Source organism: Capricornis sumatraensis, chromosome 4, assembly GCF_032405125.1.
Source record: "Capricornis sumatraensis isolate serow.1 chromosome 4, serow.2, whole genome shotgun sequence".
Classification (NCBI taxonomy): domain Eukaryota; kingdom Metazoa; phylum Chordata; class Mammalia; order Artiodactyla; family Bovidae; genus Capricornis; species Capricornis sumatraensis.
Window position 1 is genome coordinate 152414478 of NC_091072.1, and position 563118 is coordinate 152977595.

Here is a 563118-nt window from a genome sequence, read left to right on the forward strand (position 1 = left end):
TTCACAGACATTACAAATGAAGGTTCGTAGCAGCCCTGTGTCAAGAAGTTTTTTCCAGCTGCATTTGCTTACTTTGTGCCTCATGTCACTTTAGTAATTCCTGCAACATTTCAGACTTTCTCATTACTATTCTATTTATTATGGTGACCCGTGATCAGTGATCTTTGCTGTTACTACTGCCAAAAAATTATGACTTGCTGAAGGCTCAGAAGATGGTGAACATGCTTCAGCAATAAAGTATTTTTAATTAACGTATGAACATGTGCTTAGAGATACAGTGCTATTGCACACTCAACAGACCAAAGTGTAGACATAATTTATATGTGCCGAGAAACCAAAACGTTCTTTTGACTTGCTTTATTGTGATATTCAATTTATTGAAGTGGTCTAAAACAGAACCTACTGTATCTCGGAAGTCTACTTATTTCTCATGCTTTTAAATTTTCGGTAGAGAGGAACTGGGGCTTTCCTGGTGGTTCAGTGGTAAGAAAAACCCCGCCTGCCTGTGCAGGAAACGTGGATTCGATCCCTGGGTTGGGAAGATCCCCAAGAGTAGGAAATGGCAGCCCACTCCAGTATTCTTGCCTGGAGAATCCCATGTACAAAGGATCCTGGTGGGCTATAGTCCTCGGGGTTGCAAAGAGTCTGACATGACTGAAGAGACTTAGCACCCACACACATCAGTATATTTTATTTTTTGTTACTTACAAACTGAGGTTCTTCTGTAATTTTTTTTTTTCGGCTCCTGTTTTTAACTTTTCTTTTTTTTTATGTTTTTAACTTTTCTAATTGGAATAATAAATCAATCAAAAGTGAAAAAAAGGACTATTTGTGACATCTGGGGGGCATGTACAATATAATATACATTCTGGGAGAACACCATCAAAATGTGTTTGCTGCTACATTTTAAAAGAAAAACTGAAACTGCAAAGAGATTCTTTTCCTTCAGGTTTTATGGGTTTAAAATAAGTGGAGAAAGAGCTTTCTAATGTGTTCTTGCCATTCCCCAAAGAAAGGTACTGTGATGCTTGACTAAATTCAAACTGGGTTTTTCTGTTAGTTTACTGATGTCAGGCCAGCAATCTGCAAAATGATGACAGGGGCTGGGAGTGAAGTTTGGGACAGTGTCTCCCATATAATCTCTCTTCCAGCTCGAGACCAGCCCCAGAGGAGTGCATGCCCCTGGGTGGAGACTAGCCCCAGAGGAGTGCCTCGCCCCCAGGGGGATACACGCCATCCAAATAGCACAGCAAGGGGCTGGGGAGAATATTCCTTCCCTATTGTATGGCGTTGCCCATACCACATAATTGTAAGTTAATTGGTTCAGATGCTCCATCTTCTCTGAAGGAGACCAATCTGTCTCCCCTCCGTCTCTCTCCTGCGTCTTTCTTGTTTGTTAAGCACCTCGGCTTTAATGCCTAAATGCTTCACAGCCGATCTGCGGATCCCCTCAACTCCCAGATACTGAAAATAAATTATGCTGCGGCCGCTATTTATATATTCCTGTTTGTCGGGGCCTCTGAGTTACGGGTTGTCGGCTGCCTTGAACGTTGCATCATAACGGTTGTATAACCTCTTCCCAGCACTGCAGCAAACTTGAATTTCTAAATGGCCGGAGAGTGAGTGGGGAGAACGGTGTTGACCTGAGCCTGGATGTTCGAAACACAGGTTTCCTTCCTTGGGGGAGGTCTCTGTTGGTGGATCTTTCCAGAACGAGGATGAGAGACTCATATTCTCCCTGACGTTTCTTGCCCAGTTATTTATTGGCCAAGGTTAATTATAGGGACCCAGTAAGACAACAGTATCAAGTTTATGAAGAATGAAGTGGTGCTACCATGGTTGATAGAAAATCCTTATAGATCATCCAGCTTCATCATTTCAGGGCTCTTGAGAGAAAACACACATGTTCAGAATTGGACAGCTTGTCCCCAAAGAGGGCTCTGCTGGGCTGGAGGCACTCAGAAGTTGGTGTAGAGGGATTCTTCCCTGAAACCGTTGCTAACTCAGCACAAGGCCACCAACACAGAGGAGCAGTTCTGAGCAAAGGGAGAGAGGATTCCAAGTCGCCCCTCAGTGTTAAAGGATGTCTCAGGAGTGGTGCTTGGAACGAAGGCTTTCAGGTTTCAGTTGCAAAAGGACTTTGAATATCTGTCAAGTGGTTTTCAAACTGTGTTCCACGAAGTCCCGGGGTTCCAGGGAAGTGTTCCAGGAACTTCTCAGGCCGTGGGGAGGGGGTCTGCACCCTCCCTCCTCCTCCTGGAGCTGAAACTGCTCCTCACTTTCATCTGTTTCGTCGATTGGGCTTCTGAGTCAAGCTTCATCTTAGGAATGGTACAGAAGCTGAGACGCGGAAGCAACCTGAATGTCCATGGACAGATGGCTGGATAAAGTAAGTTGTGGTACACATGCACAATGGAATATTACTCAGTCATAAAAAAGAGGGAAATTACACATGGACGGACCTAGAGGTGATCAAACCAAGTGAAGCAAGTCAGAGAAAGAAAAATGCCATATGATATCACTTATACGTGGAATCTAAAAGAATGATACAAATGAATATAGCGATGAAATAGAAATAGACTCACAGACACAGAAAACAGACTTACGGTTGCCAGCGGGGAGGGGGAGTGGATGACGGATGGACTGGGAGTTTGGGATTAGCTGATGCAAAGTGTTCTATACAGGAGGGGAAAGCAACAAGGTCCTACCGTAAAGCATAGGGAGCTATATTCAATATCCCATGATAAACCACCACGGAAAAGAAAATATAAAAAAGAATGTCTATACGTGTGCAACTGAGTCGCTTTGCTGTCTAGTGAAATTGGTACAACATAGTACATAGTACAGTACAGCTATATTAATACATACATAATAAAAGACATTTTTTAAGAAGAATGAATTCTGCTACTTGAAAAGTCAGTGTTCGTCGCTCAGTCATGTCCGACTCTTTGCAGCCCCATGGGCTTCTCTGTCCAGGGGATTCTCTAGGCAAGAATCCCAGAATAGGTAGCCATTCCCTTCTCTGGTACATCTTCCTGACCCAGGGATTGAACCCTCATTGCAGGCAGATTCTTTATCATCTGAGCCACCTTAAATAGTTGGAAAACCATTTCTCTAGTTCAACTTCCCTTTATTACAGAAGAGGGTATTGCTGGCCAGAGAGGTTTCTAATCGGCCTGAAGTCACACACCGATGATCAAGATGGATCTAGAACACTGACCTCCTGTCCATCAGTCCAGTGCTCTTAAATTTCCCCGGTGACCACTGGATCCCTCCATGTGGCCAGGACCAGTACAGACATATCAGCACAATCTGAGGATTAAAACAGAACCTAAGAGAAAGTGGGTCCCGTCCGTGAAGAAGTGGGACCAGCTGGCTCTGGACAAGGCCACTCTGGGCAGCCCGTTATCCGCCTCTTCAGCTTCTGACCACATGTCAGCACCTATGACGGTGAAATACACCAAGGCAATCTGCACGCCAGTGGCGTGGCCAGAGGTAAATACCCAACAAGCATTCGCTTATTTAAGACTTGGTACCATCAGGCTTTTTGAAGCCTGGCTGCCTGTAACTTACCCTTAGACGTGTTGCTGCCTGTCTATCCTCTGACGTCTGGGGCTGTGGATGAGCATGTTCGTAGAGATTTCCCACGTGTCTTTAGCACCGCCATTGTGTGGCAGGAGGGACAGGAACCCAGGCTGAGGCCCCGAGATTGGAAATGACTTGCTCTGTCTCCAGGGGTTTTCCAAACACAGGGCAGGAAGGAGACACAGCCCTGGGGGCCCAGGCTACCTGGAAACCACTGCTTGTTCTTGGGACTGATGTGTTTGTGTTGCACTTAAAACATTTTATTACTTTATTGTGCAAAATCCACTTAACACAAAATGAGAGAGCTTACAGTGTCCAATTCAGTGGCATTAAGGACATTTACGGTATGGGACTCTCTTCTCCAGGCCCAAGGTGCTCTTGTCCTTTCTGGAGGGACCCCGTGCCTTCGGCGGCCGCAGTCTCCGTCCCCCGATGCCAACCCCTGTCCACCTCTGATCTCCCTCTGTCTCTGTACTGGATGTTCTCTCTCTGCCTGTTCTGGAATTTTCGTACTGTGGAGCCACACAGTCTGTGGACTTCTGTTTCCGGCTTGTCCACTAAGCATGGTGTTTGCGTGTTCGTCCAACTGCAGCTCGGGCCAGCACCTCCTTCCTTTTCATACTCTTGATGTCGCCTCTTGGTTCTATCCCTCCCCCACCCCCCATCTCCACGTACTCCATGAAGTGGGCAAGCTGGCTGTCATTCGGTTTTCTGTTCACGCTTTCTCCCTCTATCCACTCTGGGCTTTACTGAGGGGCCCTGCTGTGCCTCCATTCCCTTCTAAAAACCTACTCCCAGTCTCTCAGGGCAGTAGACCAAGGATAAAGGGTGTCCCTTCCTGCCGCTCAGGCCTGTGCTGGTGCCCAGGTATCTGTGGGCTGACCTCTGGGGCAGGAAGAAGGGAAGAAGGGAGGGGACAGTTCGGCCCCTGAGAGTTCCCTGGGTTTGCACAGACCCACCTGGAAGTGACTTCCCTGGTAGCTCAGCTAGTAAAGAATTTGCCTGCAACGTAGGAGACCCTGGTTCAATTACCGGGTCAGGAAGATCTGCTGGAGAAGGGATAGGCTACCCACTCCAGTATTCTTGGGCTTCCCTGGTGACTCAGCTGATAAAGAATCCGCCTGCAATGCAGGAGACCTGGGTTTGATCCCTGGGTTGGGAAGATCCCCTGGAGAAGGGAAAGGCTACCCGCTCCAGTATTCTGGCCTGGAGAATTCCCTGGACTGTATAGCCCATGGGGTTACAAAGAGTCAGACACAACTGAGCGACTTTCACTTTCAGCTGGAAGTGGAGCATCTCGCTGTGTCAGCCACCTCTGCCGGCCGGTTGTCACATCCCTGGCCCAGAAGGGGAGCCCTTGCTGGCACACAGCCTCACTGGGTCTTGGCCATTACATCACAAAGCAGGATACATGGCACTAAGTTGTCCTCATGGCCTGATTGGGGGGTGACCGGTTTGTTAATGGGTGAGTTCCTGGTCTGTAAGGATGAATGAACTGCAGAGGAGAGATTAAAAAAAATCATATGGGCATTCTCATCAGGCCCACTAATCCCTATTTTAAGCTTGGATCCAGTACTGAGGAATCTCTGCACCCTCCCTTGGAGGCAATTACAGTCCATTTCTTCACATTTTACGTCAGTTAAAGGAACACTGTCAAGATAAAATCTTGCCCAACATAGTTTGGTTTTTTTGGGGGGGGTTTTAATTTCCTGACTCTCGCAAACCAAGAATTTCATGGTTTTTTTTTTTTTTTTTTTTTTTTTTACCAAAAATATACTTTTCGAGCCAGGTTTCATAGTGAAGTGAAGTGAAAGTCACTCAGTCATATCCGACTCTTGTGACCCCAAGGCTCCTCTGTCCATGGGATTCTCCAGGCAAGAGTACTGGAGTGGGTTGCATTTCCTTCTCCAAGGTTTCACAGGTTAGGTTGTTATTTGGGCTGTGATCCCATGCTGGGCGGCTGTACGGGGCTGGCCGTCCCCCACGGTTGGTCAGGCGGCCCTGGCAGCTGCACTTCATCTGCATGCTGGGGCCTGCATCCTGGTCCATGGGGTGCTGGTGAAGCTGAGCCTACCCTGTTGGTAGGATTATTGGTGCTGATCTCAGGGCCCAGGCACAGGCCACAGCAAGGCAGAGCTGCCCACACGGGCTCAGTGAGTTCAGGGAAGGCAGCCAGGGATCTGACAGGAGCAGCACTCCAGTGAGCAGGAGGCCACGGTCCACAGGGCTGACCCCGTGGATAGGCAGGGCTGGGTATCCAGGTAGCATGAGCTTGAACAAGAGTAGCCAAGACAAGAAAGGACCCGACATGGACTTTTGTACCAGACAGGAGGTTGGTAGCAGGTGGATGGTCAGTGGGAGGATGGCATGCTGGGGACGCTGCTGGTGATGCTAAGTCCCAGGGCAGAGGCAAGCTTCAGGCTCAGCTCTTCTGTCTCTGCTTTGGCTCCTGTGTCAGGCAAGACCCCGCAGGTGTGTGTCAGAGGCTGGAAGGCCAGCCAGGTCCCCATAGCTGCATCTCAGCCCTGATGGAGGATGGAGAACCTTCAGTTCAGTTCAGTTCAGTTGCTCAGTCGTGTCTGACTCTTTGCGACCCCATGGACTGCAGCACGCCAGGCCTCCCTGTCCATCTCCAACTCCTGGAGTTTACTCAAACTCGTGTCCATTGAGTTGGTGATGCCCTCCAACCATCTCATCCTCTGTTGTCCCCTTCTCCTCCTGCCTTCAATCTTTCCCAGCATCAGGGTCTTTTCCAATGAGTCAGTTCTTCACATCAGGTGGCCAAAGTATTAGAGCTTCAGCTTCAGCATCAGTCCTTCCAGTGAATATTCAGGACTGACTTCCTTTAGGAGGGACTGGTTGGATCTCTTTGTAGTCCAAGGGACTCTCAAGAGTCTTCTCCAACCCCACAGTTCAAAAGCATCAATTCTTCAGCGCTCAGCTTTCTTTATAGTCCAACTCTCACATCCATACATGACTACTGGAAAAACCATAGCTTTGACTAGACAGAACTTTGTTGGCAAAGTAATGTCTCTGCTTTTTAATATGCTGTCTAGGTTGGTCATTGGAGAAGGCAATGGCACCCCACTCCAGTACTCTTGCCTGGAAAATCCCATGGGCAGAGGAGCCTGGTAGGCTACAGTCCATGGGGTCACAGAGAGTCAGACATGACTGAGAGACTTCACTTTCACTTTTCACTTTCATGCATTGGAGAAGGAAATGCAACCCACTCCAGTGTTCTTGCCTGGAGAATCCCAGGGACGGGAGGAGCCTGGTGGGCTGCAGTCTATAGGATCACACAGAGTCGGACACGACTGAAGCGACTTAGCAGCAGCAGGTTGGTCATCACTTTTCTTCCAAGGAGCTCTTTTAATTTCATGGCTGTAGTAACCATCTACAGAGAACCTTCAGAGGTCACCTAATGTCTTTCTGTGGTCACACAGACATATGGAGTCCGCTGCTTACCTGCCCGTGGTGACCTTGGCCATCCTTACCAGGCAGACCCTCTCCTCATCCTCAAAATCGGACAATCCAAAGGGTCAGACACCCTCACTCTCCTAGGGGTCCAGCCTGTCTCCTTTCTCATCAGTGTGGTCTCAGCACAGGAAACTCAAAGGCCTGTCCTGCTCCCCTGCCATCCAGGTGGGTTTGCTACCTGCGGACCAGGTGTGAGTCTTCCACCTGTCTCATCCCCCCTTTCTGGCCCCGTACCAGGGCCTTAAGAAAGTTACACTTTCATTTCCACCCTTATTTTCTCTGGAAATGAAGTTTAAAAGTCAGAATGCTCGGTTCTCTTCTTTCCCATTTCCCCTTGCTCTGCAGCAAAGTGAAAAGTGAACGTGTTAGTTGCTCAGTTGTGTCTGATTCTTTGCAACTCTATGGACTGTAGCCTGCCAGCCTCCTTTATCATGGAATTCTCCGAGCAAGAATACTGGAGTGGGTTGCCATTCCCTTCTCCAGGGGATCTTCCTGACTCAGGGATCAAACCTGGGTCTCTTGTGTTGCAGGCAGATTCTTTACCATCTGAGCCACCAGGGAAGTCCAAGAAGGTATGACTTAAAATCCTGAAGCCAGGCTGCGTTCCTGGTCGACTGGGTCAGCACCTCTGGGTTGGGACCCAGGCATGTGTTCAAGCTCCCCCAGTGACAGCCCTACTCGGGATCACCCTGCTGAAAGTTACCTGTGATGGACCAGCCTGGGCAGACCTGAGTCTGCCTCCCTTTCCTGGCTGGGGTCACAGGCGCAGATCCATCTCTATAGGTGAGGCAGCACAGGGGTGGAGAGACCCCGACTGGCCAAAGGATGCTTCCCCTCCCAGCGCCCATTTCTTCATCCTTTACATCCTGGGAAAGATGTAAAGTTAGGCACTGCACACAAAGGGTTGGCTGAGGCTTGTTACCTGTAATACAGTGATTTGTTCTCATGCAAACTTTTTGCTGGAATAAATTTAACTGGTTTCTCTTCTGTCTTAGCATCTGTTTCCCCACCAAAGTACCCGCTGACCTTTCACCTTTCCTGGTCACACAGTCTTTGGGAGAGGTGGAGGCTGATTCCATCTGTGCCAGGCGCCAGCTCTCGTGTTCTGCAGAATGTCTTCAGAGCCCAAGAAGAGCAAAGGGGTTTCTGTGAGGCCTTTATTTCTGTTTCCATGAAGAGCTTCTGGTCCCATTCGGCCCTTCCCTGGATGCTCTGAGAGCGTCGCCTCTGAACGACGGAGGTGGGGTCAAGGGCAACAGCCTGGCGTCAGTCTGACTATGAGCCTGTCACCCTTAAGTTTCTCTGTTCTTTCTCCATCCTGAGACACCCGTTTGCTCCTTCTGTGTGTGTGCGCTTGTGCTTGTATGTGTGTTGAGGGTAGGAAGAGGGTGGCCCTATGCTGCTACCTGAACCCTTCCATGTGACAAAGAGTGTGCAGGTTGACCTGAATGTGAGTCGGGGGGCACTCCCCGCTGGAGACTGGGCCCCAGAGATGGAGAGCGTGCCTGGGCACAGCATGGACCTTCCTGTGGTCCCACCCCCTGCCCATCTCTACTGGAGGTCTTTCCCACCATTAGGTTTTGTCTGAGTGGTTGTATCATCGTGACTTCTGTTGGCCTCAGAATCACTGACAGTTCCTAGCAAGAATACTGCTTCATTCCGGTATACCTGCTGCTGCTAAGTCACTTCCGTCTTGTCCGACTCTGTGTGACCCCATAGACGGCAGCCAACCAAGCTCCCCAGTCCCAGGGATTCTCCAGGCAAGAACACTGGAGTGGGTTGCCATTTCCTTCTCCAATGCATGAAAGTGAAAAGTGAAAGTGAAGTTGCTCAGTCGTGTCCGACTCTTCGAAACCCCATGGACTGCAGCCCACCAGGTTCCTCCGCCCATGGGATTTTCCAGGCAAGAGGACTGGAGTGGGGTGGCACTGCCTTCTCCGGGTGTACCTGCTAATGCCCGCTAATACCTCTCCTCCTCCGCCTGGGAGGTTCAGTGCACATGCTGAGAAGACGTTCTGTTGCTCTTTTTGTTGTTGTTATTTTAAGATTTTTTTTTAAATGTGGATTTTTTTTTTAAAGTCTTTAATGAATTTGTTACAACATTGCTTCTGTTTTAAGTTTTGCTTTCTGGCTGCTAGGCGTGTGAGATCTTAGCTCTCCAACCAGGAATCAGACTCACGTCCCTTGCATTGGAAGGCGAAATCTTCACTACTGGACCACCAGGGGAGGCCCCTAGGCTCTGTTGCTCTTGAAAGGATTTTTTTTTTAAAAGAATGGAGTTAGCCTCTGGAGTTCCCTTCCTTTACTAACTAAACCTTCCAAGTGCGCCTTCACTTCAGGTGGAGTAAAGTCAGGACAATCGATGGTTCAGAGGAAAGCTGCTGGAGACGCCACGTTTCAGGGCTGCAGGGTTTGCGGGCGTTCAGTTGCTCATCAGACCAGCCCTTATACTTGTCTGCTGTTCGAGGGGCTGCGATGTTTTCATGACGATGCGTGAAAGGAGATGCGGTTTGGTGGTGTTTATTAGCGACCTTGCTCGTCCTCTGGACGGCAGGTGGGACGTGAGGGAGGTGCTGCCCTCTCGGGCTCAGATTCTGAAGTAGAGAAAGGGAACGTGGCTTTTCAAGTCAGAAGTATTTATAGAACTAGGTTCTGACTTCACGATTGCTGAAGCCCTGGCGCTGGAAATAATAACACAAATCAGGAGAGAGAGAATCTTCCCCCTCCAGAAACGCCCCCACGGTGCTGGCTCCTGGGCAGCCTGCTTTGTGAAAAACCGAGGGTTGGCCAGTCTGATCCGAAGGTTTTTAAACTGAGGTTGGGTGGGCTGTAGGGAAATGCTCTCAGAGACACAGCTGAAGCATCCCTGGGGTCCTGCTGTCCTGGAGGGGGGGAGGTGTGTGTGTGGGTTCCTGGCTCCTGAAAGCACAGGGAATCTGGGGAAGGTGTGGGCAGGCGCTCCCCACATGTGGGCCCATCGCTGTGCCCAGCTGCCCCTCCTCCTGGCACCTCAGCACCTGCTCTGTGATGCCCACTCCCAGTGGCCCTGCTGCAGGCCTACCCTGGGTGGTGCACGGGGCTCAGGAACCCAGAACACAGGTCCCCTTTCCCCTCCACACCCAGGTGCTTTTCTTTATTTATATTTTTAGATTAATTTCTCATTGGAGGATAGTCGGTTTACAGTGTTGTGTTAGTTTCTGCTATACAGCAAAGTGAATCAGTTATAGATAGGCTTATATGCACTCTTTATTAGATTCTATTCCCATAGAGGTCATTACAGAGTATTGAGTAGAGGTCCCTGGGCTGTACAGCGGGTCCTTGTTTATCTGTTATACACATAGCAGTGTGTATATCCATCCTGAACTCCCTTTTATCCCTGCCCCAGGCTGCTTTCACACTGTTGAAACACTAGAGTTTAACTCGACCTTCTTTCCCGGAAAATCGGCATTGCCCCCATTCTTCCAGGCCAAAAGTCCCCTGGGGCCTGACACTGACCTTGTGGGGTTGGGGACCTGAACTTCAGGGCCTTGAACATGACTCCTACTGTAATCCCAAGGGCAAAGATTCCCCAGCAATCTCACACTACAGTGCATGAAAAAAAACGAGATCCCAGCTCCTCTCACCGAATCACCCCCAGGGTCAAATCTCGAGCAACCGTCTCATTATGGAGACGAGAGGGACAGAAACCACAACAGGAAGCTGCCAACACGGCTAAGGGCACCGTAAGCTCCATTAACAGAAGCACGGCATCCAAAGCGGAGTGGGAACGGCTGCTCTGAGCTAGTCCCACCGGCTCGGCGGACGGCGCGGTCCTTTAACGAGGACCACTGATAGAGAAACAGACAAGTGTGCCGGAGGAGACGACAGTCACTTGTGTTTTGGCCTGGAGAAGGGAAGATTCATGGAGAGGGAGGAAGACTTTCAACATGTTATGTAATATATCTTTAGTATCTCTATTAGAACATTTATTTAATAGTAATACTAGCATCTAAACGTCTTTGACATTTGGAATGTACTGATTCAATTGGGCTTCCCTGGTGGCTCAGACGGTAAAGCATCTGCCTGCAATGCGGGAGACCTGGGTTTGATCCCTGGGTTGGAAAGATCCCCCGGAGAATGAAATGGAGACTCACTCCAGCACTCTTGCCTGGACAATTCCATGAATGGAAGAGCCTGGTAGGCTACAGTCCATGGGGTCACAAAGAGCTGGATACGACTGAGCAACTTCACTTGTTCACCAGATTCATTGTAGCCCTCACAACAGCCCTACGGGGCATGGGTGTCGTAACTCCCGTTATACAGGACAACAAGCCCAAAGCCTGGAGAGGCCTGGACTCACCGAAGCTTTCACTTGGCAAGCGGCAAAGGGAGCCTCATCTCCAAGTCCTTCTTGTCCAAAGGCCACATGCCATCTCCTGGGTCTCCCTGGAGCGTGGAAGAGGGTGCTTGGTGTCCATGTGAAGTTGGGAGCTGAGTTAGAACTGCAGGGAAGACAGCACCGGGAGAGACTGAATTCAGCCTAATGGGGAATTTGCTCCTGGCCAGAGCTGTCCAGAGATGGAAGGAATGACCCAGCAGGACCTGAATGTCCTATAACCTGAGGTCTCTGGCAGAGGCTGCGGGGCTAAGGGTGAGGGTGTAGTGGGTGGGGCTGTTTACTGTCATGGGAAGGAGCCACCAGATGACCCTAATGAAGTTTCCTGTTTTATTGCTCTTCCCAAAGTAACTTCGGCACATGAGTTCAGGAAGAAAGTCAAAGAACTCATGGGGCTAGTATCTGGTCACTTAGGAAACATTCAAGGGTAAATGGTGTCCTCCAGTGTGTTAGACCTGATGGTTTTCCATCCATCCTTTCATCCACCCATCCCTTCATCCATCCACCCATCCATCCACCCCTTCAATCCTTCATCCATCTCTCTAGCCATCCCTCCATCCATCCACCCATCCACCCACCCACCCATCCATCCATCCACCTATCTGTGCATCCCTCCCTCCAACTATCCATCCACCCCTTCACCATCCCTTCATCTATCCATCCATCCCTTCATCCTTCCATCCATTCACTTAGTAAACAAGGATTTTTCTGAGTGCCTGCTATGTGCCAGGCCCTGGAGAGGCAGTGCTGGGGGACACAGCTCCTGTTCTCAAGGAGTCTGTAGGCCAGCAGGGCCAGAGGTGTGGGGACATAGTTTTAATTCCACTTGCGGGAGTAATTAGAGAGGTACAGAGTGCTAGGAGGAAATGGCAACCCACTCCAGTGTTCTTGCCTGGAGAGTCCCAGGGACAGGGGAGCCTGGTGGGCTGCTGTCTATGGAGTCGCAGAGAGTCGGACACGACTGAAGCGACTTAGCAGCAGACTTAGCAGCAGCAACAGAGTGCTAGGAGATGCCCAGCCTAGCTTCTCAGAAAAGGGGAGACTCGGGAACTGGTGAGGAGAAAGGGTGAAAAAGACAACACATGGGGGAGCCCTGGGTGCTTGGACCCAAGGCTCCATAGCCACATTGTGCAGCTCAGGTGCCAGCCCCCTCAATGGCACAGAGGGACTGAATACCCAGCAGGGCTGGTCCAACCTTGGCCACCTGCTGCTCCAGAATTCCCCACTGGAGTCCTGAACAGAAGCCCCCAGAATTCCCATGAGTCCAGAACCATACTGGATGTTTAAAAGGAAAGAGGAAGACTTCTTTCATCCCTGGGGTTTTGTGCTTTGTCTCTTGGGAACAAAGCGGGGCTGCTGAGCTCCTTGTGTGCTGCTTCGGGTCCCTTGGCCCCACTGGCCTGGGCTGCAGCCCACTGGCCTTGCCTGGCAGGGAGTGGCTGGGGGTGGACATTAGAAGGGGCTGGAGGCTGGGGAGGAGTCCTGGGATATAGATGTCTCTGGTTCTTGCAGCCCCTTCTTCCCCAGAAGCCCCCACAAAGCCTCCTCTGAGCAGCTCCCATCCCCCCTCATCCACAGAGAGCACTGCCCCTCCCACCTTCTGGGCAGCTCTAGCATCTAAATCCTGGGGGGGCAGCCCAGACCCCCCTGGGTCCCCAGGGTGCACCTACATCCAGGTGTGATCACAGAACCCCAAATGTGATGGGAGGAGGGTCATCCATGTTCCTACCTCCAAGGCAGGGCTGTACTTAAACCATCTCAGACAGATGGTTAACTGTCCTATTTTAAAAGATCTCCAGGGAGGACGATTTCACAATCCCCGTGGCTGTCTGTTCTAGTATTTAATAATCTTCATTACCAGCGAGGTCTCCTTGACACCACATCTAAAACTCTTTTGTGGTGAGTTTAGTCTTGTTCCTGAGGGCAGATGCTGCAGGTTCCCTGCTTCCAGGGAAGGGAAGTTCTGGTCTTAGTCTTGCTGCCTTGGGAATCACCTGCTCTATCCGAACACCCTTCTCTGGGGTTTATTTCCTTTATTGGTAAATGTGGGGGTTGACTGGGGGTGATTCCCAAGGACACCTCCACCTCTAAGAGCTGTGACTACTCACATTAAAAGTGTTGCCTAGGCGTCCCGGCCATTCAGTATCCCATGGAAATAATCATACTTTGTCTCATGGTGAGCTTGGAGCTTCAATTTGAAGTGATGCCGCAGAGACCCAGCCTGGAAAGCCGTCTTTCTCTCGTGATAACAAGGGATAACATGATAACAGTATCTTTCCTTGTGATAACGAGTGGGACCCTGGGGAGGAGGAAGGGCCGGGCAGCCGCGTTCCCTCAGAGCTGGACCTTTCAGAGTCACACAGAGAAGGGACGGTCCATTCTGTGGGCGCTGCCTCAGCCTCCAGCTCCTGACAGCTGGGAAGGTGACACCCGGGAGGAGGGTCCTTGTGGGGGGCTCCCCACCCTTCGCTACCTTTACGGCCGGTGCCCCAGGGAGGCATTTTCACAGAACTCAGTAGTGACCTGAGAAGGGGCACAGTGGGCCCTGGCTCTGCAGACAGCAGGGCGGGGTGAAGACTTGGGGACCTGCTGAGGGACACTTGCCAGGACCAGAGACAAAGGCTCCACAGAAGAAGCAAGATGATGCTGAAGACAAAGCGCACTTATTCCCCAGTTTTTAAAACTCATCCTCGTCTGCTGCCTTTGGTATGTGTGTCCCCAGGAGCCAGCTCCAGGCCGGCCTTTGGCACCTCGCTGTAGAGGCAGTTGGCAGCGTGGCTCCCCGGAGGCCAGGCGGGGTTTCCCCAGCCATGCTTGCCAGCATCCGCCTCACCTGGATCACGTCCTGGGACAGATTAACCTGCCCTTCACTGGGATGCTCTACCTCCGCCAGCCCCTAAAGGAGACGGAAATAAAGAATTCCTTGTTGGGCAGGCATGCAAGGAATGTTAATCTTCTGCACATGTGAGTGTGGGATCGGAGGGTTTCTCTTGGGTTTATTACTTGGATCATCCAACATGACCCTGGACTTCCCGTCTGCCCACAGCCAGTCTTGAATGATGATGCCCTAGTTAGCTGGGAGTTAGAGTGTATGCAGGACCCAGCTTCTTCTTCTTCTTTTTTTTTTTTAAAAAAAAAACCTTTTTATTTTGTATTGTGGTTTCATTTGGGATTATTTTGTGTAGCTGATTAGGGCTTCCCTGGTGGCTCAGTGTTAAAGAATCTGTAATGCAGGATGTAATGCCAGTAATGCAGGAGATGTGAGTTCGATCCCTGGGTTGAGATGATCCCCTGGAGAAGGAATTGGCAATCCATTCTAGTATTTTGCCTGGAAAATCCCTTGGACAGAGGAGCCTGGCGGGCTACGGTCTCTGGGATGCCTAAAGAGTCAGACGTGATTTACCGAATAAATAACAATAGCTGATTAACAATACTGTGACAGTTTCAGGTGAACAGCAGAGGAACTCAGGCATCATATACATGGATTGATTCTCCGCCAAACTCCCCTCCCACCTGGGCTACCGAATGGCACTAACTGGAGTTCCCTGTGCGGTACAGTAGGTCCTAGTTGGTGATCCATTTTAAATATAGCAGTGTGTACATGTCCACCCCAAACTCGCTACTGTCCCTTCCCCTCACCCTTCCCCCTGGCAACCATAAGCTCATTCTTGAAGTCTGTGAATCTGTTTCTGTCCTGTAAGTTCATTTGTATCATTTCTTCTTAGATTCCACATATAAAAGACCATATGATGTTGCTTCCCTCAGTATACCGCTCTCTAGGGCCATCCATTTTGCCACAAATGGCATTATTTCATTCGTTTTAATGGCTGAGTAATATTCCCTATTGCCAGACTCAGACTTAAATTGAAGAAAGTAGAGAAAACCACTAGACCATTCAGGTATGACCTAAATCAAATCCCTTATGACTCTACAGTGGAAGTGATCAACAGATTCAAGGGATTAGATCTGATAGACCGAATGCCTGAAGAACTATAAATGGAGGTTCATGACATTGTACAGGAGGCAGTGATCAAGAACTGAAATGCAAGAAAAAGAAATGCAAAAAGGCAAAATGCTTGTCTGAGGAGGTCTTACAAATAGCTGAGAAAAAAAAGAGAAGCTAAAGGCAAAGGAGAAAAGGAAAGATATCCCCATTTGAATGCAGAGTTCCAAAGAATAGCAAGGAGATATAAGAAAGCCTTCCTCAGTGATCAATGCAAAGAAACAGAGGAAAACAATAAAATGGGAAAGACCAGAGATCTCCTCAAGAAAAATTAGAGATACCACGGGAACATTTCATGCAAAGATGGGCACAATAAAGGACAGAAATTGTACAGACCTAACAGAAGCAGAAGATATTAAGATCAGGTGGCAAGAATACACAGAAGAACTATGCAAAAAAGATCTTCATGACCCAGATAATCACGATAGCGTGATCACTCACTTAGAGCCAGACATCCTGGAATGCAAAGTCGAGTGGGCCTTAGGAGGCATCACTTATGAACAAAGCTAGTGGAGATGATGGAATTCCAGTTGAGCTATTTCAAATCCTAAAAGATGATGCTGTGAAAGTGCTGCACTCAGTATGCCAGTAAATTCGGAAAACTCAGCAGTGGCCACAAGACTGGAAAAGGTCACTTTTCATTTCAATCCCAAAGAAAGGGAATGCAAAAGAACGGTCAAACTACCACACAATTGCACTCATCTCACTCACTAGTAAAGTAATGCTCAAAATTCTCCAAGCCAGGCTTCAACAGTACATGAACTATGAACTTCCAGATGTTCAGGGTGGATTTAGAAAAGGCAGAGGAACCAGAGATCAAATTGCCAACATCAGTCAGAGCATTGAGAAAGTGAGAGTTCCAGAAAAACATCTACTTCTGCTTTAATGCCTATGCCAAAGCCTTCATCTGTGTGGATCACAACAAACTGTGGAAAATTCTAAAAGAGATGGGAATACCAGACCACCTGACCTGCCTCCTGAGAAATCTGTATGCAGGTCAAGAAGCAACAGTCAGAACTGGACATGGAAAAACAGACTGGTTTCAAATCAGGAAAGGAGTATGTTAAGGCTATATATTGTCACCCTGCTTATTTAACTTACATGCAGAGTACATCATGAGAAACACTGGGCTGGAAGAAGCACAAGCTGGAATCAAGACTGCAGGGAGAAATATCAATAAGCTCAGACATGCAGATGACACCACCCTTATGGCAGAAAGCGAAGAAGAACTAAAGAGCCTCTTGTGATGACAGTGAAAGAGGAAAGTGAAAAAGTTGGCTTAAAACTCAACATTCACAAAACTAAGTTCATGGCACCTGGTCCCATCACTTCATGGCAAATAGATGGGGAAACAATGGAAACAGTGACGGACTTTATTTTGGGGGGCTCCAAAATCACTGCAGAGGTGACTGCAGCCATGAAATTAAAAGACACTTGCTCCTTGGAAGAAACCTAGACAGCATATTAAAAAGCAGAGACATTACTTTGCCAACAAAAGTCCATCTAGTCACAGCTGTGATTTTTCCAGTAGTCATGTAGGATGTGAGAGTTGGACTATAAAGAAAGCTGAGCGCTGAAGAATTGATGCTTTTGAACTGTGGTGTTGGAGAAGACTCTTGAGAGTCCCTTGGACTGCAAGGAGATCCAACCAGTCCCTCCTAAAGGAGATCAGTCCTGAATATTCACTGGAAGGACTGATGCTGAAGCTGAAGCTCTAATACTTTGGCCACCTGATGGGAAGAACTGACTCATTGGAAAAGACCCTGATGCTGGGAAAGATTGAAGGCAGGAGGAGAAGAGGACGACAGAGGAAGAGATGGTTGGATGGCATCACTGACTGAATGGACATGAGTTTGAGTAAACTCTGGGAGTTGGTGATGGTTAGGGACACCTGGCATGCTGCAGTCCATGGGGTCGCAAAGAGTTGGACACAGCTGACCAACTGACCTGAACTGAAAATTCTAATCACATATATATATATACTGCATCTTCTTTATCCATCCCTCTGCTGATGGACCTTTAGGTTGCTTCCAAGTCTTGGCTATTGTAAACAATGCTGTTGTATTTTTTCAGATCATGTTTTTCTCCAGATTTATGCCCAGGAGTGGGGTTGTAAGGAACCCAACTTACTTTTGAAATTGTTTGTTAGAAGTTGCAGGGTGCTGAGAAGAGATCAATGGTGGGCTGGGGGCACGGTGGGGATCGGGGATGAAGTACAGAGGATTTTTTAGGGCAGCGAAAATTCTCTGCATGCTGGTATTTTGATGCTTAAAGTCATCACATGTTTGTCCAAAACCCCTGGATGTACAGTACTGAGAATGAGCTCTTGGATGATGGAGTCTGGGTGATTGGCATAGGTTCATCCCTGTTAAAACAGGCACCATTCTGTCAGGGGATCTTGATAATGGAGGAGGGGTGTGTGGGAAATCTCTGCTCCTTCCTCTCGATTTTATTGTAAACTTAAAATTCCCCTTCGCTTCATTTGCTCCTTGGAAGAAAAGCTATGACCAACCTAGACAGCATATTAAAAAGCAGAGACATTACTTCGCTGACAAAGGCCTGTTTAGTCAAAGCTATGGCTTTTCCAGCAGTCATGTATGGATGTGAGATTTGCACTATAAAGAAAGCTGAGCGACGAAGAATGGATGCTTTTGAATTGTGGTGTTGGAGAAGATTCTTGAAAGTGCCTTGGACTGCAAGGAGATCAGACCAGTCCATCCTAAAGGAAATCAGTCCTGAATATTCATTGGAAGGACTGATGCTGAAGCTCCAATACTTGGCCACTTGATTCGAAGAGTCGACTCATTGGAAAAGACCCTGATGCTGGGAAAGATTGTAGGCAGGAGGAAAAGGGGACAACAGAGGATGAGATAGTTAGATGGCATCACCGACTCAATGGAGATGGTTTGAGCAAGCTCCGGGAGTTGGTGATAGACAAGGAAGCCTGGCGTGCTGCAGTCCATGGGGCTGCAAAGAGTCGGACATGACTGAGTGATTGAACTAAAATTACCCTAAAAAACAAAACAAAACAAAGGAAAACAACAAAATAGTCCTCGGTGCACCAGAAACGGCCTCAGGCCCCCCAGAGGGGAGAGAAAGGGCAGAACACTCCTCCTTGATGGGGTCTCACTTCCTTGCAGGTGAACAGAGACCTAAGCAGAGCATCCTCATTAACGTATTAGTGACCTCGAAGCTGGAAGAGTTCTTTCCTGCAGGGATACTCTGCTGAGAAACAGGATGCTTGAATCACGGCCTTACCTGAAGATTATGACTCTGCTCCTAGAGACTGAGTCCCTGGGTCAACAGGTGGGGCCCTGGGTGTCTGGGGGACAGGCTGGCTTCCTTATATACGCATCGCACACTCTGCGGGCAGACTTTTAATCTTACACCACGGCAGGCCGGCCCCTCCTGGAAGGGTGACCCTTGACACTCAGACCCTGAAGTCTTCGACGTTGCTCGCAGACAGCGGTTCTCAGCTCTGCATCACAGACACTTTTTTCTCATCTGTGTTATTTTGGAATTCTCGGTCACTTAAGACACAGGGTCCAGATTTAAAAATAAGCTGTGGATTTTGGAGGGTTCCTGATAAGCCAAGCATATAAAAAAGGAAAATTGTTGAGATGTGATACCGGAACTATTGCAGGAGATAGCCTGACCTGTGTTTGGCGGGGGGGTGGGGGGGGTGGGGGGGGTGGGTGGGGTGGCGGTGGGTGGCTAGTGTTTGACTTGTAAGGAACACTTGTGGGTCTTCAACCATCCTTTTCCCTCCCCTCATCGTAGGATCAGATCTGGCCTGTGTGGAGTGTTTCCTTTTTCTTGCTGTTCAAGTCACTTCCCAGAGGTCCAGTTCCTGACTGTCCTAGGCCCTGGTGTTTTCAGAGACAAAATCCCTAAATGTGAATTTTGTCAACGAGAGCTTGTAAGAGACAGATGCTAGGGAGGGCAAACAGATAAATCCAGGTATTACAGACGGGACATGGGCAAAGGCAAGGATTACACATGTTATGTAAAGAAACACAATGTGTGTAGATAGGAAATTGCAAAAGGCAGACGCTGTGCGGGATGGTCTGTGGGGCAGAATTAGTGCCTCATATGTAACGTGGGCATCTTACTAGAAAAGTAAGACCCCAACCTTTCACAAAGAGACCCAGCCCCCAGAGAGGGTCTTTTTAGTTAAGTAGCCCCTGAATAGGGCTTCCCAGGTGGCACCAGTGGTAAAGATGCCCCTGCCAACACAGGAGACATAAGAGACACTGGTTTGATCCCTGTGTTGGGAAGATTCCCTGGAGGAGAGCATGGCAACCCACTCCAGTGTTCTTGCCTAGAGAATTCTGTGGACAGAAGCATCTGGTGGGCTACAGTCCATGGGGTCGCGAAGAGTCAGACACAACTGAGTGACTAGCACCCACACACACAAACTCTATTCTAGGAACAAGAAACTTAAAGGCAAGTAGAATATGGTTCTCGCCCCTGAGATGCTCGAAGTCCACTCGAAGAGATCGGGGGTAAAGAAACGACCAAATAAACAAAGAGTACTAAGGATATAAGGACTTCCCTGGTGGTCCAGTGGCTAAGACTCCATGTTTCCAATACAGGGGAACCAGGTTCGATTCCTGGTCAGGGAACTAGATCCCACATGCCACAGCTAAGGCCTGGCACAAATAAATAAATAAAAATATTTTTAAAATAAGTAGTATAACTGGTGCTTCAAGACAGATGACCATAAAGCTCTATGGGGGACAGAGTCGGGGCCTCACCCACCTGAGCAGGTGACTTTGAGACTAACAGGAACAAAGGATACCAGAGAGGTGCCACACATGGAGGCTGGAAACCAGGATGAAGGAGAGAAGAAATGAGGGTAATTTTGGACCACTGGGCCCCACGGGTGGGCAGGGAGCATTCCTGTGCTGGGCCAAGGGATTACCGGTCTTGCATCCCATGGGACATCTTATGGGCCATGAATTCTGGTGTGTATTGAGAGATGCTTCTTAGAGGGTAAGGTTTATGCAAAGAGCTAGAAGAAGGCAGAGATCCATCTGCTGCTTGGCCACTTTGTTGAAAGTACGACAGCACTAGATTTTTCTTTCAAGTCGTCCCCTCTTCATTCAACATTTTGCTCCCCAAATGCAGCTGCCCCACCCAGTGGAGGCTCACCCAGGACCTCAGCCATGAGAAGGTTGGACCATAAAACTCTGTTTGTTTGTTTTTTTAAAATCATTCATAATGTGGGCATTTATTGACAATGTACAATGGGAATGCTTCAGCCTCGCACTCACCAAATGGGAGTAATGGTGATGAATCCCCGGAAAGGGAGTTTGCTCTGCCGAACAATCCATCTCACCAGGACCTTCGCTAAATGCATAGGCTTGACAGCAAACAATTTAGCTAATCCAACTCCTACCCCTCTGGGATTTGCTTTCAGTGTTTCAAGGGAAATTTTCCAGCAGAAAATGGTTACTTAGATAAAATTACTGAAATTTTATTGCAGGGATGGTTCTCAGGGTCTGGTGTGGGCTGGGTGATGTGGAGACGCTGAGTGCTCTTGACTTTCTGAAGAATTGCTTCAAACAGATAATAGGCTCTTATGCAAAAGATGGAGGCCAACCATTCTCTTTTTCCGAAGTGGGAAAGAAGACAAAAAGAAGAGGGCTGGAATTGTGGTTGATGATGTTTAGGTTGGGCCAAGCATGGGTACTGGTGCTGCTACAGAGGGTCACAGATGATGTAAAATCTATATGTCTATTCTCGGCACATTTTCTTTTCTTTGTTTAATATTTATTTATTGGGCTGCACCGGGTGGTAGTTGCGGCAGGTGGGATCCAGTTCCCAAAACGGGGATTGAACCTGGGCCCCCTGCTTTGGGAGCACAGGGTCTCAACCCCTGGACCCTGCAGGGAAGGCTCTCATGTCATATTTTCATACTGATGACACTCCTCTTATGCTCAGACCCCTCTCCTGGGGAGTTTGTCATTTGGTGTCTGAGATTAACACCATGGCTGATATTCAAAGGCCAGGAGAGACTTGGCCAAAGTAGCGCAGCTGGGCATGAGCAGATACAGGCTTTGGACCCAGAGCTCATTCCCATACCTGACCATCATGGCTCCAAGACAGTGACCGAGAACGTGACAGGTTCAGGTTCCCCCGATGAGGCCCAGCTGGACTGCAGAATGGAGAGAAGGAGAAAATTCAATCTCCAATCATTGAAAGAGCAAATACAGGCAGTGAAGTCCCAGAGTCTGTTCTGTTTAACTTTCCCAGTGGAAACCACACTGGCAAATGGAATGATTCTGTCTTGGAGTGAAGTACAAATAATCAGAGGTCAGAAAGATCCCTCAGGAGCATTTTCAAGGCCAGGTAATTGTTGTTCAGTCGCTAAGGTGTGTCTGACTCTTTGCCACCCTCCGGACTGTAGCCCTCCAGGCTCCTCTGTCCATAGGATTTCCCAGGCAAGAATACTGGAGTGGGTTTCCATTTCCTTCTCCAGGGGATCTTCCCAACCCAGGGATCAAACTCGCGTCTCCAGCATTGGCAGGTGGGTTCTTTACCACTGAGCCACGTGGGAAGCCCCCAGGGCCACATGAGTGTGTGCTAAGTCGCTTCCATCATGTCTGACGCTTTGCAACCTTGTCTATGTTAACCTGCCAGGCTCCTCTGTCCGTGGGATTCCCCAGGCAAGAATACTGGAGTGGGTTGCCATGACCTCCTCCAGGGGATCTTCCCCACTCAGGGATCGAATCTGAATCTGTTATGCCTCCTATACTGGCAGGCGGGTTCTCTACCACTAGAGCCACCATAGTTTCTGGGATATTGTGACCACGTGACACTGCTTTCTTTTCTCCAAGAAGCTCAGCATAAAAACCTCAGGAAGAGAAGTAGGTCCTTCAAGATCATGTTGGGGGTGGAAGGTAGAATGAGAAGGGGAACCAGGGCTTTTTACATGTTGCCCACATGTATACTTACCTGGCACATGCCTGCTGCCAGAAGCCCACCGTCATTCCATACAAATACAGCCTCAGAGGCCAGGCCAGCTAGGGCCTCCCTGGACTTCGAACTGTGCCAGTTCCAGAGTCTCCACACCATTTTGCTCACATAGCCTCTGAAAAGAGTTGAAAAATTATGTGTCTCATCATACATTTCAAGTTGACATCCCCATATTTTCATGATAAGTTTAAATGGTTGTAAATGATGCAATTTCTAGTGCTTTGTAACTCTTGACAGTTAAAAGTAAAATAAAATTGTTGCATCACTCTTTAAAAAGTTTCAGTGGAATATAAACACCGAGCTATTTGAAACCTTCTATTATCCATTCAGAACTATATAAAAGCTCTTTTTTTAAAAAAAAGAAAAAAGAAAGAAAACAAAGATTTCACATCACTCCTTTTTCTCCTTGGAAACATAGTTCCATTCCATTTCCTCCGTAAAGCTTCACCCTGATGCAAGATAATTTTGTGCTTGAAAGTCTTTCACTGATCATACTACCCTGCCAGAAAAAGAGATATATAAATTATATTTAAATTAAAATAAAGTTCCTGTGACTATAAGGCTCAGTGCCACAGGTTTCCTCCAGGTTGAAATATCATTGCAAATATTATTAGTGTACAATTGAGCAAGGGCTTCCCTAGTGGCTCAAGTGGTAAAGAATCTGCCTGCCAAGGCAGGAAACACAGATTCACTCTCTGAGTCGGGAAGATCCTCTGGAGGAGGAAATGGCAACTCACTCCATTATTCTTGCCTGGAGAATCCCCATGGACAGAGGAGCCTGGTGGGCTATATAGTCCATGGGGTCTCAGAGTCAGATGTGACTTAGCAACTAAACAACAACAACAATTGAGTAAAACAACATAATCACATGATGAGCTTTAAAAGTAGCTATCAATATAAAGTTTAAATAGTTCAGAAATGTATCTCTTAAAGAGATGGGTGCCTCGGGGGTGTGGGGCCTGATTAAAGGAGCCTTTCTAGATAGACACGAGTGTTTCAAATGTCTCTGTCTTCGATGCCTGGAGGGAGTCACATCACAGGCAGATGGACCTGGAAGGATGGAGGGGGTCAGCGGGGTGACGGGTGTCTCTCCTCTGTAGTGGGGGGAGGGATGGCTGAGAAGGGTCAGAAAAGAAAGGACAACCTCTGCTCCAGGTTGTCCTTTGTCCAATGTTAAGGTTGAGCACATAGGAAATTTAAGGGTCTGGAAACTGATTCCATTAAAACCCATCCAGATGTGGGTTCCTCGAACACATTTGAAGATGTCGTAAACCATTGCAAACACTTGGAGCCCACTTGGGGAAGTGTCAGCGTGTACTGATTCACCTACATAAGAATAGTGTTCATCAGTTCGTCAATATAAATATAGGCATAAATACACCTGTGCCTTCAGCAGGCTTAAAGAAGGAAATGAGTTTGGAGGTATTTTGTCTGTAAAATCAGTCAAAATGGATAGTGTCATTGATATATCTGAAACAAATAAAAACAATGATATGCTACATAAATTATAGATGCTCTCAATATTCCCCCACCACAAGGTCATTATGGTTACAACCTTCCCTCTTACGAATTAGAACCATTGACTGACTTTTATGATGATTGGAATGGAAACCGATTCAACTGATTGGAACTTGGCACATCTCTGATCACCCGTAGGTCACACACAGAGTTGCTGACTTCTGTCAGTCTGTTAGTCAGGACAGGCAATGGTATCCATCGGCAGAGACTTCCTGATTTTGGGGGATTCATATAATAAAAGCTTACTTGCCTCTCATGCTGCATGTCCAGATGGGGTCAGTGCAAAGGCTCTCCTTCACAAAGGCATTGGGAGATGCTGGCCAGTGCATTCTTCTTCATCTCACAGCGAGTCCATCTGGATTTCAGGGCAGAAGAGAACAAAGGGGCCCTACCATGGGCTTCTCATGATCTCAACCTGCAAGGGACACATCCCTCTCTACTCAAGTACTTTTGGTCAGAACCAGCCGAATAGTGTGTCCAGATACAGGAGAGAAATGAATGTTTCCATGTGGCCAGAGTGGAGGAAAACAGAATATCTTTGGGACTAAACTGCAGTAGAAGTTTCTATAGGTGTCACTTGATAAGCAGCATTAGTCAATTTGGGGAAAAAAGTGATCCCCAAGGTTTTAGTTAATAGTGAAATAATGAAGTTCTATTCAATGCAAACAATGACTATAGAAACAGGACTGAACATGAGAAGGGCAGAAAATTTTAATCTGATATGAAATATGACAATATGGCAAACCTGGTGAATTGTGAAGGAATGCCATTGGTCGTCAAGGATGATTGTTACCCAAGACCTCCCTAGGGCAGTGCTGATTCTACAGGGCCGTGTGAGGAGATGGTTGGGAGTGCCCTGCAGTGACTGAAAGCCGCCAGGTTCTTGGTTGCACCAGGCTCCACCTGGCTATTGAATGGAAATGATTTGGTAAGTTAACAATGCTTGCCTCCCAGGAGGCATCCTTTCTGGGTGTCCTGTAAGCCCCCGGACTCAGCTCTGCCTGCCTCAGATGTGTGATGGGGCGTTGAACTTCTGTGAGAGTGATGGTGATCAGTTATAACGCCTCCACCCCCGGGGCTTGGATCTTCCCAGAGACAGTGACTAAGCCAGCTCTAGTACCAAGTGGGATCAGTCTGAGGGCATTTGGTTTTCCTTCCTGAGAATGTAAATATTTGGAGAGATTCCTATCTGTGTGGCCTGTTTTCATATTCATGACCCTGCTGGATTTGAGACTTTTAGCCTCCAAAACTGAAAGGCAGAAACATGTCTGTCATCTTAAACTACCCAGCAAGCTGTCAGTTCTTGGCAGCCTTAAGACACTAACTTCCCAGGTGGTACTAGTGGTAAAGTACCCGGCTGCCAATGCAGGAGACTTTAGAAATGCAGGTTCAGTCCCCGGGTTTGGAAGATTCCCTGGAGAAGGAAATGGCAACCCTCTCCAGTATTATTGCCTGGAGAATCCCATGGACAGAGGAGCCTGGTGGTCTTCAGTCCATGGGGTCCCAAAGAGTCAGACACGACTGAAGTGACTTAGTGTGACACAATACACCAACACACGTGGGAACCTGTGTCCATGTGGCCTTTAAGCCCCTCGGAAGCGGGTAGCTGGGGATGAAGGGGTCTGTGAGGTTTCTTCTGGAGTACAGGTCATCCACAGGAAACTGACTTCCCCGGGGGCCTTGATGAGAAGCTAAGAAAATCATTTCAAACATTAATCTGCTTTCTTGCATTGGCTTCTCTTTGCAAAAAGCTGTAGGCCATGGGGCCCCATTACCTGGTTTTTCACAGGTGAAGTCCCAGCTGGCCGTGTGCCTTGGCCTGGACTGGTGTCCTGCTGATGCAGGATGTGACCAGATGTGGAGGGCCAGTCGCCAGGGCCAGGCCGGCCACCAACCTGCCGCTTTCTGTCTTGGGGTTGAGTCGCTGGAGATCACAAGGGTGGGCCTGTCCTCCCTGTTGTTCCCCCTGTGATGTAAGGATGATGTGAATGAGGGCTGAGCCCCTTCATCTCCAAATACTCTGGCCTCCCCTTGGGGCTGAGATGGGACTGACTTGCCAGGAGCATTTTCATTCAATGCAATGTGTACAGAAAACATGGCTGTAAAATCAGGTTCCAGTCTGGCCTCTGGGGAAGAATGGCCCTACATGGTCCTATGTGGTCCTTCACGGAGGTAAAGAGGTTTGGAAGGCACATGGAAGGAGGGCTATATTATTTGCCTATCATCTTTAGCTGGCCTGAAATGCCCACCCCTATAAATACTTACACGCAGACAATCATGTGGGTTAGAAATTTAAGTCTGAAACATTCCCAGAAGGTCACTGTTACCTGGAGCTCCTGGCCTCTCTCCTCTGCACAGAATGACTGACACTCTAAGTCATCACCTTGGAGGGTGAGCGTTTGGGCAAAGATGCTGGACAGGTTATTTCTGCAGGAGGCGGCGGCAGCATTTAGTGCTGAGAGGTGGTCAGGGTGGACAGAGGGAGATGACGGGAAGGGACCTGTGGGGCTTTGAGGGGAGGGTTAATCCAGGCTGACTCCTCAGAGGTGTTCCTGGCTGCAGGGGGCTAGTGGGGGTGTGGTTCTGCCCAGAGGTCTGGCTTCCGAAGCTGTGGGCCAGACAGGAAGAAAGAAGAAAAACATACCCGTCATCCCACCTCCCAAAGAAAGTTACTGTCAACATTTCAGGATGAACACTTTTTAGCTTTTTTCCTAGTTCAAACACATACTTGCCTTTAGAGGAAAAATGGAATCATAACACACATAAAATTTCATAGCCTGTTTTCTTATAGTGTAAATAGTCTTTGTCCATGTCCCTGGTATAATTCCTTGTTGTGGTTCAATCTCTGTATGGGTGCTCCCTGGTTTATCCACGAGGCAGGTGACAGCAGAGACTCTGAGGACAGACAGCTGGGTTCAAATCACAGGTTTTCCAGCATTCATCAGCTGTGACGTGACCCTCATAGAACACAGAATGACCAGCTCTCCATATCCACTGCTGCTACTGCTGCTAAGTCGCTTCAGTCGTGTCCGACTCTGTGCGACCCCGCAGACGGCAGCCCACCAGGCTCCCCCGTCCCTGGGATTCTCCAGGCAAGAACACTGGAGTGGGTTGCCACTTTCTGCTCCAATGCATGAAAGTGAAAAGTGAAAGTGAAGTCGCTCAGTCGTGTCCGACTCTTAGTGACCCCATGGACTGCAGCCCACCAGGCTCCTCCACCTGTGGGATTTTCCATACCCACAGTAGTCTGTAAAGTAGGAGTAATGGTGCTTCCCTCATAGGGTTGTTCTTAGGAGCAAATGACTAAAAATCTTAAAAAAAAAAAAAACTTGAACTATAGTTAATTCACAATACTGTGTTAGTTTCAGGGGTACAGAAAGTGATTTCCTTATATACATATGTATGTATGTATCTATTCTTTTCCATTTGTGGTTTATGGCAGGATGTTGCCTATGGTTACCTGCGCGATACAGTAGCTCCTTGCTAGTTACCTGTTTTGTATATGATAGTGTATATGTGTCAGTCTCAACCTCCCAATTTATCTCTTCCCTCCTTGCCCCTGGTAACCATAAGTTTGTTCTCTCAGGCTCTGACTCTATTTCTGTTTTGTAAATAAGTTCATTTGTACCCTTTTTAAGCTTCCACATAAAAGTGATATTATACGATATTTCTCCTTCTCTGTCTGACTTACTTCACTAAGTAGGATAGTTTCTAGGTCCATCCACATCACTGCAAATGCCTTTATCTCATTCTTTTTTATGGGCAAATAATATTCCATTGTGTGAAGTATATAAATATACCACATCTTCCTTATCCATTCTGTTGATGGAGATTTAGTTTTCTTCCATGTCTTGGCTATTACAAATAGTGCTGCTTTGAACATTGGGGTGCATGTATCTTTTTGAATAAGAGTCTTCATCTTTTCTGGATATATGCCCAGGAGTTGGATTGCTGGATCATATGGTAACTGTATTTTTAGCTTTTTGGGAACCTCCATACTGTTTCCCAGGCTTCCCGGGTGGCACAGTGGTAAAGAATCTGCCTGCCAATGCAGGAGATGCAAGAGACGCAGGTTTGATCCCTAGGTTGGGAAGATTCCCCTGGAGTAGGAAATGGCAACCCACTCCCATATTCTTGCCTGGAAAATCTCATGGACAGAGGAGCCTGGTGGGCTACAGTCCATGGGGTTACAATGAGTTGGACGTGACTGAGCGCACAGCATACTGTTTTCGATAGTGGCTGCTACAATAATCTCTTACTATTTTCATCTAATCAACCTTTTATGTTGGGTATTTAGATTGTTTCCAAGTTTTTCACTCTTACAAATGTATTGTAATTAACAAATTCAGTGCACTGTTAATTGCTTCCAAAAAAATTTTTTTGTGATCACTTTAAGGAATCTTTTCCAGAATGAATCATTCACTCAACATACAGTGAGTGTCCCTGTACACCAAGCATTAGACTCACACAAAGAAAAATGAACACAGTTTTCTTTCTGAAGACATTTAAGACGTAGTGGGAAGACGGCTGGAGAAAAGGCACATTCGCGTCCAGATATTACACCATACACCGCACCGGAAGAGTGCCTGTCTGTAGCACCCTGCCCAGGAGAGCAGAGGTGAGAGCCTCACCGAAGGGTACAGTCAGGTCACGAAAGACAGAAAGATCCCTCCTCGGCTCCCACCTCCCAAACCCCAGTAGGAATCCGGGATGGCTTCTGTTTGTCACATTGAGAATCTGTTCCCTGGAAAGGGAGCACCCAGGGCTGTGTTCCAAAGTGAGAAGCTGAGATATGGGTGCTCGTTGCAAGACCAAATATTTAGAAAGTACCTTTTTCTGGAAGGCAAAAAATACGTTTCACAGCTGAAAAGATAAGTGAAAAACCAAACTGGAGAGGCATGAAGGTAATATTTACTTGCTAGATTTACATGGCGCCTACCTGGAGAAAAGCCTGGCTGTAAATCCTGCCAGCGGCCCTGACACGGGGCACCAGCTCTCGGTTACCCAGCTCCCTGTGAACCCCCTAAGGCATTCTTTGCAATCATTTTGCTGTGGTGGCTCAGTCACTAAGTCATGTCTGATTCTTTGTGACCCCACAGGCAACAATGAAGATAAATAAAAATAAATAATAAACAAATATTTAAAAAAGAGTGCACAGAGTGAGTGGGCTATCATTTATTCTGAAACCCAAAGATAGGTTTTCGTCTTTAATTCTCAACTTCTAGCTACTGTGTTGTTGTTTAGTCACTCAGGAGTATCTGACTCTTTGTGACCCCATGAACTGCAGCATGCCAGGCTTCCCAGTCCTTCGCTATCTCCCGAAGTTTGCTCAAACTCACGCCCACTGTGTTGATAATGCCATCCAACCATCTCATCCTCTGTCGCCCCCTTCTCCTCCTGCCTTCTATCTTTCCCAGCAGCAGGGTCTTTTCCAATGAGTCAGCTCTTCGCATCAGGTGGCCAAAGTATTGGAGCTTCAGCTTCAGCATCAGTCCTTCCAATGAATATCAGGGTTGATTTCCTTTAGGGTTGACTGATTTGATCTCCTTGCTGTTCAAGAGACGCCCAAGACTCTTCTCCAGTGCCACAGTTTGAAAGCATCAATTCTTTTTTGTGCTCAGCCTTTCTTATCCATACATGACTACTGGAAAAACCATACCTTTGACTATATGGACCTTTGTAGGCAAAGTAATGTCTCTGCTTTTTAATAAGCTGTCTAGGTCTGTCATAGCCTTTCTGCCAAGAAGCAAATGTCTTTTAATCATTTTAAGCAATCATTTTCCTGTCACTTTAGACTGCCCCATGCCCTGTCCCACCCAAGGTCACCCTTGGGCACCCCTTTTGAGCATAGGATCATGGTATCACCATGTGTTTGGAGTCAGATCCTCCTGGGTTAAGTCCAGGCTCCACAGTTTACCAACTGGATGACTCTGGACACACAGTCTCTAAGTCTCAGTTTCCGTATCTGTAAAATGGGGATGGCAATCACAACAGTAGCACCAGCGTTATCCTTGCACTGAGGATGTCACAGCCCAGCCCACTGAGCACTGTCCGATATTGTCATTATTCCTGTAGTGCAGTGTGTAGAGGGGTGCAAAACAATTTTAGTATTAGTTTAAACAAATAAACAGGTGCACAGGCCTCTGAAACACAGCCTATGGTGGTGCACTCTAAAGCTAAATGGAAGGGATCTTTGGATTTGTGTCGTTACTGATTTTTTTCTCTTAGCTTGAAAATTGAGTGTGAACACACCAGAATGGTAAAGAAGCCAGATTTCTCTCCTAACCAACCAAATCTAGACCACTGTTCACGGTAGAATGAAGAAGATGGATAGAGCTTAATACCTCTCGCAGGGGCCTTGGCATTGTAAGCTGGGGCCCAAATCCTTGGCCCAAGGAATGGGGCTGAACTGGTGAGGATTCAGACACAAATCCGGGTGCCTAGAGAGGCATTTTGATGCATACTGTGGTGGCATCTTAGGGACTCTTTCCCTCTGCCGGACATTGTTCTGTACACTTGAGATAAACTGGTGTGCAAAAAGCACAGAGTTCCCTGCCCTCACGGGGTTTACGTTTTAGTGGGGCAAACAGTCAATAAACCATGCAATAAATGAATAAGTAGACTATATGGTATGTTACACACGGATTAAACAAAAAAATTAAAAGTGGAGGAAGGGGAGATTGAGGGCTCTGGAGGGGCTGCTAGGTGCAGTGGGAGATTGACTCCAGGACCTCTGTGTATGCTGAAATCCGTGGGTTCTCAAGCTCCTTTTACAAAAAGGTGTTTGGCTGTTCCCGGTATCTGCGATTGCATTTTGGAGTTCCGTATTCGCGGTTCCACAGGCGCGGACTCGATGAACCATAAAGATCCATCCACAGGTCCACTATACTAAGTGGGGCGGTCAGAGTGAACCTCGCTGAGAAAGTGCAATTTGAGCAAAGTCTTGAAGATGAGGGGGTTCGTCAGGTAGACAGCTGAGGCGGGGGTTGCAGGCAGGGCAGACAGCTAGAGCAAAGGGCTCTGAGGGTGTGTGAGTGAGAAGGAGAGGTGTCCTGGAGAGCCTGGGGGCGCAGAGCGGAGAGGGTGAGTCTGGATCAGGGACGCCGGGGGAGAGGCACTGAGGGCACCTGGACTCAGCGGCCGCGGGTCCCTGGAGGCTGCCCTGAGGGCCCAGCTTTTACTAAGTGAACAGGGAGCCCTGCGGAGGAGGGTCAGAGGTAGGCGCCGATGCACAGAGAGGTGCTGACACGTGACCCTTTAGGTGCTGTATTGAGAAGAAACCCAAGGAGAGGAGGGCTTCGAAGAGGGAACAGACCCTCTGCAGGAGCTCGAGTGAGGGGCATGTGGGCTCAGGCTGGGGTTGCTGCGGGGGGACTGCGAAGTGGTCACATTCAAGAGTCTTCGGGATTTCGCGAAGGACCAGATGAGAGAAAGCAATCAAGAACCACTCCAGAGCTTTGGGCCCATCAACTGAGAGACGGGGAGACTGTTGAGGAGCAAGTTTTGCACAGAAAGCAAGGAATTCCTCATTGGCTCTGTTGGGTTTTGAGATGCCCGAGCGGAGATTAAGTTGGCCGTGTAGCCTGGCGTTCAGGAAGACGGGTCTGGGCTGTCACACCACGGACACGGGAGATGGATGGGCTCCCCCCGCGGGGAGAAGGGCGGCTGGGGAGTGAGGGTCTGAGAGTAGGAAGCGGGGTGTTTTCCCAAGTGGGAGCTGTAGGCGCCCCTGCCAGGGCCCGGGCAGCCCGCTGTCAGGAGCCCGGGCCTGCAGGGGGTGCCATGGACCTTCCGTGGCTGCCTGAGGACAGGGAGAAAGGTCCGCCGCTCCGGAAGGAAAGCGCTCCGCGGATTCCCGCTGGAGTGGCAGAAATAATTAAGAGGAGAAGGTAAGGATCTCGAGTAGCACACGTGCTCCGGTGCCTCGGAGGAATTAAGAAACCCCGGTCTATTACTCTGCTCAGACATCTGGGCACCGCTGCCTCGCCAGGAGGCTCCGCCCCTCGGGCCCTCTCTCCCTGCCCTGTCTCTCCCCATCCTCGCCTCTCCACGCCACTCGTGCAACCGCCCTGGTCCTAATCGATCAAACAGAGCCTTGGCATCGCGCCTCCTTTTGCTCAGTGGCCCGACCCGCCGAGACTCTAGGTGGGCTGATGGCAGCCCCTCCTGGAATTGCGCGCCCGAGGCCTCGCCGCCTTGGCGCCCGCGCAGGACTTGGGGGCCGGGGCGGGGCGCGAGGGGTGTGTCTGGACGGCATGTGGGCCGAGGCGCGGGCGATCGGGCAAGCTGGGGCTCTAGCCGGGCTCGAGTCGGCTCCGCGTGCCCCGCGCCGTGCGCCCCGCGCCGTGCGCCCGGCCCCGCGCGCCGCCGCCACATCTGGAAGCGTTCAGCGCGTCCGCCTGGGGCGCGCCGGGCGGGCGGGCGGGGCGGCGGGCCGCGGGGTGAGCGCCGCGCTCCGCGCTCCTGCCCGCGGCTCCCTCTCGCCGCCTCTGCAGAAACAGCTCCTGCCAGAGCGGCGCGCGGCGCGGCCCGGAGCGGCGGCGCCTTCCTGCCTCCTCGCCCTCGGGACTCGCCGGACCTTCGGGCAGAGAAAGCGGAGCCGGGCCGGGGAGGACGCGCCGAGAGCGGGCGGAGACGGTTCGGGCCGGCGGCCGGCGGGCCCTCCCCCCGCCCCGGGGTCCGCGCGCCCCTCTCCCCTTCCGCCTCCTCTCGCGCTGCCTCCCGATTTATTTTCTCAAATGCTGTGGCCGCCAGAGGTGCGGCGCTGAATTCTTGAAAGGGGCCCGGATGTGCTGAGGATGCGCGACAGCCCCGCTGAAGGAGGCAGGAGCGGAAAGGAACGGTTTCTGGTGTTTGATGCAATGATGGGGATCAGGTAATCGTCAGAGGTAAAGAAGAGCTGCTGCAGACCCACGGCTTCCTCGATTCTGCACGAGAACCGCCGGCCGGAGCAGGGATCAGGGCAGACCCGCTCGGGGGCGTTTGACATTTCCTCCTCTTCGTGGCTTCTTCTCCTGCTCACACGATTCTTGGTCCCTGGTCAATGAAAACACGAGGATGTACATTCCGGAGGAGAACCACCAAGGTAAGGCTGGACCCCGCCGCCGCGCCCGCCGGCCTCGCCCGCGCGTCCTTCTCCCGGAGCGGCCGGGGGCCCGCGGGACCCGGGCCGAACCGAGCGGAAAATCCCCGCCCCTCCCCCGCCTGCGCCCGCGGGCCCCCCGGAGCCGCGCGTCCGGAGAAATTCCGGGCGAGGGGAAAAGTTCCCAAGTGTCTGCTCCGGCCTCGCTGGCTCGCGCTCGCCAGGGGAGCCCGACTGCCCGGCCGGCGACGCCCCAGCCCCGCGGGCCGGGGTCCTCGCCTCGCCCGGGCGCGGCTTGGAGCGCGCGCGGGCGCGCGCGCCCCGCACCAGGCCGGCCGGCGCCCCCGCCCGCTGCCCGGCGCCCCGGCCCCGCGCCCCCGCCTGGGCAGCGCGCTCCGGGGGGCGGGTGGGGGCCGAGAGAAGGCTGTGAGTCTCGGCGCCTCTCCCTTTCCTTCTCCCCCTCTTTCCCTCTCTCTGTGTCCCTCTTCTCGGCTCACCTACACCCTCCCACCTCTCTGCAGCCACTGACCCCGCGCGCCTACGCCCCGTGTGTTCTTATTCGCACCCACATGCGGGCTAGCACCTGAGGATGTCAGCGGGGGTTAGAAATCGGGCGGTGTGTGGGCCCTGCTTTCTCATGTTTTAAGGCAATAATAAAGGGTGTGCCGAGCTCACGCGGCTGTACACTGTCGCCCAGTGTTTTCCAGCGTCTCCATCCTTGGCATCAAGTGTCAGCCGCTCCCCCTCCGAGGGGGGAAGGCTTTCAGGCAACTCCCAGCTTCCTGGAAACTTTCTCCCTTACCCACCACCAGCTCCCCCCCCCACCGCCCATATTAACAAGTTATTATTTTTTGGCACTGCTCAGCAATTAAGGTCGATATGGAGTGGAGAGGGCCGGTCTTGTTGGAGTGTGGCCGCCCCCAGCTCCGGCTGGGCCTCCCGGGTGGCTTCCTCTGCCTCTGGGTGCAGACTCTGCCTGGCCTCTCCCAGTTTCCCAAGCCTCCCTGTTTACATGCTTCCTTCCAGCCTCTTCCTTCTCAGTACCTGTCGCTGTTGGTCCTGCTACTGTCTGGGCACATCAGGTGCTCCTGTGAGGACAGCCCGGTGGTTTTTGTCTCAGTGTCTCTCCTTTCCAGCCTCCTCCCTCCTTTGGCCCCCAGCCTCACCCTTAGCAGGCAGAGTCCCTACCCTTTGGAGCCAGAGGCCGCCGGGCAGCTTCCCTGGGCTCTGTCCAACCTAAAACTGATCTCCAGCTTGGGTGGCCATGGGGAGACTGTGGCCTCTTTTAGTGCAAACGATTGTGTCAAGGGCCATGGGTTCTAGGGTGAGCCGTGGCTTTCGGGTCAGGAGGGCAGCTCTGTCCCCATGTCCCACCCCTCACCTGTTCCGCTGTGCCCCTCCTGATGGAGTCCTGGATGGATTCAGAGGGAGGCGGGAGTGACACAAAAGAAAGGGTGATGTCTGTGAAGAGTGGAGGGGGTAGGTTTCTGCCCTCGGGGCTCCCAGCTCGGCCCAGGCAGCCTTGAAGCGGAGCGCCCAGTGGCCACGTCCTGGCTGTCACCCACAATGGCAGTGACCTGTAGTCATGATTGTTATTCATGTGGCGATAATCCTTAGCAGTTCCTAGGGCCCCCTTCCTCTGTAGGACAAATCCTTTTTGGTCCTTTTTCCCCTTCCTTTTGCCCCCCCACATCCCCCAGCGCCTCCTCCCCTCCCGTCTGCGGGGAGCAGACATTCAAAGTAGGAGCAGAGGCCCTGTGAGGTCTGCGAGGAAGATGGAGGGGCGGGCAGCAGGGCGCGTGGCCGGGCGCGCTGCCTTCCCAGCCACACGCCACAAACGCTATGGCAACCTGGATCCCAGTCCTCTCCCTTGAAGCCGCAGTGATTATATAATTCTCGGAGCAGTTTTGCCTCCTTTCCTGGACGTGGTTCTCAGGTGTGAGAGCACCAGGACCCCCGTCTCCCTGCTGTCTTCTCCCTCCCAGCCACCCCCATCCTTGGCATTGCCGGGGTCCTCCTGGGGCAGGAGGTGAGGAGGAGGGGCAGACCTGGAGGAGCAGGAGCGTCTGCCAGGAAGGGCTGGCTGTGGCTTCAGAACTAACGGGGCCGTGGAACATGCCCAGGGTCAGGGTTTCAGGACCCGAGAGGCCGGAGGAGCAGATGATGACGTCGGGCAGCCAGAGTGGAGGGCCGGAGAAGTTGCCGGGGCTGGGGGTTACACCCTCCTCTTCCCATCGCTTAGTGCATGGGCCCTTTTGTCCTGGTTTGCAGTGCTGTTGCGGGGGTCGGCGGTCAGGGTGTGGAGAGGTGTCAGCACGTTGGAATAGCCCGCAGGTTCCCCGAGGGCTGGCCCCTGACCCCAGGTCCAGACTGGAAGGGGCTCGTGGGCCTCCCCTCACCTCCATCTCCCATCTGCTCTGGTTGCTTGCCAGCCTCCCACTTTTCTGGGCTGATTTTCCATTGCAGGCTCCAGCTAGCAAATGAGTTTCTTAATAGTCAACCATTTAACAAATAAAACATCAGACCGTCCCTTATCTGCTGGAGACGAGGCAGAGGGGGAGGCGTGTTCTGGGAACGGAAGACACACCGTGCTTTTCTTTTCAAAGTGGGACTTAGCGATACGGCAGGACAGTCCTCATCGTAATAAAGTGATAGTAATCACGGTCAGGGGTCGGAGGGCATTGTTACCTGCACCCCAGCTTGTGCAGGTTGACATTAGCTTCTCTTTCTCGGATTCTGTGTGGAGAAACCTGGAGAAAAGGGCTTTTAAGTTTCCAAATACCGTTCCTAGTACCACTCAGACACTTTCCAGTGTATCAGAGTACTAGACAATCGAATCTATTACAAGAATCAATTATTCATTATTTCCATGGAGCACATGCTAACAGTATTTAAATGTGTGTGCATGCACATACACACACACACACACACTGAATAAAGAAGAGCTATTTTAAATAGATTACACAAGAGCCTAATGCCCTCTGGGGACCTGGTACACGGCAGACAGGAAGACTGGTGATGTAGTCCCTGTACCATTGCACACCTGTGCCTCACGTTGGGCAAACGGTTCTCTACAGGTTGATGCTACAGGTACAGGAGATGGTGAGCCATTGGCCCGTGAGTCTTGGAGATGACTTGGGACTCTTCCTTCAGTTTTCTCTGTGACTTAGAACTGCCTGAGGCGGGTTCTTCTGGGTGTAAGCCGGATGCAGACGGAGACCCAGGGGCATCTCGGATCAGGGTCTGAGGGCCTGCTGATCTTTGTGTCCCCCACCTCCTAGCACAGCCTTGACCCTGGGGGGATAAAAGCAGCCCCCAGACCAGAGGGGCTGTGCTTCCTGCCTCTTCCAGGAGGTGGCGCTCCAGGGTCTGAGCGTCAGGAGGGGCACCTGCGGTGGGAGGCACAGGTGAGGGCAGCCTGGCTGCTGGGCCTCGTAGGCGTACCTGCCCCAGGGCAGAGGCCCGGAAGACTGGGGTGCCACGCCGTGCACATGATGCGCCCTCACCGACCCCCTTCCCTCTCCGGTTCTGAACCCACTTTGGTTTCTCTCACCCCATCGTTCCTCCTGCCCCAGCCCTGCAGTGACCTCTGGCACAGGCAGCATCCGCTAGGCTGAACCTGTCATGGCCCTGTATTAACATCCTCCCTGTATGTATTTCCTCCCCAGATTAATCTCACCAGGGCTTGGTGACCAGAGGGGCTGGTGGGTCCCAGGGGCCTGAGGCCCTGCTGGAGTGTGGGGCCGGGAGGGGCTGGCCTATGGGGTTGCTCAAAGGCAAGAAGACATTCCCCTAGATTTATTAGGGGAAAAACACAGAAACAAGAGGGTATGCACTTCACAGCTGATCTCTGTTTATGAGTCTGGCTGGTGTCCTGCTGGGAATGGCAGCAGAGCTCCTGAGACCTCGGGTAGGAAGTGACTGCGGTCTGTTCTGCTTCTCAGCATTGGGTCCCTGCCCCCCTCCCCACCCCCCTCCCCGTGTTCTCATTCCCATCCCTTTCTTTGCTCCACCTCCTAGCATAGCCTTGACCCTGGGGGGGATGAACTTTCTCGGCTGTTGAGGCAAGTTCCCAGGGTCCAAGAGCCCCGGGCACCAACCTGACAGTGAAAGTGAGGGGCTGGAGCACCCGCCCCTCCTGGCCCAAGACCCTCCGGCTGGGGTCAGAGGTCACTTGGTGGTGACCTGTCAGTTGACAGCTCCTCACAGGGACTCTGGAGTTCGTGCTCCGCGTTCGAAATCGGGAGACAATTTTATTTTCCAGTGTGAACTAAAGGATGCTGGTTGGGGGACTTTCCTGGCAGTCCCGTGGTTAAGACGTGGCCTTCCAGTGCAGCGGGGTGTGGGTTCAATCCCTGGTCAGGGGGCTGAGGACCTACATGCCTCGGGGCCAAAAATCCAAAACAAAAAACAGAAGCAATATTGTAACAGATTCAATAAAGACTTTAAGAATGGTGCACATCCAAAAAAAAAAAACTTAAAAAATCTTAAAAAAATAAGGAATCAGATGGATTGTTTGGGAAACACCTGGAGACTTAACAACAAGGCTAATTAGCAAGATAATCGCCCTGAGTGAGTCTGTTTCTAGGTTCTGTCCTGACGGTTGCCTACGTCTATCGTGGGCTCTGAGGATGAGAGGAGAAGACTGATTAGAAAAAAATTTTTAAATGGCATGGGGAATTGTTTTGCAAAATATCAGGTGCTAAATATTTAGTGACATAAGTGCTAAGTGTTCTGATAATGAAGCCACACTCCCAGCCACGACTGTCATTATTAAAATAATTTAGTAAACACCTGTTTCGATGAACCTCAAGGTTATATACTGTACGAAACAAGTAGAAGTGACAGGATCCCTCTGGGGAAATGGAGGGCCTTCAGCGCTGTTTCAAAGTCGGGTACAGGGACTCCCTGGCGGGGAAGCAGGGTGGGGACTGGCAGGACCCCTGTGTTGTGGGGCCCAGGTCCCAGATGGGTACCGGTTGCTTGAGGCCAGGCCTTGACCTGGGGCCCCTGGGGCCTTGCCACCTCTTTGCTGGGTGAGATGGGGTGGGAGCCCTGGAGGGCAGAGCTGGGGGGGGACTTGGGGCTCAGGGGCTGCAGGAGGAGGCCCAGCTCCCTGGGGTGTCTGGGAGCATGTGGGGCGCACAGCTGCTACTTGTGGGACTGAATTCACCTCGGTGGGGATTTACAGGACAGAGGGGGGCAGTTTGGGCCTGCAGCTCAGGAGACAAAGAGAGGTTGAAAACAGGCCCTCACCTCCCCAGAGCCCCGGGGGGACCTGGCTCTGAATGGAGGTGAGGGAGAGGAGGCCTAACTAGTCCCATCCCCAGGCCCCAGGCTGCTCTTCATCACAGGGCCGCTTCCCGGGTGTCCTCTGGTGTGCGTGTGTGAGAGTGTGTAGGGAGAGGGAGGGGGCCGTTCCACACTCGTGTTGTCTGTCAAGCAGACCTAGAATAAATGCCTGTCTCTTCGGGAATTTACTTTCCAGGATCAGAAGATTTTACGGGCAAGAGAAACGGTAGGAACCAACGCTGTTCCCAGATGAGCAAACAGGCCCCTGCAGGGTCACTCAGGAGAGTCGGGCCTGGAACCCACCTCCATTCTCCATCCTCCTGCCGTCTCTGGACCTACTCAGTGCACGCTGATGCTCTAAGAGCATCGCTCAGGGTTTCTGGTTAGACTTTGCCTAATAAACTTCTTGCCCTCCCCCATCCCTCTCCCGACCCTGCTTTTGTTCTGGCTAAAGTCTTTTCTGAGATAGTAGATTTAGAAACTGACTTGGGGTTATCTTTCATTGGAAAGGTTTAAACATTTCTTACACAACAGAGTAGAAGTTTGTGCATGTCCACAAGAAACTCCTACAAAACTCAGATCACTGTTTTGTGAGTGGAGATGCGTCCAAGGCTTTTTGTTTGCTCCCCGCCATTCTGCCCCAGTCAGGGCTCCCCTGAGGGAGCGACAAGCCTGTGTTGCCAGGCCCCCTTGGCAAGGGGTTGGCAGTTGTTCATGGACTGGCCAGCTTTGCTGTGTGTAGAAACCAAGGGCAGGGTGGCCATGCAGGTGAGCTACAGGCAGAACAGGCAAGAAGGCACAGCGGTCAGGCTGCAGCTGTCAGAGGCCAGGGAGCCCCCGAGTCTCCTGAGCTAGGGGAACCAAGGCCCCCCTGCTCCCTTGTCAGGGCTAGACCCCCAGGACCCCTCCTCTTCCCAGGAGACACTTAAAGAAGAAGAGGTCTATGGGGAGGGGGTCATTGGGGCCTGCCTCCACGATCCCCAGAATCTCTGAGCCTTTGGTGTCCGACCTGATGCTCCCAGAGACCAGAAGGCCTTGGAGGCTGAGCTGGTCTTCAGCTTTTAGGACCAGGCCTGAGCCCTGCTCACCCACAGAGGTGTGGCCTCTGAGGTCCCGGGAGGAAGCCACCATTTCAGAACACAGTGTTGCCATCATTTCATGAAATATTCAAGCTGCCCATTTGCCAACAGGACTTTCTTTTAATACACTCGTCTACTCATGGTGCTGCCTGCTGGAACCTAGCTGAAAAGAAAATAAAATAATCTTGTCTCCTGTCCTTTAGAGAAGCAAGCCAAAACTCAGACAGTAAATGAATGTTCTTCTCCGTATTGCCTGTGGGCAGAAATGTTGAGAAATGTTGATTTGATTACTCAATTAAGCTCTATTTACTTTGTAACCATTGTGTCATGTTCTGTCATTTATATACTTTTCTCCTTCCAAAATAATCCATGTTGGGCTAAAGCCTTTCAAAGATGTTAGTTAGCAAAAGCAAAGAAGAGAAAGAAAGAAAGAAAAATAAATAAGCCTACACCTAGAAAAATGACTTGGGTCACATTTTTTGACTTCATGTCTTTCTCTGAGACGTTTGAAAGAATCAGGTCCCCATTTTTCATCGGTGGGATGGAGACAGTAATCCTTAGCCAGTCGGCTTTGCAGGGCAGCCATGAGGCTCCGTACATCGCTGTGCGGTGGCAGCTGGCTTTAGCAAATCACAGAAAACCAGCGTGTGAGGAAGCAGGGCCATGAAACTTCCATAGCATTCAAGCAGCGTTGAAGGTGGTGTTGGGTGGCTGACATTATTCAAAACTTCAAGGATGGAAACATGAAACAAAGAGAAATAGAATCTGAGGCGGCCTGGCTGATACTGAATATCGAAGGAGAAGGGAAAGACCATTGGGAGAGGCTTGGTCTTCTGGTTTTCTTGGCAACCAACCTGAGCCCGTGGGCTCTCAGGACCGTGAAACCAGCTGGAGGGTCAGGACCCAGGGAGGCCGGGCTTCCTCATGGCAATGGCACGTGGTCCCCGTGTGCAGCCTGAGGCCAGAGTTCTGCCTCCTGAACCAGCCAGAAGTGCTCTGCTGGTCCAGACCTTGAGAGCAGGAGGTTGGGCGATCAACCTGTCCTCGCTGTCCACGTGAACTCCCAAAACTAAACAACAACTCCTTAGACCTGGAGGACAGGCTGCCTGGCAAATAAAACATTGCTTCAAATGTCAACCTTGGCTTTGGAAAATAAGCTAATTAAAAAAAAAACATATAGCACATGTGCTGGCGGTCTGTAGGTAAGGGGAGGGAGCAATTCCATGCGGCATCTTAAGACACTCATCAAATAGGAAAGGGCTTTAATTTTACATGGGAAGTGACAGACTAGCCTTTAGTTCCCCAAAGCAGAAATAATCTCATCGTCAAAATGTGTGCTGGGAAACGTGCGTTTAACTTTGCTCCTTGCACCACTCGCCTCCTGCCTCCCAGCCTCTGGGCCTGTGCTCTCTGGGGCATCAATGTCTACATTTTTATTTTTAAAATAATATGCTGTAGCACCCATTGTTCTGTGTTTGTAGATGGAGCAGGAGCAGTATGCTTTGTACTCTCTTCCTACCGTTACATCCTATGCCCATCCTAGGTGTTGCATGCTAAGTCGCTTCAGTCGTGCCCTATGGACTGTAGCCCAGCAGGCTCCTCTGCTGGTGGGATTCTCCAGGAAAAAATACTAGAGTGGGTTTCCATGCCCTCCTTCAGGGGATCTTCCTGACCCAGGGAACAAACCTGAGTCTCCTGCGTCTCCTGCATTGGTAGGTGGGTTCTTTACCACTAGCACCACCTGGGAAGCCCCGTGCATCCTATGGGAGGGTGTTAATGACATTTTTTACATGAGGGAACTCAGGAGCAGTGGTCTTGATAACGGGGTCAAGGTCATCCTGATGCTGTGGGAGCCAAGAATTAAGTTCAGGTCTCTTGGACTTTCCAAGCACGTGCTGTCTCTCTCCTCTCTCCACCTGGGGCCGAGGAAAGACGACCTTGACCAGCCTCGTGTCGCATGGCTTGGATGTGCACTGTGGAAGCTGCGTCTTCCACCGGTCAGGGCGGTGGACAGACATCTGAGTGCTTGCGCTGCCCTGTGGTCACTCCACACGCCTCCGCTCGCCCGCCGTCCCCTCTCCAAGCTGTGCATTTGTTCCTGAACTTCCTGCCTGGACCCTGCTTGGTCCTCAGATCCCAGTGGGGACTCCATCTGTCCAGCTTTGGCTTTGAGATGACCGCTTCATGGCAGGGCCTTGCTTCCCTGCCTTCTTGGAACGTCTCCCCAGTGATCGCCCCCCCTGGAAATAGGCCCTCCGTTCTCCAACCCGGGTCTGATGAGTTTGGGGCCCATCCTTGCAGGCTGAGCTCCCAGACTGCATGTGTTATCCATTTATTTGTTTTTAAAGAACATCTTGGTGGAGATATGTCACTTTCATAAAAGATACATTTCAATACTTTAAAATGTGCAGTTTGGTGATTTTTAGTATTTTTACAGGGTTGTGCAATCATCATCACCAAAGCCTGCACATTTTCATCAGCCCAGAGACAGACCCTGCACCCACTGACAGTCACTCCCCATCTCTGCTTGTGTCCCCTGCATCTCCATGTGACTGTGGATTCTCAAGCATCATTGACCGTGATGTTAATCCAGTCACTGGGGCTCACCTCTGCCATCTCACTGTCGGTGGCATATCCCCTGAATTCAGATCTAGGTTGGTTGTGATGACCCACCTGATAAATGGTGCAGTTAAAAGGAAGCACAGGAGGTCAATTGGGGACCCGGGTGTCACTTGGAGGTGAGATCGAGCACTTTCTTTCAGTTACACAAAAAGTGGTTTTAAGATTTATTTCTTTTAACTCAGCAAAGCTAAGTCTGTAAGGCACATCTACTGATAGCTGAAGATGTGAATTATGACCCTTAAAAATGTTTTATTATAAAATTTATAGAACAAAGTTTTTCATTTTAACCAATCTTAGTATATAGTTCAGTGGCATGAATTATATTCACAGCATTGTACAGCCATCACCAGACTATTTCCAAAATTCCTCCCTCCAAACAGAAACTCTATAAGCTCTAAGTAACAACTCCCCATTCCGCCCTCTCCCAGCCTCTGGTAGCATCTAATCTGTTTGTGAATTTTTCTATTCTAGGTATTTCATTTACGTAGAATCATACTGTATTTTTCTGTTTGTGTCTGGCTTATTTTATGTGATGTTTCCAAGGCTCATCCATGTTGTATCATGGGTATCAGAACTTCATTCTTTTTTGTGGCTGAATAATATTCTGCTGTATGAACCGACCACATTCTGCTTATCCATTTGTCAACTGATGGACACTTGGGCTGTTTCTGCCTTTAGGCTACAGTGAATAATGCTGCTGTGAATATCAGTGTACAAGTATCTGAGTTCTTGCTTTCAGTTCTTTAGGGTACAGACTTAGGAATGGAATTTCTGGGTCTGAATTATGGCTTTTTTGTTAGAAGAGCCCATTTGCTCATGTGGCTTCACCACGTCAGAATCCTGTGTAGACAAGGATATTGTATCAGGGAATTCCACTTTGGCAGTCACGAGGGTTAGTGTGTTCCTGAGGCTCCCTGGGCCTGTATCAGAATTTTCACTTTAACTAGGTGTTTAACAATCCAGCAGTGAGAAGTGACTGATGCTGCTTCCCTTCCAAAAAACAAAGAAGGTCTCCAGACTCAGCTCAGCCCTCCCCTTCCTGCCAGCAGGGCTTTGGAACGGCCGGAGGCGGGTGTTGGGTAAGACAGAGCTCTTTAGTTTGTGTGTCCCCGTCTGCCTGTCTATAGTTCAGGAGCATCTGCTCTGGGAACTATGAGGATCCTGGGAGAGGATGGGTCTTGTGTGGCTAAGCTGAGTCCTGCTCCGTGGCCCCATGTCTGCGCCGGTGGAGGGGCTGTATGGCCAGGTGCTGCCTGGCGAGCGGCCTCTATCTCCAGCCTGGGGGCTTGCCTGGGGATGCTGCTGTGCCTGGGGCTCTTGCCTGCACCTCGTAGTCTAAGTGAGGGAGGGAAAGACACTCGGAAAAAGAAGCACTCAGGGGAAAGAGTCAGGAACAGAGGGAGGAGGGAGGAAGCCGGTAAGACATGGTGGCCCCATGTGGAGACCAGTGGCCAGTTACTGACTCAGGAAGCCCTTTCATTCTTGGGATGGCTATTTTTTCCCATAACTGTTTTGCCTAAAAGTAATAACATCACTTTGCTCTTTGATTGCTCTAGAATACCTTTTCAATCTTGCTCATGTCTACTGTCAACTATCCTTCAAAAATTTTTTTCGAAGTAATGGGACAAGTTTTATGATTTCTCTTTTTTCAGATAAGGAAACCTGGGCTTAGAAAATCTGAACAATTTGACTTATTAAGGAAGGAATAAAAGAATCAGGTTTTTTTTTTTTTTTTTTTTTAGAGAGAGAGAAGATCAGATGGTAGACTTTATCTTATCTTTACCTTTGTGGGCTCATATGTTATCCCATTTATTCCTGCTGGAGCCCTGTTAGAGTCAGACAGCTTTCTGTGCTACAGTGGCTTGCCGACTCTTGGTCTCAGCTCCTCCTGTAGCTTGACCATATTGAACATACATCAGGGCTCCTTGTCCTGACGCAGGCTGACCTCCAGCCCCACACCCACCCAGCTCCACGCCCAGCTCCCCGATTGTTGGGTTCAGCTGGGGCATTAAGTGTGTGCGCTGTTTCTCAGATTAGCAGAGTTGAGCATGCTAAGTCAGAATGCAGGTCAGACCTTTGGCAGACTGATACACTTACTTTAATCCAACTCTTAGTAAATCCCTGTCTTGCGGGCTCTGCCTTTGCATCCCCTTCTGGTCCTGTGCACAGGTATGTCTTGGCCGCTCTCCAGAGCTGAAAGGTTGCACAGTGTTTCTCCAAGGTCAGAGCCTCTGTCACTGTGTCTGGCTTCCCAAGACCTCCTGGGGATCTGAGCTGCACATCCGAGGGGATTATAGTGACTCAGATGTCATATTTGGTCTGCAGCGGATAAGATCCTGTGGCTCTGTGTTTCAATTATTTAAAAGGCAAAAATTTTGATCTGTGCCTGGCTGTCTGAAAGACCAGGCAATGAGGAGCCTTTTCTCAGGATAAATTGACTGTGAAATGCCCTGAAAATGGAGAATCTCATGCCAATTTTGGTGAAAACAATCCTAAAAGTTGCTTCTCCTCTCCCAGAATTGGGGTGGTCGGTCATTCTCACCGTGTTGTTGGGCACCTGCTGTCTGTAAGGCAGTCTGTTCCTGTGACCTCTGGTTATGGCCCCTCAGTTGTCCCTTCCCCTGGGGGTGTGGGGGCGGGCGTGTAGTCCAGTGGAAGGGAAGATGCACAGACAGCCGCGATGGGCAGAGCATGCCTAGCGTTTCAAGGAGATGACGATGAAGGGCTCACAGGCTTAAAGAAGGAGATGTACGGTCAAATAGAGTAAATAGGGAAAGCATAGATGACGGGGCTGGACCCTGAAGGGCAGGCAGACGTAGGGTGGTCCCAGCAGGAAGAGCAGTATTGACGGGCTCAGGCACTGGATTTTAGAGGAATGGGAGTTGAGTTTGCTTAGGGCACAGCCATGTCCGAGAGGAAGTGGAGGGAAGGCTGGCACACGTGGAGAGCCCTCACCTCGGGCTGGAGTCTGCCTCCCATTCCGGAGGCTCCCCAAGACTCTCTGGAGTGTTTGAGCGAGGGCAAGGGGTGATCAGAGCTGCTCTTCCAGGAGCCTAGTTAGGCAGCATGGTAGAGCGTGAAGTGGGGCCTAAGAGGACAGATGGAGGGACAGTTCTGAGGCTGCTGCCAAGTCCAGGTGGGAGAGGGAGGAAGGGGTTTTCTCAACAAAGGCTGGATGGCAAGGAAGTCCTTTATCCAGTGAGCGGGGCTATCTAGGTGGGTGGGGCTATATGGGTGGGTGGGGCTGTCTACTTGGGAATAGGTATCTAAGTGGTTGTTCAGTCGCTCAGTTCAGTTCAGTTCAGTTGCTCAGTCGTGTCCGACTCTTTGCAACCCCATGAACCACAGAATGCCAGGCCTCCCTGTCCATCACCAACTCCCAGAGTTGACTCAAACTAGTGTCCATTGAGTCAGTGATGCCATCCAACCATCTCATCCTCTGTCATCCTCTTCTTCTTCTGCCCTCAATCTTTCCCAGCATCAGGGTCTTTTCAAATAAGTCAGTTCTTCCCATCAGGTGGCCAAAGTATTAGAGCTTCAGCTTCAGCATCAGTCCTTCCAGTGAATATTCAGGACTGATTTCCTTTAGGAGGGACTGGTTGGATCTCCTTGCAGTCCAAGGGACTCTCAAGAGTCTTCTCCAACACCACAGTTCAAAAGCATCAATTCTTCAGTGGTCAGCTTTCTTTATAGTCCAACTCTCATATGCATACATGACCACTGGAAAAACCATAGCTCTGACTAGATGGACCTTTGTTGGCAAGGTAATGTCTCTGCTTTTTAATATGCTGTCTAGGTTGGTCATAAGTTTTCTTCCAAGGAGCAAGCGTCTTTTAATTTCATGGCTGCAATCACCATCTGCAGTGATTTTGGAGTCCCCCCAAAATAGTCTGTCACTGTTTCCCCATCTATTTGCCATGAAGTGATGGGACCAGATGCCATGATGTTAATTTCCTGAATGTTGAGTTTTAAGCCAACTTTTTCACTCTCCTCTTTCACTTTCATCAAGAGGCTCTTTAGTTCTTCTTCGCTTTCTGCCATAAGGGTGGTGTCATCTGCATGTCTGAGCTTATTGATATTTCTCCCTGCAGTCTTGATTCCAGCTTGTGCTTCATCCAGCCCCGTGTTTCTCATGATATACTCTGCATATAAGTTAAATAAGCAGTGTGACAATATACAGCCTTGACGTACTCCTTTTCCTATTTGGAATCAGTCTGTTGTTCCATGTTCAGTTCTAACTGTTGCTTCCTGACCTGCATACAGATTTCTCAAGAAGCAGGTCAGGTGGTCTTGTATTCCTATCTCTTTCAGAATTTTCCACAGTTTGTTGTGATTCACAGTCAAAGGCTTTGGCATATTCAGTAAAGCAGAAGTAGATGTTTTTCTGGAACTCTTTTGCTTTTTGATGATCAAACGGATGTTGGCAATCTGATCTCTGGTTCCTCTGCTTTTTCTAAATCCAGCTTGCACATCTGGAAGTTCACGGTTCACATACTGTTGAAGCCTGGCATGGAGAATTTTGAGCATTACTTTACTAGTGTGTGAGATGAGTGCAATTGTGCGGTAGTTTGAGCATTCTTTGGGGCTGGAATGAAAACTGACCTTTTCCATTTGCTCAGTCATCTCCAACTCTTTCCAATCCCATTGACTTCTGCACGCCAGGCTTACCGGTCCTTCACCTTCTCACGGAGTTTGCTCAAACTCGTGTCCATTGAGTCAGTGATGCCATCCAACTGTCTCATCCTCTGTCATCCCCTTCTCCTCCTGCCTTCAATCTTTCCCAGCATCAGGGTCTTTTCCAGTGAGTCAGTTCTTTGCATCAGGTGGCCAAAGTATTAGAGCTTCAGCTTCAGCATTAGTCCTTCCAATGAATATTCAGGCTTGATTTCCTTTAGGACTGACTGGTTTGATTTCCTTGCAGCTCAAGAGTCTTCTCCAACACTTAGTTCAAAAGCATCACTTCTTCGGTGCTCAGTTTTCTTTATGGGCCAAGTCTCACATTCATACATATCTACTGGAAAAATCATAGCTTTGACTATATAGATCTTTGTTGCCAAGTAACGTCTCTGCTTTTTAATATGCTGTCTAGGTTTGTCATAGCTTTTCCTCCAAGGAACAAGTGTCTTTTAATTTCATGGCTGCGGTCACCATCTGCAGTGATTTTGGGGCACAAGAAAATACAATCTGTCACTGTTTCCATTGTTTCCCCATCTGGTTGCTAGGAAGTGAAGGGTGGGGCTATGTGGATGGGTGGGGCTATTTCCATGGGAAAAAAATCTATCTAGGAAGGAGGGGCTACATGGGTAGGCAGGGCTATCTCCATGGGAAAATCTGTCTAGCTGGAGAGGGTTATCTAGGTGGGCAGGACTATCTGGATGGGAAGGGTAGAGGGTGGATTTGGAAGGCTAGTGGAAGATACCCAGCAAACATGCAGGATAAGAGTTCATTTAAAAGTGAGATTTTGAAGCTGTGGAAATGGATGGAATTACTAGGGAGAGAGAACAGAGAGAAGGGCAGGATGCAGGGCTGAGGATGGAGCCCATGTGTTTAAAGGTTAGGAAGCAAGTAAAACAGAGCCAGAGGGGCGAGGGTGGTGGAGGAGGTGCTTGCTCCTGCAGGGCTGCAGAGGGCATCCATGTCAGCGTCAGGTGGGATGTGGGAGAGAGGAGAGGAGATGGGAACTGAGGCAGTCCACTGGATTTGAGTCTGCTCTCAGGGGACCTTGAGAGTGGGTCCACTTGAGATGGATCTGACCACAGGGAGGGGTACCTGGGGAATGGAGAGGCCTTTACCTGGATGCTATTTTCACTCCCCTTCTAGGCTAGGGAAGTGGCCCAGCTGCTGTCTGCCTGCCCAGAAGCAGTGTGCCATGATGGCCTTCTGGGGCCTGGTGCCCTGCCACCCTGTGTGGTCCCATCTGGAAACCCACCTGCAGAGTCCAGCCTTATTCTGGTGAATCTCGAAGGCACTGCTGATCCCAGCCTGAGCTCTTGCTGGGGCTGGGCTGCAGGGTTCCTCTGGCTCCCCTTTCCCTCTCCAGGGAACCCGGGCAGTGTGTTGGCTGCAGAGGGAGCTCTGAGTCTGATGTAGGGGTCTCCGCAGTGCCAGCTATGTCACTTTCCAGACAGTGGGTCCCAGGCCTGAACCTTGGAGTCTGGCTTGACTCTGGTAGAGTGGAAGAGGAGAGAAGAAAATACACAAGAGAAGATGACCAGAGCAGAAATGCTCTGGAGTTGGGTGGGCCTGGTGGCATTCTGGGGGGGTGGGTGGGGGTGGGGATGCCCACAGACATCACAGCGTGAAGTATCGTTCACACCCATTTGGCTGTGGACGGGCACAGGCCAGCACCTCCCAGCGGTTTAATTAGGTCACGGTGCGTTTGAAAGGCAGAGGGGGGAAAAATGGCAATAAAGATCATGTAGTAGTATTTTCAGACCTAGAAGTAAATGAATGGAAACTCCAGACCATAGACTCAGGGAAAGTTTCCCCTAGGAAAACTTGGGGACCAAATGCTAAAAGTTCCTTGGTGTGTGGTGTGTGCAAGTGTCAGGGAGAGAAGGAGCAGGAGAGAGTCAGCAGTGGACTTAGCTTGAAGCCCCCGGAAAGTGACTGTCACAGGCTGCAGGTGTGTCTGGGTACCGGGAGACCCAGGTGCCTCTGCCTCTTGCTTTGGTATTTTGTTGACTTGCTTCTCTTCCTCATGATTGGGGATCGGTATCCACTACCTCCAACCCCCTAATTCAGAATCCATTTATTCTTTTAACCCCATTTATAAATGACTGTGAGTTAAATATTGCAAAGACAGTAAGTGAAATACAGCAGGAGAAAAACGTTGTGAGTGTGGTCCTGTGCATACTGTCAGCTGCATGGAGAGATGGTAGTGCATCAAGAGTACTTCTGAGCTTAAGTTTTTTTCTAAGAAAGAATGTCTTGGGGGAGGGGCAAGAAAAGTGTCAAACAGCCTCACAATTTCAAAAATACTAGCAAAGAAAAGAGGTTTGGGATTTTAAAGACATGAGGGTGTCTTGAGTCTCCTTGGCTTTGTGTATGAAGTGACTGGATGGGGTCAAGTTGGGCTGCTTTACACCCCACACAGTAGATGTGACTAAGGAGACACACCGGCTTCCAAGAAAGTCTTGTGAAGAAGCCTTACTGCACCCTGCATTCTTTTCCTTCCTTCTGGATTCTTTCCTTAACAATGAAGCTTATGTTTTGTAGTTTTTTGGGTTGTGGTCTATAGTGGTAAACTTCCTCAGTCTCTATTTGAAGTTCTTTCTTTTTCTTTCTTTCTTCCTCTCTCCCTCATTCAAGAATGATGGTTTCATGGTACACAATTCTATGCAAGCTGCTGTCTTCCTTCAGCAATTGGAAGATCTTCCATTGTCTTCTGGACTCCATTGTTGCTGATGAGAGGTCTGCTGTTGGTCTATGTCATAATTTCGATTTTTAAAAGACACTTTGTCTTTAGTATTAGGTAGTTTCACGATATTGTGTTATTACATTAATTTTTTTTTTTTAATCTTACTTGTGACTTGGTGAGCTACTTCAACCCAAGGGTTTGTATCATTCCCAGTTCTGGTAAATTCTCAGTCATTTTCAACTATTGTTTCTCCCCTAGACTATCTATTTTATGCTTCTGGAACTCAGCTGATTTTTCCATTTTACTCTTCATCCCAGATGCTCTTTCGTATCTTATATTTCATTATTTTCCTTTGCTACTCTCTAGGGAATTTCTTTAGCTCTGTTTTCCAATTCATTAGTTTTTTTCTTCATTTGTATCTAGTCTACTGTTTTACCTTTAAAATATATTTTTATTTCTACTGACTATTTTATTTATTAAAGTTCTGTTTTGTTCTTTTTCAGACCTGTTATTTTTTAATAATGTATTTTGTCAATTTATGATTTCGCTTCCATATTTTATATCATTAATAATTTTAAACAGATATGTAATATTTATAGTTCATTTTCAGATTGTTTTATTGATTTCAACCCTGTGGAGTGGCTCTCCTGTTTCATATATCTTCTGACTTTCCCTGATGGTGGATCACTTCCTCCTGTGATACAAATTTTGAGTGGCTGCCCATCTCCTTTGTGAATTTTTTTTCTCTTGTGGGTTCTAAGCACATGAATTGTGGAAGTGATGCTACAATGTGGTTTTACATTTGCCTCCAGTGGGTAATCTTGGTGGTTTCACTGATCTAGAAACAGTTTTTAGTATTTGCTCATTGACTTGGAGGGCCCAGAGCATACTGGTGCTTTGATTTGCCATGAGAAATTATTCTCACACCCAGATTCTCAAGGCAGGGGCCATGCTTATAGGGTGGACTGACTCATATAGCAGGACGCTTTCAGAGTCCAGCACTGCTGTGGTCAGCCCTGCTCTGCTGTCCCCCTTTCCTGTTCTCCATTATCACAGCCCCTCTTAGCCTTGTTGTTAGAACAGCCTCATTGCAATACTTAGGCCTCATTTTTGTTGTTGTTCAGGTGTTCAGTTGTGTCTGACTCTTTGCGACCCCATGGACTGCAGCACGCCAGGCTCCTCTGTCCTTCACTAACTCCCAGAGTTTGCTCAAACTCCTGTCTATTGAATCGGTGATGCCATCCAACCATCTCATCCTCTGTCATCCCCTTTTCCTCCTGCTTTCAATCTTTCCCAGCATCAGTATCTTTTCCGATGAGTCGGCTCTTCACATCAGGTGGCCAGAGTATTGGAGCTTCAGCTTCAGCACCAGTCCTTCCAATGAATGTTCAGGGTTGATTTCCTTTAGGATTGACTGGTTTGATCGTTCAGAAGCCCATGGCCTACTTCAGGCCTTACCCGTTCTTTCAGGTTGTGCAGGGAAAGAGGGTCATGACCTAGTTTTCCCCTTCTTCCAGCCCCCTCTTCCCCCCACTGCTGGGCTTCTAGGCTTGGGGCAGAGGAGAGGGACTCAGAGGACACAGTGCTCACGACTTTCTCCTTAGTGCTTGGCTGCCCGCCATCAGCCACCGTCTTACTCCTTGCTCTGGCAGCTGCCTGAGTGCTGACTGTTTCCTAGGGCACCTCTGTGAGTTCTTGGAAGGTCCCTATGGGGTCCTTGGTGCAGGCCATGTGGTCTCTTGGGAATTTCTGCCTCTTTATGCCAGGGCTTGAATCCCACCGCTACCCATCATCCACTCAGCCAGTCAGGATGAAGGTGTTTGGTCAGGAGTTGGGGCTGCAGGCTGCTTTCTGTTGTCACCCTGTCTGTAGAGCTGCCCTGGAGAATCCTAGATAGGAAGCACGCTCCATCCCTCAGTGTGTGCATTCCTGGACTTGAGAAGACACCGGTCGAGACTTTCCTGGGACTAGCGCTCGGTTAGGTCCAGACCAGGTGTGGCAGGTGGCTCACTGTTCCGTCTTCCCTTGGGGAACTAGAGTCAGGACAGACTATCAGTCATTGGTCAATCAATCAGTCACTGTTTATGAGCGCTTCCCGTGAGCTGGAACTGTAGCAGCCTCTTGGCAGCAGGCATAAGCAAGCAGAACCAATTCTGACAGCCGTGCATTAAGTGTCCACTGGATGCCAGAGACTCAGTGAGGATGCAGTGATGAGTGAAACAGATGGGCACCTGCCCCCCTCAGCGCTCTCGACGGGGCCTCTGGTTGCACTGCCTGGAGCTTCCTCGGTAGTGGCCGCGTGGTGCAATGTGGCAGCTCACTTGCATGAAGAGCAAGGGGGTCCTCCAGACCGGAAGTCTCTCTCGGCTTTCACAGAGCTGACCCATCAAGGACCACATGAGATGCAGACCAGGCCAGGAGTGGAGCAGCCCTGGGGATGAGGGTGGACTGTTATGAATGATGACTTTGTGGGGTGCAGTAGCTCTCTCTGTGTCACTGGGCTTTATCTCTGCTTGTCCCCTTCTTTTCTGAGCTCCTGCCAGGCTGTGGACTGTCCACGTCACCCTCAGCGACCCAGGGCTCTCCTCCTCTGTGCCCAGGAAGGGGCTCTGACCCCGCAGAGCCATGCAGCATGGTCCACACTCTTCCTGGCAGTTGTGGGGTGACTCAAGTGACCGCTGCTGTCCCTAGAGGCTGGAGCCTCCAGAGGATGCAAAGGTGCAGTTAAGACTTGTTCCAGGAGAGCAGGGCCACCTGGGCCCTGCTCAGAGGGAGGCTGGAGTCAGCTATTCCCATTTTTCTACAAATTTAAGTCATTTGGTGTCCTCTCTGATGTATCTGTGTGTTCAGCCTTTTGTCTAATTGTGAGATAAAAGACTTCATCTTTTTTTTTTTTTTTCCCCACGAATTCTAGGAATCAGCAAGCAAGTTCAGGAGGAATTAGTAAGACTGAAATCATTGAGCTGGTGACTTCAGCTTAAATCAGACGAAGGGCATACCTAAGATGACAAATGATTCTGGGTCCCCTGTGGATCTGGGACTGGTCAAGGGGCCTGAAGTGCTGCCCAGGGAAGGATTCTGGGTGCAGCGGAAGCTCAGGGCAGAGAGTGCAGGGCTTGACTAGTGATGTCTGCACCAGTCACAGGCTGGGGATGGTGCCTGGCACACCTACTGTTTTGGCTGTGCCTGGGGAAGTCAGACAGTCGCCCAGGCTCTTTATTCAGCGGGCTGATTCAATCGGTTCTGTCAAACCAGTAGCTAGTTCAGTGGGGGTAAAAAATCAGCTGAAATGTGTTTAATATAATATAGGAAAGAAAGGAAAAAAAATACCCATTTTATAAATTCTGTTTTTCACTGTTTATTCAGCCAGGTTGGTAAATCATGGACATACTTTAAAAGGTGAATTAAATCCGAGAGCTTCTAACTGCTGGTCTGATTCTGCTGGAGGAGTCACTCAATGAGACTTTATGGTTTTATTACACTGTCTTTGTAAATGGTTTTCAAAACGTTTCACATTGAGTATGTGGTTTTGTTCTCACTGGATCCCGGGGATGCTCAGAGGTGATCTGACCAGTTGGCACGAGTAGGCAAGGGGCTGGCCCTAATCCTGGCTCCTTCTGTGGTTCTGTGAACTTTCTGAGTGTCCTCTGGGGTCTGGAAGAGTCTTTCATCCAGCTGGTTACTTTCGCTCTGCTCTCTGGGGGCTGGGGCCTGTAGGCTGGTGCAGGGACTCGGGGTAGCGTCCACGCCAGCTTGAGAGGCCTGTTTCCCCAGCAGCTGATGCATTAGACCCCACTGCCCTGATAGAATGCTTCGGGGTTTGTAGGATGGAAAATTCTGTTTGGAAATGAACACAGCCCATAGTCATCCGCGCTCTGGAGTTGTCAGCTGAGCGTCTGAGTCACCCGCACCGTCTCCTGGCGCCTGCGGCCTCCTGGTCCACCTACAGTGGTCTGAGCTTGGCCATATTTGGCTTTCTTGAGCTGGTTGGCTTTGGACATGTCTTTCAACCTGCCAACACCCGAGTGGGGACCCAGATCCAGCCTTGTGTTTAAGTGTCAGGCAGTAGAGACATCCAGGGATGTGAGGCCGTTTACTGAACATAAATCAGTTCTCGGCTGTGCCTTGCATTCCTTCAGTTGTGAACAGACAGCCATGCCTTCTCCCCCTGCTCTCCCCAGCCCAGACTACCATTGGATTTATTTCTACAGCCAGGCACTTTGAGGATCACAAGGGGTTCCCCTTTCCTCCAGCATATTCCTTTCCTCCCCAAATTTGCAAAGTGCATCGCATCCACTATCTCAATGAGGTAGGAACTCATCTTATCCCTGTTTCACAGAAAAGGAGAAAAAGGCTCAAAGAGTTTGGGGAATTTGCCTAAGGTCACACAGCTAATAAATGATGGAGCTGGAATTTGAACCTAGCAACTGTTTTCTGAGTGCTTACTTTGGAAAAGCCCTGCCGTGATGATGTTGTTTCTCTTCTAATCTGGATAGCCTGTCATCGAGTTTTGAGATTTTTCTTGGTAGTTTCAACTGCAGCCCATATGCAGGCAGCACCAGCCTGTGGATCTGCTCAGACCTCCCTCCGGGGAGCGGTGTGGAGTGAGGAATGGGCACCTTCATGGCTGCAGTAGCAGCACAGTGGCCCAGTCCAGACCTCAGATGCAGGACGGTGGGGTCCTGGGTGTCAGGTCCAGTTTCTGCTCTGCCCAGGTTCCTCCGGGGTGTGGGTGCACCCAGTCTGAGCTGGGAGGCTGTTGGCACTCACAGAGCACTCACAGGCAGAGGGTGCATCCTGGCTTAAGCACGGTTGGTATGTTTAGAACTAATCTCCAGGGACTGTTGTGGGTGTTTATCTGCAGGGTCAGAGATAAAAGTCAGGGAGGTGGGTCAGTAAGAAATGCTTGGGTTGACGTCCACTTGACACAGTGGCTTTTTTCCCAGGGACTTAGGGCGGCCGGATACAAGGGGCCTATTTTAGGGACTTCCTTTATCGGTTTGGAATTGTCACTGTCTGCACTGCAGTCAGACGAGACTAGCCTGGGTCTGCCTTCCCTGCCTTGAGAAAGAACCATCACACAGGCTCGCCTTCTTTCCCAGGGGCTCACGTGTCTGGGCCCTGCGTTCTCTCCCTGCTGGCCTGCAGACATAGCCTCCTGATTCACTGTCTAATTTAGGGCAGAAACTTGCAGAGCAGTGTCAAGAGGGGCTGTTTTCACTTCTGGATTTTACACACGCTTAATGTTCTTGCTTTGAATAGGCTCCAAGAGGATATAATAAATAAAGCTGTGCACACATCCATCGTGGCGGCAGCCAGCCTCACTGGGAGCCGCCTGCTTTGGGGGATAAACCACATTTCTTTCCCCTTCTTTTCCCCTCCCCTTCCGTTCCTTCAAATATACTTTTCATTCATTAGACAAAACAGTCTTCCAGGAGTAGAAAGGGCATGGCACTTGCATCTCTAGCGCCAGATATTTTGCCATAAAATTATCTGCCTCTGGCTTTTCTTCCCAGTTTGATCCCCATTTATTCTTGAGTCAGACACACCCATCTTGGGCCGCTGCTGAGTTCTATAGGATGACACAGTTCAGACCAACTCCTACTTTACGTAATGGGACTTCTAAAGCGGGCCGCCTGTTGGGAAGGCTCAGGAAGCCTCCTGATCCAGGGTTGTGCTCTTCAGTGCTTCTCACTGAAAGGAAAATGGGGAAATGAAAATGAACCATCCACCATGGAGCCCAGGATGGGGTGGAAACAGCACCATGATGGGGACCAAGTTTCGAGCCACGTGTGGGTGTTACAGGAACCAGGTAAGGCTTCTTGTGCAGCCACAAGGCTGGACAGTCTTCAATGTACTGCCCACACCCAGCCAAGGGGTGAGCAGACATTTGTGTCTGTAAAGGTCAGTGGGGAATTTTTAGGTACACCTACTAGCTTGGAGAGGGCTTCCCTTGTGGCTCAGCTGGTAAAGAATCCGTCTGCAATGCAGGAGACCTGGGTTTGATCCCTGGGTTGGGAAGATTGCCTGGAGAAGGGAAAGCATACCCATTCCAGTATTCTGGCCCAGAAAATTCCACAGACTGTATGGTCCATGGAGCTGCAAAGAGCTGGACACGACTGAGTGACTTTCACTTTCACTAGCTTGGAGAAGGAAATGGCAACCTACTTCAGTGTTCTTGCCTGGAAAATGCCTTGAATGGAGGAGTCTGGAGGGCCACAGTCCGTAGGGTGGCAAAGAGTTGGACACAACGCTGTGTGCATGCGTGCTAGCTATGTATGTGTCTGTGTTTGCGTGGTAGTTTGGTGAGGGTTTCATGCATTTTGTTTGAATTTGAACTTTAGCTAATCTCGGCAATGCTTCATGTTGGGGATGTCTCATATTTGACATTGGGGTCCCAACTTGCAATTCATTGTATTAATAGATGTCTCTTTTATTTCACTTTTTCTTCTCCTGTCTTTTTCAAGAGAGTGGGGAGAGATTTATGTATGGGTGATGCAAGGTACGTCATGTTATAGAGTATAGCTTTTTAATTTTTATTATCTTTTTAAAGAGAAAGATTAGTGGTTTGGGCTCCACTGGACTGAGTCGAGTTTAGAAATATTAATAGCCATGATCCATTGAGTGTCTAGTGTATGCTAAGCTTTAAATCAGGATCTTCATGTGAATTATGTATTTTAAGTCTCAAAACAGTTGTGTGCCATAGATATGCATATTTTAACTGTACCAAGAAAGGAATCGGTTCCCCATGGTTAATCGGTTCCCCATGGTGCTCCATACAAGCTGGGATCCGGATGTCGAGCGTAGAGTTGGAGGTAGAGGGTGAGACGTGTGGTCCTAGGCCTGTGAGATTCGGGGGTGCAGGGATGAAGCTGTTTTCTGAAGACTGAGACTTAAATTCCTGGTAAAGAAAGAGGCGAGTCTGGGGCTCCCTCTGCCCCCTGCCCTGGACCTTCACAGGTTGTGTGTGTGCGCTCAGTCATGCAGTCATGTCTGAATCACTGTGACCCCATGGACTGTAGCTCACCAGACTCATGTCCATGGGATTCTCCAGGCAAGAATACTGGAGTGGGTTGCCATGCCCTCCTCCAGGGGATCTTCCTGACCCAGAGATCAAACCTGTGTCTCCTACATTGAAGGCAGATTCTTTCCCACTGAGCCACCAGGAAGCCACAGCAAGATATGACTCCACTCTAAAAGAAAAGGGAACCCTGTCATATGTTATAATAGGGATGAACCTTGAGAACTTTATGCTATGTGAAATAAACCAGACACAAAAAGACTAACTCCAGGAGATGGCAAAGGACAGGGAAGCCTGGCTTGCTGCAGTCCGTGGGGTTGCAGAGTTGGACGTGACTTAGTGACTGAACAACAAAGAGACAGATCCTATATGATTCTACTTGTATGAGGTGTGTAAAGCAATCAAACACCCAGAAACTAGAAAGGTGGTTGAAAAATGGCTAAAACGGTACTTTTTATGTTTTGTGATTTTGTTTTTAATTGGAGGATAATTGCTTCACAATGTTGTGTTGGTTTTTGCCATACTGTGTTTTGTGTTTTCTACCACACACAAAAACTAGGTCTAGGATAATTGATACCCCAATGATCCTTCAAAGATAAACACAAATGGGACTTCCCTGGTGGCTCGGCGGTAAAGAATCTGGGTGCCAATGCAGGGGACGTGGGTTCGATTCCTGATCTGGGGGATCCCACGTGCCTCGGAGCGACTAAGCCCGTGTACCACCACTATCAAGCCCATGTGCCTGAGCTACTGAAAGCCCGAGCACCCAGAGCCCGTGCTCTGCAACAAGAGGAGTCGCCGCAGTGAGAAGCCCGCACACTGCAGCTAGAGAGCAGCCCCCTCGCACCGCAACAAATACCCAGCACAGCCAATACATAAAAAAAATGCAAATGACTTTGAAGAAGCTTCTGCATCTCGGGGTCCTCAGTGCTTTCATAAAATAAGCAATCCTGGCTGAGGATGAGCTAACACTAGAAAACACAAACCTCATGAAAAATAAACCTCCATGTCCAAGAGCCAGCAGGTGTAACAGGCAGCAGAGTCCGTGCCCTGAGAACTGAAGTAGCAGGGTGGTGTGAAGGATCCATAGAACAGATTGCTTGAAACAGGTGGAGAGATAAAAGAAAAGATAGGAAGCCTAAGAAAAGAACAGTGCTTTACGAAAAAAGAGAAGGTTTGAGCAAAGAGCCCAGTAGTACTTCTGGAACTGAAAAATGATCATTGAGGTAAATAAGTTAATGGGATGGATGAAACATCAGAGTAGACACAGCTGAAGATAAAGTCTGTGACTGGAGGTTAGACCTGAGGAAATTGCCCAGAATTCAGCGCTAAGAGATTAGGTGCTGATTCTATGAAAAAGCAGATAGAAGAGTCAGGGTTGGAACCAAAAGATTCAATGTATGTCTAGATGGTGTTCCAGGAGACAAGAGAAAGAAAATGGTGAAAAGACTTTTTTTCAGAAGCTAATGCCAAGGACATCCCAAAACTGAAGGAAGATACGGCTGTGTAGGTTGCAGTAGTGCATTGAGGATTGGGTAAGGGGATTAAAGACACGTCGGCCTCTGGACACTCAGCGTGGAAAACTGCTGGAAAGTCAAAGAGAATGAGAAAATATTAAAAGCAAGCAGGGAGAAAAGACAGATTATCTGCAAATAGCAGACTTCATCAAAAGCACAACAGAGGTTAGAAGACAATGCAACACCGTCTTCCAAGTGCTCAGTGGATATGAAAGTAGAATTCTACACAAAGGCAGAGTATCTTTCAAGAGTTAGGATGAAAAGGCATTTTTCACATCAACAAAGACTGAATGCGTTTACCTCTAAAGTGGTTGTGGCTGAGAGAGCTACCAGGAGACACGTGTGAAAGAGAAGCATTCATCGTTTCTTTTCTTTGAAAGAAGGCTAAGATTTAGGATGATTTGAAAACAAAGGATTTGTAAACATTTAGCAATAGTAAAGTGGAAGATTAGTGATGGATGGGGTGGTGCAGAGATCAGAATTTAGTGTGTTCTTAGGTCTTCGTGTTTTGCAGAGGAACTGTGAGCTCTCATCTAAAATCCTCCATATTTCAGAACAAAGAAGAAAAATATTCAGATATTGCCTTGGGACCCCCGTTACAATCACTAGAACCACAGTTCACACGTCCTGAATTCTTTCATTTATTTTATTTCATTTCATCTCACAGCAACCATATGAAAGAGATGATGGCTCCCATTTTGCAAGGGGACAAAACAGGCCGTGTGTTTACTTTTGTATCCCCAGCCCTCCAAGGACTGCATGGCTATAAGTGTGCTCCGGAAATGGGACCTGGCGACCCAGCAGAAGTCAGGTGTGGTGACAGCAACAGGAAGGTGCTACCTGGACTGTCCGGCCTCAGTCCCCGCCATCCACAGGGCCCTGCCCCCACCGTTTACCTCCCCGGCAGATGACCTCTCTAGTCTCCTGGGTGACAGGTGCCTTTCAGCCCTTCAACCCTGGCTGTGCTTCCACTGTGGGTCACAGCCCAGCAGAGCCTCCCAGGTCTTTGTTGTGGCTTCTCAAGGTGTCTGCAGGATGTTGGATGCCGTCGAGGCCGCATGTTGCCAGGAGCGCAGTGAGACCGGAGCATCTGAACACCTGCCCCCACACACCTGCCGGGCCCACCTGCCCGCTGCCCTGCCACCGCTCCCCCCACTACATCCCGGCTCACTGTGGTCTCAGAGCTCATATTTCTTTACCTGAGGAATTAGCAGCAAGGACACCAGCATCTGGGTGACAACGACTGGGAACCAGTTGCTAGGCTGCCTGAGACCCTGTTCAGTTACACTGGGGGTGGGGGCCCAGATGTCGTCCACGGAGGCTCAGCCAGTGTATCTGCATCCAATAGAAGGCTCCTTCTTCTCAGGTCGACTTGAGAGTCTCTGTCTCTCTGTCTATTTATATGTATTTATGTGCTGTGCTAAGTCGCTTCAGTTGTGTCTGACTCTTTGCGACCCCATGGACTGTAGCCCACCAGGCTCCTCTGTCCACGGGATTCTCCAGGCAAGAGTACTGGAGTGGGTTGCCATGCTCTCCTCCAGAGGATCTCCCTGACCCAGGGATCAAACTCACGTCACTTACACCTTCTACATTGGCAGGCAGGTTCTTTACCACTAGCGCCACCTGGGAAGCCTGTCTGTAGGTATAGAATATGCCAGATTAACTGGTGAAGCCTGTGAGAATACACTGTGGTGGGTTTGTGTTTGCGTTTGTTTAGTCTGGACTTGCTGTGTGGCTCCCGAATCGCCTGCTGCTCCCAGGCTGCTGCAGCCCTCAGCTGGCCGCCCCACCTGGCTGGCACGTAGAAGGAGGGGAGCTCTGAGTCACCGGAGGTGCCCGGATATGTAACATATGTTAGCTGCTTGTTTCTGGCTCCTCACACATCGCCATCATCCTAGGAGGGTTTCGAGGCTATGCAGCGTCTGGGTGGACCTGAGTTCCGTCCATCTCCAGGCGGCTTCCCCGTGCCAGCAGGCCTGGTGGACAGGTGGTGTCTCGGAGGCAAACAAGGCTTGTGATGAGCACCGAGTCTCCTCCCGTCTCTCCACTTCCCCCCGAGAGACCCTGGCGGTGGGTCCTGGGGCAGCTGTGGTGTCGAGCCGTGTCCTGTGCTCTTGTAATGCTGAGACAGCATTACAATTTACCAGTGGGGCTTGAGGGTCGGGTTACCCCTTCCTTCAGGGCACAGCTCGAGGTGGGTGGGCGGCATCCACCTGGCAGTGTGGGCACGTGGTCTCCCGTCTGCCTCACCCATTCTCAGATGTAGCCTGGGAAAGCCCGAATCCTCAGTTTCTCCAGCTGTGAATTCTGGGGATCAATCTCCATGTTGTCAAGAAAATTGAGTGTGATGATAACAAGAGAAGATGCTGTGTAAACCCTAACACACAGCACTCATATAAGGCATCGTTCCTCTTGGTGTTTGGAGAATAGACTGGGGAGGTTAATGGCCCTTGGTGTTCCATATTTCAGTGCCAGGAACCACGAGAGCCATCTATATATATATTGATTAGTGATGAGGTACAGAGGCCAGGTCTTTAGGCATAGATGCATGTGGTCATGCAGTCACTCAGGAGCAGGTATTTATTGAGCAGCTGCTAATCGCTGGTGTCTAGGGCCACGAGGGAATGGGCCGGTGGAGTCGTGAGCCATGTTCCCTCCAGCTTCCCAGATTCAGAAAAATCAGGCGCATTTTTCAGAAGCTGAAGTGTATTCGATATAAAAGATTGTCCCTTATACCGGTAATATCTCTCTCCTGTGCTTTGGTTGACAAATGTCTTCTCTTTTATGAAATGATAGTGATAGTAGGTGGTAGTTGAGTTTTGAAAAATTGCTCAGATAGCACATTTTAAAAAAGTGTTACCAGTCCTTGAAATCCAAAAGCTTAGGACCCTCAGGTCCAACCTAGCCTCCCGCCCATTGTGGACCACTCTTTCCCTTCCTGACAGGTGGTCATCTGACTTCTACTCCGATGATTCCACAGAAGGGGTGCCTCATAGACTCACAAAACAGTCATTCCAGTTTGGGAGAGCCTTTGGTTTTTTTTTTGAAATAAGATAAAGTTGAAATATACCATCCTGGGACTTCCTGATGGTCCAGTGGCTAAGACGCTGCACTCCCCGATGCAGGGGGCCTGGGCTCCATCCCTGGTCAGGGAGCTAGATCTCACAAGCTGCAGCCAAAGCTCCTGCATGCTGCAAAGGAGATCGAGGGTCTAGTGTTCTGCAGCTAGGACCCAGTGAAGCCAAATAAATAAACAGATATTGAAAGAAATCTGCCATCCTCTGACTTTTGCCCAAGAGTCTGACTCCTTCCATCTGGAGCGAACAAAATGCATTTACCCTCTGGATTTCTGATGTGTTCCTTCTAACTTGTTTCCCAGGGTTCTCACCCCACTTTCTTCACCCAGTTCTCCAGGGCTTCATTCTCACCCTTTACCTTCTCTGGGTCACCTGCCAGAGGTCCCTCGAGGGTCCGTCTCCCAGAGGGTCACTGGCCCAGATGTGGGCTGATTTGGGCTGATTCCTGCCTGCTGGGCCCTGAGAGTAGATCAAGGAGGAAAAGGTCGCTTTTGCTTTTGGCAGCCGTGCTGACTGCTGACTCACAGTGAGTTACAGTCTGCTTGACCCCGAGGGTCTCCACCATTTAAATCCCTGATAAGCCAGAGTGCTGCTCGCCTTCTGTTTGGGCAGTGACGTCTTTTCATGTAAGTGCACGACTCTGTGTGCGTGCTTATTATATTTCATCTTGTCAGTTTGGACAGGTCTGCAAAGAAGTTTGCGTGGTTTCAGCGGATTTAGGTCACTCGACTCTTGGTTCAACCTTCCAGCTTACCAGCCGTTCCTCCCAGATTTGTGTCAGCAGCACAACTGACAAATCTGTCTTCATCCGAATTTTTAATTCAGCATTTAAAAAGCAAGAGCCAAGGACAGAGCTATGGGTCCCATCAGTAGAGACCTTCCAAGCTTAGCCCCATCCGTGAATCTGTGCTCCAGACAGCTGTGCATGGGGGCAGTGTGTCTGCGTGTCAGCCAGCTGCAGACCAGCATGGGGGTACATGTCCACACTGTGGGTGCGAGCTCTGTTCCCAGCGTTGGCAAGGTTATGACTTTCACATTTACCTTTCAGCCCACATGTCTGTCTCAAGTTCATGTTTTTAATTTGCTGCTGCTCACGCCTAGAATAGTTCAAGCTCCTCCACATCAGATCATTGTCTGCCCCTGAAAGCCTTTCTCTGTTTCCATGGTCACTGCTTCGGGGACGGCGCCACCACGGTGGTTAAGCCAGGTGCAGGGTTCCCTTCTCCACGTCTTCGTTTTTCTTCTCACTCCACAGCCATTTCAATCTCCTGGTCCTGGAGCTTCTCCTCCCTCAGTGTTTCGTCATCCACCCTTGAACTCTAGTCTGTCTTGCCTTGGTGACGGTAAGAGCTTGTCCATCCTGGAGGAGCTACTCTGTCCTGTCTTACCCCCATCCTGGTTTATGCTGTGTTACCCCTCCTGGTGTATCCTGTCTTACCCCTCCTGGTGTATCCTGTCTTACCCCTCCTGGTGTATCCTGTCTTACCCCTCCTGGTGTATCCTTTAGCAGCAGTCCCCAAACATTCTGACACCAGGGACTGGTTTCATGGAAGACAGTTTTACCATAGACCAGGTGGGGGAATGGTTTTGGGGTGATTCAAGCAAATTACATTTATGGTGCGCTTTATTTCTGTTATGATTACCTCAGCTCCACCCCAGATCATCAGGCATTAGATCCCTGCGGCTGGGGACCCCTGCTTTACTGCATCGCCAGGAAGCAGAAGCAGACTGTTTATGTCCTTATGCTGCTTCAAGCCCTGTTGAAGGTGCTAGGCCTTCACCGTTGGCCTTCACTTCCTTCTCAGCTGGATCGCTTCCTGCTCCCTCGGGCAGCCCCACGCGTCACAGTTTGACCTGCTGCTGGTTCCCGGATGTAGCACGTTCATTTGGGCTTTGCACACGGTCTTCCTTTCACAGTTTATAGTCACTGACTTCTCCTCCTTCAGAACTCAGGTCAAGCTTCCCTCCTTTGGGGCTCCCCACCGACTGCTCCAGCCAGGGTCAGGGGTCCCTCTTCCGGGCGGCGGTCACACTCGGGCAGACTCATGAGATGCTGGGTTGTGTGGTTTAATAGCTGTGGTCTGCCCCCCACACTGGTCGGGGGCCCCTCCAGACAGCGACTGAATTCTCTTCACTGTCATAGCTGCAGCCAGCGCAGGGCCTGGCGACGTGCGCTCAGAGTTTGCTGAGCACATGGGGGAATGGGTGGCCTGGCACCCAGTGACTGGTGATTTCCCTGCCCGTCAGTCCTCCAAGAGACTGTGTCTGTGGCTTCTCTTTGGTTCACGGGCCTTGTCTTCTTATTTAAAATAGCAAAAGAGGCGCTTTGACGTTGATCAGGTTTTACTCCAAATCATCTGATTTCTCATCCCCTCTTGGCAAGTTCAACCCCATTTTTACTGCCTGGAAGCTGGTTCTTCCCCTGCCCCCCATAAGTCCCTGGTTGGACACAGGGTGTACTTTCTGGCGACGTCACCACACAGGCACTCCTTCCTAGGTGGCTTCCCACAAGGGGCTTCAACCACCCGGGCCCCTCTGGTCCTGTGCTCGGCCCTCGTTCAGGCCATCAGAATGCTCTCCATCCGGCTGATACGGGGGTGGAGAGGGTTGCAGACGGGGAGCGGGGCTCGTGTGTGGGAGGCTCCCCGGCTGAGACTGGCTGCAGCGCCATCGCTGCTGTTCACGCTTCATGGGCCAGAACTTGGTCTCCAGGCCACCGTGTCCAGCTGCCAGGGAGTCTGGCCACTGTGGGCTCGCTGTGGCCCAGGAGGAAAGGGACACAGACAGTGGGGCATCAACACTTCCTGCCACACCCTTACCCAGTCTCGGCCGTTGTCCCCGCGTGTCCCCGGCTGCACCCTGGAGCCCTGCTGGCCCCGGTGGCTCTTTCCGTGCTCTGAGCCCGTTGGCTCTCCCACTGCTGGGCCTGGGCTTTGCGCCTTGCTCTCTGCCTTCCCATTCTCCGAACCCCAGCCCTCTCTGCTGGCTGGTTTGGCTGGACTTGCCTCCCCATCTCTCCAGTCTCCTAGCAACCCTCCTTGCCCTGCTCACGTGTCTGGGCCTGGACCATCTGATCCTTGGCAGCTGCTGGCCCTTGCCATGTGTGTGCCTGGATGGGAGCCTGTCTGAGTCCAAGTCCCAACAGGACAGGAGAGAGTCCTTTCAAATGTCTCATGCTCTGAAGTCCTTCCTGGGATGCTGGCTATGGATTGAGACTATTTTTAGAGACAATTAGACAGTGTGAAGACTAGCAATGAGAGTCGTAAAAGACAGTGGAAAACACGGCTTCAGGAAACCGAAGGAACCGGTGCTGTGTGTCTTGGAGGAGACAAGCCTGAAGGGTAGAGCCCGTCTTTATATATAAAGTACAACGTTGGTTTAAAAATTGCTTTAAAGGGGATGGTGTTACAGTAGACACTCTTTTGTTACTCTGAAAAAGAAGACAGTGTCTCACATTTTAGTGTGGAATTTTTAGGTAAGAGACCAAGAAAGAATTAGTGAATTCCAGAATATTGGGATCTGAGGATGGGGGCCCAATAAGGCAGATCCCATCTCTTAGATGTGACCTGCTGGTGCCCAAGGCAGATGGGTAGCTCAGAGTCTTCCCCTGCTCTGTAATTCTTAACAAAGAATCTGTGCTGTGCTTTCGGCTCATACCTGTTCTGAGAGATGCTCATAGGAAAAGTATTTGTCTGTGGGTGATATTTCCCAACCATTTCGTAAGCTAAGCAGGAAAGGCTGTTGTCTTGTAGACTCAAGAACTTAGATGCCTGAATTCCATGACCCATTTTGTTATCCACTCGATGGGAACAGGTCACTGCTCCCATCTTGGATGATCTTGTCCGTTAAGTGAGGATGGATTCGCAGGAGGTGTCATTGAGCCTGGAAAGAAAGGAAGTTTTGTCACAGGCTACAACAGGGATGAACTTTGAGGATTACACTGAGTGAAATATGCCAGGCACAAAAAGACGACTACTATCTGACTCCACTTGAGTGAGGTCCCTAGGGCAGTCCGGTTTGTATGGTCCAGGATGTTTGTCTTAGTGTATCCTAAAGCAAGTGAGAAACGTGAATGAATTCTCAACCACACCTGCGAATCCATGTGGGATCTTCCCGGACTAGGGATTGATCCTGTGTCCCCTGCGTTGGCAGGTGGATTCTTACCTGCTCTGCCACCAGGGAAGTCCAGAATCAGTTTCTCTGCCTTTTCTGACTGTCAGAGGTACTGTCCTCCATCTGCCGGGCTGGCGTGCACGCTTCCTGTAGATGCCGTACACCTCCGTGGTGCACCCTCGGGACACACTTGTCTGCATGTGCTTGTATGTGTGTGCATGGGCCCAGTCATGAGAGGAACTTCCTGTCCGAACCCCACATCCCAGGCAGGCTTCCCTCCCTCTCCCGGTCGTGACCTATTGCCGTACTCGCTTGATCTCTCGTGACTTGGGGTCAGTGGCTGGGGCTTCATAGTTCCTTGGCTCAACCAGGAGGTTGGACAGGGCACTGGTCATCCTGAGTGGGAGCCCTAAGCCCACAGTTTTATAAGGAGAACTGCCTTTCATCTCTGTGCTCAGGACACTGTCTCAGATGCCAGCGGCCAGGGCATGACCCATCACACAGCTTTGTGTGGTCCAGCCTGTTTTCTAAGGAGAGGATGCTCTTCTTGGTGAGATTCTGAGTGAGGAGAGCAGAGCCGAGCAGGTGACCCTGGACCCTGTCCCCTCCTGGATGTGTGTGGAGACAGGTGACTCACCATCCAGGACCCAGGTCTGCTCTGATCCCCATTTCACAGATGGGAAAAGCCAAATGTTGGGAGGCTCCCACCGAGTCAGACATTTGAGGGCACTGTCGAGCTCCAGCATATCAGTTGGGCCAGGAAGAGTGGCCTGGTGAGGCAGCAGGTGCCCGAGGCTGGGCGCTGTGGGGAGCGGGCACCACGCAACCCAGTTCTGGAGCCACAGCAGACTCGTCCATCCGTCCATCCACTGTGTCTGTGGTGCTTTTCAGATTTAACAGTTTATTAGCATTAAAAAGGGAAATTCAGGAGTGGGAGGGGACATCATCTAGGAAGTACATTCACCAGCATGTTCCAAATGATAAATCCTTCCACCACCAACACCCAGATTCTGGAATCAGGGCACAGAGAACCATGTACAGGGCCTTAGAGGTCCTTTGGTCAACTTGACTGAAGCACAGAATGGGGATGAACTTGTCCAGAGTCACACAGCCCCTAGTTGGGGGGCAGGGGAGATATATACTCGGGACCAGCGCACCTTGTCCTGGTCTCCTTGACCTGGGGTGGAGGGGGGAGGGCTGAGGACTGCACCCTGCCTGGTGGCCCCCCTGCATTCCTGTGGGCTCAGGGCCAACTCACATGGACAAGGTCAACAGTGAAAGAACCCCAGTGAACAACTGCTGTCCACCGCAGCTTCGTGTATGGCTGTTCCTGCTAAGGACTTATAAAAATTTTGGAAATCCTTGGAATGGCTCAGAGCTGCCCAGGCCTCAGACATGTGGCTTCCCTGCCTGGGCTGTGGGGACTTATGGGGAACATGGATCCAGATGGGTGCCCCCACCACCAGGCTTCCTCCTCGGCTCCCTTAGTCCCTCAGTTCCCTTGGGGTTTGTCCCCCGCGTCCAGGGTTTCCACACCCCTTTGCTCTCCCGCGGTCTCCACGGAACAGCTCCAGATCTGAGTTGTCAAAAGGTTGTCACCCTCCTGATTGCCATAGGGACTCAGTTGGAGGACAGTCACGTAGACAGGCCAGCGAGGCAGACCTACGGAGTCCCACAGCATCTCTACAGCCCCGGTTTCTGCTCTGCAGATTGTCTCTCCCTCCTGGGAAGGAAAATGAAAGTGCCTTGACCTCTGCCTTCCCCTGGATTCTTGCACGTGGGCTTTCTCATGCACCCCCACCCCCACCCCCACTTTTCCTCCTGGCCCAGCCTGTGGATGCACTGGAGGCCTGGGAAGGGTCTGGGCAGCACCAAGAATGACCCCTGGTCCCTGTGCCCCACTAGGAGCCACTGTCTCCTCTGTCCTCCTTGGAGAAAAGGATGGAGTGAGAAGCCAAGAGGGCCCAGAGGCTCCTGGTCTGGAAGATGTCCAGGAAACCTGAGCAGGAAGAAGGGAAATGGCTACTTGGGACTCCAGAAGGACAGGAAGCAGCACATGCAAGGGAGAGACACGGGAGGTTCTGAGGGAAGAGCTGGAACTTGAGATCCAGAGAAGCTAGAGGGCTCCTCAGGTCAGTCGACCCATGCAGCATTGTCATTGGTGACGGGAACTCTCAGGATGCAGAGGAGAAAGCAGATTCCCTCAGCAAATACATCTTTTTATACCTGCTGCATGGGATATGGACTGCGGAAAGGCACCATTGCAGTTGCCTACAGATGCTCCTCCTGGGGATCCTCCAGTGCCTGGGGATCCTCCAGTGCCTAGGGATGCTCCATCACCTGGGAATGCTTCATCACCTGGGGATGCTCCTCCTGGGGATGTTCCATCATATGGGGATGCTCCATCATCTGGGGATGCTCCTCCTGGGGATGCTCCATCATCTGGGGATGCTCCATCACCTGGGGATGTTCCTCCTGGGGCTGCTCCATCACCTGGGGATGCTCTATTGCCTGGGGATGCTCCATTGCTTGGGGGTGCTCCAGTGCCTGTGGATGCTGCTTTGCCTAAGGATGTTCCAGTGTCCGGGAATTCTCCACCTGGGTATGCTCCATCACCTGGGGATGCCCCAGTGCCTGGGGATGGTCCTCCTGGGGAATGCTTCATCACTTGGGGTTGCTTCACCACCTGGGGATGCTCCATAACCTGGGGATGCTCCATTGCCTAGGGATGTTCCAGTGTCCCAGGATTCTCCACTTAGGGATGCTCCATCACCTAGGGATGCTCCAGAATCTGGGGATGCTCCAGAATTCAGGGTTGCTCCAGAACCTAGGCAGAGCCAGAGATAGTCTGGGATGGTCAGACCCTCAGGCCTGAGCTTTCTCTCCCACAGAGGGGGGACGTGTCTGCTCAGGTGTTCTGCCTCTGGGGATGTTCTTCCAAGTCTCTGAGTCCAACACTCATCCCTCTTTGGCTTTTAAAACAAAATTGAATTAAATAAAAATTTTTATTTTTTAATATTATTAATATGTAAAATTGACACAACACAGTTTACCATTGTAACTTTGATAAAGTATATAATTCAGTGGCACCAAGTACATTCACACTGTCGTCCTCTCAGTACCACTGTTGTCTCCAGATCTCTGCCCACCCCCTCCCCAGCCCCTGCTAACCTACATGGTGCTTTCTGTGTCTCTGAATTTGACTATTCTGAGTATCTCCTGTAAGTGGAACCATGCGATATTTGTCTCTGTGGCTCATCTTAGTGTGCATTTTGTTCTTAAGTTTCATGTTGAAGCACCTGACACACTGCATCAGAATTTCTTCCCCTTTTTAAGATTGAATGATGGTCCATTGTACATATAACAGAGTGTTGATCCCTTCGTCTGTCCTGTGCATCTGTCGACAGACACTGGGGCTGTTCCCTGCTTTTGGCTGTCCCGTATAACGCTGCTGTGAAGATGGGTGTCCCCACTTTCTTCTTCTGTATAAATATCCAGAAGCAGAATTGCTGGATCATATGGTGATTTCTATGTTTAATTTTTTGAGGAACCACCGTGCTATTTTCCGTCACATTTGCACCATTTTACCTTCCTACCAACCTTACCCAAGCCTTCTGCTTTCTCCATGTCCTCGTCAGCACTCGTTACTTTCTGGTGTTCAGATGACACCATCCTAGTGGGTGTGAAGCACCCTCCCTGGCTTTGAGGGCTTCCAGGTAGACTGTGTTGAGACCCTGAAGTCCTGGGGAGACTGTGGGATGATAAGCTAGAAAAGAAACGAGGGCTGGACGGCTGTCCTCTCTGTGCTGGCTTCTTGGCCATGTGGGGCTGAGGTGGGACTTGCCCAGGCTGGCTGGGGGCGGCCACTGAGCATGATCGGGCGCCCCCTCCCAGGCCAGGGAGCAGAGGGGTGTGGGTGGTGGGCTGAACCCTCTCGGCCCTTGTCCTGAGGCCAGTGGGGAGGAGACCGGGGCAGCGAGGAACTTGGTGGGAGTTGTACCGGCCTGGGAGGGGGGCTGGACCACAAGGCTCTGATATGTGAATATCTGGGCTGGGAGGGACTCTTACAGTCACCGCTGAGCCTCTTTACTCTAAAGAAGGGGAAATTCAGACCTACAGAGGGAAAGTGAACCTCCCGAGCACCCTGAAAAATTGGCTACAGAGTGGGGCCTGGGATTCAGGTCTCTTGGCTTCCGGCTTGGTTCTTCCCCCCAAAGTCAGGAGAGCGTCACGGTGGCTTCGTGTCTATTTACAGCTTAGTGTTTGCAGAGGGGCAGCAGCCTCAGGGCCACTTGCTCATTTTTCGTTGCTTTTCCACATCTCGTCTGCCTGCTGTCTGGCAGAGGCTTCACGGGGATAAACGAGGTAAACGGCATTGACTTTTCCAAATGAAAGAAGCGTCGTGCTCCGTGCAGAGTACCGCTGTGAGGGGCCCGTGAGTGTAGAGGAGCTGGCTGCACACTGCTTGTGTCCCACCTGGATGAGGAGTACAGCGTACGAGATTCTGAGATCCATGTCCTCCCCCATGTCTGGGGAGGACAGGGAGCCATGTGCGTGTGTGTTTGTGTGTATTTGCATGTGTTATAGGTGTGGTGTGCGCATGGTGTGAGCATGTGTACAGGGCCCCAGGTGTCCTGACCCGACTCCTTTCCCAGCCTGTGCCCGTATCTGTTCAGACCTCATGGCACCCACCTGATATTACACGAAATTGGACAAGAACCTGATGCTGGTTTGGCCACAGCAATTTTTGGAAGTTTAACTTAACACAGTCAAACAAAATTGTAACTTTTTTTTCTCTTTGATTACCAAAGAATTATTTATTGTACAGAATTTGGAAAACAAACTAATGAAAACATAGCTGGTACTTATCAGGGTCTCCGTCTGAAGTAGTCTTCTGAAGGTTGTACGTTAATTAACTCATGTGTGTTAGCTTCTGTTATCATCTCCGTTTCCCAGGTGAGGGATCTCAGGTACCAGGAGGTCATGTGACTGGAATTTGGCCAGCTTGGCTCTGAGTCCAGGGCCCCAAATGCCAGGCTGATCCGCCCCACGCAAATGAATGTCACTCATCACTGAAGATAACCACTAATAACATTTGTTTTTTTTTAAATAATATTTTATAAGTTGTTCATATTTAGTGGCTTTTATAAAATTGGGATTCAGAATGAGTGAAGAGGAGGGCAAAGGGACCACGAGGAGACTTGGAAACTAGTGCAGAGACAGCTCAGGTAAGAGAAGGAGCGGGCACACAGTTCATGGTTGACAGGCTCAGGAGACACCCTGGGGGCTTGGTCAGGACGAGGGCTTCCATCCTGGCCAAGATCTCCTAGGCTGGGCTCTGTGGGCTCAGCTGGGGTTGGGGAAACATCAGCATCCCTGTCTGCCCTTGGGAAAACGAGTTTCTCATTCGTCTAGTGTGTTAACCTTGAAGAATGACCTTTTGTTTCTGAGTTGTTTGTTGGATCTTAGAATCTTGTAGGCTTTGAGAATGCGTCTTTCTGCACAGGATGGTTATTTCCTGATCAGAAAATCCACCCACCCAACAGTGTCTGGATCAGGGCTGGATTGCTTTTTTTAAGTTCCTTCACAAGTTGGGATTCCGTGCTCTGGAGGACTCTCCCGTTTCTCACACCTATCCCTCCTCATCCTGCTCTTCCCGTCACGACTTTCTCTGGATATGGATGGCCCCGTCCACGCTGTAGCTGCTAGGGACAGGAGGCTTGTTGTTCAGTCGCTCAGTCGTGTCCGACTCTTTGTGACCCTATGGACTGCAGCACGCCAGGCTTTCCTGTCCTTTGCTGTCTCCTGGAGTTTGCTCAAACTCATGTCCGTTGAGTCGGTGATGTTGTCCAACCATCTCATCCCCTTTTCCCCCTTCTCCTCCTGCCCTCAGTCTTTCTCAGCATCAGGGCCTTTTTCGGTGAGTTGGCTCTTCATTTGGTGGCCAAAGTATTGGTGCTTCAGCTTCAGCATCAGTCCTTGCAGTGAACATTCAGCGTTGATTTCCTTTAGGATTGACTGGTTTGATCTCCTTGTGTCCAAGGGAGGCTACTTAAATGCAAATGAACTGAAATCAAACATGATTCAAAATGTAGTTCCTCAATTGCACTAGCTCTGTGTCAAGTGCTTAAAGCCAGGGCCTGGGGCTACCACGTTGGACGACCCAGAATTACAGAGCAGCTCCATCGTTGTAGAAGTTCCGTAGGAGAACACTGCTGTGGCCTGGCTGGGTCAGCCAAGGTCAAGGTCCAGACCTACAAAGACACTGCCATAGCCATTTTAAGAGTAAAGATACCTTTTTAAAAAATTAATTTATTTGACTGTGCCCAGGCTTAGTTGCAGCATGTGGGATCTAGTTCCCTGACCAGGGATTGAACCCAGGTCCCCTGCATTGGGAGGGCAGAGTCTTAGCCACTAGACCACTGGTAAAGTCCCTGAAAGATACTTAATGCAGGAATTTAAGGGCTTACAAAGCAGCTAGAAGGGTTGTGGGAGCAGGTTGCAGGGGAGGCATCAGGAGTGATCCCAGAACCAAGCTGGATTGCCAAGGGGACTGGGGCCATGGGATTGTGGGAAGCTGGGGGATTTGGACATGGCCTTGCCCGGAGCTGGCTTCAGATCATAGCATGTTATCTGCAGTCCAGGGACCAGAAATCCATCACCAGAGCCTTTCTGTCTCTACCGAGCAAGAGTAGTAACATGAACACCCTCCCCTCTGGACTTGTTTCAATTCAGGCCTTGACCTGGTCAACCCCACGGCCATAGCAGTCTGGCCACAGGGAGATTGAAAAGTGTGTCCAGCCTCTTTGAGATAGGAGGGCACAGGAGAGGAGGGTGGACGGCTGCTGAGTCAGCCCATCCAGAGCCAAGAGGGACACTAGCCTCCCGCATGGGGAGCACCCCAAGCTGCGAAGGCCAGCCTGGGCTGTCTGCTGAGCCCAGACGGCGTCCTGTCCTCCCTGCGCGAGCACCCGGCTATCTCAGTAACGCGCTCGATGGAGAAGATTAACGGCCTCCTGGTTGGTGCTCATTTGGCCTTTAATGGGCAGAGAGAGCTCGCTTTCTGTTTCAGGTCGGCTGCTCTGCTGTTAAAGGGAACGGAGGCCCCAGGTCACCACTGGCTTCTGCGAAGACCTTGGGTGGCTTCTGGCCGGAGAGAAAGCACGTCCTTTGTGCTACAGGAATGCATCCATCTCCATAAATCAGCTGAGGTTATGCTGTGTGTGTTCAAAGCCTAGCCCTTGGGAGAGACCCCTCTGTGTGCAGCTGAAGGTGCTGAGGCCAGAGAGGGAGGTTGTGTTCCCAAAGCAGGTCAGTGGCTCTGAACCCCTTCCACACACGTGGCTAATTGGGGGTCCCTTTCTGGCACTGGGGGTTTGGGCTCCTCTTCTGAGGGTTGATGTGGAGGCATGCTGGCCCCCGGGGTTTACACTGGGAGGTCGGGGAGGGGATTTGAGAAGGACTCCCCAAGCTGAGAGCAAAGGGAAGAGCATACTGAGGATGTGCAAGGGTCCTGGGGCAGCCGAGGATGGAGCTTGTCTGAGTGAAATGGGGCCATGACGCAGGCAAGAGGTGGACCAGGCTGAAGAAGGAAGTGCAGAGAAGAGGGCAGGGCCACTGCTGTGGGCTCACAGCCTGTGGCAGAGCCTGAACGTTGAAGAGATTTAACTGGGGGGACGATGGGGCCTGATTCATGATTGATATTTCTAAAAGGTCACTCTGCCTGCTGCCTGGAGACTGGGCCGGGGATGCGCAGGATGAGGGAAATAGAGGTGCGGCCGCATCTCAGGCAAAAAACGGGTGGCAGCCTGGACCAGGCTGGGGCACCAGAGGGGGAAGTCATTGCTCACAGCCTCTTCCCCAGAAATGCTCCCCTGTGGTCACAGCAGGGAGCCTGGGAAAGCTTGTCCTCTCGGGTGCAGACGGCCAGTCCCAGCACTGTTTTCCAAGTTGTCCTCACCAGGACGTCATCGTTGTCACGGGCCTCAGTAAGCAGAGGCTGGGCCTTTTCTGGGATGGGGCCCTGGGGCAGGTGCATACAGGCAGGCAGGAATGCATCCATCAGGATGCATCCATCTCCATAAATCAGCTGAGGTTGTGCTGTGTGTGTTCAAAGCCTGGCCCTTGGGAGAGACCCCTCTGTGTGCAGCTGAAGGTGCTGAGGCCAGAGAGGGAGGTTGTGTTCCCAAAGCAGGTCAGTGGCTCTGAACCCCTTCCACACACATGGCTAATTGGGGGTCCCTTTCTGGCACTGGGGGTTTGGGCTCCTCTTCTGAGGGTTGATGTGGAGGCTCCTCGGGGGGCCCCAGGGGAGTCCAAGCCCTGAGCTCATCTCCTGTTTGAACCCTAGCAGGGCAGACAGTCCTGAGGCTGAACGATGCCTTGTCCTGGTCCCTCGGAGTAGAGCCGTGAGTGCGGTAGTCGGTGCTGCCCAGGGCAGCTGGGCTCCTTCTCAAGTGGGAGACATGTTCTCCCATACAAGGAAGGTGTCCGCTATGGATGCCCACCTGTGTGCGCAGCTTGGTCAGCTGGGCTGCCTCCCTGGGCTCAGGCAGATCGTCCGGGAAGGCAGGAGCTGGAGCTTGCTTAGACAGTGGCATCTTTTCAGCTGGCAGCCAGGAGACCGAGCTTTGAATCAGCTTTGTAATTTGAAAATTGGTCTCTTTGCATTGGGTGGTTATTTCCTGCTAACAGAAGCCGTCAGTGACACATAGCGCTTCCCTCCCTCCACGCACTGCTCCGGCACCCGTGTGGGGTCCGAGATGGAGCTTTTCCATTCCTGGCGTTCTCAGATCACCGTGTCCTCTTGTCGTGGGCCCCAGGGGTTCTGATGGAGCCTCGGACCTGACTGGGGAGTCATCCCAGGGCATTGGGCACAGTCACGTGGGGTGGGGGAGGCTGAGCTGGGTCTTGAGGTATAGCCTCGGCAGGGGCCAGCCTGCAGGGCCACATGTGTCTCTTGTGTGTGTGTGCATGTGTGTTGTGTGTGCATCTCTGTGTTTGTGTGTATGTGTGTCTGTGCCTTACGTGTCTGTGTGTGTCTGTGTGCATGTGCATGTGTGTGTCCACGCGCCTCCCCACCCCCATGCTGGTTGCAGGGCTGCAGCTGTGCTTGGGCTCCAGGACTGGGGCACTGAAGGTTGTTTTCTTGCCCTCTGGCTGGGGAGGCTGTCATTCCTCTTTTCCCCGCGGGCCTGTTCGTGTGTGCTTCTCCAGATGGTGCTCTCCCGAGAGGTCCGAGTGCTCTGGGAACGGTTCACAGTGTAAATAAGGTCATGAGGCTCGGGTGGCTCTGAAGTCGGCCCACCCAGACCAGGCTTTCCGACTGCCTCTGGGCTCCGAGGGGCCCTGGTCTCGACGGCTTGGGGCCCAGGACGCACCCACGCCGGCCTCCCTGGGTGGTGGGTGTCTTCTCCGCCTTGCTGCACCTTGCCGTCTTTTCCAGCATCATCCGTGGACTCTGGGATGGTTGGTTGGGATGTGGCCGGTGCTGTGAGAGAGTTCGGGGGGCCGGGGGACAACTGGGGACAGCAGGGAGGCAGGCATCTTTGAGGTCTCGCGTCAGGAGAGAGCTGTGGCCTGGAGGGTCCTTGTGTCAGAGGGGGTCACGGCTGCTTCCACGGCCCTGAGGGAAGAGGAGAGTCTGATTCCAGAGCTCCAGAAGAGGCTGGCCAAACCAGGGGTCGAGGAAGGAAGGTGGTTTCTCACAGATCAAATCAGCAAACAGGGTCACAGCCCCTGCTGGTGAACCTGGTAAACACACGACCCGGCCACATTGGACCCGCTTGGTCCAGGGTGGCTCGTCCACCCACCTCCACCCTGGGGGCCCGGGGCTGGTGGCATGCTGGATGCTGCCTAACGAGGGTCACGTCAAACACGAAGGGTGTTCTTGGGGTCAGAACTGCAGGCCCTTCACCCCGAGGCCATGAACTGGGCACAGGGTGCTTGGCTCGTGGCCCCCGTCAGTGCACACATGGGGCGAGTGGACGCAGCATCCCCAGCCTCACTCCACAGCCTCTGCTCTCGTGGGTGATGGGAACACGCACCTGCTGGTTGTCACGGCGCCCTTGCTCTCGTGGGTGACGGGAACACGCACCTGGCTGGTTGTCACGGCGCCCTCGTGCAGCAGGTGCCTCAATGCGTCGCGTCCTGTCCTCCAGTCTCTTCTTCTGGGGCCTCCTAAGAAAGGCAGAGGCCTGGCCGAGCAGGGTCTCCCTCGCTCTAAGCTTGGGACCCCCCACAGTGACGACAGCGGCGAGCATGTGAGGGACGGGGCCCCTGTCTGGAAGGGGTTGGCTCCTCTGGGTCCTTGGTTGGAGATGTGGAGCCCGCGTCTACAAAGCATAGGCCGCATGTTGAGGAGAGCTCAGAGGCTGCTCTCCAGGCGGAGAGTGGGGGTGGGGTTCCGATGCCACGGGGACCAGATGGCACGGTGTGGGAGCAGCTGCCACGGAGGAGAAGGTGCAGACCAGCTGGCACCCACGCGGACCTGGAGGGCTCCTCTCGGGCCCAGCAGGTGGGTCACAGGCACCTGCCCCTCTGTGATAAAATGTCACCCACCCGCCTCTCCTGCCTGCATAGCCATCAGTAACCTGTCACGATATACCTTCCTGTCGGGTTCAGAAAAGTCCCAGAGCCCTTGAGGTATACAGCGTGTGGGGGTCCCATCAGTCAGGTGGCGTGAAACTGGAAACTTCTGTGTGTCCCTGGTGTGATGGTGGGAGGACGTGACTTGGGAAAAGGGCAGGAGTGGCAGTCCAGACAGGTAGGGGCTTTCAGGCACTTGAGCAAGTGCATTAGGTCTGCAAGGGACAGAAAACCAATTCAGATTAGCTCAAGTGAAGTTACCTGAGGAATAAAGCTCAGAGGTGCAGCTGGCATCAGGTGTGGCTGGATGCAGGAACCCAGCGGTTGTCAGAGTCTGTTTCCGGGACGGAGTTTCTCTGGGTTCTGAGGCTAATCTGGGCCACGTGCTCATCTCTGAACTGGCCCTTGTCGGGGATAAGGCTGGTGGTGAAGGCGACAGGGCCAGCTGGGAGCAAAAGGAACTTCGAAGGGCAAACCTAGAAGGGTGAGCCCAAGTTGATTGTGGGAAGGAGGAGGACTGGGCGAGGCACCACATGGTCATCTGGGTCGAGCCTGTCCTGAGGAGGAGGAAGAGGCCCCAAGGGGCGGCAGCAGCTTTCCTGGAAGAACCCCGTGCAATGATGCAGAGGAGAGGGTTATTGAGGGGGGCTTGCAAGTGATGTCCGTGCCTCTGGCCTGGCTCTGGCCACCATCTCCCGGGCAACTGACGTGGTCTCCAGATGCCAGGCTCTTTGCCCACAGCATCACCCCATTCTCTCAGCGCCTCCTTATCCCGCAGAGCCTAGCCAGCAGCCAGTCTCAAGGTCACACGTCGTCCCAGGGCCCGAACTGGGTCAGTCTCTTGGTGGACCTTGTAGGCTTCTCGGGGGAGGTGTCAGTGGGCAGACAGGGGAGAACCCACCAGGCCCGGACCGTGTCATGGGGACAGTCTTGGAGCTTTGTGTTGCCTTCAGTCCAGAGCCATGCAAAGGCGTCTCTGCTGGATTTCTCTAGGTCCTGCCCAGGATCTCTGTCCCTCTGTCCCCTCCTGGCCACACCCACTACACACAGCGCCATTTCCCAGACGCCGGATGCCATGCAGTGAGTCACCCCGGACAGGTGGCTCTCCGCAGCGCACGCTGGGCTGCTCCAGTTTCTGCAGGTCAGGAGTTCAGGAAGGGCTCCCTGGGCAGTTCCGGCTTGGGGTCTTGTCATGGGGTTGCAGTCAGATGACAGCTGGAGTCGCTGGGGGCTGGACAGGACTCCTCACCCCACATAGGCTGGTGGGGCTTCCTCACAGCGTGGTGGCCCAGGGCTGGCATTTCGGATTTTCCACTTACCTTAGAAGTCACCTCTGTGTCACCTCTGCTGAACTTTATGAGCCAAAACAATCACAGCAGGCCAACCTATGTCAGGAGGGCGCATAGATCCTATTGTTCAACTTGGGGGACGTCATGGGACCTGCTGTCGTGATTTAAAACCCTCACAGCTGCCGGCTGTCCTATCCAACAACACCTGTCGCCAGACAGGTTTGCGGTACCTGGATGTCACCTTGCTTTGGTTCAACCCCTTCATTTATGATTCCTACTTTTATTTCGGAGCTCAGGTGCAGAGATTTGAGTGAATTACATCCTTCAATTCACTGTACATTTGTCAGCATTGATCCACACAGCGGCTCTCAATCATTCATTCTTTTTTTCCTGTCTCCGTATCCTATTCTTATTTTGTGCCTCACCTTCTCTAGACAAGCATTCTATTCTATTCTATTTGTATGTGTGCTTATAAGTATATAATTTAACTACCAAGTGTTGCTTAGCATATTTCCCCTTTTCTGCATCCTCTTCTCCTCGCTGTGCTTCTGAGATCCCCAAGTGCTGTAATGCATACATCTCGTGTCTTTTCCACTTAAAATGAGGGGAGAGACGTGTCCAGGGTCACATACTCTGACCTGGGCTGAGCTCGGACCAGAGCAGACCCAGTGTCACACACTGGTGTTTCCACGGGTTGCCTCTCCAGCTCCTGCAACGGCTTGAAATGAAATTTTTTTAAAAATACTTGCGAGTCTGGGGCCCAGATCGCACTGCCAGGGCTCCTGGTTCTCCCCCGCAGTGACCACTGTCCCTGTCCTCTCCTGCAGGTCCCAGCTATGGGAGCCCGCGCCCGGCTCACGCCAACATGAATGCCAACGCAGCCGCGGGGCTGGCACCCGAGCACATCCCCACGCCGGGGGCCGCCCTGTCCTGGCAGGCCGCCATCGACGCGGCCCGGCAGGCCAAGCTGATGGGCAGTGCTGGCAACGCGACCATCTCCACGGTCAGCTCCACGCAGCGGAAGCGGCAGCAGTACGGGAAGCCCAAGAAGCAGGGCAGCACGACGGCCACCCGCCCGCCCCGCGCCCTGCTCTGCCTGACCCTGAAGAACCCCATCCGGAGGGCCTGCATCAGCATCGTTGAGTGGAAGTATCCTTTGGGCTCAGCTGTGTGGCCTGCGGCGGGTTGTTCTCAGACCACTGGGTCGGTCACTGGGCGTGGTTGGAATGCAGAGTTCTAGGCCCTCCCCAGCCTTGAGTCAGAGCCTCTGGGGACGAGGCCCGGGAAGCTGCCTGTATAGCCAGCTCCGTGGGGATTGTTCTGTACATAAAAGCAGTGTTTAAGGAAACAAGACTAAGGGGTTGTTTCTCCTCGCTTGCCGGGCTGAGCTTGCTCAGGGCTCACTCAGTGCGGGTTGACATGTAACCTCCTCCTGATCTGTGGGCTGGCACAGCCGTGTGACCTCCCCGTGAGGTTGGAGGAGTCCATCAGTATTCTGTGGGGGGTTGGGACAAAGCGCAGGTGTCTGAGCTCTTCCCCGGGCCTGGCTGAACTCTCCAGGTGCAGCTGGGTTGGGAAGCACCAGCCTGAGGGGTGACGCAGACCCCATGTCTGCATAGAACCCGGTGGGTGCTGGCTGCAGAGGACGAGGCTTTGAAGGGCTGGGCTCTCACAGAGCAATCCCACCCAGGAATCGTGGGGTGAGGGAGATGGGAAGGCCCTTGAGGGTGATTGCGTGTGCCCCCAACTTTCCTGGTGACATGGAGCCTGCAGGGTGGCACAGACAGGACTAGGCCCCTGGACTCAGCGCCAGGCGTTTTCCTAGGAAGAAGCCACTCGGGCAGGCCTGCCACGTCTCCCGGGGTTCAGGGTGGGTGTTAGGTTTCATTGGCAACTTTCCATGGAAAGATTTCTAAGTTTTGGGAGTGGATGAAAGGTATAAGGAGATGACTCGAGAGAGAAGAACATTTCTGTTTAGCAAGAAATGTTTGTTCTGTCAAACCCTGAGCCCCTTAAGTCCCACTTGAGAGGAGGTGGCCTAAGCCCAGCACAGCTGCAAAACTGGGCAGGGGGTCCCGAGGCCGAGGTGTCCACTGCCTGGGTCAGAGGCTTGGATCTGTGCGTCCCCGTCGGGCTGCTGTCAGCACCGCTTGGTCAGGGCTGTGAAGGGGCGGCTGGGCCATGTGTCCAGGGTGGGGCAGGGGGCCTGGAGGAGCTGCCCTCGCTCTGACCACACCAGAGATTCAGATCCAGGTGCCCTGAACTCACATCTCCACTCCCTCTCCCCAAGAGTCCAGAGTTTAGGAGAAAGGCACTGGTGGGGGCTGGGGGGGTTTGCAGGAGGCCAGGAGGAAGCCAACAGTTCAGTGGGGTCCCAAGGGGACCCGACCTGGGCCTAAACTCCTAGCTCACAGTGGGCATCTTCTCTCCACCATGCAACCTTGCTTGCTGGCCTGAGTGGTTTCTGAGCTTTAGCACAAGGTGATAAAAGGATAGCCTGAATTTGGAGGCGGGGGCCATCAGAGCAGGAGACACCTGGACTCAGCTGTCACCCCCCTGTGGGGAGGGCACAGGTTGATATTTGAGGCCTGGCTCTTGTCCTGGTTGCGGGGGGGAGCCCCAGGGCAGATGATGGGGACAAAGATGCCCAGCCTGGCCTGAGTGGGAACAGGGCAAGAGGGAGGAGGCCATGTGGGAGGGGCCTGAAAGAGCCGATTTCCTAAAAACACTTAGGGTGGGACTTCCCTGGAGGTCCAGTGGTTAAGACTTCACCTTCCGATGCAGGTGATGCGGGTTCGATCCTTGGTCAGGGAACTAAGATCCCATGTGCCTCCCAGCAAAAAGGACACAAAACCATAAAGTAGAAGCAATGTGCAACAAGTTCAACAAAGACTTGGAAAATGGTCCACCAAAAAATTTTCCACAAAACTTTAACAACAACGACAATTGCTTGGGATGATTTCAGAGTGGATCAGTGTAGAAGACTCCTGACAAATTCAGACTTCGGAGCCAGGCTTTGTGGTCCAATCCCATCCTACCCCAGCGAGGTGACTCTGGGCAAGTTGACACATCCTGTCACCTTCTGTGTCTCACTTTCCCCATGTAGCAATGGGGTGACAACTGCCCACCATGCTGCGGTTTGAGCAGGGTGGTCAGAGCAGGGCCTGAGGGGGCAAGCCTTTGGTCAGGATCAGCGCCCAGCCTTCCTCCCACCAGCATCCCAACTCCCCACGCATCCCTGGCCAGCTCAAAGGCAGCAAGATGATGGAAAAGATGAGTCAGGAGCTCTGGTTCAGACCTGACTCTGCTATTTGCCAGCTCGGCCCTGGGAGACGCTGCTTTGTTTTCTGTCTGTCCAGTGGGGAGGCTGGACACCCGCTGCAGGTCTTCTCAATAGCAAGGTGCACAAAGACTGACAGTGTTTAGGGGGCATGCTGGGTGAGCGGATGCCCAGCTCTGCCCTCAGAGCCGAGAGGACCCACCCATAGGCAGCACAGTGTCCAGGGGGCCCTGAACTGCAGGATCACCAATTCCTTCCAGGCCCCAAGCTGCCCTGAGAACTCAGATCCTGGGACGTCCATGGCAGAGAAGTGGACAGTGGACTCTGTGGGCAGGGGTCTGGGTTCTGGTCTGGCAGGTCAATGCCTGCTGTGGGTCTTGGGAGTTTCTTAGGCTCACTGGGCCGCAGGGGTTTGGACCAGGCCATCTCCAAAGCCTCTGTCCGCTTCAGGACTTGAGAGCTCTGCAAGCCCAGGCTTTCTGGAGATGGAGGCGGCCCCTGCCTCCAGGAATGGCTGCCCTCTTTCTCATCCTCCTCTGGTGAGGCTCCACGGACTGGGCTGGAAACTTGGCTGTCCTGGGGAGGAGGGAAGATGGGGCTGGAAGAGAGTGAGCCAGGCCCTTCCTCTGAAGTACCCCCACCCCCCACCCCATGGCCTTCCATCAAGAGTGCAGGGCAGAAGGTGTATGGTCACACTTGCTCATTTTTGCCTCTGCCTGATACTTTGATGCAGAGATCCGGGCACAGGGACCTCTTTGAGGCTTGGGGAGTGAAGCTTGGCTTATCCCCATGCCCTCCAAACCCCAGCACAACCCGCAGCAAGTCAGGAGACCCTGGGACACAGGCCGCCTCACCCCCACCCCGGAAAACAGGACCTCAGTAGATGGAAGAGACCCCTGCACCCAGCTGCTGTCCCCCACCACACACAGCTCATGCTGCACTGCTGCTGGGGTCCAGAGCCCCTGGCCGCCTTCAGGCTCTCTGGAAGCTGTCAGAGAATAAGGAGGAAGGAAAAAAAAGACTCTGAACTTCAACTTAAAAATTGAAAGTATTATCTCCAAATTTCAAGTCAAGACTCTGCCTTGAGCCCCATAGGGTCTGCCTGTTTCAAGCCAAGCCTTGTCGGGTCCCCAGTGCAGGCGGGTGAGCCCGCGGGCAGGGCAGCCCGGGAAGGGGTGGGTGGGGGCGAGTCCCTGCTGGAGCAGGCCCCAATCTTTAAAAGCAACCCCGCGCACACATGAGAGAAAATGAAGTCCAGTGCAATCTAAATAAATAAAAGAAGGGAAAAAAGTTTTAGAAATCTTTGTTTACTCTGGCACGCGACTGGCCTCCACTGCTTTTGACATATTAGGAAAAATTTTGGCGGGGCCCCATTAGAAGCACTTAAAAAGGCATATGTTTCTTTTCAGAACACAAGGGGCTTGGAATGTATTGTTTAAACAAAATTCTTATGGATCTCCGATTCATTTATTTTTATATATATATATATATATATATATATGTATGTATCTGTGTGTGTTTGTTTCACTGGTGCTTCCCGTGGCATTAATTCCTTAACTCCCTCTCCCCAGGCCATTTGAAATCATTATTTTACTGACTATTTTTGCCAATTGTGTGGCCTTAGCGATCTATATTCCCTTCCCAGAGGACGACTCCAACGCCACGAATTCCAACCTGGTAAGTGCACCGCCGTGTGCCCGCCTCTGCACAAGGGCAGTGGGGGCTAAGCTCGGACCATGCGGATTCAAGCTGGAACATGCTTGATGTTACAATAGCCGGCCGAGCTTGGATGTCAGGGTCTCTTTATTCACATCAGCGCCTGTGTTATCTCGGCCTGTTGTGAGAAACACTGCTGCGGTCAGGCAGTTGGGAGCAGGATGCACGCGAGTGTGAGTTCTGGGCAGTGGCCCGTGGGTGCTCTTGCCGCCCGCCCGCACCCTGGAAGGGCAGGTGTCTGCTGCAGCGAGTGTGCCTCCTGGATCCTCCGTTGTGCTTGCCCCCAGGGCCGTCATTCCACCGAGGGCCTTTGCTCAGGTGATTCGTAGGCTCAGTGCTCGAGAAGTAATTTCTAGGAAGCGTGTAGGAAAGTTTGCTCTTGCAGCCAAGAAGGACTATTTAGTTAAGAAGGTTTTATGTTCTTGGGAAAGGCGGCTTTCCATCTGGATGGTCGGGAGGCCAGTGCTGGCAGTTTGGGGTTAGAACGTGTCCATGGAAAAAGCGTGGAGAGTGTTTACTCTGTGCTGAGCCTGAAGTCATCACAAAGCCGTCTGGGCACAGAGGGGGCTGTGGAATGTAGCTGGCCCGACCAGGCGCCTCGGGATCCTGGGCTGCCCGCCGGCGGGGGGGAGGTCCTGCCTCTCCCCTCCCCTGCCAGGACCCCGGAGCTTCTCACGTGACCCCACAAAGCGCATCTCCCGGGTCGTAGGCAGCTTCCTGTAGTTAGCGGCAGGGGACAGTTGGTGGTTGTTTCTGGAAGAAACAGGAGAGTACCAGGCCTCCTTCTCTTGTTGCCAGCCTCTCCTGATATCACAGGGTTATCAATTCTTGTGCTTTTTAATCTTTGACATTTTCCTGGGCCCCTGTAGCTAGTGTATCTGATGCCTGTTTGGACCTCGCAGCCTTTGCCTCGTTGTCTCAGGGAGCCTGGGCTGTGTGTGGGGTCAGGCTCCAGAGCTGGCTGGCGAGCTGAGAGATGACATGGCAAGCAGAGCCTCGGCCCAAGTCCATGTGGCCTGCTGAGGTGCGACCTTGTGTCAGCAGGCAGGAACTCTTTGGTGTGTCAAAAGAAACACACCAGGGGTGTCCCAGAGGTCCCCGGAAAAAGCAGGGCCTTCCTTGGTGCCACTTCTCCTCCCGGTGTCCTCTCACATAACCATACCCGGCAACCGACCCCATCCTCCGTGAAACCCTACAACCTCTCAGTTAATCCTCAACTTAGAAAAAGACTCTGAGGCCTGTTTGGCAGCCAGTGACGCTTTGGGTCGATTCTGGGCCAAGGCTCAGAGGAGGTTGCTATCATCTTAGGTCCCAGGGATGGCCCCTTGCCCAGAGTCCACGAGGGTGGGGGGTGTACAGGTGGGCGCTCTGGGTGGCTGAATGCTGCTGGCCCCTCCTCATGCTGGGCTGGAGAGCAAGCGGTCCCAGGATGTCCTCTGGGCTGGAGCAGAGGGACTATGGTTTTAAAATCACTCCACAGGGTGATGGACAAGCTCTGAAACTAGGCAGTAGTGATGGTCATACAACTGTATGTAAGTTGTACCCTCACCATGGGCAGATTTCCTGGTATGTAAGTCGTACCTCAGTAAAACTGCTGTGAGTAAAGGGTGACCCCCACAAGCCCGAGCTAGTCCAGGCTGCACCACCGGTCCGTCTTCCGTCTTCCCCCATGAGGGTGAGCCCGTGTGGTGGAGGGGAGGTGGTATGGGGCAGCCAGGACTTGGGGGACCTTACACTAGGAATCGGGGTGCACCAGAGAATGTGGGGGCTGAGAGAGGGTTCTAGATGCTGAGGCAGTTGCTGCCTCTCTAAAGCTCTGGTTTGGGCAGTGACTGTAAAGTAGGGAAATATGCTCGGATGATGGAGTTTCCTCCAGCCTAAATATATATACAGAGACACACACACACTTATACACAGATACACACAGTCACACATATACACAGGTACACTCACAGACACATACAGACACAGAGACACACATATACACACATACATGTAGACACACAGACATATACATCATATACACAGACACAGGCACATACACACACAGTCTCACTATACACAGATACTCACAATCACACATATATAGACACAGACACACATACATGTACACACACACAGTCACACAGATACACAAATAGACACATACACAGATGCATGCATATACACACAGACACACATACATGTACACAGACACACAGAGACACACACCTACACAGACACACATTTTGAAAATCCCTCTCATTGAGTGAGCGGGGGTCAAGAGATGCCTTCAGCCGGGAGAAGGTCAGCTTTAACGGGATGAGGGGCAGTGACCGAGGAGCCTGTGGACGGAGCAGGAGGAGACTGCAGCGGGCAGGTGTCAGGCGGGACTCCAGAGACACCTCCTGCTGGGGGAGGCGGGGAGGACCGAAGGAGCCCCAGGCCCGGCTCTGAGCATCTGTGGCAGGTGCAGGGGAGGGGTGGGGCAGGTGGACAGGAGGAGCCACGGGGCCACCAGGGAGGTTCTGCCTGAGAGTGGGAGGGAGATGGCGAGAGCCGAGAGATTTCCAGGCTCGAGAAAGAGAGATTTAAACCCACTGGAAGACGGCAGGGGTTGGTTCACACTCACCTGGCTGGCAGCTCCAGGCCAACAATGCGGAGAGCGGGCTGGGGCGCCGGGCAGAGCGGGGGCCTTGGGTCACGTCTGTAGCCTCTGGAACCCTGAAGCAGGGGTACGTGCGGCTCTTTGTGGAGCCTTGAGGACCAAAGCTGTCCGCTTGTCGCTCCAGAATGTGGCCCCCAAATCACTGAAGGGCCCCTGAAAGGAAGCTTGACCGCCTCCCGTGACTCCCATGGCTTTTTTAGGACAAGAAACTGCAGCCGCAGAGTCCTGCTCAGAGACGGAGGCGATGCTGCAGCTACAGAGGGCCTGGCACCGCAGAGCCTGTGGATCCCCCGGGGGGGCGGGGAGCAGCGACAGTGTGAGCCCGCAGGGCTCAGAGTCCATGGGTTTAACTCGCCCCCGGCACCCCTGCTGATGGGTGTCGCAGGCTGCTCTTTGGGAAAAGTGACCCAAATGTTTGTCCTCTTGCAAGTGGGGCCCCGTCAGCTTGCCCTCTCCCCATGGCTGCCCAGAGATGTGTCCTCTGTCGGGTCCAAGAAGAACTCACTTAGCAAAGACCCTCACTGTCCAGAAGGAGGGGGTCCCCCTGACACCTGTGGGCCCACAGCCGCCCTCCTGCTCTCCACTTCCTTCCTTCTGCCCAGCTCCTTCCCCCTGCAACCTGCTTGATACAACCCCCGTTTATTTTCCTAGCACTTTGCTTTTTTTATCTTTCCAGGAGATGAAAAGTGTTTCAGTATGGAATTTTTTAAAGGTCTTTTTCTCATTATTTACGTAAAAGTCTGTTTGTTTTATGCTCCATCTAACATACACCGTTGCGCCCAAATCCGTCATCTTTGTTATCTTTTCCTGGTGCTAGTGGAGCAGAAGGAAACGTGAACGGGCCCATGACACGGCGCTTCTTTCCGCATTATTCACAGCCTTGTTGCTGGCAGTGCCACCTGCCAGGCAGAGCATCCTGTAGAAATAGTGTGTGAACCCCCCCATACCCTCGGCGGTGGCCGCTGCCCTGCAGGTAAATTGGACGAGGTCTCCTGAGCTCTGTTGCTGGCAGGGTGGACTCATCGCCTGTGGAAAACTCCCAGCCGCCAACAGACCCTGAAGTTGGCTCAGACTTGGATTGGGTTGGAATATTAAGAGAATATATTTGGTGTCTGACCTTGTGCAGACAACAGGGTTGTGTTGGGCTTTCTGAAGCCAGAACCAGGTAGTTCCAGAGGGGCGAGGGGCAGAGGAGAGGCCAGAGGAGAGACATGGGGGCTGGAGCGGGGAGAATGGGCTCAGCAGAAGGGCCCAAGTGTCGGGGAGAAGGCGGGACTTTCCAGTTTCTCATTTATGCTGTGAGATGGGGTGGCCCCGACTGGTTGTAAGGATGGTGAGTTCAGGCCTGGGGGCCATCAGGGTGCCAGCAGAGGCTGTGTGTGCTGGTTGGAGAGCTCACAGCCCGAGCTTGGGGACCCTCTGTCTGGTCCTGGATGCAGGTCCCACAGGGCCCTTTGGGAGAGCTTTTGTGGGTGAGGAGACACACAGGCTCTTGGTTTCTGGAACCCTCACCCACGGAGGATAACTGGGCTGCCTACTCACGGGTCTCATCACACAGGGAGAGAGGCAGAGAGGCCTCCTGGCTAAAGAAAGGTCCCTGAGGGACAGCCCCCCACCACAACTCACCCTGCAGGGACCATGTTTGGAACAACCCCGAGCCTGTGGACTGAGGACCCCCATGGCCTATATTTGGGATGCGTCAGGGTGCGTGTTTGGGAAGCAAGCAGAGATGTGGGCTCAGGCCCTGGTCCTCCTGCAGTGAGCTCGGCCTTCTTGCACCGTCAGGTCTGCTGGAAGGCGAGACGTTGCCGTGGGGCCTGAACGCATCCTGGTAGATGAGAGTCAGGGCCGGCGTGTGGTCCCCAGGCGTGGGAAACCCATGGACAGGTGATGGCAGGTGGCTCGCATCGCAGCTGGTCCTGTCTGTGGGTGTTCAAGGTGGGGGTGTGGACGGGGTGGCTTGGGGCTCAGCCCAGCTCCTAACCAGGGCCTCGGGGAGACGCTTCACTGAGGCAACCCACCCCCAACCCCAGCCCTGCCCTAGGGTCTGCTGAGTTGGTCTGGGCGGGACCCGGTGCAGCTGCAGCCTGTGAGCCATTCTGGAGCTAGGCCTGCAGCGCTGAGCCGGGGAGAGAGGGGCTGACCCGGGTGGGGGGGGGGGCCTCCCCTCAGTCACTGAACCTTTCTGTTGGTGTCTCTTCCGGCAGGTGGGGCCGGGAGACCTGCTTAGTCATGACCATTCCCTTTTCTACGTGACCAGCAGGCGCCAGTGCTCCGCAAACACTGCTGCTCAGCCCCACTACAGTAAATGGCCACGTCTGTTTACTTGCTTACTTCAGGGGAGAATTCATCCCAGGAAGCTGCTCTGTCCCCAATGCCTTGGACGGGGACTGGCCCCCGCCAGGCACTTGATAAATATTTGTTGAGTGAGTGGACGGGGAGTGGACGGAGCCTGCCAGATGGTGTCCCTTTAGTTCAGAGAAGTGACGTGACTGGTGAGAGGGGGCCAAGTGTCACATGGACTCACGTGTGGGGGTTGGTGGCCCCTGTTCCCCTGAACGTGCATGACTGTGAGCATAGGAGGGGGTGGGAAGAATCCCTGGAGATAAAGCACCTGTCCCCACACCTCACCTCGCCCGTGGCAGCATTAACTACTGTTTCAAAAAATCAACTTGGTTCTGTTGCAAAATAAAAATGGTAAATTCTGGGGTGAGCAGGGTTGCACAGATGACTGTCGTAGGACGTGACATCTCTAACTCAGTAGCAATGTCTTTTCGTTCCACGTGCAGATACCAAAGTGTTGTGTGGGTCAGGGTGATTTGGGCATTGCAGTGACCCTGTGAGGCCTCCTGTCATCCCATTTCACAGATGAAGACACTCGCTCTCAGAGAAGGGACATGGTCTGCCCTGGAAACGCAAGCATCATGGCGTGGATGCACGCACGTGTCCTCAACTGTCAGGAGACAGCTGCCTCGTGTGCTCATCAGGCAGAGGGTTCCCTGGACCAGACAGGGGGTGCTACCCCACCTCCCCATCACAAATGGTGCACGTTTAGAAACACCTGCAGTGTAGGAAGCTTGTCCTGAGGACTATGCCCTTGGGAGAGAGGCCGGGCCGTGCAGGGAGGCCCGGGGCGGCTGCCCTGGGGACCAGGCATCTCCAGTGGTGGTGAGTGCTCCTGGACGGAGCCCTGAGTGCGGGGGCTCCTCCTCCCCACAGTTTCAGAGACAGGCACTGCCTGCTGCCCGCTTGGCAGCGGCCGAAGCTTTGAAGTCTAAGCGTGTGACGCCCCTTGCCCCATTTTTATCCACCTGTGTTCATTCGGGGGGAAGATGCTCCCCATGTACACTCACACTCTATGTGATGGAAAACCTCCCTGCACCAAGCTCTTTTCAATTGAAACATATTTGAGGAAAGCCTTTCTCGAATATAAAATCCAAACCCCTGGATCCTTCAAAGGAAATTCTGAACTGGTTGCGTCGTTTCTTGGGACTGTGGTGCCCCTGGACGTGTCAAGGGTTGAGCCTGCTATCAGGCTGTTGGGAGGGTGGGGGACTCTCTGGGTCCCTGCAGCTGGGGTCTGGAGCAGCCCCATGGGATTCCTAGGGACCCCGGCAGCTGCAGGCGCCTGTCTGCTGGGCGCTGGCCCTCACTGCGGGCTGCCCACCCCATGGGCTTGGCACTGGGTCAGCAGGTCCCACGGTGTGTGCGTGGGAGAAGCTCACTGTGATAAAGTGCCTTCCCGTAATTTGTTGGCCTGATAACCTTGATCCTGGCTTCTTAGGAGCCTTGCTCCTAGTTGCCCCTGGGGGGCAGGGGCAGTGAGGGGCTGAACGTAGGCACCTGAGATTCTAAGATGATTAACAAAGGCCCTGAAAGCAGTGATGTGTGTGAACTGGGGTGGAAAACCGATAGAAGAGGTTTTCCTGGAGAAACTGCTCTTGAGTGAAACCTGAAGCCTGTGGGGAGTCTGCTAGACTGGTGGTGTCCAAGTCAGAAGAGGAGACAGGACTCCACACAGAAGGTACAGCTCTGACATGTGAACACAGCTTCCCAGAGCCCAGTCCAGGACCATTCTTGGGGTGATGGGAATTCATTCACCAAAAATCCTTACTGGGCGCCTGCTGTATGCGGCACAGCCCCACTTAAGGCAGATACCCTCGCAAGGCATCATTTTAAGGGAGAGACGTAAGAGCACCTAATTAAAAAATGAATTATTCAATTGTAATTGGCCTCTAAAATATGGATGTTTGGGTATGAGACTACATTTGTTGTAAGTTAATATTTTACTTATGCTGCTGAAAGAACAAAGCCCAAGCTAACGATTGCTCACTGGCCTGGAAGGAAGGACTATGCCACAAAACCTCTTAAATCGTGATTGAAAAATAATTTGCTAGGGTCGATGGTGGGATTTTTTAATCCTGTTGAAATTTAACCCCTAAATCATGGAACTTGAGGCTTGCAGCATCAGACGGATGAGGGGTGAGGAGGAAGAGGCAGGTATGGCTGCTAGAAGAATGGTCACACCTGTCCTCAGCTACAAGGAGGGGCTTCCCGGAGGACAGAGCTGGGCAAAACTGAGCAGACCTCTCTGCCACTTTGTGGAAACTGTTCAGCAGGAAACTCAATTATACGCAAAAAATTTCTGCATTTTCAGGGTGCCTTACTTTTGGGAAGATGCTATCTGATGTCATTTCTTACCTCTCGGGACAACTTGAAATCCACAGGTGCCAAAGTCATCTTTTTCTCCCTGTAGCCAGGCATTTTTAGTGAATGTTAATGTTTGTAACAAAAAAAGATTCATAGTCATTTTATCCTTCTGTAATCAGGAGGATTACTGCCCGAATTATTTTTCAGTAGGAGTGTGCATTACTTCAGCAAACTCCGGGAGATAGAGGAGAGGGAAGCCTGGTGCACTGTAGTCTATGGGGTCAAAAAGAGTCGGACGCGACTGAGCAACTGAACGCCAACAACAAGCATTATTTATTTATTTTTTGGCCACACCATGCACCATGTGGGGTCTAGTTCCCTGACCAGGCATGGAACCCAGGCATCGTGCGCTGGGACTGCGGGTCTTAACCAGTGGACCACCAGGGAAGTCCCTCCGAATAATTGTTTTCTTTTCTTTTTCTCCAAGGTAGGCATCTTGAGTTGGACCTTTTGGAGAAAAATAATGAAACTTTTTGTCTACTCTGGTGGCCTTTGCCTATGTGAGAGCTGTTTCATCTCAAATGTCTGTAATTCTGTAAATCGAGTCAGCTTCTCTAAAACGTGCAGGTGAACCTGTTGTCCTTGGGGTGGGAAATCCAGATCTGGGCCCTGCAGACCTGGCTTTCTTGGTGCCTGGCCTCCACTGAGCTTCTGTGTTGTGAACGCTTCCCGGAAACGTTGCCTCTTTGTGACGAGCGTCCGGTCATTGCCATTGGCTTGTTGCTGAGAAGACAGGAAGGTGAGATGGTGGAGAGAAAAGTAGAAGGGGGCTCAGGGTTCCCAGAAGAAATGGGAAGGGAGCAGAGCTGAGGAGAGAAGCCACGTCTCAGGACGGAGGCGTCTAAAGGAAACTGTGAAAGCACCAGGGCTGGCCAGCAAGAGAGGAGACGCGGGTTACAGAGCGAAGGGAGATGTCTACTGCCTTCCCAGGCCTTCTGGAGGCGTCTGTGGGGCTTCCCTCGTGGCTCAGATGGTAAAGAATCTGCCCTCAATGTGGAAACCCTGGGGCGGGGTCTGCAGAATCAAAGAATCAAACCCTCAGTGTTTGATTCCTGGGTCGGGAAGATCCCCTGGAGAAGGGAATGGCAACGCACTCCAGTATTCTTGCCTGGGAAATCCCATGGACAGAGAAGCCTGGTGGGCTACGGTCCATGGGGTCACAAAGAGTCAGACATGACTGAGCGACTAACACTTTCGTTTTTTTTCCACTTTGAGTAATTAAACAGGCAGCGGGCTTCTCCCAGGTGAGTCATTGTGAAAAATTCACCCTGAACACCCAGGCTTCCATGTTCTCGATTCCCAAGCCTCAGATTACCGTGTCAGTTGTGCGGGGTCCCCTTGGAAAGAAGATGCCCCAGCACACGCGGGCACAGTTTGGAGGATGCTGGGGGAGGGGTACCTCTGTGCAGCTCCTAGGTCTTTTTGTTGTTTGCATGTTCACGTGCCTGCCTACACTTACACACACACTTATATGAAGCCTGTCAAATTTTTCAAAACTTTCTGGAGGAATTAGCATCATAAAATCGTAAGAGATATCTCCGAAGGGCCTTTAGAGCTGAGAGAGGAGGGAGGCCGCCCACATACATCACGCTGACGGAAACCCATCACCCGCACAGCCCCAGAGATCTCGGGGAAATCTCTCATGAAATGAACTGCCTGCTGCCCGACAGCCTCTAGGAAGCATCAGCTCTGCCTTCGTCCTAAAATATTGTATTGAGAGGACCTGCCACAGACATGCTGATCCCACTTACAGGCACTGGGACTCAGGTGTCATCTAGCCGCTGCTCTCGTATTTGCCCCTCCATTCCTGCAGGCGTGTTTACCCAGACTCTCCACGGCCAGGCCAGGGCTCTGCTTTTCAGGGATGTATTCCAGTCCCTGTGTTCTGAGTCACGTCTCCCTTTAATCAGACTAACAATGGGCACCACTGTTGTAATTCTGGAACAGGTGTCCTGTCCCAGGGACCCAGATCTTGACCACGACTCTACAGCTCTGCAGTGTCCAGCTCTTGTGTGCAAACGGTGAAGCGGGTTCAGAGGCAAGATGACCAAGCCAGGGCCACCCGGGGGAGGATGCGGTGGAGCGAGGGTGTGAGGCACGCTCCGTGTGACTCTGAGTGCTTGTTCTCTCCAGTGTGCAAAGGGTTTGCCACCACCTCCCCCCAGATGTGTCCCCAAAGGGGCCTGAAAGGGGAGAAGGTGTGGGTCTGAGCCCAGCAGTGACTCTCCCCGCCCTTGGTCGCAGGGCAGCCGTGTCCGTGGGGCTCAGAGCTTGGCCCCTATCTGGACCAACCCTGAAGCTTGTTCTTGGCCTCTCCAGGGGAGAGGCCACAGGGCACTTGCTTTTCTGGGGTCCTCTGGGGGGTGGTGATTCAAGTCTGGAAGGGTGCAGTCTTGGCATCCACCTGAGCAGTGGCAGAGTGATGTTTGGGGTTTGTGTGGAATAAACTCAACAACTGATGGGTTTGCTGGATGTTCGAGCATCTGAGGCTGAGGAGGAAAGGGTGGCTCTGGGCTGTGCGGGGACTGTGTGCTTTGTTCTCCGGACCCTGCAGAAGCACTCAGAGGGACATGCAAGTTCAGACACCTGTGGGCTGGGGAGCATCTGTCCCAGGCTCTCAGCCAGGAGAGAGGAGACAGCCCTGGTGAACACATGGAACGTCACAGTCCTTTCTCCTGGACCCACTTAGAAAGTCCAAAATGCATTTAACGTTTCCAGTATAAGACTTCTCTCTGCTGATGGCATTTGGAAAGCTGGCCTCTAGGAAAAGCCCAGCGTAGAAATCTCCTGGGAAGTGAGCAGACTGTTGCCTTTTCCTGACTTCCAACAAGATCTTAATTTTTCCTGACCGTTTATGCACCTTCCACCACACCAGAAAGCATCTGGGATCAGGGCTGATCTTGGGGAGGAGGAGTGGCCCAAGGGGCAGGGCAGAGGCTGGTGTCTGCTGAGAGCAGCAGGTAGGGCCTGGACTTGGGAGGCTGAGCCCCCAAGGCGTGGCAGGTCCAGGCTGGGGCGTGGCAGGTCCAGGCGGGTCCAGGCTCTGGTCCGGGAGCCTGATGGGTTTCCTTGATCTCGTCACAAAGCCTTTCACTGTTGATGATGCACCTGAATTCACTCTCGGGAGAATGGCTTGGGAGAGCAGTGGTAACTGCTCCCCCAGGGCAGGTGCCAAGGGCCTGAGGCAGCCTTGTCCTAATGTCCCAACGTTGGTTTTGGTTTGGCTCTCATGCCTGAGTTCACTGTTGGTCTGTCTTGAATGATGAAGGAGTTGGAGGGGTAGGAACCGACTCAGACTCCACTGGATTCCACTGAGCCCACGTGCTCTGTTCAGAGCAGACTCTACAGGTGGTGTGGCAGGAATCTAGTTTATGGATCAGTGAAACTAAAAGAAAAGCTGGAAGCTCATCACGTCGAATTCCCTGACTTTATAAGGAAACTGAGGCTAAGTAAGATTTTGCTTGGGTCTAAATAACCTGGAAGTCACCTGTGCCTTAACCAGCGCTGGGTCCCACGGCCCTCCGTGTTGGGTGACTGGAGGGCTGTGGCCCACCTGCACCCTCTCAGTGTCGGGAAGTGAGACAGATCAACCCTGGGAGGAAGATGAAGCCGCGGGGGGTTAGTTCCAGAGAAAACAGTTTCGGGGGCCACCCACCCCACCTGGTCCACGTGGCCCAGGCCAGCAGAGTGAAGGGCGGAAGGGAGCCTCACTACTCACCCGAATTTGGTTATAGATTTCCATGTCTTATGAGTCAACCGAGGACTCATCCCCCTTCATGCTATCTGCGTTGGCTGGCCCTGAAACGCCCTCTGGCCGCCTGCCTGATGACAGGCCCTCGTTCCTGAGAGTGGTGAGCCCCAGCACGGCTGTGGGGAGGCACTCTGCCTGTGAGACTCTCCAGTTTAGGATGGAGGCTCCTTTTGAAAAAATTGCGGTGAAACATAACAACAATAAAAAAAAAAAACCCATCCTTTTACCCATTTTGGAGCGTATGTACGTACCATGTTGCCTGGGTGGCTGTAAGAACACTCACACAGTCATGTGACCATCACCACCCTGGTCTCCAGGACTCTGCCATCTCCCCAAATGGACACTCTCTCCCCATAAGCACGGCCCCTCCCCTCCCCCAGGCCTGGCCCCCACCTCCCACTGTCTGTGGTTCCTCAGAATGGAATCACTAACTCCCTGCGGCTTCATCTTGTGTCTGGAGGCCCCCAGCTAAGGTGGGAGGAGGTGGATGGATGCCCTGCCAGGAAAGACCAGGGACTGTGTTCTCTGGAGATGTGAAGGCTTCAGGCTGTGGTTCTGCTTCTCCCCCCAGGGTGGGGTGCAGCCCATGCTGGACTGTCCCCCCTTCCAGGGCGGGGGTGGGGAGCAGTCTGTGCTGGACTGTCCCGCTTTCTCATCCCATTTCCCTTCCGGGGCATGAGGGGGGCTGGTGCCCATCTTCTTTGTGGGTAGGCATGGACCATGAGTAAGACAGTTTGGGAACATACTTGGCAAACGGAATATTCACTGTCTCAGAAGAGCTGAGTAATCACTGGGCCCTCCAAGGTCCACCACTTCAGCTGTCCTCTCTGCATCTTCAGATGGTCCCTGCCTCCCAAGATGCTGGGCAGAAGTTCTTCTAAATTCAAGAAAAAAGGAATACTCTGCCTTCCCCCAGGGACGCTCCTGAGCACTCTTCTCCGTCCAGGGATGTTTTCCTCGTAAAACCCTACAACAGGCCTCCCTGGAGGGTTTTCCTATAGGTTCTCGGGTTGAGAGTCCTGGTTCTCCCTGACAACTGGAGGCTTCGTCACCTCCCCCAGTGACAGGCTGGACTGAACAACCAATTGAGCCATCCTCCTGGCCAGGCTGCCGTCGGGGGCTGGAGATAGGAGCAGAGGGCACAGGTGGGTACAGAACGCACCTCAGGGCCACACTGGCCACGTCCAGGCAGCGAGGAGTCAGAGCAGGGAGGCGAGCATGGCCGTGACAGACTCCTGGAAGGACCTTGTTTTCCAGCTGGGAGCCTGGGTTTGATTCTGGAGTTGGTGTTTTCTATTGTGGCTGTGATGCCCTGGATCCACTGGGCAGAGGGCTCTCAGGCGGGATCACAGAGGGTCCCTGAGTTTCCCACACAGGAGAAACCAAAACCAGCAGATCCCACTCCCTGGGGCCCCAGCCCTGCCCCGCCCGAGGCCTGGGAGGCCCATCCAGAGTCTAGCTCACTCTGTGCTGTTTCCTCACAGGAGAGTTTGCTTTACAATTATTCATTAATCTGTAAAAATATGTTTTGTGCACTCTTCTGAATCGATGTTATGTTTTATAAAAATAGAATAAAGTGATATGGTAATGAGGGAAAAAGCACAGCAGTTTAGAAATTGTGATTGAATGCCCTCCTCCCAAACCATGCTGAAATTATGGTGAAGGAATCTTTAAAAAATGCATAAACCGCAGAGATAAAATGAATGGGAAAGAAGACAACAGCAACCATATGTGTGTGTGTATACATGTGTGTGTATCTAAGGGTTGTTCTCATTTGTTCATTTTTGTGTTTGAAATATTCTTTGATGTCTTATTGATGCCATGGTCCTTAACAACCAAACAGCTGCAGCCAGCCACATCATGGAGCTTGGCTTTCCAACACTTTTGTGGAGGCCTCCCAGGTTGAGACGACCCCCTGGAGAAGGGAATGGCTACCCACTCCAAGATTCTTGCCTGGAGAATCCCATGGACAGAGGAGCCTGACGGGCTACAGTCCGTGGAGTTGCAAAGAGTCGGACGCAACTGAGTGACTATTTTCACTTTCACTTTCTCAGGTCTTCTAGTTTCTGTTATATTTTCCAGCCCCAGGGAAGTTGATGGTGATCAGCACACAGAGCGCCGACCAGGTCTTTCTCTGTAGAAACATCACAGTTGGATGTGAGCGTACACGTGTCGCTTAACTCAGCTCTGATGGGTGCAGGCGGCTTCAGCACCTCTTTTAAAGCAGCGTTGATGTCCGCTGCACCACAGAAGCAATGCCTTCCTAGGCCCTGGTGGTGGGTGAAGGTTGGAGCTAAATCCAGAGCTTGCTGGAGAGGCCCTACCTCCATGCAACCCAGGCTGAGACAGGTGGTTTGTCCTCTATTGATGACCAAGGAGACACTCTTTGGATGGGGGCGTGGCTGGCACAACCCAGGGAAGGATGGCTGAGACTCCCCAGCTGTCCCTCACTTGCTCTCACAGTGCAGCCTCCAGTCCTCTCTAGGCTGGAGATCTGAACATCCCCCAGCATCTTTCAGGCTGGCAGAGGCAGCTAGCCTGGAGAAGAAAGCCCTGAGGACACGTCAGGGTCCACCCTGCAGGACGACTCAGCCACAGCCCCTCCAGCTGACAAGCCCACTCACCACTCCTATCGGTTTTCTGTTGTTTCACTCTTAAATATAATCAGTCAATTAAGGACACCTAAATATTTGGAAGTCCCTTAAAGTGAAAATAGAAACCAAAGCAAACAAGCAAAGGATGGATATTTAAAATAGAATATGAAAGGAGTAAAAAAAAAAAAAACCAAACCACCACCAACAGCATCCTTTTCTGTCTTTAGAGAGATGCAACAAGATGCTACTTTCCTGAGACAGAAACTGATTTCTGTGAAAAAGGAATATTCACGAAACAAAAAGGAACTCTTGGAAATTAAAAATGTTGTAGCTGAGGGCTATGAATCATTGAAAAACAAAATTAATGAATCTCCAGAGAAGCAGGGCAAACAAATCAGAGCTGGAAATTAGGAGGGGAAAATAGGACAGTGAGATGACCAGTCCAAGAAGTACAGCATCTGAGAGCTTGAAGTTCCAGAAAGAGGTAACTGAATATGCACTGAGGGGTGACTCTCAGGGATAGAGTCCAGAATGCTGCCTACAACTAAAGCGCATCAGTGTCCTACTCTGTGAGTAGGGCTCACAGAGTGCCCACACAGATGGGCACATCACTGTGAAAATATCAGGAAAGTGGGGACAATGGGACAGTCTTACCAGTTTCTAGAGAGAAAAAAATACATTACAATGGATAAGGAATCAACCTGGTTTCAGGTTGCGTGCTTCATGAGAAGCAAGACGACTGGGGCAGTGCCCTCAAAATCCTGAAGGAACAGGATTTCCAGTTATGGATTTTATACTCAACCAAATTATCGCCCAAGCAACAAGTAGAACAAAGACATTTTCAGGTGAATGAAAACCTCAACGACAACAAAAACAGCTAAAAGTAAAACCCCAAACCCAAACCAAGTTAGCTCCGATGCTGCAAAGCTACCGGAGGAAGTTCTCCATAATGAAGTGGGATTAAACCAAGGGAAACATGGGGTTCAGGAAACATAGAATCCAGCTCAGAGAAAGGCAAAGAGCATCTGTGAAGGGGGTCCCTTTTCAGTCATCAGGATGCAGAATCGGAATTTGTTGGGATCAGTGTCTGATTCAGGATGCTGGAGAAGGATTAGAGAGATAAATCCTCACTTCTCATATTGGGAAAGAAGTTAAAACTTGGTAAAAAGTTATAGAAGCATATGATTTTAAAATATGGAATTAACTACCCAAAGATACAGCTAAGACATGGACAGTGGTGTGTGTTAGGGAGGAGGAAATAGGGCAGTCAGGAAGAGAACTGTGGATTCATTTGTCTTCGTTTGTTTGTTTTGCAATGAGCCTTTGAGAGCTATTTGACTTTAAACTATGTGGATGTACAATAGATAAGAATGAAAATTGGAAGAGCCCCCCAGCTTGTTGCTGAGAGTGGGGCTCCCTGGAGTCCTATACTATTCATTTGTTTACTCAACGTTTCTCTTCCTGATGCTCTGTAACATGCCAGGCATGGTGGCAATTTCTTTCTTCAGAGTTTGTCAGCCTTCTCACCGCTCCCATCTGGACAGTCCTGCTGGCAGCCTGTCCCTCCCCTCTGTCCCCGGATCTCTGCAGGGTGAGGCTGCAGCTCTCAGGTAGTGTCCAGAGAGTCAGGCTTGCCTCCTTCCTTCTCTTGAACGACAGGTTGTCAGGGGTGATGTATTTTGCTCTTTCTTCTGAAGGGGAGAAGCAGGTCCTAGCCACACATTCCTGGGGGGGCCCTTAGAGGTGATGGACACGATGTTCTCACCTGTGCTCTCCCTGCCTCCATCCTCTGTGTTGACCAGTTCTTCACCTCCTGCTTCCCCAGAACACCCTGTAGTGCAGGCAGAGAAGGGCCGTTAGGGAAGGCCCACTGCAGCCCTCATGGTCCCCAGTATTTACACTTTTACTCCCTGAAATCTCATTAGTTGAGACCCAATTCTTTGAGTTTGGAATTTAAGGAAAGTGCAAATGAGTCTAAGAGGAAAAGTACCCTGAGCCACTCCTGTGGTCATTTCCAGCCTGGCGTCCTCACACTCTAGCAGCTCATAAAGGGCATAATGATGGCTCTTGTTAATATTTCAACACTCCTAATGGAAACTGCCCATTATTCCAGATAAGGCTCTAAAGAGTCACTAAGACGTCAGGGTTCTGTGGTCTCGGCGGACACAGCCTGAGCTGACCTGGCATGGCCACTCCATGCAGACAAGGGGCCCAGATTCAAGGCCGTCTGTCTCCAGTGAGAAACGGGAGGGGAGATTGGAGTTACCAGTGCCGCGTGTCTGGTTGACAAAACCCTGGCAGAAGCACTGCTGGGTGGTGGGACATGGAAGGAGTCTTTGGGAGAGAAGAGTAGGTGTCCCCTCATGCTCCTTCCTCAGAGGATTTGTGGCTGGTGGGGCTGAGGGCAGAGGAGGGGGCTGAAGACCTGCAGATCTGAGTCATCACTGGCCAAGGGCAGTGCAAGGGGCCTGAGTGTCACCTCTCCTCACAACTGAGACCCCATTACTTGGCCTGGTTGCAGCAGAGATAAATTCTCTAAGGTGATCAGGGCCAGAGAGGATGGGAGCCTCGTGATGTGAAAAATGATGGAGCTGGTGGCCTCCTTCTTGCCCCGCACGAGTCCTGGCTCCATCCAGACACAGCCAGTCGCTGGGCAGGGGCAGGGGTGGCTGAGGATGCTGCCGGCAGCGATGGCTGTGCTCGGGCTCCCTGTGGTTCTGGCTTCCAAGCCCAGAGCAGAGGAAGCCCCTCTGGAGACTGTGCAAATCTTTGCTGGTCAGTTTCCTGGCTGGTGACTCAGGGGTGGAAATGGCTTGCGGATTTTTGTTTTTGTTTTGTTTTCTTTGGAATCCAGCACTGGATAAATAAACTTGGACGTGGGGCCTCCACCACCACGCCCTTTGACATCCTCTGATCTTGTGTCTCCAGCCAGATTGGGAGGCAGCTGACCTCTGGGTGTGTATCAGTTTCTCATCTATAAAAAAGGGCTACTCAAGCCTTCCTGCAGGTCTGCTGTGAGTGTTAGGGGTTTGGGGGCTCAAGTTCAGTTTTACCGAACCTGCCCACCCTTCCTCCTTTCTAAGCTCTCACAGGAAGAGTCTTACCTCCAAGGAGCGAGATCCGGATGAGGGGTGACTGCCTCCTTCCAGAGCCCGGCAAGGTCCTGAAAGGCCCCGTCTCACTGGGGACCCCGGTTTCCTCCCACCATGTCCAAACCAGGCTCTGAGGAGCAGCATGAGAGCCCACATGTGCAGCAGGATAGCGATGCTCACCCCACCTCCATGCAGAGACGAGCCCTGAGCCCCACCCAGTGTGCCCCACGTGGAGGCTGGGGGCACGAGAGAAGGCTGGAGGAAGTGAAGTAAAAACCAAACGTGAGAGGAGAGCGCCTGCCTTTGTGGTCATTTAACCCTGCCTGTGGCGTTAGTCCCTGAATGCAGCCAACTAGCATAGTCACTCATCTCTTATTGTTCAGTGGCTAAGTCACGTCTGTCTCCTTGTGACCCCATGGACTGCAGCACGTCAGACTTCCCTGTCCTTCGCTATCTCCCAGAGTTTGCTCAAGCGCATGTCCATTGATGCGGTGATGCCATCCAACCATCTCATCCTCTGTCATCCCCTTTTCCTCCTGCCTTCAATCTCTCCCAGTATCAGGGTCTTTTCCTATAAGTCAGCCCTTTACGTCAGGCGACCAAAATCTTGGAACTTCCATTTCATCATCAGTCATTCCAATGGATATCCAGGGTTGGTTTCCTTTAGGATTGACTGGTTTGATCTCCCTACTTTCCAAGGGACCCTCTAGAGTCTTCTCCAGCACCACAGTTCGAAAGCATCAGTTCTTCAGTGCTCAGCCTTCTTTATGGTCCAACTCTCAAATCTGTGCATGACTACTGGAAAAACCATTGTTTTGACTATATGTACCTTTGTTGGCAAAGTGATGTCTCTGCTTTTTAATGTGCTGTCTAGGTTTGTGGGGAGCCCTAGAAATGTGATGAGAGTGCCTGGCATTATAGCAGAGGCAGAAACAAGAGGACTGGGGTAGGGGAGGGATCACTTTCCTGGGAGGAGAGTTGGAATTGATGACTCTAGAAACCCCTAGCTCACTGAGTGGCTTGGAGGAGGGACCTCTCAGAGGGGAGCTGTTGTCTTTAGAAGGGCTCTGCCATGCCCAGAGTGAACGTCCATGCTGACATGAAGTTTCCCTGTCTGTGCTTTTGGGGACCACTTATGCCAACCCACTCCAGTATTCTTGCCTGGAGAATCCCATGGATGGAGGAGCTTGGTGGGCTAGAGTCCACGGGTCGCAAAGAGTCGGACACGACTAAGCGACTTCACTTTCACTTTCCTCAGAACCAGCACAAAGCAAACAATCTTCTTGAGCACTGTCATTAAAACTAGAAACATTTCTGTCCCTCGCTTGCCTCACATGGGTCTGGAAAACCCATGAATGTGCCTTCCACATTTAAAAATATGACCACTGAAATTTGTGCAGTGCTTTAAGTTTACAGTGATTTCCTCATATACCATTTGAGCCTCCTAAGAGCCTGTGACCTGTTGGCGGTGGTCTGAGTGTCCTCACTAGAGATGAGAAGACATGTTTACCCAGCAAGTGCTTGGCAGGACAGGACACGGTCCTCATGTCCACATCCGGACTCCTTTCTGTAATATCTAAGCTTCTTCTGCCCGCCGTCCCAGGCCTGTTACAAGCCTGGCCATGTTCTCATTGCTTCCACCTGGAAGGCATCCTGTGCACCTTCTTCCGTCTTCCAACGGGGCAGGGAAAACAGCTTTTGGCTTTGGTGATGGTTCACAGAGAAGTGGGATCCAGAAATGTCTTCGAGCCTGGCCCAGGTGCCAGCAGAATCTGGCCAGTGCATTTGCCCCGCTGAGTCAGGCTGTTCCCCTGGCCCCAGACTTTGGGAGGATGTTGCAATGACTCTGGCAGCCCCGTGCGTCTCCCTCGGCCTCGAAGGCATTCCAGTGATGATGACGGCTTGTCGGGGTCATGGCCCTGGTACAAAGCATGGCTATTTGTGGCTGATGGAAAACATAACTGGAGCCACCTGCTTGCAGGGCTGGCTTCTCAGGCTCTGGGGCTGGAACCAGCTGGAGGGAGATGTTCAGCCAGGCCCACTGGTTTCTCCTTCCTGCTCGGGACCTGGAAAGTCCATCTCTTTGTCTGTTCTCTTCCTCCCTGGAGTCTCCACGGCCACATGCTTGGGTCCTCGCTGTGGTCGCTCACGGTGCTACTTTGTTCAATCCCCCTTGTGCTGTTTTTGGACATCTTTGTGCACGGTTATCCTAGCTGCATTTCTTGGGACCAGACGTGGAGTCTGCCTTGTTCTTCCTCTGTCTCTCCATGCCTGGGTGGTGGGCACGACTGAGTGATAATAGATTGGTCTTGATGAAATGTGGCAGGGGTTACAGGCCAAGTACAGCTCTGGGAGCCCAGGGACACGGTTTTGTTACCTGGAAGAGTTCCCCACCTCCCTGGGTTTCTGTCCTTTCCCGTGAGATGGAAGAGGTGAACAGATGATCTTAAAGGCCCAGACCTGAAGTTCTAGGACCAGTGATGGATCCGCCAGGAGCCTCCCGGCTGTGGCCACACGGCATACCCCGCACTGTAGCCTGCCGGGATGTCTTTGGCTTGTCACTGGCATCTGTGACTTGGCTGCGTGGAACTTTAAAAAAACATCCTCTTTTTATCTCAGAGGGAGGTCCCGGCGAGAACGGGGGAACACTGAGGAGTGTTTAGAAGTGGAGACTTGGAGTATTCCTGCCTGGAAAATTCCATTGACAGAGGAGCCTGTTGGATTACAGTCCATGGGGTTGCAAAGAGCTGGATACCACTGAACATGCACACTTGCACTTGGAGTCAGACAAGCCTGAAAAAATCCTAGTTCCATCATTTATAGGTGTGTGGCCTTGAGCAGGTTACCTCTGTAAACACCACCTTCTCATCAGAAACAGAGTTCATGAGACCAGCCTCTCTAGGAGAGGGAGTTAAGGGAGATGAAGCTGGTGTGGGGCACACACAGCTCAGTAAACAAAGGCGTGAATAATACTTCTTGCAATTGGGAAGCAAAGGGTGTGTGTTCTAATCCTTCCGTGAGCACATTCTCTCTGTACACTCTTGGTTGTACTTTAAGACGATGCCTTTATCATTTTAATAAGCAGTATAATGATTTGCAGAGAATCATTTCAGTTCTAATAGGAACACTAGCAGTACTAATGGTGCACGATGGTGTTTGAATAGAGTCCCGTAATTTATGGAATTGGAGAGACTTACAAAAGCATGCGCTGACTCTCTGGAGTCTCAGATTTCTGGTGAGTGATTCAAACAGATGAGTCTTCCTGCCAGCGCAAATAAATCAACTGTAAACCTTTGCTTTTCAACCGAATTGTGGAAAATGGAACAAATTCAATGATGAAAAACTATTCGAATGAGACAATTCATTCTTGAGGTGATTTACTAACGGGAGATTCTCTAGTTTGTCATTGACTTACCAAAAGCAACAGACCACAATCGTATATGCTCTTTTTCTCTTTTCCCAGCAGTTCTGGGTTTAAGTAACTGGAGCTTCTCAAATATTGAAATTGGAGGGTAGCTCAGTGATCCAAGCAATAGAGACTGAAAAAGACTTTGGGCATAAATCAAAATTTTCTAACTGTGTTGCCCCAAGATGCTGGGAAAGTCACTTAATAACCTTGGATATTTCGTCTTACCAACTGCAACATCGGCATGATGAACAAGACCTGGATTTAGAGAGTGTCAGTGGGGAAATTGGGGGCTTCCCTGGTGGCTCAGAAGGTAAAGGGTCTGCCTGCAATGCGGGAGACCTGGGTAATTAAATGCTAAATGATTTCTTTTATGTTTAAGTGGAAAAAAAAAAACCCTATGTTGAGTATTACATTTCAATCTGATGTGTGTGTGTGTGTTAGCCTGAAGTTCAAGTATTTGCAAAGATTTCCAGCACACTCTGACTTTCAGAAACAAAGAAAAGAGTTTGATCAAAATAATGTCTCTTTGTTGGGTGAGCTAGATTTGGACTTCCAGATTGCTCATGTTTTATCTTGACGATTTACGTTTAGCTGAGTTTCGACATTCGCTCTCAGAGTCGGAGAGAATTCCAGAAGATAAAGGAGAACCAGAATGCCAAATGTCAGTGAAGCCTCAGCGAGCAGGAGGAAGTAATGGAAGTGGCGTAGCTGGCAGAGGGCATGTGGCTCGTGGGGGAACAGCTTCAAAGTGTCTTCTGTCCATTAATCCCTTCAGCATTCCAGCTCTGGTTCCTCGGAGGTGGATTATCATGAGGAGCTATGTGACATCAGCCTGCAAGCCATGGTCCCAATCCCATTAGGCCCAGCACATGTTCTATATTGTTGGGATGCTGGGCTTTGGAGCCATGTTTGCCCATATCCACTTCTTGCCCCACTCTCAGCAGTCCCGTCGGGAGCAGGGCGATGCCTCTGCTCTCATCTGTGGGGCTGACTCTCTGTCACACCCCTTTGGGAGGTGAGAGGAGCCCAGGTGGGATGGGGCGTGACATGTGCTTGGGTTATACGTGGGTGAGCTGACCAATTCTGCATCAGACTTTGGTGTTTACTTAGGATTTTCATGGTGGGTAGACACAGTTTCCATTCAAAATGCCTCATTAAATTCTAAGTGAGATACCTAAGGTATGTCAAAAATGAGAGGCAAAACTGCTTCTTTGAAGTCCTTCTTTGTCTCGGATGATGGGCAAAAGGGCTTCCCCGGATGACTCAGCAGGTAAAGAATTCACCTGGCAGTGCAGGAGATGCAGAAGACGTGGGTTCAGTCCCTGGGTCGGGAAGATCCCCGGGGCAGGGCGGGGCATGGCAACCCACTCCAGTATTCTTGCCTGGAATACCCCACGGGCAGAAGAGTCTGGTGGGCTTCAATCCATGGGGTTTGCAGAGAGTCAGACACGACTGAAGCGACTGAGCGTGCATGAACACGTAATGGACAGGGTTTGCCAGTTTCTAAGCTTACAAAACCTTTCTCGGTCTCAGCATTGTCATGTGTGAAATGGCAATAATAATGGTAATGCCCTCCTCCTAGGTTAGGACAGTTGCACGGGTTGGTATTTGGTGAATGTGCCTGCCTGGCATTGTAGAAGGCACTCTGTGAACGTTAGCTGAGGTGACATGAACTGTTCTAAGGGAAAAGGTCAGTAGACATGTTGGGAATTGATACTAAGGAAGAAATGTGGGGGTTCAGGGGGAAGACTGGCAAGCAGACCTCTGGAAGTGGGAATAGGTGGGGTGCTGTCCGTGACCTCCTTGCACAGAAGTGACCTGCATCAGACAAAGCAAGAAAAGAAGACACACGCAGTGTCAAGACTGTGAGTGTGGTACAGAGGGGCCACTCAGGTTTCGAGGATGCTCGCACCTTCACTGCCATTCTCGGTTACCTTGTTCACTGCTTTATTCACTCAACCCACATTTTATCATTCAACCTGTACTGTGCGTTGATGTTATTGACAAAAACTATTCACTCCCCACCCTTAAGGAAGATGAAGGAGGGGGCAGGCAAGTCACCAGACAATTGGACAACAAATTCATGAGTGATCAGGAGGAATGAGGTACACTGGGAAGGGTTCTAGGAGTTACACCTGAGATTAGGTGAGTAAGAGTCACCTAGAGAGTGGAGAGGGCTTCTCAGGTGGAGGTTGCTGCGTGGATAAAGTCACGGATGACAGAGCAGAGTGTCTGACAATCCCTGTCTGCTAATTCCCGCATCTACTCCTCTCAGAGTTGGTCTCCACTGCCTGCCTGTTCTCTGAAGCATGGACCGTAGTTTCACATGTCTGGCAATTTTGGATTATATTCTGGCTATTGTTGCTGATCTCTTGTAGAGCCTATGGATTCTATTATGTTCCTAAGAAGATTGCTAATTTTTTATTTTAGCAGGCACTGACTATGACTGAATTCAAACACCCAGCCCCACTTCCCCTGGGGGCAGAAACTGAAATCTCTGATCAGTTTTATCAATCTTAGCTGAGTTGCTTGGAATCTATGTCATGGAGCAGCCAGGGATTAAAGTCCACCGTAGATATTTCAAGAACTCCAAGCAGTTCAATATGCTTAGAGGGCAGTGTGTGTGTGTGTGTGTGTGTGTGTGTGTGTGTGTGTGTGTGTGTGTGTTGGAGAGGACTAGAAGGACATGCAGCTTAGAGAAAGGCAAAGGCTGTGTGTTATACTAAGGAATTTGAGCTTTATCCCAAAGGCTGTGTTGGAGAACTTTAATCAGAAGTGTAAAATGATCAGACTTGTGTCTCAGAAACATTTCTTGGCATCTGTGTGAGGGATGAGCCAGAAGGGGTAGGAAGATAGTTAGGAAGTTTGTGGGTAGACTAGAGTTCACTTTTCTCCTCCGCGAGACGAGGGGTTGAACTCGCTGACTCTTAGCATCTCCTGTGGGTTTAACAGCCTGTGCTTCCCACTGATGCCCTCACTTGGCCTCCAGGAGTCGCGAGGCCCTGCAGGGCTGTGTTTTGCAGAGCACTGCACGCGGCTTTTGAGTTCAGACTGTAGATCGTGCAATTAGAGGAAAATGCACTTGGTGGTATTCTGTGGTCTATGAATAGTTTAAGGTGAAGAGGGGACAAGGCAACACATGTGAATGAGCCACAGGTAGAAGCAGCCTCCCGAGGTCCCTGGCTCTCTCTTCAGACCTCCCGCATCACAACAGGTATGTGGTTAATTCCATGTGATCTTAAAGGGCCTACGGCTAACCTGGCTTTGAGTTTTTCAGTCCTCCAAGAGAGAGAGATAGTTCTGGTATGAGCCTGGTGATAAGGACCCTTTGCAGTTGTTCAGTCACTAAGTCGTGTCTGACTCTGTGATCCCGTGGCCTGCAGCACGCCAGGCTTCCCTCTCCTTCATTGTCTCCCGGAGTTTGCTCAGATTCATGTCCATTGAGTTGGTGATGCCGTCCAACCATCTTATCCTCTGCCACCCACTTCTTCTCCTCCTGCCCTCCATCTTTCCCAGCACCAGGATCTTTTCCAATGAGTCAGCTATTCGCATCAGGTGGCTAACGTACTGGGTCTTCAGCTTCAGCGTCAGTCCTTCCAATGAATATTCAGGGTTGATTTCCTTTAGGGTTGATTGGTTTGACTTCCTTGCTGTCTAAGGGACTCCTCTTCTGGCGTCACATCTTTCTGCCTTTTCATGCCGTTCATGGGGTTCTCGGGGCAAGAATACTGGAGTGTGCTGGCATTCCCTCCTCCAGGGGACCATGTTGCCTCAGAACTCTTCACTCTGACCCACCTATCTTGGGTGTCCCTGCGCAGCATGGCCCATAGCTTCACTGAGTTACATAAGCCCCTTTCCATGACAAAGTTGTGATCCATGAAGGGGACCCTTGGTAGTAGGGTACCCAAATTGGGAATGATGAGAAGATATATTTGCTTTGGTCCCCTGAGAGGCTCAGGAGATGGTGTGGGTGTGTTGACTTCATTGTTTCCTAGTTCTGGACCAACAGGAAAGTGAGGCTTCCCCGAGCCTCAGGATGCACTGCGCCTTCCCAGACTTCCTGGAAGCAAACAGCTCCTTTGTGTTGGACCACAGATGACACACGGGATGTCCTGGGGAGGCTCCTTGTATGGGGAGGAGCTGATTGGGGATGTATCTGTTGTGTTCTGTCTGGGAACCGCAGACGGCAGTCGTGGGGGGCTGGAGTGAATGAGTGAAGCCTGGCCAGGGCTGAGACACAGGAGGATTCTCTGCATCTTTAGAGAGTGGAGTTTTTGCTCAGACTCATTATTTTTAATGTGGCTTCAACACAACAGGGACTCTGAGGAGAGGAGTGTCCTTCCAGCATGGGGGTGAGCCCTCTGCTCTGATGGACCTGCGGTGGTTTGTGTCACGTGCTGTTTTAAGAGGGAAAAGTCCCCTTTTGGAGCAGGAGACAGACAGAGGATCAGGCATGGCCTCAGAAAAGGAGAGGGGCCGGCTGTCCTGACCCTGGGTGTGCCATCGGCTCAGCCAACCTTGACCACAGGCCTGGGTCTTGGCCCCGGAGGGAGAGAACCCACTAAGGAGCCAGTGGCTTCAGGAAGATTGGAATAATTAGTCAGTTCTCACTGCTACAGTGAGTCACCCTCCTGGAGACACTGCGTTCCAACCTAAGAGTTAGGAGCTGGGGCAGAAGACGCCTGGCACAGCTCCCCGGGGGATGCATAGGAGCCACGTGGGGCCCAGGGGCCTCGGTCCGTGTCAGCTACCCCTGCTTTTGCTCCCTCCTTCTACCTTCAGTGGGAAGAGATGTGGGAGCCACCAGGTTCAAGGCTAAGTGAGGTGAAAATGGGAGGTTTGTGGGCAGATTTGGGGCTGGACCCATGGAACTCCAGGGCTGCTGGATCTGCCCCGGGGTGACTGGTGGTCCTGGCTTCCTGGTGGGAGTGGGACCATACCTCCATGGGAAGCGGGAAGGGGCTGGGGTCTCTGTGACCTTCTGCCACGTGGCCCAGGCCGCCCTGTGCCAGCTCGTGGCAGAGGTTTCTCAGGGTCGGGCAAGTTTCTGAGCACATCTTTGCCCTGAAGCATCCCCCTGTGGACAGGGTATGCGTGGTCTGGAAGTGAATGGACGTGGTCCCCGGAAGCCAGGTCATAGCAGCGCAGCCACTGAGGCTAGGTGTTCTGTAGTTATCTGGGGACAGTCAAGGTATGTGCACACGGACACAGCTCCTCTTGGAACCAAGAAGGTCAATCCCCAGAAGCTGACCCTTGGTTTTTGTCCTCACGAGGCCCCTGTTCCAACCAACTCGCGAAAGGGGGACTGGGAAGAGAGTGTGTGGCTGCCTGCACAACCTAAGTGCCTCGGAGGTGCAGGCAGGACAGGAGCCTTCCTCCCGGGACAAGGGGGGATGGAGGAGGGTCAGGAGGAGTCTGGGTGGAAAAACCCAGATGGGGGAGTAGATTGGGCGGACCCTGCTGCCTCCTGGCACAGGAATATCCAGGCATCACCTCACCTTTGGACCTTCTTTCTGCTCTGCTTTCTCTCACCCCTTTCCTTTCCTCCGCGGCTTTTAGTGCCTCTCAGGGGCTGTTAAGTGCTAAAAATCCATTGGAAAATCAACAAGCTGACATTTTGGGAGTGGAACGACAAAAATGGGGTGAACAGCTAGGTAAGTCAGGTTATTTCCAACCGTGGGCAGCACAGTGACGTGATGGAGAGGCCTGGGACGTGGCTGTGTTCACAGAGATGGGAAAGCCTCCCTCGGGCTGTGGGTCTGGGCTCTGACCCCCTCCTGTCAGGTCTGGGGAAGTGTCATCCTAAGCAGAGGGGCAGCTGGCCCCCTGGCTCTGAGTGGGGACGGCCGGGGGGCAGGCGGCCATGATGCCTGAAGGAGCCTGGAGGCTGGTGTCTGTGTCCCCGGGGGGAGGAATGCTCCCCGGACTTGTTTATGCTTCGGACAGCGAGCAAGAAGTAAACATGGACTGTGTTAAGCCACCTCCGTGTTGGTGTTTATTTGCTGCAGGGTTAGCACCAGTGTCGCCACGCAGGCCGCAGCACAAGGACCTGGGTGCAGAAAGGACCGCCCGTGAGCGGCCAGGGTGCATGGTGGGTGGGGGCGATACATGTCCCCCCTCCCCGTGTGGTCATGCTAGAGGCTCTGTCCGCCTCTAATGCCAACTCAGAGCCAGCTCGTCACGTCACCAGGTCCCCAAATTAAGCAGTAATGTGCTTATCCAATAAGCCCCATATGGCTGTGATGAGTCAAGACCACATTCTCTCAGCTTTAAAAATTAATATTATTAATGATGATAATGAAACCTCGCAGTTTTATGCCATGCTTTTCTCCTAAAGGGCTCAAAATGCAAGCATTAAAGTATGTGTCCACACAGCCCAGCAGCTGTGTCTTAGGAAAGAACGGGATTTTGAAGGGACAACTGAGTTCTTGAAGACGAGGCTCCCATCTTCCCCCTATCTTTACCCGATAAGGACAGCCCTTCTTTCCTGGCAATACAGCAGAAGAGTGAGGTAGAATTAGGGAAATGGGATTATTTTAAGTCTCAGCGAGGAAATGAAACACAAAAAAGGGACTGGAGTTAATTAGCCGCTACAGAATGCCTGGTTTGGGGCAACTAGCAGAGACTAGCCCAACGCACGTTGTTCGCAAAGAGAGGGTGTAGGGTGGGGACAGGCTTATGGGCTGGCAGGGGAGCTGAGAGAGGCCCCACTGGCCTGGGTGTAGCAGTAACTTTGCATCTGGTGAGGAGCAGATGGACTGAGTTCTGAGGGGCGGGGACGTTGAGGACAAGAGACCAGCCTCATCGGAGGGTTAAATGTGGGAGTCCTCCCAGAACCCCGAGATGCTTCATAGAACTCAGGGCCATCCATGGGATGGGGCAATGATGTCTGAGGGCAGTAGTTGGAAAGGGCTGAGTCACAGGAGTCAAGAGTAGCGAGGAAACCATGGAGACCTTGACCTGGTCATTCATCCACTTCCAGGAAGGTCTGTCACCATAAAAATGTTCATCAACCTTTTATTCAACAGGTATTAATTAATTGGCTATTATGTGCTTTTCTTACTCTGGAGGAGCTTGTAATTAAGGTGACTGTATCATTTATCATCCAAACTGGGACACATTTGAGAAACAATAGGGGCACTGCTGATGACTACGTGGGGGCAGCAGGCACACACAGAGACTGGCCTGGTCAGACCAGGATGTGTAGTGACCCCACCATGGAACCCCACCCACTCGAGACCAGTGCAGGAGACGCGGGCCACATGGACAGTGTGTAGACGGTGCTTGCGTCCATGGGCCCATCCTCCCGACCGTCAGAACCCTGCTCGAGCCTCCACCCACCCCACCACCACTGTAGCCACAGACTGCGTTTATGGCCTTGGGAGGTTACCTAACCTTCCTGTACCCTGGAGTGCGTAGCTGCCTGGCGGGGTCATGCTGAGGTTGATGTGGGTCCCTGCAGGTTGATCAGAGCAGGGCCGGCCTCTGCAGACAAGCCACTGTTACCAGGGGAGCCCGGCGTGTCTGCACTACCGTAGGGCTCCTCGTTCGGGAAACGGAGACGGCACACCTGCCTTTTATGGGTCTGGAATTCAGGGCACGTCAGTCCCCCTTCCCCCGCAGCTGACATCAAAGTGTGAGCTTAATACTTTCCACACCAGTTCACAGATTTATGACCTAATATATTTAGAGGTGGTTCAAGAACATCTCAGGAGGGGCAGAGGAGGTGCCCATGGGGAAGGGAGCATGGATGCGTGGCCTTACATGGAAGAGAGGTGAGCAAGGACCAGAGGGATGGGTGGCCAGGCCGCCCCACACTCCCGAGCCAGGCCAGGGCTCTAGGAGGCATGGGACGGCCTGGCCTTCCTTTCAGGATGAAAACCAGAAGGCCTTTCTCTAAACCTGGGTGCCTCTGCAGCCAGGGAGGACCAGCTCTTCAGCTCCCAGGGTTTGGCCTCCCCCACGGCTGCAACAACGACAGCACTGAACTATTCCGGCTCGTTTACTGGGTTTTGTTTCTCTCTCTCTCTCTTTTTTAAAAAAAAAACTTCATTAAGTTCATCCACAAAATAGGACGTTATATATTTTTAAAGAATGGTTTTATAATGGAAAATTTGAAACATAATCAAAGTAGCGAGACTTACTTGTGCAACGAGTTCCCACGTACGTATCTCCCAGCTCCAGCTTCAGCCATGATCAACGCTTGCCAATTCAGTTTTATCTCTTTCCCTCAAGACTTTTTTTTTTCCTGAGATGTTTGAAAGCAAATTCCAATTTATCTGTAAATACTTTGGGACACATCCCTTACAGACAGGACTTTTTAAAAAATGTAACCAAATGCATGTACTACCCAGACAACAGTACCAACAACAAAAATAACCCCAGTAAATCCTTAATATCACCTAACATTCAGTTTATATTTAAACTTCCCTTATTCCCCCTTATTATCAAAATGCCTTTTATTCTTGGTTGATTTGAATTGAGCCTCGTAAGGTCCAGATGTTAGATTTGCTTGTATGACTTCTGAATCTTTTTATCTACAAATGTTCCTTCTTTCACGTTGAATGCCATTTGTTTTTTTGTTGTTTTTTTTTAAGAAAACTGGGTCAGTTGTCCTGTGGACTGTCTCATAGTTCGATTTGGCTGACTACCTCCTCATTTTGTCTTTTTTAAAATTCCGTTATCCTCCTTATTGTCTGCAACCTAGAACTTAGATTCTGGCTTCATTTATTTTGGTGGGTCAGGGGGTGTTCTGACTGGGGCCCAGTGCATCCCCTGGGGCTATGTCAGAAAGTGCTTTCAGCGATGCTGAGCCTGGGAAGTGGGCTCAGGGATTGTCATCCTGGCCCCTCCGCCACAGAGATCCCCCCCAACCTCTCATCTCACGTTTTCAGCATATATCGATGACCGTTTCTCACGATTTCACTGGAGCTTGTGAAATGTCCATTTTTTATTCCATTGTTCCCTTTGCATCTAGCAGCCGGAAGTCTTCTAGAAAGAAGAACAGTCCCTCATCAGCTTCTTGGTTACCTTGAAATGCAATTTGACATAAAAAGCAGGACACGTGCTTATCTTTCATTGACCAATTTCAGAATAATAACTTGGTGCCTTCACCAAGGAAGCTAGATCTGTCATTAATTAATTAAGCATATATTATTGAGTTCTTCCTGTGTGATAACATTTCCCTAAATCCTGATGATTCAGCAGCGACAGAAGGTAGAAGTCGCTGCTTTATTGGAACTCGCCTTCCAGTGGGAAGACAGACAATAAAGGAGCCTGTTTACATACTGTGTGAGGTGATGAGAGAGGGGAGACAGGACAGGGCATGGAGGTGCTAGAGAGTGGAAACCAGGTTCACATTTAAATAGGGTCATGAAAGCCCAGGAGAAGGTGACATTTAAGCCAAAACCCGATAAAGGTGGCCGATGAGCCATGCGCATGCTTGAGAGGAGCCCTCCAGGCAGAGGGGCTGGAGGAATAACAGGGGAATGACGGGGCCAGCATGGCCGGTGTGGCTGGCGTGGCTGTGAAGAGATGCGAGGGGCAGTTAGCAGGACAGGAGGTCGAGGGTGGGCTCAGGGAGGGGCAGAGCATGTAGGGCTTTCCAGACCACTTAAGGACATGGGTTTCCCCCTGAATGAGCTGGGCAGCCATGGAGGATGTGGGCAGAGGTGAGGCATGAGCTGGCTTATGGAGCAGTAGTGGGCAAGGGCAGAACTGAGTTCAGATTGAAAGCAGAGAGGGTCCTTCCTTCCCAGTAAGCTCTGAGCATCGGACTGACAGCTGGACTACAAGAAATGCTTCTCAGTCCATCCTTACACGTCCCAAGGGGTAGCATTCTCTTCGGCACTTCGACTGCTTCGTATCATCAAATCCCAGGGAAGAAACCTGACTCCCCAGACTCCTAACAGAACAACTATCCATCCATCATCTCAGAGAAATGGCATTCCATCCCTTCTAAAGGTGGGATCTGTGGGGCTGTGCCTCCCCTTGACCCATCTCCTCATATGCTTGGTGGTGAGTCTGTCAGGACATCCCCACCATGGCTGAAGGGCTGGTGTCAACCAGCCAGGGATGTGCAGTGGGACTTTCCTATGAGTCCAGAGCTAGGCCAGCATTTGAGGTGCCACGGGCCATCCATCCATCCACCCATCCATCCATCCACCCATCCATCCACCCATCCACCCACCCATCACCCATTCATCCACCCATCACCCATCCATCCATCCATATTCCCACCCATCCATATACCACCCACCCACCCATCCATCCATCTACCCATCACCCATCCATCCACCCACCCATCTATCCACCCATTCACCCACCCATCCACCCATCCATCTACCCACCCATCCATCTGTATACACACCTACCCACCCACCCAGCCACACACCCATCCATCCACCCATTTACCCACCCACCCATCCATCCACCCATCCATCCACTCATCCATCCACCCATCACCCATCCATCCATCCATCCATCCATTCATCCATACCCACACCCACCTACCCATCACCCATCCATCCAGGGTCACTGCTGCAACCATGGTAAGGGCTGGCTTAACAACGTAGGCTGGGCACCTTTTTTCTTCCATCCAGTCTTTCCAAGGCAGCATGGAACACACCTTTTCATATGTGCTGCCTTTTCAGCCATCCAGAGAGCCTTTTTGTGGATGAGCATCTGTCTGCCTGTGACTCCTGCCCGTTATAGGCTGCTTATGAATTTCTGGGTGCTTAGCAACCAGGAGAGGCAAGGATGCAGGCAGCCAGCATGCCTGTCAAGTAGCTGCTCCCCTCTCTCATCTTCTCCTCTGGGTTTGTATCTGCAGCAAAAGCAGCCAGAGAGGAACTCAACCTCAACTTAAATAGTGACTTTTTAAATAAATAAAAAAAAATTTAAACTGCATCTAGTTCAAGCAGATCTTGCCGCAAAGAAAGCTCACAAGCCTCCCTTCTCATCCTCCCCTGTCGTTACCTCGGATGCTCCACTGTAACCTTCTAAGATCTTTTCCACAGATCTGATGTGAAGCGGGGGACAGACCAAGAGAAGTGAGGAGGTGGAGGAGGCCAGGTCACCGCACATGGCACAGTTCTTCTCCAGCTGTGGGTTTGCAGAGAAAAAAGGACATAACGGGGGAAGCAGGTTTTCCCAAGAAGGGACATCGTGACTTAGAAAGAGTCTCCCCGCCTCTCATTAGGAGGAATGCTGCTGGCTGCGGGTGGGGCAGGCATGTCAGGTGGACCGTCCTCGGTGGCGGCCAGTACTGTCGATGTAGCAGGACAGACATGCAGAGCCCTTGCCTCAGGAGACATCCCGAGGGGCAGAGGCTGGCGCGGAGGGAAGAGCGAGCTGCCGCCTTCCCCGTGTCACCAGAGGTCAGGCACAGTTCACTGTTTTTCTTAGAAACACCTGTGGGAGGCCTGATGCCAAACGGGTGGTGCGCCCTGAGCCACATCTGCAGACAGTGCAGGTCCGCGGAGGCTTGGTGGTGGGTCTGAGATGGAATCAACTCTGCACCACTGACTCGTGGTATCTGGGTATCTGTGCCTGGGGGGCTGGATTCTCAGACCTGGAATTTTGGCCCCCCTGGGTTATCACAAAAGGCTACAAACATCTCTCAGCTCCTGGAAATGCCCTTTGCTCCCCCGCCCCCCAACTCTGGGCCTGGGGTGGGCCCAGCCACTTCTTTCATGACCTGGTTCCCCCCACGGAGTCTGTGGGGCTGCTAGTACCAGATTCTTAGAAGAGCCTGTAGCTGTGCTCTTTTTTCAGATGAATTCCCCAGGTTCTGAGAGGAAAACAAAAATGTGGACGCGACGGGGGTCTCCTCTGTGGCTGGAACAACCTAGTGCTTGTTTAACAGATTAAACAGCATCAGAGTGAACGAGTGAGGACGTGCAATCCAGTCTTTTCTGACGTTCTGCGTGTTCTCTGGTCTCTCCAAACACCCGTGACCGTTCCAGGCGTCCTGCCGGCTGGAGCTGGGGTACGGTGCAGAACTCAGCGGGGGCTGAGTTACCAAGGACTCAGAGGGCTCCGCTGGGCCTGCTGGGGGTCGGCTAGTGAACTAGTGATTAAGGCCAGAGTCTTGATCGTGTGAATTGTCTGATGAACGAAAAAATTAAAACCTATCGGTGAGCTCAGCACCTTAGACCCAGAGGTTCCTGAAGGTCAGGAGGAATTTGGACGTCATCCAGCCCTTGGCCTCGCCGAGTACTGGGTCAGTAGCGGGTGTGGGGGCTGGCAGCATTCTGGGAAATGGCATCTCCAGGCAGTTTATAGGGAGGGTGATCAGCCCACCTCTTCCCACCCACACTGTCTCCCTTCCTTGGTCTCAGTTATTTGGGAACAGTTTGTCTAGTGCCCAACGATGAACATAACAGAGCTGGGCTGAGACCTAGGACAACTGGGGTAAGTCCCCTTGTGTCCCCAGTGCAGGGGGAAGAGGGAGGGCAGCAGGTTGCAGTGCTGGTTGGGGGGATCTCACTGGGGGTCACCAGCAGGTTTTGCTGGCAGCGTCCTCATGAAGAGAGGACCGTGGTCCCACCCTCAGCCTGCCGCGTGCTCTGTTGTCGGGCTGGGACCTCAGTCTTCTGGGGCCTCTGGTGCTCCGCTTGTTAAATGGGATGATATTACTTCCTCAGGATTTCTACGAAAATCAAGGTAAATACACGAGTTCATTTGGGGAAACCACTTGGCCTAGCATCTGGCTCAATAGAAGAGTGTTCCCTTTCCCTCTTGACTTTGGGGGAGACCCTGCAACGCAAGAGACCTGGGTTCGATCCCTGGGTTGGAAAGATTCCCTGGAGAAGGGAGTGGCAACCCACTCCAGTATCCTGACCTGGAGAATCCCATGGATAGAGGATCCTGGCAGGCTACAGTCCACAGGATCGAAAAGGGTTGGACAGACTTAACGACGAAAACTTCCATTTCCACTGAACCTGAGGTCTGTGGCGCCCACATCCTGGTCACAGGCTGGTGCCCAGCCATCCTTGTAACTTCAGTAAAAACTTGGGCACCTTCCCTGGAGGATCTGTCTCGGTGGGTGTGGGGCTGCCCAGGGGTCTGGAAAGTACCCCAAGTGAATCTGAGGCACAGCCAGGTTTGGAGACCTGCTGAGAGTATGTGCAAAAAATGTGTGTGTGTTTCCAGAGAAAGGCTCCTTGGCTTTGCTCCTAGTCTCAAAGTGCTTCAGGCTCCCTCAAAAACCAAGAACTGCTCTCATGTACCCAGTGTGATCCCCTGGCTAGGACTATGTGCTTCCAAATGCAAGGGGTGCGGGTTCGATCCTTGATCCGAGAACTAGATCCCACATGCTGCACAGAGAGTCTAAAAGAGAAAAGAAAAAGGCAAGTGGGTCTGGGGAGTGTGAGTGCAGGGCCCTTCGGAGGCTGGCACTGCCTGACTCTCCCCATCCCCTGCCACTTGGCCCCTCACTCCCCAGCCCCAAGTGCCCAGGACAAGTGGCAGGTCATCTGGCTCACTGACAGGTAGGGGAGTGTGTGGAGCATTGCCTCAGCTGTGTCTGGAGATCCTTAAGATACTCGGTTGTAACCAGCCTGAGAAGTTGACGTGGAAAATGTTTCCGTCTGGTTCCCGTAAACGTAAAATCTGTTATGAATTACATGCATCTGAGAGAGAGAGACAGAGGTTTGGTGTTTGCAGGAGAGCCAGTCCCTGCTCTGTCTGAAAGCTTTTGCAATTTTTCCTAATTGGCCTGCTCCTTTTCTGTAACGAATGTCCTCCCTGTTCCCTATCCCCTCCCCCAAGGCCCACAGCTCCTGGCTTCCTGGCATGAACATGGTCTTTCCCAGGATTTCAGGTGTGTGACGGGAAACGCAGGCTGGAGGGCAATGTGGGACTCCGGGTTTGGCAGCTGAGGGGGGACTTGTTTTTCAGCTTCTGAGCTTAGGAGACCAGGACTTTTTTTTTTTTCTCATTTCCTGGAATCTTGGTACATCTCCTAAGATACTCGGTGCACGCTGAGGCCTTGGGCGGCTGGAGTTGGCACCCATGGTTGCTGGTCGAGGCAGGGCTGCCTGGTTTTCGTGGCCCACAAGGGACTGGAGTCAGGCTTCTGCCAGGGTGGCTGGGGACCAGGACAAGGGGGTGTCCATGCCTCCCCTTGAGCAGCCAGCAGGCAGCGGGGCTCCTTCTGCCCACTCAAGATTTGTTCTTAATTATTTAGTTAAGGATGGAAGGAAGGAAAAGAGAGACAAAGGGCCCTAGGGCTTAGTGACTGGGAGAGACTGAGATGGAGATGGAGTCAGAGCAGAAACGCCAACGAAGAAAGAGGGAGGTCGGGGGGGGGGGGGGGGGGCGGGGAATGGGAACAGAAGCGCTGGAGGGGGAGGGATGGATCTGGAAGGGGCGGTGGTGATGTTGCCGTGACGTCATCAATTACCACTACGACTGAGCCCTGACTGGGTGCGGTCAAGTGTCTCCTTGGGAGGAAGGACATCCACATGGTAGTGAGAGGGCTTCGTGGGTGATGACACCTATCCTGTGGACGCGACCCCCTCAGCCCTGGGGACCATCCAAGTGGGAGCTATCTGGCCCCGTCAGTCCAGGGCGTGGGCAGCGAGAAGGAGAGCTGGACTCGGACACGCGTGCCACCGCCCCCTCCTCCTGGGACTGGCCCCTCCCCTCCCTCCCCTGCATCACGGACTCCCATGCGATAGGATAGCATCCTGCAGAAGGGACCCTGAGGCCCAGCGAGGGGTGGGGCTCCCTCCCAGCATGTGGGGCTCCCTCCCAGCACTCGCCCCCTGGGGCTGGCCGCCTCTCTGAGGAGCTGTCCCTTCTACAGCAGCTGCTGTGTCTCAGGAGTCAACGTGTGTTGGGACTGAGAGGGGACGGAGTGTCCTTGAGGGACAGAGTGGGCACGCGCACCTTCCTGGGGGTAGCTGGAGCCCGTCCTCAAGGCGCAGGCTGGGTGACAGCCCAGTTCATTCCCGGGGCTCCTGGGAAGGCTCCGCACTAACAAAGCACAGCGAAGGTTCTCCAGGCAAGTGGGAGAGAGCCTCCCTTTCGATGCTTGTGCTGGTGACCAACAGGCCCGAGGACCGCGCAGCGGGATCAGAGGCCCGCATGGGGAGCAGCGTCCTCAGGGGCAGAACGCCTCCCTGTCCTGCTGGTCCCCCTCCTTTAAAGAGGAATAACTAAGAAAGCAAAAGTGTCATCATACTCAGAATTAAAGACAAAAATAGAGAAAGTTATCATCAGTGTGGTACCAAGGGACCCCCTCCCCAAATCTCGTCCCTCTGCCCTTTAGCGTCTCAACCATCTTAAAATGTATCTACGGACCACATTGAATAGACAGGTTTTGCCGTAACGAAATTAGAGAGAATGGTTGTATTTTGTATGCTGTTGACTTTTATTAAGGATAAATTATTCATCTTGGTCTTGCGTCATACACTCTGTTATTCTGATGGATAAGTATGCATTGCGCTGCATCTTACTAGTTGACGCATTGTTAAGTTTTGTAGGCATGGAGTTAAAGTTTCATTCTGATTTTGCAATTTTCTTTTATATTTTAGACCCAGTCTGGTTTTGCTTTGCTTTTACATTTCAAGTGTTTTTGTGGGTCAGTGGAAAGCTCATGGGGTATAGACATTGTGTCTGTCCCTCCCACACTCACCCCTAGAGAGAGGAAGAAATACAGAGATGGCTTCCGTGGACTGATGTTCAGCCTCGAGTTTTCCTGTCTCCTCTTGGCTCTTGCTTTTATGACGATGAAATGTAAGATGAGTTCTCTGGGAAACATGGAATCTAAGCATCCCAAGCAGGTGACACGTCATCAATTACCTGAAACTCTGACGCCAAGGGAGGAATGTGGATTCTGAACATGAAGGTCAAGTACCAGAAGGGTTAGGGCAAGGGCCTCGAGAGGGCTGGCTCCTCTGAAGACTCTGACAGGCACCTTCACGTGACTCTGGTTTCACATGGACCCTGGACTTCCACCTGGCTCCACAAGGAGCCTTACACTGCTGCAGTCCTGACATGGGTGCTCCGGGGCTGTGTGTGCAAATACTGAGCGCCTGGGGTCTAACTGAGCAGAGAGAGAACTAGGTCTGTACAAGGAGAGGAAGGCTAGAGGGCCCTGTCCCTGGAAATGGGGGCTGCTCTGTACTGCTCAGGCTGTGGGGGCTGAGCTGTACTGCCCAAGACAGGGGGCTGGCTCTGGCTTCCAGCGGCCAGGTTCCAGGAGAGGGCTGTGACCATGTGTTAGAAAGCTGAATGGAACCCGTGGGGAGAGCAAAGCACAGGACACTTGGCTCGCCTTGACCGCGGAGACTTACCCGATGTAAGAACACCCAAGGCGGGAAACTGGGACCATTAAGAGCTCTGATAACTAGTGGTCATTAAAGAAGAGAAGGAAAACACAAAAAGACCCAGGGAGGTCTTCTTCAGTGATAACTAGTGGTCATTAAAGAAGAGAAGGAAAACACAAAAAGACCCAGGGAGGTCTTCTTCAGCAAAAGGAAATATAGACCCGTTCAGATCCGTGGTCTCAGAGAGCACAGGGGTCCGGGAGTGGCCGCCTGGGTCAAGGTCAGGGTTGGGCACTGGCACTTCTGAAACCCCAGGGGAGCATCTTTTGGGTCCCGCCTGGTGTTTCTCCTTTAAGGGACTGATGCACTCACCCAGAACCAGTCCTTTGTCTGTGGAACTGGATCCCCTTTCTACCCTGAAAATGAGGTGACGTGAAGCCCTTGAAAATGTGTTTGGAAAAGGAAGGCCTTTTCTAGCATGATGCGTTACCGTAAAATGACACAGCCTCACTCTTATTGCCTAATTAGTAATATTGCACTTCTGTGTGAAATGGTGTGTTTAAACATTGCCAATCGATTTAAACAAAGGATTTCAAAATGTTGTCGGAAGGAGCACAGCAAACGCTTGCTGTCAGGTAACATCTCTGAGGGTACTTGTTCTCACCTCCTGGGGTGCCTGCTCTTGGGGGGACCTCACCAAGGAGAAAGGTTGTCCCCAGCCTGCTGTATTTTCTGGCCTCCGTCACCTTTGCCCAGGGCTGAGCTGGTCCTGGGATATTGTTTTTAATGAATTGTTAGGGTGTTGTAAACGTACGTTGGGCTCAGCTGGGCCCTGTGATTCATTCATTCTCTCACTGATTCATTATACACCTGACAAGATGGATGTCAACTGTGTTCTAGGAGCCAAGGGCACAGAATACGTATAACACAGCTCTTTTCCTCCAGGAGGCCAGCCCAGGATGGGGTGAGAGGGAAACAGATGTTCTGTGGGAAATCGAGATCCACCCTGGTGGGCGAGAAGGGTGGTAGAGAGGGGAACACATTTTCATGGCCTCCTTGAAAAAAAAGTGTAGTAGTCAGAGCAGCCTGTCTGCTGTGACAAGCATAACCTCAATTCCTGGTGGTTTAACGGGATGAAAGCTTATTTATTGCTTCCATCACAGCCCAGTATGGATTGGAGGGCAGCCACAGGGGTTACTCAGGGACACAGGCTTCTTTTCTTTAGAGGTGACACCACCTTCGTAGACCTGGGGCTTTTCCCCTGGATCCCCTGACTCTTAACTGACAGATATGTGATGAGAAAGAGGGCATGGAGGGGTGCACCCTGAGTTTTAGGGCCCCACCCAGAAGTGGTACCCCTCCCCCAATTTCCTGCCTGTCCCACCATCTGGACACAGTGCACATTGCTGCCTCCTGCAGGTGGGACTGGGAAATGCAGACTCACTGTGTGCCCAGGTGGAAGACAAACAGGTGTCTCCCCCGGAGGGGGGTGGGCGCAGGCAGGAGCGGCTCCATCAGAGGGAGTGTTGTTAAGGGTAGAGTTTGCCAGTGACAATGTGGGGGTGCTGGGTGCCAGGAGGAAGTCAGCAGAGTATGGGAGATATTCTGGACAAAGGGAGTAGACATTAGCTTAGGTGTGACTTCAGATAGAAGTGGATTGAAGACTTGGCTCACAACTGCCGGTGGCATGACCTTGAGCCAGGGGTCACCTCCAGCCCTCCTCACAGGTTGTCTCCGAGATGTGAGTGTGACCTGGGGACCCGCCCTCTGCAGTCAGCACCAGCTCAAGTCTCACCAAGAACCACTTTCTCTGGCCAGCCCCTGCCCTCTGCTCTGGATGCACTCTGACATAGACCCTTCTACTGACTCAGACACACACACGTGGGATTTTGTGGGTGCAACAATCTGCACCAAGTTTTGGGAAGATCAGGGGAGATCACACCACGGTAATGAATATTGAACTTTTGATATTTCTAGGCCCGAAGAGTCCTTCAGGCATTTTTCCAGCCTGGGCTTCAACGTTTTGATGTATTTCTTGCTTTCTTGCTTTCTCACCTTCTCCATCTTTGTGGCCTGAACAAACACCCCTGCCCACTGTCACTGCACAGAGCAGTTCAGCTCCTCCTGGCCCCCACCTGCAGCCTCAGCTGAGACCCTGCTCTGTGTGTCCCCCATGAGCTTCCCCACATGAGGGACCATCTCCTGCTGCAGGGAAGATGGAGAAGTTTGTGTCCTGATCATTTTGAAGGCTTAACTTTTGTTTTCAGTAACTTTTTCTTTGTCTCATGTTTAATTTCACTAAGGTTCAGATGGGAATGTTGCTGCCAGAACTGCAGGTTGCTGTGAGGATTATGTAAAATAATCTCTGAAAGTGTGTAGATGGGGCCCAGCACCTAGAGGGTCCTCGGTGAAAAGGCAGCCCCCCGGGCCTCTCCTTGCCGCCCTCAAAGTCACGCTAGCCATGGTCAGAGGGACATGGTGGGGCGGAGGAGGGGAGGTGGAGGTGCCCGAGGGAGGGGCAGTTTCTAAAGGAAGTAGGGGTGGGGAGGAGGAGGCAGATGGACCAGTGGCCAAGGTTGAATAGGACCTCACGTCCTGACACTGCCCGGCCTCTTGGAGCCGGCTGGAGCTGGCGACCGTCCAACCCGTAAGGGTCTCCCTCTCAGCCCCAACTCAGACCTTTAGGTCAGATCCCAGAAGGGACTGCAGCGACCACTCAGTCCACTGTGTTCAGCGTTGGTGGAGCTCCCAGCCCTTGGAGGAAAGAAACCTCTGAGACCGTTGGTCCAAGTTCCCCGAGAGGCTCCCGGGCCATGCCCACCCCTAAGTGTGCTCTTCTCGAAGTATATCTTCTAGAGTGGACCTTGATAGAGAAAAGCAGGGCTTTCTCCAGGAATGGGGAGCCTCCAGTGGCTTCTGCTTTGGAGATTGTGAGCTCACTGATGGAAACTCCTGAGACTGACGGGTTTGTGTGCTGACGATGCTTGGCTGGTTTCATACAGGGTTCCCGGGATGAGGAGTGCAGACCCTCCTGTTGGTTTGGGAAGCCCCTCTTGTCCATCCATCCTGAACACCTGTGATTTGCCAGGTAATCCCCTTTGTAGTGGGCATTAATTAATCCAGGGCTCTTAATTACTTCTCAGGTGATTTGCTGTGATACAGTACAGTCACGACTTCCTGGCAAGTCTTCCTAGGGGTCGAGAGAGCCTGGATGAGGTCCCATTGCTAAGATATTTGAGCTTTTCATAAAAGAGTGATTTCTAGACAATCTCCAACGTTTCAACTGCTCTTTTATTCATTGTCAAGTTGGTGTTTCAGACTTAGACATCAGAAATGGCATTTAGATTTCCAGGCTGCCCTGTTTAACCCGTAGCGTAGCTGAAACACGGTACAGTTGCTATGAATCATACTGGAAAATAGTATGCATGTGGGTGAGTAATCTAGAACCGCTGTTATGAGCCTCCTGCACCGTGAACCACTTGGAAGGCAGGCCTTCAGCCACTCCAGCCAGGATGTAGACACATCTACCCTGAGGAGGATGTCAGGCTACTCTGAGACTCTTGGGGTCTGCAGCGCAGCCCCGGCAAGGCAGCAGAGAGCAGCTGGGTTTAGGTGCAGCCCTGATGGTTCCTGTACACGTTTCTTCCTGGGTGTTTCAGATACCACATGGACCAGCCCATCCAGAGCTGATGGGAGCCAGGTGAATAGGGGGCAGGGAAGACCCTGGTGGCTAGAGCTCTGAGCCTGTTGGCAGCTTGCCTTCTGGCTCAGGATGGACCGATAGGAGCTGCCCAGCAGGACTCAGTCTGGCCTTTGCTAGGTCAGCCCCTGCCCAGCGGTGGGTCCTGAGCCACACCTTCCTCCGGGTGCCCCGTCCCATTCTTCTGTGGGGGGGGCCATACCTGTTGGAACAGGTGGACAGGTAGATCCGAGCACCCCTTTGGCTGCTTGTAAACTGAGATTCCAGACTCAGGCGTGTATCTGCTCTTTCTTTTGGGTCCCCTGTCCTGCTTCCCTGTGTCTTAGGGGCTTCCTCAGTGGCTCAGATGGTAAAGAATCCACCTGCAATGCAGGAGACTTGGGTTCGACCTCTCAGTCGGGAGGATCCCCTGGAGGAGGAAAGGCAACCCATTTCAGTATTGTTGCCTGGAGAATTCCACTAAAGCTGCTCCCTGGACCATTGAAAGTGCCCAGTGAAATCCTGAGTGCTGTGAGACCTAAATTCAGACTATACCCCAGCAAATCAACCTGAGTCTGTATTTCTCATTGATTAAAAAAAATTAAGAACTCAGTGATGTAATGTAATTCATGATTATGCAATAAAGGCCTATTATGGATTGTAATTCTGCAGTGACTAACTTAATTTTACTTATTAGTGTTCATTTAAATCTTAGATTATTATATGTTCAGTACAACAAGGACTAGAACCATTTTTCTTTAAAAATCAGCCATTCGGAATTTTCTCATCAGTTTAGACCAGATTTCCCTCCCTCCTTTTCATCCAAAAACATTCAGATAAGTGAGATTTTCCTTCATTTAAATCATTGATTGACCAGGACTACACTGGAGAATAACTGGTTTTTAAACAAGAAGCACCAACCTGAAGTGAATTTTATTAATTTCGAAATCTGACATTTTGAGACCCCTTTAAAAGGGCCAGGGCTTCTCTAAATAACCTCCCAGGAAATCGGTTTGGTGCAGAAATGAACCCTGTCTTGAAATGCAACATTCAGATCATTTGCAAACCACACTGCAGGTTCACAGAGAATGTGCCTGATTTACATTTTCTGGGTTTAGTAAATTCAATTCAAATTTATTTCCTCCTAAATGAGTTTTCACTACCGGAAGGCTGGTGCATGGAAATGACCCTTTGTCTTGTGGTCGCCTGCCCCAGAGGTCGAGGTGGCTTTGGGACTGGAGCCCAGGCCAGGGTTGGGGCCTCAGTCTCTGCCTCCCCGAGAAGGGCTCTCGCGAGGCCTGGGAACCCTCCTCTTTGGGACTCTGAGCCGGTCCTGGGTGCAAGGATGACGGTCTTTAGCCATTCTCTGCAGCTCCTGAGATGCATGTGTGGGGGGCCATGAGCTTCTCCACGTCACTGGATTGTGGGGACTTCAGTTTGGAAAAGGCGAATTCCTACAGTGTCCTTGGTAGAGTCTCTTTATTTCCTCCTCTGTGGTCCTCAGGCTACAGTGAAGCCCGTGCAGGTTGTGGGGGGAGGGTCAGATGGGGGTCCTGGTGTCGGTGCCCGACTGGGAGCCGGTGGGTGGGGAGCACAGCTGCTCAGGCCCCTCAGAGACCAAGCCCAGGGCAGCATATTGACTTTTCGTGATTTCAGTTTTCAGTGAGGGGATGTGAGTTGGAGCGAACTCCAGGAGATGGTGAAGGACAGGGAAGCCTGGTGTGCTGCAGCCCGTGGGGTTGCAAACAGTCGGACACGACTGAGCGACGGAACAACAGCATCAGTCGTTTTTAATCACGAGATGTGTCTACCGTCCAAGAATCTCTCCTAACTTTCCCTGCAGCCTCTGTAGGTCAGGTTCCGGCTGCGTGAGCACCTCCCTCCCCACATGTGTGGCCACTTTGTCCCTCTCACGTGGCTCCAAGTTGTTCTGTGTCGTGCCCCTCATGTCTTAGTGGACCTTGAGGCATGTCCTCCTGGTCTCTGTTTTCTGCCAGATTCAGGGTGGTCTCACTGTTCTTTAGAGCCTGCCTGCTAAGTAGCTTCAGTCGTGTCCAGCTCTGTGCGACCCCATGGACTGTAGCCCACCAGGCTCCTCTGTCCATGGGATTCTCCAGGCAAGGATACTGGAGTGTGTTGCCATGACCTCCCCTAGGGGATCTTCCTGACCCACCAGTCAAACCAGTGACTCGTACGGCTCCTGCATTGGCAGGCAGGTTCTTTTCCGCTAGCGCCACCTGGGAAGCCTGTCCTTCACAGAGCTCCCTGGAAATCACCAGACGGCTGTAGCTGGTCGGGACATCATGGGACAGCGGCAATATCCGGGGAACGTCCTGAGGGTCTGTCAAGAGCGAGGAGACCTTTCCCCAAAGCATCCAGCTGATGCTGGCCGCTTGGCCAGAAGTTGGGAGAGTGTCCGTCTAGCAAGGAGAATGGATTGTCTCGAGCAGTGTAGATGGATCAAAATTTAACTTGCCTCCTGGGAGAGGGATGCATGCCCAGTGGAACCCTGCCAACTGGAGGAGGGATCCATTGTTTCCTGGGGGCAGGGAGCAGCGATCCCAGTTTTGTCCTTAATCTTCCTAGCAAGGGCTCAAAGAATGCTGATCAACTGTATTTTCCTAATCCTTCGCCACATGCAAAATATGTGTATTTTTCTTTCTATGTTATGATGAGTAGGGAAATGATCATTGATGACCTTGGGCCTCTGTCTCCCGTCTTCTGAGCTGGACCAGGACAATGCGCAAGCGCAGTGTATGATAAACTGGGTTGACTTACAGGGTCTTGGTGAAGGAGGAAATGGCAACCCACTCCAGCATGGTTGCCTGGAAAATTCTATGGACAGAGGAGCCTGGCGGGCTACAATCCATGGGGTCGCAAAGAGTCGGACACAACTGCACTCGCACAGGGTCTTAGAGTTGGAAGGCCTTAAATTTCCATCCTTTCATTTGACTAATAGAGAAATTGAGGCTCAAGTTGCCAGGAAGAGGTCGGGGGAGGCGGCCAGGACGCAGTAGCTCGTTTAGCTGAAGCCTTGTTTTGTGGCTTTTTCCCACTCCCATGATGCCTGGCCCTCCCCTCCCTTCACCCAGGCAATCAGTTCTATTGTGCTCTTTAAAGTTTTATCTCTTTCCAAACCTGCACAAGAGCTGAAGCACTAATAGCAGTCATTCATAGCCCAGCATGAGTATGAGCCGTTTCATCTCTTAAGTCGTCTCTGGAATCATTCAAAGACGTTTCAAGCTTTATTAAGAGGCGTGGGGATTACTTTGGGGGTGGGAGGCCTTGAATTCTCTTGTGGGTCCTTCTGAATCTCGCCACTGGGGAACTGTCCCTTCTACTCTGTCTCCTGGGGGATGGGCTCCCCTTAACTGTCTCCAGAGCCACTGCTCAGAGGAGAGAGGGCAAGAGCATCCTGCTGGTACCCCCGGACCCTCGCCTCCCTGGAGGTGTCTTGTGAGTGAGCCTGGAGCTCTGCTGGTGGGTGAAGGGCCTTAGACCCTTGGAAAGGCACCAAGCCCACCCATGGCGCGTCTGTGGTGAGTCCCCGTGTGCCCCACCCGGGACAGTCTTCTCTGTTCCACGTAGAAGGGCTTTGTTTCCGGAAATCAAAGTGCATGAATGCAGAGACCTGGGGAGTGGCTGTTTGCGTTTCACAAGTTTCCTCTTTTTCTGTGTAGATAGCATCGTGGAAACCCCATTATAGACTCCTGGAGTGCTCAGGAAGTGACCTGATGTCCACACCAAGGGTGGTTTGCAGTGAAGCGTGGGTAGCTGTCCCACGAAGGGCCGAGCCTCAGCTGTTCAGACAGAGGAGCAGCGTTAGGGCAGAGAACCGGGTGTCACATCTGCTGCCCGCTTCTGTCCCCCACCCAGGACCACCCACAGGATGCAGCCTCACAGCTCCGGCTCTCTCTCCTGGGGGCTCTCGTTTGGGAGCTGTTGGCATTCCGGCTGGGGCTGTCCTTCTCTGGGGCTGGTTCTCCTTGGGGAGGGGGGTAGTGTCTGGACCCCTGGCCTGCCCCCCTGTTAGTTCTCCCACCAGCCCCACTCCAGCCCCGGGGATGTCTACTCCATGGGGTCATCATTAAACGTGATGCCAGTTAAGGACGAGAGCTCCAACACCGGGCCCTATGTCTGAGCCTGACAGTGATGTCCGCCGTTTTCCAGGCCATTTTCTGAATCTCCTTGATGTCCAGCTGGGCCAACAACACAGGCTTCCCTCAGTGAGTGATGGGGTGGGCGCAGATTAGCCACCTTGACTGTCCCCCTCCCCAACCATGGACCCCAGGCCTGGCCTTGGGGCACCCTCACGGCAGAGGGTGAGCTGAGCGCAGCCCAGGCAGCGTGAGGCCTGGCCCACAGGGTTTCTTCGGCAGGCCTGCCCCTTGCCCATCCCGGGGCCAGGCCCGGGCTCTCTTCCCAGAGCCCGCTCCACAGGACACACTTCAAAGGGGTCACAGGGCTGGGAGGCCCAGCTGTTTCTTGGACATCAAACAGTGCTTGCAAAACAATTGATGAGTTAGGAGTGAATCAGAACCAGCCAGCTTGCATTTCTCCCGGAATCTCTGCTTATTGAGAACCTCTCACACACCCTGCCCCCAAGAACGTGTGTCCCTCCCCAGGGATGGGGTCTCAGCCGCAGGCGCTGGAGCCAGCGTGCTTCTCACCTACGGCCCACCTGAGGCCTCCGGAGACTCCCTTGTCTGACCACCCACTTCTTGGCGGGAGGTCCCCCATTAGGGCCCTTTTCAGGGCCGAGTGACAGCAGGGGCCCTGGGGTGCAGGAGTTCAGGTCACCTCCCCACCCCCTCGAGAGGCAAGCCTCATGTGTCCAGTCTGGAGACAGCCTGATGGGGGTCTGGGAGGGGTGGGCGGCCAGAGGCGGGGACCAGAGGCACCACTCTCGATTGCTTTCTCCGCCTTGTCCTATTGCAGCCTCCGTGAAATGTCCCCAGGCTTCCATCCCTAAATCCTCTTCCCTGTGATCACCGCTTCTGTCACCCCGTCACACTCCTGCCACTTACAGAACCCAAAACCCTCTATAATCACATCTGCTCATGTGGTTGTTGCCCCAGCGGACTGTCAGGTATGTGAGGCCAAGGGCCTCGTGTGTCTCTCAGGGGAGCCCCCGGGGTTCATCTGGAAGCTGCAGGAAAGAAACCGCCATAGGACGGGCAGGTGGCGATGGTACCACCCTCTGGGTTGCTGTTTGAGTGGGAAATAGTGTCCATGGACCTCCTTGGGGGTTAACCCTGATTTGTGGGTGTCTAGGGGTTTTTCCAGTGGCCATGTATGGATGTGAGTTGGACTGTGAAGAAAGCTGAGCGCTGAAGAATTGATGCTTTTGAACTGTGGTGCTGGAGAAGACTCTTGCGAGTCCCTTGGACTGCAAGGAGATCCAACCAGTCCATCCTAAAGGAGACCAGTCCTGGGTGTTCATTGGAAGGACTGATGCTGAGGCTGAAACTCCAATACTTTGGCCACCTGATGTGAAGAGCTGACTCATTTGAAAAGACCCTGATGCTGGGAAAGATTGAGGGCAGGAAGAGAAGGGGACAACAGAGGATGAGATGGCTGGATGGCATCACCAACTTGATGCTCATGAGTTTGTGTGGACTCCGGGAGTTGGTGATGGACAGGGAGGCCTGGTGTGCTGCGATTCATGGGTTTGCAAAGAGTCAGACACAACTGAGCAACTGGACTGAACTGAACTGAGGGAGGCAGGAGGCAGTGGGGTGGACAATGATAATTTTTCCCACTTGAAACTGTGGGCAATAGGTTAGTGTCTGTCACTGGACACCCCACTTTCAGGACTGGGTTTCGGGCGTGTGCTTTTCACCCACGGTTCCCGTCTTCAGGGAATGTGAAGTCGTGTGGGTGACTGGACACACAACGAGAACCAAACTGTCACGTGAGGAACGTGGATGAGGTGTGAATGGGCAGCCGTCCGTCCTTAGGTTCTGAGGGGATGAGGAAAAGCTGAGTCCCGGGGTGAGGGTGAGTCCTTTCCTGGAGGGACCAGATCCTTTGAGGCCTGGGGAGGACAGGGGCAGCCAGGTCAGAGGCCGTAGCTGTCAGAACCTCGGGTTTTAGAAGTTTCTTCCTGCAGACTTCCCTTCAGTGCCTCGGTCCCTGGGTGCCGTGTTAAGTGTAAAGCAGTAAATGAAGGGGAGAAAGGGTGACAGAGGGCGAGACAGTTGGATGGCATCACTGACTCAATGGACATGAGTTTGAGCAAACTCCGGGAGATAGTGAGGGACAGGGAGGCCTTGTGTGCTGCGGTCCATGGGGTCGCAAAGAGTCAAATATAACAGCAACAACAGCAAATGAGCAAAGAAGCATGAAACATCATCAGATTCCTTCCATCTAAGAGGGCTTTCAGGCACTAAAACATTGAGCACACAGCACAGTTAGGGCAGAAGAGACTCAAGGTGCTGGGAGGGGCAGGCAGACAGAGCGGGAGAGGGTGGAGTGGGGACCTTGGGGTGATCGTGCTGAGCGGGGCCTGTGCTGTGAGCTGAGATGCTTCCGGGGAGACCTTGCCCAGGACTGCCCGTGTCATCCTCTGTCAGAGGAGCCTCTGCCCCGCCAGGCTGAGACCCTCTGCTGCTTCCTGGGAGGGTCTGGGGGCCTGAGGGAGGGGCTTTTGGGAATCGAGGGGCAGCGGCTGTTTACCAACCAGTAGAGATCTGTCTTCATGTCTAACGATCGGTTCTACTTGCTTTTCTCAGCAGCTGGGGGTCAGCACAGAGGGTGAGGAGGGTGAGCAGAGAACCCAGGGGTGTAGGTCACCCACCCTCCATCGCCTCAGCCTGGAAAAGGTGCTTCACCCTGTAACAAAGGCTTGGTCTTTCTCTGGGGTCATTCCTCCCAGCCTGTGAACCCCACATAGAAACAGTGGGGAACCTGGTGTCTGCAGCCACTTGAGTGCTCTAGTTACCCGAATCCATGTGCCCCCAGCCCCTGCCCCCCAGACCTTCCCCATCCTGTCCATAGACCCGGGCAGAGCAGGGCGGAGGGCTCAGAGCCAGATCAGCCCTCCTGGTCAGCGGCTTCTGCCCTGATGATGGGTGATTCCAAATGTCACCCAGGCCTCACTGCTGTCTTGGTTTGCAGGGAGGTGTGTTATAATCGGACTTTCTTTCATAAAACGATAATCAAACGCCATTAAAAAAATTGTGTCACTCTGTGTATCAGTAGGGTTCAAAAGCAAACCAAAGGGGAACAAACAATGATGATCCTTGTGAACAAACAAATGAAGAAAATAGTTGGGAGTGGCCTGTCTGGTGGCTGTAATGCTAAGGAATTCACTGGGAGGCCATCACATGCCTGAGATGTGATGGATCTCGAGACAAACGGTGTCTCATCTGTGTGAGACAGAGAGGAAGACAGAGAGACAAGAGAAGGTGAGAGAGAGAGGGGGAGACAGATAGACAGACACAGAGAAGGAGAGACAGGGTGAGAGAGGGCAAGAGAGAGAGGGAGACAGAGAGAGGGAGAGAGAGAGAGAGGCAAGGGAGTTGAAGCTGCCATGTGGGGTGTAGGGTGTGGTTGTTGCCTCTAGGGTTTATACTGGCTCACCCCACTGTGTACACAGGGCCCCATTAACAGTCATTTGGCCAAGAATAAAGGATTCCTAATTATATTTTAGAAATACAGTTTAAGGAGCTGGAGTTTAAAATAACTGTCTTGAGCTTCAGTGAATTCATCTCTGAAAACCATCCATGGAAGGATATTTGTATCCCGAGAGGGTCTCAGGGGCAAAAAGCAGGGAAGATTGTCTGCATTTCAGGCTGTGGCCTCCTGGAAGGTTCCTCGTGCGTTTCTTTGTGACAGTGACGGCTGGTTTCTCAAGAGCTGGGGCCCATCCAATCCCCCGTCAAATTCTTGACTGAGATCAGGTTTAAACTCCAGCACTGTGAGTGCCCCGTGGCCTTCAGGGTGTGTCTGTCTGCGCTGTGTGTAAGCAGCTGGTGTCAGAGACGCAGTAAAGCAGGCTGCGTATAATCGGGTACTGAGCGCCCGAGACGGACGGGGCTGGGGAACTAATAACCTGTCCTCTCCAGGAGACACTTGCATTTTACTTTCAATCCATTTCTAAAAATGGCAAATGCAAAGTAAGAAAACAAGTTTATCCATCGCAGGAAGGCAGGCAGAGGGAGACAAGTCAGATCTCTGCTTGGTGCGATTTTATTTTTATCTTTTGCTTTTGCATCCGAACACACCCAGGGGCTTGTGCAGGGCTGGGTCACCTAGGCATCAGCAACTTCTCGGGGGTCACAGTTAGAGACTGATCTTCCAGGAGGGATGGGACACGTGAACTCTGTGGAGCTGGGAGCTGATGGTGCGGTGGCGTGAAGTGGGGTGTCCTGGAGGACACAGCGAAGGTGCTAACAGCAGGTGCAGGATTCAGGCAGCCCCCTTCCCTGGCCCTCAAGGAAGCCTGGACTTGGGGGGGGCCTCCTTCTGAAGTCTGGGAGACTGGGTGACTCCAGGGTAGAGGTGGATTTCAACCCAGTTCCCACACTCTGGTAGGTGATCTCAAAGAGTCTGCGACAAGACGAACGTGACCCACTTGAGGCCAGTGGCATCCCAGAGCAATGGCCTAGGTTCCTAAATGTGAAGCATGCTCTCTGTGCAGGTGTTTTAGAGGAAAAAGCAGGAAGTTCATTCGGTCATCTGTGCGCATGTTTGGGTCTTCCTTGGGCACCAGAGACTTTCCTGGGATGGGTTGAAGCCCCTCCTCTGGAGTAACCCCACCTGAGGTCCGCAGCACAGAGAAGGAAGGGCGTCTCCAGATGGGCAGTGAGATCAGGCCAGGATTCTATGTCTCCCAATGGCTGTGGGGTGATGTCCGGAGCCCTCTCTCAGGGTGCATCTTAGGAGAAAGGCACGCAGTGCTTTCAGAAGAGCCCTGTTGTGATCGATGCCAGGACTGACTGTTCCATTTGGTTTGTGGTCAGCTGAGGACCCTGCTGCAAGCCCAGGGGTCTGGGGAGGCTGGATGTAGGCACTCAGCTTCGGCTCCAGGAGTGGCAATCAGGCAGTCTAGCTGAATCAGGAGGCCTCCTATGGCCGTTGCTTAGGCGCGTGTGTAACTTGGAATTCTGTCATTTCCAGGGTGCTACCGCTATTCCTAATGCTCATAGTAGCTGCTGTCCAGTAACACCATTGGGTTGGTCCCCGTGTCCTGGCCCTTAGGAATGTCCCACGTCACCAATACACGACCCCTTCAGTAGGTCTAGGGTCTGACTTTGCATCTGCGACCTTGAACTTCTCTAGAAGGTGAAAGGAGAAGTGTTGGTCGTTCAGTCTGTGCTGCTTCTGGTTATTTGCACCAGTTTAGGGGATCGGACACAGAAACTGGCATTTGGATTAATGACTGGATGGTCCAGAAATAGTCAAAGAACCAGAAAATAAAACAGGTTTTGTTCTGCATTATTTATTTTTACGGGGTGATGGTAAGAGAAATAACGACTTTATACTTTCTTAAGTCCATACTTCTTGCACTGATATTAACATCAGCTACTGTTTGCACTTGCTGAATGCACCTTGGCCGTGGTGGGTGATGGGGTGAGACCTCAAGGGTAAGTGTGGTAGCGAGGAGGAAACTAAGAATTCAGGTGTTGCTAAGGCTTCACTGGAAGCACTGGTTCTAATGACCACAGGCTCTAAACAAATCATACTTGAAAGAAATCAGGCAGCTCTACATTTGATGGAATCCTGTTACGACTGCTCATAAAGGAAATCATTGCCAACACAGTTCTGGATTTTAATTAAGTTGATCTGCGTAAAGCATGATGCACCTGTACAGGTGATAAGTCATTTTGTCAAGAGTAGAGACCTGGCTAAGGAGAAGGACATAGTGCGTGGGACGCAGGGCTTGGCATTTTAGAGGGAGGGGTACTTGTCCTGGTCAGATAGTCTCACTGTTTGTATCCTGCTGTTCACCGGGTGCCTGTCAGTTGTTGCCCCCTCTTTTCCTTCATTGAGTTTGTCGTGTGCTGTGTCTGGGGTGGCATGGATGCCGAGGCTCTAAGGGCAAAGTTAGACGTGATTCCTGCCTTCGTGGGGCCCGGAGGCTTGTCGGGGGAGCTGGACAGAGGACACACAGAACTGCTGGGCACTGGGCACTGTGCCCTCTGATGCTCTGACCTCAGAACAACCTTGAAAGACCCTGGCAATGACCCCGTGGCTGCCCCTTGGAGGCGCTCACAGTCTCTCTTTGATTTTTATTGTTAGGATACCTTACTTTTGGAAATTAGCATCACGCTGGCTCTGCTGGTGTCAGAATCACGGAAGGAACTGTGGAGAGCCCGGGCTGCCTGATCCAATCTCCTGACTCCCAGGGACACCCCAGGGGTGGGAGCCTCGTGATGTGTTTTCCGGGAGGAAAGTGGTCCTAGGGAGAGGGTGCCCTCGGTCGCCTGTCCGCTGAGAGCTGAGGGTCTGGGCAAACACCAACAGCCCAGGGTGGCCTCTGGAGGTGTGTGCTGAGGTTGACCCTCGAGGTCAGCCCCTCCCAGCGTGGAGGAAGCACCCCCAGGCTCTGCGAGGCAGTGTCCAGGTCCTGCCGGTCCCCTGCCTTCGGGCTGTAGCCAGCACCCTGGCTGGTGCCCCTCCTTGCTCTCCGGGCGGTGGGCAGCCGTCCGGGCTGCCTGGGGAGGAGGTGGCGAGATCTCTGCCTGCTACACGAGGACGTGGAGACATCACGGCTTTATTTTTAGGCTTCGCTAATTCTCGCTCTCCTGGTTTGCGGCTCCCTGGCAACAGCTTGTTGTCATGGCAACCCCCATGTTAATGAGTGAGGCTCTCGGTGTGTCTGTTCCACCCGGGCCAGGACAAGGACAGCAGCTCTGCCAGGATCTGTCCAGCCCCTGGAGGCTGGGCGCCTGACACCAGGCCCAGAGCATCAGGAGAGGGCAGGAGGGAGAGGTGGTTTTGCTCACACTTGTCACTTCTTCTCGGTTTGTGCCTGCCTGGGTTTAGGGCAGCTTTCCTGCAGCTGGAGAGTAGGGCCCTGAACCCTAAGTCCTGAAGGGAGAGATTTGCTGCTGATCTAGGGGAGGTGAGAGTCCAGTCAGAAGCTGAGAGGCAGTGACCCCACCGACCTGTGCTAGAAGCTGCTGTCCTGGGTTGGGGGGCAGACGGGGCTGCTGCAGCCTCTTGGGGGTTCATGCTTCCCATCCCGAAGGTGGCTTGAGGCCAGCACCCTGAGTCCTCGCGCCAGCCGACTGAGCGATGCAGGTGAGGCCCCAGGGCTCCACTCCCCAAGTCTGCTGTGTGGGTGGCTTCCTGGCATTCCACCTCCCCCCATGCTATGTGCTTCAGTCTCTTCACCTATAAATTAAGGATAATAACCATATGACTGTGTCAGGGCTTAGAGCAGTGTCTGTCTTAAAAGGATGATGGTTGGATGCATGTTAGTCCTTCGTTCTGGTCATTATTTAATTTCCACAGGAATCCTGTAAGATAAATACCATTGTTTTTCTCTAACTACAAATAAGTAAATTGAGGCACCGAGCTGCTGTCCTGGTCACAGGAGGTAGTGGTAGGAGCAAGGGAGGCCAGGCACGGGGGTCAGAGGCCAGGCCCAGGGTCAGAGCAGTGCGGGGAGGACCCATCCTCGTCTCCCCCGACGAGTCCCGAAGGCGCTGGACCACGCCGCCAGTGCCTCCTCCCTGTCTCTGCACTTTGAAGGACAGGACTGTGATTCCCTTAAGGATGGAGCAGGCCTGGAAGTGCTTTCCTACCTGCTTACTCATAGCCACATTCCTTCTAAGAAAGAAGCGGGCTCTTAATGCACAATTAGAGATGAAAGGCTGAACCCAGAGGAGGTGATGCTCCAGTGGGTGTTTCTCAGTTGAAATGTAATCAGTCCAACTGCCAGGGTAACTGACTGGTCATTACACTTTTTTTGGCTTTCGATGGGAGAAAGGGGGAGAAGTTATTTGCCGGACAGAGATGTTGTACATAAAGAGACGGGCCCCAGAAAAAGGACAGGGTGAGCAGCGAGGCGCACGCCTGCAGAGCTGTCTGGGGGCGCACTTTAGAAGCTGGAGTTCAGGGTCACCGTGGGGCCTGGCCCCCGGTGTTTTCACAAGCACCTCTGTGTGAAAGCCGTGCGTGGCCAGGCCGAACCGCTGGTTTAAAGACAGAAGCTCACTCGCAGATACCAGCGTAGTTTGCAGTTTTCCAGGCAGGGACCTAGGGAAGACTTGTTCTGGTTTCAATTTGCAGTGACACTTTCTGAAATCTGCTTCAGGAATTAAGAAGTTTAGGTGCTTTTTTTTTTTTTTTTTTAAAGCAACTTTCTATTTCATATAGAGTATAGCCGATCAACAATATTGGGATAGTTTCAGGTGAACAGCAAAGGGACTCAGCCATCATATACATGTGTCCATTCTCTCCCAAACTCCCCTCCCAGCCAGGCTGCCACATAACTTTGAGCAGAGTTCCATGTGCTCTACAGTAGGTCCTTGTTGGTTATCCATTCTAAATATAGCCGTGTGTATGTGTGCATCCCAAACTCCCTAACTGTCCCTTCCCCCATCCTTCCCCTCTGATAACCATAAGGTGATTATAGAGTATTGAGTAGAGTTCCCTGTGTGGTACAGTAGGTCCTTGTTGGTTATCAGTTTTAAATACAGCAGTGTGTACATGTCCATCCCAAACTCCGTAACTATCCTTCCACCCCGTCCTTCCCCCAGCAACCGTAAACTTGTCCTCTGAGTTTGTGAGCCTGTTTCTGCTTTGTAAATATGTTCATTTGTATCATTTTTTTTTAGATTCTGCATATAAGGGACATCATACACTATTTCTCTTTCTCTGTCTGACTTAAGGAAGTTTAGGTGCTTTTTTAAAAAGCTATCTGTACCCACATTCACAGCGGCAGTAATCACAACAGCCCTGAACGGAAGCAAGCCAAGTGTCCACCAAAGGATAACGGGCAAGCACAATTTGGTCTGGACCTGCCATAGCAGGTGATTCAGCCTTAAAGAGGAAGGAGGTTCTGACACCTGCTGCAACCGGATGAACCTGGAAGACACCATGCTCAGTGAGAGAAGCCACACAAAACTAGACAAACGCTGTGTGACTCCACTTGCAGGAGGTCCTTCAGAGAGGCAGATCCAGATACACAAAGTGGAAGGATGGTTGCAGGGGCTAGAGGAGGGGAGTGAGGGGCAGTCTAATGGAATGGAGTTTCTGTTTTGCAAGATGAAAAGTTCAGAGTTTGAGGATGGTGTTGCTGATGGCTGCATGGTGATGGAAGTACAGTTAATGCCTGTACTGTGCACTCAGGAAGGGCTGAGATGGTCAAGTTTATGTCACGTGTTGTTATTGTCATTCAGTTGCTCAGTCACGTCCAACTCTTTTACTACCCCCTAGACTGTATCCCACCAGGCTCCTCTGTCCGTGGGATTTCCCAGGCAAGAATACTGGAATGAGTTACTATTTCCTCCTCCAGGGGATCTTCCCGACCCAGAGATTGAACCCTCATCTCCTGCTTGGTGGGTGGATTCCACCAGGGAAGACCGTGTCGTGTGTATTTTACCAGACTTAAAAACATTTAATTTCAGATTAATAAGAATCATCTGTTTGTTTTAATAGTTTAAACAAAGACAAATTTATAAAGAAGAAAGTTTAAACATTACCACTCGGTATTGAGCGTGTTCTCTTCTCAGTGTGCTTGTAAATGTGAGTGCATATGCTCACACGTGCACGCACACACACACACACACACACACACAGTGATCTTTCTCTCCCTGGGTTTTGCTTGGACAGTTTCACACTGACTCTTAGCAAAACTCTTTCAGGGAGGTGCATTGAACCACTTGTTCACTGAGCCACACAGAACAGCCGAGTCTGGAGTCTGAGTTACAGCCTCGACACACCTGTAGCCTTGTGACCTGGACCGGCTCCCTTGTTTCAGGTTGTCTTAAACACGATGATGCCCAGTCCCACTGGAGCCCCTGGGACACGGTGCTGATATCGAGGAGCCCAGGGCACCACCTGCCTGGACCTCCAGGTCGGAGGCATCCCAGCTCCCCTTACTCCCTCCTCTGAGCCAAGGACGGGGCCTTGGAGCATCAGGACCTGAGGCTTGGCAGTTACCGCGGCTGCACCCATCGGGGGTTTTCCCTCCAGGCAGGGACAGGAGAGTGGCGACACTTCCCCAGCGCAGAGGAACGCACAGTCCTCATGAGCCTGGGAGAAGTGCTGAGCCCAGCTCAGAGCCACCAGGGGAAGGGTCTCTGCGGGCGTGCTGGGGGAAACCGAGTTAGGCTGGCTTGTTCCAAATAAAACGCTGTATTCAATTTCACTCTGGGCAACATTTGCTCTCCAGGCTGCTGTGATTTGCAAAATAGATTTAAGAAGATCTGTTTAGTTGAAGCAATAGGAAAGTAGGGGCTGAGGGTGGGGTGGGAGGGCTGGTACAGCTCGTGAGTGTCTCAGTTTGGTTTTGTCGCGGCAGATGCTGACCTTGTGCTGGACGGTCCATGTTGAGGGGCCTCTACATCGCCGTGTGGTTGGTTGCCTGTCACTGTTTCACACGAGGGCCTCGCGGGGGAGCGGCCTGCACCGTGTGCTGGCCTTGCTGGGGGAAGGCCCGAGTCTGCGCCTGTGCTGAGTTCCTCCCGTCCAATGAGGACATGTCTGACCATCCGTTTTCAAAACCAGCCTGGTGGAGTCTGGTTTCCACAGTCGCCCTAAGCGTGTGGTTAGCTGGATACCCCCCTGCTTATCAAATGAACAATCATGTGTAAGTACAACCCCAGCCAGATTTTATGCACTTCAGAAAGTGTGCCCACATCAGACCCTTCCAGAGTGTAAAGATGGAGAGAAGTCATCTGTCTGGAGAAAGCAGAATGAGAGCAAGTTGAGGGGAACATTCGAGGTGGGGCTTACAGAAGCAGGGACGTGACACGTAGATGGGGAGGTTGGTTCCCAGCCGATGTTGCCCTTGGGCTTGTAAACCAAACCCTCTGCTGCCGGCTTGTTCTGGTAATGGACACTGGGCCCCTGGCTTGTTTCTTTTCCTAATTCCACTTCTCAAAGCTGTTCACCAATGAGAACTCAGAGATGGAGGTTTTAGTACAATGAGTGTGCCTGATCTCTGGAGACCCAGGCGGACACCCACGTGATTCCTGGCCTTCCCTTCATCACCTGTCCGTGAATGGGTCACAGTCATGGCGTTTGGGGGGATACATTAAAAAGAACTTTTTATTGGGGTGTAGTTGATGTACAGTGTTGCGTCAGTCTCTGCCGTGCAGCAGAGTGACTCCGTTGTGCATATACATCTATCCATCTTTTTAAGGGGCTTCCCAGGCGGCACTAGTGGTAAAGAACCTGCCTGCCAGTGCAGAAGAGTAAGAGACGAGGGTTCGATCCCTGGGTTGGGAAGATCCCCTGGAGGAGGGCATGGCAACCCACTGCAGTACTCTTGCCTGGAGAACCCCGGGACAGAGGAGCCTGGAGGGCTATAGTCCACCGGGTCGCAAGGAGTCAGACACGACTGAAGTGCCTCAGTACAGCGCAGCACTCTTTCTAAAACGCTTCTCCCACATAGGTCGCTACAGAGTATTGGGGAGAGTCGCCCGTGCTGCCTGGTATGTTCGTTCGAGTTATCTGTTTCGTATATGGTAGTGTGTGGGTGTCAGTGCCAATCTCCCAGTTTATCCCTTCCCTCTTTGCCCCTGGTAACCATAATTTTGTTCTCTCAGGCTGTGACTCTATTTCTGTTTTATAAAATAAGTCCATTTGTACCATTTTTTTTAAAAAGATTCCACGTATAAGTGACATCACGTGCTGTTTCTCCTCCTCTGTCTGACTTACATTACTCAGTAGGACAGTCTCCAGGTCCGTCCATGTCTCTGTAAATGGCACGATTTCCTTCTTTTCAGGGCTGAGTAGTATTCTATGGCATATACGAACCACACCTTCTTCATCCGTCCCTCTATCAGTGGGTGTTCAGGTTGCCTCCATGACCTGCCTAAGGTAAACAGTGCTGTGATGAACATACGGGATATGGGTGCTCGTGTCTTCCAAGTGTGGCTTTCTCCAAATATATGCCCAGGAGTGGGATTGCTTGATCATATGGTAGCTCTGTTTTTGGGGTCACAGACTTTATCTTTATTCTAGAACTTTCTCCTGCACCTCTGACCCACCTGGCTGGCAGGGAAGTGTGGTTGTCTGAGCTTTCTTGGACTTCAGGCTAAAGCAGGGTGTGCTGCCTTCCCCTCCTCCTGTCCGCGGGAGCCCCGACTCCCCAGCCGCCTCCTGGCAGGAGCAAGGATGATCAGCTACTCAGTATTCTAATATTAAAGGAAGGGTGAGTGATGGGTGCAGAGTCTGGGGTGATAGGTGCTTTGTGGAGGGGGATCTTTTGCTGTTTCCCTGTGGGACCTTGGGCAGCAGTGTCATTTGCCATCAATTTCCTGATGAAGGAAAGACATCTTGGCTTCCTCTGTGTGAGTGGGCTGATCAGTGCTGGAGATGATTCACTTATCAAGACCTTGGGGCCCGAGACAGGAGTCTCCCACGAGCACCGCCGTGTCGCCATGCCGTCTCGGGGAATAATAAGGTAATGTGTGCTTACAAGCCGGCTTCCTGATGTTTGGCCAGGAGACAGCTGTACCTGAACCAGCTGAGGGCTGTCTTTCCTCCAGCACCCGAGATGTGCAGGCCCAGAGGACATGTGTGTTAAACGCTGAGGCTTTTTAGAACGAGCAAACAAGCAGTGTCTCTCCTAACTGAGGACTGGGAGGGCTGTCGTGCCCCTGTCTCCGGTTTGCTTTCTGTTCACCTGCGAGTCCCCTCACCCCTCTGCCTTTCTGTCTCCATCTGGGAGCCACCGTCACTTTGCCAAGATATCTTCGGTCTGAATACGGTAATGTGTGGAGTCCTTTCAGCTGCTTCGTCATTAAAAAGCATTTATTCAGTACTTACATAGTGTGGCACAAAGAGAATTATAAAGACCCGGGCCTGCCTGAGAGATTATATTCTAACATTTTCTTAGAAAGGCAGAAACTCGGCAGCTAATGGAAGCCGCCACTCAGAAGTTACCTTCTGTTATGTGACACACAGAAAAACAGTGTAAGTAATGGACAAGAACTGATGTGGCAGGAAGTCCAGTCATCAAGAGCACACGTCAAAAACACAGATAAATGAGGACTTCCCTGGGGGTCCAGTGTTAGGACTTTGCCTCCAATGCAAGGGGTACGGGTTAGATCTCTGGTTGAGGGGCTAAGATCCCGCATGCCTCAAGGCCGAAAAGCCACACCATAAAACAGAAGCAATATTGTAACTAATTCAATAAAGACTTTAAGAATAGTCCAAGTTAAAAAAAAATCTTTTTAAAAAATACCAATAAATGGTTGGAACTTTCTCACCTATCTAGAACTAAGTCCTACAGAAACCTTGTTTTCTGTAAAATAAATTGCCAAACAGCTGGCCCACTAGAACCCGCGCAGGAGGGAGACCCCAGGGCATGATTCTCTGGGGGGTGTTGCTTAGAATCCTGTTATTTGGGTTCCTGTCACTGTCTCTTCTTTCCACCACTACTCAGACACACCCCAACTCCCCAACCCTGCATGAAGTCAGGGCCTGCTCCGAGGAGCAGGCAGCTGGCATCCTGTCCTGAGCACAGTGGTCAGAGCATTGTGGGCCTTCGTGAGAAAGCTCCAAGCTGAGCTGGGCGTGGATGGAACCCCAGGGAGCAAGGCCGCCGTACAGAAGCCGGCCGCCAGTCCATCTGTGTGTGAGTCATCCTGTGGACGCGTGAGTGTGTGTCCATCTGACTCCCCAGCAATTAAACACTCTGAAAGGTTGGCCCCAAGGAGGAGAATGCCCTTCACTCCCCCAGTGCTGGAGAAGGGGGAGATGCTTTGTAGGTTGCTGACAAAATTGTTTCAGCTTCTTCTTAGGGGAGCTGCACCCCCAAGGTGTCTCACACACACACACACACACACACGCACACACAGAGGTTTCTTCAGAGGAGTAGTAATGTTGCCAGGAAAGGAATTAAATTAGCTGTTGTTTGCGATTCTCTTCATAGTTTACAGCATCCTGTGCCTGGTTTGATCTCAACTGACACCACAAACTAGCTCTCATGTAGGTGATTCGATGATGGATGGTTGGTGAGGTTGATGGTGGGTGGTTGAGACTGAGGGTCGCCCTTACAAAGATGTGGAAGCTGGGACTCAGGGGTTAGGAGAACGGACCAGTTCTCTGAGCTGCTGTTGCCTTTCTCTCTGGGAGAGCATCAGCATTCCAGAGCTCCTGTATCTCAGGACACTTCCTGGGGATGACTTTTCCAAGGAAGATTTCAAGCCCCAACTAGAAATCTGGATTTTCTGTCAATATCTCACAGGCTTAAAGTATTATTATTAGTCACCATAAAACATAGTGTAGTTAAAACCTAACACATGGCTGCTAGTAATTCCATAATTGTCATTGTTTGCCCCAAGGAGGCTCTGGCTGGAAGCCGGGAGCCCGGATGGCCCTTTGCTGGACTTGGGTCTTGAGCAGCGATTCAGTCCATGGAGCTTGACTCACCCCCGCCCACCCCCAGCCCTACTGCTGTTCTTGACTCCCTCCCCATGTTTCAAACGTGCTTCTGCCATTATACGGGCTCTTGAAAACTGCCAGCACAACACAAACTCCTGTGTGTGTGTGTGAGGTGAGGTCTGAGGGCTGCGCCTGGATCCCTGTCCAGGTGGAAGATGCTCAACCTGCCCCAGATCTGAAAATGTACCCGAGATTGATGGTCGTGATTGGTGAGACTGAGATACTCACTGCACACCCTGCCCGCCTGCAGGGAGGTGCTGAGCACGTGTTCCTCCCAGACCCTGGCCCAGCCATCCTGCCTCCTCCTCTTCGTCCTGTCCCTCTCCCTCCCTCCAGCCAGGGCGTCCTTCTAGCTCCCCTCCCCCTCTCCAGGACCAGTTCCCGGAGAGAAGCTTCCTACCCTTCAGTATCAGTTTTTCCCAGGAACAGTAGCGACGCCACTGCTAAATGTAGAATCTCTGGGGCTAAAGGGATTTCCCAGATGGGTGGTGTCGCCCAGTGACTCAGCCTGTGCGATTTGTGGTCGGATGGCCTGAGTCTGAGTCCAGGGTCCACTTCGTACCAACTCTTGGCAGGTTAGCCTTTCTGAGTCTGCAGATGCTGCCCTGCTCTTGGGTTCACACAGAGTCCCGCGCCCGAGCTTGGACTCCCCCGCCCCCGCCTCTCCCAGCTCCATCTGCCCCTCCTGACAGCCCCACAAGGCCTCTTCCGTTCCAGGCCACTGGGCGAAGTGCTGGCCAGGCAGGAGAAGCCAGAGTCCTTTTACCAGCAGTGTCCCTGCTGCCCAAGAGGGGACCCCTTGCGTTTGTTTGGAGTTGACTCACTACATTGTATTGATGGGTTGATTCTGAGGCACACATTTTCCCCCTGAAGTTGACCGTCTCGAAAATCAGGGTGCATTTTACACCAAAGAGGGTGTTGAGAACAGCTGGCACCATCTTTTCTCTCTTAGTGGTCCTGAAGGTGATGAGCTTGTGTTACAATCTGTGACTTCCTGAATTTGGTGAAATGCACTAGTAATTTTTAAAAATCTGAGTTTAGATCCCTTCAACTCAGATATCAGTCACTCAGGTCTGGTGAATCTCGATGAGGGCCCTTCCTGGGCTCTTGCCTGGGCACCAGTCCTGTGTCCCCAGGCACAGGATCTGTCTGGGCGAGGGAGCAGCAGAGGAAGGGTTTCCTGGTGTTGGGGACAGGGCAAAGGTGTGAGTGACCCTCGGGATTCGTCTGTGTTGAAGCCCAAGCAGCTGCAACCGCTCTGTGTCTGAGACGTCTTTCTAACAACTTCCAAAGGGAGTCCTCCCCTCCCCCACCCCGTGTCATAGTTAGGTGGGGCTTGCTCGGGCTTAGTGAGCATGGCTGTGTACCAGGCATGGGGTCAAGCACTGGCACTGATCATTAGCAACCTATTAATAAGTATAAATGGAAGTCAACGCTGCTGTCTTGGTCTCACAGGTGAGAAAGCAGGCTTAAGAGGGAGCTCCCCTTCCCAGGCCTTGAACTCAGGTCTGTCCAACTCGGCACTCACAGTGTAGACCCCTGCTCGCTCCCGTCTCCCATCCTGAGCCGCCAGAGTAGTCCTTGCCCGCTCCCCCACTTTGGCCAGTGCGTTGGTGACACAGCAGTGACACCAGAGCTTGAGTTTACAAGAAGCCATGTGCTGGGGGTGGCAGGTTGTGGACCCTGGAGGTCAGGGGTGGAAAGGGATGCTCAGGCCAGACTTTGAGCCTTTGCAGGTGGCTTCATCCCTCTCGTCTGGCTGCCCCATCCCGCCTCTCCACCTCTGTCCTTTGTCAGCGCGATCCCTGGGCAGCACAAAGGCTATTGGCCTCTCCTCCAGGCTGAGTTGGCCCAAGCGGTCCAGGCCAGGAGGTGCCTGCACTGGTGTGGCCGCAGCAGGGGCTTGGGGGACGGGACGCACGGAGGGCAGGTGGGCCATTGTGGCTTTACACCTGGGCTGTGATGATGAAGAGGGGGTGGGAGTGAAAACCCTGGAGGAGACAAAGGACAGGGGCACGTCTGGGCAGAAGAAGCTGTGGATCTGAGACTGAGAGCCCACTTGAGGATCCAGGAGACTGCCAGGGTGATGCAGGGGGCGTGAACATCATACCCACCCTGACCTCAGGCAGCCTCCAGCTTGGCCTGTCCACGCACACCTGACCTGTCCTCTTTCTCTCCTGACCACTCGGGGCATCTGTGCTTTTCTGGGTCAGAGGTGCCTTCATAACTAGAATGTTCCATTTTGATTTATGTTGCTTTTTTCCCCCATTGTCAATCACCAAGCCACTAATATGGTTCCCCACAACAAGAGGAAAGTAACAAGTGACTGCTGTGTGGAGTTAAGTCTTCTTCTGAATATTTTATTTGTCATAACTCCTTTAATCCTTAGAACAACCCTGCCAGGAAGGTTCGTGAATATCCCCATTTTGCAGAGGAAGAAACTGAGGTTAAGGACCTCACCCAAAGATCCACAGCAAAGAAGTGTTGAGCCATCATTCTGCCTCCAGTTTCTGATTCCAGAAGCCTCTCGCTTCCCCATGATTGGTGTTAAAATCATTTGTTCTTCATCGTGTGAAATTCTGCGAGGGTGTTTTTGGAAATCATTTGGGCAAATACACACACAAGAGCCGTGTGCTCATGAGGGGAGAAGGGAACTGACTTACGTGTTTTTCTCTCTCGTGTCTACGTGGGTGATTCATTGGCATGAATGTCACCCCTCTCCCAAGGCTGCACACGCATTCAGGCAGGACCTGTGTGGAATTCATTTTTATATTCACTATAGTCTCTAAGCCAAGCCTTAAACACAGTAGGTGCTCATAATTTCATATTTTCACAAAAACATGAAATCATTTCTAAAGTTGATGGATGCATTTGGTAACCAGTTCTCACTGAAGCTATTCATTTCTAAAAACAATGAAGAGGAGAACATTTAAATACGTGAATCATAAGCCAGGGTTACAGTTGAATCAGGCTTTGATGGTTTTCAAATTCCTTCCACGCAGCCGTCTCATCTCGCTTCCCTGCCAGCCCTGCTTAGGTGCAGGACATGTTGTTTTCCCAATTTAATTATGAGAAAACCGAGGTCAGAGATGGGAGATCTGCCCAAGGTCACAAACGTTTGTTTGGGGTGGGGATGGGGATTATTTTTATTTCGCTTTTAAAATCAGAGCAGAGTTGAGAACCACCATCTCCTGGTTTCCTGTTTCATAAGCAATCAGGCCACAGACCTGCTGGGTTCTGAGCTGGGCCGCAGGGCCCGATGACGAGCACTAGGCTTGAGCAGCAGGTATTTCGGTTCCTGTCTTTTTGGTCAATAAGACCGTCTAGCGCAGTACTCTGCACAGGGCAGTCCCCGCCACGCAGACCAGTCCAGGGCGAGACGAGAGCTCCTGACGGAATGCACATCAGCCACAGCTGTAAACGCAGTCTAGTTGGCCTGATGGGGTTTTTTTCCCCCCATTTTTACAGTTATTTGGAAATAATCTTAGGCTTACATCAGAGTTGCAAAGTGGTAGGGAGAGTTCCCACAGACCCTTCATGCAGCTTCCTCTAGTGTCAGCTTCTCACGTAATTATAATATAAGTGTTCAAACTGAGAAATTACCATAGGTACAATGTGCGTGTGTACGTACACAGTCCTGTCCGACTCTTTAGGACGCCATGGACCCTCTGTCCATGGGACAAGAATGTCCAGGCAAGAATACTGGAGTGCGTAGCTATTTCCTCCTCCAGGGATTCTTCCCGACCCAGGGATTGAACCCACATCTCCTGAGTCTCCTGCAGTGCAGGCAGATTCTTTACCTGCTGAGCCATCAGGGAAGCCCACCATTGGTAAGGTGTGCTGAGTCACCCAGTCGTGTCTGACTCTTTGCGACCGCATGGACTGCAGCCCGCCAGGCTCCTCTGTCCATGGGCATTCTCCAGGCAAGAATACTGGAGTGGATTGCCATGCCCTCCTCCAGGGGATCTTCCCGACCCAGTAAGTATTGGTATAATACTTACAATTAAATTCTGGCTCCATTGATTTCACCAGTTTTCCCACTTGCATCCTTTTTCTGGCCTGGGGTCTAATGGGGATCCCACGTGTCTGGTCCTCATACCCATTGAGTCGATGATGCCATCCAACCATCTCATCCTCTGTCGCCTCTGTCCTCTGTATCCTTTCTTTGTTCAACTCCTAATTTGCATCATGATCCTGCTTATCTTGCTCTACATATCTCGTTGCCCACATTGTCCCAGCTTCAGCCAGTCCAAGGTCTTTCGGGACTGACTCTGACCCTCCTATGGCTCCCCGCCTCTTTCCAGCATTTTCTTCCTTTCAGACCACAAAGTGGTGCAGGTGCATCTTGAATCTTCCCTGCCCGAGCCCTGGAATCAAACACCTCTTCCTGGTTCCTCTGTCTGGAGAAGAATGTTTTAAAGCCAAGACCTGAGCAGCAACTGTGCTCATTGCTGTCTGTGACGTGTTTACATCGGTGCTTCTGTCTTAAAGGAAGCAGTGTGTCTGTCCACGCGGTGAATGGGAATCAGCCAGCATCCTGTCTTGTTGTGAACCAGGGACACCAGCGACCCTGCCACGTGGAAACTTAAGAATCTGTCACCGTGTTCATGTGACCCATCTGGTGGCAATTTAAATTCTACTGAGTTCAAGTCAGGAGTCCGTGTGGCTCTTTCGCTCTCTGCCAGGCCTTGCGTCAGGTGCTGGGTTTACAGTGGTGGGAAAGTCCTGCTCCCGGGGAGTTTATAATAATATCTTCTGTTCAGTCTAGCAGACAGGACTTCTTTTTCGGTCACTGCAAATTAGGAGAACTCATTTCAGATTATTCAGCATTCTAAAGCCTTGCAAATTCAGCCTTGCGGGGGCGGTTCATTTTGATTTCAGATTCAGAGGCTGTTAGACTGTGAAGAGGCTGTTCCCCAGCCTAGGGCCTCCTGGCGCAGTGAAGACCTTTGCCCACAACTTGGTTCTGATTTGTAGGCTCTGACTCCTTCAGGCCCCACGCGAGGAAGCCAGGGGTGTATTCTCTGACCTGAAAAGAACTCTGGAGCCTAACTGCTCCCTCTGAGCATCGTGGGAACCGGCGTCTGCAGATGGGCGGACGTCTGCGGCCGAGGAGATGGAACTTGCTGCCGGAGTGGGGCTCCACCTCCAGGGCCCTCCCGTGGGGCTGGGCCTCAGGGGTGGGCGGCCTCTTCCAGCAACTCTCACACCTCAAAGCACCCCTTCAGCAGAAGTGCATTATCAGAGATTGTGCAGCTTAACTTTAACCCACCGCGGGAATTAGATCCGGGTTCAGGTTGAAGGAGACTGATGGACAGGAATGTGGGGTAGGTTACCAGGACCTGTCTTTCCCTACTCCCACTTCTTCTGTTTCCTGTCTGGTGTCACAGAATCTGGCATTATTCCAGAGCTTCCCGCACAGGCTGGTTCTTAGTATTTCCTTGAACTTTGTGAGCCCGGATGGACCAAGAATCCCCAGCATAGCTCAGAAATGGGTCCTCACAAGGAGGATTCTGCTGGCCAGATGGCACAGTCCTTTCACACAAGTTGGGTGTCTGGAGGCATCTTTGGTCTCCTTTAGTTTGGAGAGATGAGGATGCTGAAGATTCATGCTGAGTCCTGGCCGCCCTTCCCGTTGGTCCCCTCTGGTACCAGGTGATCACGTGTCTTCTCTGTCGCTGGACTGATGCAAAGCGTACACACGTTGGCCGGCTCGCTGCCTGTTCTTAGGAGGAGGGGACCCGCGGGCTTGTGGGCAGGCCAGTAACCATGCACTCGGGTTGGAAGCCTGAGGGAAGCAGGCTTTCCGTGTCTGCCTTGGGAAGTATCATGGGACCCAGGCATCCAAGAGCATCTGCCAGAGGCGCCTGAGATGGGCAACTGGGCAGACACCCCTCAGCCCTGGAGCCGTCCCCCAGCCACGCTCCCAGCCTCGAGCCTGGCAGATGACTGGGGCCTGGGCATCTTAGTGCCCATCTCCATTTCTGTTTGGTGCTTTTCCCAGAAATTTTCTGTGTGTGTGTGTGTGTGTGAATACAGGAAATCCAGTTTAGAGAACAGCTTTGTGTGCTGTGTCCTGCATATATGCAGTGCTCTGCCCTTGAGAATTTTAAATGAGCTGACCTACATAGCCTATTTCAATTAAAAGTGACGGAAAGCCTAGCCTGGTGAGAGGTGCGGGGCAGGGAGGAAAAGATCCATCCCAGGCGGAAGGCAGAGCAACAGAGGGGACATGAGGTTGTGGGTGGGACGCCTGGACTCCCCGACACCCTGGCAGGGTTGAGGTCCTCATGCACGTGGTTTCTTGGTGGCCCTGGCCATGGACCCCTCATCCTTGTGGGATTGGGGCTGTGGACCCCTCATCTTCATGGGATTGGGGCTGGCTCCCCTCTCTCCTGGGGGAGGGTCAGACAGCACTGTTCCTGCATCTCTGCACTTGACGGAGGGCAGTGCTTACCCCCTCCAGCTGGGTCCTGGGTCAGGGAGACGTGGGGAAAGATGCCGTTCGTGGCACAGGGCAGCCCTTCTGGCATTCTTACTTTCCACTTTCCCTACTGATTCTGCAGAAATTCCTAATTAGCTCAGTTTCTCTACCAGGATGACAAGCGCACATCTGGAGCTATGGAGGCAAGAGAACAGCTTTGCCTGCATCCGGCCAATTTTCTCCACTTCGTGCCAGCTCCTTGGCTGGGTGCCGCACCAGCCTGACACTTGGGGGTGGGAGAATGGGGGGTGCCAGGGGCTGGAGCAACTCAGGGCTGATGGTTTCACCCAGAAAATCATGGGTTAGATATTTTTTAAATTGCTGGCTTGTTTTGGAGCTGTGTTTTTTTTCTGGCGGGAGGTGGTGTGATCATGGAGGTCCACCCGTGCTGTCTGTGCGATGCTCCTTCACGATGACTGGGCACACCTAAGGCTACGACTGGCTAAAGCAGCGAACTCTTCAGATTTGGTCCCCATGGCTCCTCAGGTGCTGGATACAGAGCGGGGCCGTGTCAGGTGGGGGTGGGGAGGGGACAGGAATGGAGCGATGACCAGAGGACTATCTGTATCAGGTTGGAAGGAGGCGGTGGGTGCACAGTGGATGCGGAAGCTGCCCCGGGCTCCGCTCTGCAGGTCTGGCTCCCTCCCCCATTCTGCCGTCTATCTGCTCACTGGCTGTGGGCAGTGCTCACCACGGGACGGGCACTGTCCTCAACTCTTTACATGGATTTACTCCCTCGGGGCGCTTAGCACCCAGTGAGGTCAGCATTGCTGTCATCCCGTCTTACAGAGGAGAACTCAGAGGCAATGAGAGGTTCGTAAATCTGCTTCTGCAGCAAGGCTTCACACCTAGACATTTGGTCTGCTGAGCAGAGGTGCTCGCCAGCTGCCTGAGTCCTCTCCTACTCCAGCACCCTGGGCTTTCAGAGACAGAATATCTGTCCCTCTAGCCAGTGCCTCTCAAACCTGCCTTTGCATGTGGCTCACTGGGAACCTTGGCAAAATGTCCAGTCAGGTCCAGCGCTTGGGGGCGGGCCTAAGTCTCTCATTCCCAACAAGCTCCTGGGTGATGCCCGTCCCTGTGGCTGACCTGTGGTCCACAAGTGGAGGAGTGAAGCCCTGGACCATCCTGTCTGGCTTTCGCTGCCAGACTATACTTATGAGACTTCCCTGGTGGTCCAGTGGTTAAGACTTTGCCTTCCAATGCAGGGGTTGCAGGTTCAATCCCTGGTCCGGGAGCTAAGCTCTCACATGCCTTGTGGCCAAGAAACCAAAGCATAAAACAAAGGCAGTATCGTGACAAATCCAATAATGACTTTAAAGAGAGTCCACATTAAAAAAACTTAAAAAAAAAAAAAGCTTGTACTTAAGCAGCTGTGGTGGAAACCCCTGGCATTTAAATAGAGACATTTTCTGCAACAGGGCAACACCAACACAATCTTAACGAGTGATCTGTTGGAAAAGAAAAGGGTCGCAGTGTTGGAAGTAATCAAGTTTTCTATAAAAGCTAATTCTCTTAAGATATTAATGGAAATTAGAGAGTATGTCCTCTTCCCATGTCTCAGCCAGGGGTCTTTCTACTGTTCTTGGACTCAACCCAGCACCTCCAGGCTACTTTCAGCCCTCATTCTTCTAAGTCACCTTGATGCATGGTTCTCCCAGCCACACCCCAGCAGTGTACCAGGGATCAGACACTCAGTCAGACTCCATCACAAAAGCAGGGTCTCCATAGCAACCATATCCTGGGCTTCACAAGTGCACCCAGAAGCCTGAGCCAAGCTGATCCTTGAGGTGACCCAGGTTGTTCCTCTGGGGAGATGGGGGGACATGGCACCCTGCCCCCGCTGGGCCGTGGGATCTTCACCCCTGCACAAGGGGGCTTCCCCTAGCTCTGAAGATTCCAGATGCTCGGAACCTGCCCCACTCCCTGTAATCTTGCCGTTGGCCTCCAGGTGTTTCCAAAATGTCCAGTCCCACGACGATGCTTCAGTGCTTGGCGATACTCGTGTTCTTCTGGTTTGAGTTTTGGTGGCTCACCACCTCTGAGTCTTGCTGTGTTTATTTGTCAGTATTTTGGTTTATCTGCTTACTGGTGGTGTGGGGCCTATGGCAGATCCAGTAGGGAGGGGGCGGCAGATGGGACCCCCACACACACGTGGCGACCATGAGGGGAATCTTGATCCCAGTGTATGGAGCCAGTGAAAGCATGGCTTTCTGGATTGGGGGGTTAGCTTGTGAGTTAAGGCCCAAAGCTGCTTTCTGTCACTTGGAACTGTGTCCCCCCCTCCTGCCTGTTCCCACACCTCCATCATTTAGGGAATGATGGTGTGGGTCCACTGTGTCCTTCTCATTTGGATGCTGTCATTGGAGAAGCACTCTGTCCTCCCCCCAGCTGAGACCCAGGAGGTGACCTAATGTCTGAAGGGGCTGAGACCAAAGAGACCAAGATGGCCCCGTGGACCCACTGGTTCCAGTCGTCACTATTGGGTCGAGAGGAGGCAGTGGACTCAGTAGCACTAGGTTGTCCACAGGATTCCCTGGAAGGCTTCTCTCAGGTACGGACACACTTCACGGATAGTGCCCAGCGGTCACTGGGTGACCACTTTGGAGACATTTCCAACTGGGAAGGAGAGGTGGGCCTCCCTGCCTCCTATGGAGTCTTTTTCAATGATGCTGCTTTGCCACAGTGTGAGCTGGGGAAGATGTGGCTGCAGACCGTGATTTCAGCCGCCCTCACCTCGCTCTTCATTTATGTCTAAGCTTCAGGAAGCCAGTGTGCCCAGCGCTACTGCTCTAACACTCAGCGAACCTACAGAACATCTCCAGCAGAACCTTAGTGAACATGTTTGCCGTCAGCCTGTGTTAAGATCTTCATTCTGCCCTCCCATGCTCTGCTCTGAAACACTGGCCCCAGATGACGTTCAGGAGAATAAAAGTGACGTGGCTGGTTTTAATATCGAAAACCCAATGTTAATAAATGCAGTTTGGATGGCTGCTCCAGTCCACGAGTCATTTTATGGTTTTTTTTTTTTTTAGAAGACAGATGATGCTGCTGCCTCCAGAGGGTCTTTGTTCAGTCCTCAGCCTTGAAGCCAACAGAATCAGGTTTGGGAGCAAGGCTCCTGCAGGTGACCCTGGGGAACTCTGATGTAAGAGGAACATTTCCCCCCCCCAGGACCCCCGACATGTGCAGTGAGCATGGTGAGCGTGGAAACCAAGCCGTAGCTCCTGGAGTGATGACCCAGGGTGGCTCTGGGGCCCTGAGCAGCTTTGGGGGCAGAGTGTCTCGTTTGTGGCCCCTCGGCTTCTACTGTGTCTCTGGGCAAGTGGGGAACCCCTGGACCTCAGTTTCCTGGCCTGTCAGTGCGGATGCTTGTCCCATGGTTGGTAAGAGACCAGCATGAAATGGCACGCCCCCCCCCCCCCCCCGCCCCCCGGCCACCAGCGTTCATCACATCTACAAGTCACGGCTGCTTCTAGTCATGTTGCAGCGTCTGGGCGAGGTCCGCGGGCCAAGAGCAGGCAGCCAAGCTGGGTAGGACGGAGACCCTGCGGTATGGACAGGACAGTGTAGAACCCTCTGCGGGAGCTGCCTTTGGAGTGCCCGGCTTGGGTCCATCAGCCGGAGACCCCTGCCTGCAGGGGGAACTGACTCCCAGGAGATGCTGCACACGTTTCCCACACCTGTTCACCCAGAAGGGCTGTGGCGGGGAGAGGCCACAGCTGGGTGTGGGATGCAGGGATCCATTGGGCAGAGGTCCCACACGGCCCTCGGGGGGCAACTGCTGCATTCCGAGGTCCCAGAAGTCACATTCTCTCACCTCCTTGGGGTTTCAGCTCCTTCCTGGGCAACCCTGTTTCTAACTGCTGGGGTACCCCACCATCTGTTTTTGTTTGTTTTTAATTTTAAAATCTTTAATTCTTACATGTGTTCCCAAACATGAACCCCCCTCCCACCTCCCTCCCCATAACATCTCTCTGGGTCATCCCCATGCACCAACCCCAAGCATGCTGTATCCTGCGTCAGACATGGACTGGCGATTCAATTCTTACATGGTAGTATACATGATAGAATGCCATTCTCCAAAATCATCCCACCCTCTCCCTCTCCCTCTGAGTCCAAAAGTCCGTTATACACAGCTGTGTCTTTTTTCCTGTCTTGCATACAGGGTCATCATTGCCATCTTTCTAGATTCCATATATATGTGTTAGTATACTGTATTGGTGTTTTTCTTTCTGGCTTACTTCACTCTGTATAATCGGCTCCAGTTTCATCCATCTCATCAGAACTGATTCAAATGAATTCTTTTTAACGGCTGAGTAATACTCCATTGTGTATATGTACCACAGCTTTCTTATCCATTCATCTGCTGATGGACATCTAGGTTGTTTCCATGTCCTGGCTATTATAAACAGTGCTGCGATGAACATTGGGATACATGTGTCTCTTTCAATTCTGGTTTCCTCGCCCACCATCTGTTTTTGATCGTCCCTCTCCTCTCCTGCCAGCCACCCTCTCTGCCCCCTACACGCCCACCTCATTTCCCATCTTAGCAGAGGTGCCTGGGTAGGTTTGCAGGAAGCCTGGTTCTCTCTCAGGGGCTGTGTCCACTGCTGGCTGAGCTCAGCCCTGTGCCCCATCTGTTCCTTGGCTACAGCCGCTGAGCATCTGTGTGATGGTGGGGGCGGGAAGCCTGATGGTGTCCGGATGGGGGGCAGGGAGGACCCGGCCACGTGCTGACCTCTCCTAGCAGGAGACACCCACCAAAGGGGCCTCAGGAAAGTGGAAAATGAGATCACATTAAAATTAAAATGTTCTGAAAAGTGGTCTGTGAAGAACTGGACACCCTTCTTTCAAACGGCTCAATTACTCCCAGGAACAGTGTCCATCCACAGTGAGCACTAGATTGCGGAGTCGGCTGGGAAATGCTGCTGCTGCTGCAGAACCAATGCTAATTGAATCATTAGGGCATCGTCACCCGAGAGGCCAGCAGCCCAGGATGCTACGTCCCGGCCCTGCTGGGTCTGGTCCTCAAAGGAGCAACAAGCCTGCCTGCCCCCCGACGGCACCTCTCTGGAGTCAGGTAGGCGGTGTGGAAATTTCCTTCCACTGAAAAATAAGACTTTTTGAAATCCATGCTACTGAAGAACCTTGACAAGCAAGAAGTCAGAGGAGAATTTGCACTGAGTTTTGCAAATCTTCGGGTGGGTTCCGTCCTATGTGAGGATGTAGCTGGAGCTTCACTGAAACAGCCAGCATCCATCAGAAGTTCTTGGTCTGAGTAGGGAACACGAGGCAGGGCCTGTGACAGGGGCTGCAGGCTGGACACCGAGGTCTGGCTGCAGCTGGCTGGGTGACTCCCCCAGGCACATGGCATTTGTAAGTTTCCAGTGGCTTCATCTCACACTAGCAAGCCTGACTGCCCAGCGCAGGACTGAGAGGTTCCCACATACCACATGGTTCCCCTGTGTCTCCCTTGCCTGTCAAGCCTGAGCCACACATGTGCGCCACACCCATGCACGCACACCCATGCACGCACACACATACCCATGCGTGAACACACAGAGACACGCGACTCCTCCCACTCAGTCCGCAGCTCTGCTCTGCGCCAGCCCCAGCCTCTGCTCCACGTCATTTCTCTGTCTGCAGGACCTCCTCCTTGTCCTCCACGTCCACCTCCCCTCTCCAAGCTGTGTGCTCCCCCGGCCCCTCTCCCGTGGGCTGCCGCCTGCACTGTTCTGCACTGGACCCCCCTCTGCGTGTCACCCCCTTGGCCCTGGTGGCCAGCCCACTGGCAGGTACCCAGTGGAGACTTATGGCAAAGGTTAGCCTGTGTGGCCCTCGCTGCCCCACCTGGCCCATGTCCCTTCTTCCCACCCCAGCTTTCACCCACTGCCCCTGCCCTTGGCCCTTCCAGCTTGGCTGTGATTGTCTGGGGGCTGGTGAGCAAAGCAGGTAGAGTGTTTGGCCAGAAAAGAACCCGCGAGTACACCGTTAATGGGTTGTACTTATGGGCAGAAATCCCACAAATATCCCTCTTCTCTGTGGGCCCCTTGGCCCCCGTCCAGGGGAAGAAGGCTGTCATCACGCCTCCGTCGTACATGAAAACACTCAGGCCTGCTGCCTCACGTGCCCAGCCGTCTCTTCTGTCTTCTCCATCAGTGGGACAGAGAGAATCACCACGAGGGGACTTGGGCTGTGCTGTGTGTTTCCCTCTTTTTCCAAACACAGAGTCCCCACTACCTGGGATGTCTTGTTGTCAAGGTGACCCTTTGAAAAAGCTGAACAATAGTGGGAATGTCTGAGCGTGCAGGTGTGCGCCGTACATGTGTGCACCCGGGCATATGTGCATGCTTGTGCATGCACGTCTGTGTGTGTGTGCAGACCTGCATGGGGCACGCGGGTGTGCGCACACACAAGCCAGTGAGCATGCGGGCAGGAGAGAGCTGGAGCGGGGGAGATATGTATGTGATCAATCACACAATGTGAGAAGCCTGGAAAAACAGGTCAGAGGAGCGGCAGGGCCGCCGTCTGTGCTGTAATTCTGAAGTTGGTCCAACGTCTGAGAAGATTAATGAGTGGGGTTTTGAGCTGCTCTGTGCTTTCAGGGGCGGAGAAGAGCCAGGCGGCTCGTTTTTAACCCCACCTTCCTCCACCCTCCCTGCTCAACAGCCCTGCAGGGGAACCACCAACTCGGCCATTTGTCTGTCTGCCCTTGCTCAGAAAAGTGGATCCGGGCTCTGGGCTAACGGGTGGACACGTTACAAGGCTTCGTTGCGGTCCCTCCCTACCTGCTGCGTGTGCCATGAGAGTGGGGATGTTGCAACTTATTTTATCCCTCCTGGGTCACAGTGGTTCTAGATAAAATGTGACTGGAGAGCTGAGTTTGCAAAGTATTTCACCTGCTTCTCAGCCGTCAGCACCTCCATCTCCTCTCTGCCCGAGGGGATGTCACCAAGCCCAGTCTCCTGTCCCTGGAATCCCTTTTCTCACTCGAGATCCTGGCCCCACATGCAGCCTCATCCTTGAGGCCAGCTTCTCCCAGTCCTGTAGCTGCCCTCCACCCCTGCCGCACACCTCTCCTTCCGGTGGCTCTGCACCCCCCCAGGCATGTCCCCAGCCCCATGTGGCTCTTGCTAACGAGAGCTGGGCATCTCTTTATCCTCAGGTCGGAGGCTGTAAACTCACATGCCTTGGGAGCCGGTGAGGAAGGTGCCCAGATGAGGCCAGAGCGGGAGGGGGTTCATGTTCCCCCAGCGATGCAGGAAAAGTGGTCACAGCTGTGAGCGTGTGGCCTCTGAGCTGGAGAAGAAATAGTGCCAGGGTCAATGCAGACTCAGGAGCACGTGTCCCCTGGAGGTACTGCACCCGTAGCTTGTCACACAAGGGGCATCCACCCAGCATTACAAGCCCTTTGGGTTTTTTAATACAGGAAATCTGGATTTTAGGTGAAACCTACTGCTTCTTGAGTGTGGCTTAAAGTTTTTTTTAAACTATGGCAGCCCACTCTCTTCCTGGCTGCAGGCAGTGTCCTCGGCACAGTGTGGGGTGACAAGGTAGCCTCGTGCGGATGCAGGGCCATGCGTATGTGAGTCCACCCAGCGCCCCACACAGAACAGGGGCCCTGACGCCACATCTGGAATGCTCAGCACTTCCTCCCGAGCCGCGCTCACAAGGGCACCGCGTGGCAGGCTTGCCAGGCAGGATGCTGAGTCCCTCTCGGCGGTCAGTGGGAGTCAGTCCATGAGGCATGCCTTTATAACAGGCCCTGGAGGAGACTTTCAGCTCGAGATTTTATGAAGACAGTAAAAAGAGGCAGCAAACAACAAGATCTACGTAACGGAGAGAGCAGTTTTCCATTTACTTAAACTTAAGGCCCAAACTGTCTGGGACTGTGGCCCTGAGTCCCAGTGAAGCCCCAGAGCCGCTGGGCCAGGGAGCAGCCCCAGCAAGGAGAGGGGTAGTCAGTGCAGAGCTGAAGGGAGGGCCCAGCCCTGACCCGCTGGCTGCTCTCTGCTGGTATCCCTGTTCCTGTTTTGGAGCTGGGCCACCTCCCTTTCATCTGGGCCTTTGCTCCCAGATGCTTCTTGCGTGGGACCTCACTGCCCAGGCCGATTTGCACAAGTGGGGCTGGGGAGGGTGTGCCCTTTGCCCATCACCACCCGCCTGGGACCTGGTGTGGACACTGACAGGCAGGGAAGGCTGCTCCTCTAGGGTCTGTCCATCACTCTGGACCTGGCAGCTATCCCCTCCCAGGGCCACCCAGACCAGCCAGGGGTCAGGATTGTCTTGTCCACCACCTATGCCCCCCTCTCCCCCTCTGTCCTGGTTGCCAAAGGGGTACAGAGAGCCCATGGGGGCTGCTCACCATGGGCTGTGTCCGGGGCCCCACGTGGCGCCCCTGCAGAAACGCGCTGAGGATTACGGGTTAAAGCCAATAAAGCACTCAGGCCATAAATGTCAAGTTTCACGTTAATAAACAGGGGGATTAGGTTCATTTATACGAAAGGGAGCTCTCCTTGAAATGGACAGTGGGGCACAGCTCTACTCCCATCAACAAAAACAAACAGAGGGGACTGTAAACCCAGACTCATCGCGTCCGAGGCTTTATCTTGTTCCCGTCCCATCGTTCGGGCTGGACTCCTCTCTCGGCTGTAGACTGGGTCCAGCCGCCGAGATGGCGGCCTGGCTGTGTTTGTGTGTTTGATGTCTTTGGAAGCGGAAGTGTTGAAAGGGAGTGACCAGGTGCAGACGGCCCAGCCAAGCCCAGAGCGGCGCCCTGCATGGTGTCAGAGGTCTGTGCACTGCTGCTCACGCTTCCTCAGGTTTCAGAGCAGCCGGTCCAATCCCCTGGCCCCGTCCTCCCTGTCTGTGCAGGACGACCCTTTCCTGGTGCTCAGCTGTTGAGCCCACAACAGCTCTGTGAGATGCTGATCTTATCCCAGCTTTACAGATAAGGAAGCCTAGGGGAGGGCCTTGGGTGGTTCTATGGGTTGCGTAGGGAGGGGAAGGGCTGTGATGAGAGCCCAGCTGTGTGACAGCTGTGTCCACGCTTTCCCTGCTGCCCTGGTCTCACCCCTGCCTCCCACAAACCCCAGAAATTGCTGCATCCTGGGCTCGGGGCACCCCCAGCTGTGGTGATTCTTTTCTTGAAACAGTGCTGGGTGGCTGGTGGGACGGCCTTTCGTGTCCTGGCTTATATTCCATGGCCATGGCCGTGGGAGCCCCTGGGGGCGTCCCGGGAGGTCACACGTGCAGCCCCTGTGGCCCCTCTGCCCCGTCAGTCCCAAGGAGCCTTCTCCCAGTCAGTCGGAGGCTCCTTGTCCTTGGACACCGTTTTCCCAGGTGTGGGGTTAATTAGCTCAATCTGCATGTGCCAGACAAGTTAAAACCTTCAGGGAAACTCTTTGGGATTTCCAGGGTGGGGGAAGCATGATGATGCTCCGTCTGATGGACTATTCCAGATGATAGGACATGACTGAAGCCCCCGTCCCCCTGGCGGGCACTCTGTCCCAAGCTGCAGCTCCAGGCTCCCCAGCTGTTCCTTGGTTCCCTGTGGAATCTGACTGCAAGACTGTGCAAAGGGACAAAGGAATCTTTGCTGAGATGTTTTTAGGGCTCTAATCCCTCGTTCTCTTTTCTTCAATTCTGAGCCTCTTTGTCCACCCTCCTTTATTTCTCTGTCACCTTAACTCGTCCTTGTCTCACCTGCGGCTGTTCCTCTTGGTCCCCAAGGGAGGGGAAGCAAGTTGGATTTTGGGAACAAAGTGAAAAACCTCGTTGGGGAGAAAGAAGCGCTGTGACCCCAGCAGAGAGTGGGCAGATGGTTGGGGACCTTGGCAGGCTGGGGGGAGAAAAGCTTCTATTCTCTCCATCCTCAAAAAAATAAAAAAGTTATTTCTAAAACTGAGCTGGTTTATGAGGTATCTTCGTCCACTGAGACTTTTTGAGCTAAGTTCTATACTTGTGTGTGTATCAAGGTGTGTGTTTCTTTAATTGAGGGGGAAATGATACAGTGTAGGTCACGGTGCGGGGAGACCTTGGCCGAAACGTCCTATGTAGAGTCGTCAGCCCTCAACTCTGCTCTGTGTACCCTGTGCCTTCTTTCGCTGAGTCTCTGCCCGTTTTGGCCGCTGTGACAAAATGCACAGATGGGACTCGACCGCAGACCTTCCTCTCTCCCACCTCCCACCTCTGGAAGCTGGATGTCCAAGCTCAAGGTGCCCTCAGTCTCAGTCCCTGGCGAGGACCCACTTCCTGGCTTGCCCCCACCTCCCCACCCCCATCTCCAAGCACCCAGGGCCTCTCCTAGTGCCGTGGCATCCTCAGCCTCCAAGGTCACTAACCCCCAGTGGGTCCCCGCCTCCGCGAGCCCATGTAAACCTGATCGCCTCCCACAGTCGCGTCTCCTGGGACTGTGGCGTGGGAGGGTGCAGGGGGCGGGACGCAATGCCTGATGCCCACGTCCTGGAGGAGGGATCTTGCTTACAGATACGTGGGTGAGCCAAGCCTCCCCTGCCCAGCCCCCCACGGGCCAAGGGGCGGACCCAGGAGCCTTGGCCACGGCAGGGAGGCTGGGGTCTCCGAGTCGCCCCCTCCCAGGAGTGTCCCTCGGCAGCTGGGCTGAGGCCCCAGGGGAACCTCCTTCCTTGGGGAGGGAGCAGGGCCCATGCTTGTGTTTCTAGTGAGGAGGCTGCAGTGAGGCGCTGAGCCCATGGCACCATGGAGACTGACAGGTGGTGTGTGTTGCTAAGTGACGCCTGGGAGATGTGTAGAGGGGACGGCTGCCACGGGAACGGAGCGGTCTCTCCTCTCTGGGGGCTGGCGGGCGCTCACGGTCCACAGCCTTGGTGGGTGTGAGCTCCTCAAGACAGCGACGCCCACCTCCACTGTTGAGAGGCACTCAGGGAGAAGTGGACCAGGGAAGGGAAAGACACAGGCTCCTTGGGAAAGGGAAGGGAAAGATACAGGCCCCACGGGGTGGAGGGGACGGGCCACTCGGTGACCCCTGAGGGTCATCAGCTCTGCAACCCTGAGCAAGTTACTGCAACTCTGACCTCAGTTTCTCCATCTGTAAAGGAGGTCGCAGGAGCCCAGGGGGAGAGCCAAGCTCTAGTAAACTTGTGCTGTTGTTATGTCACATTTGACTGGCCTCTTGCTTTATTTAGTAGTCATTATACACCCTTATGTGAAGAAGGAAATGGCAACCCACTCCAGTACTCTTGCCTGGAGAATCCCACGACGGAGGAGCCTGGTGGGCTACAGTCCACAGGGTCGCAAAGAGTCGGACACGACTGAGCAACTTCACTTCACTTCACTTATACACCCTTATGAGTGTGCCAGGGTCGGGGGGGAGCATCAGCAGAGAGGCCAGGAACACAGACTCTGGACCCAGGTTGAAAAGTGAAAGTGTTAGTCACTCAGTCATGTCTGACTCTTTGCCCCCATGGCGCTGCCTGCCAGTCTCCTCTGTCCTTGGGATTCTGCAGGCAAGAATACTGGAATGGGTTGCTGTTCCCTTCCCCATGGGGTCTGAGCCACCAGGGAAGCCCGAATCGAGATTGCCTCTGTTTGAATCCCAGCTCTGACGCTCACCAGCTGTGCAAACTTGAGCAAGTCAACTGACATCTCTCGACCTTGCTCTTCTCACCTGCGAGATGAATACTCATGGGGCTCTGGTGGGTGAATACAGGTGAAGCAGGAATTCGCAAACCCCACCCCCCAGCTGTGTTGTAAATAAAGCTTTATTGACACACGGCCACTCCCATTCGGTGCATGCTGTCTGTGGCTGCTTGTCTGCAGCAGAGCTGAATGGTTGTGATGGACGCTGTCTTGTCTGCAATCCTGAGGTCTGCATCGCCCCTCCCCCTTACGGGAGACGTTTGCCCCGATCCTGGGAGGTTGGGGTGGTGCTGAGCCCTAAGTAAAGTCTCAAAAAGTCTCCAGCCTTGATGCTCCCCCACCTGACCCATCCAGGCTGTGTTTCTATCCTCAGGGGTTACCTACCACTTTAAGGACTGTGGGGCACCCTACGTGTCCTGCACCGAGAGCCGCTGCCCATGTGAGTGTGGCAGGGCATCTGTGATGGGCCAGCACGCACCTCTGTCCACAGTTGTGTCGCTCTATGAAGGCCAGCATCTGGGTGTGTGTGTGTGTTTATGAGTGTGTTTGTGTGTATGCGTGAGAGTGAATGCCCCACGATCCCTTGGTTCCATCTCGTCCATGTCCAGGGGCAGCGGGGTTAGCCCTGAACTTCTGACGAGCAGAGAAGAGAACAAACAGTTTGCAGCATCACGAGGTCATGGGGTGAAGGGTAAGGGAAGTCGAGTTTCAGGCGAGAACGTGGTTCCTCTGACTGTCCAACACAGGGAGGACAGCGGAAGGCTAGAAGAACACCCCGGCTTCAGCAACAGGGAGGGACACAGACAGGCCAAGGCAAAGCCCGTCGTAATGAGAAGCAGGTGCACTAAGGGGGCTCTCCGTCCTGGGGGCTTCCCAGGAGGGGCTTCGGATCAGGAAGGGGAGGTTGCTGGCGAGGCCCCAAACCAGGTGGATCCAGGTGGACCACTGTGACCCCTGACCTGTCACTGACCTTCCCAATTCCCGGGCCCCGGCCTGGCCACGAGACTGAGCGTGCCCCACTTCTGGTGGGTAGGATGAGAAATGGCTTTAGCAGAGTGCTTCTCAGGTCTGTGTCTCTCTTGCACAAATAACCAGAAACAGCTGCCCCGTGGTGCTCCAGATCTTCCTGGCCTCCATGGAGCGGAAACTCCTTGGGACTCAGATGGAATCAGGGCCGGGGTGAGAGGTGGGGCTGCAGATGGACGCAGGGGCCCCCTCCCTTGGGCCCCAGCCTGGCCTCTGTCTGGTCTCTGGCTTGTGCATCTGAAACAGACTAAAGAAGCCGTCTCGCTGAGACCCCACACTGTGGAAACCCACCCTTATGGGCTGCCGACCAGCCCAGGGAGCTATGTGGGGGTGGCATTGGGAGGGAGCCATGGAGCCCACCCCACAGCCGTCCCCCGACCCAGGATCTGCGTTGTGGTCTGTGGAGGAGCCGCTGGAGTCCAGCAAGGTCTGAGCCTCCTGCACAGTCAGAACGGCTGCCGTGACCCCATTCGTGGGGATGTTTTTTCACCAGTGATGGCTGCTCACATGGCTGTCTTCCACTGCTGGGAGCTGGGGCAGGTCTGTCCTGGGTGTAAACACTCCGGCCGCCTGTGAGAAAAAGTCCAAAAAAGGGCTGGTTACTCAGCATGGCCTCAGCGATCTGGCCGTAGTCAAGAGCCCCTTCCTGTCTTCAGCGCTGACTTCTGCACAGCACTTGGGTCCCCAAGGTGGGGATGGCGGCTGTGAGGGGGCTGGGCAGGGTGGGGGCTGCGGAGGAAACTGCCTGAGAGCCACAGGCAGGGGTGGGCTTCTGCGTGGCCCGTGGCCTGTCGTCACGTGCCCTTGCTGCCTGTGGACAGTGGGGACAGGCGAGGTGATCCTGGGTGGCAAGGCTGTCTGTGTGGGTGGCTGAGCACACTCCGTCTTACAGGTTATTTGGGCTGCTCCCTGAGCTGAGGCCGTGTGTGGTCCAGGTGTGGGCTCAGGCAGCAGCGTGCCGTGTGACAGGCCTGTGGGTGGCCACTCTCCGCTCTCTCCTTTCTCAGTTCGTCTATTGTTTGCTCCCCAAGGCCTTGCCGGGTCCTTCCAAGGCCTCGTGGGGCATCCTGTCTGAGGCCCGTAGGTTACACCACTCACACCCCGCCACCCCTCGGTACACTCTTGCAGCTTGAAAACCCTGATGACCCCACCACCACCAGTCACCCAGTTGCCTGCTGTTACGGTTGCTGCCGTTTAGTCGCTCAGTTGTGTCTGACTCTTCGTGACCCCACAGACTGTAGCCCTCCCAGTGTTCCTCTCTCCATGGGCTTCTCCAGCCAAGAATACTGGAGTTGCCATTTCCTATGTCCTGGCTAAACGGCACTTCTGTCACGAAGTTCACTCTGATGTCTACCACATGCCTCTTTCGCTTGCGATTAAAGGACATTCTTTTATCCCATTGAGAGCAGCTCATAAACTAAAACCTGATGGGAAAACCTCACATCCCATATCCCTGATTCGTAAGACCATCAGAAACAGAAAACTTCAGCCCAGTACAAGCCAGGGATCTGGGCTGAACGGGAGGAGATCGGGAGGGCAGGCTGGGTGCTGATATCAGGATGTACCCTGAGGCATCGGCCGGTCTCACCTGAACGGTCCTGAGCCCCGAAGACAGTAGCCGGACAGAAAAGGTTGCTGGAGGGACTCTGTGTTAACACACAGCTTTCTCTCACTGGTGTGGAATCAGGACCCACTCATTCTCCTGGAGCTTCACTGTATGTGTCCAGTACAAGCTCTGCTGTGGGACCTCTGGGCAGGCACCCCTGCGCCTGGGCCTCCCAGGTCAGCACAGACAGGGGCTTACAGCAGCAGGGCTGCTGGTAAGCGGCAGGGCCTGGAGCGCGTGGCCTGAGTCTCCTCGTCTCTGTACCTCAGCGACGGAGGCAGCCTGTCCACTGCTTTGCTTTCTTGCAGACTTCCTTCCTCCTCTTCCTTCCCTCTGCCCTCTCCCCCTCCCTCTCTCCCCCTCCCTCTCCCCCCTCCCCCTCCCTCTCCCCCTCCCTCTCTCCCCCTCCCTCTCCCCCTCCCTCTCTCCCCCTCTCTCCCCCTCCCTCTTTCCCCCTCCCTCTCTCCCCCTCCCTCTCCCCTTCTCCCCCTCCCTCTCTCCCCATTCCTCTCCTCTTCCCCCTCCCTTCACCCCTCCCCACTTCACTCCCTGCCCCCCGCCCCTCTCTCCTTTCATCCCCTCTTCATCCTCCTTCATCCCCTCTTCATCCTCCTTCATCCCCTTCCCCCTCCCTCCCCCTCCCTCTCATTCCCTCTCCCTCCCTCCCTTCACCACCGTCCCCCTCCTTCCCTCCTCGACTAGAGGAAGATCCCGCAGGGGCATTTCTGTCCTGATGGGGCCACAGCCTGAGTCAGAGTGGCTGCGACTCTGTGTCTACCTGAGGAGCTTGGCTGCACAGCCTGGCTGCCCTCCCTGGTGTCACAGCCCACCTGCTGTGTGACCTTGTGCAAGTCATGTCTCCTCTCTGTTTGCCATCTGCAAACATGGATGAGGACGGCAGCCCCCCGCCGCTCTTCCCAGACATGGAGAGGGAGGATGAGCTCACAGACTGGAGGCTCAGAGAGGTGCCCGTTCTCAGGGCAGCTCAGGGCCGGCCCAGGGCACAGCAGACTCCCGCCGGCCAGCGAAGAGAAGGGAGGTCTGGGTGCGGATGGTCCTGGCAGAGCCAGCAGACCTGCCAGTCACAGGAGGCAGGCCGCTCAGTCAGGACTCGGAGCAGATGGGTCTGAGGCAGCTGGGCCCCCCCAGTGTGTGCGAGTGTGACGGCAAGCTGGTGGCCTTCAGCAGACAGAGGGGTCACCTGGCCCCTCTCGTCTCGTGGAGGAAGGGCAGCGTCCCCTCCAGCAGATGTGGGCAGTCCTGTGATGGGACGTTCGACAGGACAGACTTGGGCCTCCCCCTCCCCCATGGTTTCCTGCCACTTGCGTGGGAATTGGGGCGGGGGCAGGAGAGACGTCACAAATGCAGATTCTTGGGTTCCACCCAGAACTACTAGATCAGAATACGGGAGGGAGGTTAAGCCCCAGAACCTGCATTTTTAATAAATTGCATCGTTGATTCCTGTGCATTCAAGTTTGAGAACCAGCCACTTCTCCACCGAAGAGAAGAGTGACCAGCCGCTTCCTCCACCACTGGCCCTAAATGTGAATTCCATGTCCTCTTGGAACCGTTTTGCCAAGTCCAGCCCCCTGTGTCTAGTTGTCCAGACAAGCCATTTCATCCACTTTTCCTGGTTATGTGGAAAATAACCACTCAAATCAGATGGACTGAAGTGTTGATTGAGCTTTTATTACCTGCCTCACTTCGTGCTGTTCAGAAAAGAAGTGTGCAAGCTGACATCTCGGCCCCTGATGAGAGTGCGGGGTTCTTGGGTTGATAAAACTCTCCAGTTCACCGGCTAGAGACGATGAGGAGACGCTGCAGGACTAGGGCTGAGATGCAGGCCTGGCGAGGGTCCCCCCGGGGCTTCTAGCGGTGAGGGTGCTGATGCGGGCCGAGCCCAGCCCCTCCTGTCCTGCCATCCCTTGATTCTGATCTCATGACCAGTCGTCACCTGCTGGAGAAGACAAAGAACATCCCAGGAGAAGCCCAGAGGTCAGAGTGGGAAGTAGGGATCTATGCTGACCGGGAAACTCCATGGTAGGTGTGAGGTGCTGCCTGGTGTGTGGACCAGAACGCCACCTGTTTCAGTAGTGGACAGCACTCTTTCCCTGAGTCCAACTCTCCACTGAGCCTGGGACCTCAGCTCCTCTGTCCGCTCCTGAATCACGTGACCCCTGAAATCGCAGTGATCTGTGTGATCCCACATGGAAGTGCACTCAGGGGCTGGGGGACTCCTGTCTCTGTTATTCAGGGGCCGAGGCTCTGCTTGCATGTGGCCAGGAGCTGGTACTCAGGGCCAGCCTGACAGAGGATGTGCAGCAAGGTGGGTCGTGGCTTTTCAGGGCTAGGCCTGGAAGTGGCCAGGGGTCACCTTGAGGCCACACCATCCACCAGGCAGCTGGGAGTGTGGGCGCTCTGGGCCCCAGGCTGGTGTAGTGACCATCCCTGGCATCCCCTCCTCCCACGGCAGCGAGGGTCACAGCCGGTTAGGGCTCTGTGGTCTTCAGAGTTTCCTGCTTGTCAGGACTGCAAAGAGGGCCTTGAACGTCTGTGTCCACACCTGCCCCATGTCTCTCCCTGTCCTCCACTTCATTCCGACTTCCTCTTGGGCAAAACCATTTGAAACTTGACCTGCTAACCTGGCATTTTCATGGTGCTCAAGGGAACATTACAGTCTCAAACTTCTCCTGCAAGAACTCTGGATGGAAATGCACTCCTGGTTCATGGCACTCAGATTCCCCTGAGAATCAGATCCAAGGAAAGAGAGAAGGTGGAGCCAGTTCCTCTGCAGGAAATCCCATCCCCCAGTGGGTTTGGGGTCCACCCTGTCCCGCACGAATGAGTGACATCTCACCTCTGTGGTTGTCCTTCAGTCTCTATGTCGTGACCGGCTTTTTGTGACCCCATGAACTGCAGCCAGCCAGGCTCCTCTGTCCATGGGATTCTCCAGGCAAGAGTATTGGAATGGGTTGCCTTGCCCTCCTCCAGGGGATCTTCCTGACCCAGGGATCGAACCCAGGACTTCTGCATTGTAGGTGGGCTCTTTACCGTCAGAGCCACCACAGGGAAGCCCTATAGCTGCATGCTGCTAAGTCACTTCAGTCGTGTCCGACTCTGTGCGACCCCATAGAGGGCAGCCCACCAGGCTCCCCCATCCCTGGGATTCTCCAGGCAAGAACACTGGAGTGGGTTGCCATTTCCTTCTCCAATGCATGAAAGTGAAAAGTGAAAGTGAAGTCACTCAATCGTATCCAACTCTTAGCGACCCCATGTACCACAGCCTACCGGGCTCCTCCATCCAGGCAAGAGTGCTGGAGTGGGGTGCCATTGCCTTCTCCCATAGCTGCATGAGCACCCTCTAATTAAAAGGAAGTCACTGAATATTTTTTTTTATCAAATTCTGGCGAGATTTGTTTCATTAAAATGAAATTTTAAGTTTTCAGAGGAGAGGAATAGAGGCAAAAGCCTTTTGAAAGTAGATTTGGGAGATGGATTAATAATGTTACGAATTCAACATAAATTAGCTTGTGCCTGCTTTTAAGTCCCAGAACTCAGTGGGGAAGATGGTTTTACACTAGTGCCTGAGCGTGATTGCCAATGGCTAATGATGGCTTCTACCGGGACTGTTCTACGGGGGCCTGGGGGAGTCAGGTAGCTCAGTATCTCCTTTACTTTCTTGTTTGTTCTTTTCCATATGAAAGGGAAAAATTTTTTTAGGGGCCACAAAGATGCCAAAAGGTAGCTTTCAAGCAGCTGTTTTCAAAATGTGGTCTTAAACTAATAATGTTGAAAATCACCTGGGATTCTCTTCAAGCTGCACGTGCTGGGACTCCTCCTGACGGCAGGCTAACATCCCTCCCCCAGGGGGGCCTCCGTCATTTGTTCTGAGGAGCCCACCAGGTTTTCCTCACCGCCCTAGAGTTTGTGTTGTGGTTCATTTGCTAAGTCCTGTCTGACTCTTTGAGACCCGTGGACTGTAGCCCACCAGGCTCCTCTGTGATGGGGTTTCCCAGGCAAGAATACTGGAGTGGGTTGCCATTTCCTTCTCCAGGGGACCTTCCCAACCTAGGGGTCAAACCGGCATCTCCTGTCCTGACAGGTGAGTTCTTTACCACTGAGCCACCAGGGAAGCCCTGTTTCTTTTTCTACTATATTTATAATCCTCAGATCAGAATTCTGCAATAAAAAAACTTTGATAATAGAATAATCCCTAAATATTGACATAAAAGCAACTTTCTGTCAACATAACCATTTCCATGTAACAGAGCTTGTGACTGTGTCCTTAAACTGACCTCTGAGACCAGCCAGAAGCCACTTCTTCATTCAGATACGAACTGGGTCCTTAAGATGGCTCTGAGCGAATTGAAAACACTAGTGAGGAAAATTAATACCTTTGTCCTAAAAGAATCCCCTCAAACCTTAGGAGTTCGTGGCTAAGGCCCAGAAGTTGCTCTGAAGAGCTGGATGAAAGCAGGATGGAATTTTCCAAAGTCTCCGGGCGGGAGGAGATGTTTGGGGGCCTGGCAGTGTTGGGTTAAGAGTTGCCTCAGGTCCAAGTGTGTGACTTCATATATAATTAGAGCAAGAACTGTACTCATTAAAATTTTTATCATTAACAATTGTTCAATTTAGGCCTTTTTTTAAAAATTGGAAAAATCCTAAGTAACGGCACTGTAAGTTTAATTCTGGCTTTCTCAGGTTTTCTCACAGTCACACTCAGAGGGTCCTCCTTCCCCAGGATGCACCCTGTGTCCAGGAAAGATGGCATCCTTCGGTCCTCAGTGGTACTGGTCCAGCAACCTCACCCCGCCCAGAGGGAAGTGCTGACCCCGCTGTGCTGGGTGCCTGTGCCTGACTGGACGGCACGTGGCTGACACAGCCTGGGGCAGCGGTGTAGACGGCCCAGCACTGCGCAGGAGGTGGCCTGCTTGTGTCCAGAGGCCACAGGCCAGGCCTGGAGTCTGTGCAGCATGGCGGTCACCAGTGTGAATGCTTAAGCGGGGGGTCAGCCACTCTGAGACGAGGGCAGAGTGCCCCACCCCGCCCTCCGCCTTGAGGCTCCATGGACGTGACCAGCAGCTGGGCCTCCCAGTCACTTCCCGCGGCCTTTCTTTGACTCCAGAAGCCACAGCACGAGCATGGGCCACACGTCACGGCCAGCTGCTGTGTTGGCAGAGCTCGACACCCTTCCACTTCGCCTGCTGTGCTTCCGAGTTCCCCATTCTGCCCCTCCCTGGGGGAGCTTAGGACAGTGACCTGCTGGGGTGAAGACCCGGACCTGCAGTTACTATAGCAACACCCGTATCTCTGGTCCTGAGGGGTGGGCGTCTGGGACATAGGTTGAGCTCTAGGGCGGGGGCAGGGGTGTCGGTGGCAGGTGGGTGGCTCCAACACCATCCTAGCAGATCGGAGCCCGCAGCGTCACAGTCAGAGCGCGTCCATCTGGTGGTGGAGGAGCCCCAGGGGCATCCCAGGACGGGGTGCAGGTGGGTCAGTGTTCAGAAGCTCCTCGAAAGCCACTGACTGACGTAGGTGGACATTAGGTCTGGGTACCCTGAGCAGCTGGGAGGCAGGTACCTGAGTGGGCAGGAGAGGGCCGGAGGCCGCGGGGAGTTTAGGTAGGGTTTGGACTAGGTGCCAGTGGAGACATCCAAACAGAGACGTGGAGATGGCAAGAGGGCCAACCTGGAGCAGAGAGAGCAGAAAATGAGCTAGGAGGGGAGAGGAGAAGAAACCAGCTGCAGCTCTGCAGCCCTGCCCCGATCAGATGACAAAAGAGAGGGGAGCCCAGACCAGCCTCAAGCCCGGGCTTAAACCCAAGAGCAGCAAGGCATCCACTCTACCCTGGGGCTCCCTCGTGGGCAGCGGGGACTGGCGCTCAAAGCCTCCCTTCTGACACAGAAAGGGCAGGAGGGCAAGGGTTTGCCAGGGTTAGATGTCAGAGCCAGGGACCTGGTGTCTCTGAAGCGGGGGCTGCCTCTGCAGGGGCCCCAGGGAGTCTTCGGGAGAGGATCCCGGCTCCGATTTTCCCAGACTCGTCCTCTGGCCCCGCGGCTCCCCTGGGCCTGACTTCAGGTGACTGCAGTCATCTGGAGAGACGGAGTTGGCAGGTCAGAGGCCCTGATTAGGACTGTGGAACGTCTGCACTGACAGTGCATCCCGTCCAGTCCTCTCCGCTCACAGACACGGGAGGGAGCCCAGCGCCCCGGGGGTCACATGACCCGCCAGAGCCAGAAGCTGCCTGGGGCGGATCGCTTAACCCTGCAGACGCGCCAAGCAGCGCCTCTTCCCAAACGCTGGCCCAGAGACGGCCGCGTGCGCCGGGTCCCTCCTGTTCCTGCCCCTCCTCCACACGGGCTTTCGTTGCCAGGGCCATCTGGAGGGTGATTGGCAGCCCGAGGTCACCCAGCCCTCTTGGCAACCCAGCTATCCCAGCGGATGGGACATTGATTCCTTGGCAGCCGGTGCTTCCTCAAGAAATAACTGTCTTAAAAGTCTGGTGCCTTATTGGCTTTGCTCTGACCGAAGTGTTCCCCGTCTGCCAGTCGCCCCGCCCTGCCCCGAGCCATTTCCTCTGTTCTGCCTAAACCCACATTCGTCCCTTTTGTTCTCTGCAAACCCCTGTCCTCCGACTGTCCCAGCGGACCTTTTTCTTGATCGTGACTTGAGCCCCTGGATTTCTCCTTCAAGATCAGCTCCAGCCTGCTTGACTGATGAGCTGAGGTCATTCCTACCCTCAGTGCAGTTCGATTCAGTCGCTTTAGTCGTGTCCGACTCTTTGTGACCCCATGAGCTGCAGCACGCCAGGCCTCCCTGTCGAACACAAACTCCCGGAGCCCACCCAAACTCATGTCCATTGAGTCGGTGATGCCATCCTCTGTCGTCCCCTTCTCCTCCTGCCTTCAATCTTTCCCAGCATCAGGGTCTTTTCAAATGAGTCAGGTCACCTGTAAACTGAGCAACAGGGACAGTGAGTTTGAGGATCAAGGTCCCAGCAGATGCACTAGAGGCCCTTGGTCCTGAGTCCTGGGGACCTGCCTCTCCTGGTGAGACGCCCCGGCCCATGCCTGGGCTGGCGGTTCAGAACTTGCAGGCACCGTTTCGCTCCTGTTTCCTGTGCACACCCAGGCCTGGCCTCTCTGAGCCCATAAGTGCTTACTGTCCATCCCAGCCAAGGCAGGAGGAGCCCCTCTGTCTTGTGCCATGTCTCCCCCCGGCCCCCTTGCTGCCTGTCGAGGAGAAGGCCAGCAGGGCCAAGGATATACTCTGTCCTTTCTCTGCAAGGACTTGGCCTATCTCTGTCTTCTGTGGCTGTAGAGGGCACTCCAGGGCGCATTCCTGCAGCTGCCACAGGGGAGGCGGTGCTTCCCCCAGCACTTTTTATCTGTGGGAGACTCAGGAGCCCTACCCTGAGGGGCAGGGGACGGGCCTGCGAAGAGGAGACACCGGGCACCCAGGACCCCCATCTCCCAAGGAAAGGGTGCAGGCGAGCCTCCAGCTCGGGCGTTGTGCGTTTCTCCGTGGTCCTCTGGCTCCCAGTGGGTCTGTGAAGGGTCTGTGTTGTTTATCTCTGCACCCCTGCCCCCTCCACGCAGTACTGACATCAGAACACCCACACTGAGGCTCCACCGTCTGATGAAACGCCCGCCTGGTCCTCGGGCTCTGTGGACACAGAGGAACACCTCCTTCCCACCACCAAGAGCCCAGGGAGCGCAGGCTACATGCGGACAGCCACGTGCATGTCACTAGGCAAGCGCGTTCTGCCGGCCCCGAGCCCTTGTTTCCCCACGCTGCCTCACTCTTTCCCTCCCTCTGTCTCCAGACTGTGCTCCAGGACTTGCTGGCTTCGGAGGCTCTGCTGGGAGGACGGGTGTCGGGGGTGTGTGGCCGCGTTACCCACGTGGGGCTCCCAGCGCCTGGCCATGCCCTGGAAGGAACACGGCCATGCGTATGCATCCAGGGCGGCCCGGGGCCTCGAACACCAACTGCCCTGCTCCTTCTTGGGCCCCTCCTGTGCCCGGGGCTCACCTGAAATGTGGACAGTGGGACCCACCAGGCCAGCAGGCCTGGGCTGGCTGGCGTGATGTGTTTGAGCAGCTGCTCCCTTTCTGGCCGCAGGAGCCGGGAAGGCACAGCGGTTTCCTGGCATGTTGCACACAGACGAGCCTGGTAGGAGGGGATGACCTTGGCCTCCGTCTCCCTGTGTTTGGGAAACAGAGGGTAGAGGGGTCTCTAGGGAGGCCGTGAGGGTCTGGTGAGGGGGTTCCCACTCAGTGGCACATGCATGGGCTATGGGTTCCGGGGGAAAGGGTAGGTCTCTGGGGCTGGCAGGCCTGGGTTCCAAGCCCACACAACCCAGGCACCCATGCTCAGCTGTTCTGGGTTGGTTTCTCTCACTCTTCTGTAAACCAAAGGATAACACTCCACCGCCCAGTTTCTGACAACAAAACGAGAACATCGGCTGTTTATTGAACGGTATCAGGTGTGAGGACCCTCCTTTCCTTTCCTCCTCAAAGCTCCGTTGCTACGACTCCGTGTGGGTTTTGATTGACTAGTGTGACGTTCCCCTGAGAAGATGAGCGGGGTGGGATCCGCTTGCCCACTGTTCACCCTGATGGGTGCACCACTGGGGTGTTTAAACCACTGTGGCCCCTGGGCCCCCAGTCGGCGCCCAAGAAATGCTCATCCAAGAGGGGAGACCTTCCTTTGATCCCTCTAGCACACCCATCAGGTACACACAGTCCTTGTCCCCATTTTAAATGTGAACGTAGTGAGGACCAGAGAGGCTAAGTGGCTTGCCTGGGGTCACACAGCTAGGAGCCCAGCTGATCTCAGTGCCTGTTCAGGACCAGATGTGGCAGGGCTGGGCAAAGAGGAAGCAGCTGGGCCCTGGCTGGATACACCATCCATGGCGCCCTGGATCCCTCAGGACAGCCCATGGGAGAGGAAGCTTCACGCCCTTTTCACAGACGGAAAACTCAGGTTCCAAGAAAGGACCCCAACTCAGTCCTGACTTGATGGGGCCCCGGAGGAGGGAGCAAATTCATCTTTCATCTCGGATGGGATCTGCTCCCAAGAAGGGGCTGGCCCGGGCTGAGCCGGGTGGCTGGGGAGGGGCCAGGCTGAATTCCTTCCTCCCTTCCCCGAAGCCAGGAGGGGCCCCTCCGAGGTTCTTGGGAAATCTTGCCGCCTGGCGGGCCTCCAGCATGTGTCTCCGACTGTTCTTTTGTTCCCGGGGCTCCCGCCAAACATCTGACTCTGCTCAGGATCGATTGCACGTAAAATGCAGAGACGGGGACGGGGATTTTTTCCCCGTGGTCGTCCAAGACGCAGATTTTTAGGGCTTTGATTCTCTCCCAGAATCATGCTGAACAGCCGTGCCTTTTGCAAGAGGTCACTTTGTTTTCAACTGACGTCGGGCCTGACTTGCTTTGGAAACTTTGAGTCAGGTGGTCCTGAAAGAGAGAGGACCGTGTGGGTGACCACTGGGTCCCACTGAGGACAGCCCAGGCTCACAGGGTCTGGCAAGAGCAGGCAAGGAGCCCCGAGACCGGGGTCACTGGCAGGATCAGAGTGCCGGGGGCAGAGGAGGCGCCGCTCCGCCTCGTTTGTTGATCGACTACCCGGGGCCGGGCCAGCTGCTTTTGTTCTAGGGGATTTCGTGGATTCATTCCCTGGGCTTCAGACGATTGTTTCTTTTTAAGAAAGGGAAGTTTGGAGGTGGCTGAGAGGAAATGCTCCCGGCAGGCTGGGGGTTGTGGACGTGTCAGCGGGGGCCCAGATCTGTACTGTCAGTGGGAGGCTGGGGGCTCTTGGGGGGCTGCTGGGGCCCATGCTTGGCCCTGCGAGGCCTCCTCCAGGAAGAGCTGTGTCTTCGAGGGGGGGCTTGGGCACCTAGAGCAGGAGCATCTGGGCGGGCGTTGGGTTGGAGGTTGCTAGGCGCTGGAGTAGGTTTCCCAGGGAGACAGGGCTGGAAACACCATCTGCTGAGGATGCTTGAGTCCCAGAACAGGCGGGGGAAGAACGAGAGGTTCTCTCTGTCCCAGTTAACCTTGGTTCTATTGCCTGGGCCAGCATTCCTTCCACAAGTGGACCAGGAGGCGCTGAAGCCCTGGGAGAGCTGAGTGGTCCAAGTGGGACGAGGCTGTCTCCTTGTGGGGCCAGGTGCCCAGGACTCCCCACCTCTGCACCCCCATCCTGCCCCAGCCTCGTGAGGAGGGGGCATCATGGGCAAAGGATTAAATACTCATACTTGGTCAAAACACTGTCAGTTACAAGGAGCCTCCACATCTACTTGGGAGGGTGAGCTGTGAGTGGGGACTTGAATGTGCAGAAGGCGGTCCGTGAGGTGAGGAAAGAGTATGGATCCCAGAGCGGGAACAGGCTTAGTGCTTGATCTATCGTCTGCCCGAAGGGGATGCTCGGCCGAGCCTGCCTAAATCCTCTCCACATGCGTGCTGGAGGAGATGTACCCGGTCAGCTTGCAGAAGCCGTCTGTTTTCTATCGACAGAGAGTAAAGCCCATGACTGAGATTGAGGGTAGAGAATCAGGGGCCCTGGATTCTGGATACAAGGTCACACACAGTCCTATGGACAATGGACACCGGCTGACTTGTGGGAATTTGGAAAGGGAGAAAGGTTGCCTGTTTGGATGGGTGTGGACCCAACCGCCCTTAGGCGCACGGACTCAACCTCTAGCCCCCGAAGCATTACTTTCTCCGTAAACCTTCTTCAGCTCTAAGGATCATGCATCACCATGGCAGATGGAACCACACCAATGATCCTGCTGAAAAGGCTTCACTGAGGGGCTGTTTACACAGGGGCCAGCAATAGAGGGGGCTGTTACCACCTGGGCCTAAGGGGAAGTCCTGTTCCCGGAGACCCGGGGCCGCTGTGGACTGGACACTGGCCGTGCAGGGGTGTGACTACCCCAGGACTGGGACCTCATCAGGTGGGCCTGGGGAAAAGGGCCCCCACTTCGCTTTCCTGCTTCACTGGCCAAACCAACCAGACCCCTACAGTCGGGAGACTCGGTCCACAGGCCTCAGTCCGGGAGCAGAGCAGGAAGAGGAGGGGTCAGCAGGGAGCAAGAGCCCCCTTGTCACGTCAGCCCAGTCCACGTAGCCACCTCTGGAAGCTCTTCCTGAGAAGGGGTGCTCACAGAGGGCACCCACTTCCAGATTATTCTGTCCCCAGGATGAGCACATCTTATGCTTAGAAGATAAACCGTAACAGAACTCTGCAATGCGCCCCACGCGTCCTTTCTCTGAAATGTCAGCTCTCTGAGGGCGGGGATGGGACAGCCCCATGCGCCCTGCACTTTATAGAACAGGGTGGACACGTCGAGGCTGACAAGATGGCCTAGCTCTCCAGTGAGAGAAAGTGGGGCCAGCCTGGCTCCATGAGACCACAGGCTCTTGACAGGTGATGACACAGTATCCCTGGTGGAAGACCAGCCCCGCAGCCCAGCGCAATCTGGGGAATCAGCGGTGTCCTTCAGCTAACGGCCGACCTCGTCCACCCTCCTGAGGCCATGGGGTCTGAGTGGCCCTGGTCAGGGGGTGGCGCATGGAGTCCTTAGCAGCTTCCTGTGGTCACCTCTCACTGGCCAGGCCCCAACTGGTGTAGATGACAGGGACAGAGTGGTCTCCAGCTCCCGAGGGCTGGTGACCTGAGGCCCCCTCTCCAGGACGACAAAGAGGACCCCCGAGGACACAGCATCTCAGTGGACGCTGTCTGACCTCTTGGGTGGCTGGAAGCGCCTGGGCAGGTGGCGTGTGGAATCCAGTGTGTGCTTCCAGAGCCCATTTGGGTGAAATGCAAGTTTCCCTCTGCTCTTGCTTCTCATTCCCAGTTCTGTCCCAAATGGAAAAATGTCTGTGGGTCCAAGTCCAAGGCGCAGCCCCAGAGCTGGTATTTTCCTTCTGGCACACAACAGACGTGGAGATAGCTCGGGCCTTGGGAGGGGCCCCGGAGAGGCCCCCCCTCGAGGCAGTGAGGCTTCGGGCCTCGAGCCCGGCCCTGAGGTCAGGGCTGCTGGTGCCGCCCAGTAGCCAGGTGCCAGTTCCCCAGTGTCCTGATCTGCAGATGTCGATAGTCATCGTGTTCACCTGGGGACACTGATATGAGGGCTGGGAGTGGGTGTGGGTTAGAGCATGGGCCGTGCGCTACCCAGCCCTGAAGGAGCAAGTAAAAGTTCTCCCCAGGCAGCTCCTGGGCAGAGCCTCCTCCTGGGGCTCCGGGGCCTCCTCCTGGGGCTCTGAGGTATCCCAAGGCCACCAAGGGACTCCAGCATCCCCCAGATGCATCTTTCGTCAGGAAACCTTCAATGGGTCTGCCTGCTAGAAGTGCAGACTGAGTCTCCCCACGTGTGGCTCCAGCCTTACCTGCTCTATGCTGCAGATCCTCAGCCTCCCCAGCGATGTCAGACCCCACCCCACAATTGCCTTTTCCCCTGGATTCACATCTGTGCTTTAACACTCTCTTTAGAACACAGAGGGGGCTTCCCAGGTGGCGCTAGTGGTAAAGAACCCACCTGCCAATGCAGAAGTAAGAGATGTGGGTTTGATCCCTGGGTCAGGAAAATCCCCTGGAGGAGGACATAGCAACCCACTCCAATATTCTTGCCTGGGAAATTCCATGGACACAGGAACCTGGCAGGCCCCAGTCCATGGGGTCGCAAAGGGTCAGATACAACTGAAGCGATTTGGCACGCACACGCACGCAAGACCACGGAGGAAGGATCCACTAGCGGTGTTCTCCCTAGAGCCTGGCATTATGGAAACGTGCACAGCTGGATTTGCAGGGGGTGTCCACTCCGAGGCTGTCGACCTCTCGTTTCTCCCAATACGTGGTTATTATAACGCGTGTCCAACGCCTGAGAGATGGCAGGGCCGGGGCTGTGGGTGCTGTCTCCGCCTCTGTCTTTCCCGGAAACAGGTACAGCCATATTTATCTGTTCTACGGGGCCCAGGACCTAACAAATAAGTCCACAGCGATGAGAAATCGATTCACAAATAAGTCAGACTGACACGGGACAAGAAGTTGCTTTTGTTATGTAGAAACTGATTCTGTCCCCGCTGGAAGGAGAAAGTCTCCATGGCACCTTGCCCTGTTAACTCGGAGCTTAACTGCCGAGGGTTATTTACCCAGATGACTTTGATCATCTCAATCTAAACATCAGTAGCTCGAAGTGGGGACCCAGGAGCCCATGATGACATTATGGGAAGAGATAGAAATGGTGGGGAAAGCTGTGGCTCTGAAGGCTGGCTCTGTTTGCAGCCAGGCAGCTCCTTGAGGGGCTGGGGCAGGATCAGCTGGGACCCCCAGGCACATGGGCATTTCTTTCAGAACTAGGGGGAGGCCTTGCTCTTTATCTGGGAGTCAGATTGAAGTAAAACCAGAAGAAGAAGGTAGACTCCTCGGAGTCACTCAGCAGAGGAAGCTCAGACCATGGAGGGCTGTGCACGGAGCTCCCCAGGGTGCCCGTGTGGCAGGTAGACATACACCCCCAGCAGCACTGAGGGTACAAACCTGCAGGGGAGGGAGGGCTGAGCTCCGGAGGCGATAGCAAAAGTGGACACAGATGGAAGGCCCGGGGAGGGGCTGTGTCCTGGGGGGCAGCCAACCTGCCTGCCTAGGCAGCCAGCCCTGCCACCTCCTAGTCATGTGACCTTGGGCAGGTTGGGGACGATGGCTCCACCTCCAAGAGTTGATGAAAGAGTCATGTGAGCTGAGGCGTGTTACGAGCTTAGGATAGATCCTGGCCCCTGCAAAGAGCCCAGGAATTTCTGATAACAACCATCATCATAATAACCATTACATGTTACTGGTGTTGTTCAGAGTTAATCAAAGAAAGTCCCGCCTTCCAGTGACAGGTGAGCCCAGCCTCTCCGTTCACTTTGCTGCCTCTGCTGATTTCCTGCCCCAGAACTGGGTCTTGTCCCAGGGCCTGAGGATCCCGAGAACATTGTTCCCCAGCCCTGGGTGAGAGCAGAGCTGGTGATCAATATGTGAGGCCGTCTTTGGCTGCAGCAGATTTGGTCTGTGGTGGAAATGCTCATGGAACACCCCCACCCCCCGCCCACTGTGGTTTGTCTGGGTCCTGGCAGGAGCTGGGCAGGTTCTGAGTGGCTGGGGACCGGCTGGAATGGGTCCTGCTCTGCCTGGGGGTGCTCCAGATGCTCCTTTTGGAAAGCCCAAAGCAGGGTGGGCTTCCAGACTAAAAGTGGGTGTGGGCGGTCAGGGTGGCGGGTGGCAAGGAGATGCCCCCCTGGGCACCAGGGCCTGGGCAGCCCAAGTGTGCAGGCTCCGTCCTTGACCCCAGTCAGCACTGGGCAGGCAGGTGCTGATGGACTCCCAGCGCGAGGGACGTGAGTTTACGGAGGCTTCCGGCAGCAGGAGGTGTCTTGGCCCTGGACGGGGCTGGACCGGTGAGCGGATGCTCCAAGGCCATGTGCTCCTTCTCCTCCCCGCAGAACAAGTTTCTAACCTGGACACCCGGCAGACATCTAGAGGTGGCACCCCTCAGCCCATTCGCTTCATCCGCTCAGCTGTGAAGTCTCTGCCAATTCTCCCGAGCTGTGGGCGTTCCCGCCAGGTGACAGAGGCGGCGGCTTTGGAAAAGGCAGGGGCTTCTTTGCCTCCCTGAGACGGACCCCATTCGCGCCAGCCACCTGCACCTCCTGCGTCCTCAGACGGGTGGGGTCAGAGGGCTCGGTGCAGACCAGAGAAATCTGTGAGATCAGTAGGGATGGACACGACGACCCTTGCCAGGGGCGGGCGTCTCACATGCATGGTTTCTCTCCTTTTTTTAAGTATAGCTGATTTACAGTATTATTTTAGCTTCAGGTGTGTAATACAGGGGTTCACCATTTCATAGATTGTACTCCATTTAAAGTTATTATAAAACAATATTTTATTTTTTCCCACACCTGTGGCATGTGGGATCTTCATTCTCTGACCAGGGATCAAACCCACAACCCCTACAGTGAGAGAGCAGAGTCCTCACCACTGGGCTGCCAGGGAAGCCCCCTCTATTTATATCTCTTAATCCCATATCCCTATCTTGTCCCTCCCCCTTCCCTCTCCCTTTTGGGAACCACAGGTTTGTTCTCTATTTCTGTGAGTCTGTTTCTGTTTTGTTATATTCCTTCATTTGTTTTGTTTTGTTTTTTTTAGATTCCACATAGAATTGATATCATACAATATTTGTTTTTCTCAGTCTGACTTACTTTACTAAATATTATGTACCCAGGTCCATCCATGTTGTTGCAAATGACAAATTTTCATTCCTTTTTATGGCTGAGTAATATTCCATCGTGTATATATGTACACATCTTCTTTATCCATTCACCTGCTGAAGGACACTTAGGTCATTTCCATATTTTGTTATTAATAAATAGTACTGCTATGAACATTGAGGTGCATGTATCTTTTTAAATTATTGTTTTCATTTTATTCTGACATATACCCAGGAGTGGGGTTGCTGGATCATACAGCAGCTCTATTTTTAGTTTTTTTGAGGAATCTCTAAACTCTTCTCTATAGTGGCTCTGCCAATATACACTCCCACCATCCTTGTACGAGAGTTCCCATTTCTTCGCATCCTCCCCAACATTCGTTATTTTTGTTCCTTTGGTGATGGCCATTCTGACAGGTGCAAGGTGACATCTCAGCGTGGTGATAATTTCCAGTTCTCACCATGGCTACATAAGGTAGGCACCCGTATGTCCCGTTTTCAAATAGGGAGACAAAGGCCCAGGAGCTCCACTCTATTTCAGGCCGCTGAACTAGGAGCAGAGGTCAAACCGGCTCTGATTCCCAGGCTGTGTTCTTCCCCCGCCCCAGACCATGGGTGGAGCAAGAGGCCATGTTTCGCTCCGAAGGAGCAACAGGTGGGAAAGAGTCCATAGATGGCCGGCATGGGGCTGCTGGGCTGGGCTGGGCTGGGCTCCCCAGCGCCCAGCATCAGGCACAGGACCGATGCCTCTGTCGGAAGGTGGGTCCCCAGGTGGCTGGCTCACTGGCCCATCCAGCCCAAGCGCGGTGCCTTCAGCCGGCCGACTCGTGCCCCTCAAGCTGGAGTGATGGCTGCAATTCAGCGCCTGTACTCATGGCAGCAAAAACACGGTGAAACAAGGGGAAAGACTGTAATTACCTCTTAACACGTTACCACGTTTCTCTGCTGTCAGAAAGGTTTTGTTTTCTGATTTATTTTGATCTGCTTGGAAATTAGTTGCTGCGGTGCCTTTGGTGTGTAATCGTGGTCCTGCCAGTTAGCAGGTGGCAGCAGCCCAGAAAAGACAGTTTTCCTCTCCTTTTCCTATTTGTGCCACCGCCTGTGTGTCGGGACAGTGCTGTGTGTCTGTCTGCGTTCATCCCTGGCTTTTCACCATGACCCTGAGAGGGAAGTGTCTTGCAGGCTATAACCTCCCTGAAGATTCACGCCCACACGATTGCCCCTGGACCCGTCTGCCCCAGCTTCCTCCAGGACCCCACCCTCTCCGCCAGCCCGCAGATGGCTCCGCACCTATTCCACGCCAACCGGAAGCCCCCACAGGCTCAGACCCACCCTTGACCCGCTGCCTCCGTCTGCTTGCAGATCCTGCACCCACTCATGGAGCTTGTATCCAGGAACCCAGAAAACCAGGTCCTTCTGCTCTCAGACCCACCAGCCGTCTGTACACTATCCGTGGGAAGGTAGCCGCCTCAGTCCAGCTGGGTAGCGGCCTTTCTCCCAGGTCAGGCCAGGAGGAGAAGGGGACCCATGGAATATATTGAGAAAACATTTGAGGTCCCTGTAACCAGGCTGATAAGGGGATGAAGACATTCCCCCCTCTACACCCCAGCATAGTATACTCGTTGGAGAAGTCCCTGATGCTGGGAAAGATCGAGAGCAGAAGGACAAGGGAGCAACAGAGGATGAGATGGTTGGACAGTGTCATCAACTCAACGGGCATGAGTTTGAGCAAACTCTGGGAGATAGTGAAGGACAGGGAAGCCACCAGCGCTGCATTCCACTGGGGGAGAGGGTTGCAGAGTCGGACATGACTGAGCAACAACGGCTAGTGACGCTGAGCACCTTTCATGTGCTTACCTGCAAGCCATACATCTTCTCTGGTGAAGTGTCTGTTCATAACTTCTGTCCATTTTGCAGTTGAGTTGTTTTCCTAATACTGCATTTTGAGAGATCTTTGTATGTTCCAGAGAATAGTTCTTTTTTTTTTCCTTTTTTAAAAAAATTAATTTAATTGGAGGCTAATTACTTTACAATACTGTAGTGATTTTTGCCATACATTGATATGAATCAGCCATGGGTGTACATGTGTTCCCCATCCTGAACCCTCCTTCCACCACCCTCCCCATCCCATCCCTCAGGGTCATCCCAGTGCACCAGCCCTGAGCACCCTGTCCCAGAGACTAGTTCTTAATTAGATATGTGCTGTGAAAATATGTTCTCTCTCATCTGACAAAAATATTTTGTCTCTCATATTTGTCAGAAACCAGTCTCCATCTATGTGTGGATTTATTTCTGGCTCCTCTGTTCTCTTCCATGGACCCGTTTGCCTGTCTTTACACCAAGAACACACTGTTTTGATTATTATAGCTTTATGATAAGTCTTGAAATCAAGTGTATCAGTTACCCAAAGAGTAGCTTATTTCTTCTTTTATCAAAGTCGTTTGGAATATTCTAGGTCTTTTGCATTTCCATATGAATTTTAGAGTCAGTTTGCCAATTTCTTTTTTTAGTAAAAGCATTTTTTGCCTTGTGTATTTTGGGGCTCTGTTAAAGGTGTGTAAACAGTGTGATTGTTACATGCCCTGGAAGAACTGACCCCTTGTTGTTATGAAAAATACCTTCTTTCTCCGTGGTGTAGTTTTTGCTCTGAGCTCTGCATTTCCTGATATTAATATAGCTGCTCTAGTTTTTCTTTTTTTTTTTTTTTAATTCATGTTAGCATTGTATATCTTTTCCCATACTTTTATGTTTAACCCATTTGTGTCTTTGTATTTGAAATGAATTTCTTGTATAAACAGAAAATAGTTGGGTCTTGCTCTTTTATCTAGCCTGATGGTCTCTGACTTCTGACTGGGGTGTTCAGATCATTTTTATTGAATGTGGTCTTCGGCATGTGACGTTAGGTTTAAGTTTATCGTCTTGCTGTTGTTTCCCATGTGTTCTTTGAACCCTTGTCTCTCTTAACTGCTTTCTTTTGAAAAAACAATACCCATATATTTTATTCTATTTAATCTCTATTATTGACTTCCTAGGTAAAATTCACTGCCTTGTCATTTCCGAAGTTGCTTTAGTGCCTGCTGTATACGTTCTTAATTCATCCTAGCCTACCTTCAGGTGTTATTATAGGACTTGACGTGTAGGGCAGGAACCTTACAGTGGTCTCCTTACATGTCGCCCTTCGTGGCCTTTACGTTCCTGCTGTCATTGGTTATAAACATTTACACTGTTCATAATGTTTGTTCATAATACAGTGTTATTATCTTTTTTATGCAGCCCTTTGAGGGAAAACTGGATCTCAATCTCTAGTGCTCCTAATTATGTATGTAGAGCCACATTTCTTTCCATCTTGCATCCTTTTCCTTCTGCTTTAAGGACGTCCTTTACCAGTTCTTGCACTGAAGCTCTCCTGGATATGAAATCTTTTTGGTTTTCCTATCTCTGAAGTAAGTCTCGCTTTTTCACCTTAATTTTTGAGAGCTATTTTGACTTAGTATAGAACTTTATGGACTTCCCTGGTGGCTCAGGTGGTAAAGCGTCTGCCTACAATGCGGGAGACCCTGGTTCGATCCCTGGGCTGGGAAGGTCCTCTGGAGAAGGAAATGGCAACCCACTCCACTACTCTTGCCTTCTTTCAGGAATTTTAAAGCTGTTGTTCCACTGCCCTCTTGTTACATTCTTTCCAACAAGAAATCTGCCATCAACCTTGTCTTTGTTTCTCCAGATAAACTATGTCTTTCTGCTCTGGCAACTTTGAGTGTTTCCCCTTTATCACTGGCTTTGAGCAATTCGATTATGATGTGTCTTGGTGTGTAAATTTTTTTTCAAATTTCTTATGCTTGGTATTCATTGAGCTTCTTGAATCTGTGAGTTTATGCTTTCAAAATTAAATTCAGTAAAGTTTTGGCTGTTAATTCTATAAATTGCTGTGTCTCCCACTTCCCTACTCCTGTGGGAATTCTAATTATACATGTATTAAATTACTTGACATTTTCACACAGCTCACCAATGCTCTTTTATTTTTTTTTAATGTGTCTTTCATTTTGGATGGTTTCTATTATTATGTCTTTGAGTTTACTATTTTTTTTTTTGCCATGAATAATCTAATGTTAATCCTCTCCAATGTATTTTTTATCTCAGGCATTGTAGTTTTCATCTCTAGAAAGACTTTTTGGGTCTTTGAAATGTTTTTAATGTCTCTGCTTAAATTTTTGACCATATGGAATACATTTATGGCTACAGTTTTAATATCCTTGTCTGCTAATTCTAACATCTATGTGGTTCTGGGTCCATTTAGATGATTTTTTCTCCTCACTACAGGTTGTATTTACCTGGTCTCTTGCATTGGATGCAAGACACTAAATTTCACCTTGGATAATTTTGAATTCTTTTGAATTCAATTAATTCAAAATAGTTATATAAATATTCTTGAAGTTTATACTGGGACTCCGTTAAGCTACTTGGAAGCAGTTTGATCCTTTTTTGTCTTGTTTTAAATTTTTTTAGACAGAATCAATACAGCATTTAGTGTGAGATGAATACTGCCCACAACTTAGGCAGAACCCCTTGGGTCTTCTGCCCTGTGAGTCGTGCGATTTTAAAGTCTGGTTTGTAGGCATTATCCCCAGCTCTGTGTGTGTACTGGGAGCTGTATTCTTCTTAATAACGCTCTTGAGGGGTCTCTGGCAGAAGGACCCTAGGATGACCCTCTGCCTCTGTTGTTCAGATCTTTGTATTGCCCCATCCCCTTGAGGGTGAGAGGGACCTGAGACTTGTTTCTAACTATGACAGGGTAATGGGAGGCCTCTTCTGTGAGCAGGCTGTGTGACATGAAAGATGATGAGATGCCGATGGCGTGACCAGGTTACAGTATGCAAGACCCTACTTCAGTCGCTTGGAGTTGAAAGGCCCCCCAGGGGCCTGGAGAAGCTAGAGGCTATGCCAGAGGACCCCAGGTGCCAGGTGGCCTCTAGAACCCAGGCTGCATGCAGCCATAGGTGATGGATCCTGCCCTCCATCAGCTCAGGCTTGGAACAGGTGCTTATGCAGGTGATGTTGAGGTCGACACCTCGAGTACAGCCTGTGGGAACGCACAGAGGGCCAGGCCCCTCCGTGCCTGGGCTCCTGACCCACAGGCACTGCAGGGTATTAAGGGTGGGCTGTTTAACCACTGAGGTTGTGCTGGTTTGCCTCCTAGTAATAGCAAGTGAGTACGACTCTTCCCTCGGCCCCAGGTGGTTCCCTCACTCACGCGCGTCCATCATCCAGAGCAACCCTCTCCAGGGCGGCTCTTTCTCATCTGCTCCTCCATCTTTGAGATCCAGCAGCTTTGGTCTCCCTGGATGCTCAGATCTGTCTCTTCAGTCATCTGCCAGACCGCACCCAGGTGGGCCCCTGTGTATGTTCTGGTCTGAAAACCAACAAGGCAGCAGACGGGCAGTGGCAGGATCCACCTGGTTGGTTTCCCATTTCTCAGGGCTCTTCCTTTGCTGGTTGATGTCCAGGATCTTGAAAACTGTCATTTCAACCATTTTTGCTATTTTGATTTTGGGTGTTCATGGAAAGAGGGTAGATCTGGTCCTTATTGACCCATCTTGGCCAGAAGTCCTCAGCCCTATGAGTCTTGCCATATTTCTGTAGTTGTAAAACCACTATTGCAATCAAGATAGAAAATGTTTCTCTTTTCCCCCAAAGCATCCTTATAGCTTCCCATCCCCGTGCTAACACACGGCAACCACTGAGCTGGTTTCCATTCCTATAGTTTTGCTTTTCCCAGGACATCATATAAATGGATCATTCAGTACGCAGCCGTTGGGATCTGGCTTCTTTCAGTGCACAAGATGCTTGCACAAGATGCTTTCACAAGGGACTGGACACAAGTGTTACCGCCCATACCTGCCACTCATTCCTTCCTATTGCTGAGAAGCATCCTATCGTATAGATGAATCACAGTTCTTTCAGTGACTCTGAAGTCATTAGTCTAATGAGCCACAGACACCAGGGGAGGAGGTCAAAGCCCAGGTCTCTGCTCTCCTTCCTTCTCCCTTCGTACCTTCTTGCCCACCCACCCTCTTCTCCACCGCCCTCCTGCCTTTCTTTAGCAGAACCTAGGTTGACTTGCCTAATCATGTGATAATGATTGTTATTTGAAAACCAGCCCAGAGCCTTTCAGCCCATACTCTTCAGGCTGAGATGTCGCCCTCTGTCCCTGGAGCCAGACTCCTGGTGGAAATGATAAAGGAGGAAATCCAGGGTAATATTTCTGAAGTTCGTGGACTTGGCGTGATAGCACTCTTTGGAGGCTGCCTTGGGACTACCCAGTTCCTCCTGCTTCCTCCCCCTCCTCCTGTCCTGTCCCTTCACAGGAAGGACAGTCCTGTGAGCTCAGAAGCGCCGGCCAGCCTGAGTGCATCCCTGGCTTGTGGGTCTTAGTGTTTGGATTTCTTATCCACCAGGAGAGTCCGGGGAACCTCATGAGAGGTGAGATGGGACTGGACACTCCGAGGATACCGAGAGTTGAGTAAACAGCTGAAGTCCTGCGGCAGGGTGGTGACTCCAGGAGGAGGTCACAGGGCCACTTCTTCCCTATGGCTGTGCAGGCGTTCAGAAGGATGAGGAGCGGGTCTGCCACTTACCCATGTGTGGTGTCGGAGCCAACCGTGCCCACTGAGCGAGCTGTCAGGAGAGGGGTGCTCACCCGTTTCCTACCAGACGCAAGGGAGAAGCAGAGGGCCAGCAGGTCTCCTCCAGGGAGACTGAGCTCTCGGGCTGCCCAAGTCCTTGTAGACCCTCCTCATGCTCAGACTTGAGAGCTAGCGTTAATTAGGAATGTCTTCAGCTTCAAGTGACAGGACACAGGAAGCCTGGAACAGCCTCAGGGTTGGTCCAGCAGTTTCCGGTGCCACTAAGGACCCGGACACTTTATCACTTCCTGCTGCCTCACTCCAGCCTGTTCGTATTCAGCTCCTTTTCTCGTTCTTGCCGATGGTTATGCAGACCCTGAGGGAGGTGTGGTACCAGCAACATTCGTGTCTTTCAACAGGAGACAGAGGTTTTCCCAGTCCCCTCCCCCCACAATAACGCATCTTGAATTAAATATGCTTGTCAGCCGGGGATCTTGTTAAAACAGATTTGGATCCTTAGATCTGGGGTGGAGCCTGAGATGCTACACTTAGACCAAGCTTCCAGGTAGTGTTGGCACTCCTGGCCGCCGCATGGTGAGGGCCAGGGACCAGACTGTTTTTCCTTCATTTTTTTTACCAGGATCAGGGAGGCTCAAGAGGTGGCTGTGTTTTCAGCCTTCCCTGGGAAAGGAGACGGAAGAGAAGGCAGATGGAGAGAGTCTGGGCGGCAGACCAGCAGCCCGGGTTCTATTGAAAATGCAGATGTGGAGCTCTGAGGATTCACGTGGACTTGGGACAAGGGGGAGTTTTTGCCTCCATGAGGGAGCCGTGGACCTATTTCGCTGGGTCCTGGGCACCTCCAAGAATGCTCAGCCTGTGTGCCAGGGGCTCTGCACCAAGCCTGGGGCCCAGCACATGGTGGGCACTCTGACGTGTCTGGTAAGTTGGAATGTCCCTGATGAGTCCTTTTATCACAGGGCTGCTTCTCGTGGGTGCAGTGTGCCCAGCTGAGCATGGGACTCTTGTTAAAAGGCAAATTCTGATCTAGTGCCTCAGGATGGGGATCCAGGGTGCTGCTCTTTTAATTGTTTCAAATCCTCGTCCTTTTTTATTTTTGTAAGTTTAAATATAGTTGATTCACAACGTTGTATCAGTTTCGGATGTCTAGCTTCAGATTCGTTTCCATTATAGATGATTGTAAGATATGGAACACACTTCCCTGTGCTATGCAGTAGGGCCTTGTCATTTATCTGTTTTATATATAGTAGTGTGTGTCCGCCAACCCCAAACGGCTCCCCTTTCCCCTTTGGGAACTATAAGTTTGTTTTCTATGTCTGTGAGTCTGCTTCTGTTTTGTAAATAAGTTAATCTGTTTTTTTTTTTTAGATTCCACGTAAAAGTGATATAATATTTGTCACTTTGCCTGACTTACTTCACCTACTGTGACAATCTCTAGGTCCAAGCTGCTGCAAATGGCATTATCTCATTCTTTTGTAGGGCTGAGTAATACTCCACTGTACATACGCCCCACGTCTTCGTTATCCATTCTTCTGCTGATGGATATTTTAGGTTGCCTCCATGTCCTGGCTATGGTAAATAGGGCTGCAGTGAACCCTAGGGTGAATGTGTCTTTTCAAAGTGTGATTTTCTCCAGACATCTGTTTGCCCAGGAATGGGACTGCAGGATCATCTGGTAGCTCTACGTTTAGTTTCTTGAGGACCCTCCATACTGTGGTCCATAGCGGCTGTACCAAGGTATATTCCTCCCAACAGTGTAGGAGCATTCCCTTTTCTCCACCCAGGGTGCTGCTGCTTAAACAAACTTCCAGGGAATGCCACTTTGAATAGAAAGGGCCCAGAACATCCAAAGTCAGGGCCTTCTTCCTGACTCACCAGGGCGAGTGGCTGTGTGTGAAGATGTGGGCAGGCCTTGGTTATGGAGCCTGGGGTGTAGAGAGGGGTTGCGGTGCCAGGGACGGGGAGGGGGTGGCCTCCGTGTGTCTCCAAGGCAGGGGGCCTGGATGCCTGCCGATCTCATTCCTGCCCCCCAGGCCCTGTGTGCCGAAAACAAAAGTGAGCATCATACCCGGGTGAGAGGAGAGACCAGCCAAGCTAATCTTTCAACAGCTCTTAACTTGCTTGGCTCCATCCCAGCCTGGCCTCCGGGGGAGGGAGGGTGCGAGGACCATGGGCGACTGCACGGGGCCAGGGCTCAGATACTTGAACCTCCCGGACTCAGGAGGGAGCGGGGGAGGGACAAGTCCATCCGTTTTGGGGGGTGGGAGGGAATGCTGAGCTCTCCAGAACTGGGCTCCAGGCTTTTTTTTTTTTTTAAGTAGCGGGAACCAAGTTACTGGAATTTCTTCTGAGTTAGAAGCCAAACAAAAAGTTTCTTGCGGTTTCAGTTACACAAGAGGCTGCTGCCAAGACAAAATGAATAAGAGCTGCCGAGGGGAGAGGCTGAGAAGAGGCTGGAGCTGGGGGCTGCACGAGGGGCCAGGGCCACGGAACCACCCTCCTTGACAAGCTCACTGCTGGCTCTGTACCGTCAGCTTTTAGGAGAGGAACGACCTGGACGGTCTTCCCCCAGGATCAGAGTAAGCAAGCAGGAGGGATCTGGGCAAGTGCTGCGTCCACTGTGGGACGCGTCCACATGTGAGCGATTACCGTGATTATCGCGTCTGATTTACCGTAACCCAGCCTCTCTCCGGGGGCCTTGGCTTTGTTCCGGTCCCAACTGATGGCAGCTGGACCAGACGGTCATCCTGGCCCCAAGCTATGAGGCTCTCGGTCAGTCTTGCTCAGCATGAGGCTGCAGCCACCCCACCCCCGCAACCAGGGCAAGGAAGATTCACATCCATTGGTGACCCACAAACTTCATTTTTCTCGATGCCCCCAGCCCCCTCCCTGCCACCTTCCTGGGAGCCACACGACGGCCTGGCCCCAAAGGTTCCCTTGGCTCAAGGCGCCTCTGGACAACGAAAAACCAGGCTTGTGAGTTCCTTCATCAGCCTGTGCTGGTGAACAGGGGTGACATCCCTGCTCTGGAAGGCCCACTGGCTGGTGGGGGCACATGGAGGAGAAATAGTGGGTGACTTGGGTGTTCAAGCTCTTACAAGTTGCTCTCCTGTGGGGAGAGGCACATGGAGTCGGGGCTCATTCTCACAGTCTAGGTGTTTTTCTTACTGAGGGATCTCATCACAGGATCGTGGAATTCTTCACTTTTCCAACAGATTGTGCCTCAGGTGCTGGCCTGGGTTATGGGGACTTCCTGTATTTGAAATTCAGCCGTTCCTCTCCAAATTCCAAAACAAAGGTCTTGTGAAAAGCTTCCTGAAAGCTAGCATAAATCCATCTATTGGTGTTTAAATTTCTGCCTGGCGTATGGGACCAGTGTCCACCTGGCCCAGTCAGAATAGAAGTACCTTTCTTTGCAAGTCCCTTTATTTGGACCAAATATACCAGTTCCTAGAGATAACCCAGAGATCCTTCCTGGGCTGTAAGTAGATCCTCTATGTATCTCTTCATATGTTTATTCAGCAAATATTTATTTAGCATGTGCTGCGAGCCAGGCACGGGGGAATGTATCAGGGGACATACATTTCTCATTATCCTGTATCCACCCCGTGTGGGCTTATGTTTTAATAGGAGATACAGCAATGAAGCATCGGCCTCACAAATCAATCTTTTGAGGGGATGGGGGCAGCACTGTGGTCCCCATACATACTCCCTCCTGCCATGTCGGTGGGCCGGTGTCCCCCAGGCAATGCTGTCAATCCCAGAGGAATGGGATGGACAGGGAGGGTTGCATAGGAAGGTGAGTGTTGCGATCAGCACCCTTAAGGGTGGCTCCAGCCTGTGTGGTCTGGATACGGCCTTGTCTGTGATAACCCACCTCTAATTCGGTGATTCTGGGTGAAGGACTTGTGCACCACTGGGACTGACCATGTGATTCGTTAATTGTCATCTGTGGCCACACGTCAGAATTGCCTGTGATTAACTGTAGTGTTGGAGAAGACTCTTGAGAGGCCCTTGGACTGCAAGGAGATCCAACCAGTCCATCCTAAAGGAGATCAGTCCTGGGTGTTCTTTGGAAGGAATGATGCTAAAGCTGAAACTCTAATACTTTGGCCACCTCATGTGAAGAGTTGACTCATTGGAAAAGACTCTGATGCTGGGAGGGATTGGGGGCAGGAGGAGAAGGGGATGACAGAGGATGAGATGGCTGGATGGCATCACTGACTCGATGGACATGAGTTTGAGTGAACTCCGGGAGTTGTGATGGACAGGGAGGCCTGGTGTGCTGCGATTCATGGGGTTGCAAAGAGTTGGACACGACTGAGTGACTGAACTGAACAAAAACAGTAGCAGTCACATATGGATGTGAGAGTTGGACCATAAAGAAGGCTGAGCACCGAAGAATTGATGCTTTTAAGCTATGGTGTTGGAGAAGACTCTTGAGAGTCCCTTGGACTGAGAGGAGATCCAACCAGTCAATCCTAAAGGAGATCAGTCCTTAATATTCTTTGGAAGAACTGATGCTGATGCTGAAGCTCCAATACTTTGGCCACCTGATGCAGAGTTGACTCATTGGAAAAGATCCTGATGCTGGGAAAGATTGAAGACAGGAGGAGAAGGGGATGACAGAGGGTGAAATGGTTGGATGGCATCACTGACTCGACGGATATGAGTTTGAGCAAGCTCCGGGAGTTGGTGATGGACAGGGAAGCCTGGCATGCTGCAGTCCTTGGGGTCGCAAAGAGTCAGACACGACTGAGAGCCTGAACAGCAGCAGAAACTGGACACTGAACGTTCATTTAGCCTCTCGGTTCTCCAGCTTCAATGGGCATCTGGCTCACGGGGAGGACAGGCAAGAACACACACCCTGGGTCCCACCCACAGAGCTTCAGTGGCTCTGAAACCGAGGTGAGATTTTGAGTTTCTAACAAGCTCTGGATGCTGCTGATGGGCTGTTCTCGACCACGGTCGAGGATTGCACTGTGGTCTCAGCAATGACGTGGCCTCTCTGCTGCTGTGACCGGGCTGTGGGACTTTATCAGACTCCCCAGTGACTCTGATGTGCAGCCATAGCTAAAGTCTGCTTCCAACTCTGGGATGACTGCGTCACTCCTCGGCCTGTGCCAGGCACCACATAGAGGTGGAGGGTCCTTTTGGGGGCTTCTGATTCCTGAGCCATCAGGGGGCACAGCCCTGCTTGGCATATGGTGGGCATCCATGTCCTTTGGAGAAGGGAGGTGAAGCTCTGTCCCCCAGCCCTGCCCCACGAGTAGGGGTGTGCAGGACATGGCCAATGGCGGTGACCTCTGCCCTAAGCCTCCCTCCCCTCCAATTGGCTTTCCCCTGAGGTCTGATCATTTCCTGCCAAACCAGGGCCGTTGACCTTACTCTGGAGTTCAGAAGCTTTCGTGCAGACCCCCGTGGGCAGTGTATGGACCAGTCACTCAGTTGCCCTGGTGGTCTGGAAACAGTCGGCTGCTCCAGGGCGGCTGTGTGCTCCCAGGCTGCGCCCACCCCATGATCCCCACCCAGTGGGTCTGCAGTGGCAGCCTCCTCTCCAGCCCTTTGGCCAAGAGCTGTGTGTGCTACTTGACCAGTTTTCTGCCCAGTTTGGGTGCCAGGCAGAGAGCCTGGCCTCGTGTCCCATGTGCTGTGTCCTTGGGGGTCCTGAGCCTCCCTGGCCTGGCCTCCCGGGGCCCCTCACGGCCCCAGGCTCGTGCGTCCACACTGTGAGTGGCCCTGTGGTCCGGCAGCCCTGGTCAGCCAATTCTCTGGTGCAGCCTGGTGTGCTAGGGGCCGCCGCCAGCAGCCAGTGTGCACGTGGGGCCTGAGGATGACAAGATGAACAGCGGGACAGCACGTGTGGGAGGTGAACTTTAATTAAGGGTCTGTCCCCTGGCTCAGCCTGCCTGTGAGGACGTAGAATACCCTACTCAGGCTGCCCAGCAGGCAGAGAGGGCCCTTTGTGCAGAGCGGACGGAGGGAAGGACTGGGGCCTCACTGACACCAGGGGCCTTTGATCAGTTAGCGCCACATGTAGCCCAGATGGGAGACAGGTGGTTGATGAGCAGAGCTGGGGGAGCCAAGGCCCCCTCTCAGGTATGTGCTGGGGGCGCAGGGGGTGGAGAACGGAGGTGTGGTGCGGTTCACAGCCTGAGGCCTGGATGTGGCTATCAGGGTGCTGGGCCCACAGGCACCCCATTTGCTGGAGCCCAGAGGGGTGAGCCAGGGGAGGGGAACCCTGTCCCCAGAGAACAGAGGAAGAACTCTTTCCTGTAGAAATCTCCAGAAAAGGGATGGGCAAGAGGTGCAGAGTCCATACATGTCTGCCACCCGATTCTGGTGGGTTCAGGGGTCAGCTGTGCCTGGAACAAGTTCCTTCGGGTGACAAACATTTGCTGCCCGTCTGACAAGTGCTGGCTCAAGGGCCATGGGGGGAGGGACACGGCTGGGCCCACGAGGTCACTGTGCCATCGGAGGACACAGATGCAAGCAGGCCATCATGGTACCCGTGTCAGGGGCTTGCATGCAGAGCACCGGGGATATCAGATCTGAAGTGACTTTTTGGGGTCCTTGGGGATCAAACCCAGATATCCTATCACATTAATTTTTTTGCTTACAAAAGAACTGCCCCCTGCTCCGTCATGTCCGCGCTCACGCTCACGTCACTGAGTTACTCTCCTGATAAGAGGAGCTTTGTGTTACAAAGGATCCAAATATTTGGACTTGGAGGGTCACCTGGCCACACCTCCTGCTTGAAACCTGAGGATCCTGGAGCCAGAGAGATTAAGGAAATTGCCCCAAAGCGCCACCCAGTCAGCTATAAAGCTTGGGGGCCAGCCTTTCCCGACTCCTGGCTCAGCGCTGCTCTGAGTCCCTGCCTCGTGTCACCTCTGCAAAAGTGAAGCCGGTGCAGGCGACGTCCCCGGGCGCCACAGGCTGGCCGCGCTCACCCTGAGAGCTAATGTTTCAGTTGGCACAGCAGCTCCCGAGTCTGCAGGGGGGTAAGCGTGAGCAGGTGGAGGAGCAGCGGCAGAAGTGGGCCTTCTGGCCGGCACCTGGTCCTCGGCAGGCATCCTGGCGGTCGGGGGTGGGGCACCAGGAGGAGGATGAGTCCCCCCACCCCCACCAGCTCAGCTGGGCAGGGCAGGTCTCTGGAGGGGGTAGTGCCAGTTTTCTCCTGCCCCAAGAAGCCCCACAGGGTGCAGCCCGACCTCAGTGAAGCTGTGAATCCCTGGAAGAGTGTAAGATGAGAAGAAAGTGCTGTCAGAGGTGAGGGGATTACTCTCTTTGGGGAAAGGAATTCTCTGTGTCAAGGAGCTTCCTTCCCCAGCCTTGAAGACCCACAAGGTGACCAGACAGGAGGGTGGGACCTGACTCACTGTCCTGTCCATGACCAGCAACCAGAGGGACTCACCTGAGCTATGTTAGGGGGACACGCTCAGGCCGCTCCGCCCAGCTCCCTCCTGCTGGACCTGGGCTGTTGAGCTCAGTGTCTTGGAGAATGAGTGGAGGCTTGGAGATAGGTTCTGTTGCCTGGATTTAAATCCTCAGTTCTACCAGCCTCCAACTGTGTGGGCAGGTCACTTAACCTCACTGAGTCCTGGATCCTTGGTAACATGAGATGATAACTCATACATCTTAGGCCTGTGGCAAGGACTAATCCTATCTAACCACCTAGCAGTGGGTCTGGCTCATGGGAAGCCCTAAAATGGTAGCCCTTATTAAAACAGAACAGTAAAAGCTCCTTTCTTTGAAGCAGGGGGAAGAAAAAAAAGTTATTTGGAAACAGCAGTGTTTTAATGAGGGAGCCTCAACATTCAGAAATGCCAGAGGAAACACTCAAAATGGAACCCAGGCGGGCGCCTGTCTGAGGCCTTAGCCTGCCTGCCCCACAGCCCAGCCCCAAGCCCAGGATGGAAGGACCCCTGCACCGCCTACCAGGGCTTCCTACAAACTGCAGAAACCCTCCTTTCCCAGGGTCTGGGTCCCGGGTGAGCAGGACCCCAAGGGAGGGGAAGGAAGGGAAGGTAACGAGTGGTTTTGCAACTGTTTTGATTACTTCAGCTTGAGATGTTTGCAAATAAGATGTTAAAGGCTGAAGGTTTTGTCTGGTCTTAAGTTCAGCATATTTGTAGTTTTATTAAAACTTATCATGGCAACAAACTGTGATGGGGGGAGTGGGGGGCAGGATTTGGCAGTGACTGAGCTGTAGGCCACCACCTGGAGCAGCCTTGGGGAGGGGCTGTGTGTGGCACCTCGCACCACTGTCCGTCCCTTCTGAGAAGTGAGGGGAAGAGGTTACAAGGCACTGGAGCATGCATTCGCTGTCTGTATCACCTCTGTTTTCTAGGCGACAGGAAAAGCTTTTTCCAGGAAACTCAGTAAGCCAGAGGAAGAGAGATGCATGAAGGAACCAAGCCTTATCTTTTTGTCTTATGTTTTGTCTTATTTTTTAAATATTTTTTATGTTTTCTTGTCTTGTGTTTTGTTTTATGTCTCGGTTGGGAAGAGCTTTCGACCAAAAAGGCAGGACATGGCTGTTTCAGCTTCTCACTGCTCAGCCGGGTTGAAGACCTGCCGGGTTGATGACCCGCTGGGAACTGGGTCAGTGAGACTCCAGGAGGGCATCGCCAGGGTGGGAATAAGGGGACGGAGGGCCCACTAAGCATCCTAAGTGCCAGGCCTGCTGATGGCTCCTGGAGAGGCCTGGCTTCATCCTCAGGAAGATGATGGTTTGGGGGTGAGATGGCAGGTGTAGGTGAGTGAGGGGCTAGGAGCCGGGTCCACCCTCCTCTGGAATCTCGGAGATGGGAGACACGGTCCCTGACATCGGAGACAGGGTTCAGCCCCTCACAAGTCCCCGCCCCAAGCAGCAGCCCCTGGTGCAATGCCAGGTGGGAATTCCCTGTGGCTCAGGGTCCCCTCCTGCCGGGCTCACCACTGCGATCCATCGCGTCCTGCCACACTGGACCTGAGCTGAGTGCTGGAGGGCCACTCTGGCTCAGGGCCCTGCAGGAAGCTTCCGTACCTGCCTCCTGTCTTTTGTTTCCAGGCTTATCTGTTGGCATGAGAAGTCCTCAGCACCTTCCGCAGCAGCTTTTTTGCACCTTTTGGGGCTGTGCCAGGTACAAATACCTGTCTGTCTATGTTACTTGGTTTTTCTTGGGGGAGTACAGTTCAGGCTGGAGGGGAGCAGAGGGGACCTGGACACTGAAGGCTCAAGGGTTAGGGTCGAGGGTCGCTTTGGCCACTCATCGGCCCATCTGTCCCGACAGTGGACAGTCAGAGGTGATGTGACAGCTTCCTGCCTGGGAAGGTCTCTTGCAAGGAGATAATACTATTTTTTTTTTAATTGATGTATAGTTGATTTACACTGTTGTGTTAATTTCTTCTGTATAGCAAAGTGACTCAGTTATATACATATATATACATCATTTTTCATTTTCTTTACATTATAGTTTATCACAGGATATTGAATGTGGTTCTCTGTGCTGTACAGTAGGACTTTGTTGTTTATCCATCATGTATGTAATAATTTGCATCTGCTCACCCCAAACTCCAAAAACTTCCCTCTCCCTGCCTTCCTTCCCTTGGTAGCCACAGGTCTGTTCTCTGTCCATGAGTCTCTTTCTGTTTCACAGATAAGTTCATTTGTATCTCATTTTGGATTCCACATGTAAGTGATGTCATATGGTATTTGTCTTTCTCTGACTTATTTCACTTAGTACGATCATCTCTAGCTTCATCCATGTTGCTACAAATGGCATTACTTCATTCATTTTTATGGCTGAAAATATTACGTTGTATAAATGCATCACATCTTCTTTATCCATTCCCCTGTCAGTGGACATTAGGTTATTTTAGTGTCTTGGTTGTTGTAAATAGAAACAACACTACTTTTCTCGTGTCACCTGAAGACCAAAAGTGAGAGAAGTGGGCTCCAGCTCTGCACAGGGACAGACAGAATAGCTTTCCTGACACAAGTAGATGCCCCTTGGCTTGCTAGTAGTGGACTTTCGACAAGAGACTCTCCTCTGACCATGACGTGTATATGGGCGTGTGGTTCTTCCTAAAGGCGGAAGGATAAACTGAATGTCTAAGTCACTTAAGAAGCATTGGCAGAATTCATTGGCAGGGCCCCAGCCAGGGAGCCAGGGAAATTCCAAAGGCAAGAAAAGTCCAAGGAGAGGCCGTGGGGAAGCAGCCTGGGACGAGCGTGATGGGCCAAGGTGGGGCACAGGGCCACTGGCAGGGCTTCCTACTACCCAGTTGTTCCACTCTTTTGCCTCAGACAGCTCCCAGTGGTCCAGGGACATCCACCTTCTTCCTTCTGAGCCTGGCTGGAGCTGTGGGCACAGCCTGGGGAGGTGCTCGGGCCCAGGGCTGGGCTGACTCAGGGCAGAGGGGCAGGAGGCGCCTGCTCTGCCCACCATTGAGGGGATGTTGGTAGAACCCTCTGTCCCTGAAGGCCAGCTCTACACTCTGCTGTCCTGCCTGTGAGTCTTAAAGCTTTCCAATCTTACAAAAATGTTTTCTTGTTATTGTTGTTCAGTCACTAAGTTGTGTCCAACTCTTGCAACCCCATGAACTGCTGCATGCCAGGCTCCTCTGCCCTCCACTATTTCCCAGAGTTTGCTCAAATTCATGTCCATTGAGTCAGTGATGCCTTCTAACGATCTCATCTCTCATTTCCCAGAATCACAGTCTTTTCCAATGAGTTGGCTCTTTGCATCAGGTGGCCAAAGTATTGGAGCTTCTGCTTTAGCATCAGTCCTTCCAGTGAATATTCAGGGTTGATTTCCTTTAGGATGGACTGGTTGGATCTCCTTGCTATCCAAGAGACTCTCAAGAGTCTTCTTCAGCACCACAGTTCAAAAGCATTAATTCTTTGGCACTCGGCCTTTTTATGGTCCAACTCTCACATCCGTACATGACTACTGGAAAACCCACAGCTTTGACTGTAAACGGTTCGATTTTATACCTCAAGTTAGAAATGCCACAGCCCTGATCCCTCCTGTAGAATCACACAGATGAGCCTTGTAAAGGTTCAGAAATGTCTTATAGTAAAGGACCTCTCAATCTTACGATGCATCTTCCCACAGGCTCCGATGACCTTCTAAGACACCAGTGTCTCTGGCTCTTCTCCTTTGGAAAAACTGGAAAGGAAGGTTCAGGGAGTCAGATACTGAAGGGGCCTTAAAGATACGCCTGCCCTTTCATTTTCCACGTGAGACGCACAGAGGCCCTGGGTGCAGAGTAGTTTCCCAGGAGTCCCCACCCTGACGGTGGCAGGGGAGGGAACCCTGACGGTGGCAGGGGAGGGAACCCTGGTCCAGCTCCTGCCCTAATGCTCCTCAGGTATTAAAACCAGCCAGAAACAAAGACGAGAAGGGACTGGGAGCTCTCTGTGTGATTGGAGGCTATTTTGAAGATTTGTTTTAGATTTTGTTTCTGGGTCAGTGATTTTATATAAAGAGTATGATCCAGCTGATTTATTAGGGAAAGAATTGTAAACTTTGGTTCGCTTACAAGAAGTGTTTGGGTTTCTGAAAAGGGTGCTACTTTTGAGGCTGGATGATTTTCATGAACAATAAGTGTTTATAAACTAAAATCTGGCCACCTCTGCTCTTCACGCAGCCCCACGAATTCCTACCCGAGGCCCCTTGTAGCTGTTTAATGCACTCACCATCCTCGGCCCTCGGCTGGGGGCCTCTCCCATGACTGGGACGTTAAGATACAGAGGCCAGGCCTGCATCTCAGGGGGAGCAGAGGGAGGTATGGGGCTGGGCTGGTGCGTGGTTCCCTCCCCAACCCCTGTTGGTGCCAGGCCGCCCAGTGCAGGATGCAAAGCCTCCTATGCAACATACGTCTTCGTGAAGTGGGGCAGGGGCTGCAGAAGCCTTGCCTCGAGCCTCTTCCACGTCCCCTGCTCCCCAAAGGTGAGCAGGAAGCCGCTCTTCCCTGGAGGTCCTCCCTTCATATCCGCCCTCCTGGGAGCCTGAGGACTTGGTGCTCCACTGGGCGGTCACTGCCCTCTTGTGTCTGCTGGAGGGTGGGGGTGCAAACGAGCTGTGGCCCCCATCTCCACACGCACCCCTTCTTCAGGAGAGTCTAACACATCGATAGCCTGTCCGCTAGAATGTGTGCAGGCCTATTCTTAGTGCTCTGAGCATGTTGCCTCTTACATAAGACTCGTCGGTGTCTATAAACTCTGCAGGGGCTGTTCGCTCGTGAGAAGGACGGTGTCTGGTCTGCGTTGCTCCCCTGCCCTCGCGTTCTAATTTAGGAAGGCACAGCCTGGCTCCGGGCCCGCTCGCCGCCTTCGGCCCAAGCGCCGGCCAGGCCCACTGCCCTCTCCTTGGGGCCTGGTGGGTGCAGAACGTGGGACAGAGAGCGAGACGTGGGCCAGCCCCATGGGGATGTGGCCAGAACCCTCTCTCTTCTTTTATCCCCCAGACACACGCCTTCTCTCCCCTAAGACGGGGCCGGCGGTGGGCAGCAGGGGCTTCGGGAGTCATCCCGGGCCGTGGTGGTGTCATGGTGGGCTCCGTGGCTCGTGGCCGTGGCTCCTCACCTGCCAGGGTCCCACGGACTGAAGAGTTTGCTGAGGCAGACCCAGCAGCGTAAACAACAGAGCGTGTTCCCTCCTATTGTAGCCCAGCGGAGGTCAGCCCAGCCCTATTGGAGGTCAGCGGTTGGCGGGGCTGGTCCTCCTGAGGCCTCTCTCCTTGGCCGGTAGACAACCATCTCTTCCCTGTGGCCGAACTTCCTCTCGTTAGGACACCAGTCAGATTGGACCAGGGTCCTCCCGACCTCATTCTAGCCCAATTACTCTATGGAAACTGTGTCTGTCTACCTGACTCCAAGGTCCTGGGGATTCGGTCTTCATCGTGTGAAGTTGGGGCTGAATCATGGATGGGTTTGTCTGCATGGGCCTGACCACATGTGACCGTGCAGAAGGCAAGCCTGTGCCTGTGAGCACGACACTGGCCTGTGGCGGCCATCCTTGCGGTATCCCTGCCCCCACCCCGGCAGGGTCCTCCACTTGTACAAGAGCTGAGACTCAGGCCTAGGTGGGAGCTCGGCCCCCTCGGCTGCTGGATGAGGGGTGTGGGCACCATTTGCCACCTGTGCTGTCAGGGCACTGAGGGTTCAGATGAGGACAGAGGGGCGCCTGCAGGGCTGCGAGCTCCCAAGGGGAAGAGAGTCACCAGCAGTCAGACCAGTGTGTGTGCGTGCATGTGTGTGTGCACGTGTGTGCACGTGTGTGCATGTGTGCGTGTGCATGCATGCATGTGTGTGCATGAATATTTGTGTCTGTGTGAGGGGGCTGAGGGGCGTCCGGGGAGGCATGGAGCCCTAGAAGGAGCCCAGAGCATGATCCAGCCCAGAAGACCCTTGGGGACTGGGAACTGCCCCCTCTGATCCGGCTGCACTGAGCAGTGATGCTGTGGGAAGTTTCCAACATGAGAATCACACACCGTGACACACCCATTCCCAGACTATGACCACCCCACCTCTGAGCAGGGCCAGAGTGACTCCGCAAAGCTGAAAGAGTAAGCGAGCATCCAGAGGAGCAAGCCGTGTGTCCTGCCCCCACCGCCGCCCCTCACACAGGAGACGCACAGAGGCGCCCCGGGGCCCCGAGTCCAGTCCTCCACACAGGAGAGGCACAGAGGTGCCCCAGGGCCCCGAGTCCAGCACCCCACACAGGAGAGGCACAGAGGCGCCCCAGGGCCCCGAGTCCAGTCCCCCACACAGGAGAGGCACAGAGGCGCCCCAGGGCCCCGAGTCCAGCACCCCACACAGGAGAGGCACAGAGGCGCCCCGGGGCCCCGAGTCCAGTCCTCCACACAGGAGAGGCACAGAGGTGCCCCAGGGCCCCGAGTCCAGCACCCCACACAGGAGAGGCACAGAGGCGCCCCAGGGACCCGAGTCCAGTCCCCCGAGTCCAGTCCCCCACACAGGAGAGGCACAGAGGCGCCCCAGGGCCCCGAGTCCAGTCCCCCACACAGGAGAGGCACAGAGGCGCCCCAGGGCCCCGAGTCCAGTCCCCCACACAGGAGAGGCACAGAGGCGCCCCAGGGCCCTGAGTCCAGACCTGGGGCGAGCACTCTCTGCAGACTTGGGCTCCCACTCCTGGGATCTGGCCTGGACGCTAGCTCAGCCGCATGGCAGCCTCCCGGGTCCTGACACAGAGGCTGCCATAGGTGGTGACCACCACTGTGCTTTAACCTGTTTCTTGTACCCAGGTTCTGGTCTTTGGTAAAAATGATTTCATTGCCGAAACAAAATCTAAAAGCCGCTGATGTAGTTTGACTCCCTTTGTTTAATATTGAGGCAAAGTGAGGCTTCAGGATGCTCAGGGACCAATGCAGGATGACACAGCCCAGAGCCCCATGGCCGCAGTCAGCTCCCGGTGTCCAGGCTCACAGCTGCACGGCTATGCCTCCCGGCAGAGCCCACTGAAGAGGAGGTGCAGGGCCTAGAGCTCTGCCCCTTGGTTTTCTTGGACTGCGCAGCGGTCCAGGGCACATAGAGAGCCATCCAGGGCAGCAAAACCGCCCAGGGCTTGTGCAGAGCCATCCAACCATCCTGTAGCGCAGGTGTAGGACCGCATGGGACAGGCCCAGGTATGTCACCCAGGAAGACGTCTCACCTACAGAGCCCTGGACAGAGGCCCCTCTGCGCCACTGACCCTGGTGCACCAAGGGGCCTTCCTGTGCCGCCTTGTGACAGGCAGGGGTTACATCCGTCCAGCTTGAGCCCACCCCTCCTCACCCCCTCTCCACCCGCCTGCTCCAAAGACCAACACAAACGCCTGTGGTTTTGCAAACTCTGAAAAGCACAGGCAGAAACGGAAGCTCCCGGAACCCAGAGGTGCCGCCAGGGAAGGGGGCTTGTTTTGGGGAAGGTCCTTGGCTCTGTCTCCAGGAACGATGGTCCAGAAGGTCCAGGGTGGAAGCCAGGGATCTGCTTCTGCCCCCACCCCCGCCCCACCCCATGTGGTTTCCATGCGGCTCATCCTCAGACGCCACTTGGTGAGACGCTGACGCACGTGGTAATGAACCCAAACTGCTTAATGACAGGAACCCTTCTAATACCCACACACTGGGCCGTGGGCGAGGAGCTCGGGTGCACCGCTGTCCGAGCAGGTCAGCAGGAAAGGCCAGCGTTGTTTTGAATGTGCAGAACATGTACCCCAGCAATGCCATCCCGATGGTTGTCCTGAAAATCACTCGTGAGGCACAGCTGTACAGGTGGCATTGCAGGCACCACGGCCCCCAGTCCACACAGAAGCAGTCCCTCCTTCTGGCGACTTACAGTCTGGGGAGGAAGGGACAGGGCTGTGGAGCGGGATTGGTGTGGGCACGGTGTGCAGGAGGTGGCTGGGGCTCTAGTTTCTGGGCACGCCCAGCGCTCCCCATAGCAAATAGGGTGGCTAGGGTCCTTAAGATCCACACGTGCGTCTCGCTGCTCCATCTCTGGAGACACTCAGCTCACGGTTCAGGCCACTCCGGCCACCCCGTCCAGAGTACGCAGGGGCCTCTCTGCTCACCTGACTGTTCAGGACGTCCATGGGAGAAGCCGTGCTTCCACCTCCACGTCACACGCAGGAAATGGAGCTCAGAGTGGCGGAGTCCTAGTCCATCCACATCTGCTGGGCCACAGGGCCCACTTCCCTCCCCTTCTGTCCCCACAGTCGGGAAGACGGGCCACACCCTGTCCCATACCCCCGGGTGAGAGAGACCAAGACAAGAGGAGAACTCCTGAAGCATGTCGCCAACGAACCCGCCTTGGTTCTGGACAGAAGGGAGACAGAGACAGTGACAAACACGAGGGCTGACGTGAAGCTTTGATTTGTTTAGAGAAATCCTGAAAGCGGTGGCGGGGTTGACTCATTTGACTTCCAAAGGAGCCAATGCAAAGTATGTTTCCTGACCCGCTGCCTTCGACCTGAAGAGGAACCAGTCCTGGGAGCAGAGTGAGCTGTGCCTGCAGTGTCGAGGGGCCAGGAGGGGGGCCAGGGGGGCCTACAGGGCTGGCCAGTGACAGGGCCTTCCTCCGTGGGTCCTGGCTCCCCACGTGCAGAGATTGTACACCCAGCCCACAGTGTCCTCAAGTCCAGCGTCAGAAAAGCAACTCCTTCCTGCATCACCCTTCCTCCTGCAGACGGAGTTTCCTGTGAACCCTGGAAGGGGGCCCCCTGGGGTGAGGGGGATAAGGAGCGGCAGAAGGAGGACACCCCCAGCTTTGGCAGACTCAGGGCTGGCGTCTGAAACGGCATGAAATAATCTGCAGAAATCTGATCCCAGTCGTTGGGGTCATATTTTTCCCCACGCTCTTATCCAAGGCTTCCTTCCGGCCAATGGCAGCCAAGGGTGCACCTGCCCCCTGCCTCCACTCGGGACCCACGGGCATGGCCCTTGCTTGGAGCGTGCCTGGTTCTTCCCTCATGTCAGTGACTTGGCCGGAGGCCAGTGTCACCTCGAAGATCTCTCTCTCTCAAAGCACATCTGACTTTCCCAAATGGCCAACTCCGTCTCTTCCAGCAAATGACTTCCAGATGCTGGAAGCAGCGGCCAGTGGAATTTTATTGCCCCCAAACTGTGGTTCTGGGCCACATACTTCTGACTTGAAGGTAATTTGGAATGTAAACATTGCAAGGCGTGTACTGGAATTAATTACAGCTCCCTTGTGTTCTCCAAGGCCTGCAAGCCTACAATTACCTGTTTACACAGACACAGAGCCAGCAGGTCAACCAGCGTACGTGGACCTGTGATGACTGCTTTCCCCCTTTACCTTGGGAAAACAGTGAAATCAGACCCAGGCTGATCCATTTCCCTGGGGTGGCCATCAGCCCTGACATAAGAGGCGGCCTTTTCAGCCATTGCCTCTGCCCCAGCAAACAGAAGGCAGCAGACCTGGGCACCAAACGTGCACAGGCCGGAGCTTGTTTAACTCGGACAACAGGAATGTACCTGGGGCAGCGGTCATGTCTTTGTGGGCCTGCAGAGAAATCCGCGTGTCTCGTCCAAGGCTGGTAAAGCGAGACACAGCTTTGGGGACTCATTTTTTAATTTCATGATGACAGTGAAACGTAGGATGAAAGTTCTGAAGATGAAGCTGGTAACTTCACAGCGTGAATGTACTTAGTGCTACTGACCTTTGCTCAAAAATGGTCAGTTTTATGTTTATGAGTTGTTATTGTTGCTTGGTCGCTAAGACATGTCTGATTTGAGACCCCATGGACTGTAGCCCACCAGGCTCTTCTATTCATGGGATTTCTCAGGCAAGAATACTGGAGTGGGTTGCCATTTCCTTCTCCCGGGGGTGTTTCAGACCCAGGGATCAAATCCACATTTCAGCAGGCAGAGTCTTACCACTGAGTCTCCAGGGAATCCCATGTTTATATACTTCACCTCAAATGCTAAAGCAGGATGATCAGGTAAAAGCTCTTTGGGGTTGTGTAGACTCGAAGAGGCCTGCGCTGCTGTGGCTCCCAGGCCCATCAGAGCTGCAGGTGCTCCAAGTCATCATCCACTGTCCGGAGGAGGGCTTGGCAAGGTGTGAAAGGGAAGAAAATCTATTTATCGAGCAAAGAGGACATTCTGGGCCTTATTTAGGCACATGGACACAGTTGACTGAGAGAAGGAATGCATAATTTTTGCTGTAAAACAAGTAAAATGGCTCTCTCTGCTTCCCCAGAACAGAGATCTTCTGCAATCCTACTTAGATCGAGAAGTCAGAGATGCGCGGCTTTTTGACCAAAGTCTCAGTGTCCGCTGACTCTGGGGGCCTGTTGTCATTAACAGGAGGGTGGTGTCACAGCTCTTTGGACGTGACTGTCCCGGGCTCTGGGAGCTGGTTCTGACCACAGGCTGCCATCAGAGGAAAGACTTCTGTGGACAGAGAGCGAGTGACAGGGATCCAGCGCCCTGACCCAGGAGGTCACCAGCTCCTTTGAGAGAACAGGGTCTGGGCCTGCTCGCCATCCAGTAACCTGGGGGGCTGACCCGCAAGCTGGCTATGTGGTCAAAGCCCAGTTCGCAGCCTCTCGGGCTGTGTGACCTCGAGGAAGTTCCTATGTTCCGAGGGGACCTCAGTGTCCTCTATAAAATGGGGTGATCCTAACACCCTAGTCGGGTCATTAGGAAGCTTAAATCAGCCCATGTGTGTACACCGGGCACATGGTAAAGAGTGCAGGGTGCCAGCTGTTGTCGCTGTTGTCCGAGGAGATGTTTTGAGGCGCCTGCTCCAGAACGTGCCTGTGGGCATCTGATTACCATGCCAGCCAATCAGTGCCCCAACAGGGCCAGTTCTTCCCGCCTTGGCTGGCCAGGAAGCCCTGGATGCAATGGTGGGCACCGGCCCGAGCTCAGCTGGAGAGGCGGCTACAAGCTCAAGTCCCTGGAGACACAGCCCCATGCCCACCCTGGTTCAGCAAGCCCTGTGGGGTTGGGATGGACGGCTCCCACACGGCTACATAGAGGGTAGGTGTGCTCGTGGTGAGAAATACACACACACTTGAAAAGATGACCAGTGACGAGGGGAGAAAGTGGCCACCATCGACGGGCAGATTAAATGAGATCATTCAGAGCCTAAACAGGAGGGCAGATCCCTGCCTCACACCTACAGGACAGCTGCTGTCAAAACCCAGACCAGACCGGGACAGACAGAAAATCACACATGCTGGCGAGGGGGCAGAGGCACTGGAGCCCTCGGGCACTGCGGGAGGGCATGTGAAGTGCGCAGCAGCTATGCAAAACAGGACGGCAGTTTCTCAAGAACTCAAAGCAGAACTACCATTGGTCCATCAATTCCACTTCTGGAAGTTTACCTAGAAGAACTGAGGGCAGGGTCTCAAAAAGGTATTTGTACCGCCATGATCGTAGCAGCGTGAATCACAATAGGAAAGGGGCAGAGGCAACCTGGGTGTCCATCGATGGAAGAAGGGGTGCAGGACGTGGTCTGTACCTACCTGAAAGGGAAGGGGATTCTGACTCCTGCAGCACCGTGGGTGAACTTTGAGGACACGGTGCTCAGTGAGATGAGCTGTCACGAAAGAACCAATACTGTTCAAGTCCACTTACCTGAGGTCCCTAGAGGAGTCAGATACATAGAGATGGGAGGTAGGGTGATGGTTACCAGGGGACTGGGGAGTGAGTGGTTAATGGGGACAGAGTTTCTCTTTTGCACGATGGTGTGTTCAGGAGATTGTGGAAGTACTTAACGCTACCGAGCTATGCACTTAAAAAATGGTTACAACAGTAAATACTATATTTGTGTGTGTGTGTGTGTGCGCTCAATCACTCAGTCAGGTCTGACTCTTTGGGGCCCCATGGACTGCAGCCCGCCAGGCTCCTCTGTCCATGGGAGTTCCCAGGCAAGAATACTGGAGTGGGTAGCCATGTCCTCCTCTGTTTATGTGTATTTTACCACAATTTTAAAAAAATATATTTTTAATTTTTATAAAACTTGAAACATTTGAGTCCAGCTGAACCAAAGAAACGTGGTGGAGGGCGGCCAGGAGGGCCCTGCTTTGGGGACTCAGAGAGGCTGGAGGAGGTTCCCGAGGGGGCGGGGGCCCTTGGGCTGTCTGGGTCTAGACAGAGAGATCTCAGGAGAGGCACAGTCTCCTCTGGTTTCATAAGCAGACTGAAAGCAGCCCAGGAGAGGTGGTGACGCAGAGACCTGAATGCACTGAAGGAAGGGATAGCTAACATCCTGTTTTAATTAGCGGAAGCACAGGAGGCCTGACGCAGCGGCCCGTCTCCAGGAGCTGTCGGGCTGGAAGTCGACAGCCACGGGGTCCTGACCCTCAAGAAGGCTCCTTGGGGCTGGGAGGTGCCCCCGGCTGGAGGGGCCCTGGCTGTCGCTGGCCTGCAGTCAGGAAAGTGCCCAGTTGTCGGAGCCTAAATGACCTTCCCCAAGTCAGACTCATGAGGTGTTTATGAATGTTCTGTATAGCCCTGGGGCTCGTCTTTCTGCTTCTGGAGCGGGAACGGCACCACGGCGAAAGGTTCTGTTAGAGCCACGAGGTGTGATTGCAGCCCTGACGGGTGGGGAGACGTCTCACTCCACAGACACTGACAGTGATGCCCACGGAGTGGGCGGAGATGCTCCTGCCTGAGGGGATGCTCCTGCCTGAGGGGATGGCCACAGCGGGCCCCCGCCCCTCAGCACCACTTCCAGCTGAGGCCTCCCTCCTAGGTGAGGAGCAGGGGCCTGGGCACCCCAGGGCCAGTGTCCCTCCTCCCCCAGCCATCCAGGGGAGCCCAGATCCTGACACACTTGCTTCCCGCCCACTCTTCTGATGGGGGGTAGGACCTGGCAGTGCCTTGAGGGCAGCAGACCCCAGGGTCCCCTCCATACAGGGCCCTGAAGTGAGCCAGAGGTGTGGGCATGGTGCATCCTCCTCCCCTCTACCCGTCGGATGCTCCGTGCGTGGTCCTTTCTTTCACTCTGTGCTTTGCTCCTGCTCTGGGTCTTTCTTTCACTCTGCACTTTGCTCTTGCTGTGGGTCTGGTTGGCCTGAAATCTCTAAGATGTTGGGGCTCGCAGGGAGATGGGTCTCACGACGGGAGAGGAAGGCGGGGAGTGCCAGACACCCCTTATGGTGGAGGCCCAGCGGAGGGTCGGCTGGACACAAGCTCTGTATGCTCGAGTCATTCCGATGCTTCAGAGAAAGTGCAGGCAGCTTCCCAGAGCCGAGGAGGCCCACGGCTGGCCGTTCTGGTCTTGGCACCGATGTGCTGTCTAAAGCCCGGTCCCTCGGGCTTTGCAGCAGGACGGTCTCCCCTTTGCATCCGCATTTCCCCTCCTTTTCAGACTGCTGGTGCCCTACACCCCTGCCCTCTGGGGCTTCTGCTGCCAACTGCCTGGGGCTCAGGCCACGGGGCGCATTCCCTGCTGGAGGACTAGCCACCCCGCTGCTGACCTCGAGCAGAACAGAAAACTCAGACTTCCAGTGGTCGGCAGGCCTGGTCCCTCCGCCCTCTCCTTGCTTCCATTCATTCTGCATGCCCATGGAATGTGTATTTTTAGTAAATAAATGAAAAAGAAAGCAGCCGAAATACCAGCATGACCTGTTCGGCCAGGCGCTGCGTCCACTGTCTGGGTCTGAGGAAAAGTACACGGAGCATTAAATGCAGACCTTGCAAGCGGCAGGTCATACCCGTGGTTCATTGCCCTTGGGCCTCATCCATTCATCGTCCTGGGCACTGAGGACGCTGTGAGGGGCGCAGAGAGGGAGGAGGGGCTGGACCTTGGGTCCTTCCCGTGGGTTGCCCTCTTCCCCCTGCTAAGGCTGCCTTCAGCCATTACCCGCAGTCAGGACCCAGCTTCCCTCTTGAGCAGCAGGGCATTAAATTGGCCCAACCTCGGGGTCAAAGCACCTGGAGCAGGAGCAGAAGATGGACACCGTGCTTGGAAACCATCCCCCCAACATGCACGAATGTGGGAGGGGCCTCAAGGCTGGGCCATGCAGCTGCCCAAGGCTAGGGGGTGGGGGTTGGCAAGGCCGCAGGCGGAATCACATTTATAGCTGCCATATTTCCACAAGTTCAAGGTGTGTGAGAAAGCCTCACCCTCCCGCCAATGACTCCATTCAGGCCCAAGTTGATGCCGGCCACTGGTCCTTCCTGCCTCCCACCTTTGGGGAAACTCTGGCTTCCAGGGGCATGGTGGGGAAGGAGCAAGCACCTCCTTGACACCTGGGTCCCACAGGGTGGGTTCTGCCTTCTGTCCCCAATTTAAGCTGTGGGGTCTCGTGTGCAGCAGCTCATGCTGCCCTGGGTCAGGATCTCAGCCAGGTCCTCATCTGTAAGTGGGGGCCATCCCCATCTCATTGGACTGACGGAGTGGCTCAGTGCAGTCCTGCTGGGCTTCATGTTGAGATTAAAGAGTTCTGGTGAGCACCGTGGGTGTCAGGTATGGACTGCTCTGGGTACTGGGGTTGAAGCGGTACTCAGGGGCCATGGAGGGAACAGACAGTAAACAAGACAGGTGATTTCAGACTGTGACGTGTGCTGAGAAGAGAGTGCATCCTGGGGGCTGGGGGAGAAGAAGGGAGCAGGTGTCACACAGGAAGGGCATTCTAGGCAGCGGGACCCCTGATGCAGAGCAGACCGTGTCGGGACGGGACCCAGTTCCTGCTCTGGGGACCAGCGTGGACCTGGCTTGGGGTGAACGCTGAGACCACCTGGGCGTGAAACCAGAGTCCCCTTGCAGTGACCGGCTGCGTCCCTCGGGGGCTGGGGGAGAGGTTGCCCTAACTTGGCCACAGGATCACATTTTATTCAGTAGCCAAAACTCGCCCACTGACAGGGCTTGACTGAAAGACCGTTCAACCTGTACATGGGGCACCGAGGCCAGCACACGTGTGTGCATGTTTACTAGCGGCTCTTCAGACCCCTGAGCTCTGAGGGTCCACGTAAGAGGCTGGGTCTCTCCAGATGACTGCCACCATGGCTGGAGGTCTAACACACGTTCTCTGGATGTTCTCTCAGCAGGGAAGTCACCATGATTCCAGTATTTTTATCCAGTTTTTAAAGTTCGTCCAAACTTGTTCCTTCATTCTGTGTCCAGAATGGGTATTGAAATGAACCAAAGGTGGAGGTGGATGGGGCAGTCAAACCGAGGTCCAGATGCAGCCAGGTTGTCCCACAAATGTCCGCTCCATCCATTTGTCTCCGGAAAGGCGGTAGGGCCCCGAGTGACACTGGTGGCTCAGACCCTTCCAGCCGGTGTGAACAGCTTCAGTGTGGAGAGCGGGGACAGGCGCCTGGGTGAACCACACCACCGCCCCTTAGCCATGCATTTGCCATCTTGCTGTGATTAGACACTGAGGATGAGACAAGCTTTGCCCGTGTCGGCCCGATGGGAAAAGCATCTTCTATCCTGTGCCCTTGACTGTCTGCAGCACACGGGCAGGACAGGGTGACAGGACCCTTGGGGCAGCCTCCATGGGATGGCCGAGGGGCAGTGCAGGGTCTCATGGGAACCACATGCACCCTGTCTGCAGACCTGCCAGCTGAAGTGACAGCCGGCTTGTCATTACCACCCCCTGTTGGTTTGTTCAGGAACAACAGTATGAGTGTCAGCAGCATCTGCCGTGAGCGCCCCCTGGCTTTGTGACGGAGAATTACAGCAGCGCCTGGTGGCTTCTGGGACCCTGGCCAACCCCCGGCCATGGTGACCGTGCAGACACCACAGCCCTTGACAGGCACTGCTCTGACTATAGCATTGAGTTTCCACCTATTTTCTCCACTGGAATCAGGTCCTTTTTCTGTGCAGGGTTGCAGAATGGTCTTGATCAGTGTGGTAACAGTGTCAACATTTTTTATACTATTTAATTATTGTAATATATCAAACCCACGGAACTCTGTAGAATATTAGGCAGAATTAGGCACTGTCTTGGTATCACGTTGGCCATTTGCCACACTCACACCAAGTGGGGAGGCTTGCTCACGAGCAAAGGTTCATCCGTCTGCCAGTGCCAGGCACCCCTCAGGGTGGTGAGTCACTGAGCGGCCCTCTCGTGACACCTCGGGAACAGACACAGCACCTTTGGGCTGAGCGTCATCAGTGGTCCCATTCTGCATGTACCCCTGACTTGTCACCTTAGACTCTTTGGATCTTAAATAAAGTCTTGTTTTCTATATCTTGACAAAAGGAAACCATTTTGTTCACCATCCGGGGATGCTGTGTGGTGTGTGAAGGTGGGCCATGTGAGAGGTCTTAGGCCTAGGGAAGACGTGGCCCACGTGCGTCTGTGACGTTTACTTTGGAGAATCGATGGGGGTGGGGGACCAAGGCAGCGAAGGACGAGGCAGGTGGGCATGATGTGACCGTCTTGGTCTTTGTGGTGCATAGAGATTCCCCTCCAAATCCCACAGCAAAGTGCAGTGTGGCAGCCCACTCTTGGTTTGAGGCCACGCAGCAGCTGGTTTTGCTCTGTACAGATCAGACGACTGTGCCGGCAGCTGAGCCCAGATGGGAGCACAGTAGTTGGTTTGCATTTAGGGGCCAAACTATTTGGAAAAAAATGCGTATCTTTAAACACAGGCCACCCATCCCGTGTGGGGAGACGCTGCCTCTTGGAAAGGCTCACCAGAGCAGAGGACAAGGTGGCCAGCTCCCGGGTGTCCCCGCACTTCCAGGGGACGCACTTGCTGAGTGCTGGGGTGGCTGGACCATGGGCACTGTTTGAGGTCCCTCTCCCCTCTCTACTTGAGTAGAATTTGTTCCAGTTAAAAAGCACAGGTGATGGGACTCCTCCTGAGTAGGTGATGCAGGGAGGACCTACCTTCCTTGTGGGAGATGTACCTGGGCCAGGATGTGACCTTGGGAAGGTCATCACACGTCTCTGAGCCCAAGTCCCCATCTGAGAAATGAAGGCAGTAACATTAAAAAAAAGTTTATAAAAAATAACCGTGAGTAATACTTACTGGGCTCTCCCATGTGTTAAGTACTGTTTTCAGCGTTTTAAGTGTTTTGACTCATTTAGCCTCACAATATCCCATGTGGTAGGTACAACTCTCTCCATCTCACAGGTGGGGAAGCTGGGGACCTGGGTTTAAATCCAGCAGCCTGGCTTCTGTGCAGACACCAAATGCATAGCCACTGTGCTTCTTTTCCAAAGACCTAAATTATGTGAGATTAGGAGAGAAAAAGAGTTTACCCTGCAACCTTTATAAAAAACCACTTGGCCAGATGGAGCTACAAAAAGCAATTTCTAAAAACAACAATGATAAATCAGTGATGAAAGGAAGGATTATATAATAAATGGTGCCGGGACAATTGTTTAGCTACTTGGAAAAAATATCCGAGCAATTTAGATCCTCATCTCATACAGTTTGCCACAATATGTTCCAGGTTGATTAAATAGATTAATGGAAAATGAAGAAGAAAATAGAAGTACGTATCAATTCTCTGACAGGGGGAAGAGTGTAACAGCTCAAAACAATGGTAAAAATCACAAGAGTAGATGGTAGTTCTTCTGATTTTCAAAGAAATCGGAAATCTCTACGTCAGGAATAAAAAGTCAGTGAATCTGAGAAAAGACTTACTGCTGGTGTAACATTTTGCCTACTATCTGTCTTTAATAATATACCTAAAGAAGTCAGAAATTCAAAAATTCTGATAGATAAGTAGGCAAAATGTCCTTACAAATAAACATCGGGAAAAAATATTCAATCTAAGCAGTAATTTTTTAAAATCTACTTTATAAATAAGTAGCATTTTGATATCATTGTATATTGCATACACATTATACGTACAGATACACATATGATTTTTTTTAATTGGAGGTTAATTGCTTTACAATGTTGTGTTGGTTTCTGCCATACAACAATGTGATTCAACCATAAGTATACATATATCCCCTCCTTCTTGAACCACCCTCCCACCCCTCTAGGTTGTCACAGAGCGCCCCGTGTCATATAGCAACTTCCCATTAGCTCTCTCTTTTACATCACACATGATCTTTATACACATACATAATTCCTGGCTCTATCGCTGCAGAAAGGACTCAGAAAGGACACCCCAGCAGCGATGAGCACACTTAGCATTCAGATCTTGGTCTCTATAAAGCTCTCTTCCTATAAAGGAATCGAAGGCAAAGAAGCATAAGAGAATCCTGCAACATCTGGTGCCAGAAAGTAGCGCTCACGGGTTAATGGGGACACAGGAGCCAGCTTGAGGGGACTTCCTCTGGCTAAATCTGAAATAAGTGACTTCCAAATAAATGGCGTTAACAGAAAGTAAGAAGCCATGAGTCTATTGTGCTTCCAGGTGACTCAGTGGTAAAAAATCCACCTGCCAATGCAGGAGACTCAGGAGATGCAGGTTCGATCCCTGGGTCAGGAAGGTCCCCTGGAGGAGGATATGGCAACCCACTCCAGTATTCTTGCCTGGAGTATCCCCATGGACAGAGGAGCCTGTGGGGTTACAGTCCATGAGGATGCAAAGAGTCAGACATGACTGAGCAGCTGAGCCCACACACACACACACATACACACACACGAGCGTATACTGATAAAAGTTAATGAGCAAATACATGGGCAAGAATGAGACAACTTTGTCTTGTAACAGAATGCTACCTAACGGATATGGACGGGAATGACAGTGTTAGAAAGTCACCACTCAGCCAGGGTCCTGTTGCTTCTAGCAGGAATCAGGCCAAAACCAGTACGTAATCTATTAAAGAGGGACAGGAAATCCTCCCCATAAATTACTCATTGGTTCAATAGAAACCTTACCGTGGAGAACTCAGATACCTCCTCAACCAGTGATCTAGTTAACCTCACCACTGGTCGGACAAGCCTACATCCCAACCCTCCAGAGACGCACAAAGAGTCACTTCTGTGTGTTCCTGGCCCAAATGCAGAGCCTCAACCTAACTGGGAGGAAATGTCAGGAATTGAGACGCATTTTCCAGACATCATTGCTTATGCTTTTCAAAAATTGGCAGGTGATGAAAGACAAAAACGGAGAACACAGTTCCACGTTAAAGAGACTAAACAGAAGTGACGACAAGGTGTAACGCATGATCTTAGTGGAATCCTAGACTTCTCTTTTGAGGACATTGGGTGAAAGCTAAGGTCTTCAGATTAGGCACAGTATTTGTCAAAGTAAGCTTTCTGATTTTGCTTATCATACTATGTGAAAATGACTTTGTTCTTATAAAATACACACTGAAGTATTTAGATATAAAGGGGTATTTGTTACTTTGCCTGAACCAGAAGGTCACGGGGACTGTTTAAGTGTCAAGAGTGTCCCAACCCCTCCGGCCCACACGCCCAGGTGACATGCACCGCTCACCAGGTGTCAGTTCAGGGACCTGTGGGGAGGCGGAGTCGGGCACCAGAAGACTTCCTCGCGGCCAGGGGAAAGGCACAGAAATGAGCCACAGGAAGACGCCGAGCCTCGCTGGCAGGGAGCCGCCAGAAGCAACGGCAACTCCTTTGACAGCACGCGTCACCTCAGCAGGAGAAGGTGGGCAGAACCGTCACCTTCAGGAGGGAAACTGAGGCTCAGAGAGGTGGCGTGCCTTCTGGCCAGTGGACCCTGGTCCTCCCCTAGGATCCCCATTATTGGCTCCTTCCGGGGGGTGGTGGGCAGGGAGGTGAGCTGCGTTATCTCTAATGCTGCTCCCTCCTCGATGGCTCAACTTATCCCCACTGGGCGGGCCCCCAGGTCACCCTTTAGTTGAGTTCAGTCGCTCAGTTGTGTCCGACTCTTTGCGACCCCATGAATTGCAGCACGCCAGGCCTCCCTGTCCATCACCAACTCCCGGAGTTCACACAAACTCACGTCCATCGAGTCGGTGATGCCATCCAGCCATCTCATTCTCTGTTGTCCCCTTCTCCTCCTGCCCCCAATCCCTCCCAGCATCAGGGTCTTTTCCAGTGAGTATTGTTTTTGCTTTGGCTCCATCCCTTCATTCTTTCTGGAGTTATTTCTACACTGACCTCCAGTAGCATATTGGGCACCTACTGACCTAGGGAGTTCCTCTTTCAGTATCCTATCATTTTGCCTTTTCATATTGTTCATGGGGTTCTCAAGGCAAGAATACTGAAGTGGTTTGCCATTCCCTTCTCCAGCGGACCACATTCTGTCAAACCTCTCCACCATGACCCGGCCATCTTGGGTGGCTCCACACGGCATGGCTTAGTTTCATTGAGTTAGACAAGGCTGTGGTCCGTGTGATTAGACTGACTAGTTTTCTGTGATTATGGTTTGTGTGTCTGCCCTCTGATGCCTCTCACAATGCCTACCCCTGTAGAAAAGATTCATCCGTGATAGAAAGGCTGCTCTTAACCCTCCTGTTCCTGAGGCATCCAGGCAGCCCTGCCATCCAATGCCAGAAGGGGGTGGGAGACGAAGGAGAGCTGGCAGGGCTAATCGTGAGGACCCGCTCCGGGCTCAGAGGACAGCGGTGCCAGTCCGCTGGGAGTTCTGCTTCATCTGGTGGCACGGGGAGCATTTTTCCGGAGGGCGCTTGTGCTGTTGGGCGGCAGACCTGGGCTTTGACGTCTGAAGTCAGGTTCCATGCTAGCTTCACTCCTTCCTGGGTGACTTCCAGTGAATTCTCGAACCTTGTTGAGTCTTGGTTCCCTCAGCTGCAAAGCAGAGGTGTGATTGAGGCCTCGGGTGATGGTGCACCCCGCGGGCCTCCACAGTGACCCCAGCAGTGCTGTCCCACTCCTAAATGAAGTGGCCAAGTCTCACTCCAGGCTTCCCACTGTGTGTTTCAGAAAGACAAGGTCATCATTCCTTCTTCACTGTCCCCTGCTTATCCCCACGCTATGCCCCATGACCTCTGTGAGCATTTCAAGGATAAGGCCTCCAAGGGCCTGACTTGGAGATGCAGAAACACGCTCCTGAGCTGGTGGCAGCTCTCAGGGTGACCTGCGGGCTGGCAGTCATCATATTTCACCCGCCGTGAGCCAATGTGACTATGACCACCATCACTGCACACCCCCCCCCAACATGCCCAACAGCCTCATCTCACCTGTCAGAGCCCAGGTCTGGGTCCCACAATTGGCCCCGTAACCCAGCGCTTGCAGGGCCCACAGGCCTGCAGCTTCCCACCTGTTGGAAATCATTGGGGATTTAAAAGACCCATAAAAAAGCAGCTGCAACGTGTGTATCAGGAGCCATTTCCTTCTTCTGGAAGAGTCTCCAGAGGTGATTCTGTTTTGGTCACCCCCTCCGTGTTGAGCGTGTCAGCTGAGAAAGGACCTGGCGTGTGAAATGACGGGCAGGTCCAGAGAGCGAGCGGCATCTTTCCATATGGCAGCCCATCAGACGGAACACGATGCCCCTTTGTCCGCCTCCTCTGGTCCCTGGAGGGCAGGCCTGCAGCCCCCTCGCCTCCTAGACATTCTCCATGGGCAGCACGGGAGGCAGTGGGTTCCTGGCCCAGAGACCAGCTGCATCACGGCCGCTGGGTCACCTGTCTCTGTGGACACATCTGTAGCCCAGGAGCCATGACAGCAGCCTACCTCCTTCGAGGTCACTGTGAGGTCGAATGAGGCAGAGCAGGTGAAAGCCCAGGGTAAATTCTGGAGTAGAGATTCAGAATGAAATAATGTATCACAACTTCGGCCGGAAAGAATACTTGACCGTGGTGTTAGGCACCTTTCCCCAAAAGAGTACGGCTGAAATAAAATGAAGGCTGGTCCTTCTAGTTCAAACGGTTTGTAAGCAGTAGGGAAAGCCGTAAGACTGTTACATGAGGAGATCTCAGAGGCCTTGAAAGGAAGTATAAAACCCTCCAGAAAGCCCTCCCGTCCTCTCTGCATCTCTGACAATTTGCCAGACTATTTTAAGCCACATCGATTCTCGAGGGAGAATCCACCATCAAAGCATGGATGGAGAAGTTTCATTCCCCTGCCACTGCTGTGAAAATACCCCAGTGCCAATTTAGAGAACTAGAATCTTCTGATAAAAGCAACCAGACTGTGTTAGGTATAATTATTCCAACTCTGCCCCTCTGTCTTCCTGTCTGTGGCCCCTGTCCACATTGCCCACTGATCTCCAAAGAGTTCTCGGTGACATTAACACATTTAAGGCCTCACAAAAGAGCACAATTATAGCCCTGGTTGACTTTTCCATTACACAGGGCGGTCGAGTTTGTCTCTTCCTATTTTGGGCCCCAGGTATATGGTTCCTATTTTTAGCAGCTCTGTGATGTTGTGAGTCTAAGATTTCAACTACCAGTGACTCAGAGGGCCTGGCTGCCCTGAGATTCATGACTCAGATGGGCAGGAAGAGTCTGTTCACCAGGAGATGGGGTGCAGGGGGCTCTGGTGCTTGGTGAAAAACACCATGTTTACATGGAAGTCTGTGCCCTTCCGGAAGGTGCTTCCCCTCCTCCCCCCAGCAGGCACTTGTCCCAGACCCAGGAAGAGTGGCCGACTCCTGGGCCATCTCCTCCCTTTGAGGAGGCTCCTGGTTGCATCAGAGTCAGCAGAGCAGCCTACCCCCTGCAGATGAGGAGGGGGGAGACGGGGTGGAGAGCAAGTGTTGGGCAGGTGAGGGTCCTCACCTGCTTTCTCTTTTAAGAGGAAAACAACTGGAAGGAAAAGCTGGCCCCTTTGAAAGAGGGTAAGCATAGATTGGTCTCTTCCTGTTGGACCAGAAACGCCATAGGACTCACTTACCATCACCGTCTGTCCATCCATCCGTCCACCCGATCATGCAATCTTCCAGCCTACATAGTGCCCTGGAAGCTGACCGCATCCTGGACCTTTTGCTGGGACAGGGGGATGGTCCCCTGGAGAAGGTGGAGGGGGGACAGGAGAGGGATTCCTGCCCCAGGACCCCACCCACTGTTAGGTCTTGTCAGTCGTGGCTGTCGGGCACTCTGACGCTCAGGCTGGGCTCTGCTGAGGTTTTGCTCGTGTGGAGCAGATGGAGTTCTGGGGTCATCACAGGATAAACAAACCTGGAGGAAGCGGGGACCTTGGCTTTGGTCGTGTGAGCACCCTTCCTTCTAGCTGTCCCCAGACCCAGAGGACAGTGCCCACAGACTCTCTCTGGGTGTAGACTGAAGGGTCCCAGTGATCAGAGGCCCCCAGCCCCACCTGAGGGAGGAGGCTTCTCCTGGAAGCTGGGATGGTAGAGTTTTCAGCCACTGTTTAGATTTTCCAGTGTTCCATGAAAGCCGCTGAATCTCTTCCCTAAACAACAAAGTCCCGTTTGGTGAAACGTCTGCGTGCAGTGTTCAGCTGAGCAGAACTAAGCTGCTGACAAAATACTGTCTCGGCCATTTAATCACAACAGCCAACATTTGCATAGGGCCATGCTGCTTAACAAAGCACCCTGCACCATCCGAGGGCAAGGCTGTCGTGTGCATGGTACCCAGGGAAGATGCTGGAGGGGTGGGTGCCAGCCTTCTAGTCCCTCTGAAAGCCTCAGGACCACACCCTCCTCTGACCCCGCTCCAATCTGCAGGTCTGGCTTCCTGCAGTAGGTGCCAAGGGGGAGAGGGATCGTCTGTCCAAGGCTGGTGGGCCCGTGCTGTCCTTGGACCCAGTGTGTTGCTCAGGGTGCGTTCAAGCCCAAAGTGCCTGCAAACCAGAGACATTCCCACTCCGAGCCAGAGAGGCCCTGCCTCTCCAAGGACATGGCTGCCCTCCAGCCAGTGGACAGTGAGCACAGAGGCTCATCTCAGCAGGCCTGTTGGTCCCCAAGGCTGGGTGAGGCCTAGGGGTGGGGGCCCTGGAAGTGGAGTAGGGGCGTGTGAGGCCTCAGAACTGAGAGGACTCCTCTCCTCCGCGTCCCCTCCTCCACTGGACGCATCCTCTTCCCCTACACCTGCAGACAGAGTGGCTCTGAGACCACTGTTAACTGGCTTAACCCATCCCACTGCAAGTTATAGCATTGTCTCATAGGAAAAATGCTTTCCCCTTGTTTTTCAAATTTCAGAATCAGTCTTTGTTTTAATTCAAGGAATAATTTTAAAATTATAATGACACAAGTAGCACACAATAACCGTAGACAAAAGACGGATTTACAAAGTAGGAAAAAAAAAAATCCTCCAGAATCTCAGACCTCAGGGACACACGGTCTTTGATGTGTGTATCCTTCCAGCGGTAACCACACAAGTGCAGAAATATGTAATTTTCAAAGAAGAGTCCTGTTACACAGAGTAATATGTAACCTGGTCTTTCTTTAATTACACACCGTGACTGTGCTTCTGTGGCGTTAAGTGTGATGCGATAGCATCACAAGTAGAGAAATAAGGCTTCTCTGGTGGCTCAGAAGGTAAAGAATCTGCCTGCAATGCAGGAGACCTGGGTTCGATCCCTAAGTTGGGAAGATACCCTCGAGACGGAAATGGGTACCCACTCCAGTATCCTTGCTTGGAGAATCCCGTGGACAGAGGAGCCTGGTAGGCTACAGTTCATGGGGTTGCAAAGAGCCAAACAAAACTGAGCGACTTCCTGGGTTTCCCTGGTGGTTCAGCTGGTAAAGAATCCGCCTGCAATGCAGGAGACCTGGGTTCGATCCTGGGGCTGGGAAGACCCCCTGGAGAAGGGAAAGGCTACCCACTCCAGAATTCTGGCCTGGAGAATTCCATGGACTGTATGGTCCAGGGGGTCACAAAGAGTTGGACACGACTGAGCAACTTTCTCTTCACTTCAGTGGAAAAATATAGAAAGGTACCATGATGTCTTTGGACTTCCAGCTGTCTTCGGTACTGTCACCTGTGTCCTTCTCTGTACACCTTTATCACATGTACAATATAGAGTGGATAAGATAAATATACACAGTATTCGACATATATCACTTGCTGCACGTGCTTTCCCCTGATGATGAATTTCAACAGTGGGAACCACAGATAAAGGTTATGCCTCTAAACACAAGAGGTACTTACAAGCTTGTCCAAGTCCAGCTTCTCAACAGCAGTCGTAAGCTTTTCCGGTTCCTCGGGCCCACACCAACTGGCCAAGCATTATCTTTACTAACCTGGAAGGAAAAAACAAATCAACATGATGAGACCCTGGGAAAAGGTTTCTGAACCGACCCTCATTCATTTAAAACACAGCCCACCACGCACCTGCAAAACCTCCAACAAAATACAGTCGGACCCCAGCCAGGGGCCCCTTATTCCCACCTGCTGTTAAGAAAGTACTCTGGATAGTTCCTAGAAATGAGGTGAGATGGGATCGATTTGATCGTATCTGAAATTTCCTTGAGAAGAGAGATCGTAGTAAAGTTTGATTTATGCCCCCAGGCCTTTGTTTCCCAGCCTGCAAGGCACTTCGGATGATGTGCCAATGCCCACGCCTCTGAGGGCAGGTCGGGAGGAGCAGGTGTGAAGTGAGGGGGCTGTTATGCACCCAGAACCTGGGCCTGGACTGGCCCCCCATCCCTCGCCTGAGGGGCCAGAGCCTGGGCGATGTTCAGCACTGCTGGGGTCTCGCCCTAGTGCTGGCCATGTGACTCCGAGAGGGTCTGCCCGGGGACCGTGTGTCCACCTCACGGAACCCCTGTCAGTCAGTTAGTTCAGTCACTCAGTCGTGTCTGACTCTTTGCAACCCCATGGACTGCAGCACGCCAGGCTTCCCTGTCCATTGTCATCTCCCGGAGCTTGCTCTAACTCATCTCCATCGAGTCGGTGATGCCATTCAACCATCTCATCCTCTGTCGTCCCCTTCTCCTCCTGCCTTCAATCTTTCCCAGAATCAGGGTCTTTCCAAAGAGTCAGTTCTTCACATCAGGTAGTCAAAGTATTGGAGTTTTAGCTTCATCAGTCCTTCCAATGAATATTCAGGACTGATTTCCTTTAGGATGGACTGGTTGGATCTCCTTGCAGTCCAAGGGACTCTCAAGAGTCTTCTCCAACATCACAGTTCAAAAGCATCAATTCTTCAGCACTCAGCCTCCTTTATAGACCAGCTCTCATATCCATACATGACTACTGGAAAAACTGTAGCTTTGACTAGACAAACCTTTTTTGGCAAAGTAATGTCTCTGCTTTTTAATATGCTATCTAGGTTGGTCATAGCTTTTCTTCCAAGAAGCAAGCATCTTTTAATTTCATGGCTGCAGTTACCATCTGCAGTGATTTTGGAGCCCCAAAAAATAAAGTCTGTCACTGTTTGCATTGTTTCTCTCTATTTGCCATGAAGTGATGGAACCAGTTGCCATGATCTTACTTTTTGAATTCTGAGTTTTAAGCCAACTTTTTCACTCTCCTCTTTCACTTTCATCAAGAGGCTCTTTAGTTCTTCTTCACTTTCTGCCACAAGGGTGGTGTCATCTGCGTATCTGAGGTTATTGATTTCTCCTGACAATCTTGATTCCAGCTTGTGCTTCATCCAGCCCAGCATTTCTCATGATGTACTCTGCACATAAGTTAAATAAACAGGGTGACAATATACACCCTTGATGTACTCCTTTCCCGATTTGGAGCCAGTCTGTTGTTCCATGACCAGTTCTAACTGCTGCTTCCTGACCTGCATACAGAACCCCTGCGGCAGTTCAGTAATGAGCACCGAGCTCTGCACACAGCCATCATTTCTCCTCTGCCCTTCTGCTTTATCATCTACTCAAATGAGGGATTCGGTTATCTGATCCCCAAATCTTCTTAGATCTGATTTCCTGAGGATTTCAAGTCAGCCTGAGTGAGGTCCTGCCTCTTTGAGCCCAGATTTCAAGCAGCTTAGGCTCAACTCAGGCGCTGGTGCTCTCACTGACTTCCTGGGTCACCCGCGCCCTAGCCCACCAGGCACCCTCACAAGGGCATCGCCCTCATGTCACTTTAGCAGATGTCTGCACCTGTCTTCCTGCCTTTGTGGGTCTTGCTGTCCAGCTGAGAAGAGAAATCTCTCCTCCTTTGATGACCCCTCCCATCCCCACCATCACCTGCAGGATGGACCATGTTCAGTCTTATTAACGAGTTGGTTGAGGGGGAGTTAGACTGGCAGGGGATTTATTTCAGTGGGTCAGCCTCCCTGGTCCTGGCTGTGATGTCCTAGTCTCTGCAGCCTGACTTTGGCCCATTTCAGCCCATGAGCACAGCCTGAAGGCCCCCATGCAGACCCTAGATGCATGTACCTCCCACAGGACCTGACCCCCAGTGACCCTGGCTTTTCTCCACCTGTCCTGATGGGTTAGAACAATGGGAGTGACAAGGACCCAGATGTGTTAGGAGAACAACACAGGTTATTTCTGTATATCAGAGAAGTAGGGAGCTTCCTTGGCTGCTCAGATGGTAAAGAATTTGCCTTCAATGCAGGAGACCTGGGTTCGATCCCTGGGTTGGGAAGATCCCCTGGAGAAGGGAATGGCAACCCACTCCAGTATTCTTGCCTGGAGAATTCCATGGACAGAGGAGCCTGGTGGGCCACAGTCCGTGGGGTTGCAGAAGAGTTGGACATAACTAAGCAACTAAGCAACAAAGGATGAGTCATGAAGTATCAATCACTGGGATGTTATCTTAGAAATGTCTTCCCTCTGGTCCATCATGCAGCCAGATCTAACAGATCCCCAAAGACACGTGATCATGAGCTGTGATCCCAGCTTCCACGCTCGCCAAGCCCTCATGATGGAGCAAACCTCTGGCGTCTCACCTCTTGCACTTACAGTCGCCTTTTCCCTGCCCTGCATTCTTACCTGTCGTATAAGAGAGCTCACCTGGCCACAGGGGGATCCTGCGTCCTTTTAGGTTTCCAGCACTTTATGTGTCACCCCGGTGATTTGCCCACCCGCTTCCTCATTCATTCCATACATATTTACTAGGAAATGAGAGCCAGTTGCTTGGAACAAAGATTCCCCCCCCCCCGCCCCCACCAACCCTGAGCTCATGTGTGTGAATATAGCACATAGTAGGTGCTCAGCTTTTTTAAAAAAGGCACCCACTGTTCTCCGTGGGGCTGGGTCACATTCTGACACCTTAGGGCCCAGAGAGGCTTGCCTGGATGAAGTACTTGGCTGCTTTCTTAAGTAGAATATGTAGAATATAACTTAATCTTTTCCTGATATCGCAAAGCCATCATGTTGAGGACCACTGCTGGTGGAATGAGTGTCACCTCCATTTTCCTGGGATGGATGGGACTCTTTGCCTGAAATAGGCTCAGAAGTTTGTGTTTGGCTCCTATGTTTGGCTTTCATAGTTGGTTTCCTCCCTGGCAGCGAAATGGTAGGCTGCTTCTTTCCTTTTCTGTCATCATGTCTCTTTGTGATGATAAGGGTCTTACATTCATTTAACGTATTTCATATATGCTGTTTTATTTAGTCCTTACATCAACTCTGCAGGTTAGATATCATCTCCAATTTGTTGATTAAAAAAAGGAAGAAAAATCCTGACACTTTAAAAGTTAAGTCAAAGGCCACATGGATAGCGAGGGGGCACTGGGACTCAGAGGTGGGTCCTCTGGCCCCCGGCCTGGGGCTCTTCCTGCACCGGCCTCTTGCACCGGCTCCAGGGGCTGGTGGACATGGGGTGCAGAATGACGGGCAGAGGCCCTGCATGGAGAGGGCTGAGAGGCAACACGTGGGCTGTGTGACCTCTCCTTTGTGGCTGTTCACAGACTTTTTTTTCTTCTTTTTTTCTGCTATATCAGCAAAGAGGATGGGTAGCAAGTAGGGCTGCCAGGTTTAGCAAAAAGTAAAAACCAAAAAAGAACAAAGTAATGATAATAATATGCCCACTTAAATTAGAATTTCAGATAAAAAGGAATTCTTCTGATTTTGTTGATGCAGTTAACAGTGCCGTGTTAGTCTCTGCTGTGCTGCTCCATGGTTGGGTTATAGATGCATTGCTTTTCATCTTCTTCTCTATTATGGTTTAGTACAGGGTACTGAATAGAATTCCCTGTGCTATACCGTAGTACCTTGTTTGTCCATCCTGTGTACGATAGTTTGCATCTGCTGCCCGCAAACCCCCGATCTATCCTTCCCCCATCTCCCTTACCCCTTGGCAGCCACAAGCCTGTTCTATGTCTGTGAGTCTCTTTTGTAGATGAATTCACTTGTGTCGTATTTAGATTCCACACATAAGTGATAGCGTATGGTAGTTGTCTCTCTCTGTCTGACTTACTTCACTTAGTATCACAGTCTCTCTGGTCTCTGGTGACTCAGCGGCACAGAATCCGCCTGCCAATACGGGAGACACAGGTTCGCGCCCTGGGTCGGGAAGATACCCTTGAGTGGGAAATGGCAACCCACTCCAGTACTCTTGCCTGGAGAATTCCACGGGCGGAGGAGCCTGGCAGGCTACAGTCCATGGCATCGCAACAGTTGGACACAACTGAGCCACTGGGTGTGCATGCAGGCTTGACGGCCCTAGTCCCTAGGTCCCTCTGTGTTGCTGCGAATGACATGATTTCATTCTTTTATGGCTGAGTAATATTCCATTATATATATATATATCACATATATATATATATCATATCTTCTTTATCCATTCATCTGTCAATGGACACTTAGGCTGCTTCGGTGCCTTGCCTATCATAAACAGTGGTGGTATGAATGTAGGTGTGTGTGTATCTCTTTGAGTTATGGTTTTGTTTGGGTTTATGCCCAGGATTTGGATGACTAGATCATATGGCAACTCTATTTTTAGTTTAAAAAATAATTTTTAGAGTACATATGTCCCATGTGATACCTGGGACATACTTATAAAGAAAGAAATACTTTCTGCCTGAGGTTCTCCCCCACCCTCTCCTGGGACAGCTCCCATTTCCCAGGTCCTGTAGGAAATGCTCCTGGCAATGGCCTTGAGAGACCAGCGCATGTAGAGTAGGGGCTCAGCCCAGCACCCCAGCTTCCCCAAATGCTCGCTCCCTTTACAGCCTGCTGAAGGCACCGGGGGACAACTCTGTCACCTTCAGTGGGACATGACACAGGCTGGCCAGTCTCAGCAGGGGTGGGGGAAGGCTGCCCAAGGGAACACTCGGAAATAAGCATTCGGTGTATTTCTGATAAGCCTTGATTTTCTGACCACACCCTGAGAAGGGTGTATAGATATGCACCCTTGGACACAGGCACACACACAGATATATACAGGTGCACAGATACACAGATGCACATAGGTGCACACATACACACACACACAGGTACACAACACAAATATACACAGGTACACACACAGACACAGACACACAGATGCACATAGATGCACACATACACACACAAGGGCACACAGGTAGACACACGAACACAGGACACAGTTGCACACAGGTGCACAGGTATACAGATGCACATGGATGCACACATACACAAAGTCCACACAGGTGCACACAGCTACACACATGCACATGCACAAATACAGATACCCACAGAGATATGCACAGGTGCACACAGAGATATACACGGGTGCACACAAGTACACACACATAGATACACAGGTACCCACAGAGATATACACAGGTGCACACAGGTGCACACAAGTACACACACATAGATACATAGGTACCCACAGAGATATACACAGCTGCACACAGGTGCACACAAGTACACACACATAGATACAGAGGTGCACATAGAGATATGCACAGGTGCACACAGGTGCACACAACTACACACATGCACACACACAAATACAGATACCCACAGAGAAATGCACAGCTGCACACAGGTGCACACACATAGATACATAGGTACCCACAGAGATATACACAGGTACACACAGGTCCACACAAGTACACACACATAGATACAGAGGTGCACACAGAGATATACACAGGTGCACACAGGTGCACACAGCTACACACATGCACACACACAAATACAGATACCCACAGAGATATGCACAGGTACACACAGAGATATACACAGGTGCACACAGGTGCACACAGCTACACACATGCACACACACAAATACAGATACCCACAGAGATATGCACAGGTGCACACAGAGATATACACAGGTGCACACAAGTACACACACATAGATACACAGGTGCACACAGAGATATACACAGCTGCACACAGGTGCACACACATAGATACATAGGTACCCACAGAGATATATACAGGTGCACACAGGTGCACACAAGTACACACACACTGGCGCACAGGTTCCTACAGCTTGTGATGCTCATCTCCATCTCTCACTCACTCAGGGTCCCTGGTTTAAGTCATCTCACCTCTGGATTTCTGCCCAGGTCACCCTCTTTCTGGAGTGCTGGTCCCAAGTGGCCCTTCCCCGTGGTCAGCACCGTGGCCCCTCCCAGCAGTTGGGGTCCCCATGTGGGCATCCCCCACCCTGGCCTTCCTCCCTCGTGCTCGTTGCCCCTGAGTCCTTCAGGGCAGAGACCCGGCCTGGCCGCCTCCTCTCCGGTGGGGGGCCCTGTGGGGTGTGCAGTGGGCCTGCGGGAGGACTGTGGCCCTCCCCCGACACAGTGAGGAGCCGGCACCGTGGCTGCCACCATCTAGGTCCTTTCTTGTCACTTCTGCCTCGGCCAGATGTGGGCGCTGGGCACACTCACGGAATTCATTTTATTTCATCCTGAAGGCCTCTCTGTGGGTCACTGAGCATTGCCTCTGGGAGTTGATGGTGGGAGGGAGCAGAACCACAGACCTGCCTATGGCCCCCCGCTGCCAATGCCAGAGCTCTGGCCTGACACCCCCTGACCAGGTTGGGTGCCCCAGTTAGTTCAGTCACTCAGTGTGTCCGACTCTTTGCGACCCCATGACTGCAGCATGCCAGGCTTCCCTGTGTATCACCAACTCCCGGAGCCTGCTCAAACTCCTGTCCATCACATCGGCGATGCCATCCACCCATCTCATCCTCTGTCGTCCCCTTCTCCTCCCACCTTCAATCTTTCCTAGCATCAGGGTCTTTTCCCTGTATCAGGGTCTTGCCCCCAGGACAAGACAATCCAGAGGAAGAGCCCAGGAGCCCACGGCTGGCCTCACAGCTCCTCCCAGGCCCCAAGCCCACCTGGATCAGGCCACCCCCTGCCCATTCCAGCCTGAGCTGCGGAACCTGGCAATGCTCCAGGCTGGCTACCCCAGGGAAGGGTGCCCAGCCCAGCGTGTGACCCACCTGTTCAGTGTGGCCTGACTCACAGATGCACTGGCTGAAACGTGTGGCTTTAACCCAGGACAGCATGGCCACCCATGTCCCCAGAGCCACATGAGTCCCTCCCTGTGATCTGGCTAGGGACAGCATGGGCACCCAGGTCAGACACTCCCCTGATGCCCAGGACATAGGCAGGCCTTTGCGGGAGACCCTCCTGGGCACTGTGCGGGCCTGTCTCCCCCCCATCCTGGCTCCCTGAGGCTGTCAGAGGTCTGCGTGGTGAGAACTCATTTGACAGGCCCTCTGGGAACGCAGCTCCCCTGTAATTAAATTCTTAGGTTAAAAAAAGTCTTCATCAATCACACAAAGCAAGCTGCCTGCACTTGATGTGTGTAGGCAGCGGGAAGTTTTGTAAAAGGTCTGGGGACTTGGCAGGACATGGAATTCCCTGTCCTACGGCCAGTTCTCTGCCTCTGCCACCAGAAGCCTCGTTCCCCATCCTGGGGAGGGGTGCTGGGTACCCGCAGGGCCACCAAGAGCCCCTCTCCCTGTCCTAGGAGGGGCTGAGTACGCCCAGGGCCACAAGGAGCCCTCTCCCTGTCCTAGGAGGGGCTGGGTACCCCTAGAGCCACCGGAAGCCCCTCTCCCTGTCCTAGGAGGGGCTGGGTACCCCCAGGGCCACCAGGCAGGCAGCAAACTATTTGTTGGAGGACAGATTCTGTGGACACCCACGAGTGTCAGCCTGGCCTCAGGTGACCTGTGGGCCCTGAGGGCTGAGGGACTCTCTGACCCTCGGTGTTGCCTGTTTGTAGACCTGAATGACCACAGCCACACTGCATGCCTCCCAACAGCGGCCAGGGTCCAGTGAGACCGTGAGACAAGTGCCTTTTCAACATACGGAAGGGACAGCAGGGTGGGGTGCTGGGTGCCATGGGAGGTCCCCTGGAGGCAGAGAGAGTGAGAACCAGGTCCCAAGGCCAGGATGGGTGGGTGTGGTCCTTGAGGAGATGGAGGGGTTGAGCCCCGGCAGGTGGGCGGTATCTCAGAGGGAGAGGGCAAGAACCCTGCACCAACACCCAGCCCGGAGCCCTCTAATCCTGAGTCGGCCTGAGGAGTGGCCCTGGTTTCAGGAAATCCAGCAACCAGTGGCACCTCAGGGCAGAGGGCCTAGGTCTCCTTGGCTCAGCTCCTGCGCCCCCTCCCTGTCCCTTGCAGGAACATGTCTGCACTGCCACCTTGATGACTCTCCAGGAAGTGGTCCCCTCGCTCAGCACAGGGCCTGGAGCTCTGGGAAGGGCAGGTGTGCAGGGGGCCCGCTCTGAGCACAGCAAAGCTCTTGGGCCCCCAAGAGGAGGCAGTCCTACCATCTGTCCCTGGATATGCTGACGGCCTCTAGTGGGCTGATCTGGAGGGCTTCCTGGAGGAAGCACCACAGCAGGATTTGAAAGGAAGACAGATGAAGCAGACTCAGGGCTGGATGACAGGCCTGTCTGGGGAGTGTGAGGAGGCCCGCCGGAGTGGAGCAGAGCTGGGCAGGGGGGCGGCCCCCCAGGTCTGCAGCCCTTGCGTCTCTGCTCCCCTTGCCTGAGCCGGCCAAGCAGGGAAAGGAGGGCAGACCCCTCGTGCCTTCTCCAGTGTCTCGGGGTGGTAGGTGGGGTGTCTCCAGCCCCCCTGCCCGGACTTAGATGAGCACAGCATGTCTTCAGAAGAGCAAGCACAGCCATTAGCAAGGGATGCAGCCGCGTGGGGCAGTCCTTACCAGACGTGGGGGGCACAGAACTGTGCTTAGAGGAACCAAGAATCCAGTCACTGCTGAGCCTAAGGCAGCGAGGCCTGCCCCCTTCCCCTCCTTCCTTCTCAACACCTCTTCTTCTACCTGTCCTGCTGTCCTGTCCGTGGGGTCTGGAGAACACGAGGCCATCTGGCTGGGTGTTTAAGCATCTTTGAAAATGAGATCCCTTTTCTTCACTGACTAGAACCCAAACCGGACAGGACTAGAACAGGTGCTTTCCTTCCTATAAGATCAGCTTCTCCGTTATATCTGGGAGATCCTGCCGTTCCCAGCTCCCTTCCCTGGCCTGAGAGGACCTTTAATTACCGGAGAAGTACCTGCTTCAAGGCAGCTGGTATTTCTGATAAAAGTAGACACCAGCGTGTGGAACTACCCCGAAAGCAGCTGGAGGTAAATAAAGGCAAATAAAGCCGTCTCCTTTTCTTGGCCGTGTGAAGGCTGTGCCTGAGTCGGGGCCTGTTCAGTTTGGCATGTGTGTGTCTGGAGAGGTTCTTTCCTCCCCTCAAGGTGGGCCAGCCTCTCCTGCTGCTCTAGTGACTCACTAGGGAGCAGAGAGGCCAGCAAACCAAGTTAGCTGTCAGGCCGCCACGGGGGGCTGAGCCAAAGAGAGGAGGGAGGCAGCCTGTGTTTGTTTTCTCCTAAGAAGGAAACACAACTAAACACACTGCATGGCCCCGGTGGACGTTCAGTCACACCTGAAATGTCCACACCCACGCGTGCACGGATGAACACATGCCGCAAGCCACGGTGGCAGGTGATGCCCATCTGGGGCTTTCCCACAAGCTGCCCGGCTTCATGGGAGGGTGAGAAGGTGGAGTCACCACGCGCAGTGGGGCAGAGGTCGTCCTGCCCGTCTGCAGTCGATGGGGCTGCAGGGGGGGCCGTCCCGCCTCCCCACCCCTGTCTGTCTGTCTGTCTGTCTGTCTGTCTCTCCGTCATCTTCAGCCAGTGCAGAGAGACAGCCACTCGTATCCAGCTGACATTTCTTGGCACGTAATTACATCATCTATCTCAGATCTCATTACAGCCCTTTCCATTTACTGGACCCATAGATCAAGGCTCAGATTCTCAGAGCCACATCTGATGATGGAGAAGCCTTCCCCGGAACTCGCCTTGCGCAGTCCCCACGTTCAGCACCCAAAGACTTAGGAATGTAAAAATGAGAAACGCCAGTTTAGCCGGGAAGACCAAAATAGCACATAGGAAAGGATTCAGAAAGAGAGAAGAGCTAAATTAAGAGAAAGTTTCTGGAAGCTGCACCTTCAGGGCGACCACGGTGGTGGGCAGGTAGGTGGGAGAATGAGCAACACCCTCGCCCACCTAGTGGCTTGGTGAGGCCACCTCTTGGGAACAGTTTAGAGCCCGATGCCCACTTGCCAGCTTCCTCAGCAAAGCACCCAGCCCCTTCTGGGATGGTGGAGGGTGACCATCCTTCTGGCCCCTAGAGGCTGCCAGGTAAACCCTTCTTTGTTTCCCAGCCTCGTCTGCCGCCCTCTCCTCCCTGGGCTGCTATCCTGCCCCGCCATCCTCAGGAGATCCCCACATGGCTGATTTTTCCTGTCATAGCCTCGAGAAAGTGCTGCACCCCTAAACGTCCACTCTAGAGGGGCTAGGTGCTGATGGTGAGCAGTGTCGTTGACACCAGGGTTACAGACGACCCTCCCGCCTCTCGCATCTCCTCTCCCCTCTGGCTCCATGGCCGAGTCCTTGCATCCCCACCTGCCCTGGGTCCCATCCCTGGGACCTGCTGCTTGGGCAGTCCTTCCCCAACTCACTGGTAGGCCAGCCCCCTAGACCTGCCTTCTTCTTTATTAGCAAGCACCCAGAAACTTTTGGGGTGTGTTGCCATGGAGATGATGGAGTTGTCCTTGCAGTCCCATCCCTTAGACTTTCTTGAGCAACCTGCCCTCTTTCTGGATCGCTGGGAAGCTGCAGGGAGGTTTCTTAAATTAATCTTGTCAAAATAGCCTTCGAATTCTTTTGGAGCATGGATTTTTTTTTTTTTTTAATCTCAAACTGTTCAAGGGAAGAACTGGGAACAAAGACGGGGCGGGGGGCGGGGAAGGGGCTTGAAGAGCATTTGAAAGAAAGCGTGCACATGAGGGATGGGCTGGGGGAGGGACAGCGGGTGTCGGGGGTGTCCTGGGAAGAGAGCAGACTGACAGGTGACCCCAGTAATAGGCACGGCATCAGTGGAGGGCTAGGGTCTGGGAGCTGGCGATCGGCTGGCTCCCCGTGCCCAGCAGACAGGAAGGATGCTCGAGGTGGGCAGCAGGGGAACGAGCCTGGAGTCCAGTCTCTGCTTCTAGAGCCACCAACCAAGCTGGGCCTCCAGCCCCTCCACCTTCCTTTCTGCCCCTGCTGGCTGTTTGAGGAATTGCCATGCTCAGAGAGAACTGTGTTCGGAAGTTGACAGAGGAGCATTTTAAATTCAGTGATGTTTTCCTCTTGGGAGTTGGGGCGGGTAGGAAGATACTCCATGGGCCCGTGTCCTTTGGCTCGGCCAGCGGCAGCCTGCCACTCGCCACTCTGACCACTGGCAAGCTTTCCTGCCCTTGGTGGCTGTGTACCAGCTACACAGCCCGCCTGGTCTTTGGCCTTGGAACAGTGTTTTTGTGTGTTTTAGATGTGGAGCCTGGACTCAAAGCTTGCTGTTTGTGGGAGAATTAGGAATGCTGAGGGATCCTTGTTTCATGGCCTTATTTGCTTTATCCCTGCTGAGTTCCAGACCACAGAGGTATTAGAAAGGGAGGCAGGGAAGGAAGGAGGGAGGGAGGGTGGGAGGGAAGAAAGGAAGGAAAGGCTCCAGGGGAAATTATTAACTTTGCTTCTGAGCTGTTGGAAACTCACCACACCCTGATACTTACAGAACTGTAGTATGAAAAAAAAATTTCAAGTTGTCTGCCCCAGCACTTGATCTAGTCTTCCTCCTTAGTAACTGAAGCCTGCTTTCCACCTGGGTACATTGCTACAAAAGCTAAAAGAACTAGATTTTTCCCACGTCCTATAGGCTTGGTGACGATTTCTGGCCAAAGAGAGAGAAAAACTGTATGCTATAATTTAATGAACATTCCTTATGGGGGAGAGGTGAGCCCCTTTTCTTCCCTTCTTCCTCCTTCCTGCTTCCTGGAATGCAGTCATAATGGCTGGAGTTCTGGCAGCTACATTAGACCATAAGATGGAAGCCAAGCCTTGGGGTCAGTGAAGCAGAACGGTGAGAGCCTGGGTCTTGATGGCTGTGCAACTGCCATCCCCACCCACCTCCCTTTAGAAAACAGCTTTACTGGGAGGAAAAATAAGGTTACTGTTATTGTTATTTCATTTATGCAGCTGAATCGAGCCCTGATGGTCACACGTGGGTTGCAGGTGAGCTGGCTTAGATGGTCAGAGTGAAGGTCAGGGCAACGGGTGGCCTGGATAGCACTGTTGTGGCTAAACTGTCGAGCAGTAGGCCTTCGGCATGACAGCACAGGGAAGGACCTGGACAAGGTGTGCCGCCAGCCCTGCCTCTGAGTAACCGTGACCTGGACCCAGTCTTCACTTCCTCACTTGTAAGCTAGAATAGTCATCTCTCTCACAGGCTGTTCATAGGCCTAGAGGTCCTGAGTTCAAGGTGTCTTACTGAGTGTCTGCCCAGCATGGGTGTTCAGAGTGGTGACTCTGAGTGTGTGTGCATCCACCCAGGCACTGCACGTGCTCTGGGGGTGGGACCTGAGGACAGGACACTGCAGGCTGGCTGGGGCGCTTAGTGTCACACCCGGGCCGAGCATGGAGCACGTGCGTATCTCTGGTCGCGGTGCGGGCTCGGGGTCTGTGTGATCAGAGCCTCGGTGCCCGCCCCTCCCTCGTCCTCTGGATCCCGCTGTCTTCATGGCGCACTGACATCCTTCCTCTTCCGTGGAGACAGCCACGTTATTCCTAACGTTGCTTGACACGTCACTGAGTGTATTCCAAGATGGCCCCATTCAGGGCTTAATTTGGTCTCCTCTTAGTGTGTGTGTGTGTGTGTGTGTGTGTATGTGTGAGAGAGAGAGAGAGAGAGTGTGTGTGTGTGTGTGTGTGTGAGTGTGTATGTGTGAGAGAGTGTGTGTGTGTGTGTGTGTGTTTGAGTGTGTTTGAGTGTGTGTGAGTGTTCCTGAGTCCTCCCCAGGTGGACTGTGGCCTTCTGGAAGGTAAACCCCAGTCCTGTGGCTCTTTGTGTGGGGTACGTGGTAGGCATGCTACTTGTTCTTGAGAAGGTGGCGTGTCACAGGTTAAGCGAGTTTGTTTCCATGTGACCTGTGTCTAGCCTCTGGCCCTTCTCTCCCTCCTATGGCTCAGACGATGTGATGGGCAGAAGGGAGAGGTGATTGGGGCCAGATGGCTTGCCGGCTCACGTCACCCCAGCCCAGGCAGATTTGGTGGGGCGGGGGGGGCTCCCTCCTCCCCAGGTGTGAACTGGTTTGTAAGAGATGGTTTCTCACCCCCAGGATACCTCTGCATAAAAGAGGTTCCTTCCTGAAAACGCTCCCAGTGGTGGAAGGCAGTGTTAGTCACATGGGATCATGGCTGGGGTGTTGGTGTCAGGCCCTGAGATGATCTGTCTCCTTCCAGGGGGAGCTGAGATCTTGAAAACCTATCTTTTCACACCTCAGCTCCCCAGGGGCTGCAGCCCTCAGCCCAGGAGCCACCCAACTTCTTGCCTCCATGTCGTGCTCCTTCACCGGCAGACTCCCAGCCCCGTCTGTCCCCAGGACTTCCTGTGGGACCAGGGTACGAGCCACCTTGGAGGGCCTCCAGCTCTCCTGGGAGTCCCCCTGGCTGCTCCAATGATGAGCTCGGAAGATCTCAGGACACAGGGGGATGATCCGATCCTGCGCCTCTGTCTCGCTCCTATACTCCTGGTTTTGTAAAACCCATGTTCTTGTGAGCTGGCTCTCTACTGCTGCGGCCTGTTTTGCACAAGTCACGGTGCTCACAGGACCCGTCAGAAATGTCACCCCTGCTCCTTTCCCTTCCACTGCGCTCGTCCAGCATCCATCAGGTCCACCCCCCCGCCTCCTGGCCTCTGGGGTCCCTTCCTTCTGGAGGTGACCTCTAAGTAAGAAGGACCATGATGTGTATGTAGGAGGTCGCAGACAATACCCTGAGGGCTCTCAACCCTGGGGGGCTTGTCACCCTCTTGGGCTTCCAGGTGAGAGACGAGGCAAGGGAGTCATGCGGATGAATAGGATCTGTGTGTTCCTGGGAGCGGCCACTTAAGGGGTGGGTAGAGGGCCAGACGGTGCTGACAGCAGTCAGCCCCACGGCCTGCTGGGAGTCCAGCCACACAGGACCCGGGGCACAGAGACCTGGGTCAGCAGAGAGTGCACACCAGTCCTGGCCTCTTCTGAGGCCAACCCTGACTCGTCAGCCAGCTGTCCCAGCCCCCGCCGCAGAGTCTGTGCTTCCAGGGTGAGTCTTCAGACCTCAGTCAGAGGTGAAATCAGAGTAAAGGCAGGCGGCCCCTTTTAGCTCTTTTCCTCCCATAATTGGTGTGATTCTGTAGGTCTCTAGGTGAATGCCTAAGAATAATGACGTAAGATCTGTGGTAGAGGAATGCATGTAAGAAGTGTTCTTGCAAAGGGGGTAATGCAGCATTCACAGGCACGGCTGGTCAGCGCCTCAGGCCTGGGCATTGAGGGTTGGGTTTCCAAGGTGCGTCTCAGTGGGAGCGGTTAGAGTGACTATGGAAGCAAGTTCCGCAGTGTGTTGTAAACCCATGAAACTGAGCGTGGAGGGCCCACGCAGGCTTAGTGAGGAGCAGAGAGGAAGGAACGTGAGTTATGTGGTGGGAACGCTCCACAGTCTGCCCAAGTACACAAAGGTCTGCATAGTGATTTCTTTATTACAGTTCATAAAACAGATGCAGAGGGAAATAGGCTTGCTTCTGCTAGAAGAATCATTCTGTCCAAAAGCAGAGCATTTAAATGTCCTCTCACCACAGATTCTGGGAGTTTCAGCCTCAGAAAGGAGAGTGGGGCCAGGCGGCCGTGCAGGACTCTGAGTGAGGATGAAGGGCTGGTGTGAGGCCATCATGGCAGGAGTGGGTGGTGGTCTCAGGCTCCCACTCCCCTCAGGAGAGATGGACCCGCATGACACGGCCCACGGACATCGGGAAAGTATGCTCCAGCGACTGCAGAGAAGAGAGTAGTCTCACGGAGTCTCTGGAAGAGACGCTGGTTTGGGAGGAGCCAGTCCAGCAGAGACTTGAAGAAACACAGACACCCATGGGGGCTCCTGCGGCAATGATGGGGGTGCTCAGCCTTCCACAGTGAGGATGCCCCGGCCAGAACACACAGCAGAAATGGCACAGAGGGGCTGGGCAGGCTCACATTTAGGATTGGCCCCTTTTAAAGGGGTCACGTCTGTCTCAACCAGTCCTCTCCTAAAGACTGGACAAATCTCTTCCTGTTTCCTTAGAGCTTCTGCTGTGAGCTCAGTGAGTCGATGGCACAGCTGCAGGCATCAGGGAGGTGACATTTTTATTTTCTGAAGTCCAGAGTGAGCTTAATGTACTCCCTGGCAGACACTTGGAACAGATTCCCTGGGAGAGGGCACACCTGTGTTTTCAGAAGAAATCAGTAATTTTAAGATTTTCTTTTTGTGTGGGGTTACTAGGCTTGGCTCAAAGGGATTCTTAAGATAGCATTGGTTCCAATAAGGCAGTTAGGAACATCTATCACGATTTCTTTGTGAAAAATATAGAAAGATAGGTTTATAATCAATTGGCAAACTCTGATCAAAGAATGTGGATTAATAGATGGATGTCAGTCTGGAGTGAAGTCTGTAATTCAATGCCAGGAGCTCATACCTGGTCAACAGTCTACACTGATACTGCAAAACAGACGTGTCCAATTTGTGGAAGATGCAAAGGTGGAAGAGATAAATGATGCCATGAGTAGAAAAAAAGTGTTTAGAAGATCCACTGGCTTCTCAGCATGACAGCAGACCAAACCTGCTTGATGAGCTTCCTTAGAACTTCCAAGTAAAAAACACCCATAAGGGTGCCAATGAGTTTTAAATTGGCAATCACACTGTAGATCAAACCAGTCAATCCTAAAGGAGATCAACCTTGAACATTCATTGGAAGCATTGATGCTGAAGCTGAAGCTCCAGTACTTTGGCCACCTGATGCAAAGAGCCGACTCATTGGAAAAGACCCCAATGCTGGGAAAGACTGAAGGCAGGAGGAGAAGGGGGCGACAGAGAAAGAGATGGTTGGATGGCATCACAGACTAGATGAACATGAGTCTGAGCAAACTCGGGGAGACAGTGAAGGACAGAGGGGCCTGGTGTGCTGCAGTCCATGGGGTCGAGAAGAGTTGGACATGACTCAGCAACTGAGTGACAGTGGCAATCACGTTATAGATTACAGATCAGTAAAGAACATGCATCGGAGAACAAGTGGACTGCTCACCTCGAGAACAGGCGGATTGAGAGGCACGCTCCTGGCCCGCATTCCACATGTGAGCTGCCTGACAGGCCCCAAAGAACTGGGTTGTTAAATAAGATGTAATTAATACAGAAAGATGTTATAAAGATGTGAGGATACAAAGTCTCTGAAAACACACCATTCCTGTCCTCCTGGGACAGTGAGTCAGTCAATCCTCAATGTTTCCTGCAGTGAATCAGAATCAAGGACTCGGGGTGGTATAAGAGGGGCCAGTGGTGAGCTGGGCCTGGTGAAGCCGAGCCGGTGCGCAGTAACGCACAGCATGAGCTCGGGGTTGGAGACCAGCAGATGAATCCCAGCTCTGTCCTGTGCTGACTGTGGGGCTGGCAACAGTTATTTAACGTTTATGAACCTCACTGAAAATGGAATTTCTATACAATTAGGTAGGGAAAATCAGTTAAGTGCCTTATGTGGTTCCTGACACCTAGCAAGTACCCAATACATTATAGCTTTTATCAATACTGTTAATATTATTAATTAAAAAAACTATGCTAACTCTGGTTACAAAATAGAAATTAGAAGTTATTCTTAAATACTATATTCAGAAATTATCACATGATAAGAAACTGTATATATGATACAAGATTAAATTAATAATGGCAAGGAAATAGTGGGTGCCAGAAGCATTTGAAATACATTAAATATACTTGTCTTAAAGAAGGGAGCCATGAGTTTTGGTTTTCTTTCGGACTTCTTAAATTATGGAAGTTTCTGTAGCATAGGTATATAATAAAAATAAAAGTTAAAAATCAGGTTTTCTACTTTTAAAATATTTAGGCTAAAACATAGTCCATGAAATAAAAAATGAGAAAATAAACATGCACAAAAATATCCAGAAACATCAAACAGCAAAAGTAGGGGTCAGACCTATCAACTGTGGTAAAATATGTAAGTAGGTTAAGTGCTTATTATTAAAAGTCTAAGATTCTCAGATTTAAGTTAAAAACCAAAACTCAATCATATTCTGCACAAGACACACAGTAAAAAGCAAAGTGATGCAGAAAGGCTAGAATAAAATTAATGTTAATTAATTTAGGAAACTGTGTAACAGCGGACTTGATAAATATGTCAGGGAGTCAGGGCTAGGAAATAAAAGCTAGGTGACCTCTGGAAAGGTCAGAAATGAAAAAGAGAAAATAAAATTAATAATGAAACATAGCATGTACAAAGAGATGTCAAGGTTAAAAAAATGAATGCTCAGAGATTGCTCCATGGCAATTTTCTGGAGAAATACAAACTTCAATTTTAGAGAAGTTGTTCTGAAAAGCATAATAAGATTAAAGTTAAAAATCTTATTTAGTAAAAGTAGCATTGTTCTAAAAAAGACGTCTCACACACACACATTTATGAGTCTTACAGATGGACACAGATGAAAAGTAACTGAATCCAGTGGCTTCACAATTAGATGGGATATAACCAATGACCCTAAGGACTATATGATATTGGGAAATTTATTACTATAGTATGTCATATCAGTAAATCAACTAAAAACTAATGCCACATGTGATAAAATCCAGTATGTGTCTCAAAACGTAACACATGCTAAAAATAGAATGATTTCTAATGTGATAAAGCACAAAGTTGAAGGCAGGAGGAGAAGGGGATGGCAGAGGATGAGATGGTTGGACGGTATCACAAACTCAATGGACATGAGTTTGAGCGAGCTCCGGGAGATAGTGAAGGACAAGGGAGCCTGGTGTGCTGCAGTCCACGGGTTCGCAGAGAGTCAGACACAACTGAGTGACTGAACAATAATCTCAAGCCAACAATAAACACTTAAATGGTGAAGACCAGGAGGCCTTTCCTTTAAAATCAAGAACCAATGGAGGACGGAGGCTGGAACCAGTGACGATCATCCCCGTGGAAACCCTAGAGATGCCGCAGAGCAGGAAGTGAAAAAGAAGAGAGAAAATTGTCAGAATTTGCGAACAATGGCTTACAGTCTTAGAAAATCTAACTGGAAATGGTAAGAACTTAAAGGCAATCAGAAAAGTAGCTGGATATGACATAAATATTTTCAAAAATCAGTGTCTTTTTTATATACCAAAAATTAAATGCATCAGAATACATGACATAATTAAAGTTAACTGAAAGACATAGAAGGACAGTTTGAATAAATAAAAATGAGTCATATTTCTATAGGAAAGACTGAACACTGTGCAGATGCCAACTGTTTCCAAATTAATTCATAACTTTAAATCCAATCAACAGCCCAGGGTGGTGGTGTTTTGTTTTTTTTTTTTTTTTTGCGGGGGAGGGAAATGGGAAGAAGAAGGATACTTGGCAAAAGTAATGATTGGGAGGATAAATGGGCAGAAACACATGAAAATTCCAGTGAGCAGAGGGTTGTTTCTTGCATGAGACAACGTATCTATCCCTGTAGTTAGACAAGTGGTATGCCTAAAGGAACCCACAGACACAGAAGTGAAACGAAACGTCTGGGAAACAAAGTCTAGTCATGATATTTGCTGGTGTACAGAAGAGTTTTGAAAAGAATTGTGTCCAAAATAGCCTTGTGTGCAGTAGCAGCATTTTAACATCAGAAGGCCAGAACCCTAAAACAGGGCATTGGTCAGAGCCAGAAGAAAGTTTGCTCCATCCTGCTGTATCTCCAATGCGGCAGATCCCGTGCACCAGAAAGAGGCCTGCCTCCTCTGTTCAGCCGGCCTGAAAAGAATTCATGGGTGGTGGCTCAGCAGTCAAGAGCCTGCCTGCAATGCAGGAGACCTGGGTTCAGTCCCTGGGTTGGGAAGATCCCCTGGAGGAAGGCCTGGCGACCCACTCCAGTATTCCTGTCTGGAAAATCCCATGGACAGAGGAGCCTGGTGGCCTACAGTCCATGGGGTTGCAAAGAGCCAGACACGACTGAAGCGACTGAGAGCGCACACACAAACGCCTACCTTATGCATTTAGCCAAAACGAATTACTATGGATTAAGGAGTTACTGAGAGTCCCTTGGACTGCAAGGAGATCCAACCAGTCCATTCTGAAGGAGATCAGCCCTGGGATTTCTTTGGAAGGAATGGTGCTAAAGCTGAAGCTCCAGTACTTTGGCCACCTCATGCGAAGAGTTGACTCATTGGAAAAGACTCTGATGCTGGGAGGGATTCGGGGCAGGAGGAGAAGGGGATGACAGAGGATAAGATGGCTGGATGGCATCACTGACTCGATGGACGTGAGTCTGAGTGAACTCTGGGAGTTGGTGATGGACAGGGAGGCCTGGCGTGCTGCGATTCATGGGGTCACAAAGAGTCGAACATGACTGAGCGACTGAACTGAACTGAACTGAACTGAATACATGTAAAATAATAATCATCCATCAAAATTAGGGGGAAATGAATAATTAACTGATCTCACAATTAGAGAGGATTTCTAAAATACCGAAGTAATAGGAGAAAACACAAAGTAAAAGGTTAGAAGATTCAACTCATAAAAATATAAAACTTTTACACAGAAATGACAGAAAAGAAGACAAAAGCAAACTGAGAAAATATTTTTTTTAAAATGATAGAGCAAAGTTAATATTTCTGTTTTAGAAGGAGAGCTTTAGAAATCTGTAACATAAACATTCATACCTCCATTAGAAAAACGGACAGAGGGCATAAACAGATTTATTTACAAACGTAAACTGCAAGTTCATCAACACATATGTTTTAAAAATCAGCTTCACTGGTAAAAAACAAAATGCATGTTAAAACAAGATACCATTTTTCACTTATTAACAAAGATTTATTTCAAAAAACAAGATATCAGCAAAAGTTTTGGTGACATGAGCTCTTATACACTATGGTAGAAATAGGAAAATTTATAGCCTTTCTAGAAACAGTTTGGTAATACATATTAAGACCTTTGAAATGTTCCTATGCTTTTACCAATAGTTTTCCTCCCAGGAATCTAGGCTAGAAAATAATTATGGAAAGATTTATATTTATGTGCAATGATGTTCATTACAGCATTATGTATAACAGCAAAAAAAATTGAAAATAACCTAAGATCAAACGGGGAGTGTTTAAATAAATGGTGTTATAATTCATGTGATGGGCTAATAAAAATATGTTTTTAAAGCTTACAAGTCAAGATGCTCATTTTACATTAATAGTAGGATATAAAACATATAGACAGCATAATAACAAAATTTAAAAGGAAAATATAAATGCATACTATCACATTTTCTGTATGACATACAAATATATTCAATAGCTTGAGTAAATGTTCTGGACCAAAACTAATGAGATAAATTTATTATTAGAAATGCAAACTTCTGTGTTCAGGCTCAAAAAATAGAAATGGAAGGGGACTGATTAACGATTGCATTTAAAGAGAAAGGAAACCAGAGCATTCATTGCCCGTAGGCTAGGAGCTGCGCTGTAAGAAGCAGCCTTGGGTGCCGGTTGGGTCTGCTGCCTCGAGGTGAGGTGGCTATGAGGTCAGAGGTTCTCAACCTAGGCTGAGCAGGAGGTGGTGCCAGGACAGACCAGGCCTCACCCCATTTCTGATGGGGACAGTCTGGAGGGGAGGCCTGGGATTCTGCATTCCTGACAAGCTCCTGGTGATGCTGAAGTGCTGGTCCAGGTCACGCTGGGAGAGCCGCTGCTTTAGGTCACCAGCAGGCCATCAGGAGGTTTTACAGAGCCTGTGACTTGATGGCATAGAAGGCCAGCAACCGTGAACCCACAGCACATGGAAGGTGCGTGCCAGGTGCTAACTCTCTTACCTACAACCTTGGGCTGTACTGGTGACGTTCGTGGAATTAAATTACAGGCTGTTAGGACCGGTGGCAGGACAACTCCATCACCTGACCAGGTAACTTGATCCAGGTCGTTAAGTCTCTAAGGAAGCAGGGCCTGCAATTTCTTTCTATCCATTTTCAGCTGCTCATATTTGGGGACGAGGTTAATTGTCACTTAGAATCTCATGATGGAAATTCAGAAGGAAATGGTCTCTGGCCTCAGAATGGCCCACGGTGAGTTTCTGGGTTTGTTTTGTTGGTTGTCTGGTTGTTTTCTTTGCCCAAGGAGGAAACCTTCCTCAGTGACACCTCACTGTGATTTCCACAGACGGTTTACGACGTGGAAAACCAAGGACGGGCCCCAGATGTCTGAGGGTGCCCCAGTGTCTCTGGACCATTCTGATGGAGGCACTCACCTTCCGCGATCTTCTCAGTTTGAAGGGAGCCTCACTGAGCCGAGCTGGCTGGCGGCTCACTGGTTTAGGAAGGACCCGCCCACCCCTCCCTCTCCTACCTCCGCTGCCCTCTTCCCAGCTCTGAGGTGGAGTGAGAGCAGGCTGTGTGCCCAACACTCTCTGGAGCCGGTTGCCATGGCGCTGGGAGGAATCCGGTTCCTATAGCAACGTCAGGTTGACTTCTTACCTTAAGAGGCCGGCAGATTCCCCCGGGGTGGTGGCTTCTGTGATCTCGTGTTAATCTGGGCGAGGACATGAGCAGAACTGAAAAACACCCCATTTCCCCACGACCCGCCCAGTCCTTCTCACCTGCCCTCCTTCCCGTGTGTCACCAAAATAATGACAATTACACATGCACTTTCTCTAACCTAAACAATGCACCGGCATATATTGCTTTAAGGTCTTCATCAGATGAAGGTGTATGTGGAGGGTCCGTTCCCATCCCCCTTCTAGGACCAGCCGCCATTGGCACTGTGTCCACCAGGCCTGCCTGCTGCAGGGGACAGTCCCGTCAGCCACAGAGACCCACCCCTGAGCCACGTGCTCGGAGCTCTGAGCGGGCCCCAGAGGCCCATGAGCACCATGAACCCTCGACAGAGAAGCAGCCCGAGAGAGACAGCAAGTCATCTGAGGGCCCTCCTGGCTTATCCTCCAAAGAAAAGACGTGTGATTCCGGTCTGTGGGGCATGGGGACCGGGCCTGGGGCACATGGAGGGCAACGTGGGATGTTAGCCCAGACCCTGCCCCATGGGAAGGACACCCACTATTTTCTAAAGGTTTTTAGTGGAGGCGGGTCCATGACCCCACCGTTCACCTGAGTGCCTCGCGCTTCCTGCCTCAGTGACAAGCCTGTCACTGTCTATCCATTCAGTCTCCACGTGCCGGCTCTGTGCTCATCCTGAGTAGCAGAAAGGGGTTTCTTCTCTCCTGGCATCTACCTTCATCGTAATAGACAGTGAGTGACGGAAATACCAGGAATGTGAATAAAATGGCATGATGTGATGGGGACGGGGGCTTCTTCAGCGACCCTGTGCCCAGTGGCAGGAAGGAACCTGTTCTGGGATGAGCTGGAGAAAGGGTGACCTGGGCAGAGCCTGGAGGCTGGCAGTGGGCCGTGTACACTGGGAGGATGGTGGTGGGCTGTGTACACTGGGAGGATGGTGGTGGGCCGTGTACACTGGGAGGATGGCAGTGGGCTGTGTACAGTGGGAGGCAGGCGGTGGGCCATGTATACTGGGAGGATGGTGGTGGGCTGTGTACACTGGGAGGATGGTGGTGGGCCGTGTACACTGGGAGGATGGTGGTGGGCTGTGTACAGTGGAAGGATGGTGGTGGGCCATGTATACTGGGAGGATGGTGGTGGGCTGTGTACAGTGGGAGGCAGGTGGTGGGCCATGTATACTGGGAGGATGGTGGTGGGCTGTGTACACTGGGAGGATGGTGGTGGGCCGTGTACACTGGGAGGATGGTGGTGGGCTGTGTACAGTGGAAGGATGGTGGTGGGCCATGTATACTGGGAGGATGGTGGTGGGCCATGTGTACTGGGAGGATGGCAGTGGGCTGTGTACAGTGGGAGGCAGGCGGTGGGCCATGTATACTGGGAGGATGGTGGTGGGCTGTGTACAGTGGGAGGCAGGCAGTTGGCCCTGTATACTGGGAGGATAGTGGTGGGCTGTGTACAGTGGAAGGATGGTGGTGGGCTGTGTACAGTGGAAGGCAGGCAGTGGGCCCTGTATACTGGGAGGATGGTGGTGGGCTGTGTACAGTGGGAGGCAGGCGGTTGGCCCTGTATACTGGGAGAATAGCAGTGGGCTGTGTACACTGGGAAGATGGCAGTGGGCTGTGTATAGTGGGAGGCAGGCGGTGGGCCATGTATACTGGGAGGATGGTGGTGGGCTGTGTACACTGGAAGGATGGTGGTGGGCTGTGTACAGTGGGAGGCAGGTGGTTGGCCCTGTATACTGGGAGAATAGCGGTGGGCTGTGTACACTGGGAAGATGGCAGTGGGCTGTGTACAGTGGGAGGCAGGCGGTGGGCCATGTATACTGGGAGGATGGTGGTGGGCCATGTGTACTGGGAGGATGGCAGTGGGCTGTGTACAGTGGGAGGCAGGCGGTGGGCCATGTATACTGGGAGGATGGTGGTGGGCCGTGTGTACTGGGAGGATGGCAGTGGGCTGTGTACAGTGGAAGGCAGGCGGTTGGCCCTGTATACTGGGAGGATGGTGGTGGGCTGTGTACAGTGGGAGGCAGGCGGTTGGCCCTGTATACTGGGAGGATGGTGGTGGGCCATGTGTACTGGGAGGATGGCAGTGGGCTGTGTACAGTGGAAGGCAGGCGGTGGGCCATGTATACTGGGAGGATGGTGGTGGGCTGTGTACACTGGAAGGATGGCGGTGGGCTGTGTACAGTGGGAGGATGGTGGTGGGCCGTGTGTACTGGGAGGATGGCAGTGGGCTGTGTACAGTGGAAGGCAGGCGGTTGGCCCTGTATACTGGGAGGATGGTGGTGGGCCGTGTGTACTGGGAGGATGGTGGTGGGCTGTGTACACTGGAAGGATGGTGGTGGGCTGTGTACAGTGGAAGGCAGGCGGTTGGCCCTGTATACTGGGAGGATGGTGGTGGGCCATGTATACTGGGAGGATGGCAGTGGGCTGTGTACAGTGGAAGGCAGGCGGTTGGCCCTATATACTGGGAGGATGGTGGTGGGCCGTGTACAGTGGGAGGCAGGCGATGGACTGTATACACTGGGAGTTGGGTGGCGGGCCGTGTACACTGGGGAGAGGACTGTGGTGGGCAGCTGTGGGAGCCGTGGGAAGTGGTTCAGCAGGTGACAGAATCAGACTCACTTTCTCTTGATCACTCTCCAGCCCACGTTCCTCTTAACTCTGCCCAAGGACAGGAGGTCGGGTGTGATGGAAGAGAGCCTTTGCCCCCTTCCTGTGCTTGAGGGTGGTTTGCAGGTCACAAGCACCCTACCCGGGCAGTGTGTATGCCCACTTGTGGGGAAACCAGAGGAGGGCTGGGCCAACCCCCAAACGCTGGGCAGAGCAGGGGTCCACTGGGATCCTGTGCTCTGGGCTATGCCATCCCCAGGAGAGGGTGCCCCAGGTACCCCTGCCTACAGCCTGCCCGGCAGAGGGGGCCAGCGTTCCCTGCCCTCCCGCCCCGCTGGAGACGGGTGACAGCAATCACGGGGCTACGCTGGCCTTTTCTGCGGGGCCTCCTGCTGCCCAGGCTGTCACACTCTGCACGGTGTAACAATTAGGGGGGCCACTCCCCAGCTGCTGTGCTGCTCAAGGAGGGGCCTGGGGCCCAGACAACAAGAGGAAGAATGATGTAGCCTGGGGACCCGGCAGGTGCACTTCAGCGCCCCCTTCTATCTGAGTCCAGTTCACCCTGGCAAGCTGGGGGCGTTCTCAGCAGAGCTACTGAGATAGGATGTAGCCGTGGCCGTGCCCGCAGGGCGAGGGCAGCAGGGGGACAGAAGCAGATGAGCCTGGTGCTGACCACAGGGCCTCGACCTGCACACGCCCTCCAAGAATGACCCTGCCCAGCACCCTCTGACCCCACTCCCCAGGCCCCGACTCGAGGGAATTAGAGTTGTATGTCATTTACCATCGGTATCATTCTAAGTGCCCTTCTGGTTGTGGGGAGACAGCGAGGAATGACTGGAAAATTACATCCCGGCTCTGTACTCTGAGCACTGTCTGTGGTCCTGAGCTCACACCCACGAGAGAGGCCGTGTCCCCCACGTCACCACTGAGCAATGTGAGGTTCACGTAGACGCCGTGAATGCCCAGGGTCTCGCAGCCCCCGTGCAGGAGGAAGGGTGCAGAACAAGGTGTCTGCCTTTCTGCCTCTCCACGCCACCCTCAGAACAGGATCTGGGGCCCTCCTCCTTGGGGGGCCTTGGCCAAGAGACCATCTGGGGACATCCAGACAAGCGTCTGAGCTCAGGGGCCGGGGTGCCTGACTGGCAGGCTGTCTTGGTCTGAGCCGAGAAGAGGGTTGGGCGGGGTGGTCCTCAGCCAAGCTGGGCTGTGACCTCCAGGCAGCCAGCATTGGTTGATACCACCTGCCAGTCTCTGCACTTGCGTTCTTTCCAGTTGTAATGATGAGACTGGAAACCGTGCCGCTGAGCATCTCAGTGGGTTGGTGACTCTGCAGAAGGAGTGAAGCACCGGGTCTGGTGGATGATCCTAGAGGGAGAAACACAGTCGGGAAAGGAGAAAACAGCCTGCGAGGAGGGCTCTGGGTGCCCTGAGGGTGCCGGCCCCACACGTGGAGGGGACCCAGTGCCATGAGCCTGGTAGGGGGCACAGGTTCAGAAACCCCCATGGCCTCTCCTGCCTGCAGGCCTTTACAAGTGCTTTCCCATCAGGACATCCCAGGCTGGAGGACACCCCCTGTGACCTCTCAGGCTGTTAAACTCAGGCACGTTTACGCTGACCAGTGCATATTGGGCTGAACATCTAGGCAGTGGGCAGCGAGTGCTAAGCGTGCACCGAGATTTCAACAGTAATAGTAAACTGGGGAAAACTTGGTCTGCTGTTTGTGGCCATCCTGCCCTGGTGGTTCTAAATAACTATAACATGATGAAAACCCCTCCCGTGGGCAGGACGCCTCCTGCCACCACCACCACCGTTAGGAGAGCCAGAGAGCCTACAAGTCCTGGATTTGTCTGTTGGGTCACTTCCTTTTCCAGCCATCAGGCCTCTGGTGAGTTTCATGTCTCTTCTCAGTCAGTCCTGCGTTCACCTCATGAACTTAGGGGTTTTGTGGTCTCATTTAGGCAACAACCTCTAGCATGCTGGGGAACCCCGGGAGACCCAGCAAGGAAAATACCGTTTTCCTCTTTTGGTTATTTACGTATAAATGTCACGGAAATGTGCCTATTCAACTGGGGTCTTCACAAAGTGCTTTTTTTTAAACCACGGCCTCCATCCAGGGCCTCTCTTTGGCAGGCATGTCCCTTTAAGCAGATGGAGGGCGGGCCGGCTTGGCAGGACGCAAGGAGCGGCAGAGGTGCCCGTACTCTACAATTTTCTGGGTCCTGACTGGTGAATTAGCGTGCGTCTCCCGTGTGCTCTGACATGCGGTACAATTTGTCCACGGAGAGTGATGATAGGTTGTCCTGGGCTGATGATCAGAAGTCTTTATTTAGCTCCTGCGGCCTTTAGAGGAGTTAGCGCGACTGTCTCCACTCCTCCCACATGTTCGCACAAGTGGGAAAAGCGTTTGACCTTGAGAATTTTACTCTCCCCGGGGGCTGGGGTGAGGGACACACCGTGTTGAGGGAGGCGGGAGGCGGGGCTTCTCCTCAGCCTGCGAGTGCGGGGATGCATGGGTCCTAGAGGTGGCCCAGGCCATCCTGCACGTGATGGGTGGGAAAAGCAGGGCTACAAGGTGACAGCTCGCCAGGGCCACACCTCGGATCTGCCAGGAGGGGAGGCTGGGCGTGGCCCCCAGCATCCATGAGGCTTGTCCCTGACGCCCCACCCGGCAATGCTCTAGTCAGTCAGTGCGCAGGTGGCCCTGGCACTTTGCCCATCAGAGCCTGAGCCGGGGGGCGGTGAGCCGTGTGCCGTGTCAGCTCTGCAGAGTGTTCCGTGTGGCTCTGTCACTCGCGGTCACCCTTGGACTCTAGCGCACGAGCCCCCATCCCTTAACCGGCACAAGGTGGGCAGAGTGGTTACTGAACGGCACTGCACAGACAATGGTCTTGTCACTCAAATCTAGTCTCCAGAAGACGGGAGCACAGATGAGGGTTCTCTTCTAACTGGTGCTCTGTCTGATGACCCTCACTGACCTCTCCCCAACCCTGGGAGCCTTCCACCAACCTCATTAATATGTGCAGTGTGCTAAGATGCTTCAGTGTCTGATTCTGTGCAACCCCACAGACTGTAGCCCACCAGGCTCCTCTGTCCATGGGATTTCCCAGGCAAGAATACTGGAGTGGGTTGCCATGCCCTTCTCCAGGGGATCCTCTCGACCCAGGGATTGAACCTGTGTCTCTTAAGTCTCCTGGATTGGCAGTCAGGTTCTTCACCCCTAGTACCACCTGGAGAGTCCAGCCTCCTTAGTAAGCATCCCCTAATCAGTGGGTTAGATTCCCAGCGCTCTCCTTGCCCATCCATCGCTGGAGAACAGACACACAACCAGCACCATCAGGCAGGCCCTCCATGCCTCCTGTTCCCCTGGGGTGCCAGGAGCACCCATGTTCACGCCCAGCCCTTCCAGTTGAGACCTGGATGCCTGAGGCAGGTACTCCCACACTGAGAAGCCCCTTTGAGGACCTTCAGCCCAGGACACACACTGCCCCTTTTCTGCACGAGGATGGCCCTCCCTACAGAGGGCTCCGTCCAAGTGGAAATCACAAAGGCTAGTTCTGGGCCGGTGCTGGCACGAAGCAGCTTAGAATTAAAGCCATGATGGTACCAATTAAGTTGCCCAGGCCCAGGCTCTCTGCATTTATTGCTCATGTAGAGACGAAGCCTGAAATAACAGGGCTGGCTCTTGGGGAGCCCCGCTTGGGGCAGGAAGGCAGTGTCCCCATTACAGCAAGGAAGATGGATGGTGTCTGTGACTGTCCGCCTCCCCCAAGGACACCAGGAAGAGTGGCCTTTTCCAGGGCCAGGCCTGGTACAGTCCCGACCAGTTTCCTGTGGCTTGGCTGTCTGCCTCTGTGTCCTGCGGGAATGTGACTGGCCCTCAGCCTGGCAGCCCATGGCTGCGAGGTGGCCCTGCAGGTCTCCAGTCTGAGGCTGGGGACAGGTGGGCTCAGGTCAGAGGGCCCTGGAAGCTCCTGAAGCTGTGTGCAGAATGGGAATGGCTTCTGGGTCTTTCCAGGTAAAAGTCCACTCTTGCCTGTGATTCTCAAAGATGCCCCTGGACCAGAGGCTGAGGCCCCTGAGCAGAGGCTCCCAGCGTCCGGCTCGCTTCTGTGGTGGAGGGTCTTGGAACACAGGTTGTAGGTGGTGGACACTTGGCTCAATGTCCTGCCAACTAACTGCCCTAAACTATTGACCCTCTGCTTCCAGCAACTGTCCCCCTTGGGGGCCTGGTGTCCCCACCTCACCTGCCGCAGCTCTTGGAAGTTGGCTCCCCCTCACCACTGTGGTCCCTGATGCAAGACCTCCAGGTCACTCTCAGCCCTGGGCCAGCTCTGGGGACCACTCGGGCCAGTGGGCAGCCTGGCAATTCAGACCTGAGCCCCCCACCAACCAGGCTGCCACCTCTAACTCCCACCCACCTCCCGGGGCTGTGTCCTGCAGCGCCCATCCAGGTCAGTGGATCCTGTCAAGCTGTTTTCAGCCTGTCTCATCAGAAATTTTGCTGATAAATTAGTAAGAATGGGTTTGGCTATTGGGAATGCTTGAGAAAATCTCCCGGAGCGTTTGAGGGTGTCCTGGGAGAAAATAGAAGCAGCTTTATTTGAGCATTGGAGCATCTGGGAAGATTCTCTGAGGCTGATTCCCAGGACTGCCAGGACCACAGGGCTCTCTGGACGTGAGGTCTGCCTCGAGTGCAGACAGTCACTCCCTGCAGGTTCCCAAACCCTTGCCCCCTCCCTTCACCAGCTCTTTACCTGGGGCTCAAAAGTCTGCAGGTGAAGTTCCAGAGGGTCCGTGAACTCAGATGGGACACCTTTGTCTTCACAGACTTCTTCCCGGGTGTTATCATGTCATTCTTTGTGAATACAGGTAGCAAATCACAATAGGATGAGCAGTGTCTGTGACTTCGTCCACCGCTTAAAACTGGACATGATCCTCTCCCATCAGGATAGCTGCAATACCACAAAAGGGTGTTTGTTTTTTTTTTTTCCTCATCATTGAGTCAAAATTCTGGTGGTCCACTTGGTTTTGCTATTTAATACATAAACAAAAAGTCACATATACTTTTACATTGCACATGTGTCTTCTAACTATTTTTGATAACTGTGTTTCAACATCATCAGTTTTCTTAGCCATCCTTTATTTCCACTTTAAAATGTTACCATGAGAAGGAGTCGGCAGGTTTCCTTAGAAGGGCCGAAGGCACCCGGAGCGCAAGAAGGGTTACAAGCCCTGCATGGAGAACTCACCCTTCAGTCCAAGGCTGTTGTCTGGCTCCTGTTCTGGGAGAACCCTGAGCAGGTGTGAGCATCAGGGCAGGAGGGGGGCGAGCCAAACCCAGCCTTGTTCCCCAAAATAAGGGGCCCTCACTTAGCAGATCCCAGGTTTGCACCCTGGACACTCTTTACGATCTCATTAAATTAGGAAATAACCCGTGGGTGTTGAAGGGGAACCTGCATCCATGGGCAGTGACTCAGAGCAGAACTCATGAAACATCTAGAGATCTGTGTCAACCACCCCTTGGAAGCCCCTGGGGATGGGGCATGGATTCTCTGATATTAATCACCGGACTCAGAGCTTGGAGCAGGAGTGGGAGGGGGCAGTGTCACCGATGGACCCCAGGGCCTGCTGAAGTGGGTTTGTGATGGGGGCTCACAGCCCAGCCCCATCACTGACTAACCGTGACCCCGGCAGGTTGTTTAACCTCCTGTCCCTCAGTCTCTTCCCATAAAAGTGGTGCCTGGCTCATCAGCCTCCAATGAGCATGGCCATTACCACAGGCACACACTCCCTGCATCCCACGGGGGCTCAGGGAAAAGGGCGAACTGGGGAGGCCACGCTGGAACTTTCACACAATCTCTGTGTCCTTTGTATCCTGGGGGTTCCCAGGGGACAGGGGACCCGCCAGGTGGCAGGAACGCACCCCTACGCCCCATTCTCTAAGTAGTGGTGTCCTCATGTTCTTCCCTGGTGGCGTAGGGGCTCAGCCTCGACTCCGGAATGAACCCATGCGATTATAAATAGGAGGCCTGCATTCCCAGACGACAGGAAGCCGGCGGGTGAGACAGAATGCAATGGGGGTTGTCGCCGCCTCGTCTGTGGTGACCGTGTTAATAGCAACAACCCGCCATCCCAAGAAGGGACTCAGGATCGGCCAGGGCAGGGAAACTGCTTTTTTCCCAGGCCTTCCTAGGGAGAGCACAGCACTCAGACCACGTCAGAACCCAGGGAACCAAAAACACAGCCAACTGCCCTTTGCCCCGTGGCTTCCCAAAGCGGCGGGGACATGACGGCCCCCTGCCGGGTGGCTGGAGGGCAGCGGGAAGCGGGGCTTTGGGGGGCGCAGTCAAGTCCTCTGTCACTTCAAGTCCCTCCTCTTTGGAGAGCCGCTAAGGAGCAGGAAACCTAGTTGACGAGCAGCTCAGTGCCCAGCCTCCCTTCTGCCACTGATGCTGATGGGCAGAAAGTCTCAGGTCCCCGTGCAGGGTCCCGGGAGGTCACAAGAGGCCCCCCCAGCCTGGGGACCTCAGCCCACCCTTGAGGACCTCCACGAGTTCGACACCTGCAGACTAGCCATCCTGCCTCCCTCGGTCTCTTCAATCACTCTGGCCCTTCCTTCCTCTTGCCGGGGGCCCGTCTGCTTGTCCTATTGATGAGGAATCAAGGACTCGCTGGGGTGAACAGAGGGGACAGGTCCGGGGAGCAGAGTCATGGGGCACTGTGACCGGGTTGGGGAGGGGGAGGTGTGAAGGGTCCAGATGGAGAGGCGAGGGTGCTGACCATCCTTGGCTTCGTCTCTGGGTCTCTGGCGTGGGCCGTGTCCACAACAAGCCCCATGCTCGCGAGGAGGCAGTTAGATTTTTCAGATCTGAAACCTGATGGGCGGGGAATATAAATGGTGTCATCAGCTGGACGGTGGTGACTGAGACCGGGGAGCAATGGTCATCCAGCGAGCGTGAGTGCAGTTAGACACGTCTCAGGACACTGACATTTCCTACACGGCCAGCGCAGGCAGAGCTGGTAACAGAGGTGGGACCTAGGGGCCAGAGGGGGACACAGAGAATGGGAGACATGGAGGGTGGGAGCCAGGGCATGTGTTTGGAGGGTGACCGTGAGCAAAGTCCCCATCCTTGCTGGCAGGAGAGGCCAGCAGGGGGAGGACCGAGGCGGCCCACAGACGCAGGACATGCTGGCCCCCAGCAAGCCTGGCAGGAGCGTCCGTGGGGTGATGAGTGGGCCCAGGACTCGCCGCACTGGGTGCTGGGGAGGATTGTTGGCCTGAAAGACCGGAGCAGAGAGGGTGAGTGCAGAGGGCCCTGCAGGGACCAGGGTAGTTTGTTTCTAAGTAGGAGAGGAAAACTGGCTTAACTTTGAGCAAAAAGGAAGGTGGTAAGCCTGCCCCTGCGTGAGGAGGGAGACCTTTCACACAGATCAATGCTGTGTGTTGTTGTGACGCTGTGTCTAACCCAATAGACGTTCAGAGTCGTCACAGGCGCCTCCTCCTTGGGCCTCCTCTCGCCCATAACTGCGTCTGTAGGTTCCCCCGTTGCCTCCTAACTGTCCACACCTTGGGCCTTCATCCTTCTCCTTGACAGGTTTATAGCAGCGAGCCTCCCTCCCCCGCCTTCCGGGGCACCACTGGTTCCGGGTGTTTGCACCGCTCCTGTCCCGCCCAAGTCCGTCCAACCCACCCCCACCCCCACCTTTCTTTTCCAGGTAGGTTCCCTGTGGTCAGCACAGAAGTATGTAGATCTCAGCATTCTTATTTCTCCTTTATCAGAGTTTACAGAAAACCGCCTGGGTTGCCTCCTGTTCCCAGGCTGAGGAAATTACAGCAGCTGCATTTTTATTAGGGCTCCTCTCAAGGATACTTCTGGAAACCACAGAAGCCTGCAACTTTGTTACATACAGGAGTAGAAGTAGGGAGGGCACCTACCCATCACCTCACTTATAGGCAGTTCAATGTCTAAACTCTTTATAAACGGATCTTCTGTAAGATTTATAGGTAAATTATCACAGCTCGGGTCTTATGATTAAGGTGAGCATAGAATTCACTATTTAAACAGAGGTCCTTGCAAGAATGAAAGGGGACGTAACCAAAGAGGACGCCTGGGTAACTGGAGCAAACCGGGACCATCCTGGGCTGGCCGTCCCTACACACCACGACTATGACAGACAGGACCTGAGACAGTCCTTTCTGCTGAAGTTTAGAATCATGCGATACTCACTGAGCATTTTCTGCAGGAGATCCTTTGCTCCAGGTCCTGAAACCAAAGCTGAAGGAGAGCGATGCTTGATTGACATTTTGCTGGGGAATAGAGACACAAATACAGTTGGCTGTGATTCCGTTCGGTAGGACTGTTTCAGTTTTGATAAGGAACAGCTTTGGGAACAAAGTGCTCTGGGGAGAAGCAGAAGGGATGGGCTTGGAGGGCTCGAGAATCAGAGGAGGCTCCAGAATTGGCTATGGAGAGCGACCAGGATGACTCTGGGGAGGGTTGTGGACATGAGGAAACACGAGGTCAGCAGAGTGTGTGTGATCTGAACGTGGTGTGCAGCGGGGGTAGGGGCAGGAGGCCCACTGGGGAGCCTTGGCTTTTGAAGGCATCGTTGATTCCGTGCCTTTGTGACCTCCTCCCACACAGGTGCAAGGTCTTGAGCAGGATGGTATCCTGAGGGTCAGGAGAGGGCCAAGTGGGAAGGAGCTGAGGCAGGGAGGCTACCGGGAGACCTTCTACATACTCACACCTGACCTGAACTCAGGCCGTGCCAAGAGCATGAAATGGAGGAGAAGGGATGAGCCTTGGGGATGCTGTGGATGCTGAGAGCCACGCAGGTGCTCTGGGGAACCAGGAAAAGGGGTTCTATTCGTGTACTGAGACAGAGTGATGAAGGGCCAGGCTGTCATTCCTGGAGGTGTCTGGGGCTGAAGGGAGGACTGATGCTGAGAATACTGATGTCTTGTGCACAGACGAAAGATGGGATTGTGGAGGACATTCAGTTCAGTTCAGTCGCTCAGTCGTGTCCAACTCTTTGTGACCCCACAGACTGCAGCACACCAGGCCTCCTTGTTCATCACCAACTCCCGGAGTTCACTCAAACTCATGTCCATTGAGTCGGTGATGCCATCCAACCATTTCATCCTCTGTCATCCCCTTCTCCTCCCGCCTTCAATCTTTCCCAGCATCAGGGTCTTTTCAAATGAGTCAGCTCTTCGCATCAGGTGGCCAAAGTATTGGAGCTTCAGCTTCAGCAACAGTCCTTCCAATAAATATTCAGAAGTTATTTGTTTTAGGACTGACTGGTTTGATCTCCTTGCAGTCCAAGGGATTCTCAAGAACCTTCTCCAGCACCATAATTGGAAAGCAACAATTCTTTGGCTCTCATCCTTCTTTATGATCCAACTCTCACATCCATACATGACTACTGGAAAAACCATAGCTTTGACTAGACGGACCTTTGTTGGCAAAGTAATGTCTCTGCTTTTGAATATGCTGTCTAGGTTGGTCATAGCTTTTCTTCCAGGGAACAAGCATCTTTTAATTTCATGGCTGCAGTCACCATCTGCAGTGATTTTGGAGCCCAAAAAAATAAAGTCTGTCACTGTTTCCACTGTTTCCCCATCTGTTTGCCATGAAGTGATGGGACTGGATGCCATGATCTTCGTTTTCTGAATGTTGAGCTTTAAGCCAACTTTTTCACCCTCCTCTTTCACTTTCATCAAGAGTCTCTTTAGTCCTTCTTCACTTTCTGCCCTAAGGGTGGTGTCATCCGCATATCTGAGGTTATTGATATTTCTCCCAGCAATCTTGATTCCAGCTTGTGCTTCTTCCAGCCCAGCATTTCTCATGATGTTCTCTGCATGTAAGTTAAATAAGCACGGTGACAATATACAGCCTCGACATACTCCTTTCCTGGTTTGGAACCAGTCTGTTGTTCCATGTCCAGTTCTAACCGTTGCTTCTTGACCTGCATACAGATTTCTCAAGAGGCAGGTCAGGTGGTCTGGTATTTCCATCTCTTTCAGAATTTTCCACAGTTTGTTGTGACCCACACAGTCAAACGCTTTGGCATAGTCAATAAGGCAGAAGTAGATGTTTTTCTGGAACTCTCTTGCTTTTTTAATGATCCAGCAGATGTCGGCAATTTGATCTCTGGTTCCTCTGCCATTTCTAAATCCAGCTTGAACATCTGGAAGTTCACAGTTCATGTACTGTTGAAGCCTGGCTTGGAGAATTTTGAGCGTTGTTTTGCTAGTGTGTGAGATGAGTGTAATTGTGCAGTAGTTTGAGCATTCTTTGACATTGCCTTTCTTTGGGATTGGAATGAAAATTCACATTTTCCAGTCCTGTGGGCACTGCTGAGTTTTCCAGATTTGCTGGCATATTGAGTGTAGGACTTTCACAGCATCATCTTTTAGGATTTGAAACAGCTCAGCTGGAATTCCATCACCTCCACTAACTTTGTAGTGATTAGTACATAGTGATTAATGAGTAGATTAGTCGGGACAAATGTGGAACTGAGAGGATCTGGGGACTGTGTCACCCCACAGATAGGAGGGCTGCTAAAGAAGCTTCCCCATGACTCCTGGGTGACCGAGGAGAGACCACCAGGTGTTAAAATTGAGGGCCCCCGGGGTCTTTAAAGAGCAGTTTTGATACAGTGACTGGGAAGACTCCAGGCCAGAGTGGTCAGGAGAAGGTGAGCAAATGATCTGCTCCTTGAAGACACCAGGAGGAAAAAAGGGGTTTGGAGTTCGAGGGTGAGCCAGGAGTGAATGAAAGCCTTTCTTTTCAGGTTATCAGAGTCTTGAGGAAGTCCCTTTTCACAGTGAATTCTTTTTTTTTTTTTTTTTGCCACTCTATTTTTTTAATTGAAGGATAATCGCTTTACAGAATTTTGTGATTTTCTGTCATATATCAACAAGAATCAGTCATAGGTATGCCCATGTCCCCTCCCTCTTGAACCTCCCTCCCATCTCCCCCTTCATTGTACCCTTCTAGATTGTCACAGAGCCCCTGTTTGAGTTCCCTGAGTCATACAGCAAATTCCCATTGGCTATCTATTTTGCACGTGGTATTGTAAATTTCCATGTTACTCTCTCCAAACATCTCACCCCCTCCCACCTCCCCTCCCCCCATGTCCATAGGTCTCTATGTCCATTTCTCCATTGCTTCCCTGAAAATTAACTCACTAGTACCATCTTTCTAGATTCCATATATATCTATCAGTATATGATGTTTATATTTCTCTTTCTGACTTGCTTCACTCTGAATAATAGGCTCTAGGTTCATCCATCTCATTAGAACTGACTCAAAAGTGTTCCTTTTTATGACTGAGTAGTATCCCATTGTATGCATGTACCACGGCTTCTTTATCCAGCCATCTGTCGATGGACATCGGGATCACTTCCGTGATCTAGCTATTGTAAATAGCGCTGCAATGAACACTGGGGTACGTGTGTCCTTTTCAGTTTTTGTTTCTTCAGGGTATGTACCTTGGAGTGGGATTGCTGGGTCATATGGTGGTTTTATTCCTAGTTTTTTAAGGAATCTCCATACTGTCTTCCAAAGAGCCTGTGTATCACAGTACATTCTCAAAGAATACCCCTTCTGGACTCTTCAGTGTCACACAGACTTCTGCCTGCAGACCTGTGCTGGCCAGGGCCTTACTCACTAGCCTGAAGTGGCCACTTGCATTAAAATTGACTGAAATTAAATAAAATTAAAACTCAAGTTCTTCAGTCTCAGTAGGCATGTATCAAGTGCTGAGCAGCCATGTGGCTCGTGGCCTCCATGTCGGACAACACAGACAAAGCGAGTCTCCAGCGCAGCAGCGGCTCTGGGCCTCCCCTGTCCAGTCACCTCCCCAGTCTTGCATTTAGAATTTCACGTGGCTTCAGTGTTATCTGTTTCCCAAAAGCCAACTCTAAAAAGTGAAGAAAACCAGAGGATGGTCTTCTCACAAATGCTGAGAAATTCTTTTCATTTTAAAGCCGACATTATCCCCAAACATAGACCTAAAATAAATTGTTCCGTGATGTTAAATGAGAAAGAGAGAAAATATGTAAATATGTGGATGATGGTTACCGTCAAGCTATTTTCATCTGATAATTAGCCTTTGTTCATGCACAGGAACTTAATTCTTCTAATTCTTTTCTGGTTATGTGCTCATTAGAAAAATTGGGCAACGTAGCCGCTTCCGTTCTATTCAGGAAGCACCAGAGCCCTGCTGGCTGCCCACCTGTCTGGGCACCTCCGAGCGGACCTCGTTTGCTGCAGGGACAAGAAAGCAGCTGACCTGCAGGCTTCTTGGGTGTTTCTGTCGAGAGACTGCCGTTGTCTGGGTGCAGAGCACACAGCCTGTTTCTCCCTAAGCCTTTCTCCGCTGTCCTGCTGCGGGAGCCCACCTGTGGGTGATTTTGTCTGCAAGACGCTTGTGTTTTAAAAGATCCTTTCTGCTGTTGGCTGTGCTGAGGCTGCAGGAGAGCTGGGGGTGCCCGTGGGGGGTGCCCAGGTAGGAGGTGGCTCCAGGCTGTGCCTGATGTGCCCCCTTTACCAGGAGAGGAGAACCACTGTGCACTGTTCTCAAGGGTGGGGGGGGTCCCCCACCCCACCTGCTTGCGCTCATGGGGAGCTTTCCTTTGTGTCCACCTGGCCTCCACTCGTCTGATTTCACTCCTGGGCAGCCCTCACACTAGTAAGAGGTACTCGGTGACCCCTGACTTGAGCTAATCACCGCCCCCACCCCCCAACGACGCAGGGCCTCAGCCTCGCCTCACTTCAGAGTTAGCAGCCATGCAGGTGCCGCCATCCTCACAGCCTGAAAGCAGAGGCTGCAGCTTCGTCTTCTGCAGAAACTCGAGCTCCCTGGAAAAGCAGGGCCCCCAGACCAGGGCCCCTCAGTGGGGGCCACTGGGCCCACAGCAGCCTGGGCAGGGGGCCAGCCAAGCAGGAGGTAAGGGGCCCCTGGCTCCCAGCTCTTACCTTGGATGGCAGGCACCTCCCCAGCTGGTCTGGGCCCCAGTGCCTGTGCCTCCAGGGAGGTCCTGGCATCGAGGCGTAGGGCTTCCAGCTGCTGGAACCCTCGTCTCCCGGCTCTGCATCAACCCGCCTGTGACCCTGGATGGGCATAAGTGGAAGGAGCTATGGGGCCTCACCTAGGGCCTTGCCAGGTGCAGTTGGGGCCACCTGCCATGTCCAGTCTAGAGGCTGGTGGGAGCACTCACTCTGCAGGGCTGGGGTGCAGGGAGGTGATGTGTCTCAAGTGCCCAACATCAGCGCAGGAGATGCCAGCTTCCCTAATTCCTCAGGGTTAAATCCTCGGTGGGTCCTGGCTCTCTGTCATCCCAACAGCCCTTCGGGGCAGGGGCTACCTCTCTGAATTCCCCTGGGAAAGAGGCCCCCCACCCAGGTCTGCTCAGGAAGCCGAGCGTGGCAGGTCCTATGGGATCCAGGCCGTCCTCCTACTCTGCGGGGCTCCTCTGGTGAGAGCCCAGGAGCTGTTGCCTGACCCGCAGGGTGAGCCTGGCTGAGCTCGGCCCTTGAAACACAGGCCTCAGAGTCTCTGGGCTTCGTGCTCAGCAACAAGAGAAGCCACCAAGATGAGACGCCCACGGACCGCGCCTAGAGAGAAGCCCTCGCGGCAGTGAAGACCCAGCACGACCAAAAATATACAGAGAAAGAAAGAAAAGTATTATTTTAAAAAAAGAATCTCAGGCTTGGGAAAAATAAGTGGGATTGATAAAATAAAGCGTTGCTTCATTCCTTGTGCCTGATTTTCAAGGGCAGAGGTGGGATAAGCTGAACACCACTGTGCAGGACAGCTTTAGCCATTGGACCTTTCACTGAACCATATAGTCAGTAGATTTTATTTTGCTTGGAGAAAACAGCCATCTTCCCTCCTTGATGGGAATGATATTATCTCCCTGTGAGTGCATGCTCAGTTGGTTCCAACTCTTTGTGACCCCATGGATTGTAGCCCACCAGACTCCTCTGTCCATGAGATTTCCCAGGCAAGAATACTGGAATGGGTTGCTATTTCTTTCTCCAGGAGATCTTCCTGACCCAGGGATTAAACTCAAGTCTCCTGCACTGGCAGGTGGATTCTTTACCTCTCAACCTGTGAATATGAAGTATTTCCAATGCTGTAAAACCAGGCTGGTGCCCCCTGGGGTTGAGAGCTGCAATGCAAATGGGAGGAGTGGGCAGGAAGGGCTCTAAGAGTAGAGCGTTGGGGCAGGGGAAGGGCACCCCCCAGAGGAATGTAGCAGGAGCCTGCACGGTTGGTCTTGTCTGCAACTGGGTCCTTGGTCACAGGCTACACCTACACAGTGGTGTGAGTCAGACGTTACTTCAATCAGGATCCAAGTTCTGCACTGTCAACTCATCTAATTCTGTATGTTTGCATTCTGTATTTGTTTTCTTTTCTTCTTAGATTCCTAGGGAAATTTTCATATGAAAATCTCCAGCCTTATTTTAGCATTAAAAAAACAGAGAAACATTTTTTTCCAGGACTCCTAAGAAAGATGGAGGGAATCCGGGCGCCCCTGGTGGCCGCACGTGGTAGTTACAGGGAGAGTGACCGGGTCCCCAGCCCCTAGGGAGCAGGTTCTTCAGAGTTTCAGGGCTGACCTGGTTCCTCCCTTCCTCCCTGAGGTTTCCTGTGCACCCTACAGGGCAGGACACCTGTCTGCATCCCTGAGCTTCTGACCTCTGACCCCAGACCTGAGCTGCAGGAGCCCCTATTTATATTCAGATATGCCTTTTACCTGAGTGTTTAGAGTATGCTGGGCTCTGACCTGCCTTGTCTTATTTAATCCTTAGGAGCCAGGATCAGGTTTTAGTGTCCTGAGTTTTTAAATGAACAGACAGATGCTCAAGAGCAATCTGTCAAGATCACCTGGTCTGTGGATTCTGTTCTAACTCCCTGGCTGCCCAGCCAAGGTTGGCTCCCTGACTCTGGACTTGAGCATGATAATCGTGTTAACCACTTAGTCCTGTCTGCCTCTATGCGACCCCATGAACTGTAGACCCCCAGCTCCTTCCCCCTGTAGCTCCCCCAGAATCCTCCATGGGATTCTCCAGACAAGAATACTGGGGCGGGTTGCCTTTCCCTTCTCCAGGGGATCTTCCAGACTCAGGGATCGGACCAGGGTCTCCCGCATTGTAGGCAGATTCTTTACCATCTGAGCCACCAGGGAAGCCTGAGCGTGATGGCTGGGGCCAGTTGAGGGTGCGGCTGGCATGGGACAGGAAGGGCATGAGTGGCTCGTTCTGGCCATTGCGTTGAGCGCATGGAGCTTCTAGGAAGCGGGTGCATTGAGTCTAAGGTGCTGGCTATGCCTGTGCCGTCATGCACTTTTCAGTGACACATGTGTGCACTCTGAGCCTCTGACAGAGAAACACCCAGAAGAGATGGAGTGTGGAAACAGGGCCGCGTAGCCCTCCTGAGCGTCTCGTCAACAAAGCTCATGCTGCTCCAGGCCAGAGGACACAATCTGTCCAGGATCGGCTGTTTTCTGTCTGCAGTTGGAGGGCCAAGAGGCAGCCCCGCAGGACCGTGGGGTGAGGCCGGCCCTTCGGGGTCTGTGGCCCGGACTGTGCCGAGCTTTGATCTGTGAAGCGGTGGCTGGCTGCCCAGCCTGCGGTCCTCCACGGCCCAGCCGAGGCTCCGGAGACCTCGGGCCCCTGCGAAGGGGCGGAGTTGTTGTCACCAGGCCTTCCCCTGTCACCACCTATTAAATTTCCTGGGGACCCAGCTGCCCCCCGCCTGCAGCTGCACAGCAGCCTCCTCCTGGCCGAGAGCTCTGGCAGGAAGCTGGGCCTCTCCCTCTCTTCACTGTTTCATTAGTGGTTTTCCGAAGGCGCGGGTCCAGCCTTGGCGGGGCCATGCCATTCGGAAGTACGCAAACACTTCATAAAACCAGGCTGTTGAAGGATTCCCAAACCCAGGAATCCAGTCCCTTAGAGGTCCAGGCTGGTGGCCTGGGGAGTCTGCTGCAGTGTTTCTGGAAACTTCCATGCCTGTGTGTGTCTCCCTCTCCAGTCATCCAGCCTGTTAGCAGTTCTTAGCTCTTTGGGGTTCACAAACCTCTTTTCGTATCTGGTGAAAGCTTTGAACTCTCCCCAGAAAAGTGTTTCCCTGGTGGCTCAGATGATAAAGAGGCTCTGCCTGCAATGCGTGAGATCTGGGTTCAATCCCCTGGAGGAGGGCATGGCAACCGACTCCAGTATTCTTGCCTGGGAAATTCCATGGACAGAGGAGCCTGGTGGGCTACAGTCCATGGGGTCCCAAAGAGTTGGACATGACTAACAAATACTTTCTTTCAGAAAGGCGTACCCATGCACACGCACACAGCGTTTTACTTAGAATCACAAGATGTTCACAGCCACCCGCTAAGGAGGGACCCAACTGAGAAACCCCCAGGGCTAAATAGCAGTTGCTTCCATATTTGGATGTCTTGGTGGAGTTTTCCTACCAAGAAAAAGGGTAAACAGGCTCGTCAGGTCTTTGTTTTTGAAATACCAGGAGCCTGGGCACCCCAGAACATGGCCTGAATGACCAGTTAACAGACAAACTCAGAAGCCAGAGTGGGAGCTTGGGGGCTGGGGGTGATGGGCCCCAGGGCGCAGCGTCACTGGGGGCAGCTGTTCAGAGCCCCAGGAGTCTTGGGGGTCTGGGGACAAGTCAAGAACGGCAGCAGGGGGCAAGAAGTGGTCTCTGGCAGGTGGGGAAGTGCAGCGAGCCTGATGGCCGTGGCCTGTGATGGCTGCTCTGGATACTGGGCAGAGGGACGCAAACGGAGCGCTTCCACGGCGCCTCCTCTGCCCCCAGATCGGTTCAGGGCCCCAGTGCCCTCACCTGAAGCCAACCTGCCTCCCCGTCCCTGGTCGCCCGAGACCAAGCCCCAGCTGCCCGCACCCTGCCAAGCGCCCAAAGCCACATCTTCGAAGGCAACAGACACAAAATGTGCTTGTGTTCCTGACACACTCGTGGTAACAGACACGTTTTCATCTGTGGCCTCATCAGATCAGCCTCTGGACGGGTGTCCCCCTTGGACCCTTGGGGAGAATGAGGCAGGAGAAGAAGGTTCTGGGGCCAGCAGACAGGGAGTGAGCAGGCTCTCTGCTCTGATCACTGCCTGAGCGGAGCATCTGAAGGAAGGGCAGGAAAGACTGCGGAGCCTCCAGCCTGGTTTCCATGGTAACTTAGGTACCCTCCCCATGCCTCTGTTTTCCCGTCTTTAGAAAGGGCACAGGAGCACTTGCAGGCTGGTATGAGGATTCCGTAGATGGCGCACAGAGAGCAGGTATTAACTGAGTGTGTGCCTGGCACATGGGGAGCACTGAGTGTTTGTTAATGAAGCTGCAAGCCTGGCAGCACAGATGGGCCCTTACACCAAGTCCTCGCCTTCTGGAAATTCCAAGCGTCCCCGTAAAGCCGAGGAAGGGAACGGAGTGTCACCTGGCTTTCCGTTAATTAGAGCGGGCTCCAGACTTGGTGTGAGCCGGCTGGGGGTGGCTGGAGGCCCCCACCCAGAGCGTCATGGCCGAGCTGAGCACAAGCCTGCCGTCCACGGCGATGGCAGGGCAGGAGCTCGAGCTGTCACTGCACCAGGATGACAGGAGGGCTGCGTTAACCCCAAGTGCGAGCACCTCCTGCTGCATTTCCCGCCTGGGCCTGTGATTTCACCAAAGCTGGATGATAACCCCGACAGCACCCAACCTTTCTGGCTATTTGTCTTGTCGGCTTGGGCTTCCCTGTGGCTCAGATAGTAAAGAATCCGCCTGCAGTGCGGGAGACCTGGGTTCAATCCCTGGGTTGGGAAGATCCCCTGGAGAAGCGAAAGGCTACACACTCCAGTATTCTTGCCTGGAAAATTCCATGGAGAGAGGAGCCTGGCGGGTTATGGTCTATGAGGCTGCAAAGAGTCAGACACGACTGAGCAACTCACACACACACACACACACACACACACACATCTTATCGGCTGGCAGGGCTCCAAGCCCTTTAAGGATGAGGATGGGGGAGGAGAGAGTACCAAGCGCAGCCAGCTGGGTGGGAAGCCAGGTCCCAGAGCCAGGTTGAAGGGACTCCACCATGTGCCTGTCGGACCAGAGTCAGGTGCACATGGAGCTCAGGGAGCAGGAACCAACCCACTGGAGGAGAAGGTAGCAGGTAGCCTGGCAGGCTGTGTGGAGACAGAAAACAAAGGCCTTGGCTCTCCAGGCCTCACTCTGCCATACACTGCTGTGTGACCTTTAGCAAGGCGCCTAACCTCTCTGAGCCTCAGGGTCCCATCTAGAAAACAGGGATGTTAATGTTGGCTCTGACTGCTTCACACGTGAAGTCATTTTGTAAATCTGAAAATGTCACCCTGCTGTTGTGAACTGCAGATGCTCAGCCTCGAGGGTTCCAGGGTCGCTGGAACTCTAGGAGTCCTGGTGTCGGGGCCAGCAGCCAGGCTCTGCAGCACCTCCTGCATCACCAGGACTTTGCTCCCTTCAACAACTTATCCTTTGAGTCATGAGTTAAGTCATATCAATCATGATACCAATGAATAATAAGTTCATTAGATATTTTCCCTTCCCATTTGATCCCCAGCTAGGAGCAAGGTCGTTTGGTTGTCTTTTGCTTAGTTTTCTAAAATGGATGAGAGTTGAAAGGGACAGGCGAATCCTGAGGGCCTCATATCTGGGGGGATTAGAATGGCCTTGTGGGGAGGGGGGAGGGGAACTTGGGTACCCAGGCGACAGCACAGACACACAGGCTCAGGATGTAGTGACGGGGCACACGCCAGTCTTCCCCAGTTCTCTGGAGGTCAGCCTGGTTTCCACACCCTTGACTCCTTTCTGATCAGCATTTCACCCCAAAAAATCAAGGTGAAGCAGACACAAATCCAGGCCAAACAGACATCTGGTGCTATGAACCTCCGGTCCTGCCCCACAGCTACCCAGCTGGGTGGGTTTTGTTTATTGCTCTGTCGGGAGCGGGGATGGGCTGCAGACAGAGGGGTCCCTAAGCCTCAGCAGGCAGGGATGGAAACCTTGGTGACGGAACAGCAGCTCCTCAGCTGGCATCGCCTCAAAGCTCCGCAGGGCCCAGAATAGCCGCTCCAAGGCTGCTCTCCTTTCCCTTCCCTTTTTTTTCCCCCTTTAATTAATTTAAGCTTTTTTGATTAAGTGACAGCTTTCATCACTCCTGGCAGCTGCTGAGAGACAAGATAATTTATAGATGCACTGACACTATGTGATTAGGACAAGTACCACAAATAACAGACGAGAGACACGCTGAGCAAGCTGATGGCCTTAGCTCAGCGGTGCCTCCCCAACCTGCCTGGCGAGTCCCAGGTAGACGTCCTGCGTCAGCCTGGGGTACCCCCCCGAAGGCTGCAGGTAAACACGGCTTCACCCCGGTGCCCCAGGGCTTTCTCAGAGCTGCCTGGTTCTGCTGGGGAAGCACTTAACTCCTTAAGTCCTCTGGTGAGAACTTCCTGGCCAGTTACCAGGGCATCCCTGGGGTCTTGGTCCAGGCAGGACCCAGGACACAGGGGGTCCTGGGCCGGTCACTTCTGGTTGACCTTGAGCATGCCCTCCTCCTCCCCCCACTGGACGCCATGGAAATGCCACCATTGTCTCTGGGGCTCACGATGGAAAAGCTGAGAGTCACTCCTAGTCCCCCAGCAAAGACAGTAATTAAATCACCCAGGAAATACAGGCTCTGTCCTCCATCCATGGCCCTTCATAACTGTCTTGGGTGGCCACAGTCCATGGGGTCACAAAGAGTCGGACACAAGTTAGCAGCTGAGCACTCACAGCACAGAAAACCCTAATTGTAGATACACAGCACCCCCTGTCTTAAACCCTCAAGAACACACCGTGTTACCCCTTCCTCGTGTCAAGCGGAGGTGCTCCTGGATGAGCCTCCCCCTCCTCCTGGGTGGAGCGTGTGTCCTTTTCCACGCCCTCAGTCCGGCCTTCTAAGTGTTCCTTGTCTCAGGGTGAAGGGCACCCTCCCTGGGTCAGAAAGAGTCCAGGTGTTTCTCGTGCAAGGGATGCTGTGTATTTACACCTAGTATTTTCTGTGCTGTGCTGTGCCAGGCTTAGGAGCATCCGACTCTGCAACTGCATGGACCGTAGCCCCACCAGGCTCCTCTGTCCGTGGAATTCTCCAGGCAAGAATACTGGAGCAGGTTGCTATTTCCTACTCCAGGGGATCTTCCTGACCCAGGGATCGAACCCTCACCTCCTGCACTGGCAGGCGGTTCTTTACCACTGAGCTACCTGGGAAGCCCAGTATTTTCTAGGCAGGATTAAACGGGAGACAGTCAGCCCTGTGCAGCCCTGAGGATTAGCAGCTCAATCGGAAGCCAAGACCTTCACCTGGGGGTCTGGCCTGCCGTGCGTGGCCTCTGCCCACGTGGCTGGAGGGAAGGAGGAGGAGACCTGGGTTCCAGAAGGTTAAGTGGACAAACCACACTGAGATAAACGGGCACCTTGTCAGCTTCTGGGGGCTGGCTGCTTGTGTAGCGGGGAGAAGCAAAGCCATGGGGGTTCCTGTGAAAGAACGCATGTTTGCAGCTGGTTCTTTGGTAGCTGTTCTTGGCAAAGAGCTGAGTGTGAAAGATTGAGGATAGCCTGGGAGGAATCAAGCTACAGGACTAGGGGGGAAGGATCCATCATCCCATCCGCGTTCCTAGCGCCTCCTGTAGCTGGTGCAGGGCTAAGCTGACCACAGGCATCCAGCATCACACGGTCAACTGCCCAGGGGACCTGCCTTGTTGGGGCACCCCTGCCTCCCTGTGCCCACCTGACAGCCAGACCGCCTGGTCCGGGTTCCTCGGAGGACTTCTGCTCCCTGAGAGATATTGGGAAAACTGGGGACAGGACATGATTCTACTGAGCCAAGTCACTTTATGCTTTTAAGATTTTTTTATTTTAAATATCCATAGATTCACAGGAGCTTTCAGTGGCAGGACAGAGAGGTCTGCTATGACATGGATGTTTGATCTCTTGTTATGGTCCAACAGGACTCTGAGACTCTGCACTTTTAAAGACTATTGTCTGTCTGTTGTTCACGTTGGGTCATTTCTGTTCTATCTTCAAACTCACTGAGTCTTTTCTCTGTTGTTTCCATTCTGCTATTGAGCCCATTCATTGAGTTTTTAAATTTCCTTCATTACTGTTTTCAAGTCTAAAATTTCCTGTTTTTTTGGCTGAGGTGTTCTGTTTCTTTTCTGAGACTTTCCATTTTTTCATTGCTTCAAGCATGTTTGTAAATTGCTTGTTGAAGCAGTTTTATGATGGCTACCTTGCCAGGATTTTAACAGGATTCTAACATCCGGGTCATCTCAGTGGTGGTATATGTTGATTGTTTTTTTTCTCATTCAAGTTGACATTTTCCTGGCTCTTGGTGTGGTGAGTGATTTTGAGAGCAAACTGGACATTCTGCTTGTTATTTAGAATCTTGTGTTCTTGCCGGCTTGCCACGTAACTGTGCCCTTTAAGATGGCTGAAATGGTAAATTTTATGCTATGCGTGTTTTATTGCAATGTGGAGTGACGTGTGTCTTGCTAGGCTGCCCCTTTCCTGGGCCCTTGGCTAAAAGAGCTGACCTCAGTCATGTACGCGTCCGTTTGTCTGCACCTGTTGGCATTTCTCTGTTCCCCGGAAACCTGGGGAGCTCACCCACGTGCCTTTCCCTGAGAGCTGAGACCCCTCGTCACCGCACCTCCTGGTCTTCCTCGTACAGTCATCTTACGTTTGCTTCGTTTGTAGTGTCTGTGGATTTTATTTGCACTTTGTAGGATGAATGGGGAAACTATGTCTGCTCCATCTTTCCAGAAGGAGAAGTCTCCAGGTCACTTTATTTTATGGAGCAAGTTCTGCCCATGTTTCATTTCTGCTGCCGGCCAGTGAGTCTCCTTCATTTCCACACAGTGTATAAAACTAGGACTGACAGCGTCTTCTGTTCAAGGGTTCATACTTCTGCAATCGCCTGTTAACATTTCTAAACATTTCCAGAGCAGCAGAGAAGTGGCCCAGTGTCATTCATCATAGCATTTCACTGCCCATCGTCTCCGTTGCCCCAGGCTCAGTAACGCTAATCCCCGGTGCATTTAATGAGTGCCCATTCACAATCATAAAGTTAGTTTATTCTTTGTGTGCAGACACTTCTCATATCGTCTTAATCACGGCTTTCCTCAGCTCACGCCTTCTTTCCCGTCCACACTTTATCAGCATGTATGATTAAATATGCTTGGGCTGGATTTGCCCTTTCTTCTTCATTATGACGGCTGGCTTTTAAAACACTGCTGGGAGCAAATGCCCTGGCGTGGCACCCGAGGCACTGGGCTTTGAGTTGGGGTATCTGGGTTTAGTCCTGGTTTCACTACTCACCGGCTAATCATTCGATTCCCCGGAGCCTCAGATTCCTCATTGTTAAAATGAGGGAAGACAAATTGGGCTGTCTGTCCCTAAGGCCGTTCCTGTGGGACCAACTCCACGTTCAGTCCACTCCCTGTTGTTGAATTAAAGTCATTATCCGACTGGGGTAGGGGTGAGGCAAACGTGTCCCTGACAATTATCTGCTGGCAGGTGGACAGTAGGTGCAGAATTTCAATCGAGACACCTATGTGGGATCTGTCCCTATAGTTTTTTATCTCTGTTGACAACTGTGCTTGGAGCAATACACAAGTTCTAAGTGACTTTTGTTCTCCCTTGAAGCCAGGTGCCTTCATCACGCGTCCTCTTTGGCCTCTTCGTTTCCTTCTCCCACGACCCCCTCTACTCCTTCCTTCCTTCCTGAGTGCTCACCTGGGCAAAGCATGTCACCTGTGCTCCCCTGACATGGAGAAAAGAGCTAAGGCATTGCCGGGGCAGAAAGAGCCAACCATGGCTGTCCCCAAATCCCCATCAGGGTGAGGGATGAAATAAGGCGGGAGCAGAAACGGGGCAGAAGTAGGGCCACAGGGCAGAGATGGATGAGCCGGGCGGCCCAGGGAGACGGAAAGGCAAACCCAGGAGCAACGTCTGTCGGGCAGGGATGAATCATGGTCACCTGCTGGCTGCCAGGGCCCAGCAGGCTGGCAGTGCTGGCCTCTCTCAGGCTCTGGTCATTTGTAGCTTCCAGTCTGGGATGGCAGGACTGGGTGTCCTGGCTCCTATTAGAGTCGGCCAGAGGGACCGGTCCCTCCACGGAGCAGGTAGCCTGGCTGGTCATGGGGCCCGTGGTCTTGCAGGATCTGCATCACCTCAGCCCCTACAGGGCATCGTGTCGGCCGTCCCCTGCCCCCCGCCCCAGCTCTGGGAACAAGACCCCAGCTTCCCATCATCCCCTGCAGGAAAGGGTGGAGAAGTAGCCCCCACCCCATACCACCCAAGCGTCTGGCTTTAGGAGGTTTTCAAGAAAGAGATCCAGGAGGTTCAAGGCAATGGATCTGGGAGGTTCGTGTTGATGTTTCACTTCCAAGGACCCTGATTTCCATGGAGCACTTTGTGCAGAAGAAGCCAAAACCAAACAAAGGGAAAGGGAATAGGCCAGCCTGGAGTACAAAGCACCTTGACCCTGCCTATGTGCATACATGCGTGCATGCATGTGTGTGTGTGCGTGCGTGTGCACACTCAGCACAGGTGTGTCTCCCAAGGGATGACTCTGTGAGGATGCCCTGTCCTTTGCTGCCCCCGCGTCAGTGCCTCTCGGGTCTCCCTGTGTTTTCTGAGGGGTGGGGAATGAGGGCGGACGCCTAGCAGGTGGGAGACAGAGGAAGGCGAGGGCGCATCGAGGAGACGGGCAGTGACTGGAACCCCGGGCGGGGCGCTGAGTATGCTCTGCTGTGGGCTCCAGGCCCCAGCTCTCCTACTGATCAGGTCCTCTCAGTTCAGTCACCTCCAGCCCTCAGCGAGCACTCGGTAAACCATCTCATCTCTTTGAACCGGGGGATAAGTACCTTGATCAATGTGTAAACAAGTAGATATAACAGATGCCTAGCAAACGGATTTCCTGCATTTTCAAACTGCTGAAGCCAGATGGAGGGACTATTTTGAAGGAAAAGAGAGTGTTTGATCCAGGGGGGTCTCTAATCTGCCAACTGTGACCCAACACACACTTCTACACAACAGTATCACAGGGTGGGTAAGACCCACCACGCACTTCTACACAGCGGTGTCACGAGGTGGGTAAGATGGGACAGCACCAAGGAAAGACTGAGGAACGTGCAGTTTTGCCCAAATCTAACAACTCAAAATATAGGTGATCTTTATAATATAAGCTAAGAGGCTGGGGGAAAGACATTCTGTAACACAGGCCAGCTAGGCTAGCCTAGGCTGGCCAGCCTAGGCCTGCACCCACCTAGGCTCTTCTGGAGAATGAGTGAGTGAATAAATGACTGAATGAATGAGTGAATGAGTGAGTGAGGGAAAGAGTGACTGCATGAATGAATGAGTGAGGGAATGAGTGACTGAGTGTATAAATGACTGAGTGAACGAGTGAGTGATTGCAAAATGAGTGAATACAACCTGACAGGCTGAGGCTGGCCCCCCATCCTCCCCCAACCCTGCCCATGCCCCCCACACCTTTCCCCTTGGCTGCATAAATTGCTGTGTGAATTGATGGTGCCTGTCAGATAAAGCCACCTGAGATGGAAATGTTCATTTATTGGCACAGACGTGTGTCGGCTCAGCTCTGATGGATGCTCTGCCGCTGCTCCAAAGCCTGCAGTCCTGGAACCACGCACGGCGGGACCGCAACTGCTGGGTCTGCGCCTTGACCACTGCTTCGGGCTGGAGATGGCAGTGCCGTCATCTCTCCCAGGTCCCATGCCACGTGGTCCCAGCCTGCCACACCTGCCCCGGGCTGGAGAAGGGCTCCCTCCTTCCATCTGTAATGCTCCCGCATCCTGCTGGTTTGGCCATTATTTGAATATAGGATTTCCAGTGGAGACTGTGAGGGATAGGAGACCAAGCTCCTGGGGCCCACCCTGCCTGAGGCCACACAGGCAAACTGGATGGTTGGAGCTCAAGCCTTGGGCCGGGCATCGGCCGCCTGTGGGCCCTGGACAGGCTGCTTGACCTCGCGGAGCCTCGGGCTCCTCGCCTGTGGTGGCGATGGTACCTGAGACCAGCCCCCGGGGACGGGAGCGTGTTAACTGCAAGCGTCCACAGTGGTGGCTGCTCCAGCCACCTCTACTGTCCTTACCCCTCAGTGTCTCCTATAAGAGGACTGACCCACCGTCCAGGCCCCTGGTGAGCCAGCACCTGGGAGCGGGTACTTCCTGAGATGTGAACTCTGGGGAGGACGCCAGCCCTCTGTGCCGATGACGACCCTGCTCCCCTGTGCCGGGTGAGTCCCCGGGGTGTAGATGCCACCTGGGATGCACGGGTGTCGAGTGGGAGCTCCACCTGGACCCGCCGTCTCAGAGGAAAGGCCGGTCCTCTGGACGCTCATCACTTTTCCCAGATCACAGACACCACCCGGTCTGGGGGCCCAGTGTCTGGCCTGGATCCTGGGAGAGCCCGAGGTGCCCTTTGCCTCTGGCTGGTGTTGGAAAGGGGCGCCCAAGCTCACTGGTATGACAGCTTCATGCAGGCCTCGCCGTGTTGTGATGGCCTCTGTCCCTTCTGACCCTACCCCCCACTTGGCTGCTCTGACCAGGGCACTACTTCTTCAGCTGCAGGCCCCAGAGTGCTGACTGTCCGTGGACTGCATTAGAACTTGGGTCCCTGAGGCCAGACATCTGACCTGTCCACGGGCTGTTTGATTCTGGCCCAGCCCAGAGATCCTGTCTCCCCAGACCCTGGGCTGTGGGGTAAGGGTGGGAGAGGGTGGCAGCCGAGAGCAGTGACTCAGGGGAGGGCATCAGGCCAGAGGCTGCTGGTGCTCTGAACTCTGGCTGGGTGCAGCCACCCTGGAGTCACACGGGGACTTCCAGCCACAGGAGCCAGAGGTCAGTGGGAACCTGGCTGTGGTCAGACAGAGGGTCCAGGTCACTGGCTTGCTTTCTGCACAGGAGGTAGAGAAATGGTCAGCTCTCCCCAGAGGATCCAAGCCTCACGCCCTGCAGGCCCTTTCTCCAAGGCCTATTGGACACGTCCCCCTTTGTGCACCATGGGGGGCTCCCACTACACACGGGGTCTCTGAGGGCAGACCCCGGGCTTCATGGGCGTAACTTCAGGAGACTTACCCAAGGACTTCGTTCTGGGTGTAGACTCCAGTGATATCACACTTCTTTCCTGCTCTTGAGCATCTTCTCTTCCTGGCTATTCTGCCTTTTTCCTCCTTTTCATCTTCCAGTTTTCCTCTCTAGCACTGTTGACAACTTTTATTTTACTTTTTAAATTGAGGTCTGGGCTTCCCTGGTGGCTCAGACAGTAAAGAATCTGCCTGCAATGCGAGAGACCGGGGTTTGATCCCTGGGTCGGGAAGATCCCCTGGAGGAAGGCATGGCAACCCACTCCAGTATTCTTGCCTGGAGAATCCCATGGACAGAGGAAGCCTGACAGGTTGCAGTCCATGGGGTGGCAAAGAGTTGGACATGACTGAGCAACTTAGCACAGCACAGCACATGGCTTATATACAATATTATGTTAGTTTCAGGAGTACAACGTAGTGATTCATAATTTTTGAAGGTTATATTCCAAGTTACAAATATATTTCTGTATATTAATTTTGTATCCTCCAGCTTTGCTGAATTCATTGATGAGCTCTAGTCGATTTTTGGCGGTGGCTTTACGATTTTCTATGTATAGTATCATGTCGTCTGCAAACAGGGACAGTTTTAATTCTCCCTTTTCCAATTTGGATTGCTTTTCCTACTTTATCTTCTCTGATCGCCGTAGCCAGGACTGCCAATACTATGCTGAGTAAATGTGGCAAGTGGGCTTCCTCGTCTTAAGGAAATGCCTTTGGCTCTCCACTGTTCAGTAGGATATTGTTTGTGTTGTGGTTTAGTCGCTCTGTCATATCCGACTCTCTGCGACCCCATGGACGGTAGCCCAGTAGGCTCCTCCATCCATTGGATTCTCCAGGCAAGAATACTGGAATGGCAGTATTCCAGTATTGGCAGAGGCAAGAATGCATGCCCTCCTCCAGGGGATCTTCCCAATCCAGGGATAGAACCCGTGTCTCTTATGTCTCCTGCATGGGCAGGCAGATTCTTTACCTCTAGTGCCACGTGGGAAGCTCTGACAATGGTTTGGGATTCTTTAAATGTATTGTTGGATTCAGTTTGCTAATACTTTGTTAATGATTTTTGATCTATGTCCATCGGTGATATTAGCCTGCAATTTCTATCTTTTGTGCTGTGTTTGGCTTTGGGATCAGGGTGATGCTGGCCTCACAGAATGATTTTGGAAGCATTCCTTTCTGTGCAATTTTTTGGAACAGTTTCAGAAGGACGGGTGTTAACTCTTCTCTAAATGTTTAGTAGAATTCACCTGTGAAGCCATTTGGTCCTGAACTTTCATTTTGGTAATTGGTCAATTTCATTTCTGGTAATTGGTCTGTTCCTATTTTCTGTCTTTCCCTGACTCAGTCTTGGAACATTATATATTTCTAGGAATTTCCCCACTTCTAGGTTTTCTATTTTATCGGTGCATACTCAGTTACAGTCACGTCTTAATGATTCTTTGTATTTCTGTGGTGTGGGTTGTAACTTCTCTTTCATTTCTGATTTTACTCATTTGAGCCCTCTCTGTTTTTTCCCCAAAGAGTCTGGCCAAAGGTTTATGAATTTTATCTCTTCAAAGAATCAGCTGTTAATTTCATTAATCCTTTCTATGATTTTTTAATTGCCTGTTTCATTTATTTCTGCTCTGATCTTTATGGCAGTACTTGGATATAAAGCCAGGTGGTCTCCCTTCAGAGACAGGGCTCCCAACACCATGCCCTGAGCCTCACCTAACACAACAGGGCGGGAGGACAGGTGGGAGTCTGGCCGGTGACCCCCATGGAGCAGGGGAGGGGCAGCCGTGCTTACCTGGCACCTGCTGTGAGCGTCAGGGCCACACACCAGACTCCACCCGTCTTCATCACAACCCTCTGAAAAGCATCACTGGCATCATGCTTTATGATTGAGGACCCTGGGAGTCAGAGAGACTAAGGGGTGGACCAGAGCCCACACAGCCAAAGAGAGCAGAGGCTGGACTCAAACCCAGGTTCTCCACACTCCTGACTTTCCAGAACAGTCATCCTGTCCACATAGAGGCTGCACCGCCCTTTGTGAGAACTCCTGCTCCACCAGCGTGTCTATACCTGCCTGAACCTGGGGTCTGGTCGTTTCCACAACACGCTGACGTGCTCATCCCCGGGCCTGTCCCAGCCCCAGTTAACCTCATCTCTGGACGGGGCCCAGGTTCCCCAAGAGGTCAGCGCAGGTGGCCTTCAGAGCCAGGACCCGGGATTGTCCCCCCCACATCCTCTAGTGACCTGTGACTCGGCATCAAGGGGTCCAGGCTGTTACTGCTGCTAATCAGAGATGCTGAACCCTGCTAGTGGATCCCCCTCCCATGGAGCAGAAGGTCCTGCTTAAGTTAAAATCTCATTTCCTTGAAAAGGCCCTGTGAGTTGAGGGGTATGGATGCTCCAGGCACCCTCTGGAGTTATTTAGGCCCGGAGGCTCCCCAGAAAGCTGGGGTGACCATCCGGCTCCACCAGCTACAGAGGTAACTGCTCTGAGGTCACCAACCTGAGGGACACCTTACCCTTGAGCCCGCCCTGGAGCCCCTTGTGGTCTGCGGACTCCTGGGAAACACGTATGCACCAGACACTGAGCTCTCCATGATTTCTCATGGCCGGGCAGAGGAAGGAAGCGGCGTTCATTTCACAGATTAGAAAACTGAGGCCCAGAGAAGCAGCTTGCCCCCCGCCCCGAACAGAGGCTTCTCAACCTAGTTGGGGTCTCAGCACTGAGGTGGGTGTGGGCTGGGCCACATGGAGGAGAGGATCAGCGGGGCCTGACTGCCAAGGCCCTTGGTGTGACCCATAAACTCGGAGCAAGGTGACTGCTTCTCGAGAACGCACAAGGTCCAGCAGGTGGACATGGCCTGCTCCCCATCAAGCCTCTGCTGGGGGTGCCAAGCAGAGCCAGGCCTTCCATGGGACTCAGAGCGAGAACCCCGGCCTGGATCTGCTGAGCCCCAGGGACTCCTCACCTGCAGAAAATATACCGTTTCTGATGGTCATTGTGAGGATGGAATGTGAGGGTAGGGGACTCTGGGCAGCTCTGGAGCAAGACGTGTGTCCTCAGACCTTGGTCCCATCTGCTACCAAAGTGTAGGAAACACCCATTTCAGCCAGATCCTGAATTAGTAAAAATGGCCCAATAGCCAAAAATGTAAACTGTATCTGGTGACGGAGTTTAAATTCCAAGAAGTCACTTTGATTGCCTTTTTCAAGTATTAACATTTGGTTTTTTATTTGACTGCACCAGGTCTTAGTTGCAGCATGGGAAATCCAGTTCCCTGACCAGGGATCGAACCAAGGCCCCCTGCACTGGAAGCATGGAGTCTCAGCCCCTGGACTCCTAGGGAGACCCTATTGCCTTTAAATAAAATGCTCATATTATTTTTCTCATCCTCCCAACTCAAAGGCTGGAAAATGTAAAGCTGAGCAAAACCTTTTTCAGGGAACTTATATGTGTTTATAAAACATATTGTGATGATAATATTTTTAATATTTTCAATCAACCCAGCAATTCGGTAACTTGAAAACTCTGCTTCATAAGTGAGAACACGTGAAGGCAAAGAATAAAAGACTTACTTGGCTAAAGTCACAAAGCAACTGAGAGGCCATACCTGGTCAGACCTTCCCACCTGAAGCGTCCAGCCTCTAAAAACCCCATAGTCGCAACTGGTTTATTGAGGGACGAATGGGATTCCCCTTAGGAAAGGGGGTTGTCTGAGAGGACCAGTCAGGTTTCTACGGCCCAAGCAGAACAGCTAGTGGCCACGTCCCGGCTGTTAGAAGAGAGGGCCTCCCTCCCTGCGTGTCTGCACTCCCGTCCTCTCTCCTCACTTGTCCTGGATGGTCCCTAGCCTTCCCATCATCCTCCATCCTTGTGCTAAGATGCAGTGAACTTGGCAGTGAGTGAAATACTGCTCTCTGCTTCTCTTCTTGGGGGAAATCCATCAGTAATTAGACGCATTTTTCAATTTTGCCACCTAGAAACAGAAAATGCCCATAAATCTCCCCAAGCAGAAATCAGATGTAACTGATTTAATTACCAAGGAGTAAACAAGGTGATTCTGCCTCCGTAAGACACCCAAATGCGTTCGTAACTGGCTCATTAAGCTACTGTAGAACCGATTATTCACTGTGAGGCAGAGGCGGGGAGCAGACGCAGGCTTTCATGGGAAGGTGATGGGCTGGTGCTACCAGGGCAGGGGGCTGGTGCCAGGAACCACGGGCGGGGGAGGGGAACAGCCCAGTGGGGATGGCACCTCTGCAGACAAGTCTGTGACCCTGAGGCAGGCCTTGTCCTTCCTCACCAAGACCCCCCTCTCCTTCCCCAAGTCCCCCCCATCCTCCACCACGGCCATCCTGTAGGAAGGCGCTCTCAAGCTTCCTCAGGTGGGTTTACCTACAAGGAGTGGGTGGGTACTTTGCGAGCCTCACTGAGGTGGAATTGGGGTGACCACAGCCTCTAACTCATCTGGGATAACCCCGACGCACTGTGTCCCCGTGAATTAGTCGCAGGCTCTCTTTCACCCTCAAAGGTGCCCTTGTTTGGATGATAAACTGTGTGGCCACTCTGTGCATCTGGCAGGGAGGGGACAGCTTGTAAGTCGGCACCAACGGATAGATGGTCACTGTGTTGAGAAGGATGCTGAGGTCGTGCTATGGGTCAGCAGCTGAGTTCACAGTGATGGCTGAGCAGCGTCTACTGGAGTAGGGGGGGCGGACAGGCCAGCAGGTAGAGGTGGCTTGCGTCCAGGGTCTCTGTGGCCCCAGCATTCATTGTCCCATCTACCATAGGGTTTATATCCACAAGTCAGAGCAGCAGCATAATACAGGGACAGTGAAGACTGTTTAGGGAGCTGTTTCCCCGTCCAGACGGGGAGAACAGAAGCTGGGAGATAATCCCCGGGCTTCCGCCACCCTCAGCCCCAGACCCTCACCCCTCACAGCTGAGGAAGCAGTGCCAGGAGGACTGGGTTTAGGCCTTGCTGCCCTGGTGGGCTCCACAGCTGTGGGAGGGGGCCAAGCCCTCCGCACTCCCCCTACTTGGGACAGCAGCCTTTCCTGGGTACCTGCGCTCCCTCGGCACAGATCAGGAAGCTCCCGCTGACCCCGCATAGGCTGGGGCACATTCTCAGCATCACAGGACTCTGTGCTTATTTTTAGTGGGTCTGCACACATTTCAACCAGTTCCCAAGATCAAAGAAACAGGGGGTCCCTGCTGAACCTCAGCATACCCTCAGGGCACAGTGGCCCCCAGGACTCAAGCCCGAGGAGGCCGCAAGGAGTCGTGAACTCACAGGCCCAGAGGCACCAAGGCATCAGCTTCCTCAGTCATGCCGTTCTCCACCCCCGGATGTTTCTATAGCAACATAACGGTGTTTTGAAAGGATGACCAAGCTGTTTCACTTGCTTATGCTTTCTTGTTTGTTTTTTGGTTTTGAAGAGGGGGTTGGAATGAATTCTGTAAGGACTCTCATACCTCTAACATCGGGGGAACACAGCGATGCTCACAAAAGCAGTGCCACATGCACACTGACACACTCACACACACACATTCACACACACTCACCCACTGCACAGATCACTGTGTCTGAGCTTCTTGGCTTCTGGCACCTGCTTCTTCCCTGGGTCCTTGTCTGGATCCATCTTCCTGACTTCTGGGCCCTTTTCAGCTCTGGCTCAGACCCTTAAACCTGAGGGGTCTTGTCCTGCTTGTGTCTTAGGGGATAAGTGGGACCAGAGAGGCAGAGAGATGGATGGACCTCGGGCCTTGGGTCAGGAAGTCCAGCGGGTCCTGGGTCCCAGGCGTGTGCCTCCCAGGCCTCACCTTCTCAGTGTCCCAGTCTCTCGAGCAGGGAGGTAGCTCGGATCATCTCTCAGTTCCTTTGTCTCTCAGACCCCATGGTTGTACACGGGACGCCGTCACTCCTACCTGGAGACAGTTTCCTTGATGTGGAGCCCAGCCCCAGCTCTCCTCTGACAACTAACTCTCCAGGGCCCACTTGTCCAGCCGCTCCCATGAGCCCAGCTCCCCTCTGAGCCCACCTCCCGTGCGTCTGGCACCAGCAGCTCCGCCTCGAGTCCAGAATGGGTCTCCTGGCCTTGGTGCCTGGAAGCACACATTTGAGACCTTTCCCAGGAGCCTCTGGGGCACCTGAAGTTGAGGAACAGTGGCCCATGTGCTGAGGAGGCCAGGTCAGATCCCACAGCCAGATCTCCTCCAGTCTGTCTGGGTTAGGGCCCAGGGTTCTGCCCTTTTCAACTTTGCGTTCCCAAACCCTGAGCTGGGCTCAGAAGGCCACCTCTGGCTTAGTGTCTCAGAGATGGGGAAGATGGACTTGGGGGCAGGGGAGTTGTGGTGAACCAGCAATTCACCAGCGGGGTGGGCTGCAAATGGTGTGTCCTCCAGGATGCCCCATCTGCTGTGTGGGTGGGACCTGGGGGTCTTCAGTGAGCTCCTCCTGACCCGCGAGGAGGGGCCGTGGGTCTGGGGTCTGAGTCGATGACTCCTGGAGGCCAGGGCTCCTGTAGCGCGAACACCTATGTGTGAAGGCCACGGGCAGCCTCCTCCCGGTGGGGTCATGACGGCTCCATGCTGGAGAGCAGCTGCTGGAGCGGGGGATGGGGGGAGACGATGAATCAGCCGCGAGTCGGCTGGAGCCGAGCCGAGTGTGGACTCGTGGAGCAGAGCCTCATCCGCAGCAGGGCTCTCTTAGTGGGCGGAGAGGGAGGAGGACCACCCCACCCACCCCCACCCAGTGCCCGCCCCATCCTGGGAACACTGGGGCCCCTGCTGGCCTGGTCTTGGCCTTTGGACAAAGAGTTTTGTTTTCTGAAGGAAAGGTCGGGGCGCGTGGGCAGCTGCCTCTGTCTCCTGACTGTTGGAGGTTCCCAGACTCCCCTTCTGGGTTTCAGGAGGCTGGCCTGCAGCTCCTGGGTTTGTGACTCAGAACTGTGGCACTTTCTCTGCGCTTCCAACTCCTCCCTCAGCTCTCTCATCCTGAGTTCTCTCCTGAGAAGTTCAAGCAGGTGTTCACTGATTAAGATTTCCCAAAGGTGTGCAGTTTTCCCACCACCCTAATTTCTGCCTTTTAAGACTAGAAGACTAGAGGATCTGAGCGTGCCTGTGGAACGGACCGTGGGATTGTGGGTGTGGCAGGGGTCCCTCCCAGCATCTGCCCTGGTCTGACCACAGAGGGGCCCCTTTTCCACTGGCCTGGGGGACCTGTGGGGTCAGAACTTTCCAGACCGCCCCCCCAATCTGATGACTTTCTCTCTTGTGTTTCCTAGGAGCGGGTGGAGTATCTCTTTCTCATCATTTTTACTGTGGAAGCATTTTTAAAAGTCATAGCCTACGGACTCCTCTTTCACCCCAACGCTTACCTCCGCAATGGCTGGAACTTACTAGACTTTATCATCGTGGTTGTCGGGTGAGTACCAACTCCCACCCCGCCAGCCAGTGCAGCCCCCTCCCTTCCGCACGTACCTGTGTCTTTCTGATTTGGTCACAAGGGCCCTGGGCTTCAGGCCAGACCAGAGGATCTATTAAAAATCCCTCTGGATTCAGACTTTCTGCAAAGGGAGGGGAGCTGTTACCTGGAACAGCCCTGGTGCTGCTCCCGTCTGCACGCCCACGCCCACATGCACACCCGCACAAACTCACACAGGTGAATCAAGGGTTTCTGCTGGAGCCCAGGGTCCCCTCTGCAGACGAGGAGAAGCCTCAACTTTAGGTCTTTTATTCCGTCTCCAGCCTCACCTGGACCGAGTTCCTGGACAACCCCACCCCCCCCCACCCCCCGCCCCGAGGTGAGGCAGAGCAGATGTGTTTGGGCTGGACGTGACCCTGCAGCCACTGTGAGGGAGGGGCGACTGGCACATAGGAGCCGAGATGCCTACCTGCAACTGAGGGTCCTCACTCAGTGGCTGCCCGGGACTGATGGGCTAGAGGAAAACGGGACTAGGACAGGCCAGGGGATGGGACCAGATGCACCTCTCGGGAAAAGAGCAGTGAGAGAAATATGGGAGGAGGCCGGGCACCACCTACGCTCAGAAGCAGAGCAGTGCCGGCATCTGCAGGAAGCCTTGGCGCCGTGATCTCCTTGTCAGGGCATCGGAAACTTTGGGGAAGAGTCTTTGTCAAATGTTGGTACAAACAAGCCTGCACGTACTGCTGGAGATGCAGGTGCGGTTGACCAAGCTCCTACCACTTGTCCATCCATGCAGGGCAGGGTCCCCATGCCTCAAGGCTGACCTGGTGCTGTGTCAAACCCACCTGGCACTCATGTCCTCTCCAGCCCCACAGCCTCCGGGGTCAGGTCCATGTGCCAATGGGCTTTCTTATCTAGGGGACCATCCCAGCCAACCCGGGGCGGATGCTGCTCTGGTGGCTTCCCCAGAGAGCGCCCTGCTTGCAGCCCATGGGCGTCTGGCCTCTCCCGCAGGAAGCGACAGAGCAAGTCAGGGCCACGTGGGAGTGAGACCCTGTCTCCACGCATCTGGATGGCTTCTTGCGGGTGTCTCAGCGGTGTTAGGGTTTTCACTACTGTGCTTTTTGCCCAGCCGATGCGTGACACGCTTTGCAGTAACATAAGGGACACTCTGGAGACATGAGGGACACGGACACTCCTGAACTGTTAGCCACGTGTGGATGTCGGGTGAGGAAGCAGCTCTACAAGAGGTTCTGCTGCTTCTGTTCCCATGGGTGAACAGATGACCGATGAGTGCCTTGAACTGACTCAGCAAACCATGGCAAAGGCCTTTAGGCCAGTTGCTCCTCACGCCTCTGCGCCCTTTTCAATTCAGAGTCTTCCTCGAGGCCTGAGTCTCCTGGGAACCTTTCACAGACTCGCAGGAAGAGCCCAGGACTGAGACGCGGTGCTTCTGGGCCCGGCAGAGGAGAGGGGCCTCGCGGGGAGAGGAGCTGCATCTTCTCCCGTCCACAGGATGGACTGGCCTTGGTCTGTGCCACACTCTGCCCCATCCACAGCCTTCACCTCTGCGTGGGGTGGGAGCAGGAGATACGGGCCGACGTCAGACAGGGCCCCGACCCCGGACAGACAGGGCCCCAACCCCGGACAGGGCCCCGAGCTCAGACAGACAGGGCCCCAACCCCAGACAGACAGGGCCCCGACCCCGGACAGGGCCCCGAATCAGATAGGGCCCTGACCTCAGACAGGGCCCCGAATCAGATAGGGCCCCGACCTCGGACAGAAAGGGCCCCGACCCCGGACAGACAGGGCCCCGACCCCGGACAGGGCCCCGAATCAGATAGGGCCCCGATCTCGGACAGACCCCGACCCCGGATAGGGCCCCGACCTTGGACAGGGCCCCGACCTCACACAGACAGGGCCCTGACTTCGGACAGGCCCCCGACCTCGGACAGGGCCCCGACCCCAGACAGGGCCCCAAATCAGACAGGGCCCCAACCCCGGACAGGGCCCCGACCTCGGACGGGGCCCCTGCTGCGTCTCTGCTTGCGTGGATTCTGCTCCTCCTGCTGAGTGGACGGCTCTCGGATCAGCTCAGATCCCAGTCCCATCTGGCCAGGCCGGGCTGTCAGGCTTCAGACGGGAGAGAGGCATCCAGACTCAGCACCCTTGCAGAAGTGCCTCCACCTGACTGTTCACAACATGGGGGCCATGATGCCAGCCCTGGCTCACCTGTGGTCCACCGGGGCGCTCTGGATTTTTCCCACTGATCGCACACTCGGTACCTGATTTCTGCTCCCCAAGTTGCTCGTTTTCAGGGCTCTCCATACAGTCTTGATCTCAGCCCATCCTTCTAACTCAAAATGTGGGGGGGCACACAGCACCCCCACGGAGGGTGTGGCCCAGTCACCTCTCTTCTGGCATGCCCACCCCCCCCCGCTCCCCCTCTCCCAACCCTTTACCTGGACATGCCCACCCCCCACGTGCCCCATTCCTTTTGGAAGTGGAAGCATCTCCTAGGAACAGTGAGGACACAGCTGCTGAACCTCAGAGTCCTGTGAGCTACACCCCCCCACCCCCACCAGCTGCCCATGGAGCCCTCCCCTCCCCCTTCCCACCCAAGGGCCCTCCCCACCCCCACTGGGCACCCAGGAGCCCTCACCTGCCCCCATTGGGCACCCAGGGGCCCTCCCCGCCCCCACTGGGCACCCAGGAGCCCTCCCCCGCCCCCACTGGGCACCCTGGAGCCCTCCCCCGCCCCCACTGGGCACCCTGGAGCCCTCAGTAGAATGCATCCACTCTGACCATCTGCTCCAGCCTCAAGGGCCTTCACTGTGGCTCCATCTCCCTCCCAGTACGGGCCCTGCCTCTCAGCTCATAGGCCCTCCAGAGACTGTTGCCCACTCTGATAAGCTCGAATGTTGGGCTAAGGAACTGACAGACACAGTCCGGCGGGGGGGACCGCCTGGAGATGACCCCCCCACAAACATCCCCATGTGCTCCCAGCCCTGGATGGCGGGGGGGCACGAAGCAGTGTTTTCGCCTCCACCGCATCTGAATGGGAAGCAGCATGCCGGCCTCTGCGAGTGGATACCGTCAAGACCCAGTCCCGAACTTTCTACCCCTTCAGGGTTGACAGAGGAGAAGGCTGTTTAGTCTCCGATCCCCTCCCTGAATAATATTTGTGGACATCTTGTACATCGATAAGCGTGTTCTTTTCTTCCAGGAAATTCTAGGAACCAAATCTGGTTTAGATTGGGGATGTTATTCAACAGACGTGCAGACTGTTTTCCTCAGTTTCAGTAGAAAGAAGTCTTCTCTGTGGAGAAAGAACCCGGCTCCCCCCAACCCTGGCCACCCCTGCCTGGATCAGAGGCGTCACCAGCTAACATAGAGAACCGTCCAGCTGCCAAGCTGGGGTGAAGGACGCCTAGAGCAGGAAGGATGTCAGACATGGTCCAGGCAACTCGTCAGAACTTCTGGTTGCAGCCCCCGTTGTGCAGGCAGCCTGCACACCCCCCTTCTCAGCGCCCTCTCTTGAACGCGCGTCTATCAGCTGTGTCCCCATCAGTACACCAGCCATACCTGCTGCGAGGGTCTCAGGGGGCCCTGAGGCTTCTAAGCCAGTCTCGCATCCTTGTACCTGTGGTATCACATCAATTTCCGAAGGATCCTTTGTTTCTGCCCAGGTTCAGGTCAAAGCCAGGGGCTTGTCAGGAGGGAACGTGGTTCCCCGGCACACAAGCCTGGATGTCGTGAGGGGCAGAGGGCACCGAGGAGGGACAGGCCCTGGCAGCAGCCCCCGCCTGCCTGACGCTCTGCCCACACTGCTGATGCCCGAAAACCAAGCTTAATGCCAGCACCAGGCTGCCGAGGCCTCGTTCAGACCTCTCCGGGCAGGTGGGACCCACCTTGAGGTGGGTCATCTGATGAGAGTCAGACCCTCCCGCACACCCAGACTTTCCTGGCTGGAGCCGCCTGCAAGCCCCACTACCCGGCATCCCTGCAGAGGTCGGAGCCCCACCAGGCAAGCAGGACGTCCTGATGTTCCCTCTCTCCTTCTATTCCAGGCTTTTCAGCGCGATCTTAGAGCAAGCGACCAAAGCCGATGGGGCCAATGCCCTGGGAGGGAAGGGTGCTGGATTCGACGTGAAGGCCCTGAGGGCATTCCGTGTGCTGCGGCCCCTGCGGTTGGTGTCCGGGGTCCCGAGTAAGTAGCTCATCCGTTCAGCCATGTGAGCTCTCCACTGTTCCCGCTCACCCATCCTGAGTTGCCAAGGAATCTAGTTTGCTATACACGGAGGGTTTCCTTGAATGGGTCCCTTTGCTGTAAAGACCCCAGCTCCAAGGTGAGTCCATTAAAGCCCTCCATGGCTCCCGCTCACATGCCCCCTGGCTGAGACAGCTGCACAGAGAAGACCCTGTCTGTGGCCATCTGAGCAGCCTGGCCCCCACCCCCGGCCCCCGGAGCTGGGAATTTAAACACATTTGCAGCAGAGAGCAGAGAGCTAATCCCCCAGGCTCTCAGGGCACAGAGCTGACAGGATTATCTCTACTGTCTGTATTTTTTTTTCAAAGAACAATCAGAAAAGCATCAGTGGATGTTCAAAAAGTCCCATTTTACCACCTCTCCCAACCTCTCCTCCTTTCATGTCACGTGGGGTGTCTCCAGCCTCAAAAGCCCTATTTTTGGATCTGCCGCCTGTTGAAGCGAGAGCTGGCTTTCCCTGAGGGTGGAGGGTGCTGGCCTGAGTTGGGCAGATGGGTGTGGGAGAGACTGTCCATCAGGGGATGGGCCGGGATCAGCTCCTCATCCCCGATCCTGCAGGAGCCCCCCACCCCACCCCGTTGCAGAGCAGCCCCCAGCCCTGCACACAGAAGGTCGGGCTCCCAGCATCCACTGCAGCAAAGCCCAGCCCAACCTGCTGCAGGCTAAGTCCACTTTCTGAGAGGTCCTTCCACTCCTTGTTCATTGGTGGTCCCTGAACCTGAAATAGGATGTGGGTGCTGGGACGTGTCACCATCCACTCAGCTTCTGGCCTCTAACTCAAGGCAGAGGGGGTCTCCAAACCAGGCTACAGCCAGACTAGCTTGGAGATGGGGCCAGGCCAGGAAGGCAGGGGCTCTCTGCACCCCCCACCTTTACACCTGCATTGCCACCAACCTGGTGACATTGTCCTGCTTGGCAGGTGAAACCTGCCTGGGTGCAAAATTGTGGGGACACGGGGACCTTGTATTAACTTGTCCAGTCCCTGCCACACCTGCACACAATGGTGGAAACATCCTCCTAGAGTAACTGAACTGGCCACAGTCGGGGGGACCAGGCTCGTGACTCAGACCAGCTCTCCTCACCACATGCACGACTTCCTGTAAGGCGTTCCAAGTACATAACCCCCAATGTCTTAGACATTTTACCCTTGTACCTGCCTCTGCAGTTACCTTGTAAGCCACTGGAAGCCCAGACATGCCCCGCACTCTCTGACACCTACCCGGTGCCTGGCCTGGTCTCTACTCAGGGTGGGGGCACTCCCTGGATGGACGATGGCAGGAGTGGGGACCCTGGGCAGTGGTGGCCTGTGTTAACTCAGAGGGAGTGTAGACGTGGTCTCACAGCACAGGTGAGCAGATCCCCTCTGCCTGGCCTTAACCGCTGGGCACTAGGAATGGAAAGCGCGCACCTGACGGCTGAGATCCAAGACCTTTTAGCAAAGCTGAAATTATGGCGTTTTTCTAGTCAGTCAGCCATCACTCAGTAGGCCAAGCTCAGGGAACGAGAAGGCTGGTGACAATGAGTCTGTCAGGACGCACGCGGCAGGACTTCCATCTGGATGGCCCCCGGCTGCCCTCTACCCCTTGGTGTCCACAGAAATGGCACCTTCCCAGGGGTCTGTCCCACTGCTCTGCCCTCCGTCCCTCTCTGCTTTCTTCCCCCGCTTCACCCTCCACCCTCTTCCTTTGTTTACGTACTTCGCACCCCTCACCTCACGAGAGCAACCAGGTTTTGTGTTGTTCACTACCATATTCTCGTCACCTGCCATCATCTACAAAACGCCTGGTCAGTCTTTGTTGGGGGACTGGACCCCTCGTGGCAGAGCACAGGCTCCACGTGGTGGGGGCAGAGCTCCAACACCCGCAAGTGACTCCGGGGCTAAAGACCTTCCTTCCCCGGGCGCCTTCTTTAGTGTTTCCAAAGGGCTTTTTCTTCTATGTTATTCGAGCTTCATGGCAACTGTGCACCGTGCAGCTGAACACGCAGGTGTTGTTTCCGTGGCAAATATGCTGACTGGGTGGTTTGGGGGACCTGAAAGCCCAAGCCCACGAAGTTTCCATTACTCTCTGTGTCCATATGTGTATTAAATGCCATGGTCTCAGGATCACAGACACAGAGGGTGAGAGATGATGGTGAGGGTACAAGCCCAAGAGTCATGTATTAATTTCTTCAACAAAACCCACTGAATGCCTACTTCATAGAGGACTTTTATAGCCTCACAGCAGATACAGAGGTGAGTCAGACACTAAGTGTCTCCTCAGAGAGACTGAAGTGTCAAAGAAAAAACATTCATAGAAATGATGGTGTAGAACAAAAATAGAGATGTGCAAAAAAAAAAAAAAAAAAACAGCAGATGAGTTCTGTGACCAGTCTGCTCTGGGGAACGCCATACTCTGGGGAGTGCAGGTAGCAATCAGGACAGGCTTCCTGGAGGAGGTGGCACTCTTTGGAGGAGGAGGAAAGGCCCTGAAGGGTAGGTAAGGAGGGGTATCTGGAGCCTCAGGACAAAGAGGTAGGATAACTGTGGCCCTGGAGACACGCACAGGGAGGTGAGGGGTCAGGGGTGGGTCTTGCTGTGGGTGTAGGAACCAGCTGACACTCTCAGGACATGCTGTGTAGCTGAAGCTTGTCTGCTCTGCTCCAGGCATGCTGCAGTAGAGTCTGATGGACAAGTTACTGAGTATCAGTGGCACAAGCAACCAAACCAGGGAAGTCCCGACTGTTTATGCTCTACCTGAATAAGCTTAAAAACTCCCAGGGACCAAGAAACTTAACCTTTTTTTTGAGATGCACAGACTTCCCCAGGAGGAAAATGTCCCTTTCCGATTTGAGAACAGAATGCAGGTGGTGGCAAATGTCCGGGTCACCACCTGCTAAGTGCAGAGTTGGGTGTCTGAGTCAGGCTCTTGGCCTCCAAGAGCTTCATTGGTGGGGTGGCCGGCCCAGTGGTCCAGAAAGACAGGGCTTTAGCCCTAATTTACAGGCAGGCATACGCGGCCCAAGTGCTTCTCCCAGAGCCATGAACAGAGATGGACTCAGGCCATTTTCCAGGGCAGGGTCACCCCCTACAGCAAACTGGCCTCTGCCACTGGAGGAGACACAGCTGGACACAGGCACCCACCTGGCTCTCAAGACGGGCACAAGCGATACTTCAGGTGTTGCTGTATTTGCCTTACGATGGTCCCTGAGCCCTGGCCACATGGGCTAAGGAGAAGCGGTTCTCTTGTCCCTGAGGGCCCCAGGAGAGTGGGAGCACTCTGAGCCTGCAGTGCGGACAGCAGAGAGCTGAGTCTGGTCAGCCATGTAACCTGCCCTTTAACCTCAACCTGCAGTTTTCGCTCTGGGAAACAAGAGGGTTAAACTATCTCAGCCCTGAAGTTCTTCTGAGCAGTATCGTCCTGTGCTTCGGTGACAGAGAACAGCAGTGAGCTGAGAACTTCTTTGGAATCACTAATTCTAGCCTGAGTCCCAGGCAGGGAATGACCCTCGGGGGGCACCCATCATGGTGGCCATCAGTCCAGACAGGGCAGTTCCCCAAACACTGACCTCATACCCAGGACTGTGGTGGATGGTGTCGGTCACACTGGAGACAGAGCTTCCTAAACTCCGGAAGCCCTGTCATTGATTCTCTTTAACGCCTGGCCCTTCTGTGGAAATCCCAAACCTGAAATTACAGCCAACAGTAAGGTGACTGTCACCTGATTTAAAATAATGGTCATAATAAAGGCCACTTACACTTACAAGTGACCCATAAATACTGGAAAGAAAAATGAGGGGAGCGGAAATGAAGACACAGTGAAGTCAGTGTCCCGTGAAGTGATCGATTCGAAGAACATGAGCCCAAACACCTGTGACACTGGGTCTGTTCCCTCTGGCTAGCTCCAGACGACGAGCAGCCAAGGATGCTGGCACTGAGGTCCCACCCCTTAGGCTCAAGTCCCCAGAGCCACCACCTGTTAGCTGTGTGCCTCTGCATCCTGATCGATCGATAATGGGGGTTAAAACTGCACTTACCTCGAGGAGTGGTTGTCAGGATTCAATACTCAAGGGCTTGCTTGCAAAGCATTTAGAATTGTGGTCAGTGTGTAAGATGCATTTAGCAAATTTTTGCTCCTGGTATTTCTATGGGTCCAACACCCTCAGGCTCCAAGTGGGACCAATGAAAGGAAGGGGATACTTCCATTCTTGACTTTTTAAAATCCACTTTATTGAAGCATAATTCATATTCAGTAAAACTCACACATGTTAAATGTACAATCACAAATGTAAGAGCCTTACCATAGTACACTTTCACTAACACAGCTCTCTCCCCTGTGTGAGCCTTACACATTTTCTACTTCTTGTTCAGTTACCAAGTCGTGTCTGACTCTTCACAACCCCATGGACTGCCGTACACCAGGCTTCCATGTCTCTCACTCTCTCCTGAAGTTTGCCCAAGTTCGTGTCCATTTAATCAGTGATGCCATCCAACCATCTCATCTTCTACTTACATGAGCATTATAAACCCCACCCTGTGTTAATATTTTCTGCTTTAGTAAGTTGTCTTTTAAGTAAATTATGAGGAAAAAAGTAAAAATGTAAACGCTTTTATATTTGCCCACCTATTTACCGTTTCTGAGACTGTCTAATCCTTTCTGTATATCTGCATTTCCTTCTGGTGTCATTTCCCGTCACTCTGAAGGACGTGTCTACGGTATTTCTCTGAAAGAGGTCTGCTGCTGATGAATTATCTCAGTTTTCATGATCTGAAGGTGTCTTCAGCCCTTCCTCTTCTTGAAGAATATTTCCACTGGATATATAATTCTTGGTTGGCAGTTTTTTCTTTCATGTTAGAGATGTTGTTCCGCTTTCTCTTGGTCTCAGTTTTCTCGGAGTCACTGATATTCTCACCATGGTTCCCTGTACGTACGTTCCTTCTTTCTTGACTGTTTCTAGATTTTTCTCTCTATCTTTGGTTTCCAGCGCTGGACTGTGAAGGGCTTCACTGCATATTTGCTCTGCTTAGAGTTGTCTGAGCAGCTCAGATTCATCCGTAAATTGGATGTCAACAAGTTTGGGAAGTTTTTGACCATTATTCCCTCAAACATTTTCCCTCACTCCAATCTCAGTCGTCTCTGTCTGTAACCCCAATCATACTTATGTTTGGCCGTATTCTGTTATCTCATTGGTCTCCGAGGCTTTGTTCGGTTTTCTTCAGTCTTTTTCTGTGTCTACAGGTTGAAATTTTTCTATCAATTATTCTTCCAGTTTATTAGTTTTTCCTCTTCTACTTCCATCTTCATTAAGCCTGTTTGATGAGTCACAGAATCTCCATTTGGTTCCTTTTTATAGTTTCCATTTATCTGTGAAATCCCCTCTTTGTTCTCTCTTTAGCACCATATGCCCCTCTCATCTTCTTAATATGTTGCCCTTTAACTCTCTAAACAGCCTTCAGTTTGTTCTAAAATCTTTGTCTGCTAAGTCCAACATCTGAGCGATCTCATTTTCAGTCCCCTTTGACTGTTTTTTTCTGGGTTATGTGTCACATTTTCCCATTTCTTTATGTGTCTGGTGGTTTTGTTCTGAATACTGGAATCATGAGTCATATGTTGTAAAGACCTGGATTCATCCACCTTCCTAAGAGTGGTGACCCTTCAGCAGACGGTTCCGTTACTGGCAGCCCTGCCATGACCTTGTAGTTCTGCACTTGTTGGTCAATACCAAGCAAAAGCCCTGGCCCCTCACCTCCCAACTCATTTCCCCTTCAGATCTTGTCACAGTTGAGTGTGATCTTGTCAGGATGGGTCTAGAGGGCATCTTACTCCAGGGTAAGGTCCTGGCTCCTAAGGTGTACCCTTTCTGATGTTTCAGTTGGTTGCTCAGGGTCTTAATGAGATATTAACTTGATGTTTCCACTCTGGCAGGGGCATGTACACACAGGGGACCCCTACACAAACTTGGGGGCCCCTGTTTACCTTGCTGTCTCCTTTCTTCTGTCCCACCAGAGCTGCCCAGATTCTCTGACCAGTGGGACTGCAGTAGACTGTCTGCTTTTTCCACTGCAGTCAGGAAACTGTTCCCAGTCAGAGAACCAGAGTGATTACTGTTTTCACCTCTGAGTTTCCATTCTCTCAGGGATCACAAGCCTGAGTTACTTCATGTCCACTTGGGGGAAACAGTTGCCTCTTATATTTTTGTCCAGTTTTTTGATTATGGTAAAAGGGCTCGTCTGGTACCAGTTCCTCCTTTTGGAAATGGAAGTGCACTTGACTTTTAAACCATAAAATGAATAACTAGAATGTTTGCATACCTATTATCATATATATATTATTATTATGTATTATTATGTCATACATATATTATTACTATCATACATAACTAGAATGTAAATCATATATGTTATATAAGCTATATATATTATTTCTGACATAATACTATATTTACAAGGTATATATTTATTTGTCACATATTTATTGAGGACTTACTGTGTATATGCAACAGTAGTAGTTGAAGGAAAAAAAAGGTATTAGAATCTTTCTTAAGATACTTGGAAAATAACAACCCAGAAAAATTTAAAGCCAGAGACAGCTTTCTCATCCAATATCCTCTTGTTAAAAATGTTGAAACCTAGACCCAAGAAATTGACATGACTGTCAAGGTCACACAGCTATTAGTGGAGGAGAGAAAATAGCCTAGCATTTGTTTTCCAGTAAATTTGAAACCTCTAAAACAAAACCACTAAGCATATGTTTGGAGATTTTCCCCCTATAGAAAATCTGATCCATGCCAAGATCTCTATTGATTCATTAGTGATTTGAGCCAAATGGGAAATAAGTCAGTCTGGAATCCTAAGAACATACATAGAAAGGTTAATTTGTGCTGTTAATTCATGACAACCGTAAGCTGTCACAAATAAACAGGCCTGGTTCTTTATTAAACTCCACATGAAGGAGAGCCAGGAAGAAGCTGTGGGTTGCCTGGTGCAATGGTGTTTGATGGGAGAAGAGTTAGCGAGCTCTCCTCAGGGCTCCTTAGGGACCCATCCAACCTGATGACTCACAGTGAGTATATCTCACTTGCCCCCAGAGTCTTGGAGACACTTCAATTTTCCTGAAACCCACATCTTCTACACCTTTCTGAGAGAAGGAACAACCCTAACCCAACCATGATTCCCCCCTCCCCTGTCTAATCTTGTTATCAGGCATATCACTCTGCACACAGCCAGTCCCCGGGAACTTCACTCGAGAAAGCCCTGTCCAGGGTCCAGAACTAGGGGAATTTGACTGTCAGAGACTTCCCAACCCTTTTGAATACACCCATATATTCAAAGATTTCCCCAGTGACCTGGTTCTGGGGTGGGGGGAGTAAGGAAACATACAACAAGGGAACCTCCCCAGGGAGTTTCTTCCAGTGGAAGCACAGGTCAGTTTTGCTTTCTGAAGTGGCAGGTGGGGTCATTTGGATTAACTGTCCTGCTGGGGACAATTAGAAATCGCTGGGCAAAATAAATCTTCTCTTTTCTAAAACTTGGAAAAGATGCCGGACAAAAACAAATAGGAATCATCTCTGGAGATAGATAACATCATCAAAGTTCTTCAGATTTTTTGAAAGATCAGTTTTGCAAAAATAGAGTCTAGCCCACACTACAAAATAACTAGCTCCACAGGAAGACAAGACAATGTAGATAAAAGGAGCAGAAACTATAAACAATGAAAACAGACACACATGGGATCTGGATATTGGAATTATCAGATATTGACTTGAAAATAACCACACTTACTGTATATATCAAAGACAAGGTCAGTGATTTTTCAGAGAACCAGAAGATATGGAAATGAACTGAATATAAGATTTAGAAATGAAGAATATGGTAGCAAATATGAAAATGCAGTGAAAGATTTGGCAGCCTGAAAAAGGAATTCTTGGATTGTGGTGAACTCAGAGGGAAATCTGGAGAGTAAAGCACAGAGAATCAAAAGAATGGAAAATACAGAGAATGTGAAAAGGTAAGGAATAAACGCTGAATTTTATGATTTTTTAAAATAATTTTAGATGAGCTGTTTCAAGAGTTTTTTAAATTTTATTTTATTTTTTGGCCACTCACCATGCAGCATGAAGGATCCTAGTTCCCCAGCCAGGGTTTGAACCCATGCCCCCTGCATTGGGAGCATGGAGTCTTAACTGCTGAGCCACCAGAGAAGTCCCTGAAGTGGTTTTTTCCTACATTTACTGATAGACTCAGGATTTTGTTTACTAACGTGGAGAAGTATATTTTAACTTGTTATTGAAGTATAATACAGTGGTTAACTTGATGGAGAAGGAGACACTACCTGGAGGGGCATGATCGAGGCTTCATAGAACTGGTGATGTTCCATTCCTTGGTTGGAGTGATAGTTACATGGCTCATTTTGTGATAAATTGTACATAGTAACATCTTTCTGTCTTATACTTTTCTATTTGTATATCTCACAATTTTTTCCCAAAATGTTTAAAACAGAAGAAAAGGTGCAGGCCCAGGCATTTGTCATTGGCAGGTGCCAAAAGAAGCCTGCATCGTGGGTTTCCTGTGACAGAGACAGTCATCACCCGCAGGAAGGCAGCATATCAGTTGAGTTCAGTTCAGTGCAGTTCAGTCGCTCAGTTGTGTCCGACTCTTTGCAACCCCGTGAATTGCAGCACCCCAGGCCTCCCTGTCCATCACCAATTCCCGAGTTCACTCAGACTCACGTCCATCAAGTCAGTGATGCCATCCAGCCATCTCATCCTCTGTCGTCCCCTTCTCCTCCTGCCTCCAATCCCTCCCAGCATCAGACTCTTTTCCAATGAGTCAACTCTTCGCATGAGGTGGCCAAAGTATTAGAGTTTCAGCTTTAGCATCATTCTTTCCAAAGAACACCCAGAGCTGATCTCCTTTAGAATGGACTGGTTGGATCTCCTTGCAGTCCAAGGGACTCTCAAGAGTCTTCTCCAACACCACAGTTCAAAAGCATCCATTCTTCAGCACTCAGCTTTCTTCACAGTCCAACTCTCATATCCATACATGACCACAGGAAAAACCATAGCCTTGACTAGAGGGACCTTTGTTGGCAAAGTAATCTCTGCTTTTGAATATGCTATCTAGGTTGGTCATAACTTTCCTTCCAAGGAGTAAGTGTCTTTTAATTTCATGGCTGCAATCACCATCTGCAGTGATTTTGGAGCCCAAAAAAATAAAGTCTGACACTGTTTCCACTGTTTCCCCATCTATTTCCCATGAAGTGATGGGACCAGATGTCATGATCTTCGTTTTCTGAATGTTGAGCTTTAAGCCAACTTTTTCACTCTCCTCTTTCACTTTCATCAAGAGGCTTTTTAGTTCCTCTTCACTTTCTGCCATATACAGGGCACCAAATCTTGATCGAGTCACTTCCCTTGGATCAGCATTGTCGTGAGAGATTCACTTTTGAGAAGGATTTTGAGGCCCCATGTGGGGCCACCACCTGCCTCGGCATGCGGTCAGACTTTCATGAGGGGCATTGGCTGATTTTGCATGGACAGCAGCTGATAGTGGAGAGTTTGCAGTCCAATTGGCTTGTTTCTTTTATTTTAATTCTATTTTATTTCATTTTGGGTTGTGTGGGCTCTTCCCTGGGGCATGTGGGATCTTAGCTCCCCAACCAGGGATTGAACCCACGTCCGTTGCATTACTAGGTGCATTCTTAATCACTGGACAACCAGGGAAGCCCCCAAGTTGGCTTGGTTTTTAATTCCAGCTCCTGGTGTGTCGTCCTGGAAGAGTCATCACTGTTACCCCAGCCTCAGCTCATTTATCTTGCTCAAGATGGAGATTCAGTGAAATAATGTATGTAGGGCACTTAGCATGGTGCTCAGCACAAGCTGGGTCCTCAGGAAACTGGAGCTACTATTTCCATAGTCTCCATTTAGCCATATTTACTTTCTCCTAATATCAGAATTTTTTAAATAGTTTTCCTTTGAGCTCCTCTTTCCAACTCATTTTGCTAATACAAACAATTCAACATGAAGGTTGATATTTTAATTACTCTTATGGTTTGTAATTTATTAGGCAGCAGAGGACCCACTATTCCTCTTCCAGGTCAAAACCCTCCTTTCATGCTTACTGAAGCACTTGTGGGATGCAGAAATTTATTAAGATGGAAAGGTTAAATTAAAAGTAAATGAAAATCTCTAATGAATAAAGACATTTTAATAAGAACGTGCAAAAAAATAATGAAGCTAGAGACTGAAGGGAGCCATCCACGCAAGAGCTCTTCCTTCCTTCATCAGGCACCCTTGAACCTCTGGGTGACGGGCTTACCCCTTAACCCAAGAGAGAACTATTGCCTCCCTAGTTCTAAATCTATTTGCTTTTGAAAACCACTAACCGTATTAGACCATTAAAAAGTGTCCATTGCTTCATTAGCCAAGTGAAGCCACAAAACGTGATCTGTGAGATTCATCATGGCTCCAGTTTCAAGCTGGTACAAGCTTGTTGCTGTAGAGCAGACATAAGGCCAGTCATCTCAACTTGATGTTGATATTGATGGTGATGATGGTGACGATGACGATGGTGATGACAGTGACATTAAAGGTGAGGATGACAGTGATGATGATGGTGGTAAGGGTATTAAAGGTGATGATGGTGGTGATGATAGTGGTGGTGATGGGGGTGATGATGATAATGGTGATGATGGTGATATTAAAGGTGATGACAGTGACAATGTGATGCTAATGATATCGAAAGTGATGATAATGATGGTGGTGATGATGATATTGAAAGTGATGATGATGATATTGTAGGTGATGATGGTGATGGTGATGACAGTGACATTAAAGATGATGATGACAGTGATGATGAGGGTGGTGGTGATGGTGGTGATGATGGTGATATTGAAGGTGATGACAGTGATAATATTGAAGGTGATGATGATGATATTAAAGGTGATGATGACAGTGATAATGTGATGATAATGATATTGAAAGTGATGATGATGGTGATGATGATATTGTAGGTGATGATGACAGTGATGATGATGGTGGTGGTGATGGTGATATTAAAGGTGATGATGACAGCGATGATGGTGATGATGTTGATCACGATGGTGATGATGGTGAGAATGAGGATATTGTAGGTGTTGAGGATGATGATGGTGATGATGGTGATGATGATATTAAAAGTGGTGATGACAGTGATGATGGTGATGATGTTGATCATGATGGTGATGATGGTGAGGATGATGATATTAAAGGTGATGATGACAGTGATGATGGTGATGATGATATTAAAGGTGATGATGGTGAGGATGATGGTGATGATGGTGATGACGATGATATTGTAGGTGATGATGACAGTGATGATGGTGATTGATGATGATGGTGATGATGATATTAAAGGTGATTATGGTGAGGATGATGGTGATGATGGTGATGATGATGATATTGTAGGTGATGATGACAGTGATGATGGTGACGATGATGATCTTGATGGTGATGATGGTGATGATGATGATCTTGATGGTGCTGATGGGGAAGATGATGATTTTAAAGGTGATGATGACAGTGATGATGGTGATGATGATGATATTAAAGGTGATGACAGTGATGATGCTGATGATGATGGTGATGATGATGATATTAAAGGTGATGACGGTGATGATGCTGATGATGTTGATCACAATGGTGATGATGGTGAGGATGAGGACGATGTTGATGATGATGATGATGTTTTTGGTGACACAGATGATAGTCACAGCCAGACATGCTAATATGAAACAAGCAGAGATGACATCGGATGTCTGTCGTCAGGAGGCCTTCCTTGGGTGCAGCCCAAATTGTTTTCTCTGAAAGTGACTTCTGCTTCCTCACAATTCCAACAGAATTAGTAACTGGATTCCCAAATCTTCCAGAAATTTTTCTAAGAGATGAAACAAAACCCAGGAGAGCATGAGGCTGGCAGATGAGGGAGCTGGGGTTCCTGTACACCCAGGCAGGCCATCTTCCATGTGGGACACGCAGGCCCCTCCACTGGACCCACCCGGTTGCCCACCCGGCCAGGTCCTCCTCCCCTCCTGCCCAACCTCCAGCTCCTGTGTCACTGCCTGCGGATGTTTCCTCCGCCCTCTGGCCCTGGGGGAGGGTGGGACCTTCATGACACCCTGTCTCTTCCTTGAAAGCACTTAAATAGCTTGTGATTCCATGTCAATTAAGTGGTAATTTGATCCATGTTTGGCTTCTTTATAAGCTCTTTGAGGGCGAGGCCTCCAGGCCTCATACCTGCCCCCATCCCTGGGGCAGCAGGTGGCCCATAGAACATAGTTCAACAAATTACTTTTAAGTGAAAACAAAGAGATTGAGTGTGGTGACCCCAGAGTCCTCCCGTTCCAGACAACTTTGGTTCATCCATGAGAAGCTTGTACCCACCACCCAGTGCTAAGCCCAGACCGCCCCCTGTTCAGTGATCCTCAGCATCACTCCCTGTGGAGTTGCAATCAGGTCTCCTGGTCATTTCTGTTGCTTTCCCACAGCTTGGTAGGAATCGTTGAATCTGAATAGTTGGGGCATGAATGTGCCTTTGTAGCTGCCAGCCAAGAAGCCCTAGGTCCACTCTGAATGATGAAATCCAACAACATCAGCAGAGACCTCTGAGTCGGGGTCTTCAGTGGTTTTCCCCCCCACCCGCCCCTTTATGCCAGGTGACCTGGATCTGCTTCAGACACACCTGCATGTGCAGTTCAGCCCTCAGGTCTCACGGTCCTCTTTTCTGGGATTCAACTCATGGAGTCATTGCCACCCCCCTCAACCTGCCATCACCTCCAGGGCCCCCACAAACCATCTCCTCACTGGAGTGTGGCTGGATGAGAGGATCCTGACCTGATGAATCAAAACAGCCACCCTGCCCTCAGCCACGCATCATCGTGGGCCAAGCATCACCTATAGCCAACACCTCCAGGCCAGTGTCAACATGGTCTTGAAGGAAGACGTCGGGGCTGGTTTCCATAATCGATGGTTCCTCTCAGTCTTCTAAGGGAAAACACCATGCTTTGCATATTCAGACCCTCTACATCTTCCCTTCCCCTGGAAGTCTGAAGTTGTCCTCAGCAGGGTTGCAGACAGTGGTCTGGGCCTCATGGCAGCATGCAGGGAGAAGAGGGAAGGCAGTGCGTATGGCTCAGCTTCTTCTCCACCCTCACCTGATTGCAGCATCCAGCGAAGCTACTCCTTGGAGTCCCATCTCCCTGGAAAGCTGGCAGCTGGGCTTCCTGGGGTGGGGGTGGACAGGTCATCCCTCACGAGGAGGCCACCCACGCGAGCCGCAGATGAGAGACTGGACTCCCAGGTTGTATGCTGTGTGCCAGATGGAGCTGTCTGCTCCACGTTCCTGCTGTCCCCATAAGTCCACCTGTGTTTGTCAGGTCTCATGTCCTTATTTGGAGCCAAGAGCATATACTCACCATGGGCCTGGCCCTTAGTGATCTCATGTGATCGTGTCCATGGGGCCTTTAGTGGTCTCGTGTCCTCGAGGTGCTTCCAGGCTCTCTGGGTCCATGCCTCCTCAGGGATCTTGCTCATTGTCCCATCTGAGGAAAGCACTGGGGTGCAGAGATGTCGCTGAGTTTTCCAGATTGGATTGGGGGCAGGAGGGGCCTGTTGTGGGGGTAGCTATGAGCTGGTTCCTAGGAGAAGCTGTTGAGACTTAGGTCTTGAGAGCCAATTATGAGCGGGGGCGCTGCAGAGGAGGCTGCTGCAGAGAGGGGCGCTGAGAGAGGGGCCCTGGTGACACCAGTACACCCCATCCTGGCTGCTGCCAGCAGTGGGACGGTGGGCAGGGGCTCTATGCCTTTGCTAGACTGGCCTCAGAGACAGTGGGGCCCCCTGGAAGCAGAGCGAGGCCCCGCCTTCCCAGAAGATGTCACGAGTGTGTGCTATTGCTTCACTGATGCAGGTTTTTGACACTGAGGGGCAGGGGCCAGGGCACATGGAGGCACTGGGCACAGTCGTGCAGCCCCAGCCTAGAGTCAGGCCACCAGCACTGAGCCCTGTGCCACTCCACCAGCTGTGATGCTTAACCTCTCTGGAACTCACTCTTCTCTGTAAGATACAGTTACTGACAGTACCTACTTCCCTCGTTGTGCCAGGGGGATTGGGGTCATCTTCCTGCCCCAGCAAGTCTTCATTCCACGTCGATGAGGGCGGGGGGCTTCAGTGCCCTGGAGTCACTCTTCATCCACTGGCTGAATCCCCGCCAAGGCTCCTCCTCCATGAGCTCATCCAGTCACTGCTTGCATCCCTCTGGATGAGAGGAGGGGCAGCTGGGGCTGTGCATCAGGCAGGGAGCAGCGTCCATGGGGGGATGAACATGTGCTGACATGGGGAGGCTGCAGCTGGAGAGTGTGCTGTGGGCCGGAGTTAGGGGCCATCACATGGAGAACGTGGGTGACAGTGCATCAGAAGCCTGGACACTTTGCGCTTGTGCTTTGGAATGAGCATCCCAGCGGCAACGTGGAGACAGCAAGCTGAGTGACCATCCCAGCGGCCAGTGTCCAACATGCACCCCAAGAGGCTGAGAGTACCTCCCTCTGGGGATGGGACCACGGACGAGTTCTTTTTTCATCCCCCTTCCTTGTGTTTTCTCATTTCTCTATAATAAGCATTTCCCATCTCCTTCATGATGAACATGGATTATTTATGTAGTAACAGTTACTTACACTTTCTAAAGTCCTGCAAAAGCGAACTGGCAAGATTCAGTACGGTTGGAGGCCCAGGTCTGATCTTGGTGCTTGGGGAGGGGGGCGCCCATCACCCTGACAGGGATGGGTGGGAGCAAAGCATCCGTCAGGAATTCTACGGCCCCGAAGGTGGCCGGAAGCACAGGCGTGTCTTCCTCTGGGCATCTTCACAGCCAGGCCTGCAGGCGCTGGGGGCTCGCCTGTCCATTTGCAGAGCTCCCTGTGCCAGACTCGGTGACAGCAAAGCCCCCAGAGCTTGGTGACGGCAGCAGCAGCCTTCTCTTGGCTGTCTCAGGCCACATGTGCTCAGCATCGAGCAAAGTTTCAGCGAAGGAAAGGCCAGGAGAGCCCACAGTTCCCCATGTTCACAAAACAGCCCAACACGGAAGGCGGCTTTCAATGTTTAAAAGCCACTTAATGAACATGTGCAAATGGAGACTCAGCTCTGAAGGAAAGGAGTGGTTTCCAACAAGACCTAGAAGAAAGGAGGTGGGCCTTGGGCCCAGAGCAGAAGGATGAGCTGAGGGAGTTGTGGGAAAGCACCCAGGCTGAGGGAACAGCGCAGACAATGGTCCTGGGGCAGGAGGAAAGATGGCAGGTCTGAGTCTGAAGGAAGCACTGTTGGATCAGGAGCCCAGAGAGGGAGGGGCCTTGGAGGGCAGGAGGACCCTCCCCATCCTGTGTCCCCCTATTCTCTGCCATGTTCCCCTCGTGGCACGGACAGCCTCCTCTGGCGATGCCCCCAGCAGTCATCCCGAAAGCCAGCGTGCAGCTTGGCTGTCAACTTCCTCCGAGGCTCTGCACACCTGGCCACAGTGTGTACAACCTGCTAATTAACAGAATCACTCGGATCAGAAAGCATCATGTTGTACTGGGAGGCTGCGAAGCCCTCTCATTAATTCACAGGTGAAATTATTCTGGCTTTTCTCTTGCTTTGCTTCCTCTCCCCAGCTCACTTAATGGCTGGGGTGAGTCCTCCCAATTAGACTTGTGAACCCCTCTCCTCCAGGTCATGAAGCCTCAGGGACCCCCTCAGGGCACAGGGAGGGAGTGCCAAGCCTTCGGGCACCAGTGCCAAGGGCAGTGGGGGCAGAGGGGTGAAACCCCCAGTGCAGGAGAGGAGGAAGTTTATTCCTGGCTGGTGGATGGGTCTGAGACTGACAGTGCCCCACAGAGGGTGACTCAGAGGTGGGGGTCTTGGCGTCTGTGTGACCCTCCACACAACCAGCCTGGACAATAGGCAGGGAGCCAGCCCTTCCCCCACTTCTGTCCTGAATGTGGAGACAGTGTCCCCCTGTTGACAGGAGGCCTCCTGGCACCTGGGGGAGGTCTGGGGGCTTGCCGGCAACCACCATTTACAAATGAACATGTGCAGCCTCTTCTTTGAACGAGGAACATTCGGGGATGATTTTACAGTTCAGCTCATAAGCAAGGGGTCCTTCTTCCTATAAGACTGCAGCATAGGCCTGAAACCCCCGGGCGCTGACAAGACCTATTGTGAAAGAAGCTTTTTACTTACTCTTTTCTCCCTGAAGGGATCAGCGGACTTCAGAACCCATTTGTTGAGGTGACGCATGCAAACCAGAACTCCCCCTCTAACCACGCTGAAGTGCACCAAGACAACCCCACCTCCATTGCTAGGATCGCTCTCCTCCTCCCCAGCTGAGAGGCCCTTAGAAAGACAGTGTCTGCCCGTCCTGCCATTTGGATGTGGCTCCCGGGGAGGTTTGCAGTCAGGCCCACCTGGATCCCCTGCCGCACCCCATCCAGGCGTCACTCTCACGGTGCAACCTGGAGCCTCGGTTTCCTCCCCTGAAACTGGGCGTCGAGACTCTTATGGGAGGCGAGGCTGAGCAAATGGCATGAGCTTTGGGCAGTGGGGTTGATAGCATGAGCTTTGTCGTTGCAGGTCTGCAGGTGGTCCTGAATTCCATCATCAAGGCCATGGTGCCCCTGCTGCACATCGCCCTGCTCGTGCTTTTCGTCATCATCATCTACGCCATCATCGGCCTGGAGCTGTTCATGGGCAAGATGCATAAGACCTGCTACAACCAGGAGGGCATTGCCGGTAAGGGAGGTGCCATCCTTCCCGGCCGCTGGGGAGCCCTGCCTTCTGGCATCCGCATTTCCTCTGTCAAGAGAGGCAGGGTTTTATTTCATCTCTAGGGTCTAACTTCTGTGTTTTTACTAAAATGAGTCTTTGTTAAAATAGCTAAACATGAGCGTTGTCCAGCACTGCTCTGTGTGTGTGTGTGTGTGTGTGTGTGTGTGTGTGTGTGTGTTAGTCGCTTCAGTCATGTCCAACTCTTTGAGAACCCATGGACTGAAGCCCACCAGGCTCCTCTGTCTGTGGAATTCTCCAGGCAAGAATACTGGAGTGAATAACCATTTCCTTCTCCAAGGCATCTTCCCAACCCTGGGGTCGAACCCATGTCTCCTGCATTGCAGGCAGATTCTTTACCATCTGAGCCACCAGGGAAGCCCTGTCTGGCACTGATAAGCACTCTCCAAACAAGGTGCTTAGCCAACGCTGAATTTTTTAAGAATCAGAGCTTAGCTGGTGACTCTGTGTCCTTGCCCCGCCTCGTGTGGCTTATCATTAACTGCGCCCTCGGGAGGAAGCCCCGCCCTCAGCCGATAGGCTCACAACCGTGCGTCCTTCTCACCTCTGGTGCAACTTGGCTGCTCTGCCTCAGTGTTTCTGCCTCCCGTCCGGGGGCCCCCAGTCCAGGTGAGGAGGACAGCCCGTGACAAAACTCCTTTCCTCCAGGAGGTGGGGCTCTCCACGTCCCTCCCATAAGCCAGGGCATTTAACGAGCCGTGCTGCCGCTTACTGAGTTCACCCCTGGTAGGACTGGAGTTTGGGCTTGACAGACACCCCACAGACTGCTGTCTCTAGCTCCTAACATCTCAACTGGACTTAAAAAAAAAAACGTTTAAATAGAAAACAACAAGGCTTTTAAACAGACAAAGTACTTTAGCACAAAAAGCTCATTTAAAACAATATACTCCGCAAAGGAGCCGTGTTCAATATATGTGGCTTTTTTCAAATAAGATCTTTCGTCTTAGTTTTTTGGCGTCTTGGAGAAGAAAGGGGAGCATCCTCTGCAGTCTTGAAGAACCCTCTGTCCCTTCGATGTCCATCACTTCTCACTCCCCTCGACCCAGGCAGTAAACTAAACCTGAGGCCCTTGCCCTGGGATGTGGAGGAAACATTCAGTGGAGGGAGTGACATTCTGAATTATTCAGAAACCAAAGCAGACCACCTGATCTGCATGGTCTGGTTCGGCCTGGACCCCTGATTTGTGTGCTCTGGTTTGGCCTGGACCCCTGATCTGTGTGCTCTGGTTTGACGTGAACCCCTGATCTGTGTGCTCTGGTTTGACTTGAACCCCTGATCTGTGTGGTCTGGTTTGACTTAATAGATTGACTGGGTCTTTGTACCCGCCACAGTTGAAACAAAACCCCCAAACTATGAATCTATAGTCAGAGAGTCACACAATTGTTTTAACTTTCTTGATGGTGAGTCTAAGAGGAGACCGTTTTTTCACTGTAGAGAGCATTTCATGGGTCATAATTATATAAAATAAACTGTCATTTTTAAAAAAAAAAAAAAAAGCTCTTAAAATGGAAGGAATTGGGTCTTGACTTTAGCTAAAATTCTGAGATTTTCAGCCTTGCTTAAAGAAATACCCAATATCACAGTGAGTAATGTTCTCCCCCTTTAATTCAAAGCCTTCTTCTTTGGGGGCTCCATCTGTAGCTGCCCTGAACTAATACATTTACATTGATTGTGCAGCTTCCTTCGGGTCATCCTAAGACCTGCCTGAGAGCGAGTGTAAGACATATAACATTCATGACATCATATTGAAATGGTCATGACCTGTCTGACCCAGACTTCTCAGGCCGGCGTAGGGCTGTCGGGTTTAGAAGACCCCATCAACTGGGCAATGGGCCATGAGTTTCCCGCGGGCAGCAAGATCCTGTGGGGCTACGCCAGCACCGCCTGGAAGCCTCTGACTTTGTCGTCAGGCCATCAGTGATCTCAAATGGCCAGTAAATGGTGGGTGTGTTGGCCCGGGCCGTGGGGCTCCTCTGTGCTGGATGGGATGGCCGTAGGCCTGACAAGCCCTCCAGTGGACCCTCTGTTCTCAGGGGACGGCAGGACTGGCCTGGCCGGGTGGATGGCCTGTCTGGGAACATACTGCTGTCCACTCTGACAAGGAGGGACACATACAGGAACCCGGACACACTCAGCACAGCCAGAGGGTGGAGGGCCCAAGCCTGCAACCTTTGACCCCAGTCCCCCTTTGCTTTGGAGACGTTGGCATCACCTTTGGAATGGGTGTCTTTTTTTAATTTTAGACTTTGTGTTGAATTCCTGAATTTTTGTGCAAATTGAGATTATGCTAAAGTGGCTGAGTGTCCTTATCTTGGTTTTCTTTTTTTTTAAAGTATTTATTTATTCGACTGAGCCAGGTCTTAGTTGCAGCATGTGGGATCTAGTTCCCTGGCCAGGGAATGAACCTGGGCCCCCTGCTTGGGAACGAAGAGTCTTAGCCAGTGGACCACCAGGGAAACCCCTGTCTTGGTTTTCTTAAGGGATTTTACATCCAGTGGTTTCTTTACACTTGAGACGGCTTTGTGATCGTGTAGACGTGAGGAAACCTTGGGTGTCGAATCCACACCAGAAAGCTCTGGGCTGCCGGTGGACTGCTGTTCCGACCCTGGGCTGCCCCTTCCAGTCCCTGAAGATGCAGCCTTTGGAGACACACATTCCCCGATTCTGGAGGCATCTGCAAGGCGCCTTCCTTGTTCCTCAACAGACACATCACCATATGTCCATCCTTTTTGTCTCTGGTTGTCCCATCTGTCTGGTGGCGCTCGAGCCAGGTCACTCTGAATCGCTCTCCCAAGCGGAATAATTACCCCTGAGACTGGAAGAGAGCTGGTTGGCCGAAACCCAGACATGAAATCACTTTCTCTCTATTCACTCCTCAGATTGGGGGCCTCAGAAAGTAACTGGTTTTGTCTTTGGTCATTTCTCCCTGGAGCCCCTTGCTGACATTCTCCCAGAGTCCCTGCTCCTGCTGGTGTGAACCACACTTCCAAAATCTCTCTCATCTTCACCTCTATTCTTCTGCCACAGACTTAATTTGGGATTTTCCAGAATGACCCCTCCTCTCTCACTTCTGCTTTGAAACGGGGAGCCCGCATGGCTTCAGCTCTTTCTCCAACCTCGAACTCCCACCTTCCTCTCTGGGAATTCATGGCTCTACAGAAAACCCAACATATCTTCACGTTTAGACTAATTTCCCCTCACCCTCAAGGGCACATTGCCAGGACCTGCTGATCTGTGTGTGTTCACATTTTCCAAGTGTTCCCTTTAGTGCTTTTTATAGACACCTATTTTTACCAGATTGTTATTGCTCCTTAATTGTTCTTGAATCTTTTTTTTATTATTGTTCAAGACCGACTCAGGATAGCAGAGAGGCGCTTGATCCTGCAGACCAACTTTCTGATTTATTTATTAATCATTTATTAATGAGATTGGTCCTCTCTCATTTATTAATGAGATTGCGTCCCCTGGACGCTGTTTTCTTTCTTAATGAGATTGCATCCCCTGGACGCTGTTTTCTTTCCAGCATCCATTTATAAAGCCCCGAGATCCATGCTCCTCCCTTGAGGACACTCAGAACCCACTCTAGCAGCCTTCACCTTTTTCTCATTTCAGTTCTGAGGAATTGAAATGCAAGGAAAGCTATCAGATCAGGGGTGCCAGTGCAAAGATTAGCAGCATCTTTACTGCACTAGCGAGCAGGACCCGAGAAAAAGAAACCCAAGTTTCCGTCCATGTTGTTCACCTTCTCTTTCGTCTCATCTTTCATTTTCCCAGCACTTTTGTCACAATGACTAAACACATCATCCCAAAAGCCATCACTAGACCAGTGGACCCAATAAAATTTACGATCTGTTTGGTTCCTGGGTTTCCAGTCCACTTACCCTCAATTTCTAGGTGCTTATCATCCACTTTCTTATGTATTCCTTAGGTCTGAGGCTCACTTTTCAGGTTACACCCTCTTACAGCCTCCCATTACTTAACCTCACATCCAAATTTGCAAAGACTTCAAAAGTTCAGAAGTCACCAAAAACAGACCGAAATTCCTTTCCATGAAGGGGGTCTCCTGGAGACCAGACCCCAGGGTAGGAAATGGTGCAGACTGTCGTCCCCCATATGATTCGGGGATCAGGGATCCCCTGGGTCGTTGCACACACACCTGACCTAGAGCACCAGGCCTGGAACATGCCAGGAAGCTGCTCTGCTTACAGCGACCCCAACCTGTGGAAGCCGGCCAGCCAGCTGTCCATCAGCAGGTGAGCAGATAAACCCACAGTGACCTGTATGTCTGTGGAAAGAAACAGACCATGAAACATGATGCCTCGTGAAAAAATATGGACCCCAAAGCCACCTAGTGTGATTCCATCCCCATGAAATTGCAAGGCAGGCAGATCCGTAGACAGACGGCAGGTGTGACTGCCGGGGGCTGACTGCAGATGGGGCTCAGAAATTTGGGGTGGTGGGAGCATTTCCAAATGGGTTGTGGTAACGGCTGGACGGCTCTATAAATTTACTAAAAATAACTGAGCTGTCCATGCTCACTGATGACTTGTCCGGCATGTAAATTATGTTTCGATGAAGCTGTTGAAAAGAGAGAGAAAGGCAAAAAGCCAAGACAACACAGGCCAGCGTGTGTCTCCAACCGCACAGCTCAATTCACACCCCAAAGGGTCACCCTCAGTGAAGACTTAGGATTAGTATTCCTCTGCTGTCATCCTCTGGGGAGTGAAAAGCTGTAATCTGAAGCCACAGACTGAGAAGCAGCCCAGAAGCCAATAGCCTTGACATCGAAGTGCTTGCCCCCGATTACTTGGATCTGCCAGAAACCAGAGAGGACCCTGGTGGCCTGGAGTCTCTGAATGAAGGACGACAAGCAAACTTTCTCTCTGGGGGCACATCCTCACTGCCATTTGAGTTGTTTGCTAGAACGAAGGTCAGTTCTGTCTATCCCTGTTTCTTTCTACAAGCCCAAGACAATGCCCTTAATTTCTCAGAGTTCTGCAAATTCTATGCTGTTACCTCTTGCAACTGGGACCAAGACTCTCAGTATTTTACCAAAATGGAAATTCTCAGCTCAGCCAAGTCTAGTTCAATCCACCAATGACCTCTGCATGAAAAGTAGCCTAACTCACTGATTTCCCAGCACCTCTTCCTAGAGCATGGAATTAGCCTGAGCACAGCCTGCGGCCATGGGAGATGTTAAGCTGTTTCCTGGAAACGCCAAGAGGGCTCCATACCGGGGAGATTCTTCCCATCCCCCATAGGCACTCTGTCCTGAGTGGAGGTCCAGATGGTTTTTCTCTCCTGAAGACGCTGGAGAAAAGGGCAGGAGGCAAGTTTCCACGTGACACAACCACACAAAATACTGCAGTGGCGTTGTTCCCTGGGGCTGATATAATGTTCTGTAGGGGGTACTTTTCGCCATCAGAATTTGTTCTCCGTTCTTCATCAAGAAGGCGTCCTCTGCTGTAGAGTGACCTGCATCCCTGGTGAAGCATCATGTTACATGCTGCATGGACCTGTGGGGAGTCAGGAAGTGTCACTGGGCAGGATCTCTGGCCAGTTACATGAAAGAACCTTCCCATTAACAATACTGAGGGATCCTGAGAAAACTATAATTGAAAAAGACACATGTACCCCAAAGTTCATTGCTGCACTGTTTGCAATAGCTAGATCATGGAAGAAACCTAGATGTCCATTGATAGATGAGTAGATAAAGAACCTGTGGTACATATGTACAATGGAATATTACTCAACCATAAAGTGGAACGCATTTGAGTCGGTTCTAATCAGGTGGAAGAACCTCGAGCTTATTATACAGAGTGAAGTAAGTCAGAAAGACGAAGACAAATATCATATATTAACATATATCTATATGGGATCTATAAAGATGGTACTGATGAGCCTATTTGCAGGGCAGCGGTGGAAATGCCGACATAGAGACGGACTTGTGGATACAGGGGAGGAAGGAGAGGGCAGGACAAATGGAGAGAGTAGCATGTAAACATAGACACTAGCGTATGTAACATACATGGCCTGTGGGAATTTGCTGTGTGGCACGGGGAGCTCAAACTGGGGCTCTATGACAACTTAGAGTGGTGGTATGGGGTGGCAGGTGGGAGGGAGGTTCAAGAGGGAGAGGACATACATATGCCTATGGATGATTCATGTTGATATATGGCCGAAAACAATGCAATATCTTAAAGCAATTACTCTTCAATTAAAAATGAATAAAATTTTTAAAAACGTACTGGGCAGATGGGATGAATTGGGAAATTGGGAATGATTGACATGTACACTATTAATACTATGTATATAATAGATAACTAATGAGAATGTCATGCTCTGTGGTGGTGTATATGGGAAGGAATCCCAAAAGGGGATACATGTATACCTATGGCTGATTCACTTTGCTGTACAGCAGAAATTAACACAGCAGTGTGAAGCAACTATCAGTTCAGTTCAGTCACTCAGTCGTGTCCGACTCTGTGACCCCATGAATCGCAGCACGCCAGGCCTCTCTGTCCATCACCAACTCCCGGACTTCACTCAGACGCACGTCCATCGAGTCGGTGGTGCCATCTAGCCATCTCATCCTCTGTCGTCCCCTTCTCCTTCTGCCCCCAAGCCCTCCCAGCATCAGGGTCTTTTCCAATGAGTCAACTCTTCGCATGAGGTGGCCAAAGTATAGGAGTTTCAGCTTTAGCATCATTCCTTCCAAAGAAATCCCAGGGCTGATCTCCTTTAGAATGGAATGGTTGGATCTCCTTGAAGTCCAAGGAACTCTCAAGAGTATTCTCCAACACCACAGTTCAAAAGCATCCATTCTTCGGCGCTCAGTTTTCTTCACAGTCCAACTCTCACATCCATACATGACCACAGGAAAAACCATAGCCTTGACTAGACAGACCTTAGTCGGCAAAGTAATGTCTCTGCTTTTGAATATACTATCTAGGTTGGTCATAACTTTGCTTCCAAGGAGTAAGCGTCTTTTAATTTCATGGCTGCAGTCACCATCTGCAGTGATTTTGGAGCCCCAAAAAATAAAGTCTGACACTGTTTCCCCATCTATTTCCCATGAAGTGATGGGACCAGATGCCATAATCTTCATTTCCTGAATGTTGAGCTTTAAGCCAACTTTTTCACTCTCCTCTTTCACTTTCATCAAGAGGCTTTTTAGTTCCTCTTCACTTTCTGCCATAAGGGTGGTGTCATCTGCGTATCTGAGGTTATTGATGTTTCTCCCAGCAATCTTGATTCCAGCTTGTGCTTCTTCCAGCCCAGCATTTCTCATGATGTATTCTGCATATAAGTTAAATAAGCAGGTTGACAATATACAGCCTTGATGTACTCCTTTTCCTATTTGGAACCAGTCTGTTGTTCCATGTCCAGTTCTAACTGTTGCTTCCTGACCTGCATACAGATTTCTCAAGAGGCAGGTCAGGTGGTCTGGTATTCCCATCTCTTTCAGAATTTTCCACAGTTTATTGTGATCCACACAGTCAAAGGCTTTGGCATAGTCAATAAAGCATAAATAGATGTTTTTCTGGAACTCTCTTGCTTTTTTGATGATCCAGCGGACATTGGCAATTTGATCTTTGGTTCCTCTGCCTTTTCTAAAACCAGCTTGACCATCTGGAAGTTTACAGTTCACTCTAATAAAAACTGTTGGGTTGGCCAAAAATTTCCATAATATCCTACGGAAAAACCTGAGCGAACTTTCTGGCCTACCCAATAATTTTTTTTAAAAAACCCACAACGCCCTCACTCTAAACTCTGGCATTCCCACAGAAATGTCTGCAGATACTTGAGCACCAAAAACAGAAGTCAAGGCCTCCCCTCTGCATTCCAGGATGTTTTTGCTCAGAGTGGTCGCCTCATAGTCATATCTTTCTTGGCCATTTGACGGGCAGCCTCTCCCCTGTCTTTGAAGTCAGTCCAGGTTAAATACAGTTTTGCAACACTCAGCTGAAAGCACTGACCTTCTGAACTGACGGCAGCCTGAATGAACACCCAGTGCTGTGTGTGTTCGCTTGTGTTCGGGGCGTTGGTGTGACTGTGCTCTGTGCTGCCGCTGCTGGGTCCTTTGCCATCCCAGCCACTGCTTTACTAACTTCTCTCTTCTTTCTCTGCCCATCCCTCTCCCCCACCCCGCCTCCTTATCTCTCCCCCTGGTCACTTGAGATGTCCCAGCAGAAGACGACCCCTCGCCCTGTGCCCTGGAGACGGGCCACGGGCGGCAATGCCAGAACGGCACAGTGTGCAAACCAGGCTGGGACGGGCCCAAGCACGGCATCACCAATTTCGACAACTTCGCCTTCGCCATGCTGACTGTGTTCCAGTGCATCACCATGGAGGGCTGGACCGACGTCCTCTACTGGGTACGTGCCGGGACGGGCGGGGCGGGGAGCATCCGCCTTCCGGGGACGTGCAGTCACACGCACACTGGGAGGAGTGAGGACCTTGATTTCTTCCAGGTCTTGCCTGAGAAGCAAAGCCCATGAGCCTCGCTCTGCTCACCTGCCCAAGAAAGGTGTCACCTCTCATTTGTCCTCCACAGTGGGAAGCGCTGGCATGCAGCCCAGCAGGGCCATGGCCAGCCCAACACAAGGGCCCTCTTGTGGGGCTTCTTCCGCCCCGTGCATGTCCTGCCCATGTCCCCAGGGGAGCGGGAGGGCACACGTTCAATTTCTAGGGCTAAAGAGAAAACTCAGGCTTGGCCCCCAAAGAGGAAAGCACTTTTATTGAATTGTGCAGCATCGCGGCATTCTATTTCGTTTTACCTCACATGTTGATCTTCCCTCATTATATCAGCTAGTCCATCAGACAAACGCATAGCCAGCCTCCACTCCTGACAGAACGCTCTGCTGGTCATGTGATGCGTATTCAGAAATGTCACTTCTCAAGTGCCAACCAGTCAGCAGTAAATCTCCTTTTACCTTAAAGATGCCCTTTTATCAGCCAGCAGCCAACACGACTTTGCCAGCGTCCGAGCTGTCGAGGAGCAGGTTTTCATGCACCCTGCCCCACAGGCAAACACACCACATTTGATCTGTCTTCATTCTGGCAGTCAAGTCCATTATTTGTAAAAACTCCAGAAAATGTCATTCTTTGTAGGATCTCTTACTTCCACGTGAGAACTGGCTTGCCAGAGCCTAGCGCTGCACTCCAGCGTTTGGGCGGCAAATGCTTGTTGTCGGGCTTGAGAATACCATCGCGCCCAGTTTTGCAAATAATCAAGTGGATTTGGCTGCCCAGAAAACAGTCTAAGAGGCTGTTCAGGGAGGGAGGGATGCCAGGCTGGGAAGGACCAGAGCCAGGAGGGGTGTCCACTCCCGCCCCCGCCCAGGAGGAGGAGTTCTGGAACCTCCCAGAGATGCTCTGCACCTTGTGGGCATTGTGACTGCTAAACTGTTTTCCACAATTCAGAAGCCCTTTCCTCCCAGTTTCTGGGGGCAGGCTGAGACCCTGCACTGCCGTGAAATGTGAGCCTCTTCATAGAACCAGTTTAAACTTGCCCGTGTGCCTTGAACCCCACCAATGATATTCAGTGTTCCCTGCTTGATAGGGGGTGCCTGGAGTCCTCAGGATTCAGACACAATTACATCCAACTCAGGGCAGGGAAACCAGCTAGTCTTCACTGAACAATGGTGGTGCTGCTCATGCAGCTTCACTCTCAGAAAAGACTCAGGTCTAATCACCTCTCCCTCCAACTGAGATGAACATTGGCACACATCTCCCAGGCTCATACTCAGTAAGAACTTGGCTTTGAATAATTTGTGAGACAAAGGGAGATGAGCTTACTCTATCCGGGCAAGTTTAATTTCTTTTAGCAAAGCAGATAGAATTCAGAAGTGGCCCTAAGGAGTCCTTCTACCTTGGGTGGGTCCCTCTGGCCAGCCAAAGACAGAGACGTCCTCTGCCAACGGGCATCACAGGACACGTGGTCGTATGGGACTGGGCTCGGGGGCCTCACCATACGAGCTCCAAACCCAGGCCCTATGTTGCCATGGAAACACCTCCCATGGCATCAAATTGAGGGCAGGACGGCAGTGGGTGGGTGGGTGGGGGTGGGGGAATAGGTATAATTTACTTTGCTGATGGCCTGATGTATTTTTGTGATCCTCCTTCATCCCTCCCTCCTGCTTCCCACCCCCCTAGCCAGATGTGGTCCAAGGAGGTGCTGTCACAGTGACAGCCAGAGTGGGGGTTGAGAGGAGCTCGCCCGGCAACCAGCAATTTTCAACAGCTGTGTTGTGCCTTCCCCCTCTCCCCCCTCCAGTGGGGGCAGGTGGTGATGAGCTTGGGCAGGGCATGGCAGTGTCAGAGGTGGGGACAGTCCCCAGCCCCTGGGACAGCCTTCCCCTGACCTTCCCAGCACCTTCCTAAGTGACTGAGCTATGTGTGCATGTGTGTGTCTGTGCGGGCACACGTGTGCATGTGTGTGCGCGCACACACACACACACCCCTGAAGGCGAAAGGGAACCTCCTGGTGGGTATTTTGAGGGAGGCCCCTCCTAGCCCGGAGCGCCTGCCTGCTCACTCTCTGCTTCTGTACCCTCTCTGGTTGCTCCTCCTTCCTCTCCTCAGGCTCCTGCTCCAAAACCCCAGACTCTCACACCCCTCTTTGCTTTCCTATAAAATATGGAGCCCTCTAAGCAGGGAGGTGCCCGCTCCCCCACCCAGTGCAGCCTGGGGACAGACGCCGAGGGTCATCCGGGGGACAGACGCTGAGGGTCCAGCCAGGTGACAGACACTGAGGGCCCAGCCCCAGCCCCTGCAAGAGGTCCCAGAGGTCCCCATGCCCTGTGTCTGTGCAGGGCAGGGCACAGGGCATCTGCAGGGAGGCATGAGTGTCCCCTGATCCCCAAGCAGGGCTCCAAGCAGGATTTCAGGCACCTTGCACTTGAGGACTCTCAGTGCCTCAGCAACTATCCATGAAGGGGACTCTGTTGACCTCTGCCCATGAGGCCCTCTGCCCGGGCCCCCAGACTCTTGCTTCCCGTGTGACACAGGAGAGCCATCTGGCCTGTGTCCTGGCCTCACCTCCTCCACCAGCACTCATTCCCCCCTCACTTCCTGACACCTCCTGTTTTCCCCAGTTGGTTTCTCCCTGACCAATTCTTCTGCTGATTTTTAAGAATTAGAGATTCAGCTTAAAACTAAAATTAAAAGGACTCCCTCATGAGAAATCACAAAAAGGAAAGATGTGTCTTTGGGAGCTTCTGCCTCAGTTTGGCTCCAGCAGGAATGAAAGCATAAGATTTTAACTTTTCACAAGTCAGTTGTCAGCTCCACACGCACACGTGTGGACATGCTGGGAGGACATTCCTCACACACATGCACACACACACATTCATGCACACACATACACACATATGCGTGCATCTGCATGCATACACACGCACACTTATATGCGCACACATGCACACATATACCCATAGATATGCACTCACACATGCATGCACATATGCACACGCATATATATACATACACGGTGCACATGCACACACATACATGGACACACATACACACATATGCATGCATACACACTCACACTTATATGCACACACATGCACACATATACCCATAGATATGCACTCACGCATGCATACACATACGCACACGCATGTATACATACACACGTGGTGCACATGCACACACATACATGTGCACATCATGGCCTCTGATCTCTGGCCTCGGCGCTGCTGAAATATCCCTGGTTTATGAGGAAGGTCTTTTCCCTCCAAGCAGGTGGAATTGGGTATTTGACCCTATTCTCTCCTGTTCCATCTCCACCTCTTCTCACTGCCTTAAAGGTGTCCAGCGAGCAGAGCTGGGGAGCTGAGCTCTACCTATGACCAGAGAGCTGCTCAGGGTCAAAAGTGGAGAAGAATCTTCATCACCCAGAGACAGCACCTGGCTCTAACAGGGATCAGGTAGAGAAGGTGTCAGGGTGCCGGGTACCCCCAGCCCTGAACCGTGAGTCTGCCCTAGGTAGGGCATTACTGCTCAGCACCCACGTAGCTTTAAACAGAGAATCTGTTACCTAAACAATAAACTCCTGGTTTATAAACATATTAACAAGGGGAATTCTCATCTCTCAAAGCTATAATTTGTTTACTTATTAGGTTTTGTTTTATTCATTTCACTGGCATTAGGCAAGTTCTTATTACTCAGTAATTCAATTGAACACACATTTAGTGAGCATTTACAGGGCCCCCAGGCCTGCGCTCGAGGAGTTTGGGTCTAATCGGAGAGACGTGAACACAGAGAAATGTGGCTCCCACGCAGGACCCAGCGAGAGCAGGGAGGGCTTCCTGGAGGAGGCGGGGTTTCACTGGCCTGTCAGTTTCACTGAGTGGGGAGCAAGAGAGAAGGAAAAGCCAGCTTTTTGCCAGTTTAGAGACTGGACAGAACTGTGCTCTGGGCTCCTCACACATCCAAGAACCAGCCCAGCCCCCTGTGGTCTCACCAAGTACCAGAGGCCCACCTGGGACAGCAAGGTCCGCAGGCCTCCACTCCATGCCCCACTCAGTGTGGGGCTCCGGCCGAGTCCCGGAGAAGCTGGTTTTGTCGGTCTCCGGGGCCTGCGGCGGATCCCACCCCATCTGGGCCTTCCTGGTGCCTGAGCAGGCATTGAGGGGCAGGAGGGGTCAGGTGAGATGGTCCTTCGACTTGCTGCTCCCCCAGTGCCCTGTGGGTGGGCCCCGTGTCCCACAGACGAGGTGGCACAGGCCAGGGCTTCATCTAGCCACCACCCTGGCACTGGCTTTCAGGCAGAGCCACCCGCCCTCTGATAACACTCCTGCAATGCACTGTGATTTTAAAGGCTGCACCTCCTGCCTGCGACGGCAGGTGACAGCCTCCCATGCCCCCCAAACTGCCCAGCCCTTGGGGACCACAGGGCCTTGGATTGGGTACCAGACCTGAAAGGTACCCTGGAGTCAGCTGGGGTGGAGAGAGGCCCCCAGAAGTCGGGGCTGGAGTCGACAGTCCTCCTGTTTTCTTCCTGGGGAAACGTGATGCTGGATTTGAAGGTTCGAGGTGTGGTTCCCTGCAGGAATTAGATGTGGGAGGAGAGGAGGCATGTGTTTCAGCAAAGCCTGGTTACTGGTGAGGTCCCGGCTGAGGGGCTGCAGGTGTTAGACCCGGGGGGCCTCTCTGCACGCCCGCCCGACAGGGGCTCAGGGAACGGCTGGCTTCAGTGTCTGAGCAGACCTGTCCTTTTTCACCTCTAAGTAAGGGTGTCAGCAATCTGGGTCATTCTTTAAAATACGACTTTATTTATTCTTCTCTCCTGAATAGCTCCACACGGGCTGACTGAAGCCATCCGTCTCCTGCTCCCGCACTGCCCTACTTCAGGGCTGCCCGCACGTGCGTTGGCGCCCAGGCCGCCCCAGAGCAGGGAGCCAAGAGCTAAGGTGGGGGTGCAAGAGGGTGCAGAGAGTCACAGCCTCTGTCCTGTCATTGCCTTGAAGGCTGGGCTGTGGACCAGCGGGTCTCAAGCCTAAGACACATCAGATGCACTCGGGGCTCATGAGAACCTGGGACATCAGGCGCCCCCAGTGTGGGTGTAGGGCCAAGGGGTGAGGTTCCAAACTAGTCCCCAGGTCCCCAGGGAGGGTGACACTGCTGGCCCTGGGGCCTCACCTGGAAAACCACAGATGCAGGTCATTCAGGAAGCCTGTGCCCTGAGGGATTTTGGAAAGCCAGGGGTGTGGACCTCCCACAGGGTCACCGTTGGCCCATGTTTGCCAGAGCTGTTCTCTGAGCACCAACCCTGAACCACCATCCTCCCGGCCCATGGCCTCTGAAGTCAATGACACAGTGTGGTCATCAGCACTCATCCATCCAGGCCCCTGGGTCACTCCCTGAGGAAGGCGTCTCCCCATGTGACCCCAAAGCCTCCACCCCCGCTTGTCTGCGAGAGCTGAGACCAGGGTGCTGGCCACAGTGACCACATAAACCCAAGTGAGCAGAAACCATCTCTTAGGGAAGAAAGCACTTTGGAGGTGACCCAGCTTCTTAGGCGAGTGAATAGAAAATATTGGAGGGAAATTCTGTTCCCCCGAAAATAAAAGGGCAGAGACAGCTGGGCGAGATCCCCACCCACCCCGAGGCAGAGCCGCCAAGGTCCTTCCCGCTCAGGTCAAGGTCACGGGGTGTCAGAGCCAAGGTGGCGCTGGGCGACAGTGGTTTCCCCCAATCTCTGCTCCTCCCTCCCAGCCTCTGCTTTCTCCTGGCCTCCCTGCCTCCTCGCTGTGAACTCACTCCTGCTTCTCTCTCTCCTCACTATCCTTGGTCTTTCCAGATGCAGGATGCTATGGGCTACGAGTTACCCTGGGTGTATTTTGTCAGTCTGGTCATCTTCGGATCCTTCTTCGTTCTAAATCTGGTTCTTGGTGTGTTGAGCGGGTAAGCTGAGTGTTTCTGTGTCCACGTCACGACGCAGCTGAGCAAGGCCCCAGGCCCCGTGTACCCGTCACCAGGCCCAGGAGAACAGAAACTGTCTCGCTTCAGCCACACATGCGGCCTGCTGGCTGGGCAGGCCGCTTGGCCTCTGGTGACCTGGAAGCCCTGGTCCCGGTGCCATCCATGGCGCCAGGCCTGGGGCAGTGGGCCGTGCTCGGCTGCTCCCGGAGCTACACTAACTCTGACCCCGTTCTTCCAGGTCAATGATGCCGTGGGAAGGGACTGGCCCTGGATCTATTTTGTCACATTAATCATCATAGGTTCATTCTTTGTTCTTAACTTGGTTCTCGGTGTCCTTAGCGGGTAAGCAGGACCAAGCAAGAAGGTCTCGACTTTTCCATTTACCTCGTTTTACTCTTTCTGCTCTTCCTACCTCTATTCTTCTGGCTCTGATGAATCTGGGACGTGGGCCAGCCCGGGAGCCTTAAAGTGAATGTCCTTGGCCTGGCTGGACAGAGGTCAGAGGCGCAGGGAGGACCCCCACCCCTGGTTTGGGCTGCAGTGAGAGGTACCCGGGCCCGCCTATCTGCTGCCAGCCCTGCCCACGTCAGGCTGGACTGTCCAGGTGGGCAGGATGCTTCTCCGGGGACCTCAGGGGCATCTGGGCCCCTTGGTTTGGCAGAGGAAGATTCATGGGCCGTCTACTCTGGCCCTCGTAGCAGCCTAGCAGACTGGCACCTGGGCCATCTGTCCAGCCTCCATCCAGGATCACTGGCAATGAGGACTCAGGCCCTCTTTACCCATGCTGATTGGGCCAGGAGTTTGAGCTAAAATGCAAATAAACCAAACAGACTGAGATTCCCTTCTCCTTGGCTCTGATTGCAGCCTGGGCTGCCCCGTCTGTGTCCCCCTCGGAAAGGAAGAGCACTCAGCTGTTTAAAGCTCCCGATTACAGAAGGAAAGAGGAGACTGAGCACGCTTTCCTTCTACTTTTCCTGCCCAGCTCCAAGTAGGAGGCCCTCCTGGTTTCGGCCTTGGCACAGATGAAGTTAAAAAGCAGTCGAGGCAGCAGGTGGCAGGGCCCAAGGAGCCCTGGGCGGCCACCCTGCCCCACAGCCCCACTGGACATCTCCTCGGCTCCCTTTCTTCTTTCCTAGCCCAAGCCAGCCACGCCAAGGCCACCCCTGAAGGCTCCCGTGACTCTCTGCTCCTGCACCACTTGGGGGAGGGGCCGCTGCTTCACAGCCTTTCCTCCGTCTCCGGGGATGTGTGTATGGGGGAAAGTCAGCCAAGGAGGAGGACGTCCCCCCTCTCCTGCCACAGTCCAAGGCCCCACAGTAGTGTCAGGGTCAGCCCTGGAAGTGGGGAAGGGACAGGGTTCCACCCTGACCTCACCCCTTCCCAGCAGGAGGGCCATCAGAGGCCCCATCACACTGGCCACACAGTGGGGGGACCAGCACCCTCCGTCAGTCTGACAGCGATCCACAGGACAGTGGGTGCCCCCGTCAGCTGCCTGGAGGGTGGAAGGGCTTCCATTTTGTGTCCAACACAAGAAAATGGCCTGTTTATAGGGGGTCTCAGGGAGAGGGTTGGAAAAGTCAAACTCGTCACCTCTCAGGGCAGAAATGTGGCTGCTCCAGCTCTGGCCTTCCTGGAGGCAGGAGGTTCTTAATGTTGCTCACCCAGCTGACAAAACAGGGATCGTGACCCCAGCCCCTCGCTCACCGTGACAGCAGCACGTGGCGGTTTACGTCACCGCCTGGGCGGGCAGCAGGCGCTCAGCAGCAGTGCCATCCCTACAGCAGTGCTGTCCCCACGGGGCTCGCTGTTTGCTCGGTGCTGTTGGAGCTGGACAACTGAACGGGGTCATCCCAGGTTAGACATGCTGCCTTCTGCTTCCAGGGACAAGGGAAGGCCCCCTGAGGAGCCGTGTGGCTTGTAGGGGTCCCCTCACTGGTCAGTGTTTGCACAAGGCCCTGTCCCATCTCCCCATCACTGCCTGCAGACGAACATTGAGTGAGCTGGGCCTGTGATGTGCCAGCTTCTCAACCTGGGTAAAGGTGGCTCCACCTCCTCCCCCCAGAGATTAGGAGCAGGTCTGAGCAGTGAAGTGCCCCCAGAAATCTGCAGTGGAGGCTGAGGCATTGACCTCGAAGCCCCCTTGAGCAGGGGTCTGCCAGGTCATGCTCGGCCCCCTGAGGGGCACTCCTCCCCAGAGGTCAAAGCGGAGTCAGATGGCGGCAGTGCTAGGGGCAGCAGACTGGCCTTAAAGGATGGGTCTCAGCCCAGCTGAGTCTGAGCGAGTGAGTGAGTGGGTGGGCAGGCCCATGGGATTCTAGAACCCAGATCCACTCAGCCCTCGATCGGTCTCCCTGGACCCCTCCCCACCCCAGCCCCTCAACACTGCTGTGCCTCCCAAGCTTCCTGGGCCCCAGACACCCACTTTGCCTGGACGCAGAGTGTCTGCAGGCGAGCAGCTCCCCTTCCTGGCCCGTCCAGAGGGCTGGCTGCCCAAGGAGAAGCCCAGAACCCGGCTGCTATTGACTGGGGATGTATGGCATTGACCCTGTCTTGACCAGCCAGGACAGCAGTGTGGTAGTTCCCCCACCCCCACCCCCACCCCCGGATCACAACCATATGCCCGCTCGCCCTGTGGCCAACCTCCCAGAGTGCTTGGAAATGTCCAGGAGCTCACCGCGAGGCCCCTTCTTGGGTCGGTGTCCACTGTGAGGAGTTTGTTGGCAGGCTTCGTGCTTGGTGTCCTTGGTGGATCCGCTCACATGCTGCCCACGCTGCCCGAGAGCTGATGCAGAGCACATGTCCACTCCACAGGGAAGAAAAGTGAGGTTTATATGTGGAAACCTCCCCAGTTCTCACAGGTGGGGCCTGGAGGATCAGGATTTAACCCCCACATGTGGCCCCACGACCTTTGCTCCCATCCCCCACCCTCCACCATCTCCAAGCCCATCAGCCTGGTTAATCCCATGACTCCAAATTATGGCCAAGATGCAAGGGGGAGAGGCCACCTGTGGGCAGATGGGGGGCCCAGACCGAGGACCAGGGATCCTGGAGGAAGCTGGAGAACCCCTGCCCTGAGGGCCTCAGGCGGTCCTGAGCTGGAGGCCAGCAGCTGGTAAATGTGACAGCCCTTGAGGGAGAACAGAGCCCCCCACCCCCATGCAGCACTGCCATCTCGAAGTGTTTGGAGCTGGTGGCTGGGACCCTGAGTCCATCAGTTAAGGGTATTGTCCTTTCAGAGCCCAGCAGCGTGACTCATCCTGGTATATTCCTCCTTGCAGTCATGAAGGAAGGGCTCAGGATGCTTGGGGTCTCCTGCTCAGGAAGGCAGGAGAGCAACTCTGGAAAGCCTCCATTTTAAATGTGGAAGTCAGAGATTTTGGTCACTGGAGGGTTGGGCATCCTTTGTCTGGAAACCTATTCCTGCTGAGGCCAGATGGATCCATGTTGCTATCCATCTTGTGGATCTTTTCAAAATGCTTCCACGTTCATTACTTGTTGATCCTCATAAGTCTCAGAACCTCCAGAAATCTCGCCTCCCGCCCATTAGAACAGTGATCGCAACCACAAGATTCCGGAAACTGCACTAGAAGTTGCAATCGAGTGAAAGTCACTGGACCCTGGATTCTGGTCACTTTGTGGTTTTAAGTTGTTGCAAACAGAGAAGACGTATGTCTTCAGGTGACAAGGGGCCTGGGGTCTCTTAGAGGGTGGGCGCCCAGCTCTCCTTCCCCCGAGAGATAAGGCAGAGGGCCTGAGGGTGCAATGGGCACGTTGCAACTTGGAAACAGCCCTGACCACCAGCCACAGTTAAGACCCACGTCAAGAAGCAGAAGCGCCAGACAAGCTGCCTCGCAGCTGGACAGAGGTGATGCTCACAACTCCCAGCAGGGTTGGTCCAACACTGAATTCGTGAACACCAACCTCTGTTCTTCAGGGGAAATACTGGGTTAGGTTCCTGTAAGCCTCTGGGCACAGCCTTGTCATCAGGACACAAGTTGTTGTTATGTGCGTCTATGTGAAGGCACCTTGTTTAAGGCATAGTGTTGGCTCATTCACACCACACTCTCTGCCCACAGCTTATAACTCAGGCCTGGATGGAGCTTGTCAGACACTTGAACATTCCACAGAGGCACCTCCCAGCCCTCGAGCACATAGAGTCATAGACCGCATAGCAGCTTTGTGCTTAGAGGCCATTTAATCAGAAAAATCACAACAAAAAGCACAAAATGCGGGAGACATGGCATCAGATGGGCTGTAAAAAGGCCCTCATTTGCAGTATGAGCTGCACCCAGGAGGTGGCAGCCCCTTGTCTGACCTCAGCTGGGACCATGACCCCAGATCCTGCCTTACCACATGTCTGCGGTGACCACAAAGTCTCACCATGGATGGCATGACTAACAAGGCTTAGAGAGGAGACAGGTCTGCAGACACAGAGTCCATGGGTGATGAGGACCGGCTACACCGGTCATCATGGGGCCTCGAGCCCGAGCCATGGCACCAACAGACCTTCCACATGTACCACTGGGAGCTGTGCAAACCGCACACCCAGAGTGGGCTCTCCACCACATCTGTGCCATCAGCCACGACTGGCACAGGACGTGCCCCTGCCTTCAGACAGACGCCCCATGACTGACCCAGCAGTGTGAGACATCAGGACATCAGAAAGGAGATGAAGAGAGCCAGGTGCTTCCATCCTGCAGGTCCCTTATGGCGTGGGGCCTGCAGGGGGAACCCCCTCCCCTCCACGCGCCCTAAACCCCATGAGGACCTGGCCATGCTGCTTCTCCTCGCTCCCCTCACCCCCAGGAAAACTTATTTCCTCGTCTCCTAGGGATGTCTTTGTGGTTCCCAGAGGTCTCAGGTATGGATGGCAAGCTTCCACTCTGCAAAGCAGATGTCACCATGCATGACTGGGTCAGCTCCCGGCTCCAGGAGGAGGAAGACCTTAGCTACTCAGTCCCCTACAGCCCAAGCCTGCTGCACAAGGGACAGAGCTCCCAAGGGTAGGGAGTGGGGTGGAAGGATGATCAAGGGGGCCTGGAGTTGCCGTCTTGGGAGGGGGCACTCTGTGCAGTGACTCCAGGCAGCGAGCCCACAAGCCCGAGAGGAGTGGTGGGTGGGAGGGCTGGGGCCTCTCTCCAGGCCCCTCCCCAACAGCAGGAGCTGAGGCCTCCCTCCACGTGGTCAGTGGGCAGCCGGGCCCCTTTTCCCCAGAGAAGGTAGGGGAGGTGCTGGCAGCTGGCAGGAAGCCCAGGAAGAGCAAGTTCAATCAGGCTGGAATTGGATTCAATCAGAGTGAAGGAGAACATCCCGTCTCAATCAGAGCATCATCAAAGCGGCAGTTGGCAAGAACTTGGAGCCCACATCTCCCAACGGAAGTGTCCCCAGACTGTCCCAGCCCTGCCCCTCATGGTAAAGAGTGAAAACTGAGCTCCAGCAGCGAATGCAGAACCTGGCTGGTGGGTATGGGGGCTCCGGAGCTGAGTTGTCCTGCCCCTGGCTCACCTGTGTGCCCTGCCTTCCACGATGCCCGCCTGTGGAGTGTCTGCTGCTGCAGAATCCCTTCAGGTGGACTCTGCAGCCTCCCACCGTGAACTGTGCCTCCGCCACTAAGAGAAGGAGTCGTGTCTCTAGAGGAAGCTGAAATGCCCAGGGCATCCGCACATACCCCCAGGGTCCCAAGTACCACACACTGAGGCATGCACTGCTATTTATTTAGAAAAGGCACAGACTTGCCTCGAGAGTGAGACCCAGCCTCCTTGACCCCCTTCTTGGCCACCAGCCCCTTCTGGCTCAGAACGTGAATTCAAAGTCAGAGAGAAAATAAGTACAGAATCACAGGAAACAGGAAAGAAGTAGACACTCTCCAAAATTCTTTAATAGGCCCTTCTTCCAGCAAATCCCAACCCAGTTTTAGCTTCTACTCTTTATTGCTTGAGACTGAATGCCCCATTTAACTTTTATATTGCCTTGACTTTATGCATTTTCCCATTCTGATTAGATTTCTTTTTTAACCCAAAGGGCAGCCACAGGACATTTTCTTGTGTTTGGAACCCTCTTTTGTCTCCCTCATGTGGGAAAGAACTTCCTCTAGATTAGAAACCCTCCAGGCTTGCTGAACCGGCAGAACATGCCCTAGAAATGAGAAGGGGTGGAGAGGTGAGCTCTCCTGGGCCTGACCTCAGTGACTATACCAGCCCACATATAACGTGGGCTCTTTGAGAGGCAGAGCCCTGATATGTAACATCTGATGATTTCTGCAGTGTAAATACCCAACCAGGGCCAACCTCAAGCCCCTGAGGAAGCACCTGGGTTGACAGAGCCAGTGGAGGCGGGGGCAGGAGGGGCTTCAGCTAGACCCCAGCTCCTCGTCTTCTGGGGCTGTAATGGGGGTCCCTGATGGCTATTGTTCAGAAGGCCTTTCAGGTCACTGTGGGACATCTGTCATGAGAGGCAGCTTGCAATCATGGCCCAAAAAGAGGGGACATGAGTTTGGTCCACCCGCTGCTCACGTCCCAAGTAAGGATGCCCCCCCTCAGCCATTTTATGAGAGCAGATCAGACCTGGGATGGGGGTCCATGCAAGTGGGGGCCGGCGGTGGGCTTCCCGTGCAATGCAGCTAACCCTTTGTTCCTCTTGCCCCATCTCTCCCGCCCTGCCCGCTTGGCGTCTCTCACCAGAGAGTTCTCCAAAGAGCGAGAGAAGGCCAAGGCCCGGGGCGACTTCCAGAAGCTGCGAGAGAAGCAGCAGCTGGAGGAGGACCTGAAGGGCTACCTGGACTGGATCACGCAGGCCGAGGACATTGACCCTGAGAATGAGGACGAGGGCCTGGACGAGGAGAAGCCCCGAAACAGTGAGCGGCCTCCCACAAGGGGCTGGGGACTGGGCTTGGGAGGGGGCGCTCGGGGAGCAGAGGCTGCCCACCCCTGCCTCGCGGATGCATCCTTCTCGGCTTTCAGAAGTCAGTCCCACGTGTGCAGCAGAGCCTCCCAGTCCTGCTGGAGCCTCTGGTCCCAGAGACACTTTGCTCGATGGGGTTCTTTGTTTTCAATCCAACGTCCTCCTCCCAGCCCGGCTCCCTGGGCGGAGGGGTGGGCATCCTGCTCTGGGCTTGTTCAAAAGGGACCATCTCCACCTCCACCACCTGGAAAGCGCGCCCCTGTCCCTTTCCAAGCACCGCTGTGCTCTCTCAGGGAAAAGAGCCAAAGGTTTCTCTCAAGGAGGTTCGATTCAAAGCTCCAGGGAGGTGCTAAACAGGAAGGTTGAAGAAACCCTGAGGGCTTTGGCAGAACAGCATCAGGTTTTAGAAATGGAGCCCAGTCCCTCTCTCTGGGGTTTCCCATGGCAGCTTACTGGCCAGGCTTTTGCTAGGATGGTAATGAGTGATGGATGGTATTGACTCGCAAGTGTTGAGGAGATAATGAATCGTGGAAATCCAGGTTCATGGGACACGCCCAGTGGTTCTGAAATGTGGGTCCTGGACTGGCAGCACCAGCATCACTGGGGCACTTGCTGGAAATGCAGGCTCCTGACGCCTCCTCAGATCTGGTGGCTCCAGAGTGGGGCTCTGTGCTCTGTTCAGCCCCCAGTACCTGGGTTGTGGGGTGAACGTGGCCCTAACTGCCCTGTGTCTCCTCTGACCTCTGTCTCTCTGACCCCAACCATGCTTTCCTCCTGTGGGTATCCTTACCTCATGTTTCACACATTTGAATAAGGTCGTTTCTGGCCAAGGAATCCATAAGGTTAAACAGCTTGCTGCGTGGGTCAGGCAGGTAAGGGCGGGGAACCAAAGGGGCTTGGGGGCCAAGAGAGAGAAGGGAGACCCGCTGGGCTCTGGGGACTGATGTGGAGGCAGGGTGTCCGTCACTGTATCCTTACAGAGGCCAGGAAGGCACAGGACGCATGTGTGCACGTGTGTTCTGACACGGTGTGTGGATACCCTGGCCATGTGCATGGCGTACATTGTGCTGATTGCGCTCACGCTTCCCGGCTGGTTTCCAGCTGTTCCTGCTCGTTGGTGCCTGAGCTCTCGGTGGCAATCCGGGAGGAGGTGTGGGTGGAGGGAGAGGGCAGAGGACATGGCTGTGAGCAGAGAGTGGCCCGCCTTCCCTCACCTCAGACGTAGGTGGAACACATCCTCCAACGATGCCCTTTCTGGTGACTCTGCTCAAGGGACACACACAGAATTAGAAAGTGCCCTGCCAGGGGTTGGTAACAACATGATTCAACAACCCAAGGAGGGCTTCACGCTCTGCTAGGAGTTCAGCAGGCTGGAAGACAAGGCCTGGGATGGATTAGAACAGGAAGCGGCGACGCGGCCAAGGGTCTTCCTGGGAAGATGCCCAGCAGTCTTGCTGACGGATCGTGGACAAGAGGGTGGTCCATGGTGCCAAGTGATGTGTGAATGAGTGAGCTGGCCTGGGAGCTGAGGGCACCCCTGTCGCCAAGCACAGGAGTCGTCTCTGGACCCCAGTCTGCTCCCTGGTCAGGGTGGTGCTCAGTTCTCGACGGATGGTGGGAACGGGTTTCTTGCATGTTCACAGGGACATGTGTGTCCGCGGCCCACCTAGCACTGTGTGGCTGTCCACAGAGATGCCATGATCCCCTCTCCTCCAAGGACGGGGATGCTGCTCCCTGTCCTGCCCAGATGGGGGAGGCTCTGCTGCTGGAGCAGATCGAGTGCACAAGCCCCCCACCCTCATTTCTTACCGAGCTTTGGGGAGCACACGATGAACCGCCTACCCTTGTGGACAGAGTCTCTCTCAGGACCCTCTTGAGCCCAAATACAGATGAGCTCAGCCTGGAAGCTGCTGCCCTTCCCCAGGCTCTTTCCTCGTGGCCTGGGTCTGCTTCTGTCTTCAGCCTTGTCCCAGGAGGAAGACAGTACAGGGCCTGCCTGCTTCCATTGTGGAGATGGTTGTGGGGCAGTCCAGGGGTTGGGGCGCCAGGGAATGAGCATCTTAAAAAGCAAGCCAAAGGGTGAAATAGAAACATGTGAGGAACTGAACATGAGATGCTTGGGGGTGGAGCCAGAAGGTTCATCCAGAGGTGTGGGCTTCAGGAAAGTCCAATCAAGAGCAGAGTGGACGAGACTGAGGTGTTAAGGAGCTGGCCACCTAATGGATTTGAAGAAAAGGCAGGCCCCTGCCCAGAAACTATATTCTGATCTTCAGAACTTCGTAGTTTGCCCTTTGAAGCAAATACAAGGAGAGAGACGCTGCTATATGTTTCCATCAAAGTAGCTGAAACGTGCCTTTGAAATTGCTAAAAGATTACAGTAGAGCGTATCTGCCAGTCTTCAGGTCAAAGACTAAGTAGTCTTTTCAGGAAAAGGGTGACAGATATTGTCACTCTTGACCAATGGCTCTGGCCACTTCTGCCTTCGCCCCAGCCAGGAACCCCAGCGGCACTTAGGAGATGCCAGGTGTCCAGCTATGGTGATACAGCCATGACCCCAGGCAGGAAACTGCTCGTGATACGCCATTGCACAGTAGCTGAGCACACCCACAAGGAGCCCAGGTATACATTTGTGGAGGAAAAGCTGCAGACACCACCGAGGTCATAGAAAGAGCAGGGTTAGGGAAGGGAACAGAGAGAAAGTGCATTGTTTGAGGTGTTTCTCTAAGTAATCAGAGTCGATAAGGTGGCCAGTAAATTATATAAAAAATACGTTACAATATTCTGAGTTCATTCATCCTCCCTCCCACCCATTCATCCATCTCCCGATTAAAGGTCCACTCTGCACCACACACTGGAGAAGGCAATGGCACCCCACTCCAGTACTCTTGCCTGGAAAATCCCATGGGCGGAGGAGCCTGGTGGGCTGCAGTCCATGGGGTCGCAAAGAGTCGGACATGACTGAGCAACTTCACTTTCACTTATCAGTTTCATGCATTGGAGAAGAAAGTGGCAATCCACTCCAGTGTTCTTGCCTGGAGAATCCCAAGGATGGGGGAGCCTGGTGGGCTGCCGTCCATGGGGTTGCAAAGAGTCGGACATGACTGAAGCGACTTAGCAGCAGCAGCAGCAGCTGCGCCACATGCTGCTTCAGGCCCTGGGGACACAGCCCTCATGGAACAGGAATCCTTCTCTTCTTTCTTTCTCCTCCTCAAGATCAAAAATGCATGGATTAATTATTTGTGCATGTGGGAATCTCTCTTTCATGCTGTTCAGACCATTTAAATGGTCTTCGAGCCCCAGCCCTCGAAGACAGACATTTGTGCGATGAGTGTGGAAAAGACGGACAGACCGTGGAACCAAAAGACTGAGTTTCCACACAGACAAGCAGATTAAATATGTATTCCGTGTATTCAGCTCTGCTCCCAGGAGCCCCTTTGCAGTCCCCATGCAGCCGCAGAGCCACGTGGCTTCCATCCACCCTGCCAAGTCTGGATCGTGTATTGTTGAAACACAGAGATTGGAGGGCTTCCAAGAGCAGAGGCTGCCCTCAGAAGGGCCCAGTGGGGCTCGAAAGCAGGGATCTGAACATCACTGGTCCACACTGTACACGTGTCCAAGGCACAGGCATCATTATTTGAGCTTTTTTTACATTTCGATGAATGCAAATGGTGTGTCCCTTGGACGTACTCGTTTTCACGGCTGCCACACACCTGAAATGCCGAGACAGAGTTCTGGTCAGACGGCCAGAGGGACACTAGCGAAAGTTTTTCTCCTCGGCTCCCTTCTTACTCTGGCCCCTAAGTGACCGTCTTAGAAGCCATCCTAACCCTACACCCCACGGGGAGAGCAGACACCTCTCCAGCCCGTTGCCTTTAGCTCATTCTAGATGGTAATGGGCAGGGAGGCCTGGCGTGCTGCAATTCATGGGGTCGCAAGGAGTCAGACACGACTGAGCGACTAAACTGAGCTGAACACTGCCTTGGGGTTGTGGGGGAATGGCTCACCCGGCTGGTGAGACAAGGCGTCAGGCACAAACTGAGCCCCGTGGTGAGCACCAGCATCCGATCCCTGGGCCACGCGGTGAGGCTGTTTCATGGATCCTTCCAGGCTGCTGGGAACGATTCCCCTGGGTGGGTCCTGGGGGCCCATGTCATTCATGTGCAGAACCACACTCGGGAATCTGGTCAGAACAAGGACATGGGCGGGGGTTTCTGCAAGGGCAGTCCATGCACCAGGGAGCAATCTGGCTGCTCTGCTGTCGGGCCCAGTCTGGGAACGGGGCCCCATCAAGTGTACGGCCCCAAGAGGACAGTGTTCCGTGAAGGTCATCAAGGGAGGCGAGGGACAGTAGACTGTCCTGTTTCCAACGACATCCCGGGTGGTAGCAGGACAAGAAAGAAAGCCGCTCACTGAGATTCATAAAAGTATACATCCTTTGTAATTTAGATGTGATTCATGTGAGTTCATCCAACTGACTGAACTCACTCCCAGCAAAGAGGTCTGCAGGGGACTTTCACTGGACAGAGCTTTGATGAAAGGTTTATCCTCTCAAAAGATATACATTTCAGTTTTCATAAGGTTCTTCAGTGTTAGAGGTTTTTAACAAAAAATAAAGATATTTTTAAATATCTAGTCACAGGAGCCATTGACAGTCACTAAATTCATATTCTAAAACTGACTTGCTAAGCATAATGTCGGTTTTGACACACAGACCCAAAGTCGTGCTCAGGGGGCTTCAGAATGTGCCTGGTGCAGGCACACAAACCCCCAGAGGTTAGAGGTCAAGAGAAAACAAAAACGCGGGCCAGAAGCTGGTAAGCACTGATTCCAGCTGCACAGAAACTTGTCTGTGCCTCTACTTGGGGATGAGATAATAGATCTGCTCTCAACAGCTGGCTGATGAGGTGAAAAGCCCTAATTATATGCTTGACAGGCCAGTTTTAAGGGGGAAAGCCTTTGTTTACCTTCTGAATTCCAAGCTTCAAATCAGCCGGTCAACTCTTACATCTCATGTCAGTGACTCATGAGAAAGGATAACGATATCCAGCATCAGGTCAATCACTGTGTCAACAAAATTCTCTGAAAATAACAGCATGTACACACACACACACACACCCCAGGGGTACACACACACACCAGGCACATGGATATGCACACACATCCCCACACCATATACATAGGCAAGAAGAAACTGAGGACCCTTTCTCAACAAGAACATTCAGAATTACAGTTTTATTGTATTTGCTGATATTCAATACTGGCTCCAGCTACAATGAGAAGCTTGGTGGATCGCTTGCTGTGCCCCAGCAGACACAGAAAGATCGGGCTTCCACCTGGGAGCAGGGGCACATCTTCTTGGTGTGGCCAGCAGCGAGGGTCCTGGCCCTCTTGCCCTCGGCTCCCTCCGCCATTCTGCAGTGATTTGGCAGCTGATCTGGTCAGTCACTGACCGTCAGGCGGAGTATCCGAGGTTTTCTCCAAGAGGGCACCAGGCTTCAGTTAGACTTGTAGAGCTTCTTCTTGAGCCCTTTAGGTGGTCTAAAACCATTTCCATTCGTTGCAGCTTCCACTAATCCCTTACTGGATTCTATCCGTTTATTATGTCGTCCCTTGATTAGATCAGAAATGTGCACACAGCCGGCCCTCACCCGACTGGAGGCTGGAGCTTATAGTCTGCACAGTGCGGCGGTGTGCTGTGTTGTACACTGAACAGGAGCTGAGAACCACAGGTCTCCAGACTCCCAAGCCCTGCCCACCGGCCGATGGGCAGTTCTCTCCTCTCGGTTTCCTTGTCTGTAAAAGTGGGGAGTCAGATCAGACAGCTGCAAAGACCCGTTTCAGGATCGGGCGTGGTTTCTGCAGTTCGAAGCTGACACATGTCAGCTTTAGCCCTGGGAGTTTAGAGAAACCTCCAGTCCATCAGACCCCAGAGGACTTCAGTTGATTTCAGACTCCTGGAACTTGCTCTGGGTCTCCCGTAGGAGTCCCCTGAACCCTGGAAGCAAGCTGATTCTTCCAAAGACCTTCCTGGAGCCTGGTATCCTCTGTCCCCCCTCACCTGCAGAGCCCAGCTCCACCATCTTCCTTAGGAACCACCCTGCTCTGAGCCCTCCTCGGGCGCCCCTCCCCTTCCCCCTCCTCTCCTTACCCCGCCTTTTTGACCCCAGATGCCTGCTCCATGCCTGCCTGGTGACACTGATGTACATGACCTGTTGTACCTGTTTATCCATCTTCCTCCTGCTGGGCTGTGCAACTGGAGTGAGAGGGGAGGTTCACATCCCCAGAATTGTCATACAGCCTGGCGGATCAACCAACAGAGAATATGGAAAAGGGGTGGGAGGCCTGGAAATCCGTGAAAGTCCACCATTGGGAACAGGTGACCCGGACCCGCCTTGTCACTGTGTCAGGCTAAAACCAGACAGGACCAGATATCTGGCCCGCAGAGGCCACAGAATGAAGCAGACACACCAATTAATTTGTCATCTTCCGTGTCTTGTCTTCAACACTCCTGTCTGACTTCTGCAAGAGAACAGACTACTCCTCGATGTTTTTCTTCATGTACCAACCGGTTCTTCCCTTTCTTCTTCAAATACATTCAGAGAAGTGCCAGAAATATCTTTATTTTATTTCTCTCTCAGCGAGGCCAGCTAGCTGTCTACACGGGCAGTTGAGAAAGGGTTAAGAGAGGACCCAGAGCAAGTTCCCAGCTGTTTCTTTAGGACTGGAAAGCTGAATACATTTAAGGCTTGAAAAGGTCAACTCCCTTCCAAGGGGCAGAGGTTTGATTTCATCCATCGTGTGGTCTTGGGCATAATGCTCATTTCATTCACTGGTAGAGATGGAGATTTATGGACTAAATGTTATCACAAGCAGAGACTTAATGAGATCTCAGCTGCGTCTCCTGGGCGGAGTGGAAAGCAGCCATTTTGGTAATAAATAGAGAACGGCTTCTAATTTGTAAATTCCTCTTTCCGTTGCTAAGTCTAATCAGATCAGTGAAACTGGAGGGAATTGTTGACGACCCAAGATGATTTTCCATGCCTTAATCTGTCCAGGAAGCATTACTTCTAATGGAAGCAGCTTGCTTCTCTGGCAGCGGTAGGGGATGACATTTCTCATTAGACTAACTCAATTGTTACCTATTAAAAAATATGTTTAGCCCCAAATCTGTTTAAAAGCAAACTGGAACCGAGGCCCCGTATCACTCTACTAGTCTCCCTGCTTCATAGAAGCAGAAATTCTTTCCGAATGAGCCACAGACCTCTCTCTGTAGCAGGGCCATCCTGAAGGGTCCACAGCCTGTGTGATGTCATCCTGACCCAACAGAAGTGTGCAGAGTAGGGTTCGGTGGACCACCAGGCAGTCAGGTGTGCTCACAGCCTCTCTGGCACAGCAGAGAGCAGGTTGGGAGAATAGAATCCAGTCTCTGGCAGACCCTGCAGTTGAAGGTTAAAAAGGAGAATTAAGGGGGCTCCAAAGGAGAAGAGCAAAGCTCTTTTCTTGAGTCCTGCTTGAATCTTTTTTTTTTCATGCATGTAATAACAGTTCAAGGATTTTACAAAGTGTCTTCTCACAAGCTGTTAAGCATTTCCAGGGCAGAGACCCTGTCAGAATAGGTGACTGTTCTTGCACAGTAGGGATATCATGAATATTCATGAAAGTCTGACCACCTTGACAACCAGGGCCCCAAAGGGAACGTGGTGTCTGCAGCCCTCCTAGGGGAGCGGCTGAGAACACGTCCACCATCACCAACCAGTCCTCAGACTCCAGGTGACCGTTCAGATCACAGCAGCTGGTCCTGAGGTCCTTCTCTTGGGCCTGCATTTTTGCTTTTTCATCCCCAGTAAGTCCATCTGGTGTCTGGGCAATATGGGCACACAGAGAAGTATTACCGTGTTACCTTGAATCCTCACTTAACCCTCCAAGATCCGTATTATGGTCTCTCTTTTTTTTTTTTTCAAATTGGTTGATTTTTGGCCATGCCGGGTCTTCGTTGCTCTGCAGACTTTTCTCTCGTTGCAGCAAGTAAGGGCTGCTCCTCATTGCAGTGCACCAGCTTCTCACTGCGGAGGCTTCCCTTGTTGCAAAGCATGGGCTCTGGGGCATGTGGGCTTCAGCAGTTGTGGCACACGGGCTCAATAGTTGTGCTGCACGGGCTTAGTTGCTCCTTGGTGTGTGGTCCCCAAACCAGGACTCAAACCCTTGTCTCCTGCACTGGCAGGCAGATTCTTTACCACTGAGCCACCAGGAAAGCCCCATATTGTCTCAGTTATCTTTTTAGATGAAAAAACTGAGGTTCAGATCATTTTCCCAAGAGGATCATTTCGGGCAGCCCCAGAAATAGATGTCGCAAGTCTGGAGACAGAGACTATGTCCCCTAACCACCTTATCTGCACTAAACCATCCCAGGGTCTGCACAGAATGTGGGCTCAGCCCTTCCCTGTCCCTGAACTCGACCTCTGGCAGCCCCCGTGGATGTGGTCCTGACGGGGCCTGACCAGTGCAAGAGGGGAGCAAGGCCTCCGGTCTAGAACGCATTCTAGAGCAGGTTCTGGAGCAGTCTTGCTGAGAAAGATGTGGGTGATTAAAGCATCAAGAGAACCAGGATGCGGAAGAACCTGACAAGCACCAGCAGGGAGAGCCGCATGATCAATTAAAGGGGAGGACGTGGGGGGGGCCGGGGAGGGGGTGGCTGATGGATGTGCTGACCGCTGATCGCAGATTCATTCAGGGAGTTATGGGGCTTGAGGCACCACGGGTTTGGGAGCTAAAATGACTCACTTCCCATAAATGCCTGCAGTTCAAGGCTGAAATCTGCTCTCCTGCTGAGGGAGAGGCGAGGCTGAAGCCCCATGAGGAAGCCCTGCTCTTGTCAGGACAGCCCCATCATGGGTGCCCACAGCCTTCAGGATTTTGCTGGACCCCCGTAGGGCCGCCCTGGGGAATCTGACTCAGGCCAAAGTTATCACGAGCAGCAGAAAATAGGGAAGCAGATGGAGACCAAGAAGAAAGAGAGAGAGAGAGAGCACCCCCTGAGCTCTGCAGGCCCCCGTGGACAGCACATACAGGGCACAAGTGTGAGGCCTGGACCTTCAGGAGGGAGCCAGGGAAAGCCCGGGCTTGGTCAGGATGACTGAGGTGGGCTTTTGGCCCCTCTGTGATGTGAGTAAAGGGCAGGCAAGAAAAGGTGGCAGTGCTGGCTGGTAGAAAAGGGGCCAGACCTCCAGCTCTAATTAGCTGTGTGACCTTGGGCGAGTCACTGGCCCCCTCTGTACCTCACTGGTCTCCACTGTCAAAGGAAGGGCTGCTCTGCCTTTCTAGCCCTGCAACACATGTAGGCCTTGGCGGGGAAACCAAGCCACAGAGGAGGGACGTAACAGACCCCAGGTCTCAGAGATCCAAAGTGCAAAGTGAGTGAGTGAAAGTCGCTCAGCCATGTCCGACTCTTTGTGACCCCATGGACTATACAGTCCATGGAATTCTCCAGGCCAGAATACTGGAGTGGGTAGCCTTTCCCTTCTCCAGGGGATCTTCCCAACCCAGGGATCGAACCCAGGTCTCCCGCATTTCAGGCTGACTCTTTACCAGCTGAGTTACAAGGGAAGCCCCCAAAGTGCAGAACCAGGGTCCAAATACAAGCCACTGGCTCCAGGGCCCAGGCTCCGGCCCAGCGGCACCCTGGGCAAGGTTGCACAGTGCCTGACTTCTCCCGGGACCCCCACCCATACTCTCTACCCGCCTTCTCCTCCCAGCGACCCTAGCACGTCCACAGGCCTCCTCTTCTCTCCTGATCAGGAAGAACTTGGCTGATGTACATGATGGCAGACTTGGCTTGACACAGGCTGGGGTTCAAATCCCAGATCTCACGAGCTGCTCTGCTCACTTTGGATAAGCTGCTTCATTCTCTCAGCCTCAGTTTCCTGATCTATGAAATGGGAGCGCGTAATGGGGCCATATACTCTCTCATCAAGTTGGTCTGAGGCTTGAGTTAGGTCTGGTGCGTCGCTGGCAGGTAGCAGGTGATGGAAGACCTAGCTGTTATCATGACCCTGCTGTAGAGCTGTTATGATCCTGGCCTTACTATCGTCTGTCCCAGGAGAATCCAAGGCCCTAAAATGGAAAAATGACATGGTGGACACCGTCCAGCTGGGCTGGGGCTGGGCTGGAGAGGGACTGGGGGGACACAGCCATTCTCTGTCCCTCACGTATCACTCCACACGGGTGACCCTCTGCTGAGCCTGGCCTTGGAATCTAGAACATCATCTCCAACCTAAAAGCAGTTTTATGCCTAAAACAACTGATTTCCAGAGGCATCCTGCACAGAAGGGTCCCCATTACCACCTCTCTCACCCCTGAGAGTGGCAGTGAGCTGTGTCCCTCAGGGGCCGGGGGCGAGGGGGGCGTCTAGCCCCTCCTGTTTGCCCAGCATCCCCAGGGCCTGAGGATGCCCAACACAGCCCCTTCATCCCTCAGGACGGTGGGGCCGGGTGGGAAGAGAAGTGGGTGCCCAAGTGCAGCCCTCTAGCTGCACGGTCCCCCCGCCCCGTCCTAACTGAGGTGGCCGCCGCAGTGGCTCCGTGACTGTGGGGAGAGATTTTCTGCTTGAGAGTGCCAGGTGTTTATGGCCTGCTGGGAGCCCAGCGACCTGGTTTTCTCCTCCGGATGGCAGCTACAGACCAAGGGCGGGCGTTTCGGCCTCCTCCGGTTTATGGCAGTAATAATAATTATTGCGACAGCATGTCATGCTTACACTGTGCCTTTTTAATAAGGCCACTTTGTTTGGCTTCTTAATATTTAATCCTGTTTTGTATTTACTTTCTGATGGCTTAGAATGAGCCTGGTCTTAACTGCTTCTGGGGAGGTAGCCCTGCGGGGCCCGGGCACTCAGGACACTGCCGAGGAGGCACTGGGGGCGGCGTGACCTTCCACCCAGACGGGCCCCACGGCTGGCACCACTTATCTTCTCTCTCCCCAACCCTTTGCTCTTTTGTCTGCAATCTGCTTTTCCTCTCCTGCCTCGTCTCTTTCTTTGCCTTGGAAGAGACTGTCAGCTCAGCCTCTGATCAATTTATTCTTGTAAGAGATGAAGACCATGAGCCACAGATTATCATGTAACCTAGTTGGAATGGTCCCGTGGCCTGGCCAAGGCTAGGGTAGCGCTGGTGATTCCTAGACCCACAGTGCAATGCCAGGGAGGTTCCCAGGAGCCTGAGCTAGGCAGAGACTGGGAGGAGGCTCCTATACCCCACAGCCTCTGACCATGTGTGGCCATAGGCTGGACCTCCCCAGCTGCAGAGAAGAAGTGAGGGATAACTCTCAAGTTACTTTTCCTGCAGGAGAAAAGGAAGACAAATGAAATGTGACATGGTTCCCTCCACCCCAAGAGGGTCCTGGGGCAGTAACCCCACCCAGGATGTCCGTCCCGTCCTGCCTGGGGCTCAAGCCATGTCCCCAGTGATGCCCTGGCTCCCTGGTGCCTCCCAGGAGGTCAGCCTGCAGGGTCACTGGAGTGCAGCTGCCCTGGATGCTGCCTGACAGAGCCAGGAAGGCCCTGGACTCAGGCCAGTGTCCCCTGCTCCACCCACTCTCACCTGGACAGCAAATCTCCCCCCATCACTGGGTTCACACCGCTCACCCGGCCCACACCCAGAGGCATGTGGGTCAGGTCCTGACAACAAACAGATTTGACAACAGGGCAGTTTAAGATGGAGCTCACAGAGATGCAGGCACCAGGGGTGACAGTCCCAAGAAGCCTCTGCTGGCACTGTCCTTTGGGCTGTCTGCAAAGGTCAGCCTCCCGGGTCCTGGGCAGAGGAGCAGCTGAAGGACAAACCCTAAGACACCAGCCCAGGGGAGCAGCCCTGAAACCCCCAGACACCAGATGCTGTAATTGCACAACCAGTACCTTTAAGACCTGAAAAAGAGTCCATGTGTACATGCTGAATCACTTCAGTCATGTCCAACTCTGTGTGACACAATGAACTGTAGCCCACCAGACTCCTCTGTCCAAGAATACTGGAGTGGGTTGCCATGCCTTCCTCCAAGGGATCTCCCCAACCCAGGGATCAAACCCCCGTCTCTGACATTTCCTACACTGGAGGCAGGTCCTTTACCACTAACTATCACCTGGGAAGTCCCTTACTCCCTTGCCCTTGTTCAGTTCAGTTCAGTCACTCAGTCATGTCTGACTTTTTGTGACCCCATGGACTGCAGCATGCCAGGCTTCCCTGTCCATGACCAACTCCCAGAGCTTGCTCAAACTCATGTTCATCGAGTCGGTGATGCCATCAAACCATCTCATCCTCTGGCATCCCCTTCTCCTCCTGCCTTCAATTTTTCCCAGCATCAGAGTCTTTTCCAATGAGTGAGTTCTTTGCATCAGGTGGCCAAAGTACTAGAGCTTCAGCTTCAGCATCAGTCCTTCCAGTGAATATTCAGGACAATTTCCTTTAGGATTGACTGGTTTGATCTCCTTGTTATATCCATTCATTTATTTTTTAAATCCCATGTATAAGTGCTAACATATAGTATTTGTCTTTCTCTGACTTATTTCACCAAGCATAATGTCCTCCAGGTCCATCAAAGTTGTTTTAAGCCTTGTATTGTGAAAATACATCTATTTCTCCTTTACATATGCAGAAAAGAGCCCTGATCCATTTCTTCTCATGGTCTAGTCTTCAGGATTCCCACTAACAAGCAGAGATGAGGTGGTCCTGTCTGGGAAGCCCTCTCTTCAAAGTCACCCCATCTGCCGGTGCAGACGACTCTTCTGTGGGAGTCCTTCCTTCTCCCCAGGATCTGTGGTCCTGTGTAGTTAGTTCATGTGATCTGGGGTTTGGGTCCTGTTTTGTTAAGTGTTCTTACATGTTTTGGTTTATTGCTTTTTAGCATTTCTTCAGTTTTATTTTCGGAAATGAGCCCGACGTCCCGCGTGGACGCCGAGTCCCATTTCTTTCTTTCCCCACGGCTGACCTGAGCTCTGCCCATGTCTTATTCCTGGTTTTTGACTCTGATGTCTTATCTGTGAAAGGAGGCACCTGGTGTGCCTGCTTGATCAGAAGGAAGGAGAGTTTCTTGGTGGCTTGGTCTAATCGCCCCCAGAAACCTGTGGTGACGTCCCCCACACCGCATGCCAGTAACCGTGCTGGTGCCCACAGGGCAGGGCAGGAGCCTGCTTCTCCTGGGGTGTGTGTGTGTGTGTGTGTGCGTGCATGTGTGTGTGTGTGTACGTGCGTGTGTGTGTGCATGTGCGTGCAGAGGGAGGGTGGCCTGTCCCACCCAAATCCACCACTGTCCCTTCCAGCCTATAAAGTCAGTGACCATGACAACTGCAGCAGCTGACCCCTGAGAGGGCCTTTCCTTTGAAGATCGCCGGCCAAGGTTATAGGCACTCTCAGTGCAGCTGTAGACAGTGAGATCCAGCACCACCAGGTGACTACACCCCACACTCTGTGATGCCCCAGAGCCTGCCTGGCTGTTGGAACACCATCTCGTCCGGTGGGTAGCCCAGGGCCATCAAACTGAGCACAGCGCGGGGGCCGAGACCCCTGTGCTCCAGCCCAAGCCCCTAATCACTGTGTGAGCCAGCTCCTGGCCCTCCCGTGGGCCTCACCTCCCTGTCCTGTGACGAGAAGACTGGGCGACTCCCTTGCAATGACGTCTGGATTTGTTTCCACCCGAGTTTGTGGAAAAGGACTCAAGGGTGGATACAGGACAGTCAGGCTTACGGAGTCACGGGCTTCCCAGTTGTGTCTTCGCGTTCTGGGAATGAGTCTCTCTCACCTCCCCTTGACTTCATTCAAAAGGAAAGAAACCAAGGAAAAGCCACATCCAGCAACATCCCCCACCCAACCAGGAGACTTATCCGGATGGCATGCTCCGTTCTGGAGGCAGACCCCTGGGTACTGGTCCTTGTTCCACGTCCCCAGATGCCCCACCCCAACCAGTGCGGGTTCTGGGGCCACTGGGGCTCCTGACCTGCCCTGGATGAGGGTGCCCCGCTGCAAGCAGAGCTGAGCCAGGACCAAGGATGTGGCGGCCATGCTAGATAACAAGGATGGGGAAGATAAGGACGCTGTGTGTGGCGTGTTAGAAGGGTCAGAGAAGCTGGAAAAGAACGAGAGGAATTCTTTGGGGATATACTTTTATTTGGAATAAAAAATAGTAATAGAAGAAAGAGGATGAGATGGTTGGATGGCATCACTGACTCAACGGACATGAGTTTGAGGAAACTCCTAGAGGCAGTGAAGGACAGGGAAGCCTGGTGTGTTGCAGTCCACGGGGACGCAAAGAGTTGGACACGACTGAGCGACCGAACAACAACAATGAAACGAGTCTCTTCTAAGCCGCTGACCTGGGCTCCAAGCTAGAAGGTCCCGGTCGCCCTGGAAATCCAGCGCCACCACCTCAGGGGAGCCTGGAGACAGACTGGGCGGGTCGGCCGTCGTGGAGGCGGACAGACTGTGTCCTGGGCCAGCCCACTGAGATATTGTGGGGAGATGGTGTCCCTGCGTCTCACCTTAGTTTGCTGGGTCCAACATGGAGGCCTCTCGTTCCCACGTATGCAGGGCTGACCTGAGTCCTGAACGCAGCACTGGACGCGGCTACAGCCCTCGAGCTCTGTTTCAAGCTCTGTCCTGGATGGAATCAACCCCGTGACCAGGACTCAGGCCGAGGGCCAGATCCTCCTCTGATCCATCGAGGAGCCACACCCTTGGCAAAGACACCCTTTCCACGGACAGGCTGGACCCTAAATGTGGGGACGAAGCCCCTAGAATAGGGCTGGAAAGAAGAAAAATAAAATACCGTCGTGAGAGCTCTTCTTTTTGTATGGAGGAATGGATGCAAAAGGGAAAGCAGAAGCAGCTTGTCCAAGGGCATGGAGTTGATGGTGGAGGAGGGACTGAGCGGGGCATCCTCGGGGGCCTCCTCCCACCGTCCCACTTAGGGTGTCCTGGGCTGCAAGGGCCACCAGAGACAGGCTGCAGGTGTGCCAGTCAGGACCGCAGACCTGCCAGGCACGGCCAGGGCTCCCCTCCCGACCGGGCTGCAGACTAACCCCTCTCTCCTTCCCTCCACGACCCTGCAGTGAGCATGCCCACCAGTGAGACCGAGTCTGTCAACACCGAAAACGTGGCTGGAGGGGACATCGAGGGAGAGAGCTGCGGGGCCAGGCTGGCGTGAGTAGTCTCGGGAATGGGGCCCGTGGTCCCGGGAGGGAGTGAGCATGGCCCTGGCTGGGGGTTGCTCTGCACTTCCCAGGAGTTTGACTTTGGATTTTGAGCCCCTTTCCATCCCATCAGGGAAACAGAGTGTGTGTCTCTTTGGGAGTGGGGGCATACATGTGTTGCGGGGGCCTTGAAGTCTGTTTCTTCCCAGCCCCGCAACCCATTTCTCCAGATCAGCTTTGTGAGGGTCCCTGGGTCCTGCTAAGCACCCTTTCATTTCTGATAAATGTGACCCAGGAGATAGGCAAACTGGCAAAAAAGCACTCTGGGAGAAGTGGTCTTACTTACGGCTTCCACCCAGGGGAGGGAGCACGGTTGTCTGTCATGCAGACTCAGCTATGAAAGTTCACCAGTGCCAGCCAGGCAAGTGGCCACCTCCCCGAACACGAGCCCCAGCCCCCGGCTTCCTGAGCAGACTTGGGTCCGGGGCTGGGCCAGGTGTGTGGAGGGACAGCACGCACGGACGGTCACCATCACCTCTAAGCTCCATCCTGACACCAACAGGCCCTAGGAGATGTCCCCCAGCAAGAAATGAAAGGAAAATGGCTTAACTGCTAAAAATAAACACACTGCTGGGTTCCATTCTCAGAGTCTCAAAAAGCAGAGTCCACAAACTGTAAGCTGGGTTCCATCTGGGGTCAGGCTGACCCTGAGGGTGGTCCCTCCCTTTTGGAAGTAGGAGCTGCTTGCCCCTGTTCCCAGGGATGTAAGACTCACCCTGGAAACTAAAAGGAACAGCAGGCAGAAGGCTTGGAGGAGGACCAGCCCCACATCGGCTGAGTGTCTGAGTCGCTCCGTCGTGGGAACGACGTCCTCATTGACCTCTGCCCCTGAAATGCCTTCGTATCTGGGTGACCCCGGCCCTCGCGAGGCGGTCCCCTTGTGGGTGCCTCTCATCTGAGCCGGGCCAGCCTTTGAGCAAGTAGGGAGCAGGAACAGACGGTTTCCAGGGTGCACGGGTCTTGCCATCACTCCCCCCTACAGCAGCACCAGGGAATCTGTGCTGCTGAGTCCCAGCGATGTGGGGAAGCAGTTATTGTCAAGCTGTTGTTAAAATACGGGGCTAATTACATTCAAAGCAGCAGGGTGAACCCTCCCTTCTTCCCTCCTTTTAGAACCACACAAACAAGCTGTCAGGATTATGGACATGGGCCTGGCCTGCCATGGTTGAGAAGGTGAATGGCAGGTCCCCAAAGGGATGGAGGAATGGTGACGAGCACTCTACCCTCTGGCTCTGGGCCCAGGTGACAGGCCAGGGGAGACCAGAGCACTGGTGCCCACAAGCCTGTCCCCACAGAGGGGGCTAGCATCTTCAGGATGTGCCATACAACCCTCCAGGACTTGGCAGGAATGAACGGCAGTTCCCATAAACACCTGTGTTAGTGCTCCTACTGTGTGCAGATAAAGTGCCTGGCCCCAGCACCAGGATTATAGTGTGTCCTTCATAAACTGTCATCTTTCCCCAGTGGCTTCAGACAGCCCTGGGAGAAAACCATCAGCGTTCCTGGTGGGGACGTAGCGTTAACACCAGGGGCTGAAGCCAAGTGAGATGAGCAGGGAGAGGCCAGCCTTTCTGAAGCTGAGAACACACAGCCTGAGTAGCAGGATGAGGATTTCTGTGTCATGAGAGGCCTGGCTGAAGATGCTTCCAAGGGGATGGGGCCGACAGAAAGCGGCCACAAGGTGATGTTTTGTGGGGAGGGGGCAGACAGGCAGGGGAGGGGATGAGAGGAGGGAGCCATCCGTTGAGTCTGAAGACAGAAAAGATATGGACACTGAAGTCACCGGCGGGGCTGCAAGGTGTGGGAGCCGGGGTTCCCCTCTGGGGCGCACGCTAGAGGCCTCCGTTTAGAAATGAAGGATGCGGCTACATAGCACTGACACCAAGGCTCCTAACCAGGGCGGAAGGCCGGGGCTGAAGGCGGGGAAGTGTTCAGACACTTTTTTTAGAAGTAAAAGAGCAAGTAAGTGAAACAGATGGAGAGGTGCCAGGAGACCAGAAGCACAGGCCCGGAGGCCACTGGAGGAGGATGTCCAGCCTGAGCCCTTCATTTGTACCCCATCTGGGCAGCATGCCCGCTCGGTGCCAGGCTGTGGGGACACAGGACCTGAGACCATGGTGACACCACCCCGCCTGGAACTCACAGCCTGGTGTGGAAGTGACAGTGGGCGTCACTGTGATTTGGGATAAGCGTTCGGAAGGCAACTTCCATGGGAGAGTGGCCATGAGAGAAGCAGGCTGTGCTGTGTTAAATTGCAGGCCCCAGCCCAGGTGGCAGGCAAGGTCCACAGATCTGCAGGAAGGAAGAATCAAAAACAAGCTTCCAACTCTGACACCAGGAACGATGTGCACCTCCCCACAGGCATAAGCTCAGGGGTGCGGGACGGCGCGGGAGGGAAAGGCTGGAGAGGCCCCGAGAGGAGGCCGAGATCTCAGGGCCAAGCGGCAGCCAGACATGAGCTCAGGGAGGGGTCCCAGGATGAGGCCAAAACCTCGGGGCCAAGTGGAGGCCACAGGGAGCCCGATGCCAAAAGTGTGAGTCAGCCTTGAGTGGGATCCAAGCAGTGGGACCCTCGGAGAACAGACAGTAGAGTGGCCAGCATGAGGTTGGCTGAGCATGCCCGGAGTCTGTGTCGTGCTGAGGGCAACATGGACGTGACACGGGGCCCAGTGGCTGTGGCATTGGCCTGGTGTGGTGGTGTTGTTCAGTCGCTCAGTTGTGTCTGACTCTTTTCGACCCCATGGACTGCAGCACTCCAGGCTTCCCTGTCCATCACCATCTCCCAGAGCTTGCTCTAACTCATCTCCATTGAGTCAGTGATGCCATCCAACCATCTCATCCTCTGTCTTCCCCTTCTCCTCCTGCCTTCAATCTTTCCCAGAATCAGGGTCTTTTCCAATGAGTCATCTCTTCACATCAGGTGGCCAAAGTATTGGAGCTTCAGCTTCAGCGTCAGCCCTTCCAGTGAATATTCAGGACTGATTTCCTTTAGCATTGACTGGTTGGATCTCCTTTCTGGCCAAGGGACTCTCATGAATCTTCTCCAGCACCAGAGCTCCTGAGGGCTGGGTAGGGGCTAGGTGATGGGGAGGACCAGGCGGGGGTTGATCAGGCTCTGGGGAAGAGCAGAGGGAAGGGGCCTCTGGCCAGAAATGCAGAGAAGCCAGTCCAGCCCCAGTCTTTGAGGTGAGGCTCTGTGAGGAGGGTGTCTGGGCCCAGCCCTCTGGCTGTACCATCTGTGCACAGAGTCGAGGAGGTCAACTGAGACAAGTGTCACCCATGAAAGACCAGCAGCCCTTCCGACTGATGATCAGGCAAATTAGGAGGATTCGGGAAAGGAGGGTTCCAAACACAGCAGCAGGCAGGCGTCCAGGGCTCCAGACGCGAATACGGCGAGAGGCTATCTGTGGAAGGTGCTCCCAAGAAGTTCAAATATTTGACCAAGAATGACAAACACAAACTGAGTAACTGAAGGAAGCAGAGGGAGTTCTGAGCGTGTCTTGCTTTCCGCCCCCAAGGAGGTGTGTCCTGGAGGCCTGGACAGAGGAGGCAGCTGGGCTTCAGGCCCACTCAGTGGGCTGTGCATGGTCTTAGGTGCGAGTCCTCTGTTCTCCACCTGCCGCTCTTCAGGAGTCCACATAAAACACGGGATGGAAATCAACCTCGCAGAGCAGGGACCAGGGGATCCCAACACCATCTGAACAGGTGGTGCCCAGCGGGGTCTGGAGCTCTGGGGCCTCCAGTGTCTGCAGACTCACTAGGATTGAGGGCTAGCAGCCGCACGGCCAGAGAACAGGGTGAGGGGTGGGCACAGTGCCCACAGGTGCCCCACCCGCCTGCCTACCAGCAAGATAGCCAGTTCTCCAAACCCAGAGCCAGTGATCACTGCCCAGGGCTTGAGGACAACAGAGACCAGATCCCTCTGGCTCCATGAAGCACACTGACCCTCCTGCATGGGGAGCGTGAGATCTTTGGCTTCCCAAGAGCCAGGCTCTCCTTTGTCTCCAGACACCTGCCCTCAAGGACCCTCTTCCTACCTGAGGGGCTCAACTAATTTGGTGCTTAAAAGGAGTGAAAGCTACGGACCCAGCAAGCCTGTGGAACGATGCTCACGACCCAAGAGCAGCAATTAGGCTTCAGTGTGGCATCTAGTCAGGTCCTGACGTGGGACCCTGGGGGAGAGAAAGTCCCATCCATGTCCTCCTCCTCAGTATGTTCCAGAACTCCCAGGAAGGAGCCACAACCAGTGGCCTCACTTACCTGGGGACTCGCCTCCAACAGGAGCCCTGGTCCGCCCTTGCCCAAGTCCCAGCGTCACTGCCTTGGGAGATGTGGACACTCTGACCTCAGCTGTCCCCGACAGGGCCCTTTAAGAACTCTCTTTTGCTTATGATCCATCGGCCTGAGAGAAAGCCTTAGAGGGAGAGCATGTGGTCTGCACTGTATGGCCTCCAAAAGGACCCCTGGGATCTCCGGGCACTTTGACAGAATGGCCAGGCTGACGGCCACCCACTCCAGCTCATGTTCACAGTGAGGGGTCAGCTGCACAGCAAGCTAGGCCAGGCTGGAGGAGGGACACCTGACTGACCGCCGCCCAGTGCAGCTGGACGACTTTTGCTTCCCCATTAAACAGGGGTCCAGCCCTGCCCCTGGGCCATGTGACTAGACCCTGTGCCCCGGCCAGCATCTGCAGTGGGATCAGTTATTAGCTGGTGGTTTGGAGCAGTAAAGGCTCTTGGCTCAGGTTCTCGGGCCCGGGAGATATAATTATCTCACGCACAATGGCTCTGCCACCTGTCACATCTTCTGGTTTAGTTTTTTTTTTAATGAAACATAACAAGAGGGGTTGTTTTCTTGCTTCACAGCAGAGCTCACTTTGTGCTGAACTGGGCTGGCCGTCTGTGTTCCCCAACCCGTGACCCGAGCAGACACGTGGGCCGTCCTGACACTCAGCCTTCAACCGACCAGTCTCAACTGCCTGCATGCTCTCTGCCCCAGCCACCCTCCCACAGGCCTCAGAGCCTCCTGGAAGGTTCCTGACCCACCCCCACACTGACCCTCGAGTCAGCCACCTGCACAGCCGCCGTGCTACTGCCCACAAGGGCCCAGGTCTTCAGGGCCTCACACAACCATCAGCATCAGGGGTTGTGCCCAGGAGTCCAGCCATTTCCTCAGGCCCAGGCTCAGCCCTCAGGCTTCTGTTCTCAGGGCGCTGGGTCTCAGCCTGCCCGTTTCCGCCTGACGTTCAGCTGCCAAAGGCCGTGTCTGCAGCAGGGGCTCCTATTCTCCACCACAGTCCTCAGAGAGGCCCCAACACTTGGCCAGCCCAGCTGATGGTCTGAGAACACAGCACTGAGCTCTGGGGACCATGTCTCCACTTAGAAGACGCTCAATTCGTAGGTTTGCGGGCTGGGCTGGCCCTGTGTTTTGGCTTCAAACCCTCGAGCGCCAGGAGGTGCTAACCGCAGAGCTCTCTCCCCGAAGCAGCTCCTTCCAGCGCCCACATGGTCACCCGGGAGCGTCTGAGAATCAAAGCAGACGTGTCGTGTGCTAACGTCTCCTCTTTCCCTTTCAGCCACCGGATCTCCAAGTCGAAGTTCAGGTGAGTGGGACGCTCCTCTCCTGCTGGGCCCCAGGGGCTGCCCCAGGTCGGGGCTGAACGAGGGGGCAACTGAGCGGGGGCTCGGGGTCTGGTGACTTAGTGTTCGTGGCGGCACCAGCCCGGGAGGTTGTGAGAGCCTGTGCTTCCCTCCCTTGTAAGATGAAGTCCAGTTGATGTAAGTGCCACGCGCCGCTCTCTGCTGCTTTTGGCCACGTTTACAGGACTTGGTGAGGTGGGGGCATGCAGGTTCCATCAGCTCTGTCTCAGAGACTTCCGCAGGGCCATCCTCGCCCCATCCCCCACTGCCTGTGCCCAGCCCCACTGCCTGTGTCCCCCATCTTGCCCCTTACACGTCGAGGCTTCTGTATGGAGCCCTTCTCCACCCGAATCATGGTGTCCCGGCCCCCTGCAAAACCTGGGCTCCCATTAAGAAGCTCAGCTGTCACTGCATCTCGACACTTCTATAGACTCCCCTCCCTCCCCGCATCACTCCGTTCAGACCTCTGTCACCACCATGTGGGCTCCTGCAACCCCAATACGCTCTATGGGCTTCCAGACTGTGGTTTGCATGGAGCCAAGCTGAGTGCCCGACTGGCGGCAGGCCGTGCCCCTGGTTGCGTCGGATGTGAGGATGGGCATGGGAATTTACTCTCGCAAAGCTTGCACTAGCCGGAAAACATCGCTTATGTTTTGTAATCGATCTAATCTTACTCTCCCAGCCTCACCTGCCAAGTAGCAGGCACACGCATGCGTGCATGTTAAGTCCCTTCAGTCGTGTCCAGATCTGTGTGACCCCATGGACTGTAGCCCACCAGGCTCCTCTGTCCGTGAGATTCTCCAGGCAAGAATACTGGAGTGGGTTGCCATGCACTCCTCCAGGGGACCTTCCCAACCCAAGGCTCGAACCCGAGTCTCATGCACTGCAGGCAGATTCTTTACCATCTGAGCCACCTGGGGCGCTCCAGCAAGAGCAGAAACAGCATTAGATTTTAGTCCAGCTGAGCAGAGCAGCCCGAGTCCCTGAGGCTGAAAGGCTGAATGTTTAGTCCCTCTTCTTCCCTCTGCCCAGCTCCTCTCCAGGGTGGGCAAGCAGGGTTAGGACTTCAAGATCCCGGAAGTACACAGAGGCTCAGTGAGAACTCTGTTCTCTGGCCCTCAGGCTCTTTGAACCCATGGACGGGCCGCAGGAATCAGGCTCCAGCCCACATTCCTGCCATCCATCACTACCTGCACCTGCCTGGGTAGAGCTCTAGGCTGAAGGCTGGTGCCCCCAGGCACCCACAGACCCCATGCCCCAGCGAGGAGAGGCATCTCCGGCCCCAGTGTCCCGGCCTCCCTACGACTATCCTGGGGTTTCTAATGCTTGGCTCTGGGTCACTGGTGAGGGACCCTCTCCTCTTCCACCTTCTGTCCCCTGTTCCCCTGGGGCTGGAAAACACAGGCTTTGTCTCCTTCCACTTCCTCTCAAGCTGAGACCTCCTTTACATAAAAAGCCTGAAGTCAAGTCTCCCTAAAATAGATCCCTGGTGGCTCAGATGGTAAAGCATCTGCCTGCAATGTGGGAGACCCGGGTTCAATCCCTGGGCCAGGAAGAACCCCTGGAGAAGGAGATGGCAACCCATCCCAGTACTCTTGCCTATAAAATTCCACAGATGGAGGAGCCTGGTGGGCTACAGTCCATGGGGACACAAACAGTTGGACACAACCAAGCAATTTCACTTTCACTTTCAAGTCTCCCAGGCCCAGGTCCTGTCACAGGAAAGAGCTTGAGAATGTAGCAAATCCTTTCTCTCCGTAATACACAAATCTCACTGCTCCTCTGGCATCTGGAGGGGCAGTGGGTACCTCTTGGGGAAGGACAGATGGACTGTCCTGCCCTGGAGGGGCGGCAGGTATCTCTTAGGGAGCGATGGATGGGTTGTCCTGCCCCAGAACAGCATTAGGCTTGACTCAAAGCGAAGTTCTGTTTCACAGTCAAAGCTCAGAAAGCGCTTTGTGTTCTGATAGTTCCAAAGCCTCCACGCAGGGAGATGGCCCAGGAGACCGAGGGCATTCTATGTCCAGTGCTCAAGGGTGTAGGCTATGCTCCTGGAGAAGAGGGGACACAGAGGCCCCACACCCCTAGACTCTGCCTGGCTTTGAGACAAGGCTCACCTGCTTGTCCTGGATGCCCCTCTAGGAAGGGCTCCTCCCCTAGCAGCTACGGCTCAAGATGCAGCAGAAACACAGAGAGAAGGCTTTGTGTTCATCCCCAAAGGCTTATTCGCAGTAGGTTGACACCATCAGGAAATCCATGTTCAAAAGAGTATTGTGGCCAAGGGGCATGGGGCCGCGTAGCTCATGCATGGCCAAGTGGCTTATGTGAGGCTGAGTCAAGACCCATGCCCGGGACCCGGGCAGCATCCTGTGATGAGGTCCTGCCTAGGGTTCCAAAACTATTTCTTCGTGACTGTGTCTGGGGTCAGGGGAGGGGTCCACAGCACAGCTACTGAGCAGAAACACAATACCAGCCACTTCTGCCCTTTCTAAAACTCTCCAGCAGCCACGTTAAAAAGTAAAAAGAAGCAGGTAAAATTAATCATAATATATTTTTATTTAAGCCAATGCATCTAAAACATCATTTCAAGATGCAATTAATACTTTAAATTAATGTTATATTAATTTATATTAATTTTTCTACTAAATCTTCGAGGTCCAGTGTGCCCTTTACACTGACCGCACATCCAGTTTGGACTGGCCACGTGCACAGTAGCCACACACAGCCCGTGGCTCCCACACCAGACATTGTGACCCTACAGGGTCAGATGGCAGCTGCGCCATCCACATCTTACAGTCTGATGCTGGCTCTGTGGGGGGAACAGCAAAGCTGGGAATGGACCGAACGTGCCACCAAGTCACCGAGGTCGGCCCCGAGCAGCCTCTGTGGAGCAGATGCGGGGAAACTCCATCCTCACCGCCTGTCTGTCTGACAGTGGCAGCTAAAGTGGAGTAGGAGGTGCAGGAGAAACACAGGAACAAAGGGAAGCGGGGGGCGAATTCCCGCCAGGCAGAAGTAACCTCGTACGCAGGGGAAAGCCTGTTTCACTCCAGTAGAGAGTCTAAAATTTGAGTTTTAAAAAATATATATATTCTTGATCGTTTTCTCAGTTTAACAATGACATAGAGTAGAATCTGACCTACAAATGGCCCATTCTATTTGCAAGACAAGGATACCAAAATCACAGGATTTTTAAAAGAAATATTAGAGCAGAGGTCTTAGGGAAATTCTGGCAAATTAATGGACTTACAATATTTGGGCAATATGAGAGTAATTTTCTTGGTAAGCCAAGTCTCTACTTTGAGGAATTAGTTATAATAAGGAATTTTGTGACATTTGGGGTTCAGAATAGGACTTCAGCAGTTACGGAACAAAATGTTCTGAGGTCTTCTCGGTTTGAAGGGATTAGCCAGGCAATGTGCTGGGGCTGGATCTGGGAGACACGGGGGTCTGAGGTGAACCCCTCAGGGGGTCTGAGATGAACCCCTCCAGGTTTGAGGCGAACCCCTTGTGGATCTGAGGCAAACCCCTTGGGGGTCTGAGTGAGCCCCTCAGGGTCTGAGGTGAACCGCCCTGGATCTGAGGTGAACCCCTCTGGGTCTGAGGCAAACCCCTCTGGGTCTGATATTTGGAAACCTGTCCCATCTTCAGAGAAATGTGCCCCCAAGTTCCCCCTTACCTCTGCCATCCCCTCAGCAACAAGGCACGTGCCCAAATTTGCCCATCCTAATAGCCCGTGTTTAGGGTACTTTTGTATAAAATGATTACATGTAGGCGTTTTCTGGGTTGCTTGTTCTCCACTCTTCCCTCTGGAAGGAGCCCCGAGTGACCACCACTTGGTGCCTCCTGTTCTAGACGCTTGTCCAGAATTCTGTGCCAGGCAGATTCTTCCAGGAGCACCACCCGCTCTCCTCCTGACCCCAGCCCTGGGGTCTTAAGCCTTGTCCACACAGTCAGTGAGCAAGTCTGTGCACAGCTTGTCTGCTGCCCCACCTGCCTGCCCACCCAGTGCTCCTGCTGTGGGGGCATGGGGGGCAGGGAGCTACGCATCCATCAAAGGGCAGGACTCCGCCCCTCAATCTCAGGACCTTGTGATCTCCATCTCGCTGGAGAGGCAGGAACCACACGTTAAACATACTGACTTACAGGAAAGGGGCATCGTGTCCTCTGTGGAGCCTGGCTGGATGCCCACGACAGGCTGGGAGGCCTTCCCCCGAGGCACCTACTAAGCCCGCCTGGCACCTAGCTCCCTTGGGGTCCATCAACCACGTGAGCTTCCTGTCTGTGTGTTAACTGCTGAATATGTAGTACCCAACTGGGATAGATGCTTAAACAAATGCCTCTTGAGTGTGTAGCCAAGTGAGTAACATAGACAGTAAGTGTGTCTAGAGCTGCAAGGCTGGGTCACCTAGAAAAGTGCATCATGGGGAAGGTGGGCCCCCCATCAAGCCCTGAAGCAAGGGTGGGACCCCAAAAAAGAGGCTTGGTGGAGGGACAACCATGTCAAGCAGAGTTGTCTGGTGGAACCACTGATACACAGGTGAGAAGACGTGAGAGAGGATACGTCTAAGCCCACCATGCCCTCTGGGTCTGCGTCCAGAAAGTTCCACTTCTAGAGGAAATGACTTTGCCAGGGAGCAGAGGGAATGTGAATAGCAGGTGAATTCCTCCTCCTTGCTTTATCATTTAATCTCTATATTCTCCATGCACATGTAAACACACAAATAAACTTACACGTTCTAATAAACTATTACGTTTATTATACAGTAGGAAGCGTTGCCAGGAAACCAGTTGTCAAGCAAAGCTATATTTTGAAGAGTGGGAGGTGTGTAATTATCTTTAAATACTTTCTCTGGGTAGTAATTACTCCACCCCCACCCCAGCCCAAGCCCACGTGGCTCTCCTGAGTGGCTGTCACGCGAGCACGCAATTCCACGGGCGCCACCCTAACCGTCAGTCACAGTGGCTACCAGGGATCCACCAGAGCATCTCCAGACCCCCAGGACAGGCCCCCAGCACATGGCACCTGTGTCCACCAGTCCCAGACCTGGGCACAGAACTTAGTCAAGCTTTCATCAGCATGAGACAGAGGTGGAGTTAGTTCCTCTAAACCCCAGAAGAAAGTGGCCACAATTCTATTAGCCTCTGAATCAGTTATGGCTGATTTCTGTAAATGAGATTGTCTCTATTCAAAACACATTCTTTGCAACTACAATGTAAATTATTGCCCACTTTAAAAATGCACAAAGTGAGAGTTAAGTTTTATCTGGAGCAAAGTGAGGACTATAGCCTGGGAGACAGCATCTCAGCTAGCTCTGAGAAACTCCTCCAAAGAGGCAGGGGGAAGGTCAGTGTATACGTGATTTTGGTGAAGGGGGAGTTCATACAATCAAGCACACATTTCTTTGCAGGTTTCTGCTAGTCGTCTGTAGGTCACTGCTAGTCACGAGGAGCAGACGTCACCATGAAGGATTTTAGTGTTTTTCTAGCTGTAAGGAGATGTAAGACGTGGGCTCATAAAACCATCTCCTGAAAATACCTAACTCTCTCACGACCAGTCCGGCCAGCTTTTTCCAGAGCAGAGGGCCTCATTTCTGCTCTCCACAGAGAGCTCTTTGCAGGGGTGCTGAAGGTCAGCAGCTGCAGCAGCACATGATTTAATCTTTGCGGAGGTAGATGACAAGTGCCCGTGGCAAGGGGCAGTTTGTGCATCGTTCATGCATGCGTGCTCCGTCATGTCCGACTCTTTGCGACCCCATGGACTGCAGCCCGCCAAGGGTCCTCTGTGCATGGGATTTCCCAGGCAAGAATACTGGGAAATGCTGCCATTTCCTTCTCCAGGGCATCTTCCGACACAGGGGTCGAACTCATATCTCCCACGTCTCTTGCGTTGGCAGGCAGCTTCTTTACCACTGAGCCACCTTGTCACTATTTAAGATTAATGTCCTGAAATTGTTTTTCTGGGGGAAAAAAATGTCTCCCCACTTTGTCTACAGTATTACCCACCTCAGTCACAGGAAACAAGTGGAGTCTTGCCCTGGCCAGAACAGGCACCTCAGCACTGCAGTCCAGCACTCAGAGGCCACCCCCCGCCCCCCAGCAACTAGAGACCACCCCATTGCCTTGTCCCCCTTCACCCCACCTCCGCTCTTCCCTGACAGTCTGGCTAGGGGAAAGAAAGGCCCACAGCGCACTTGGGAACCTCCGGGCATCTCTTCTCCGTGTGGTGACCCTCCCCCAGTAGCAACCACCATCCCTGCCAAGGCTTGGTGCTCGCTCTAGGTGTTGTCCCTGCCCCCGAGGTGATGGAGGGCGGGGCCAGGTCAGAACCTTTCCTTCCCTCCCTGCTCTGCAGGCCACAGGCCAGGTTCTCCTGCAGCTCCTGGGCAGCCAGGCCTCCTTAGATGAGCCCCCCTTCCTAGTCTCAGAACAGATTCCAGCAGAGGCAAGCATGGCAGCAGGATTTCCCACGGACCGTAGCCACAGAAATAACAGAGTAGAAATACAAAGTCAAGCTCTCCTGAAGGCCGTCTGGGGTGGGTGGAGGGTCCTAACAGCAGAGTCTGGGACCTGGAGACCTAGGGCATCGTGCAGATATGAGTGCAGGTGCCCAGAGGCCCACTTCTGTCCACAAGTAGGGACTCCATCCTCAGCTGCCAGTGGGTGTTCCTACAGACACGACCTGCAGATACCTCCAGGCATTCCTCTGCAGGGGGCCAATGCTGGTTACTGGCTCTATGCCTCCCACCCTTTCTCTCTCCCCTGCATTCAAGGCCAGGGTCAAAGGCCTGCTAACCTGCCTCCAAAATTGGTCGGCTCATTGTCCTCTTTGCATGAGTGAAGCTCTGGCCTTCCTCCCAGCAGCCGGCTGAGCATCCCATCCCTGAGCTGACCCTTGACCTCATGGCTATTTCATTGGCTGTTTGGTTTCTAGACCCAGATCCCCTCTCGAGGCAGAGCCCCACAGACTCCCCTGTGCTCCCTTCCCTTCCCTCCTCACACAGTGTGGGCATTTGTTAAATGTTTGGCCAACAGAATTACCAAATATAGCTGCATATTTTCTCAGTATTGAGGATGAAATTGGGGACAAGCTATAAACCCATCTACCAAAGTTATAAAATGCGAGTGTTTCCCTGGGGTCTTCCAGCTCCATGGTTGTCATCTGTGGTTACATAAGAGAACCACCCGGAATCTTAACAAACAGCAATGGTTTTGTGTGTGCTGTGTCACTTCAGTTGTGTCTGACTCTGCAGCCCCACAAACTGTAGCCCCCTGGGTTCCTCTGTCCAGGGGATTTCCCAGGCAAGAATACTGGAGTGAGTTGCCATTTCCTCCTCCAGGGGATCTTCCCGACCTAGAGATCAAACCCAAGCCTCTTGTGTTTTCTGCATTGGTAGGCGGATTCTTTACCACTAACACCGCCTTGGAGCCCAACAGTATTTGGGGGGTATTTAAAAATTACTCAACCCCCAGACAATCAGATTTAACTGGTTTGGATTTGGAGCCTGGATACTGGTGGGTTTTTGTTATTAAGTTTCCCCATGTGATTCTATGCACAGCCAGGTTTGATGAAAGTCTCTAACCAGAGGCCATGGGAGCAAGCGTCCCGCCACCCATGGATTGGCTTTCAGGGCTCATGAGTGCCATGAACTCATGTTAGATATGGGGGGTCTGCCCATTGTCCTGAACAGAGCCCTCCATGAAGGCAAGAAGCTCTGTTAGGGCGGGGCGCCTGGGCTGGGGAGCGGAGGGTGGGTAACACCACTGACTCTGACCCCAACCGGTGTCAGTCCAGGCGCCCAAACTCAAGGACCCTTGGCTTTCCTCTGAAAAGCAGGACAATGCCTGCTCTGCAGAGTTGTTCAAAGACTCAGAGAAGGCATGAGAAGTGCCTGATGTGGAGCCAGGCGGACGTGGGGTTCACTAGTGGGAGCATTACTAGTCCTAGCGCCATCGTCACTACTAGTTACACCTGCAGCTCTGCTTCTAGGGATGCCATTGTTATGAAAATGGGGTACCTCCCTTCAGCGTCAGGCCAGACCCTCACACAAGGCTGATCCTGCATGGGGTCACAAAAGAGGGGTCCATGGTCCCAGAGGAGCAGGACACGCTTCCTCACCCCCTGCTGAGGCCACACTGCCAGCCACAAGCTGGTGACTGCAGTGGGATGCTCGGCCCTCAGCCCTTGGTGAGGCTGGACCAGCTCAGGGGAGTGAGGTATCCAGTGAGGACCTGAACTCACAGCAGCCCCCTCTTGTCCCCCTCCTCTGCCCCTTCCAGCCGCTACTGGCGCCGGTGGAATCGGTTCTGCAGGAGGAAGTGCCGCGCGGCCGTGAAGTCCAGCATCTTCTACTGGCTGGTCATCTTCCTGGTTTTCCTCAACACGCTTACCATCGCCTCCGAGCACTACAACCAGCCCCACTGGCTCACGGAAGTCCAAGGTGAGAGGCCGCCAGCCCTCCTGTTACTCGGGCTGATGGGGCTCTCTCCTGGGGGTGGGCAAGAGGAGCAGGGCCAGGGACGAGAGGGCAGTGGGTCACCCAGGCCACACCAGGGCCTGGCAGCTCATCAGCCAGTAAAACAACACCAACTCACTGTACATACACGGGACCCCCCAAGGCCAGCAATGAAGTCCACCTGTCCCGGCAGTCACCACTGGGTCCAGGAGACCACGTCAGGAACAGTGACTTGTTTGGCTCTGTCTGATCCTTCACTGCCCACCCGTAGCCCCCGTGGATTGCCACGGCCCAGCCTCCAGTTGTGCTGGCCCACACCTGCGAGGGGCAGTAAGCACAAAGCCAGGGAGAGGACGAGGGTGGCCTGAGCCCAGGGACCTGTCCTCCACGGCTGTCAGTCCCACCACCCCTCGCTAGGGTAACAACCTGAGGATCAGGCAGACCCAGCCTGGACCCCGGGGAGTCTCCCGGAACCTGGGCGGGCCCATCTCCTCCCAGTGACGAGGGCAGACAAAAACCCCCCCAGCTCCCGCTCTTCACTGGTGGGTCTGAGCAGACAGATGGCAGCCCCTCAAACCTCACTCCTTGTGTCTGGAAAATGGATATGATAGCAGCTGGGCTGGCCGGAGAGCCGCTGTGGGGTGGGGGGACTCGGGGGGTGGGGGGCGTGTCACTGAATGTGAGCTGAGGTTGTAACTAGACGAGTCACAGAGGGAGGGCCGTGTACGGGACCCAGCGCAGGGTGTCCCTGCAGGGACCCCCACCCTCACCTCCTCTGCCCCGCCCCGTGCGGCCCCTGCAGACACGGCCAACAAGGCGCTGCTGGCCCTGTTCACGGCGGAGATGCTGCTCAAGATGTACAGCCTGGGCCTGCAGGCCTACTTCGTGTCGCTCTTCAACCGCTTCGACTGCTTCATCGTGTGCGGCGGCATCCTGGAGACCATCCTGGTGGAGACCAAGATCATGTCGCCCTTGGGCATCTCCGTGCTGCGCTGCGTGCGCCTCCTGAGGATATTTAAGATCACAAGGTGCGTGCCGCCCTCCTCTCCCCTCCTTGGAAGCTTTTCTTCCAAGGAGCAAGCGTCTTTTAATTTCGAGGCTGCAGTCGCCCTCCGCAGTGATTTGGGAGCCCAAGAAAATGAAGTCTGTCACTGTTTGCGCTTTTCCCCCATCTATTTGCCATGAAGTGATGGGACCAGATGCCATGATCTTAGTTTTTCAGTGTGTAAGGATTCCAGTTTCTCTACTTTCTAAACTCTCTTGTCCATCTTCAGAGATAAGACTTAAAGGATTTTTGACTGACTCTGCTTGCTCCTCCTGGGGTTTTCCCAAAGCTATTTTTAATGTGGCATTTCAGGTGCCTTTTAAATAATTCTCAAAACCCCACCTGCTTGGGGCTTTGTCTTTGTTTTTTGGTTTTTTTTTTTTTTTTGGTTTTTTTTTTAATTCCTATAGAAAAGAATTCTTGCTCCCAGGTATTGTCATAGTATCTTAATGTTCATTCTATTTTTATCAACAATTTACCTATTTCTAATCTGAAACTACTGCCAAGAAACCATTTTAAGTCTGTCTTTATCCTTGAGCTTCCCAAAGCCAGTCTACAGGAATTTTCAGATCCCCAGTAAGTCTATGAACAGAACAATTTCATCATCTAATTAAAAGTTCCTTTGGCAAAGGTCATTGTCTTCCTGTTTTCCAGTCTCCAAACCCTCTGGGGGCTTCTAGAAGACGCCAGAGAGACTAGCTGTTGGGGGGATCCCATGCCTGCTTCTGAACCTTGTCCCTAATATGTTCCAGAACCGAGGATGTACCTAAAATAAGGTCTGAGAGTGTGCCTGGTGGTCCCCTGAGACAGGTCAGCCTGGCCCTGCCTCAAACAAGTCTGTTTCACCCTCTTCTTTGAAAATCTCTCGGAGATGCTATTTTTAACAGTGTTTTCTGGACCAGTGATTGTGATTCTCAAACCAAGTTGTCCCCCTCAAAGGAGCTCATTAAGGATCTCCCCAAACCTAGAGATTTTAACCAGAAACCCCCCAGGGTGTTCTGAGCCATGGCTCTGATAACCTCACTTTGAGACACTCTGGCCTGATTTTCTGCAGCCATCCTTTGTCCTCTTTCTCGTCTAAAATATGAACCTTTGTGTATAACTGTGAAACCGTGACCTTTCTTTGGCATTCACTTCTCCAGACTGCAGCCCCAACCCCATTAAGATGGTACTTCTGACGGCTCTCAGCTGAGAACACTCATAATGATGAAGACCTAACATGAATCCAGCCAAGTTTTTAAATTGATTTTTTTCCTTCTTCTTCCTTTTTAAAAAATTATTTATTTTTAATTGAAGGATGATTACTTTCTAATATTGTATTGGTTTCTGCCATACATCACCATGAATCAGCCATAGGTATACATATGTCCCCTCCCTCTTGAACCTCCCTCCCACCTCCCACCCCATCCCATCCCTCTAGGTTGTTACAGAGCCCAGTTTGAGTTCCCTGAGTCATACAGCAAATTCCCGTTGGCTCTCTAATTTTCCATACGGTAACGCAGATGTTTCCATGCTACTCTCTCCACCCACCCCACCCCCTCCTTCCCCCACTGTGTCCACAAGCCTGTTCTCTGCGTCTGCGTCCCTGTTGCTGCCCTGCGCTGAGGTTCATCAGTGCCATTTGCTAGATTCCGTATATACGTGTTAATACACATTTGTCTCTCTTTCTGATTTACTTCACTCTGAATAATAGGTTCTAGGTTCAACCACCCCATTAGAACTGATTCAAAAGTGTTCCTTTTTATGGCTTATATTCCACTGTGTGTATTTGGACCGCAGCTTCTTTATCCATTCATCTGCTGATGGACATCTAGGTTGCTTCCATGTCCTAACTATTGTAAATAGACCTGCAATGAACATTGGGGAGCATGTGTCTCTTTCAATTTTGATTTCCTCAGCATATACACCTCGCAGTGGGGTTGCTGGGTCATATGGTAGTTTTATTCTGAAGGAATAGTTTTTTTTTTTAAGGAATCTTCATACTGTCTTCCATAGTGGCTATATCAATTTACATTCCCACAGACAGTACAAGAGGGTTCCCTTTTCTCCACACCCTCTCCAGCATTATTGTTTGTAGGTGTTTTTGGTGATGACCATTCGGACCGGTATAAAGTGACATCTCATTGTAGCTTTGATCTGCATTCCTCTCATAATGAGCAATGCTGCGCATCTTTCTTGGTGTTTGTCAGTTATCTGTATGTCTTCTTTGGAGAAATGCCCGTTTAGGCCTTTTGCCCACTTTTTGATTAGTTTGTTTGCTTTTCTGGTATGAGTTGTATGAGCTGCTTATATATTTTGGAAATCAATCCTTTGTCAGTTGTTTCATTTGCTATTATTTCCTCCCATTCTGAGGGTTGTCTTTTCACCTGCGTTATCTTTGAGTGAATGACCAGGGCCTTCCAGCCACAGGAGGTCTGAGGTCCTTTCTCCTGCTTCGGGGCTCTGTGGGGTTCTAAGTGTTGCATGGTTTTCATACCTAGTTTGTCTGCTGTTTGTCAGCCTGACATCTGCTCTGTGGGGAGGAGGAAGAGCTTTGGTTTGATTAGATCTGGATGCGATTCCAGTTTACTAATCGCAGCTCATTTTTTAAACAATTGGTCTGTAAGTGCACCACCGTCCCTCCAGCCATTGCCATTTTCCCTTTGAAGCCCTAAATCCTTTCCTTGCTCCTGCAACTCCCTTCCCAGGCCCTGAGAAGTGAGACCAAGCTGACTCAGCATAGACGGCCCCACTGGTGAATCCTGACCACAGGCCCCACGGCCCAAAGCGCAAACCCTCCAGTCTCTGAGCGTCTCAGTGTCCCTGTCAGTCTGGCCGAGCTGCAGATCACCCTCCCCCTGACATCTCCCAGCCCCGACCCTTCCCAGGGACCCAGGGAGGTTCTGCGCTCATTTTGGGCCCCTGTTATAAAGATGACTTTGACATCCACCCACTTCCCAGGCTGGGGGCCCACAAGCCAGGCATCAGTGAGGAAGGTGCTGGTTTTCTGGGATTAAGGAGACAGGTGAGGATGATGCTCCACTCCCTGCCTCACCCCAACGTGACCACAGGGCTGGCCAGGGGACTCTGAGAGGCTCAGGGAGCACCTCCCCAGTCCCGTGGTCCAGGCAGGCTGCCCTGCCAGTGTGACCAGGCCGCAGGCCCATGCGAGTCTGGCCCCTGCGTGACCGAGGCCTGTGAAGCAAACAGGAAAGACCAGGCCTTTGAGTATGTTATCCCGCTGGGTTTGACTCTAGAGTCTCGGCCCCCAGGTGAAGTGCAGGATAGGGAACAGGAGGAACTAAGCCAGCAGTTTCCACCCCAGGCCCAGGCCATCCCAGACCCTGGCTGCCATGGTATGGAATCCTATCTGGCGCCTCCTGGCCCAGCAAATGCCGGGTTCAGCCTCAGCGTCGCGCCAGGCTCTGGTGAGTCTTAGGGAACCAGAGTTCTAACCCCGCTGAGTTGGTCCTTGGGCACCACATCCCCAGGACTCTATTTTATAACTGGAGGTTTCTCCCTTTTGACCCCCTTTCCCAATTTGCCCACCTCCCCCCACACATGTCTGGGAACCACACTCTGTTCTCCTGACACGTACCAGTGTGACACGTGGTCTGGCCGTGGAAGATCGGGAGCCTCAGACTTTATGTTATGGAGAAATCCGTGGGGAGACGTCGGGGCCATGAATACCTGCTCCCTCGGTGATGGTCTTACCTGAATCACTGATTAGCTTGCTCACTCGTTCATTCATTGTTGTCCTCTCTCCTTCCTTTAACGTCAGTGGATCAGATGTTTTTGGTGTGCTGTAATTTATTGCTGTCTTAAGAGCATCAGCTGTGATACTTTTGTGGCTCCTCACCTGGGCCTCAGGGTGGCAGCTGGAAGGGGCAGGGGGGAAAGGGCAGGTGAGACCCTGACCTGGGTGGCAGATGCCAGGAAGTGGTTTGCTGCTGAGGGGGTGAGGAGGCCTGAAGGGCGACCTTGGGCCAGAGACATAGCTGTGCTTTACTGTGGTGGGACGGGCCGTGGGGGCCCCGTCATACCAGCATCTCGTGCAGAGAGCCACCCTGCTATCGACTGAGACGACTGGGCGCCCCTGGGGACATGAGGAGCAGGAGAAGAGGGTTCTCCCTTCTGGCCAGAGGCTCTGACCCCGTCAGCCCCTCCAGGCCTCCTCCACCATGCATTCCCAGATCAGCTCCTGGCCCATGACAGGTGATACAACCTGCTCTCCATCACAGCCTCTGCTCCCTGCAACCAAGGCCCTGGTCTGCTCCCCAGCCAGCCCTCCTCCCCAACTCAGCAACTTTTCTCTCTCGGGTCTGGGGCCTGCTAAGCCAGCGCCCCTGCACCCCTGGCCAGCAGACAGCTCTGAGCCTCAGCACTCAGAGGCTGGAATAGACTAGCCTAAGTCTATTAGTTAAGTTAGTTAAGTCGCTCAGTCATGTCCAACTCTTTGCGACCCCGTGGGCTGTAGCCCACCAGGCTCCTCCATCCATGGGATTCTTGAGGCAAGAATACTGGAGTGGGTTGCCATTTCCTTTTAGGCTAGCCGAAATAGACTAGCCTAAGTCTATTCCCCTCGTGTCCACAAGCCTCCGGAAAACTAAGGAGCCGATGTTTATGGTCATTGTCTTTCCCAGACTATTCTGTGCAGTTTAGGGGCTCTGTAACCTTAACCCACATGACCTTACCCCCCGCTCCCCACCACCGGCCAATACAGCTGGGTATTCTCGTTACAAACATGCTCCAGAGTTCTGGTTCCTAAACACCGCCTTGCTGCCAGGCGCTGGTGCCCTTACGACAGTGGTCTTATGGCTCCAGGTGAGGCTTGGGAGTCGGCATGTAGGAAGTGGTGCCTCCTCAGTGCATCCCTCCAGGCAGGCTTAGGAGCTTTAAATGTAGGCAAGGCGAGTGTTCTAGCCCCACAGAGATTCTCTGACTCCCTCGCTTCAAGCAGAGTGGTCAGTACAGCCTCTAGCTGACCAGGAGCCCAGCACACACGCGGGGCTGGCCAGAATCACCTGAGGACAGAGAGAGAGCAGGTGGAAGGAAAGCCTCTGCCCTCACAGTCTCAAGCCTATTTGGTGAGACAGATGAGGAAGATGTATGAGCATTTCTAGAGCAAGTGCATGTAATGTACATTGTTATTTAGTTGCCGAGTCATATCCGACTCTTTGAGACCCTGTGGACTGTAGCCCGCCAGGCTCCTCTGTCCATGGGATGCTCCAGGCAAGAATACTGGGGTGGGCTGCCATTTTCTTCTCCAGAAATGTATCTAAACATTCTGCAAACCGAGAGCATGTGGCTGGCAGGCAGAGCAGAGTGGAGAAAAGCTGTCTGAAGGAGAAAGGAGCAGGAGAGACTCCAGGTTGGGGAGAAGGTCATGTTTACGTGCAAACTGCTGGCCCGTCTGCTTCTGTCACTTAATACGGAAGCCGTTCCCGGGAGAAAGGGGTCCGGCCGGGGTGCGGCTGCCACGCTGCAGTGGGGGTGGCTTGCATGTCACTGTCTTGAGCAGCAGAAACAATTCCCTATCTGTCTCAGTGATAAGCTGGGAATATCTTAAGTGGAGGAGATTGAGGTTGTGACCTGGAAGATGGCCGGGCGGGGGTGGCTCTGGGACATATGAGAGGCTGTGTCCTGGCACATCCCCAGCTGGAGGCCGTGTCCCTTTTGCTGCACCTGAACCGACCCTGTCCCAGGTCTCTGAGCCCTTCCAACCATTCGTGTCCCACCCCCTTTTCTAGGAGTGGGTTTTCCCCGTCCCCGTCCGTCCCCACGATGAAGAGCATCTGTGTTTACAGCCAGCCACAGGCTGGAGGGGTGCAGGAGGGATGGGGTTGGGTGGGGCAGTCGCAACTCAGGGTTTCTGAAGCTTGGCTGTTTACCAGAATCCTCTGGGATCCTTATGAAAAACAGGCTTCTGGGCCCCAACCACAGCTTTTGAATCAGAACCTCCAGAAGAGAGGCTTTTTAAAGAACCAACTCTTTGAATAGGGTGAATCTGGGAAACCACAATAAGCCATGCACCCTCTCTTATCCACGAGCCACCCTGCCCACCCTCACCCAATGGAGACCCCACTCATGCCTGGGCTGGGAGGAGGGCTACACTCTGGAAAAAGAAAATTTTAATGTCTTTTTGTCTGAAGATCAATAGTGGTAACAATAATTACTAACCTTTATCACCTGTGTGCCAGGCACTATACTGAAGTTTTGGGGGGTTTTTTGAGTTGGAATTTATTTTTTTCTAGTTTGAGAAATAATTGACATATGTCAGTGTCTTGGTTTAAGGTGTACAGCATGATGGTCTGTTTTACATATACTGTAAAATGATAGGTTTAGTTAACATCTACCATCTCATAGAGACACAGTGTATTCAATAAAAAGAAAAAAAAATCCTTGTGTTGAGAACTCTTAGGATTTACTCTGTTGGCAGCTTTCATATATAACAGTGTTGGCTACAGTCATTGTGTTCTACGTTACATGCCTAGCATTTATTTATCTATAACTAAATAAATGCTCTCTTGCTTTTTCCATGATCCAGCGGATGTTGGCAATTTGATCTCTGGTTCCTCTGCCTTTTCTGAAACCAGCTTGAACATCTGGAATTTCACAGTTCACATAGTGCTGAAGCCTGGCTTGGAGAATTTTGAGCATTACTTTACTAGCGTGTGAGATGAGTGCAATTGTGCGGTAGTTTAAGCATTCTTTGGCATTGCCTTTCTTTGGGATTGGAATGAAAACTGACCTTTTCCAGTCCTGTGGCCACTGCTGAGTTTTCCAAATTTGCTGGCATATTGAGTGCAGCACTTTCACAGCATCATCTTTCAGGATTTGAAATAGCTCAACTGGAATTCCATCACCTCCACTAGCTTTGTTCGTAGTGATGCTTTATGAGGCCCACTTGACTTCACATTCCAGGATGTCTGCTTCTAGGTGAGTGATCACACCATCGTGATTATCTTCGTTGTGAAGATCTTTTTTGTAGAGTTCTTCTGTGTATTCTTGCCACTTCTTAATATCTTCTGCTTCTGTTAGGTCCATACCATTTCTGCATTCCGATGCCTATATCTTTCTTTTTCTCCTTTGCTTTTCACTTCTCTTCGTTTCACAGCTATTTGTAATGCCTCCTCAGACAGCCATTTTGCTTTATTGACTATGCCAGAGCATTTGACTGTGTGGATCACAATAAACTGTGGAAAATTCTGAAAGAGATGGGAATACCAGACCACCTGACCTGCCTCTTGAGAAACCTGTATGCAGGTCAGGAAGCAATAGTTAGAACTGGACATGGAACAAGACTGGTTCCAAATAGGAAAAGGAGTACATCAAGGCTGTATATTATCAACCTGCTTATTTAACTTATATGCAGAGCACATCATGAGAAACTCTGGGATGGAAGAAGCACAAGCTGGAATCAAGATTACTGGGAGAAACATCAGTAACCTCAGATATGCAGATGACACCACCCTTATGGCAGAAAGTGAAGAGGAACTAAAAAGCCTCTTGATGAAAGTGAAAGAGGAGAGTGAAAAAGTTGGCTTAAAGCTCAACATTCAGAAAATGAAGATCATGGCATCTGGTCCCATCACTTCATGGGAAATAGATGGAGAAACAGTGGAAACAGTGTCAGACTTTATTTTTGGGGGCTCCAAAATCATTGCAGATGGTGATTGCAGCCATGAAATTAAAAGACACTTACTCCTTGGAAGGAAAGTTATGACCAACCTAGATAGCATATTGAAAAGCAGAGACATTACTTTGCCAACAAAGGTCTGTCTAGTCAAGGCTATGGTTTTCCAGTGGTCATGTATGGATGTGAGAGTTGAACTGTGAAGAAAGCTGAGTGCCGAAGAATGGATGCTTTTGAACTGTGGTGTTGGAGAAGACTCTTGAGAGTCCCTTGGACTGCAAGGAGATCCAACCATTCCACTCTAAAGGAGATCAGTCCTGGGTGTTCTTTGGAAGGAATGATGCTAAAGCTGAAACTCCAGTACTTTGGCCACCTCATGCAAAGAGTTGACTCATTGGAAAAGAGTCTGATGCTGAGAGGGATTGGGGGCAGGAGGAGAAGGGGATGACAGAGGATGAGATGGCTGGATGGCATCACCAACTCAATGGACATGAGTTTGAGTGAACTCCAGGAGTTGGTGATGGACAGGGAGGCCTGGCATGCTGCAATTCATGGGGTCACAAAGAGTTGGACACGACTGAGTGACTGAACTGAAATAAATGCTGCTGCTGCTGCTGCTGCTGCTGCTGCTGCTGCTGCTGCTGCTGCTGCTGCTGCTGCTAAGTTGCTTCAGTCATGTCCAACTCTGTGCTAGGAACTTGTAACTGGAAGTTGGTACCTTTTGACCAGCTTCATCCAATTCCACCTGCTACCACCACCTTGCCCCCGGTGACCACAAATCTGATCTCTTTTTCTGTGAGTTTTGTGAGGGGTTTTGTTTGGTTTTGTTTTTGTGTTTTCTAGATTCCACATATAAATGAGATCGTATGGTATTTGTGTTTCTCTGTCTGACTTACTTCACTTAGCATAATACCTTCAAGGTTCATCCACATTGTTGCAAATAGCAACATTTCCTTCTTCTTAATGGCTAAGTAATATCCCATTGTAGATAATGTATACCGCATCTTCTTTATCCATTTATCCGTTCATGGACACTTAGGTTGTCTCCACATCTTGGCTATTGTGAATAATGCTGCAATGGACGTATCATTTGGGTATATCCCCAGAAGCAGAATTGCTGGGTCATGTGGTAGTTCTAGCTTTAATTTTCTTGAGGAAGCTTCATTTTGTTTTTCACAGTGGCTGCACCAGTTTACATTATTCCCACCAACAGTGCACAAGCATTCCCTTTTCTCCATGTTCTCGATAACACTTGTCTCTTGCCTTTTGATGATAGGCATGCTAAAGGGGTGAGGTGATACCTTGTGGTTTTGATTTGCATTTCCCTAATGATTAGTGACGGTGAGCATCTTTTAACGTGTCTGTTAGCAATCTGGATGTCTTCTTTGGAGAAAAGTCTTTTTAGGCCTTCTGTTCATTTCTTCGTTGGATTATTTGGGATGTTCTTTGTTTTTTGCTATTGAGTTGTATGCATTCTTCATATATGTTGAAGAATATGTCTTCGTATCTTAATCTCTTATCAGATATATGGTTTGCAAATATTTTTTTCCCATTTTGTAGGTTTTTTCACTTTGCTGAGAGTTTACTGTCAGAAGTTTTTAGTTTGATGTTGTCTCACTTATTTTTTATATTTTGTTGCCTGAGTGCGGAGCTTTTAAAAAATCATTATCACATGTAATCCTCCCAATAACACAATGAAGTGCAAGCTGTCACTGCCCCTATTTCTTCAGGTGGGGAGAAGAAAGAAAGAAGGGAGGTTGAGCAACTTGCCCAAAGGCATGTGCAGAGCTGGGTCGGAACCAGGCTTCTGAGCCTGGGCCCTGAACTGAGTCACTCACACCCCAGTTGTGAGCTGGCCAACCCAGTCCCACCACCATGCTGCCCCAAGGGAAGGGCAAAGGGCAGGGAGCTGCAGTTGGTCTCAGAGCCCCTGGCGGGTGAGGCAGGTGGAGGGAGGTGATGAAGCTAATGCCCCCTCGTCCTCAGGTACTGGAACTCCCTGAGCAACCTGGTGGCGTCCCTGCTGAACTCAGTGCGCTCCATTGCCTCGCTGCTGCTGCTGCTCTTCCTCTTCATCATCATCTTCTCCCTCCTGGGGATGCAGCTCTTTGGGGGGAAGTTCAACTTTGATGAGATGCAGACCCGGAGGAGCACCTTCGACAACTTCCCACAGTCCCTCCTCACTGTGTTTCAGGTATGGACCTTTCTCTGCCAGATCGTGGCCGGGGAGGTGGGGGGAGAGGGGGCAGAAAGCAGGTACCGGGGGAGTGGGGGAGCAGAGAGGAAGGGGATTCCCACTGCCACGGGGCAGCCAAAGCCAGACCAGGTCGGTCACGGGAGCCCAGGAGCATCTGTAGCTCCCCACCCCCAAGCCCCACGGAATTCCACTCTCAGATGGACCCCTGGGGTCCAACTCAGTGGCTTAAAAATCTGTTTCTTAGCCGTGGAAACTTTTATTCAAATATATTCAGCACGAAAGCCCAAAATATCCACAGAAGAGAGCAGACGGCTCTTGCTGGGGAGGGGAGAGAAGGGGAGGTTGCTCCCAGGAAAACATGACCACCATCAAATTTGTGACTTTCGTGGACCTATTGGCTTGGGGCCAAGTTCAAATAGCACTGAAGTTTAAAAGGAGATCAGTTTACAGATTAAATTGAACGATAACGTGAATGTTGCCAAAATCTTATAGATGGTACCCAAAGTCCTCATGCTTGGGGAAGCCTGGGGGACCACGCGGTGCCTCAGTGAACATGGTCACTTTGGTGCCTTAGCCCTAGGGTCAGCTAACGGCAGCCGCCAAGCACTGGGCCTGGGCTGTAGGAGGTGTTTTTGCCAGGAAGCGCTTACAGCGCTCCATCAGTCACTTGTGCCAGTGGCCACGCACTCGAAGGAGAGGGATGGACCTGCAGGATCACAGCTCAGAGCCCCGGGAGGAGAGCGGGCGGCAGGAGGCGGGGAGAGCAGAGAGGTGTCAGAGGTCTCGATGTGGCAGGGGGCCGGGCAGGGGAGCTTCGGGCTTGCTGTTGGTCTAACGCTGTGTCCCTCGTTGGTGGGACTATGTCATTCAGATCCTGACCGGGGAGGACTGGAATTCGGTGATGTATGATGGGATCATGGCTTATGGCGGCCCCTCTTTTCCAGGGATGTTAGTCTGTATTTACTTCATCATCCTCTTCATCTGTGGAAATTGTATCCTTTGCGCCTGCCTCCCCCGCCCCCTGTTGCCCCCCTAACTTGTAGCTCCATGCCAGTAGGTGCGCCCAGCGGGTCCTGACCAGGGAGGACCCAGGGCCACCCTTCCCCAGAGAAGAAGGAAAAGGCACATACCCAGCCCAGACCACTTTAGTGGTGCAGGCAGGTCAGGATGGGAACTTGGAGCTGGGCCCAGGGGGGATGTGAGTCCATCTCCCTGAGCTGCCGTGGTCCAGGTGGGCAGTGCCCAGTGGTGCTGGCCTTGCAGCTGCCCACTCAGACCTCATCATGAGACACCTGCTGCCCTGGCCGGGGGCCTGCTGAGGGAGGAAAAGCCTCACCCCGGAAGTGACCTTCACCTGTCGCCCTCCCTCTGAAGCTGCTCAAAGGGGGAAGTTAGCCACAGACAGACCGGACAGGCCACGGGCAGGTTCCCAGGTCCCCCGCTGCAGGCAGCCCTCCCCTCTCATTTCCCCCAGGGTTCTATGCAGAGAGGCTTGTAAAGTAGAATTTCAGATGAGCTGGACTCAGAGGTCAGCTCACAGCCTCAGACACACCCAGGGCTGTCCACCTAGTGTCCTGGAAACAAGGTGGAAATGGCAGCAGCTTCGACCTAGCAGGCTGAGCAAGGCTGAACTGGGTACCGCATGCCCAGCCCCTGCCGTTGGGGGCCGGGCCCCTCAGCTCCCGGTGTGAACCAGAGCCACCCGGGGCCTGGAGTGGGGGGCCTGACTGGCATTAACCTCTTGGCTGGACTGACTCTGATCCAGTAGTCTGACCCATGGTACATGCATCTGAGTCGGGGGCGGGGGAGAAGAAACAGCAGACTCCGCTCAGTCAGGAGCCCAGCTGACCCTCCTGGGGCCTCTGTCTGAACAAGGCCATGGCGGGAGTGGGCAGGGAAAGCGGGCACCTCCTGGTGGCGGTACTGACCGCCCAGCGCCACGGCCCGCTGGAGGCAGCTCTTCCCACAGTGTCACTTGCAGGCAGTCGTCTCTGTGGGAAGCAGCATCGAAACCCAGCAATTAGAGCGAGGCTGGGCTCCCTGCCTCCCGCCCCCAGGCCTGGCCTGTGTGCCTGCCCGCTCCAGATCCCCCAGGAAACCCCAGGAAGCTAGGAGGGTGGTGCAGAGGGGAAGGGGGTCTCAGTGGGCTCGGAGCCCCTCCCCATGGGGAGCTCTGGCCCTGCATGTCCTGTCCTGGCCCCTGTGCCCACCCACCACCCCAAGTCCAAGGGTCATTTTCTTTAAGAATGGACACAAACAGATATCCTACTGAACGTGTTCTTGGCCATTGCCGTGGACAACCTGGCTGACGCCGAGAGCCTCACGTCTGCCCAGAAGGAGGAGGAAGAGGAGAAGGAGAGGAAGAAGCTAGCCAGGTAACTGCGAGGCTCCCAGGCCAAGCGCCCAGCTCCCAGATGCCTTTCCTGTCAGTGCTCAGGAGACGCTGGGCCTTCCCGGCTGTCCTTCTAGACAGGGTTAGGTGGGGGCCCCTACAGTGAGCTGGGCCTCTCCCCTATTCCTGGACATCACTCTAAGCGAGGAGCACCATGAATTATATCTCTGGGGAGGTGTCCTGTTTCCCCACGGATCCAGGAGTTGGGGAACTCTCTTTTGAGAAGAGGGTCATGACAGATGATGGGAGTAGAGGATGGGATGGGAGGGCAGCCAGTCGGAGAGGAATCTGGGAAGATGATGCCTCTTCACTGTCCTGTAGCTCATCTCTTCTGATGAGCAGAAAAGACAGGACCCCACGCCGTCCTCGTCTGTGTCCAAACGGACGATCTGGGCCACACCTGTGCCAGATACTGAGCAGGCTCTCAGGAACCTTTGGATTAGATGGAGGCTGAGTCGGGGAGAAGCTGGGCATTCAGCTGAGTGCTGGACAGAGCTGACCGGGGGCAGAGACCAGGGAGGACAGAGCCGGGGGGAGGCCCAGTGCCCGGAAGATTGAGCCATACAGAAGGGCCCCCAGAAGACAAGTGGTCCCAGGCCCTGGCGGTCTGGACCCCAAGGCACCACAAGGGCAGCACCCTATTACTCTGGTCATCATCCCTTGATCTTCTCTCCTGCTGACCCGCCAGGACCGCCAGCCCAGAGAAGAAGCAAGAGATGGTAGAGAAGCCGGCCGTGGAAGAGACCAAGGAGGAGAAAATCGAGTTGAAATCCATCACGGCAGATGGAGAGTCCCCACCCGCCACCAAGGTATGGGCTGCTCTGCCTGGGAGCCGGAGCTGGGGCGGGGGGCAGGGAGGGGGGGGGGGGTACTGCAGTTCTGGGTGGGCTACTCTGCCCAGAAACCAGACAGGGCGGGTGGGGAGGGGGACAGAGAAGCCAGAGGAGGGGGATAGAGCCGGGGTGGGTGGGTGTGCAGAGGAGGAAGGCCAGCCTTCTGCTGGTGTCCTGAGGGTCATATACAAAGGGACAGTTCGGCCTAGACTCGGGGGCAATTTCAAGACTACTGGAGGCCTCTAAACCATGGATCTTATCTAACTGGACCCTCCTCTTCTCCCTTGGCTGCCTAGATCAACATGGATGATCTCCAGCCCAATGAGAATGAGGACAAGAGTTCCTACCCCAACCAGGAAACTGCAGGTACCAGCCCGCTGCCTGGCCTGGGGGAGGCAGTGGGGGGGTGGAATGGGGGTGAACACCTGGCTCTAAAGCTGGGTGCTGGTCCCAGTTTCTCCACAAGCGGGGGCCTCACTTGATCCCCCAACTCAGCTGCAGCATCACCGTTTATCCTCTGGGGGAAAACTTTGCTCAATTATTACTGTGATAATGATAACAGAAGACTGAACACATTGTGCTGGAGCAGTGCCTTTGGGCCTTTTGAAAGCTGGATTCCATATACATGTAAGGTTTATTACAGCCTACATTGTAAAATCGCTATTAAGTTACATAACTTATTAGGATAACATATGTCGCAGCATCTTGCTTGGTTAATAATAATAGTAAATCCCAAATCTGTCCTGCCCGCTCCCGGGAGGGGTTGGTGAGCACAGCAGGGCTCCGCTGCAGACGCCTGCTCACGGCTCTGCACGACGCTGTCGAGTCTCCCGCAACAAGAGCGTCCTGTCTGCGGTCTGATCTGCAAACTGGCAGGCGGGTCCCTGGATAGGGTCTTTTGTCAGGAGCCAGTCCCCTGCATCAGGACACCACACCCTGCGTGAGACTGGCCTGCCCTGCCCTCCTTCTGCAGAAAATTGTGGGTATCATCACCTGCTTCAAGCTCAAAGTCACAACAGACCATCACGGCGCTACAGGTCTTGCCGACCCAGGTCCCCACGCAGGCTAGTCTGTGTGGGGGCATAGCTCCCTCAGAAACCGGCCTGCGGCCAGCCTCCTTTCTCCTGTCTCCACGGTCTGTCTGCTGGGAAAGAGGACTTGGCTTCCTGGGGCTCAGACAGAAAGGAGGGCGGAAGGGTGTCCCTGAGCCGGCATGGAGCCTTTTGAAGCCTTTACAGCCCTTGGGGCAGAAACCGTTACAGAATTTCAAAGACACACCAGAAATAGCCACTGAATGCAGTAGGCGGGTCTTGTCTTGATCCTGAATGAGCAAATAAACCTTAAAATGGTATTTTTGAGGCAGTCGGGGAAAACTGAATACGGGCATGGAGCTAACTGATGTTAAGAAGGTTTTGTTCATCACGGGACCCCCTGCAGGAGATGCCCGTTCCTAGTCCCCACAGAGCAACCACACTGCCGAGCAGGGGCCTGTCAGGCCTCCCCCCCAAGTTTAATCTCCAGAGCTCGAGGTTGGTCAGAGCCCCCAGTTCTGTACACACCACATTTCAGGAACATCGCCTCACTCAGGAGGAAAGCTGTGTGCTGAGATGGGGCTTTTATCTGCTCGATTCCTGTGTGCGAGTGAACGTACAGATGTTCTTGAAGAGTCACTGAGGACTTAAAATTAATAAGTGCACATGAGAAAGAAATGTGATGACCCCAGGGAACGTGTAGCTCAGTCCAGAGGCTGTGAGGGAGGCCTGGGCTGTTGCGGGGACTCCAGGGGGTGAGCAGTGCGGTAGCAGCTTCATGGAGCAGGGTGGTCCTCACTGGGTCTGCAGTTCGGTGAATTGGAGAGGAAAGATGTGACTTCTGGACCATTCTGTTGTCATGGATACAGAGCTGGATGAAACCAGGGAGACATCCACTCGTTGACTTAATCACTGCTTATAAAGCACCTACTGTGCTGCCCGCCCTGGGCTGGCACTGTGTGCTCAGCCATGGGGGCAAATAAGCTGCTGTTGTGAGGGGCCCACATTCAGCAGGAGGCAGACACGAAGCAAGAAAGCAAACCAACTGGAAAGATGATGTCAGGGAGATCATAAAACCATGGCCTGCCTGCAAGTTACGGACACACCCATCTGCAGAGGAGCCCAGGGAGGCCAGAGCAAGAGAAATGGAGGGGGTAAGGTATGAGCAAGTGGGGCAGACCCAAAGGCCACCCACACTTTTCCCCGGCCTGCAGCCAGCCAGCTGAGGACACCTGGCCATGCCCCCGTCTCACCTGGTTACCTTTCTGGTGTCTGACCACTAGGATGACCAGCCACCCCAGTCTGCAGGGCACTGAGGGTTTCCCGGGGTGTGGGGATTTCCGCTTAAAAAGCAGGACAGGGGTTGAGCTGGTTACCTGACTCACAACCTGGTCTCATGTGCTGCCAGGAGGCTTCCTCCAGCAGAGATGAGCCCCAGAGGTGCCCATGGGAGAGAGCTGGCCGTCCTAGTTGGTCCCCTGCGTTTCCAGAGATACCGATGATGTCTGATTCCTGTCCGTAGGAAGGTGTCTGGAAGTGGGCAGCATGGTGGTAAAAATAAGTGGGAGCCGTGGAGCTATTTAGGACAGTGATTTTTCCTGCAGGAGAAGAGGACGAGGAGGAGCCCGAGATGCCCGTGGGCCCCCGCCCGCGCCCCCTCTCTGAGCTGCACCTAAAGGAGAAGGCAGTGCCCATGCCGGAAGCCAGCGCCTTCTTCATCTTCAGCCCCAGCAACAGGTGTGTGGACGGGGGGACCAGGGCTCCACTCTCTCCATGATGCCAGCCCAACAGGTATCAGCGTCCTCCAGCCCCAAGCCCAGCATGCCCCACAACTTGTGTAAACAGGCACGGGTTTAGAGGAGAGAGTCCTGGATTATGAATCAGAAGACCTGTGTTTTGTTTTTCTTTCCATTATTTGAAATGCGTAAACTCTATTTCTACTCTGTTGGTGATTACATTTAACTTAACAACCCCGAAAGTTAAACAAGAGCCTAAACCTTCTGCAAAATAGAAGGAGGTAAACAACTAGACTGCATTAACTCCTCCCAGCTCTCCCACCTTAGGTGTTGTGGCTGATGAGTAATTTGATACCGACCTTTATTTCCAACCTGACAAATTAGATATGATTACCTGGGTAGACAGGGTGTGTTTGGATTTACATACCATTTACCATTCTATTTGTTCGATTTTCACGTATCTTGGTCCATCTTTCAGAAATCATTTTCTTTCCTCCTAAAATACATTCTTTGGAAGTCTTAACGGTAACTTCATTGGACCTCTGTTTATCTGTAATTGCTTCCATTTCTTGTTCTTGAGAGACAGTTGTGCTCTGTGCACACTTTCAGGCAGAGAGGTTATGGCCCTCGCCGTGTTAGATGTGTTACTCCACTGTACAGTTGGAATTCCCACTCTCGTTTCTCTGTAGGAATCTGCCTCTGGTCTCACTCTTTTAACATCATCTGTGGTCTCTGGAGAAGGCGATGGCACCCCCACTCCAGTACTCTTGCCTGGAAAATCCCATGGACGGAGGATCCTGGTAGGCTGCAGTCCATGGGGTCTCAAAGAGTCGGACACGAATGAGCAACTTCACTTTCACTTTTCACTTTCATGCTTTGGAGAAGGAAATGGCACCCACTCCAGTGTTCTCACCTGGAGAATCCCAGGGATGGGGGAGCCTGGTGGGCTGCCGTCTATGGGGTTGCACAGAGTCGGACACGACTGAAGCGACTTAGCAGCATGGTCTCTGGGGTTGTGATATGTTCACTACCGCTTGTTTCTCTCCATTTATCCTGCTTGGAATATATTATGTCTCCTAAGTCTATGGATTTATAGGTGTTTTTTTTTGTCAGTTCTTGAATAATGTTAAGGATTAGGATAAGAACAGCTACTTCTGGGAGAGTTGCAGGATACTCTGTTTACACACTGCCTGGTCTCCCTTCTCTCGGGCTGGTCCAAGGGGACACATGATAGGCCTGTATATTCTGTCCTTCCCCTCTCACGCATGCACTTCTTCATAACTTTCATCTCCTAGTCTCTCGGTTCAAATTCTGGGTCATTCTTTGGATATATCTTCCAAATTCTTAATTCTCTCTTCAATTCTATCTATGTTACTGTGTAAACCAGTTTTTATATCAAGTTATATATTTTTTTTCATGTCAGACAGTTCCATGTATTGCTTTGTTTTCCAGATCCAGCTACATCTGAGTTTCTTGTTAATTCGTCTTCTTTGTGGTCAAGTCTTTTATCCCATTCAGTTCAGTTCAGTCGCTCAGTCATGGCCGACTCTTTATCCCATTAAATATTTCAAATATAGTTGTTCTATCATCGGTACCTAATATTTCCAGCATACAGAGTCTCTGGGGAGAGGTCTAACTCATTTATTTGAGTTTCTTCTGATTTGCCAACTTAGTGGCTTATTTTCTTGAGTGTTCCATGATCTTTGTGACCTCAATACTCCGTCTTAATTGGGGAGATTCCCGTAGACCTGAAGAAGGACTGTGAAGCTTTCTTCCAGATGCTCTTTGTGTGTGTGGCTCAGCCTAGGGGTCCCTGGCCCTCTGCCCCATATCCTGTTGGCTTAAAGATTCCTCACAGCAGTGCTGCCACTGGCCTCTGTCCTCAGGCACCTCTGCCCAACCTGGGCATGTCCAGCAGACCCCGGCTCAGCAGATGGGCTGGAGGGAGGAGGGGATCACTGCAGGCTTTTCTAGCTCTTATGAAACCAGAATGGTCTTGGAGAGCTCGTCCTTTCCAGGATTTGGTGCTTCCGCATCAGTAAGGTCTCTCAGAGGATTTAGTCAACCACATGCCAGAAGCAGAGGTCTGAAGGCCTGGTTCAAACCCTGAGCTACCCCGCGCCCCTCCCCGCACACACACACACTCCAAAGTGGGCAAGACTACCCTTCCCAGAGTCCATGTTTTCATCTGTAAGATGAGATAATACCCCGTCAAGAGGAGACAGCACATAAGACACCCTTGGCATCCAAGGATCCACTGTGAGTGCCCCGGGGTCGGGGCTGTTGGCCTCTGTCCCTGCGCTGAGGTTCAGGACTGAATTACTGCTGCGGCATCATCCACGCTCTGGGCAGCTCTGCTGCTCCCCATACGGACACATGTGAGGTAGATCTTATGAAGTCAGTGTTTTTAATGATGGGGAACCGAGTCCCCAGATGAAAGCTCGTGAATGGATGTCATAGCAGTACATGAAGATGCAGAGGTTCCTGAAGTGTCGGACGTAACCCCAAGGCCCCGTGGTGGGGGGCACGGTGGGACCGGCTGCAGGGCTGTGTCTCCCCTGCGGCCAGATGGCTCAGGCTGAAGGGCCCACACCCCGCCCGCACGCGCGTCTACGCACCGAGAAGGAGCAGAGACCCCACCCCGTGTGACAGCCCCCCTCCCCCTGCCCCCGCAGGTTCCGCCTCCAGTGCCATCGCATCGTCAATGACTCCATCTTCACCAACCTGATCCTCTTCTTCATCCTGCTCAGCAGCATCTCCCTGGCCGCCGAGGACCCCGTGCAGCACACCTCCTTCAGGAACCACGTACGCACCTCGTCCCCCGCACCCCAACCCCGCAACGTGACCCCCTGGCTGCCTGACCCTGTCCTTCAATGCGGAGCCTGCCCCGAGTCTCATGGTCAGAGGCACAGCAGACATCTCCCTAAGAGATGACAGCTTTGGTGCAAATCCATCTTAAGACCCTTAGCAGGAAGAGACCATGAGCCCCGAGCCTCAGGCCAGCCTGACCCTGATGTCAGACCGCACTGCCTACGGATGCTCCCCAGGGGCTTCGCCTCCCAGGAACTGGCCCATCCTGTCCCTGGGGGTCAGTGGCAGATGGCACTCTGATGAGACCGCCCTCATAAGGAGGACCTCACTGACCCTCTGCAGAGTCGAAATTGAATTTGGAGCTCGCCTCAGGCTCTGGTGAATTACAATCAAAGGCCAGAGTAGGACCTGCCATATCCCAAAGCCTTGAAACAATGTCAGATCCTAACCAGGCGGGCGTGAAGCGAGGAGTCCACCACCCTAAAGCCAGACCCCTGCGAGCCAGCCGATGGTCCTGCAGCCCACGTGGCCCACAGGTTTCTTACTGGGAATGTCCTCGCTCTGACCCATCATCTGAGACAGAGCAAAGCCTGAACCCTGAGCCTGTCCCCAGCCTGGGGTGTGCCCACCACACCCTGAGGGGCACAGCCAGGGTAGGGTCCTGGGAACGTGAGAGACTGGCTCATCCCCTGATGTGAGTTAAGCAATTTGCATCTTTATGCAAAGAAAGCAAACCCCACTCTGTCCTTGAGACACATATCCCATGGTCTGATTTTGGTTTGTAAGTAAATTGAATTAATGAGAAAAGCACCCAACCGGACCCAGGACCCGCTGAGTCGGCTCTGGGAGCCTGCTCACAGATCTGGGGCCTTCAGGACCCTGGGCTGAGTCAATGCCTCTGGTCTCCCGTGAAAAGACTGCATGATTTGCGGTGCGACTCCCTGCTGGCGACCCTGCTCCCATCCTGTTGCTCCATTCCCCCATCCCCACCCTGTTTCTCTTTGTTTTGCAGATTCTGTTTTATTTTGACATTGTTTTCACTACCATTTTCACCATTGAGATTGCCCTGAAGGTAACCCTGCCCTCTGCTGCTCTCCTGTCCTTCCCCACTGGCTCCGCTGCTCTGTCGCTAACGCACACTCTGCTGCTGTCTGTCACTCGGAGCCACTAATCCGCTGTGCTTGTCTTTCAGATCCTAGGCAATGCAGACTATGTCTTCACTAGTATCTTTACCTTAGAAATTGTCCTCAAGGTAATGCACGCAGCAAGGCCTCTGCCTCCTCTCGGCACCGCCTCTTCTCTCTGGTTTCCTTCACTCTGGTTTTACTCTGAAGCCTGAAGCTGGGGGAACTGGGGCCCCTGACTTTGTTATGCCCGTGCACAGTTTGGGCACTGATGCTGGCTGATACCAGGCACTCCCCCACACCGCCTGCCCCCCACCACCTCTGCGAGCCACGCCTGACCCCGGCAGGAACCTTCTCCCTATCCAGCCCAGAGGGAACGCACACGAAGGACAAGAGCCAGAAAATGGCAAAGCACAGGGCATCAAGAGGCCCTCTGCCTGTGCCCTCGGGATGCCCTTTGTCAACACAGGCCAATGCCAGTGTCCCAACCAAGGGCTCTGGACAGACCCCTGCACACACCTCTGACCCCCACCAAAGCTTGCCCCCTCGCCCCTGCCCAGGCCTAGAGGAGGCGGCTGTGTCCTCCAGGGCTCAGTGTGGGGCCCAGAGTCCACACGCACTCCCATCCTGTGACCCCAACACAGTAGAGCCCGCCTCTGAGCAGCCTCAGGATGACAGAGGTTTGCCCCAAGCTTTATTATTGTTTCTATTAATATACAATCAATGAGGCTCCCCAGGTGGCACTAATGGTAAAGAACCCACCTGCCATAATGCAAGAGATGTAAGAGACATGGGTTCGATCCCTGGATTGGGAAGATACCTGGAGAAGGGAATGGCTACCCACTCCAGGATTCTTGCTGGAGAATCCCACGGACAGAGGAGCCTGGCTACTGTCCTTGGGGCCGCAGAGAGTCAGACGTGACTGAAGCGACTTAGCACAGCACAATATATTATTTACATCCACTCTGTTAGGAATTCCAAGCTCCCGGGCCACCCAAGCCTCGGGGGCAAGTTCCAAGTCAGGGGAGTGTGTCCGCCCACTCTTCTTCTCAGAGCCTGGGACTCACCCTGACCCCAGTCAGCGAGCGGCTCAGCTCAGTGCCTCCAACCTACTGGGAGACCACCCCGGGCGCCCTCCCCCTGGCTCCCAGCTCCTCCCACCCTGCACAGGAAGCCCCAGACCCTCCTTCCTGGGCTCCTCCAGGCGGGGACAGCCTGTCATGTCCAGCTTCAGCCTGAGTGGACACTTTCTCGTGCCTTCTGTGTCCAGACCCTCTGGTTCCAGCTAACCAGGTGTTAACAAGAGGAAACCAGAAGTGTTCCTTGGGTTTTTCTCTTCGACTTCCGGGGTTGGGGAGGGGAACCAGGCTGCCCGGCTACATGGAGGCCCTTCCCTGGACTCCAGACCCAGGGAGATGAACAAAAACCAGGCTCTTCTGCGTCTCAGACCCTCCCCAGAGCGCCTCTTCCTCCAAGGTTGCCGGCTCCTGGGAGGTCCTCTGTCCTGCCCACCTGCTCCTTCTTCTGCCCACTTTCACACTGACTGTGCTCTAGGTGGAGCCTGGCCCTAGAACCCTGCCTGCACCTCCTCCCCCGGGTCCCTCTGCCCCACCTGTAGGCTCGGCATCCTGCCTGGGAGAGGTGACTGTCAGGCATGAGGGGTGTCCAGGGGTCAGAGACAGTTGAAAGGCCTGGGCGTGTTCAGCCTTCCAAGGAAAGGCTTGTGGGGCCAAGACAGTTGGACTGAATGATGCCGAGATCTGTCACTGAGAGGAGGGAGATGGAACCAGGACCCACGAGCAGAAATTACGAAAGATGTGTTTAATGAGCAGTATTGCTGCCTGGAGAGGCGCTGGCTGGACGGAGGGGCATCCTGCTCTCCCAGCTCAGAGTTCAATCCTTTTCTCTCCCCAGCAAGGCTTTTCCTGGGCAAAGGTTAGGACTTCAGGAGCAGGAGTGTGTGGCGGTCAGCAGATGGGGAGAGGGGGCCCTGCACTGGACCCACAGCGAACTCTCAAGTAAATGCCCCATTTTTCCAGTGTCCACTGGCCCTTTCTCCTGTGGCCACTCTTCCTCTGGTCCTGCCTGGGCAGCCGCCCTGCACACACACACGCACACACACACACACACACACACACGCAAGCCAGCCTTCTGGGCTCAGAGCCTCTCAGTTAACGTGAACCATGGAGCCACCTGGGTCTGCTCTCGGGGGCCCAGACCTACACTGACAAGGAAGCCCCCCACCCCAAGATTATAGGCCTTTGGGGCACATCTCCAGCTGAATTCCCCTGCAACCTTTTATATAATCTACCCACTTCTGGAAACTATTGCAGGACACAGGTGTCTGAGTCCCCTGTGACCCCCTCCTGCAGGAGATCAGTGGGAAGAATTAGGTTGCAAGAGCTATTTTTGCCCATTTCCCCTGTGTTTGCTCTTGAATCACTCTGTGAACAAGCTGCCCTGGGCATGCTCTGATTCCAAAGAAATAAATTGGGCTTCCAGGCGACCGGGGAGCTGCTCCCAAGCTCTAAGCCGTCAGCTCCAGATTTTCCCTGCTGGCTGTCATGGTCATGGCCTTTCAGCTCTTCACCTGGAAATCCACTGGCCCTTAGTTCATGTCAACGAGACTGGACAGGAGTTCCTAGAGCATGGACAGGGCTCTGAGCGGAGTAGGGGACAGCAAACCCACAACAGCCCCAAAGTGGTCCCTTCCTAGTCTTCAAGGGGCTTTTGCATGGTTCTGTAGCTGCCTAACAACCACATGAGGAGGCTGCTGCTCTACAGAGGGGGACTCTGAGCAGCCCCCCATCACAGGACGAACCCAGACGTACCCTACAACGAATCCAGTCGTAGCTCTCTGCTGCGTCCAGTCCTCTGTAGTGAAGCTCCCCTGCAGGGCTTGCCGTCTGCAGGATTGTGTCCAAAGGGCTTTACCTTTAACTCCCAAGAGCACTTACAACCCTCCGGGGAAGAGGTTGTCATCACCTCATTTCTCTGATGAGACACAGGGAAGTTGAGTAACATGCTCCAGGCACTCAGAGCGTGGTGGGTGGGATTTGAACTCAGGTGGCCAGGCTCCAGAGCTGGGCTCACACGGTGGTGCCCACAGCCCCCTCTGGACACACAGCTCCAGAACCGGATGGTGGAGTGGAGCTTGAATCCTGGGCGCAGACCAGCAGCACTTGTGAGGCCCAGGAAGGGATAGATGCTGGTCGCCAGCATTCCTGATAGAATTTCTCGTAGAATTTCTCACTGGACACTAGAGCTTGTACGAGCCTGAGGGGTTACCTGGGGCTAAACGAGGGAAGTTCTGGGAAGCCAAGGGGCTGGTCCTCGACTGGGAGAGCCACCACCTCCCCCAGATGCCCAAGTCCTGGGGGCCCTGAGGTGGAGAGAGTTTGGAGAGGGCATTGGAACCCGAGAACACAGCTCAACCCAGGGACCAGCAGCAAGGGGCCTCACGGGGCTGCAGTCACAGAAACGTGACAAGGGGCAGTGGGGAATGGGGGCGGGCCCTTGAAAGGGCTGCAGATACTGGACTGAAGGTCGCAGGCACGTCCTGGGCAGGAGCCTCTGGGCTTTGCATCGCTGGCAGCAGACACTTGCCAGGCACAGCGTCTCCTCCTGTCCTGCCTGCCCCAACCCTCCGTCACCTCTCGGTTCTTCATCTAGGCCCTGCTGGGAGTGCTGTGGCGGGAGGGAGGGGTGAAGGGTCTTTGGAGCCCGGAGCTGCTCACACCCCAACCCCTGTGCCCCCAGATGACAGCCTACGGGGCCTTCCTGCACAAGGGCTCCTTCTGCCGCAACTACTTCAACATCCTGGACCTGCTGGTGGTCAGTGTGTCCCTCATCTCCTTCGGCATCCAGTGAGTGGGGCCCGAGGGCCTGCGAGAGGCATGGGGCAAGGGAGAGGGTCAGAGAGGACCGCGAGGGAGCGGCCTGTCTGCGTCCACAGCAGCGTGAGGGCACTGGGACCAGGGCGGGGGCTCCCTGGCGGCTGTGGGCCCAAGGAGGGTAGAGGCCTTCTGAAGGTAACTAGCAAGCGAGGGTAGGGGACACTTCAGAGCAACCCCCATGCCCCGGGGCAGGGCGCTGTGTGCCCCTGGAGGACGGCTGTGGCCTGTCCTCCCCTGGAGAGGAGGCCTGGCCCCGGTGCACCAGGTGTGCAGAGTCTGTGGTGTCAGAGCTGTTCCTCCAGGCCTGAATGTGCTCTGTACAAGGGGGTATGGTAGGCAGCCACTGGGGACCAGGTTTGAAGGTGAGCACCAGGTGCCTCCCCCGCCTAAAGCCCCGCCTAAAGCCCCGCCATTCGTACAGTATATCTTCAAGACCATGATACGAAAAGCCACCACGGGTTCAGATTACAACAGGCGCCACGCGGGATGCCAGGTGGTTCATGTGCATTTTCTCTTTTGATCCTTGCAACAAGCTCATGAGGTGATCACTGCCCCATTTTACAGATAAAGAAACTGGGGCTCAGAACAGTTAGGAAGTGTATCCTCTGGCTGGGGTCTGGTGGAGCTCTGCCTCTCTACATCCCCTTGGCTGGGTAAACGCCCTCGAGCATCCTAACACATGGTAAATTCTTTTCCCATGATTTGCTCACCAAGTCCCCGGCTCCCAAGATAGCTCCAGGTCCCTGCAGGTGGGAGACTTTCTCCAGGACTCCCATGCGCTCCCCCTCTCTCCTGCGGGCCCAGGAGCAGGAGTGGTTCACCCCACCATCCACTCCCCCAGGTCCAGTGCCATCAACGTGGTGAAGATCCTGCGAGTCCTGAGGGTGCTCCGGCCACTGCGGGCCATCAACAGGGCCAAGGGGCTGAAGGTGAGCCGACCGGGCCTGAGCGGGGGCCCCCAGCCCAGCAAGCTCCAGCCAGGGGTCCATGTGAGGTGGAAGGCGGGGACAATGGCAGGGCCTCTGGGTTGGAACCAGGACCCTCCTGCTGGCACTCAGCCCACTTCATGTCCTGGTTCCAAGATGCATGGAGCCCCAGTAGAGGCCACCATTCACAATCCCAACTTTTCAGCAAAGCTTTTGCAGAAGGAGACCACATACAACCTCGGGCCCCATGCAGTGATGAGGCCCCTGAATCACTGCCCCAGAGTATGGGTTGTTAGCGGGGCTTTGGTCCATGGGTCACCCAGTGGGATATGTGCCCCCCCAGGCTCCATCACCCTGTGAGCTGGGAGCACACTTTGCCCCTTTGAGTCTGATCCCCACCACCCCCCGCTCATAGTGAAGGGCTGCCCCTGCCCCCTCAGAGAGGGCCATGACACCGGGGAACTCAGCCAAGGCCAGGCCTGACCCCCCTGCCTCCCCCCAACAGCACGTCGTGCAGTGCGTGTTCGTGGCCATCCGCACCATCGGGAACATTGTGATTGTCACCACGCTGCTCCAGTTCATGTTCGCCTGCATTGGGGTCCAGCTCTTCAAGGTGGGGTCTCAGCCAGATCTGCAGCCCCTGTCCTTCCCACCTGTCAGCTCCCAAGGACATGTACGGGAGCAGCCACAGGGGACACGGTGGGGACAGTGCTGAGTCTCCCTGGGGAGGGACACAGCTGCCCCACAGCCCCTCCTGTCTTTCAGACCCAAGGAGGACTAACTAGTTCCCAGACCAGAGCAGAGCTAGTTCCCAGACCTGAGAAGGACTAACTAGTTCCCAGGATGGAGGGGGACTAACTAGCTTCCAGACCCAAAGACTAACTAGTTCCCAAACCCAAGGAGAACTAACTAGTTCATAGATCCAAGGGGGACTAACTAGTTGCCAGATCCAAGGGGGACTAACTAGTTCCCAGATCCAAGGAGGACTAACTAGCTCCCAGACCCAAAGAAGACTAAGTAGTTCCCAAATCCGAGGAGGACTAACAAGTTTCCAGACCAGAGAAGAACTAGTTCGCAAACCTGAGGAATACTAACTAGTTCCCAGACCCAAGGAGGACTAACTAGTTTCCAGACATGAAGAGGACTACTTCCCAAACTAGAGAAGAACTAGTTCTCAGACCAGAGAAGGACTAGTTCCCAGCCTGGAGGAAGACTAGTTGCCAGACTGAAGGAGGGCTAGTTCCCAGACCAGAGAAGGACTAACTAGTTCCCAGAGCAGGACTAACTAGTTCCCAAACCAAAGTAGGACTAGTTCCCAGCCCAGAGGAGGACTAGTTCCCAGCTCAGAGGAGGACTAACTAGTTCCCAGCCCAGAGGAAGACTAGTTCCCAGCCTGGAGGAGGCCTAGTTCCCAGACAAGAGCAGGGCTAGATCCCAGCCCAGAAGAGGACTAGTTCCCAGCCTGGAGGGGGACTAACTAGTTCCAGACCAGAGCAGGGCTAGTTCCCAGCCCAGAGAATGACCAACTAGTTCCCAGCCCAGAGCAGGACTAAGTAGTTCCCAGCCCAGAGCAGGACTAAGTAGTTCCCAGCCCAGAGCAGGACTAACTAGTTCCCAGCCCAGAGCAGGACTAGCTAGTTCCCAGCCCAGAGCAGGACTAACTAGTTCCCAGACCACAGCAGGACCAACTAGTTCCCAGCCCAGAGGATGACCAACTAGTTCCCAGCCCAGAGCAGGACTAACTAGTTCCCAGCCCAGAGCAGGACTAACTAGTTCCCAGCCTGGAGGAGGCCAACGTGTAGGCGGTGCTGCTCCATCAGCACCCAGCCCTCCAAGCGTGGCTGCCCTCAGCCCTGCCCTCCCTTCTAGAGAAAGGCAGGGGGGACTGTCATCCCTGACCCCTCTGTGTGGTCACCCACCTAGACCTGTGGGGCTCCCTGTGACCAGCAGCATGAGTCCCCCACCCAGGTGGCTGCAGAGCCCTGGTTTGCCAGGTTCTTGCCCTGTGCCTGGCAGGCCCTCCCCATTTCTGCCCCAGTCCTTCTCTCTCTGTTCTTTTCCACCTGAAGCTCTGCCCCCACCATACACAGGGGCCCTGCTTTCCCCAAGTTTTCAACCTAAGTCCAGCCATCCTCCTCCCTCACCAGACCTGCCTCCCGAGCTCTGCTTCACCCCTGGGTTCCCTGTGATGGGGTCCCCGCGGCACGGCGCGTTTTCTGTCTGGGCTCTGCTCTCCTCACTCTTCTGTCCCAAGACTCCAGCACAGAGCCAGCTGCAGATATAATCACTAGACACTTTTTGACCAACTCCTCGATTCAGGAACCTCTCCATCACTGTGCTCTTCCGCCTTCCAGGGAAAGCTCTACACCTGTTCGGACAGTTCCAAACAGACAGAGGCTGAATGCAAGTGAGTGCGGCGGGGACAGTCAGGCTGCCTGACTCTGGGTGGATGAGGCTTGTCCTGAGAGGAGGGGTGCCCCGGTCTTCCTCCAACAGCAGTGGCAGCTGGATTTTGCCCATGGGTTGTCTGGTCCAGTTGACATAGCACATGAGATCATCTACTCCCGAGGTCTGCTCAGGGGCCAGAACTGTGGGTTTAAGCTCAGCCATCCCATCCCGCCCCCAAGCCAGGAGTCACAGGTGGTGGGAGATGGGAGACCCCAGAATGAACTGTCTCCCTTCCGCAGGGGGAACTACATCACATACAAGGATGGGGAGGTGGACCACCCCATCATCCAGCCCCGCAGCTGGGAGAACAGCAAGTTCGACTTTGACAATGTCCTGGCCGCCATGATGGCCCTGTTCACCGTCTCCACCTTCGAGGGATGGCCAGAGTAAGTACGCAGACCCTGGCCAGTCTCACTGGTGTCCACACTCCTTTTAGAAACCACGTTTATCTCCATCCTCCCTAGGTGGTGAGGGTGTTTCTAGAACAAGCTGAAGGCCACGCGTGCTAAGTCACTTCAGTCGTGTCCAACTCTTTGAGACCCTGTGGACCATAACCCACCAAGCTCCTCTGTCCATGGGATTCTCCTGGCAAGAGTACTGGTGTGGGTTGCCATTCTCTTCTCCAGGGCACCGTCCCAACCAAGGGATCGAACCCAAGTCTCTTACATCTCCTGCACTGGCAGGCAGGTTCTTTACCACTAGCATCACCTGGGAAGCCCAGACACAGGCTACCTGAGGGTAAACTAAACCACTGCTGATGGTCTGAGCGAGCCTGGGCATTTATATTGAGTGCTTTAATCTAAATGGCTATCTGTCCTCAGATGGATCTTACGTTCACTGCAACATCCTCCGAGTCTCTGCTGAGAAACAACAAAGCTGTATGACTATTCACCAATATCTCCAGTTTTTTAAATCAAGGCCCATGACTTGCATTACATTTAGACAGTTCTTGCCAGTTTCAAAACACCTTCATATTCATTATACCAACTGCCCAGCCAGGTAGGAAAATCCGGAACTATTGTTCACACTTCGCAGATAAGGAATCTGATGCTCAGAGAGGTTGAGTGATTTGCCCAAGCCACACAGTAGTAAGAGACAGAGCTGGTCTTGAACCAGCTCCCCGGCCCTGCGTGGGCTGTCTCCCTGCCTCCAGGTTGCTGTACCGCTCCATCGACTCTCACACGGAGGACAAGGGTCCCATATACAACTACCGCGTGGAGATCTCCGTCTTCTTCATCATCTACATCATCATCATTGCCTTCTTCATGATGAACATCTTCGTGGGTTTCGTCATCGTCACCTTCCAGGAGCAGGGGGAGCAAGAGTACAAGAACTGCGAGCTGGACAAGAACCAGGTAGCCCCCACCCCCCAGAGGGCGAGAGGCCGGGCGGTCAGGAGGCTGAAGCCTGTGAAAGCTCCCCTTCTGCAGAGAACCCGAGCTCTGCTTAGGAAAGGAACTCCCCCCAAACCCCTGTCAGGGGACCTCTGGACCCCTGGTCCACACCTTGGCTCTAGACTCACCATTCTGGTGCCTTAGACCCTTATCTACTACCAGGTTGATGACAGTAGACATGGAGCAAATAGGCTGGTTGGGTTTAGAAGCTGGAAGTGGAGACTGGAGGAGAGAGGAGGGCTTGGGTGAGTCCCGTCCTGGCCTGGGGTCCGGGTACAGCGCAGAGGTAACCCGAGTCTAGTCAACCAAAGACCCCTTGGCCGCAAGCTATGACTTCTGGTCTGTGGACACTGGTATCTAAGACAACTGACTCAGGATGGGAAAGGAGAATCGCGGAGAGACGGGCCTCCAGAAGAGTCTTTAGCTGGAAATATCTGAGAAGACGGACTGTCAGTCAGTCAGCAAGCGTTTACCAACCATCCCCGAGACGGAAGGAAGGAGACAGGGCCCCCTCAACTACATCCTAATGGGGACCAACCAAAGAGGGCTCTCCCTCCTTAGGGGAATGATAGAACCTCAAAAAATGACCAAGTAACATCTGGTTCAACCTGTGAAACCCCTCCCGGTTACCCCCCGTGGCAGTGTGTGGAGTACCCCCCTCATCCGGGTTACTAACGCCTCCCGCCTACCCTAGCGGCAGTGCGTGGAATAACACCACCGCCCCCCCTCATCCGGGTTACTAACGCCTCCCGCCTACCCTAGCGGCAGTGCGTGGAATAACACCACCGCCCCCCATCATCCGGGTTACTAACGCCTCCCGCCTACCCTAGCGGCAGTGTGTGGAGTAACACCACCGCCCCCCATCATCCGGGTTACTAACGCCTCCCGTCTACCCTAGCGGCAGTGCGTGGAATAACACCACCCGCCCCCCCCCCCCCCCCCCCCCCCGTCATCCGGGTTACTAACGCCTCCCGTCTACCCTAGCGGCAGTGCGTGGAGTATGCCCTCAAGGCCCGGCCCCTGCGGAGGTACATCCCGAAAAACCAGCACCAGTACAAGGTGTGGTACGTGGTCAACTCCACCTACTTCGAGTACCTGATGTTCGTTCTCATTCTGCTCAACACCATCTGCCTGGCCATGCAGGTCAGTCCCGCGGGCCGGCCGGGGTGCCTGGGTCGGAGCGGGGTAGGGGGCAGAACGGGGCTGGGAGGTGTTGCCATTTCGCTGGCCCAGTGGGGCAGGAGGGGCACCTTCCCGAGGGGTCAGAATGCCAGGACCCTGAGCTGAGGTAGAGGGCGATGGAGCACAGGTGACCTTACAGTGGCGTTGATCGTCCGGGGATGCCAGCTGTGTGGAGCCCACCTGAGGCCAGGCGGCCACGCAGAGCTGACCGCGATGAGAGCAGGGCCCAGGCTGTGCCTGCCTGCATTTGCGGGGACGACAGAGAGGGGAAGGACCCGCAGGGCTTCTTGAGCCCACGTGGCTCCCGCAGGTGTGGCCGGCCCCCAGGCTGCGTTCAGGAAGGTCTCTGTTGAGGGCGTGGCTGGGAGCAGGGAGCCCCCGCCTTATTTCACAGCCCCTCCGCCCCCACCCCCCACCCCCAGCACTACGGTCAGAGCTGTCTGTTCAAAATCGCCATGAACATCCTCAACATGCTCTTCACCGGCCTCTTCACAGTGGAGATGGTCCTGAAGCTCATCGCCTTCAAGCCCAAGGTAGGCCTTCTGGGACGGGCCTTCGGTCCACAGCGCCAGGGGTGGGCTTGGGTTGATGGGGGCAGAGTCTCGGCCAGGGACTGGATCCTCCTGGCAATGACCGCTGCAGCCCAGGAGCCTTCAGGGCTTGCGCCAGGCCGACTCCTTGAAGCAGACTCTCAGTCCCTGGACTGACCTGAGGTCTGGACACAGGGAGCAGGGAGATGCCTGAGCCAGCCTCCTTCCACTGGAGGCGGACTCGCCCTCGCCCCCGCACATCATCTAGAAGAGACTGGAAACCAAACCTCAACAGGCCCAGCCCCCCAAGACTCAAACGGGGTCTGTTCTCAAGCAGGCACTGCACAGACTAACAGCCTTGCTGCAGGGGCTCAGGCAGGGCCGCATTTGCTCAGGACTGGGCGTTAGTGCATCCGGGGGGGCCTCTGGTTCCCCACCTCAGGGCTGCAGTCACTGCACATACCTTCCAGCACAGGACAGACCTACAAATGTCTGTGCGTAGCTAGGTATAAGCAGCTTTTAGAAAAAAACATTGGGAGAGATCAGAGGTGAGTGAGGCAGGACAGGGTGGGTTGGCTTCTGCCTCTTGGATCATCTGTGCCCTTTGTCACTGACTGGACACCCCACCACCACCACACACACACACACACACACACACACACACACAGCCTCGAGGACGGAGGGTAACTAGGTTTGAGCAGCTCCCGTCTCTCTCCCTATAGACAGCTCAGCATCACCGTGTCCACTCCCTGGGCTTCACAGCTGCCCTAGATGGGGTGTCCTGGGGGCTCAGGGGCTTCCAGCTGCTACACAACTTTGGGGGAATCAGTGAGAAGGGATCTACGAGGGTATTGCAGGGCAGGTTTCCGAACATTTTTGTCCCCACTTCTACTGGTTTTTCTAGATGCAACACAGGTCAACCCAGGGGGGCTGAGGGGCCAAACTGCATGTCCTGTATTTCACTTCCATTCAGATGCTTACCTGCTCCAGAACTAGCAGGGCCAGGAGGGATGCCCCAAGGCTGTAGGTCGGATCCCTGTTTAGTGACAGGATCCTCGTTGTCTTCTCTGAATTAATGTTCCACCAACATTTGTCAGTAACCTGCGGTGCTGCACACACCTCATTGCATGGAATCCTCAAGACACCTCTCTGAGATAGGTATTAGCTCCTCGTCTTAGAGAAGAGGGGAGTGGAACTCAGAGCAATTAAGTGTTGTGTTAATTACACCATTATGAAGTGGCAGGACTGGGAATAGAATCCAGCGTGTCTGACTTTGTAGTCGATGCAGTTCCCTCCACACCAAGCCATTAGCAAGCATCTTCCTGTGCCATGTTTTCTGCTGGGGACTTTGCAGAAGGAGGGAAACCCTTGAGGGGCTTCAAAGACAAGACAGCCGTGTTCTTACTGCACCAAGCCTCCCTCACCAGCGGGACCTGAGAGTCCAGAGTGTGGAACCCAGACTGAATGCAGAGAATGAGACCCTAATAAATGTCATTTAGTGATAATTATGGTGCTTTCCCATCTCCTCCAGGGCAGAAAATAGGCTCTTTTCACTTTCCTTTCCAAGCCCAGTCCCACTTAGGGGCAGAGAAGACCACGGAATGTCCCTGGCCATCTTCTGTGGGGCCCTATTCCAAGCCACATGGCCAGGGGACCGGCAGGCTCAGAGCCCACAGCAGCACACCACAGGGAGGCTGATGGGCCACGCCGTCACTGAGCTGAGCCTCCATCTCAGATGACAGCTTCCAGGAGGGAACTGGCATGGTTTTCTCCAGTCTCATGAGATGTGCGGGTTAAATAGTTCAAAGGCTTGAGTCACTCTGCGTTGAGTCAGATGTGTTTCTGATGATGTCAGGTGCTGCTGCACAGCCCTGTGGGGTCTTCCTGAGTCAGGCTGCAGAGCTCAGGGGATGCACGAGACAGACCTGCCCTAAGGAGCAAGTGGCAGTGACGTTGCATGGGTCTAAGCCTGGAAAACACTGTCCCTGAATCCAGACCCAGGAACAAGCCAGTTACCTGGGAAGAAGCCAGTTAGGGTGCTCGGAACCATAAAGTGCCCCATCTCCTGTACATCTTGCTTTCTGTCATGAGAAAATGGGGTAAAATCAGAGCGACGTTTCCAAAGAAGTAAGACAACCACCCAGGGCATCTGCATTTCACACGCAGAAGAGTCTGCCTGTGCTTAAAGAGAAAGGGAAAAAGTCAGAGTGTTAGTCACTCAGTCGTGTCCGACTCTTCGCAACCCCATGGCCTGTAGCCTGCCAGGTTCCTCCATCCATAGAATTTCCTAGGCAGGAATACTAGAGTGGGTTGCCATTTCCTTCTTCAGGGGATTTTCCTAACCCAGGGATCGAATCTGTGTCTCCTGCATTGGCAGGCGGTTTCTTTACCACTGCGCCACCTGGGAATCCCTCATTAAGGAACAGATTCCAGAAGCATCGCCAACATTTCCAGGCAGAAAACCAAACCAGAAAGTGTCTGCAGCTCTGGTGGAAATACTGAGCTGGCTCCACCCGACAACCAGGGCTCCTAACGTGACCGCAAGTCTGTGTTGCGTGTCTGGAGCCGTGAGCGTCAGCTGAGGAAGGGCTGTCAGAAAACAGGGATGCAGGGGTGGACATCAGACCTGACAGCGGGTGTCTGAGGCTGGCCTGCTGGGCTTCCTTCTCCGTCGCTTGGTCTCTGTGGTCTCTGTGGTCTCCGTGGTCAGTGGGTCAGTTTGTAGTCTGGCCTTGTTTTTTCCATGTCCTTGTGGTAACTGATGTTTCTGGTCTTCATTTCCATCTGTTCTGCTCACCACTTTGAGAAATTAAGTCAGTTCAAGTAGATCTCTTCCCTGTCTGTCTGAAGAGTGGGACAGGTGACAGGCATGTCCTGAACACCTAGTGGCCAGGGGATTTCTCCCCTGAGCAGGAGAACTTCCCTGGACATTCTCAGTGCCCCTGGGCCCTTTGAGACTGTGCACAACTGAACTGGTCAGCATGAAAAGGCTTTGTTTAGAAGGCTCTGAAGTTCACTGAGTAGCTGGAGTGTCCTCTTATGAATGGAAATTTATCAGCAAAGACAGAAAAGAACTTTTAAGATACACTTGATGATAAGCACTGAAAAATATCCAATAGCTAGGAATGCGTGTGTGCCAAGTCGCTTCAGTTGTGTCTGAGTCTTTGTGACCCCACGGACAGTAAACTGCCAGGCTCCTCTGCCTGTGAAACTTTCCGAGCTTGAATACTAAAGTGGGTTGCCATACTCTCCTCCAGGGGATCTTCCCAGCCCAGGGATCAAACCTGAGTCTCTTGCAACTCCTGCATTGGCAGCTGGATTCTTTACCACTAGCACCACCTGGGAAGCCCCAGATTCGGGCAGGTTCCCTCAAACCCTCATCCTGGGTGGTTCTGCAGTGGAGTCCTGCTGTGGACTCGGGTGCCAACAGGGCAGGGGAAGACTCTCCCGAGATCCCAGAGGAGCCCAGCTGGTTCCCATCGCATCCCATCCCACCAGGGGAGGCTGTGGGTGCTTGTGCTCTGCCCACACAGAGCTCACCTCCAGGTCATCACATGTAGGTGAGATGAGTGAGTGAAGGCCTTTGGAACTTTGCTGGGGAGGAAAAGCGTAACTCCAAAGAAAAACCAGAGCAGATGTCCAAAGTGTGCATTCCTCGAACAACTTGGAGGGCCACCACCACCCACCCTGGGTCTCCCCTGCCTCCTGCTGCCCCACCTCCATCCCATACTGTTTGAGCTGGGAGGTGCCAGCCTCTTGAAGGGCAGGTCACAGGATAGAGCTGGCGGGGAGGTGGGAGGCAGGAGGGGGAGCAGCTGTGTGCCAGCCAGGCCGCCCCACTCGACACCGGCAGCCCTCGATCACCATGATGTCTCAGGACATCATGACATCGCATACAGTTGACATTATCTCTGCGAGATGGGATTTCATTGGAGGAAATTATGCTGAAGCTGAAACTCCAGTACTTTGGCTACCTCATGCGAAGAGTTGACTCATTGGAAAAGACTCTGATGATGGGAGGGATTGGGGGCAGAGGGAGAGGGGGACGACAGAGGATGAGATGGCTGGATGGCATCACCGACTCGTTGGACGTGAGTCTGAGTGAACTGCGGAAGTTGGTGATGGGAGGCCTGGCATGCTGCGATTCATGGGGTCACAAAGAGTTGGACATGATTGAGCGACTGAACTGAACTGAACTGAACTGCAAGGCAGTGGTTCCCAGTGTGACACTCCACTGCCAGCTGCGCCCACCGTCCATATCCCAGACCCATGACCTGGAGCCCAGGAAAGACCAGAGCTTCTGGAACCAGGGGCACCGCCTCCCAGGCTCAGTCCAGCCAGGCTCTGACTTGGCTGGACCTCCTTCCCTGGTCAAGCACAACACTGTCTCCCCCTGCATTTTAGATCCTGCCTCCTCAGTCCTCACTAGGATTCAAGATGAGAACCCCTGAAGGAGCTTGGGGTTCTGTAGCCTACCTTCCCTCTCCTCCTCCTCCCACAGTCCTGGGCTCTGCTTTCCCCACTGCCCAGCCCCATCCCCAAAACTGACCCTGTGCATCAGGCCTCCCTGGGAGGGGCAGACTAACTCCAGCAACCCTGACAGTTGCTGGACACACTGGGCATCCTGCAGGTGCAGGGCTCACCTGTGTCCCACCTCGCCCCCAACCATCACTGGAAGGTCGTCATAGGTGGGAAAACCTCGGCGCAGAGAGATGCGGTCATCTGCTCAAGGTTACCCAGCCAGGAAGTGGCAGAGGGAGGACTCGAACCCAGACACCCTGCCTCCAGGGCTCAAGCACTACCCTGCCTCCTTCAGCTTGGAACAGCTCCAGGCATGGAGTGAATTGGGGCACAGATGATCCGAGAGAGAAGTCAGAATTCTCACGTAGGTGCAGTGCATCATGGGATGCTAGGGCAGCAGTCTCTCCTTCCCAGAAACAATGGGCTGAAGCCAGGGCTGGTTTGGTCCATAAGCCAGTGAGTAGAGGGTTGGAGCACTCAGGAGAAGGGATAGTTCCTAGAAGATGCTGGCCCGTCAACCCCAGGCTGGGGGTCCAGTAACCCTGCAGGCTTAGAGAAGGCTTCCAGCCCAAAGCGCTATCCCAATGACCAGCCCTGCCTGGCTCTGAGGAGCTGGACCTTGAGAGGTTTGGTTCACCAGTTAAGGGAGAGCCCAGAAACCCTTTTCCTGACCCTGACTTCCACCAAGGAGAAAAGGGGTGTGTGACCTGGCTCCGGTCAGCTGGACTTCTGAAAGTCTGTGGTATTTTCCCGGTCTGCTTCCTCCATCACCCCACAAACCTGTGTCACCCGAGATTTCCAGCAAACAAGTCCCAACCCCCTGGGGATTGGCAGGTGTGTCCTGGCAGCCACTGACCTCCTGGAAGGCGTCAGCTGTTTCTGGGGTGGGTGTGGAACGGGGTGGAGGAGGGCCTGAGAGCTGAATCAAGCCGTGTCCATGGTCCAGCTTGGAAGATTGATAGAATGGGGGTGGATGGGTCAGGGGGGCTGGCATCTTAAAGGGACCCTGTCAACCCCCTGCTCGGGCCATGTGTAAACCTCCTCTGGGTGGGAACTGGTGGGCTCTGTGGCCAGTGGAGGCCCTGGACCCACAGGTCAGATAGGTCAACCGAAGGCCCCAGCAGCACAGCCTGCAGAGGGCAAGGCAGGGCGTGAGCAGAGGGAGCCTCCAAGGGGGGCGGCCCGGCCCCTGTGCAACCAGAGAGCAGGGGCGACAGGCGATGCTTTCATGGGGGCGGGTTGCAGGGTCCCAGGGCCTGGCTCCTGCCCTGTGCTCGCCCGCTGTTAACCTCCTGTCCACCGCTCCTGCCTGCCTTCCTCCCTTGTCTCTCCCCTCAGCCGCACTGCGGACCCAGGTGACCCACCCGTCTGTTCCAGGTCCCTCTGGTGAACCGGAGACTCCAGTCTTCCCTGCGAACAAGATGCCCGCCGCCCTCTCTCCTCCCCTTGGCCCCAATAACGCTCTGTCGCCGGGTTTTCTAGGCTGGATGCGGGACGTCCTGGACTCTTTTCTGGTTCCTGCTTCCATCCTCTCTCTGCCTGAACCCCCTACCCCTTCCCTCCTGAAACCGTTTTCCCCCCTGGAGGTAGCTCCCCAGCGTTTTCCAAAAGTGATGTTGAACACATGCACATTCGTCCTTCGTTTGGGGTCCTCACTCTGTCCCCCTGCCCTCAAAACCGGCGCTTCCCATGTGCCTGAAATGCCATGTCAGCAAACAGCTCAAATGGGAGAGCAAGTCTCTTTCTGCCCCAGGGGCCCTGTGATATTCAGAGAAACACTCGAGGAAGCTGACAAGATGGCCAGGGTTCCAAGTGACCCTCACTTCCCCCATGCCTTGAGCCAACCTCCACTCCCTGCCGGTTGTCCAGAGGCTTTGTGGTGGCATTTCTGCCTACATGGGTAGAAATGCTTGGGAACTGAAAAGGCCCTGTCCCTGTGACCTGACCTCCGCACTAAGAGTAATGAGAATGGCCTGGACAGCATGTCTTGTGATCCAGCTGAAAGGGGGCACAGCTGGGAAGTGAGGGGTCGAGGAGCAGGATGGAGCTGGGAGAAATGGGCAAACAGAAGACGCCTGGCTCCTAAGAGTCAGGAACACAGAGGGAGAGTTGGCCACCCCCAGGAGGGCTAGGGAAGGGGGCCTGGGAGACGCTTAGAGTCGGGGGCTTCCCGGGAAAGACCAAAGGGGCAGATGTCCTCTCTTAAAGTAGACACATTCCCCTGGTGCTGACCCTCCCCACTCCACCCTCTGGGAGAGTAGCCGCCCAACTCCTGGAATCCTGAACCGCGAGTGTGCATCCGCGTGTCCCAGAGCATTACTCCCTGACCCCTCCACTCTGAGAGGACCCGTCCTGTCTTTGTAGAGAGTTTGCCTACCTAGGACTCCTCATGGAAATGGAGACAGTCAGTCATCCACATGCTTCCAGAAATGTTTCAAAAACATGCGTCTGTTCCCTTCCCCAAATACAGTGTAAAACAGGCAAAATCCACATGTGCAGGACAGGGGGGTGTGTTCAGCGCTCTGCTCCCTGCCAGGCACCAGGCATGACGGCCAGTGTGCTCCTCCCAAGAGGCCTCCTCCCAGGCCCCCACCCTGCCTGCAGGCTGTGAGAGCCCTGTTCTCTCAGGGCGTCTCAGCAGGGTGCTGGTCACAGTGATGATGCTGGGGATGGGGCTTTGGAGACTCAGTCCAGGTCCCCCACACACACATTCCCAGGCTTTGGACCTCACCCAGCCTCCATCCCCTTGAAGTGAGGAAAGCCTCTGGACAGAGGCAAATCCAGGGCTAATGCCCATCTGGGGCTGGCACGAGGGTGGCCTGGTTGTAGATGCTGCTCTGATGATGTGGCCCCCTCGTCGTCGTGAGCTTCACCTGAGTCACCACCGAGCCCAAGGGCCTGGCCACCCACCTGGACCACACCGATGGTGCTTGTGATTCCCAGATCACGCCTCAAGGGCCCTGCCCCGTGTCACCTCCGTCCCTGCAGGCAGCCCTCGGACAAGAGAGTCGGAGGCCTGGGAGGTGCTGGGGACACAGGAAGGGTGGCCAGGGGCCGGGTCTAAGGAGGGGCACCCGGGAAGGCAGGTGGGGGGGTGGGCCGGCCGCCCCTCCTGGGCTCGGACTCCAGCAGCGCCGGGCGGCCCCGCGGGCTCTGTGCCTGTCTGTCTAACCTTCCTTTTCACTCCCGTCCTGCCGCCCCGTGTAGGGCTACTTTAGTGACCCCTGGAATGTCTTTGACTTCCTGATCGTAATTGGCAGCGTAATTGACGTCATTCTCAGTGAGACGAATGTGAGTATGACTCTGCCCAGGACGCCTCCGTGCCCCCCTCTCTCTTCACCTCCTTTGGTTTATTTTTTGGTTTCCTGTTTTACCCGCTCCAGTCATGCTTTCTCTCGCACCTGCCGCCGTCCTGGGGGACGTGAGCCCCGCCACTGTCCCCACTCCGCCGGGCCGGGCAAAGGCTCCCGCTCCTCCCGGACGCCCGCCCGGCCCCCGACTAACCCACTTTTGTCAGGCTCCGTGAGCAACAGGTGCAGGCGTGCACCTCCAGAACTGTGGAGTGGTAAGGGGTCCAGTATGCCCACATAACCTCTTTCTTTTCTCATTTTTTTCTCTTCTCTCCTTTCTTTCATGCTTTTTTTTGTTTTGTTTTCATTTTCCTCTTCCTTTTGTTTTGTTTCCTTTGTCGCTGGTTTTTCTCTCCCCCCCTCCCTCGGCTCCTCTGCCCATGCAGCACTATTTCTGTGATGCATGGAACACATTTGACGCCTTGATTGTTGTGGGTAGCATTGTTGATATAGCCATCACCGAGGTAAACGTAAGTACCGGCGTCCCGCCCTGTGACGCCGTGCCTGCCTCACGCTCACCCCCATCGCTCTCCTTTGCCTCCTCTCCTCCTCCCAGCTCATTTCCACTTTGTTATTCTCATTTGTTTGTTTAAATTGGTTTAAAGGATTTTTTTCTTGTTGCTTTATCTTGAAATTTCTTTATTCTCTTTTTCTAACATTTGGAACGAGTTAGGCCCTCCTCTCCTTCCGAGTTCTGACTCCTGCATCCCTTCCTCTCCTCTTTACAATCAGCCTGGCATGATGCACACTGTCTAGGAGGACGCAGCCGCAGGGCCCCGGAGTAAGGCGATGGAGGGCTGTTTACAACCCCTGGGCAGCTGCCGGGGCGGGGACCCAGCCCCTTCCTGCTCCGGCATCCGGGAAAAGCCTCTCCTGAGGACCCCGGGCAGGCAGAGGCTCCTACTTGACCAGCCCTCTCAGCCCACCCAGCCCCGTATTCATACTAGAAGGGCCCCTCACGGGGAGAACGCTTGTATCCCTCTTCTCTGGAGAGGGCTCCTCCCCCCAGCCCCCCTTCTGCTTACTGTGGAGCACCTGGCCCCACATGAACCTGCCCTGAGGACCAGCCTTGCCCCTGCCTGGCTCTCCCTGGCCCGCCCCCCAGCCTGGCTCCAGGGCCTCCTGCACCTGCTCCTGGGAGCTGCCCCTCCTAGACAGTCCTCAACCCCTGCACACGCTCGTCTGTCCCCGGCATGCTCAACCTTCTCTCTCTCTCTGTAGGCAAGCCCTCTTGCGGCTGGTCTTTAACATGTGTGGTTTAGTTCCTTGTCATAGTTTTTTATTGGTTAAGAGACTTGATAATGTTTGCACAAATGTTGATGCACTGAACCGTTGAGTAACAGCTCAGAGCAGATGCTGAAGGGTTCTGATCTAAGGTGTCAGAAACCCCCCATGACCGTCAGCCCCTCTACCCCAGTCCTTACCCCACCCCAAAGCTGGCTGCCAGTCACTTAACTGACATTACTTCTTGTCCTGATTCCCCATCAGAAGCCTGTCTGCCCCTTCCCGGGGGTGGATGCTGGGAGGAGTCCGTTACATCCTGCTGTCAACCTCGCCTCTCCCTGCTTGACCCACTGCCCAGATTTGGTTGCCCCTCTGTCTCAGGGATCCCCTGGGGTTGTCTTTGTCTTGTGGTGTGTGTGTGTGTGTGTGTGTGTGTGTGTGTGTGTGTGTGTGTAAACTCCCGCGCACACGCACTTCCTTGACCTTATCCGGTAAATCATTGGAGCACAAGGAAACTGAGCTCCCCCTAACCTAGGCCTCTTCTCCCTCGCACCACTCCCTGCTCCTCCATGTGGCCCCAGGTTGCTCTCGGATCCCTGTACCTCCATATCCTTGACCAGGGCCCTGTGCTCAGACCAAGGGGCCCTCTCGGGGGAGACCAGGGAAGGTCAAGGTGGGCCTGCCTCTGGAGGAGGGATCTCTGTGGGGGTCTGTGCAGGAACCAAGGGCAGGAAGGTAACAGCAGAGAGGCCCCTGGTGCACAAGACACACCCAGTCCCAGGGTCTTCTGGGGTTAGGCCAGAAGGCCACTGCGGCCAGGCCCACGTCATCACTCAGCCTGATGTTTTTTTTCTGTGCACATGCATTTACACACACAAAAATGAAAGGCAAAGGAGAAAAGGAAAGATATATCCATGTGAATGCAGAATTCCAAAAACTAGCAAGGAGAGAAGAGAAAGCCTTCCTAAGAGATCAGTGAAAAGAACTAGTGGAAAGAAATATAATGGGAAAGACTAGAGATCTGTTCAAGAAAATTAGAGCTACCAAGGGAGCATTTCATGCAAAGATGGGCACAATAAAGGACAGAAATGGTATGGGCCTAACAGAAGCTGAAGATATTAAGAGGTGATAAGAATACCCAGAAGAACTGTACAAAAAAGATCTTCATGACCCAGATAACCATGATGGTGTGATCCTCACCTGTAGCCAGACATCCTGGAGTGCGAAGTCAGTGGTCCTTAGGAAGCATCACTACAAACAAAGCTAGTGCAAGTCATGGAATTCCAGCTGAACTATTTCAAATCCTAAAAGATGATGCTGTTAAAGTCATGCACTCAATATGCCAGCAAACTTGGAAAACTCAGCAGTGGCCACAAGCCTGGAAAAGGTGAGTTTTCATTCCAGTGCCAAAGAATGCTCAAGTTAGTGTTAGTCGCTCAGTCGTGCCCAACTCTTTGTGACCCCATGGACTGCAGTCCACCAGGTTCCTCTGTCCATGAGATTTTCCAGGCAAGGATACTGGAGTGGGTTGCCATTTCCTTCTCCAGGGGATCTTCCCAACCCAGGGATCGAACCCGGGTCTCCTGCACTGCAGGCAGATTCTTTACCAACTGAGCTACAAGAATGCTCAAACTAGCGCACAATTGCACTCATCTCACATGCTAGCAAAGTAATGCTCAAAATTCTCTAAGTGAGGCTTCAACAGTGCATGAACTGAGAATTTCCAAATGTTTAAGCTGGATTTAGAAAAGGCAGGGGAACCAGAGATCAAATTGCCAACATCCATTGGATCATAGAAAAAACAAGAGAATTCCAGAAAAACATCTGCTTCATTGACTACACCAAAGCCTTTGACTGTGTGGATCACAAGAAACTGTGGAACATTCTTAAAGAGATGAGAATACCAGACCACCTTACCTGCCTCCTGAGAAATCTGTAGCAGGTCAGGAAGCAGCAGTTAGAACTGAATGTGGAACAATGGACTGGTTCCAAATTGGGAAAGGAGTATGTCAAGGCTGCATATTGTCATCTTGCTTATTTAACTTAGAGTACATCAGGTGAAATGCCAGCCTGGATGATGCACAAGCTGGAATCAAGATTGCAAGGAGAAATATCAATAACCTCAGATATGCAGATGACACCACCTTTATGGCAGAAAGCAAAGAAGAACTAAAAAGCCTCTTGATCGAAGTGAAAGAAGAGAGTAAAAAACCTGGCTTAAAATTCCAACATTCAGAAAACTAAGATCATAGCATCTGGTCCTATCACTTCATGGCAAATAGATGGGGAAACAGTGGAAGCAGTGAGAGACTTTATTTTCTCCAAAATCACTGCAGATGGTGACTGCAGCCATGAAATTAAAAGATACTTGCTCCTTGGAAGAAAAGCTATGACAAACCTAGACAGCATATTAAAAAGCAGAAACTACCGACAAAAGATCTGTCTAGTCAAAGCTGTGGTTTTTCTGGTAGTCATGTATGGATGTGAAAGTTGGACCATAAAAAAAGCTGAGCGTGGAAGAATTGATGCTTTCTAACTGTGGTGCTGAAGAAGAATCTTGAGAGTCCTTGGACAGGAAGGAAATCAAACCAGTCAATCCTAAAGGAAATCAGTCCTGAATATTCATTGGAAGGACTGATGCTAAAACTGAAGCTCGAATACTTTGGCCACCTAATGTAAAGAACTGACTCATTGGAAAAGACTCTGGTGCTGGGAAAGATTGAATGCAGGAGGAAAAGGGGACAACAGAGGATGCGATGGTTGGATGGCATCACCAACTCAATGGACATGAGTTTGAGCAAACTCAGGGAAATAGTGAAGGATAGGGAAGCCTGGTGTGCTGCAGTCCATGGGGTCACAAAGAGTCAGACATGACTAAGTGACTGAGCTGACTGCTGTTTTTAAACAAAAAGTAAAGACAAAGGAAAATTTTCTAGGATATAAAATTTCTACCCCCAAAATTGGCTGTCGGGGTTGGGGTGGTGCAGGACCCCAGGAGTGGCGAGTGGCGTCACATGCAAAACCACCATCTGTACACGGTTTCCATTTACAAGTCGTCATGGCCTCGAGCTCTGGAGTCCATCCCCCTGAGCCTAACAGTCAAGGGTGATCATCCCCATTGGCCAGGGAACAGGTGAGGGCATGGCATGGGTGAGGGCGGGGCACAGGTGAGGTCGAGCACAGGTGAAACTGAGCATAGGTGAAGGTGCAGCCCATCAGTGCCTTTCCCGCCCCTCGACTGGAGCCCAGGCCCCCCAGGGTGGCTGGCTCCCCATACCTGGGGCTAGCACTGCTGTCTGTCTCGTCCGCGGTGCCCTTTGTTAACACGTGAATCCCACATCCCCCTCTCGTGCATGGCCTCCTGCTGGCCAGGATTGGCTCAGCCCATATGTTCCATGGTTTATATCCGAAAGAACCACAGGAGGTCTTTTATTTTCAAAACAAGAAGTTACAGGCCAGCTCCCCTTCCAGCTGGAAGCCACTCAGCTCCTCTCAGGCTTCCTTTGACCACGCCCACGTGGAGATGCTCCTCACTCCATAGATGGAGGAGTCTGTCAGAAGTCATGGGGAGGGTGGTCCGGAGATAGAACGGGGACAGTGCCTGTAATGGAGAGCAAAGCGGGGACTGGAGACCCTCCATGCAACCCCCACTGTTTCCCTTCCCTCCCACACATGCAGTTAGGAGATGCACCTTGTCACCCCAGGCAGGGGCCAGAGGGCTGGAGTCCTAACGCTGCTCCTCCATGGTCTGGGGAGCGTGATATTACTGCCAGGTGTTGAAGCTCAGCTAAGAGCATTCATGTAGAAGCCTGGCATACACTGTAGAGCTCTGTTAAAGGGGAGAGAATGTGGCACCAAGCCAAGGACATTCTTTCCAAGCTCCCTGCCAATACCCCTGCCAATCACAGACTCACAGCCCTTGTTCCCAGAGGCGCTGGACTCAGTTGGCGGGTGTGGTAGGATCAAGGCAAGCTCACTGACTCCTGCCTGTAACTCAAGCCAGACAGGCCTGGCCTATAGCAGGGACATGGCCCTGCACCTGGACGGCAGCCAGGATCAGGGGGTCCAGTTACAGGAACAGCGGCACTTCATCCCCAGGCAGGGCCCTCTACTGCAGGTTCTGCCTCCTGCCAGCAGCAGCCTGGGGCCTGGCGCTCCCTGGGGCAGGGAAGAGCTCAGCACCAAGACTTTGCTGGGTACTGCTCCAGCTCCGCCCCCCACCTTGAGTTTTCTAGTTCTCCTCTCTTCACCAAACCTCCCTTCTGGGATGAACGTTCCATTCCAGCCTTAGGATTTCTGGAGGCTCCTCATCTGTAACTCCGCATCTTTGACTGTCTTTCCTGAAATCACCAGATGCTGGCTTCATCCCTCTAGATACTTCCCAGGTTCAGATTCACCCCCTTCTCTTCAACAGCTCCGTTCTCCCGCCTCTCCCGGGCTCTGGTGCCCCCTAGGGAGGTGGGCTTCCTAGGAACCATCATTGCCTTCTGTGTGCCGGGCACCTGGGATCCCTCGTGGACCAAACAGAAGCCCGTCCTCAAAAGCCAGCATCCTAGAGCCAGGGGATGATCAGGCACAGAGAGCCGGAAGTCTCACAGTATGCGAAAGATGAGAAGTACCAAGTGAGAGCATCAGAAGGTGGGGAGCGGAGAAGACAGGTGCTGTTCTCGGAAGATGAGCTGTAGTGAAGAGGTGAGTCTAAACAAAGCAAAAACCTAAAAATGGAAAGAAAACACACTGCTACTTGGTAGAAAAGCTATGACAAACCTAGACGGTATTAAAAAGCAGAGACATCACTTTACGGACAAAGGTGTATATAGTCAAAGCTATGGTTTTTCCAGTAGTGATGTATGGATGTGAGAGTTGGACCCTAAAGAAGACTGAACACTGAAGCATTAATGTTTTCGAATTGTGGTGCTGGAGAAAACTCTTGAGAGCCCCTTGGACACAAGATCAAACTAGTCAATCCTAAAGGAAATCAACCCTGAATATTCATTGGAAGGACTGATGCTGAAGCTCCAATACTTTGACCACCTGATGCAAAGAGCCAGCTCATTGGAAAAGACCCTGATGCTGGGAAAGATTGAAGGCAGGAGGAAAAGGGGACGACAGAGGATGAGATGGTTGGATGGCATCAACTCAATGGACTCAAGTGTGAGCAGGCTCTGGCAGATGGTGAAGGGCAGGGAAATCTGGCGTGCTGCAGCCCGTGGGGTCACAGAGTCAGACACGACTGAGCGACAGCAGCAGCAGCAAAGACCTGAAGCAAGTGCGGTGATGCCCTTGTGGGTCCCTGGGCAGGACGAGCAGGGCGGGGGCTCAGGGAGAGCACCAGCTTTGGGGCTTCACCTGAGCACGAAGGGGAGGTTTTGGCACCTTTAGGAAGAGGTGTCCATGGCCCAGGGACCTGTTTGCTGTGCACAGGAATCAAGGATGAAGCCGCTCCACCATTTGGAAGGGGGACACAGCCATCCAGGCATGAGGCCTCTGGCTCAGGACAACCCCCTTGCTCTGGAAGATGCCTTGGATCCCACGATGTGACCGGAGGAGGCCCCGGGCCCCAGCTGTCCATGTCTGTGGCCCAGATGCCTAGCCCCTCCCGACACGGCACCTCCTCCTCCTCCTTCTCCTCGTGTCCCTGAGGAAGCCCCCGCTCCTCCTCTGTCCCTCAAGTCTCGAATTCTTTGTCCAGAAGGAAATCCGTGGAAGCTTCCAGGGATTCAGCCAGCACCTCCCCCCACCCGCCCCGCAACCTCCCTCCCCTGCTGACAGTGACAGGAAGTGTTGGGAGGCCCAGGTCCTTCATCAGGAACAAAGGTGTCCCTAGCTGGGGACAAGGAAGCCATGTGGCCAAGAGCAACAACTCGCCTCGGGGCTGGACACCTCCTGGCAGGTCCACGTTTGGAGATCGGGGGCCATGGAGTCGGAACACTCACGTGGGGATGCTTGGACACCCGGCCTGTGGGCCAGTGGGGCTTGGAGACCAAAGGGCACAAGAAGTTTGGAGCACCCCCGCGCACACCCACTGCCTGCTGGACAGGAGGAGAAAGTGGGCGGAGGGGACACGGACGGGACAGCACTCGGCTCAGAGCTTCCGGGATGCATGCTGGGGCCCCACGTGGGTGCTGCCCACCTGGCTCCTGGAACCAGCTGTCTTTTAAGCACAGATCCATGGGCCTGGCTTCCAATGACTGCCCTCACTGGCTCCCACTTTGGCCATGTCCTGAGTCAGAGCGTCTGCTGCACGCCCACCCGGGCTGAGTCAGAGCCTCCCTCCCTCCACCCAACCCACAGACCATGCCTGGCTCCCTGCCCAGCTTCCCTGCCCCCACCACGGCCGAGGGGCCAGAACAGACGTCAGTGTCCAGATGGCAGTGGTCTGCCTGGCCTGGGTTGCTTCTGAGGTCGATTAAATCAGACTGATGGTCTCGGGCCAAGCTGAGGGGGGAGCCATGATCCTTGCCACCTTCCTGTGCCGCCCCCACCCCTGCTCCTGGAGCCCCTTCGAGCCCCTCCCCTCCTCAGCGCCATCCCCACCCAGTGCCCCCAACAAGCCACCAAGGCACCTTGTTCCCAAAACACTGGTCACAGAGGGCGGTATTGACTCAGGAAGCTGCCTGCCAGGAAGTAACAATGCCTTTAAAAGAACAGAGGTGAGGCTGGACCTAGCGAAGCACCTTGGGTGTGGATGTGAGGCCTTCAGGAGCACGACCCCTAGTGAGAAGGTGGACCTTGGCCTCCCCCTGTCCTGAAGGGCACTTTCTCCTCTGCTTGTAAGTGAAGCTGGCCCCGAGAGGTTGAGCAGAGCCCTGCTCGCCAGCCATGAGCAGGGCCCCGACAGGCTGCAGTCCAGGTGGACGCGGGGAGCCGCTTCCTGAGTCTAGCCTCCACCTGCAGAATGAGGTCCATGTGCTGGGCAGCAGATTGATCAGGCCTCCAGGGTAGGGGCAGAGAGTGTCCCAAAGTCAAGGCCTGGAGGAAGATCCTTCCCTCGGGCCTGAGCCAAGAGGCCCCTGGAGGGGGTTCTCAGCCTGGCCATATTAGCTGTCCAGCGTCCTGACAGCCAGGACCCAATGGGGACCCACTCGCTCTGAGCCTTCTGACCAAGACCCTTTCCCTTTCTGTCATCTCATTTCCTTTCTTTTTTTTTTTTTTTTAATTTAATTGGAGCTACTTTACGTTGTAGTGATTTTGCCATACATTGACATGAATCAGCCATGGGTGTACATGTGTTTCCCATCTCATTTCCTTTTCTCTCCTGCCCCATTCTGTTTTTCTTTCCACATGCAGCCCCCTGTGCGTGCGTGCTCTGTTGCTTCAGTCGTGTCTGACTCTGCCACCCCGTGGACTGTAGCCTGCCAGGCTCCACTGTCCATGGGGTTCTCCAGGCAGGAATACTGGAGTGGATAGCCATTTCTTCCTCCAGGGGATCTTCCCGACCTAGAGATCAAACCCGCATCTCTTACATCTCCTACATTGGCAGGTGGATGCTTTATCACTAGTGCCACCAGGGAAGCCCTTCAACCCCCCTCTGCCCTAAATCAGACGGCTGGACAGAAGGAAGCAGGCAGGTCACAGCCTTGTTCCACCACACGGCCAGCCCTCGAGTCAGCGGGTGATGCTTGTCCCCAGCAGCCAGCTCAGCCAAAGACCATCCACAGCTGAGGGACCTCAACTGTTCCCTAAGCTCGTGGAGCAAGTGAGGGAGCCAATCTCTGGCCCCAAAACACTGACCACGCCCCCAAAGCACTCACTCTCTCGTCACTTCCTGCTTCTGCTTATTCGTTTCCTTGAGTCTGTTCTCCACCCATCAGGCTCACTGTGTCCATCTCTGTCTCTCTCTCTGTCTCTATCTGCCCCACCCCACACCACCCACATATGGGACTTTGTGTTGTGAGTGCTCGTGACAAACTTACTTTGTTCGAGCTCTTCTTGTTGGTTGTCTGCTTGAATGACTGTTCCTCCCAAGGAAGATAAAACAATCCTAGTAATCTTGTAATCAGCCCCGTGTAGTATGAATTCTGTTGGTAACAGCACATGGCGGGCTATCAGGCTGCAGATGAACAACAGTGTGGCTCCTGAGGCTCCAACCACTCCCTGCATGACTGCCAGCACAAACGGGGCTCCCCAGTTCAGCCCCCAGAGTCCTGCAAGGGACATGGATCTGATCCCTGGCCAGGAAACTAAAGTCCCATGTTCTGGGCAGCACAGGCAAAAAAGAAACAACAAAAAGTTATGCTTAAAAAATAACATTAAAAAAACCCTAATATCCCAAAGGAAGAATACTGAATGTTTAAGAAGTTAAATAAGTAGTTTTAATTCTGTCTTGGCCAAGGCTCACTGGGCTGGGCCAGGTGACCCAGGTGGGCGGGCCCTCCGAGTCAGCCCTTCTGGTCCCATTCAGGCTGCGGTTGACCAGAAGACTTCAAGCCTCTGCCCGGGGATGTTAGGAGTATGGGCAGCTCTGGTGGTTTTCAGGGTGCATCCAGATGGAAGCAGTGGCCAGAGCCCCAGCCCTAAATGTGTATGGAGGCCTTGTGCCCCTCGCCCACAGAACCCCTGAAACACGAAGCTCCTAGGTGTTCATGCGGGGCACAGGCCCAACCAACCAGAAGCTTCCCGCGTGCATGCGTGTGCGTGTGTGTCTGTGTCTGTCTCCGTGTTCCGTCCCGGCCTGCTGTTCCGGCCCGTCCTAGACACCCGCCCCCTGCAGGCACGTGGGTGGACCTGGCAGCCAGGCCCTTCGGGGAGCAGGGACAGCCCTCGGCCGTGGTCCACAAGTGACCAGAGTGGCGTCCTCTCTCTTCCCTCCTCCTCCCATCCCTCATCCTGTATCCCCGCCAGTCTGCAAAAAGGACACCTCCCAACTTGCTTTGGGAAAAAAAGGAATTTGCTGAGAAATCTATTACCAAAGAAGAATTTTCAGCCTGTGAGCAAATGTCTGGTTGTGCACAATTCCGTCCTTCAGAAGCCCTGTTATACGTTGTCTTTGTTTGTACCTTGAGAACAAAACACAGGAGCAACGCTCTGACAGTGGAGGGCGGCCGTGGAGGTGGAGTGAAGGTGGAGTTGGCGGCTCTGGGGGCCAGGACCGTCCAGGGGCCAAAGGGCAGGGTGCCTCCCCAGGTGCAGCTCTGGGCTGCCCAGAGCTCACCTGCAGCCAGTCCCCTGCCCCCTAGTGAGCCCGTGGTCAGGCCTGTGAGGACAGCTTCTCAGGGCATTAACACTAATGTCCTCAATTGAGTGTAGGGCTTTCAAATTTAGAAACCAAGTCCACACTCGTTATCTCATGCCTGTGGCCACAGTCCATACCCGGGGACCAGGAATCTCAGCTCGAAGGCTGGCCCTGCCACACAGGGGTACCCAAACCTCCGTCCTCCCTGGAACCTGGAGGGTCACCGCCCCAGGGCTCCTTGGCTCAAACACCTGTGGGCCAAAAGCGGCCAGGGGCACAGGCAAGGCCTTTCAGCTTCAGCTGGCAGTGCTGGGTAGGTGTGTGCAGTGCCAGCCCCTGGAGGCTGTCTCAGGACACAGAGCTGATTAAAAATACACAAAATCCACCTTCAAAATCCAGAAGACCTCAGTGATAACGAGTGTGAATTAGTCAGTCTGTCACCAGAGATGGTTCCGGGCAGAATACCCAAGAGCCTGGCTGGGTGGGAGCCAGTGGCGGACATGCCCTGTGCCTGCCAGGCCGGGGCCCCTGCGCCTGGCCCTCCTGCCCTCTGCTGCCACTGGGTTGCTCCTGTGTCGCCGAGACCTGGAACGCGGGCCTCTTCCTGGGAGACTCATTACAGCTTATCTCTGTCTGCCTTTCTTTAAAGCCAGCTGAACATACCCAATGCTCTCCCTTTATGGTAAGACCGAGCCTCCAGACCACGCTCTCAGCTTCTGTGACCCCCCCTAACGTCCCCACTGCCTCCCCCAACCCCCGGCATCTCGGAGCCCGGCCCCGATGCATGTCACCCACCCGTGTCTGCCATGCGCCTTGCCTGCCTGGTCTGCGAGCTGTCAGTGCTGTTGGTGTGATGTTTCGTCCATGAGCTTCCCTGTGGGTGGCAGTTCACTGTGACCTTGACCGTCTGAAAAGCCACTGGGAGAGAATCAGACCAGAGGGCCAGTTCCTGTTAAACATCCTGAGGACCTGCTTGTTGGCATCTCCAGCCTTAATCTGGTGTGGGGTTTGCACGGGACACTGGCCTGCGCCATGACGAGGCCCCTGGGAAAGAGGAAGGAGAGGTCATGTAGTGGAGGTGGAGAGGTCCCTCCTGATCACCAGCTCCTGGAGCTCAGATCAAGGCCCCGGCGAGAGACTAAGGTGGGATCCTTACCTATGAGGGGCATTAGAATGGGCCACATGCCTGCATCCCTAAAGCAGGCTGTGTGGTTGGGGCCACGCCTGCTGCAGGAGTCTTTGACTAAAGTGACAGAGTAGCCACTTCAGTTGACCTTGAAGTCACCTTGAAACAGCTGTCTCCAAGAGGCTTCAGTGAGACTTCATACATGGAACAAGTGTGAGTTTGTAAAAGGACTGGAATGTGGGTTGATTCCCCAAGCCCCCAAGTGAGCAGATGAGGCAAGACCCAGGATGGCATTCCTTGACAAAGCCCATGCCCATGGCTGGAAGGGCTGACCCTGGCCGTCCTGCCCCTCGCCTGGTCAGTAGAGCATTGGGCACCTGCAGTGTCGGGCGCCCAGGACCACTCAGGCCACAAGCTCGAGTTTGGCTATTTAACAAGTCAGATGTAGATGCCCCTGTGGCACCCACTTCCCAAACTCACGGCACAGCTGAGGTTCCATGTGAGCTGGTGCTTTCTTCTTCCTCTCCTCCCGAGCATGGTGGGGTAGGGGAGTGCCGACGGCCAAGTTACAAATCCCTGAGCCGCCTCTGCATTCTCCTCTGGTGGACACAACCTTCTTTAAGGAGAGAAAGTAGAATTTCAAGTATCCAAAGAGGAAGGGCATCAAAGACTTCAAACCACACAGGCGGATGGTTTCCCGTATTGGGAGATGGGCGGCCTGCTGCCAGCTCCTCCCAGCCCTGGGCCTGCCTGGAGAGCAGCTTTGGTTCAGAAAGAAGGCTAGGTGAGCCTCTCCTGGGGCAGAGCAGGGTGTGTGGGTACGTGCAGAACCTGCTCCTTGGGGTGTCCTGTTGTGTTGGAGATGAGAGGAGAGGCCCCTGGAGCAGCCGCAGGGTTAGACACGGGACACGAGGGCTCCCATGCTGGTGGGATTTTCATGGATGTTGTCAGGCCGGATCTGACCTGGAGATGGTTAGAAGTAAAGCCAGAGGAGCTGAGAGTTGAGAAGCGGTGGCCACACAGGGCCCAGCAACAACCCAGAGACGCCTCCAAGCAGGAGGCCTGCGGCAGGAGCAGTAACAGGAAGCCCAAAGGTCCGTTCTCTCCTGGTGTCAAAGGGCTGGGGGCTGCACTAGCACTGGGGAGCCAGCCAGCTCCCGGGGCCAGCACCCCCAGCTCTCTGTCCCATGTGGGCAGGAGGGGGTCAGGGGTCTGTCTGTGCTGAGTGCCCTGAGGTCTGGAGGCAGACGGTGACAGGGCAGCCGGTCTTGTCCCTAGACCTGGCCAGGCGCCTGCCGGCTCTGGCCCCCGCCCCCTCCAGGACACCCTGAGCAGGGCCCTTTGGTCCTCTCACACCCAGGCCGGACTCATCCAGGGCTCACTCTTGCTGCCCTGGCCCACCCAGCCCGTGCCCCCAACCCTTCCAGGTCTGCAGCCTGGAAACCAAGGCTCAAGGCGGGTGGAAGGCAGCAAGGGGGCAGCCAGGCCTGGTCCCAGCACCAACACCCCAGGCCAGCCCGCAGCCTGGGCGGGGGTGCTGTGTAAAGTTGGGGAGATGACACCTAGAGTGCCAAGTCTGGGCAGCCAGGGAGCAAGACCCCTCCATGGGCAGCCCACCAGGACCCATGTGCCACCTGGCAGTGAGCCGGTCCCACTGGGAATGAAGGACCCTGAGCCAGGCCGGGCAGGAGGGAGACTGGGGCCCCTGGAGTGGTTCTCAGCCTAGATCTGAAAGCAGATGGAATTCCTACAGAATCACCTGTTCCCCCCACCCCGCCCCACAAAGAGGTGGGGAAGACTAGGGGTGCTGGGGAAGACGATCGGGGCCAGGGCACTGCTGGGCGCTGCCAAGGCCAGGGGCTGGCCCTCCCACCCCTGGGCGCCTGAGAGTCTAGTGCAGCCCACCACCCCGCTCACCTCTACCCCAACCCCGGGCCGTGCCGAGCAGCCTCGCCCGCCCACCCGCCTGGTAACTGCTGTGTTAACGGCCCCAGAACGCGGAGGAGAACTCTCGCATCTCCATCACCTTCTTCCGCCTCTTCCGGGTCATGCGTCTGGTCAAGCTGCTGAGCCGCGGGGAGGGCATCCGGACACTGCTGTGGACCTTCATCAAGTCCTTCCAGGTAGCCAGCCCTGCCCAGCCCAGCTTCCCCTGGATGGTGCTCCCAGCTAGGGCGTCATCAGCGTTGGGCAGTCAACACCTCCCAGAGGCGGTTCAGCAGGGTCTGCTCTTCACACCTGCTTGCAGACTTCGCCAGACTCCCCAGGACCTGTTGTCCCCGAGGGGGCTCAGGGCTGCCAACTGCAGGGTTGATCTCTGCTCCCAAGAGTCACTTCCTCCTAAAAGTGGGATAGCTGGCCCTGGCCCTGCCCTGTCTAACGAGTCTCATACACGTCTGAGGTTGGAAGAAGTACAGCTGTTAGGTCCCCGAACTTCCTGAAGACACTGGCATAGGGACCCCTGTACCTGAAACTCCTGACTGTGGGCTTCCTGAGACAGAGATCCCCAGTATGGAGGGGCCCAGGGACAGGCTCAGGGTGGGTCCTCACCTGAACATGTTGCAGGACTGAAGTTGCAGCCAGAGGAAGAGGCTGGGCTGTCAGGGCACTCCACCCCACCCACCAGGACAGGTGCCTCCCCACCCCCTCCCGGCCATCTGCTCCTGAGGTCTGAGTGGTCTCAGTGGGGATCAGGCCTAGGCATACCCCAGAGTCCCATAGCCACGGTTGACTACAAACTCACCCACCACCGACAGTTCCTGGACTGGGAAGGGGGCTGAGGAGCAGGCCTGAAGGTGGATGGACACCCCATGGGCCTGAGGCACCACCTGGAGGTGTGCAGGCTTCGTCCATGCCCTGTGAGCCCGAGGCCTCCCCAGGAGGAGGCAGGGACCAGCCACAGGCCAGTGCTGCCTGAGCATTTTGTGGGCCTTAAGTCAGCCAGACCCCCAAATCCCTGAGGTCACTACTTTTCCTCGCATTTCTCAGGTAAGGACACTGAGGCTCAGCGAGGTTAAGCCTGCCCAGCACCCATAGCTATGCTGGTGGAAGCAGGCTTGGGCCAGGATCTCGCTCTTGTTTAGGGCCCCTTGGTCCTGCCTTTGCTGCCCCTGGGGAACAGCTTATAGCTGTGGGGGGACTGGTGGGCATCCCCCTGGCCCTCCAGCTGCATGAGGGCAGGCAGGCAGCAGGAGGGCGTTGTTCTCCCTCTAGAAGTTTCTGCCAAGGGGGCATCATGCTGTCTTGAGCTCAGCGCCCAGTTTTCTGGGTCCCCCACCCCAGATCTCAGGTGCCTGAAACCAAGGGGAGGGGAAGGGTCAACACCAGGCTCAGGCTCCCCTCAGTGCCCAGAACATCTGTCTGACTCCTGGAAGTGCCTCCAGAGCCTGGCAACAGCTGGTGGCTCCAGAGATGCTGCTGCAGGGAGGGGTCCCGCCACTGGCCTCACGCATGCATGTCCCGCAGGCCCTACCCTATGTGGCCCTCCTGATCGTGATGCTGTTTTTCATCTACGCCGTGATCGGGATGCAGGTAGGACGGACTCCTGGCCCCCAGCCCACTTCCCCTAACTCCCCCCTTCTGGGGTCAGAGAGATCACCGGAAGTGGAACTCCTCCCCCCACCCCCATGGTGTCCCGTGGGTGCACAGCTCAGAGACCCTCTCTCCCCGTGGCCCACTGGATTCTGCTTCCTATAGAGAGTAACTCCCCCAAGTTACACAATGATTTGTTAATTATTCCTCAATGAAGTTTTCTTTTAAAGAGAAAACAAAAATGTTGTCTAGAATCTGCAGCCAAAAGAGAGGAAGGCCAGTGAGCCTTGCCCCTGCAAGACAGAGTTGCAGTCTCTGCCTCCACCAGCTCTCCCAGGGCCCCTCCCAAGGGCTGGGGGTGCTGTTCTTGGATGTTTGTTCAAAGTGGAGGGCTGGGATGGGGGCTGGACAAGGCAGCAGGTGCCTGCCCCCACAAGGCCCTCTGAACTTTGTTCAGCTTATGAGCCAGTCTGTCCAGGGTCAGCTGTGACCCCTAAAAAGACCATTGGATGCTGGGTGGGAACCAGGACCCCTGTGTCCATGGCTCACTGACCCCATCCTCCCCGCTGCCAGGTGTTTGGGAAAATCGCCCTGAATGACACAACAGAGATCAACAGGAACAACAACTTCCAGACCTTCCCCCAGGCCGTGCTGCTCCTCTTCAGGTGGGTTTTCTGACAGCCGAGGCCCAATGCAGCCAAATAAATAAATATTTTAAAAAGGAAGACAACCTCTTTCATGTACAGATAATGTTCTGGTCTGGGCAGCCTGCCATAACAAATGCCACGGATGGATAGATGGAGAGGCACAAACGGCAGGTGTTTCTTCCCCACATTTCTGGAGGCTGGAAGTTCAAGGTCAAGGTTACCAATGATTCCCATCCTGGTGGGAGCCTCTTCCTGGGCTGCAGACAGTGTCCTGATGCCCGTGTCCCCACGCTGTGGAGAGAGAGGAGAGCGCGTCTCTTTCCTGCTCTGATAAAGATGCTGCTCCCATCATGCACCCCCAGCCCCACGACCTGTTCTAAACCTAAGTGCCTGCCAGCACTGTCACACTGATGTTTGGGGCTGCAACATGCGAATTCTGAGGGGACACAAACATTCCCTCCATATCAGGCAGTAGCTAATCCATAAATATAACAGATGAGCTCATACACCATCACTGTCTCAACACAATACTACAAGTTTTATCCCTTGCAATAAGACGAGAAAAATAAACCAAAGGGCAAGAATTCAAGAAGAAACAAACACCAAAGAAATGGATTGCCGAAGACAACGAGAAACAATGCAACTTAGAAATGACCAGAGAAGTTGAGGATTGCTCCAAAGAAAATATGTGAATGACCAGTGAGCGCATGAAAGATGTTCACTGTCATGAATCATCAGAGATCTGCAAGTTAAGACCACAGTGAGACCCCACCCCACCCCATCAGGATGGCTCCTGTGAGAGCACAAGTCCTGCTGAGGGGGCAGAGAGAGTGGGACATCTGTGCAATTCTAGTGCGAGTGTGAAAGGCCAACAGCCGCTGTGGAGGAACAGTGTGATGGTTCCTCAAAATATCAAAAATAGATGAAAAGTTCCGTATGGCCCAGCAGTTCCACGTGTGAGCATATACTAATACCTGAAAGAACCGGAAGCAGGGCATCAAAGGGACACCTGCACCCTTGTCTTCATGGCAGCAGCATTCCCAGTAGCTACAGCACGTCAGCACCTGTAGGTCCTTTGAGAGAAGAATGGATGAGCCCAATGTGGGTACAACACAGTGGAACGTGATTCAGCCTTAAAAAGGAAGGACGTTCTGACACCTACTATGACAGAGACAAACCTTGAGGCCATGCTGTTCAGTGAAGCAAGTCATAAAAGGCCAGGTTTCCTGTATGATTCCACTTACGGGAGGTACTTGGTCAAAATCATTGTTGTCGTTCAGTGGCTCAGTCATGTTGGATTCTTTGTGACCCCTTGGACTGCAGCATGCCAGGCCTCCCTGCCCTTCACCGTCTCCCAGAGCTTGCTCAAACTCCTATCCCTTGAGTCAGTGATGGCATCCAACCATCTCATCCTCTGCCCTCCCCTTCTCCTCCTGCCCTCAGTCTCTCCCAGCATCAGGGTCTTTTCCAGTGAGTCAGTTCTTCACATCAGATGGCCAAAGTATTGGAGTTTCAGTTTCAGCATCAGTCCTTCCAGAGAACACCCAGGACTGATCTCCTTTAGGATGGACTGGTTGGATTTCCTTGCTATCCAAGGGACTCTCAAGAGTCTTCTCCAACACCAAAATTCAAAAGCATCACTTATTCGGCACTACACCTTCTTTATGGTCCAACTCTCACATCCGTACATGACCGCTGGAAAAACCATAGCAGCTTTGACTATATGGACCTTTGTTGGCAAAGTAATGTCTCTGCTTTTTAATATGCGGTCTAGGTTTGTCATAGCTGTTCTTCCAAGGAGCAAGCGTCTTTTAATTTCATGGCTGCAGTCATCATCTGCAGTGATTTTGGAGCTGAAGAAAATAAAATCTTGTCAGTGCTTCCAATTTTCCCCTTCTATTTGTCATGAAGTGATGGGACCAGATGCCATTATCTTAGTTTTTTCAATTTTGAGTTTTAAACCAGCTTTTTCTTGCTCCTCTTACCCTCATTGAGAGGCTCTTTAGTTCCTCTTGGCTTTCTGTCATTAGAGTGATAATCACCTGCATATCTGAGGTTGTTGATGTTTCTCCCGGAAATCTTGATTCCAGCTTGTGATTCATCGAGCCTGGCATTTCATGTGATATACTCTGCATATAGTTAAATAAGCAGGGTGACAGTATACACACTTGACATACTCCTTTCCCAATTTTGAACCAGTCCATTGTTCCATGTCCGGTTCCAACTGTTGCTTCTTGCCCTGCATACAGGTTTCTCAGGAGGCAGGTCAGGTGGTCTGGTATTCCCATCTCTTTAAGAATTTTCCAGTTTGTTGTGACCCACACAGTCAAAGGCTTTAGCATAGTCAGTGAAGCAGAAGTAGATATTTTCTGAAATTCCCTTGCTTTTTCACGTTCTCCCAGCACAACCAATAATAAATAAGTAAAAAAAAAAAAATTTTTTTTTAATTTGGTTACCTGGACAGAAGAAGATAAAGCATATTTCTATCTCCTATGAAACCCCAAAATAAATTTCATAGTAAGGGTTATTATGAAATTAATATGAAAAGCAAATTTTGTATCCTTTAGAACATATAGAAGGATATTTTTACGACCTAGAATGCAGCAGGATTTTTCAGACATGATGCAAAAAAAAGCACAAAACCAAGAAAAATTACAATTTGACCACACTGAAATTTAAAACTTCTATTCTTTTAATACACCATCAGTGGAGCTGGGAACGAGCCACAGAATGGAAGACATTGGTCACGAGGTGTGTAACAGAGGACTTATATAAAGAATGTATGAAGATGCCGCAAATGAACAGGAAGACAGCCCAGGAGGCAGACCGCAAACATCTGCCATTCAGCAGATGAAATAAGATTTTTCATCATTTTAAAACCAAATTAAAACAGCAGTACATTATTATTTCACACCCATCACATGAAATTCATTAATACCAAGCGTTGACACGTCTAAACTCAGAAACTGAATATAAGAGGGAGGAATGGAGTGGCGGGGGTGGGGGGCAGTGGACAGATTGGAGAGAGGCTAGTAAAAGGGCACAAACTCTGAGCCGTCAGATGAGTGAGGTCTGAGGTCTGAGCTGTAAAGTGGTGACTGTAGTTGATGACACGGATCGTATCACTGAAACTTGCTAAGACAGTAGAACGTAAATGTTCTCACCAAAATAGGATAAAGCTGTGAGGGGATGAGTTTGTTATCAGGTGGGAGGAGTCCTTTCCAGCGGGCACCCACATCAGACCGTTGTGGTCTGCACTCCAGCTCAGTCTCGTTTGTCAGTCACGCCCCGGTGGAGCTGAGGAAAGAGCTGGCCCATCTGTAGAGCAGTGGTATCTCTCCTGCCTGATGCCAGAGCCTGAGTCAGATGGACGCCTGGAGAACAAGCAGGGTCAAGCACAGGGAGGACTCACCTGCTGTCCACTGGCGAGTCCACCTGGAAGCCAGCTTCCGTGAAGGCCCTGCACGGTGGCTGCAGGCTCCCTGGTGACAGCATAGAGAGGAAAAGCCTAATTAGGCAGTGGGCTCCAATGGAACATAGAGCACCTGCTGCACAGGGTGAACAAACCAGAACTAAAATGTGTCCAGGTGGCTAAATCTCAACACTTAACAGGAATTGCAGAAAAAGGGACTTTGCAGAAAAGATGGAATCTGTTACCTTTCCCATAAAACTTTCAGGCATGGAGACAGTGTTGTGTGTGTATGTTCTGTGGATATGCCAGCGCTGGGGGCCTGAGAAGCTTCAGGCCCAATTCAGTGGTTCCCCCAGGAGGATGGCTGCGTGAGCCGCTCTGGGCATGGTCTGTCACAGGTGCGCCACTGGGGAGGCCTGGCAGGACATCATGCTGGCCTGCATGCCTGGCAAGAAGTGCGCCCCCGAGTCAGAGCCGGGCAACAGCACGGAGGGGGAGACGCCCTGTGGCAGCAGCTTCGCCGTCTTCTACTTCATCAGCTTCTACATGCTCTGCGCCTTCCTGGTAAGCCGGATGGGGCCAGCGGCCTTGCGTGCTGGGCGTACGGTCCAGGCTGGGCTGGAAAGCCTGCGTCCCTGGAATGGCCCAACAAGCTGGGAGGGGCAGGAGCTGGGCCGGGTGAGCTCAGCCACCACCTCCTCGTCTCTTCTTGGCTCCTGCCTTCATCCCCAAGGACAGGAGGCCGCTTCAGCATCTCTGGCACTTTGATGAGGAGCGACAGAAGGGTGGTGGACAGTCTCCCCTGTCCTTGGCAGCCCCACCTTGGCAGCTGGCTGTAAGGGAAACTGCCAGCCCACAGTGGGGTTCATGCCACATAACTGAGGGGAGCTGGTCAGGTCCTCAGTCAAGAGAGCCAAGTCCTGGAGGCCAGCGTTTCCATGGTGCCACATGGCTGGCCTTCGGGAGCGCCGGCCTCCAAGCACGTGGTCCTGGCAGCCACAGCTCTCTGTGCCCATCCTCTGCAGATCATCAACCTCTTCGTAGCCGTCATCATGGACAACTTTGACTACCTGACAAGGGACTGGTCCATCCTGGGTCCCCACCACCTGGACGAATTTAAGAGAATTTGGGCAGAGTATGACCCTGAAGCCAAGTGAGTCCCCAGAGGGAAACCCAAGCCCCCAACCTGAGAGGGTGTTGAGTGACCACATGTGGGAAAGAGAGTCGAGACGGTGGACCCACTGCAAATCCTGACCTGCACAAGACACCAGGGTCAAGGGTCAAGGGCCAGCAATAGGAGGCCTTAGGCTGAGTGAAGACCATGTCTGCTTTTTTCCATTGAACAGGCAGGTGGTCATGATGTTGGAGCAACCAGTATGTACTTGAGTCAGGACGTCTGGGCCGGGCAGGGCCTGGCTGTATCCCTGCCACAGGTCCATCAGTCCAGGCATCATGCTTAGTTGACGCTCAGAAAAGTGTCAGATGGTTAGATGGTCAGATGGTTAATTGATGGAATCAGCAGTAAATACCGACAATTTCATTGCCTGCTAAAATCCCTTCCACCTTTCATTGCCTACTGAAATATAGCACTGATGGAAAATTGCTCCTTAGAAATCTAAACATGTAGATTGGTTTTTGAGTTTTACCACCCAGTTCTACAGCTCGGCACCAGTTTGATCACTAGGGTCCAGCTGTGGAGAGTTCCTCCCACAGGAGACCCCACCCTTGGGCACAGCAGTCCTGGGCTGCCAGCCTAGACCTTCCCCCGACCTTCCCTCCTCTCCTGCCTCTTCCAGGGGACGCATCAAGCACCTGGATGTGGTGACCCTGCTCCGGCGGATTCAGCCCCCCCTGGGTTTTGGGAAGCTGTGCCCTCACCGTGTGGCTTGCAAAGTAAGAGATGGACTGGGCTCATGGGAGACACAGCGTAGGGGGGCGAGACACCCTCCGGGTACCCTGGGCAGGCCAGTGTGCCCCTGCGGGGATGAGGGTAGTCTTCATGAGCCTAAAGAAAGGACTGAGCCAAAACAGGCACTGAGGCTCCTTCCCTGCAGCATATACGTCCTCAGACAGTGAAGGAACCACAGAGTGATGTGCACACACGTTTTGAGGCTCCCCCCACCCGACTCCCACATCCTCCTGCCTTGGAGGTACCTCAGGGGTTCCACAGGCGGGTCCTTCAAGAACCAGCAGCTGTGCTGACTGCTGTGCCCCCTCCCCAGCGGCTGGTCTCCATGAACATGCCCCTGAACAGCGACGGGACCGTCATGTTCAACGCCACGCTGTTTGCCCTGGTCCGGACAGCCCTGAGGATCAAGACGGAAGGTAAGATCATGGGGGTGGCCGGGACCCCTAGTGGAGACAGCCAGAGCTGAGCTCGGTGCCTGCGGGGTCCCGGGGCCCCCTGCCCTTGGGGTGTCAGAGCTGCAGCCCAGCGTGATCCTCCCCTACCCCTCTGTCCCAGGGACATCAGCGGAACCAGGCCTGCTCAGGCAGCCTTTGTTCCTTGAGTGGCCTCCTTGCCTGTGACTTTTAGAGATTGTACCAGTGACCCCTCGGGTGAAGTTCAGATGGCAGGAGGTGAGCGCTTCCTGAAGTGGGCCGAGCCCTTGCACCATGGGGCTTATCAGCTGCAAGTGGATCTCAGATGTCCAGCTTTCCTTGCAAAGTAAACCCTTGTGTCATCAGGAAGGGGTCACAATGGACGTGACCATGGTCCAGGTCAGCACAGGCCTGCCCACATACAGGCACAGCCAGCCGGCAGGTGGCATCAGAGCCCCCTGCGCTTGTTCAGGGCCATGCCACTTGGAGGCAGGGACCGTCTTCTGGTTTGTACCGCAGCAGCCCATGGCCAGCAGCAGCTGGGCTGGGCTGTGCTGACCCGCCATCTTCGTGGCCGATTGGTGTCAGAACTGCTCTGGGAGGGCAGAGGTGCACCCAGGGAGCTGCGGCTGCTCCCAGCATCCTGCAGCAACTCTTGGAGCTGGGGCATGCTTGAGACGGAGTCCCAGCACCTGCCCTGAACACCGAGTCTGCATCCTGTGCCAGCCGCGTGCATGGGTCACCTGAGCAAAGTCTGAAACCCAGCGACACAGTCACTAGAGAAAACCCGGCGGTGTCATTTTTCCCTTCAGACCTTTGGATCTGAGGCTCAGGCTGCCTATCCCATCTCTCAGAGGAGCCCTGGACAGGAGCACGAGGGGGCTAGACCGTGATAACACACGACGCTCTCTCCACCTCAGTTTCTTTGTGAAACAAGAAGGCAGTGACGTGGCATTCAGTTCAGTGGACAAGCCAAGAGGCGCCTTCCCTCAGCTAAATCCTCCCACAAAATGACATAAATATCCAGGATGAAGAACAGGAATCCAGGATGAAGAATCAAGACCCATGTCAAAATTAGGAGCTAATATTAAAAAAAAAAAAACTCTTAGTAGTTCAAGTTTGGCTGCTCAGTAAAAAGATACTCAGGCTGAAGAGTGGCCAAGGCCACAAGTCAAGCTGGAATAGGCATGAACAGGCCTGTTTCTGCCCACAAAAGACTGGAATGGACAAGATTGGGTGTACATGCATGTGTGACCAGGAGGGCTAGGAAGGAAGCTCACTGACACGTGAGCTGTAGTTGCCGCAAGCATTGGACCCAGCCATGACTTCTGTTCACTACTTTTACCTTCTTCCCTTTCCCAAACTTTCCACAATGACTGTGATTACAGTTCTGTCCAAGAGGAAAGGTTTGTTTATACAAGGAGGGAAGAAATGAAGACTCCTGGAAGGAGCATGCTGTGGTCCTGAAGGCTTGATATAAAGTGAGGATGTACATTTTCATCCTGTGGAAGAATGAGATACACTGATGCCTGAAGCCCAGAGTCAGCATCATCAAGATAGTCATCAGACTGAAGCAGGTCCCAGCCGAAGAGCCAGACACAAACAGCCCGTCCCGAGGAATGCGCTCCTGAGACCAAGAGAGAAGCTGGCCGCATGGAAGCTAGTCAAGCCAGGAATTAAAGGAAATTCACCCACCAGCAAAGCACTGGCATCTCATCCCATCCTGCTTTCCCACTGCCAAGTCACGTGTCACCCCGGCCACTGTGGGTGTCCGCTCAGAAGATCTGGAGTCCAGCCACGGGGCAGCGACTTCTCTGCTCAGGGGCCTTCAGTCCAAAATCAGCCTGTTGACCAGGATGGGTCCTCTTCCCAGGGCTAGGGGGAGAGTCCTCTTCCAGCCCATTCAGGCTGTCAGCCGACTCACTCCCCGCAGACTGGGACCAGCTCTGGCTAGGCCCCTGCAGTCCGAGCTCCACGCAGTCAGGGGGGCCTCCCTTGTCTTTGGCCCGCTTCACACATGATTTTTGTTTGTGTTTTGTTGTGTGCTGTTTTTTGTCGAGGTCTAAGCGACATACAACATCACGTGAACAAGGTGAACAAGATAACGGTCCTGTTATTTGTTTATATCGCAAAACAACCACCACACAGCTAGACAACACTCGTCACCCCACAGGGTTACAGCTTTTTTCTTGTGACAAGGACTTTGAAGATCCGCTCAAAGCAGCTTGCAGATACGCAGCACAGTATTGCCACAGTCCTCATGCTGTGCTTGATATCCCCAGGATGTGTTTATTTTACAGCTGGGAGTTTGCACCCGAGAGCGGCCCCCTTGTGAAGGGCTCCTGGGGTGAGCCCAGGCCCCCTGCACAAGCCCCCTGTCCTCAGGGCCCGTGTACGTATCACATCACCTGATCACAGGGTGAGACCCTGTGTTCACCGTCCTGGCGCCACGCAGGGCATGTGCACTGGTGGTGGTGGGAGGGAGCCAGGGGTGTGCTAGCCCCAGCCAGCCTCCCAGTGCCCTCTCACAGCTGCAGGTCTCAGCTCTCGGAGCCCAGGACTAGAAGTTCGGCCAGTGGAGAAAGTAGACCCCTAGGGGCCCCTGATCTCAGGACCCCATCTCCTGGTTTCTGCCCCACACGAGGTTTTGCTGCCTCCCCAGGAGGAGACCCAGTAGAGGCCTTTGACTCAGAAGCCCCTGGGTATGGGCACTCCCACGGGTCTGCAGGGAGACCACTCTTCCTCCCAGTGGCCCTCCTGGCAGGTGCCATTGGGCTCAGTCTGGCCCTGGCAGCCCCCATGAGGAGAAGCCGCGAGTGGGGTGCAGGGTCCCCCTGGCTGCTGAGCGGTAGGTGGGGGCAGGGGTGAGCTGGCCAAGAAGGCATGGAGGTGGGCCACAGGAACCTGCAGAGGAAGAGACAGAACCCACGTTCAGGGCCCCTGGGCAGAGCCCTCAGGCAGCCGTGTGGGCTCCTGCACAGGGACCAGCCTAGCCCACCAGAGGCCCAGGGGACAGCTGCCAGTCAGCCTGTGTCCCCCCACAGGGAACCTGGAACAGGCCAATGAGGAGCTGCGGGCCATCATCAAGAAAATCTGGAAACGGACTAGCATGAAGCTGCTGGACCAAGTGGTGCCGCCTGCAGGAGGTGAGTACCCACCCCCAGTCCCTGGGCACATGCAGGTCCCATGTTCAGCCTGCGCGAGACCTACCTGTTCCGACTGGAGCCTGGTCCTAGCCTGAGGTCACTGGGGAGGCCAGGCAGGCCCCTGGATGCCTGCAGGTTTGGGAGAACGTCAAGGAGACTGCAAGGTCGGGGTTTTCCCGTAACCCACACGGCTAGGAGCTGTGGGAGTGACAGGGACTTCGGGGAAAAGCCCCCAGGACCCCCTCTTTTGTTTCTCCTGAGGGGGGTTATGACCTTTTTGTTCCTTCTTGACAACCCTGTCTATCTGTCTTGCGTATACAATTACTAAAATATAACTCTTTAATACAAAATATATTGTTGAATTGGCCAAAAAGTTCATCCAGATTTTTCTGTAAGATGCTTCTTCAGAAAAGCCCAAGCAAATTTTCTGGCCAACTCAATATAATCAAAGTTTTTCAGTGAATAAATGCTTAGGGGTAATTGTGCCCAAAGCTGTGGGCACCTGGAGCTCAGTTAGGTTTAAAAAGCAAGGTGGGAGATCATTTTGATGATAAGCTAATTTTCTGTGAGAAAGGAGAGGATACTAATCCATGTGGCGCTTCCCTGGTGGCTCAGCAGTAAAGCATCTCCTTGCAGTGTAGGAGCTGCAGGAGACTCAGGTATGATCCCTGGGTTGGGAAGATCCCCTGGAGAAGGGAATGGTTATCCACTCCAGTACTCTTGCCTGGAGAGTCCCATGGACGGAGGAGCCTGGTGGGCTACAGTCCGTGGGACCACAAAGAATTAGACACGACTGAAGCAACTGAGCATGCATACAAGAATATATTTGCTGACTTGCAGAAAGTATTTGCATAAAGAATCTCTGGGAGAATACTCAGGAAATGAATGAGAAAGGTTATCTGAAAGGAAACGGGAAAGGGATACCCTTCACTGTACACAGGCCTTTTTGTATATTTTTGTCTTTTTCAACCATGTGTGTGGAGAGTGTCTTCTCAAAAAAATTAAATTGATCGCTTCTCAACCTTTTGTCTAAGATCAAGTGTTGTATCTGTTCTTATCAGTTTAAAAAAGTTAAACTGAGAAAACCTAAGAAGCTGAGAACTCCCAGACAGGGTCCAAGCCCCCATTTACCTCCAGCCCTGTCCTCCCTTTGCTCTCAGATGACGAGGTCACAGTGGGCAAGTTTTACGCTACTTTCCTGATCCAAGAGTATTTCCGGAAGTTCAAGAAACGCAAAGAGCAAGGCCTGGTGGGCAAGCCCTCCCAGAGGAATGCCCTGTCCCTGCAGGTGAGGGGCCCTTGCCCCTGGGGACCTCCTCCCACCTCTGCCAGGTTCCAAGCTCCCACGGGTCCCTTCCTGAAATTCCGAGCCTGCAGGGGGACCCTCCCCTCCCGCCCTGCCTCCAGCACTCACTGTCCCCTGTAGTCCTGGACTCTCAGCTCCGCTGAGCTCAGGGAGTAGGGGGAAGGGCTGGGGGTCTACTGATGCCTCTGAGACTGCCTCTCAGCATGCCTGCACCCGCTGTGGACCCCCAGAGCTGGCCTTCTTGGGGAGAAGCAGAGGGGAAGGTGGGTGGGCGCCTGGGCCCTCACGCCCTGTCCCCTCGGCCCAGGCTGGCCTGCGCACCCTGCACGACCTGGGGCCTGAGATCCGCCGGGCCATCTCTGGGGACCTGACCGCCGAGGAGGAGCTGGACAAGGCCATGAAGGAGGCTGTGTCTGCAGCCTCAGAAGATGACATCTTCAGGGTAGGTGGGCACCCCAGCCGCAGTCTACAGCCTCTATAACCTGGGTTTGGGGCAGGAGGGCGAGTGTCCTGAACCCAAGGAGAAGAACCAGCCCTGTGCCCCCAGCTCTCCCACTCCTCTCCCCACCCCACCCCTGCCATCCCCCTCAGCTCTCTCCACCCCCTCCCTCTGCCTCCATCCAAGCCTAGCCCTTCTCAAGCTCACAGAGCATCACTGGGCCTTGGAGGAGCAGGAAGCCATTTTCCTAAGGAAGTGCTTCTGAGGAGACGCTTCTTCATTACACATTGCAAAGTGGTGGCCTTGGAGCCACATTTAAGCCACAGGCCTATTTTGTCTGCCAACCTTTGAACGCATGGCTCATTCAAAAAATCTAGACTTCCAGCCTCTCTCGCAAAAATCAGAAGACGTGCGGGTATCAGGCAGCAGACGCCTGGAAGCCAGTGGCGATCTGGCCTTGGACCATGAGGTCTCCAGTCCCGAGCGTCCCCTCCAGCCCTCCACCTTGCTGGATACCGAGGCTGTCAACAGTACTAACCATGAAAACTAGAGCCCACTGGGATTCTGAGGCCCTTGTGCCCAGATCTCTTCACGAACCCCAAGGCACTTGGCTAAAAATCCTACAGCAAGTGAGACGCGGCCGCCCAGATCTGAGGCAGAGCTGCTCACCCTGCCCTCCCAGCCCTGCCAGGCTCCCAGGTGGCAGGAACACGGGGTGAGAGGGGCCCGGCCCTTGAGGGTCCTGTCCTTGCCATCCTCCCCTTTACTGTGAAACGTGCCTCACTGAATGGCTCAGGGACACACTTGCATGTCAGCGTGACCCGAGAGACCCAAGCCTGGCAGAGGCTCCTTGCCCAGGGCAGGGAGGGAAGCTGGGAGAGACACGGACTCCAAATCTGAAATCTAGGGCTCCCCGGGGAAGGAGGCCGTGGTGGGTGTACTTGCTGTGGTGATTCTCAGAACCGCTTGGCCAGCGCAGTTTCCAGCTCACTGAGCCGGCCAGGTCCTTGTCTGTCAATCCCCTTGGCACCTTCTGGCCCCTTTCTCTGCCCCTCAGCCCCCACGAGCCTGCCTGCCCCAGGGAAGGGTCTCCATTCCAGACAGTCACTGCGCCTGCCCCCATCCCATTGGTCCCGGAAGGAGGTCCTGTCACCCCTGCACCTGTTGCTCCCCCAGGGGTCTCGGGACTGCCTGGGCCCTTCCAAGCTGCCTGGCCCGCAGGCGAGAGGCCTGGTCAGCTGGGTGCTGCCCAGCGTGGCTGAGCTCCCTGCCTCCCCCGCCGGCCAGCCCTTCACCCACCGCCCTCTCTCTGTCTCTCCTCCCACAGAGGGCTGGGGGCCTGTTCGGCAACCACGTGGGCTACTACCCGAGTGACGGCCGGGGCGCCTTCCCCCAGACCTTCACCACCCAGCGCCCCCTGCACATAAGCAAGGCAGGCAACAGCCAGGGGGACACCGAGTCCCCCTCCCACGAGAAGCTGGTGGACTCCACCTTCACCCCCAGCAGCTACTCATCCGCAGGCTCCAACGCCAACATCAACAACGCCAACAACACCGCCCTGGGCCGCTGCCCCTGCCCCGCTGTCCACTCCGGTGCTGTCAGCACCTTGGAGGCCCGCGGGCCCCCCTTGTCCCCTGCCATCCGGGTGCAGGAGGCCTCATGGAGGCACAGCTCCCAGAGGTAAGCTGGGACGTGGAGGGGCTCAGGGAGGAGCATTTGGCCGGCAGACCCCCCTCTCGGTGGGACCTCATGCTGGGGTGGACCACTGCTGCTGCCGGGACCCTGGCCAGAGGGCAGGTGGATGCTCAGGGAGGCACTGTGGCCCCACTGGCCAGCACGTGTCCTGAGGTGCCCGCCTCTAGACGGGGCAGAGGAGCCCTGGCCCGACCCCTGAGATGTTTGTGTCCTGGAGACACAGCAGTCTCCGCCCCCCGGGCCCTTGTCAAGTCTCTGCCCAAATCTGGCCTTGGGGTCAACTGGGATGGGACAGGGTCCCCCTCATCTAGAGGCAGGAGGCCCTTTGGTGGGGCACTCGCCTGCTCTGCCCCAGCCTGGGGCGATTCCTGGTCGTCCTGCCAGCATCCCCAGCCCCTGGCCTTTCTTTCCTTCCACTCTCTGCTCCCCGGTGAGCCAGGACCCCCAGCTGGGATGTGCTGGGCTGGTGGTACCCACCCCACGCTCTGGGCCTCGGGCAGCATTTACATTGGCAGCGCTGGGTTCCACAGCCGGGGGATCTGGCTGCTTCACCCGAGCAGAACAGCAGTGCCAGCAAGAGCTCAGGCCCAAAAGTAACCTCTAACCCCCAACCTGTGTCCTGAGCAGCCTTTGTCCCTTCCAGAAGCAGGCTCCCTGCCTTGGTGTTCGTGCCCCCTTCACCACCACGCCTGAGTTAGCCAAGGCCCCAGCCCTGGGCCATGTCCCTCCCCTCGCAGCTCAGGGCTGAGTGGGGGTGGGGCCAGCTCTGCCCCCAGGGGTGCTGCCCGCCTGCTGTGATTCTCCACCCCCAGCTCACCCCGTGTGCCCCACCACGCCCTCCCCTTCCTGTTCATGCCAGCGAGAGCCTTCCCGTGTCATGTGTCCTTCACCTGGGGGAGGGCACCCCCTCCAGGGGAGGTCAGGGCCTCCCCTGAGAACCACTCGGATCCTCCCTGAGTGGCTGATGGGCCCCGGGTCAGAACTGGACAATGACCCCCACTCAGTTCTGAGAGGATGAGCCGAAATGACTCCCAGATTCCCTGTGAGTCTGAGCATAAAGGGACCCCAACTCTCAGGACCTTTAGGGAGAAAGATGGACGCAGATGGAAAAGGGGGGCCGGAGACCAGAGCTAAAGACCACATGACCCAATGAACAGAAGCCCAGGGCCCAGGGGAGAGCTCAGCCCAGGGCATGTTCTGGCGTGAGGGTCTCAGCTCAGTGGACTCAGGGGACTCAGGCTCAGGGCCCTGTGCTCAGAGGAGCAAGCCCCTGTGTGAGGCCTCTTCTCTGTGCTTTTCTCTAAGAATCAACATCAAACTCAAGGCATGTCAGCTATGACCCCAGGAAGCCCCAGCAAGTGTCTACAGCAGCAGGAGGGACAGCCCCTCCCCCTGCCCCCGCCCCAGCCCTTGTGTAGGACTCACCACCCCACCCTCCAAAGCACCATCTCATCAGCTGCTTCATTTGTCACAACCGAAGCCACACAAACAGACAGTTGTACTGGTGGGGATGCTGAGGCATGGGTGGGCAACGTGACTTGTGCCGGGGAAAACTGACCAGCTCAGAACTCAGATCTCCTTGGATCCTAATCCCGAGGCCCCTCCCCTGCACGGAACCCTAACAGGAACACTCCTGGGTCCGTCAGTGGTGGTGGTGGTCCCTACCTGCTGGGGGAGGGGAGGGGCTGGCAGCTGCTGACATTTGTCTCCATGCTGGACACTTTAGGTGCCCCTCCCGGGACAGCCCAATAGCCATGCTGTGTCAGGAAGAGGCCCCTGGGGACGAGACCTGTGCCGTGCGCGTGGACGAGGACGCAGAGCACAGCAGCGAGCCCAGCCTGGTCTCCACGGAGATGTAAGCTTGTCCCTCCCTGGGGAGGGGCCCCCAACTCCTCCTCCAGCAGCTGCAAAGAGGAAGGAAGCCCCCCACTCTGGTTAGCTTGACGCTTGCTTGAGAAATGATGCTTCCAGGGAAATATCTAATGTTGTTTCCCTAAGCTTTTTTGACTGTGACCAGACATCGTGAATACAGTTTACAGTGACGCTCAATAGATGCACACGTGCATACCTTGACTGGCTCAGATGGTAACGAATCTGCCTGCCGTGCAATAGACCCAGGTTTGGTCCCTGGGTCCGGAAGATCCCCTGGAGAAGGGAATGGCAGCCCACTCTAATATCCTTACCTAGAGAGGCCCATGGACAGGGGAGCGTGGGGGGCTACAGTCCATGGGGTCGCAAAGAGTCGGACACAACTGAGTGACTAACACTTTTAAGTAGGACTGTTCCTGAAGCTGTGTATAATAAAGCTGACAGCAGAGGGCGCTGTTGGCAGCCGTAACTGAGAGCTCCACCAGATCCAGTTAAAGGGAAGGGTTTTTAAACTGCAGGTCCAGACCTGTGAGGGGGCTGTGACATTTGCTTAGTCAGTTACAACCAGCACTCCTAAAAGAAAGCAGAGGACGGGGCAGGACAGCAGGAAGTAGCGTGGCCAGTGTCACAAAGGCAGCACTGTTTTGTGAAGATTTGTTGCCAAGTCTCGTAACTGTTAATAACCTGTGACTATTCACCAAGCTGAAGCCATGCTAGACACTTTCCTGAGAGAAACGCTTCATCACAGGGAACTGCCAGCCCTTCTGGCTTCTGACATTCGGAGGAGGGATTAATACGTGGCCACTCTCCATCATCTGTGCCCTCTGCACACGCTCGGTGCTCACAGGCCACTGCCCGGCGTGGATGAGCCGGCCTCGGCAGCCAGTGAGGGCTTATGAGAGGATCTCGGGGAGGAAAGCAGAGGAGACTGCCTACCTAGCTGCTCACCCAGCGGTGGAGACAGCAGGGCACAGACATTCAGAGGAGCTAAGGGGCAAACAGAAGCTGGGTCCTCAAGAGTGGGGACGAGCTGAACAGTAAGACAGTGTTACAGGAGGGTGGCCAAGCTGACAGTAAGAGGGACGTCTGGTGGGTTTTACCCAGCACCTTCCTGGCTCGTGGTCAGCGCAGCCGGAGGACAGCTATGTCCTGAGGGCACCGGGGGGCAGCCTCGCTGGGGACAGGAAGGGCTGAATGCCAAGGCAGCTCCACTGGGGCCTGTGCCTTCAGCCTAGGGCCTGCAGCGGCTGTTTTCAGGGAAGTGCCCCAGGCCCGGGCACAGTGGATGCAGGCTCGGGGCCTGGGGGTCTGAGTCCAGCCCTCCGTGTGGCCATCACGCGCCCCAGGCCAGGAGGAGCCATTTCCCACTGAGTTCCCCTGAGAAAGTCCAGGAGCCATTGACTAGACACCCCAAGGTCCCCCCACCATCTGTCACCAATGACCACACGCCTGTGCTCCCGCTGACCAAGGGTGGGCAGGCCGGGAGAGTGTGGGGAGGCACGCGCTTCGGCTCACCCTGGGAGGGGCGGCATAGGCAGCACCCACCTGCGAGCACAGAGGAGTCCAGGCCATTCCAGAGAGGAGCTGTGGACCGAGAACTGTGTTCCAGCTTTCTCAACCGTGGTGACCAGCTTGTGCACACCTGCCAGCATCAGAGGCGTGGGGGGCACACAGGGAACAGGCCAGAGGCACCGGGAGCTTCTGCTGCCCCGTGGCCTGTAGAAGGCAGCGTCGGGGTCCCCTCACTAAGGGAGAATCAGAAGTCCTGGGGTGACAGTCTCAAGTCCTCTGTTCCAGGCTCTCCTACCAGGATGACGAGAATCGGCAGCTGACTCCCCCCGAGGAGGACAGGAGGGACGTCCGTCTGTCCCCAAAGAGGGGCTTCCTGCGCTCCGCCTCCCTAGGTAACCCCACCCCCTTCTCTAGAGGCAGTCACACAAGGGTGACCAAGGAATGTCAAGGCCTGGCTGCGATGGCCTCCCGGATGGACCCCAGGGTGGAGCTGGCCTGGGGCTGGACGTGTGCTAATGCTGCATCTATGGGGGGGACATCCTTGCACCTCCTTGGGTGTGAGCTGTCGCAGCCACGTCCTCTTTCCGTGCTGAGTCATCACCTGTGTACAGGTCGAAGGGCCTCCTTCCACCTTGAATGTCTGAAGCGACAGAAGAATCCCGGGGGAGACGTCTCTCAGAAGACAGTCCTGCCTTTGCACCTGGTTCACCATCAGGTAGCCCCACCTGGGGACAGGCCGCTGCCCCTCCCCCGCGGGCTGGGTTTCCTGTGACGAGGAGCAGGCCTCCAGACCCCCAGTCGCCCTTCCTGTCCCACACCACTACTGCGTCCCCTCCCCTGCCCAAATAGCCTTCGGGGAAGGGCTCTGCGTACCCGAGGACCGTGTACCCCCAGGCAGGACACCCAAGTGGTCCTGGAGAGACCCTGGGAGGTTGGAAGGACCAGCAGCTCTCATCTCCCTCCAGTGGCCAGCTGTTCCCTCCCCAGAACTAACTGTCACTCGTAGCTAGAGCCTGGACATTGAGCAGCACAAAATTAGATCCATGAAATATGGAAATAACCAAAGAATCTTCCAGCAACATGGTCAGGGCAGAGATATGTCAGGAAAGCAGGTCCAGGCAGATTCAGTAGTTGAACTGGCTCTTGGGCTGAGTGACCCCAAATGAGGGGGTGAAACCCAAGACCCCAGCTTCAAGCTCCTCTTAGGACCTTTGACCCAATGGAGGTTTCCAACAGCTGAACAATCCCCGAGGCCAGTCTCTCTCCTCCCAGCAAATCAGGGTCTAAACTGGACTCTCCCCCACCTTCTCACCTCCTTGATTACACTTCCTTATCATGAGCTTTTGCTTTAAATGGCTTTTTTTATCCCAAAGGTGTTTGGTGCCCATTAGGGCTTATAGTTAGCACAAGACAGGCAGAATTGCTCTGCCCGGGTGAGGGCATTTCTGCTCAGGTTTTGCTCAGCCTGAGTGCTGTTGCCAGAGAATGCGTGGTCTCCATGGAGCTTTCTGGAATGTCAGCAGCTCTCTGGGGGCCCCAGGGAGGAGAGGCCGGCAGGCTGGGAACACCCCGTGCACTGCTGAGGGATTCCTAGGAGCTGGTCTCTCCTCTGCTGATGGTGCCCAAAGGAAGACCCTCCCTCTCTTTGTTCTGAATTCGTGATCCCCTCCAACCCATCTTTGGCCCTCAGGCTGGGCCTCGCCTCTAGGCAGGGTCACTCCCCATGGCCTATCACATCAGAGCTGGTGGAGAGGATACACAGCCAACAGGGGCAGGGCTGGGACTAGAGGGAAGATGACCGTGAGCCCACTGGGCCTTGGCCTTCTGAGCTCAGGGGAGAAGGATCCCGGCTGACTGATGTCACAGGGTCTGTTAGGGCAGTTGAGACGATCCCTGGGTCTGGGTGCATGACCGCGAGGGTGCAAACACCGGGAGGGGTCAGAGATGGGGACAGGGTGGAGGTCCCCTGACTCAATGCTCTCCCATCCTGTCCACAGGCACTGGCAGTGGCGGGCCTGAGCCCCCTCCTGCAGAGAAGCCATCCCCCCGGGACCCTCCCCCCACCACGCCTCACACCCCCCGCCACACCTGGCCCAGCCTGGCCTCTGCGGCCTGTGCCCACCCTGCGGCTGGAGGGGGCCGAGTCCAGCGACAAGCTCACCAGCAGCTTCCCATCCATCCACTGCGACCCCCACGTCGGGGAGCCCACGCCCTGCGGGGTCGTTGGCACCCCCCGGAGGGCCCGGCCCGTGTCACTCACTGTGCCCAGCCCGGCAGGGCCCCAGGGCCGGCCGTTCCACGGCAGTGCCAGCAGCCTGGTAGAGGCGGTGAGTGCTTGGGCAGTGCCTGAGGGCTGGGCGGTAGAGGGGTTCAGGCAGAACGGAGGAGAGCCTGGTTCTCCCAAGCACATGGAACATCAAGTCTCTTGGCCAGAAAGACACTCACTTAGGTCTCCAATCCATGTGAGTGCCCAGCAGGCTGAGGAAGAGTGGTCACACCAGCCAGGAGATCAGTGGAGCTCTGCGGGGAGGGGCCGTGAGTGAACTCCGAGCGGGAGGAGGGGACAAGGCAGGTGGGGAGCATACTGGACAGGAGGGGGTCACCTAGGCTCAGCTGCTGCGTCCCCAAGGCCACCAGGAAGGGGGCAGGTGCTTCAGGACAAACGGGGTGGGTGCCAGGTGTATTCCACACACACACACACACACACACACACACACACACACACACACTGTCCCCAGATCCTCAGCCCCCAAATGCAGCCGGCGCACTGGGCCAGGTGTCACCAGAGAAGCCTGACAGCTGCCTGGAAAGAGTCACGTCAGGGCACCCCGGGGGAGGACCCTGGGGGAGGACCAGGCGCCTGCTCCCTCCATGCATGCAGCCCGCCTGCATCTGCTGACAGGGCCCCACCCCGAGAGGCCCCTCCTCGGGCCTGCACGCCCGAGTGTCCTGGGGCACTCCATCACACTCCTTCCTGGCGTGCAGGCCCACCCACACCTGTGTGCGCACACACGCATGCACGCATACACACACTCTTCCCCAGGCGACCCCTCAGAAGCCCCTGCGCCAGCCCCATGGGGAAGGGCTGGGCTCACAGTAACGTCCCCGGTCCGTGTCCCCCAGGTCTTGATCTCGGAAGGATTGGGGCAGTTTGCTCAGGACCCCAGGTTTCTCGAGGCCACCACGCAGGAGCTGGCCGACGCCTGCGACATGACCATCGAGGAGATGGAGAGCGCAGCCGACGACATCCTCAGTGGGGGCGCCGGGCAGAGCCCCAATGGCACCCTGCTCCCGTGTGCAAACTGCAGGGACCCGGGGCCGGACCGAGTGGGGGGCGTGGAGGACGCAGCCTGGGCGCCCAGCGCCGAGCCCCGCCAGGGCGCAGAGGAGCCCCGGGACAGCAGGGCCTTCGCCAGCGGCCTGTAGCAGCCGGGCTGGAGACGCCGGCTTTTTATTTGTCTCAATGTTCCTAATGGGTTCGTTTCAGAAGTGCCTCACTGTTCTCGCGGCCTGGAGTTAACCGGAACAGCGTCTTCATTCATTTCGTGGGGACAAGACCAAGTCGGGTGGCCAGGAGAGAAGCAGCCGCAGTCCGTGTCCAGCGGGGGCGGTGGGGGCGGGGGCGCGGGCGCCAGGGAGGGGTCCGCCTTGGCTTCCCAGCCCTCACCCAAAGGACCCTATGCTAAACGGGTGTCTTTCAACTTTGCTTGTAAAAAACTCATTTTGCACATATTCAGTATGAGCCTCACTGTCCCCATAGAGCCAGGGCCCTGTGCGTCCACAGAAGGAAGGAGGACCCGGCCCGCCCCTGGGGAGGAGGAGGCCGGCCACGGCCACCCACGCCACCTGTGTCTGGACCCTTCCTGCCAGGCCACAGTCGCGGGCCCAGGGGAGCGGGCGTGCCCGCCGGGCCAAGACCAGTGGTGACTGTCCAGCGCGCTTTTGTTTTGGGGTTTGACATTTTTCTTGACAGCATGTTGTAGTTTTCATTTGGGTTTTTTTTTTTAATATATAATTTTGTTTTCCCAGGGGGAGGGGAGAAAGAAGAGTGTTTACAAAGTTTTGCAGCCACGCACCTTACTGTCTTCACTTTTGCAAATGTAGATTGGATTTGGTTTTGTTGTGTTATTTAGCGGTCGGTTTCTTTTTCTACGGAGGATTCAGCTGAGCCGCCGTAGGAGGGTTTTGTCAGCCATCCTGTACACCCAATAATTTGTTATAATTTCCGCAGGTAGTGACAAGATTTTTTTGATTTGGTTTCCTAATTTAAAGGTGTAGGGTCTTGCACAAGCGTGTATAGTGGTGGGTGCCCGGGGTCTCCGAGTGTGCGTGCCGTGTGTGCGGCGGGTGGTGTGTGTGTGGTGGGGACCAGTCTGCAGCCGCCAGGCCTCCCGCAGGTCCCCTTCAGGCTCAGCCGTAGGGAGGCCTGAATCTGGGGCCATTTGAAAGCAAAAACAAACCACTGTCTCCGCTTCTGAAACGGGAATCAGTAACTGCATTTTCTGTCCCACAAGATATGCAAAAACAATGCAATAATATTCATTTTACAAATACAATTGTGAGTTGTGTTGGCATTAAAACTGTATTTAAAAAAACCACACAGAAATTTAAGGGAGAAACTCAGAAGGCTTTTCGCTTCGATTTGTTCTATGTGGCGTTTCACTGCGTTGATGGTGTTTCTGCTGAAGAGACCGTTATACTTGAATTCAGGTCAGTCTCAGTATTTTACAAATATTTTTTTAAAACTGAATTGCAATTGTGCCAAGCGAATATAATGAATTAAGTTTGTTTTTGAATTCACTTCTTGTATATTTGCTGCATGTAAGTAAATCATTTTGTATTTGGAGTGTGACAAGCCTTACCTTTGAGCTCTTAAGTGCTTTTCTACGTGTGGCTGGGAAGTGGGACGGCTCTTCTCGGTTGTGTGTCGAGTGCCGGCACCACCCGTGTGGGTCCCACGCAGGCTTGGGCATCGCTGTTTTGCATATCTTGTGTTTGCTTCCGTTTGCCTCCACTTTCCCCAGCCTGGGTGTAGGTGTATCCGTATCTTGCTTTGAGAGACCAGGACTTGTCTATTCCACCCTCACTCTGTCCGCTCTGCCCCGGGTCTTGGACTTCGGATTTCTCTGGGACAGCCTTGCACCATGAGGGGTTGTGTGGTGCCCTGACCACCCTCCCATCACAGGCAGGCATAGGGCCCCCTCCCCGAGGAGAGGTGGCTCACCTCACTGTTAGGCATCCCCCAGCACAAGCATTCCTTAAGGATGTTTCCACTGACCAGGAGGGTGGAGGAGAGGGCGTCTTCAGCTGGACAGCAGAGGCTGGAGCCAGGCAGCAGGTGACAACTCGTCCGTCCAAAGTCAAGTGCATCCGGCTCGCTTCTCCACCTTCAGGGTCTCCTCCAGGGTCTGCCATCATGGTGTGGCAGCCATGGTAAGGGACCGGGATTGGGGGTGGCACGTGGGGAGGTGGCAGTGAGGGTGGGACTGGAGGCACTGGGGGGGCATCTCTGTTGGGTGCTGAATCCTCAAGCAGATTCCAGCAGTGAGCGTTGAAACGTGACCAGTTTGGGAAAACAGGACCCAAGCATTCATCTAGGCCCTCCCCGTCGCGTCACCTCCAGCGCCTGGCTCGCCCAGCCCCTCTCGGCACTGACTCGTGAGCAGCCCCTTCCTCTGTAAAGATGTGCTTTGCTGTGATGGGCTGCTCTTCCTGTGATGGGCTGATGCTCAGCCCCCGGTGAATGGAGGCTGGGGACAGCAGGCTGCGCCCTGCTCCTCCAGGCCCAGCCCTTCCCATCTCAGGCTCCTTCTCGGTGCCACCGTGGTCTTCTAGACATTTCGTTCAAGTCCCTTGTCCCCTTCCCCTGTGTCTGCCTCGGCCGCTAGGATTTCAGCTAGAGTGGAGGACAGAGCCTCTCGGCACTGGTGCCTGGTCCCCGCTGTGTGTTTGGCTCCCGGTAAGACACGGGCTCTCAGCGGGCCTCCGCCGCACACCTGCGCACACATGGCCTCCTCGGACTGCTTTCGTTTCTGCTTTGCACTTTCCTCCTGTGTCACCAAGTCTCACCGGCCAGCTCGTGCTGGGCTCTGCCAAGGGCCCCCTCACCCCATGTCGCACCGCAGGCCTCCTCACTGCCTGCTCGTCTGTCGGGAAGACCTGTCCAGGGAAGGGTCTCCTGGGCCTGAGCGCAGGCCCGGCTAGCGTGGGATGGACATGTGACACCTGTCCTCCTGAGCCTCGTCAGCAGCGTGGTCCCCATCTGTGCATCTGACATAGAACCTTCTCAAAAGCGGAGCCGTCGAGTCTTCTGAGACCCTTGAGTGGCTGGAGAGAAGCCGCAGTGGCCAAGGACCCTACACGCCTGAAGAGTCTGGGTCCAGGGTTCGTGAACCCAGCTTGTGTTTGTCCGCTGACAGGCAGCCTCTTGTTTCCACCTTGATCTTACAGTTAGTCAGGAGCTTGTCTCCTTCCTGCGCCCACCTAGAAAGTTCTTTTTGGTCTTGGGGAAGAAAGGATGATTTTATCCCCCCAGATTTCAGCTCGATTCATGCGTTTTTCTCTGCTTCATTCAGAAGCTCTTTGTTCCAGCCGCTTCCTTCATCTTCTCAGTCTGGCTGGACCCCAGAGTCTTGTGCAGCCCATCTTTATCCTTCTCTGCGCTCTGGCTTCCGAGCTCTGGGGGTCATCAGGAGCTGCCCATCACGTCCTCCCCACCGTCCTCCCCTCAGACCATCTCCCCAGTGGTCAGCTAAGGGCACCTCGCCCTCCAAGGCCGATGAAGCGTCTTCCTGAGGAAAAGGAGCCCCTGGAAGGAAGAGCTTGGGGTCATGGAGGGGGGAGGCTGTTTTCCAGGGGGTGGGTGATAGCACGTGCCCCCACCCCGAAGGCCAGGAAACAGAAGGGACTTAGAGCAGCACAGGGAGGAGGTGGCGGGAGGGGGATCAGTGCTGGCAGCCTCGTCACACCTCATCACAGATGTGGCTAAGGACGGTGGTGGCGTCTCCCCGCCCCCCACCCCCCCCCCGAGGAACCTGCAGGGACAGGCATGTCATGTCTGAGAGGCAGAAACGGCCAGGGAAGGGCGACCTGGTGTTCACCCTCCAGGCACCCTGTCAGTCCAGCCAGAGCCCAGGCCAGGCTCTGGTCTGTGGCGAGCACTAGCACAGATCCGAAGGGAAATGGGGACACAGGGCCTGTTTGACCCCCGTGTCTGCGGCTTCTTTTCATGGAAACGTCTGTGGTGACTGCCTGGTAAAGGGGCCGAGACCCCAAGATCTGCTTCAGAAGAAGAAAAAATAAAATTCCGTTCCAGCTTATTTTCCAGCCGAACCACCCTCTCAGGACGTGTGTGGTGTCTGCACCCCCCCAACCCCTCCTCTGCGGACACCCCTCCCACACGTGGGCCGTGGGCCCTGAAGGCAGGCAGGGGGCGCGGGGAGGGGTGACCTAGCCAGTGTCCAGCTTTCCCAGCTGCTGTACCGTCAGGAGGACCTCCCTCCCTCTCCCAGTGCCCCCCCACCCCCACCCCCGTTTTCCCCCCTCCCGCGGTTGGAGGGGGGACCCCCCGCGAGCCAATTCTGATGTCGTTTCTTTGTGTCTTTATTTATTTATTTATTTTTGTGTCAAAACAACAAAGCGCTGCCTTGTGGGGCCAGAGGGCAAACTATCAGGTAAATGGGTTTTGCCAGGCTTCCTGTTGGGGAGATGCTTGAGGCACACCCATGCACACATCTACACACACTCATGTACACATGCACTCAACTGCACACGCGTTCACGTGCACACACCTGACAAGCAGGGGCTGGCCCTCCCAGGCTGATCCTCCTCATAGAAGGCTGAGCACCCGCTGCAGAGAGAAGCAGAGGTTCCCCCACCCCGGGCAAAAGGTGCCCATTGGAGTGACTATAAACTAAATGTCGTTTCCCTTCATCAAGAACATCCCACCACTCCTATAATCGAAGTTTTCCTGCCGTGGACTCAGGAGACTTGGTCCACAGCAGGCCAAGGGGTGGGTGGGGGTGCCCGGGGGCCGCCTGGAGTGTCAGCAGAGGCCCCTCCTGGGCGGTTGCCCCGGGACCTTCGGGAGGTACTGTGAGGCTGAGGTGGGCCAATGGCTGGAGCCTCAGGGCAGAGCCCGAGGCAGGATTGTCCCCGGAGTCTCCCTTTCTGCAGAGAATCAGGGACACCCAGGCCCTGGCTTGGTTCACCAGGTGACTGAGGAGAATTCAGCCGAGCCCGCAGCCTCCTGCAGGTCGCGGGCAGCCCTTTGTGAGGCGTTCAGGTCCCTATTTCAGAACAAGTGGCCTAAATGGGATTCGGCTCTCAGAAAGGCAGAGGGACACTGAGACCACGTGAATTAACAAGTTTGCCACCTGGGATCACTGTGCGTGAGAAACAGTTTCCTCCAAGGTCACATCAGAGCAGCTGTGGGGCAGAGGCTATCTGTGTTGGGGGGTCGTGTCTGCAGGTCATGTCTGGGCGCAGTGGTGCCCGCTCACCACGCAGCCCTGAGGCTCCCACGCCACCGTCCTCGGTGCCGCTGGGTCTGTGGGCTGGGATGAGGGAGACAGAGTCTGGCCTCTGTCACCCACTCCCAGCTCCTGCGGGTCCTGATTCCAGGAGCGGGGCCAGCCAGGGGAGGCTCCTGTGCTAGATGGGTCCCAGCAGGCAAGCTCCCCACCCAACACCTCCAATGTGGAGAAGCCACGCCAAGGCTTGAAAGAGACAGTACCTGGGACTCGAGGGAGATGGCTTGTAAACAAACAGCCCAGTGCCACGATCTCCCTCACGAGGCGGCCCTGAGCCCCAGACGTGAGGCCCTGGGGGGCCTGCCTGTATCGAGTGCATCTCCCCACCCTCAGAATCCGGCCTTGACCTCCCACCCGATAGGACCTGCTTCCTGCCCTTCTCCCTGCGCATCCTGTTATTCCAGAGCCCTGTGCAAAGAAGCTCTGCTCCGAGGCTGAGATGTCCAAGGTGAGCAGGTTTGGACCAGTCTGTGATGTGGCAGGGAGAACCACCCGTGGAAAACACATCCACTGAGAGAGAGGGTGGCAGGCTCCCGCTGGTGAAGCGCCAGACACTACTTTCCTGTTTTATTTGGATGCCCCTCGAGCTGCCCAGCCAAGGTCCTCCATGCGGGAAGGTCCAGACGCAGCCCCTCTGCTCCTCATCCCGGCTCGGAGTTCCCCCAGCGCCCCCACCCACAGAATCACACTGGTTCTCAGGCAGTCGGCGCCCCCACGCCCCCACAGCTCCCTGCGGGCCCTCGCGTGTTGTAAATACTGTTATACAGTTTGTAACCATCGTCACCTGAGTCGGCGGCCTCGCCCGTGTCCCTTCTCACCTCGAGAAAGGCCAGGGCGTCGAGAAGAGCTTCAGGGCCATCTCTGTGAGACGCTGTGTATATTCCTGTAAGATTGCATTTTTATCTAAGGAATGATGTTATTTAAAAAACAAAACAAAACAAAAAAAAACAAGAATTGCGAATAAATTTCTTAACAACGTCCTCGTTGGCTTGGTCGTCTTGCCCTTCTCACCTCCTTGACTGTTTCCTGGACTTGCAGAACCGTACTTAACCCTCCACTGACGTCTGATCCCCAAAGGGGAAACTCGGGGACTCTGACCCTGGGCATGGCCTCCAACCTCATTGCAGTAACTCATTGCATCCCTCACATCTTCCTTTCAGTTAATGGTCAAAGGTTGAAAGGGGACAGAAGAGGAGAAATTAAATGGATGACCCACAAAATCCAGTTGCTTCTCCTCTACCCACCATCATCTAGAAAAAGGCACAGAACTGGTTTTGAATGAAGCAAGGACGGAGCGGGGAGGGAAGGGAACAAGGGGTGGGGAGGGGAGGAGATCATGTATGTCAACGTACTCTGGGTTCTCCCCAGCGGTCCAGCGGTTAGGACTCCCAGCTCTCACTATGGACAATGCGGGTTCACTTTTCCCTGTCAGGAAACTAAAGCCCCACAAGCTGCAGGGCCGGCCCAAAAAAACCTTTATTTTAAATTACTTTGAAAGCTATAAGCATGCAAAGTGAAAGTGAAAGTCGCACTGTTGTGTCCGACTCTTTGTGACTCCATGGACTGCAGCCCGTGGAATTCTCCAGGTCAGAATCCTGGAGTAGATAGCCTTTCCCTACTCCAGGGGATCTTCCCAACCCAGGGATCGAACCCAGGTCTCTCGAATTGCAGGTAGATTCTTTACCAGCAGGGCCACAAGGGAAGCCCAAGAATACTGGAGTGGGTAGCCCATCCCTTCTCCAGGGGTTCTTCCTGACCCAGACCCAGGAATCAAGCTGGGATCTCCTGCATTGCAGGCAGATTCTTGACCAACTGAGCTATGAGGGAAGCCCTATAAACATGCAAGCTTCTTTTTCATTATTAAACTGATTCAGACCAACCCTCATGATTCCCTGTGTAAAACTAACCAGTCCCAGAAACAACATCTTCGTTGGAAAAAGTTGCAGGTCATCCTCATGGACAATCGAGTCCATTCCGGGAATTACAGTCATCACCGCCCTCCCACTCCTCTGCTGGAGCCCCCACCCCCAACTCCCACCCCGTACCCTGAGCCCTGGAGTCCAGGCTCCAGGAAGGAGAAGGACTCAAGCAGACACTGCTTGTCCAGCTCCTGGAGGAGGAGGTGAGTGGGCACCCCCCAGGAGCTGCCCCTCCAGTCACGGTCAGCAACAAGGCATTACCAGCAATGACAAAGTGCATGCCAAAGCTTGTAAATGATGCTTCCGATCAGCTGAGACAGATTGGAGACTTGCCCTGTGATGGATCTGTTCTGCTTGGGTTATGAATGCCCCCTTGAGTGGAGTAAGGGAGCCAGGCCCCACCCTGGGCGTGGTCAGCCTGTGAGAGGCCCTCACGGGTGGACGGCCTCCCCGCTGCTCTGCTCTCCAGGGTCAGAGTGCAGGTCTGACTGGGCTCCGGCCTCCCCCTCATCAGGCCTGCTTCTGCCCACTTCTCCCTTTCTCCCCACAAGGCAGATGTGGTTATTGATCTGATTGCCCAAAGAACTAGGTACGAGTTGGGCCTTGTTCATTGGAAGGACTGATGTTGAAGCTGTAACTCCAATACTCTGGCCACGGATACGAAGAGCTGACTCATTTGAAAAGACCCTGATGCTGGGAAAGATTGAAGGCAGGAGGAGAAGGGGACAACAGAGGATGAGATGGTTGGATGGCATCACCAGCTCAATGGACATGAGTTTGGGTAAAGTCCAGGAGTTGGTGATGGACAGGGAGGCCTGGCGTGCTGTGGTTCATGGGGTCGCAAAGAGTCGGACACGACTAAGTGACTGAACTGACCTGGGCCTGTGAGGGGACAGGGACACATGACACTCCCCTGCACTTCCTGCTTCCTGCTTCCACGTCACTAACAGAACTAAGCCCTCATTCCGTGCGCCTCCATCTCTCTCCCCATCTCCACGCAGCTTGCCAGGTAGCTGGCCTTCATGGACTTTCAAGCCCCTGCAACCCTCTCCTCTAATGTTGCCTTTTTAAAACCCTTCCCTGAAAGCAAAGGGGAGGCCAAGTCTTCTAAGCCTGAGTGGCCCGTTCTCCCCACCTGTCCCCACACTGCACATCTTGCATTAAACACTGTTCTTTCACCACAACCCATGAGAGCCTGGAAGACTGGCTTTACTGCGCCCGGGCAGGTAGACCCAAGTCTGGTTCAGGAACAAACAAAACCAGATCCACAGATACAGAAAACAAATCAGTGGTTACCAGGGGAAAGGAAGGAGGAGAGGGGCAAGGTAGGTGCCGGGGAGGAGGAGGAATAAACTACTATGTATAAAGTAGATAAGCTACAAGGGTATTGTACGCACAGGGAATTAGTCATTGCGTTGCAATAACTTTAAACTGAGTGTAATCTATTAACGTATTGAATCACTATGTTGTACACCTGCAACTGATACAATATTGTAAATCAACTACATCTCAGTTTAAAAAAACACACATCTGATTATTTATATGTAATCCTTGTGCACACAGAGCTGTAGCTCTGTGGCCTGGGGTAAATCACATCATCTCTGCAGGTTTGTTTGCAGGTCTATAAAACCCACGTCACCACCCCACAGGTGGCGGCGGCAGTGGAACCTGTCCAGGCCAGGCCTTGTGTCTGCACTGAGCAAACAGGGTTTCCCCCTCCCCTCTCACCCAGGTCTCAGGCTCCGCAGGCTCATCCGTCAACTTGCTCTGTGCAAACCCAGAAATGAGCTCCGAGGAAATGAATGATCACCTGGGTCTGAGAGGACAGAACACAGGTTCGGGGTGGGGGGTGGGGGCGGTGCTGAGCTCCTCTTGGCCTCGCCCTGAGGGTCACTCTGCCCCCTCCAGCCAGCACCCCAGGACTTGCTTTCCGAGGGACCCCAACTCCCCAACAACCATTTCCCCCTTGGGGCCTGACTTCTGTCCCCCGACCCCAGTGGGGCTGCGCCTTCACAGCTCAGCGGAAGCCTCGCAAGGCCTCCGCCCTGGGTCTTTCTGAGTCTAGAGCCTCGGGCAGGGGTGGGCCTGGGGGCCTGACAAGGGTTGATGAAACTAAAAGCCTTGTGTCTCTGCTGGTCACCAGGTGATTGGACTCGGCAGGGACTGTAGGGAGACAAACCACGGTGGTGGTTTCATAGCCTGGACCCTTTAAACAGGTACATCGTGCACAGTATGTCGATAGGTCTCTACAAAGTTGTCCAAAGGAAATCAGGTAACAGGGCAGCTGACCTCGTAGCCTCCTGGTGTGATGTCCTGTGAAATACACCGCGTCACCAGGAAGGTGCTCTTGCCGAAACGTCTCACCTGAATCAAACTGAGCCTTCAGACCTCACTCCCTGTCTACAGGAAGTGCAGGGAATAAAAAAAAGTCACGCAGAGACACCACCAAGAAACTGCCAGATGACTAGAAAGTGTGGAATATTCAATAGCATTTTAAAAACAAAACCAGCTAGGGAAATGTTCTCAACTGAAACAGGTAACATCACCTCAGGGGTTGTGAAACTTCAGTGAGCCCTGGTTTGAGAAAAGCAACTGTGAAAACACTTGGGGCATGATTTGGGAAATTTGAACAGGAACTGAACATTAGGGGGTCCTTGTCATTTTCTTCTGTGTAATAAAGGCATTATGAAAAAATAAATTAGCAAAGGCATAATGTTTAGGGGAGCCATCCCTCTTCTTAGAAGATGCTTGTTGAAATATCTGGGGGCAAACATCATATCTGCAATTTTTCAATGTTTCCAAGACACACAGCCACGTGCTCTGACACCAGACATGCAAGCGTGACAAGGGGTTAGCAAAGACGGAAATTTATTCTTTTCCGAAATGGCTTTGGAGAGTCTCGGTCCTTTGAGTTTCCACCCAAAGTTTAGAATCAGCTTGTCAATTTCCATGAAAAGAGCCGGTAGGATTTTTTTTAAGGTTATTATTTATTTACTTATCTGCCCATGCGACATGCAGGATGTTAGTTTCAGGGATCGAACTCACTCCCTCTGCAGGGGAAGCACAGGGTCTTAACTACTGGACCACCAGGAAGTCCTCAGCCCAATAAGATTTTGAGAAGTACTCTGCCAATGAATTTACACTCTGCTGCCCTCTTGTTGAGCACACTGCCCTCCAGCACATTGCTGACAATCACTTCCGCAGAGTTCTACACCCTCACGACCCCTCAGCTTCATGGGAATCCCTTGTGATTCTTCGATTCATCTTGCCCAACATGACTTCTGTTCCACCATCCACATCCCTCTTCTCTCTTCCTTCAGATTTCAAGGTTCACTTTTAAAGCCATAAATTAATCATTATTCCTGGAGGTGGGGAGTCCCTGCATGGGGAACCCCAATCCAAGAGGACAGAACATTTAATTCCTTTCCCAAGCTCACCACATGCCTGGTTAATTCCTTTCCTGAGCTCACCACCCCTGCTCCCTGGGCTCTGCCCTGACTCTCTCTCACCTCAGGCAGGGATGGACTCTTTGAGAGCCTCCGTTTACTTAACATTAAGTGGAAAGATTAGACTAAATCTGTGCTGTGGTTTCACTGTGGCAATGGTTTGATTTGGTTTTGTAATCACCAAAACTCCTTCAAGATTCTGATGAAATCTATCCAGGAAAAAGTACACTCACAAATAATCATTTTGAAAATCATCTCCAAGAGTTTACAAACTTGGCAGAGCCTACCCACAGTCTTCATGTTAGCAAAGTAACGTTCAAAATTCTCCAAGCTAGGTAGGCTTCAACAGTACATGAATCAAGAACTTTCAGATGTTCAAGCTGGATTTAGAAAAGACAGAGAAACCAGAGATCAAACTGCCGACATTCGTTGGATCATAGAAAAAGCAAGAAAATTCCAGAAAAACATCTACTTCTGCTTCATTGACTACACTAAAGCCTTTGATTGTGTGGATCACAACAAACTGTGAAAAATTCTTCAAAAGATGGGAATACCAGACCACCTTACCTGTCTCCTGAGAAACCTGTATGCAGGACAAGAAGTAACAGTTAGAACCAGACATGGAACAAAGGACTGGTTCCAAATTGGGAAAGGAGTATGTCAAGGCTGTATATTGTCACCCTGCTTGTTTAATTTATATCAGAGTATATGAGGCAAAATGCCGGGTTGGATGAAGCTCAAGCTGGAATCAAGACTGCTGGGAGAAATATCAATAACCTCAGATATGCAGATGACACCACCCTTATGGCAGAAAGTGAAGATGAACTAAAGAGCCTTTTGATGAAAGTAAAAGAGCAGAGTGAAAAAACTGGCTTAAAATTCAACATTCAGAAAACAAAGATCATGGCATCCGGTCCCATCACTTCATGGCAAATAGATGGAGAAACAATGGAAACAGTGAGAGACTTTATTTTCTTGGGCTCCAAATCACTGCAGATGGTGACTGCAGCCCTGAAATTAAAAGACTCCTTGGAAGGAAAGCTATGACCAACGTAGACAACATATTAAAAAGCAGAGACATTACTCTGCCAAGAAAGGTCCGTCTAGTCAAAGCTATAGCTTTTCCAGCAGTCATATATGGATGTGAGAGTTGGACTATAAAGAAAGCTGAGTGCTGAAGAATGGATGCTTTTGAACTGTGGTGTTGGAGAAGATGCTTGAGAGTCTCTTGGACTGCAAGGAGATCCAACCAGTCCATCCTAAAGGAAATCATTCTTGAATATTCATTGGAAGGACTGACGCTGAAGCTGAAACTCCAATACTTTGGCCACCTGATGAAAAGAACTGACTTATCAGGAAAGACCCTGATGCTAGGAAAGATTGAAGGCAGGAGGAGAAGGGGATGACAAAGGATGAGATGGTTGGACAGCATCACCAACTTGATGGACATGAGTTTGAGCAAACTCCAGAAGTTGGTGATGGACAGGGAGGCCTGGCATGCTGCAGTCCATGGGGTCTCAAAGAGTCGGACACAACTGAATGACTGAACTGACTGACCCACAGACTTCAGTTTAATAATCCCTGTGGCTAACTGCCTTTTTTTTTTTTCAATAGCTCTCTCTGGCTCTAATTCTAATTCCTCTTAAAAATAGAAACAGGAAAGTAGCAATTTTCATCCCTGCTCAAAACATACCTCCAAGAAAAAAATAGTGGAGGACAAAGGAGCCTGGAGTGCCGCAGTCCATGGGGTCGCAGAGAGTCGGACACAACTGAGCGACTGAGCAGAAACCGAGAATGGTTCTGACATTCCTTGCTGAGTTCTAATGAGCAGGATTCTAGAGAATCCCTGCGCTAAGAAGGTGAGTGATTTAGGCTAGGAAGTCCCATGCATCTGTTCATTCGCCTCTCAGAACTGAAAGCTAATTATCTGTAGAATTTGACAGGCCTCTCCTCTCATGTAATCTTTCTCCATCTTTCAATCTGTTTCATAAAATGTGACCAATATATTTAGCAATTTGCTAAATTTAACTTCTGCCTTGGTGGCTCAGATGGTAAAGAATCTGCCTGCAATGTGGGAGACCTGGGTTCAATCCCCGGACCAGGAAGATCCCCTGGAGAAAGAAACTGCAATCCACTCCAGTATTCTTGCCTGGAGAATTCCATGGACAGAGGAGCCTGGTGGGGCTACAGTCCATGGGATCTCAAAGAGTCAGACATGACTGAGCAAGTAACACTTTCACTTTCACTTCAAATTTAGCTGGAGTTGTTGTGCTGAATTTAAACAGCTTTGTTGTGAACAAAATAATTTTTAAATCTTTTTCTATCAGAACAACTAAATTGGGTCAAATGGGAAGTGTATGGAAACATCATCATAAACTCTTTAAAAAGTACAGCTTTTTCTAGCTGTATCACTGAAACCCATCCACAGGAAAATCTCTTCATTTAGACTCAGAGGACAATTCGGTAACACAGACCTAAGCAATAAAAGAATTATTTTTCCTGCAAAGGTGAATTTATTCAAGAATAGCAAAGGAAATGGAATTTAGAAGAAGCAAGCTATATTGCAAAAAGCCATGGGCAAATCCAGAGAGGAATGAAACATTTACAAAGAAAAAGGAGGAAGTTGGGACGGGTTGCTTTGAATGAAAGTCTCTTGGAGAAAACTGAGAGTTCAGGTCTCCCCGGCTGGGTTCTGTTGGCTGAGTTGCCAGGGTGGTTTCTTTGGTTTGTGTGTGTATTTATTTATTTTTGACTGTGCTGGGTCTTTGCTGCTGCGCAGGCTTTTTTTTGGCTGGGGTGAGCAGGGGGCTTCTCCTCACTGCAGCATGCAGGCTTCTCATTGTGGTGGCTTGTCTTGTGGCGCATGGGCTCTGGGACAGGCGGGCTTCGGTAGTTCTTGCACGTGGGCTCAGTAGTTGCAGCCCCCAGGCTCTAGAACACAAGCTCAGTAGCTATGGCGCACAGGCTCCGCTGCTCCGAGGCATGTAGGATCTCCCTGGATCAAGGATCGAACCCACGTTCCCTGTACGGGCAGGTGGATTCTTTACCACTGAGCCTCCAGGGAAGCCCCAGGTGATTTCTTATACGGGATGCAACGCACATCTTCTCCTGTGTGGGCTGTGATAGATAATTCTTTACTGTAAGTGACACAACTGAAGTGACTTAGCACAGCACACAGTGGAGACACAGGCAGAGAATAGGCTTGTGGACACAGCGAGGTGAGGGGAAGGTGAGAAGAATCGGGAGAGTAGCGTTGTATCATATACACCACTGTATGCAAGACAGATAGCTGGTGGGAAGTAGCTGTATAACACAGGGAGCTCAGTCTGGTGTCTGTGACCACCAAGAAGGCTGGGAGGGAGGCTCGGATGTATCCCTATGGCTAATCCACATGGGGTCGCAAAGAGTCGGACACGACTGAGCGACTGAACTGAACTGAACTGAATCCACACCGCTATACTGCAGAAACCAACACAACATTGTAAATCTTCCAATTAAAAATAATTTTTTTAAAGTGCTGTCCTTGCATTATTTTGACCACTTACTCCTGATCATTGTCACGGTGAAACAATGGCCTCAGTTTCTTCCTGGCTGTTGACCAGTCCTTTCTCAGCTCGTGGCCATCCCAGCCTCTCCACAGGCAGCTCACGGCAACCCAGAAAGGGCTGAACAACCCCAAGTCCAGGTCTTTCATAGCCTAACCTTATCAGTGACATCATTTTTTTTTTTTTTGGTCTCATCCTATTATATTCTGCTGTTGAGAACAGGTCACTGGGCCCAGCACACACTGGGGGGGGGGGGGCGGGGGGAGGGGAGGCACAGCAGGTGCAAACACCAGGAGGTGGGATGGGGTGGGGGCATCCCGCAAGCTGCCTGCTACAGACATCAAATTTTAGTGATTATATCCTCTATATCTATTTACACTTGGGATGAAATTTTTCCGGAGTCATATTAAACAATGTATGGGAGGATGGATAGTATTCCAAAATCCTTAAATAAACAAGTAAAAGGTTTGGAGACCACGGAGCTCAAGGCCTAAAGCAGCTGTGTCCTGTCGCCAGCGGGGGCTCAGGTGGTCGCCACAGGTCCGCCAGCAGCAGGCAAAGGGCCAGTGCTTTGGACCACGAGAAGATCCACCGCCTCAGACCTGGAGAGCCATTTACAGTCGGTGGGATCTGGGTGGGGGTTGTCCGAGGCCAGCAGAGGCGTTCAGGGTTGTCAGGAAAGGGAATGTGGACGACGGTTGTCGCAGGATGAAGGAAGTACACGGTCTGCGGACTCTCCGCAGACTTGGAGCGGGTCTCTGGCGAAAGCGCGGGCTCAGCGCAGCGCTGCGGGAACAGGAGGCCGAGGGCCCCCTGCTCCTCTCCCACCTCCCCCACCTCGCGCAGTCGGAGCCTCGAGAAGGGGGAGGAAAAGCCGGGAAAGCAATCCAGGGAGAAGGCGAGAAGATGGAGGGAGGACTGGGAAAAAGAACGTCCTCTGACGGAGAAGGGTAAGACCGGAGGCGAGAGCAAAGGGCAGACATTAAAATAGTTTTACGGCCTGACTGTAAGAGCGGAGATGGAATATAGGAGTCGCACGAGCTGGAGCGCAGGAGCTGGACGAGGGTTCAGGGAGCAGGCGGAGCGGGAGGAACGCGGGGAGGATCCAGGGAGGAGCGCAAGGAGGAGCCCGGGAGGAGCTGGGGAGGAGCTGGGGAGAAACGCGGGGAGGAGCGCGAGGCGGAGCCCCGGAGGAGGGCGCACCTGGGACGCACGTCGGGGAGGGACACGCGGAAGGACTGTCCCGGCCGAGCCCTCCCCTCTGCGTGGCCCGCCCCCGGCCAGGGCTGGAAGCCGGAAGCAGGCGCAGGAGAACGACTCGGGACTCAGCCGAGGGGATCCCTGGGGCGCGCCCTCGCTGCGCCCCCAGCCCGGGCGCGAGCCCTCCGGGAAGGGCCGGGGCCATGGGGGCTCCGCGCCGCTGGGCGCGCGTGTTTCCCGGGCCCCCGCCGGGGCCGTCGCTCCTACTCTTCCTCCTGCTCCTGCGCCCTCCGGGCCTCGGTCTCGCCTCCCTGAGGCTCTTGGACCACCCGGCGCCCGTGTGCTCCCAGGAGGTGAGATCGGATCCGTCCCGGGGGGTGGGGGTGGGGGGGGTGGAGGTGGGGGTGTGGGGGGGTGGAGGTGGGGGTTTGTGGGGGGGTGGGGGGTGGTGTGGGGGGGGTGGGGGGTGGGGGGTGGGGGGGTGGGGTGGGGGTGGAGGGTGGGGGGGTGGGGTGGGGGTGGGGGCTGGGGTGGGGGTGGGGGGTGGGGTGGGGGTGGAGGGTGGGGCTAGCCAAGGATACTGTCGGTCCGGCAGGCGGCCGGGGGCAGGGGCTGGAGTAGCGGGGTTTCGGGGGTTCCGAGACTTGGGCACAAGAGCAGGCCGCCCTGGGCAGGACACGCGGAGCGTCGCGAGTTGCGGTGCGAGCCAGGGAAGAGACGGAGTTTGCTGGGAAAGATCGCGTAGCGCGGGTTGCACAACCTGGGCAGGCGTCCCGGCGGCGCCTCCGGAGGGAGCCTTGCAGTTGGGGAAGGACTTGGGGGAGGCGCGCCGGCCGGAGGCGGGGCCTGAGGAGGGCGAGGCGGGACCGGACCCGGTGCCAACCCCGGTAGTCCAGCCCTCCTCCCCGCGAGCCGGCGCCCGGGGGACCCCGCGGCCGCAGCGGCTGGCGCACGAGCCCCGGGTCTGCGGGGCAGCTTCCGGGGAGAGTTGTAAGGGCAGCGCGATGACCCCTCCGGGCGAGTCCTGGGCACCGCGTGGACCCTCCGGACGGCGCCCCCTCCGGCCCACACCGCCCGCCCGCGTCTGGAGTCCCGCAGGGCTGTAGGCACCCGTCAGTTGCCGGCTGTGCCCACAGGAAGCGACACACCCACACCCACCGCCGGGTAGTGGCCTTGGGGTGGAGGCCCGTCTTAAGGGAAAAGAGACAGACGGTGCTGGCCGCGCGCTGCCCTCTCCCGCCGCTCCTCTCGGTTTCCTCTGCCCCCTCCCCTTCACCTCTGACCCTAAGACATGACACTCCTTATCTGAGTCAGAGGATGTTGAACAACCAAAGTGGTATTTCTCCCTATCTAATGTCTCGGAGGATTCATAAGAGGGTGAAATGTCAGTGACTGTTTAGCAGAATCTCTCTTTTTTTTTTTAACATGAACCATGTTGGGAAAGGTCCTTGTGACCCCCTACTCCTGGGCAGCGCAGGAGACCCACTCAGCAGGTCCTACTTGGGGACTCTGCTGTCTGGGACTCAGTTCATTTTTAGATGGCCTTTTGCTGGCTGTCTGCAAAATACAAGGTCCTGAAACAACAAAGACACACTCGCTGATGACGGATGTTGGGCCAGGAAATCACAGAAGTCAGCCTGGAGCAGGAGCCTCTGTCAGCCAGGAGCGATGGAGTTCCAGGGAACAGAGAAGCTCCTGCTGCCCGGGTGCCCTTCCTGCAGAGAGGGCACTTGGGCAGCCCTCCAAGAGAGTCTAGAGCATTCCAGGAGGGGGAAAGCACTGAGCCAAGGCCCGAGGGTGAGCAGGGGCTTGGCTTGATGGCGGGGGAGCAGGGGCTGGAGAGGGACCCTGGGCAGTTTGTCTACACCTGCCTCCCGTACACCTGGCCAGAGACCAGGGCCCCACTGCCAGCTGGCTCCCCTGAAAAGAGAGGGGTGAGGCCCCCGATTTCTGTCCTTCCACTGGCGCTTCCATGGATGGAGCACCACTTAGTGACTTGATCTCAGAGGACCTGGCTTCACATCCTGACTTCACCACCTACAGCCCAGGGCCATAAGCACAGGCCGTGGGGGCTGACAGATGTTTGTGGACTGAAAAGAGGAAGGGGAGGGTGAGCAGGTAAATGACAGCCAGCTCTGTCCAAGAGGCAGCAACGGGCAGAGAGACCCACAGCTGGTGCCAGCTGCTCGGAGTTAGCCAGGGAGCTGGTGCTCCTCAGCAAGAGAAGCCTGCCCGCCACAACCTGAGAGTAGCCCCCGCTCACTGCAGCTGGAGAAAGCCAGTGCATAGCAGCAAAGACCCAGCACAGCCAAACAGAAATAAATTTTAAAAATAAAGTGGTGAGGTGGTGATGGTACCTACCTCATAGGGCTATTGTAGATTCAATGAGCTCTCCATACAAACTGCTACCGATGCCTGGCCCAGGAGAGCTCAGGGAACACTGACAACTACCACCTAACGCTGTCTTCAACATCGTGGGCGTCTTCTCTGGGTATCTGCAGGAGGTCCAACGTGGTGCTGTTCATAAGCTCATAAACAGTGTTCTGGTCCTGTTGTTGTTTTTCCATCGTTCAGACCTGTCTGACTCTCTGCAACCCCATGGACTGCAGCACGTCAGGCTTCCCTATCCTCCACTGTCTCCCAGAGCTTGCTGAAACTCATTTCCATTGAGTCAGTGATGCCATCCAACCATCTCATCCTCTATCATCCCCTTCTCCTCCTGCCTTCAATCTTTCCCAGCATCAGGGTTTTTTTCTGATGAGTCAGCTCTTCACATCAGGTGGCCAAAGTTTTGGAGCTTCAGCTTCAGCATCAGTCTTTCCAATGAATAGTCAGGACTGATTTCCCTTAGGATGGACTGGTTGGATCTCCTTGCAGTCCAAGGGACTCTCAAGCGACTTCTCCAACACCACAGTTCAAAAGCATCAATTCTTCGGTGCTCAGCCTTCTTCACAGTCCAACTCTCACATCCATACATGACCACTGGAAAAACCATGGCCTTGACTAGACGGACCTTTGTTGGTAAAGGAATGTCTCTGCTTTTTATAAGCTGTCTGTGTTGGTCATGGTCATTTCATGGCTGCAGTCACCATCTGCAGTGATTTTGGAGTCCAAGAAAATAAAGTCTGTCACTGTTTCCGTTGTTTCCCCATCTATTTGCCATGAAGCGATGGGACGAGATGCCATGATCTTAGTTTTCTGAATGTTGAGTTTTAAGCCAACTTTTTCACTCTGCTCTTTCACTTTCATCAAGAGGCTCTTTAGTTCTTCTTCGTGTTCTGCCATAAGGGTGGTGTCATCTGTGTTCCTGACGTTATTAATATTTCTCCTGGCAATCTTGAGTCCAGCTTGTGCTTCATCCAGCTCAACATTTCCTATGATGTACTCTGCATATAAGTTAAATAAGCAGGGTGACATACAGCCTTGACGTACTCCTTTCCTGATTCGAAACCAGTCTGTTGTTCCAAGTCCAGTTCTAACTGTTGCTTCTTGACCTGCATACAGATTTCTCAGAAGGTAGGTAAGGTGGTCTGATGTTCCCATCTCTTTCAGAATTTTCCACAGTTTGTTGTGATCCACACAGAAAGGCTTTGGCATAGTCAGTAAAGCAGAAGTAGATGTTTTGCTGGAACTCTCTTGCTTTTTCTGTGATCCAGGGGATGTTGGCAATTTGATCTCTGGTTCCTGTGCCTTTTCTAAATCCAGCTTGAACATCTGGGAGTTCATGGTTCACGTACTATTGAAATCTGGCTTGGAGAATTTTGAGCATTACTTTGCTAGCATGTGAGATGAGTGCAATTGGAAATATACTCACTCATATCATTTCTCTTGAATAAATACTCTCTTAAATAAATATTAAATAATTTAAATAATTAAATAATTTCTCTTAAATAAATATTCACATAGTTTCTTCTATTTCTGTTTAATATTGTTCTACATTTGGAGAAATTTCCTGAATTTTATAACCTAGTTTTTCTATGGATTTTTTTTATTTTCATGGTTCATTTTTTAATTAAATTTATTTATTTTTAACTGAAGGATAATTGCTTTACGATCTTGTGTTGGTTTCTGCCAAATATCAACATGAACCAGCCATTGGTATACATATGTCCCCTCCCTCTTGAAACTCTCTCCCACCTCCCTCCCCTTCACGGTTCGTTTTTATTTCTATTTACTCATTTTTCCATAGTACTTTGTCCTGTCATATGGATACAGTGTCCTCTCATTTCTTCGAGACCATTATAGTTTTAATTTATTCTGCTCCCAGCATCATCTTATTTCCTCCAAGAGCATTCTTGTAAGTTGCTGGGTTTTTTAACTATTTTCATACAAATCTGGTACTCTTTGGTTGTCTGAGAATATTCAAGCCTAAGGTTCTAAAAGCTCATTGGATGCCCTGTGGAACAGGCCGTGTGGATCAATCGCTGGACTTAACATAGGGGTCAGGCTGGTGGTGACCGTGGCCTCTCAGATGTGGAAGTCTGTTTCTGGAGGTCTTGTCTCTGGGCTTGGCTGCCAGCGTCCTGAGCTCAGGGCAGGAAACGAGGCTCAGGTGATGCCCAGCTAGCTCCTAAAGCCACTGAGAAAACGGCAGTTCCTTTCTGCCATGTGTTGCGCCCACTTCTTGCCCTGCATCTCCTCAGTTGTCAGGAGAGCAGAGTACGGGGAGGAATACAGTCCCCCCAGGAGTGGCCCCAAAAGTGAGAGGGAAGGCGCGTGCATTTCACTCCTGAGTGTGAGCCCAGGGACACCGGAGCCCGGCTGGCGGATCCGAGTTCTTTCTCAGCTGTAATTACCTGCTTCTCTTTTCCGCAGGGGCTGAACTGCACAGTCAAGAACAGTAAGTCACCTGCTTTTTCTCTTCTCAAGTTGCCCTGATGCGGTGCTGACCCCATACTGAGTTGACGAGGGACCCAGTCCCCAGCGGGAGGACCCCTGAGACTCAGGGCCGCACCCGTCATCAGGGTTTTGGAAGAATTCTCTGGGGCGCCGCAATACGACCTGGCTCTGCAGTGTGACCCTTTAGCCAGAGCTGTCACCCTGCAGTGGGCGATATCTGGGGTGGGATCTTGCTTTGTGCTTTAATCCAAGGAGGAGGCGCACCGTTCAAGAGCCCATGCTCATTAGGTGCGCAGCACATAAAAGCAGAGCAGCTCTTATGGCGGCCCCGTGTCTCCTGCCCACTCCCAACCAGTGCTTCATCTCAAAGCCACAGGCATGCTCTGTCATCTCTCCTTTAACGCCAGAGCTTCCCCATGAGCCCCGAAGGGCGTCAAAAGAGCTGTGAGCCCAGTTTTGGTCTTGGGGTCATGGCCTGACCGTGAAGGCTCCTGGACCCCGCCAGGCATCCTCTTTGGGCTGCGTCTCTGTCCCTTAGAGCCCGCAAGCCTCTGATTTCTGCCTCTCCTGCTCCCAGGTACCTGCCTGGACGACAGCTGGATCCACCCTCGGAACCTCACCCCCTCATCCCCCAAAAACGTGCAGACCCAGCTGCGCTTCGCCCACACGCAGCAAGGACACTTGCTTCCCGTGGTTCACATCGAGTGGACGCTGCAGACAGATGGTGAGTGGGCATTCGGGGGTGCTGCCCACCTCTGGGTGGGTCCACAGACTGGGCCTCCTAGTCCTCCCACCAGACTCAGAATTGGGCTCCCAGCCCTGTGCTCAGACACGAGGGCCAGTTCAGAGAAAGGACCCATCAGTTCAGGCAGTGAGTCCTTTTTCAGAGTTCTAGATGTTAACCCACCATCCTCCACAGAAGCCCTTTCTTCAGCCCCAAATCTTCATCACCCTGGAAATCACGTCTGGTCATGACCCATCTGACTGCAGGCTGGCCCTTCCGACAGCACCCCCCAACAACTCAGCCTCTTGGGGGCGGGGCAGTGTGCACACCTGGGAAGACTGGGTGACTGGGTGACGAGGGCGCCCAGGCCTGTGGATGGCCGGGTGAGTCCCTTGCTGAGGCTCGCTACGTCCTCAAGGTCGAGGACCCCCCCGCTGACACCCACAGTCAGTGTCCCCAGCAGCCTAGCCACGAATTTGCAACGCTTTCCCTTTTGGCCCAGGGTAAAGCATCTTCGCCCCTGTCCAGCAAGGGGTAGCTGTCCAGAGGCAGTGGCTAACCCAGCCCAGAGGGAGCTGGAAGGAGCAGGAAGCAGGGGTGGGTTAGACGGCCCGCACAGCAGACAAGAAATGACCCCCCCACCCCCGGCGGCTAGCCATCCTTGGTCTCACCCGTGCTCCTCTCCTCCCTCGACCTCCAGCCAGCATCCTCTACCTGGAAGGGGCAGAGCTGTCCATCCTGCAGCTGAGCACCAACGAGCGTCTGTGTGTCAGGTTTGAGTTTCTGACCACACTGAGGCATCATCACAAGCGGGTAAGAGTCCCACCAGGGTGGGCGGTGGTGACCGCGAGGAGTGGTGCGCACACATACACACACATGCATGCACCCCGCTCTTCCTCCCCACCTCACGTCCAGGCTCGTTGTTGGGAGGGCGGCTTCCTTGGCCAGCGCCTGCCGTCAGCCAGGGTCTCCTCCAGGCGCAGGGACTCTGCCCAGCGCAGAGCAGCCGTGGTTTCCACCACAGATTCTGTTCCTTCTGCTGCTTGGAGCCAGAATGGGTTCGTGTTTAGTTTGGTCAAAGCGCTGATTCCCAGTGTGTAATCCCAAGCCCGGCAGCAACACCAGGGGATTGCTAGAAATGCAGGTTCCAGGTAGCCCCCCAGACCTCCTGAACCAGAGGCTGGAGTGTTCAAACGGCTGCAGTTGGTGGTGACAAGCCGTCCAGTTGATCCTGATGCAGGCTCGTCTCAATTCTGCCGGTTTACGTCTGACAAGTGGTCAGAGGCAAAGCTCCCAGAACACAAGCAGCAAAGACAGATCCCCTGTCCTGTGTTTAGTGAGGACAGGACCCCCAAACTACTACCGGGAGGACAGGGAGGACCAGGGACCCCAAGCGGTCCACCAGGGGAGCTGAAGTCAGTTCCTCTCATCTCCATCGGCCAAAAAAAGTTTGAGCAACAACAACGCCATGAGGCCCAGGGTTGGACGGGGAACCTCGTAGCCTCCCACTGTACTTTCGTGCTCCAGAGACCCTGCTTTCCCTTCCACGGGGCAGAGCCACGTAACAAGTGGTCTTCAGCTGCCCCTGGGTCCCAGCGGCCTGCAGCCCTGGAGTTGGAGAGGGCTGATGGGGGAGGGGTTCCTCCAAACTCGCCCACATTCTCTTGCCTTTGGCCCTGCTGTCTCCTAATGAGGCCAGAGCCAGGTGTTTGTAAACAGGCAGGAAGACCAGAAGAAACAGAACAGGGACACAATGCCTCTGACTGGGGAGCTTGCGGCCTGGTTGTTCCCTCCCTGTGTTGATGAATCCTTCAGGGACAGGTGGGGAGGTCTTTGGGCTCAGGAAAGAGCTGTGACCGTTTGACCTCCCCTCCTCCTGTCTCCTAGTGGCGATTTGCCTTCAGCCACTTCGTGGTAGAACCCAGAGAGGAGTACGAGGTGACCGTCCACCACCTGCCTAAGCCCATCCCTGACGGGGACCCAAACCACCAATCCAGAAACTTCCTGGTGCCCGGTAAGAGCACCACCCCCCAGCATGCCCTTCACCTCTCGCTCTGTGGTCGGCCTGTGGAACCCACGGGACAAACAGGTGCAGGGCTGGAGCTCCTGGGTGGGGGGCTGCAGCCTCCACTCCCTAAGGCGGAGTCTGTTCTCTGAGGCACCAACTTGGTGTTGGCCCAAGACCCCGGGAGTTCTATGGGAACCGAGTCCTTCGTCTGGCATGTCCTGCTCAGAAAGTGTTGGGAAGACAAGCCCGTCCCCAGAGAACTGTGGCCTCACTCCCCGCCCCCTCCCAGCCCCGGCTCCTCGCTCTTCCCATGTCCCACCTGCATGTACCTGGCACCCGCCCCTCTTCCCCTGCTCCCTCCTCCAGGGATGCTTGCCAGGCTCATCTTCCAAAACAGCATCTGATACATCTGCACCTCTGGGTGCATCTCTGTCCTCCCCGGAGTCTCTGCCACAGCCCGCCTTTCTTGTTGTCCGGAGCTAAGAGCACCCGAATGCCCAGCCCCTGGAGGACAGGGCCTGCGCCTTACACTCACCTGGACAGCCTCCAGACCCTTGTGAACGGCCTGGCATGTGGGAGGCGATTGGGAAATGCTTGCTGAGGCCATCCACATTGCCGGAGCACCCCTTGCACACACAAAACATGCACACACATGCACCCATGCATATACACAGATGTGCACGTGCATGCAAATTCACTCATGTACACACGTGTGTGTACACATGCCAGCATCTTGACGTACCCGTGGCACAATATCACAGTCTCTCTCTATGGCCCCTCCGGCTGGAATGGCATCCCCGGAGGGCAGGGACTTCGTCTCACTCCTGGCTATATCTCCCAGGCCTCACACAGTGCCTGGCACATACTGGGGGCTCAATAAGTATTTGTCAGATGAGTGACACTCCCCGATCCCCCTCCTAGCCCCCCATCCCTAAAGCGGACTGACTCAGCCCGTCGCTCACAGTGATTCACGCCTGTCACATCTTCTTTTTTTTTTTTGTCACATCTTCTTAAACCAAAAAGAAGGCTGCAGTCAAGGAAATGGGGTACCGAGAAGCCGTCTCCGGGGGAGCAGTCCTCCCAGGGTCCCCAGGTTGGCAGTGCCATGGAATCACCTGGGAACTTGTCAGAAATGCAGCTTCCCAGGCCCACCCCAGATGGGGCTGAACCCAAGACTCCCATGAGCATGCGTGGAAGTTGGGGAAATGTCACCATTTGCCGAGGGGGACTAAGCCCATCTCCCCTCAAGGGCAGAAGCAGATCCAGGGAGGAAGCCCCCAGAGAGGGGGAACAGGAGTAGACCAGGACCCCTCAGTCCAAGAACAAGTCTGGGGAGGGGGCTTCTGCCTGAATCTGGAAGTTTCTGGAAGGATGAGTGGTAAGGTGGCCAGGGCAGCCCCAGGCCTAGGGCCTGTGACCCATGACAGCGTCCATCCTGGGGCTTCTCTGAAGGGGCCGCCCTTGGACAGGCTCCCAGAAAGCAGACGGTTGTTACCTCTGGTGTTGGAGGTTGTGTAAGACAAGCTCTCCAAGGCAGGGGCTGACGGTTGCACTTCTTCCCGGTCCACAGACTGCAAGGACCCCAGGATGAAGGACACCACGCCATGCGTGAGCTCAGGTAACCGTAGGGGCAACCATATGGGAGCTTTACTTGGATTACACACACATGTACACAGACACAAGCGTGCACATACGTGCCCCTCCCTGACTCCTGGTCACGTTGTGCCCATGGGATAGGCAGCCTGTGGGACCCCAACATCACCGTGGAGACCCTTGAGGCCCACCAGCTGCGGCTGAGCTTCACCCCGTGGAATGAGTCCACCAGTTACCAGGTCCTGCTGCACAGCTTCCCGCCTGCGGAGAACCAGAGCTGCTTCCAACATGTTGTCGACATGCCCGTGGTAACTGCCCTCTCTGCCACTTTCCTAACCCATCAGCCCGGCTCAGAGCACCGTCTCCACCCTTGAGGGCCAGGCGCTCGGGCTGGGCTTAGAGCATGTGACCTCCCTTCCCGTGTGTGCAGACTGAGGCTGGTGTGCACTTGGAGAGTGGCTGGTGTGAGGTGGGTGTGTGGTTGGTGTGTAGTTGATATGTGGCTGGTGTGTGCCTGGCATGTGGCTGGTGTGCAGTTGGAGTGTGGCTGGTGTGCAGTTGGAGTGTGGCTGGTGTACAGTTGGTGTGTGGCTGGTGTGCGCTTGGAGAGTGGCTGGTGTGCGCTGGGAGAGTGGCTGGTGTGCACTTGGAGAGTGGCTGGTGTGAGGTGGGTGTGTGGCTGGTGTGTAGTTGATATGTGGCTGGTGTGTGCCTGGCATGTGGCTGGTGTGCAGTTGGAGTGTGGCTGGTGTGCAGTTGGAGTGTGGCTGGTGTGCAGTTGGAGTGTGGCTGGTGTGCGCTTGGAGAGTGGGCTGGTGTGTGCTTGGAGAGTGGCTGGTGTGCGCTTGGAGAGTGGCTGGTGTGCGCTTGGAGAGTGGCTGGTGTGCGCTTAGAGAGTGGCTGGTGTGCACTGGGAGAGTGGCTGGTGTGAGGTGGGTGTGTGGCTGGTGTGTAGTTGATATGTGGCTGGTGTGTGCCTGGCATGTGGCTGGTGTGCGCTTGGAGAGTGGCTGGTGTGAGGTGGGTGTGTGGCTGGTGTGTAGTTGATATGTGGCTGGTGTGTGCTTGGAGAGTGGCTGGTGTGCGCTGGGAGAGTGGCTGGTGTGAGGTGGGTGTGTGGCTGGTGTGTAGTTGATATGTGGCTGGTGTGCGCTTGGAGAGTGGCTGGTGTGCACTGGGAGACTGGCTGGTGTGAGGTGGGTGTGTGGCGGGTGTGTAGTTGCTCTTGCAGCTGACAGGAGCCCTGTCTCTGCCCTGTGCACTCAGCCCTCTGTCCTCCCCTCCCCGACATACTCCTGGTCCTCTTTTTGCTTTGTTAATTTCATGATTGCAAAGAGGATTCGAAGACTGTACAATGTGCACATGAGGACAAGGTGGGGGGTCAAGGTGAGGCAGCAAGACAGAGCCAGGGTGGGGCCGCTGCTGGACACGTGCTTCTGTACCTTGGTCCCTGGTGGCCGGGGCGTCTGATGCGGTCCTGGGGATGGCTGCTCCTCTTGGAGCCGGACCTGCAGCCCCTCTCCCCAGGGAGGGGGCCCCCGAGGCGCATCCCAGCCAAGGCCGGGGCCTCACTGTCCCTCCACCCTGCAGCCCGCACAGGAAGCCGCCCCGCAGCGCTGCCACATCACGGTCACCCTGCGGGACTCCAGCTGGTGCTGCCGCCACCACGTGCAGGTGGGGAGCAGGGTGGGACAGGGTGGGCGAAGGGCAGGTAGGCAGCTGGGGGGGTCATGCGCCCCCTGGACCCAGCACCGCTACCTGGGGATTTCCTGCCCAGCCACCAGCCTCAGCCAGGCAGGGTCCTCTGCCTGCTCCTGCTGGCAGGACGCCTGCTCAGCAGCCGTGGAGACGTCCTGGAGAGGCTGGCGGGTTCCTGGCGGGCCTGTGAGCCCCCAGCCTCTCCCCCACACTCTGCTCACAGATCCAGCCCTTCTTCAGCAGCTGCCTCAACGACTGCCTCCGACACTCGGTGTCCGTGGCCTGCCCGGAGGTCTCACACACCCCAGGTGGGACGCGCGGCTGCCAGGGGCCATGGGGAAGCAGGGTGGGTGAAGGTCAGCAGCCCAGACTGCACCATGACCTGGTCTGGGGGAAGGGGCAGTTGTCCAGGCCTGTGTCGTGCAACCTTAGAGAGAGACTCCAGATTGGACTCCTCGCTGACTTTCATTAGCTGGGTGACCTCGGGAAAAGCACTGAGCCTTTCTGATCTTCAGTTTATGTGACTGGAAAACGGGATTCTTTATTGTCACAGTTACAGTTAACACCATGTACTGAGTGAGCAAAGTGCTCTAACACGTCTGCTTTTAGTTCTCACAAACTCTGAGTCATAGTACTATCTGACTAGTGCTGTGTACTAGGTACTACACACTATAGTACTGTGCACTGCTCACTATAGTATTGGTACTGTGTACTAAGTGCTAAGCTCTATGTGCTGGGCAGTATGCACTATAGTACTGTGTGCTATGTACTAAGTACTGGGTACTATGCACCGTAGTATAGATACTGTGTACTATATAGTACTAAGTATATTTTACTGTGCACTATGTACTGTGTACTAAGTATTACATGGTTCTGGGTACTATATACTATGGACCAAGTGTGCACTATGTACTGTGCACTATCACTGCTGACAACTGAAAGTTTGTCCCTGTTCTCCTTGCAGACACTGCTGAAGGTGAGGCTGACTCTTTCCAGGCTGAGACACCTCAAGGGCCACGGAGAGGTCCCTGCCTAGCCTGGTGTGGGGTCAGGCTGCACGAGGAGACACCCCAGGGGAGCAGCCCAGGGTGGGCAGTGGGCGGGGCCCCAGGGCTGGCACAGCAGAGAGGACTCCCAGGGTGGGCAGTGGGCGGGGCCCCAGGGTGTCACACCACTCACACCACCCTCCCGCCACAGACCACACGCCCCTGTGGGTGTCTGCGTTCATCACAGGCCTCTCCATCCTACTGGTGGGCTCCGTCATCCTGCTGATCCTCTGCATGACCTGGAGGCTACCAGGTAAGAGCGGAGCTACAGCCCACCTGGGATTTCTGCTCTGCCCCTCCCTCTTCCCAGACCCTTCCCGCGCCAGCCCTAAGTCTGTGCTCAGAACCCCACACCCCCAGCCCTGCAGGCTTTTAAGAAGCATCAGTCCCCCACCCCGGGCCCGTTCTGGCCACGTTCCAAGCAGGAAGGAACATGGGTCTCTGAGGTGGGGGTTGGCCTCTCCCTGCCCCTCCATGACCCTGATCTGGGTGGCCGTTCCCTCTGTGACCACGATTCATGCAGGGGAAGATCACCAAGCCAGGCGTGAGGCCTGTCGAGAGCGTCCTTCCACAGAGGGTCCCTGGGAGGGTTGGGAGGCTGTTCTTGGGCCGCACATCTGACCTTTTCCCAAAGCGCCCACTCCTTGGGGCGAGAGAAGGACCTCATGGTTCTGGGGAGCAGCCCAAAGGTGGGAGTTGAAGTCAGGTGCCAAAAGCCCTCCTTGGCCTCTGTGTGGCTCCAGAGAGTTAGCCCCACACCATGGGATCCCTCACTGGGTCCAGGAGGGGAGGTCACTTAAGGACGTTGATTCCCTGCATCACCTTCAGAATACAAGGAGGCCGCAAAGGGGCCAGGGGCGCCACTTCCGGAGACGTCTCAGAAGGCTTGTGCCTCCTGCAAGGACAGGTCTGGGGGATGGGCTTTCCCTGAAAGGGGAGTCTGTTTGGGGGCAGCCACTTAGGTTGTAACCTTCTAGGCACCATTCTGGGGGCCCCAGCCCAGTCAGTGGTGCCAAATACTTGTGACCCAGGTGGTGGGTATGTTGGATGAGCCGGGCACTTAACCCACAGACCCATTTCACAGAGGAAGAAACCAAGCTTCAAAGACATCGATACCTCCCCCAGGTCACACAGCAGTCGTGGGAGACTTGGTCTCCCTGCCAAGGCCCTGAGCAGCTAGGAGGTGCTCCTCGGACCCTCCTGGGTCGGGAGACAGCCTTGTAAAAGCTGTGCCGCCTGCACGGACACTTCTGGAGCAGTCCTGGCCTTGCCTTTCCTTTCAGGGTTCCGTCAAGGAAAACATGAAGATGGCACCAACGACACAGGTGGGCACTCCTGGTTTGGGTGGCCTGGCTTTAGGGGGAGGCTGTTCACACTGGCCTGGAGGAGCTCCCGGGTCAGTTCCTGTCCCTCGGGAGATGTCACCTGCTGGGGACCCACCTCCAGCTCCGAGCGGAGGGACCTCACAAAGCAGGGGGACTGGGCTCACAGCTAATCTCTGAACAAGAAGGGAAGGTCAGGGCCCCTAGAGAGCAACTGTGTCCATGCCAGAGATAGGCCTTGGTGTCTTGAAGAAAAGATAATTCTAAGTAACGTGCAGGCTGCAGGCTGCAGGCCAGGGAGGAAAGTGAGAGACACTCTTTTCCCTGAAGGCACAGACTATTTTGCAGGCAGCCAGTGAGGCCTGGCAGCCGCCTCGGGCATCTTCTGGGGTCTCAGCTCCATTTCTTGGGCTCGGGAGCCAAGCTCAGCCTGTTTCCTGTCCCTCACCTGCAGGCCAGGCCTGTGATGTGTGGTCAGCACTGAAACGCCTGAAACCACATCCTGGTTTCCTTGTTTCCCCCAGAGATCCTGCCCGCTGCCACCAGCCTGAGCCCCCCGCCCCTGAAGCCCAGGAAGGTCTGGATCGTCTACTCCGCCGACCACCCCCTCTACGTGGACGTGGTCCTCAAGTTCGCCCAATTCCTGCTCACCGTGTGTGGCACCGAAGTGGCCCTGGACCTGCTGGAGGAGCAAGCCATCTCAGAGGTAGGGGTCATGACCTGGGTGGGGCGCCAGAAGCAGGAAGTGGCAGACAGCAACTCCAAGATCATCGTCCTGTGCTCCCGAGGCACCCGGGCCAAGTGGCAGGCGATGCTTGGCTGGGAGGACGCCGCCGCCGTGCAGCTCCGCTGCGACCGCGGGCAGCCGGCGGGGGACCTGTTCACGGCGGCCATGAACATGATCCTGCCGGACTTCAAGAGGCCGGCCTGCTTCGGCACCTATATCGTCTGCTACTTCAGCGACATCAGCTGCGAGGCGGACGTGCCCGACCTGTTCAACATCACCTCCCGCTATGAGCTCATGGACCGGTTCGAGGAGGTCTACTTCCGCATCCAGGACCTGGAGATGTTCGAGCCGGGCCGCATGCACCGCGTGGGGGCGCTCGCGGCCCAGAACTACCTGCAGAGCCCCAGCGGCCGGCAGCTCCGCGAGGCAGTGCAGCGCTTCCGTCGCTGGCAGGCCGAGCGCCCGGACTGGTTCGAACTGGAGAACCTCCGCTCGGCGGACGGCCTGGACCTCCCGTCCCTGGACGAGGAGGCCTTCGAGGAGGAGCCGCTGCCCGAAGGAGGGATCGTCCGGCAGGAGCCGCTGGTGCGGGAGCCCACCTCCCGGGACCACGTGCTGGTGAAGCTGCTCCTCGCCGGGGAAGGAGGGGGCGGCCTGGCACGGCTGGAGCCCCAGCCCCGGCCCCCGGGGCAGCCGGCAGCCCCAACGCTCCAGACCATGGTGGTCCCGGTGGACAGGGTCCCTCGGGCTCAGGTAGTGGAGCCCGTCCCACAGGAGGTGGGGAGCGGCGCTGGCCGGCTGGCCCTGGTGGAGGGAGAAGAGGCCTGCCCGCTGTTGGGGGGCCAGGGTCCCCGGCGGAACAGCGTTCTCTTCCTCCCCGTGGGGCGGCTCCCGCCCCCCAAGGAGAACCCGAGCCTCCAGGACCTGCTCAAGCCCCCCGAGGAGGAGCAGCGGCGGTCTGTGCAGTCGGACCAGGGCTATATCTCCAGGAGCTCCCCGCAGCCCCCCGACGACGACGACGACGACAACGGGGAGGGGGTCGGGGAGGAGGACGGGGGGCAGCCGCTGTCCCCCCAGGGCCTGGAGAGCCTGCGCAGCCTCCAGCTGCTGCTCTTTTTCCAGGAGCTTAGCAAGAACCCGGGCCTTGAGCCCGAGGGGCCGCCATGCGAGGCCCTCCCCCAGCTGGGGCGGTGAGTGAGCACGTGTATGTGTGTGAGCACGTGTGTGCATGTGTGCACCTGTGGGCTTGCGCCCGTGAGGCCGCACTTTTAAAGGTAGCCAGCTTGACTGTGGGAGAAGGAAATGGCAACCCACTCCAGTGTTCTTGCCTGGAGAATCCCAGGGACAGAGGAGCCTGGTGGGCTGCCGTCTATGGGGTCGCACAGAGTCGAACATGACTGAAGCGACTTAGCATGCATGCATTGGAGAAGGAAATGGCAACCCACTCCAGTGTTCTTGCCTGCAGAATCCCAGGGACAGGGGAGCCTGGTGGGCTGCCATCTATGGGGTTACACAGAGTCAGACACGACTGAAGCGACTTAGCAGCAGCAGCTTGACTGCGTCCCCTTAGCTTTTCTTCGGGTCCCTGTGTGGTCACCTTCCATCCCCAAGACCCCATGGCCCATTCCCAGGAGCTAAAGGACAGACCATCTGCCATTCCTCCCTTTGGCCTTTATCTTGGGTCCAGTATAGCCCTGACCACCAAGGAACTGCTCCTCTAGTGGGAGGGTCGGGGCAGCACACAGGGCACGACGTGGTGGCCAAAGGGGTGCCAGGGTGGAGTGGGGGGTGGAGGGCAGGTGGAGTTCCGAGTCTGGGGCAGTGGGGCAGTGTGTAACTGATCCTGCCACAGAAGGTGAGCCCATGGGCCCAGCTTGGGGAGGCCTGGGGGCCAGGCTGGGGTTGGGGCATCAGGCCCTGATGCTAAAGACCGGGGCTTCTTTACCAGGATGCCCTGTTCCCCGCAGAGGAGGCTGTAGATCAGACACACCGGTCATTTCCAGAGAAAAACTGGATAGAAGTGAATGAGCCCGGATGGCCTCAGCAGGGCCTGAACCCACGTGTGGCCTCGGTCAGTGGGAGAGCTTTGGCCAAGGATTCTTCCAAGGTTGCGGGCTGAGCACTGGGCTATAGCATCCGGGCTCAAGAAGAACAAGGAGCCCCCAGCCCTGTGCGCACTGGGGTCACTGTAGGTTCTCTTTGCCTGAATCTGAGTCCTCCACTGGAGGTTCAAGCACCTGCAAGGAGGAGGGGATTCTGAAATTCAAGGAGAAATCAGATACCACGTGTACACGTGTGCGTGTGTGAAAGCGAGCTTACTGATAAAAGAATGAATAAATTTTTAAACTCTGATTACAGTTCCTGGCTGTCACTTCGATTCACATGCTATACGGGTCGGGAGGCTCCTGGCTACAGAGGCCTTTCTCATGGTGAGGTTGTGCCTGGTAGCAGCAGGCTGTTGAGGCCCAGGTCCTGGACAGTGCAAGGTCCACACCAGCCCCACGTGCCAAAGGACCAGGCATGGGAGTGCTACAGGCTGGCGTCCATGACCCCACCCCCCCCCACATCCCTTGGTTAATACCTGGTCCCCAGTGTGTGATGACGTTGGGGAGGGCTTCTGGGAGGAAGGGGGTCATGGAGTGGGGTCCCATGGATGGGATAAGTGCCCTTGTAGGAACTCCTACAGAACACTGCCCCCTGTGCCCATGCAAGGACACTGCAAGTCTGCCATCTGTGAATCTGAAATCCGCCGGCACCCTGACCTTGGACTTCCAGGCCCAGCTCTGTTTCCGCTGTTCATAGTCTGTGCAGTCTTGGGCGTTCCATTCTAGCAGCCAAGAGGACAAGATCAGAGGAGCCGAGACCTCCCACCCTCCAGCCTCCAGAGCGCCATCCCCCGATGATGTTGGGTGGGCGTCGCTGGGTGCAGATGCCCACACAGCTCTCTGGGACGATCCCCCCACTCCCAGTCATCCCGTGCTCAATGTGCAGAGTGTGGGTGAGCCAGGTGGTGCCTGCAGCAGGGTGTCCCGGCCCTGTGGTCCCTGGCCTGGTCTTGGGAGACACTCTCCACCTGGACCACGTTCCCCACAGACCTCGGACTTCTATGCTGGCCCCTGAGACCAGACGACCCAGCTGTCACCATCCACCAGGTCCCTTTCTCATGACAGCTGCCCTCTTTCCTCACAACTTCACTGAGACACGATTCACAGCTCACACAGTTCACCACGGACCCTGTACAAGTCAAGGCTTTGGGGAGTTCAGAGTTCAGCACCTTCAGCATAATCAATTTTGAAACATTTTTCTTCCTCCCCAAAGAAACCCAGCCCCCCTAATCATCACCCCATGACCCCAAATGTCCCATCACTAATCTTTCCATCAGTAGGTGTCCCTATGTGGACACGGTAGATATAAACGGAGTCAGGAAGATCCCCAGGTAATCCACCCTTGTTCCACTCATGTCCCCCCTCCTTCCCTAGAGCCCCCAGCCTCACACTGGTCTCAGTCTAAGTATCACCCAAATGCCAAGAGCATCAGTTATGAATAAGGCCAGGTCTCGCTTTCCATACTATTCTGAACCACAGCTAGTGAAATTGTGCCTCACCCAGAAAGGCCCTTTGATAACAAGTGTCCTCTAGGCTGTGACCCCCACGCCTTGGGGCCCTCCCCAAGGAGAGTGCACAGAAGGGGCTCAAGGATGCGGGAGGACCCCTGGCCATACAACCCGTGCGGATGTCCACAGCTTTTTCTCTAGGAAAGTGAGAAATGGCTAACAGGTCCTCTGGACATAGCAAGCCACACTGGTTCTGAACCAGCTTCTCTTTCCTGCTCAGGAAGGTCCTCAGAGGTGCTCAGGTTTTGGAGGGGCTTTTGTTTGTCACTTTAATGTCCACTCTCTCGGCACCTGGAGCTGGGCCTCTGAACGCCTGCTGTGATGGGTTTTACTCATTTGCTGCTTATCTTTGCCTCGGGCAGAAGGGAGAAGGTGCTCAGCCGTGGGACTCCCAGGATGCAGCTCCTGCCCCTGCTTTTTAGCCAGAACCAGACGACAAAGGTGGTTTCTGTCTGTGGCCTTTGCACTCCACAGGAGCAGTCTCCCCTCCCAGGTAAACAAGGGAGGGGCCTTCCTGCAAAGACCTGCTCAGTGAGGGCCCTGCCCAGCCCTGCCCAACAGAGTCAGGTGTAGTTGTTCACATCTTAGTGGGAATCAGTGTCCCGGCTCCTTCCTCTCCGCAGCCTGAGAGGAGAGTCTGCCTGGGCCTGACTGAGGGCCTGCGGGACTCCCGGGATGCGGCTCCCGCCCCTGCTTTTTAGCCGGACCCAGACGACAAAGGAGAATCCAAGTCTGAAGGCTGCCCAGGGCCACTGGATGTGGTTCAGACCTGATTCCCTTGGTGACTGCAGTGCGACCTCCTGCAGGCAGCTCCATCCTTCTAGGCTCAGGAGCAGAGGGGAAGCTCCCTGGAGGGGCCATGAGGGCCGGAGGGCCCAGGCCCTGAGCTTACCGACCCCAGGCCTCTGGCTGTAGGACTAGAGCCCCCCGACACAACCTCCCCTCTTGAGCAGCTCAGCCACGAGAAACGTAATCAGATTGGTCATCTTAGTGTCCACCTGCATTTAGGGAGACGTGAACACATGGTCTTTGCTGCTCTGTGACTATTGTACTTGTTACGATCGTCCATGTCTTGAGGGAAGGACTGTCTCGGCACACGTCACCCCATTCCCACCTATAAGCATATAGGTGCTCCTGTCCTGCAAGTGGGGAAGATCTTGCAGGCCAGGTGGGCCTGAGCGGGCACGGGTGGAGCTGCCTGGTCTTCGCGGCTTAGACAGCACCGGCCCTCTCTGTGCAGAAGAACTACAACCGTGGTCTTATTTCTGCAGAGACCTGGTGTTCCCTCAGGCCGCCCGGCTCTCTGTGCTAAAAAAAGACTAGCACGGCCCCTGCTCGTCCCGAAAACGACTTCTGCTTCTGGCCTGTGCGAGGAGGGCAGAGGACTTAAGAAGTTGGCTTCTCAGCCTTTTCCCCCACTGGCAAGTTCTTCTCAGAAAGAAGGAGCCGAGGACGGGAGCCGGGGCGTGAAGCCCAAGGCCACTTCCTCAAGAGCCTGCCAGCCACCTGGAAGGAAGCAGCCAAGGAGGGCCCAGAATGCGAGCAGAGACCCGCAAAGTGATGACAGATGTCACAGTGACATTCAAGAGTTTAGCAGGGAAACCAGGACAGGCATGATCTTAAACCGCACAGGAAGCTTGTCACAAGTCTCAAGTTGGTTTTTTTTTTTTATTTTCAGAACAGAAGCTGGTTTTATTTTTAAAAAGAGAAGGAGAAAAAAAAACGTGATAAATGCCAGCGAGGTGCCACTTCCGTCCTCCAGGCTCCGACTGCCAGCTCTCTGCTCTTCCAGAAGAACCGTGGACTCTGCAGCTGTCCGGACAGAGGGTCTGGGCCAAGCCCTTTCCAAACAGGGAAGGAGTCAGAGGCCCGACCCACCCAGCATTAGAGGCGGCAGTGCGGGTCCCACTCCAGCTTCTCCATGACCTGCACGGAGGGCGCGGGCCCAGGGACAGGAAATCCCGCCTGCTGGGCCCACCACAGCATCTCCAGCTGGCGCCCCCGCACCACAGATGCCCCTAGCAAACAAGAAAAACGAAATTTCCGGGGCATCTCTTGTTGTGAGTAGGGCAAAGGAAGTAAGTAAAAGGAATCCAGAGAAACGTGGCAGAAGGAAGGGGTTGGCCCCCTGAGCACAAGTGATGGCACCAAGTGTCAGGAAGAGGACGTCTGTCCCCCGGTGAACAAGGGCCAGCAGCCGGGACCAGCCGCACCCGCAGTCTCTCGATGGACGGGGAGGTGCAGCTCGTCGGAACCCTCCGCAGACCCCCACCCCACACCCGAGTGGGGGCCCCCCACGTGTCGCAGTGTCACTCAGCAGGGAGAAGGGGGTGGGGCAGGGGCCAGCCTGGGCCCCCCATGGCTCAGACGCGGAGGGTAGGTGGCAGAGCAACAGCAAAGCTGGAGAGAGGGTATGGGAGCAGAGGGGTTCCCCCCAGGGTCTGGGCCCCAGAACTTTGACCACATGGAGTTCAAAGGGCAAGAAGAGGGGTCCTGGGAGAGGAGAAAAGGCAAAAAAAGGAACAATTTGTTGCAAAACCCAACCAGTTGACCCTGGACCTGGTGGGCGAGGGGCTGGGAGCCCCAACACTGAGTGCAAACATTTTCCTCCCTGCCCCCGCCCCTAGAGCAGGGAGGCTCAGGACATCAGCCCCTCCTGTGTCTCTGTCTTCTGTCAACAACCCTCCAAAACAATGAAGGGCCTCAAAACATTCTCTGGCCCCCAGCACAGAACAGAGGCCCAGGAAGCAAAAGTGACATGTCACTGAAGCCAGCCTGTGAGAGTCAAGCCAACGCCCATGACTTGGGGCACTTTGTCCGGGGTTTATTACACCACACAAAGCTGCCCAAGCACACGGAGGAGGGAGATCCTTACAAACTGCTCCCTCCCCATCCTGTTACCCTGTTACCCCGCCCTCAAGACTGTATGTGGGCAACCCCTGGATATCAGCTGTCACTAGGGAGGGAGGCTGGGTGGCGTGGGGCTTGCCCACCCCCTCCAGTCTACCTTTTCCCTAGGGACTCCCTTGACCAGAGCAGAGCACAAAGGTCACCGCCACCCTTTCTGATCCACACCAGGCTTCCCAGAAGAAGGGCAGGGGGTGGGAGACGGGTTCCCTACTCCCATGGGCCCATGGGTGGCCCAACTGATATCAATCCAGGGACCCCCACCAAAGCTGTTCTGAGACAAAACCTGACCCAGCCCACAACCAGCCTCAGGAAGGATGGGAGCTATGGGTGCAGAGAGAGGGAGAGACGGAGGGCAGCCAGCTGATCCTCCATAGACCCTGTAATAACACTGGCACCGAACCCCAGCGGGTCCAGTGGCCATGGTAAATGCGACGTCTGAGTCTTTGTCCTTATTTTTTGCAAGCAGCATCAGTGTGTGATGCAACAGAAGTGGAAAGCACGGAGGTAGACACGCTCACTCACCCAAGAAAGGGTGTAGTTTGGTCCTTAGAGTATGGACCCCACCCCGCAGCTGAGAGGAGTGGGGTGGGACTGAGGAAGACCCTGGGTGAGCTCCTCCCTCAGAGGAGGGCCCCTGGGCAGTCCCCAAGTGCCCAGCTCTGTCTGGGAACTAATTCATGGCCACAGATTCAGGTAGGAATGAGGAGTGTGGGTGGGGAGAACAGAGCCTCCCCAGATCTCCTGCTGATCTCAAGTGGCACAGGGTGGACACAAGGAAACAACATGCACACACATGTGTGTGCGTGCACGCACACACACACACACACACACAGACTGCATCTATCATCTGGATGAAACATAACAGACACAGTCCGGGAACAGGGGACTCCAGGTCAATTTCCAGGTGTGGGACACAGGCCACTAGCCACAGCCTAAAAGCAGCTGTCCCATCCAGCCTCCTGCCTGGGTCCCCCTCCTCCACTCTCCCCCACAAGGGAGAGGAATCAGGGTGAGACGGGAGAAGCAGGAAGCAGAGGCACCATGCCCCTGGAGGCTGGAACTCAGAATGGGTGTGGAGAACAGAGCCTGGCGACTTTCCTCCTTCTTTCAGTAGCTGGCTCACTCCAAGCAGTCTTGACCCAAAGTGCTCAGAGTGGCGTGTTGGCCCTCAGCCCCATTAACAGATGATCTAGACTAGGTGAGGAAAGGTCCGAGGACAGGGAGCTGGGTTTCCCAACCCCAAAGCAAGACCCAGACCCCTCAATTCTGGGAGGCCACAGCCAGAGTGTTAACATAGCCATGGGCGCACCCCTCATCCTCGGAGACGCAGTGGCCCAGCTGGGGGGCTCCGGGCGCCGGTGGGGCGGAGGGTGAAGCACCGTAGCCCGACCTGGCCCGACTAGGGGACGCCGGCAGCCCCTGGTCCCAGCAGCCCTCCAGGGCCTCCAGGCCGCGGCAGCCGAGGAAGAAGAGATTCTTGAGCATGAAGACAGAGAGCGGTTGCTGGTAGCTCAGGGCCAGCAGGCAGCGCAGCGCCAGCAAGGGCGCGTCCACCAGGCAGCTGCCCAGGAGGCGCAGGAGACAGCTGCAGCCACCGGGCCGCGAGGCCCGGGCCCGGGGTGAAGTGGCGGCGTGGAGCTCGTAGAGCCAGAGTACCGGCGAGGCGAGCGCGAGGAAGTAGACCGCGAGGAGCAGATAGCGCAGGTGCGCGGGCAGCGGCGCGCGGCCGTCCAGCATCAGCTCCACCAGCGCGAAGCTGTCCAGCAGGTCCAGGCACGTGCCCAGGAAGCAGCCGGCGGCGCGGTGCCGCTGCGGCTGCAGGAGCAGGGGCCCCGCGGAGCCGGGGGTGGCGCCCGCTTCGCCGATGGCCCGCACCAGGCAGTAGAGCAGCGGCGCGGAAAGCGCCATGGTGAGGCGGAAGCCCGTGGTGCCGAAGGGCGCGCGCAGTTCGATGAGGTCCAGGATGGACGTGCCCAGGATAAGCACCACCTTGGGCGTGAAGGCGATGGAGTAGATGAGCCAGGCCAGGTAGGCGAAGGCGAACTCGCCGGCCGCCCCGACCGGCCCCGCTGGCCCTGGGCCACCCGCGCCCCCGCGCGCGCCGCGCGCCTTGGCGCCCGCAGCCCCGGCGGGGGCGGCCGGCAGGTGCAGGGGCGCGGCGTGCGGGTGATGCGGGTGGTGGGCGTGTGCACCGCCCCGACGGCCCCGGCTGTTCTTGGCGAAGAAGATGGCCCAGCCCGCCGCCACCACCAGGTCGGTGGCCACCCAGGAGCACCAATACAGGTCCGTGACGGCAATGAGGTACACGTCCAGCAGGCCGCCTTGCGCCAGCAGCAGCGCCACGGACAGCGCCTGGTAGCCCCAGCGGCAGCCCGAGCCAGAGGAGCAGCCGCGGCGCCCACCTCCGCGGCCCGACCGGGCCCGGCGCCCGCAGCAACCGCAGCACGAACGGCAGGAGGGGCCGGGGCCGGGGCCGGGGCCGCCCGCACTCCCGACGGCCCCGGCCACGGCGCCCGCGCCCAGGTCAGCGGCGGTCATGCTGCGCGCGGAGGTGGGCGTGGAGGCGCGAGAGGCGGCGGGGGTCCCCGGGGGCTCGGCGGACACCAGCGGCCTGCTGATGCTGGCGCTCTCGTCGTCGTCCTCCCGCTCGGCGCCCGCGCTGCCGCCGCTGCTGCCCGAGCCGCTCCGGCCGCGCAGGAACCGGGGCTGCCGCCGGGCTGGGGGCGGGGCCGCGCGGGGGGCGCCGGGCGCGGGGCGCATTGTCCTCGGCTCCCTCCCGCCTCCCCGGCCGGAGCCGCGCGCCGGAGCCGAGCCCCGCGGCCGGGCGCGCGCGGTGACGGCGGCGGTGACGGCGCGCGGGGCGGCCCAGCCAAGAGCTGGGGGCGGGGCAGGGACACCGGGATTGGATTCGGGGCTGGGAGGGGGAGATCCGGGCCGCGGGGTCGGCGGGAAGAGGGGGAGAGGCTGCTGGGCACGCAGGTTGGGGAGGAGCAGGGAGGACGCTGCCTCGGAACCCGTGGGGACTCGGAGGCGCCCCGTGGGAACGCGGGGGTGAGATGGGAGGTGATCGCGAGGTCCTACCCGCTGAACCCCTGGGCTTTAGGGACCGGGTGGCCTTGGTCTCAGTGTAGACCGTGCCCGCGAGCAAGCAGGCTCTGACCTCTGCAGGCACCAGGGCAGATTTCCCCTCTGCTTCCTCCAGTGCCGTCTCCACTCCCCACTGGGCCACTCTGCCTCTCCCTAAGGCCCTTAAAAGCCACTGGAAGAGTCAGGCCATACTGATTACAAGGACCATAAACAGACATATATTTCTACATATTTATGCCCCTTGCCTGCTTGGTTCAGTGGGCACCCTGGGGGAGGTACCAATCTACAGTGGCCGGAGCAGCTCTCTGAATACAAACGCTGGGAAGAAAGGAACAGAAAGAGGACGGCCCCAGCCAAGCTGGCGCCCGGTATTCTCTGAGGTTCTTAAGGCAGGAATGGGAATCAACTGGAAGAGGCAGCTGCAGAGGAAAAATAAAGAAACACCTAGAGGTGCAGGTGCGTCGACAGACACAAAGGACCACAGCAGTGATGCTGAATGCTGTAGCCAGGCAGTGGAGAGAGCTCTGTCCTGCCAGCCTGCAGGTGGACGTGGGGTTTCACACAGCATGCGCCCGGCGCTCACGTGTTCTGTGTCCAGTCCTCATGCGGGCCCAGCAGGTGTCGTGGTGGACAGAGCTCTGTCCCGCCAGTCTGCAGGTGGACGTGGGGTTTCACAGCACACCCCCAGCATGCACACATTCTGTGTCTAGTCCTCATGTGGGCCCAACAGGTGTGGCGGGGGAGCTGAGCCCTGAGTTGATGGTCTCAGCTCACCCACTGGGCCTGTGTGGTCTTATTTCATCTCTCTGACCCTCGGATTATCCAGTTGCAAAAGGGGACCACCATTTGCCTTCCCAGGCTGTTGTATTAGGAGGTCATGAGCTGGGAGGGTTTGGCACAGTTCCTGGTGCAGAATGTGTGAAAGGTAAGTGGTGTCATCATTACAACTGCTCATTTCTCCACCCTTGGGGACACGTACCAGCTCAGACCACTCTTGATTGTTTTCTGAGCTGGATCCCTTCCCAAGACCACACTGGGAGCTCTGCTGCCCGACAGCTCTGGGCTTCGCCAAGCGCCAGGGAGCCGAGCAGTTCTTGTTAGGAACAGCGGTCCTTGGAGCTGGGCACAGGCTTCAGGGCATGAGAGATTTAGCCCTGCCAGCTGGCACCAAGGCCACCCACCCGGGGCAGTGGGGGGGGAGGGGGCACTCGTGAGTGTCACAGCAGGTCCAGGTGAAAAAGTGAACTGGGGACCTGCCAACTGCTAATGGGAGTGATTACAGCCGGGCTCCCAGCCTCCCCTCAGGGAGAACACCAGCCAGCAGCTAACCTGAAAACTAGCCTATAATTCCTGCTCAAGTCAACCGAGCAGAAGAAGCAGAGACGCTGATGAAGGCAAAGAACCGGGCCCCTGAGCAAACACTGATGGCTCTGTCCTCACCCCAGCCTAGGCCTGCTACTCTAGCCACCCACTCTGCTCCCTCCTGCCCTCGCCCATCATGCCAGCCCTCGTCCAGACCCCCCCCCCCACCCCGCCAAGGATAGGTCTCCTCCCTGGGAACTTAGGTTGTACCAGATCTTTGAAGTTATCCTTGCATTTCTAGGGAATGGACTCCAGTCGCTCAGAGTAACTTCTGAATGAGATTCTTTAGCCCCATTTCTTTCAGGTCTGAGGCCCTGAATGAAAAGGGCACAGAAAAGAAGGATGAGAAGTCAGGGCACACAATGGAGTATACCGATGGTCTGAGTCCCAGAGGGTCCTCGGTGTTGCAGTGGGTTATGTCTAATCTGTGTACACACTCGAACGCACACATGCACACACAGCGCCTTCGCTTCAGCCTGGGAGAAGCTTGACAAAGATGTGGCTGGGATGAAAAGAGGGAAGTTAAGACTTTCTCATATATAAATTGAGTGCAAACATCCCACAAGGACCTGGGAAAGGGAAGACACACTCGCCAAGCAGCTCCCAGGCTCCCAGCATCTGTGCTTATGTCTCACACACGATACCCAGGGACAGAGACAGAGGGATGGCACTTTGCTTCCAGACCTCCGACTCCCAGCCCGGTGTCCTCACCTGCCCACCACACTCCTTCTCATAAGCCTAGGACGGCAGCCTGGGAGTGGGGAACAAACTAAGCAGGTTTCTATCCAAAACCCATTTCGCTGAGCACCTGTTAAATGCCGGGGGGGGGGGGGGGACACCAGGTAAAGCTTGTTTGGAGACCTGATACCTCATCCGTCCACCTGGAGCAGGGAGACCAGGATGGGTTGAGAGAGAGAGAAGACACGCCCAGTCAGCTCAGCAGCCCAGGAAACTCAGTGAGCAGGATCGTCCCCACCCCCAGCACCAAGGTTTAATACCACAAATTTATAAATATATAGATTCTTTCCTGTAGAGGAAGACTAGATCTCAGCTTCTTTAAGACATAAAATTAGATACAAGTAACAATTATGAGACTGTTATTGTTTGGTTTGTAACATATATACATCTACCATGTACAACAATAGAACTAAGAGGGGAACAGAAATAAAATACAGAATACATAGAAGCATGTTTTCTATTTCTCACTGAAATTACATTGGTATAAATCATAAGATATGATGCATATTATTAGCTTTAGAGCAACTACTAAGAATATAACTCAAAAAACCATTTAAGAGACTTCCCTGGTGGTCCAGTGGCTAAGACTCCATGCTCCCAATGCAGGAGGCCCAGGGTTCAATCCCTGGTCAGGGAACCAGATCCCATGTGCTGCAACTAAGACCTGGCACAGCCAAATAAATAAATATTTTTAAAGAACAGTTTAAAAATTATTAAAGGAATTAGATGTTATACTAGGAAAAAAAAAACTCTTAGTACCAAAAAATGAAAAATTTTTTAAAAAAGAACTTCAGGTTTCAAATATATAGTCGTTGAAAAACATTAATAGATGTATTAAGCAGCACATTGCTGCTGCTGCTAAGTCACTTCAGTCGTGTCCGACGCTGTGTGACCCCATAGATGGCAGCCCACCAGGCTTCCCCGTCCCTGGGACTCTCCAGGCAAGAACACTGGAGTGGGTTGCCATTTCCTTCTCCAATGCATGAAAGTGAAAAGTGAAAGTGAAGTTGCTCAGTCGTGCCCGACCCTCAGCGACCCCATGGACTGCAGCCTTCCAGGCTCCTCCGTCCATGGGATTTTCCAGGCAAGAGTACTGGAGTGGGGTGCCATTGCCTTCTCCACTAAAAAGACTTAGTAACTTTAAATAATATTATCTGAAGAGGGGATATATGTATAACTGATTCACTTTGCTGTGCAGAAGAAACACAACATTGCAAAGCAACCATGCTCCAATAAAAATGAATAAAATATATATCTGAAGAAAATCTCTAGAATGCAGTAGAGAGAGCTAGAAGTGGTAACATACTCCAAAGACAAATTGAGTAGATTGGGAAGATCCAAAATATGCCTAATAGAAATTCCAGGAGGAGAAACTTGAAAGAGTCAGGGAAAGATAATAAAGTAATTACAGCTGAGAATTTTCTAAAATCGGTGAAAACTTCAATCCACAGATTTAAGAATCACAAGGAACCCTAAACAGGAGGAATAAATATAAACATGCTGCTAGATGCTCGGATGTGACACCAGAGAGCATCTACAGGAAAGGACCTTCAGAGAAGCCGTGACAGTGAACCACGGAACAGCAGTTAGACTGACAGCAGGCTTCTCATCAGAAATAACACAAGCCAGAATGCAAAGGATGGTTAAAAAAATAAAGTTAAATATATCCGCAATCACACTAAATGTCCTATTAAATGAGACAGATGATTGGGCTCAATTTTTTTTTTAATTCCCAGCTATATGCTTTTATAAGAAATATTTCTAGGGACTTCCCTGGTGGTACAGTGGGTAAGAATCGCCTGCCAATGCAGGGGACACTGATTGGATCGCTGACCGGGGAGTATTCCACATGCCATGGGGCAACTAAGCCTGTGAGCTGCAACTACTAAAGGCCGCAGGCCTAGGGCCTGTGCTCCACAGCAAGAGAAGAGCCAGCTTGCCGCAACTAGAGAAAGCACTCAAACAGCAACGACGAGCCACCCAACCGAAAATAATAAATAAAAGAAATCTCTCTAAAACATAAAGACAAAGAAAGATTGAAGGTTGAAGAGAAAATGTAGACATAAGTATTTTAATGCATTTATATAAATAAACCAAGCAAATATTAACTCAAAACAGCTAGCATGACTTGGGCTTCCTGGTGGCTCAGTGGTGAAGAATCCTCCTGCCAATGCAGGAGACACGGGTTTGATCCCTGATCCCAGAGGATCCCACACACTGCGAAGCAACTAAACCTATGCGCCACAACTATTGCATCCGTCCTCTAGAGCCCAGGAACCACAGTTACCGAGCCCACAGGCTACAGCTGCTGAAACCGGCACGCCTAGAGCCCATGCTCTGCAACAGGAGAAGCCGCCGCAACGAGAAGCAACTAGCGGCAAGGCCCTGCTCGCCGCAACTAGATAAAAGCCTACACAGCAACGAAATCCCAGCACAGCCGAAAAAACGAAAGAAGTAAAAATGATGGCTCAGACGGTAAAGCGTCTGTCTACGATGTGGGAGACCTGGGGTCGATCCCTGGATTGGGAAGATCCCTTGGAGAAGGAAATGGCAATCCACTCCAGTACTCTTGCCTGGAAAATCCCATGGACAGAGGAGCCTGGTAGGCTACAGTCCATGGGGTCGTGAAGAGTCGGACACGACAGCGACTTCACGTTCACGTTCAAAAATGATAAAAAGAAAATGCCTTTAAAAAGCTAGCGTGACCATATTCGCATTAGAAAAAAAATAAACTTTATACTAAAGAAAATTTTTATGAAATAAAGAATTTCATCATATAGTGATAAAGGAGCTGGCATAGTAGTTAGGGTATACACACTAGACCTCGACTACCGAGGTTCAAATCCTGACTCCACCACTCAGAAGCTAGGTGACCTTGGTCAAGTTACTTGATCTCTCTGTCTTCAATTTTCTCACCTGTAAAATGGGGACAGTAATTAATAGCACCTACTTCATAGAGTTGTTATGAGAGATGGAAGGCACCTGGATGTCTGAGTCACCACCTGGAGGGGAAGACCAAGAGCAGCACCCGGCCCACATCAGTCTATGAAACGAGCGAGAAATACCTTGAGTGCGTTAAGCCATATTTTCAATGTACATGTTTCTGAGAGCTGTTTTGTCCCATTTGTTTGTATCCCACCCTCTGCCAAGAGAACACTGTCTTAATTTACTGTAACTTTTAAAAAATGTTTGAAATCCGATAGGACCAAATCCAGGATCTTCTCCACAACAAGGCAGTTCTTCATTTCTTTCAGGGGCTCAGTAAGTGCTCCGCAGGCATTTGTTGAGTGAATAAATAAAGAGGAAGTTAGAGACACAAAGGAAAGAGCAGACAAGATGAGACACCCCTTGGGGCTCCAAAGGGAGGTCCCGGATGCTGCAGCTGTTCTGGTAGGAGTGAGATCCATAGTGGGAGAAGGGAGAAGGCTTTCAAACCAGACCCCTCTTCTCTGTCTCCTGAAAAAAGAGAAAATGAGGTTTTTTGGAACCAAGAGCTGGAGAAGGCTGGAAGCAAAAGCTGAAGCCCTGACAGCCTCGCAGCCCTTCATAGCAGGAGACAATCCTCGCACCTCCAGCCCCTGGCAGAAGCTGCCAGGAGTCCCCGGCAGAGAGCAGGCAGGCATCCCTGCACGACCCAGCTCTCCTGCACCACGCGGTACGGGGGAAGTGACAAGAGAGGCTGGGGGAACAAAGCTATTCTAGCCGAGATATTTTAAAAATCCGCCCTCAAGGCAGCATCCGGTTGCTACAGCAACCCTAGCTCCTGGGGAGGCCTGACCACCCACTGGCTCTCCCCCTGCCTCAGCCCAGGGGTGTCCTCGGGAGGCCTGAAGCTGCCAGCACCACGGGGACACGGAGGAAGCGTGGGGTTCCAGCACCAAGGTCAGGGCTGGAGACCCTCGTGGGCACCGCATGGTCCACTTCTGCTCTGGGCTGATCGCTTTATTCTGAACATGTGCTTACTTCCTGTGCAGATTGACTCATGGAGTCTTGCCGAAACACAAAAAGGTAACTTTTTCACTCAGTCAGGCTGAGCAGTGAAGCAGCTGGTTGTGGATTTGGTTCCAAGGTCTGGACAAAGCCCCAGAGGAATGAGACCGGTCTGCAGCCTAGCGGCCAGCCCTGTCCTTGACCTGCGTGAGTGACCTGCGGTCACCTTTCCTTCCTGCACCCCGCCTGGAAGGGCCCCTACCACCTTCAGGAAAAACCAAGGGTTAGAAAGGGAGAGAAAGGGCCACAGGGAGAGCAGCTGCCAGTCACAGGGCAGAGCTGGGGGCAGACACACACACTGTCACCCCATCCCTTCAGCCTGGGGCTCCGGCAAGACCCTGCACGCGGCCACACCCAGCGTGGCTCCCTATTCCTGCTGCACTCTCCTTTCACTCTTGGGGGCCTCCTGGGCCCAGGGAGAGCTCGCAGGTCTTAGTTGTGGCTTGTAGGATCTTTTAGTGACAGGAACTCCTAGTAGTGGATTCCCTGACCCGGGATCGAACCTGGCCCCCTGGCATTAGGAGCGTGGACTCTTAGCCACTGGACCACCAGGTAAGATGCATTGCAGGAAAGTTCTTTAAAGGGACTCCAGCACCACCAGCTCCATCTTCGCCCTCTTCTCTCCGTGGAACGTGGCTGAGATGCTGAGGCAGCAGGTAGGCAGGCCTGCATGCCAGCAGGGTGGGCAGCAGAGTCCTTGAGATGCCTGCCCCGAATGCCATGATGCTTAGACAGCGTTGGAGACACTGGTCAGGCTTCTGAGACAGGCAGCTGAAGAAAATCCTAAACAGCACAGTGTGGTACCTACAACAGCTCCTTCGTGACGTCCACCATCTACAGACGGGAGGGAGCTGGAGAAGAGTGGGGATCACTGCGGGTGAGGCCCCTGCCCTCCCCCAAGGAACAGGAGGGAGAGAAGCCACGCCTGCCTGTGGGTCTGCAGTCCTGCCACACACCCAGCATGTGGGTGAGGGGACCCAAGAAGGCACCAGCGTGGACAGTGCAGAGCGCATCTTTTAGAAGATGTAGAGTAAGGAGTGAACTTAGGTCACGGGGTGATGGGGACCTCAGGGAAGATAATGCAGGACAGTGGAGAGAGCGATTTTGTTTTGTTTTCTGTTTTTGTTTGCTGTACCAGGAATCTGAGTTTCCCACCCTGGGATGGAAGCCAGAGTCCTACCCATTGGACCAGCGAGGAAGACCTTGTTTTTACAGGAATTTGAGGGACTCCTTCTGAGCAGTCACATCCCCAGATTCTGAAAAAGGGATGGAGCTTTGTGGATGTGGAAAGTAAGGGAATGGTGAGTGCAGAGGCCCTGAGGCAGGAGGGCCTGACTGCAGGGACCTGATAAGAGAGCTGGTCAAAGCTCTGCTTTGACTGGGCCTGTGAGGGGCGTCAGGGCTGGAGGGGTTCTACAGGCGAGGGTGGGCTGCATGTGAGGAGCTGCTGCTGCTTGAAGGTGAGGGGCTCTCCTGCAGGGCCTGTGGGCAAGGTCTTGCACAGGAACGGGGCACAAGTCATTCACCCTCCCCCTCGCCCCTCCCAGGAGCAGCCCAGGGAAGAGTCTGAAGGAGGGAAGGAGCAGAGGGCTATGTCAGCTGCAGTAGGATGGGGACTGGGGCTGGCTGGGGGCGGGCACATGGCGAGTGGGGGCCACAGTCCTGGAAGAGATGCGTGGGACGACTGGGATGACTGGGAGAGCAGCCAGGAACATGAGACAGTTTCTAGAGTCACCGTAGGAAAGGCCCCTCTTTCTTTCCACATCAGGGAAGTGGTTAAGTCCGTGGTGAGGCCTGGGTCAGATTCAATCCTGCACAGACCAGGCTCGAGGCCCAGATTGCAGTGGGCTGGGGTCCACGCTCTCACCAATGCCTCAGATCACACACTCCACTTGCCCACCATCCTTCCCTACGCAACTTTTTAGTGCATTCCAGACAAAGCGTCACAAGACACAGCAAAATGAATATTTATTATTGTACAGTTATTTTCACTTAAAAAAAATAGGTTCAAAGTCTCTGGGAAGTAAGTTAAAAGACCATACAAAATAGTGTCTGAGAGTCACAGCCCATGCTGGCAGCAGGCAGAGACCCCCACCGGGTGAGGACGCTGTCTGCATGGGCACGGGAGGGGCTGGGGGGCAGCCAGCAGGCCCACCCCCATCCCTGGGCCCTAGAGAGCCCAGCCCTCCTTGCAGAGGACCAGCCGCACAGCCTCATGCAAGTCACTGACCACGTGGGCTGCCTCCAGGAGCTCAGGCCTGAAGCCGAAGTCCCGGTGTCCGTGGAACGGAGACCCCTCACTGCCCGGGGCAGGCACGGTGGGGCTGGGGGCCTGGGGACCGTACACACCCGTGCACACCAGGATGGAGGCGCAGCTCCGGGCCGCTCCCTCCTGCTGCGTCTGCAGGTGCTGGTGGAACAGGTTGGCCCCGTAGACATCAGACATGGGGTTGTCGCTGGGGAGAGAGGACCCAGTTCAGTGTGGCGCGAAGCGGGCAGGGTGCTGTCCACTTGGGGTGGAGGGTGGCTGGGGCACGAGCACGGGGGAGGAGGGGGGCTCACCCCACGGCGTAGAGGCTCCGGATGGGGGCGGCCCAGCCTCGCCGCACTGCCTGCTGCGCCAGCAGGCCCTCGGCGTACCGGTAGGTGAGGAGGCTGGGCTTGCCCGTGAGGCCCGAGTAGCACAGCTCCCGGCCTGTCAGCTTGCGGTAAATGGCCTCCAGGCACAGCAGGAAGGTCCCGTGGCCAAACCTGCCAGGGAGGTTTCAATTTTGACATTACTGAATGAACAGGTGACATCAAATTGGCTTTATCAACAATAAGTTACCTCCTGCCATTCGGTCCTACATAACCCACTCCCTTCACCTATCGTCAGCAAACCTGAACTCTAGGAAGAATGTTCCAGAAGACATGCCTGACCGCGAGCTGTGGAACTGCATTTTAAAAAAGCAATGAGAGCTACCACAGTGACCTGTCCCCCTTGGGCGGCTGCACAGTGGCTCGGGGTTGGCCCCCGCACCAGTGACGGACCCACCGCACAGCTCATCCGGAGGCAGGTGGAAGGGATGTCACTTGTTCACCTGTGGCCCCAGACAAGCCCAACAGTACCAGCAGCTGCCCTTCCAGGGAGGTCACCTGGGGGTCAAACCTGAAAATCCTTCTTCTTCCCTCCCCTGCGTCTTATGGGCAGGACACCAAGGAGTGGGAGAACGCGCACCTCGGGCAAAGGCAGGGAGGGCAGGGGAGGGCGCGGAGAACAGGGCCTGAGCCCCACTCGGGCTCCGCGGGCTGAAAGGAGCCGTCCTGCTGGACACTGGCGGGCAAGCGGGGGTAACCCCCACCTCGATCCACCATCCGTGCTCCGTAAGCGGCAGTGTTCCTTTACTACTCAGTATATGAAGTGACCCTGGAGACCGCTCCCAGAGGCCAGGTCACCATGGCAAACCCAGGGCCTAGAGGAAGGGGTCTGAGATCAGAGCACCCGGATGGCTGAGGAGCCACCAGCAGCTGGAGGCGGGGACCCTGTGTCCTCACCTGGGCATCTTGGCTTCGGCCATCCAGAGGAGGTCCGTGTTGCTGGCCAGGACCGGGAGGTGGGGGTAGGGGGCCGTCGCCAGACCCGTGCCAGGGTTCCCGTCGCTGAGGAGGACATCGGTGATCAGCTGCAGGCTCGTCTCCCAGCGCACAGGCTCCCCCAGGAGAAGCACCCCTGCAGAGCGCGGACGGTGAGCCATGGCGCAGGGCGCCCCTCGGGGAGTCCTGCCCCAGCCATTCCCCCGGGGTGCATGGCCCTGGAGAGGGCACAGGTCCCAGGAAGTGGACAAAGCCGAGCCAGGAGGAGCTCCTGAGGGCTCCTTCGTGTGTCCACCTGGCCATCCAAGGGTTAGAAGCAGAGGAGCAACAGCCCCTGCTGACCGACCCTTGCCCAGCACCTCAGCCACCCGGTCACGTCCCCCGAGCCCCAGGGCCAGCTGGAAACACAGTGGAGAGAAAGGGCCACAGGGCCTACGCTGCCCACGCCCCTCTGAGACCGTAGGCTAGTTCTCAGCGTGTCTCAGCCTCGGCTTCCTCAGCTACATAAGGACAACACTCACTGCTGTGCGGAGGGTCAAAGCGAGACCCGGCAGAATACGCAGGCTGAGCTGCCCACAGGCTGCCCGCGCCAGCTTCAAGACCAGGAGCTGGCCAGTCCGCGGCCCGCTGGGCAGCGCGCCCCAGGGAGCTGTTTTCATTGTCACAAGGACTGACACACGCAGTGAGGGCTGTGGGAGGGGCCGGGACGCGAGGGGCTCAGGACAGCCCTGCTCAGTCAAGCCCCCCAGGTCTACTGACAGCTGACACATAGAACAACCTGCTTACCATGAGATATGCCTAAATCTTAATTCCATTCCCCACAACGTATTTTTCGGTACGGTTTTCATAAACACAGATTTTCTCCAAAATGTAACTATCATGTTAGTCATGAGAAGACTGCACTTCATTTCTTCAAAACTTTACCAAGATTTATTCCCAATCGGGAAAAGCACATCACCAGTGATGACACTGCCCCTAACTTGAGTCACACTGAGGCACACCTACACACCTGTGAACACACTGCGTTTGTCACAGAGGCACACCTACACACCCGTGAACACAGTGCGTTTATAGCTGTGACACTCCCGGGGATTCTACTTTTGCTATGATCATTTTGCTACTTAACTATGTTCTCTTGGGTAATTATTACATACTGAAATGCAGATTGCCTTACTAAAAAACGTTTCTTTCTCCATACAATTACAGCTTTCGAGTGAATTAACCTTTGTGTATGGTGGTGGTGGTGGCTGAGGCACTAAGTCGTGTCCAACTCGTGACCCCATGCACTGTAACCCTGCCAGGCTCCTCTGTCCATGGGATTCTCCAGGCAAGAATACTGAAGTGGGTTGCCATTTCCTTCTCCATAACGTTTGTGTATAGGAAAATAATAGTATCTATGAGAACACTCGGAATAGTAAGTGGAACCACACAATATTTTTTCTGTTGCCCAGGCAGAACTGGGTTCAACAGGGCTGAGAAACACTGGGCCAGGTTACCTTAGGCACCTTTCCACTTAGATTTTCCACCTTTACAATTTTTCTGGAATAATGAGGCAGGTGGCATGGGGGAAAGATCAGCAGCTACTGTCTCAGAGGTGGTGAATGGCAGATGGAGACCAGAGCCCAGCGTCTAGCACCCCGCCCACACTGCCCGCGTCATGCAGGGACCTCATTACCTTCAATCGCAGGGAAGTCACTCCTTGGAAGCGGCTGCAAGAGACCAAGAAGAGACCGTCAATGCCATGGTCACCTGGTTTCCAGGGCTGGGACGTGTGAGGACAGACAGAGGGTCCCTCGGTGTGGCCCAGGCCGAGGAGAAGCTGACAGGCCGAGGGGGAGGTCCCCAGGGAGAGAGTGAGAGCGCCCAGCGGGGGCACCACGTGTGAAAGTCAGCCAGGGGTCAGCTGCTCCACTGTCTTCTTGCAGCAAGGATGGGAGGTGCCGGTCTGGAATCAGGCGGCCGGGAAGGAGATGAGCCCAGGAGGGATAGGAGCCTGGCGTCACTCCGGGGGCGGGGCCACCACTGACTGCGGTCTTGGGGCCCATTCCTTCCAGGAACAGCTGCCCAGGTCTCGGCTCTGCCGATGACCAGCTGAGACCTGGGCCAAGCACGTCCCTGGGGGCTGTCACTGCGCTGTCCTGAGAGCTGGGGCGACGCCTGGCTGAGGACACACTGTGCGTGGCTCAGAGGCAGGGGAGGGATGGGAGCCACACAGACCAACAGAACCAAGCCTGTTTGCTTTGTAACAACTGTGTCATCATGCTGCAGAGGGGGAGATACAGAGCTCACACGGGGAAGGAGAGGGCGAAGGGCCGGCAGAAGACAGCAGTCACTCTAGAGGGTCAGTGACAGGCCCCGTGACCACTGGCCACAAGAGAGAAGGTTCAAGTATGAACCAAACCCAAAAGGAGCCGGGCGCAGACACTCAGAACTGCTTTCCCAGGAAGCTGTCCCACCAGGACAGCCCTCTGTAAGGGGCCCCAGGACTGCAGAGCCGCGATCAACCCTACAGAGGCTAGGGTCCTTCCAGGTGACTGGGAGAGCTGGTAAAGCACAAAGCCACCAGCTGGAGGGGACGAGAGGACTCTAGAAGGAGAGAGGACAGTCCTCACCACGCGCATCTAGGGACTAAATCCTCGGCCAGTCGTGTCCTGCGAGGGACCTGCTCTCTGGGGGCAAGGCTGCAGGGTCAGCGAGGGGGGCCCGAGCATGTCCCGTTACCGTGGTCTTGGGCCGCCGCTGCAGATCCACCATGTCCAGCACAGGGAAGGCAGCCCGCAGCTCATCCACTGTGACCAAGTGCTTGAAACCCAGTCTGCAGCAAGGTCAGGAAGCAAAGTAGCCAGGGCAGAGTGCGGGGGGAGATGCCTTTGAAAGTGAAGGAAGCACCCCCAACCCGATCAAGCCCGCCTTAACCCTAGACAGAGCACGAGGCCAGCACGCACCAGGAGATACTGCATGCAGGCATGGGCACTGGTGGTGGGCACCCCCGAGCAGAGGCACACAGGAAGCCCCATCCCTGAGCTCACACTGGCCCAGAGCCGGGAGCACCAGCACTCTGAGGACGGCTGAGAGAAGACTCCTCGGTGAGAAGGAGGCTGGGCAGAGCCTGGAGAAGCCAGGCCGGATGACATCTGGACAATGGACAGATGGACCAGATTCAGTCTAAAGGGGGTGGGGGACACAATGCAGCCTCACCCTCCAGCGCTCTCTGCTGTGCTCCTTCCTAAGGCCCTTCTCACTGCCTCCAGCAGGAGCCCTGATGAGGCAGCAGGCGTGTGCTGCTCTGGCCCCCAGGGCGCGGCTGCCCACGCCGGAGCTCAGCTCGGGTTCGCAGGAGCAGCAAGTGAACAGGATGCTTCAGAGCGGGGACTGACCCTTATAAGCACACGCCTGGAGGTGAGCTCCACGCAGACGCACTGAGCACAGGGAGCCGTGGGGCCCAAACCGAACCACAGAACCGCCTGGGCTCTCGGGCCACGGTGAGTCAGACTCTCCAGGGAGCTGCCCAGTGGGCTGAGGGCAGTGAGCTGGCTTTCAGGAACCCCCAGACACCAGGGCTGGACACCTGGGAGCTGCCCTCCCTCCTCTCGTGGGCACCGAGCAGGCTGGGCCCCAGTCCCCTCAGCCGGGCGAGGACAGCAGAGCTGGAAGCAGCAGAAGGATACGCTCGAGCGTTTTCCACCAGGGGCCCCTGCCCAGACACCAGCATCCGCCTGTCATGATGCTGCGAGAAGAGCTTCATGGGGCTGTGGGACAGGATCACCTGGTCAGGCTGCACCTGCAGGGCAGCCGAGAGAGGGAGAGCAGATGACACGCAGGTGAGGGCAGGCGAGGGCAGCCGAGGGCAGCGTCGGGAGCAGTGGGGACACGGGGAGGAGAAACGGGCCCAGGGGGGGCCCAACTCTTCTGGAGCTACCCCAACATGGGTGAGGGGCCCGGACAGCAGAGCCTGCAAGAGCTGTTGCCACCACAGGCCCCGCTCGCCCTGCTCCCCACACCCCGATCTCTCAGCCCTGCTGGAAAACCACAGGGTTCGTGCACGAGCTCAGACCTGCCTCTGCCTCTGATAGTTTTCAGTTCTAAATAAAACCTGGCTTTTCAGCATCTATGCTAATGGTGACCTCAAACACCCACTGTCTGGACACCAGGGGAGGAGCAGCCTTGTCCCCAAGCAGTGTCCCAGCCACTCGGCAATGGCTCTACTCTCTAGATTTCATGAGGACTCTTTCCAAAACCCAGATCCACTGCCAACACACGCCATGTGGATGCTGGGGGGTGAGAGCTGCTGGTGGGCGAAAGACAAGAGCTCCAGAACTGTGCCATCCTACTCATAAGAAAAGAGCACTGTCACCTCAGCATCCCCCCAGCACATGGACACTTAGAAACACGTGACCCTGAGGCCCGGGAGGAAAGACGGAAATGGCCAAGTCCACAGTGCTCATTTTCATAAAAGAGGACTCTGCCAATGGGGCTCTCTCCCTGAGTCGGGCCTTGAGCTTCAAGTTATTTTTCCAGCGGGTATGGAAGATTTACCCTGGCTCATCCACAGTGTCCCCCACCCCAGGGTGAGGGTGCAGTCAGTGTTGGAGAAAGGGGTTCCATGGTGGGGGGAGGTCCTTGGCCTCTAGACTCCACCGCGTCCTCACCTGGAAGCCCAACTGGGCCGACAACTCCTCGGCTTTACTGCACTGCGAGATGTTCCCAGCATTTGTGACGAAGACCACGGGCACCCGCAGCTGCCCCTGAGGGTCCAGCAGCCGGCGAAAGGCCTCCTGCGCGGCAGGGATGACCTGGTGGCCCCTCACCAGCACCCCATCAATGTCCAACAGCAACCCAAAAGTGGGCGGGCTCTGCACGGAGGGGAGACGAGAACGGCCCAAGTCAGGCAGAGGGGTAGTGGGGTGGGGAGGCGAGGGAGGAGGCCTCATCCCCACCCTCGGGCCAGCCCGGGCTGCGGATTCCAGAGGATGACTTGGGGTTGCCGGCCAGGCAGATCCATCTGCAATAGAGAATTAGGCCTTTTCAGGTATTTTTAAGCATGTAACTACTTGGTTAAAGTTATTTTTGCATAACTGATATAAAGGATTACTTTAATTTCATTTATTTATTTATGGCCGTGCTGGGTCTTTGTTGCTGCACACGCTTTCTCTAGTTGCAGCGAGAAAGCTAGTTGTGTGTTTCTCTAGTTGTGGTGGGTGGGCTCAGTAGCTGCAGCTCCCCGGCTCCAGAGCACAGGCTCAGCAGCTGTGGTGCATGGGTTTAGATGCTCCACGCACTGTGGGATCTTCCCCGAGCAGGATCGAATCACCGTCTCCTGCGCTGGCAGGCAGATTCTTTACCACTGAGCCACCAGGGAGGTCCCTAAAGGAATTTTTTTTAATTGGAAAATAGAGAAACTCAGAAACAAGCCCAGGACTTGAACACGACGGATCAGTATTTCTCTTGATCGCCTTTTTCTAGTCTTCTGTTTGTTATGTGGCTGAGACTGCACCTTATATGTATGATTTTGTGCCTTGTTCTTTTTTCTTGACGTGAAACATTTTAATCTATTGCAACAGCCTTCATAACCACCTTTTAAGTTTTACCATAACAGCACACACAGAGCTTTTAAAAACCACTCAATCGCTACAGATGACATAGAGAAAAAATGTTACGATTCCTGCTTCCTCTTCCACCCAGTGCCAACCCCTCTTGGTATTTTCCAGAAACCCTTCCTGGATGGTGCTACTTTCTCATCTTTTCGCCAACACACAAAAGGCACTATGCTGTGCTTTTTTCCCATCTTCTCTTCACTGGTCTCTCTTGGTTTTCTTTCGGCATCAGTACACACAGCCTTACATCCTCCATGTTTCTGGCTACATAATATTCTCAGTGAATATTCCACTAATATTAGGTTTCCCTTATCTCACGTAGGTTTCCCTATATTCTGCTGCTACAAATTATGTTATAAAGAACCTCCTCCTGCTTGCTGATTTATCCATATTACAGACATTTCCTTAAGCTAGATTCTTAGAAGCAAGGGTAGCAAGACAAATGGGTACAGACATTTCAAAGACAGAACACCTCCTAACAAGCTGTCTTCCAAAACATGTATCAGGTCACATGGACCCTGGTGCCCTTGCCAAAGAGGTTTTCACAATATCAAAGAGTTTGTTAAGAATCAAATGTCTTGTTAGTTTCAAAGTTAAAAAAAAAAAAAATCTCCTCTCAATCTGCATTTCTTGGATTTACAAAGTTGAACACTATTCTCTTTTTAAAAATTCATCCCACCTCTTATGTTATGAACTATTAACATACAAGACGTTTTTCAACTGTCAGAAAAATCCAACCTAACCTGTTTGCCATTTTCCTTTTGTTTGCATCAGCCAAGTCAAGCCACTCTTATCGCACACATATTGTGCTTATGTTCAGAATATCCTTATTTTCTTGGAGGTGCACAGAGAAGAATTTAGGGTTGAAATAACAAGAAATCAGGGATTCATTTCAAACTCTTAGAGCCACAAAATAGAAGAGGGTGGAAGGAGATAAGCAAAGCAAGTACAGCCAAACATTAATAACTGCTGATTCTGGAAGATGGGTCTATGCAGTCATAATACTGTTCTTAGATTTCTTTTTTAAATACACAGTTAAAATATAAGATAGCTTGTTTGTGCTGATGACAGCAAAAGCTGACCATAGTTTCACTGCTCTTAGTGGCCATATTCTAAATAGTTTGCTCTCTTAGACATAAGAATCCACAGACCCCACTACTAAGAACAAGAAGGTCTAGGACAATTTGGCAATGACCGGGCACTCCCTCATCTATTCCTGTGGGTGTCTAAACTCTACCTCCAATGATCAGGTGTGTGCAGTCACAGAAACAGGATCTAGCCACCAACTGAGTGAGTCAAGGCCCCTCCATCATTAAGAACAGGAAACGGGAGGACTGGGGTCTGGGGCTTCTCTACTCTTACTGCTCAGCTTCTCTGAAAACCTAAAACTGCTCTAAAAAATAACATCTATTAATTTTTTAAGTGAAGTTTCCTAGAGCAAAGGAAACAGGATTAGATTTTTTTTTCTTCTCATTCTTTTTATTCTCTTCTGTATTTTTATTCTATATCACTTCAGTATTTTTAATTAGTCCTGGGTATCAGGCTAGATTTTCTAATTAAAGTTCCTATTTGTGGCAGTGCTAAAATGTGTGGTTTCTACTATATATAAAATAAAGAAGGGACTTACAGCACAGGGAACTATACTCGATGTTCTGCCCTAACCTATGATGGAAAAGACTCTGAAAAAACATATATATGTGTGTACATATATATGTATATGTACACACACAATTAAACCACTTTGCTATATGCCTGAAATTAACACAATACTGTAACTCAACTATACTTCAATTTTTAAAAGTGTGGTTTTAAGATTAGTTTGAAATGAAGGGACAACGAAGATGCTCCTTTGTGTTTCTGCTTCTTATCTGGAACTGGTGGATGTGTTTTTCAACAATAGCAGCACAACCACCATTTGGGACACTGTCCACTCCGACTAGCTCCATCTCTGCAGTCCCTGTGACCGGTACTGCCTACATCACACAAAGTGCCCGTGGTAGCCTCTTGCAAAAACACTGCATGCTAAGGGCTAGCCCTGACGCCGACGTGCTTAGTCGCTGAGTCGTGTCTGACTCTTTGTGAACCACGGACTATATAGCCTGCCAAACTCCTCTGTCCATGGATTCTCCAAGCAAGAATACTGGAGTGGGTGGCCAGTTCCTTCTCCAGGGGATCTTCCTGATCCAGGGATTGAATCCATGTCTCCTGCATTCCAGGCAGATTCTTTACCGCTGAGCCACCAGGCAAGCCCTGGATTCAACCAACTGTGACGGCAAACCTCACACACCAAGCGGGTTGGTGCATCCGCGGATGCGGGGCCCAGCTGCGGGATTGAAGCACCCGAGGCGTCCCCTGTTAACACCAAGGGGCGGCGGTAATTTGCCTTAAGTCACACGGGGAGTGCGTGGCCCGGGCAGGGCTGACCCCGAAAGGAGCGGCATCACTTCCCCTCCTCCCACTCTCGCCACCAGGAAAGTGGAGAAAGTCAGGACCTGGGAGGCGGGGGTCCTGCCTAGGGTCCCGAGTCCCCAGCCCCCGGGTCGCCCCCTCGACGGGGGGCTGTGCGGACGGAGCCGGGGAGACAGTGACCCGCGTGACAGGCCCGCAGGGGACGTGACGTCGCCACTCGCGGCCAAGGCGGGAGAGTGGGAATGACATCCAGAGGTCGGGAACCCAACTCCTAGTCCGGCACGCGAGGTCCCTCGGGCTCCCGCCGCCCACCCCGCATCCGCCGCCCTCACCTGCGTTCCGCCGCTCGCGAAACGCCTGCCCCCGAGCCACGCGGCCGCGCGCACCGCCCGCCGCCACAGCCCCGGCGCCCACCGCGCCGCCACCTCGCCGAGCGCAGCCATGGGCCGCCGCCTGCGCGCTCCGCGCAGCCAATCAGAGGCCGGCGGCGCCCGAGGCACCACGGGAATTGTAGTCTCGTCTCAGTATCGGGGGTGTGGAGCTGGCGCGGGACATCTCGGGAGCTGTAGTTCTGCCTCGGTCTCTGGGGACCGCGTCTGAGCTCTGTCTTATTTATCAGACAATGGGAAGTTTATACCTGTTGACCCCCTCTCCCGTTTCGCAACCCCACCCCGCCTCGGGCAATCACCAGTCTCTCTGGTTCTCTGGATCTGTGAGCTTGGTTATTCTGTTTCTTAGATTTCACATGTAAGTGAGCTCACACAGCATTTGGTTTTTGCTGATTTATTTCACCGAGCTTAATACCCTCAGGGTCCATCAACGTTGGACCCCTTACCTCGTGGGTCTCCCACTCTGCAGGGCTGTAGCCCATCTGGAATAGGAGCTCACAACCCTGCCACTCTCCCCTGGGGTCCCGGCCCCCTTATTAACCCTCTACTCTAGGCAGCTTTATTCTATTTGGCTTTGTGTAAGTTATTGGGGTAAAGAAGGGTGGGTTTTTCTGGGAGAGCTCTGGGATCCCAGATACAGCTCCCAACATCACAGGATGGTTCGGGCGAGGGGGTTGGAAGAGGCCATTCCAGGAGCTCTTGGACCCAGACTGACCCAGGTGCTGATCGCCTCGGCCTCCAACTCCCCTCTGAGCAGTGTTGCAGAGTCTACAGAAAATTATGTCTGGTTTCTTACTTTTCCCTTCAAAATGTTGTCCATATACTTTCTTTTTTCCATTTCTACTTCTAACCTGCATGGACCCTCTAGCTTTGACATGTAAAGGAAGACCCTGCTTCCCACGAAGCACGGGTGACTGCACGTCCTCTGACCCGCGGAGGTGGTGAAGGTGCTGTCTGTCTATAAGCCCAGGAACTTGCCCTCAGCGCTTCTGTCACCTGGCTCTTTATTCATTCATTGCATAAATTAGCTACTTATTATATTGCAAGAGTTTGGGCTTTTTGAGTTTTTTTGTCTTATTTTTTTGGCCTGGCTGGAACTTGTAGCTTGAGGGATCTTAGCTCCGGGATTGAACCTGCACCCTCAGCAGTGAAAGCATGGAGTCCTAACCACTGGACGGGCGGGGAAGTTCCAAGAGTTTAGCCTAACATATATTTGAAAAGAGAGGAGGGCATGGCAACCCACTCCAGTATTCTTGCCTGGAGAATCCCATGGACAGAGGAGCCTGGCAGGCTACAGTCCATGGAATCGAAAAGAGTTGGACACGACTGAGCGACTATCACACACACACATTTGAAAGAAAAGAACCCAGGTGTCAGCTAGAGGACCTTGTTTATTAAACTCTGGTGTGTCTTCCCACCCCACCCCCAAACCCTGATTGAGACAGAGGCAGGGAGGGAAGAGGTGGGAGGAAGACCCTCCACTAAAAGCAAAGCAAAGCTCCGGACAGGTGGGCAATGTGCGCCTTTCATCACAGAAAAGGAAACAGAGTTTACATGTGCATTTTTTTATTATGCAAAGAAACACACACAAAAAACTAATAAACGTGGTGGGAGAAATAGGTGGAGTGGGAAAGGTCGGGGGCGGGGATAGAGGGGGGTCTAAACCTTTCAAAGTATCCCTTTTCGTGTTTTTTGATTTTTGAAATGTGATTCCATGTGTATTCGAACTTTTCGTTTTAAAGGTAACAAAATTTAACACTGCGGTGGCCCTACCTTCTCCTCCCACTATGAGCTCTAAGCCGGTTCAAAGCGCAGGATGTCCACGACAGGAGCTAGCCTTTCTTCCCGGAACGGATGGGGCAAAGCAGGGGAGGCGGGCAGTGCAAGCGAGAAGGCCGAAGCAGGGGGCACAGACATCAGGTGTGCTCGCTCACCTGGAAGAAGGAAGCGCGCGGCAGCCGGCGGGTCTGAACCCGGGAGCGAGCTGGGAGCGAGCGGCGGCGCCTGCGCTACCTACGGCGGCCACGAGGGGTCAGCCGCGCGCCGCCCGCCGCGGATGCTGCCAACGCAGGTGCAACAGGTGCGCGCCGCGCGCAGCGCCTGCTTCTTCCTCGGGCCACTTCCTACCAAGCGACAGCCCCTGGGGGCGGGGGAGCGGGGGACCCTGGACAAAGGCTCCGGGCAAGAATCCGTTCCTCCCGGGCCACAGGAAGCGGAGACAGTTTCCGGGGCTGGGACACCGCCGAAGGCTAATCAGGGGCTCTCAAGAGTGGGCAGGGGAAGGGTCAGACTGCCGCCTGAGACCTGATGCGTCCTGGCCTCGCTGAACTAAGACGGGAATGGAGCGACTGTGGGTGGGTTAGGAGCCGGTTAGCGTGCACTCCACCCTCCATAAAGGAACCCCTGACGGGAGAGAAAATAGCTGCGTGTTGTAAGGTGATCACTCAGCCAGGGAAGCGGCTGTCACCTGCTGTGTGACCTGGGAGAGTTACTGGCCCTCTCTGGGCCCCAATTGAGTCCCTGTCACTCAGGTTAGATAAAATGATCTTCGGGCCGCTCCCAACTCTCATTCTGTGAATCTAAAACTTCCCGTCCCCTGACACTTACCCCCAAGAGGGGGCTTAGCCCCAGGGAGGTCTGGCTGGACCTAGCAGACCTATTCCCCTAACATGGTCTCCAGACAGTCCCCAGGAAAAGGCCGTTTGGAAGGTCGGATCCTGGCCACCCTGAAGGCTATTGGCTGAAACGCCCGGACACTATCCTTATTTCTCATCTGAAAGTGCTCTCCACCCCCACCATGCTGCCAGACCCCGCACGGTGGATGAACACGCTTCCAGACACAGCAGAAAGGACAAAGAAGGTTGCATTGTCTTTAGGATGACTGCTATTTAAAGTAACAGATATGTGGAATATATATGTAAAGTAATGTATGTGAAACATATGTATAAACATATATATAAAGTAACATGTATGTGAAAATAACATTTATAATGTTATAATATAACATTTATAATGTTAATTATAATCAGCAGTCTGATTTAATTCTGCCAACAGATGCGTCTACACATAGCCAGACCTCAAGGGGTCCAGTCTTGCAAGGCGCATGGCTCATATCAGTCATTCAAGCACCTCATCTGGGGAAGGGGACATTTGGGGATCCATTCGAGGTGGCTGAGGTGGGTGAGCCACCTATTTGCTGGTGAGCTGTAAAAAAAATTCAACAGGCAGGTCTTCCTGAGGAAGTTCCTGGCAGTGCCTCCCGACCGTAGAGGATGGTTTGAGAGCCTCAGGCCCCCTTCCTGGCTGGAGGGCTGACCTCACTGTAACTGATCTCAGCTCTGCATACGCCTCATCCCGGATGAACGCCCACCTGATGGGGGCCTCTGAGGCATCATGACAAGTTCGAAGGTCCCTCTTAGAGAGGATTTAAAATCACTAATGCAACTTCTCTTGCAAGGGGGTCAGTGCCCCTGAGACAGAGCTTCAGTAACACCAGTAAATCCGTTCCTATGTTAAGTCGCTCCCGAACACGAAAGCCCACGGATTTCCCTTCTTCCAAACATCTCCCTTGTCCTCTCCCTCCCTTGGAGGCACTTGGGACCAGTGGGAGGGGCCAGTGGAAAAGGCTGCAGCGGAGGTCCAAGGGGGACCACAAACAAGGGCATCAGCAAATATCAAGATGCCTTGAAGATGACTTGGAGGTCGTGGGTGCCAGGTTCTCACTGGTGGGGAACAGAGGGAGATGGGAGGGCTGAGGCTGGAATCAACCCTATGGTCTTTAATAGAATTGGAGATGTGGATATAGACCCATGGTTTTTTTAAAAACTCAGATAAATTTGGAAACATAAAATGTACGTGTCTAAATATATATTGCATTCTAACATATATGAACTTCCCTGGTGGCTCAGACGGTAAAGCGTCTGTCTACAGTTCGAGAAACCTGGGTTCAGTCCCTGGGTTGGGAAGATCCCCTGGAGAAGGAAATGGCAATCCACTCCAGTATATTGCCTGGAAAATCCCATGGACAGAGGAGCCTGGTGGACTGCAGTACATGGGGTCACAAAGAGTCGGACACGACTGAGCAACTTCACTTCACTTCACTTCTAACATATATAAACTGGGCTTCTCCAATGGCTCAGTGAGTAAAGAATCTGCCTGCAGTCTTGAAGACACAGGAGACACGGGTTTGATCCCTGGGTCAGGAAGATTCCCTGAAGAAGGAATTGGCAGTCCACTCCAGTATTCTTGCCTGGGAAATCCAGTGGACGGAAGAACCTGGTGGGCTACAGTCCATGGGGTCCCAAAGAGTCAGACACAACTAAGTGACTAAATACACACATACATATATAAACTGTATTTATGTATGTCTGCTTATTTCTACACACATCAGTAGCAACAGGAACATCTAATGCCCAGATCAAGGCTTCTAAATATTTATTCTCTATGAAAAAGAACCAGAGCTCTTTGGAGAAATGGTTGATCTTCAGCCACAGACACGGAAAGCGTAAAATGAACCTAAAACAATTTTGTTGTGTCAGAAAGAAAAATAAGTGCTCAAAGAATAATAGGAAATTATCCAAGAGTCTCAGGAGCCAGCTTAACAGAGTTCCCGTGGCCACATCTACAAAAGTTGGGCATCAAAATAAATAACAATAGTCATAGATTATAATCCACTGATAGCCAGAATCCATGAGCCATACTGGTAATCAACCAATCGATCAATGAGAAAAAGTTCTTCTTACAGAAGAATGGCAGCTAATAAATACAGAAGAAATGGTAGAACCAGAAAAATCACTATGTGATGTTTTTATCTTGCAGACATTTTCTATGTCATCTTTCGTGTCCTTCCGCTAATGTGACCTGGACCATCTTCCATCAGAAGGCAGGGTCCCTACCCCTTCCTCTTGAAACTGAGAGTGTTCAGCCTAGAGAGATTCGACCCATGGTAGCCAAAATGATAATAAAAGAGTTTTTAAAAGGAATTTGACCTCAGTCTAAGAAATATAGACTCCTGGAGTTCAAATCAGAAAAAGGTGTTTTGTGAACAGGAGCTTCTGCTACAAATTTCCTGAAACAGCAAGCCCCCCTCCCACTGTGCACCTTGATTTTGTTTATAAGAATTCAGCTAACACAGGTTAGAAGACCAGCATGTCAGGGCCCCTCAGGAAGTCCCAGGATGTGTGTGAAACCAGCTTTCGCTTCTCTGCCGGCAGCAACCTGGTGAGTTCAGGTCTGGCCCTACTGGTGTTTCTCATTCTCTGCTTGGACTCTGCCTGTTTAACAAGAATGAAGGCACCACAGCTGGTTTGTTTTCCCAAATCAGAGCCCCTACACTCCAAGGAGACCCCCGTGACCATGGCAACATGCTAGCGAAGCCCATTCTGCTATGTTCTGTTGTCACCATTCATTGAATCGAAGTCAGCTGCACTGGGACCTGTGTGCCCCACCGTGGGATTGGTGAAGGCTGTGAATCAAAAGGGTTTGAGATTATCTGACTCCCTCTGGGAACCAGCCTGTGGCTGAGGACCCCAGTCAGCAGGCTGTCCAGCATCAGGAGCCCGAGCCCAGGGGGAGGTCCTGCGGGCTCCATGCAGGGGATGGGGGATAAGAAGAAGACTCACATCGCTGGGCCTTGTAAGGAAGGCATTGGTTCTCCTTCATACCCAGGGCCCAGCAAAGCCAGGCTGGCTCCTTGCCCTCTTTCTCCCAAGGGCTGGGCTGGGAGATGGATCTGATCCAGCTCAGCACGACAGGGCACAGGCATTCTTGCAACACAACATTTATTGAGGGCCAACCAGGCAAGGGGCAGGCTGGGCTCCTGGCTCACAGTAGACGTGAACTGGCCACGAGTGCCTGTGCAGCTGAAGGTCTGGGGGAGGGAGGCCGCGCAGAAATAAATCCGTAATGACACATCGGGTGAAGTCAGGAGGGAGCGAGCAAGGTGCCCCAAGGGACAAGTCTTTCTGAGACTAGGACCTGAAACGAACCCTCGGGGTGACAGGAGGCAGCAGACGGAAGTGGGGAGAAACAGCATTCCCAGCTGAGAGCCAGGAGGGCCCAAGGCCAGAGGCCAGTGTGCTTGGGGGCCTGGGGTGGGATGACATGGGAGAGACCCTGTTCACAGGATGCTGGGAGCCCAGTGGGGGCTTGGTGGAGGAGGGCGAGTTCTAAGTGCTCTGAATTGTCACAGTGGAGTACCCTGGTTTAATTTAACTTGAAACAATCACTGCTCTGGGGAAAATGAGCTGAAGAGGGCAAAGAGAAGAGGGAGATGAGTTAGGGGCTCATGTGAGTCAGGCCAGAGTCACAGTGGCCTGATGGACAAATGGAGGTGACTTCCCTGGATTCTGGACCATTGGGAGGAGGGAAGCAGAGGTGGAGGGTGACAGACAGCTGTCCCCTCACTTGGGGCCCCTGGCCAGCCCAGCTACAAACTTCTGCCACCTCTCCTCCCAGGTCTCCATGGCAGACTTCTTCTTGGTCTCCGACAGGGCGCTGTACCTGTGGTGGGGGCAGGATGCCCAGGTCAGCCTGGGGAGGGCAGGAGGGGACCTCGGGTGTTGACAGGGCTCCATGTCCCCAGTCCAAGAGCAGTAACGGCATAAGAGGCAGAGAAGCTCACGGGAACCTTCTGGACCTCTGCCCATGCCTCAGAGCGGTGGACTCAGGCGGTGGTGGAGTGAATCGCACGGCAGACTCACCTGATGGAGTTGATGGCCAGCTGTTTGAGCGTCCTCAGGTCGGCCGACATCCCGCCGATGCCCATGAAGGCCTCGTAGAAATCGTAGGACAGGCCTCTGGCCCCGAAGGCTGAGGGGTCGTCTGAGCTGATCACCATGGGGTACCCAGCAGCCATCATGACGGCGGCGGGGTGGTTTCTCAGGTCGGACACCAGCTTCAGGACCTGCTCGGGCAGAGACAAGCGTGGATCCTTGAGGAGTCGTCACGAGGGAGGTGAGACCGTGAGCAGGATCAGGCCCTTCTCTCCCTATGACTGTTCCAGGCATCAGGACAACTCTGGGCAAAGTCCTATGCAGGAAGAGCCAGTCCTACTCAAACATCTGGTCTCCCCTGGCCCAGCTTGAGCCGCTGTCCTGAGCACAGAGCCCCGAGGAGCCATGTGGCAGTGGGGGATCCCACATTCCCCCCTGCATGCCCCCCAGGGCATCTTTAGCTCTGTCTACAGCTTTGCCCATGGTCCTGTCCCACTGGGGACCCTCATTACCGGGTACATTTTAGGCAAAGGCCATTCCTAAGAAACTTCATGAATGCTAGTGAGAGAGACAGAGAGTGGAAGGACACGGAGAACAAGGGCGTCACGGAGCAACCACAGGGAGGGAGGCTGGGGAGGCCGGTACCTGGTTGGAGATGGGACAGACTTCGATGGGGATGTCCTTCTTCCAGGCTTCAGCCAAGACTGCCGGGTGCTTGCTCAAAGCAAACCCATGGCCGATCCGGGTCGAGTTCAGTATCACAGCATCCAGAAGATTTCTGTCTACGGGAGTTCCCTCCAAATCTGGGAATAGAGAGGGGTCTTCAGTAGAATGAATAGGACCCCAGACCTTCGGCAGGTGAAGGCCCCAGAGTTCCCAGGCAGGAAAAGGAAGAGAAATGAACATTAACACAAATGTGCACACACTTTTCCTTCTGACAACACTGCAGGAGGGGGTACGGCCCGCCTGTGTATACCTATGTGTGTGTGTACGTGTGTAACAGGTGAGGAAGCGGAAACCCACACAGGCTTTATAGGCTAAGAGAAGGTCCTCACGTAGAGAGCAGAAAAAGTGGGCTTCAAGTCTTGGTCTGCTCGACCCATAGTCCTTTTTTTTTTTTTTTCCGGCCGAACCAGGTGGCACGCGAGATCTCCGTTCCCTAATCAAGGACCAAACCTGCAGTGGAAGCACAGACACCCCCCCCCCCCAACCACTGGACCACCAAGGAATTCCCTGCCCCTGTTTTCCCCATATTGTTTCTTTCCATCTTACATTTGTTTCTAGAAACTGTTCTCTTGGAATTTAATGTGTAAGATCTTTACAGTGTGCTGCAGACTGTCACTGTAACGATTTCCATTATCTGCACTTACTTTAATTTCTGTCTTTAACAAAACTCCTGGGACAACCCATGGCAAGGTAGCTACGGCCAGCAGGAACAAGTCACCCCACTGGGCCTTCCCGCTGGCAGGGCCTCCTGGTTAGGGGTGAGAAGACCATTCTGACTCCGCCAGCCTTCCCAGCAGCCTGGGATGGGGTGGAGGGCTCCTGCAGCTCCCGCTCCTCTCCCATTCAGGGAGTTGCCCTGGAGGAAACAGCTGTTTTTTGGCTTCATTGGATGTGGTCACACCCGGATGTGACTTCACTATCTGTGACAAAATGGGGAGAGATCCCAGGCCCAGGAGGACGGCAAGGTTGATTATGGTGAACGATCACAGCAGACCTGAAAGCGGGGCCTACAGGGTGTGTGGGCCCCATTACTGGACACCGAAAGCATCCTAACTGACCCACATGTGAAATGTGAAAATTCCATGTTTCTCTTGGGAACGAAGCCCAAGAATTCCCAATGCTGGTAAGAGCATGTGCTTTAGAAGAATTTTCACTGGTTTCCTAACACTTTCTTTTCAAAGATGTTTTCCTTTTTTTTTTTTTAAAGGTGCATGCTGGGTCACTCACTCATGTCTGACTCTTTGCAACCTCCTGGACTGTAGCCTACCAGGCTCCTCTGTCCGTGGGGTTCTCCAGGCAAGAATACCGGAGTGGGCTGCCATGCCTTCCTCTAGGGGATCTTCCCTATCCAGGAATCGAACACTAGTTCTCCTGCATTGCAGGTGGATTTTTTACCTACTAAGCCACCTGGATTTTGTTCAGTCGCTCAGTTGTGTCCAACTCTTTGCGACCTCCAAGGACTGCAGCACGCCAGGCTTCCCTGTCCTTCACTATCTCCTGGACTTTGCTCAAACTCATGTCCATTGAGTCAGTGATGCCATCCAACCATCACATCCTCTGTTATCCCCTTCTCTTCCTATCCTCAACCTTTCCCAGTTTCAGAGTCTTCCCCAATGAGTCCACTCTTCACATCAGACAGCCAAAGTATTGGCGCCTCCTGGGAAACCCATTAAATATTCAAGTCCTGGCAAAATGTTCTCCTAGGGCCATGTCGTGGCATTGAGTTTATTTCAGAGATGACTGTGGTTTCCCAACCAAACCTCAGGGCCTTCAAGGGTAACAACTGCCACATCCCCTGCCTGCCCTGACCCATCCCAGCTTCCCATCCCCCACACACCCTTCTCTACATCTCCTAGAACACCTTTGATCTCAATTGGCTCCAAATGGACTTGAAGCGTCCAGAAAGAGATTAATGTGCGGGAACCCTTACTTTGGAGCCACTGTGAGACGCCAGGTTTCAGCCTGGCTGTGAAATCCTGACTCTGCCCTTGGCTCCTTGGTCCTCTCAGGTGGCCGGAGCCTCGGATGCTCTGAGGGGTGCAGTGCAGCAGGTCTAAGCCCCCCAAATCTTCCCCGAGATCTGACGTTGCAGCCGCGACCTGCTGCTTCTGCTGAGGGTTTGCATGTTTTGAGGAGCATCTGGAGGCTAAGCAATGACCAGTGAGCCCACGGACAGAGCTTTGAGGGACAGAGACCTGGCTGGGCAGATGACAGTTCAGAAACAAGGGCAGCCAGGCTGCTTGAGCAGAGCTGGGCCCCCTCACCCGGGTGGGTGCAGACTAAGGTTCCCCACCTCAGCCCGATGGACGTGGACAGGCAGCACCCCCTCAGCCTGGTGGGGGTGGACAGTGCGTCCCAGTCACAGAACTGGCCTCCTGGTCCCTCTCCCCCAACCTCCCACGGTTTGACTTTGCACATGAGTCCACCTCGAAAGCAGGGTTTGCTCGTTATGAAATTGACATCATCAGAAAGGGTTCCCAGCTCCTTCTCGTGGACCAGTCACCCTGTTTGGCTGGAGCCTCGGGCTCCTCGCCTGGAGATTCGGGTGGGGTGCCCTCCTGGCAGGACCAGGTGAGAGCCCCGGGTAAGGTGTGTGAAGCGCAGCTGCCCCAGCACCACCATGCCCCCTTCCCTGGGCGCTGCTATCAGCATAGACTCAACAATGTGCGTGAAGCGGCCACGCGCCGTGAGCCGCTATGGGGCTGTCACTCCACCGGCTGGGGTCCTATCTGCGGCCTCGGAGATGTTGAGGGGGCCCTGCCCATCAGCCCTGTGCCCGACGGTGTCGCAAGCTCACCAGTCTCTCCCGCGTGGAAGAAGTAAGGCAGATGAACGCCCTGAGAGGCTGGAATCATCAAAGCCTCCCTGTAGTCATACAGGGTGTGGCCCGTGTCCTCGCGCCCCACCTGCAGGACAGAGCAGGCACGTGGGGTGCCTGCAGGCCCCCTGCCTGGCCTTGCTAGAGTGCCCTGGACCTGCCACCACTGCCAAGGCCTCTGTCACAGCCATAAAGAGAGACCAGCAGCAGGACTGGGGAAGAAAAGAGAGCTGTGTGGCCCTGATATAACCACCCGCCTTATCTGGGGGAGGCTGGCCTATGAGCAGCCCCCAAGGACCCCAGGAGGACACCCTGGTCCAGAGAAACAAGCCCTTGAGATCCGCTCCGGGGCCCCAGTGGGTCTGAGAGCAAGAGCGTGAGCTCTCTTGGGTAAGATGTACAGACACACCTCAGCTTCCAGACACCCGCCCTGGGCTGCAGGTTGAAGAGCCAGGTGTCATGCCCAGTGTGGAGACCGGGGAGTGGGGCAGCCCCTCCTGGTGGCCCTTCCTGTTCAGGACTTATCCTTTCCTGCCTTCTTCTGACCTCTTCTGCTCTCCCTTCACCCCCCAAGACCCCAAGGGAGGGTCTCAACAGTGCCTCCCAGTCTTTCCCTGGGAGCTTCACGCTGTGCCCATTACCAGGTCAAACCCCGCCACTATCCCAGGGAACTTGACTCGAAGACCCATGGCTGTCTGGATGGATTTCTTGATGAGGGACTCGTTTTTGGTTCTGTGGGAGAGACAGAGAGAAACACAGGCATCAGCTCCCAAGTGGACGGTTGACCACATCCAGGGCTCCCAGCTGCCACGTCTCAAACCCTCAGCACAACTGCACGTGACCCTACTCCATCCAGGCTGCTGAGTCCCTCTTAAACACAGAAATTTTGCCCAAATCCATTCCTGTCGAGGACTCTGGCTGCTCCAGAGGGACCCAAGTCTCTGGAAAGCCAGTGGGATAGGGGCCCACAAGGCAAGTTTTGCTCATCTGCATTTGGATGAAGAAAACTGGCCATGATCGAAACCTGCCCTGCGTCCCTGAGAGATGGTCCTGGAAGCGTCCAGCTCTCTGCTCTCTGGGCACCTGTGAAACGCCACGGCCACCCGGTCCCTGTGGGGCACCTGGGCCTGGCCCCTGATTCGGTCAAAAAGGCCAGAGTGCTCCGGACACCAGATGACCAGGCTGCCTCCTCTCCCGCAAAGCTCTCTCCTTTCCAGCCCAGGCCAGGGACCAGGCAAGAGCATCGCCACAGGAGCACCCAGAGAAAAGGTGCAGGCCCATGATGGGGGAAGGTGTTGGCCCACCCACTCTGATCCCTAGCTCTGCGCCCCCAACACCTGCCCATCCATCCCTGCACCCGCAGCAGCTGGCACTGAAGTCCTGCCCTGGAGCTCCTGCCACCAGCCCCCAGGGAGCCTTCACCATCCACTACTGCCAGCTCCACCCTGGCCCACCAGCTTCAGCAGCCCCAGGTCTCGCCAGGAGGGGAGGGGCTCCAGGGAGGTCTGATTGCCCTCCCACCTCCTATGGCTTAGCAAGTAGGGTGCCTGCCCCTCCCCAGCCCTCTAGCTGGACATGGCACAGTCTATCCAGACTGACTGCCCCTCAACAAGAGGGAGACTCTTCCTTGGCAAAGTCAGGTGAATTCCTATAGGCTTTCTGCCCTTGCTTGGAGCAAGGGTGGGTCTGCCTTTGCAGTGTGTGAGCATGCCATACAGATGGGGCTGCTGTGAGGCAGAACCCAGCCACAGATTGAAACAAAATCATCAGAACATGCAGGGAAAACCACTAACCCCATAACCGACCACCCAGGCCAGGGTGGGTCACATCATGGAATTCCATGGCACATGGAGCCTGTAGTGCTTAGACCCTGGGCGGTGGGGCGGTGGGGGGGGGTGGTCTCTGCCCCTGGCCACAGCCTCCCTGCCCCTCCTCACCCCTTTCTCCTCCTGTCCCATCTCCTCCCATCCCCATGGCTTTGCCCACAGCCCATCTTCTCAGTTCCTCCAGGCTCAGCTTCACTCACTCTCACCTGTTATCTGAAAAAATGAGTTTGATTCCAATAAACCCAGGATGCGCTTTTGCAAAATTATGAGCCACTTCTTCATAAGTCCTCACCAACCACTCTTGGCTGTAGACCGTCCCATCCAGTTCATACACCTGTGAGGGAAGCAGGGTCCCAGCCGGATGTCAGAGGTGAGCAAGGCAGAACTCCATTCCCAACTGCCAACAATCTCCAGAGCCTGGTTGACAGCCTCTGAGGTTGACCAGAAGTCCCAGCCCTGAATGGGATGATGCTCTTGGTGCTGTGAGGCTGGGATGTCTACTTCTCATTCAGGCCTGGGTCCTTCCACCTAGAACAGTGTCTGGCAAGCAGTCGGTACTCAGGAAGTATTTGTGCAGCAAATGAGCAGCAGGCCAGCTGAGGACAGGATGCCAGCCGGAAAGAGCGGTCTGAGGACCCTCTTCATTTCCCCACTCTCCCACCCACAGGTGGGGGACCCTGAGGTAGCCAAGCCACTAGGGACACCAAGGTGACATGGCCAGGGGCAGAGTGGGAAGATCCAGGGATGCATAGTAGGTCTGACAGAGTAAAAAAACACAGTGGAAGAGAGCAGGCTTTTTGCTTCTCCATCTCTGGGGGTCCTGAAGGGTATCAGAATGTGCCACCCCCCAAACCTATCACTTTTTGCAGGACTATTTTGAGCTAAAGGCAAATAAGAAGCACAAAGGCAAACAGATCTCCGTGCCCGCCTGTCTGCCTCAGAGCAGGACGTATATTTCTGTCCGGAAGTCACCGCCTTCCAGCTCCTATTCCAGAAGGAGAGACACCCACCCTCACCAGCAGAGACAGCAACGGGGCACCAAGCTGGGTCTGAACAAACCTGAGAAAACAGCCCCTATCTTCTATTAGTTCCCCCATACACTGACCATCCCACGAGTTGCTACTCCTAGAAGCCAAACCCCCTTTCCTTCATCTTCCTGCTTCTCCACAATTTATCACCGTTTGTTAAAATAGTGTATAAGAACCTGGCCTACCCACTTCTTTGGGTCTTCACTTCTTTTCCATGAAGATGTCCATGTACATAAAGTTAAAACATTAGCATCAAATAAAATTGCTATGCCTTTCCTCCTGTTAATGTGGCTTTTGCAAGTTTAATTTGCAGTCCCCAAGAACAGAACATTGTGGAGTGACTAAGTCCGAAGCCCGAATGCCTAGAGCCTGTGCTCTTCAACGAGAAGCCACCGCAATGAGAAGCCCCTGCACGGCAACTAGAGAGTGGCTCCCACTCTCAGCAGCTAGAGAAAAGCCAGCAACAAAGACCCAGCACTGCCAAAACTAAATAAACAAACACAATTTCTTAAAGGGAAGTGATTTAGTAAAAGGGTTAAAAGAAGAAAAATGTTGGCCTCTGGGACTTTCCTGGCAGTCTAGTGGTTAAGACTTCATCTTCCAGTGCAGAGGGTGAAGGGATGATCGATCCCTGGTCAGGGAGCTAAGATCCCATATGCCTTGTGGCCCCAAAACCAAACCAAAACATCAAACAGCAGTAATGTTGAAACAAATTCAATTAAAGCTTTAAAAAAATGGTCCACATTAAAAAACAAACAAACAAACATTGGATTCAATTCAGATTATCTCAAGCCTTAACTATAGTTTAATTGAGGAACTGTAAATTTGTGGGGTAGTTATTCAAACTACATACAACTTTCATGAACCAGTGTAAGATTACGAATTTCTACTGTCTATGATATCATGGAATTAGAGAATATGAAGCTGAAGGAACAAAGGGACATTTGGGATCAGAATTGCTCGAGGTCACACAATCTGTTTGTGTCAAACCAGAAACTATGGCCCAGACATTCGACTGGAGACGCAGGCAGCTTTCACCTGGACAGCCTGACTCTCTGAACAAGCACCGATGGAGCGTCTCCTGTTCGCCAGGCGTTGCACTGTCAGCTGGGTCTCATTTTAGAGACGAAGAACCCTGCTGGCTCAGGCGGTAAAGAATCTGCCTGCAGTGCAGGAGATCCGAATTCGATCCCTAGAATTCAGCAATGGCGTGAAACATGGTCACTACAAGAAACTGTATTTATGCATTTATTTTTGGCGGTGCTGTGTCCTTGTTGCTGTGCGGGCGTTTCTCTAGCTGCTGAGAGTGGGAGCCACTCTCTAGTTGCGGCACAGGGGCTTCTCAGGGTGCTGGCTTCTCTTGTTGCAGAGCACAGGCTCTAGGGATCAGAAGGGGTCGAAAATTTGAATCCCTAGGGTCCGGAAGAGCTTCTGGAGGAGGAAATGACAACCCACTCCAGTATTCTTGCCGGAGAATCCCGTGGACAGAGGAGCCTAGCGGGCTACAGTCCATGGAGTTGCAAAGAGTCGGACACGACTGCAGAGACTTAGTACACACACTCCCCTAGTACACACACTCCCCTAGTACACACACTCCCCTAGTACACACACTCCCCTAGTACACATTTTAGAGATGAGGGGTTTGAGGTTTAGAAAGGATAAGAAACTCGCACCTGCTCCCAGGCTGGAGTGAGGGGTGAGGGTGGCAGAGTTTACCTGGAGGCATGGTGGGGGGTGGTCTCAAAGTCTCCAGCCACCCAGGGAGAAGAACATGCCTGGGTCCTACCCTGGGTTATTAAATCAGATTCCCTGGGGTAGAAGCTGGTTTTTTAAAACCTTGCCCAGGTGATTCTCCTGTATCTTGGGCCTCTAGGTTTCACAGTCTTGTGAGGAGCACAGTCAAAGAATAACATCGTAGAAGGTGCTGCCCTCAGGGTTCCCCAGAGCAGCAGCAATGACATGAAACACCGTCACTACAGCAAAAGCCAGGTGGAGTCCCTAGGGAAGCAGTCTGCTGAGAATCCAGGACAAAACCCAGGGGGTGGATAGGGGGAGCGCTAGGACCGCTGGTTACACCACTGACAGCATCCAAGGTGTCTGGGAACAACTATCCTGGGCTCCCAGGCATGTCCCCCCAACCGCAAGACTGCCCACGGGTCAGGGCCGAGGATAAGCCCCTGGGAGCTCCGCTCGAAAGGCTGACCCGATCCAGTCAGAGCCTCCGATTCCGGCGGTGGGGGCGGGGATGGGGCCCAGGGAGATCAGACCCGCCTAGCAACTGTTGCTAAGGACGAGTGGCCTTTGTGATGGGGCATTAGTGACACAATAGGAGGCTGGGCCGGCGGCCTGGTCCATCAAACCTCGTCCCAGGCCCTGAATTAGCCCCACGAGCAGGGAGGGCAGGCCGGGGCTCAGCAGAGAATTCCAGGGCAGACGTCTGGGTTGGCAATGTGCTGATGGCTCCCCTACTCTGGGGAATGGGGGCATCAGCCCGAGACTCTCCACACCAAGGGGACTTTGTTCCCAGGTCAGGCCAGAACCATGGGCAGATCCCATGCCCCTGGGCCTCCACCTTCTAGGAATCCTGGCTGGATCCAGAGGGGGTTGGGAGAGAGGGGAGCTGGGCGGCTCCTCAGGGGATACCCCAGAGCCAGTTGTCCCCAGGGGGCGTGGCAAGAGGGGGAGGGGTGAGGAAGCCGACCCTCCATGCAATTCCTCAGCAACTTCCCCAGATACCCTCCACAGGCTTAGACCCTTTCTCCCCGCCATCTCTCCCCTCTTCCCCTCCCCTTCGGGGCCCAAGGCCCCTCCCTGTGTGGAGGCCTCCTCCCACTCCCTACTCTGAGAAAGCCGGCAGGATGTGACCACAGGAAGCGACCCCCGGGCTGGACCCCCTCAGGGAGCATCTCTTGAGATGCAGTGTGGACCCGCAAGTCTCAAAGCCCAGTCCCTGCTCACTGCCCACGTGGCCTGGGCCAGGCCCCTCGACCCTTCCGCACCTCATTCCCACGGTGGTAACTTGCAGGTTGTGAGGTTCAGATGAGATGAAGCGCTTGGAAAAGGTCTCAGAGTGTGATCTGGGTCAGACAGCCTGAATCAGAACCTCAGGGTGGGGGCAGGGGTGGCTGGCTAATTAAATGGGCTGCTTCCTGGCCCCACTCAAGACCTCAGGTTTGGGATCCTGGGAGGTCGGGGGCCAAAGAGCGCCTCCAGATTAGTCCCATGTACACCCACCACTCCTGAGTGTGATGACCACTCCTGGGGCTTCTGGAAGACCTGGGTGGGGGGAGGTGGTCTGGAATGACTCACAGTCTAACTGGGGCTCCAGAGCTGGGAGGAAGCCCGTTCCAGGAAGGGGGAGGGGGAGGCGGGGCTTGAGCCAGACTCCGGAGGAGATGGACTGGAGGTGGGGAGCCGGGGCTAGAGGAAGAGATGGGGTTTCAGGGCACACTGGGCATGATGGCTCTGGGAGCTGCCCTGTCCTCCGCCCCGCACAGGCTAGCCCTAGGCCAGCTCACCTCTTTCCAAAATTCTTCTCCTAGTGGAAGGTGGACTGGACTCTCTCTCTTCTGTTGAAAGGAGCATTTGTATTTATTGACTCTGTTCACAAGTCTGGCAAAGTTTCTCCTGGGGGCAAGGTCAGTCCTGCTCCCACTTCCCAAGAATCAGAAGTAGGAACAAAAGTCTGTACTCAGCATTAAACCATCAAACACACACCAGATTCTGGTAGAGATGCCCACCCTCACCTGGGATGACCTGGAGGAGGATGAACATTCCCAAGGGAAAGGGGGCCAGTCCAGGATGCACAGGAGAGTAGAGACCTGGAGCGTGGGGGGAGGGGCCCTGACTCTGGAATAACTGGTTCTCAGGGCAGGATCAGCCTCCACGACAGGGCCTGCCAACTCAGCCAGTCACACTAGGGCAATAGAGTCCCTTTAGGGATCCCACCCAGGATTTAAAAATTTATCAGATTCTGAAGGAGAAAAATATCAGATAGTTTGGCTTCAGTAGAAGTTAAGATTTGCCTTCAGACGTCCCTGGTGGTCCAGTAGTTGAGAATCCGCCTGCCAATGCAGGGGACATGGGTTCGATCCCTGGTCCGGGAGGATTTTATGCTCCACGGGGCAACTAAGCCCTGCGCCACAGCTATTGGGCCCAAACTCTAGAGGTCGTGCTCTGCAATAAGAGAACCCACCATCATGAGAGGTGCTTGCACTGCAAATTAGAAGGTAGCAACTGCTCACCACACCTAGAGAAAGCCCACTTGTGGCAACAAAGACATAGCAGAGCCAAAAATAAATAAATTTTAAAAAATTTTTAAAGATTTGCCTTCAACCCAAGGCAATAGAAATAAAAATAAACAAATAGTACCTAATCAAACTTACAAGGTTTTCACAGCAAAGTAAACCATTAAAAAACTGAAAAGTCAGCCTATGGAACGGGAGAAAATATTTGCAAATGATGAAATAGACAAGGGTTTAATTTCCAAAATATGCAAACGGCTCATACAATCCAGCAAGAAAAAAACTATAGAAAAATAAGCAGATGACCTTAATAGACACTTCCCCAAAGAAGACATACAGATGGCCAGCAGGCACATGAAAAGATGCTCAACATCACTCGTTATTAGAGAAATGCAAATGAAAACCACAGTGAGGTATCACTTCACACCAGTCAGAAAGGCTGTCACTAAAAAGTCTACAAATAATAAACACTGGAGAGGACATGGAGAAAAGGGAATCTTCCTACGCTATTGGTGGGAATGCAAGCTGGTACAGCCTCTATGGAGAACAGCATGGAGGTTCCTCAAAAAACTGAACATAGAGCTACCATATGATCCTACAATCCCACTCCTGGGCATATATCCAGACAAAACTAATTCGGAAAGATACATACACCCCTATGTTCATAGCAGCATTATTTACAATTGCCCAGATTGGAAGAAACCTAAATGCCCATCGACAGATGAATGGATAAAGAAGATGTGGGGTATATATACGATGGAATATTGCTCAGCTGTTAAAAAGAATGAAATGCCATTTGCTGCAGCACATGGATATAACTAGAGATTAGCATACTAAGTGAAGTGAGTCAGAAAGAGAAATATCAAATGATATCACTCAGATGTAGAATCTAAAATATGACCCAAATGAACCTATCTACAAACCTGAAGCAGACGCACAGACACAGAGATGAGACATGTGGTTGCTAAGGAGGCTTGGGAAGAGCGAAGGGCTGGGGCTCTGGGATTAGCAGGTGTAAACTATTATATATAGCACGGATAAACAACAAGATCCTACTGTATAGCCCAGGGACCTATATTCAATCTCCTAGGATAACCTATGGTGGAAATGAGTATTTAAAACAGAATGGATGTGTGTAAAATGCAGTCACTTCACTGTACAAAGGAGACCAGAACAATACTGTAAACCAACTCTATTTCCATTTAAAAGAAACAGATTTGCCTTCCAGAGAGAATTTACCAATCAGGAAGCCTACGTGTCTGGTCTAATTGACAATTTTCTCTGAAGACTGTATTCTAACTTTCTTGTGTATACATCTGTCACTCACGACCTTGGTCAATGTATGTCCATCTCTGGAGCCTTTTTACTTCTGGGTGTACAAACAGTAGAATTTCTGACCCTACAACGACTATGGCATTTGGTAACAAAACTGAAATACTGCCCTTGGAGTCAGTCCCTGAGCCCTTAGTTTACTCAGTAATTTGGGTGAATGGGCAGACAGTCTGGAAACTGTCAGCTGAATATCACAGCCGTTCCCATCAAACACTCGCTCCAACATTCTGACCTTTATAACCTCGTCTACCCTCACACCCCTAGTCAGCTCCACTAGTGGCTTTGGTGTCGCAACTCATGGGGCCCCAGCTTTGAGGAGTTGGGGGAACTTCCCTCCACTTGTCTTTGCAAAAGGCTTTAGGTCTCTGGCCAGGGATCCAGCCCAGAGACCCAAGCCTTCCTGTCAATCTTTAACTTGGTTAAACAGCCTCTGTTGCCCCTGGTGATCGTGGGTCGGCTTACTGGCTATCATCTCTGCATTCTGGCTTTTAAATTTCTCCAAACTGGGGTAAAGAGAGGGGAGGACTTGTTTGGGGCCCTTTCTTGTTAGGAAAACTGGTAGGAGGCCTCTTTAGCCCACCCAACCTCAGGGAGTGCTGTATCAAAACCTGTTTTAATCCCATCAATGTCCACTGTTCTCATCCCATTTCTTAACAACCATCTGAAGTTTCCCCCGCTGCTGTGACCAGTCCTGTGGTTCCCCCTGCCCAGTGACCCTTTACAATTGTCCACCTTTTTGGGAAGAGTCCATAACAGCTCCCCTCTTCCCCTTCCCTTTCTCCAGGGCCCTTCTTCCCACTGGCTTGCTAGTTAACAGAACGTCTTTATCAGCATCTGAAAGACCCATTCCATTCTGCTTCTCAAACCATTCTGTTTGTTTGAGTTAAGGTTACATTTCTTTGTTTCCACCTTTTGGTCTTAACATTGGTACCAATAAGACAGGTGTTTACAAAGAGAGGTCACTAAAAAAAATCTACCAATTTAGAAGTTTTTCCAGTTCAAAGTGTCCACCATGGACAGGAGGATCTTAACACCAACACACACCAATCAGGCTTTCCGTGGCTTAGCCATGAACAAGAGGTGTCAAGGGAGAGGGCAAAGAACATGGCCACACCAGATCCAGAGTTCACTCCCCCAAGGTGGTCTGAGAAAGCAAAGACTGTAGTGAAGGCTGAGATGACAGAGTCCCCCGTGGATGGAGACCCCTTGTGATAAGCCCTCCTGGGAGCCGGCACGATTATGTGCTTCCCACCAGCAGTGACAGCCCAGAATCCCACTGGATCCGACTGGCCACCAAATGCCCTGGTGCCTGCACCTTCTGGATGGCAGGACCAGGGCGAGTTTTCTCACTGGTCCTGAGGCTAAACTCTCAAAACAGAAAGAGAAAAAAGGAAAAGGCATCATGCCAAAGGTTTTCCTCCTTATGACACAACAGACAGAGACACAGGAAAACAGACACCATCTCTGGGAGGAAAAGGATTAACAAGCCCAGAGCTCTACCAACTTCACCAGCCCAGAGGCTCTAGGCCCCAGGAACCAGCTCCACAAATATTTTCTCCTGCTGACCTAATTTTAGAAACTAGAAAAAAGACTCTTAGCACTCCTGCTTTCAAAAGCCCTGCAGGCAGAGATCCGGGGACTGACTGATGGATAAGGGTTCTCACCTTCTGCCGGGGTTTCTGAACTGGCAGCCTGGGGCCACCTAGGCAACTGGCCAGCTGTCAAGGAGGGTGGAGGGTGGAGGGCAGGTGGGGGTGGGGACTGGGGGGGACAGGGTAGATGGGGAGTGGGGGTGGCATTTCCCTCTACCCTTCTAGGTTCTTCTGACTGGTCTAAGAATTAAGCTGACATGAGACAGATTAACAGGAGAAAATTAAGCACAAGCTTCATGACATCTGTATGTGGGAGAGACCCAGGAATAGGGAGCCACTCACCCAAATGGCTGAAGCCCTCACCTTAAATACCGTCTTCAGCTCAAGACAAAGAGGGTGTTAGGGGTGGGAGTTTGGGACTTCAAAGGGGAAGAAGGCAATTCACGGGGTGATAAACAGCAAGTGTTTGGTGAACGCAGGGACAAGGGACAGGGAGGACTCTGGTCTCAGGCCCTGAAGTCTCTGTACCACACCTGCCGTGTTCTCTGCAGAGACTGGTGACAGCTCTATTCTGGGAATGGGCCCTTCATCTAGGTTCTTTAAGAAAAACCTGGCCAGCAACGAAGACCCACCGCAACCAAAAATGGGTAAATAAACAAAAGTGCTATTTTTTACTTAGGGGGAAGGTCAAAGGCTCTTCCTGAGTCCTATGGGCCTTGACTATTTCTGCTCAAAATAACCCAAAGGCCGAGGGACAACTTGAGGGTGAGCCGCTTCCCTGCACTACAAAGCATTCACACTCCTATGAGTCCCCCAGAGGGAGTCAGTCAGTACCTAGGACACCCCAACCCCGCCTCCCCCCAGAGGTCCTCTTCAAAGACCCACCAGGAGCATCCTCTCTCTGCTGTACTTGGCTCCCCTGGGCTCCTCATGGGACGCCCACCCTGCCCCCAGCCTGGAGCCCGAGATCCCTCAGCAAAGCTGAGGTCGGCCCAGCTCATGTACCTGAGACTCTGTCACCCTTTTCCACTACTGGCAAGGTCCTACTCAGCGGTTTTTTTTTTTTTTTAATACTTTAACACTTTGGGATATTTTTGGGCTCCTCTTAATCTTTTCCATTCCTTTCCCTTTGACCTTCCTTCCTCAAAGTCAAATCAGACATTCTATTGCCCACAGAAGAGACCGACCCCCAGGGACTTCCCAGCCCCCACTCTACACACAGCTAGGCCCATGTACCAGCTGGCTCAGCGTCCCTGCACTGAGGCCACCACCCTGCAGAGTGCTTTGACAGGAAAGCAGACGGTCGAGGACGTCCAGGCTCAAGGCACTGCCCAGAGTCCAGGGCTAGGTGTCCAGGCACCAGCAGGCCCCGAATGTCTGGGGGCGCTGGGACGTGGGGGTCACGGGGGAAGGGAGGTGACGGGCAGTGAGGGCCGGCCCAGCGCGTTCCAGGGCTCCACGTTCACACGGCCCCTGGTCAGGCACCAGACCCCTGGGGATGAAGCCGGTGCTTGGTGCTGCGGAGCACCAGGGTGGGGAGCCAGTGTCACCCTGTCACTCTGCAGGGTGACAGCAGAGCCTGGCCCAAGCAGAGGTGAGCAGAGACGGCTCACCGGGTACAGCGAGGCTCTGATCTCCAGGTAGAGCACGTTGTCCTGGTAGAACTCCTCCAGGCCCTGGGACAGGTAGTCCCGGAACACCGGTGCGTAGCTCACCAGGCCCCTCAGCACAAAGAAGATGGTCTTGAACTTGGCCCAGATCACATCCTGGTCTGTGTAAGTCACGTGGGGGTTCTCGGTCATCAGAGTGAAATTTCTCAGCAGGCTGTCAGGACACAGAGGATCGGGGGAGGCTTGCCATAGGCCGTCACCCCGGCCCTGCAAGACCCTTGCCCTGGCACCCTGATGGAGGCCCTCCACCCCAGGACCTGCACTTGCTCCCCAGGAGACACCAGGCAGGACACACACACCCTAGCCAGGCCCACCTGCTGCCTTCCACCTCTTAGCCAGGCTGACCCCACAGAACGAATATCCCAGGTCAAGCTCGCCTTGGAGGGTGTCGTGCACTGAATTGCATCCCCCAAATTCATATGTTGAACCCTAATCCCCAGTGTAACTGTGTTTGGAGATGGGGCCTTTCAGGAGGTGGTGGTGGTGGCTTCCCAGGTGGCTCAGTGGTAAAGAATCTGCCTGCCAATCTAGGAGATACGGGAGTCGAGGGTTTGATCCCTGGGTTGGGAAGATCCCCTGGAGAAGGAAATGGCAACCCACTCCAGTATTCTTGCCCAGAGAATCCCACGGACAGAGGAGCCTGGCGGGCTGGAGTCCATGGGGTCGCACAGAGTCGGGCATGACTGTGTGACTAAACCACCAACACCAAGGGCAGAGACCTGCACGATCAGGGCCAGCATCCTAGACCCTAGGGTTGCATAGAGTGAGAAGACGGCTGGCCACCAGCCCAGGATGGAGGCCTCAGAGAAACCTGCCCACACCTTGATTTTGGAGTTTCAGCTCCAAGAACTGTGAGAAAATACATTTCTCTCCTTTAAGTCACTGTCATTGGCATCCCACTGGGGCGGCCCCAGTAAGCTCACCCTCGAGGTCTGATGGAAATGACTGTGGACTTGGCAGCCCAAGACACGGGTTACTTCCCTGTTCAGCCATTTGTTCACCAGCTGTGTGGCCTTGGGCAACCTCCTTACCCAGGCTGAGCAGCATTTTCTTACTCATAAAGGAAACAGTTCCAGAAAGCCCTCTGTAGATGGTTCTCTGATTAGAACAGTTATTATAGTAATTCTTTATAGGTCTGTTAGGAAGATGCTGCTTATGTTTTCAGGCTATCTCATCCACCTGGGACCCTCTCGGCTCTGGGAATGGGGAATTTCCTTGTCTCTACCCTTGCTGAGGGTCCAGACACAGCAGCAGTGTTGCTGATCAAATTGGGTCTACACGTACCAGGAGCTTGCCTTGGATGGGAAAGGCATGGAACACTGTGGTGAAGCAAAGCATCCTGTCCGGTTAAGAGAAAAAGCCTCCTGATTTTTTTAAGGTCAGTGTTTCTAGAAAGGTCTGTCGCACAGGGACACCGCACACCACCCCCACCCGTGCAGGTGCGAGACAAGCTCTTCGCAAACCAAGACCCACCTGTTGTCAAAGTCCGAGACGTTGTGCAGCCCCTTTCGAAACTTCTCCAGCAAAACCCACTGGGGACATTCTGCCGGCTTCGGGGTGGGGGGAGTAGGATGAGCAAATCTGAACTGCAGGGTCCCCCTCCGGGTGAAGCAAAAATAGCAGTGGGGTCTGTATGTGGCATTTTTCACCAGCCAGTCCGGGCTGGTGATGCTGAAGTCGTGGACGTGAAGTGCGGCCCCTGAGGGGGAGAGTGGGTGGGCAGGGTTTCTACGGGGTGAAGTTCCTGGGAACCCAGGGCCTTTTCCCTCTGCGGCTCAGAGCTGGCCCCAGCCTCCTGGTTCTCTGATTCCCTCCCTCACCAGGAGGGGCCCTGGGTGGTCTCATTCAAGAGGCAGCAGGCAGGCTCGGAGTTAGAAGACTGGCTTCCAGCTCCTGTCAGGAGCATGACCTCCAAAGAAGTCCTCAAGTGGCCCAGCGCTATGTGAGGGGGTTTAAGAAGAGGAGCTCCTAGCCTGTCTGCCCAGGATCCTAGAGTCCCCCATCTGGTTCCCCATCACCCCATCCGCTGCCTGCTGGCTCCCTGCTTCCTGTCAGCATCAAGCAGCTTCCTCCAGACCTCACCCCAACTCGAGGCTCAGTGTTCACCTCCTCTGTTCTCTGGCCTTGACGCGCACCCCATGACAAGCGTCGCGCTATATGAGCTCTGCCATGTTCCCTCCCTAAACAGTGAGGCGACCTTACCGACCTCACAGTTTTTACATTTTTTAACCTCTACAATACACACAAAAAAAAGTACAGAAAAGTCCTTCCAAGCTGCAAACTGCAGTTTATGTGTGCGCTTTCCTGTTCACGGTGATGACGCATTTCTGCAGCAATCTCAGCTACAGACTGGCACTTTCCATCTACTTCTACAAGGACTAAATTCTGCGCTGCTGCGGCTGTTGCCCTGCAACACCCCTGAAAGTTCATTAAGAGCAGAAAAGAGCCCCTCTGTGCTCTAGGAAAAACTGCCTGGACAGCTTTCTGATAGTTGGATATTTTCAGGAGATGAGCTTATGAACCCACTTCTTGCATCTCCTCATATCTAGAAAAGCACTGAAATCCTTCATGGTGACATCTGTTCCTCGTGACTAGAAGTAATCTACACGTGACTAGCAGAAACCTGCAAAAAATGTGTGCTTGATTGCAGGAACTCCCCTTCACCATAATCGCATATGTACTAACCGCCCCCCTCCCCCACCGCCACCTCTTTGGAGCAGTTCCTTAGAATTATCTGAGATGCTATAGTCTTCATTTGGCCCCAAATAAAACTTAACTCACAACTCTCAGGTTGTGCATTTTTCCCCAGTGGATGGTTGCAATGAACTATGAGAAATGTGTTTGTCTAGGATGTATCCTGCTTGGTGACTTGGCCCCTGGAAAGATTAGAAGAGCATATGAAAAGAAGGATGAGGTTCTTGTGGGGGACAACTTGCAGGCCCACCAGGGATGCCTGGTGACACCCAGGCCCCCTCCCTGTCTGTCTGACACTGAGTCCCCTCAGAGCCGGGGTTTTGGTTTCCAGGATGGACAGAAGTCATGTGGACCCCTGCCCCCTGTCCGCCAGTGAGAAAGAGCACACAGGGCCCCCATGGAGTTTTCACTCCACTAGAAGAGAAACCGCCAACTGCAATTTAGTTCCTCCAAGTCCCCAGGGCCCCAGAACCCTCCCCTCCAGGCCCCTACCTTTAGGCATCTTCTTCAGGATGTTAAACACCTTGCTTTTCTCAATGAGGCTCTTGGCCTGGAAGAAGTGCATGCTGGGCAGGATGCTCCCTGTACGCAGGGCCTCACGCATCTCAGCCTCCTTGAGGGCCCTGAGCCTCTGGTTGGCCAGCTCCTCCTCCCGCGTCAGCACCAACTGCCCCCCTACCCGCATCATCTTCTCTCTCGTCAACAGCTGGTTTCGCGTTTCATCTCCGGACGTGGACGTGGCCAGGCAGAAAGAAGACACGACCACGGCCAGCAGCAGGGAGGGCAGGGCTAGCCGCCCCAACATTGATGCTAGGATGCCTGGAAGAGGAGATCACTCAGCTGTAGACTTGAGGTGGGGAGGGGGCAGAAAAGTACAGATCTAAGTGTTGAAGCCGGAGGAGGTTCAATAGATTACCAGGAGGCAGCATACAAAAAATTCTTCTCCAAGACCCCGGAGAAGAGACCCCTGAAGACACACAAGGACAGTATCCCCACACAAACACTCGTCATGAAGCTCCCAGATGGGAGCTCGTCCTTAACGAGCCCTGCTCACATTCAGAGGAAGACACCATAGACTGTTTGGGTTTTACTTTCAAGTATAACCCTGGTGGCTCAGCTGGTAAAACCCTGGTTCAACCCCTGGGTCAGGAAGATCCCCTAGAGAAGGGAAGAGTAGCCCACTCCAGTATGCTGGCCTGGAGAATGCCATGGAATGTACAGTCCATGGGGTCGTGAAGAGTCAGACACGACTGAGCGACTTCCACTTAGTAACCAGACAGCAGGAGGTCGCGAGGCTTATGAAGAAAGCCCACAACATGAGAAAGGAACTAAAAAAAATAGCACAGAGGAGGAGCTAGCACTGAAAAATGAAAGGAAGTCCAGAACCACAGCTACCCTCCTCACAGGAACGAGGACGCATGCGCCTACGAAACAGGCAAAGCACGGCGTGAAAAATGCACAAAACAGGAAAGAGCTTTCAGAAATTAAAAGCATGAGTGCTGAAATGTAAAGTGTTTGCCAGCAATATTAAAAGATGGAACTGAAGAGAAGATTTTAGAAAGCAGGACAAAACAGGAGCGAAGAAAAGGAAGAGAATGTTGGGCTCAGGAAACCCAACACCCCAAAAAACAGACATTTCAGAAGGAAAAAGAAAGAATAGATGGGAGGAAAAAGGGAATAAATAATATAAGAAACTGTCCCGGGGCTCCCCTGGCAGCCTAGTGGTTAAGCCTTCGCTTCCCCATGCAGGGGTTGCAGGTTCAATCCCTGGTCGGGGAGCTCAGATCCCACATGCTGCATAGCCAAACAATCAAAACATACAACAGAAAGAGTATTGTAACAAATTCAATAAAGACCTTGAAAAAATATTAAAAAAAAAAAAAAAAGAAAGAAAGAAATCATCCCAGAACTGAAGATCTGCCCCGCTGGGTGTGCAAGACTTGCTGAGCTTGCAGCACAGTCACTCAACAGCGATGTCTCAGAAGCTGAGCACTGAAGCCTCCGGCAGGTCCCAAAGAGCAGCTGGCCCGGGTGGCCAGTGCTCGGGGGCTTGTGGGCAGAACCAAGGAGCTCCCCGGTCGGGTCTGCCGGCAGACCCTGACGTGGGCTGACTCCTGGAACCACATAAATGTGAAATTCCTAATGCATACTTGAGGGTATGCTCCTTTCTCCCAGGAAATATCGAGGCTGTAAATAAGGAGACCCCAGGCCCAGCCCTAAATGAGCACGTCCTGGGGAGACGTCGGGCTCATCGCTTCATGTCTGTGGGCCTGGGTGAACTGGGTGAAACCAGTGCTTCTCAAAGTGGGACTCGTGTGTCAACCTTGCTCAGGTGGAATAAAACACTTATAAGAAGCCGTGCTCCCCATGCGGGGGGCCTGGGTTCAATCCCTGATCAGGGAACTAGATATCACAGGCTGCAAGTGAGAATGTGCATGCTGCAAATAAAGAACTGAGAGTTCAAATGCAGCAATCAAGACCCCGGGGCCGCAACTACGACCAGAGGCAGCCAGACAAATTAATTAATTAAATAAATAAATGTTTTAAAAAATTGAAAATTTGATCATCATCAGGACACCTTGTCCAAGTTCCTTTCCGGGGCCGTCTTTCAACTATTCTAGGTGTTTACTCAGTGGTTATATCAGACTCCAGTGTGGCAGGACTGGACCTCAAGTCTGAGAGCAGGGCTTTGGGAAAATCCCTGCTTCTTCACCGGGTCCTCAGATCTCTCCCCAGGTGACAGTATTTGCTGAACCTGAAGTCTCCAGGCAGGGGACAGTGACGCTGCCCCTCACACACCCTTCCCCATCACAGAGCCGTCTTATCCCACCCATGTCCTCCACCCAGGACCCCACCCCTCATCCGCTCTCCCCCAAAGACATTAAACAGGAGCCATCACCCCCAAACCTCCCAATCCGTCCTCCCCATGGACCCCCACAGCATCCATGTGGCCAGCACCCAGGGCTCCTCCCAGCCGGCCAGATGGAAGTGTGTCCAGCGCTGGTCAGGAGCAGCCCAACGGAGCGGGACGAAAAGTCATCACGTCCCGGTGCTCACTCATCCCCTCCCTCTGGGGCCTGGCACTTACACTTTTAGAAGAAGGTGCAGAAAAATGCTACAAAAACAGCTTGTTCGCAGACTAAGAAAGGAACTTGTGCGTCTGTGAGCCTGAGTCACGAGCTGGGGCCTTGGCAAGTGGCGCAACCCAGCTGCCCTGCCTCTCCCACCCCCAGGATCACCCCAAGGGCAGGCCCCCACCCAGATGAGTCCCTAGTGCCCCCAACCACCTACATGCCTCGGCCCCAGGTCCCACCCAAGGGACCCCAGTTACCTTGGGACAGCTCCAGAGACAAAGGACTGTGGGTTCTGTTCCCACAAAGGCCCATTGGAAGCCAGGGCTCACAGTCTTTCACTTCCCTGGGGCAGGGTTTCACTTCCCTGCAGCCTAGGGTTGGGGTGTGGCCTGCTGCATCTGTGTGTGCACACATGTGTTTCTCTGTGTGTGTGAGCATCCATGTGAGAGCCACACAGGTGTGTGCTATGTATGTGTGTCAGCGTGCAGGGGGGTCATGCTCATTTGTAGGTGGGGTATGAGTGGCTGTGCCCCCAGGCTGGAGGCACTCGAACTGGCTCACAAAAGTTGGGAATTGTTCCTCCTCAGAAATATGGGGTGAAGCATGGGCCAACCCACTGGACAGTGGGTGAAAAAGTAGAAGTGACAAAAGGTAGATATTTGGGAATTCCCTTGTGGCCCAAAGGCTGGGACTCACGCTTTTACTGCCAAGGGCCTGGGTTCAGTCCCTGGCTGGGGAACTAGGATCCGACAGATCTCCAGTGCAGCCAAAAAAATAAATAAAAAGTCAATGCTTTCAGAGGAATCACGGGTGTGGGGGCAGGACAGTGGAGGATGGGGGTGGGAGGTGGAGGGGCTGTGAGGAAGGGAGGTGGGAAGGGGCACCCTTTCAGGGAGGGCAGAGTGGACACAGCACCGATGCCCCAAGGCTGCAGCCAAGCCTAGACCCTCACCAGCCTGAACCCTCACAGCCTTGTGGCCTCGGCAGGTTATCTCAAGGCTCTGAAATCAGTTTCCTGGGCTGAGACGGGAGGTTGTAGGAACAGCGCTGCGTGGGGTGCCTGGGGTCAGAGGGGAGGCCTGCAACAGGCCGGGTGTCCCATGTGTTCCGGACACTGCCAGTGTCACTGTTGCCAGAGGCTGCTTGGAGTTCCCAGGCTCTGCAGCAGGAGAACCCTCTGCGGGCAGTGGCCCAGGGGAAGTTCCCAGCTCAGACCAGACCGCCCAAGGCTGGTTCATGCAGGTGGGCAGAGATGGGGAACAGGGCCGTCTCTGACTCAAAACAAAACCCAGAAAACGCTGAGAACAAATCCACAATGGTGATTACATCCCAAGACCCGCCAAAGAGCCCCCAGTGTCTGCTCAGGCTCTCAGTCAGCCTGGGGCCCAGGTGGGCTCCCAACTGGGGCATGGGGTGTGCCCGGTGTATAGCGCCCTCAGCTCAGTTCAGTCGCTCAGTCGTGTCCGCTCTTTGTGATCCCATGGACCGCAGCACACCAGGCCTCCCTGTCCATCATCAACTCCCGGGGTTTACTCAAACTCATTTCCATTGAGTCAGTGATGCCATCCTCTGTCGTCCCCTTCTCCTCCCACCTTCAATCTTTCCCAGCATCAGGGTCTTTTCCAATGAGTCAGTTCTTTGCATCAGGTGGCTAAAGTATTGGAGTTTCAGCTTCAGCATCAGTCCTTCCAATGGATATTCAGGACTGATTTCCTTTAGGACTGACTGGTTGGATCTCCTTGTTGTCCAAAGGACTCTCAAGAGTCTTCTCCAACACCACAGTTCAAAAGCATCAATTCTTCGGCATTCAGCTTTCTTATAGTCCAACTTATATCCATACATGATTACTGGAAAAATCATAGCTTTGACTAGATGGACCTTTGCTGGTTAAGTAATGTCTCTGCTTTTTTTAAAAAAAAATATGGAACGCTTCACGAATTTGCGTGTCATCCTTGCATAGGGGCCATGCTAATCTTCTCTGTATCGTTCCAATTTTAGTATATGTGCTGCCAAAGCAAGCACTGTCTCTGCTTTTTAATATGCTGTCTAGGTTGGTCATAGCTTTTTTTCCATGGAGTAAGCGTCTTTTAATTTCATGGCTGCAGTCACCATCTGCAGTGATTTCCAAGCCCCCCAAAATAAAGTCTGCCACTGTTTCTACTGTTTTCCCATCTATTTGCCATGAAGGGATGAGACCGGAGGCAAAGATCTTAGTTTTCTGAATGTTGAGCTTTAACCTAACTTTTTCACTCTCCTCTTTCACTTTCATCAGGAGGCTCTTTAGTTCTTCTTCACTTTCTGCCATAAGGGTGGTGTCATCTGCATATCTGAGGTTATTGATATTTCTCCCAGCAATCTTGATTCCAGCTCGTGCTTCTTCCAGCCCAGCGTTTCTCATGATGTACTCTGCATATAAGTTAAATAAGCAGGGTGACAGTATACAGCCTTGACATACTCCTTTTTCCTATTTGGAACCAGTCTGTTGTTCCATGTCCAGTTCTAACTGTTGCTTCTTGACCTGTATACAAATTTCTCAGGAGACAGGCCAGGTGGTCTGGTATTCCCATCTCTTTAAGAATTTTCCACAGTTTGTCGTGATCCATGCAGTCAAAGGCTCTGGCATAGTCAACAAAGCAAACGTAGATGTTTTTCTGGAACTCTCTTGCTTTTTCGATGATCCAGCGGATGGTGGCAATTTGATCTCTGGTTCCTCTGCCTTTTCTAAATCCAGTGCACCACCCTGGCCACCCCCAACCTGCTGAGCACCTGCATTAGCGTCTGGAGTTGCTCCCAGGTGTGCCCACGCCAGCGCCCCGCCAGGCTTCCTCTCCCTCAACGCAAATAGAAAGATTTGGGGTGACTCCACCACAAACACGGAACCTGGCGAGGCATGTATTAAAATGCAAATGTAGGTGTCTTAAATATTTTAAAGTTGCAATACCAGGAACAGTCTGCCCCGGGGCCACCGGGATTACCTTTTAAATGCAAACGACAATAATGAATCTTTAAGTGCAGTTATTGTCAGGGTGAAGAGCTGACGCAGGCTGGAGGGAAGGGACCGACTGGGTGGGCCAGCACTTTATTAAAAAAACAAAAAAAAAATCCATCAGGGCTGAGAAGAAAGAGACCGAAAGGGGACGCAAGATCCCAGGAGAGGAGATGAAAAGTTCCCAGGACAAGCCAGGGCTTTGACAGAGGACAGAATCCCGGGGTCGTAACTCAAGGTGACATGGAGGACTTTTATTTCACCAGAAAACTGGGGTGGGGTGGGGTGGGGGGAGATCCGTCAAGGATAGAAACGGGCACAGAACTTCAAGCTCGACTGAGGGCAGGAACTCAGATTAAACAGGGGCATGGGGAGAACCCTCCCCACAAGAGTTCCCTCCCCATCAGAGGCCCCCTTTCCCCACCAGAGTCCCCACTTCCCCACCAGAGCCCCCCCCTTCCCCATCAGAGCCCTCTGCCCCACTGGAGCTCCCCTTCCCCACCGGAGCCCCCCCTCCCCGCCAGCACCACCCCACCCCGCCCCTCAGGCTCCATGTAGGTCTTGACCGCAGGGACCCTGACCGGAGTTTATTTTGATGTTCCCAGCATCTGGCTGGCTGAGTGCTCACTGATGAAGCAATGTCGAGCCTCTGAGTCTCTCCTGCTCTTCTGTTCATTCACCGAATTGTTTTGAGACCTGCTCTGTGCCTGGCCCTGTGCCAGAGGGGCAGTCCTTCCCTCTGCAGTCTGTACAGAGAGGAGAGCACAGGTCAATGATGCATGACTTACACGCACGGAAAGAATCGCATCTAGGGTCTGGAGGAATGAGACCAGTGTAGGAGGCAGAACCACCCAGCGCAGGGGAGTCGAGGCAGTGTCCACAGGGAGTGACATTTTAAATGAGACCGGGTCGGGGCTGGGTAGAAGCGACAGAGGGAGGAGGAGCATCTTCGCGGGTCGGGGTTGTACCTGCAGAGACCTTGGGGAAGAGTGAGGAAGGGAGGGAAGGAGGGAAACAGAGGGTGCCTGGCCCCGGGCTGGACATGGCTGGGCATCCAGGGCCAACAATCCCACTTCAGCCCAGCCTCTGTGGCTACCCAGCCCCACACCAGCTTGAAGAGCTGCCCTCGGGCCCCCCGGGGGTGCCCCCGTCACCCCTGGAGTCCCCAGGGGTGACAGTAGAGTGTGTCCCGATCTGCAGGAAGGGACAGCCCCACCCCCACCCCTTCAGGAGACTGCAGGGCACTTGGGTCATTTCTGCATAAGGAGGCCGGCCGAGGGGGCTGAGGTTGGGAAGGGCCTCAGGCTGCAGGCTGATGTGTGCGCCCTGCTAGAGGCTGAGCTGACCATTTTAGGTGAAAAGGAATCTGCCTGTGAACCTTCTCCAGGCAACTGAGAACTCAGAAGAATCAGGAGAGGAGGGGGACCAGGCAGAAGTGGTCAGAGGAGGTGACCCCGTGAGTCAGAGTGTTATCACGTCCATGCTCGCTCTGCTTACCGCATGACAGGCCAGTGAATCCGAGAGACGAGGTGTTGAGGCAAGGACGAGACTTTAATCAGGGAGCCGGCAGACCAAGAAGATGGCAGCCTAGCACCTCAAAATAGCCATCTTATTGGGGTCTGGATGCCAGGCTCTTTTTATAGATCAGAGAGAAAGAAGCAATGAGGAACTAATGTCAAAAAGCAGAATAAAGAGGAGATGCGGTGGGAAGTAAAGGGAAAGCGTTTTCAGTCTTGCAAAGCATCTCCAAGAATATGTCCAGCCTTCAGAAGGGGTATGTTAATCTCTTCTATTCATAGGTGGGCAGGGACAAAATATCTCTCCAGGAGCTGAACAAAGGCACTTTGGTTTACAGTCAAGCAGAGGGGCAGGATCCTCCAGGCAAGCCATTGAGTATGATTATAATAGTAAAAGCAAGTCAAAGAAAAGAGTTTCCAACATGGAGTCAAAATTGGCTTCCTCCCTGCAACAAGAGCAGGGCACCACCCTGTTGGGAGGGGGTCAGGACCGCGGCTGAGCTGGGGCCTCCTTCTGGGGCTGGAGATTTGGCGGCAGCTCACACCACCCTGGGGTGCATGGCTTGGAGGGCCCGGGGATGGGCAGAAGGGCCGGCTCCTACGGAAAATCCGTGAGCACTTTCAGAGGCGTTGAGACCATCTCTCAGTCCAGCTGTGACTCAGCTTCACAAATTCCAGCTCAAGCCTCCATGCCTGGAATAGACTGTCACCCAGCCAGCTGGTCACTGGCCTTAGAGACGTTAGAACTGGAGAGGAATCAGTGGTCGCAGGCAGGAAATGACACCATATGAAGCTGGTCACTGACAGCCATTGAACACCCATCCGAACGTTGGAAAAGACCAGCAGGCCACCAGCAGAGACAGGCTGGGTGCCTGATAGACTGTTCAGGGTTTGCTGTGCCTTATCCAGACTGGAAATCCTTCCTTCTCTGCAAATTTCATTCACATCAAGAGAAAAAAAAAAGGGTGCAGAGAGGCATACTGGGCTACCCCAGTCTCAGAAAGGAAGAAGAAAGGGTAGAACTTCCTCACGGCCATCTGCGGAGAGCCCCTCTGGGAGCACACCCAGAAAGCTGGCGGCCTGGCTCCATGGGCTGGATGCTCAGGATCAGGCGGGGAGGACTGGGTGTGACAGCGGGATTTTTCTGAAAACACTTTCATGTTATTCTGACTCCTTTGAAGCATATGACTTATTTGGGGGGAAACACAGATGTCCTTGGACCTGAGACTGTTCTGTGTTCTATAGCAGAGGGCACTCTACCGACGTCACTAAGGTCATGGCAGGCCATGCAGGCTCAGCGTATAGGTCTGCAGTCACAGGCCTGCCGAGAAAACACTGCTCTTTTTTTTTTTATTAAGATTTATTTATTTTTAATTTTTGGCCACACCTTGCAGCATTTGAGATCTCAGTTCCCTGACCAGGGATCGAACCCACAACCCCTGCATTAGAAGGCTGAGTCTTAACCACTGGACCACCAGGGAAGTCCTGAAAACACCGTCCTTGATTGCACACAAGGCTGCCTGGTGAGCCGAGCGTGCCTGCGAGGATCCCTGCAGAATGTTTTTAAACACCGGAAAGGGGTTGTGTGCTCAGAGCAGATACTAAGGGGCTGGGCAAAGCTGGGCCGGGGTGACCAACACACAGCTGACCCTGGGCAGCGGGAACTCAGGTGAGTACACAGCCTCCCCAGGTGCCGGCGGGAGGAGATGGAAAAACAGCCAGCAGACACAGGACGGCCTCTGGGGTTAAATAAATCCTGGGGCGTATGCTCACCCACGGCCCAGGGCCTCTCTGCCTGTTGCTGTCTCCCTGTCTTTCCCCAGGACTTGTTTAGGTTCACGTCTCTGTGGCCACCCCCAGCTCCAAGTCACAGCTTCCTGGCTGGGGCCCAGGAGATGGCCTAAGCTGAAGGTGGCGACAGCTCAACCAGCTGGCGTGGGCGCGGGTGGGCTGCCTGGTGCCATCCGCCTGGCAGAGACCCGGGCCCTGGGAGGACATTCCTAAGACACCCTTAGCCACAGTGCAGAGCGAGTTGTGCACTTCCTCACAACGTGAGGTGACATTCCAGGGTACCTGGGTGCAACGTGGGGGTGCAGCGTGAGCAAGTAGGAGGCACGTGGGAGGCCTGAGAGAGGAGGACTCTGATGGACACACAGGCATTTTGTCTGCAGCAGGGAGCCCAGGACACAGATGGACCACAGCTCCTCAGAGAACCCTGCCCTCCGGAAACCCTGCCCGCAGGCACAGGCCAGAAGCCACGGGGGATTTCCAGAAGGCGGGCACTGAATCTGTGACACTTCCTTCTGGAGGTCTCAGGCTCTCTCTCTGCAGGAGCTTTCAGGCACTGCCATGACGGAATACCAAATGGAGGTGGCGGAGGGGTGTTACATGATGGGGATGTATTCCTCCCAGTTCCAGAGGTCGGAAGTCCAAGGTCACAGTGTCGCAGGTTTGGTTCCTCCCTCCGCGGCTTGGAGGTGGCCACCTTCTCGCTGTGTTGTCACCTGGACTGCTGGTCTCTCTGTGTCCAAATGTTCTCTTCCCGTAAGGACGCCGGCCAGATTGGATCAGGACTCAACCCAACAGCCTCACTTACACTTAATCCCTCTCTGGAGGCCCTGCTCCACGTACAGCCCCTGACTCCACGTACAGGAGGCTCCCATCTCCATGTACAGCCCCATCTTGGGTCTCAGGGTACGAATCTGGGGACATGACCCAGCCTGGAGATGACACCATCTGGAATTCCAGCCCCAAACCTCTTCACTACCTGAAGGAGGTAAATGGGATGAGGAGACAGAAGTATCGACTGAGTTTGGAATGAAGCACCCCAGGCTTCCAGGAAGGGCTATCTCATCTTCTGCTTACAGAAAGGGTCCCGTCCACGTGGTGAACCCAGGCCTCTGACAGGGCAGACGTGTCTGGTCTGAGCAGGAAGAGCTTCCTTGGAGTGAACGGTGGTCAGACACCTGGACCCCGGGTCTGAGTGAGCTCAGATTATTGCTGGGGGTGGGGGGAGTGGGGGAGGAACGAACAGACAGATTCCTAGAAAGCAACAGGAGCCTCCCAGCCATGAGTGACCCGGTTCCACTGGTGGCCAGACTTCAGGTGCTGCTGGAATCCGAAGGAGGGGGTCCCCGAGGCCGGGGCTGAAGCAGCCAGGGGTCTCCAGCTGCTGCTCCTGCTGGTCTTTCTGTTCAAAACAGTGAAAGCTGTCAGAAGGCCTGTCACATGGACGACTCAAGATCTCAGAGTTTCATTTCAGGTTTCTAAAACCTCCAGACAACTGCCGGGCTTGCTCTGCTCACCATCGTCCCCCACTCCCCAACAACAGGTGTAAACTGACATTTTCCACCCCCAGCGTGGAGGAGAAAAGGGACTCCCTGCCGCCCTGCCTTGTGCAGGCCTCCGGAGCTCATCCCTGCAGCCTACCCCAGCCCAGCCTGCCCCTGGCTTGTTTAGGGGCCCCAGGCTCCCTCCTGGCCACACTGGCTCTGGTCCACAGGATGAGGGCAGAGGGGAAGGAAGAGGCTACAGGATTTGGGAAGGATAAATGGAATCGCACAGACGGATGAGAACTGAGGACTCAGGGAACTGAGGACCAGCCAAGTGGGCTGACACAAGCTTCTTTCTCCCCTGCAGTTTCCAGGTCAAGGGTCTGACCTGGCCTGGTTCCCCCTGCCTGCCTTCAACCCCACATACCCCATACTGCCCTCTGGAAGGCCCCTGTGTTCACTCCGAGTCACAAAGCTCCTCCTGGGTCCCCAGGTGAAGTTCTTGGGCCCCTTGATCAGGCCGGGGACTCCCTCTTTGCGGCTGGGAGTCCAGGGCAGCAACCAAGGTGCTTTCATTTCAGGAGCTTCACAGTGAATACAGACAGGGCCCTTTTAGGGGCCATGTTGGTGGGTGGGCCTCAGATTAGCAGAGCAAAATCAGGCAGGGGTCGGGGGGTGTGGAAGGGAGGGTGGACGGGGGGTCGGGGAGAGCGGGGATGCGTGGTGAGGGCAAGCTTCCCTGGGCCTGGGAATCCCAATGCCCCTATGGTGGTGGGGTCACAGCCTCCACACATAACACTCCCTGTGTCTCTGACTGTGACTCCAGGGCACCATCACTTCTGCAGACATCTATTTGGCTTTAACAGGAGCAGAGGGTATCCATCAGCCCTTCTTGAATTTCTAAAGAAAAGGAGCCTAAATCTGACTTCCCAGGAAACACCTGCAGCTCGCGCACTCCCTCAGCCCTACCCACAACACCCAAGGCCCCACAAGGTCCACATCTAAACCTCTCTGTAATGAAACTCAGGCTGAAATCTGAAAAGCCTCTGGACCCCTAGTGGGTGGGGGAGCCCCATCCTTGGGCGCAGTGGAGCTTAGTGATGGAGTTCTAGACAGTGGGTAGAGGAAGGGGGCGCCCGCTCTGCAAGATGAGATCTTCCAGTGATAACTGTATAGCCCCCGAGGGCTTCATTGTGAGGCTTTGTCACATATCATCTCATTTAATCCTCCAGGAGCTATTCCCATCACAGATATGAGGAAACCAAGGAGCTGACCCAAAGGGTGACATGCCCAGGGTCACAGGGCTGGCCAAAGGAAGGGGCCAGGTGACCCCATGGCCCTCCAGTCACCACCAGGCTGTCCTTCCTCCCCATCGATAGATGTCAACTCTGAGGAGTTAGTGGACCACCAGCAAGAGTGACCTTGGCAACCAGGGAAGGTCGTCCTGATCTGCTGTCAAGAACACCCAGGGCAGGTGGCAGAAAACCCAAAAGAAGGTCAGGGGAGGACTTTGGAAGAATACGCCACCAGTCTGCAGGCTGGATGTTTTCATACCTCATAGAGGCATACTGATGTATCATATAATTCATCCATTTCACTCTACAGTTGAATGGTTTTTAGTAAACTTACAGTCAAGTTGTGTAATAATTAACATAAATATGTTTGATAACATCTTCTTTATCCCAGTAACATTTCCCCATTTTCCAAACCTGTTTACCTGCAGCTCAAAATCTAACCCACAGATGTATTTGAGCCACCATATTTTATTTTTAAAATATTTTATTTATTTACTTATTTGGCTATGCTGGGTCTTAGTTGTGGCTATGTGAGATCTAGTTTCCTGATCAAGGATTGACCCTGGGTCCCCTGCACTGGGAGTGTGGACCACTGGGGAAGTCCCTGGGCCACCAAATTATAACTTTTTAAAAAATTTGTAGCTTTTTGAAGCAAGACAATTTCATATAACATTTTAAAATTTGAACTTCTCTTGAAAGATCTGCAGATTGGGCAAAACTGGACCCTCCATTCAAGGCAAAACCAGCTGCTCCTCTCAGACAAGCGTATGACCGCCTCCCCCTCCCAGATCCTCAGCATGGGGCCCAAAAGGGTCCCAGATCACGGCCTGACACCTGGCTCTGGGTCCAGGCAGCTGGCACAGTCGTTGTGGCTGCCCTCCTGTCACAGAATCAGTTCTCAGTTTTCTCTTAAAGGAGGCAAACTTCTCACTTGGTGACCTTCCCCGAAGGCCAGGCCACCCCACAGTTGGGTCTGTCCTCTCGCTCTCCTGCACATGGGTTTGCTCTCTGCACACTGGGGCCTTTCTCGAATCTTGCGTCTCTCCCCAGGGACCTCATGACAGTGGCTTGGGGGACGATGCTCCTTCGTTACCACAGTTGACCTTGCTGGCCCTCCACCAACTTCTGCTTGACTCCTTTGGTTTTGTACAGAGGTAATACCTTCAGGGGCAGAGAAGGTGATGGCACCCCACTCCAGTACTCTTGCCTGGAAAATCCCATGGACGGAGGAGCCTGGTAGGCTACAGTCCATGGGGTCGCGAAGAGTCGGACACGACTGAGCGACTTCACTTTCACTTTTCACTTTCATGCATTGGAGAAGGAAATGGCAACCCATTCCATTGTTCTTACCTGGAGAATCCCAGGGATGGGGGAGCCGGGTGGGCTGCCGTCTATGGGGTCGCACAGAGTCAGACACGACTGAAGCGACTTAGCAGCAGCAGCAATACCTTCAGGGGAGGTGGGCCCAGCCCCAGGGGGTGAAATGTGATTTCGGAGCCACGTTGGGGGAGGGGGGCTGGCTTTTTAGACAGTGACTGGTTTGGAGCAGGTGTGTGACCTGCTCTGGTCAGAGCACAAGGCGACCCTGACCTTGACAGGGTGTTTTGGAGCAGACACCCCCTGCACCTTTGTCATCTTTGCTTATTGTCATAATGATATGTTGTGGAGTTGGTGATGGACAGGAAAGCCTGGCGTGCTGCAGTCCATGGGATTGCAGAGTCAGACACGACTAAGCAAATGAACTGAACTGAACAATGTGCGTAACAGTGGGCACTGCAGCAGCCATCTTGGGTCATGAGGGCAGAGTTGAGGGGACCACAAATAAGCTGGGACAGAGCTGTGAGCGTGTTGAGCGCCTGCCTGTCTGAACACCTCTTCTGGACTTTTTTGTTGTGGGATTAGACGCCCTGCCCTTCAGGCCTCTCCTAGCTACACGTTCTGTCTGTTGTTGGAAACCAAAATGATTCTGACTGGAGAGTCACATTCTCATCCTGGTTTCCGCTGCTTGCTCAGCTCATCACCCACATTTCAGGGTGGGTTTTTCATATTTAAGGCCACAGTCACCATTTTATGTTTGAATGTTTATTTATTTTTAAATCTCAAGAGCTGAGTTCTCCCTCGTCTTAAATCCAGAGTTCGTCCATACGTGATAGGCCCTAAAACCCAGATCACAGAGGACTATGGGGTCAACCCAGGACTCAAACAGCAAAGGCAGGCAACCTGTCCCAGCAGGTATAGCCCCACCAGCAGCAAGTGGGCGGAGAGGGCCTGGCCCTGAAGACGTGTGACATGACTCTGCCCTGCCAGCCTCCACCCACCAGCTCCTCCTAATCAGAGAATCCACAGTCCCTTATGTGGCAAAGCTCCAGCTGCTCCAAGCCTCACCTCACCCAGCACCTGGGGCTCCCTTCTCCTGGGAGGAGGGGCAGCCCCACCTGCTGGACTGGGCCCATCACTGTGTCCACAGCTCTCTCCACCACCACGAGCTCGTCTCCTGGGCACCCTCTGTGCCGAGGTCCCCGTCCATGGGTGCTAGCCCCTAAAACTCCCCTTTGGTTGTTGTCCAGTCGTTCAGTCGTATCCAACTCTTTGCAACCCCGTGGACTGCAGCACTCCAGGCTCTTCTGTCCTTCGCCATTTCCCGGAGCTTTCTCAAACCCATGTCCGTTGAATCAGTGATGCCACCTAACCATCTCTTCCTCTGTCGTCCCCTTCTCCTCCTGCCTTTAATCTTTCCCAGCATCAGGGTCTTTTCTAAAACTCCTCTGTTACATAGGATAACTATGGTGCCAGCGAAATCAAGGCTCAAGGAGTTCAAGTCACCTGCCAAAGCCATGGCACCCCACTCCAGTACTCTTGCCTGGAAAATCCCATCGACGGAGGAGCCTGGTAGGCTGTAGTCCATGGGGTCGCTAAAAGTCGGACACGACTGAGCGACTTCACTTTCACTTTTCACTTTCATGCATTGGAGAAGGAAACGGCAACCCACTCCATTGTTCTTGCCTGGAGAATCCCAGGGACGGGGGAGCCTGGTGGGCTGCCGTCTATGGGGTTGCACAGAGTCGGACACGACTGAAGTGACTTAGCAGCAGCAGCAGCCCAAGACCAAAGAGCTTAGAACCTGCCACACTGTGTCCACCTGTCTCTGCATCAGCCCTGTTCCTTTGCTCCACTGCACTCAGATCCCCAGGAGCTCCTGGGAGGGGCCTTGGGCCGCAGCTCAAGGCTCTCTGGATGGCTGCTGTCTAGAGCCCTGAGTCTGAGCTTGCCTCTTAGGCCCCCAGTCTTAAAGCAGGACCCTCTGCCCTGGCACACATCCTGAGATTTGTCGTAGGAACTTGTGTTAGGAACCAGCCCTTGTCTGCTTCCTTCTTGCCTGTCCCCCTCCCTGGAGACATCTCCCCCTGTGATAAGCCCCACCCCCCAATGATGCCTCCGTTAGTGACAGAACCAGAGGCAGCAGGTAGGCTGTGTTCTTGCCAAGAAGCTTAAATCAGAATCTAATCAGGCCTTTGAGGTCTAACTTTCAGCTTAAAATGTATATATATATATATATATATGATTGCAAATGCACTTCTACTTGAATGAATTTCTAGTTTCCAGTTTTATTCTTATTTTTTTTAGTTATTTTATTGGAATATAGTTGACTCAGTTTTCTTAAAAATAAGGAAGAAATTCCACTGTCACCTTTGAAAGTGTAATGGTCAGTGTAATGATGTCCTTTCCCATGTTCCCTGAGATTATGGGGAGTGATGGGGGGCCCAGGACAGATGTGTCCTCTGAGGACCAGGCCGCGTGTGTCTGCTGTAATCCTTTGTGTCCAGCAACAACATTGGTAAATTGACAGGAATACCATCTGAGGCCCAAGAGTCCTGGCCTGGACTTCCCTGAAGTCTAGGGTTTAAGACTATATGCTTCCACTGAAGGAGACACAGGTTCAATCCCAGGCCGAGCAACTAAGATCCCGCAGGCCACATGGTGCAGCCAAAATTTTTAAAAGGGTAAAGGGGACTTTCAGTAGCTAAGACCTGCGCTCCCAATGCAGGGAGCCTGGGTTCAATCCTTGGTAAGGGAATCAGATCCCACAGGCCCCAACTAAAGATCTTGCTGGCCACCATGAATATGGAGAATCCCATGTGCAAAAACAAATAAAATTCAAATTAAAAAGGCGAAGAGCCGGAGCCTGACTTCAGTCAAGCTCTGTCAAGCAGAGCTCAGGGAATGTGCCTGGAGGGAGGTGTAGTGGTGTAAGAGGTCTGGGGGAGGGGCCCTTGTTCCATAGAAATAGCACAGGAAACGCTAAGGATCATGGTACCCTGGCTCTCCTGCCCTTTGGAGCCCCTGACCCGTCAGAGGGAAGCTTCCAGAGCTCCCCAGTGATCAAAGTTTTAACCGGTCTTTGCTAGAGCATCCGGGCTCAGGGAAGCAGGCAGTCATCCACGCCAGCTGGGTTACCAGCACCATTAAGCAGTGGTTTTATGGGGCTACCTGGTCTCTGGAGGCGGAAATGGGCTATAGACAAAGAAATTAGCATTCTAAAAGGAGAAAATCCGTAAAGCCGAAAAGGACCCAGAGATCAGAGCCCCAAATCCTGCCTTTAAGCAGGATGCCCATGGAGGGGAAGTGTCTGCCCAGACCACCTAACTCGTTAGCAGCCAAGGAGGGCCTGCTGATCCCTGCTCTCACTCTCCCACCCTCAGCCTCTCCAGACCCCCACCATCCACCCACGGACCAACAGTCTCAGGTTCGTCCTTCCTCAGATCACCCAGCCTGCTCTTCTCCTTCCTGCCCATGGGTACCACGCAACCCCCAGGGGCCATGTGTCCATAGCAGAGAGCTGGGCCCTGTGGGCGTTCTGGCCACAGGCGTCATCGTCTAAGCCTCTGCAACGCTCACACCGCCCCAGCCCCCAGGTCCAGGGCCCGAGCAGCAGAGCCTCTGTCAACAGAGGGGCCTGACTTTGAGCTCCAGAGACACAGAGTGTCCTCTGCCACCAGACTCATCTTGGGGGCGAGGTGGGGAGGGAGTTCCAGCCATGTTCTCATGTAAACAAACAGCAAGAAGGAAATAATAAGGTGGAAAAAGAGCCAAGGGGAAAAACAAGCAAACTGTGGAAATTGCACTGTGATTACAGCCGACTCTGCTGCGAGGACTGGTGTGTTTACTAACCTGGTCAAAACCAAACAATCTATGAGGCCCTGGGGAGGGGACCAGGGGGTGAGTCTGCCAGGTCTGGGGCAGTCAAAGAGGTGAGCGGTGGGGGCTTTGGGGAGAAGGAGCAGGGTTGGGGCAGTCCTGCTGGAGACTATTTGCACCAGTTTGGTCCAGCTGATGCAAAGTCCAGAACCTAGCGGCTTTGGCCCCAGGGACTTGGCAGCTCACAAGGGAGACAGAGCAGACAGGGGCCTGGGAATGTCTGTGCCAGTGCTAACCCGGGGGTGCTGCCCTGGACGACTCTGCCTCCAGGGAGAACCCTGCTCCCCAGTGAGGATCCTGCCTCTAGGGAGAACGCTGCCCCCAGCGAGAACGCTGCCCACCCCCCTGGACCCTGTCCCTGGCGAGGATGCTGCCTCCCGGTGAGGACCCTGCCCCTCCCCAACCCACAGTGAGGGTGCTGCCCTCGGCGAGGGCGAGGATGGCACACGGGTGTCTGCACGGCAGAGACAAGCACGAGGGCCCCAAAGAAGCCCTTCTGAGGTGGGGAGAAGGAGGCCCCTTCCAGTCTCTCCTGGGCTGGCGGTTCTGCTTTGGTGTCAGGACGTACGGCCGAGGTAGAAGGCGGGCCGGCCCTGCCGGGCAGCTTTTTCTACTCCCAGCTGCTTCTGTCTCTCTCGGGCTCCTGGACACAAACAGCTGAGCAGATAAACAAGTCAGCAGCTGCTCCTCCTCCTCCTCCTCCTCCCCCGACAGCAACGGCGTCGCCGAGGTCCCCAAGCCCCACCCCTCCTCCCCTTCTGCCTCCATCCTCAGCAGCCAGGCTCCCCGCAGAGGCAGCTGCTCACTCCCCCACCACCCCCACCAGGGCTGGGGAAGAGCCTTGGAGGAGCCCTGCATTCCCCGCCCCCCCACACCAGGGTTGGAGAGGAGCCCTACATCTCCCACCCCACCCCCAGCAGCCACTTCCAGCAAAACAGTTGTGCAGCGTCTGGTCCCTGAGGAACGCAAGGCTGCCAAGCACAGGAAACCCACGAGGAAGGGGCCCATCTAATGCGGATGCAAGAGAAGGTGTCTGGGGTGGAGGGGGGCCCTGGGGCCAGGGCCCAGGGGAACCCCTGAGAACAGGCCACCATGCTGGTGGTGCTCCCGTGCACACACACACACACACACACACACACTCGCATTAACAAACTAAACGTTGTCACAACAGATTCTGGGCTGGCAGTCAGCTCCGGGCTGCTCTGGGTAACAAGCCCCCAGTGCCCGGGGCTGTACCACTGAAGGCCCGTCCTGGGAGAGCTGGTGGGGCCCCCAGAGGTTTCCTCGGCAATATGAGTTTGGGTTTCTCCCAGCTCACCTGAGTTCTGAGAAGCTGAACAGGGCATCCAGGACAACGCCAGCCTGTCTTACCCCGAAGCGCCCATACTCCCTCCTGTTTGAGGAAAACAAGCTCCTGTCCAGGTGCCGACCCTGGGCCCTTCGTCCACACAGCCTGATGCCGCCGCTCTGTGGGAAGCAGCAGGAGGGCTGGGCTGCAAGGCTGGGAGCTGGGCTCAAACTCTGAGAGCTGTGTGATCCTGGACAGGCTACATAACTTCTCTGAGCCTTCATGTTCCCAGTGGCAAAGTGAAAGCACAATCTGCCTCACAGCTTCAGCTCCTCCTTATTTTCCAGGTGACATGAAGGTGATGTACGTAAAACACCAGCATTCGGCTGCTTCCCCCCCTGGGGAGCGGGACATGTGGGAGGGGCCCAATCCCTGGATGGAGAACTATGGAGAGGCCAGAGAATAAATCAGTAAATACGATCGTGTCCTTTCCTGTAAATTCCGTGGGAGGCAAGGTGGAAAGGGGACAGTGGAAGTGGGCGGAGCAAAGGGCCCCACCCCCCAGTGCCCCAGGAGGTCCATGTGGTGCTGGCGGATGGTGCCTCCTTGCTCGTGGGGCAGGGTCCTCAGCCGCTGTCCACGCACTACTGACACTTGGGGCCAAGCAGTTCCTCTTTGTGGCCCCAGTTACAACAATCAAAATGTTTCCAGACCCAGCCCAGGGTCTTGGGTGTGAGGAGGACGCGGGGGCCCTGGCTGAGAGCCTTGACCGCTCCAGGGAGGCAGGGAGGCCGCAAGGTCAGAAGGAGGCTCCCCAGGCCTCCCTCAGTGAGAGCAAAGGACCACACCTGGCGGGGAGAAAGTGGCCCAGAGAAGGCTTTGCAAGGGAGACACGGGCCTGCCGTCCACAGGCCGGACCCCCGACCCTGGCCTGGTGGGCCCCTCCTGCTGCTGCACCTTCTCACCTTCGTCTTGTTTGCACAACTGGGGTTAAGTGTCAATAAACAGGAAAATGACAAGGCGTAGGAGTTGGCTCTGCTCCAGCCCTTTGCTCTGTGGCCTGAGAGGAGCCCCGCGTCTGTGCGTCTGGGACACTCCACTGTGACTTTGGTCAAACCGACTGCTCACGAAGGGTCATAAAGTTCCCTCTGTCATTGACAAAACTACTCCCCAAGCTCCCCCGACACAGCAAGCACCGTGGACGTGAGGAGAGGCCTTTTCCTGTTCCTTCCAGGGCGAACCGTCTGACTACAGAGAAAAACCGCCCCAATAAAAGGCTCTAAGCAGAAAATTCCCCACAGTCTCCAGTAGCACGAGTTAGGAAGCCAGTTCCACCACTGGGAGCCCTCAGGCCCGACCCCAGTCTCAGTTTCCTCATCTGTAAAGTGGACATAATGATAGCACGCATGTCACTGGATAATTACCAGAGTCACAGGAGAAAATACACATAGGGTAATTAGTGAGGTGCGGCACATAATTCAGGGCAAAAAAAAAACACTTGTGGGCAGCAAATAACTTACTGGGTTCCATGCACCGGGCAGTGTGCTTGCTCAGGGCACTTGGAGGTGAGGTCTGCAGTCACCTAGGGCCCTGGCAGGGCTGCTGGACGGACACTGTGGAGGCGTCTGGCCCAGACCATGGATGCTGACGGGGATGGCCATGCTTGGTCTGGAAGCAGGGCCGGTGGCCTTCAGCCTGGTGAGGCAGGCAGAGCCCTGCCAACCGGCAAAACGGAGCGCACCTGAGCAAGGCTGCACTTCGGGTGGGGGTGGGAAGGGAGCCCTCTCCATCACACACACAGTTTCCCTCTTTGTCACCACCACCAGGCAGGCAGCTGGGAGTGGCTCCTCAGCTCAGATGTCACAGCATTTCCTCAAACCTGTGTTTTCTGCTGGCATCATCCTCCCACCAGCCCTGCTTCCCCAACAGCCTGGACCTCAACCGTTCACCTGCTCTGGATTCCTGGAGCCACACCATCACCTAGAAACGGCCTGGAGTCCCTTCTGACCACAGATGGCATGTAAGCACAGAGGTAAGTGAGCTGTGAAGTACAAGCATGTGGATGAAAAGGAAGTCGGGCCCTGCAGGGTGGCGAGCTTGTCTCCTCCAGGGCAGCATCTTCCCGAGTCCCCGGCCCCCATGGACACTCTGGGGGCTGCGTTGGGCCTCCTGGGACGGTCCCTCTGTTTGCTTGCCCCTGAGATACCCTCACCTCCAGGCAGGGGCTCTTGCACAGGCCCTGAGCTCCCCGGAACCCACTTGCCCAGAGCAGCCTTTCCAGCTCCTGGCCTTTAGCCTAAATGCCCACGATTTTCCATCTCCAGACAAGGCTGACCAGCCTCAAGGCTCCAGCTCAGGCCGTTGGGAAGATTCGCTGCAAATGAGAGAACCGCCCCTTATCTGTCCCACCAAGGTCTCTGCCCGCAGTTTCTCAGCAGCGTCACTGGCCCATGGGAGGCAGAGAGGCCAGGAGCTGCCCACGGGGAAGGGCCCAGGGCTGGGTGGGGGCACGGCACCGGCCGCTGCATCTCCGAAGACTGCAGACCATGTTCCACAAACACCCACCTGGGGGCAGAAACCGGAACTGTGGTTACCTGTGACCCGCCGCCCTTTGTCCAGAGGGAGGGACATTCCGCGGCACACACATCCAGGCGTTGTGCTGTGCACCTTGAATTCACACAGGGTCACGTGTCAGTTGTTTCTTAGTAAAACTAGGAAAAAAGAAAGAGTAAGAAGAGGCCCGGAGAATCGACGGGAATCTGAGAGTCCAGAGAGGAGATGAAGGGGTGGAGAAGCAGGGACCCCAAAGACTCCCTGTGGCCGGCCTGGGCCCTGGTCCCAGAAGGTGCAGTGAGGAGTCAGGGCTCTGAAGACTAGGCCCCAAACAGGATGGATTTAGGAAACCAGGGAAAGCAAATGTGTCAACTTTGTGTGTGGGGGGGTCCTGTGTCTCCTGCCTCCAGTGACGACCCAGTGGACACAGCTCTGCCCTGGGTGATCAGGGCAAATGCTCTCCAGGCTTCCAGTCTGAAACGCCTCGGGAGGGGACTGGCCGTGGGCACTTCTCATGGCCAGCCCCGGGGACAGTGCAGGCCATGGGCTCACAATACACTGGGCGGGGGGCTCCCACAAACCCTCTCCTTACTGATGGGAAGGTGACAGCTGAATGACTGGATGGCCAGCTCCGTGCTCCTCCCCTGAACACTGACCAGTAAGTGCAGAGAGATGGACAGACAGACAGATGGACAGACACTGGTGCAACGCAGAGGCTGTAGCTGTGGAGCGGGGGTTCTAGCTGTGGGCACAGGTTGGCGTGGTAACAGCTGACCTTTGGCCCGAGTGTCTCTGAAAGTCAGGCCTGCGGTCAGCCTCCAGTCCCCCCAGGGCTCCTGCCTGGGGGCTCCTGCAGCCCACTGCCCGGGTGCCTGTGCTCCAGCTCAGATTTCCTCACTCTGAGCCCATGGTCTTAGGAAGCCGCCCCTGGCTCTGCCATAGCATCAAACGAAATGGGGTGACATGTGGTGGTCGCCAAGGATGCCTGGGCCTGGGGGGAAGCCAGGGCCTGAGCCGGAGCTTGGACCAGCTGCTCGCCCAGACCTGAGCCCCTCAGGACCCCCGCCAGGCCCCCTTCTAAGACCCAGCATCCCCTGGGCTTGCTGTGGGAGCGGCAGGCAGCCCCCCCAGGGTTGTAAGAACTGACTTCGCCGAGTGTCACCAGCTGCAGAAGCCCATCGTAAACCGTCCCAGCTTCCAGCCACCCAGGGCTTTCATCCCCCCACCCCAGCTGCTCGTTACCCTGCTTAATTAGGCCAGGAAGTGCTCTGCAGAGGACACTCTCGGCAGGAGGTAAGGGGGGTGGGCGTGGGGGGAGGTCCCAACAGCTCCACTTCCTGAAGTTCCAGCGGGGGCTGCTGGATGCGGTGGGAAGATGCATGTTAGCTCCCAGGCCCTCAGAGCTGGTCTGAGCGCTTGGAGGGCCTGCCTGTCCCCAACCCTCCTCCCCGCTCTGCAGAGCAGCCTCCCACCCCACCCCCACCCCGCCCCCAAGCTCCCCTCCAGAAGAGCTGGCACCTACAGGGTTTCAGAGAGAATCAAAGACAGGGCCTGAGACCAGACCACCTTTCATTCCCAGCCAGCCCGACCTTCACCCTGAGCCGCTTTGGTCCCTGCAAGGCTGGTTAGCCCCCCGCCCCCACCACCCGCACGCCCCCCAGCAATGTAGCAGGAGTGCTTCAGACTGGCAGATTAACCGCACGGATGGGCTGACGGCTCCATGACCTCCAACAAGCTGCTCCACTCCTCTGAGCCTTGGTTTCCTTCTCTGAACAAAACGGACAGCGTCTGTGCTTTCGAGGGGTGTCCCCACAGCAGCAGACCCTCAGGAAGAAGCAGCTGGCGTCCAGTGTCAGATGGCGGCCAGGGTGCGGGTGGGGGTGCGGTGGGGGCAGCATCCTTGCCCTTCTACCCCTCGTCCCCCAGCTTTGCTCTGGGGGAAACTTGAGGAAGGGGAGACAAAAGTTCCTGAGAAACCCCTGCCTATGGGGGCCAACCCCTGCCTATGGGGGCATCCACGCTAAACTTACCTCACTTCAACCGTAAAAGTATCTGCTGAGGCTTCGAATAGGAAGGAGTAAACTGAGGCTCAGGCGGGGGCAGGGAATAGCCAGGAACACACAGCAGGCCCTGTGCCCCGGTCATGGGCGGATGCCTGGTCTGTTTCATTGCCTGGAAATGCCTGGAAACGTCAGAACCACAGTGGGAGGGAGGCCTCAATCTCAGCACCCAGCAGGGTCATGTCCTTCAGGGAAGTTGTCCCAGGACGACTGTCCAGAGCAGCCACCTTCCTGGCCTGGAGCCCATGTCCGCTGGCCTGGAGCTCCGGAGCTGTTAGCCAGATAGTCCTGGCCCATGCTCCATCCATGCTTCATGCCGGCCACTTCCATCATATCAACATTTTCTGAGAAAATGTGCATTTGAAAACGTGCATCTTGAGAAGTGGCCTCTTTTCCCTCTCCTGTAGGAAGACAGAAGTGAGGGTTGGTTCTCCTGTCCATCAGCGCTGAGATACGGGTTTCCAGAGTAATCCTGAAAAGAACTCTGCTTTTATCTCACCCACCCCTGGACAGCCAGGGCATGGGGTCTCCCCAACCCTACCCAAGGAGGGCAAGGATCCCTTCATCCCCAAGGAGTACCCGGGACCTGGAGCCTAGCCTCCCCAGGACCTCAGAGGAATCTGAGCTTCCTTGGCCTCCCATATCTCTGGCCCTGCTGGTGTGGTTCTCGGGAACTTCCATGGTTGGAAATCCATACCATCAGAGAGAGTTCCCAGCTGAGCCTCCAGAGCCGTGAGCCCTGTGGCCCTAAACCTGGAACCCTCTGGCTTGGTCACTCTGGGCTGTGAGCTAAGGGAACTGAAGCCAGCAGAAGCGTCCGGTAACTTTGGGGAATGCAGGCTGGGTCGAGGCACAGGGAGGTGGCTTGCACCTCACACTCGGGGTCCCGGCCTCTGCGTGGTCAGCATGAGAACGCGGAGCCCAGGCGCTGCCCATCCTGCGGGGCAGGAAAGGTCAGACCCTCAGCCAGCATGCTGGTGGGAGGATGCTGTGAAGGCATTTCTCCCGCCCCCGACCAACCCCCTTCTCTCCACTGCCAGAAGACGCAGCCCCTGCGTGCTCTGACTCCCACACAGAGGCAGGAGCAGCTGGGGGCGGACACCTGCAGCTGCCATTGTCCCCCGACCTGAGGGCGTGGGAGGCCCTGGGGAGAGCCTAACTTAGTCTGTCACAGGCCCACTCGGGGCACTCGGGGTACCTCCTCCAAGGCGCCCAGGAGAGGCTCCAAGAGGGGATTTCAGGGGTCCTGCCCGAGGGTGGGGCGGTCACCTTCCTTGGTGACACCCCTGTTCCGTCCCCGGCTCCCCTGAGCCTGGCCAGGCCGGGGCCCCTGTGGCTCCCCCTGCCCTCTGGTCTGCCTGGGCCACGACGTCTAAGTGCTGGGTGGCAGTCCCACCAAACAGCTGGACGCACCCAGGCAAGATGTGGGTAGGTACCTGCCGACCTGCCAGGACATGTGGGGCTGGTTCCAGGACATTCCTGGCCACCCACCTACCTAGAACCCAGGTGCCGATGCCGACTGGGGACAGAGGGGGCTTCGGGGAAGACTGGGCTCCCCATCCAAGTTGTCGAGGGGGTGGGGCAGGCATGGACCCCGCAGGTGACAAGCCCAGTGCAGACAGGAAGGGAAGGTGGGCTCCTGAGAACAGGGGGCAGCCGGAGCGGAGTAACAGGGTGGAGGGGAGCTCCGAGGACCAGGCTCCCAGCTGAGAAGCAGAGGTGAGGCAGACGGGGTTTCCAGCTGGAGTCCACAGTCGGCATAGCCCCCAGGGGTGGAGAGCAGCACCAAGCCCGCTCCACGCCCCTCTCTTCCTGCTCCTTCCTGTGATTCATCCTGCGGCCTGACCGCCAGCCCCTGAATTCCCCTTGGACGATGCTGTCAGCCTGGCTCTCGAGGATAAGAGCAGGTGTTTTGAGATTCCCAGGTGTTAACAAGCCCAGCACGCGGTTACATCACTTACAACACACCGTTTCTCATTTATACCCGCTCATGCCCGTCCCCCTCTTCCTCCCAGGACCTTCAGGTCCCTCCTCCCCTCCTGTGCTGACCTTGCAGATTTAGAGGCACGCATCTGCCTGCCGTCTCTGCTTGCCTGTCGCCTTCACTGTGGCTGTGGGTGACTTTTTCCTCTTTTACAAATAAACAAATATAACACATTCAGAACAAATCAAGTCCCCTCCGCCTCCTCTGCACAGTGGCTCCTATCCCCCCCGTCCCTAGCCCACGGCCTCTGCCCACATTTGGGGTGCGCCACCCAGGGGTCACCTCACTCAAACACACCCACTTGCCTGCTGGACCCAGACTTCCACTCCGGGTTTCTTGTCCAGGGTGTATGCTCAACTGTTGTTTTTAGCTGCTTCACAGTGTGACTAGTCTGGGGGTCATGATTTAATTTTTCCCTTATCAATGGATATTGGGGTCCCCCCTTTTTTTTTGCTCTGATACCTCGGGCAACTTCTTCACAAGGAGGATAAGTTTATTCCTTGGAAAACCTTCTTCAACAGGGCAGCACAGGGCTTCCCTGGTGGACCAGTGGGTAAGAATCCACCTTGCAATGCAAGGAACACTGGTTCGAGACCTGGTCTGAAAAGATCCCACATGACTCGGAGCAATTAAGCCCATGCGCCGTAACCACTGAGCCAGCACTGTAGGGGTCGTGGGCCCCAACCACTGAAGCCCGTGTGCCTGGAACCTGCGTGCCACAACAAGAGACGGCCACGCACCACAATGAAGAGTAGCCCCTGCTCGCCACAACTAGAGAAAGCCTGTTTGCAGCAACCAAGACCTACCATAGCCAAAGTAATAATAATAAATACATGAATCTTAAAAAAAAAAGCATTAAAAAAAAAAAAGAAAAAAACCCGGGGCAGCAGGAAGACTCCAGCACCGCTAGCGCTGCCTCACTGGCTCAGCCTGGACAACCTCGTGCCATGTTGACCTCGGCCCCGGACCCCCAGCCCCATCCTGAAGGAGGAAGGTGCCACTTCCCTGTTTGCATCCGGGCCGGGCCGGGCCGGGCTCCTGTTTCTGCCCACCCACTTCTCTCGGGCACCCTTTGGACAAAGCGGCCGGGACGTCTCCTCTCCCCTTCGCCCGCCCGCCAGGCTCTGGACTACCTGCTTCTCTGTCCCGGCCCTGTGCTCTGCGTCCTCGGAACCTCGATTTCTGGGCGACTTTCCGGGGCCCCGCCCGGGCCTCTGTCATGGGTTCTTTGGTTTGCAGCCCTGTCCCCTCACACCCGTGGAGTCCCCCCACCATCTCCTCCCCGCCGCCCTGCTGTGTTCTCACCTAGCAGCCTCTCCTCCAGACCTTTACCAAGTCTGGAAACAGAGCGGAGAGGCAGCGATTATCTAATGAGCCCATACAATGCAGACGGCCAATTAAAATATCCCTCGGTTTTTCAGGCCTGCCCTTCACAAGATCTGTCATGCCATCTACATGATTGGGTGACAAGAACTGATGTTTGTCTCAGTGACAAGCGAGAATTTCAGCAACCTCTCTGGCTCCCCAAATAGAGGATATTTAAATACACTCGCACATAATATACAAAAACAAAAACACACAGAAAGTTACTGTCTTGGGTTTATGAACTGGAATCCATCCTCAAAATGGGGATTTCTGTGGAAAAGGCTGTTTGCACGGAAACTAAATCTCAGCATTTTATTCATAGATGGAGGCTTTGCAAAATACAGAGCAGAAATAAGTGCAGCAGCTTTTGTGACTCCAAAGACCTTGACATTCCTCCCTTCTGCCTTGTTACAAAAGTGCAAACCAGAGGAAGCCTATGGGATGGGACCTGGGGTTGGTGGAGGAAACCTCAGCACATCCTTATTTTATTTGCTGATACCAGTCAGAAAATACCCAATGTTCATGACAGTTTTAGAAAACACTTAAATGATTTCTATTGTTTTCCTGAGCCAACAACTCGGTGTATTATTTTTGGAACTAAAACAATAATCAGGTGCTTTTATTGATTTTAAAAGATTTGACCATTATTATTGAACTGGATTTAAAGTATCTTTGGGGGAAAGCATGCATTTAAAAGGGCTTCCCTGGTGGTTCAGTGATAAAAGAATCTGCCTGCATTTCAGGAGACATGGGTTCAATCCCTGGATGGGAAAGGAAATGGCAACCCCCTCCAGTATTCTCATCTGGAAAATCCCATGGACCGAGGAGCCTAGAGGGCTACAGTCCACAGGGTCACAAGAATCAGACACGACTTAACAACTAAACTATCACCTCCATACTTTTAAAACATGGAACATACCTATCTTGAGTAAGTAAAACAAAAAAAAAACACATTTGAGGTTTTTCCGACATTCGTTCTCTAGCCAGTGTCCTCTTTCTTTCCATCCTTGCTCTCCTCTCAGGTTATCAGTCCTGAGGGCGGGGTATTGTGAAAACACCCTCGAAGCAGAACAAACACCGTTTCTCCCTCCCCGCCCCGCTTAACCTGTCCACTGAGGGGTTCCTGGGGAGACCGTGGGATCTCAGGACAGCAGTGTGTTGCTTATTTCTTTCACTGTAAAACAGTGTTTATGGGACACCTTAGGGGTGTGCAGGGTGTTTGTTAGCGTCACAGTTTTGGGATTAATAGAATGAAGGAAAGCAGACGTACATCCAGGATAAGTGCGCAACGAGGACACAGAGAGGAACTGTTTCCTTGCTGGAAGAGGTCTGAGGAAAGGAAGCTGTCTCCGGACATCTGGCCAATCTCTCAGGGAATAGAACCCTGGTACAGAGCCAGGGAGCTGCCAGGGGGGCTCGCAGTGGCTGTGGGGCCAGGCCAACCATGGCCAGAGGGAGGTCGTCTGTTGGGACCATCTGTGATGTCCACTTCTGCACCAGGGCCTCCGCTCCTGGCCCAGCGTGCACACCTGGGGTGATGGGAGGTGGTCCTTGAGGTCCTGACCACCTGATTTCGAGACTCCTGTGAACTGGAGGCCTTGTGATGAGAATTCCTGCGGACACAGCATCCTGCAGAGATGCTCTCCTCCCAGGTTACTCAGAGGGACCACTGAGTCAGTAAGGGACCTGCACGGCTTGTGCACAGGACACGACAGTCAGCATCGCTAACAGCAGACTTTGCACCCTGTGCTCACGTGTCCTGACTCCATGCTGAAAACATACGGTAGAGAGAAAATAAAAACTCTCCCACGGGTACACTGTGTACAATGCCTAAAGTAGGTCAAAACTGATTGTGAAAGAAAAAAAAAACCTGATTGTGAATACCAAGAAACATGTTTCCTTTCTGGGAAAATTGTTACTTAACTTTGATAAAATCCAACCCTAGTTACTTTACCTAGGAAAAGAAAAAAGACATTTTCATTTTGGAAACAAAATCACAACATCAGGTTTAGGTGCTGTGGGTGTTGCTTTCATGGGGATACATAAATTAGAGTAACCTTTATTCACATGATACAGAAAACCACAAAGGGAAAGTATTCACTGGTTTTTTTTTTTTTTGTAAAAGGCAATTGTTTTGCAAGTTAATAATTTGTTTTTATTTGACTCTTTTCCCCCCTAATGATCTAAAATGGCTTAGTAGGTAACTGTGATGCTTACTTTACAAAATGGGCTATAAATTTTATTCCTAATCCAAGCGGTGTTTATTGCATAGGACGTAGTGTGGGCTGTGGGTCCAGGGCAGAGAGGAAGGACGTTCCAGCCTCTGCAGAGCAACAGTCCTAGGTGAAGAACAGTGTGATGCTGCTGAAGGCTTGAGGACAAAGGCAGCGAAGCCCTGCGTGTGTCAGGTATGGGCAAACACTCACTTCCTTCCCCTCAGTCCTATGGAAACAGCCTCATTCCCAGAGCCAGAGCGGGGAGCACCACGCTGAGTACACCAGCAGGAGGGAGACCTGGATGCAGGTGGGGGGTGGGGCAGGCAGGAGGAGGCTGCTGGCCACCGGTATGTCCAGATCCAGGCCAGAGCTGGTGACGAGCCCCGCCGGTCAGCACCCCAGGCTCCTGGCTCCACAGTGAGACCCGAGTCCTCGACAGCTCACAGACCACGGAATTTCTCAGACAAATAAACTCACTTAATTGCCTTCGCAGATCATCTGAGTTTCTCGTGGACACTGGAGGGGTGAGGTGAACGGCCCACTGCACAGAGTCAGCCTGAAGGCCCATGACAGTAGGCACTGTCCCTCCAGCATTCAGAGCAGCCCAGGAAGCTCTCCCAATCACACCTGAACCCTGAACCTGGCCGCCATGTACCACAGCTTCCTTCCCACACCACCACGTGTGTTTGTGTTCACGTGTGTGTGCACCTGTGTGTGCTGGGGGCCGAGGCTGGCGTGTTTCACCCCCGCCACGTTCACGATCATGGCATGCCCCTCCTCCGTGCCTGTCAGCGGTTGGATGACATGGGATGTAGGGGGGTGGTCTCTTCTGAGTGGCTCTCCCTCCCACGGTCACTCCATTCCTACCACAGGCTGCCAGAGGCAGACCCACACATCCAAACACACAAAGCCAAACCCCTCCCCAGGGGTCTGGAGCAAAGGTGGATATTGTCTTCCCTCTCGGGACGCTGGGAGTGACCACATGGTGAGGCTGTGAGTCCAGGCCCTGGAGGCTGAGTTACTAACCACTTGGCTGAGACACTGTCGCTAGGCTTCCTTGGCCTCACCAGCTGCTACTCCCAGCCTCACTTCCCGTGGGGCACCTGCGCTTTTCTTGTGTTAATATTTGCCCAGTGTCCTTCCTTTGGGGGAACTATCTGCACCAATGCCCTTGTCTCATCTAATTTAGATGCGGAACTAACCCCAGGGGTCCCTACCCCGACCACACAGGGCACTTGACACCCCCCTCCAAGCCCATTGGTAGCTCCCTCTTAGTAAATACTGAGCAGAAACCAGGGGCTGGAGGTAAGTTGGAATCAGCGCCTGAGAGCTGCCTAACTGCTGAGAATCCTTTCAGAGTGGGTGGCTTGATTCTTGCTTTGGTTCTCTGGGGCTTCCCTGGTGGCTCAGCTGGTAAAGAATCCACCTGCAATGTGGGAGACTGGGTTCGATCCCTGGGTCGGGAAGATCCCCTGGAGAAGGGGAAGGCTACCCACGCCAGTATTCTGGCCTGGAGAATTCAGGCTACCCACTCCAGTATTCTGACCTGGAGAATTCCATGGATTGTACAGTCCATGGGGTCACAAAGAGTCGGACATGACTGAGCGACTTTCACTTCACTTTCCCTTGGTTCTCTGAGCTGTTCTCCCCACTCCCCTCCTTCACTCTCCCCCACCCCCCACCCCCCACACCTGCCTCCAGTTAGCAGAAATCCTTTGCTGTTGTTTATAAACAAAGCATCAGATACAACATTTTAATCTCAGCTTTGCAAAAAGGGAAAAATTAAAGACGGAGTATATGTTCATTTGATTTGTGTCATACGTAAGCATACACGTGTACGTATGTATAATTAACCTTTTTAAATGACGCTGCTATAGGCTGATTAAGGTTAGTAACTAGGTTTGTTTGGTTTCCTTTTTTGAAACAAGGATCCTCGGGAGCGTTCTGTGCCTCAGCGAACTCCAAAGTCGGTTCCCGCCTCAGTGATCACGCCACCTGCCACCTCCGGGCTGAGCGGCCAAGTGACTGGCGGGGTCCTGGAACCAAGAGGCCGCCTCGGCAGTCAGCCCCACTGGAGAGGCAGCTTCTCACTGCAGCCTGCTGCCCGTGTCACTCCAATCCCTCTGCTGAAGGATTGAATTTTTAATATTTTATTCCCCCAGGAAAACCAGCAAAAACAGGGACTTCCCTGGTAGGCCAGTGGTTAAGACTTCACCATCCAATGCAGGGGGCGTGGGTTCCATCCCTGGCCAGGGAGCTAAGAGCCCATGTGCCTCTCTCAGTGGAAAACCCAAAACATAAAACAGAAGCAATACTGTCATAAATTCAATAAAGACTTAAAAAAAAAAATAAAGGTCCACACGCAAAAAAAAAAAAAAAATCTAAGAAACCTGGAAAAAACAAATGGCTGATGAGGTGCCTAACACATGCTTAGGATAAAGACACCACACTCGAGTGTTCTTGGTGCTTCAAACTGTTGTGTGGTGTGATCACTGGATGATCGTGGGTTCTTTTGCTTTGGTGCATTTCCTTAGTTGGGAGGCGGGGAGAGGTAAATCCTCTTTATATTTCATAAAGAGTATGAACGACTATACAAATTAACATTCATTCAACACACTCCTCACATACATGTAAGACACCTGGAATGAGCGGGGGAGAGCTGGGGAGCACTACACTGACTCTCAGATGGTCCTCACTGCTTTGTAGTAATGTGTGTCTATAGAAACCCTGCGCTGAGTCAGCTCAGTCGTGTCCGACTATTTGCCACCCCATGGACTGTAACACACCAGGCTCCTCTGTCCATGGAATTTTCCAAGCAGGAACACTGGAGTGGAGTGGGTTGCCATTTCCTTCTCCAAGGATAGAAACCCTGATCTTGATATTTTGGTCAAGAACAGGAAGACAACCACAAAAAAAGAGAGACTTCGACTCAAGTGTGAAAGCAGGCTGCATCCCATGTAACTGGGGCTGCGGAAGTTCTCATCTGTTTGTCCCTGCCGTGCCCAAGCAAAGCTTTGTGTGAGTATTAATACATAACCTGCATCTACTGAAATACAGGGCATTATTGAAACGAAGGAGAAGGGGTAGCAGGGGATGAGATGGTTGGGTGGGATCACCAAAGCAAAGGACATGAATCTGAGCGTACTCCGGGAGATGGTGAAGGACAGGGAAGCCTTGCATGCTGCAGTCGATGGGGTAACAGAGGCGGACGGAGTTAGCGACTGAACACACATATTGAAATACAATGACTTAAAGGGACTGGGTCTGTGATGGCCTGAACGCATGTGTCCCTCCAAATTTCACATGTTAAAATCCTGATCCCCAGGGTGACGGCAGAACCTTGGAGAGGTGATCAGGGCGTGGAAGTGACCAGGTTGTGTACAGGATGAGTGCCCTCCCTCCTTCCCACTAGTGAGGGCACGACGGGAGGACGGGGTCTCTGAAACAGGAAGGGCCCTCCCCGGACTCGGACTCTGCCCTCGTCTGGGACGCTCAGCCCCCAGACCGTGAGAGCTACTTGCAGGCTCTGGTGTCTTGTTGAAGAAGCCCTCATGGACTGAGACAGGGTCCCAGCCCCACACTCCATGCCACCAGAGTCTGAGATGTCCTGCCCTGTGCTCCTGGCTGCAGACGCCACGACCACCCGCTGGTCACCACGGCCTTAGCTATCGCCAGAAGCAGATCATCTGTCTGCTTCCACTCCAGCAAAGTCAAAACCTCCCGTCTGCCTGGCAGGAGAAAGCCCTCCATTCCCAGCTCTGGATGAGGAGACTCCTGGGTGTTAGGGACCAGAAGGGAAGGTCAGAAAGGGAAGGTCCAGTCTGCTGATAAGCTCAGGCCATCGGAGAGCAAGAAAACAGAGGGATTTTAGCCCGGAAGATGCATCTGTGATGGGGCACCTGGTGTCCTTTCCCTGACCTGCTGGGCAGCTGTCAGCGATTGCATCACCCCTATTTTCCCGTTTCTATAAAATGAAGGGACTGAACTAGATGCCTTTGAAATCAGTTTCAGATCTAAAACTCCGATTCTATAATTAAGTCCTCCAGCTTTACTGAGGTATAATTGACAAGAAACTCGTACGTACGTGTGGAATCCACCTGCCACCTCCCCAGCACCTCCGTGTGTACGGTAAGGACACCCCAGATCCACTCTCAGCAAAGTTCAAGTGTACAACACGTGTTATTAACCAGAATCACCCCTTTGGGCATGACATTTGATGTGAAACTCTAAGTTCACTTAAGCCAACTTAATAACGGCCCTGATTAAATTGTTTTTAGGTTTGCTAAGTTCAGCTCACAGGAAAGCTCTTGCTAAGACAGCAGCACGTCTTGGTCACTCGGAGCCCTCGCCAGCGACTGACCTGAACCCCAGCTTTCAAGGTCACGGCTCACCTGCTCTCCCTTAACCACCCTGCAGGTGCCGTGTACCACCTGCAGAGAACAGAAGCCGAGGAGGTTGGGGGAGGTTAAGCCTCTCTTTACTCTGATCTAAGTTTCCTCCCCGACCCACTGATCTGTCCCTAGCATTTGATCACCTCTTTGGAACCAAGTTAATTGCCTTTTTTTTTTTTCCCTTTCTATTTTTTTTTTTTTTTTGCTTGTTTAGATAACAGTCTGTATCATCTTCCAAGGCCAAATATCTGGAAGAGAAACAGAATGACATCTAATAATTTATTGGCCTCTGCTTCTAATTAATAATTTTGGACACTTTAACCTATAGGGCCTGTTACTAGGAAGCTCAGACTTTTAACTGGAAAAGACAGGGACTCATGTATTAATAAGGGGTTAGGAGTCCCTCTTAAGTTTTCTCTGCAAACCTGCTAATGTATAAGGAAAAGAAAACTAAAAGGACAGAGAAATATCTGACCAGGTGCGTATTGTGTTTGTATTTTAAGTTGTTTTATTTATGATAGTTACTCATTTATTTGGCTGCACCAAGTCTTCCTTGTGGCCTATGGATCTCAGTGTCTGGACCAGGGATCAAACCCAGGCCTCCTACACTGGGAGTGCAGAGTCTGAGCCACTGGACCACCAAGGAAGTCTAAGTTGTTTTATTTTTAATCAAAGACAATTTCTGGTGGCCGGCCCATCGCTCCCTTTAAGAGCTGCCTTGAACAGTATAGAAAGCACCAAACTCGCCAAGCACAGGACGAGGTTTGAGATAAACTGTCTCTTGTCCTTGGTCCAAAAACAACCATCAGAAAAGCAAGCTGGAGAGTACAGTGGTTGCTCCTCTCATGGGTTCTGAGGGGTGCTCCAGAGCCCTGCTTGGGAATAACTGGTGAAGCCTCGGAACAGCGAGGCTCCCTCCTGTCTGTAGGTGGGTAAACTGGTCCAGTTCCTGGGGACCAGCTCCTTCCCAAACTCTGCGGGCTCAGTCACCTGCTTACAAGGAGGGCTGCAAGGGCACCAGGTACGAAGGAGATGCACAGCAGGGGCTGGCATGTGCCGGGCCTACCCTCCTTTTGGTCTGTTTGCTGGACCCCGGCCTGTCCTCACCTGCCCACGCCCGAGGTCCTGCGCAGTTGCCAGCCCACTCCAGGCCTCGGGCCTCTGAGTGCTCGCTCCTCTTGCTGCAGCTCTGCGTGTGCCCATGACTTTGTGTGTGTGCATGTGCCTTGCACATGCCTGGGCCTGTGAGTGTGTGCCTATATGCGTGTGCGTGCCTGAGCATGCCTGTGTGCCTGTGCGTGTGCGTTCGTGCCTGTGGGCGTGTGCACGTGGGTGCCCCCGCCCACAGCGATCCCTGCTCTGGAAGCTCTTCTGTCCCTTCTTGCTCTGCCTCTGTTTGCCTGAAGCCCAGCTCCCTGCAGCGCCCCGCCCCCCGTCCAGGCTTCTCCTGGGCCTCGGTCTCCTCATGACCCCAGGAAGGGGGCCACCCCCAACCCCTGACCTCCCGCCCCCAACCCCTGACCTCCCGCCCCCTCCCCTGAAGGAAATCGTGTCCCCACTGTAAGGGCCTGAAGGCTGCTTCTCCACTGCAGCTCCACTCAACTCAACCTACATTTCTGGAGCAACTGTCCTTTGCGAGGACCTATGAGGTGGGAGGTCCTAAAACTGGTTTAAGGCAAAAAAAAAATCAAAATCATGGCTCTTGAGCTGGGATTGGAAGGAAGGTGGGGATTTTTCTAGAGTGAGGTAGGTGGGCAAGGTAGACTGCAGTAGGTCCGTTTGGTTGGATTTGATTTTTTCAAGACTCTCTCCCCAAGTGCCCCTCACACAAGGCCCCACACAAGGGCCACGTACTCCCTGTTCACTTGACACGGAGAGCCGCCGGCTTTCTCACCTGTAAATCTGAAGTCAGGGTTCCTAGGCACTAGTGAATCTCCTCCACAGCAGCTGACGGCTTTGAACTTGGGAATGCAGGGCAGCATCCTCTGCCTGTGCCAGCAGGGGACCCGAACCAACACCTAGGGAAGAATGGGGGACAGCACCTCCCAGGCCCAGGCCCCAGGCCCTTGGGAAATTTGACCAGATGTGACACCTGGGGTTTGATGACATTTCTTCACATCCTTATAACAAGCTTTCTCTTTTTATGCTTGCTTATGTCTTTCAGTTACTTACCATCAAAAACACTTAACTAAGACATAGTGGCCTAAACACTGGAATTGGTAAAAGGAAGTGGGGTCTGAGATGTTCCCTTCTGCCCAGGGTTCAAAGTAGGAAGTGCTTGGCCCTCGGGCTGGAGGGCAGGTTGTTGAGACACTTGGTGGAAGCCCTCAGTGCCATAGGGGAAGTCAGGAGCAACACTGTTTAAGAAGTAAAGATCTTTTGACCTTTCTGCAAAACAGCGGTTCAGTTTCAGAGCGGGGTCCAGGAAGCTGATCCAGGATGGAAGCAGAGTGTGTTTAAACCCAACTGGTAGACGACAGTTTTTTTAATTTATGTTTCTAGGCCTTGAGAAAAATCACCTAACCTGTAACCTTGGTTTCTTTATTTGTAAAATGAAAATATTAATACTTAGCTCATAAGATAACGGGGGAAACCCTATGAAATAACGATAATAAGTTGACAAATACTAAGCACTCAAATAGTATTATTTTTATCCCTATTTTCTCTAAATTTCCTCTGACATTACCAATACCGTACACACTAGCTCTCTCTGTTTTTATTTTGGCTGCACAGCTTGTGGGATCTCAGTTCCCCGCCCAGGGATGGAACCCAGGCCCCGGCAGTGAGAGCACCAGAAGAATCCAACTCCCTAGGCCACCAGGGAACTCGCTAGCCTTATTGATTTTTTAATTATTTTAAGGGTGCTGACTTTGTATTGTAATCAGGTGAAAAGCCTCCAGGCAGTGAGGACACCTTAAAGGGGTTTTGCGTTTCTGTCTTTCCCGTGCAAATGTCTGGGCCTGGGAAGGACTGTGTCTGCTAACTGACTGGCTGTTAGCAGCAGCAGCATGAGTGTGCTGGCATTTAGAAGCTGATAAACATTCCCACATGTTGACTCTTCATGAGCTAATGGTCTGGGTTTGGGGTTGAAAAGGAAAATGACCACATCACTGAAGCCTCTTCCCAAATTATGGGATTTAATGAGCCAAGGAAATTAAATTATCCTCTAAAGTGTACTTTCTGGTTTACATTATGACTGGGTGGCAGCCATTGCCACTATCAGATTTTTTGGAAAGATTACACACACAACTGGGTTCAAAACACTATGATTTTACTTGTTCGTTCATGTGTATGAAGAATCTACTATGTGAACTGTCTGATGCACAGATGTACACCGAATAGGGTCCCTGCCCACAAAGTCTGTGATCTGTCAGGAGGGCCAGGCCGTGGACATGAAGAACAATTACAACATGAAGCACTAAGTGGGAAGTAGAATAAAAGTGGTGGAAAGTGTAAAAGAGCTTAAGAGGGTCAATAAGTCAGGAAGGGCTGCCTGGAGGAGGTGTCGCAAACACTGGGCTCTGGAGGGCGAATAGGATTTGGGATTTCAGTAGCGGAGGTGGGAGAACTTCCCCTCTGGTCCAGTGGTTAAGACTCTGCCCTCCAGTTCAGGGGGCATGAGGGCCCAGATTTGATCCCGTGTCCGGGAACTAAGATACCACGTGCAGCCAAAATAAATAAATAAATAAATAGTGGAGGTTGGTCAACAACCCTTTGAGCTGAGTGATGTGAAAAAGACTTGGAGCTTGAAGAGGCTGAGCTGGCAGAGGAATCGTTGGGAGCTGGATCCGGGAAAGCTTCACAAGCTTCTGGGAGCTTGGAGTTAGTAGATTGGACAGGAGGAGACCCCAGAGGCCTCTGAGAGCAGAAGTTCATGTGAGATTTATGGTACAATTTGTGATTAATTGGTGGTGAGGTGCAGGTGGGAGGAAGCAGGAGTTACAGCTTTGTTCTGGTGTGTGGCGAGAACGCCAATTCAGGGGAGCACCAGGGCGGGCAGGGTGCAGACAAGTGAAGGACTCACCAGCTATTTGGACATCAAAGTCTGGGGAGACATCAAAGAGCCCATCTTCCAGAGACAACAAACTGGGATCCAGGAGTGTTTATGCTGGTGCTGACGGGGCCACCGAGTCAGGGTCTGGGGGTACTGGCACTGGGGCTGGAGCTCGGGGGAACAAGCAGGAAGGACTCAGAGCTCACTGCCTATGCTGGATGGAGCTCAGAAGGATCGTGTGATAAAATGCACAGAGGAAAGAAGGTGAACAGGCCAAGCTGAGTCACCTTTGGGGAACTGGAAAACAAGTTGGAGGAGACAGAGAATCCAAGGACAAAACGACCACAAGTAACATTGATTAAGTGCTCATCACATTCCAGGTACGACTCTGAGGTCTTTCGAGTATTAATTCATATAACTCTCACAATCACCTAGCAAGAGGATCACCATTAGTACAATCAGAGACAGAGACAGGGAACAGCTGCGGACCCCCAGTGAAGCCCGGAGCCGAGGGCCATGTCCTGGACCCCCAGTGTTTTGCCTCCAAAGTGGGGGTACAGGCCAGGGACGAAGGCATGTCAAGGTGGGGTGGTCTCCGGGAGCTGGTGAAGGACAGAGAAGCCTGGTGTGCTGCCGTCCACGGGGTTGCAGAGTTGGACACGACTTAGCGACTGAACAATAATACTGGGGCTCTGGCTGGGTTTTTGTTTGTTTATTTGTTTGCTTTTTGGCTGTGCTGGGTCCTCATTGCCGCACTGGCTTTCTCTAGTTGTGGTGCTTGGGTTTAGGTTACCCCGAGGCATGTGGGATCTTAGTCCCTCAACCAGGAATCAAACCTGTGTTCCCCAAATTGGGAGGCTGATTCTTAACCAGCAGACCACCAGGGAAGTCCCTGGCTTGGGTTTTTTATTCTACTTGATTATCTTTGTGCAGAATTCAGGTCTGTCCCCTCATTGGTGGCCTGTTAGCTGCTTAGGGATTATTTTTAACCCAGTGAGGTACCAGGGAGACCTCGGATCCGTCGTCTTTATAATGACCCTCCAGCCATCCCCATCCGTACTCACACGCACGGTCCCTGATTCTTCGAGACCATATGTGGTCTCTGGACTGTCTACAACATCCCCTAGAACAGGGGAGGCTCAGCCCTCCTTTCTCAACTCATTTATTTCTTTGTTCACCAGATATCGGAACTCTGCTATGGGCCAGGTGCGGTACTAGCTGGAAAAGAAGAACAATAATCAAACGGATATGTATTTGTGAGAAAATCAGAGCGTGTGATGTGAGGGACTGGAGAGGGAGGAGGAGCTGGAGCTATTTCAGAGAGCAGCTCTGGTAACTAACAAGGACCTGCTGGGTAGCACTGGGAACCCTGCTCAACACTGTGATAACCTACATGAGAAAAGAACCTAAAACAGAGTGGACGTATGTATTAATACATGCAGAACTGAGTCACTCTGGTGTACAGCAGAAACCAACACAACACCGTAAATCAACGAGACTCCAGTAAAAATTTTAAAAGGGTCAGGGCTCAGAGTAAGAGATGACAAAGATCCAAACGCTGTGAGGGACCCAGGCAAGGGATTCGCCCTGGGATATAACCAGCTCAGAAATGGGGGGTGTATCCTGTTCATTTCATGCCCTTCAGAGCATCCTCGGCTGTGTCCCAGTAAACATTGGGGCCGTGGCTTCTTGCAGGTATAATTGGGGGAAAACTACTGACTGTTACACTGGACTAGAGAGACATGTGTTGCCCAGAAACGTTTTTTAGAGGGCCCTTTATTAAAACTAGAAATATCCAGTATTTTTATATGGGACGTGAATGGGCAGGGATGTGAAAAAGGTTTTTCTATATTTTAATACAGAACTCTTCTTTACAGCAGTAACTATTACAATAAGATTTTATTGAATTAACCAATTATTAGAACTGTGTGCATTTTATTACATGTAAATTCCATTACAATTTTCTGCCTTATAAAAATAATTATTTTGGGACTTCCCTGCAGGTCCAGTGGTTATGATTCCATGCTTCCACTGCACGGGGCTTGGGTTTGAATCTTGGTCAAGGAACTAAAATTCCAAAAGCCATGCACCACACCCAAAAAAGAATTATTTCAAGTAGGCAATACATATATAAGGTTTAAAAATCGGAAAGCACAAACAGGAACTCAATGAAAAATCTTCCTCCACTGTTTGCTCTTGTACTGCCCAGATCCATCCCATTCCTACCCTCCACCCCCCACCCCCCACACGTGGCTACTAGTATCAGCACCTGGTGTGTTCTTCCAGAGTTTCTTTCAGTTCAGTTCAGTTCAGTCATTCAGTCGTGTCTGACTCTTTGTGACCCCGTGGACTGCAGCACACCAGGCTTCCCTGTCCTTCACCATCTCCTGGAGCTTGCTTAAACTCACATCCATCAAGGCAGTGATGCCATCCAACCGTCTCATCCTCTGTCATCCCCTTCTCCTCCTGCCTTCAATCTTTCCCAGTATGAGGGTCTTTTGCATTGAGTCAGTTCTTCATATCAGACGGCCAGAGTATTGGAGTTTCAGCTTTAGCATCAGTCCTTCCAATGAATATTCAGGACTGATTTCCTTCAGGATGGACTGGTTGGATCTCCTTGCTACAAGGGACTCTCAAGGGTTTTCTCCAACATCACATTTCAAAAGCATCCATTCTTCGTCGCTCAGCTTTCTTTATAGTACAACTCTCACATCCATACATGACTGCTGGAAAAACCATAGCTTTGATTACACAGACTTTTGTTGGCAAAGTAATGTCTCTACGTTTTAACATGCTATCTAGGTTGGTAAGGACTTCCCTGGTGGCTCAGACGGTAAAGTGTCTGCCTACAATGTGGGAGACCTGGGTTCAATCCCTGGGTAGGGAAGATGCTCTGGAGAAGGAAATGGCAACCCACTCCAGTATTCTTGCCTGGAAAATCCCATAGATGGAGGAGTGTGGTAGGCTACAGTCCATGGGGTCGCAAAGAGTCAGACATGACTGAGCAACTTCACTTGACTAGGTTGGTTATAGCTTTTCTTCCAAGGAGCAAACATCTTTTAATTTTATGGCTGCAGTCACCATCTGCAGTGATTTTGGCAAAATGGTTGTCTGAGGAGGCCTTACAAATAGCTGAGAAAAGAAGAGAAGCTAAAGGCAAAGGAGAGGAGGAAAGATATAACCATTTGAATGCAGAGTTCCAGAGAATAGCAAGGAGACATAAGTTTTCCTAAGTGATCAATGCAAATAGAGGATAATAATAGAATGGGAAAGACTAGAGATCTCTTCAAGAAAATCAGAGATACCAAGGGAACATTTCATGCAAAGATGGGCACAATAAAGGACGGAAATGGTATGGACCTAACAGAAGCAGAAGATATTAAGAAAAGGTGGCAAGAATACACAGAAGATCTATTCATAAAAGATCTTAATGACCCAGATAACCACAACGGTGTGATCACCCTCCTGGAGTCAGACATCCCAGAATTCGAAGTCAAGTGAGCCTTAGGAGGCATCACTATGAACAAAGCTAGTGGAGGTGATGGAATTCCAGTTGAGCTATTTCAAATCCTAAAAGATGATGCTGTTAAAGTGCTGCATTCAACATGCCAGCAAATTTGAAAAACTCAGCAGTGGCCACAGGACTGGAAAAGGTCAGTTTTCATTCCAATCCCAAAGAAAGGCAATGCCAAAGAATGCTCAAACTACCACACAATTGCACTCATCTCACACACTAGCAAAGTAATGCTCAAAATTCTCTAAGCCAGGCTTCAACAGTACATGAACCGTGAACTTCCAGATGTTCAAGCTGGATGTAGAAAAGGCAGAGGAATCAGAGATCAAATTGCCAACATCCACTGGATCATAGCAAAAGCAAGAGAATCCTAGAAAAACCTGTACTTCTGCTTTATCGACTATGTCAAAGCCTTTGACTGTGTGGATCACAACAAACTGGGAAATTCTTAAAAGAGATGGGAACACCAGACCACCTGACCTGCCTCCTGAGAAATCTGTATGCAGGTCAAGAAGCAACAGTTAGATCTGAACATGAAACAACAGACTGGGAATACGTCAAGACTGTATATTGTCACCCTGCTTTTTAAATTTATATGCAGAGTACATCATGGGAAATGCAGGGCTGGTGAATGAAGTACAAGCTGGAATCAAGATCATTGGGAGAAATATCAATAACCTCAGATATGCATATGACACCACCCTTATGGCAGAAAGCGAAGAGGAACTAAAGAATCTCGATGAAAGTGAAACAGGAGTATGAAAAAGCTGGCTTAAGAATCAACATTCAAAAAACTAAGATCATGGCATCCGGTCCATCACTTTGTGGCAAATAGATGGGGAAACAATGGAAACAGTGTTTCCTTACACAGATACAATTAGGTACAAATAGTCCACTCTGCCTTTTGCTCTTTAAAGTTCCACAACACATCTTGTAAGTCAGGACATGGAGGGTTTCTCCTTCTAGTGGCAGCTGTCTTGCATTCCGTGGTATGAAGGCCCATGATTTAGTTAATGTGTTCCACAGATGGGCCGTGAGACATCCTGTCTTTTGTTATTAAAACAAAGCTTCAGTACATAACCTGTTAACGTTGATCATTTTACACATGTATGAGTAAAGCTGCAGAAGAAATTCCTACAGAAAAATGACCGGATCACAGGGCGTATTAATTGTGATTTTATAGATAGTGCTAAGTTGTCTTCAGTTCAGTCGCTCAGTCGTGTCCGACTCTTTGTGACCCCATGAATTGCAGCACCCCAGGCCTCCCTGTCCATCACCAACTCCCGGAGTTCACCCAAACTCACATCCATCGAGTCGCTGATGCCATCCAACCATTTCATCCTCTGTCGTCCCTTTCTCCTCCTGCCTTCAATCATTCCCAGCATCAGAGTCTTTTCCAATGAGTCAACTCTTTGCATGAGGTGGCCAAAGTACTGGAGTTTCAGCTTTAGCATCACTCCTTCTAAAGAACACCCAGGACTGATCTCCTTTAGGATGGACTGGTTGGGTCTCCTTGCTGTCCAAGGGACTCTCAAGAGTCTTCTCCAACACCACAGTTCAAAAGCATCAATTCTTCGGCGCTCATCTTTCTTCACAGTCCAACTTTCACATCCATACATGACCACTGGAAAAACCATAGCCTTGACTAGATGGACCTTTGTTGGCAAAGTAATGTCTCTGCTTTTGAATGTGCTATCTAGGTTGGTCATAACTTTCCTTCCAAGGAGTAAGCGTCTTTTAATTTCATGGCTGCAATCCCAGAGGTTTTACCATCTGATTGTCCTGACAGCAAAATCAAGAGAACAGTGGTTCATTCTCCCCTTCATTCATTGCACGTGTGTTTATCAACCATCTACACTCTCTGATGCACCAGGAGAAGCCCTAGGGATGTAAACATTACAAACAGGCTTTCTGACCCAAAGGAGCCTATGTCAGGGTTGGTAGTTTTCTCTCTTTTTTATTTATTTATTTATTTATTTTAATATTTTAAAATCTTTAATTCTTACATGTGTTCCCAAACATGAACCCCCCTCCCACCTCCCTCCCCATAACATCTGGGTTGGTAGTTTTCGATGGGGACAATGTCACTTTGTGGTCCTGGAGACATAGCGAAGAAGGGCTTGGTCCAAAGTGTCATTCAAGAAGTCCGGTCTCGCGAGAGATGGACGCTCCCAGGTGCTGTGGACACTCGTGTCCCTGGAACCTGGAGGAAGGAAGGGTGGAGGTTGGGGGCCGGCCTCCAGGGCCAGTCAAGGAGGGTGCATGGGGGAGAGGATGGGACAGAGAGGACCAGGGCCCGGGGTGAGGGGGAAGCGTGAAACAATGTGAAGCGTGCTAGGAAGGTGGGCGGTCATGAATGGCTGGGGGTGGCTGAGTGGATGAGGTCAGAGGAACAGCGGCACACCTGGTCCCAGGGCCCTGGGTACTTAGCTAAGGAAGCAACCTGTGAGCACACTGGGCAGGACAGAGAGGGGATGGGTTATGTTTAGAAACCCTCTCTGCTGGCCAGAGGGCACGCTGATGGGCCGTGGTGGCCCCTCTGGTTGGGAAGTGACAAGAGCCACTGCTTAGGTGGGAATGGGGGCAGGGTTCAGACACAAAGGAAGGTGTAGGCAGGAGAGAGAAGGCGAGCTGCAGAGCCCAGGGCTGGAATTCCCTCTCAGGGCACTGGAACTGGCAGGATGCAGTCGTCCAGGGGAGTGCGGCCCTCCCATCCCAGGAGCAGCAGCAGATGGGCCTTCAAGGAAGCCAAAGCAGGAGCAGCCCTGTGCTCAGCTCCCAGGAGCTGCTCTCGCTTCTCCTGGCCACGCGGACTGGACAACACTGCCTGTTTTCCTTCCAGGCAAGAGCCCCATTTCTGACAACTCAAAGGCTGTGCAAACCCAGCTTGTGAGTAACACTGTCACGTTCATTACCTCAGTTGCTTACCTGGCACCTGAAAGCTTTCTGCAACATACCCTCTGCCACCCCCCAACCCTCTGGGGCCCAGCTTGAGTCCTGGGATTCCCACCTCCTCACAAGGAACCCTGTGTGAGCACCAGCCATGGCACTCACATCTTTCCCTGTCTGTTTGCTTTCCCAGCGACACTGCAGGTTTCTTAGGGCAGAAATCACGGTTTAGGTTTATCGTCTTAGAATCTCTCTTGGCCCTTAGACCTTTGAACAATGACTGTTGAAGGAGTGTATCCAGCTGAATCCTGAGCGGTGTGTTGACAGGGCTGCCATGCGCCCTGGGGCAGGCCTGGTTTTACACCTGGGGTCCTGGCATCCTTGTAAATAATGACCTCTTTCAATCTCCAAAGTGCCCTGGTTTGGAAGATAAAGTGTATGGTACCCTCTTTACAGGACCCCATTGTCATGGCTGCTCTTATGCCAGGCGTCTCTGTTCATAAGACATTCCTGCCAGAGAAACCAGCGAATTCTGGTCAATGTGAAATGATGGGGCCCACTCTTCTGAGATTATGAGACAGAAACAAGACTCCAGAGTTACAGAGAGATTGGGAATTTAGGCAGATCCACAAGTCAATAAAGCTTCTCTCAAAACAAGCAAGTTGTAGAGTCAACAGAGAAAGGCTGATCGAAAATAGAGTGCAGTGCTAGGCACCAAGGACCGCAGAATAGACACACAGTGGCCTCCCACGTCAGGGAGGTACAGTGGCTCACTGTGGGGATGGGGGGGCGAGGCCAGGACGTCACTGAATGGACCACTTACACAGTCAGTGTGAAAAAAAGTCTGGGGCTAGAGAGAGGGAAAATCGAACAGATCAGTGAAAGAAAACAGAGAGACTCACCTGATGGTCCAGTGGCTTCGCCTTCCAAAGCGGGCAATGTGGGTTTGATCCCTGGTTGGGGAACTAAAATCCCACATGCCCTGAGGCCAAAAAACCAAAACATAAAACAGAAGCAATATTGTAACAAATTCAATACAGACTTAAAAAATGGTCCACATTAAAAAAAAAAAAAATTTGATTTAAAAAAAAAAGAAGGTTGGGTTACAGAGGTGTAAGCCTTTGTCAAAGCTCCTTGGATAGAATGCTGTAGGTTAGTCGGTTCAGTCGCTCAGTTGTGTCCAACTCTTTGTGACCTCATGTACTACAGCACGCCAGGCTTCCCTGTCCATCACCAACTCCTGGAGCTTACTCAAATTTGTCCATAGAGTCAGTAATGCCATCCAACCATCTCAACGCTGTAGGTAATTTGTTTTTTTCACTAGAGGTGAGTTTTACCTAAATAGAAAGAACTATAAGTGACTTCAGTTATCCATATACTCGTCCAGGTGTTTAGAGATGAGATGGACTGTTATCTCAAATATATCAGAAAATAAGATCAAGTGCTGTGTATCTAGACAGATGGCTGGCTGGGTAGGTAAGCGATATAGCAAACAGAAGGAAATGTTAGTTGCAGAATATACTTACATGGCAAGTACATACATGTTCACTGTACAATTCTTACAACTTTTCTGTGTGTTTGGAATTTTTCATACTAAAATACTGGAGAAGGGGCCACCAATCCCAGTGTCTGTCTTCCCATTCTGTTGCTCTTTGCCCAAACCACACTGCCTCTTGGTTCTAGCCACCTACTGGACAAACTTTCAGAGTCTAATCATCAAAGACAGTCCATTTTCTTGCAAAGTCAGGCCAGACCAACAATAAAATGTGAGGGAGACAAGATGTGTCAGGAAAAGCCTCCACAGAGCCAAGGACATTATTAAGCAACTCAGATCTGAAAACCAGTCGCCCGGCTTCATCAAGGCCCCATTCTTTCACAGGGAACTCAGACAGGAAAGACCACGTTGCCTAGCGGGGAGCCCTCAGGCCTCGGCTGACCTGTGACCCCATAGCCTGTTAAACACCTGGGTTCTCTGGACACCAGGTCTGTCTGACTCCGCCGGGCCTGGGTCTCACATCTCATTTCCTCAGCAGTCCCAGCAACTTCGTCCTTAAGTCAGACTCACCTCGCCCACAGGAAGGGTGCGAGGATACACCTATTCTGCCTGCACAGGAGCCAGACGCTGGCAGTCCCACCGCTAAGCAGGCACGGGGTGGCCGGCGGCGGGACACACTGCTGCCGCTGGGTGGTGAATGGACGGCGCGCGGAGGGAGCCGGCCTCCAGGGATCAGCTCAGGCCGCAAGTCTGCACCTGGGCAGCGAGGCTGGGAGGCTGCGCTGCACACGGCTCCCAGCACGGGTGCAGGCGGGACCCCAGACCCAGAGGGCAGCCAGCCTCCACTGATTCTTGGGCTCAAAGCCACGGGCAGGCTTCCCTGGCTGCACTCACACATCTGCATGGTACCCACTGACACTGTCAACTCTGAAAATTAAGGCTAAAGATTAAAGACATAAAATACAGACACGACCAGGTGATGTGCAGACCCTTCTAATACTCACCCTCACAAATTCAGGTTTACAGAACACTTAAATTTGGGGTGATTAAAAAATTTTTATTATAAAATAATACTTGCTTATAGTAAAAGATTAAAAAAGCAGAACACTGAATAAACAGAGCTAGGCAACCTCTCTGGTGGGCCAGTGGTTAGGACTCTATGCTGTTACTGAGGGGGCATGGGTTTGATCCCTGGTTGGGGAACAAAGATCCCGTCTGCAGTGTGGTGTGGGCAAAAAATAAACAATAAAGGGCTGGTGGTGTTGGTTCCACCTCCTTAAACAAATAAATGGAGTGACGCCTGGCTGCCTTTTCCTAAGGGACCAGCCCCACGGAGGCAGCCAGGGAGGGCCTTCAGCCCCCTCCCCAGTGGCTGTCCCTCCATCCATCAGGGAGCATCCATTCCCTATGAGACTGTGAACCTTTCTAGGCTGGTGCCCCCGAGGTACTGGACCACTGGTGCTGAGTCCAGCTGCCAGCAAAGGCCTGGCCTCCCATTGCTGGTCATTCCCTCTGGTCCAGCTGTGGAAAATACCAGCCCCTCTCCCGCCCCCTCCTAATGCAGCTGGGGACTAGTGGGAATCTGCCAAGGGAACTCTCCTAAAAATTCAGGGAAGCCAACAGGAAAATGACCAAGGGAAACTCAGGAGTGAGGGACTCAGCAGATACTGCAGGCTGGAGCAGACAATGGCTAACTCACTTGCAAGCCATTTCCTGTTTGGTGGGGGCCCCTGGGATCCAAACCTTCACACCTCACAGGCAGAGCCATTAGGGAGGGGCTGGGCTAGCTGCTCTTCTGGGTGATTCTAAGAAAACCCAGAGGAGCCAGAAGGGCTGAGAGCACCTCGCCTTGCCTCCTCCTTCGGCATCCAGTATAACCTTCTAGACTCATCTCCGGAAACCCTGCCTGCACTCCCCTGAGGACTAAGAAGCTGCACAGTCCACTTGAATTTCCTACTGGTCTTCTCCAGACTGTCCACACTGTCGGAGGCCAGCACTCATTTCTGAGACACCTCTGTGTCTCTTCTATTAACACAGTTCCTAGCGTATTGTAGGTGCTTCTATGTCTTTTGAGGAGAATGAATTGAGTTGAACTGAGCTGGACCACATGGCTCCTGGTCAGTCAGTCCTAGTCATGTACTCACTGAAGGACATCCCCAAATTCTTTTTTTATTGAAGTAAAATTGCCTTATAATGATCTGTTTCTGCTGTACAATGAAGTGAATCAGCTATATATATATATGTATATCCCCTCCGTCTTGGACTTCCCTCTACCCCCCGACCCATTCACCCCTCTAGGTCATCACAGACCCTGAACTGAACTCCCTGAGCTATACAGAAGTTTTGCCCTGTCTCCTGGAAGGGCTGTCTGTTTTACACACCATAGTGTATGTAAGATAACCCCAGATTCTTCACAAGGCCTTCAGTTACGCTCTAATTCTTGAATCCCACCATGGTGGGTCCCTGGGGACCAGAGGCTGGGTTTCAGACGGTGCTTCTGAGTCCCAGGGGAACAGAAAATCAGTTGACCTGAAACTCTATTCTTCCCTTTCAGCTCTGGCTTCAGTAAGAGATAAGGGGTAAAGGGGAAATAGGGCACCTCCTGCAAACCAGGAGCAAAGCGGGACCTCCCCGTCTCCTGGGCCAGGACACAGCACCAAGGATGGCTCAGCCCGCAGTGCGCTTATCTGTCCACTGGGGAGGGTTACCCTCCGTGACACCAAGGCTCGTGCTGACAGTGACTTTTCCCCTTCCTTTCCTCCCAAATCACGCGACGCTCACTTTCAGGTGGACTCTCCTTCAGTTTCTGGCATCTTCCGACTTGACTTGATGCAATAAGTTCAGGGGCATCTCACTGCCTTTATTTCTATCATTCAGAACATTGCGGTGGGCCCAGTTTCCTGTGATGCAGCCGGTACTCTCGGGTTGTGAGCACTGCTGTGTGTGTGCTTCTCTAGAGATTAGAAATTCACTGGTAAAAGTAATGTATTCTTTTAAAAAATGTATATCATTTATTTATTTGGCTGCACGGGATCTCAGCTGTGCTGCATGGGATCTTAGCTGTGGCATATGGATCTTTTTCAGTTGTGGCATGTGGGATCTAGTTCCCTGACCAGGTACGGAACCTGGATCCCCTGCACTGGGAGCATGGAGTCTTAGCCACTAGTGAGTGAGTGAGTGAGTGAAGTCGCTCAGTCGTGTCCGACTCTTTGCGACCCCGTGGACTACCAGGCTTCTCCGTCCATGGGATTCTCCAGGCAAGAATACTGCAGTGGGTTACCATTTCCTTCTCCAGGGGATCTTCCCGACCCAGGGATCGAACCCGGGTCTCCCGCATTGGAGGCAGACGCTTTAACCTCTGAGCCACCAGGGAAGCCCAGGAAGTCCCAATTTAGATCTTCTGTTTTATGCATTTTGTTTGAAGTAGATCACTTTTCTTCATTTCACCTCTGTCCATGAACCACCCAGATGCCCTTCCTGAGGGCAACAGTATTTGGAGTGGCATTTTAATACAATCTAGTTTCAAATCTACATAAAACCAGTGTTCACACTCCTCCAGATCCATAAATCTGGACACCATGGATTTAATATACTTTTTAATTTCTCAGGAAACAGGAGCAAAACATCCAAGTTTTTGGTTAAGATAAAACTTGAAAGTTTCATGCTTAAAAGGATTTTTAAACACACTAGAACACCCCTGGGGGTTCAGAGGTTACAAGTTGGGGCTCTCAATGGTTTCCAATGTGGGGATGCGGGGGCGTGGGTTCATTCCTTGGCTTGGGAAATAAGATCTCACAAGGTGCATGGAGTGGCCAAAAAAAAAAACCAAAAAACCCACACTACTATTAAGTCCTATTAAAAAAGGAGAAGTGAGTCTAGGCTGTTCTCGGTGGCAGCAGCCCGTTGAGTGCACTGTGTAGTAAAGCGAAAGTCTCTCAATCATGTCTGACTCTTGGCAACCCCATGGACTATAACCCTCCAGGTTCCTCTGTCCATGGAATTCTCCAGGCCAGAATACTGGGATGGCTGGCAGTTCCCTTCTCCAGTGTAGTGGTGTGTTCAGTTCAGTTCAGTCACTCAGTCTTGTCTTACTCTTTGCAACCCTATGGACTGGAGCATGCTAGGCCTCCCTGTCCATTACCAACTCCTGGAGTTTACTCAAACTCATGTCCATAGAGTCAGTGATGCCATCCAACCATCTCCTCTGTCGTCTCCTTCTCCTCCCTCGCTCAGTCTTTCCCAGCACCAGGGTCTTTTCCAATGAGTCAGTTCTTTGATAAGTATTAGAGTTTCAGCTTCAGCATCAGTCCTTCCAATGAATATTCAGGACTGATTTCCCTTAGGATGGACTGGTTTGATCTCCTTGCAGTCCAAGGGACCCTCAAGAGTCTTCTTCAACACCACAGTTCAAAAGCATCAGTTCTTCGGTGCTCAGCTTTCTTTATACTCCAACTCTCACATCCATACATGACCACTGGAAAAACCATAGCTTTGACTAGATGGACCTTTGTCGGCAAAGTATTATCTCTGCTTTTTAATTTGCTGTCTAGGTTGGTCATAACTTTTCTTCCAAGGAACTAGCATCTTTTAATTTCATGGCTGCAGGAACATCTGCAGTGATTTTGGAGCCCAAAAAATAAAGTCTGTCACTGTTTGCCCATCTATTTGCCATGAAGTGATAGGACCAGATGCCATGATCTTAGTTTTCTGAATGTTGAGCTTTAAGCCAACTTTTCCACTCTCCTCTTTCACTTTCATCAAGAGGCTCTTCAGTTCTTTGCTTTCTGCCATAAGGGTGGTGTCATCTGCATATCTGAGGTTCTTGATATTTGTCCTGGCAATCTTGATTCCAGCTTGTGCTTCGCCTCAACTCCAAGGGCTGCTGGGGCCACTGTCCCCTCGAGGTGTCAGAGCCTGTCAGTAGCCTGTTTATTCAGTCTCAGACTAAGACCCAAAGGTGCCATTGACTCACCTTCTGCAGACTGGAGAGCCCAGCAACTTCCTGATTCTGTCTTTGAAGCTGCTCTCCGGCCGTGGCTCTGTCTTCCTGTGGCTGCAAAGCTAATCTTGGACCTAGCGCCTCGTGCTGCCTTTTGCAAGTATCCTAAAATAGCCCCAGTGACTCCAGCGCTTCTCCCCTGAGTCCTTCCTGGCCCGAGGTGGCCTCCCCTGGCCATTTCCCAATCGTCCTTACAAACACCCCACCCTGGGAGCCTGGTCCCGTCCACCTCTCAAGCGCCGGCCAACCTGCCCTGGCCTGTCCCGGTGTTTATCTGCTGTACCTTTATGCCTCCCCTCTGGCTCTCCTGACCTCACCCACATGCAAGTTCAGCTGGGACTGGCCTGGAACTTTTCTCAACAGCCCTGAACTACAATCACGTCACCCTTCCAGACACCCCATGACCCTGAGACACTGAGCCAAAAGCTGGAAGGAACCCTCAGCCATCACAGAAATCAAAGCATTAATTCCACCAGATGGGGAAACAGATTCAGCAAGGTGATGACGAGACCCACCCAGGGTCACACAGTGAATTGAACTGTGAGATCTTGGGCAAGTCACTTAACCTCTCTGTGCTTCAGTCTTCTTATCTTGTAAAATGGGCGTAGTACCTACCTCACAGGGTTGTTGTGGGGATTAATTAGATACAATGCCTGTAAAGCACCAAAGGTTCCTGAAGAAGGTGCTATATAAATACAAAATAATATCTATTAAAGTTTATTTGTGGAGAAAAAAGCAAAAAAGACACACCAGCTCTTTGTCTGGGGTCATTCCTCTCCCACTTTCTTCCTTAATAGGAATTTGGAGACATTCTTTACATTCGTTTCATGGAGCAAAGGGAGACGAAAATGGCAACCCACTCCAGTATTCTTGTCGAGAGAATCCTGTGGACAGAGGAACTTGGTGGGCTGTTGTCCATAGGGTCGCACAGAGTCGGACACAACTGAAGTGACTTAGCATGCATGCATGCATTGGAGAGGGAAATGGCAACCCACTCCAGTGTTCTTCCCTGGAGAATCCCAGGGACGGGGGAGCCTGGTGGGCTGCCGTCTGGGGGTCACACAGGGTCGGACACAACTGAAGCAACTTAGCAGCAGCAGCTGCATGGAGCAAAGTTGCACCTCCCTCGGAAAGTTGAATTGTCTCTCTCTTTTTTAACAGCAATCTATTACTTACTTGCCTGTTTCTTCTTCTTCTTTTTTTTTTTTTTGGCCAAGTCACATGGCACCTGGGATCTTAGTTTCCTGACCAGGGATTGAACCTACGTCCCCAGCATCGGAAGCACCAGGGGGAAATCTGGTTGAATGTCTCTTGAGATTAGAAGCCATGTCTCTTACGTCTTTGGTATTCTCATAGTAAATAACAACACTCAAAAACAAAAACAACTGTTGTACTAAACAAAAAGATTTAAAAAATCTTTTGTCAAGTCCAAGTGCCTTGCACATGATGAGCAGATGCTTCAGAAACACCAGCTGATGGATTAGCTGAGGGAAAGACAGATATGTGTGCAGGCATCCCTTTGTTCTCGCAGAGTCAGGCACCAACCACCTACGCACTGGAGGGACATGGATTGTGACAGTGTTCCGGGGACAGTGAATACGCCCTAGGCACTGTGTACAGTCAAACGAGGCTCTAATGCACATGTATACAGCTGAGCGAGGACTGGGAGGAAGCCCAGAGATACCACCCGCAAGATGGGTCTTAAGGAGAAAGATGGTTTCACAGAGCGTAGAAACACAAGGAGGGCATCCCCAGTGGTGCAGCGGTAAAGAACCCTCCTGCAATGCAGGAGATGCAGGTTCAATTCCTGGTTCGGGAAGATTCCATGTGCTGTGGGGCAACAAAACTTGTGGGCCACAACTATTGAGCCTGAGCGCCTAAGCCTGTGCTCCTCAACAAAAGAAGCTGCCGCAGTGAGAAACCTGTGCACTGCAGCAAAGAGCAGCCCCTGCTCGCCTCCAGTAGAGAAAGACCGCGCACAGCAATGAAGACCCAGAGCAGCCATAAATAAATAATTTTTTTTAAAAAAGAAAGACCTGATGTAGCCCAAGACATAGATTAAAAAAAAAACAACCCAAAACCTGCTTCTTTATTTAAAGAAAAAAAAAGATGCGAGCCAAATTCGAGGCCAGGGGAACAGCAGTCAGAGAGGTGACACTGGTTCTCTGCCCTCAGTACCAGCTGAGGGGTGGGCTGGCCAGTCGGGGGCTGGACTGAGGTTGGGTGAGTGGGGGCTGGCAGCACGGAAGAGTCGGGGAGGACGCTGACCAGGGTCCTCAAGGAAGGACGCTGCGTGGATGAGACTGAAGACTCGTGATGTCTTTGGAGGAGCGAACGAGCACATTTAACACAATATTTTTCTCCAGCAGCAATGATACAGCAATCTCATAAGCCCCTTCCTCTAGGTTCTATTTGAAAACACTTTTCTGAAACTTCCTCGCATTCTCCACATGATAGTAGCTTTTGGCATCTTTGCTGATAGCAGAGCCTGTGGAGTGTAGCCTGAGAGGGTCATCTTCCAGCAGGTAAATGGTGAATTGGGTAATCACGTTCTGAAAGTCAATTCCAAAAACATAGCTGGAGGAACCCTTGGCCTGACAGTTTACTTAAAAGTTTGGAGGTTGAAGTGCACTGGCCTTGAATCTCTGAATACAGAGGACCCATTAGAAGACTGTCCCAATTGTCACAAATCGTAGTGCCTGAAAACATTTTTAAACTGACTGTCTTAGAGAAAGTTCTCTAAAGATTAAACAGGAACAATAGTTATAACAGAAAATAATTATGGTTGAAATGTCTGGTTCCTCGGAAATGCTATGCTTTTTGTATTTTCCATTATTAGTGCAGTTCGAATGAAGGTTTATAGTTCAGGGGTCTTCATGTTTGTATTTCAAAATTAGGTAAATGACTTCATCTTTCAAGCTTGAATTCATTTTAAAATTTAATTTCATATTATACAGTATGCAGTTTCCTGTTCTCTGCATTTAGAAGTGAAGGCAATACAAATCTTTTAATTCTGTAAGTAATTTTTATAACTATGATATAACTCTATGCTATCTTTTCAACATTTAAAATACGTTTAAATGTGCCCTCCCAAAAAAAGAAAAAAAGCCTGGAACTTTTGATGTCCATTAGCTCAGCATAACTAACAGTATGATGGATGAGTCACCCAAAGCTACTGCTGTCCTGGTTGCTACAGTATAAACTTGCTTACCAGATCAAGGAACAGGGCACCACAGCTCTGAGCACGGGTGAAGCCACTTCTGTTTTCATTTGTTTTTTTTTATGTGCAATCCCAAGAAGAACCTCGGCTAAGAGCTTCAACAAGACTCTAAGAAGTCTTTCTAAAAGAGAAATCAGTTCATGTGATTCTCTTGCTCAAAACCTCTCAGTGGCTTCATCACAAAGTCTTCTCCCTTCCTGGGTCTCGGGGTAGCCTCCAGCCTCCAGGCTCCAGGCTCCAGCTCAGGGTGCTGCTATGGCCTCTGGGCCGTGCCTCCACTTAACAGGCTCCACCAGTGCCCCCTCATCCAAGGAGACCTCGCCGTGTCCATGCTAGTTTGCACCGCTCTGCAATGACACTTAAAACTGAGACCCTCAGTGTATCCGTTTGCCTTCTTGTCTACACTGTCACTGCCAAAGTGCTCAGACCCTGGTTTATGGAACTTCGTAAATGTGAATCAAGAGCCTGGTGCTGTGCCCAGAGCGGAAAACGGCTTCAGCACATGACTCTGCTTCTGTTTGGTTTGATTTAACTCCCACACTTCGTGCTGCTCTAGGTGCCGGGAATACAAAATGAAGAATCTGAACATACATCTGGGTCCTGCTTTAAATAAACAAACACATAAACACTGACAAAATGAACTGGGTGTGTTTACTTGGCCAACGAGAAATGCCACTCTGTGCCATGTGTGACGGGGGTGCACACAGACAGTCGGGTCCCTTTGAAGGGATTGCTGGTGTCCATTTGCTCTTCGCGGCTGACTACTGAGCCTCTAGCTGGAGGCCAAGCCTGGCTGGAGGCTGGGTTTCCAATGGCACGTCCCAGGGACCCAGAGTCCTTAGAGACACTTGCAGAGTTCCTGGCCTCGGCACTGTCCCAGGAGAGATGTCTTTCCCCCATTGACTGGGAAACCTGTTAACTCAGGCTGTTAGCCAAGCAGGGATGTATGTGCCTTGAGAACACTTGCTTTTCAAGGCCATCATATTAGCTTGCGTTTTGGTGGTGCAGGATGGAACTCAAGTTACTGGCTGCTCTGTCTGTGTTTTACCAGGAAGATCTCATGCTTTGACGTGACTAAACCTAGCAGCATAATCACCTCTGAGTCTACACAACCTAACTGCGGTTACCACAGGGCCTTCTCCCCTTCACCAACCAGTCTCTCCCTCTGGAGTTCCCAATCCCTTCAGACTTCTCAGCCAAACAAAAGCAACCATTTCACAGGCTCTTCTTTATTGGCTCTGGAGTGAGGGAAGTGAAGGGAGGCTTGTTAATTTAAAAAATAATGACACCATAAACATAACAGGTTTGAAGCTCTAGGCATTTCTATGTTCTCAACTCTTACAACCTTGCTTAGAACATAGCAGCTGCTTAATAAACATTTATTGACTGAGTGCCTGGAGCAGTCAAATTAGGAAACGATGTTCATCTCACAGTCACATTCAAGAAAAGTAGATATTTTTGTTGTTAAAGAATGAAGTTAGCTTAAACAAGATAATAATCTGATGTTGTATAGTAATAAAATGAACAGTGTTTACTGTAATTGTTTAAAGTCACTCTATAATATATACATGTTTACTCGTTATTCCTAAAAATAAAGATAATAAGCAAGAGAAGCTAACTTCCATGTTTCTTTTTTTTTTTGCTTTCTTTCTTTTTCAAGTTTTAAAAAAATTCATGTATTTTTAATTGAAGGATAATTGTTTCACAATATTGGTTTGGCTTCCACCACACATCAACATGAATTAGCCATAGGTATACATATATCCCCCTCTCTTGAACCTCCTTCCTACCTCCCACCTTTTCCCACCCCTCTGTATACTCCTCTTTAAAAAACACATTCAGATCAAGAAATCCAGAGCATATCGATAAATGGTTTTTACGGTGATGGCAACTAAGACCCTTTTCACCCTCCGACTTTGCATCTTCTTATTCAAGGTGATGGGTACTTGAGATATGTCGTACACATTAATCGAATGGGCTCATGCATATAAGAGTGATCTGACTTGGGACCTGTCTAGATAAATTGGAAGTACACGTTTTTAAGGAAGTACACCACTTTTGGGTTGAACAGGATTAAAGATAATGAAATTAATAAAATTCTTCCTATGAATGTGACAGTTTATAGTTTAAACAATTTTCTCCTTTGCTCCATGTATCAGTCATGGAGCTAAACAGGAGTCTGTATGATTCCTATTGAGTATCTGAGAAAATGTAGTGTAAGAAACAAGCTCACATGGCAGCTGATTCTAAAGCAGCTGGTTCAGCTGGGACTAAAATTACAGCCTGAGTCCCAGGCCTTCTGAATCCAAAAACGCCACACTTGCCTCTCTACTACAACTGCTTTCTTTACTAAATACTACTCTAAGTTAAAAAAAATTATTCCATCTTAATTGGCTTTGACATCAAGAGAATTTTATTCCAAAGTTTAAGCTATGGGAATTCCCCAGTGGTTCAGTGGTTAGGACTCTGCTTTCACTGCTGAGTATGTGGGTTCGATTCCTGGTCAGGGAAATATTAAGTAAGATTCTTCAAGCTGTGAGGTGCAGCCAAATTTTTTTTTTTTTTTTTAAAGTAAAAACAAATAGATTTGAAGTTATGAATGAAGATATCCAGCTGTGCTTCTCACCAAGTCAAGGTGGCCTCCCCAAGCCCTCCGGCTCACACTAGATTCCACTTGGAGCTCCTCTCCAAAGGAGCACGTGGGCTGCATGACTTTGCAGTCCTTCGCGACTTGAACATCTCACAGCATACTTCTGTGCTGTACTGCACAGATAAACCTTATCAACTGCATTAGAAAACCCTCGAGGCGAGAGACTGAGTTTTCTACCCAAACACTTATTTCTTTCTACATCATGTGGATCCAACAGGAGGGACATCAGCCCAGCGAGGGAGTCTGGGGCCAGGTGTACAGAACGCCGGGCACTCTGACAACCAAAATAATGTGACCTGTAAACTGAGTAGGGAGGGTCTGAGGCCAGAGGAATGACACAAGGAGCTAAAATAATTAAAAAGGAAAGGTAAAGAAATTAAGGATTGGAGGCCCTTTGAAAAGAGATTATGGAAGAACTCATTAAGACTCACCAGCTTCTGAATGGCTCGGAGAACTGAGATGCTACAAAGCTATTTGACCTGGTGTCAAGAACAAGGGGAGATGCCACAATGAGATAGGCCAGAGGTGGACATGCCAGGAATTCGAGAAGGAATTTCTGAACAGAACAACAGAAACCAAGTCGCCCGGAGGCAGCACAGAAGCTGATTCTTGGGTACAGTTTCTAGAAGAGGAATGAAGAAGTTTCAGCAGGCAGTAAAATCTGGTGAGGTTCCGAGTCCTGAACCACAGAGATGACCAGAAAGGACACCCCCTTGCCCTGTCTCGCGGCTGAGAACCAGGTTAACTAACATTGCAGTAATCTCCTTAAAGGCTGCATGTGGTGTCAGAACCACGCCAAGGACGTAGCCTCCAGCTCCGGTGCCAGCTGGTTTGAGCCAGAGCAGGCAGAGGCTTCCTCTGGGGACTGCAGCCCGGCGGGCTGCTCCGGGCCTCCCTGCTGGCCCGAGGGTTTCAAGCCTCAGGCTGGGGTTTCCTAGCGGTAACAGATTACCAGCCTTACTGTGCTTAGTCGCTTCAGTTGTGTCCCACACAATTCAGTTCAGTTCAGTCACTCAGTCGTGTCCGACTCTTTGAGACCCCATGGACTGCAGCATGCCAGGCCTCCCTGTCCACCACCAACTTCTGGAGTTTACTCAAACTCATGTCCATCGAGTCGGTGATACTATCCAACCATCTCATCCTCTGTCTTCCCCTTCTCCTCCCACCTTCAATCTTTCCCAGCATCAGGGTCTTTTCCAATGAGTCAGTTCTTCGCATCAGGTGGCCAAAGTATTGGAGTTTCAGCTTCAGCATCAGTCCTTCCAATGAATATTCAGGACTGATTTCCTTTAGGATGGACTGGTTGGATCTCCTTGCAGTCGCACACACCGCAGAGCAACCAAGTCCAGGTGCCACAGCTACTGAGTCTGTGCTCTAGAGCCCAGCAGCTGCAACTACTAAGCCCATGTGCCCGAGCCCATGTTCTGCAACAAGAGAAGCCGCTGCACTGAGAAGCCGTTGTACTGCAACTAGAGGGTAGCCCCTGCTCGCCGCAACTAGAGAAAGCCCGTGCAGCAAGAAAGGCCCAGCACAGTGAAACATAAGTAAAATTATTAAAAAAAAATCTACAAACTTTGATCACCAACTTTCTCCTCTCTCTCTGTTTTGTTTTTGGCTGCGACTTGCAGCTTGTGGGATCTTAGTTCCCTGACCAGGGACTGAACCTGGGTCCCTGGCAGTGAAAGTGCAGAGTCCTAACCTCTGGACTGTCAGGGAATTCCCCAATGTTCTTCATGGTTAAAAATATGTTATAAATAAGCTATGGGGATATATTGCTCAGGAGGGGGAACAGAGCCACTATTTTATAGTAACTGTCAATGCAGTATAACTTTTAAAAATTGTGAGCCACGATGCTGTACACCTGCAACCTATACAATATTGCACACCAACTATATCTCAATTTAAAAAAATTCTACAATGTAAAATACTACGTTCAAAGAGTAACTAGTGTTTTCTGTGAAGGTATTAGTAATATAAAATAATTTGTTTCATCAGCACTCATATAGACCAGTTATTTGTAGCCTGCTCCAAGGAGAACAGTCCAAGAGCTATTCCTGAGGAAAGAGCTGGGATTTTCTTGGTAAAACCAAACATAAATTAAAGAGGTCATTTGGAAGATTTAGCACTAGGTTAGAGCGTTCAGGGAGGCCTGCCTGGAGGAGGGTGTAGGCAGGAGGAGGTGGATGGGTCCAGACCGGGGTCCAGAGGGTCAGAGTGCTCAGGGTGAGTCCTGGGCATGTGGGTACCTGCAGACCTGTCTGCCCAACACAGCACCTACCACCCACGAGTGCCCCATGCAGCAGTGAGATGGTGGGTCCTAACAGAGATGCCTGCGGTTAACTGTAAAATGCACACCAGATTCCAAAGAACTGCCATGAAGAAAAATGCATGTAGACTATCTCATGGATATTTTTAATACTGATAACACATGTTGAAATAATAATCTGGTGGATATACTGGGTTTAAGAACACATTAAATTTACCTTCTCAGAACTGACGCACACTTCTAAGAAGATTAATCCAGCCACACTGGAGAGACAGAGGAGATAAACCAGAAGAAAGAAAACCAGTTAGGAAGCTTCTCAACTAGAGAGATGAAAGGACCTCGTTTGGGGTGGAGACAGGGGGAATACTAGAGACTTCATGGAGGCAGAACCCACACGACTGTGGTTACAACTAGCCAGGACAGAAGCAGAGAGTTGAGGGTGAACCTGGTGGTCTGGGACTATGATTGTTCCATTAAAGGAAATACAAAGTCAGTAAGGTGTGTGACTCGCAAAGAAAAAACCCAGAGCTAGTTTTCCACCTTCCTTGTAACATGGTGAGTTTCAACATCCAACTGGCATTTGGGGGAAATGACCCTGGGGCTCAGGAGAAAAGCCAAGTTGAAGATGGATCCATCCTTGGTTGGTTGAATCCATGAATGCGGGTAACTGCGGATATGGGCTGACCACTCTATGCCACTTTATAACAGGGACTCCAGTGACTTTTGTTATCCTGGGGGTCCTGGAGTCAATCAATCCCCTGAAGATATGACTGTATTGAGAAAGGCATGACCTTTGAGACTGCCTGAATGAGTTCCAGGAGGGAGGAAGCTAAAAGGCAGAGGAAGAAATGAAGGAAACGTAAGTAAATCAACATCAGACATTTTAAGAAGTTCTAATTTTTTTTTTTATGGTTTTATGTCATCATTAAATAATCAATCCTTTAATTTCTGTGTATTAGGAAGGATTCCCCCCCCCTACATAATCAAGTCTAATCTGGATGAGAAGAAAAGACACCCCCAACTACAGTGAAAGATATAAGTAGCACTTCAAAATAAATAATAGAATGATGACCCAAGGAAGTGGTTGACTAGTGAGTCATACACACTGTAGTTTCTTCAGTCAGAGGACCTGGACAAATACCCCTAAGAAGGGGTGTTTCAGGAAAGCTTTAGGAAGGAGGTGAGTTTTGAGTGATCCGAGAAGTTGAGCTGTCTTTGTAAGCAATTGAAAGGGCAGGATCAAAAGGGAGGAGCAAGAAGATCCGGGGGTGAGTGAACCAGTTTGACAGGAGGGAAGGCGTCACTGGTTGGATGAGGTGGGGGTGGGGATCACAGGTGAGGCTGGGAAGGCAGGTGGGAGCCAAACTCTGGCTTGAGTTAAGATTCAATGAAAAAAAAAAAAAAGACTCAATGGACTTTCATGCTCAAGGGAGAGTCATAGAATTTGGAGCAGGTGAATGACATGATTGAATTTACATTTTAAAGCTGGTTGTACTCTAAAGGTGAAAGCTATACGGTTCAGGAACCATTAGTTAAGCCCCTCCTCACAGATGAAATACACATGCAAGAGATTAAGCCTTTTCTAAGAGACAGCCAACTTTCCTGACTATAATATAACTCACTTTCCACGATCTCTAAAACGTTAAAATTAGCCTGACTTATAGTCCTCTGTGCGAATAGTACTCTATGGAAGGTAGCTCTCTACTGAGAAAGGAGGGGTGTGCCAATACTTCATGAGGGACCTGGACTCAGACGTGGAGACAACTAAGGTGATAGGATAATGGTTCTGCCTCACTGCGGCTCCAGCTGGGCTCCTGGACTGAATCAAGGAGCAACCACGTCAGGGTGGGCCGGCAAAGGGACAGAAAGGGCAACTGGAGAAGTGAGAAGCAGTGTAATCTGACTGGATGATCAGTTAGAAGATTTGAATTCTAGTCCTGGTTAGCAGGAAGAAACCTGGAAGAACCACACTTTTGTCACCTGCCTTCCGAGGTTCAAGTAATTATTTTTAGCTGATCATACAGAATTTGCAATGTATTTCTCAAAGAAATGCAGTTAGAAAATGCTGGTTGGTTCCCCAGATTATCCTCCAGGAACCTAGAGTAATCCCGAAACAGCTGAGATTACTGCAGATTTTGCAAAGAGAAATTCAAATATTTTTTGCCACATTAATTAACAAGCGAAACAGGTTAGTCAAACTAAGTATTGTGTGTGTGTTTTTAATGGAAGATATTTAATTAGCAGATGGTATGGAAGTGGAGGTGGTAGGAAATCTGGAAGAGAATTTCTTTTGGCACTTCCAAGGTCATCTCAGATCAACAGTGCTCACAAACAGAAAAGAGGCAGAGAGGGCAAAAGAGAGAGACAGAGAAAGTATGAGAGCTGTATGCCTTTTGGAAACAGGATAAGAAACAACTGGTGTTTGTAGGGTGAGAAATGGGCCACCCTTAAAAAGGCAGGGGCAGGCAGCGCTGAGAGTCCTGGGAAGAAGGAAGGAGGTGGGTGTCCCGGGAGGTACCAGGGTCAGTGATCCAGGTCTCAGGAGGTTAGGGCGAAGCCAGCCCAAAAAACAGATTTGAGGCAGTTAAATCCCAGGGGAAAGGTGGAACAAACAGTCAAGGATCGTGGGTATCAACTCCAACAGAGGCAGAGGAAGGGGTGGGTACAAATGTGACCCTCCAGATGGAGCCAGAACTTGAGGAACCCGAGGAGACACAGAAAACCTCTGGGCTGGAGGAGGAGGACCTGCTCTGGGGGGGTGGGGAGGGGTTGGGGGGAGAGTCACAGCCGATCAGAGCCAGAGAGGAGAGAAGCTGTGTGCCTGTCCAATGGGACACCAAGCGGTGACCCTCAGATGAAGAAGGCAGCCTCGGGGCAAGCGTGCTGAGGATGGGGCGGGACCAGCACCACCCAGGGGTGACCCCCTCAGCCACCACCAGCCCTGCCCCCGCCCCCCACACCCCAGGGCTGTGTGGCTGGATTCAGGACCGGGCAGTGTGTGGGGAGGGCAGTGCTCATTCAAACAGGCCAGAGTAACCCAAACTTGTCACCTTTCTGCTTGCTGGTATGTGACTTTTTAGGCGCTGTGACTGCCAGGCTGGGGCCCAGATCACCGAGGGACAGGTAAGATGGAGAAGGGTAGAGGGCAGGATGAGAAGCCAGAGGAGAACCGGGAAGAGGAGAGGAAGCAGAAAGGCAGGGTATAATGGATTAGAAGCAAATGTGGAGGGAAGCAGGAAGCCTTACACAAGAGAGAAGGAAAGGTGCGGAAAGTCAGGCTGATCCGTGCGGAAATGCACACAGACAGGGGTCAGAGAGTCCCCAGAAGAGAGTGCGAATTCAGGTCAGGTGGGTCACCCCACGGTGCGTGTCATCCTTCCCACACCTCACCTGGTCATCGGGCATCTGCCTTGGAGCTGCGCGTTACACACTCAAGTGCAGCCTCTGCTCCTGGGGGCGTTCAGATAGGCGCTCATTTTTTTCAAAGATGGACACGTGGTAGCATCTGCGGGTGAATTTTAAAGCATTCAATAGTTGAGGTAATAGGCGAGCACAACTACCTAAGTTTGGGGCAGGGGTCGAGCGGCAGGGTAGTGTGCAGTGTTGGATGAAGTATTTTCTTCCAGTTAAGATCTAGTTAAATACACATGTTCTTTAAGATTTTTTTTTTTTAATGCTGGACTAAATTGATGGGAATAAAACGAGGGAGGGAATAAACCGGAGGCGCACTCCATAACATCCCAGCTGAGTGCGGCCACTACGCCGGCCAGTCCGGCGGGCGTCCGCGCTCAGAGGTCCCCACGCGGGTCCCGGAGCGGCTGCGCCCGGGACCGGACAGGACCGGAGAGCAGGCGGCCCCCGGGCCAGGGGGAACCACCCCCACCCCCACGCAGCACCCCGCGCACCGCGGACGGCGAAGGGGAGGTCTCCCCCGGCCGGGGAGGGACGGGAGGCCGCGGGCTCTGCCTGGGTGTGGGGTCCGCCGCCCGGGACCCACGTGGGCGCAGCCCAGCGAGGCGCGGCCCGCCAGCCTCCGAGGGGCGCGACCCCCGGCCACGTGGGGGCGGGGCCCGGCGGGGCTGGGGGGCGG

The 563118-nt window shown here is 53.1% G+C and overlaps 5 protein-coding genes, 1 non-coding gene and 1 pseudogene across 7 annotated transcripts; 3 read left to right on the top strand and 4 right to left on the bottom strand.

Annotated features, from left to right (window-relative positions):
• The first annotated feature begins 75510 nt into the window (after positions 1-75510).
• Positions 75511-419324, top strand: CACNA1C (calcium voltage-gated channel subunit alpha1 C). The gene is made up of 51 exons (XM_068971534.1): positions 75511-75618; positions 76058-76173; positions 76431-76492; positions 77806-78127; positions 81830-81935; positions 273573-273712; positions 277783-277922; positions 294594-294752; positions 302988-303184; positions 309478-309581; positions 315920-316092; positions 331228-331318; positions 336944-336970; positions 345288-345448; positions 346266-346491; positions 356110-356317; positions 357192-357312; positions 358581-358695; positions 359401-359521; positions 359842-359911; positions 362181-362313; positions 364988-365117; positions 366136-366195; positions 366316-366375; positions 370007-370113; positions 370985-371072; positions 371575-371682; positions 373424-373476; positions 373757-373903; positions 374671-374872; positions 375896-376054; positions 376516-376626; positions 384352-384435; positions 384881-384964; positions 395543-395575; positions 398014-398142; positions 399485-399550; positions 400124-400215; positions 404008-404173; positions 404635-404762; positions 405406-405502; positions 405832-405934; positions 408976-409077; positions 410238-410365; positions 410691-410825; positions 412150-412502; positions 414244-414372; positions 416184-416290; positions 416510-416613; positions 417896-418225; positions 419022-419324. Exons 1-51 carry the CDS (start codon positions 75511-75513, stop codon positions 419322-419324), a joined length of 6798 nt encoding a protein of 2265 aa, XP_068827635.1.
• On the top strand, positions 410087-410292 carry LOC138079452 (U2 spliceosomal RNA; annotated as a pseudogene).
• A 15418-nt stretch (positions 419325-434742) lies between the features above and the next one.
• Positions 434743-450809, top strand: IL17RA (interleukin 17 receptor A). Its single transcript, XM_068971535.1, has 12 exons — positions 434743-434892; positions 439355-439379; positions 439956-440102; positions 440803-440915; positions 441990-442116; positions 443681-443728; positions 443848-444011; positions 445294-445377; positions 445625-445709; positions 446599-446700; positions 447731-447772; positions 448294-450809. Exons 1-12 carry the CDS (start codon positions 434743-434745, stop codon positions 449688-449690), a joined length of 2484 nt encoding a protein of 827 aa, XP_068827636.1. The 3' UTR covers positions 449691-450809.
• A 5470-nt stretch (positions 450810-456279) lies between these two features.
• TMEM121B (transmembrane protein 121B) lies at positions 456280-457779 on the bottom strand. Its single transcript, XM_068971536.1, has one exon. It carries the CDS (start codon positions 457777-457779, stop codon positions 456280-456282), a length of 1500 nt encoding a protein of 499 aa, XP_068827637.1.
• An 8427-nt stretch (positions 457780-466206) lies between these two features.
• HDHD5 (haloacid dehalogenase like hydrolase domain containing 5) lies at positions 466207-476215 on the bottom strand. 2 transcript variants are annotated; one of them, XM_068971354.1, is made up of 8 exons: positions 476105-476215; positions 472419-472622; positions 471438-471550; positions 470491-470584; positions 469445-469478; positions 467731-467905; positions 466759-466947; positions 466207-466652 (listed from the first exon to the last, which is right to left on the bottom strand). In XM_068971354.1, exons 1-8 carry the CDS (start codon positions 476213-476215, stop codon positions 466367-466369), a joined length of 1206 nt encoding a protein of 401 aa, XP_068827455.1. In that variant the 3' UTR covers positions 466207-466366. The 2 variants fall into 2 exon arrangements, with proteins under 2 accessions (XP_068827455.1, XP_068827456.1); XM_068971355.1 differs by having other exon boundaries at positions 472419-472771; positions 476105-476125.
• A 5828-nt stretch (positions 476216-482043) lies between these two features.
• ADA2 (adenosine deaminase 2) lies at positions 482044-501541 on the bottom strand. Its single transcript, XM_068971844.1, has 9 exons — positions 501297-501541; positions 499584-499809; positions 498054-498264; positions 488451-488578; positions 487060-487150; positions 486398-486506; positions 483520-483677; positions 482863-483065; positions 482044-482662 (listed from the first exon to the last, which is right to left on the bottom strand). Exons 1-9 carry the CDS (start codon positions 501490-501492, stop codon positions 482563-482565), a joined length of 1422 nt encoding a protein of 473 aa, XP_068827945.1. The 5' UTR covers positions 501493-501541; the 3' UTR covers positions 482044-482562.
• A 4252-nt stretch (positions 501542-505793) lies between these two features.
• LOC138079462 (U6 spliceosomal RNA) lies at positions 505794-505900 on the bottom strand. Its single transcript, XR_011144923.1, has one exon. It is a non-coding gene; the product is annotated as a U6 spliceosomal RNA (small nuclear RNA).
• Positions 505901-563118: the final 57218 nt, after the last annotated feature.

What these genes read in the sequence shown, in the direction of transcription:
- CACNA1C (XM_068971534.1), top strand. Translation starts at nt 75,511, where the DNA reads ATGCCACGGGGACCAGATGGCACGGTGTGGGAGCAGCTGCCACGGAGG. An exon ending in GAGAGGAAGAAGCTAGCCAG is followed by an intron (nt 358,696 to 359,400) that starts GTAACTGCGAGG and finishes CTGACCCGCCAG; the next exon opens with GACCGCCAGCCCAGAGAAGA. An exon ending in TCATCGCCTTCAAGCCCAAG is followed by an intron (nt 376,627 to 384,351) that starts GTAGGCCTTCTG and finishes CGCCCCGTGTAG; the next exon opens with GGCTACTTTAGTGACCCCTG.
- IL17RA (XM_068971535.1), top strand. Translation starts at nt 434,743, where the DNA reads ATGGGGGCTCCGCGCCGCTGGGCGCGCGTGTTTCCCGGGCCCCCGCCG. An exon ending in ATGTTGTCGACATGCCCGTG is followed by an intron (nt 444,012 to 445,293) that starts GTAACTGCCCTC and finishes TCCACCCTGCAG; the next exon opens with CCCGCACAGGAAGCCGCCCC. An exon ending in CATGACCTGGAGGCTACCAG is followed by an intron (nt 446,701 to 447,730) that starts GTAAGAGCGGAG and finishes CTTTCCTTTCAG; the next exon opens with GGTTCCGTCAAGGAAAACAT.
- TMEM121B (XM_068971536.1), bottom strand. Translation starts at nt 457,779, where the DNA reads ATGCGCCCCGCGCCCGGCGCCCCCCGCGCGGCCCCGCCCCCAGCCCGG.
- HDHD5 (XM_068971354.1), bottom strand. Translation starts at nt 476,215, where the DNA reads ATGGCTGCGCTCGGCGAGGTGGCGGCGCGGTGGGCGCCGGGGCTGTGG. An exon ending in TGACTTCCCTGCGATTGAAG is followed by an intron (nt 467,906 to 469,444) that starts GTAATGAGGTCC and finishes CGCGCTCTGCAG; the next exon opens with GGGTGCTTCTCCTGGGGGAG. An exon ending in CGGAGCCTCTACGCCGTGGG is followed by an intron (nt 466,653 to 466,758) that starts GTGAGCCCCCCT and finishes CTCTCTCCCCAG; the next exon opens with CGACAACCCCATGTCTGATG.
- ADA2 (XM_068971844.1), bottom strand. Translation starts at nt 501,492, where the DNA reads ATGATGCGGGTAGGGGGGCAGTTGGTGCTGACGCGGGAGGAGGAGCTG. An exon ending in GTCTCGGACTTTGACAACAG is followed by an intron (nt 498,265 to 499,583) that starts GTGGGTCTTGGT and finishes GTGTCCTGACAG; the next exon opens with CCTGCTGAGAAATTTCACTC. An exon ending in TCAGAGCCTCGCTGTACCCG is followed by an intron (nt 488,579 to 498,053) that starts GTGAGCCGTCTC and finishes CTTCCCTCACAG; the next exon opens with GTGTATGAACTGGATGGGAC.